The 515,158-nt window shown below is 42.2% G+C and overlaps 6 protein-coding genes and 2 pseudogenes across 21 annotated transcripts; 5 read left to right on the top strand and 3 right to left on the bottom strand.

Annotated features, from left to right (window-relative positions):
- Window positions 1–44,123: 44,123 nt before the first annotated feature.
- On the top strand, window positions 44,124–174,940 carry AGPAT3 (1-acylglycerol-3-phosphate O-acyltransferase 3). Of its 9 annotated transcripts, none has more exons than XM_061627525.1 (11): window positions 44,125–44,460; window positions 118,804–118,953; window positions 122,304–122,393; window positions 137,744–137,970; window positions 148,674–148,843; window positions 149,335–149,496; window positions 150,821–150,974; window positions 153,107–153,209; window positions 157,751–157,826; window positions 167,746–167,944; window positions 171,687–174,940. In XM_061627525.1, the coding sequence occupies exons 4-11, from the start codon at window positions 137,793–137,795 to the stop codon at window positions 171,773–171,775; spliced, it is 1,131 nt and encodes a 376-aa protein (XP_061483509.1). In that variant the 5' UTR covers window positions 44,125–44,460; window positions 118,804–118,953; window positions 122,304–122,393; window positions 137,744–137,792; the 3' UTR covers window positions 171,776–174,940. The 9 variants fall into 9 exon arrangements, with proteins under 9 accessions (XP_061483514.1, XP_061483509.1, XP_061483510.1 ...); XM_061627526.1 differs by having other exon boundaries at window positions 118,750–118,953; XM_061627524.1 differs by lacking the exons at window positions 118,804–118,953; window positions 122,304–122,393 and adding an exon at window positions 96,678–96,808.
- Window positions 166,198–166,316, top strand: LOC133386317 (5S ribosomal RNA; annotated as a pseudogene).
- Window positions 174,941–201,861: 26,921 nt separating the features above from the next.
- Window positions 201,862–284,930, top strand: TRAPPC10 (trafficking protein particle complex subunit 10). 3 transcript variants are annotated; one of them, XM_061627517.1, is made up of 23 exons: window positions 201,863–202,210; window positions 228,891–228,972; window positions 229,529–229,664; window positions 230,026–230,222; window positions 233,576–233,771; window positions 234,215–234,326; window positions 234,564–234,811; window positions 235,505–235,651; window positions 238,442–238,556; window positions 240,475–240,551; window positions 250,567–250,658; window positions 252,518–252,658; window positions 261,725–261,837; window positions 263,064–263,578; window positions 270,077–270,218; window positions 272,803–272,961; window positions 274,835–275,064; window positions 275,627–275,727; window positions 276,223–276,349; window positions 278,453–278,623; window positions 279,334–279,511; window positions 280,952–281,146; window positions 282,145–284,930. In XM_061627517.1, the coding sequence occupies exons 1-23, from the start codon at window positions 202,087–202,089 to the stop codon at window positions 282,381–282,383; spliced, it is 3,837 nt and encodes a 1,278-aa protein (XP_061483501.1). In that variant the 5' UTR covers window positions 201,863–202,086; the 3' UTR covers window positions 282,384–284,930. The 3 variants fall into 3 exon arrangements, with proteins under 3 accessions (XP_061483502.1, XP_061483505.1, XP_061483501.1); XM_061627518.1 differs by lacking the exon at window positions 272,803–272,961 and having other exon boundaries at window positions 201,862–202,210; XM_061627521.1 differs by lacking the exon at window positions 278,453–278,623 and having other exon boundaries at window positions 201,862–202,210.
- A 4,821-nt stretch (window positions 284,931–289,751) lies between these two features.
- On the top strand, window positions 289,752–315,434 carry PWP2 (PWP2 small subunit processome component). Its single transcript, XM_061627516.1, has 21 exons — window positions 289,752–289,997; window positions 291,147–291,259; window positions 291,718–291,812; window positions 292,104–292,203; window positions 295,104–295,247; window positions 296,163–296,298; window positions 297,183–297,409; window positions 299,385–299,528; window positions 300,077–300,147; window positions 302,476–302,612; window positions 303,149–303,297; window positions 303,687–303,834; window positions 304,406–304,556; window positions 305,242–305,422; window positions 308,676–308,823; window positions 309,178–309,286; window positions 310,167–310,232; window positions 310,641–310,859; window positions 311,199–311,349; window positions 312,044–312,118; window positions 313,595–315,434. The coding sequence occupies exons 1-21, from the start codon at window positions 289,980–289,982 to the stop codon at window positions 313,743–313,745; spliced, it is 2,733 nt and encodes a 910-aa protein (XP_061483500.1). The 5' UTR covers window positions 289,752–289,979; the 3' UTR covers window positions 313,746–315,434.
- Window positions 315,435–317,028: 1,594 nt separating this feature from the next.
- GATD3 (glutamine amidotransferase class 1 domain containing 3) lies at window positions 317,029–332,757 on the top strand. The gene is made up of 7 exons (XM_061627515.1): window positions 317,029–317,325; window positions 321,901–321,953; window positions 323,228–323,341; window positions 324,477–324,596; window positions 328,376–328,468; window positions 330,121–330,277; window positions 332,349–332,757. The coding sequence occupies exons 1-7, from the start codon at window positions 317,191–317,193 to the stop codon at window positions 332,475–332,477; spliced, it is 801 nt and encodes a 266-aa protein (XP_061483499.1). The 5' UTR covers window positions 317,029–317,190; the 3' UTR covers window positions 332,478–332,757.
- Window positions 332,758–343,732: 10,975 nt separating this feature from the next.
- ICOSLG (inducible T cell costimulator ligand) lies at window positions 343,733–373,801 on the bottom strand. Of its 6 annotated transcripts, XM_061627509.1 has the most exons (9): window positions 373,303–373,801; window positions 369,206–369,403; window positions 366,425–366,528; window positions 360,497–360,534; window positions 357,280–357,642; window positions 354,359–354,628; window positions 351,439–351,615; window positions 347,214–347,249; window positions 343,733–346,538 (listed from the first exon to the last, which is right to left on the bottom strand). In XM_061627509.1, the coding sequence occupies exons 3-9, from the start codon at window positions 366,475–366,477 to the stop codon at window positions 346,495–346,497; spliced, it is 981 nt and encodes a 326-aa protein (XP_061483493.1). In that variant the 5' UTR covers window positions 366,478–366,528; window positions 369,206–369,403; window positions 373,303–373,801; the 3' UTR covers window positions 343,733–346,494. The 6 variants fall into 6 exon arrangements, with proteins under 6 accessions (XP_061483493.1, XP_061483498.1, XP_061483495.1 ...); XM_061627514.1 differs by lacking the exon at window positions 366,425–366,528; XM_061627511.1 differs by lacking the exon at window positions 369,206–369,403.
- Window positions 373,802–380,797: 6,996 nt separating this feature from the next.
- On the bottom strand, window positions 380,798–430,544 carry DNMT3L (DNA methyltransferase 3 like). The gene is made up of 12 exons (XM_061629703.1): window positions 430,073–430,544; window positions 429,002–429,097; window positions 420,137–420,181; window positions 417,886–417,965; window positions 416,383–416,495; window positions 413,641–413,827; window positions 408,080–408,158; window positions 404,925–405,007; window positions 402,385–402,460; window positions 399,374–399,510; window positions 394,779–394,864; window positions 380,798–380,960 (listed from the first exon to the last, which is right to left on the bottom strand). The coding sequence occupies exons 1-12, from the start codon at window positions 430,542–430,544 to the stop codon at window positions 380,816–380,818; spliced, it is 1,599 nt and encodes a 532-aa protein (XP_061485687.1). The 3' UTR covers window positions 380,798–380,815.
- A 5,796-nt stretch (window positions 430,545–436,340) lies between these two features.
- On the bottom strand, window positions 436,341–436,458 carry LOC133386323 (5S ribosomal RNA; annotated as a pseudogene).
- Window positions 436,459–515,158: the final 78,700 nt, after the last annotated feature.

The following is a 515,158-nucleotide window of genomic DNA, read 5'->3' as shown; positions in this document are numbered from 1 at the left end:
GACATCCTGGTCTTTTGCATTCATTATATTGCAGGACCTGCAGGTGATGTTCTGTTTGATGTAATATGTCCTGCCTGTCCTAGTGCTTGTAAAAGTGGCTGTCTCCCTGAGGTACACACAGGTGATCAGTGTTTGGAGTGACAAGGATGAGACCCAGGATTAGCGGTAGGTGGCTTAAGCACAGCTCTCACTAACAGTCTGCTCAAATTAGGAGGCTGGCGAAATGCTACAACAGGAGGCCTGCTGATGGCTCTAGCAAGATGTTCAGAGTTTGCCAGCAATGGGTAGCTTTCCCTGATTGCTTGGTGATAGGAGATGCTGGATGGAAATTTATTTACTTAAATAGTTATAAACTACACCTTCATAAGAAATATAACAAGACATTGTACAACATAAAAACGGTACTACAATAACATCAGTAGAAACATCAGCATGTCAATAAACTGGCTGGTAAATAAAAATCAAATTCCAAAGGGCCTGTCTGAACAACTTTTGAAAGATGTCTAAAAGAAAGCAGGAATGACTGTTGGTCTTGTATTGGCATAGAGTTCCACAGGGCAGGACTTGCCACACTAAAGGCTTGGTCCCTGCTGAAGGCTGACAACCTCAGGGATGTACGGGACAACCGAAAGTGCCCCGTCAGAAGATCTCAGTGATCAAGGTGGAACATAAGGAATCAGGTGGTCATTAAAGTAGTTTGGGCCCAAGTTGTTAGGGCTCTGAATTGACACAAGAACCTGGACCAGTAGCAAATAGGCAACCAGTACAGTTCTCTCGCCAAAGTAGTAATATCTAGCCAGTAACCAGCATCCATGAGCAGTCTGGCTGCTGCTAGTTGCAGATACAAGAGCTATCCCATCAAGTGTGCTATAGTAATCAAATCTTGAAGTTACCAATGCATGGACCACTGTGGTCAGGCTATCCCAGTCCAGAAAAGGTTGCAGCTGGCATACCACCTGAACCTGGTAAAAGGTACTCCTAGCCAAGGTCACTTGGCCTCTAGTCACAAAGCTGGATAACTTGCATCTTTGCTAATATCACTGGGATGAGGCAATTTTGTTTCCCCCCAAACCTTTGAAAGGATGTCAACATAAGACAACTTAGGGCTAATTCACAAGATCAGTTCACATGATAGCGCTGCAATGATTCATCAGTCTTTACATCTCAGACCTCTTGCCGCTTAATTTATTTATTTATTTTTATTTTATTTATTAAATTTATATACCGCCCGACTAGCAATAGCTCTCTGGGCGGTGAACATAAAATAGCATAAAAATACAATGAATAACAAAATAATACTAAAATACAATCATCATGAAACCAGCATGGTTTTGCCAAATGCAGTATCTCTTTCACAGGGGGGATATTATGAGATCTGGTATGTTATGAATTATCTAAATTAAAAGTGGTGCTTAACATTTCCTAAACTAGCAAATAATAATAGCTAGCAAAAGTTACCCAGTATTGCTTGAGAATTCTAAGAAACAAAAAAAAAGTGCAATTTTTCAACCAGTGGTTAAAATCAGTGCAATTTTGAAATGTTCAGTCTGCCATCTTGATTCAAAATGGCATCCAATTGTATCCAACCATAGGCAAAAAAACTCCTTGATTTTAGGAATAATCATGCAAAATATGGTTATAAAGAGGTATCCAAATGCACACAGAACAGAACAAAGAGACTTAACAACTTTCCAAAATATATGGCAGATAATGATCACTAATGAAGTCTAACGGGCTTTGAGTAACAGTTTAGTGAAATATGGAAGTGGTCAAATCTTAATTATTTTATTTGTTGCAAGTTTTATTTTTTGCTAAGTATATTTATGCCACCAGAGGGCACTCTGCTGCTAGCATCGCCTATACAAAGCCTAGTGAAATTAATGAACATTTCCCATTCATTTCAATAGGTTTCCCATGGAGAAAGTCCTGTGGGCAGTGCCAAGAATATACTAATCATTTCATATAGCAATAAATGTTAAACAAACAAAAAAGCCAGGGTCTTTGTATATCTTTTGTGAAAGTCTTAACAATTTCTTATTATTAATATTTTCATTGTGCAAAATGAATTTCTGTTCCTCTCCAATAAAAGTTACTTCTTTTGCTAACCTTATGACCTGGTCTTCCTTTCTTAACTAATCTTCAAACTGTTAACCTCTTTGAGGCTTATCGAAATTAATGCTGAGGGAATATATTTTAACTTCACTTTAGTACATTAAGGTTCAGCATGGCTAAATAGATCTATGGGACATAACTACAAGAAAGAAAAGGAAGCATCAGCAGCAAGCACAGCTACATGGATGCTGGCCTTTGACACTTGAGAGAGAGCTTGTAGGACCTACTCTATTCTCATTGTTTTAACTGTTTTAATATGTATAGTCTGTATAAATAACAATGTAAATCCTCAAGCTGTCATGACATCATAGTGTGACTGGGGGGGCGGGGTGAGCTGACGAGCTATGTGGCGGCCTCAGCAGCTGCAAACTGAGCAAGAGGCCAGTGCAGCGGCTGCAGTCTAGGTGGTAGGTTAGTGGCGGTGGTGGTGGCAGCAGTAGCAGTATCTCCTCGGAGGCCAGGGGTGACGCCAAACAGCAGGTTTGGCAACCCGTAAGGAGGAAGGGGGAGCTTTGGCAACAGTAGACAGGGTTGGTGAGCAAAGCAAGCAGGAGCAGAGTCCCTAGTATGTTTGTTTATTTGTTTTATTTATTTATTATTTTATTTTATTTATATCCTGTCCTTCCTCCCAGCAATAGCACATGTTAATATTGTATGTTAATATTGTAACTCATCCTGGGACCTTGTAGTGAAGGGTGGGTAAGAACTTAATAATAGTGATAGTGATTTATAATAATAAATAATCAAAAAAATACTGGCTGAGGATGAAATGCAAATACATCAATACATGCACCAACAAGCACAAACCCCTGAGATGCTAAAATCACAAATATTGTCACTCATTTCTGTGCAAAACTCTACATGAAAGGGTCATCCTCAGACGATGATTGCCATGTATATATTCAGCTACAGCCATGCCTGAACAATAATTAAGCACAATATTCACGTCTCTCCATAAATTGAATTTGACACCTCTGCTGCAGGTGCGCCATGAGATTTCCAAAGCTAACATTGCAAAGGTAGAGAGTGGAGAGGTCATTCATATAGCAGTCTATTAGGATTTTAACACAGTACAATAAAAGAGATTGTTCCCGTTATGCTTGTTAATATACAGGTTCACGCTATGAAATTAATGAGCAGACACTTCGAAAATGGATATGGAGAAAACACTTTACACAGCTCAGGCAACCTGAGAATTAATTTGCTGAAAGAGCGTCTGAGTCAGAAGCTATGAATGGGTTTTTAAGTGGACTGGACAGTTACAAGATCAAAAAGGACAATCTTTGGTGATGTGGTCTACAAGAAGAGTAATCAAACTTCATTTACAGAAACAAACTGTTTACCACATCTTTGTACACAGATACAGTAATGGGGGGAAGGTAGAAAAGGAGAGCTTAGGGCTAGGACTGTAATTCACAGGTGCAGCACAGACAGAGGGTGGGCAATAGGGAAACAGTAGAAGATGGGAAAGCAAATCCCAAGCAGCCCCTGATCACGCACATACACATGATTCACATAATGACATTTCCTCCAAGTTCCTTACACCACTGCAAAGATTAATTATTTGTTTACAATATTTCTTAATCGCCCTTCATCAAAAAGATTCTGGGGTGATGTACAAAAAGTGTGAATAAAATTATCACAACGTGGAAATACAGTTTGAAACCAACAAATAAAGCATAGCAAAACAAGGTACAGCAAACTGAAAGCCCCTCAAAACTAAAACAGAATAAAACAATTCCAAAAATAAGGTCTACTATCTGAAATTCAGGACAGACAAAAGGAAGTACTTCTTTACTCAGCACATAGTTAAACTATGGAATTTGCTCCCACAAGACACAGTAATGGCCACCAGCTTGGATGGCTTTAAAAGAAGATTAGACAAATTCATGGAGGACAGGGCTATCAATGGCTACTAGCCATGATGACTGTGCTCTGCCACCCTAGTCAGAGGCAGCATGCTTTTGAAAACCAGTTGCCGGAAGCCTGAGGAGGGGAGAGTGTTCTTGCACTCAGGTCCTGCTTGCAGGCTTCCCCCAAGGACCTGATTGGCCACTGTGAGAACAGGATGCTGGACTAGATGGGCCACTGGCCTGATCCAACAGGCTCTTCTTATGTTCTTATGTACTTAAATGCTTGGTCAACCAGGAAGGCCTTCCCTAGGGATCCCGGAGCTGCAGTAACATAAATCTTGGTTTTCGTGGAAGAAGGCTTCTTTGCTCTAGGCTCCAGTAACAGAAAAAGCTGTAAAAGGATCCCACTGCTTATTAGAGCTAGAGGTGAGTTCATAGCCCAGTGTGTTTTGCATGCAGGAGGTCCCAGGTGCAGTCCCTGGCACCTGCAGTTCAAAAGGATCAGATAGCAGATGATGGGAAAGAGCTCTGTCTGAGAGCACGGCGAGCTGCTGCTGGTCCAAAAAGCCAATACTGGGCGAGATGGACAAATAGATTGACCTGCTTCAAGGAAGCTTCCACTGACGCACAAAGTTCTGTCACAAACCTAAGAAGAGCCCTGCTGGATTAAACCAAAGTCTCATCTAGTCCAGCATTCTGTTCTCACAGTGGCCAACCAGGTGCCTATGGGATGCCCACAAGCAGGACATGAGCACAACAGCCCTCTCCCCAGTTGACGACTGGTATTGATATTATGACTAGTAACTGCTGATAGGCGTAGAAGAATTTGTCTAATCTTCCGTGAATTTGTCTGATCCTCTTTTCAAGCCTTCCAAGTTGGTGGCCATCACTGCCTCTTGTGGGAGCAAATTCCATAGTTTAACTATGTGCTGTGTGAAGAAGTAATTCCTTTTGTCTGTCCTGAATTGTCCAACACTCTGCCTCATTGGATGACCTCAGGTTCAAAGTGTTATACCCCCAGGTTCTAGTATTTATTTTTTCCCTACTAATATATAAACATTCCTCCCTGATGGTAAGATGGGCAGCCAAGCTTTGATAACAATGCTCAACTGCCTGAGAACAGAATGAGTGAAACATACCAATCAGACCAGAGAAATGGAGTCAGATAAGTTGTGCTGAGCTCTCTTTTTGTGGTGGAAATGCTGTCTTACTATGAGAGTTTGTCGTTAGGCAAGAATGAACACAGAATGGGCCGTGCTTTTTTATAACCAGGCCAGGCAGGTTTATTGTCTCTGAGACAATGGGGAAATCTACCACAAAGAAATTAAATTCCTTTCAGTTTCAGGTGAGTTTAACCAAGTGATTGGGTTACTTCATCAAAGATAAGGGACATGACTGCATGGAGGTTTCAGAACAAAACACTTTGGTGGGGTTTTTTTGTCTTGTTTTTTTGAGAGGGGTGAATGGGTGCTCATTGCTACCTATGAACCTGTGTTACTGTGGAAGATGAGGTTACCTTTAAAAATGAGGTCATGAGGAACATGCTTTGTGGTAGTGAGAAGGTTGACATATTTATTATTACATGTATATCCCAAGGGAAAGTCCGGGGGAAAATGAATGGATGTTATGCCTCTAGACCTGTGCAATATCTAAGTCTCCCTGATAATAGCAGCTGTAGTAGCTGACTGACAGGAATTTATACAAAGAAGAGTACAAATGTCTGAGAGAAGCCTGCCACAGCAGAAAAGGTAGAAGACGAGACTGCACACTTTCCCTAGGCAGAGGAGCTTGTGATGCAGTGGTTGATAGTGCTATAGATTGGACAGTGGCACTGAGCCTCTGGTTTAGCCAAATAACTGGTGAGTTAGGAAAAGGAGAGCATAAATGTGTAGGAGGTAGCTTGGAAAGGAGGAGAGGTTGGTGCCTCATGGGGCTTCCTGAAGAGAAAAGCAGCAAGACTGACATCCTGTTCAAGACTTCATGAATTGCATCTATGTAGGGGCTGCAGAATAGCTCATGCCAGCCTCATCCTCTCTACCCAACTTTCCCATGTCGAGTAGGAAGGTCTGACTGGGGACTGTAAGCATGTTTGACTGAATGCTGTTACAGTCCTTCCTGTGATTTGGTTCCTTAATCAATATGGGAAGATTGGGGTGGAGGCAGCACATTTGGCTACATGGCTCCTCCATGGATGCAATTAACAAATGCCTGAATAAGGTGAGAGAGTACATCCTTTATGGGAATAATGCTTCTTTTTTGTGTTTCTTCAACACTTAGGCTTAGGTCAGGGGCCTGGAGATATGGCCATGAGCTTGCTGTTGGTGGCTGTATTTCTGAGTCTGGTAACTGCCTACCCCATCACAATCCCACTATGAATATACATGACTAGCAGTTTAGCAGTGTGTAACATCTGCACCAGCTATTCCTATTTGCCAAGGATAGTTTCTATGTTCTGACATAAATTACTGTCCTCATTTTTGCTTTCCAGGGGGCAACTTGTAAAAATGAGTGTGAATTGCTAGCATTGTTCTTCAGGGTTCAGCTCCCTCCTCAGGTTTTCGCAAAGGTTAATCTCTTGAGTGTGTGCTAGGTGGGCGGCTGCATGTTGGCTCTAGTGCAGGGTTGGCTAAACCTGCCAACCTCCAGATATTGCTGAACTACAACTGCCATCATCTCTAACTGTGGGCCATGCTGGCTGTGGTGGATGGGAGTTAGAGTCACAATATCTAGAAGACCACAGGTTCCCCATCCCTGAGAACATCAGAGCCTGCTAGAACAGACCATCTAGTTCAGCATCCTGTTCTCACAGTGGCCAACTTGCTTCAGTTGTCCATGCACTGGTAACCTCTAAACTGGACTACTGCAATGCACTCTACGTGGGGCTGCCTTTGAAGACGGTTCGGAAACTACAGCTTGTGCAAAATGCGGCGGCCAGGCTGTTAACAGGGACCAGGCGGTCTGAACATATAACACCGATTCTGGCCTGCTTGCACTGGCTGCTGATATGTTTCCGGGCCCGATTCAAGGTGCTGGATTTAACTTATAAAGCCTTACATGGCTTGGGACCACAATACCTGATGGAACGCCTCTCCTGATATGAACCTACCCGTACACTCCACTCAACATCAAAGGCCCTCCTCTGGGTGCCTACTCAGAGAGAAGCCCGGAGGGTGACAATGAGAAAGAGGGCCTTTTCAGTGGTGGCCCCCAAACTGTGGAATGCCCTTCCTGATGAGGTTCGCCTGGCGCCAACATTACTATCTTTTCGGCGTCAGGTAAAAACCTTCCTCTTCTCCCAGGCATTTTAAACATTTTAAACATGTTAAACATTTTAAACATTTAACATCTAAATTATTTAATATGTTGACATTTTAATTATCTTAACGTTTTAACATTCTTACTAATTTTACATCTTAACATCTTAATATTTTAGTATTGAGTTTTGCAGTTAGTTAACGGTACTACAATGGCTCCGCTCCTTTTTGGAGGGCAGACTACAAAGAGTTGTTCTTGAAAATTTCTCATCCAAGGTTTGGCCATTACGATACGGTGTCCCCCAAGGCTCCGTATTATCCCCAATGTTATTCAATATTTATATGGAGCCCCTAGGAAGGATTATCCGTGAATTCGGAATACACTACCATCAATACGCAAATGACACCCAACTCTACTACTCTTTCCCTCCAGATGCCGTAGAGGCGGTTCGTCCCTTAAACCAATGCCTGGTTGCCATACAAAACTGGACTAATAGGAATAAATTAAAACTTAATCCAGAAAAGACGGAGGTTCTGTTAATTGGACAAAAACCCTCTCATGAAATCAAAAACCTAGTTACCTTAGACGGGGTCTCACTCCCTTTGAAATCCCAAGTTTGGAGTTTGGTCATTATCTTAGATTCCGCTCTGACCCTTGAACCTCAAATTGCAACAGTATCCAGAAGTGCTTTCACTCAATTAAAACTAGTCCGTCAACTCCGTCCTTTTTTAGGAATGTCGGACTTGAAGCAAGTGACACAGGCTCTTGTGACCTCAAGACTGGACTATTGCAACTCTCTTTATATTGGACTATCTGCAAGATCACTTCGCCCGCTTAAGCTGATACAGAGAGCGACGGGCAAGAATGCTGACCACAGCAGGTCCACAAACACACACCACACCTTTTCTTTATCAACTTCATTGGCTTCCGATCTCATTCCGTCATCAGTTTAAAATTTTAGTATTAACTTTTAAAGCTCTAAATGGTTTAGCACCAATATATTTATCAAATCGCATTCTGGAATTTAAACCTCAGCGACCGACAAGAATACCCTTCGAACACTCTCTCATCATCCCATCCACCTTTATAATCCGCCGTGCCAATACTAGAAATAAAGCCTTCTCGACCATAGCGCCCATCCTATGGAATAATCTTCCACCAGAGATCCGACGTTCTTCTTCACTCAGGGACTTTCGCCGTCAGTTAAAAACTTTTTTGTTTCTTCTAGCTTTTAAACATTTAATAGTTAATTGATTTTTAATGATTTTATTGTACTCTTATTATTTTATATTAGATTGTATTGGACATTGTTTTTTGTTCGCCGCTCTGAATTCTATGAACTAGGGCGGGGTATAAATTATTAAAATAAATAAATAAATAAATTATGTGTTTAATTATGTTTATATGTTTTGTTTTAATTAATTCATTTTTAACTTGTGTTATATGTGGTTTTTTACTTGTATTTCAGATGTTTATTTGTTGTGAACTGCCCAGAGAGCTTTGGCTATGGGGCGGTATAGAAATTTAATTAATAAATAATAAATAAATAAACTGATGCCTGTGGAAGCCTGCAAGCAGGACCTGAGCACAACAGCACTCTCCCCTCCTATGGCTTCCAGCAACTAGTACTCAGAAGCATATGGCCTCCCACAGTGGAGGTAGAACATAGACATCATGGTTAGTTGCCATTCATAGCCTTATCCTCCATGTATTTGTTTACATGTTTCAACGCATATATAGAACCCAAACAAACAACCTTAATTTAAGGAAAGATCCCCTAATTAATTGAGCCTTTATGTTTGGGTGAATGAACATTTTCCTAGTCTGGTGAACAGATCTGGTCTTAGAAACAGACACTGGCTTACTACATTGTGTGAACCAGGCCACTGTGAAGGGCCAGTTGCTCTCTTTACTGCAGATGAGAACTTCCCTGGAGCATGCTTCCCCTGAATGGTGTATGCATTAAAGAAGCAAAACATATGCAGCTATATTAATCCAGGTGATTAATATACCTCCAGGTGTGTCATCACATGTGCATGGGAAAGTTTAAAAATATACATTTAAGCTTCTCTTGTGAACACAACCTACAACTGCTCCCAGATGAACACAGCGAATGAGCAGCTGTTCTAACCGGAACAATGTTTAACAAGGACAGAGATGATGATGCACTAATTGCTCTATTAGGGCCTATCAGCTGGAGACAGCAATGCAGACACTTACACAGGCAAACATGCAGATAGTTAATCATAAGATGAGCCTTCCTCCATTCATGCGTTCAGAACCTGAACCAAACAACTCTTTGTACAAACAGAAATGTCAGTTGGTTCTCATTTAGCCAGATAGCTTCATAGTACGTGCACTGCTGGAACAAGGCAGCGTTCTCAACTGTGTAAGCTGTAAGTGGGGTGGAGAACCTTTTTCAGGTTGAGGGCCTCATTCCATTCTAGGCAACTTTCTGGGGGGGCACATGCCAATGGGGGGACAGGGTCAGAAGCAAAATTGGTCAGAACAATGAATAAATTTTACCTTAGTATTATAGGGAAGTTTCGACACAAACTCACATGCCTTTCTCTGCCCTTCCATCCAGACAAGCAAGAGTCATCATCAGTGTTCAAGGCCACATTTCAGCCAGGCAAAAACACTCCAGGAGGGTGCAAAGCAAGGCTGCTAAGCAGTGGAGGCTGGTGGCTCTGGTGTCAGTGGGACAGTGAATCCAGGTTGCCGTCCAAACTTTCAAGGAGCTGTCCAAGGTGCTCAGCTAAACCCCAGAGTTGATTCACTGCCCTGCTGACATTGGCCACCAGCCTCCACTACTGACTAGAGGTGTGGCCAAGTGAGAGTCCAAAGGACCAGCAGAGAAATCTGGAGGGCTGTATTTGGACCCCGAGCTTGAGGTTCCCCACCCTGATGTATAACAATACCAAAGCTATCCAGATACTATGTTGAACAGTGGTGTTGCCAGGGGGTTGAAGGGGGGGCAATCATGCTCCCCCCCTGACAAGTACCCCCTCTCCCTTCCCACCACCCCCTTTGCTGGGCTCCTATTTTCTGTTATGATTTTTAAAATTTATTTGTTGGCTTATGTTGAACTGAAATATTTTAATGTTGCTATTACAGTCAACTGCATTTTCTAAAATTGGTTTTAGGCATTTACTTGTGAAGCTCCTTGAAGGGGCTTCTTGCTCTGAGATATGTATATATAAAATAACTGCATGCTATACTGGAAATTAAAATCAGACTGCAACCCCAAGCACACCTACTTCAGAGAAGGTATTTTGGGATGGGAGAATTAATGTGAAAAATTTCTCCTTCAGAAATCTAACATATGGAACAAAGCTTCCCCCTTGCCCTGCGGCCATAAAATATACATTGGTCCTTCTGTACTACTCTCCATCCTTTCTTCTGCTGTCAGTCTTACTGCTGATTCTGAAAACTAAATGGCGAAGAAAAAACAGACACTCTCTCTTGACTTTGCACTGATAGCTACAGCATTCAAAATCAGAATGCTTGTTGTCAATAATACAGCTGCTTCGTAAGAAATATTTTTGTACTTGTGTTCTGATATTCAGTTACGAAGTGCATGTTTCATGTCATGCACATAGTAATTACCTCTCCCCCTCACATCATATCCCATGAATGGCAGCAGAGGGCATGTGCTGCTCTTCCATGTAAGGATAACTATAGCTATACCTTAAAGGTAGGGGTAAGGAACTCTTTTCAGCACAAGGGCCACATTCATAAGAACACAAGAAGAGCCTGCTGGATCAGGCCAATGGTCCATCAAGTCCAGCATCCTGTTTTCACAGTGACCAACCAGTTGTCCATGGGAAACCTGCAAGCAGGACTTGAGCGCAAAGAGCACTCTAGCCTCCAGTGGTTTCCAGCAATTGGTATTTGGAAGCATGCTACCTCCGATTGTGGAGGCAGAGCATAGCCAACATGGCTTGTAGCCATTGATGAATTTGTCTAATCCTCTTTTAAAGCCATCCCAGTTGGTGGCCATCACTGCCTTTTGTGGGAGTGAGTTCCATAGTTTAACTATGCGCTGTGTGACGAAGTACTTTCTCTTTTCTGTCCTGAATCTTCCAACATTCAGCTTCACTGGATGTCCACGAATTCTAGTTTTATGAGAGAGGGAGAAAAGCTTTTCTCTATCCACTTTCTCCATGCCATGCATAATTTTATACACTTCTATCATGTCACCTCTTACTAGTCTTTTCCCTAAACTAAAAAGCCCCAAATCCTGCAACTTATCCTCATAGGAGAATCATTCCATCCCCTTGATAATTTTGGTTGCCCTTTTCTGAATCTTTCCAAGGTCTGCAATACCCTTTTTGAGGTGAGGCAACCAGAATTGTACACAGTGTTCCAAATGTGGCTGCACCTGAGAGGACACTGAGGGGTCAGAAGTTGTGGTGGAGGTGCTTCTCTGCTGGCAGAGAGGCCAGCAGGTCCACATTTGCATGTCCCCCCTGGTGTGGTGGCAGAAAGCTCTACCACCATAGCTGTCCCACCAGCACTCTTGGCCAGATAGGAAGGAGGGGAGGAAAAGTCACTTCCTCACCTCCTGCATGGAGCCAGGAGGCAACAGGAAGTAGTGGTAGCTCCGCCATTGCTTCTTCCCCCTCCTGCCATCATCTCCTCCATAGGACTGCTCTGCCTACACTTCTCTGATGGTACCATGTGATCTAGGGTTCTCCATACATATTATCCACATATAGCAGGAGACAGTGCATCCCCTCTCGCCTTGCATATAACCTGCAATTTGAACCAGGACCTAAATGCATAAGAAGTCCAAGTCTCTCCAAAGTCCTGCTTCTAACCTACATGCCTGGTCCTCAGCATAAAACAGAGCTTCATATCCTAAAGCCTGCTGAAGTCTCAGAAGTCGGTGCTAAGCAATATTTAATGAGGTCAAGGGTAGAGCTTCAAGGCCCTACATAGCTCTTTGCTCATTACCAGACTTAGCAGAACCAAAATAAATAATGCAGATATGAATCACCTGCATAATACATAGAATTCACAGCAGGTAATTTTTCTTGGCATAGAATTTGGGTTAGCTTGGTGCAGGATCTTTATTGACTGACTGATTGATTGCCAGGGTATACACAGCCCTTGCCCTAAGCTGTGGCGCTGCTTCTGCGACAGGTCTGTGACAGTGTGAGAATTACAGCCTGGGATCCTAAGACTGTGCTCTTTAAACTGCAAGTTCACAAGACAAGATAATATAATTCTTGCCTATTGTGCTCATGGCAAATGTCGGGGATTGAGCCTGGGATGTTCTGAATGCAAAGCAGATGCTCTCCCACTGAGCCACAGCCCTTTCCCTAAGAGCTGAGCCAGGACAACCATTTTGTAGGGCTGCCGAAGTTGCCACCAACAGCAAACTTTCAGATGTCATGTTCTTCCTTAGTCATAGGTTTTGAAAGAAAAAGTACAACAGTATTGGATGATGCAACTTGCTCAGGCTTGTTGGTTACCTGGATGGCGTTGGAAGCACTATATATCAAAGGAAGGAGGCAGTGATCTTGGGTGGGGGGGAAGCAAGCCTTTCTTTGTGAAGCTTGTCACTTAACAAGGCATACCCCATTGAGCTTTATTATTTATTGCAGTTTTTTCAGAGCTTTCTGTTGGGCAGTAAACTGCTAAGGAGCAGCAACTGTCATTCAACATGTTGAGATTATTTGTGGATTGGTAGTTTTATAATGAAAGAGAAGGAAGTACTCAAGTTTATCCTGGTAATAATTCAAGACATTGCTCAGTCATATAACTCAATACTCACACATATCAGTAAAGCAGGCAAAAATGCTGGCAGCTCTGTTGATCCTTTAATTAAAAGCCAAACAGTTATAGTAGCATAATACCTTACTATTCTTCCCCAGTCTGGACGTTGCACAAAAATAAGGCAGTGGGGAGAAGAGAAAAAAATGTTGATGCAGGGCATGATGTAATATAGATCAGCTTTCAAGATGGTGAACTAAGAAGGTCTTTGCAAACTAATTAGGTTAGCTTGTTGTGCCAAGTGCAAAAAGTCTCATTTTGCATCAAAGTACCTTGGGACAAAAAAGCAATGGTGACTCTCCCTCTGAAAAATACATAAACCAGCAGTGATTTGGATCTTACTGGACCATTCAATTCCCCTATAAGGAGAAAGCAGAAGTTTTAAAAAAGCAGGGTTGTCATTATAGTATTAAAGCTGGGTACTGATTTAAGACGATGCACCACATACAGAGTCAATAGAAATCAAATTAAGTACTATCAACTAGCAGATGGAGGGCATGCTGTTTTCTTCTCTCAACACCTGTGACCTTTTGTGCTTGGCACAAACTAAATTAATTAGGCTTCAAAGAGCTTCCTGAATCACCAACTTCAGACTGTCACAGATGGGTATCTACCATCAAGAGCAACCTTTTCTTTTCTCTCTAGTCTTATTTTGTTTTGTATCCAACCTGAGGAAGAATTCTGTGAAACTCAAACTCTGGCTTCCTTTTTTGTGACGTTCATTTGGTCCTAATTCATACAGCTGGTCCCATCAACTGGTCCCAGCCCAGAAGCAGCTCTCCAGGTAGGTTCTACACCTGTGGGACGTGACCCACAGGCTTGGATTGCACCTGTTTGCATCTCCTCCAGTTTTGAGGGTGAAGTGGAACCAAACACATCTCTTTAGATTTTGTATCTAATGCTTCATCTGTGCTCCACAATCATGAAGCTCATACTGCTAAGTGGTCCCCACATCATTAGCCTTGAGGAGGTTTGTATGGCAGAATATACTTTTAGTTCCTGGATGGTAATTTGCCTTTAAGGCTATTCGGAAGGACCATTCCTGTTCTGCACACAGCACATGTGGAATTCACTACCACAAGATGTACCAACTTGGACAACTTTAGGAGGGGAATCAGACAAATTTATGGAAGATAAACTTATTGATGGCTACCGGTAATGGTGGTTTTGTATTATTTCCACATAGTTTGTTGATTGGTGGATATTTGATGGTTTTGCAGTTTTAAATTGTTTTCATTGATTTGTTGTATTATTTGTATTGATTTGTTCCATTTGAAATTAAAACATATTAATTGGAAGTGCTGTATGTAAATTACAAGCAACTATTGGGCTCCTGGCTCAAGTTGTTCAAGGCATATGTTGCTTTTGTATTAATATGCTGTTCATTGCTTTTGGATCCAAAAGTGTTGTATAAATAAATCATAACATAACAATTTCAGAGGCTGGGAATGACATATGGGGAGAGGGCTGTTGTGCTCATGTCCTGCTTGTGGACATCCCACAGGTATCTGGTTGGCTACCATTGGGCAGCAGAATGCTGGATTAGATAGATCTTTGATCTGATCCAGCAGGGCTCTTCTTAAATTCTTGAGTGGTGACTATGATTTTATAGTGCAAAAAGCACAATCATATGCAAATGCTCCCCGGGCCTTTCCACACTTACCATTTATAGCATCATAGTTGCAGTTTCCTCTCCCCAGATGTTTTTTTAGCATGTTTATAGACAATGTCATCATTATTCAGATAATATTCCAGAATAAACCCAGAATAATCCAGAATAAAATGTTTTGAGAGATAAGAACACAAGAACATAAGAAAAGCCTGCTGGATCAGGCCAGTGGCCCATCTAGTCCAGCATCCTGTTCTCACAGTGGCCAACCAGGTGCCTGGGGGAAGCCCGCAAGCAGGACCCGAGTGCAAGAACACTCTCCCCTCCTGAGGCTTCCGGCAACTGGTTTTCAGAAGCATGCTGCCTCTGACTAGGGTGGCACAGCACAGCCATCACGGCTAGTAGCCATTGATAGCCCTGTCCTCCATGAATTTGTCTAATCTTCTTTTAAAGCCATCCAAGCTGGTGGCCATTACTGCATCTTGTGGGAGCAGATTCCATAGTTTAACTATGCGCTGAGTAAAGAAGTACTTCCTTTTGTCTGTCCTGAATCTTCCAACATTCAGCTTCTTTGAATGTCCACGAGTTCTAGTATTATGAGAGAGGGAGAAAAACTTTTCTCTATCCACTTTCTCAATGCCATGCATAATTTTATACACTTCTATCATGTCTCCTCTGACCCGCCTTTTCTGTAAACTAAAAAGCCCCAAATGCTGCAACCTTTCCTCGTAAGGGAGTTGCTCCATCCCCTTGATCATTCTGGTTGCCCTCTTCTGAATCTTTTCCAACTCTATAATATCCTTTTTGAGATGAGGCGACCAGAACTGTACACAGTATTCCAAATGCGGCCGCACCATAGATTTATACAACGGCATTATGATATCGGCTGTTTTATTTTCAATACCTTTCCTAATTATCGTTAGCATGGAATTTGCCTTTTTCACAGCTGCCGCACACTGAGTTGACATTTTCATCGTGCTGTCCACTACAACCCCGAGGTCTCTCTCGTGGTTGGTCACCGCCAGTTCAGACCCCATGAGCATATATGTGAAATTAAGATTTTTTGCTCCAATATGCTTAATTTTACACTTATTTATATTGAATTGCATTTGCCATTTTTCTGCCCATTCACTCAGTTTGGAGAGATCTTTTTGGAGCTCTTCGCAATCCTTCTTTGTTTTAACAACCCTGAACAATTTAGTGTCGTCAGCAAACTTGGCCACTTCACTGCTCACTCCTAATTCCAGGTCATTAATGAACAAGTTGAAAAGTACAGGTCCCAATACCGATCCTTGAGGGACTCCACTTTCTACAGCCCTCCATTGGGAGAACTGTCCGTTTATTCCTACTCTCTGCTTTCTGCTTCTTAACCAATTCCTTATCCACAAGAGGACCTCTCCTCTTATTCCATGACTGCTAAGCTTCCTCAGAAGTCTTTGGTGAGGTACCTTGTCAAACGCTTTTTGAAAGTCTAAGTACACTATGTCCACTGGATCACCTCTATCTATATGCTTGTTGACACTCAAAGAATTCTAATAGGTTACTGAGACAGGACTTTCCCTTGCAGAAGCCATGCTGGCTCTGCTTCAGCAAGGCTTGTTCTTCTATGTGCTTAGTTAATCTAGCTTTAATAATACTTTCTACCAGATGTTTTGTTTTTAACATGTTTTTAAAGATACTTTATTTTAATATATTTTAAAGTCTGTTTTTATGATATTTTAGAGTGTTTTTAGTGTTTTTGTTTGCTGTCCTGGGCTCCTATTGGAAGGAAGGGCAGGATATAAATAAAATAAATAAATAAATAAATACTGTATTTAAAAAACCTTTTCTTCTACCTCACACACACAAAGAGAACACGACTTTTATGAAAGGTCTGGAATCAATCCTCAATAGTTTCATTGCTGTGATGTGTACAAGCATTGACCCAGTTTCGGGGTGCAGGAGGTAGGGGTTGGTCGCTGTGGTTTTGGAGATGTCTGTTTCATGCCACTTCCCTTTGACCAGTGCCTGCTGTCACTTTGCGAACTCAGTTCAGAGGAGAGATATGGCAGCTAGTGAAGGGAGTTCAGGTGCAAACTGTAGTGGACATGGGGTTCCATAGTTCTTGCTCCTGCTTGGGAAAAAGTCTCAGAGCTGCACTTCCTTGCATTCCTCTTCTCTACACCACTAAGTATGTAAAAGTGTCACTCATGCTCTACTGGCATTTTGACAAATTTGTAGGGCAGTACAATATCTCAGAGAGGAGGTCAGGTCTCCTGCTCCCCTGGTGCATTCACTATAGCCATCCAATTTCCCTGCTTTTTAAAGTTTGATAGAAATATATGTTGGCTATAGGTATGTTCTTAAACCGCAAGGTTTTTTGCCTATTAGTGAATTTCTCTGCTTTTTAATCTGGGAGGTAAGAAATGGGATCCTGTGCAAGTTTACTGATAATGGATTGATAATTTGCATGCTTATCGAGTTTGGTGGGATTTAATCCCATGCAATCATGCTTAGTATAGATAAAACTGACCATGGGGAAGAAAGCCTGGAGTGGGCAGGGGAGGAAGAAGAAGGAAGAGGGGAGGAGAGGAGGAAGGGAGAGGAGAGGGGAAGGAGGAGAGAGGCAGGTCTGATCATTTGCATGCTTATTAAGTTCAGTGGGATTTACTCCCGTACCATCATGGCTAGGATAGGTAAAACTGACCATGGGGGGAGGAGGGGAGGGGAAAGTAGATGGAAGTAGAAAGGGGGGAAGGAGGGGATTGAAAGGGCAGGGGGAGGGGGAGGAAAGGGGCAAAAGGGAGGTGATGTGAGGGAGGGGGCAGGTTTGATCATTTGCATTCTTATTGAGTTCATTGGGATTTACTCCTGTGCAATCATGCTTAGGATAGATGAAACTGACCTGGGGGAGGAGCAGGGAGAGGAGGAGGAGGGCAGAAAGGGAAGGGAGGAAGTTGGAGGAGATTGGATGAGTGGGTATTTGGCAGAGGGGAAGCCCCTTTCCTTTCCAAAAGGAAAACATTGTGAACAGTACCATTATTTTTCAAGGTTGCCCCCACCTTTTTATTCTACAGCAGGCACATGTAGCCTTCCACTAAATTTAAACCAAAGCTGTCCCTGGCCACATCCACACCAGGCCTTTATTTCAGTTTAGACAGTCATGGCTTCTCCCAAAGAATCCTGGGAAGTGTACTTAGTGAAGGTTGCTGAGAGTTGCTAGGAGATACCATGTTCCACTCACAGAGCTTCAGTCAGAGCGGCTGACTGTTAAACCACTCTGGCCACTAGAGCTCTGTCAGGGGAATAGGAGTCTCCTCTCAGCACCCTTCACAAACTACACTTCCCAGAATTCTTTAGGGGAAGCCATGACTATCTAAAGGGAAATAAAGATCTGGTGTGGGTGCGGCCCCCTGATTAAGCAAGCCCAGCAGCTGGGAGTCTGGCTTTTAGTGCACTGACAGTTGGTTCTTACTGAGCATGCCCAACATCATTAAGTTCAATGTAAAATTTATTAAATTTATTAAAAATCAGCCGGGCATTTTTTTTAACTTTTAAACTGCGGAAGATGAAGGTCAGAGTTTGGGGCAAGGTCAGTAATAGGATTACAGGTACTCTGTAAACATGGTTGATCTTTAATTAATTTCAACAGATTATGCGAACTCTGATAGAAAAAATCCAAAAGGGTCTGGGTTTTTTCCTCTCTTTTTACACATTGAACTCTCAATTCTCTCTGACTGTTTTGTGTATCGCCATGAAAATTTAGAGGGTTGTTAAGCAAGAGTTTCTGAGTTCAGGACTATACGTTTTGTAAGGTTTTGTTCTGAAATGATCTTATGGGAGGCATCAAAATGGTATGGGGTATTTTCAATTTAAAGTTGCAGGATGCGAAAAATCTGTGCTGACTAGATTATACAGCCACTCTTGTGGCTGTATAATATATAGAGAGAGCTCCAGTGTGCTCAGACCTCTGGCCCTGGCCCCTGACATTTGCACATGTACATGTTAGACTATATGTATATAGACTCCTGATGTTCTGCCTAACACAGAGATGTTGGGGATGGGACCAGAGAGTGTCCTGTTCTAGTCCTACAGAGGAGACAATAGGGCAAGGTAGCAATGTAGCAAGGCAGGCCAGTTATTACAGCACCATGGAGAACTCCTATTGAGCTACTTGCTCTAAAAAAGGTTGGAACTGAACTGAGGCCTCTTGAGTCTCTGTCTCCAGTCCACCTCTCCTAGATTCCACCCCCTTTTGAAGAACTAGAGTTTTTAAAAGGGCAATCCTCTAGTCTGAAGATGGGCATTTCTGTGTTTCATGGCCTCCCACTTGGTACACTCCCTGTCCCATGGGACTGGTGAGGTACTATGGGAGGCACTCTGTTTCTCAGGGAAAGGTGTCTGTGAGGATCCTGTCTCTGGTTCTATGGGCCTTGATACTGTAGCATCTGGTTTAGTGGGTTCCTGCCTGCCAGCCTCACGTTCAATAGTTCTCTGATTATCAGCATCAAGCTCAGAGCCAGGAACCTGGACTGGCTTCTTAGCTGATAGCCCTGTGGCCTCTGATTTGGTGTTGCAGTCACTGCTGCACTCTGGAGTCAAGACAAAAATACATTGGGGAGGGACCAGTGGGTGCAGTTCTGCTCTGCCCTTGTGTATAATATACATGTGGAAGGCTAGCTTGTGAACAGTTCTATTCTGCATCACCAAAGTACAATTACTAAGTTTTGTTAGTAAAATAATTATAGCTGAACAATATGCTATAATTTTCTGGTTTTTGCTCTTGCCTCTCCCTGGATGTGCTTGTCACCTTCAGTATGGCTGTTTGCCTGGTTTTCGCTGACAAGGCTTTGTAGGCATCCTGTATGTGCTGTTAGAAGACAGCAAAATACCTCTCCCTCTTTCAGAATACAAGAACTTGGGATCATCAAATGATACTGATTGTCAGGGGATTCAGGACAGATAAAATGTTTTTTTTAAAAACATCGTATATAATGAATTTATGGGATTGCCATTAGATGTGGTAACCAGGGGTGTCCATGGTCTTGATGGGTCAGACTCCTTACTTTTTTGGGTCAGGTCCCAGCAGGGTCCCTATGTGTCCAGCATCCTATGAGCCAATCAGCATGAAAAGGGAATGTGTTGGCTACTGAGAAGAGTCTTCTAACATGCTTCCTTGTCCTTTCCTGCTTTATCTTAACCCAGCAGCAAACAAGCCCCCAGAGAAAGAGAGTGGGAGGGGATGCACCCAGCAGTTTTAACAAAGTTTGTGTTTTTCTGTGTTGCTGTAGGTAGGGCTTTCTGAGTCAGTTATGCAGGTCCCAATGAGTGTCAATTGCAATCAAGCCTTTATTAGTTCCTACTTTAAAAAGCCAAGACAAGTTGTGGAGAGGGAGAATTCTGTAATTGCAGAAGAAAAGACAGTGATGCATCCCATCTTCATCAACAAGCAGTTTGGGAGCTGCAGGAGATAAATGGGTAAACACTGAATTCAGTAATTCGCGCAATATCTCTGAGAGTGAGAAAGGACAGTCAAAGGGTGATAGAGAAGCAGAAAGTAGTATTCATGCATGGCCAGATTATTCTATAATTTTCAAAGGTTGTATAATCTTAGAAGGGGACGTGGCTGTGACTATCATGAAAGGACCCTGCACTTCTGAATTTACCACTACACTATTGGAGGTGATGACCACTAGATGGCTTCAAAAGGAATTGAGACAAACTCATGAAGGACTGTTGAGTCCTTATATCACAGCCAGATCACCGAGATCCTCTGGAGGAGTGCTGTTAGGTGTCCCTCATGTTGTAGAGTCCCAAATGGCTTCAAACAGAAGTTGGGTGTTTAGTGTTGCCAGTCCCATGCTGTGGATCACTCTTCCAGCAGAGATTCAGCAGGCACCCTAGCTTGTGACTTTCAGGAGTCTCTTGAAGACCTTTTTCTGCTGACAGGCTTATCCAGGTGTTTAAAATTTTCTTGAGAAGCTAGTCATTTTAATGATTGTTCTGTATTTTTTTTTTATGTTGCTGTACACCACCTGATATTTTGTGAGAGGGCAGTGTAGAAATACTTTTATAAATAAATAAAAAGAATAAAAGGCTATTAATGGCTACTCAAGATAGTGAGATAGAACCTACAGATGCAGAGATAGTATACCACTGAATACCAGTTAGTGGGGAACGGTGATGGGGAGAACTCTTGCCTGCTTGTGGGTTTCCAAGAGTCACCTGGTTGGCCACTCTGAGAAACAAGAGGGTGTTAATCAGGAGATCCAGCCACGGTTAGTGTATATCATGCTAAATCCTGGCTAATGCATTAACCTTCACTGGATCCAGTGGAACAGGGAGTAAAGCATAACCACTTACCAATGAAAAGCCATGAACTCAAACTTATAACTGAAAGAAATACACCAGTTTATTGATATACAAAGCTAAATGGTATTATAAGACTGAGAGAAAGTAAAACAAAGGTAATACTTAGAATTAAAGCAACATAAAGTAAAAGTATTTCCTGTAGATGGACCTTTGGTCTCATGTTCAGAATAGGCAATCTCTGCCAAAAGAACTGCTAATGGATCTCCTGGTACTGGAATAATGTTTCTATGGATTTTTGGAAGAAGATACAATAGTGTTATTCTTTCCTGTGAGTAAAATAGATCACCATGTGCAGACATATCAGTATATCCCTTGAACAATCCCTCATCCAGTATTCTTACTGTTTCTTTTTTTTATCTGTGAGATTGGATCATTATGGCACCTACTATAGCTGATGATATTATTAAGCTGTCAATAAGCTTCTGTAATCAGTTTCATTCAAGCTAACTAAAGACTCTTTCGTCAGCTAGTTTGAATATGATGCCTTAGTAGTTCTTAAGATTGAACTATGCTGTACTTTGCTCTCTAGTTAGGTTATGCCATGTATGCATATCAGTTTTATCTACATTCTGTACTTCACTAATTACTAGGTCCTAAAAAAATTGAATGTTGGGATTGTTAGTAAACAGATGAAATATGGACCTGGGCCTGAATAGCACAGATATGTCCTGGAGTGGTATACTTCTCTCCTTTAAAAAACATCAAATTTTCAGGATAGTTCAGAATAGATAATATCTGCCAAAAGTACTACGACACAGTAAAATTGCTACCAAGAAATACATAGGGGAAAAAAACTATAATGATGCCCATCAGGAAAGAGGACTCAGCATCACTTAAAAATAAGGATGTTACTTGGTGCTTTTACTCCCCAGGTTTAGGTGGGTGTGGTTTTTATGTGGGTAGTGATGTTCTTTCCTCTATGTGCACCTCTTCTCTTGTGGTTGTACCTCACCTGACCATATCTGAGACAATTTGTCTCAATCCACCATTATTGCCAGGCATGCTTTACTTTTCTGAAGAGCTCTGTGCTCAAGACCTCAAAACAGCGTCTTTCCCACGTTGCTTTTTTAAAAAATTGAAAGATATAATTGCTGATCTTCTGGAATTTCTTTATAACAAACCATCATAAAGAACATTCCTGACCTTTAATTTAAGGAGGTATCTGCCAGTTACATTCTAAATGTATTTTATGAAACACACAGGCCAAGTTTTTTTGTCTCTGTCTTCCTTGTCTCCCACTCTCAATTAATCTATTTCAGTGGCTTCACTGGGAAAGAGGTTCTCCCCCTCCTCACTCCTTATCCTTTGCAGCTGTGCACTTACCAACAGCCCTTTCTCGTCATCTTCCTCCCTGCAGCTATCACAATCTTCCATGCTCACCTGCCGTCTTTTGTCAAGCTGCATTGATCATGCGAGGGCATTACCCACACTGTCTTTACAGCATGCCACTCCCAGTCCCTCCAAGTTGTCATTTTGGACATGTGAAAAGTTAGAGGAAGTTTTACTTAGGTAGTTTGTTGGGATCAATGTGCTTTGCAACAAAGTACATTGGGAAAAGGGAGGATATGATTGGCCGTGGCTTTGAACTACTGGAGGTTTTGAAATACTGGAATTCTGGGGGAATTTTTTTTAAGTACATGGAGGTATATGAAACATCCATGCAGATGCTCAGCAAACACAGATAGTTATGTGGAAAGGACGAGGGGAACAGTGAGATTATGAACTCTTTACACTGTGGACACATTTTGTTATGATCTGTCCACTGGTGTGAATGGGAAATAGCACAATCAAACAAACATTGAAAAGGTTTATGATGGTGCACTGTAGACTGTCCAATGAAGTTCTGCAGCTGACAAACAATGGAAACACAACAGCTTTATGTGTAAGAAAACTGGTTAACTGGAAACTCCCTAAGACAGGCTGCTGTGACCCCTTTATTGTGTTTGTTTCTTAACTCTGATTTTGTTCTGGACTTGTGTATTAAGTCTAAATTAATATTTTTGTGATACTGAATTTATCCTGCTTTTATTTTGCTTTTTTCTTATTTGAATGCATTAATATGTTTTATTCAAAATAGTTTTTCCCCTGCCCCCTCCCCCCCAAAAAACAGTTTTAAATTTTGATGATTTGAAGTTTGCTGTGAGCAACTTAGGATACAGTGCAATGCAGGGGAAAGGGCATATAAATAAATAAAACTTAAACTTAATTTAAATGTTATTTCTTTTTCACTCTTGGTTTCTCATAGGAGTTCCTAGGTCAAAATAAGTAAACAAACAAATAAATCATGCCTTTAATAAAAGGGGGAGTTAAAGTGGACTTTTTACAAAGTACTGGAGGTGGGTGGGAAATGAGAGCAGCAATAAGAGCTAAGGAGATGGGATTCATAGACTTTTAGGGCTGGCACAGCTATCGGAGAAATGGGTAGCAGAGATTTGGAATCACATAGTGGTTCAGATCATGTGTATTGGTGTACAGGCATTAGGGATGGGCAAGAATGTTGATTCAGTTTGCATTTCAAGCAGAATTTGTCAAATCTGCACTTTTCAAAACCATATGAGATCTGAAACACAACCACCCTTTGAAATTTGCACTTATTCGAATTTTGTGATGCGGTTTGCCAACCAATGTTTACAAAAATGCATATATTAAGAGAAAATGTGCAGAAAAACAAATGTATGAGTGAAAATAACATGCAAAAATGCATTATACAAGAAATGGCTTGCAAAAATGTGTACACTAGTCAAAACTGCCTACAAAAATGTGTTAGGAGATTTTCATGAGAATTTTATTTAAAAAATATTCGCAAATTGCTGCAGAAGTGTGGAGAACTGAATTTAAGACTGGAAAAATTAGAAACTGAAGACCCAAAATGGACAGATCTTTCCACTCCTAACAGGTATGAGATTTGAGGAGCCTGATGGGGGCACACATTAGATTTACGAATAAAGGAATTCATGGCCTAAAATGGTCCAATCTGCTTAAGATGTCCCATGGGACATATGAAAAAAAAAAAAAGCTCAAGACACCTGAATAGAATGTTAGCTATGCCCCTGAAATAAATATTATTGGCATCCTTACCAAAGGGAGTTTTAAAGAATAGAAATTACTTGCGGTTTCACAGCACCTCTATCACACATCAGGAAGGAATAAGCTTTTGGTAGTTCTTATGTTTTTTAAGACAAATTTCTTCTCGCCCAACATAGCAATAGACATTATTGGAGTGTTCCACAATGTGATCCCTTGCTGGATCGTCACCTTGTGGTGGTGAGTGGGCTTGCGTGTTCCAATGAACCCTATGAGTGATGCCGTCAGGAATTATGTACTCCCAGCAGGGTCACCCATGGCGGTAAGGTCAAGGGAGAGGAACCAGACAAAGAACGATCCAAGAAAGTCCTCAACGGCAGAACAGGCGGAGGATAACAATGTGTATGTTACAACGGCTGTGAAGGCGGATGAAGGCTGCAGCAGATAAAGGACTTCCAATCGTCATGGTACCCATGCCATTTGATCAAAGCCTTTTTCTGTCAAGATTGTGTGTTGATCGTGGTGCACCGATCTCCCCACATAAAACAAATTCACGCACAAGCATCTTCCATAACAAAAGTCCCATGGCGATTGGCAAATGGCAACGGAGGCAGGACTGTGAAATCCAGAAGCTCCTAGTCATGGTCTGGTACATCGGCAGTGGATACAGATTCAGACGGATCCATTGTTAGAGACTGTATTTTGGAAGACAATCTTACTCGGTCACGAGTGATCGCCAAGAAGTTCCACAATGTGACATGGAAATTATTTTCCACTGAAAGGATGGAACATTGTAAATTAAGAATTACTTGCTGCTGTAAAAGTGGAATAAGCTAAAATCTGCACTTTCCCGCCTTAGGGATAAATGGCACACTTCATATTTGCAAGGAATTACATTTGATAAGGAAGCATGAAGGATCTGAAGAAGCAACTTTTGTTAAAAATGATTCCTGTATAACCAAATCCTATCCATTATTGTTGGCTACCAGACCTCAAAAGGCTTTCTTGCCTGAAGGAATGACAAACTGACAAGCCTTCAAGCTCTCTTGCTTCAGGATTGTTTCGTGAAGAAGGAAAAACAAAATATTACCTACTTTTTGTTTCCCCCCTCTAATGGCTGGCTCAGATCATAAACGTATTTCTGCTCTGGGAGTTGTGAGAAGTCAGCATGGGTTTTGTTTTAAAATTTGCTCAGTTTGCTTCTCAGTACGGATAGTAGATTAAAATTAGGAAAAACTTCTTGACAGTATGAGCTGTTCACAGGGCCAGCACTGGCATGTTCGGCGCCCCCCTGCAAATTATAAATTGGCACCCTTACCTTTTATATTTTTTTTTGTTCATTTTTCAATTCAAATGTTATAAAAAATGTAACAAGGCAAATAAGGACAAATAAGAAAATGATTATGGAGTAGGAAAATGTTTTGTGTGAATAGTAAAATAAATAAAGTAAAAAGAAAACAATCTTTTTGTATTGCCTTTATTTAACAAAAAGATACACAGCTCTTTGAATGCATGTGTGGGACGTGCAACAACAAGACGAGGAAAACGGTGGTGGTGAGTCCACTTCAGCAACAGGCGCCTCCCAGGCCAGACAGGGATGCCAGCTTGCTTACTTACTCTGGAGGAAGTCCCACTGAGTTCAATGGGCCTTATTCCAGAGTAAGTGTGGAGAGGATTGCATCCATTTGTGAGGATCCTTTGGGAGCAGAGCCCTTGAGGGAAGAACGATATGGAGTGCTCCAGAAGGATCTCCCACAGTCCCCTCTCTCTGACTGTGGGGGCTTGCCTGGGAAGGGGGCGCTGGGCATGCACCCTCCTCTTTGCATGAGGCCTCCGGGGGCCCTTCTGGCTTCAGTCCTGCTTTTGTTTCTCACCACGAAGGAAGCAAAAGTGGGCCAAGACTCCTGAAGCAGAAGTCACTGCAGGGTTGGTAGAGAGGTGGAGCAAGCCTTGGCTGGGCCTTGGCACCTGCTGGCCGGCCAGAGGGGGAGGGGAGTGCCCCGACGGCCTTTGAAGAGAGAAAGCCCCACGCTGAGCTAAACGTGACTTCCTTTGCAAAGCAAGTGCCAGAAACAGGCAGGGCGAGGGGCCTGGGGCAGCAAAGGCGGGGAAAGCTTGCATGAGGAGGAGCCCCCGATGGGCCCCCATGAAAGAGCTGCCTGCCTGCCTGCGCACAAAACCCATGGTTGTCTTGGCTTTGTCTTTCCTCCAGCAAACCTACAACTAACACCACAAAGACTGCCTCCTCCTTATGAAATCTCCCTGCTGCCCTCAGTCTCCGCCCAAGACAGTGCCTCCCTTGCGCTTGGCTAGCCCATCTCCCTCTCCTCAGGCCTGGGATGGGGAAGAGAGAACCAGCCAGCGCGTCCCCCCCCCTGCACCGCCTCTGAATCAGAGCAGCAGCTACTGCTTTAGCTCAGTGTTGCCAGATGTAGCGTAATTCCAATACTCATAGCAACTTTTGAGGGTCTGAGCGGCGTACTGGTGGCCAATTGAAAACTATGAAATTATAGCAGATTTTAGATATACATTTTATAGTAATTTATTATTACTTTTTCCGGGCGTTTCAATTTTTTCCCCTGGGCTTACGGGCACCTCCGGCGCCCCTCAAGTGTTGCGCCCTCCTGCTAGGGTTACATTGCTTAACGTATTACGCCGGCCCTGGCTGTTCAACAGTGGAACTAGGAAAGTGGTAGACTCTCCATTAGTGATGTTCAGGCACTGACCCACTGCTTTCTCTCAGACTCATAAAGTCCTGAAATATGACAAATGTTAACATTATGTTCAACACAAATTAATAGACCTTGGAATTTCCCTCTAGTCCCTCATTCCTCCTGGTGTTACTTGCTAGAAAGGCTGTTTTACACTGTTTTTTTAAAAAGGGAAATTCAATGTTTAAAACAGTATTTCTAGCTGCCATGGCAAACTGTGGCGGCTCAAGCACTCCTGTCCACCTCTCTCAAAAGGCCCTGCTTTGCAGCACCCCCCCATTCCTTTTTCAGAGTGAGGCAAACCAGGGAGGAGGTGGAGGGAGCAGTAGAGAAACTGCCAATGTCGCTCCTAATGCAGGAGCAAAGAAAAAATGTTTTTAAAAAGTTGAGTGCAAGGGGCAGGAGGAAGCCTAAGGCTGTATGTTTCCCACCTGTGGTTAGAGATATGAATACCCAGGGAAAAACTGGGGGGGGGGAGGTGGGGAACAGTCTTGTTCCATTCTTTCTGTGCGTTTTTTGAAAAAACGGGGAAATGGGGAAAAACCTGTTTACCCAAAAAAAGTTCCATTCCCCCCCCCAGGCCTTCATATCTGTACCTGTGGCATAGAGACTCTCCACAAAATGGCAACAACAAATGTTGTAACCAGCCTTATATGCTATACAGCTGCAATTTTCCAAAGCTAAAACTTCACAAGAATTGTAATAAAAAATACTTAAAATTGTGGTCACAATTTAATTCCCAGCTATGTATGTTTAAAGCCACAGATCTCAAATAGCTTAAGCATACCTGACTTTGCGTTTGGATTGAGGCTTAGGTCTAGACCTAAAACCATCAAAAAATGTCAGCTGTTTATCAGACAAATCAATAAAAGTACTCTGCCAAACTGTGTGCTGCAAAATTCAGATGGCCATAGCTCCATATCTGTCCCGATTTTTGACAAACTTTCAAAAATATTTATATTTACAAGAAAACATACCTGAGCATGTAGGATACAAAGGTTATGTTTGACCTCATCCTGTTTCGGAACTGTTTTGCATTCTTTCAGTATCTTTCATTACCTGATATAATCAGAATCATTAATAGCCCAAAGAAATTTGTTGCAGGGAAGATTACTGAAGGACATATTTCCTATGCTGAAAACACACATACTTGCTAATATTTACTGAGGATAATAGGTATATTTGTTTTATATAAAGTTTAAAATGTTTGGAAACATGAAGGAGAGCAAGCCAGGCTGCTTCATGAGGTCCAGAGGTAAGTAGTGCAATTTAAAGAAATATTCAGAATTTACATTTTGCTATAGACCAAGGTAACACTTTTATAAAGAGTTCATTTTTATTATCACACAACCAACCTTTCAACTCCACCAACACTTAATACTTTCAGAATTTTAAAATTCAGTGCACACTAATAAAGTAAGACTGCAATGCATATTTACTTTGAAGTAAGACCCATTAAATTCAAGATTGTGCTGCATTAAAGACAGTACTAGGCCAATCAAACAGTATGCTCTAACATTAGGCCCACATTTTGTCTGTCATTCTGCTAGCAACTGATACTGCACCTGTCCCTATTAAAAAAAGGTATAGTTGGAAGGTATGATCAAAGTAAGTTGTACAAGAAGCAGAGAGTAGGTGGAGAACAGGACTTGGGGGAGCAAGAGATCCCACAGATTCCTCATATACATGCGTATGGAAGGATTTCAAGGCACAGCACACTTCTTTGGGTTCTCTGAGCATTTCTTTAGCAAAATCAACACAAACTTAATTCTCTCCTAGAAATCAATGGAGCCTAATTTGCGATGGACATGACAAGGCAAAAGCACAGCATATAACAAACAGTTATAAAAGAAGAAAGAAAACAGTTCTGAAAAAGTGGGACCAAACTGACATTTACACAATACAAATTGCTAATGAGGTTGTGTTGATGGATTTTTTTTACTTGTTTGCTTGAGTAGTCCCCATTGAACAAAGTGAGATTTAATAGTTCTGAGTAAACATGCATAGGATTATGCCACAAGAAATACTGCATGCTTTGATTAATTCGTGTAGGTTTAATGGTTAAAAAAGAAAAACAAATTAAATCTTACATTTAAGATTAAATCAAGCAGACTTGAAAAATCCTTCATTAATTACTGCTGTAAAAAAAGTATCTACCCTGAATATGACAGACTGGGTGCTAAGGAAACTCAGGTATACTCCCAATTGCAATCTGGCTTTCAACTAATTAAGAAAAACACTCTTCTCTGAATCACACAAGGAGTCCTTAAAAATATTCATAATAGCTAACACTGCTTTGTACTAGCTTTCTATTTTTGATGACTAAAACAGAAGAAACATAATGGCATAGCAGGGATCTGCAAGACACAGTAGTGGGGGGAAAAGTCCCTCTCTGTCATCCACTGTAGCCTGGTTTGCACCTAATGCTAAGCCATGGTTTATTAACCAGCTTCCCAACACCTTAACCATGGTTTGTTTACTGCCAACATATGACAATATGAAGCCATGGTTTGTTGCTGGCTTACAAACCTTGATTTCTTTCAGCTATGGCTTGGCATTTCTTTATCATGTTGTTGCCACTCCACCCCAGATGCTAACCAAGCTACAAAGGAACAAGGCAAGAGCAGGTGGAAAACAAAACAAACTTTGGAGAAACAAACTGTGGTTTGTCTGATAATCTGTGCAACAACTCATGATGGTTATTTACCATAATTTGTTATTTACCATGGCTTAAATAAACCATCACTTAGTGTTATATGCAAACCAGGCCACTCTAATGTTTCACCTTGCATTCTTCCTAAGGGAAGGTCAGTGAGAAGGCTTCCTCCCTGTGGCCTTTGTCCTTCTTATCTCAACTGACTTCTACCACCAAACACACCCTTATATTTAATAACTCACCTGGTCACCATGAAAAAAGGAAATGGACTGCCTTCAAGTCAATCCTGATTTATGGCTACGGTATGAATAGGGTTTTCATGGTAAGCAGTATTCAGAGGGGGTTTACCATTGCCTCCCTCTGAAGCTAGCCCTCCTCATCTGGCTAGGGCCTGCTCAGCTTGCCACAGCTGCACAAGTCAGCCCCTTCCTTGTCCGCAACTGCCAGCTAGGGGGCAACTGGGCTCCTTGGGACTATGCAGTTTGCCCACGGCTGCACAGGTGGCAGGGCACATAACTGCACAGGTGACCTGCACAGGTGACTCACTGTGGGGGTGATCTTTAGCTGGCCCTTTACATCCAGGAGACACGAGCGGGGATTTGAACTCACAGACTCTGGACTCCCAGCCAGGCTCTCCTCCCCATTGTGCTATACCAGCTGTCACCACAGATCCCTGTAATTCCATGCAGGCAAGTGAGCAGCATGACGGAGGAAGCATGGATAACTTTTGAGCTTATTTACAAGGATAAAGTTGTACTGCAGTGGCTTGCCACAGGCAGAAAAGCAGAGAGACCATGGTCTGCATTTCAGTCAAAAGCAAACCCACACAAGCCCCTAATGATTACTTCAGAGGCAGGGATTGGCAGAACCTAGTCCCAGAAGTGGGGAGTATGTGCTTCCCAGAGTAAAGAATTTGGGGGAGGGTTTGGATTTTCACGATTGTTACTTTTTGGCAAGGCCAAGGTCTCTTTACCAGTGGTACAGATGCCTTGGTACTCAGCCTGAATCCAGAATTTCTGCCCTTAGGTGCCTACATAGAGACTCACAGAATTTGGAAATCAGATAGATACAATTAAGTGCTGAGACAAGTACTTCTGACAGATAGGAAAGGGCTGAAGCTCAGCAGAGCATCTGCTTTTCAGAAGCATGCTCAGAGAAACATGTTACAAAATTCTTCCAACCTACACAGGAAGTGGATTGGACTGTGAAAGACCAACCCAAATGGTGTTTGCATTTTTATAAATTTGTAGGGCAGTACAATATCTCAAAGAAGAGGGGGTTCTCCTGCTCCCCAGTGCATTCACTATAGCTGCCCAATTTCCCCGCTTTTTAAAGTTGGATAGAAATATCTGTTGGCTATAGGTACATTATTAAGCCGCAAGGGTTCTCTTTTGCCTATTAATGAATATCTCTGTTTTTTAATCTGGGAGGTATGAAATGGGATCCTGTGCAAGTTTGCTGAGAAAAGATTGATAATTTGCATGCTTATTGAGTTCAATAGGATTTACTCCCCTGCAATCATGCTTAGCATAGGTGAAACTGACCCAGGGACAGAGGGAGGGCTAGAGTGGGCAGGGGAGGAGGAAGAATGAAGAGGGGAGGGGAGGAAGAAGGGAGAGGAGAGGGGAAGGAGGGGAAAGGCAGGTCTGATCATTTGCATGCTTATTGAGTTCAATGGGATTTACTCCCATGCAATCATGCTTAGGATAGGTAAAACTGACCATGGTGGAGCAGGAGAAGGGGGAGGGCAGGGGGGAGGGCAGGAGGAAGGGCAGGGAGAGGGGAGGAGGGGGGATGGATTGGAAGGGAAGAAGGGGAAGGGGGTGGGAAAGGGTGAGAGGGGTGAAGGAAGGGGGAGGGAAGGGGCAAGAGTGAAGGAATAAGAGGGAGGAGGAGGGGAGGGCACATTTGATCATCTACATGCTTTTTGAGTTCAGTGGGATTTACTCCAGTATATTCATGCATAGGATAGGTGGACGGGCAGGGAGGGGGAGGAGGGGGAAGGGAAGAGGAGGGGTAGGGACATAGAAGGAGAGGAAAGGGAAGGGGAGGGGAGGGAAGGAAATTGGGTGGGTGGGCAGTAGGGTTGCCCGGTTCATGGCCTGAGACTGATCCTGTATAGGAGAAGAGAAAGTCAGCCAAGTGCAGGTGTTCTTGCAACTCTGTAATGGGAAAAACCACAAGGTGGGATTCTCCCTTCCAGCGGCGTCACTAGCGGGAGTGCGGACCTCCGGTGTGCGCACGCACATGCACGCACTCCAGGCTGGCGGTGGAAGGCCTGTCCCGGCTTCACTGCCAGCAAGCGGGAGCCTGCTTTCCATCTCGCCCGCCCGCCTCCGAGGAGGAGTTGGCTGGGCCGACCCGGAGCGCTTCTCGGCTCCTTTGCTGGTCAAAGGCTGACGCCCCTGCTCCCTTCCCCCTGCACAACTTTTACAGATACAGAAGACCTCTTGGAGGCCGGGCCTGGCAACAATTACAGTGTTGCAAGAACATCTGCACTTGGCTGACTTTCTCTTCTCCTAAAGATACAGGATCAGTCTCAGGCCAGGAACCTGGCAACACTAGTACACACACACACACACACACACACACACACACACACACTATATATATATATATATATATATATATATATATATATATATATATATACACACACAATGCAGTGGGGGTGTAACCTTTACACCCCCTTAACACCAATAGGAATGGCTTCCCCCCCCTTAAGACCAATAGGAATGGAACAGCTGCCCTGTCTAATGCTTTCATACCTTGCCAGGTCATTAGAATTCACTGCTTAAAAAAAAAAAAGATGTGCCAACAATCAAGTCTCCATCAAATTCCAAGCTGTATCACAGAAGGCTGCGTTTCACATGCTCAGATTCTACTCTTTTTAGAGAAGATGACTGATAATATTGAAATCTTGATTTCTATCTGTGTTATAGGTTGTAATTGTTGATACGGACAACTTTTAATGTATTTCTAAATTCTTAAAGCTTTTTAAAAATGTTTTTAAAGATATTTTGTTTTAATATGTTGCATTTTAACATATTTTGTCATCTGTTTTTATGATGTTTTAAAGTGTTTTTAGTGCTTTTATTTGCTGCCCTGGGCTCCTACTGGGAGAAAGGGCAGGATATAAATCAAATAAATAAAACTTCTCGGTCACAATATTGCTTTTAATTGATGCTTTCCTGCCTTTTTGTTTTATCCTGGATTTTTATGCAGCTGCATTGACTTGTTTTACATTTGTTTCTATGTTGTGTTTTTATATTGATTGTGTATTTTTATTGTTTTTATTATGTTTATAAGCTGCCATGAGCTGTTTTTAACAGTGGAAGGGCAGGATACAAATCCTGTTAATAAATAAATATTCCACAGTGTTGGAAACTAGACTGTAGGCCTTTAAGGCTGAAAATGTAAGGTTTTTTTAAAAAAAGATTCCTCACATCCTCCCCTAGTTTTTGGTGGTAATTACTAGGCACAAAAACAAAATAACTGGACAATGAAATCATTAATAGGCTTTATTTGCATAATTATCAATTAATTTGCATAATTATCAATTAATTTGCATAATATCCTGTCCGGATTTGCGGAACTGGAATATGACAACACTAGCCAAACTCTTTCTGCCCAGTTCTTCACTTATATAAAAAGGTGTATTTTTCTTTTTAAAGGGCGCTTCCAGATTACCTGTTAATTGAGCATTCATTCTGATTTGTTTGCAGGAAGGTTAGATGATGTTAGGAGCATAGGAAGCTGTCCTATACCGAATCAGACTCTTTGGTTCATCTAGCTCAGTATTATCTAAGCTGACTGGTAGTGGCTCTCCAGGGTCTTAGGCAGGACACAGAGCCGCCGCCAGAGGATGGCCAGGTTGGGCCCTGGCTGAGGGTCCCTGAAGGGTCTCTCCTTACAATTGGTAGGTAGCACTCTCTTCTGCGATCCATGACAGCGTCAGCTCCCGACCCTGCCGCAGATCGCAGAAAAGGAGGTCCCAGGCAGCCCACTACTACTGAGCAGGCCCGTGACACGTGCCTGCACTCCGCACCCACCTTTCCCTTAAATGCTGGCTGCGTTGTGGGCACATGCTTGCCATCAACCAAGATGGCAGCAGGGGCATCAGCCCCTTAAGGAAGCCTCGGTCGCCATCTTGGTTGATGGCAGGCATGCGCACACAGCACGGCCAGCATTCACTTCAAGGGAAAGATGGGTGGGGTATGTGGGCGGGTGCCGGGGCAGGTTGGTGCCCAAGGGACTCAACATGCCTGGTGCCAGCCCTGGCAGGACTCTTTCCTAGCCCTACCTGCAGATGCCGGGGACTGAACGTAGGACTTCTGCATGCAAGGCAAAAGGTCTACCACTGAGCTACAGCAATTCCTCAAAGCAAGTGTATCCCCCACTTTCCAATGCATTTTTCTGTCACTTTCCTTATCACAAAAAGTCCAGTCTTTTGGGGAAAGCAGGTTTATTGCACAAGAGCGCCAATTCAGCTCTAATTGTGCAACCTGAATGTGCCAGTATGTGATTGAATCCCACCCCAAAATAGCAACAGTCTGGAAGTGCCCAAAATGAACATAAAGTGGACTGCACAAAATCTGTTGACTTCACTGACAGCTGTTTATCTGACTTGCTTTCTTCTTACTGGTGCATGCCAAAGTCATGATGCTGTCTCTAACCTTTCCTCTAAATACCAGTATTTCCGTTGAGAGGCCACCTATTTTGCTAACATGGAATGACAGCTTACCATGCAAAGCTTTTGCCTTGCTTTAGGATTTTACAAGAAAGGGTTTAAAATTAAGCAATAACGCTGAATGAAAGAGAAACTGGTTTAGTTAAAAACATTTTGTCAGCCAATTTTGTCTATGTTATATGCCTTCAAGTCAATTATGACTTATGGCGACCCTATAAATCAGTGACCTATAAGAGCATCTGTTAAGAAACTACCTGTTCAGATCTTGTAAATTCAGGTCTCTATACAATGAGCTTTTGGTGAGTAGAGTATTTTATTAATTGTTAAATAAAGCTGAAAAAAGGAAATAAGGTCACAAGAGCTTCAGGACAAAACTTTGAATCTTATGAGCTGGTTTTGATGCAACAAATTCAGAAATCTTGCCCTTGGAAAATGGGAGCAAGTGACACTCGTGACACTGATACCCGCACTTCCTTGGTTCTGTTTATTCTGAGATTACCCATGCAGCTACCCTTCCCTTGTAAAAACACAAGAAGAGACCTGCAGGAGTAGCACAAAGGTCCATCCAGTTCACTATCCTGTTTGCAAAACTGTCCTGGCAGATGCTTCTAAGAGGCCTACTAGCAGAGCATAAAAGCAACAGTAATCTCATGCAGTTTTCAGAGGCATAGTGCATCTGAACGTGGAAGTTCCGTTTAACTATCACAGATAGTTAGTACCCATTGACAGACCTATCCTCCATGCTGAGGGGGTGGGGACAGTGATAGAGGGCAAAGCAGTGTGGGCCGCTTAGCCTACCTTGCACCCTCTAAGCTATGCTCAAGTGCAGTGGAGGCCAGCATGCCATGGCCAGTATTCAGCCCTTTGGTTGGCTGTTGCACATGGAATGGGGGAGAGTGGTATCTAGTCCTTTGTCTCAGGCAGGAAAGTGTCTTGAGCCCACCCTGACTCCATAAATTTGTCTCACCAGGCTGCATTAGCCAGAGTACCACATCTGCCTCATCTAGTTCTCAGTTACTGTTAGACAGGAAGCCCCTGAGCTCAAGGAGGGCATGTCAGAGCTCTTCATTGCTTCAGTGGCACCTGGATTATCAGCTCTCAAAATGGATCCAGAGCTCTTCTAATGTTTGAGGTGTCTTAATTATTCCTTATTATTATTTACTGCCTTTATATACTGCCCATTAATTCAGTCTTCTAGGTGGATTACAACATGATTAAAATACAGAATACAATCAACTTAAAAACAACAATATACCTAACTATAAGCAATACAAGTCATAACGTTAAACTGTCTAGAAGGCAGAATAAACAAAGCAGCATCAAAATCAATTTAATACCTATGTAAAAAGGGTAAAGAATGTTGGTGCAAAACAAGACAAATGTCTGTTGTAAATTAAAAAGCCTGGGAGAATTAAAAAGGTCTCTTTGCCCGGCATCTAAAAATCTATAATGTGAGTGGCAGGGCATTCCATAAATGGGTACTACCACTTGCCTCATTTCCCTAGATGGGAGAACCACTCAATACAGAGATCATCATCTGGCAAACAGCTTTTGTTCACCTTTTGGTGGATTAGAAATTCCAAATAATCTATCTCTATCCCTATCATTATCCTTATCCCTATCCCCACCTTTAGGAACCCACTGTCATCACAAGCTCACTAAATTTTTGGCTGGTACAAATGTCCATCTGGCTCTATGTGGCTGCTTTTTGCCATTTTTCACATTGGCTCCCTGGTCGTGGTAAATGGATTGTTGGACAGCAAATCTACATTACCACAGCAACCCTCCTCGACATGGGTAAGGTGCTGGCAGTGTGCAAAATTGGAGGAACACTGTGAGCAAAAGGTGCTTGTCTAGAACAGGTGACAGCTGAGCCCAATGAGATATGGATGGCTTTCTCCCTGTGAGAGCCCTTTATACCTCTTGGCTGCACCTTTGGGAGCGGGAGTAGGTTCTTTGCTGCCTCACTATTCTGCTCTTCTCTGCTGCTGCAATATCATCTGTTCATTATGCTGAATGAAGAGTAGACAGTTTGGTTTGCTCAGCAGGATTTTACAATAGGAAGTGGAACATTCTAATTCAGGCATAAACAGAGAGCAGGATGGGAGTGGGGGTTAGTTTTCCCCTAAATTTAGAATGTGTGCAGATCATACTGGTTAGCCAAGTCAGATGCCTCAATTACATTTTGTCAGAGATGAGCCAGGTGCTGATTTAAATGTAGAGCACTTAATTCATGTGAATTCTCTTTATGCTGGTGGAACAAAGTGTTAAACATCCTGTACTGAAACATTAAAGAATAATAGTATGAAAGAGAGTGAAAAATCAATATAAAAATGCTAAATGAAACAAATATTGCACTGCTACGCAAGAACACAGATAAAACATTTCCCCAGCTGGGGATGGATTCTCTTAGAAATACCGCTGTTGGTATTTATCAAATTAATTTTAATCTCATATACTTACTGCATTTTTTTTGGTCTGCAGAAGGCACTTCCTAGATTGTTACTGATCAGCAGTGCAAGAATGCCTTATAGCCCAATCCTATCAGAAGCTACATGAGCAAATATGTGGTTAGGGAGGGATGTACCAACTCAGGCAGCTCAGTGTCACAACTGGCAGAGAAATGTACAGCATATAAAGGAAAAATGTTTAAAAGCACAATCCTATACATCTCTACTCAGAGATAAGTCCCATTGAGTCCAATGAGACATAATCAGGTAAGTGGGTATAGGCTGGATTGCAGCCTAAATCTAATTTCTATAGCATTATTATTATATTAATACAATACTTCTTTCAAACTAGGTTGCTCAAAACTAAAAAAGATGGGAAAGAGGAATTGGCAAATACATATTTTTAAATAATATGTGACTTGGATGTAATCTGGTGTTTCCAACAGAAAGAATAAATTTCCTCAACAGTAGTAATTTTAAGAGCCTTGGGGTAAGACATCTCGGGAAGGCATGATTTATAAGTATCCAGCAAAGGTGCACAGAAGAGAAAATGATCCACGCTCTCCTGTTCATTGGGTGCTAGAATTTTAATAAGACACTCCCAGGGGACCCTTTTAGCACATCACTAGGCATTTGTGCAATGTGTTTCACACTGGAAATACTATCCTGGTTCTTCAGCGGTGAACAAAGAGATTCTGCTTTTGCTCATCTCGGTGACAGGAAATCTATCTGATTCTTCCCAGATGGAAGCCACATTTATACCACTTCCACCTGAATTGTCTTTAATATAATAGTTCCAGAGGAAGAGGAAGATGCAAACAAGACTTTATCTCTCCCTTTTTCTGGCCATCTGGTTGTGCTGCAGTATACATCTCTTAAGCATCCTAATAGCACCATTATAGCACGACACATAGCGACTGGCTGTAGTAACATATAGCGCAACAAACCATTAATCATTTACAATTTATTCACTTAGAAGGAAGAATGTAACTAATATGTCCCTAAATTATACTCACAGTGCCTTTTATCTAAGTTTTAATTTGGCAAGGCACAATTTAATGAAGATCCACTTCAAATGTTATGATTTTATTACAAATCTGTGTTGTGCAGGATTCTGCATGAACATTGCACATCCTTTTTTCTTTTAACCTTTGTGTACATTGACTGCAGGAAAAAAAAGGAGTGGAGAGCCAGAGGTAGCTAAGAGGTAGAGACAGAGTGGCCTCAGGTAAACCACTCTCATTAATCTAGTTCGGGGAGGGGGGAGAGAAAATAAAAAGGCTATGTTGTCATTCACAAGCCCTGCTCTGGCATTTCCCCTCATGTATTCCCCATCACGGGAGCGGGGGATGCTCTTGTTTGGGGCTGAATGTCTGCAGTAGGGAGGCTGCTGTACTCATGTCCTTCTCCAAGTCCAATTTAGAACCCAGATCATGCAGACCCCCTGCTGCAGAAGTTGAACTTCAGTGTGGTGTGGTGGAGTCTGTGGAGCCAATGAGTGCATTCTCACTCTCCCCATTCTTGCAAATTCACTCATGCTCTGAGCAGGAATTCAAAACTCGGTTTTCTACATTGACGCCCAAACATGAGCCACTGCACGACACTGGCTCTTTGTTACGCTCCATAAGTTAGAGGAAGCAGTTGTCCTGAGGTGGAAATACTGGAGGGGAAACAGATACAGTTTGTAGCATTTCTGCCTTATAAATCTGCATGGACTCAAAGTAAAACTGGTGGCTCTAACCTCTCTCCTGTTTGTCTGCTGCAGCCCCTGCCGAAGGTAGGAGTTGGTTTCAGGAGTTGGATCGGTGTGGAGCCTCAGGTCTTTATGCTCCCTTTGGTTTTCCCAACATTGTGTTGAATACTAATTCAAGATAATTTGGCTGCTGGTGAGAAAACTCACTTTAAACGTTAAGATTTTTGGCATTTATGTCAGGAATGCTGCAAGGTCCATATGAGAATGAGGCTGGGTTGTGTTTTGCTGGGTTAAGTAGAATTATCCCACCTCATAATATAAATATATTTTAAATATAAATCAATCAATACATATCAAAAAGATGGACTAATGAAATACAGTTTAAGAGCAGTGAAAATTTAGAAACATGCGCTGTTCAAGTTGTAAATGCAGGATTTCTCAAAAGAACATTCTATGCTCAGATTAAAATCATTGGAGATAAATTCCCAGGAAAATCCCAATATTATTTATGAGACTGTGGGATGTATTTACCACAATCAAGATGCTTTTTAAAGAAATGGTATTTAATTAAATATCCTGCCCTTCCTCCCAGTAGGAGCTCAGGGGGACAATACCATCAGATTTGTCACCAGGTAAACAGATAATGGGAAAAAGTTCCACAACTGAGGCTCCATTACCAAGCGGGCTCTATCACCGTGCAGGCACTCACCTTCCCTCAGAAGAATGTCAGTATGCAGCCTTACTCTGCTTTTAAGAACATAAGAAGAACCCTGCTGGATCAGGCCAGTGGCCCATCTAGTCCAGCAATCTGTTCTCACAGTGGTCAGCCAGATGCCCACCGGAAGCCCCAAAGCAGGACCTGAGAAGAAGAGCACACTCCCCTCCTGTGGTTTCCAGCAACTGGCATTCAGAATCATACTGCCAACGACTGTGCAGAGGGGAGGCAGAGTATAGTCATAATGACTAGTAGTCATTGATAGCCTTTCAGTCTGCCTGAAAAGCCATGATTGTCAAACTCCCAAGCTTGCGTTCTCTTTCACCAAAAATATTTTTTCCATTAAAATATTACCTTCTACGTATTTAGTTTTGTACTGCATTATAGCAGTGTAACATCACTGGGGTCTGTTGGAGAGCATTTACCTCTATCTAGGGATGAATGAATCTGTACGTTTCAGTTTCTCTAAATTTCTCATTTTTCCTATCTTAAATTCAGCTCTCCACATTTCTGCAGCAATGATTGTCATGAAAATTTCTTCGCATTTTACTGCAACTTTCTCCTAATATGCACATTTCTATATGCTAATGTAGACATTTTTACAAGCAATTTCCCCTAACATAATATATTTTCTATGTTACTTTCACTGTTGTATGCATTTTTATGCACACTTTCCCTTAATATTTGCATTTTTGTACACTTTGGTTGATGAACTGCATCACAAAATTAGGAGAAATGCAAATTTTGAAGAACAGAAGTGTTTCGGTTCACATATTGGTTTGAGAAGTGCAAACTAGCTAGTTTCTCCTTAAAATGCAAACAAAATCCGTTTCCTTTCCCATCCTTATCCTGTCTCCTCTTGGGTTATTTGGGACACTGGGTTAGATGGGTCTCTAGTTACTACGCCTTTACCACTGTGTAAAAATCCAGGCTAAGAAGACACTGAAAATCAGTTGCTACTGCCACCATCCTATGGAAGAGCAATCAGAAATGGGTGGAATGGGTGCTTTGGTTGAGATCTAACTGGGTTTACGAGTCAAAACCCTGCCACTTTCCAATTTCTAATCCCCCAAATCTCATCACAAATGGTTAACAACGTACCTGCTCTTAATAACTGGTCAAAATGACAAAGTTAGAATTACTCCCTTCCCACCCTGCCCCCTGATCAGAACATGCTAGTTTATTTAAGCAATAAGTTATATAATATACAAACAGTATAAAATTGCAGGCAAAGAAGTAAAATTCAAAATGTTATTCTAGCTAATATTTGCCTCTTATTGATATTATAGGCAGGCATTTATTGCTTAAGTGGTAGCAAAATAATCTCTAGGAAAACGCACTAGAATACATTAGAACAGAAATCCGCAGTCCTGTTGACTTCTTGCTATCTGGGGTTATCAGGAACAAAGTGAGGCACACTGCCTGACCCAACAGAAATGTAGGCAACTCACATGTAGTCAATACAGACACAGAATTATATATAACTCAGAAAACTTTAATCATTGCCTTCCTGTGGTGTCAGTTTTTAAGAAAACAGGCAGCAAAATGGAGTCACTGATCAGCAGAATGGCAAAACAGGGGCACCAATAATGGCTACACATGGCTCTAGGATGCAAAGAATATTAAGGGCAGATGAGAGAGAGAGACAGAGTGAGAGGCACACACACACACACAGAGTAAAGCGCAGTGTATTGGATAACCCCTTTGGAATCTGACTCGAAATCACTGATGTGTTTTTCTCTGTTACCTCTAATGTGGAACTTAACTCTAGAGCGGTACACAGATCAGACCACAGGTTACACAGGTCTCGGATTTCCTACAAGGCATTTCTAGGCATGGCTACACAAGACGTTCTTGCAACAATTTGACATGCCCTGAGACCCCTTAAGTAGTCTTCGGGTGGGCACATTACTTGCACAGGAACTGACTCCTGGACAAGGACTGGGCCTGCAAGAGGGCACTCCTGCAGGTGAGCTAGAGAGCAGGCTCAATCTGTTCATGCTGGGGCAAATGGCAGTGTATCCATGATGATGGGGGAGGAGACATCTTGGCCAGTTCTTCCCTAGGTTCCTCTACTGCTCACCTCTCCAACTCCTCCAACACAAGAGGCTGAGTCAGAAGGCATGGTGATGGAAAGTCATCTTCAGTTACAGTCTCTCACCTACCCTTGCCTGCGCCTCAGGGCTGGGGGCTGCTGCTGGACAGACTACTGGAGTCTTCTCCAGTTTCATCCCCCTCCCTGGGATCTCATTCCGCCTCCTTGTTCCTGGACTCACTCTGCCAGGAGTTCTCCATGGGGCTCATGACTCAGAGGGAATTGGCCAAATTTAGCTTTCTCCATTTTCATTCAGGAGTCTTAAACAGCACACATCCTTAAAATGAACTACCCCTTGTGCCTCCTCCAACTTGTACATGACACAATTGTTTGTCTATGTGACATACAATCCCAAGTAAGTTGACTAAATATCTGTTGGATTGTTTCAGAACTATGGACCTAAGTGGTTTGCAGACTGCCGTCCTTGTTTCATAATGGTCTTGCTGCTGGATGCTGCCTGGTTGGCTCTGACCTGTTGCGCTGTGTGTAATTTGTGTGCTTAATTTCATTTAAAGCAACACAACAGCAGCAGAGTAACAGCAGATGTTGAAATGCGAGTGTGCCAGCGTGTGCGTGCATTTGCCTAAGAAAGCAGGCTTTTACCCTGCATCAGCATCACTGAGACTTGAGAGTAAAATAAGAAAAGCTACTTTATTTATAGAAATACATAGTAGATAGAAAAGCAAACCTAGTTCTAACTAACTAACTAAGTTGGAGGCATAACGCCCAGGTGTAGGATGTCTCCTCTCTCCTGGACAGTTGGAGGACAAAGGAGTGGAAAGGGCGGAAGGAGGAGGGGCAGGTAAGCTTCCCTAAAGACGTCACAGTCTAGTGCCAGAAGGAAGTTAGTCAGAGCATCACAGGTAAGGGTAAACAAGCCTATCCATCTGGAGGACCCTAGCTCTATCTCCCTTCTGGAGCATAAACAAAAGAACAAAACAGGAGTTGCTCTTGCCACATTTCCAACATGACCCGTGGCACAGCCTTCTCAGTGTACATTTGTGGAATGCCCTCCCTGGTGAGGTGCATCTGCCTCCCTCATGATTAATTTTTAGGAGTAACTGTTCACTCAGGCATTTGGTGGCTGAAATACAGTAGGGCCCCACTTATATGGCGGGTTCCGTTCCGGACCCCCGCCATAAAGCGGAAAACACTGTAAAGCGGAACTCCATTGACTTGAATGGGCCGCGCTGCGTGAAAATGATGCGAAAAAGGCGCAAAACGTCGCAAGAGGGGGAAAAAATGTTTAAAATGGAAAATGAAAGCCACCGCATCAGCGGAACACCTTAAAGCGGGGCCCTACTGTACACCGTTACCGGCATCTTTGAAATGATTAGGTATGAGGGTATGTGATCATTTTTAAATGTTTTTCAATGTTCTTAATTGTTTTTACATTTTAAATATATATTTATTTTATTTGTAACTCAATTGTTTGACTGCTATGTTGTTTGCCACCTCCTTTGGGAGGAAGCCCAGATTATAATAATAATAATAATAATAATAATAATTCCAACCTGCTTATGAATAAAATTCACTAATAGGCAAAAAACCTTGTGGTTTAAGAATGTACCTATAACCCACAGATATTTCTATCAAACTTTAAAAAGCAGGGAAATTGGGCAGCTATAGTGAATATCTGCTTTTTAATCCGAGAGGTAAGAAATAGGATCCTGTGCAAGCTTGCCAAGAATGGATTGATCATTTGCATGCTTATTGAGTTCAGTGGGATTTACTTCCCTACAATCATGCTTACGATAGGTGAAACTGACATAAGAAGAGCCTGCTGGATCAGGCCAGTGGCCCATCTAGTCCAGCATCCTGTTCTCACAGTGGCCAACCAGGTGCCTGGGGGAAGCCCGCAAGCAGGACCCGAGTGCAAGAACACTCTCCCCTCCTGAGGCTTCCGGCAACTGGTTTTCAGAAGCATGCTGCCTCTGACTAGGGTGGCACAGCACAGCCATCATGGCTAGTAGCCATTGATAGCCCTGTCCTCCATGAATTTGTCTAATCTTCTTTTAAAGCCATCCAAGCTGGTGGCCGTTACTGCATCTTGTGGGAGCAAATTCCATAGTTTAACTATGCGCTGAGTAAAGAAGTACTTCCTTTTGTCTGTCCTGAATCTTCCAACATTCAGCTTCTTTGAATGTCCACGAGTTCTAGTATTATGAGAGAGGGAGAAGAACTTTTCTCTATCCACTTTCTCAATGCCATGCATAATTTTATACACTTCTATCATGTCTCCTCTGACCCGCCTTTTCTGTAAACTAAAAAGCCCCAAATGCTGCAACCTTTCCTCGTAAGGGAGTCGCTCCATCCCCTTGATCATTCTGGTTGCCCTCTTCTGAACCTTTTGGAGTCAGTACGCCAAACCTTTGACTCCGACTCCTCTATTTTTCTACTGTCCCACTCTGACTCCACCCAAAATTGCTTCCAACTCCACAGCCCTGGAAAGGACTGTAAATGTCTTTTTAAATTGGAAGCTTTCATAGGAGGATTTTTATTGCTGCCTGAATATGCGCTGATCTTGGCATCACAGCATTTGTCTTCATCTGGGTCCTGTGTCATGCACTGACACACAAAATGTTTTCCATCTTGAGTTATGGTGAAATGCTCAACTACAGCTGACTTCATGGGAAGCTTCTTTGACATTTTGAATTTATATTTTAAAAAAATTATCAATCAAAATTTATTTTTAAGCAGGAGTCAGTCGGTACATTTCTACCGACTCCAACTCCACCCCAAATTGCTTCCGACTCCACAGCCCTGGTCATCAGAAGAGTCCTCATTGGAGGAAGACCAGGAGACTCTAGTCTTGGACCCAGCCCTGGCCCAGGCTCCATCTGAGGGTGAGGAGCCAGGGTCCTATGATGAGGCCCAGAACGGGCTATGTGCACCCGGGGCAACTTTGGGTCTGACATTGAGGTTGAATGGCCCCTGAGCTCAAGGGGGACACATCACCTGAAACACCAGATGGAGACCTGGCCCATCCAGAGGAGTGATTAACTACAGGCCTGGACTCCTCAGGAGTAGAGGTCTCCTTGGCAGTAAAGGTCTGGCTGCAGGGGATTAATGAGAGTCAGCTGAGGTTTGGGGTGTGGTTCAGCAGCTCCAGCATAAAAACCCCAGTGCTGTGCTGGAAGAGCTGCTGGAACAATGTCTATATACCAGTTGTGTACCTGACCTGGTTGTGCATTGACTGTTGATGTCAGAACTGATGTCAGACTACTCTAGACTTGTCTGTTGCCTTGCCCCTGACTTTGTTGCTTATGAACTGCTTGGCTTCTGACCCTGGACTGCTCTGCCCTTGCTTTGTGCCTGATTCTTTTGTTGTGGGAAACTCTGGACTCTGACTTTGGGCTGATCCTGAATACTGTCCCTGTGCTGCCTTCACTTGGGTTTCTGCTAGAAGTTACTTGCCTCTTTCGGAGCCTGGTGAGAACAGGATACTTATCAGGAAAAAAAATGGTAAGGTGGTTTAAAGATGTATCAAAAACTTATAAATATGAAGACTGTATGGCTGTTTTCACATTGTTTTATTCTGATTTCTTACATTTTAATTTTTTAAAAATCTTTCACATGATGTAAAAGCTAGTTCTGGAGTTCTAGTGGAAATTTAGCATTCATTTATGTGGTAAATGATTCCAGAAATAATCTGTTTACAAGCTTGGGAACCCAGAAACTCATGGGAGTTTTGCACTCGCTAGAACTGCTCATTGTGACAGGTATCTTGGCATGCAAGGTATTCCCTGCCCTTCAGGTGCATGTCAATTTATTTTTTCCTAATGAAAACTGTACTGGCATTCTGGTGTAGGCAAGGGTAGCAGCTTCCCCTTCCTCCTTTTCCCACACACACCTGTGTCTAGACACAGCACAAAAATGTTTGATGCTAAAGGGAGAGGGGTTGCATGACGACAGGGTGAGAACTTAGACCTCACACAGTGGGAAACTACAGTGTATATGTGCATAACATGTGAGGGACAGAAACAAGACACTTCTTGTAGAGCAGCGTGGAACCCATTTGTGTGAAATACTGTATATTGGCTGAAAAAGCCACCATTCTGTAACACAACAGGTATTTTAGAAATTGGGATGGAAGTGTTACCATTTTAATCTGCAAAACTGTTGCAAAAAGCCCTATGTGTGAAAGCATTCTATGTAACTTTCCTAACCTGGAATGGAGTTATTAGTGAGACTAATCACATCTCAGAATGAAATGTTTGACAGCATTCCTTTGTTCAGTGCTGGGAATAATGTATATAAAATGAGGATATCTTTGTAAATAAGAAATAGAATGAAAGAACAACAATCCTTGGCATTGCTGTGCATTAATGTATATTTGAATGAGATTTTGATAGATTATGAGGGGAAATTAATCAAAATCATCAAATGTTTCCAAAGGGAGATTCTAACACACCCACAGATAAGGATTTCTCCATGAGAAATCGCCTGCATTTTGTGCTCATATATGTGAATGAATAGAAGTGGTGTGAGAAATGGTGCTGATCTTACGGCAGTAAGAGATAATTCTTTTTCTTGGCCAGACACATGAGAACAGAGCCATTATCTACTGGAATCCTAAATTAATTTTGATAGCTTCTCAAATGTGAAATGTACTTCTCTTACAACACATCTTCTCCTTAAGGACTGCAAATGCTGTTCTCTGTCTCTTTCTCTGTGTATAGGGGTTAAGTTTTGAATAAACATGCATAGGATGAAGGTGTGTGTCTGTCCAATGTGGCAATCTTACAGTTCACCTGACCTTTAAATAGTAACATCAGTCCTGCATGCTTTGTGACTGACCTTCAAAATGTCATTGAGTTACACCCAGGTTTAAAAAGCTCCTATTGAAATCAGTGGGATGTACATTGTCACGCCTAACTTGTCCTACTGATTTCAGCATCATTTCAACTTCAACTAAATTAAAAATGAATTGTCCTCTGGAGCAAATGACTGTGCTCAGTATAACCTAAGATATACTAAAGGCCCCTGCAGAGAACTGCCTTGTAAGATTGTACTGGTAGGGTGTCCCAGTCTCAAATGTAGTGGAACATGATGATTACTTTATTAAATTTATATCCCACCCAAAGAGAGCCCATAAATGATCAAAGTAACTCGTTGGATTAGCAGCCTGAGAAACAGCAGTATTTGTTGGGGTGTACAGCAACCACAAGATTTGCCTCATATTTGTATCTGTTGAATTTGGAAGCAACCCAGTTTGTTTGAGATCCGCTCTGTCATTGAATTTATTATCTGGTTGCTACTAAAGCTGAAGCCTTGTTTTGCCCCATTGCATTTAATGTGGACTCTAAAAATGGCTGTGACTTTCTTTCCTTCTCATATAAGTGGATGAAATTTGTAGGCAAAGGAGTCCCTGCAGAATAGATTAACCCTTCTGAGAGGATGGAATCTGCCAAATTTCACAAAGATAGATGCAGCAGTTCTCCTGCAAGGCCAGACATTACTATTTTTAAGTAGGACAATGGAAATCCATTTCCCAATTTGTTTGGGGTAATCAGTTTTAAAAATAGAGACATTGCCAAGTTTCAGATAAATAGGTCCAGGGGCTATCATGCTAGGTGAATTTACCTTTGTTATAAAAAACTGAAGGTCACATTTTTTTTCTCAACACCAGCCCCTTCCTGGAAGTGCCCTCTGTGAAGGCAAAAAGAGGTATGATTTTTAATTCTTGTAGATAAGCATGATATGATGAACTGATCTGGCATTTAAAAGCAGCTGCACCAAGTCAGAGGGCCCAGGAGCCAGGCCACCAGGTACCTGTACTGTAGGGTCAATAGAGGAGACAGTCTGTGTGTCTGGGGTAGTCATTTGCCATGTGATTAGCCTAATCCATGTGGCAGATACTTACAAAAGCCAGGATTGCCTTAGATCCTCACTGCACAGATATAGTTTTCCAGTGGCAAAATGAACACATGTAGGGGGAGAGAAGCTTTCAAACTGCATTCACTGAATGCTTGAGGGGGGAGAAAATGAGATTGCACCTGATGGTCCCATCCTATGTACAAGTCCAACAGTATAAATGGAGTCCTTTGCATGTACTACTTGTGTGATCAGGATCTCTGTTTGTGTATAGAGGCTATGTGCAGAGAGCTGTTTTGCACCTTTCACATCTTGAAGGCCCATTCTGAAGATTGTAACATTGGGTTCATCTGGTCATTTCCACAGAAGGCTATGTATATACCATTAATGTTTTCATTTATAATACTCATTGGTGTTTGCTTTATCTAGTGTTTCTATACAGTAACCTTATTTATTAAGCTGCACTTTCATAAAAGTCCATCAAGGTGGCTTACTACATACAAAAATATTATAAAATGAAAAACATCATTAAACGATAATAAAAACATCAACAAATACTGTGTTGGTTGAAAGAAAAAAAATCAAGTAAAAAGCCTCTCTGAAAAGTTTGGTATTTAAACTTTGGTATTTGTAGGGAGTTCCCCGGGGCAGCGCCTGCTACACTAAAGGCTTGGTCCCTGTTGGAGGCCAACCGAACCTCAAAGATGTGGGGAACCTATTCAGCGAATAAAAACACGTGCACCTGAACACACATAACCTCTCCACTATTAATCCACACCCTGGAAAAACGTAGGCTATAGACTGTGGAAGCATTCGTATGAGTGTACACGTGTGGGCACTGAACATGTGGAGGCTGAGGGCAGGACCCTGAACGGGATTACTCTAAAGTTGCGGATTATAATGCTGTTTTAGGAAGAACTGTTCTTGCTTCACCCTCAGGAGTAACCCTAATAAATGTCGTAGAAGGGTGGCTATTTCCCGCTGTTATCCGTGAGATCTGAAACTGCATTAAGGGATAATAACTACAAGTGGGGGGGGGGGCTGAGTGGGTTGTGGTATGGCAGTCTCTTGAAATAACCCACCACGTCCGAGGATGAAATCTTACATCCGTGACGTGCCTCTTCTCTTCCCCCTTCCCTCCCCAATATAAGCCTGAGAAGGCGCTGCTGGGGGTGGGGAGTGTCTGCTGCTGTCGCGAGCTGAACCTGCCTGCGAGCGTTGTTTCTCTTCCTCCGCCTCCTCTCACCTCAGTGAGAACTCAGGAGAGAACTGCAGAGGCCGCTGCGCGCCAGTTACCCGGTACTTCTGGACCCAAACCGGGATAGGCGTGTGCGACTCGCATGGATCTTGAAAGGAGGAGGGAAAAGCGACATCGGCCGGGAGGCATCCCTCCAGCGGAAGGATCGGCCTTGATCCAGCCCTGAATTTCCTTCCATTCGGACTGCAAATGTCAGAAGTCCGACTCTCTTGGCCAAGGGGACCCCACCGACACCGCTGCGAAGGCGTCCTCTACGGCGGTCTCCTCCTCCCCCCGCGGCCAACCCAGCTCTCCTGCCCCCGGTGGCCCGGGAGGAACTGAACTGTCGTTGCACAGGAAGTAGCGGTTGCTGGGAGCACACACACACACACACACACACTCGCAGACACAGAGGCAGCTGGGTCTGCAGCACTCCATGCAAGAGGCTCCCTGCACCGGAGTCAGGCGCCACTACAATAGGATTCCCCCTTGCCACCTTTGCGGAGCAGCAGTGCTAACCGCCGCCACCGCAGTAACAGGGGCGGCGGCCCCAGTTGCGGCAGCTGGTGCCGGGGAAAAGTGCTGCTGCTAGCTGTTGCTGCTGCTCCTCCTTGGGGAAAGGAGGTGGCCGTGGCTATTGGATCGGAGCTGTGGGACAGCCGCGGGGCAGGAAAAGAAGAGGCGGCGGCGACGGCTGTTGCTGCTACTGCTGCAGGTTTGTGATGTTGTGGCAGGAATCCGGTGATGCAGGCGGGGTCGGGCTACTGCCGGCAGATCGGGCTCCTTCTTTCTCCCGCACCAGTGAGAAATCCTTTCATTCTTTCTCTCGCCTGGCAAAGGGTTGGTCCAGGCTTGCCCCCTTTTGCAGGTGGCTTGTGCTGACCTCAGCCTCTTTCCCCGCCCCCTCCTCCAGGCTCTTTCCCCTTCTTTTTTCCTTCCCAACCCTTCCATGCAGCCCTCTCTTTGCTGCAGTCCTTCCTCTAGCCGCGTCTCCGCTCCCTCCCCTATGCAATCCTCTTTCCCAGGCTGCCAACTTCTTCATGCACCCCCTTTCCTTCTCTCCCTCTCTGTGTAGCCTTAATGGATTAGTCTAACACCCCCCCCATCACACTGCATTGTGCGAGCTGTTGTCTTTTCATCGGTGGATAATACGGATAGCGTCCCCTCCTCCCATAATTTCCCTAATTGCTTCCGAGCTCTGGTAGCGATGAAAGATTTTTATGTCTGTCCAATCTCTGTGGAGTGTGTGTGTATTTACTTTTTCACTGAGTTCCCTTTCTTATTTCGACACTCCAGGGTTTGCCCTGCACTGCTGAAGCAAAGCAGCTCTTGTCTCCTTGCACACACCCCTCGCCTATGGTCGTTCATCATGGACCTTCCTGCTTCCCCTAAAGATCGTGAAATCGTACATTTGCCTTCTGTTCTTGCACGTTGCCAGTTTGCACGGATATTTGTTTGGTGTTGCAAGACAAGGAAGAGCTTCCATACCATAGGGTGGGCTCCTTTTAGACCCTGCTTAACCCCTTACTTTTTGTTTAGCCTTTATAGTTGCGGCCTGGGGTGGTACTATATGAGTCGTAGGGGTGCTTAAGCAGTTTGGAATCAGTAGCAGAAACTGGAAAAGGTTATAGCCTTTCCACTTGGTTGTCTTAATGACATATGTGTGAGATATGCTTCCTGAGGGCCTATCCCAGTGATTTATCTCCCCTGGGAGAGCTCAGAGAATGGAAGGGTAAGATGTTTTTGCTGTGGGAGCTATGTATGTATTTTGTGCTTTTAAATGAATTAATTTTAAATGAATTGTAAGCACATAAGGGAGGGAATTGAGGTGTATGTACCTTGCCATTCAACTTTGAGTTAGGAGGAGTGCATTGTTCTCTATGATTAGATCAGATTTTTTTCAGTTTACATTTCACAAAAGTAGTTGCAAAGTGATTTACAGGGATAACATACAATATGACTCCATTAAATACTACTAGGTGTTCACCCACAAAAATCACCCAAAATAAAATAACTACTGCACCTGTATAAGGTTGAACACCAAGAAGAGATGAGCAAAAGTCAGGCTGTTAGTGCTGTCCAAATGCCTGGGAGAATAAAGCATATTTGCCTGGTGCCAGAAGGTTGACAAAGGGCATTCCACATCTGTGGGGGAGGGCACCAAAGAGAAGGCTATATGGCTTCACAAGTAAAATGTTATGGCTTACAAAGTGTGGTGTGAGTTTTCCATTGTATGTAGATCGGATAACTGATGTGTATAGCAGCAACTGTCCAGTCTGAGCCCATACGGATGATCAAACTAGCCTGGAATGAACTTGGTCATCTGAATCATTCTGGGACGTCATAAGGAGATTTGTTTTTTAACCAAACGTTGGTTGCAGTTGTATGGTATGATAGTAATCTGTAGCTATCTTCTGTGTATGTGCTGGGAACCTATGCTTAGCAAAAGCAATTCTCTCACCACCATAAACATGTCCTGGAGAAAATGGTTGATTCTGAAGCAGCTGTGAATGTAGTGCCCTCATGCTAGTTTAACTTGATAGGTAAGTGTACATACCTTAACTCTAAGGCCCATGGCTCTCTCCATTTGAATATGGCAGTGTATCCTACAGTATTTGCATATAGGACCAGGGATGGGGAATTGTGCCCCTCCAGATGTTACTAAACTACAATTCCAATCAGCCCTGACCATGAGATGTGCTGGCTGTGGCTGATGAGAGTTGGAGTCCAGCAACATATGAAGGGCTTATAAAGAGGCCATTGTTAATTGCACATGGCTGCTTACAGTGTACAGTGTTGTCCATTAGCAACATGATAATTCCTGGGGCTATTTCTTACATACTCTATACTGTGTGCCAGGTAAAATGTTTTTTTAACTAACATGTCCACTACAGGAGAAGTGCGCTGTGTTTGAAATTCCCATCCGCATCACTCACCTGTGCTATCATATGTGTCTTCCGCAGTAGTATGAAGTGGTACAATCATGCAGCAGGGAAGGGCTGTGAAATATCTGCCTTGCATGCAGAATGTCCCAGGTTCAATCCTCGGCATCTCCAGGTAGGGCTGGGAGAGACTCCTGCCTGGAAGCCTGGAGAGTTGCTGCCAGTCCATGTACACATTGCTGAGCTAGATGGACTAATAACCTGACTCTGTATAAGGCAGCTTCCTATGTCCCTCACCACCTCAGCTGCTGTTCTTAAGAACTAAGCAGTAGTGATTAGTCATGAGATTTCATTCTCTTTAGTCAAAGGTACCATTGTTTTGGACTACACCTCCCATTATCTCTGGCTATTAGCTGTGTTGGCTGGGGCTGATGGGAGTTATAGTTCACAATATTGGGATGGCATAACATTGTCTACCTTTCTTTTAGGTAGACTGCTATCACAAGAAAGATCCAAAAACTCAGTTTGATGTATTACTTATTTAATGAAGCTTTTTTAAAAAAATTGGTCCTGACACAAAAGGTGAGAAGTTAGAAAGCACAGTAGTTGCCTTCCTCCCTACCACCAGAGAAAATCTACATAGTTGCTGTATGCAAAATGGTGCAGTCTGTCCCTGCAAGGATATTGTTGCATGTGCTTTCCTTTGCACACTGTTTTTTTGGCATAGTCATCCTGAATATGGGTATTAATTTTGCCTGTTGAGCCTGCGTTAGGTCAAAAGAGCTTAAAATCAGGCTACTATTCTGATTTTTTAAAAAAGTTATTAGCTGGCTTTTGTCTAGACAGTTTTTATGACAAAATCATGTTTAAGCTAGAGTGGTACGCACAGGAGCGGAGGACAATGAAGTGAGTTGGAAGACTGCTTGAACGTAAGTCGAGAAAGATCCCAAGTGAATACAACTGAACACACGTATGTGCTCATTATCAAGCCTACTCTGTGGCAGTGACATCAGCAAAGAAGGGTTACTTCTCTGCCCCCAATCTGTCCTTCACTTGTTGCCCATGGAGCGTTATAGGGTGGTGTGTGGTCTTTTACATTCTGGCCCAAAGGAGGTGGCAGAGCTCTCGACAGCCTGCTGTGACTTACTTGCTAGATATTTTGAGGATAAAATTGCTTGTGTCCGTAGAGATGTAGACTCTACTGTTAGGGCAGACCAATCTCTTGGGGTATCCAGAGCTCAGTCTGCTCAGATGGCATGGGATGAATTTCAGTTGCTATGGCTCAAGGATGTGGACAAGGTGCTTAGACAAGAGTGGGTGACCATCTGTGTTCTTCATGCTAGCCCTTCCTGGTTAATATTGTTAGGTAGGGGACTGCTAATTGGGCCAAACATGTAATTAATGCCTTTTTAGGAGAGGGAGTTGTCCCAGGATGCTTAAGAGGTAGCAGTGAGGCCACTCCTAAGAAACCTTCCTTTGACCAAAAGATCTGAATTAATTATTGGCCAATTACAAATATTCCCTTCCTTGGCAAGATTCTTGAGCGGGTGGTCACTGACCAACTCTAAGTGGTTTTGAATGAGATGGATTTTCTACATCCATTTCAATTAGGGTTTTGGCCTAATTTTGCCACTGAGACTCCCTTGATCACCCTATAAGATGACTTGTGCCAGGAGAAAGACAGAGAGTGTCTGTCCTTGCTGATACTATTTCACATCTTGGTGACTTTTGATACCATCGACCATGGCATCCTGTTGGAGCAACTAGCCGAGTTGGAACTACTCTCTGAACGGCTGACTCCAGAAGGTGGTGCTTGGGGGTTGTAGCCCAGCCCTGGAGAGTCTCTGGTTCAATTGTCTTCAAACGTTTTAGACCCAAGACCCACTTTTAGCCCCAAAATGCCTTTGAGGACCTACATCTTTTTTCTCATGTATTTGTGTGCTGGTAGTACTGCTGTTGTGACCCACATTAGGTCAACCTGAGACTCAGTAGTGGATCCTGACCTTCCTGTTGAAGACCATGTGTTACTGCTGAGTGGAGTCATCTGGAATTTTGGAGTGCATTGCCATCAGTATTTCTCCTTTACAGCTCAAGCAGGAGCAACCGCGGGTGTGCTGAACCAGTGCCTAGCCTTGGTAATGGATTGGATGAGAGCCAATAAACTGAACCTTAATCCAGACAAGACTGAGACTCTGCTAGCAGGTGGTTTCCCTGACTGGATGAGTGGGATGCTTCCTGTTCTGGATGGGGTCACACTCCCCTGAATATAGCTTGGGGATACTCTTGGATCCAACATTGCAACTGGAAGTCCAGATGGTCTCCACGGGACATAGTGCATTCTACTAGCTTTGGCTGATATCAAGATTAGGTCGTAACTGGGTTAAGGATAGCTTTGGGGTCAATTGTCTATGCTCTGGTAACCTCTAGGCTGGATTACTGCAATATGTTGAACATGGGACTGCCTTTGAAGATGATTTGGAAACTTTAGTTAGTGTAGAATATGGTAGCTAGACTCTTAATGAAAACAGAAAGGCATAAACATATACTGATTCTGGCCTCACCACCTGCCAATTAATTTCTGGGCTCAATTCAAGTGCTGGGTTTGACCTTTAGAGTTCTATACGTCTCAGGACCCTGATACCTAAAGGGCCTCTTCTCAGAGGCTGCTGCTCAGACACTGTGATCGTCATTGTTTTTTGTGCCCCACCTCCAAAAGAAGTATAGAGGGTGATGACCAGAGAATGGGTCTTCTCTGTAATAGCCCCCCTGTCTCTAAAACTTTCTTCCCAGGGAGGCACAGCAGGCTCCAATTTTACTATCATTTTGATGTCAGGTGAAAATGTTTTTATTCTCCTGTGCATATGGGTGGCTTTAATGATGCTGTTGTTACAGTTATTTAATCTGAACTTTAACGTATTTTTTTACAATTGTAATTTCATTGGTATTATTTTAATAAGTGTTTTGTTGTATTATATATATTGTAAATAGCTTTGAGAAGTTTTTAGTGTAAAGCAATATACAAGTTCAATAAATATATCAAATCAATCAGTCATTTCCCCCCCTGCTTTTCACCCTATACAACAGCAACCTCCCCCAATTATAAATAAACAAACCAACAAATAAATAAATAAATAAATAAACCTGAAGGTCTTTGGATATTTTAAACTACAGCTCCCATCATCCCTGAGTACTGGCCATTTTGGCTAGGGCTGATGGGAGTTGTAGTCCAAAACATCTAGAGGGCACTAGGATGAGGAGGGCTCTGTACAGGTACACCTGCAATATGGTTAATGTCAGTTCTCTGTTGTCCATCAAAGTTTATATTCTGCCCTTCATCACAAGTAATCTCAGGGCAGGTTACAACAAGGTAAAATACAATAAAGCAATAAAATGCAGTCAAAATAACCATAAAGCAGCTCTTTGAAACTGTGCAGCTGCATACATGGATATGTAGAAAGACTGGAGGAAGAGGGAGAGGATGTTCCACAACCAACATATCATTATGGAGAAGACCTCTGGCAAGTTATAGATTCCCTAACCTTATTTAATGATGGTGTTCCCAGAAGGGCCTCCTTAGCCTATCTCAGAGGCTGGGAGGTACTCCTTCAGGTAAACAGGTCCTAAGATACCCAGGGCTTTATATGTCAGAACCAAAACCTTGACTCTTGCACAGTGTCATATGTGGTCTGGGACGATCTTTAGGGAGTTGCATGGTCCCCTGCAGCCCAGGCATTCAGTGTTGTGGGCCCAAGCCTGTGGAACTCTCTCCTGACTGAGATTAGAGAGACACCACAAAGACTTTCAGCAGGTGTTTTTAAGTGCTTGGTTTTATGATTACTTTTCATTGCTTTATTCTTTGTATTGTTTATTCTTATGTATGCTACTTAGTAATGCTAATGATTAACCTGTTTATAAATGCCATAAATAAATAAATAAATAAATAAAACTTTTGCAGCTCCATTTTGTAGCTGTTGCAATCTCCACGCAGTCCTCGAGGGTAGCCCTTTGCAGGGCAAATCGCAGTATTCCAAACAGGAGGTTACATACTAGTGCATGGATAGCTGTAGCCAGTCTGTTCCTGTCCAAAGTCATTCGTTAACTGGAAAGTTTTAAGCAGTTTCTTGAGATTGACTTTCTTGTGTATATCAGTATGTAATTCTGTGTTGCATTGTTGTATGATATGATGTCACTTATGTTGGAGCTCATTTTTCTCTCAATTGATGGCTCATATTAGTTGTTATCTGAATAATTGTTTCAATGGGTAGATGCCGCATATCTCGATGCTCACATAGAAAAGACTTTGGTCTAAGGATTGCTTTAGGTAGCTTCTATGGACTTTTGCAGTTTGATGGCTTAATTTTGTTACATTTTACATCTTGTTAATTTAATATGCTATTATAAAGCCATAACATAGAATTCTTGCACCTGCATTTTTGTTCTGGTTGTTCTAAATGAATAAAATAACCTTTCTTTTAGTTAAACAGTTCTTTCCCCTACCCCATGATCATCACCACAGTTTCTGGAAAAGACACTTCTCCTGAGAAGAATATGGAAGGGAGGCAAACATTATGGTTGGAAAGCCACACAAATTTAATATGAAAGGTTTCCACCCAACTTAGTTTTTCTTCTAGCAGAAGTTCCCCCACCCAAGCAGTCATGTGTTTCCATATAACCTTATTTGACTGTGTTTTAAAGGAAATGGTTAAATAGCAACAGCTCTCCAAGTTGATCCCTATTGAATGAAATCGCACTGACCTATTCTAGTTCATGACACTTTTAAGTCATCCCAGAGCATTACTGTTGTGTTGGTGTCCAGTGCTGATGGACATTGAAACTGCAGGCAGTTCAATGGGCCAGCAAGTTCAGGGACTCTTAATGTCCCACAAAACCCTGTTCATGAATCCATTCAACTTCTATTTTCTACCCCTATGTGACTGTATTTATTAATTATTATTTTCCTTTAGGAATTTATGACCAGCCCCTTCAGTGAAATTTCCAGCGTAGCTTACAAAACCTTTGTAAAAATCCTGAGAAAGAAGAGGCTGAAAAACACAAAGAAGAGTGAAAAACACTTCTTGGCCTGCAACTGTTCATGATCCTGAAATTGCTCTTTCTTGCAATTCCCCCCAAATTTATAGAAGAGAACTAGTGTAATGGGCAGAGTCTTGTGGAGACATTGTGGCCTTGCAGAGCTTTGGACCTTGCCTCCAGGGCATAATATTTAAACAACTGAACTTTTTAAACAGGCCTTTTAATATGAATTTTCTTGTCCAACCAATGTAGTACTTATGGATGCTTTTGTTGTTGCCTTTAACTATGTTTTTATTTTTAAAATTCTATTATGTTTTTGTATATAGTAATGCAGCCTTGCTATGCAGTACCTTTACGCAAAGTGCGGCTTATAAATATTTTAATAAATAAATAAAGCTTGTAATTACAGTAGGGCCCTGCTAATATGGTGGGTTAGGGACCAAGCCCCCGCTGTAAAGTGGAAATTGCCGTAAAGCGGAACCCATAGACTATAATGGGCTGCGTCGCGTGAAAATGTCGCAAAACGCCATAAAAGTGCAAAATCGGCTTTAAAATGGGGAATTTCCCCGAATTGAAAGCCGCCGCAAAACGGAACGCTGGTAAGCGGGGCCCTACTATAGTATAGGATGACACTGTTTTAATAGTTATCATTTAACTATATGATAACTCTTGAATAGCTACTGTACAGACTTGCCTCTGCTTTTGTGAACAGCTGATAGGTTTTTAATTTGTACCTACTACTGGGGCTTTCTTGAAAATACCTCTTTAGGTGGTATAATATTGTCTGGTCTTAGTTCAGAACTGGGTGTTATAGCTTGCCACGAATGGACCACATTCCAAAAACTTTGATATTGTAGATTTTGATATGCCGCATACATATGAAAATGTGTCTTTTTTATAGGACTGTTTATTGAGAGCCAGTGCAGTGTAGTGGTTAGTATTGGACTACAACCTAGGAGATCAGAGTTCAAATCCCCAACAGTCATGAATCTCACTGGGTGACCTTGAGCTAGTCACTGCCTCTTAGTTTCAGAGGAAGGCAATGGTAAACCACCTCTGAATACCGCTTACCATGAAAACCCTACTCATAGGGTTGTCATAAGTCGGGATCGACTTGAAGGCATTCCATTTCCATTTTCAATAGTTTATTATCATTATCATTAAAATTTATATCCTGCCTTTCCTCCTGAAAGGAGCCTGGGGCGGCAAACAGCTAGGAATAAAACATCTTAAAAACAATTCCAATACAGATGTAGACTGGGATAAAGATCTCTACTTAAAAGGCTTTTTGGAAATGGAAATTCATTAGTAGGTGCTGAAAAGACACCAAGCACACCATGCCAAAAAAACCATATGCTCATACTCTCTCCTCTGCTTCCCCACATTCTGTTTAGGTATTCCCTGCAAACCATAGTGAGCTCTTACATCCAAACTGGCAAACTATGATTTGCACTGGCTCTGCAAAAAAGAACTATAAATCAGAGCTTGATCCTGGTTTGCAAGGCAAGTGTTGGTTTGGATATAGGAGCAAACTATGGTTTGCAGAAAGTTAGTGAAGTGTGGCAGGGAGAAGAGGGAGAATGTAAGCCCAGATGTCATGAGCCCTGCAGATAGGGTCTGGACTTGGGTGACAGTGTTTGACAGACGCGTATACTGAAATATAGTATTTACCAATCACAAGAGTCAGTGGATAAAGCACAATAAATAACCATCAGACAAGAAAAAAGATTCAGTTATTGAACCATAAAGTGAAATATGACGGTAAAACTAGATCACAAGACACAATGATGCAGGCCATTACGTCAAACTCCATAATATTTATGTGATACCTGAGTGAGCCAATCCAAATTGCTCAACCAGTTTGACTACATGTTACTGCCAAGCAGCATCAAAGATCTTGTTGTATCAGCATATTTTTGAGTGGTACTTTTTCTCCCCCAAAATTGCCAAGTAGTTTTTTCATCTTCTCTTCTGCAATTGTTAAACTGATATTACAAAAGGAAAACCCTCCTGCTTTATTTATTTATTAAGAGCATTTATAACTTGTGCTTTATCTTGGTGGATCCCAGGGCAGGGTTCAAGATACAGATGCAATAAAATTATATAAAACAGCTATACATAATAAAAACCAGATTAACAGTAAGAGCAGCTAAAGTTACAAAGCAGTCTATCTGCCACAATTAAAAAACTGAAAATGTTAGCCTTAGACACTAACTAGGGCTATGAAAGACTGTGGGTTACATTCAGTTAAGTCCTACTCAGAGTAGACCTATTGAAATTAATCTGTTAGTTATGTCTATTAACTTCAGTGGGTCTACTCTGAGTAGGACTAGCGTTGAATACCACCCTGTGTTTTCTGGGGTGATGGTGGGGAGAGAAATGTTGCAGATTGTGTGGATGCTTAAAAATAATGTTAATAGAAGTTTGTTTTGGGTGTAGTCTAAAAAACTCTTTAGTCTTAACTTGAGATAATGGTATTGACTTGTGGTGTTGCCAGGGATACACTCCCCATGGGTATCTGGGGCCTGTGATGGTGTCATTCTTACTTCTAGTGTTTCACAGAGAAGGTCTGACCTGCTGTGTTCATTCCCATTGCATTGCTTACTTGTCTATACACTGAGAGTAATGATTGTAGAGTTTTTGTTGTTTGTTTACACTTCTTTCCAACAAATGTTGCAGTTATTCTCAAATGCAGAATACATTTGCCACTCCTTTAAGACATTTATAGCATTGGTCTGCAAGTAGTTTTTTTTGAGGGCCACTTTTGAGAAGGGGGAGGGAAGGGTGGGTGGCTAAAGCTCCCCAACCCTTATACCTCCAAAGTAGCCCCGTTATTTGGAGCAGCACAGCCTTCTTTCACCAGAGGCTGGTGCTGCTTGCGTGTATGAGAGCGAGCGAGCGAGAGCACATCACTCCCGTAAGGGGCTTAGTGTGGCCTAGGAGCGTCTGTTGGCTGATCTCCAATGTTTGACCATATGTTGACAGCGTACATTTCTAGCTCTTGCACTCTGCCCTTTGTCTACTCACTGAACCTGGAATTTGGTTTTAGTAGTCCCTTTTTGGGCTGTTTGGATAGAAGGAATGAGTAAGCGGTCCCCTGACAGGCATTTCTGGATAGCCTAGGAATTGCCTTCATGCAAAAACAATAGTGACTTATACTATTTATGTGTAAAATACAACTTTGTACTATAAGCACAGTGGAGCTTAAAATATTAGTAGTAGTATTAGTATTAGTATTAGTATTAGTAGTAGTAGTAGTAGTAGTTTATTTCTACCCCGCCTTTTGGCCAAAAGGCCCTAAAGGCGTCTTACAAAAAAACAACAACCACAAATATAAAAATACATCAATAAAAACAATACAATTTACAAAAAGCAGCAGTTACAACGTCCAATAAAATGCATTAACAAATCACAAATCTTGGCCTTCTAAAAAGGGCCCAGGAGAAAAGATGGGAGGCAAACGCCCATCTCTAAACCGGCAGAGACACACACAAAGCAAGAAAAGCCCCTCTAGAAGGAACAAAGAGAGGAAGCCGGCCCAGCAATGGCGGACGAGGGAAACAGCAGTGGAGTCAACACTGTCCTGGGAAACGTGTATCTCCGGCGAACCTGCCCAGTCTAGGCTCAAGGCACACTCTCCTCTGCACTCCTGGCACATCTGATAGGCAAAGAAGCGCAGGACAAAGGCTTGAGGAGGAGGCTGAAGATGGCCATGCTGGTGCTGAAGCAGGTGGTGTTGAGCAGCGAGGAAGGGCAACACAAGCTGTGGTGGTGAGGACGCGAGCGGCGATCTCCTAGCTCCCGTCGCCGAAGACATTGCCCAGGCTGGAGACGCCACAGTTTTCCTAGCAGGTGAGCATACTGAGGCTTGTTGCTGGCAGAGGGGAATGCCTTGGAAGGCAGCTGCATTTTGAATGATGAGGAACTCGAGCTCCATGCTGGCCGACTGGAGGAGCTGCTCCATGTTGGAACAAGTCGTGGCTGTTTGGTCCTCCCACGAACCAGCCTCCCCCACCAAAGGGCATCCATTGGAATTTTCATGCAAATTTCTCCTCGGGGGTGGGGAACAAGCTGCAGCTACAGTCTATGAAGAATGGCTTCTTACTGTTGCACCCCCCATCCCCTGGACATAAAGTCAAGTATCAAATTTTAGCCAGATTGACAGGGCTCATTGCTGTATTAGAAATCAAGGATAGCTTTTTGTTTTTGTTTCTACCCCCCCCTTTGATAAAAACTTGGAATTTTTTAGCACTTTCCAGCTGCAGCCATTGTTGCAAATTGAACAATGCTGCTTTGATATCAACACTATGGGACTATTACAAAAGCGAGTCGAGTGTGTGTTGTTTTCTAATATTGGCATGGCGGGCTTGCCAATAATTCGTGACTTGTTGTCTGAATTGTTTTAATGTAAAAAAGTTGATGTCATCTTTCTCTCTCCTGCCACTTTCCCCAATATTTAATGAACATTCATGAACAAACTTTGAAAGGAGGTTACTTATACTAAAAAAACAGGTAGCCCAGTTGAGGAATATTTAGCCTCCACTATCGACATCAGAATTTTTCTCTCTCTGTGTATAGCAGCTACATGCCCATGTTTCTGTCAGTGCTAGAAGTAAGACTGGGTGTTTGTTGCAGGACAGGCCGACCTGTTAGATGTCAGATGCCTTCGGGTATGTTGGAGGAGGTGTCCGCTCCCAGTGTTGAAGTAAGATTAACTGCCAATTTGTTTGCCTTCTGTACATGGAATGGAGGGAGGCGCTATCTTGTCCTTTGCCGCAGGCAGCGAAATCTCTTGAGCCAGTCCTATTGCTGGAGACAGCAGTTTATCTCTATGAGATGAAAACCAAATGTTTTTGTTTATTTGTTGTTATGTGCCTTCAAGTCGATTACGACTTATGGCAACCCTATGAATCAGTGACCTCCAAGAGCATCTGTCATGGACCACCCTGTTCAGATCTGTTTTTGTTTATAGAGAGAAAATATTCATAGTTGGGGAACTTAAGAAGATTGCAGAGTATATGTAACCAAGAGCATAAAAAGAGTATGCAAGATGCCCCATTGTGGGCACAGAGGATGATCCTCCTAATAATGATAACATATGGGATGTCATCTGGAGTCAGAGGCTAGATCTCAGTGCTTGTAATGATTTGTCTGCCTCTGCCTCCAGAATCCAGACTACAGTAACAACATAGTGGACAACTGGGACGTGCAGCTATTTCAGTCAATCAGCTATGTCTTCATCCACAATACTCCATTCCATTCCTTTCCCCCCAAGTCAACTACCATTCTGTGGTAACTGAACCCATTCAGCCCTCACTCGGCTTTTCTTTTTGGAGGGGGGGGTCTCCTTAGGAATTGTTTACTTTTGCAAAACTTTGGATTCTCCCAAGTCTGCTCCTTATATATTGTACCTTTTTTGCTACATAAGCAATGGCACTAACACCTGAACATTGAAATTAGAAGGCACTATTACCTACTGTGTCATGTTTATGATGCTTGATCTGAAAAAGCGATTTCCCCCCATGATCTCTTCTTTACACAGAAAAGCAACACAGTTGCTAATATATTTATATCCTGCTTTTCTTTTGGCATGGAACCCAAGGTATCATACATGTGATCCTCAGGCGGTCACCCATCCAGGTACTGACTAGACCCAGACTTGCTTAGCTTTCGCAAGGTGTAGTTTCCTGTGGCTTAAAATCATACCCTGGGACCTTTAACTTGGTGTGTTTGCTAGGAGGCCACTGATTCAATTTTAAGCAGTTATAAATATAGGTAGGATTAACATATTCGTATTCAGAGTTAATTTTCACCAGGAAATTAAAAAAAATAAATCTGATTTCTTAATTTTTTTAAAGAAAAATATGTGCCCTGCACCACAGTGATATAATAACTGGACAGATTTGCTAACATGTATCACAGTATGTGAGACTGTAGAAATTGTTTATTACTTAAATGGATTGGAAGTTAAATAATAATTTGAGTATAATTAGCCACTGAAACTTTTGCTATTCCTAGGGAGGTTAGATTGGCTCCCTCCCTGCTGTCCTTCAATCGGCAGTTGAAAGCTTTTCTATTCTGACAGGCTTTTGGAAACTGACTGCAAGGGTTATTAGAAGGTACTGTTTTACTGATGAGGACTGCATCAGCAGGCTTGTGAGGAACTCCAAGGTTTTATAGAAATACGAAAAAATCTTCAGGGAAAAGCAGCCACACCTACCCACCCTCCAAGAGACCTCAGAATGCTGGTTTATTAGTGCATGGGAGGGCAGAAAACCAGGGGGAGTGGAAGGAAATTTCCTGGAAAATGAAAAGGACTGGCTGCAACCCTAAATAACAGCACTCCATACTGCAACATTTTGCTGCAGGTCCCACTTGTAATATGTAGAATTGTATCTGTACTAATGAGAGCAGTTGCTTGTCTACATGCATTTTTTAATCTTGCAACTAGTTTAGGAATAACTTTTTTCCAGTGCTACAATTAGCTTTTATTCCTTGCCTTTATTTTTCCATTTCAGAACTTATGTTTGATATATGAGATGATTAGGACAGCAACATGATTTATATATAAATCTTTAAAATCATTTTCCTCTCTTCTCCAGATCCATAATTTAGTATCTGCCATTAAGTCAGCCAAAGTTCCTCTAACAGGCTCATCCAGTGGTCTTGCTATGACTACAGGCTGATATGCCAGTAGCGTGCTAACATAAAGTGGTCAATAAACCTATACTCCCCTAGCAGTAAAGTCAAAAGCCCCAAAATAGCTGTAGCTGTAGAAACAAGAGCGAACGATAACACTGGTAACACATAGTGTCCTTGGCAACTCTGCCGCCCTCACAATGGCAATAATGTGCACTGATGGCACCCCTACATCAGCCAGATGTGGAAGGCAGCAAACATCCCATGAGAAAAACAGGAATGTCACAGTGATGTTGTGGAACCTATCCCATACAAGTCCAACACCACACAATGTACAAGTGGGCTGCTAGAACAACCCACAGATTTCCTCTGGCAGAGCTGCCCATGAGCTAGCAGTCAGTCGGTCTCCTTTGTGCTTGGGAGAGGGATGAGGAGGCACATACCAAGGAACTAAGCACAAAACAGGAGCACCTGAGACAACATTGTGACCTGGCTGGTGGTAGTTCAGTAGGATAAAACAATGCAGTGGTAGATAGGGGCATCAAGTCCCAATATAAATGTGGTCTCCACAAGGGAAAATGCAGTATTTAGGTGTCTGCCAGCAGTGATAATCTTGGGTGGAAAAGGGAGAAGCAATCCATCTATTTATTTGTGGCTTTTTTGCACCACCCATCAACCAAGTCTTTGGGGTGGTTTACAAAACTTATAAATCAATACATTTTCTGAATGTGTAAATCAGGTGGTGCAGTTCTGAAAGAGCCTGTTTGCCATATATGTGTGGCAGAGCAGGCATGTCATTGCCTTACCCTTGTCTGTCCAGATCTAGCTAGGTATTTTTCTCCCTCAGTATGTTTTTTCCACTGTACTGGTGGCCAACATTTGGAGGCCTTTGTGATGGTAAAATGTGGACATACACTTGAAAATCAGAATCTGATTGCCGAGTAAAACAGTCCAGTGACAGGGTGTTAAATGGTTGGTGAGATCAAATATTAGGCTTGGTATCTAAACAGTCTGCTTCCACAAATTTATAAGATGAATAGTGAACAATCTTATGCCAAATTCACAGGCATATTTATGACAAGCTCTTTAAGAAAAAGTTGCTGTGAAAGAAATGGAAAGTCATTGACATTTTTGTGCCAAAAACACTGCAGGAAAGCTGGAATAACAGCTGATTCGCTGTTGCATTTGTATCCTTAAAGCTGAGTTTCACAGAACACAAAGTGGCTTTTCACATAAAAATGTAAACTTTATTTTTGAGATGTGATCTGAAAATAGCAATGCAAGGCATGCATATTAAGATACTTAAAAACTCGGAGGAATAGTCCTAATATAGTTTTGCATATTCCTTATTTATTTATGGGATTCCTCATTTATTTATGGAAGAATTGACTATCGGAGCAATCCAACTCAGGAAAAGCTGGCATAAGTGCTGCCGGCGCAAGAGAAGCCGGTGTAAAATTCTGCTATATCCAATTGCTGTTCAGGAGCTTCTGTGTTGGCTAAATGCTGGCTCAGCTGGGAGCTGCATGAGGAACAAGAAATAAAAGCCTGCTCTCCTAATACCTCTACCAAGGGAGTAAGCCCTCACCATTGACTTCTGTTATATTTACTTTTTTAGACCAACTTTTTTCTTGGTGTAACTTTTGCCTGAATTGGGACCTGCAGGAGCACTCCACACATGAGTTGGATGTGGCCGAAGTCCCCTCATCTCACACCCTCCCCTGACATGCCTCTTTTTGGGGACTTATGCCGGTTTACACAAGTCTTGGCTGAGTCCCAGCTGACCCAGACTGAAGGACTTATGCAGGCTGAACTGGGACTCAGCTGGCTCAGCTGGAGACCTGCTGCATCCAATTTCCTTTGGTCCGGCATAAACACAAGTTAGATTGCGCCCTAATAGTATTAAGTGTGACACATTTGCTGGGGATTAGTTACGTTATGAAATGTAAGTACATACCTATTAGTTGGTTTTTCAGTGTTCATAATTATGGCATTGCTACCTGTGTGGGGAAGGCAGACGCTTGAATCGTATGAAATCCTACAGCAGCCATGTTCACACATTATGCTAAAATATGGTTTAGTACTTTGTGCACAAGCACAAAGGTGCTGTTTTGTTCCTTGGGCTCCTGCACTCTCCTCTCTTCTTCCCTGTGTAGCTGAAGGAAGAATTCACTGGAGTTGTTCCATATATATGTACCAGACATGGTGGTCAAAAACACCATCAGTGTCTGGTCAGTTTGTAAACAAGCCATTCATACAAGGGCTTATGAAGCTGGCTTCTTTAACTCATTGTTCTTCAATCTTGGGCCCCCAGATATTGTTAGACCACAACTCTCATCATCCCCAGTGTGGTCAATGGTCAGGGAAGATGGGAGTTGTAGTCGATCAAATATCTGGGGAATCAGGGTTGAAGTCCACTGCTTTAACTGACCAGAGTTTGTTTTAAACCATGATCTCTGATTCATATGTTGTGTCAAACCAAGAATATTGGAAAGTGAAACTAAATCCTAGAAAAGTCCTTCTCCTGGCCACATGGGAAGAGGGGAGTGGGCAGTACATGATCCCAGTGTAGGAGAATTAAACCCCATTATTCATATCAGGCTAATGTCTGATAAGATTTGGTCAAGGGATTCTGGGTGAATGAATGGCTAAGTGTTTGCTTGCAAGAGAAAAGGCTGGATTTTTGCTATAGTGTGCGCGCATGCGTGCACGCACACACACACACACACACAGAGAGGGGGGGACCTGAGTAAAGGGGGATCACTTAGTTTTGAGATGGTTCATGTCTTGAACACTTTATGTAGACACAAGTACAGGGAAGTAGAATCACGCCTGAACATGAGTAAAAAAACCCACATGAGAGCAGGGGATTGGTGTCATAGGTGACACGTGTATTTGTGCTGAGCCAATAAGATAGCTAGATGTTTACTTCATTGGTGACGCTACAGTGCGTTTAGCGATGGCAATTGGAAAGGATATTTAAGTGCAGGGAAAATAATTGCACCTGCCCTTTGGAATCTGAGAGGTCTTATCTCCAGAGGTGTCAAATGTCTTTACATAGGATTCTGTCATTCGAAGACATAAGAACATAAGAACATAAGAAGAGCCTGCTGGATCAGGCCAGTGGCCCATCTAGTCCAGCATCCTGTTCTCACAGTGGCCAACCAGGTGCCTGGGGGAAGCCCGCAAACAGGACCCGAGTGCAAGAACACTCTCCCCTCCTGAGGCTTCCGGCAACTGGTTTTCAGAAGCATGCTGCCTCTGACTAGGGTGGCACAGCACAGCCATCACGGCTAGTAGCCATTGATAGCCCTGTCCTCCGTGAATTTGTCTAATCTTCTTTTAAAGCCGTCCAAGCTGGTGGCCATTACTGCATCTTGTGGGAGCAAATTCCATAGTTTAACTATGCGCTGAGTAAAGAAGTACTTCCTTTTGTCTGTCCTGAATCTTCCAACATTCAGCTTCTTTGAATGTCCACGAGTTCTAGTATTATGAGAGAGGGAGAAGAACTTTTCTCTATCCACTTTCTCAATGCCATGCATAATTTTATACACTTCTATCATGTCTCCTCTGACCCGCCTTTTCTGTAAACTAAAAAGCCCCAAATGCTGCAACCTTTCCTCGTAAGGGAGTCGCTCCATCCCCTTGATCATTCTGGTTGCCCTCTTCTGAACCTTTTCCAACTCTATCATATCCTTTTTGAGATGAGGCGACCAGAACTGTACACAGTATTCCAAATGCGGCCGCACCATAGATTTATACAACGGCATTATGATATCGGCTGTTTTATTTTCAATACCTTTCCTAATTATCGCTAGCATGGAATTTGCCTTTTTCACAGCTGCCGCACACCTGGTCGACATTTTCATCGTGCTGTCCACTACAACCCCGAGGTCTCTCTCCTGGTCGGTCACCGCCAGTTCAGACCCCATGAGCGTATATGTGAAATAAAGATTTTTTGCTCCAATATGCATAATTTTACACTTGTTTATATTGAATTGCATTTGCCATTTTTCTGCCCATTCACTCAGTTTGGAGAGGTCTTTTTGGAGCTCTTCGCAATCCCTTTTTGTTTTAACAACCCTGAACAAGTTAGTGTCATCAGCAAACTTGGCCACTTCACTGCTCACTCCTAATTCTAGGTCATTAATGAACAAGTTGAAAAGTACAGGTCCCAATACCGATCCTTGAGGGACTCCACTTTCTACAGCCCTCCATTGGGAGAACTGTCCGTTTATTCCTACTCTCTGCTTTCTGCTTCTTAACCAATTTCTTATCCACAAGAGGACCTCTCCTCTTATTCCATGACTGCTAAGCTTCCTCAGAAGTCTTTGGTGAGGTACCTTGTCAAACGCTTTTTGAAAGTCTAAGTACACTATGTCCACTGGATCACCTCTATCTATATGCTTGTTGACACTCTCAAAGAATTCTAATAGGTTACTGAGACAGGACTTTCCCTTGCAGAAGCCATGCTGGCTGTGCTTCAGCAAGGCTTGTTCTTCCATGTGCTTAGTTAATCTAGCTTTAATAATACTTTCTACCAGTTTTCCAGGGACAGAAGTTAAGCTAACTGGCCTGTAATTTCCGGGATCCCCTCTGGATCCCTTTTTGAAGATTGGCGTTACATTTGCCACTTTCCAGTCCTCAGGCACGGAGGAGGACCCAAGGGACAAGTTACATATTTTAGTTAGCAGATCAGCAATTTCACCTTTGAGTTCTTTGAGAACTCTCGGGTGGATGCCATCCGGGCCCGGTGATTTGTCAGTTTTTATATTGTCCATTAAGCTTAGAACTTCCTCTCTCGTTACCACTATTTGTCTCAGTTCCTCAGAATCCCTTCCTGCAAATGTTAGTTCAGGTTCAGGGATCTGCCCTATATCTTCCACTGTGAAGACAGATGCAAAGAATTCATTTAGCTTCTCTGCAATCTCCTTATCGTTCTTCAGTACACCTTTGACTCCCTTATCATCCAAGGGTCCAATTGTCTCCCTAGATGGTCTCCTGCTTTGAATGTATTTATAGAATTTTTTGTTGTTGGTTTTTATGTTCTTAGCAATGTGCTCCTCAAATTCTTTTTTAGCATCCCTTATTGTCTTCTTGCATTTCTTTTGCCAGAGTTTGTGTTCTTTTTTATTTTCTTCATTTGGACAAGACTTCCATTTTCTGAAGGAAGACTTTTTGCCTCTAAGAGCTTCCTTGACTTTGCTCGTTAACCATGCTGGCATCTTCTTGGCCCTGGCGGTACCTTTTCTGATCTGCGGTACGCACTCCAGTTGAGCTTCTAATATAGTGTTTTTAAACAACTTCCAAGCATTTTCGAGTGATGTGACCCTCTGGACTTTGTTTTTCAGCTTTCTTTTTACCAATCCCCTCATTTTTGTGAAGTTTCCTCTTTTGAAGTCAAATGTGACTGTGTTGGATTTTCTTGGCAATTGGCCATTTACATGTATGTTTAATTTAATAGCACTGTGGTCACTGCTCCCAATCTGTTCAACAACACTTACATCTTGCACCAGGTCCCGGTCCCCACTGAGGATTAAGTCCAGGGTTGCCGTCCCTCTGGTCGGTTCCATGACCAACTGGTCTAGGGAATAGTCATTTAGAATATCTAGAAACTTTGCTTCTTTGTCATGACTGGAACACATATGTGGCCAGTCTATGTCCGGGTAGTTGAAGTCACCCATTACTACCACATTTCCTAGTTTGGATGCTTCCTCAATTTCATATCTCATCTCAAGGTCTCCCTGAGCATTTTGATCAGGGGGACGATAGATCGTTCCCAGTATTAAGTCCCTCCTGGGGCATGGTATCACCACCCACAACGATTCTGTGGAGGAGTCTGCCTCTTTTGGGTTTTCGAGCTTGCTGGATTCAAGACCCTCTGGATTGTGTATGTATATTGATTTAGTGCTGTTACCTTTAAGTCTATTAATTCTGTATTAGGGACAATTCCTTTTATAATAAATTCTTTAATCTATTTCTGTTGTCCAGTGGTTCTGTTCAAATGGCTAGCACACCCTCACGAACCTAGACTGTGATAGCTGAAGGACTATCTGCAGACAAGATTTTAAATTGGAATCACACTTCTGAGAAATTAGACTAAAAATAATTCCTTCACCAAGGCTTTGCTTTGGCCTATTGCAGCTCATTCGCATAGAGCTAAACCATGGTTTAGTGTTACGTATTAATCAGGTCAGTGACACTATGTTTGAGGTAAAAGAGCATCTCTGCTTCAGCAGTGTATAAAATTAGATTCTGCAGAATATTCTAGGAAGAGGAATAAATGGGTTTAGCTTCTCAGCGTTTTCTGGCTGCTCTTTCTCTTGTTCTAGTTGTCCTTTGCAGAGGTGTTAGGGTTTCCCCCCTAGTTTAATTATAGAGAAAATAATTAACTTGAACATTAAGAGGAAGATTTGAGACTTGTGAAAAAACATTACAAGAAAACCTACTCTGTTCAGTTCAAAGTATATGCTAGCCTTGGTTGAGAGACCACAAACTTAGAAAACTCTGCAGTAGTTCTGTACCCTAGGATTTGCAGTATTTCATTTTACATGAAATTGAGTCTTCTGGAATATTTACACCCTCTAAAAACCGATTGCAAGTGAAGGACTTTGGTTTTTTCAGATGTTTAAAACAAGATGGAGTGGGAGGAGCAGATGATGTACAAATGGGTTTTGCAGGAGGAGGAGATGTGTGGGTTCAGCATTGGCAGTTCTAAATAAGTGAGGGAAGAGGAATCACAGCTTGTGTATACACACACTCTCTCTCCCTTGTCTGAAGCTAGTAGTGCCTTTATTGCCAATAAAACAGAAAAATTGTGGAATTCCAGGGAAATAAAACAATCACTCCAGAAAAACAATTTTTTTTTAGAAAACAAAGTTCTGATGTTACAAGAGAAGTACGCCTGTGGGGAGCTGTTACCTGTACGTATGACAAAAAGACTAGTTTCTTAATCTGCAGGGCAGCATAGTTGCTAAGAGAGTAGGCTGGTAAGTCAGTTCAGTTGTCACTTCAGCCTTAAACGTAAGGTGTCTCCCTCAGCTCTCTTTGCAATATGTGGATAATAACATTGGTCTGCTTTCACAGGGTTGGTGTAAGGATACCTATAATAATTTCTGAACTATTGTGAATTCATACCCTCCCCAGAGAGATTTGCCTGGTGCCCATTTTAATTATTTTTTGGCAACAGGCAAAGTCCCTTTTATTTTCACAGGCCTTTTAAATTCTGTGTTTTTACTCTCTGGTATTGTTGTTGTTGTTGTTACTGATTAAATTTATATTTTTATTAATTTTGTATTAAATTTATAGATTTATATCGCACCCTTCCAGTAGGTGGCAAACAAAACACTAAAAACACTCTAAAACATCATAAAAACAGACTTTAAAATGTATTAAAACAAAACATCTTTGTTAAAAAAAGCTTTAAAAACATCTTAAAAAAACAATTCCAACACAGATGCATACTGGGATAAGGCCTAAGGCTTGTTGAAAGAGGAAGGTCTTCAGTAGGCGCTGAAAAAATAACAGAGATGGTGCCTGCCTAATATTTAAGGGGAGGGAATTCCAAAGGGTAGGTGCCACCACACTAAAGATCCGCTTCCTATGTTGTGTGAAACGAACCTCATGGTAAGATATCTGCAGGAGGCCCTCACTGGGTATATAAGATGATCTTTCAGGTATCCTGGTGCCAAGCTGCATAGGACTTTGTACACCAAAGCTAGATCCTTGAAGTTAGCCCTGTAGCTAATGGGCAGCTGTGTTTTAAGGTGACTAATTTAACTCTGGAACTTATTGGGCCCTTTACTGCTGCTTGTAATTTTTTGACTTCTCTAAGAACATTGCTTTTTTTTTAATGCTGCTGTACATAATTTTATTTATGTGGATTTTGTGGCCTTTAAACTATTTTGAAATCATTTTTGAACATCACCCAGAGCAGCCTTCCCCTGTGTGTTATCCTCCAGATGTTGTTTGATTCCAGCTCCCATCAGCCACAGCCAGCATGGGATGATGGGAGTTGTAGTCCAATAACATTTGGAGGGCACCATGTTAAGGAAGGCTGACTTGGAGAATGAATGTTATTTGACAACTGATAAATAGAATGAATGAACAAACAAATTTATTTATTTATTTATTTTATGTATTTATTGTATTTGTATACCGCCCAATAGCTGAAGCTCTCTGGGCTGTTTACAGTAACTAAAAACTTTAAAAACAAATATACAAATTTAAAACACATCTTTTAAAAACTATTTAAAACAGAATTTAATTTTTTTAAAAACAATTTTTAAAAAGTTAATGATACTTGCAGTGTGATGTGCCTTACAGGCTTCAGGTGGGATCTGCTTTTCATTTTGCATCTGTGGCAGTTGCCTCTTTCCTTTTAAGGATGAAGCATTTCCTTGTAATGAGAGCTGTACCACCTTTTTAAAAAAAATAGAAAATGAGTTTCTGTGATAGTCAGTAGTTAAGGTTAAGGTTAACTAGAAACCTGTTGTTCCTGTTAGGTTAAATATGCACATATTTAATCTGTGTGCTGAGATGTGTCTTGATTTAGTGATAGATTATGTGAACCCTACAAGCTTTTTAGTAGAATATGCAAAGACAGTGAAGAAACTAAGAAGTAGTGGCTTTGTTTCATACATCTTACACCTTTGTACTGCAACACCTGCTGTAATTCAGTATCTTATTTCTATTGCATGGATCACAATACCTGCCTTCACCTGATCCCTGTGTAACTTGTGACAAGATAGAGTTTTCCATATCTTATTGTGTAGCTCAGCACAGCATGTTTTTAATCTCCAGAACTACATAGGAGAAGATGTGGCTTTAAATAATAGTAATAGTAATAGTAATAATATCCTGCCCTTCCTTCCAGTAGGAGCCCAGGGCAGCAGACTAAAACACTATAAACACTATAGAGCTTTGTAAAAACAGAAATTAAAATATATTAAAACAAAACATCCTTAAAAACGTATTAAAACAAAACATATTTTAAAACATCTTTTTAAAAAAAGCTTTTAAAACATCTTAAAAAGCAATTCCAACACAAGTGCACACTGGGAAAGGCCTCTACTTAAAGGGCTTGTTGAAAGAGGAAGGTCTTCAGTAGGTGCCGGAAAGATAACAGAGACGGCACCTGTCTAATATTTAAGGGGAGGAAATTCCAAAGGTAGGCGTCACTACACTAAAGGTCAGCTTCCATTGTTGTGCAGAATGGACCTCCTGATGAGATGATATCTGCAGGAGGCCCTCATTTGCAGAGCTTAGTGACTGACTGGGTATGACAGTTGCTCTGCCATTGACTTAATTTCAGTTAACATTTCATGGGTGATGAACATTCTTATTTCCATCACCCAGCTGTCTGCAAGTCATATTTTGTATTCTGTTTCCATGCCAAAAAATAAGCTCTTCATGTACAAATGGACAAGGGTTTGTATCCAACTAAGTCATACTCAGAGTAGATCCGTTGAAATCAGTGGACAAGTTAGTCAATTCAATTGATTTCAGTGGGTCTGCTTGGAGTATGACTTAGTTGGCTGCAACCCATTGTTTATATTGGGGTGGGGAATGTCAGTCCCAGGGTTCAAATGCAGCCTGCCAGGCCTTTCTGTCTGGCCCTCAGGACTCTCCGTAGACCACACTTCACCTCAGATGACACCTTTCACTGGCTCTGCTTCACACGCTACTCAAGTGCTTCTCCCTAGTTGGAATGTGGCTTTGAACACTGTGATGATGCTGTGTGAAGGATGGATGTGCGTGCGTGCTTGAGTGTAGAAACATACTTTGTGTGACTAGAATGTAGCCTACTGTAGAAAATTAAGAATTGCATCCATTGGCCTGCATGTTTTACTTATGGCTCTGCCCACCACTGGCATGTGGCTCTTGGAAGGTTTCCCACAAGGAAATGTAGCCCTTAGTCTGGAAAAGTTTCCCTACTTTTGATCTATATTGTGGTTCCCAAACGCTGGACCATGGACTACTGCGTCATTCAGGTGGTCCGTGACTTGTCCGCATTAAATATTTATACTTTTAAATGGTATTTTTATTCCCTCTTTTCTTTCTTCTATTGTGTTTTATTGTATTACCATTTGAATTCTATAGAATGCAAATAGTAAAACAATAAAATATAATATAGGAAAGAAAATAAGCAATAAAAAAACAAATAAAAATCATGCAGCATTGAGTACAGCACATTACAATGGCTACAACAGGCAGAAAACATTAAGTGGTCTACCAAGACCCTCAGCAGTTTTTGAGTGGCCTCTGGGGGAAAAAGGCTGGGAACCACTGGTCTATATTATAGGCTCTATAGAGATACTGGGCTGGAAGTAGATTAGAAAGCAAGAGGATTTGTCTTTTTGTGTGTGTAACCTGCAACTTTCTCATAATTGTTATTATTATTTAGATTTATTAGTCGCTTGATACCTGAAGGTCCCCGAACAACTTAAAAAATAAATGTACTGCCTTCAAGTCGATTCCAACTTATGGCGACCATGTGAATAGGGTTTTCATGAGGCTTGGAGGCAGTGACTGGCCCAAGGTCGCCCAGTGAGCTTCATGGCTGTGTGGGGATTCGAACCCTGATCTCCCAGGTCGTAGTCCAACACCTTAACCACTATACCACACTGGCTCTCATCCAAACAACTTGCGCAATGTTGAAACAAAAATAAACAAACACTATGATGTTTATAGTGCCGGGAGTTTCCTCCTGGGAGGAAGGGTGGGATATAAAAATAAATACGAAATAATAAAATAATAAAAAATAAAAAATAACAAAACAATAGCAATAGCACCCCCATGCAGCCACAGGAATGTTTGGCAGCACATTAAAACAAAACATTATTTCAGTCTATCAAATACCTGGGAGGAAAGGTACATCTTTACCTGGCTTCAAAAGGATGTTATGGAAGGTGCCAGGCGGACCTCACTGGGGAGCATATTCCACAAATGGGGAGTCACAACTGAAAAGGCCCTCTCCCTTGTCTTCGTCCTCCGAGTCTCCCTCAGAGGGGGGACCTGGAGAAGGACCCCAGAGAAAGATCTAATGGTCTGGGTAGGTTCATATCGGGAGAGGTGTTCCAGAAGATATTGGTGTTCTGAGCTGTAAAGAGCTTTATTGGTCAAAACCAGCACTTTGAATTGGCCTCAGAAGCGAATAGGCAGCCACTGCAATTGGAAGAAGATAGGTGTTACATGCTGTGTTTGCCTTGAACCTGTCAACAATCAGGCAGCTGCATTCTTTACTAATTGAAGCTTCTGAACCATTTTCAAAGGCAGCCCCATGTAAAGCACATTGCAACAATCAAACATTGAGGTTGCAGGATTACTGTAGTCAGGTTATCCCTGTCCAGATAGGGTCGTAGTTGGGCCACCAGCCCAAGCTGATGGAAGGCATTCTGTGCCACTGAGGCCATCTGTGCCTCAAGAGACAGCAGTGGATCCAGGAGAACCCCCAAACTATGAACCCGCTCCTTTAGAGGGAGTGTCAAAGGTCAAAGATAAACAAAAGAACATATTTCTTCAGACAATGAGTGGCTGTCAATGCTAATCCTTCTCAAAGTAGATCCATTGAAATCAATAGACATAACTAGCTTATGTTCATTAATTTTAGTGGGTCTACTCTGAGTAGAACTTAGTTGACTACAACCCAATGTATGAATAACTTCTGGAATTTATTACCAGAGAATGTGGTGATGGCTGTAGCTTAGGTGGCTTTTGAAAAAAGGATTAGACACATTCATGAACATAGGTCTCCTAGGATGCAGTCCTATGCATTCTTACCTGGGAGTGAACTGAACTAGTTTCCCACTGAACTTAGTAAGATTTATTCTGAATAGACACGTGTAGGATTGCACTGTTAATGGCTCTTACCTCTAATTTCTATATGGGAAACCAACTGTCTTTGTACATGATGCTCCCAAGGACCAGATGGATGGACATTGTCATCATGCTCTGCTTGTCAGCTTCAAGAGGATTTCAATGCTACAGCATAATTGCTGATATCGCATCCATTGGCCTGCGCTTCTCAAAGATCTGCACTGGCTGCCAAATTGTTCCCAGGCCAAATTCAATGTATTTTTCTAGTTGGTTAAAACTCAACAGCTTAGGACCATTTTGCTTGAAGAATCTCCTTACCCCTTACCCTATACATGCCCCCTCAACTGCTTTGATCTGCAGATCTGGCACTTTTACAAGAACTATATAATGTTCCTTCCACACTTGTGAGGAATTTTACCTTTTAGCTTAGCAACAGCTATGTTCCTAGAACACCCTGCCTATTAATGTCAGGCAGACTACTTTGATGTACTGTTTTCAATGCCTGCTAAAAACTTTTTTTTGTTTAGGCAACCCTACGCAGACATGTAACTTTATTATGTCTACTTGTTTATAAAATTTATAGTTTTATATTAGTCTGTTGATTTTATCAGTCTTTTCTTTTGAATATTTTTTGTAAACCACTTTTTAATTAAATGGTCTACACATTTTGTTAAATACAAAATTTTGTTTTTTACAAGTTACTCAGACTGAATCTATCCAAACTTTGACAAAAATTTGTCAACAAATATGGAAAACTAAACAATGGTCCACAGACTGGAAGCGTTCAATATATAACCCAATTCCAAAGAAAGGGGACCCCAGGGAATGCAGTAATTATCGAACTATTGCCTTATAATAAATAATAAAATTTTATTTATTAGTCGCCCATCTGTCCGAGTTAACGGACACTCCTTAATAGCCCATGCAAGTAAAGTAATGCTCAAGATTCTACAACAAAGGCTCTTTCTTACCATATATGGAGCGAGAAATGCCAGATGTCCAAGCTGGATTTAGAAAGGGAAGAGGCACCAGAAATCATATCGCAAACGTACATTGGATAATGGAACGGACCAAGGAATTTCAGAAGGAAATCACCCTGTGCTTTATAATTACAGCAAGCCTTTGACTGTGTAGATCATGAAAAACTATGGAATGCTTTAAAAGAAATGGGGGTGCCACAGCATCTGATTGTCCTGATGCGCAACCTATATTCTGGATAAGAGGCTACTGTAAGGACAGAATATGGAGAAACTGATTAGTTCCCAATTGGAAAGGATGTGAGACGGGTGTATTTTATCTCCCTATTTGTTTAATCTATATGCAGAACATAATCATACTGAAAGTGGGATTGGACCAAGAAGAAGGAGGTGTGAAAATTGGAGGGAGAAATATTGATAAGGTATGCAGACAATACCATACTGCTAGCAGAAACCAGTAATGATTTGAAATGAATGCTGATGAAAGTTAAAGAGGAAAACACAAAAGCAGGACTACAGCTAAATGTCAAGAAGACTCAAGTTATGACAACAGAAGATTTATGTAACTTTACAGTTGACAATGAGGACATTGAACTTGTCAGGGATTATCAATGCCTCGGCACAGTCATTTACCAAAATGGAGACAATAGTCAAGAAATCAGAAGACGGCTAGGACTGGGAAGGGCAGCTGTGAGAGAACTAGAAAAGGTCCTCAAATGCAAAGATGTATCACTGAACACTAAAGTCAGGATCATTCAGACCATGGTATTCCTGATCTCTATGTATGGATGTGAAAGCTGGACAGTGAAAAAGTGGATAAGAGAAAAATCAATTGATTTGAAATGTGGTGTTGGAGGAGAGCTTTGCAGATACTATGGAGCACGAAAAAGACAAATAATTGGGTGTCAGAACAAATTAAACCAGAACTATCATTAGAAGCTAAAATGATGAAACTGAGGTCATCATACTTTGAACACATAACAAGAAGACATGATTCACTAGAAATAATGCTGGGAAAAACAGAAGCAAGTAGAAAAAGAGGAAGGCCAAACAAGAGATGGATTGATTCCATAAAGGAAGCCGCAGTCCTGAACTTACAAGATCTGAATAGGGTGGTTTGTAACAGATGCTGTTGGGGGTCACTGATTCATATGGGTGCCATAAGTCGTAATCAACTTGAAGGCTTATAACAACAACAACATAACTGTGGGGATCCCAAACTTATATAAATGATTTTTTTCTGAAACAAACAATTGTGGTAACATTTGAAGGGCTCTCACTTGCTCAGAACCACACAGTGCATCCATGGAAGTGTTCTATATGATTGGCAATTCTGTCTTAAATTATACTTTTCTCCAGTTTTTGAGGAACAGATGTTAAGCCAACTGGCCTGTAATTTCGTAGATCCCCTCTGGACCTCCTTTTAAAAGCTGGTGTTACATTGGCCCTTTCCAGTTATAGGGAGAAGCTGCCCTGGAGGGTCCTCCAAGCCTCTGGAGCAGATTTTCAGAGGGCAGAAGAAAAGGGGGAAGAGGTGACAATCCAATCCCCTCCTTCCTCGGTGGGAGTGGCATGCAGTAGTGGTCAGTGGGACAGTACAGGTGGAGTGGCATTGCTCATCTGCCTTCCCAATGCCAGGTGTCACTGTTGGTTCTTGAGAGGGTGAGGTCAGCACAGTGAAGGTGCAGTGGCAGGAGTGTTGGATTGGCTCTGCTGCCAAACCCACATCATGCTGAGCTACCGGTGCCTTGCCCCTCTCAGGAACCAGCAGTGACATTCAGCATTCAGCAGGCAGGTCAGTAATGCGGTACCGACCTCTACTGGTAACACGTGAGTGGAATGCTGCTCAGGGGATGCTTCTGCCAGTAGGAGGAAATTCAGGATCCTAGTCACTGTGTATTTTAATAGGCTTATGTGTTTTAGTATTTGTGGGGTTTTATTGCTGTCTTTGTTCAGTGCTTTGGAACCACAGAGAAGAAAAGCTTAAAATAAACCAAGGGTCATTGAAGCTTGCTTCTGGTATTAACTTAAGGATGGATATTAACTACCATGGGTTCAGCCTAATGTATCTACTGCAAACGCAGATAAAGTCTTGGCATTTGAGACAAACCTGAAGGTAATAGGACAAAAATGAATCATGATCCATTGGTCTTCAATCTAACTTAAAAGTGTGCATACCTTCCTGGTGTTGATTCAATACAAGGAAAGGAAGCAAACCATCAGAGTGCCAGAAGACAAGCTATTCTACCTTCATTCGAATGGAAGTAATAACTGTAATGTTGAGTGACATAGCCTTGAATTACTGAATGAAGTACAAGTGCACTCTGCTTCTTTTTCCTGGTTTACTCCCTGGTGTTAGGCATGCCTAAATCCCATTGAAATAATTTGCACATGAATGCCTTATCCAGTAAGTTCCTTTTCCTTTCATGGGTTTTGACATGCCAGCCTGACTGGCCCAGCTTTTGAAAGTTGAGCATTTTGGAAAAAAAATGCTTTCTAAAATAAAATAAACATTAACCTGTATAGGCAATTTAATTCCATAGGAATATTTCTTGCTCATTGCTAATGTCTTGTGTTTTTCCTTTGTAATTATTGATCTTCAGAGGATTCTTGCCACATCTTTTATTTGTGTGAATATTTTTTTTTGTATTCTTGATGAAACAATTTCACATTTTTAGGCAATTGTTTTACAAGTCTGTTTTTAACTACTAATAGGGTTTGAGCTTGTTCTCTGTCTGCAGAAAGAGAACTGAAACATCATCTGAACCAATATCAGTGTGCAAAATCTCTCTTTGTAAGGATGGGCTGCTTCTAAGAGTGCCGCTTATTGTGAATATTGAACACAAACTTTGTTGTTACATGCCTTCAAGCTGATTACGACTTATGGCAACCCTATGAATCTTTTATTCCCAGGAGGTCTCCCATCCAAGTACTAACCGGGCCTGACCTTGCTTAGCTTCCGAGATCAGATGAGATCAGGCAGAACACAAACTTACCATTCCATTTTTGACATCTTGTAACCACTAACCCAATCTTTGATCAGGATGCAGGATTTGAGAAATAACCATGCATCGGATACAAACACATTCATGTTAATGTTAGTGACCTGATGGTCACTGGTGCCAAATATTAAAACCTCAAAAAGCCTTCTTCATGCTTTATCAACCTAAGAGGGAACATGGGTACAGTGGGGCCTGCAGGTTTAGCCCTGCCCCCAAAGTTGCCTGAATTCTCCAAGCCTCTCACATCATGAAAGTGGACTCTGGCAGCGGGGGAGCCCTTTGTATTAATGGAGGCTTCCCACACAATTGAGAACTCTGACTTACGATCAGTTGAGATTTGTATCTACAGTACTATACTTTTTCCAGTCATCTCCATTTCCAGTAAATCATACTCTGGCATGTCATACATACCTTGAGATAACTCTATGCTGACCTGTCTACTGGTAGACAAGTTATCACCCAGGCTGTGATAGCAGCAGAAGGGTTCTTCTCTACCACATGTTTAGGTCTACCATCCTGAAATGAAATGAAATGAAATTTTTTGTTACAGTCATTTGACCATTTCAGACAGACAAGATACAAAGACATATGTCAATAGAATAAAATGGGTACAAATAATTTCAATATTTAGTTTGACAATAAAATAGTTAATAGTTAATAAATATCTGGTTTGGAGCTAAAGCACTGAGTCCCATGCTGAACGAGGGTGTACAAGAGCTCCATGCTGAAGTACTGTAATTCATTTACAGTCTTATTATTGGCATTCTTGAAGTGTGATTCCATTCATGGTATGCATTGCCCCTCATGACATAGTTACAGTAGCTATAACAGTGTATCAATGTACAGCCTGCTAAATTGTGCTCACAGTAATGGAGATCAGACATTGCACAGGGTATACTGTTTCACAGGAGATTAATATGCAGCACCTGTAAAGTCTCTATGTGGAGAATAAGCTCATGACATTAAATGATCAATTACTTTTTGTCAGTAAATAATTATAAGAAGTGGTGCTTTGGTATAGTTTATTTACTGACTAAACAAAGGTCAATGAAATTTAGCAGTTCTTAAACTCGACTATAAATCTGCAAGCTCATCATGTTGTTCAGTTCAACGGAGGATTCAAGCAATTTGTTTGGCATTAACTACTTGAATTTCATTCTTTCTGCATAAAATACTTACAGACATGCCTTCATAGACATGCCCCTGGTAATGAATGTGTAGCTGTGCAGAGTGTTCTTGTACACTCAACTTCCTAGAGATGTTAAACACCATGTAATGAAAGATGATCTTAACATCTTTAAAGAATTAAGAGAAAATATTGATGAAGGAACCACAGGTCTCTTTTGCTATTGCATCTCTGTCGATTTTGGAAGTGAAAAGGGGCTATCCAAGTGACCTTTCCCTTTTAGTCTGACCCTTTTAGTCTGATCTTCTCATCAGACCTTCACAAGCTTCTTGTGGCTTCTTGTTTGAATAGGGAACTGGGTTGTTGACAACTCAGGGGATTGTGCCTGTAGTATCTGGCACCAGCATTATCAATTATTCAATCTAAATATGTGGATTCTAAGAAAGATGAAGTCCTGGTTAGTAAGCTGATGAGTTTGGCTCTATAGGATAACCTTTCACTGCTATTATTTATTTTATTTAAAAGCATTTCTAAACCACTTAATATTTAAAAATCTCTAGGCAGTATATAAAAATACAATGTAAAACAATAAAACAGTATAACAAAAACAGATAAAACATAAAACTAGTATTAAAATATATTAAAAACAGGAAATTCAGTAATAACAGGGTTTACTCTTACGGGTCAGGGAAAGCCTAGGCAAAAAGGTAAGAGGGAAGGGCATTCCAGAGTCCGGGGCAATGGCAAAAAACACCTGTTTTGGGGTCACCACCCTGTGATATTCTGTAGGGTGTGGTACCATGAATAAAATTTCCTCAAATGACTGAGTTATAAAATTACATAAGTGGAGTGGAAAACCCATGCAAAACATTTTTTACTACAAAAATACAATAATAAAATGTGTACAACTTGATATGCATTTAAAAATGAAATGAAATTGAAAGAAGAGATTTCTTCTACTTCTCTATTCATAAGACGTTTCCTTTTCCTACAATAATTTTTTGCCCAATCTGTGATCCTGTAACAGCAGATATCCCTGTTGAATTCACTGCAGATAGTCATTCATCAGCAAATATGTACTCTTCTCCTATATAGATGTGATGTAATATAGTACAATATAACCCATATTTTACTTCAGCTTCCTTACAATAGATATCTCATTTTAGCAAACAAGACATGTACTATGAAAGTCTTCACAAGGACTCTTTTTCATATGATTTTAAAGTCCTCTACTATTCAAAACAACTGTCTCCATCTCTTTACATTTCAATTTGATATTAGCCTTTGCTTATAATTAGGTATTTTATTCAGATATGAGACATAATTCTTTGTTTGCATATCTTGGAAAAGGTGACACATGGGAAGATCAAGCAGCTGTCAGTGGAGGCTGGCGGCTGTGATGCCAGTGGGGCAGTGAATGTGGTCCGGGTTTTAGTTCAAACTTTCAAAGAGTTGTTCAAGGTGCTATATGTTAGACAACTCCTTGAAGGTTCAGACTAAAACCTGGAGCAGATTCACTGTCCCACTGACATCAGAGCCACCAGCCTCCACTGGCAGTTGTTAAAAGGTAATGGTGAAGCCCGCCCCCAAAAAAGTTTCCCCTTGAAGAAATGTAAATAAATAAATTAATCTGATTAAGCACAAACGGTAATGGGAATGAAGAGGCTTGATAATGGAATACTCTGTTATTACTGTGGATGATTCTATATAATTGGTGGTACTGGGAACAATGTTGATGATATTGTCAGTTATGCCTTACACAAATAGTATTTTAGTTTTTAGATTAAAATTTATTTAAGTGCAATTTCAGTGTGTCTTTGAGGTTTTTGTAAGAGTAAAACTGTTTTGTAACCTCAGAGGTATGATTTTTTTCCCATGTGGGCTTTCCACTAATTAACACAGGAAAAACACAACCTCAAGAGGGCCTCAAGAGGACTTTAATGAAAATAAATATTGTGGTAAAAAACTGTTGATGCATCTTGATTTGTGGCCTGCATTAATTCACTCAGAATATCTTCTGTTTCCTGGTGCTGTACTTGCACTCACTAACTTGGAATAGAACACCCTCTCAACACCTAAACTTTTTCAGAGAGAATGCGAAATGTCCCTTTTGCTGTCCTGATTATGAAGCGATGGAAGCATGGTTAATGGTAAATAGGGTCACTTAAATTGTAACCCTAAACCCACTTATCTGGAACTAAGCCCCATTCAGTTCCGTGGGCCTTACTTATTAGTAATCATGTTTAGGACTGCACAGTTTAAAGACTATCATGGGTAATTTTACTTTTCTGAATTTGATACTGTGATGTCCCTCTGTGTGTGTGTGTGTGTGTGTGTGTGTGTGTGTATATATATATATATACTGTAAATATGGTAAGTGCAGGTTTATTAGAGCATATGTGGTAAGTAGATTGAGTGAGTGGGGGGAGTATATGGGTTGGAATGTTGATGAGTGTTGTATTATGATTGGCTGAGCGCTTGAGTGCCTGAAGGTATAAATGAGAGGATGACAGTGGAGAGGGAGTTCGGTTGGTTCTGAAGGTTGGAGGGTGGATTGGATTAGGCGGGTAGCGAGGCAGGTTATTGATGACTAAGAAACATAAAGGGTAACGCATCTTATGAAACCACATGCTTGTTGACTAAACCTTTAAGTAATCTTGTTATTCCCTGTGTATATAAATAAATATTTCTTGGTTTACCAAAACGCCTGATCCTTGGCTGGGTTTACACAGACCAGAAGGGTGGGCAGGGCATATACCAAGGTTGGGAAACAGTATCAATGGTGGCAGCGGTGAAGAGATAGTGTAACATCATCAGGTATCCAGAGCAACCCAGGGCTGTAATCTTTAGAGGCACAAAGATACAGGGGGGTTGAGGCCTGTAAGTGCACCCAGACACAACATAGCAATAAGCCAGGAGGAGACTAAGGCACAGTCTCAAGGCATTATTGTTTACAGGGAGTGTCTAGTGGTTCTGCCTAGCAGTGGGATCTTGTGAGATCTTTGCTAGAGCCGGTGAGAGAACTGTTTTGAGAGCAGGACCCTGAGGTGGGACCGTGACAAGGCGGTGACCACAGGCGGGATCCTAGCAGGAAGAGGCCTGACAGAGATACCTGTTTAAATAAGACACCAGTTTTAATAAATAACATAAAACCTCAGAAGGCATTATGTGACGTGAGGGCGGCAGCCTTTTAGTCTCCACCCTCTAGTTCCACTCTGGAGTATGTTAACACAAGAACATATGAGGAGCCCTGCTGGTTCAGGCCAAAGACTCATCTAGTCCAGCATTCTGTTCTCACAATGGCCATCCAGATGCCTGTGGGAAGCCTGCAAGGAGGACCTGTGCAATTGCACTCTCCCCTCCTGCAGTTTCCAGCAACTGGTATTCAGAAGCATACTAACAACATTGTAGGTAGAACATAGCCATTGTGGCTAGTAGGTGAGGTGACTGGAACAATACACACAGTATTCCAAGTGCAGTCACACTGTAGATTTGTATAACAGCATTATGATATTGACAGTTTAATTTTCAGTCCCTCTTCTAATGATTCCTAGCATTGAATTTGCCTTTTAGAATTTGTTGGGATCATCAAAGAACTTTCAGTACAGTTCAAAGAAGGTTCTGCTTAAAGAACCTTCAATACAGTTGGGTTATCAACAGTTCCTGCCCTGAATGATTGTGGAGACTGAAATGTTCTTGCTGCACATTGAGGTGGCTGTTTTGCTGATTACAGAGATGATACTGTAGGTAAATCTTAGCCAAAACTATCCTAGCTCTAGATATTATTACTTGTCTTGTGGCAAATTGTACCACCAACCAGAAAGACAGAAGGGGAAGGCTTTAAAAAAACACTTCACTCCCAGGTTGCTTGGCAAAGTCACCTTGAAGCACACAGACTTTTATTTCCTTTAAGCCAATTGTGTAGGCAAAATGTTACTATTGTTGGATAGCTCATCTGTGTTAATAATGGAGAGTTTTGACGGTTTTGAGTGGTCTTTGCACCATTTAAGTTACTCGCTTTTTCTTACAGTGAAGTTTGTTTTTAAAATTTCTGTTTTTTTAAAAAATATTTCATGTTGCAACAGTTGTGTTTGGAAGCTTGTTATACCAATCTGATCTGGCATGTAAATGTGTGTGATTAAGGTATGTAATGAAAAAGCTGTTCCTTTCAGCAAAGGATGGAACCACATGCAGGAGTTGGTGGTTTTTGTCCATAGAAAAGAATTGTTGAGTGGGAGGGAGTGCTTGAACCTTTCTCCCCCAAGTGACTCTCCATGCAAAGGCCATATATCATGTTCATTTTCAATTTTGTAGCCCTGCTAAGGTGGAAAACAGTTTAAAAATAGCCTGAAGAGGAAATGTGCAGGGAATTAATTACTCATTGTCTTTTAGAAATTACGTGAAGTATAATGTATGAGTAATTAAGAGTTTTTTCCCAGAAAAGCAAGTCATGTCAATTTCAGTCTATGTATTGCCTCTAAAACATACATAGTGTGTTTTGCAGTAAACCAATGCTTACTTCTACAGCCTTGTACAAGGCACTATGTAGAGTTCTTGAAGGAAGATTTGTCAATATGTAACTGGCAAAACTTTTCTATGTATCTTCCAGAAATCACAGTTTTTGGTAGTAGTGGTTTTAAGTTGATGGTTCTATTTCATGAAAATGATTTGGCAAAACATTTGAAGATCAGAAACATGAAGGTAAAATCAAAATAATTTTAAATTAGCTTGTCAGCCTCCCTGATTTGCAAGTAATTTGATGTTGAGAGAAGTTTTTGGGAATAATGCAAAAGATAAAAGCACTGGAGAACAAGGGCAGGTGGTGATAATCTGTAATCTGACATTTGCTATGTGAATTATTACTATTTATTAGATTTCTTACCAACCCTTCACTCTAAGGTTCTGTGGCGGGTTACAACAATTGAAAAACAATATTAATGAAAATGGCATGCAATTTATAGCACTGTGGTTCATATTTCTGATTGTAGCCTTTTGTGCTGAACAAAAGGCAACACCATCATTAAAGTACTGTGGTACAGAAGGGCATCATATTAAAAATATGGCAATGATTATACTTTGCTATTGCTGTTCCTGCTGAAGGCTTATCTGTGGAGACTAAAAAATCCAAGTGTTTCTGGTAGAAAATTAATTTGATCCCTATTCTTTGATTTTTTCCCCTTGACTTAGCCAAACCTAGTTATTCTAAGCCATTTCCCTAATTACTGTGTATAAAGGTGCACTATTCAGGAGAACTCAAAACGTCAGTGCTCAGTCTTGAGTATATGAATTAATCTTGCATTTCTGATCTCTGCTTTTAAAGACCCAGGACTATAACTGTAGAACAGCCCCCTGCCACAATAAATTTATAATGGCTTGAAATTGTTTACAACACTTACAGTAATCAAAAGGCTGCCTAAATGGAACTTGAATCTAAAATTGATTGCTTCTGTTTTTAGATTCACCAAAAAGAGGTCCAGAACAATGAGAGAAAAATTTGGATTTTTTTTCTTTCAGGTAACACCAAAGCTAATTCATAGATTTTCTTTATAACTGTAGAATTGTAATTCAGATGAAGGGTAATACATATTTAAACCTGAAACTTGTTTAACTTATTTATTTTTTAAAATTTGCTATGATATAGATAATGTACCATCATCTCTACACTATTAAAGACCCTGTCTCAATGAGCTCAGTGCGTCATGGGATACTGGTCCCTGCAAGAAAGGTGCAGGCTGCAGCTTTAAAAAAAAAGTTTTGAAGTTTTGGGAAAAGAGTTGCATAGCTATTTAAAAAAACCTTTTGTTATAAAATCCATACATCTTAAAAAGACTCCTAAAATTTAGGAAAATGATGTAAGGTGAGGGATGCACACTTGTTCCCTCCATAGACCTTGGCCTAGACGCAACAGTCGCGTGGGTTTACATCAGGGCTGTGGAGTCCGTATGCCAAACCTTCGACTCCGACTCCTCTATTTTTCTACTGTCCGACTCCGACTCCACCCAAAATTGCTTCCAACTCCACAGCCCTGGAAAGGGCTGTAAATGTCTTTTTAAATTGGAAGCTCTCATAGGAGGATTTTTATTGCTGCCTGAATATGCGCTGATCTTGGCATCACAGCATTTGTCTTCATCTGGGTCCTGTGTCATATACTGACACACAAAATGTTTTCCATCTTGAGTTATGGTGAAATGCTCAACTACAGCTGACTTCATGGGAAGCTTCTTTGACATTTTGAATTTATATTTTAAAAAAATTATCAATCAAAATTTATTTTGAACTCTGAGTCGGTACATTTCTACCGACTCCATCCAAAATTGCTTCCAACTCCGATTCCACAACTCCGACTCTGACTCCACAGCCGTGGTTTACATGCAGATAAACTCCATTAAGTTTTATATGACAGAATAAAATGTTATATGCCAGGGAAAACATAAGTGTTTGGCAGGTTCTTGAGAGCAAGTAACTGCTATACTTAGAGTTCTTAGTTAAATTGAGGATGTGCAAATTCAGACTATACTCACTTTGAAGGAAGCATGGGAGTTCTAAGCAGACTGAAGGAAATCTGAGCTGCCACTTGAGAGAGTGGTGAGTTGAGAAATCCTGGAAGCAGAACTGCAGGGGTTCAGCAGAGTCCAAAATGAAATTGAAAAGGGATTTCCCAGTTGTGCTGAAATAACACAGTTAATGAATACTGTCATGAACCTGTCCTAAACTGGACCTGGCTCGTCCCAGGACACAATCCCCACCCAGGGCAATTGATCCTGGCAAAGTACAAGCCAGTACTTTCCTTACCAGGGCTGAGTAAACCAACAACAACCCTGCAAGGTAGGCAGACTGTCACCACCCCTTAAACTGGTCAACCACTCTGAGACAAGGGGAAACCCAGAGCACCATAATTAAGTATGCCAAGGATTCCAAAAGACAAGAGCCAAAAGAAAACTCCTTGCCTTGGAGCCTTAGGCAAATAACCAAATACATGGTAGTCTGTGGTCAGTAGCCAAGGTACCAGATTCAGAACCAAACTCCTCTTGAAACGAACACACACTGGTAAATAGAAGTACCTGTATTAAATATAAGTGCACAATTAATAGCAGCAAGATAGTTCCTTAAAACCCACACCCAAAAGGAGCAAAGTACTATACAGAGAGTTTAATCACAAACAAAAATAACAAAACTACCTAACCTGTTCTATACTTAAAGAGGAGGTATTGGTTGTATAGTAGGGTTGCCAGGTTCAGGGCCTGAGACTGATCCTGTATCTTTAGGAGAAGAGAAAGTCAGCCAAGTGCAGGTGTTCTTGCAACACTGTAATGGGAAAAACCATCAGGTGGAATTCTCCCTTTCCCCTGCACAACTTTTAAAGATACAAGTTGTGCAGGGGGAAGGGAGAATTCCACCTGGTGGTTTTTCCCGTTACAGTGTTGCAAGAACACCTGCACTTGGCTGACTTTCTCTTCTCCTAAAGATACAGGATCAGTCTCAGGCCCTGAGCCTGGCAGCCCTATTATATAGCCCCACATCTCCTCAGAGATGCATAGTCTGGGTAGCAGATGGAGACCCACACAGGTAACCACCTATGGCGAGATGGAACCCAGGGAAACAAAGGCTACAGATTTCACTCCTATACTTACGGAAAAGTCCCTAGTAACAGTCCAGAACTAATTAGCCAATCAGGGGGCTTTCTCATGATGCAATGCTTCTTCAACTGTTTGCGCCTAATGGCCATGTACTCCCCAAACCTTCCCAGGCAGACTGAGTACCAGGCTCCTATCTGATAAGCAGGTGTTCTTGCTCAGGTCTTCTAATTAGCTTTAGCTGGGAAACAAAACTGCAAAATTATTGCTCTCACACAGAGGTCTCACTTTGGATGGATTGCCTTCAAGTCGATCCTGACTTATGGCAACCCTATGAATAGGGTTTTCATGGTAAGCAGTATTCAGGTGGTTTACCATTGTCTTCTTCTGAGGCTGAGAGGCAGTGACTGGCCCAAGGTCACCCAGTGAGCTTCATGGCTGTGTGGGGATTTGAACCCTGGTCTCCCAGGTTGTAGTCCAACACCTTAACCACTACACCACACTGGCTCTCAGCCTCACTTTAGACAAGATCAAATCCCACAATTCTTTACCAAGAGCCATTTTAAGTTCAGGCTTTCTAGACAAATACTACAACATAGTCAATGTATGCCTTTTATATCTTTAAAGGTAACCCTTCAAGTGTCCACCAATGCCACATTGGGGACCAGGTGCATACTATAGAGATCTGTTAATGCCACAGGTGGTTGAAATAAGATTATTAACAGAATTTATCTTTTTTTTGCTTAATATTTATTCAGACTTATTCATCCATAAATACAATCAGCTGAGATTCAGCAATGCAACATGGCTGTTACCTGTTTCTGAAAATTAATGAGTTGACTAAGCATGGGCATTGATGTAGCAAATGAATTTGTGTGGGGCAAGGGGTGCTCTTGCCTTTTAAAGAGATCAGCTAATGATGCACAATGCACTCTTTTTCTCACCTGGGAGTGAAACATTGACCAGTTAATTGCTGCTCAAGTATTTAACCCATTTTCAATAGTAAGATTTACTGTATCAATCTTGTTTTGAGGTCAAATAGGCCCAAAGATTATATTGGGGGATGGTATTAAATCTGACACCATTTGCAAGTAAAAAAAATTAAAAGAACTGAGAACTCACCTTTTTCAAGTAAAACAGTATTGTTGAAAAGAGGTAATTGGGGTCAATAACACTTCACAATGTATAGTACGTAACATATACAAGAACGACCCCACAGTTTTTAAACATGAAACATATTGTGCCTATAACATAAGAAAAACAGTGCATTAATCATGAATTGCAATATTAACAAATTTTGCAGTCCTTGCAACTACTTCCTCATAATCATCATCATTTTATTTGTAAGCTGCCTTTCCACAAAACATTGTGCTCAAAGTGGCTTACAACAAAGGGAATAGCAATTACAAAAACAACTTCATAGTAACAAAAATAATAAAACAGTAACATAACATCAAATATATCAAACATAAAAACATTTTCAATAATATAAATATAACATCTGTTAGCAGGTAACATTACACTTCCTGGCAATATAGCAGAAATAAAAAGGAATTGGACAGTTTCATCTTTGCTCCTAGAAACAGCGCACCCATGATGTTACTCGCAATTGCAGTCCTGCAGCAGCTTCTTTTATTTATTTATTTATTTATTTATTTCATTTTTAAACCGCCCATAGGGAATAGCTCTCTGGGCGGTGTACAAAAAGATTAAAATACAAAATATCATAATAAAATCAACCAAACATAATAAACACAAACAAGGAACAACAAAAATATAAAAGTTAAACACATTAAAATGCCTGGGAGCATAGCCAGGTCTTAACCTGGCGCCGAAAAGATAGAAGCGTAGGCGCCAGGCATATTTCTTCAGGGAGGCTATTCCACAATTCAGGGGCCACTACAGAAAAGGCCCTAGATCGAGTAACTGTCCTCCGGGCTTCCTGATGAGTTGGTACCTGGAGGAGGGCCTTAGTTGCTGAGCGACCGGGTAGGTTCATAGTGGGAGAGGCGTTCCACAAGATATTGCGGTCCCACGCCGTGTAAGGCTTTATAGGTCATAACCAGCACCTTGAATCTGGCTCGGAAACAGATAGGTAGCCAGTGCAAATGAGCCAGAACAGGTGTTATATGTGCTGACCGGCTGGTCCTCATCAGCAGTCTGGCTGCTGCATTTTGCACTAGCTGAAGTTTCCGAACTGTCTTCAAGGGCAGCCCTACGTAGAGCGCATTACAGTAATCCAGCCTAGAAGTTACCAGAGCATGAACAACTGAGGTGAGGTCATCCCTGTCGAGATAGGGGCGTAGCTGGGCTACCAACCGAAGATGGTAGAATGCATTCCTTGCCACCAAGGCCACTTGCGCCTCAAGAGACAGGGAAGGATCGAGAAGCACCCCCAGACTATGAACCTGTTCCTTCAAGGGGAGTGTAACCCCATCTAGAACAGGGTAAACATCCACCATCTGTACAGGGAAGGCACTCACCAACAGTGTCTCAGTCTTGTCTGGATTGAGTCTCAGTTTATTAGCTCTCATCCAGTCCATTATCGCGGTCAGGCAATGGTTCAGCACATCCACAGACTCACCTGTAGAAGATGAAAAGGAGAAATAGAGCTGCGTGTCATCAGCGTACTGGTGGCAACGCACTCCAAAACTCCTGATGACAGCACCCAGAGGCTGCATGTAGATGTTAAAAAGCATGGGGGACAAAACCGACCCCTGAGGGACTCCACAATGGAGAGTCCAAGGTGTCGAGCAATGTTCCCCAAGTACTACCTTCTGGCGACGATCCGCCAAGTAGGAGCGGAACCACTGCCAAGCAGTGCCTCCAACTCCCAACTCCGCGAGTCTCCCCAGAAGGATACCATGGTCGATGGTATCAAACGCCGCTGAGAGATCAAGGAGAATCAACAGAGTCCCACTCCCTCTGTCCCTCTCCCGACAAAGGTCATTGTACAGGGCGACCAAGGCTGTTTCAGTGCCAAAACCAGGCCTAAAACCGGATTGAAACAGATCCAGATAATCGGTCTCATCCAAGAGCTCCTGGAGCTGACCGGCAACCACCCGCTCCAGAACCTTGCCCCAAAAGGGGACATTCGCCACCGGTCTATAGTTGTTCAAGTTATCTGGGTCTAAGGAAGGTTTCTTTAAAAGAGGTCTTACTACTGCCTCCTTTAGGCTACTAGGGACTACTCCCTCACTCAAGGAGGCATTTATCACTTCCTTAGCCCAGCCGGTGGTACCAGTCCTACTAGCCTTCACTAGCCAAGATGGACAAGGATCTAGTGCAGACGTGGTCGCCCGCACCATTCCAAGCACCTTGTCCACTTCCTCAAGCTGCACCAACTGAAACTCATCCAATAATAAAGGACAAGACCGTGTTCTGGACACTTCAGTGGATTTGTCTGTCATAACATCAGAGTCTAGGTCCCTACGGATGCATGCGATTTTATTTTGGAAGTGCCCTGCAATGTTGTTACAGTGAGCTTCAGATGTTTCAATGGTATCTTGGGGACCTGAATGTAAAAGTCCTCTTACAACCCTAAAAAGCTGTGCTGGGCGGCAAAGAGATGTCCTAATAGAAGCAGCGAAGTAAGACTTCTTCGCCGCCCTTACCGCTTTTATGTACGACTTAGTGGAGGCACTTACCAAAGCATAATTGCATCCGTCTGGAGTTCGTCTCCATCTGCACTCCAGCCTCCTTCTCTCTTGCTTCATCGCTCTCAGCTCCGGGGTATACCACGGAGCTGTATGAGCTCTGCAATGAAGAGGGCGCGCGGGAGCGATCATGTCAATAGCCCGGGTCATCTCCGTATTCCACAGTTCGGCCAAGGCCTCGACAGGAGCGCCAGTACTATCAGCCGGAAAAACTCCCAGAGCCCTCTGAAAACCAATAGGATCCATGAGTCTCCGAGAGCGGACCAACTTAATAGGTCCTCCACCCTTGCAGAGGGAAAGAGTCGTCGTAAGCCTAAAACTCAACAGGCGATGATCTGTCCATGACAATGGGGTAGATGAAAAACACCCCACCTCCAGATCACCATCTCCATGACCAGTGGCGAAAATCAAATCAAGAGTGTGACCCGACACATGCGTTGGGCCAGTAACAAATTGAGACAGCCCCATGGTTGTCATGGAGGCCATGAAGTCCTGAGCTGCCCCAGATAAGATAGCCTCGGCATGAACATTGAAGTCCCCCAACATCACAAGTTTGGGGGACCTCAACAACACCTCCGAGACCATCTCTGTCAGCTCAGCTAGGGAAGCTGTTGGGCAGCAAGGTGGACGGTACACCAACAGGATTCCCAGTCTGTCTCCTTGGCCCAGCACAAGGTGGAGGCACTCTAGACTAGTCGCCGTCTGGACAGGATGCCTGGAGAGTGAGAAAGTACTCCTATAGACCACAGCGACCCTGCCTCCCCGGCCCTCAGATCTACCATAGTGCTGCACCGAATACCCAGGTGGGCAAAGCTGAGAGAGGGCAACTCCTCCCTGCTCACCCACCCAGGTCTCGGTTATACATGCCAGGTCAGCACCCTCATCCATAATTAAATCGTGGACAAGAGAAGTTTTATTATGTACCGACCTGGCATTCAAAAGCAGCACCTGGAGATCTAAGGGCAGGCTGATAGGACAACCAGCAGTTCTGTGGCCATGAGGAGAACCGGAACAAGGCACAGACACAACTTGTCTGGGGCGAGTTCCCCTTACCTGGCATGTTCTCCTCCTAACGCCATACCTCCCATTACCCGTCACTACGCTAATTGGGGCCCCCGAAAGCCCCCCCCGTTAAGTGCAAAGTATGCTCTCCCAGGCACATTTTTAAAAACACTTAAGCACAAACAATATATTCACACAACGGCAAATAAAAATACACATAAATACATACAAACACATCAACACAGTCTCATTCATACACGCAACAACAAAACGAACAAACAATTAAAAACACCCACACAACAGCAAAAAGCAGCCAATCTTCTCCGGTGCCTTCTCTCCACCACGGTCGTTTCCGAGCTGGCTCTCACAGCGCTCTCACCGCCACTCACTGCTGGCTCTCCAGAGCCTCTCGACCTAGACGCCGCCTCTCCGCGGTTCTCACGTTGCCCCCAAGCTGCTCCTTCTACTCCTTCTCGGCACCTCCTCACCACCGCCAAGCCAGATCTCCTTGGCGTCCTCCCACCACCACCAGGACTGTTGTCGGGGCTGTCTGTGGCGCTCTCACCGCCACTCACCGCCAGCGACCTGCCGTCCGACGCCCACAGCTCCGCTCTCATCCAGGCAGCAACGTCCCAAGATTGCCAGGACAACGCCGTCCCGGCAGCGGCCCACGCAGAGTCGCAGCTCCAAGCCAGAGAGCGCCGGCGGCCTGCACCAAACTGCACCGCTATCGGGGCTGGCTCCTACGGCGCTCTCACCGCCACCAGGACTGCTGTCGGGACTCTCTCCTGTGGCGCTCTCACCGCCACTCACCGCCCGCGACCCGCCATCCTGCCGTCCGACGCCCACAGCTCCGCTCTCATCCAGGTAGCAACGCCCCGCCAGCGTGATGTCATATGGACTTCAAGCAACATATTCCATTCCTGGTACCATGTGCTGTCTTGAAAATGAAGTTCCAGATTCAATGTAGTCGTTTAGTATATTTTCCATAGGAGGAATGCCATCATGCTGGATTATAGCTCGTCCTATCGTCCAAAGGCAAGAATGTTTCTGAAGTCAAGACTAGGGCGTCAGGCCCCTCCCACTCTCCAGTTCATTCTTGCCTTTCGTCCCTGCAAGATCTTTAGCTAGTGACTAGATAAGTTTTTTGTCTTTGTGTGATAGAGGGTGGAGTTTTGTGTACGTTGTTTCGTCTCGTTCCTTCCCTTTGTCTCATCCCTTACCACGGTTTGTGTGTTGTGTGTCAATTTCCTTGTCAATTTCTCGTTTTCCTGGGGGTGTGTTTTTTACTCCCAAACTACAGAGACCGCGGCTGCGGTCTCTTTCCTCAGCGGGGCCAGGAGCTGCGGCGGCAGCCTCCGCCCCCCTTTTTTTGTTCTACCGATCCTCCTTTTGTGCCCTGACGATTAGGAGCCTGCGGCTGCGGCTTCTTTCGTACTTTATTTTCTCCGGTCCTTTTTGCCATTTCCCCTTGTGCCTTGACGATCGGGAGCCTGCGGCTGCGGCTCCCTTCGTCGTTCATTTTTACGGGCGGCGCTTCATTCGCCCGTCAGGAGCCGATGTCTGCGGCTGTTTGCCTTCCCCTTTTTTAGCGACTTCTCTTGTTTGGGCTGCCTTGTCTCTCTCGATCGTCTGCGGCGCTTGGTTCCTCGCGGAGTCAGTCCCTTCAGCCTGCGGCTGCGGCTTGCCTGTTGGCTGATTCTCTTCGGCTTCGGGAAGTCCGCTAGCTGTCCTGCCTCCTTCATGAAGTCTTTTTCCAGGCTAATTTTTTCAGCCGCGATTACCTTCTTAGTCCATGGTGTAAGCCATGGCATGCCCTGTAAATTCTGAGGCTGCTGTTCTCAGTGTCCCAGGCAAGCTCACCATGTTTCTTGACTCAATCCAGAGTTTGATCAACTCTAGACTCAGTTCTGCTAGGAAAAGATGGCTACTCCAGTGTGAGTAGTTTTGCTTCTAAACAATGAAGGCGTTTCAACAGGCAGTGTCTATTCTATTTGACAACAACCAGCCCTGGCCACCATTTGATCATGCATTTTGAAAGTGAATGTGGGAAGAGGGATTGGTTGTTAAGCCACTTTGAGAAGTGTAGCTCTGTGGGGGGAATAGGGGTCTCCTAATGACTTTCAGCACTCTTAAACTACAGTTCCCAGGATTCTATGAGGGAAGCCATGACTGTTTAAAGTGTTATAATGCTGTTTTAAATATATAGTGCAGATGGGACCATAGCTGAGGAATGCCTGGGGCATGAAGTTGTAGAAGACCTGTGTGAAAGTTTTATGATTCATTAACCAACTGTCAGGGTTTGTTTTTGACCCCAATCATTGACCAATAATTGAACTGAAAGTGGGGGAGGGGACATGCTAATTATAAACAAAGTTAGCTGTTATGAAAATGTTACTAAATACTAACTTTTGGTGATCATTAATGTATTTTGATGATATTCAGTAAATTGAATACGAACTTTTAATTGCCTTTTATCTTGCAATGCAGGGATAATACAGACATTTTTAAATAAAATCCAATCAAATCACAATGCAGTCCCATGTGTGTCTATTCCAAACTAAGTCCCATTGAGTTCAGTGGGGCTTACTTCCACATAAGTGGGTAAAGGATTGCAGCCTAAACCAATGTGTGCATGACTACTAAAGAAAACAAAAAAAAAATCTGTTTTAAGATACAGATATGTTTATAGTAGGGCAGACTGTGTGAGCTCCTAAATGAGGTGAGGTAGGGGTGAGTGTGTATATGCAGGTATGCACACCCTGTTATTACTGGGGTAAGAAACAAAGAGCCCTTACTCCGGTCTTCTCTATAAAATGAATCCCTGATGCAATTAAAAAGAGAGAGGCTACTACTTATATATGGACATTTGGGGCTCATGGAATATCTGACAGTAATTTGACCATAGACAAATAATAAGACTAATCAAATAATAGATGATCAGTTGACCAGCATCCCAACTGTACCATTCTTTAACATAACAGAATTAGATCCTCCTTTGTTCTTTGCTTATGCTCCGGTTTATCCAACAAGCTCAAATAGGATTATGTTTAACCAATGTATAGTACTTAAAAATAATTCTTCATGTTTTTCTTTCCAAAGTCCCATTTTTTGTTTTTGCCAAGCCCTTTTGTTTTCTCTTATGCCCAAATAAAGTAGTAATAATGATTGTGTGTATATATAACATTTTTATCTTGAAAGAAATACAACTTTCAAATTTTCTTCTGCTCTATGTTGAAATAGAACTCACTTTTTAAAAAAGATTCTGGGGTATGCACTTACCTACCCTCTGTCATCCCTCCCTACTGTACAATGCATGATATTCTTGTGTGATGTAACATGGCAATTTGCTTTAAGGCGATTATTGGATTAGGGCAAAGACTCAGTTGGTTGACAGTGAGAGTAACATTTATTGCAAGGTATTTACTATTTTATTCACTGATACCAATGTTATGTTAATTCTTTGTGGTGTCAAAAATGGATGTTTTAACAAAGATGCTGGTATGACAATAGGAAAAGATGCTAGTCCTCTTGTTGCTGAAGAGGCAGCTTTTAGGAACAGCAGTGTTTTCTGATTTACCACAGTGTGCTTTTGTCATCATAATCCTTCCTTCTTGTCAAGACTGATTTGTTCTTCAAGCAAGGGACTGTCATCTTCTTGGTTTTCCTGTGGCCTTCCCCCCCTGTCACTACTTCTGTGGTAGAAACAAAAGTGAATTGGAAAGATGTTGGCAAACCAATCCGGACTATGTTTGTTAGCTGGAGTTTGTGCTACATTGATTGTGCTGGCTTTAGCTTATTACCTTTACTGGTAAGTAGCATCTTATGCAACAAGTTCTTGTGGGTCACTTTTCCTCTTTATAAGGTTGGGATCACATGTCTTTTTGAGAACTTGTATCGGATGCAGTAGCTTGTAACTTTAGATCAGTGCTGTCCTTATTCACAGTAGCACTCATTATTTGTGGAGCTCAGGTGTTTTGAGGAATCTTATGCGATGAAATGGGAAATGAAGGACGATAGGTACTAAAACATTGTAAAAGAAATCTTGCTTTCTAGTGTCTTGTTACTATTTGCAGATTCCATATCCACACTTGCCTTGAATCTCTTATATTTACGACTAGCTGTATATGTTACTAGCCGTGATGGCTGTGCTGTGCCACCCTAGTCAGAGGCAGCATGCTTCTGAAAACCAGTTGCCGGAAGCCTCAGGAGGGGAGAGTGTTCTTGCACTCGGGTCCTGCTTGCGGGCTTCCCCCAGGCACCTGGTTGGCCACTGTGAGAACAGGATGCTGGACTAGATGGGCCACTGGCCTGATCCAGCAGGCTCTTCTTATGTTCTTATGTGTAACTGTAATGCCAACCATAAAATGTTTTGTTGAGAAATGGGACTTTAGGTTGTTTTTGTCTTGTCTGTAGGGCTCATTCTGTTCCCCCCACCCCAAGGTTTGACATAATGGAAGAAGAATCTATTTCAGTGCACATTATGGGTGTAGAGAAACAGATACAGAGGCATTCCAGTGGGAATGGGAAAAACTTAGCTCTCTGGAAGCTTGTAGATGTAGAATTTCACCTAAATTTGTACCCTTAAACTTTGTATTCAGGGAATGTGGAAATGCAAACTATCATTTTTAATGACCTAGGCCAAAAGGTATGTTGAAAAATATTGAAAGTAGAAAATAGGGATATACTCATTTTCTTTTCTTTTTTATTTTTAAAGAAAAAACTGAAAGTGTTCAGGCTTATTTATAAGTGTAATTAAATCAAAGCAATTTTTGAGCTGTAGTTGAGACATTGGGTGATTAGTCATAATCGGAGTAAACCCATTGAAATCAATGGACTTAAGTCCATGAGGCGGAATCCAATGTTGTGCAAGTGAATTACCTCTCATTCAACTAGATTTTGCATTCCTCTCCACCCTGCAGCACCCCCTGTGCCCTCAAAATCTGCTCTGGAGGGTTCCCCAACATGTGGAAGGCATCTGGAAGGCTGCAGAGGGGACAAAAGGAAAGTGAAGTCCTATTGCGTGATTGGAAGCCTGTTCCGCTTGTGCATGGTCAGTGTTGAATACAACCCATTGATTTCCATGTGTCTGCTTGTGAGTATGACTTAGGTGGATATTACTTATTACATCCAGCATTATGCAACCTCAAAACATGGAGATAGGACTCTTCAATTAAGTTTGTCTTCCATAAGTACACTTTGATTTTCAGTGCTCGGTTTCAAGAGAAACACATGATGTTGTTACCAAGTTATTTACTTCACAACTGATCATCTAAAAGAGGAGTGGACAGTATGTTGTTAACAATCAAAACTGCTCTTTTTCTAGCCATCGAATTTGGTAGATCTTCAGTCCTTTACCCTGATAACCCAGTTTCTACAGGAACTCTTGAGAGCATTTGTTCCTTTTTAAACCTTGCTTGAGATTTTCTGCTCATGTAGGTCTTATCTCTTTTCATTCAGAATGAACTATTAAGATGAGATCAGAGATTGCTGACTACCAGCTTTGCATATTGGGAAATTAACCTAGTTTTGCTGTTATTCTACCAATGGTCTTTTAGGTTATAACACTTCACTATTACCATTTTGTGTATGCTTTTATTTCCTGTTTGCCTGCATGGAATACTTTGAGAAACCTTAAAGAGGAACACAGTTTAATTGGATTGAACTCTTATTCTGTGTGTTGCTTGCTGACCTATATGTACTCACAATGGGTTTTTTTAGTTATGTCATTTGAACACATTTATTGACTTCCATGTGTATCCATGCACTCACCTGCCATGCTTTTTCCCCTTTATCAAATTCTGCCTGACTCTCGTTTAAAAAAAATCCTATAGTTGCTTTTGCTTCAAATGGAAAAGCTTTTGTACTTCCAGAGAGAGTAATTGAGTTTATAACCTCTTGGCTTGTATATTCTTTGGGCCAAGGACTACAATTTGTGCACATTTTTACTGGACTCCCAGAAATGAGGGCTTGACTTGATTTGATCTCTGGGTGCTAGCAGCATGTGAATGCTCTTGAATAGGAGTGTAGGAGCAGGATCTTTTAAAGAACTTGTTAGTGCCAATGATAGCCTTCTGACCTGCCGCCTAACAGTTAAACCTTCATGGTTGCATTTACAGCTTGTTCCTTCCAAAGGGTTTGAGGTAGATAACAGCACTGAAGTCAGACTTTGATGAAACATGACATTATAATAGCAGAATGTGTGTGTGTGTGTGTGTGTGTGTGTGTGTGTGTTTGTGTTTGTGTTTGTCATCACTTTCCCATATCTGGGAGTGGGGTGAGCTTGGATCTGCCTGTGGAAACACAACAGATGGCTGTTATCTTAGCAAAGGCCCAGGAAATGGGAATTTTTATATCCTCTCAAGCAGCTGCTCCTCCTTCCTGGGCATCTGCTGGGGTCCCAAAGCACACCTAGTTTTTCAATGGGCCTCTTTTTCTTCCTGAATAGACTTCTTTTAATGAAGCCCTCCAGCTCCAGGCCAGCATTTTCTCCAACAGTTCTGTACTTCTTGCTGGGCTTGATGCTGCCACCTCTGCTTGTTAATAATAATAATAATAAATTTTATTTTTCAGCCGCCTATCTGTCCGGGTTAGGGACACTCTAGGCGACGAACAACAAGAATAAAAACAATACATATACATATCAACATAATCAATTTTAAGCTAAAAAACCATATGTTAATTCAGTTATAACATAAAATTAATCTGTCCCAATCTTGTAGGCCTGCCTGAACAGCCAGGTCTTCAAGGCTCGGCGATAGCTGGACAAGGAGGGAGCATGTTGTGAAGGGGGAGAGCCTGGGTTCAAGGTGGGGATTCAGTTGCAGTATATGGGTCACTAGAAGGGGCCAGGAAATGTGTCTTTGAGGCTGGGTAACACAGATAGCTCAATTGTGACAATGGGTTCTTCACAGCTCCTGAAGGTTTGTGCAGAGTCCCATTTTTCTTCCTCAGATGAGGTGGCTCCCCCTAGACCCATGATTGGGCTGAACTCTGAAAGGTTTGGATTCAAAGGACACAGTACTCTGTGCATACACTAGGGCTCCTCAGGTTCCCCATTCCTGCCATATATACCCTTTGGTCACATGAAAAACTACTTCTGAACATTTGGTGAGTCCCCAGAGTGGTATTTAATGTGGCACATTTGGAAGGGCAAACTGGAAATCCATTTTGTGTGTATGCAGAAGCACCTGGAGCATGCTCAAAAGTGTCTTTGGATCCCAGCCATACCATCTGAGCAATTTCACATGCTTGTTTATTTATTATTAAATTCATATCTTGCCCTTCCTCCCAAAGGGAGCCCAGGGTGGCAAACAGATTATAAAACACTAATAACATCTCAAAAACAAAACATCTTAAGCAATTCGAATACAATTCCAGAATGGGATAAGGTGTCTACTTAAAATACTTGTTGAAACCTTCAGTAGGCATTTCTGTTGTTGAAAGGACAACAAGATGGCACATGTTTAATATTTAAGGGAAGTGAATTCCAAAGAGGTGTCACAACACTAAAGGTCTACTTCCTTTGTTGTTTGAATGGAGTTCCTGTTAAGATAGTATCTGCAGAAGGCTTTCATCTGCGGAGTGCAGTGATCGACAGAATATATAAGAGATGAGAGTCTTGAGACAATCTTTCAGGTATTCTGGTCCCAAGCTGTATAGGACTTTATACACCAAAAACTTGGTGCGCCTTGAACTTAGACTGATAGTTAATTAGCAGCTAGTGCCACTCTTTCAACAGCAGGGTAACATATCCTTCCCCAGTGAGCAGTTGCGCCACCACATTTTGTATGAGCTGCTGCTTCCGGACCAGCCTCAAGGGCAGCCACATTTGTGCATTACAGTAATCTAGCCTGGAGGTTATCAGTGCATCAGTGACAGAGTAATGCCAGTGCATGGATGTCCAGAATAATGCTAGGAATATGTTAACTAATATAGCTGTTTTTGAAATGTTTGGAAGTACCAAATCATAAAGTGCTACTGAGCACATGGTTGCACTTTAAAAGAGTTTGAAAATGTAAAACACCACTACCATAGCAACTTCATTTTCACATTACAGGCGGGCCCCGCTTATACGGCAGGTTCCGTTCCGGACTGCCACCAAAAAGCGGAACCTGCCAAAAAGCGGAACCCATTGAAGATAATGGTGTGCGTCGCGTAAAAATGGCGCACGACGAGCAAAAAACGCTGTAAAAGCGGAACAAGTGCCTTAAAGCCGTGACTTTCCCTAATTGAAAGACGCCACATTAGCGGAACCCCGAAAGGCGAAGCGCCATAAAGCGGGGCCCGCCTGTACCAATTTACTGTTGGATGTGCAGCTAATATTGAATTCTGGCTTGAGAGTGTTTCTAAAGAGACCTGCCACACATACCCTTTTATAGAAAGCTTAATAATTCAGAATATTTCCCCAAACTGAAGCAGGTAGGTTTTTAATTAAATAAAGAGCTATTATTTTCTAGATAGTCCTGCAAAACCCAGGCAGTTGCCAGCCTTAATTAAGATTCTTAGGGTTTCTTCACATCACATCCTATCAGAACTACTTCACTATCACCTTTGAGTAGTTATAATCTGGGCAATTTCTTGTCTGTTTAACCTCTGAGATGGTGTACACACTTACCTGGAAGTAACCCCATTAAACACAATAATTCACTATCATCTTTGAATAATACTCTGGGCAATTTCTTGTCTGTTTAACCTCTCAGATGGTGTACACACTTATCTGGAAGTAACCCCATTAAACACAATAATTGCATTCATATGCCATGATAAATCATGGCTTATCATGCCAGAGAGAAGCCTAATCTTTACCCATCTCCTCTCTTCCTCTGGCATGGCTGCAAGAAGGAGATCAGAAGGTTTCACTTCCAATTTTCAGTTAACCACAAATTAAATATTACATTTGAATCCTAAACTGTGGTTAATCTTAACTATGGTTTCTTGAAATGAGCCTGCTTCATAAACCACGGTTTGTTGGGTTTGGCTGACATGGCAACCTACGGCTAATAAAAAATGGAAGCGGAAGAGGAGGGAACATGCAAGCATAGAGGGATCTAAGTTCATTCCCATCAAAATAAAACATGGTGACCAAATGCAGACACTTTGACTTACTTCTGAGCAGAGATGAATAGAATTATGCTGGAAAAGAATCAAACATCTGCCTTTCTCGGGTGAAACCTGACAAGATTTTTTGCACCTCAAACCATTCAAATATGACATTTACAACAGGTCTTAAGATCAGTGTCCATTAAAAGAAGTATTGTCTTGAGTAGCCATTTGTAGTTATGTGAGGCACAGATTTCTGTATCTCTTTACAGTCAGGACAGATGGAGATGATGAATAAATGAACAGCTTGCTCATTCAGTTGGAATACTGATAGCCCCAAATGCAGTTGTGGGTTACCACAGAAGACAGTGCAACATACTGCTGAGGATTGTTCTCTTAATAGATTTGCCAGGAGCTTGAACACTTTGAACTATGCAGATGATATTGTGGCTTGGCTTAAGTAGATTGATATATCGTGGTTTGGTCGATTAAGATAGCTGAGCTGAGAACCTAAGATTCTGGGCTGCAGCACGTCCTACTCTGTTATTGCTTTTCTAAACTTGTAGCTTATACTTTTGAACTGTTGTTGTATGTTTCCAGAATCTCCCTGGCATGACATTTTAAACATGGGCAGGAGTGGGCTAAACATATTTCCTATTGGCAAGCAGTGGCTGCTAATACCCATTGGGACTGGTGGGGCAGAAAGCTAAGAGAGCTAACTAATTCTACCTTTGTCCCCATTCCCCTGCTGAGTTTTACAAGGGCAGCACTGAGGTTGAGGAGAAGGAAACAGCCAGCCAGAGCCACCCTCTGGACTGGTTGTAAGTAAGAAAGCAGGCGGGCTTGGAGGAATCAAGACAGGTTGGTGTGGTAGGGCCCCATTTGCCCTAATGGACCAGCCTCTACTGCTGGCAAGGAACTCTGCATAGATGCCACTCTTTCATTCCTTAGAGCAGGAGTTTTCAAACTGTGGTCTGTGGACCATCTATTGCTTCTTTTGTTTCTAACAGGCAGGAAGATCATTAAGTGATCCGCCAAGACCTTCAGCAATTTTCAAGTGATCCATGGGGGGGGAGTTTGGGAACCACTTCCTTAGGGGCGCACAACATTTGGAAGTAAAACTGACCCAGGACTATGCATATCTTTCCTATTTAACTTGGGATGGCTTTTTAACCATTGAAACCTTCGCCTGTTGAAATCTCCTCCGCTACACAGCTATTAGGTGCAGGAGCCCTGTCCTCTTTTTCAGCTGGTTCCATTCTTCTGTGTTTCCGGCAGGAGGGTTTTGTGAGCATCACAGTTTCTGGTTTGCCTGAAGCAAAAAGAAAGTAAGATTTATTTATTTATTTGTGGGGGAAGAAAAGACGTAAATCCAGACATATAAGTAAATAGCATTCTTACTAGTGTTTCGTCCTAATTTGGATGTTAACAGTGTAATCTTATCCATGTTTATTTGGCAACGCATCCCACTGTATTTCACTGGTACTCGTTTCTTAATAACTTTAGGACTGCAGTTCTAAAACTGCAGGGCAGGGTGTAAAACATAAGTTACTGAAACCGCATAGTTTACCAAAAAAGATGCCTTAAAGAGCAAAATCCAGCTTCTGCCTCAGGTGGCAGAGATTTCTTTCCTAGTGAGAATTGTGCATCAGACACCTGAATCCGTGGCCATTCAGATGCTTCCTTGTAAGTGAGGGCAGGTTTCTGTTTTAGTGTGATGTCAGATCCCACATGGGGGGCAGAGCTGACAATAAGCAATGTTTGAAATTGACTTGTTAACAGTGCCTAGCAGAAACCAGTAATGATTTGAAACGAATGCTGATGAAAGTTAAAGAGGAAAGCACAAAAGCAGGACTAAAGCTGAATGTCAAGAAGACTAAAGTAATGACAACAGAAGATTAAAGTTACATAAATTAAAGTTACATAAAGTTGACAACAAAGACATTGGACTTGTCAAGACTTATCAATACCTTGACACAGTCATTAACCAAAATGGAGAGAATAGTCAAGAAATCAGAAGAAGGCTAGGACTGGGGAGGGCAGCTATGAGAGAACTAGAAAAGGCCCTCAGATGCAAAGATGTGTCACTGAACACTAAAGTCAGGATCATTCAGACCATGGTATTCCCGATCTCTATCTATGGATGTGGAAGCTGGACAGTGAAAAAAGCGGATAAGAGAAAAATCAACTCATTTGAAATGTGGTGTTGGAGGAGAGCTTTGTGCATACTATGGACTATGAAAGAGACAAATAATTGGGTGTTAGAACAAATTAAACCAGAACTATCATTAGACGCTAAAATGATAAAACTGAGGTTACCATTGGACACATAATGAAAAGACATTATTTGTTAGAAAAGACAATAATGCTTGGAAAAACAGAAGGGAGTAGAAAAAGAGGAAGGCCAAACAAGAGATGGATTGATTCCATAAAGGAAGCCACAGACCTGAACTTACAGGATCTGAACAGGTTGGTTCATGACAGATGCTATTGGAGGTTGCTGATTCATAGGGTCACCATAAGTCGTAATCAATTTGAAGGCACATAACAACAATAATGTTAGTTGCCAGGAATGCTTTGCCTTCTGGCCAGAATAGCCACAGCTTGATCAATGGGGTGTGTACAACTGATGGTATGCAAAGTTCAGAGCCAATTCTTGCTCATCTGCACTGGCTTCCTGTGCTAGTGATTTATCTTTAAAATTCTAAAAAGCGTAGGTGTCGGGTACCTTAGGGAATGGCTGCTTCCACATGTTCCTCCCCATCTTCTGAGATCTTCTGTGTACCTTCCTATTGTGAGCCTAGACTGAGGGGGGGAAATAAGTGTTTTTCCCCCACAGGGGCACCCACCCCTTCACAAACATGTAAAACAAACTACCTTAATGTCTAAACTTCTCCACCATTTGGTTCATTTCTACAGCTGTTCATATTTGCTGACTTGTTCATTTTGGGTTAGATGCCTTTAGCTGCCACTGAAATCAATGGGACCTGAGTTAAGTTATGACTAACTTTTCACATTTATTTTAGCGAGTGGGACCTAACTGCAAGTAACTTAGCCTAGATCCAATCCACTGTGTTCTGTCTCTGCTTTTCCTGTTTATTGTATTTTCTTTTCATACATTTTAATGTGAGTTGCTTTGAGTATAGATACTTTTATCCTCTGTAGAAAGGCAGTCAATAATCCAATTAATAATACCAGTCTTCAAGTTGTAATCTTTCTCCTTGATGAACATTTGGCAGTCAAGAAGAATGCTATTTATGTGTGAGCAGCTATTGTTTAATCAAGATGATTATAGTTTTGTACAATAATGGGCATTTTTCTAATAGTTACCACTTTTGGCAATATGTTTCAGTATAGCAATAGGAGGGAAATGGTTTTGTTTCTTGGAATATGAGACTCTGTAGGCAACTTCTTCAATATTGAATTTTTTTTTGTTACCTCAGAAGCTTTTTAGGCCTCATCCACACTGGAACACAAAACCGTGTTCAATAGATGCAGTCTGTATTTGTATTGGATTTCAGTTTAAATATTAGACAGGCACCATCTCTGTTATCTTTTTGGCGCCTATTGAAAACCTTCCTCTTTCAACAAGCCTTTTAAGTTGAGACCTTATCCCAGTCTGCGTCTGTGTTGAAATTGCTTTTTAATATGTTTTTAAACCTTTTTTCAAAACAATATGTTTTTAACCTTTTGGTTTTTTTAAAGATGTCTTGAAAGCTTTAAAAAAATTTTTTTAAAGATGTTTTGTTTTAATGTATTTTAAAGTCTGTTTTTATGACGTTTTAAAGTGTTTTAGTGCTTTTGTTTGCCACCCTGGGCTCCTGCTGAGAGGAAGGGCAGGATATAAATAAATAAATAATAAATAAATTTGCTTTAATATATGGAATTGTTTTAATTGTCTTTATTGATGTCTTTACTGTTAAATTGCTTCGAGGTATACTATTTGTAAATATAATGAAACAAACGATTGCTTCTGTTTGCCTTTTCCATTTCTCTCATACTTTATGAGAAGCACAACTCTTCTCTTATGTGGGACAGGATACGCCCCTTTCAGAATGCATGATATTAACTATGATGAACTATATGCTGTCTTCCATGTTATTTTCTGTTGTTGCTGGAAAGTGCAGGTGGGGAGGTTGCTGTTGCACTCAGGTTGTGCTTGAGGGCTTCCTGTAGGCATCTGGTTGGCCACTGTGAGAACAGGATGCTGAACTAGATGGGTTACTGGCTAGTCCAACAGGCTCTTCTTATGTTCTTCTTGCTGCTGTCTTCAAGGACACTCTCTCCCACAATGAAGTTTGGCTTATGCCTTTGTCTTTAGCCTTCCAGCCAAACACACACTGTTAGGTTGGTTCTCATTGTTTCAATTCAGTTCCATTTCAGCTAATCAGCTTATTGTTTCAGCCCTATGTATTTTGGTATATTGCCATTAATGTATGAAATAGAATTAAAAGGGGAAAGCAGTGTCTTACCTTAGAGCTTGCTGTATATGTACAACAGCAGGTGGGAATAAAATGTAGCATGGACTAAATTGCCTGCACACTAGTTTGAACAAAAAAAATGGAAATGGACTTCCTTCAAGTCGATCCTGACTTATGGCAACCCTATGAATAGGGTTTTCATGGTAAGCGGTATGCAGAGGTGGTTTACCATTGCCTTCCTCTGAGGCTGAGAGGCAGTGACTGGCCCAAGGTCACCCATTGAGCTTCATGGCTGCATGGGGATTCGAACCCTGGCCTCCCAGGTCGTAGTCCAACACTCTAACCACTACACAAGAAAAGTCAAATTAGGAAAGAAAAATTCACGCCATTTCTAAAATAGAGACAAAGGTCAAGCATGTTGTGAATGATTGTAACCCCCTTGAACAGGCAGTTTAAAAAAGAAAGGCAGAATATCAGTTTAAAGCATAAATAATATGAACAAATGAGAAACATATTGGTAGCAAAAAAAGGAAATTTGACAGCTGCATTTACATTTTTCTGAGCGGTTTCTTTTAAATTCTGAACTTTCTGGGTAAATCCATTTTGATGTTAGGAATCTCATGTATGTGTATAGCTGGGTTGCCATACTAATTTGTAAAGAAACATGGTAGGATACAGCAGAGTGTCTGTTTACACTGAAAGCACTGTTGTTGAATGTCTGCCTAATAAGATACCTGGGAAAGTAAACATATTTCCAGATTTAAAACAGATTGTAAAAATAAATTCTAAAAGTAATGGTGTAATTTAAAAGACAACTGTGTTGTACAGTTAGCTTTCCTAACTTTAAATTTCCCTGCAAAAGACTTTGAGCAACACAGAAAAAGATGTCCTTAATGGTCATGGATAAAAGCATGCTCCAAAGAAACACAGACTTATCAGTTGGTAATGTTTTTGATTGGCCAGTTTTGATTGGCTGGTTTTTTTGGTTGCCTAAAATAAAACAAAATAAAACATTAGGTTACAAGAAAATAAGTAAAGTTGGTCAGTACCTAAATAGGTTCTTCTGTGTAGATCTTCATCTTAAGGACCTATGTTAGTTAAGAGAACAAACTATAGTCATCATGAAGAGAATATGGTTGTAGGGTTTCTGTGCTTTTAATAGCAGTATGGCAGACAGAAATTCACCCCCCCCACATCACAGCATCTTTATTCTAGGAATCCTGTAAAATTTCTGCCTATTACATCAGGGCCAAAGGTGCAAGAGTCATTGGCCCTGCCAGAAACAAACCAGCAACTTTAGCTGTGGATGCCAGGAAAGGTTTTGACACATCTCAGACCAGCATACCCAAACACAGTGCCTTATACCGTTTTTTATGTTTCTTACAAACATTTCCCAACATAAAACCAATGTCACCTTACAATAATTGATTTTGAGTTTCAGTGTTTCAAAATCATACAGAACAAAATTACAATGTACCATTTGTAATTCAGTAATATGAGAGCATTGGTCAGGGGTCTGATTACTTTTGCAAGGCACTGTATGTGGTGCAGATCCATTGGGTAACAGATTTCTGTATAATATAAATATGCCCATGAGGTGGATGAGAATGGAGTTGTCAAGATCTAAGGGCTGCATATCAAGAACCCCTTGTGTATCTGGGGATTCCGTGTCTTTTCTGATAAAGCTTTCCTGCCTTCCTCTGTTTCTAAACCACACCACAATGTAATGAGTAGTTTCCAATTTGGTTAAGGAAAGAGGTTCAGTTTCTGAACTCCAGGCCTGCAGCTTTGATGGATCACACCCAGCTGATTTGAACCTTCAGGGAATTGGTTGCCTAAACCCCCTGAAACCAAGGGGAGTCAAAAAGAGATGGATGGCGGGATGTGAAGCTTCATATAATACTTTATTATTGATAAGTAGTTTCAATACTACTACTACTACTACTGCTACTACTACTACTAATAATAATAATAATAGAGCCAGTGTGGTGTAGTGGTTAAGGTGTTGGACTATGACCTGGGAGACCAGGGTTCGAATCCCCACACAGCCATGAATCTCCCTAGGTGACCCTGGGCCAGTCACTGCCTCTCAGCCTCAGAGGAAGGCAATGGTAAACCCCCTCTGAATACCGCTTACCATGAAAACCCTATTCTTAGGGTCACTATAAGTTGGAATCGACTTGAAGGCAGTACATTAACATTAGTTTCAAGGTAAAACAAATACTGTGTAGTACAAAGTCTAGCAAAACTAGGTTTGATTTCTGTTGTTTACCATTTCCTGTTGGTGGATCTAAAACATCTTTGTTTGAACAGCATATAATTCTTTGCAGATCAACACACACATACTGACCATAACTATTGGCGGCATCTGCATAGGTTCACATCCTTTTCATTTTCTAATAATGTTGTTCATCAGTGATTTCCTTGAGCCCATCTGCAGAAATATTTTTAAAGGCATGCCTTAAAGCAGCCTTGTTCAATCTAGTGCCCCTCCAAATGTTTTGGACTCCAGCTCTGTGCTGGCAAGTGCTGATCGGACTTGTAATCCAAAACATCTCGAGGGGGCACCATGTTGGGGATGATTGCCTTAAAAGAGTCTGGAAAATGTTTTGTGCTCAGCCAGGGGTGTGTTTTGGAATGTGCCTGTAAGAGCCTATTCCCTTTCTAAATGACTGTCATATGACATTTTAAAATTTCTGTGCAAGAAATTAGCAGGCAAGAAGAAATCCTGCAAATATTTAATCATGCATTAAGTTAAAACAGGTGCATGAGCCACCTTATCAGCAATGCTGCATAGCATAATAGAGAAGTAAACATGAAAATGGGGTGGGTTTGTTGTCTTTATTTAGATTGTTTGCTGTCTACTTTAAGTTGCAAAACTATCATACTAATCCATTACGTTTTTGAACTGAAAGATTCATCTTTAGGCTTACGTATGTGGCTGTTGCTATTCCCATGAAACTTTTTCTCCCTAGTATTACTGATTACTCACCTGCCTGTATAGCTTGTTAATTGTAGACTATAAACCTATGTTGATGATATGGGATTGGAGTTAGGCCCACCCATCTGGGCTATGTTTGTGCAGTTCATTTTTGTGCAAGGGCCTAGGGACATAAAACCTAACATGTTATGCACAGTCCTAGATTGTATATAGGCTGTGCGTATGAGGCACATTGGGATCTGTGATGTCTGCCCCTATATTTCAATGTGAAAATGGTTGGGGTCGGGCAAGGCAATGTGATCCAGATCTCCATCACATGTATTGTTTCACCAGCTGCACAGGGATCTTCTGTTCCAGATAATAATGACTGAAAGCTCCAAAAAGGATAGAACTAATCCTGCAATAATAAAACTTGCTAATGTTTTCTTTCCCTCCTCCTACTAGGTCACAGCATCAGCCTAACTTTACCACAGACCTATTTCTGGAATTGCCTCCTGAAATTGTACACGCTGTACGATTAGCATGTGCTCATTAGTAATTTCAGTGCAAAATAAATTGCATTTGTGACATCAATCAGCAAATGCATATTACAACACAATAGATAATTTGCATTAACAGTTTCTGTATCCTAGTTAAGGGTCTATGGTCTGTGGACCACCAGGGGTCCAGACCTTCATTCAGGTGGTCCGTGGCGTGTTATATAAAAATATAACTAAAATCATGCAGCATCTAGCACAGTGGATTACAATTGCTGCAAGAGGCAGGAAAATCCTTAAGTGGTCCACCAAGACTCTCAGCAATTTTCAAGCGGTCCATTTGGGGGAAAGTTTGGGAACCATTCTCCTAGATAGAATGTTTTGGAGAACATCTTTATTGAATTTTCTGATCTTATTTTGTGGGTTTATTATAATCTTTCAGAAGCCACATGCTGGCAGTGAGCAAAAGTTGAAACAAAAGTGTTCTGGATCAACTAATTAGAATGAAGACTGCCCTACTTCAGTTTTCATGATGGCTCAGATTAAAATTTCCAATCATATGCGGAACAATTTGGAAGTGAGTCCCACTAGGTTTGATGGGATAACTTTCAAAGTACAGAAGAATTTTTGTTTTAGTGCAACAAACCAATAGAGCTACTGATCTGGAAATGCTGCCTTTTCCAGTTTGTTCTGAAACGACATAGAAAGTGAGTGAAATGCTTTTAAAAGCCAGGGAAATTAAGGAAAAATGATGGGATGGAAGAATGGGACAGCTTCAGGAAGCATTGGGTGGGGAAGGAGACCACATAAAATGTAGGCTTTGGGTGTCAGATTGTCCACCTATGGTATGCAGGATAGCATAAAGTGTGGGAAGCAAGAAGTAACTAGAAATTTAAAGTTTGTAAATAACACTGAAATAGTTACCATGGGTCTTAGTTTCAGAATTGATGGGTTCGTTTGTAAGGAGACTTGGATTACTGAAGTAGTTCTTATTAATGAAGCCGGATGCAAGTTAATAGTATATTAGCTTATGTAAAAGTATGCACTTAGCTGAGTGTCAGTGCCATTTAATTCATTGGGGTGCTGTCAGATAATATACTAGAATTTTAGATTTGTTGCACTATATATATATGCTCTGGGGAATTATAAGCAAAACTGAGCTACTGAATAGACTTAGTTTGAAGCAAAATATGGCGATCCTGACACATCCGGGATGTCAAAGCATTCATATGGCTGTTGCCACATAAAAATAAAATAATTGTAGCTTCATTGTATATGTAATCACCTCAAAAATGGCTTGAATCCTGTTCCAGTTTGAACTCTTCATAAAAGTTATGTGGTTGTACCTGGGAAGAATTCCAACTATACGAAGGGAACAACTGTTTAAATAGAACACTTAATTTTCCACTTGTAGAATTGTCATTGTTTGGATTTGGACATCTATGTTTTTTGTTTGGTTTTTAGTAGATCCTTTATAGGTTGAACATTCTGTTAATTTGCAAGATCCTGAGTGAAATTTAATATTGGCTTCATTGTGTTGTGAAACTTACAATTTATGGAGCAGATCCATCTTTTATCACTAACTGATATCCCTGAATGAAACTCGTTATTACTTTTGTATTTATTTAAAAAATGCTTTATTAAAATTAACAGTAATTAACCCACTTTTGCCTCTTAATCTGGAACTACCTATGCCTTCTGTTTGTGCTGCACTTTCTTAGGGTGCCTTACCGCTCCCCATTGGAGGCCTGTGTTTTGCGTGAGAGAGTGAGTGGGGTGGGGGGGAGAAAGAGACCTGTGCAGCCAAGGCAAACATACTTTTCCTTTAAAAACTACATCTCACACTTTGCCCTCAGTTTATGTACTTTGAACCAATTCCCTTCCTATGCATTTGGAAGCAAGAATTTTGATAAGCAACCCCATCCTGTAAGAACAGAAATAGTGTCTTCTGAAATATTATTTCCTTTCCATTTGCTAAAGAATGTGCTTCTCTAGAACTTTGAAAGTTAATGATGGCAAGATAATTTCCCCATTAAAAATAAATTGTACTTGAAATAAGAGCACACCCTCCAGATGTACCAGTTTCCTTAAATAAATGAGTTGTTGGTGTATAGTATACACTGTATACCAAAGTTATGCCTAATAATAGAGCTAACTTATATTCATTTGGTTGGCACTGATAGTATCTACTGTATTTGGAGAATTAGCATGTGCTGTGAATTGTAATATTTTGAGAGTGTTTTTTTTTTAAAAAATGTATAAATGTATGCCACAAAATGTAAAAAATGTGTTTTTTTAGCTTGTAGTGAACAAGTATGCTTTGAAATAAAATATTTAGGCAAGGTATCAATGCTGTCCCATTAAATTAGCTCACTTTAAAAAAAATATTTTCAAATTATGTCCACCCACATGCCTTTGGGAAGCCCATAAGAGCACACCTTCAGCAGTTTCCAGTAGCTGGTATTCAAAAGCATACTGCCTCTGACTATAAAGGCAGAAAATAACCATCATGGCTAGTAGCCTTACACTCCATGAGTTTGTCTAATCCCCTTTTAAAGCCATACAAGTTGGTAGCCATCACTGCCTCTTGTAGGAGCATATTCCATAGTTTCTTTTGTGTGTCCTGAATCTTCCAACATTCAGCTTCATTGGATGTCCATTAGTTCTAGCATTATGAGAGAGGGGGAAAAACTTTTCTCAATCTACTTTCTCCATGCCATGCATAATTGTATACCATTCTATCATGTCACCTCTTGCCTTTTCTCTAAACTAAAAAGCCCCAAATGCTCCAACCTTGCCTTAAAGAAGAGTTGCTTCATCCACTTGATCATTTTGGGTGCCCTTTTCTGAACCTTTTCCAGCTCTACAATATCCTTTTTGAGGTGAGGTGACTAGAACTGAATACAGTATTCCAAATGTGGTGCATCATGGATTTGTAAAATGGCATTATGATATCAGCAGTTTTATTTTCAGTTCCTTTCCTAATCCCTAGCATGGAATTTGCCTTTTTCAAGCTGCTGCACTCTGGGTTGACATCTTCATTGAGCTACACACTATAACCCCAAGGTCTGGTTCCTGGTCAGCCAGTACAGACCACATCAGCATATATGTGAAATTAAGATTATTTACACTGACATGCGTCACTTTACATTTATTTACATTGTATTGTATTTGCTATTTTACTACACATTCACTCAGTTTGGAGAGGTTCTTCGAAATCCCTTTTTGTTTTAATGGCCCTGAGCAATTTAGTATCATCAGCAAACTTGGCCACCTTACTGCTCATCCTGAACTCTAGATCATTTATGAACAAGTTGAAGAGCACAGGTCCTAGTGCTGATCCTTGGTACTGGACATGAGGTATTGTCCTCCTGTCTTGCTTGTGGGTGCCCCAGAGGCTTCTAGTTGGCCACTGTGGGAAACAGGATGCTATCTAGATAGGTATTTGGTCTGGTCCAGCAGGGCTCTTTGCTGGTCTTGTGATATTTAGTATATTCGTGCCAGTTATATCATCCTCATATCTACTATGGCTCCTTAGAGACATGTTTCCCAAGTAAAGGCCTTCTGTCACACAGTAGCTTCTGGCAGCCTATAGCTCACCTGGGAGCCTATTAACTGGCAATGTAAGTATAGCCATGCCAACTCCTTTCTGTTTGCTGTTACCTGGATTCACATCTCTAACTATGCACTGATTCTGGTTGACTGTTCATTTGAATTTTCATACTGTGAGCATCCTCTGTGGCCTGTATGCAGAGCTTTTTCGGGGATGACTTGGCAATGACTGCAGTTCATAAGAACATAAGAAGAGCCTGCTGGATCAGGCCAGTGGCCCATCTAGTCCAGCATCCTGTTCTCACAGTGGCCAACCAGGTGCCTGGGGGAAGCCCGCAAGCAGGACCCGAGTGCAAGAACACTCTCCCCTCCTGAGGCTTCCGGCAACTGGTTTTCAGAAGCATGCTGCCTCTGACTAGGGTGGCACAGCACAGCCATCACAGCTAGTAGCCATTGATAGCCCTGTCCTCCATGAATTTGTCTAATCTTCTTTTAAAGCCGTCCAAGCTGGTGGCCATTACTGCATCTTGTGGGAGCAAATTCCATAGTTTAACTATGCGCTGAGTAAAGAAGTACTTCCTTTTGTCTGTCCTGAATCTTCCAACATTCAGCTTCTTTGAATGTCCACGAGTTCTAGTATTATGAGAGAGGGAGAAGAACTTTTCTCTATCCACTTTCTCAATGCCATGCATAATTTTATACACTTCTATCATGTCTCCTCTGACCCGCCTTTTCTGTAAACTAAAAAGCCCCAAATGCTGCAACCTTTCCTCGTAAGGGAGTCGCTCCATCCCCTTGATCATTCTGGTTGCCCTCTTCTGAACCTTTTCCAACTCTATCATATCCTTTTTGAGATGAGGCGACCAGAACTGTACACAGTATTCCAAATGCGGCCGCACCATAGATTTATACAACGGCATTATGATATCGGCTGTTTTATTTTCAATACCTTTCCTAATTATCGCTAGCATGGAATTTGCCTTTTTCACAGCTGCCGCACACTGGGTCGACATTTTCATCGTGCTGTCCACTACAACCCCGAGGTCTCTCTCCTGGTTGGTCACCGCCAGTTCAGACCCCATGAGCGTATATGTGAAATAAAGATTTTTTGCTCCAATATGCATAATTTTACACTTGTTTATATTGAATTGCATTTGCCATTATTCCGCCCATTCACTCAGTTTGGAGAGATCTTTTTGGAGCTCTTCACAATCCCTTTTTGTTTTAACAACCCTGAACAATTTAATGTTGTCAGCAAACTTGGCCACTTCACTGCTCACTCCTAATTCTAGGTCATTAATGAACAAGTTGAAAAGTACAGGTCCCAATACCGATCCTTGAGGGACTCCACTTTCTACAGCCCTCCATTGGGAGAACTGTCCATTTATTCCTACTCTCTGCTTTCTGCTTCTTAACCAATTCCTTATCCACAAGAGGACCTCTCCTCTTATTCCATGACTGCTAAGCTTCCTCAGAAGTCTTTGGTGAGGTACCTTGTCAAACGCTTTTTGAAAGTCTAAGTACACTATGTCCACTGTATCACCTCTATCTATATGCTTGTTGACACTCTCAAAGAATTCTAATAGGTTACTGAGACAGGACTTTCCCTTGCAGAAGCCATGCTGGCTCTGCTTCAGCAAGACTTGTTCTTCTATGTGCTTAGTTAATCTAGCTTTAATAATACTTTCTACCAGTTTTCCAGGGACAGAAGTTAAGCTAACTGGCCTGTAATTTCCGGGATCCCCTCTGGATCCCTTTTTGAATATTGGCGTTACATTTGCCACTTTCCAGTCCTCAGGCACGGAGGAGGACCCGAGGGACAAGTTACATATTTTAGTTAGCAGATCAGCAATTTCACATTTGAGTTCTTTGAGAACTTTTGGGTGGATGCCATCCGGGCCCGGTGATTTGTCAGTTTTTATATTGTCCATTAAGCCTAGAACTTCCTCTCTCGTTACCACTATTTGTCTCAGTTCCTCAGAATCCCTTCCTGCAAATGTTAGTTCAGGTTCAGGGATCTGCCCTATATCTTCCACTGTGAAGACAGATGCAAAGAATTTATTTAGCTTCTCTGCAATCTCCTTATCGTTCTTGAGTACACCTTTGACTCCCTTATCATCCAAGGGTCCAATCGCCTCCCTAGATGGTCTCCTGCTTTGAATGTATTTATAGAATTTTTTGTTGTTGGTTTTTATGTTCTTAGCAATGTGCTCCTCAAATTCTTTTTTAGCATCCCTTATTGTCTTCTTGCATTTCTTTTGCCAGAGTTTGTGTTCTTTTTTATTTTCTTCATTCGGACAAGACTTCCATTTTCTGAAGGAAGACTTTTTGCCTCTAAGAGCTTCCTTGACTTTGCTCGTTAACCATGCTGGCATCTTCTTGGCCCTGGCGGTACCTTTTCTGATCTGCGGTATGCACTCCAGTTGAGCTTCTAATACAGTGTTTTTAAACAACTTCCAAGCATTTTCGAGTGATGTGACCCTCTGGACTTTGTTTTTCAGCTTTCTTTTTACCAATCCCCTCATTTTTGTGAAGTTTCCTCTTTTGAAGTCAAATGTGACCGTGTTGGATTTTCTTGGCAATTGGCCATTTACATGTATGTTTAATTTAATAGCACTGTGGTCACTGCTCCCAATCGGTTCAACAACACTTACATCTCACACCAGGTCCCGGTCCCCACTGAGGATTAAGTCCAGGGTTGCCGTCCCTCTGGTCGGTTGCATGACCAACTGGTCTAGGGAATAGTCATTTAGAATATCTAGAAACTTTGCTTCTTTGTCATGACTGGAACACATATGCGGCCAGTCTATGTCCGGGTAGTTGAAGTCACCCATTACTACCACATTTCCTAGTTTGGATGCTTCCTCAATTTCATATCTCATCTCAAGGTCTCCCTGAGCATTTTGATCAGGGGGACAATAGATCGTTCCCAGTATTAAGTCCCTCCTGGGGCATGGTATCACCACCCACAACGATTCTGTGGAGGAGTCTGCCTCTTTTGGGGTTTTGAGCTTGGTGGATTCAATGCCTTCTTTCATGTATAGAGCAACTCCGCCACCAATACGTCCTTCCCTGTCCTTCCGATATAGTTTATATCCAGGGATAACCGTATCCCACTGGTTTTCTCCATTCCACCAGGTCTCCGTTATGCTCACTATATCAATGCTCTCCTCTAAGACCAAGCACTCCAGTTCTCCCATCTTGGTTCGGAGGCTCCTAGCATTAGCGTACAGGCACTTGTAAGCAGTGTCTCTCTTCAAGTGTCTTTGGCACTTGTGGTTAGGCCTGTGGTAATTTTGCTCTTCTGAATTTATATCCTGTGCCCCTGCTCTCACAATGCCTACTTCTAGGCCTACCCCTTTTAAAATTTCATCATTTCTTTGGTTTTTATCCCAGGGGGGAGGTTTATTCCGAACTTGGACTTGGCTACAGCCATCCTTTCAGGCCTTTGCTTTCCATCCCCTGTGTTAGATCTCTGGCAATAACTGCATGTTTGCCTGTGTCTGCATGTTTGCCTGTACCTGATTCACTGTTTTCATCTGTATTTGTGCACTGTAAACACTACTAGATCTGAACTGATAAAACTTTGTAATGTCTGATAAAAAGAAAGAAAAACTGAAACCAGAATAGGATGAGAATAGGAGATGAATGTCTGGTTTGCTGGATTCCCACTCAAAAAAGTTTTGAGTCAGGGAACTTTGTCCATATGAATTTCACACAGTTGCTCTATCTACGTTGCTTCTCATATTATCACTGTGGCCGTTATCAGTCAAATGTGCATCATAGATACTTCATATTATGTAAAGGATGGATCAGTCCCATGTCAGTTTTGCATGCTTTCAGTCTGTTCCGTTCTATTTCTACCTTAATTTGCTTTTTTTAAAAAGTGTTTATATATATCAATTCGTGCATTTTAAAAAGAATTCAATGAATTTAATACATTTTAGCACAATTCAGAGAATTGTAAAATCAGGGTAACTGATTTCCAATCTACACAGTAGTCCAGGAAGTGTGGATCAGGTCAGTTTTTATCAGATTTCACAGAAAAATACTTCCTTGTTTATCCCTAATTCAAATAAGCACTGAGGGGTGTACAAGATAACTAGTGTTGTTATGCCTGTAATGTGTCTCTGAAAGTTGCATATACGATGTGGGGGTAGGGATAGATAGGATTCATCCTTTTCTTATTAACTGCATGTGCCCCTTCCATTTCTGAAACATAAAGTTTTGATTATGGAGAGTCGACCTGTCTCCTGAATCTTTAAAGCAGCTTTTGGTCTTGAAGAAGAAATCAACTGCTAACATGTTTTTTTTTCTTGTGGTATCTGCATATTGAGGTGTAGTGTGTGCCTTTAAGAAATGTTGCTGCAAGTATACACTGACCATACTCTGACCTTCATCTTCTGCAGTTTAAAAGTTAAAAAAATAAAATTAACATTGAAGTCTATGATAAGTGCAGGCATGCTCAGTAAGAACCGTCAGTGTTCTAAAAGCCAGACTAACAGCTGTTTGGCTTGAATAATCATGGGGCCATACCCACGCCAGACATTTATTCTACTTTAAACAGTCATGGCATTCCTAAAGAATCCTGGGATGGGTAGTTTATGAAGGGTGCTGACAGTTGTTAGGAAATTCCCATTCCCCTGACAGAGCTCCAGTGGCCAGAGTGGTTTAACAGTCAGCTCCTCTTCCCAGAGAACTCTGGGGATTGTAGCTCTGTGAGGGGAATAGGGTGTCTCCTAGCAACTCTCAGCACCCTTCACAAATTACACTTCCCAGGATTCCTTGGGAGAAGCCATGACTGTTTGAAGTGGAATAAATGTCTGGTGTGGATGCGGCTTTGGTTGAAATTTGGATGGGAGACTACATGTGCCTGCTGTAGAATAAAAAGTTGGGGGAAACCCTGAAAAACAATGATACTGTTCAAAATGTTTTCCTTTTGGAAAGCAAAGGGGCTTTCCCTCTGCCTGGTGCCCACCCAACCAGCTTCCTCCCCTCCCCTCCCTCCCTTCCCCCCTCCCTTTTGCCCCTCCACCAGATTTGTTTCACCTATCCTTAGCATGATTGCACAGGAGTAAATCCCACTGAACTCAATAAGGATGCAAATGATCAAACCTGCTCTCCCTCCCTCCTCCCTCCTATCCCTCCCTTCCCCCTTCCTACCCCCTTCTCCCTTCCTACCCCCTTCTCCCTTCCTCCTCTCCTCCCCACTCCAGCCCTCCCTCCCTCCCTCCTATCCCTCCCTCCCTTCTCCCTCATGGTCAGTTTCACCTGTCCTAAGCATGAATGCACAGGAGTAAATCCTATTGAACTCAATAAGCATGCAAACTGTTCAAACCTGCTCTCCTCCCCCCTCCTCTCCTCTGTCCTGTCTCCTCCCCTGCCTCTCCCTTCCCTCTGCCCTCCCTCCTCCTTGTCTGTGATCACTTTCACCTATTCTAAACTACGCAGGAAGCAGATTGGATGGTGAAAGACCAACTCAAATTGTGTTTGAATTTTGACAAATTTGTAGGGCAGTGAAATACCTGAGAGAGGAGGTCAGGTCTCCTGCTCCCCTGGTGCATTCACTATAGCTGCCCAATTTCCCGGCTTTTTAAAGTTTGATAGGAATGTCTGTTGGCTATAGGTACCTTCTTAAACCACAAGGTTTTTTTTTCCCTATTAGTAAATAACTAATTATGCTAGGTTGTTGTTTCCTGCTCATAGAGCTGTCTATCTCACACAAATTAGGTGGCTAGTTCTCTCCAGTGTAACTTGTCCACTTGTGGGCAGCTGTATTTTCCTGCTACCCAGTTGCTGTCTGTTTATTGTTGCTGGGCTTTAAATAGCATATCCAAAGGGAGCAGGAGTATATGTTGAAAGGTGATAATTATAATACTAAGTGTTATGACTACTTGTTCATCACTGGGAGATAATTTCCTGTGAGTTGTAGAACACAGTGCAATCCTTTGTATGTTTACCATATTCCCTAGCAAGCATGTTTAGGATTACAGTCACAGATTGAAATTCTGTCTAAGATGGGGAAAGCAAAAGGATGCTTATGTTGAGTTATGAACTTTTATTCAGCTGAAGATCTTCAGCAGTTACGCCCCAACTGCTCCATACGATGGCAGACCGGTGTCTGGGCTTTGGGTTCTTCCAATAATCGTCCTGTCATGGGTGAAGGCAGTAAAAGGATTTCTCTGAACAACGACTCCTGGTCTGGGCTCTCCCAATAATCCTGCTAACCTGGGTGAAGACAGTGAAAGGATTCTCTTGAACAACGTGCCTTGGGATTCTGAGGAGGATCCACAGGAGATAGGCAATTGGTCACTGGTTCCAGATTTTCTGGACAGGGACTTAGTGGGCATGCAGGAAGAAAATATAAACTACACTCTACCCAGTATATTACAGACTCTCAGGAAAGACCCACAAAGGACCCAAGCGAGCTAAGTTGTGAACAGGAAGAGAATATATTCAAATATTTGAGAGACTAGTGTTTCCTTTCTGCTCAAACTAATCAAAACATTTTCAACAATTTTTATCTTCCATTAAACAAACAATTTCGGGTCTGAATCAATAGCTGCCCTGATAGAATTGAGAATAATAAGAGCGGCTCCACCCAATGCATTTTCAGATGACAACCCAGCTGATCTTCAAGCTTCTGATTCTGAGTTTAAGGGCACCAGAAGAACTTCTACTGCTTCCCTCCTTTGGAAAGGTCAACCTTCTTGGCATTTGGAAGAGATAACACTGGATTGGACTACAGATGCAGAGACTATAGCAGGTAATTCAGCTAGAGAAGATGTTCTTGGAAATATTACTGAGGACTGTAATTTAACTCTATTAAGCCCAGATCTAATTCTGGTGGATGAATGGTATGATGACCTCCAGGGAGAATCCAGCCAACAATCCACACCAGAACCAGCACTGTGTGAAAGAAACCTGCAGGGAGCTGAGATTAAGGAACAATATTCATGACAGCAAATATCTGGTCTTGGTTTGACTTCACAGGAGGACTTGTCTCCTAAGGTGGTGTGTAGTATAACCATTTTTAACTGGCCTCTTAGAAAGTCAGACAGTGCTTGGGTGTCCAACCTAGAGGTGTTGCAGGATGTACTGGATACTTCGGGCAATTATTGGGATTCTGCAATGCACATAAAATGCTTTTGCATATACCCCAAAAGATACAAGATGAAGAGAGGCAGAGTGAACTTGAGATTTACTAATAATGGATGAGCTCTTCATTTTTGGAATCTCCTACACAAATTTAAAGATAAATTTCATTCAGATGGGGCATATGTTCTAGCCATGATAACTTTAGACGTAAATTTAATATTAAGAATTCCCGTATTCAAAGTACATCAAGGTTATAGAACAATAAACCAGGATTTAAACATAGAGAGGAGTCTCCTGAAGTGCAGGAAATGTATAAAATAGATTATATAGGAAATCAAGTAAGAGTCTCTGGCAATGAGGAACAATTGCTTTCACAAATCCTCTTTCCAGGAACCTTAGATGTATCCTCGTCTAGAAAACTTATAAAATTGACTCTCTGTACTTGGACTATAAGAGATGGAGCAGGATCTTTTTTAAGGAAAAAGGGTAGTTTATCAGAATTAAGCCACCTAACTGAAATAAATGTAGAATGGGATGAGGTAGAAATACTGGGAATAGCCCCAGGAGAAGGGAACAAAGGTAGAGTAGATCTGGGATTTCACTCAGACAATTTGCATGCTTGAACTTGGCTTTATCCCAGCCAAGATGGTCCTCCAAAGGGAAGATCTCAACAGCATAGCTTATTCCATCCCATGGGAACCAAATTTACAGATTTTTTCCCCCCATTTATAACATCTCCTAATAATATTATATTGAAGCCCTCAGATTCCTGTTCCTAAACTTAACCCCCAGGCTATTCAACAAAGAGAATTAAGAAATAAGGGCTCTTACCATGGAAGCAAATCTTTAAGCACATAACTCTAAGTATCCAGCCAGGAAGATGGAACTTTGGTCAGGAAGGGCTGGAGCCTTATAGCTGCATGTTGAAAACACAAATACTTGGACCCAAGGTAATAAATCCACTCCCCTGGCAGCCTGTCCAGAGGACTGACTCCCAGTAGATAGAGATCAGCATGCATATACAAGATTTCTATCCTGGAATATCACCGGCTGAAGGAATAAATTGGTTGACAGAGTAGTTACACAATATCTTCAGACTTTTGTTGTAATCTGCTGGCAAGAGACTTGGCTACAGGAGGAAAATTCCTTAAGCATCCAAGGATTTAAGATTTGGGAACAACCAGCAAAGAAACTCTCTTTAACAGGCCGAGAGAGTGGAGGGTTATCTATTGCAATTTCAACCACTCTAGATTTAGAGGGGATTGAGGTCAAGGGGCAAGTTTCTAAATATTTTCAGGTTCTAGCGATACAAGGATATAATTCAGGGCATCTGATGTGTGTTAACATTTACATACCTCCCAGATTTACTAGCTCCCATGATCACATACGGACAATGCTGGAAGACCTGCTAGATAGACTCCTCACAGATTATATCCTAATTACAACCTATTAATCTGTGGAAATTTTAATGCTAGGATGGGTGCAGATTACTCCTCAGTAGAAAGAGCACTTGGTTTAGATTTAGGAATAGCAATAGATATACCTCGTCCTTCATGTGATAAGACTATTAATAGATATGGCCAAGCCCTCTTTGCAATAATTTTCAAACACCAATTTATCTGTCTAAACCAGACCTACCTAGATTGTTCAAATGGTTACTACACATATTTAACGGATAAGGGAGCTAGTGTAGTTGATTACGTTCTTGGATCTCCCTCACTGATCCCATTTGTTCAATCGATGGAAATTGAGGATCAATCCGAAAGGGATCACTTCCCTCTCAAACTAACCCTGGATCTGCAGGGGAAAAAGTCTCGTGTTTTAACACAACACCATATAGTTGGTAACCTACAGAGTGAGAAAGGATTAAATGGTCCCTCCAAATGGATAGAGGAAGGCAATGGTAAACCACCTCTGAATATCACTTACAGTGAAAGCTCTATTTGTAGGGTTGCCATAAGTCGGAATCGACTTGATGGCAGTCCATTTGCATTTTCCAAATGGATACTAATATTAGGGAAGTGTTACAAAGTGCTGAATTACAAGAACTCTTATCAGTCTGGTGTAGAAGGATCTCTGAATATTTGTGAAATATTCTGGGACATTATCACTGCACTTAGACCATACTTGACCATAACCTCCTCAGTTAAGTCTTCCCAGGCAGTATGATCTTTGTTTGACAGGGAATGCAAATCCAAGAAAAAGGAATTAAACAGATTTGCAAGGTTGGTAAAATGCTCTTGTTCAGATGAAGCTATCATACTTCTCCAAAAACACCAGAGTGATTATAAAACCTTGCTTAGGAGGAAAAAAAGAGTGTTTTATGAAAATAATTGGAAATCTTTAGGTCTTGCCCTTATTGAAGGGGATGAAACAAAGTTTTGGAGACTGATACAGGGAGACTCTTCTTATGGCATGTATAAAGATGTGTCTCAAATCACACCCGAAAAATGGTTTTCCCATTTTAGTGCCATCTTCGATAGCATTGGAAAACCACAGCCACCAGGGGCAAGCCCACCTCCCAACCTTCCTGATTGGCCCCCTGTCTCCCCTTTTGAAGTTATAGAATTAATTGCAGCCTTGTGACCAGGAAAAGCACCTGGGGAGGACATGATCCCCCCCCAGAGGTTTTTATTGTAGATCCCAACTGGTGAGCACCAATTTTAGCAAAATTGTTTACATATAATAACAATACTGGCAAACTTCCAGTCGGTTGGCAGACCAGCATTGTTGTGCCAATTTTTAAGAAAGGCAATCCTTTGGACCCTAATAACTATAGACCTACCAGTTTTTTAAATGTGGCATCCAAACTTTATGCAAGATATCTTTTGCTTAAACTTCAGAAATGAGATAATGACCACTCCTTTATTTTTGATGAGCAAGCAGTGTTCAGGAAGGGCAGGTGTATAATCGACCAGGCATATATATTCCATCATTTAATTAGAAAATATACCAACAGCCCAAACTAATTTATTTTTGCTGCTTTTATTGATTTCTCATCAACCTTTGATTTGATAGACAGGAAGTGATTATGGCAAAAACTGGCTGTGACTACCATCAACAAAGCTTTGGCTTATTCAGTTACTACAACAGGAGAACCTAATGCAGGTAAAAATTGGCCTCCCAAATCTCCATCAACCAAGGGGTGAAGCAAGGCTGTATTTTGCCCCCCTTTCTGTTCAACCTGTATATTAAGAATTTAATTCCTAGCATGGCCTCCCTGTCCTTCTTTCCTCCCTCAATTGATAATCGGAAAGTATCAATATTGCTTTATGCTGATGATTTGGTCTCGGTTTCCTTGAACAAAATAGGTCTCCAAAGAATGCTAGGTAAATTTGGTCAGCTTTGTAAAGAGGAACGCTTGAAGGTCAAATATTCCAAATCCAAAATTGTATTTTTTGGGGAAAGGTCTCTAGTGCATAAATGGTCTATTGATGGGCATAACATTGAACAATCATTTAAATATTTAGGACTGCATTTTAACAAGTATTTATCATGGAAGCACCACTTAGCTCCAGTTAAATTAGCGAGTTTTAGGTCTATTGGACAACTTAGGAAGTTTTTCTTTTCCAGGAGAGGTCAGTTGGTGAATCCTGCTCTGAAGATTTTTACAGTTAAAATTATTGCCCAAATCCTATATGGGGCTGAAATCTGGGGGGAACACCTCAAATCCATGTTGGAGGTTCTCCAAAATAAATTTATGAAACAGGTTTTGGGACTTCCCCCCAGAACACCATCAGCCCATCTGAGAGCTGAGCTAGGCCTTCCTTCGATTGTAGCCAGAATTGATCTATCTTTTTTAGATACTGGCACAGATTAAATGGGATGGAAGACCAATCTCTGACTATGCTTTGTTGGTTTGAGCAGCTGAAATTCAGGGGTTGGGCACAGCAGTGCCAGGCAAAGCTTGAAGAGTATAACCTTGCTATGGACAGGTTTTTATCCCTTAATTCATGTGCCCTTAAAAATTAGATCTTTGATCATGATGCAAATGAGGACAGAGCAGCAATCGTTGGTGCTCAATTTTCCATGTGGTTTCCTAAGTTTAAGTTAAATCATTTAAGGGCACACTATCTCAAGATCCTGATGAACTCTAATCTCCGCAAGGTTTTTATTGAACATAGGTTTCAGTTGATGCCCTCAGCTTATCTTGATGGGAGATATCATGGGATCCCAAATGAGGAGCGGAGATATGTGTATGGATGCAGCCAGATTGAGGACATCATACATTACTTGTTGGACCATCTGGACCATCCTTCTGAAAACTGGATGCCCTGATAAATTTGTGAATATTTTGCGACTCCTTCATGACAACATGACAGCAACAATTTTGGACAACAATGGCTTTCAGAGCGATCCATTCAGAGTCGGATCAGGCGTAAAACAGGGATGTGTCATTGCTCCGACCTTATTTGCTATCTTCATTGCTATGATTCTACACCTTATTGAGGGGAAACTTCCTACTGGTGTGGAAATCATATATTGAACAGATGAAAAGCTTTTTAATCTCAATAGGCTGAAAGCAAAAAGTAAGGTAATGTCAACCTCTGTCATAGAACTTCAATATGCCGATGATAATGTAGTCTCTGCACATTCAGAGAAAGATCTTTAAACTATCCTAAATGTCTTTGCAGAAGCATATGGAAAGCTTGGGCTGTCACTTAATATTAAAAAACCCAAAGTGCTTCATCAACAGGTGCGAACTAGTCCCTCTGTAGCACCATCAATCCAGCTTAACGGTGTGACGTTGGAGAACATTGATCACTTCCCCTATCTTGGCAGCCATCTCTCTGTAAAAGCTGACATTGATGTTGAAATTCTGAGCTCTCCTGAATGAAGCATAGAGTGTCTGAGGATCTGGATATCGCAGGAAGACCAAAATGCTGATTTACAAAGCCATTGTACTACCGACCTTACTGTATGCCTGTGAAACATGGACCATTTATAAACTCCACTCCCAACTTCTTGAAAGATTCCATCAACGCTGCCTCCGGAAAATTCTGCAAATTACTTGGAAAGACAGACGGACTGATGTTAGTGTTTTGGAAGAAGCAAAGACTACCAGTGTTGAAACAATGATCCTTCAACATCAACTTCGCTGGACCGGCCATGTTGTTAGAATGCTTAATCACCGTCTTCCAAAGCAGCTACTTTACTCCCAACTTAAGGGTGGAAAATGGAATATCGGTGGGTAGCAAAAGAGGTTTAAAGATGTTCTTAAAGTGAATCTAAAAAAATGTAACATGAGTATCGAGAACTGGGAAGTCTTGGCCCATGAATGTCCCAAATGGAGGTCGGCTATTATCAAAGGTGCTGTGGACTTTAAAGAAGCATGAATCCAGGGTGAACAGGACAAATGAGCTAAGCGGAAGGCATGTCAAACAAATCCTCATTGCAACCATCTTCCATCTGGAAACCTATGTCCTCACTGTGGGAGGCTGTGTGGATCCAGAATTGGCCTCCACAGTCACTTACGGACCCACTGTTAGAGACCTTATCTTGGAAGACAATCTTACTCAGCCACGAGTGATCGCCAATGAAAATGAATGACATTACTTGTTGTTCTGTCCACTTTTTAAGGACCCCAAAGGGAAGTTCCTGTCTCCCATTATGCAGCTATTTTGAGTTCAATCTCCACAGAATGTCGTACTTTCTTTATAAGAGGACAAAAATGTGTATATCACATATAAAGTGGCTCTGTTTCCTCCAACAGCGAAGAGGTTGCATTCTTGTTACTTGGAAAATTTAGAACTTTTAATATGATTGTTTTAACAGTAATAATGATGTTATTAAGTGGGATATTTAATGCTGATTTCCTGACCTGTTTTAAATCTTTTATTTTTTTTCTTTTAGTACTTTAAATGAGTTCAATAATATTGTAAAGGTCTGTGGCCAATGTACAATAAAATACTTAAAGCGAAAAAGACTTTTATTCAGATGGCAATGAAATATCTCAAAATGGGGACAAACTATAGCTTGAATCCTATACTTAAGGAAGTTCAGAAAAGAATGTGTCCCATCCCATTCCCTCCCCTCCCCTCTGCAGCTACCTATGCAGTCTCTGGTGTGTTTTGGGGGAGTCCTGAATAATATAGGATGGGATATTACGGGGTTACTGGGGTAGGTAGAAATCACCCCAAATTGGGCTTGGATCATATTATACATTAATTCAAGGAAGTTCAGTGTCCTCTTCTAGTCTCTGCTGTGCTGGAACCCAGGAGCAAGGCAACAAGGCAGGTCATGAGTTGCAGAACCACAGAGAGCACTGAGTGAGCAACTTTCTCAACAAAGGTTGAAAGCAAATTAAGCCTTTTGAAGCCTCTGCCCCCTTGTGGAGAATGTAGATACTTAAAGGGCCAACAGCCTGACCTGAAGAAGGCACTCCTATGTTCCAGGGCCTACCACCTGGTACGCTTCTTGTGCCACTGGAGCAGTGGGATTCTGTGGAAGGCATTTGGGTCCTCAGACTCAGGGGGACCTGTGGTTTTACAAGTCCTGGTGCTATGGACAGTTGCTTTGTCTGTCAGGCACAGGGGTATCCTAATCTCCAGCAGCAGGCTCAGAGCCCTAAACCAGGTGTGGCTCCTTAGCGGAGACTCTGCAGCTTCTTTACTCTGCCGTGATCGTTGATGGACTCTGGGGTCATGGCATCATGAGTGAAAGTTTCTTCTCCCTACCAGCACCTTCCACGTCTTTCAGAAGGGACCCCTGAATCCCCCAGAGACGCTGCAGGGGGTAGATGGGATGGAAGACTTAAGCTAACTTGCCTTAGGGCCCAAGCCATTGCCTTCCCTGCTTGAGAAGCATTGCGGTTGCCTCTTATTCATTCTCCCCACCTCTACCCCCATGGTCTGGCTCTGAAATGAATCAAAGACTGCACAACTTTTCTGTGGTGTGAAAAATCAAGGAGACACTTTCTTGTGATTGGAAGGGAGCGACTGGTGAGTCGGAGTTGGAATCACTTTGTCTTTTTCATAAAGAAACTCTTGTTTTGTCTTAGGAATGCTTAGCATATGAGCAAGACCATACCTCGGTGAGTGGTAGAGAATCTGCTTTGTATGCAGAAGGTCCCAGGTTCAATCCCCATCATCTCTAGGTAGGGCTGGGAGAGACTCTGGAGAGTTGCTGCTAGTCACTGCAGACAGTAGTGAGCTGGATGGACCACTGAGTCTGACTCAGTATAAGGCAGCTTCCTGTATCCCTCATGGCAGCAGGATCTTAAGCGACTGAAAAATATGTTTCAGAACCTGGCTTTTGGGGTATGCCTCTTCAAACTTTGGCTGACTCAGAACTGGAGAGAGCTCTGCCACTAATCATACTTAGATATTCTTTTTAAAAAATTGTACATTTATATCCTGCCTTTTTTTCATCAAGAAACCTAAGGCAGCATACACGCAGGGTTGATTTAAATCGCTTCTCTGAAGGATTCAATTGTAATGATTTAAATCACAGTTTATACCACTAGTGAGGAAGATTCTATTTAATCATTATTTTTTAGTAGAAGTACATTAATGCATATTCAGAGATGTAGGTTTCATTAGATAGAAGGTACATACTAAGTAATTCTGAATTGTTTTCAGACTAATTTTCATCAAAAATGGGATGATAATTTGGTCGTTTTAGTACTAAAGCAGAATGAACTTGTGAAGTCATTCAGGAAATGAACCAGCTCCAACTGTTCAGTTAAGATGTTCAGATTACTGGAGGAGAGCTAACGTCCCTGTCTTCAAAAAGGGTGAAAAGGAGGAACCAGGAAACTACAGACCAGTCAGCCTGTCATCAATCCCTGGGAAAATTCTGGAGCAGGTTATAAAGCAGTCAATCTGTAAGCACCTTGAAAACAATGCAGTGATTACTAGAAGCCAACATGGATTTATCAAGAACAAATCCTGCCAGACTAATCTTACCTTATTTTTTGATCGGGTAACCTCCCTGGTAGACTGTGGGAATGCTGTGGACATAATCTATCTCAGTTTTAGCAAAGCTTTGGACAGAGTGCTCCATGATACTCTGATTAGCAAGCTAGCTAAATGTGGGCTGGATAGAACAATTACCAGGTGAATCCACAGTTGGCTCCAGAATCATACTCAGAGTGCTTATCAATGGTTTTATCTCAAAGTGGGGGAGAGGTAATGAGCAGGGTACCGTAGGGCTTGATACTGGCCTAGTGCTCTTCAACATTTTTATTAATGACTTGGATGAGGAGGTACAGGGAATGCTTATTGTCATGGCCCCGTCAGAGGACTCCTCAGATGAGGACGACTCGGGAGTAACAGCAGCAGACCCAGGAGCAGCAGGAGACACGGAGGAGCCTCCTGAGAATCCAGCTCCTTCTGCCCCTCAGCTGCAGAGCACCCCAGGGACAGCAGAGGCCCTGCAGCCAGACACAGACAGTGAACAGGATACTCCCCCCTCACCTGCAGAACGTAGACAGCAGAAGGTCAGGCAGAAGAGAAGCAGGCCTGTCTCCTTAAGGCCCAAACGCTGAGGGCTCACACCTGCTGTCCATCCTGCTCTTTATAAGGCACACCTTGGCTGCAGCCTGTTGCTGACTGCAACGTCAGGCGTGGCTTTGTGTAGACCTAGTTTCCCTGCAGCATCTCTTTGACTGACCTCCTTGGCAATTGATCCCGGACCTCCACTGACCTCGCTTCTGGACTTCTGACTTGGCAAGTACGCTTCGGATAGGCCTGGCAGATTTACAACCCGACTGCTGGCTAAGGACTTTCCTTCCCTGCCAAAGACCCAGGAATTTCCAGCCCCCCCCTGACACTGCTGATGCAGTGTAGAGCTGACAGTTTGCAGTCAGCCCAAACAAAGCAGGCAACAAAGGAGTGGGGGAAGTGCTGACAATGGAGCAACTCCAGCAGGAAAACTTGCTCCTGCGCTCACAAGTAGACCAGCTGCTGTTGGCCGTCCAAGGCTTGCAAACCCAGCTAGCAGCAGCCCCACCCCCTCTCCCTACAGGGAGAGCCAAATGCCCTGTGACTCTCCCAGAGAAATTTACTGGGGCTTCCGACCAGCTCTCAGCCTTCTTGGCCCAGGCCCAGCTCTTCATGGAGTTACGCCCAGAGGCCTTCCCAGATGATAAGACCCGGGTGGGATTCTTGATTAACCTCTGCACCGGGGCGGCAGCTAGATGGGCCACGCTCCTGCTCCTCGAGCGGAGCCCCGTGCTCAACGACCTAGCTGCCTTCACCAGAGAACTGAAGGCTATGTTCGAGGACCCAGTCCAATCTGCCACAGCCAACCGCCGGATACGCAGGCTGCGGCAAGGCCGACGCCCCTTGGGGGAATATGTAACAGACTTTCATCTATTGCAACAAACCCTGGGCTGGAATGAAGCCGCTCTCATGAACCCGTTTCAGGAGGGGCTGTCGGATGAGCTCCTGGATGAGCTAGCTAGGGTGGAGCGCCCTGGAACCCTGCAAGCCCTCATACGCCTGTGTCTCCAGATTGACAGGAGGCTGGAAAGCAGGCGTGCTGCCAGCCGACCCCGGCCAGTCTACAGAGCATCAGCCCCAGTGGCTGGGCCCTTGGAGCCTGTTGGCAAGGACCCTATACCCCCGGCAGAACCGATGCAGCTGGGAGGGGCTTGGCCACGTCTCTCTGCGGCCAAAAAGCTGTGACGCCAGCAACAGGGCCTCTGCCTGTATTGCGGGACCCCGGGACATTTTGCAGCCCAGTGTTCCGCGAAACGACCCACAGCCCCTGCCTCAGGAAACGCCCATGCCCCGGCCTTCACAGGCCCCTGAGCCGGGGCACCCTCATGGTTCAAGGGGCCTGCCACCTCAGTTCCTCACCGCCCAAGCATCTGACCGTGTTGATCGCACGGACAGTCCCCAGAAGGGGGACCCTACAAGTACCCGCCATGTTGGATTCAGGATCCACCAGCAATTTTATGGACGTGTCCTTTGCCAAGCTCCACCGGGTTCCTAGTCAACCCATTCACCGCCCTCTCCTGGTGGAGACTATTGATGGCCGGCTTCTCGCCTCGGGCCCTGTAGTACAGGAGACAGTGCCGCTCGACATGGCCCTGGGGGAGCACAAGGAAAGTCTCCAGTTCTACCTGGCTGCTGCACCCCACTTCCCGGTCGTGCTGGGCCTGGCATGGCTCCAGCGGCATGACCCCATCATCCAGTGGTCCACGGGCCGACTGACCCTCGGATCCCCCTATTGCCAAGCCAACTGCTGGAGGCCGAAGGAGTGCATCCTGATCATCAAGGAGGCAAGCTCCGTGCCCGAGGCCTTACCGGAACAGTACCGGGAGTTCGCGGATGTGTTTGGGAAGCAAGAGGCAGACCAGTTGCCGCCCCATCGTCCTTACGACTGTCCCATTGACCTGGTCCCCGGAGCCAAGATTCCCGTGGGCCGGCTTTATTCCCTGTCAGAACCCGAACTGGCAGCCCTCAGAGAGTTCCTCGACAAGAACCTGCGCCGAGGGTTCATTCGCCCTTCCACGTCCCCTGCAGCCGCCCCTGTCCTCTTTGTCAAAAAGAAATGTGGGGAACTCCGGCTGTGCAATGACTACCGCGCCCTCAACCAGATTACAGTTCGGAATCGCTACCCTCTGCCCCTGATCCCAGAACTGTTAGAGCGGCTGCGGGGCGCTCGCATTTTCACCAAACTAGACCTGAGAGGGGCCTACAACCTGGTGCGTATGCGGGAGGGCGATGAGTGGAAGACGGCCTTCCGCACCCGTTATGGGCACTTTGAGTACACAGTAATGCCGTTTGGCTTGTGCAACGCCCCTGCCATCTTCCAGCACTTCATGAACGACATCTTCCGGGACCTCCTAGACCGCTTCCTGGTGATCTACTTGGATGACATCCTGATCTACTCGCGGAACCCCTCGGAACATAAGGAGCACGTTCGAGCGGTGCTGCAGCGCCTGCAGGAGCACCGCCTCTTCGCCAAGCTCGAAAAATGCGCCTTTGACCTCACGACCGTGGATTTCCTAGGCCATCGGATCTTGCCCTCGGGTATCCAGATGGACCTCGCCAAAATTGAGACCATCCTCCACTGGGCCGCTCCGCGAAGCCCCAAAGATGTGCAGCGCTTCTTGGGCTTCGCCAACTATTACCGCCGGTTCATCTCCCACTTCTCCGAACTCACCACGCCCATCTCAAACCTGCTTCAAGGCAAAGAGAAGTTTGTTTGGACGGAGGCCGCTCAACAGGCCTTCCGGCGCCTCCAACACGCCTTTACATCTGAACCCATCCTCCAGCAACCCGACCCTACCCGACCTTACATAGTGGAGGCCGATGCATCGGATAAGGCTGTGGCAGCGGTCCTACTTCAGCCGGTGGGGAGCAAGCAGTCCCTGCTCCCCTGTGCGTTTCACTCCCGGAAACTCAACGCTTCGGAACAGAACTACACCATTTGGGAGAAGGAGTTACTGACCATCAAAGTAGCCTTCGAGACCTGGCGTCATCTCCTGGAAGGGGCACGCCATGCGGTCCAGGTACGAACAGACCACCGAAACCTGGAGCACCTGCAAAGCGCCAGACGGCTGAACCAATGCCAGATCCGGTGGTCCCTGTTTTTCTCCCGGTTCCAGTTCACGGTCACCTACCTTCCTGGCCGCCGAAACACCCTAGCAGACGCGCTCCCTCGCAAGCCAGAATACCGAGCCGAGCAGGTTGATCGCCCCCTTCGCCCAATTCTTCGCCCAGAGAACTTCGCCGCTACCCACCAGCCGCAATCCCTCCTGGACCGGGTGCAGGAACAGCAGCAAAAGGACCCCTACGCCCTGGCCCAGCAGCGAGAGCTCCAGTCAGGGATGCCCGCCTGGGACAGCCCCTTTTCCTTGCAGCAGGGCCTCTTGTATCACCGGAACCGGTTGTACGTTCCCCCGGGAGCTCTGCGGGGAGAGGTGCTCCACCTTTGCCATGACAGCCAGCCGGCAGGGCATTTTGGAACGTATAAAACCCTCCACCTGGTCCTACGGAATTTCTGGTGGCCCCGGGTCCAAGCGGACGTCAAGGACTATGTAGCGGCCTGTGATACCTGCCAGCGAGCCAAGAGCCACCCCGGCAAGCCCCCGGGGCTCCTGCTCCCACTGCCTACCCCCCCCGGGCCCTGGCGCTCGGTCTCCCTGGATTTTATCACGGACTTACCGGCCTCCCGGGGAATGACCACCATCCTCGTAGTCGTAGACCTGCTCACCAAGATGGCCCATTTCCTCCCCTGTGCCGGCCTACCCTCTGCCCCAGAAACTGCGCAACTGTTCTTGACCCAGGTTTTCTGGTGCCATGGCCTCCCCGACCACCTGATCTCTGACCGAGGAGCCCAGTTCACCGCCCGGTTCTGGCAGGCCCTGTTTCGGGCCCTGCACGTCCAGATCCACTTGTCCTCCGCCCACCACCCTCAATCAGATGGACAAACAGAACGTACCAACGCCACCGTCGAACAATACCTGCGGTGTTACACCTGCTTCCAACAGGACAATTGGGTGGATCTGTTACCGCTGGCGGAGTTCCCGTATAATAACTCTGTGCATGCCTGCACGCGCCAGACCCCGTTCTTTGCCTCTTACGGCTACCACCCCCGATTCTTCCCCTCAGTGCGACCCCCGTCGCCGGTCCCCGCTGCGGATGTCATGCTGCAGGAGTTGCAAGCCCTGCAGGCAGTCCTGAAGGAGCAGCTGGAGCAGGCCAAGGACGCGTATAAGCGCTTTACTGATCGCCACCGCCAACCAGGCCCGCCGCTGAAGGTAGGGGACCGGGTATGGCTCTCAACCAAATTCCTGCGTTCGCAACGGCCGTCTCACAAGCTGGAGGCTCGGAACGTAGGTCCCTTCCGGATCACCCAGCAAATTAACCCGGTGGCGTTCCGGCTCCAACTCCCTGCCTCCTTCCGCATTCACCCTGTCTTCCATAGATCACTGCTCCCGCTCTCCCGCCTCACCCCTTGAGTAGTCAACCACGGCCCCCGCCGCCAATACAAGTCAACGGGGAAGAGGAATTCGAAGTGGCGCAGATCCTGGACTCCCGGAGGCATCGGGGCCGCCTCCAGTACCTCATAGACTGGCAGGGGTACGGCCCTGAGGAACGCTCATGGGAAGATGCGGCGCAGGTGCATGCCCCTCATCTGGTCCGGCGCTTCCACCAGCGCTACCCGGATAAGCCGGGCCCCGGCGGGAGGCGGAGGGTTGGTCGTGGGGCGGGGGATAGTGTCATGGCCCCGTCAGAGGACTCCTCAGATGAGGACGACTCGGGAGTAACAGCAGCAGACCCAGGAGCAGCAGGAGACACGGAGGAGCCTCCTGAGAATTCAGCTCCTTCTGCCCCTCAGCTGCAGAGCACTCCAGGGACAGCAGAGGCCCTGCAGCCAGACACAGACAGTGAACAGGATACTCCCCCCTCACCTGCAGAACGTAGACAGCAGAAGGTCAGGCAGAAGAGAGGCAGGCCTGTCTCCTTAAGGCCCAAACGCTGAGGGCTCACACCTGCTGTCCATCCTGCTCTTTATAAGGCACACCTTGGCTGCAGCCTGTTGCTGACTGCAACGTCAGGCGTGGCTTTGTGTAGACCTAGTTTTCCTGCAGCATCTCTTTGACTGACCTCCTTGGCAATTGATCCCGGACCTCCACTGACCTCGCTTCTGGACTTCTGACTCGGCAAGTACGCTTCGGATAGGCCTGGCAGATTTACAACCCGACTGCTGGCTAAGGACTTTCCTTCCTTGCCAAAGACCCAGGAATTTCCAGCCCCCCCCTGACACTGCTGATGCAGTGTAGAGCTGACACTTATTAAATTTGTAGGTGGTACAAAATTGGGAGGGATACCTAATACCCTGGTGGATAGAAATAAAATTCAAAGTAATCTTGATAGGCTGGAGCGTTAGACTGTAAACAACAGAATGAAATTTAGCAGGGTTAAGTTCAAAGTTCTGCACCTAGGAAAAAGAAACTAAGTGCAGTTATAAGATGGGGGATACTTGGCTCAGCAATACTAAATGTAAGAAGAATCTTGAGATTGTTGTTGATCATGAGCTGAATATGAGCCAACAGAGTGATGTGGCTGTAAAAAAGGCAAATGCTATTTTAAACTACATTAACAGAAGTACAGGCATACCCCGCTTAACGTCGCTTCACTTAACGTCACCTCGCTATAACATACATGCTCCATACGCCACCATACCCCACTTAACGTACGCGTGCTTTGCAATTACGGACACTTAATGGCATGGCGCCGCTGCCATCTAGTGGCGATTGCCGTGCAGTACATGCATAGATAATTGCTTCACTTTAAGTACATTTTCACTTTACATACACGCTCTGGTCCCATTGCATATGTTAAAGTGGGGTATGCCTGTATAGCTTCCAAACTGCATGAAGTATTAGTTTCCCTCTATTCCGCACTAGTTAGGCCTCATCTGAACGGGTTCAGAGGAGGGCAATGAGGATGATCGGGACTAGAAACAAAGCCTGTGAGGAGGGACTGAAAGAACTGGGCATGTTTAGCCTGGAGAAGAGAAGGCTAAGGGTAGATATGATAGCACTCTTCTAGTCCTTCAAAGGTTGTCACACATAGGAGGGCCAGGATCTCTTCCCAATCATCCCAAAATGCAGGACACGGAATAATGGGCCCAAATTTCAGAAAGCCAGATTTTGACTGAATATCAGGAAAAACGTCCTCTAATTGTTAGAGCAGTACAACAATGGAACCAATTTCCTGGGGAGGTGTTGGGCTTTCCAACACTGAAGGCATTCAAGAGGCAGCTGGACAGCTACGTGTCGGGTGTGCTTTACGTTAGATTCCTGCACTGAGCCGGTGATTAGACTCAATGGCCTTATAGACCCCTTCCAACTCTACCATTCTGTGATTCTACAATTCTAATAATGATATTTTTCTTATGATGTGCCAGAATCACCACCACCAAGCAGGCTTTTAAATTGTACTAATACTGTAAGATTTTTTTTATTCTTCTGGTTAGTTTTCTTCAACAAACAACAACATTAACAGAACATGCGCATGGATTTTTGGTTAACTATTCCAGTTTTTCGATAAATATGAAGTTACTTAAAAAATAAAATTTAGGCAATTTCAACCCAGTCAACATGAGAAACTTAAAATAGTGGGTGGTACAGTTAACTCAGTCTTTTTCTTCACTTTTTTCTTCCTTGTTCACTGCTTGGAAAAGAAATAAAAGTTTTCCTGCTTTTTCAGTTCCTAACTTATTTCTCAGTTTAGAATAAATTATTCCAGAGGGGGAAAAGATCTCTCTACACTTGCAGAAGAGGCTACTGCTGTTAAGAGCTGGATTACCACTTCATTTGTATCCTCCTTGTTCAGATCTGCTCCATCTCCCCAAATTCTCTATTCACTGACCTTCTCTATCTTTGCACTTAGAGATAGGCAAGGCTTTGAGAGAGCAAGAGAACGTGTCGCACAACCTGATCAGTCCTATTCTGCCAGTGATCTCCCATCTCCATAAGCTACTGTTAATATACTCAGAGAATATAATTAGAAGTTGTGTAATTAGTATTAATGATGATATCTTTGACCTAGGCTCTTTTTTACTGTTTTACAAAAATTTTGAAATCTGATTTAAATTTTTTAAAATCCTATTTAAATTTTAAATATCCTATTTAAATAAAATCTGATTTTTTTTTTAAATCATTGATTTTCATCAACCCTGCATATGCACGATTCCCAGGTGATTTCTCATCCAGGCATTGACCAAACCCAGACCTGCTTAGCTTCAGTGAGATGTATGTGCCTTTAGACTATATCCTTAGATAGCTGCCTAGTACACAAGGTGAGTAGTGGGTGGCCAAGCAGCTTAGGAGGACTCAAAGTTGAGAGAAAGCAGGGTGCCCCTGTGCTGTCTTCTGCTTTGATGTTGTGCCTGACCTGTAAAGGATGAGGATTAGTGTTGAAAGACCAAGACAAAACATTGGCACATGTGGCCTAAATTGTGAGTGACTTTGCAAGTCTGTATGACGTCTTACTGCCTGCATGGTGTGCAAGCATCTGTGCTGTACCATGTCAGGCTGTGGGTGCGGGATCACTTAATGCATGTTCTTCCATACCAAATAAAATAAAATAAATGCTGCACTTCAGTTTGATGTCAGGAAGAAGGGTTCTCACCTAGCCTTTTTCCTGCTGTATAATTTTTGTTCTGGTGCAAGCACTGTCCTCAATAGAGGTAAGACAAGGCAAGGGTGCCCTGGATAGCTCTGTGCAGGGCTCAGCTGAATACCTCATGAGACCAGAGCTCAGATATTGCTTCAGCACCAGTTCCTCTTCAGCTGAGACTCATAGAGGAGCTGCAGCTTTGTCTTGGCAGCTAGTTCTACCATTCCTAAGAGGTGTCTTTTCATTGAAATGACCCCAGCAGATTCTTCAGCAGGCATTTGCTGAAACAGAACAAGGGAGACTCTTTTGCAGAAGTGCTTCCAGTAGGTTAGGTGATTTTGGGGCTGGCCCTGACAGCGATTCCCCCCTCCCATTCTTAATTCTGGCTTCATCTGCTGAAGACGGGGAATCTGAACTCACGGTGACAACAGTTTTAATTGTAGGAATTTTTGTTTTGTTTTGAAGGACCATTCAGTCATGTGTGCCCTTACCTGCAACATGAAGTGGTGTGGCCCAGTCATAGGTTTGACACCTTTGTGAGAACTAGGCCCTTGGATGCTGGGACGCTATGCAGCCTGCTCTGATGCAGACTGAGTCTGCCACTGTAGGATAAGCCCCTGAGCTATCTAAAAATTATTTGTAAGAACTGTGTGTGTGTTGTTGTTTTTAATCCCTTTCTGTTTCCTTCCTAGAACCCCATATGCAAGCACATCTCCTTTTCTCCCCTAACACGCAGCTAAATTCCTTCCTGTCCCCTCACACACCATCGGTCATTTAATCTAGTTTTTTTCTTTCTCATCCATTTTCCATTGTCTCTGTGTCTGTGCTCAAAACAAGGCTTGCTGTTCCCTCTTTTTTTTTTTACGAGTTGGGGAAAGGGGTGCAGTGGCATATTTTTTACCTGTCCTGCTATGATACATACCTTCAGCTGGCCCTGTTGAACATATGCATCTCACCGAACTACTTTCAGGTCCAGCAATTGCAAAGTTACTTACGTGTGCTCCTTGCACCCCTTAGTGGCAGCTGCTTCTGAGCATGCGTAAAACAAATTTCAGTCGTCATCTCTGTCCACAGAGTAACAGGGAATCCAGGAAACATAGAATCTAGAAAACATTAAAAAGTACATAATAGATTTTCAAAAATGTAACGAAAGTACATATTGGCCACTTGTTTTACATCAGCCGCTCCATACCCCACCCCCATTTTTTAAAAAATGGATGGGAAATACATTGTAGTGGGCTGCGGCCAGGTGGTGGTGGTGGAGATGGAAACACTTTTCTGCCTTGTTCTTAGACTGTTCTAAGTAAACCCAACTTACCTGAAATTCAAATGCTGGCACTCACTACCCAAAGGATCTTGCATACTAAATTTCATTGTGATAGGACAAATTGTCTTCATTTTTGAAAGGAATTGCTTTTTTTTTTTTTACATTTTAAGCAGAATGCCTGTTGTTTAACAATAGAGCTGATCCTCCATCCATATAATATATGCAAACTTTGACAGGATTCAGCTTTTCACGAAGCAGAGAAATTTGGCTTACTTTAGTGTATAACGTTATCAGATTGCAGATATTGCTGAAATTAGTGAGACTCTGAGGCCCTTCTGCTGTTGAAAGGTATTTTACCTTGTTCAGCAACAATTTTGAGAAGAGGGGAGGGCCAAGGCATCAGATCTTGTCACCCAAGTGTCCTTGTTGCAAGTCCCATTTTTTCAGCTACTCTTTCTTTCACACCCATCTATTCTGTGGCTGGCAACTGTGGAGCCAGAATGCACCCTTGTGGGTATGCATTTGGCTTATGGTCTGCCAGTTGCATATATCCAGTTCCCTTAGCTATTTTTTCCCTTTTGTGTAGAGGGAGGTGACTTTTGCTTTTAGCGAACAGGAAAAGGCTCAGAGTCCCTCCTCCTGCTCCCCACTCCCCAGACCATTTGCCAGCCTTATGCATTCAGAACATGAGCAGGCTCTCTTACAATTTCAAAGAGGTTTTAAAATCAGTGTTTACTGTAAAAGCACGACAGTTGTGTTTCCCTGTTTATGATGGTGCAAAATCATTATGTAAATGGTGACTTCAGAAGCCAGGGCTTTTGGGAAATCAAACTGCGTAGGAACTGTAAGTACGCAAGAGTTGGATGGTTGTCATTAATAGTAAAAGCTCCTGTTACGATTTCTCTAAAATAGCCTGTGACATCGTGCTAACCAGCTCTTGACCCACAGCCAAGAGAGACCTGAATAGACTTGGCCTGGTGACGAAAATATCTTTTATGTTTCGCCAGCTGCTACTTGGAGTGGAGGAAATCAACATCTCCCCCACCCCTTCTAGATTAGGAATATTTGGTTTGCTAAATAATCTTTTCCTTTCCTTCTTTCTGTAGGACAGTAATTCTGAGTGAAGGACCTTGCAAGCGCTACTAAGTGGTTATCATGGGCTTAATTGCATTTCTGAAGACCCAGTTCATAGTTCACCTCCTGATTGGGTTTGTCTTCGTTGTGAGTGGGTTCATCATTAACTTCATCCAGTTATGCACACTAATCCTCTGGCCTATAAACAAGCAGTTTTATCGACGAGTGAACTGCCGCCTTTCATATTCATTGTGGAGCCGTGAGTATGCTATGATTTCTGTGCATTAAAACTAGGAGTGCAGTTTCTTTGGTCTGTAGGTTCTCAAACTGTGGGATATGCCTTCTTGGGGGCAGTGGAGACCAGGGGTGTAGTCGTCCAGGTTCTCAAATGTTCTTAGACCCCTTACTTTTTTAGGAGCAGGGTCTCAGCAGGGTCTGTATGTCTCCAGCGTCCTATAAGCCAATCAGCATGAAAGGGGAGAGAGCCACTGAGAAGAGTCTTCTAACATGCTTTCTTGTCCTTTCCTGCGGATTGGAGCCAATCAGAGTGAAAGGAGGTGAGTCAGCCACTGAGAAGACTCTTCTCAGTAGCTAACATGCTCCTCTTTCATGCTCATTGGTTTCTAGGTACATCTGTTGTGGTGGGAGAAGGCATTAATAAGGATCTCATTCTCAACCCAGCTGCAAAAAGAGGAAGGGGGGAGGGGTCGTGGCCATGACTATCATGAAAGGATCCTGTACTTCTGAATTTGCCACTTCACTACTGGTGGGGACTGACAGTCACATTGATGCATGCAGATGCTGAAATCCTGGGAATGATCTATAGTTGTCACTGCTGAAAGACAAGCAAGCTGTGGTTGGGAATTGTTCTCTCATGTGGGGACTTGCCCTTTTTCTGAGTCCTTGTATCTAAAGGCATGAACTGGGGTAAGAGTGAGGCAGAACTCTCTGAACAGGTTATTTGGGAAGCCATGGATGGAGGAAGAAGTCGCTCAGGTCCTGCTCTTGGGGCCCTTCCAGATGTCCTGCTTATGTACTTTCATGATTATTTGTGCTCATGATAATATTGGGGTGGTTATATTAAATCTTGCTTTCAATACTGTTTGCACCTGCAAAAGTTTTGGGATGGTCATCCTTCTTTATTTCCAATTGGTGCATGGCACGTAGCTTTTTCATACCACAGTTGTTCTATCTTGATTTGTGGTATTGTCCTCCTGCTTCTGCTGTTGCTGCTGTTATTATTTATTAAATTTCTATCCTGCCCTTCCTTCTAAAGGGAGCCCAGGGTGGCAAACAAGTGATAAAGTACTAAAAACATCTTAAAAACAAAGCATCTTCAAAACAGAACAACTTAAAAAATATTTTTAAGAAATCTTAAAAAAAACAGTTCCAATACAGATGCAGACTGAAATAAGGTTGGCAATAATAAACATTGGGGAAGCATCACAAAACTGCTAAGGAAGAGGAATAATGTGTGGATGGACCAGGATAAATACACCACTAATGCACTATTATTACATCATGTTGCATAATGCACCTGCAAAAAGCCACTAGTCTGGAGGGGTCCCAAGTCAGTGGCTGGAGCAGCTGTTCCAGCCCTGCTGCTGTCTTACCCCTCTTCCACCCCCACCCCTCTAGAGCAACCACTTGCCTACACAGCTAGGATGGGTTCTTCATCCTTCCATTCAGCGGTACTCCCAACTGATTCGGTATTGGTAATTCCTTCTGTGGCATTGCCTCTAGTCCAATGAAGCTTCACTGTCACATATATCCTATGTAGCCAGCGGAGGATAAGAGATCGAGCATCAGAAATATTATTTTACCTTGTTCCATTTCTCACTGCTGGCCTCCTATAATTTCCCAGCTTACAGATGTCCTATCCTTTTCTTCCATGTGTAGATTTGTATGTTTTCTCATGCTTTTCTAATGCCTGTTTTTGTTTGTTTGTTTGTTTCCCAGTCCTTTGGAGCGTCTTTTACTTTCAAATTTCTTCCACAAATGCCAATGTTTTCTTTCTCCCACCCACGCTGGCTACTCTAGTATTCACTCCAGCACTTCCGGACTTTGCTTGCACAACTTTGTAACTTGGGCAAGAGTTTTTATAAAAGTCTTATAGTCCCTTGCATTCTTTATTCAGAGAGCCTGAGATAATGAACACATTCCAGAGAGGTAGCCTTGTCAGTCTTTTAAAGCAAACACACACAAAGTAGTCTTGTGTCGTACATTAAAGATTAATTGGTTTTAAATCTCTTGAGGCTACAAGCCAGTACATGTCTACTCAGAAGTAAGCTCCATTGGGTTTAATGGGACTTACTCCCAACTAAGTGTGTATTGGATTGCAGCCTTAAGACTATCATAAGGAACAGTTCTTCCTCTGAAAAATTATTAAGGTGAAAAACAGACCCAGCAAATAATCCTGTTCAACTTGCCCCATAATAAACTTCTGCTAAAATGCTGTTTTATTATTATTATTTTTTTAAAAAGTGGTTATTCTATGAGCACGTTCATTACCAAGACCTCAGCCTGCCTCTCCTCAGTCCCTATCCTTGCTGCATCTCCCTGAGTGCAGGAAGGTTAACAGCCTAAGCATATCTTTTATATGGCATTTTTCAGCATTGTTGCCTAGAGGATCTTCTCTCCAGGGTCCTATTTTTTAAAAAGTAGAAGTGGCATTTCTGCCAAGTTGGCAGGAAAAGGCAAGAGAAGGGGGTGTATTATGTTTGTTTTCATGTTTGTGAAAGGGTACTGAGAAAGGAACATAAAATCATTTTAAGTATTAAGTGGCTTTCGGTTATATCCAAATTCTCTCACTCAAGGGGTTTTGCAAGAGGCATGATCTACTAATCCAGGGGTAGGCAACATGGTGGCCTCCAGATTTTGTTGGACCCAACTCCCATCAGTACCAGCCTGCCGGATCTAAAGTCAGGGATAATGGGAGTTGTAGTCCAACAACATCTGGAGGGCACTATGTTGGCTTCCCTTATAATAATGTTGTTAACAGTTCTCAAATTCATATCCTTTAGTTTGTTATTCTTATCCATGAAGTGTGAGTATTTCGCTTAATGGTCAGGTCTCTCTCCCCATATTTTTTTTTTTTTAAAAAAACCTGCTTCTTTTGCTTACACTGAGAGCGCCGGATATTCTTATGGCAAGAAGGATAGCTCTGCACAGATACAATTCTAGTTACAGCTCCTAGTCAGGTGGATTTTGTAGATTAACTTCAAGGAGCGGGGACAACGACATTGCAATTCAGGTTTTTGGGGTGGTCTCTTTAGTAAGACAGGGGGATATGTGTTGGGTGGGTGGGAATTTTGTTTGCAGTGCCCAAAGTTGTCAGTATGGACTTGTTTCGGAAGGGACAAGAGAGAGGGGTAATATCCTAGTGTATCAAGTCAACAGGTTCAGCCCATGGCATCTCTGGTTAAAAGATCTTGGGTACAAGAACTAGGTCTTGGGAGAGTTTTGAGTCCTGAGCTTGACTGACATTCTGATATTCTAACGCTGTAATGCAGCTGATTATACATCTCCCAAACACGATTAGACGACTGACCATGTGGAATATATAAAGGCTTTCCTATATACAAAGATTACTGCTCCATCTCTGGAAGGGAAAAAATGACAAGGTTTGAATTGGCTGTCTCTAAGCTGTAAAGCAAAGGCTCAATAGAAGATATATGGTATGTGTGTACCCTGTTAAAATCCAAGGCCTGCACCGGTTCTACCCCTGAGAGTAGGATGAGTGTGATGATTGGTGCTTTCTTATCATTCTTTCTCAGGCTCTTAATCACGAATAATTAACCTGTGATCCTCCAGATTTTGTTGAACTACAACTCCCATCATCCCTGGCCATGCTAGGACTGATGGGAGATGAAATTTAGCAACATCTGGACAACCACAGGTTCCGCATCCCTCCTTTAAATGCTAAGTCAGTGGACCTAAAGATGTTGTAACTCCTTTCTTCCTCAGTGGACCTAAAGATGTTGTAACTCCTTTCTTCCTCACCCCCTTCTCTTCTCAATCAAATAGGTCCTGCTTTGAATATTATTGTGGAAGTAAAGATGTGTTTGTAGCAAAAGATTGCCATTTGTTTCATGTATACCAACTGATATGCCAATGCATTTTGGTGATCAAATATTTTCTTTTAAGCAGGCAGTGTCTTAGAGCTAGTTCACATATCACTCCATATTACATGTCTCTTGAGGGCTCACAACTGAGCTTATGAACTACCAAGCATTGTATTTATTGTGATGTGAAAAGAGATGTCTTTGTTGATGGTGGACTGTCATAACCATTCCATACATGGTCCAGGTCCAAACCAACCCCTTTAGAATTTAGATCCCTCTTTTCTGATTGCTCTCCAACGATACCTTAATTTAATTTTTTTTTAAAGGAGCTCCAGATAAATGGCACAGTTTGTTTTTCACAATATTGTTATTAGATGAGGTAATTTTAGAATCGTAAACCTTTTCTTCACCATGGGATGCCAGCCATGTGGAAGTCATTCCCAGACTGACTCCCTTAGGAGATTTCAGCCTCTTGCTGAGCAGCTCTTAACTAAAATTATCAGTGCTGCAGATCTCTGAATAAGCTCATTTCTTCTTGTAGAGCAGCACGGATGTTTTGTCTGACTTCCTGCATCGAGAAAACACTTTGCTGCATATTTAATTCATGAGGAGAATCTATAGCCTAGCCATATTCATTCTAGCTACCTCCAGATTACTTGTGCTTTTTTTTCATAGCTCAGCATGCTCACTTTTTACTCTCATAGCAATAACTCCATCCAAATCTAAATGGATAGTTTACTATTGTGAGATTGCAGCCTAGCAAATTGTGGAGTTGGACCCTGTTACTCTTATGGTGTTTGGGTCTTTTTTGCTTAATCAACTTTAAAGAAATATGATGGCATTTTTCATCTGGTGTTAGGTGATATTGTCTGCTTTTCAAGTATTCAAACTCCCAACAGGTGCAAGGGATAAATTTTGTTGATGCCAGTCATATAAATCCATACACGTTTCAAGCAAATGGCTCTTTTGTTGCATTATTGTCATTTCTTAGGAAATATGCTTCAAAAGGAGCCACCTTAATAATATGCATCTAGTATTCGATGGCATCCTGCCTTTGAACATGGAGGTTCTGTTTAGCTATCATGGCCTTGAACAGACCTATCCATGATGAATTTGACTTCTTCTTCCTCTTCTTCAGGTTTTTTCAAAGTTAGCGGCTGTCATCACATCTTGTGGTAGGCAATTCCAGGTGTTGATTATTTATTATGCCAATTTCTACCACGTGTTTGTCACTTCTCTACCAACTCTCAAGTTGCTTATCAATTTTGTGCTTGTACTGTTCACTTTCACAGCTTTTGTTGTATCTTCAGTTTAGTCGTATCCTCTTTTTTCCTATAAAAAAATGAAATGCTTTAACATTTCCTTGTAAGTTCTTCAGTCCCCTTCAACCTTTTAGTTGCCCTGTTTGCATACCAAATAATAAAGTAGCCGGTGTCCTGTTGCTCTGTCTTTAAATTTGACAAACTCCCCACCTTACTTTTACCTACATCTTCTTTTCCTCTGATTTAAAGAAATCCTGGGAGTGATGCAGTCTGGGGCACAAAGCTGCTTTGCATTTCTGTGTACCACCCAACCCCAAACTCTTTACTGACCTGTTCAGAGTTAGTCTGGTGTCCAGACACACCATGAGGGTATCCTTTTAAAAAAATGTGCTGCCAGTTGGTGTTCAAGCAACAGCAAAAGGGAGAAGACGCTTGATGAGGGGTGGGCTAGAACTGATAACCTGACTCAGAAAGCCCAGCTTGAGGATTCAGGCAGAACTGATTTCTGCATCCTTACGCAGAACTTTGCGAAGGTGTTATTTGGTAGCTGTAAGACTATGTCAATCCAAACATTTTGGTGTGCCCATGAAATAGCACATACCAGCTGCTAATTAAAGCAAAGGAGTTGTAGCATTTCCAGGATTCCTTTTTAATTTTTTCTTTTTAAAAAAACTAACCCAACACCTGCAAAAGAGACTTTACACTGTACATCTCATCAGGAGATAAGACAAAGATGGTATTTTCAGCAAGCTGCTTTCTTGATGCCTGGGAGAGAGGAAGCAGCTGAATGATACAATCAATGGTTTTATTTTTTATTTTATTGCCTTTGTCATAATGTATTGATGGTTTCTTGGGTGATGATGTTTTTGATCCATTACACTGAGTAATGGTGAAAAGTGTTCTGAGTTATGATTGGTAAAGAAGAAGATGCTGAAGATGGTGTCTTAACACCACACACACACACACTACAACCCTCCCCTTTCATCTTGCTGTAGAGTCTTCGGTATTGCCTGTGATAGCATTGGCTACAATATCATTGGCTACAAGATCTAGTTCTGGATCACTCAAGGGTTTGTGCACCCTCAGTGAAATGTTTAACTCTTTTCCCTCTGAACAGCTGATCTGTTTCATCACCAATGCTGTTTGTAACTCTGCTTACTTTTAAAAATGTCTGTTATCCATCAGGGGTGGTTGTTGTTTTAGAAATAAACAAGTGTCAAGCCCCAGTGGGGTCAAGGAACTAATTCTGTGATGCTTTGGATTCTGGGTGTTGGGTTGTATCTGAAAAGAAATGGTGCTAAGTCAGGGTCCTGCCAGTGCAAAGATTACCGCTAGTGGAATGGGACTCCCCCCTCCCATAGCACACCCCCTAAATCTGTTCTAGAGGTTCCCCCAATCCTCCAGAGCAGATCTGGGGAGGGTGCAGAACACATGGAGAGAGAAAAGAGGGAGGGAAAGGCCTATTGCGCTAGCAGTAATCCTTGCCCTGACAGGATGAGCTAGTGGAATACTGCCCATTGTGTGGAAGAGTACAAAACCAAGTAAAAAGGCTGAGGAACATACCTAAGAACAGAGGAAGCTGTCTTATACCAAGTCAAGGTCAATATTGTCTACACTGCTGGCACCACTCTCCAGGGATCCAGACAGGAACCTTTTCCAGCTCCATCTGAAGACACCAAGGATTGAGCCTGGGACCTTCTGCATACAAAGTAGATGCTCTACTACTGAGCTGCAGCCCTTCCCTCATATCCATTATCCCAGCTACATTTCAACCTTTCTATATCCATGTTGCATGACTGGGTGATGTCACAGGAGGGTGCTGGCTACAGTCAAACATTTCTGCCTAGTAGCTATCCTGGGCCATATCCGACCTCTGATCTATTTTCCTCTTTTATTTTAAGTATATAGATTTAAAGTTTATTGGCAGGGAGCATCTACCATTTATCAATCAAACATAATAAATACCTGTGCAGTTTTTTTATTTATTTAGGCATTTCTATACCACCCTTCACCACAGCATGGTGTCAACATATTAAAACACATGAATACATATTTTAAAACAAATCAAAACATGTATACAAGATAAACACAACATAAAATAAAATAACAAAAAAGAAATAGAAGGTACAATAAGAAAACTAATCTCTTCACCTCCAAAAACCTGAAATTATCTAAGTCAAAAGATGAAAATTGAAAATAGCTCCAAGAAGCAATCATCTTTAACCTTTTTTTACTTAAGGCTGTGTCTTGTGGTTTTTGAAACCTCCATTGCTAAGAACTAAAACCTTGCCTGGGGTAAGAGGTAGGTCATTTAGGACTTGGTGACCAGATGATTAATGCAAAGCTAAAGCTGTTAAAATATAAAATTGTAAAAAAGAAGAAGTTGGGATTCTTAAGACTGAACCCATCAGCAGTGCATTTTAAGTTCTGCCTACCACTTACACTTACACACGTGTGTGTGTGCTCTCTCTTTTCTCTCTCCAGTTCCTGTGGAGCAAGTGTGGGGAATCTTTGACCCTCCAGATGTTGCTGAACTACAAGTCCCATCAGCCCTAGCAAGCATAGTTAATAGCCAGGGCTGATGGGAATTGTAGTTCAGCAACATCTGGAGGGCCAAAGGTTCCCCACACCCACTGTACAATATATTATTATAAAATATGCATTTCTGTGACTTTCCATTTCTTCTGCTTTTAACCCACACACTTAAGAATAAAAGGTAGCACTGGAAAAATACATCAGGGTCCACCATCACATTATTTATTTATTTATTTATTGCACAGGGCTTAAAAAATAAAAATGAAATCAACTTATTAGATGTCAATATTAGATCTTTAGGAGCCCAGAAAAAAATAGTATACTGGGATTTTCCCAACATTAGTGAAGCCATCAGGCTACAAACAATGTCTTTAGACATCATTCTCTGTTCTTTTTGCTCTCCTCTCAAGCTATTGGTGGGAACTGTCAGAAAGAATAGGGAAATGCTCTTGGAGTCTTACTGCCCTTTAGGCTGACCAACAGCATCCACAGGGTTCCCTCTTGATGAAAAGCAGACACACAGATAGTGACTGTGTTCGCACATAATGATAAACCTTGGTGAAATTGCTTCTCTCCTAGCACAAGTAGCAACAAACAACCACAACCCCTGACTTGCTGTTACTTATGGACATGGGGTGGTGGAATTTCTTCCCTCCAAACAAACTACAACCCTTAGTTTGGACATAACACGAAGCCATGCATTGTGGTTTGTGGCTCACACCGGGGAAGAGTGAAGCAGGAGTGATCTCTGTATTCCTGGCAGACCATTAACTATGGTTTACTGTAATGCGCAAACGCAGCCAGAGATTTCAAATGGCCTCAGTTATTCACACTCTAGTAACCTCTAGATTGGATTACTGTAATGCTCTCTACGTAGGGTTACCTTTGAAAACGATTCAGAAACTTCAGCTAGTGCAGAATGCTGCGGCCAGAGTTCTTACTGGGACGAAGAAATTCGACCATATAACACCTATTCTGGCCCAACTGCACTGGCTTCCAATATGTTTCCGGGCCAGATTCAAAGTGTTGGTTCTTACCTATAAAGCCCTTAACGGCACTAGACCGCAATATCTGATGGAACGCCTCTCTCGCTATGTACCTACCCGTTCACTCCGCTCGACTTCCAAGGCCCTTCTCCGGGTCCCAACTCATAGAGAGGCCCGGAGAACAGTAACTAGATCTAGGGCCTTTTCGGTGGCGGCCCCCGAATTATGGAATGCCCTCCCAGATGAGATACGCCTGGCGCCTTCTCTGTCATCTTTTCGGCGCCAGGTAAAAACCCACCTCTTCGCCCAGGCATTTTAAGCTTATTTTAATTTAATTTAATTTTAATTTTAATTTTATTTTATTTCTGTTTTAAATATGTTTATAATTGTATGGCGCAATACTCACCTGCTTGTATTTTAAATATTGTGATTTTATCTTGTTGTACACCGCCCTGGGAGCTGTTAGCTATAGGGCGGTTTAGAAATGCAACTAAATAATAATAAATAATATAGATGGCTCTTAGGGTGGCTTTATTCACTGGGCTATATTTGCAGGGAAAGAACACAGTTTATTGTTACCTGCCTCCAGTTGTATGAGGGACAATAATTTAAAATAAATTCAGGCAGTAACAGAAATGGATTGATGCGGTCAACATGCTTGTAAACCTGTGCAGCAAGAAATGTGGCCGCTTCTCTTTTTAAAACATCAGAGTTCTAAGCAATCTTCTTTTGTTAGTGACTCAGGTTTAAAGCAAATATCGCTTCAATAAACTCTCACCTGAATGGGGCCTCAGGTTGGTGCTGATGTAATGCTGCTGATTGCTTCATCATGATTAGGTAGGCAATGGGACTGGGAAGGGAGCACACAGTGGCCAAGTTCACACGTAACAGTAAGCCAAACCCTGTAAGCCAGCGCGTGGTTACACAAAGTAAAAATTGTGGCTGCTTTACTCCTCCCCCAATCCTGCTGGTGCCACACTATATTGAGCTAAGCCATGTCTTGCAGCAAACAGACCATGAACAGTAAGCCAAGAACAAACCATGGCTACAGGCATGGTTTGTTTAGATCAAGGCAATCCACAAGCCCTGGTTTGGATGCAGTGCTAAGCCAAACCATGGCTTAGCTCTGGGTAACAGAGCAGCAGCAGAACTGGGTGATGAGTGAAGTGGCCTTGATTTTTGCTCTGTATACCCACATGCTTACTTGGTCACATTAAAACATAGTTTGGTTTAGGGTTATATGCGAAGTAGGCCATTGAGAATGTATGTTCCCTCCCTTCTCTAATCTTTTCAGATTTTGGAAGTAGATTTCTGACCCTGGGTTAAGTGGGAACCCCGCTGACCTCTAGGTGCAGTTAATATTGCTGGATTAACTGCAATTAGGCCCAGCAGGGAAAATGTATATTGCAGAAGAGACAGAGGGTGGGAGCGGAGAAAAGAAATATACAGTTCTATCCACCACTCCCAAATGATTAACTACAGTAGGGCCCCGCTTATACGGCAGGTTGGGGACCAGGCCCCCACCGTAAAGAGGAACCCATAGACTATAATGGGGCCGTCGCATGAAAATGACGCGAAAATGTCACAAAATCGGCTTTAAAAGGGGGAATTTCCCGCCGCCGCATTAGCGGAACACCGGAATGCGAAGCGCTGGTAAGCGGGGCCCTACTGTATAGCTAAGTAGGTGGCACAGTTATTTTTCTGTCCTAGCAAAAATGATGGATATTGGATAAGACCTTAGTTGTATCATAAGAGCTTTTGAAACCATGTTACAGTTTATATTTGTTGGAATGGCTGTCTTGTTTGGCATTGAAAACGTTATTATAAACTTTGAACAATCTGATTTAGAAGTTCTCTGGCACCCATGAAGTTGCAATCTTTAAAAGTTAAACTGGGCCTTTTTAAGTATTGGGAAGAAAATTGTTGGCAGTAACAAACTGGGGCTTGCATCCAGCATATTGCTTGCTTCTATCCTATATAAAAAATATCATTGCACACTTGACAGCAACTGCAGCATAGCAGGTTAAAAAGGCCAAGATGGAAATAGGCTGCATGATATGGTGGTGTAAAATGTTAATGCCTGATCTATTTTGTTTGTTTCCTCCTGTGATCTAGAGTTAGTGATGCTACTGGAATGGTGGTCTGGTACAGAATGCACTTTATTCTCAGACCAGGCCACAGTTGATAAGTTTGGAAAAGAACATGTCGTCATCATCCTGAACCACAACTTTGAAATAGACTTTCTGTGTGGCTGGACCATGACAGAACGCTTTGGTGTGTTGGGGGTGAGTGCCTTGAACTTGTAGCCTTGCACAACTTTCAATTTGGGGGATAGGGTGGTTTTTTAAAACACAAAACTTGGAAAAGGGAAGTGGTTGGTGTGTGTATGTGTGTGGGTTAAAGTACTCACATTGGATAAATTTCCTTCCTGCTAAAAGCAAAAGTAGAACTTCTGAAATTCTAAATTTGTAAAATGTAGTGATCCAATGAGGTGTAGAGGCTAGAGTTTCAGACTCAGACTGGTGAGACAAAGGTTCACATCCCCTACTCACCTTGGGCCAATCCCCACCCCCACCTCAGCCTGTTGTGAAGAAAAATGGAGAATGAGAGAAAAATGTTGCCTTGAGGTCCTTGAAGGTGAGATAAAATGGAATGACTGTTCCAAGGGACAAAAAAAAGTGTTAGGTCACTTTAGAACAGTTTTGGAAATGGTACTATTTGCAAGTGATGCATTGCAGATAAACAAATGAAAACTGTTTTATGGTGTTTCTTTCAGAGTTCAAAAGTTCTTGCCAAGAAAGAACTGCTGTATGTGCCCCTAATTGGCTGGACATGGTACTTCCTGGAGATTGTTTTCTGCAAAAGGAAATGGGAAGAAGATAGAGACACAGTTGTTGAAGGGCTAAAACGATTGTCTGATTATCCAGAGTATATGTGGGTAAGTTCAGTTTTGCATAGCCCTTCCTCTGCATTTTGAAGAAGATGGTGAAAGGTGTAGTCTTCTTGTATGGTGTGTGTGTATTGTCATAATAAGTGTATATATGAATCCATATATAAATTCATGTCTAATTGTATATAGTCTTTGATGTCTTACCTTGGGTAAGGCAGTGAACACGCTAGTTGCCTACAGCAAAGCGTTTCCATTAGCCACACTTGGAGGTGGAATGGGTTGTTCTGCTGATCAGTTGTGAAATCTCTTCGAAGCAAATTTAAAAAAAAAAACACTGAAGCTGATTCCACTGGGTTTTACAGTAAAAAGGGGCAGGGTTTGACTTGCATCGTGTGCCTGTTTTCAGAAGCAAGAATTGGAGACGCACTGGAACCGGCACAGTAGTGTGTTTCTACCCTAAGTGTACAGTCACTATTGGTTTAAACCCTTTGTTTGTATGGCTTATTTCAGGAATTCCAATTTTCAGTTGCCAGACGTGTTTGCATGTATATTTTAGGATGAGCAGGGCTTTTCTGTGACAGTACTCACTGGTATGGTGTACTAGCACCTCTCTTTTTGCTGCCCGTGGCAGCCATTTTGTGCTGGCATCCACAGCACTTTTATCAAGATACGAGTACTGGCACCTCCAGCACTGAGTATGAGGGACAGTGGCAGCTGCCTGAAATGATCCAGGAAGAGGATCCATCAATGGCTACTAGCCACAGTGGCTATGTTCTACCTTCAGTGTTGGAAGCAGTGTGTCTCTGAGTAGCAGTTGCTGGCAGGGCTGTGGAGTCGGAAGCAATTTCGGGTGGAGTCGGTAGAAATGTACTGACTCGGACTTCAAAATAAAATTAATATTTTAATATTAATATTAATTTATTAATATTAATACATTAATATACATTTGCCATTTATGAAGGAGTTGGAGTCGGACAGTAGAAAAATAGAGGTAGAAAAATAGAGGAGTCGGAGTCGAAGGTTTGACATACTGACTCCACAGCCCTGGTTGCTGGGAATCGCAAGTAGGGAGAGTGCTCTTGCACTCAGGTCTTGCTTGTGGGTTTTCCATAGGCATCTGGTTGGCCACTGTGACAGTGAAATGCCAGACTAGATAGAACACTGGCCTGATCTACCAGGACTCTTCTTATGTCTCTGCCAGTCTCTGGTCCCTTGATACCTTGCAATTCTTCCTGTGATGCAGAATTTTCTGAATCCAGAAATCCTGGGCTACAGCGGACTGTTATCAGTCACATATATGCACTATGATTTCTTTATTTGAAAAGTAACACTTGGATGTGTGTATTCCACCCCCCGCCCTTCTTTTCCATAGTTTCTTTTGTACTGTGAAGGAACTCGTTTTACAGAGACCAAGCATCGTATCAGCATGGAGGTGGCAGAATCCAAGGGATTGCCTAAACTCAAATATCACCTGTTGCCCAGAACCAAAGGTTTCACTACTGCTGTCCAGTGTCTCAGGGGAACAGGTATCTTATTTCCTTGGCCTTGCTTGCAGTGTTAGTTAATTAATATGATTCTTGAGCACAGTCCTTGCTGTCAGTCACTAGATTTTGTTTTCTAATGGAAAATCTGTATTGATTTAGATGTTGACATTTTAAACTGCTGCCTTTTATTTCGTAAATAATCTTCATACGTTAATTAGTTCCCCTTTGAGTTCAGAGAAATTAATAATACTACTTAGCACTTCACATTTCTAAAGTGGTTTGCAAACATTGACTAATTAATGCTCCCAGCATGCATGTGAGGTGTAAGTTCGTGTTATGCCACACAGACAAGGCTGTTAAATAGGACAGATGGCTGGCTAAATACTATTGATGGGTTATAAGCTTTGCTATGTCTTTCCAGGAGCAGCATCAAAACTGTACTGTAGCTCTTTTGGGGGGGGATGGAGGTTAAGAAGGGCATAGAAAGTCACATTGTCCCCTTCTCTACTGATTGAAGAATTATTGCATTATTTTATACTGTTCCTCATCCATACTACATTCCCTTCCCAAAGGCTACCAAGATATTCTAAAAGTGTGCTGTTTTTAAAGTCTCCAGTGATAAGGATTCCAGAGCTTCCCTTTCCAAATTGAAATCATCCCCCACCCCACTGGACACAATCCAGAGAAATACAGATGTGATTTAAATCTTGAGGAAATCAAGGAATGTCAGGCTCCCACTTAAGTCCTTAAATACTATTGATATCAGGGGGACTTATGTACATGTACTTTCCTCTCGATTGTATTTAATCTATGAGAGCCATTGGAATCCAGGAAAGACAACAGAGTTGAATTTTGATGAAAAACTGTATATGATGCCCTTTCTGCTAGATGGGAAATATGTTAACACACCTTGCAGCATGCTTGTGAGAATCAGTATATTACTGCTAAATTTTTCTTTCTGTAAGTAAAGTAAATGCTCTTTGTCAATATCTATCTTCCTGTATACATAATTGTAGGATTCTTTCACACCTATGGGCCGCAGCATGGCTAAAATTCACACCAATTATAGTTTGACACTAAGACTGAGTTCAGATCAGTAACCAAGCTATGGCTTGGTGTTACATGAACGAGCCTCCGACTCATGAGCTTCCTCCCCTCCTTTTCCTCCTTTCATGCTCATGCAATCTGATTCACTCCAGGATTTCTGATTTTGCAGTAAACCATATTTTGCGGTTATCTTACAGCTAAACAGGATGACCTGTTCTTAGAGTAATCCATAGACCTGCTTCAGATGTAATGCTAAACCATACTTCACCATTACATGCATGAGCCTGTTCCCTATCCCATCTCCTCTTCAACGACAAGGAAGGGATCAGAAATACTCACTTTTGTTTTATACTAACTGCATTTTGCCATTTTATCTGAACTGCAACTGTGGTTAGTTTCACCATAGTTTTTTTTTTTTTAAAGCCAAGAACAGAAACCAGAGTTTGATCTTGGCTTGTTTGGACAAGCCATGGTGTAAGCTAATAGCAAGTTTGTGTTAGTTCAGATGAAACAAACTGTAGTTAGTTTAAACTAGAATGAGATGCTTCTGAACTTCTCTTCATGAGTGCACTGAAGGAGGAAAGAGGAAGGGGGTGTGCATGAGCTGGAGACTCATTCAGTAGCATTAAACCATGGTTTAATGTAGGGATGAGGGACCTGTCACCTTCCAGATGTTGACCAGTTCTCATCAGCCAGCATAGCCAATGGTCACAGATGATGGGGTTGACTTAACGTAATATCTGAATGTAGTCATTCCCTGACTACATATCACCATTGGAAATCATGGTCAAACAATGGTTTCCAGTCCTGGCTTATAGGCAGACTATGGTTTGCCATTATGTCCAAATCAGCCCTAATAGTAGTAAGAAGCTCATTAGCATCCCACTAACTATAATGAATGCAGCTGCTCCTGGTCCATTTACCTACTGTTGAAATTGCAGCACAGTTGTTTTGTGTTTACATTGTCTAGCCAGTGGAGCAGTCAGCTTGCAGAATGATGTGATTCCAGTCTTAGGAGCACACCTCATTTGGAACTATCTTTCTGTGCTTTATTATGATAATTAAATAAGCTGGATCCTAACAATCTGAAGACCAAAATAATGATGATGTCTTCTTGCTTGTTACAGTTTCAGCAGTGTATGATGTAACATTAAACTTCAGAGGAAACAAGAACCCATCCTTATTAGGAATCCTTTATGGGAAGAAATATGAAGCTGATATGTGTGTCAGGTGAGCAGGGCATGTATTTGAGAGCATGGTGTGTGTTTTAGAGTTGTCAGTGTTTAAATATGGTGTAAAACTGCTATCTTTACCTGTGTTCCTTCCCCCCATTGGTTTAGGATCCTTTACCTTTTCAGGCTTAGCATGGAAGAGCCTTCATTTTCAAAAATGAAGGCTAATGTGTGTATCTAACATTACCTTGAATCATTTAAAAGTAATATGTTGCTCTGGCTGCTGTTTCAGCTGGTTCCATATTTGGTTTGAAAGACCTACGTGATCATGGGGAAGTATATTATGTAAAGATCCATGGATTTGTACAGCCACCTTTTAAAGCGTGATAAATAACAAAGCATAGTCGTTAGTGTCGTTTAGATAGCTGAGGCCAGACTGGTTTGATGTCTTGGGATCCTGTTGCCTGAGCTTTCTGCTGTTCAGCAATATATATGGGTGACCCATCTTGTCAATGTTTATTTTGTTCTAATATTAAAAGAATTTCATGAATGCTTTCTGATTATCTTAAACTACATGATTTTCTTAAACATGTCCTCTCTTTACATAGGTCATGGTAATGAAGGCTTTGTCACCTTCTTTAGTGCCTCACAGATATACTTGTACTGATGTCTATGACTGGTTTTGTTTTATGGTCAATAGGAAAAGCAGAAGATCTAATTCAAGGATGTCAAAACATAAAGCCCAGGGAACCTTTGGGGGTCTTCAGGGTCCTCAGTGTGGCATGCAGCATTCCTTCCACACAAATTGCTGGACCATCTCCAGACCATGCCCTTGGTAGAGCTAGCAGGGAATGACCTGCCAGTGGCTGCTACTACTTGCTTTTCCCACCATTTCCTTTAAATAAGCAGCATGGGGAACCAAGAAGTGTAGAGAGCATTAGAGAGTGAAGTGCAGAGCATTGAGGTAGAACAGACTGGATTGCAGAACTTATTGTTTGCCCATATTTGCAGCCAAGGGCAAAAAGCATGGGTGGTGGCGATTGGTCAGTGGAGAAGGAGACTTGAATAACAAGGGTCTTTGGGCTGGCAGGAGGGAGGGGATTTTGGAGTCCAGGCAGTGGCATATAAGAAGAGAGTTTAGATGAGGTGGAGGGGTTGGCACTGCAGGCCAAGAGATTGGGGGCAGTGGTGATACTATTGAAGGGAATTAGGGAGGCAAAATGGGAAAGGGTAACATTTAGGATCGGATCAGGAGAGGTATTTTTAGAAATTAACTACAAGTTGTATTACAGTCCCCTACTCACCCAGCCCACCCCCGGAGCATTAATTGTGAATTTTGTTTTTTAAAGGGTGTGTCCTGAGCATCTGCTGTAGGGGAGTTTGGCCCTCCAAATCATTTTTTTAAATACCGCCAGTCTGTGCACTACATCCAAAAAATGTCTGTGTGGAGACCGTGAAATGTGCTGTATTTAATTTGATTTCATTTTCTTTTAGCAAACATTTTCTCCCTCACCTCCCGGGGTGTGTTCAGAAAGACTGTGTCTGCCATGCAACCCTGTGCTTTGTGGGAATTGCTCCGTGGTAGAGCACATGATTTGTATGCAAAAGGTCCCAAGGTCAATCCCCAGCATCCCCAGATAGGCCTTGGAAAGACTCCTGGCTGCTGCCAAGTCAGTGTAGACAACACACAGCTAGACAGAAAAATGGTCTGGTTCAGATAAGGCCTCTATATTCTCACTCAAGATAGTGAAGTAAAATGGTATCCTTTGTTATATACCCGTTAACAGGAGTAGCCAAGTTCTGAAGAGCTGCAATCTCTTCCGTTTGTTCTTATTCTTTCCCCAACAAAAGAGTCTATTGTAGTTATAATCTTTGAGTACATGGACATACAAGCTTTGATCACCACTGGTCTTTGCTTGGATAAAAGAAAGGGAACCATTCCACCCTTTTTTTATTTTTGCAATAATTCCCTCCACCTTCCTCTTTGTTGTACAAAAGAGAGGCTATCTTTTCACCTTTACCAAATAAGGGTTCTACTACATGATCTACATGTTCTGGCTGTGGACACCCCCTAGTGGAAGATTCATGGCAGGAATGCAACAATACAGGGATTTCAATGGTATTTCAACGGTACCAGAGGGTCACTATTGCTAGTTAATATAGCCAACGTGTTGCTCTCCAGATGGTATTGGACTACTGTACAACTCCCATAACCCCTGACCATTGGCCATCTTGACTGGGGCTGATGGGAACTGTAGTCCACCAGCATCTGGAGAGCAACACACTGGCTGTCCCTGGAATAGGGATTAATGTTGCCTAGCAAGGGGACCATTAAATAGTTTGGTCATATGAATATGTATTACAGATGTTATTTTAATATATTACCTGATCTTTAGCCTGAGGTCCCAGGGTGGGTTAAAACAGTTTAAAATATATCCCTTAAAACAATTTAAAACAACTTAAAGTCACAAACATCACAAAAATAGGGTAAATCCTAAAAATATACGCGCAAAATATGTTTGCACATATGTGGTACTTCTGTTGCCGTTGGGGTTCAGTGCAGATATTTTGCAAGAAACACTGAATGGTCATGTTCAGATTTGTATAACTTTTGGACAAGATTCTTTATAACTATGAATAGTGCAATTCTGTGCATGTTTACTTCGGAGTAGGTTCCACCTTGATCAAAGGGTAAATGTATATGGGACTGCAGCCTAAGTGAACTTTTGTAAGATTTATTTTGGACATCGAATCTTGCAGGGGCTCTTTAGGACATTTGACTGTGCAGCTAGCCTCATTTCACTCTGTGGACCCAATCTGCCAGGAACATTTCCAGTGCAAGACCCAGTGAAATTAATGGGAGTTAGTCATTTCAGTGGACACACAAAATTCTTTGTGCATTGTGCTTCAGTTCTCCTAGCAGTTCAGGCTTTTCATTGCAGAAGTTGGTTTACAGTGCTTTGCTGCGTTAAAAATGTAAATGTACTGCCTTGAAGTTGATTCCGACTTATGGTGACCCTATGAATAGGTTTTCATGAGGCTGAGAGGCAGTGACTGGCCTAAGGTCACCCAGTGAGCTTCATGGCTATGTGGGGATTCGAACCCTGGTCTCCCAGGTCATAGTCCAACACCTTAACCACTGCACCACACTGGCTGTCGTTGCTGCGTTAGACTGCTGAAGTTTCATTATGTCACGTGCCCTCCAGTTGTTTGGGACTAGAACCTCCATCACCCTGACCATTGGCCATGCTGACTGAAACTGATGGGAATGGTCCAAAACACCTGGAAAACACCAGATTAGGGGAGTCTGCATTATGTTATCATGGATTACACTTCCATGTTTTGATGGATGATTCCAGCAGAACAGAGGACAGAACAAGTGCATGTGTATGATGAAGTAGTAGTAGTAATAATACTACTTAACATTTGTGTTTTGCTTTCAAGTGTTCAAAGTGCTTGATGTGCACATTTAGTTGTAATACTTACCATAATCCTGTAAGACACTGGTGAGGCACCTCCAAGCCTCCGAGGTTGGTCTGCTGAGCCATTTTGAGTGAACATGCCCTCCTTCCCCACGCCTGATGCCATATGACATCAGATGTGAGGATGTTCAACCAGGAAAAGTTCAAAAATAATTGAAACCGAGGTGGCAAAGGGAGAATCAGGAGCATTCTTGGAGTTCCTTTGCAGTTGCAGCTTGAAATTCCAATCACTTGACATCATATGACATAATGTGATTGATATGTGGGTTGCCCCGGCCCCTGTCAAAATGGCCACAAAGGATTGGCCACTTCTGGGTCTGGTCATCAAGGCAGAAGTGGTTCTCCACCTTTACTGTGTTATTGTCCTTCATATTGCAGGTGGCCAGGGGTGGGGGTGGGACTGACCCTGAGAGACAGCCACCTAGTAAATTCATGGCAGAGGCAAGATTGAAATTGAGGGCTTTCCGGTTCACAGTTTTTTAGCCGCTGCCCTATACCTTTTGAAGTTTGAAATTGAATGATAGTAGAATGCATGGAAGATGGCAGAAGGGGTGTGCGTGAAATTGTTACCTAGTTGCCTGCAATTCAACCAGCATAGCTTCACTGCTAAATTCTAAAACAAGAAGTTATGTGGCAGAGTCAGCTTCTTTCCTAATCTTCAGGATGTCAGACTTGATGGCAATTACCCAGAGGTTTGGGGAAAGCATTTTGCAGATGCTCAAATACTTGTTTTATTATTATTTGCCATGCTCCAGGGCTGAGATGTGTCACTGAAAGTCAAATCTACTTTTAAGCACAGTTCAAACTGAGCAGTGATTGGAAATGCATTAGTAATTTAATGCTGCTTTTCAAAGATGTGCTGTATCTGTTACAACACAGGTGTTCATTCTTCCCACCTGCTTATAGGAATATATAGGTAGATGTTCTGGGGAAGAAAAGGGGGAAAGGATTTGACTGAATTCTGATATTTGCAGCCTCCCTGCTGATTATTTGCGTTAAGTGTTCAGGGTCCCAAAATTATGCTACTTCCAGCTACATCCCATATAGAAGCCATAATTGTGATTATTCTAATTCTTTATTAAAAGCTCTTTCTTGAACTTTTTTAAAAACAAACTAGGAGGTTTCCACTAGAAGATATCCCTTTGGATGAAAAGGAAGCAGCAAAGTGGCTTCATAAACTTTACCAGGAAAAGGTAAATACTTGCTTTGCCTTTAAGGTCCTATGGAATAATATGCTAATGGAATGAATTCTCAAGGGAGACAATATTGCTATTTTCCCCATAGTTCTTTTAAAAGTTAATCACAAATGTGTGTGTGAGAGAGAGGAGGGGCGGGGAGAAAACCAGACTGGGACCATTGTGCTGGGAGAAACCCTTTTCCACTCAGGAAGTAAACCTTTTCAACTAGAATGCCATCATACAATAACTGTATGTTTACGCCTCAGAGCCAATCAGATTTACTCCCCGTGGCTGTTAATAATTTTGTAATCATGAATCTCCCACATCACACCTAGCTTGGCCCTTATAGATCAACAAGTATGAAACAGTCTTCCTATGTGGGCCAGATTTTTTAATCAATGTTTTGTATTAGATTTGACTAAATATCCTGTAACAATCCATACAACATTATTTAGCATGGTATTGTTATTGATCAAACACATTTCTGCCCTCTGCATCCTTTGACCATCACTCAGCAGGATGAGCTTAGCAAGCTAACAGAGCAATCAATCCAAACTATAGGAAGACAATGTAATGTATGCCAGAGAGTGGATTATGCTGCTGTAATTTACCCCTATTCCTAACTCTGTTCAGAAGTGGCACTAATGCTGGCTCAGCTGGTCCGAGCCTGGCAGAGGCAAAACAAGTAGAGTTTGACTTACACCACCCTTTTTGCTAGTGTAATGTCTGCTGTGCTGCTAGGTCACATGACTGAGCTGTTTGGAACAGAGGGAAGTCTCCCCCGAAGCATACTCCCATGCCACTGCCACTCCCCTGGAATACTCCTTTTTCAGGATTTATCCCAGCCAGCTTCGGGATGGAGGACTTACGCCAGTGTATCTCCTGCTGAGCCAGGATGAGGGATTTGAGTTGGCACACCTCTGGCTGAGCCCAGCCTCAGTCTGAGATTTGCCTACTCCAAACTCCACTCCCTAAGTTCTGCTTGAGCAATAGGCAACCTGTGGTTCTCCAGTTGTTGTTGGACTATAACTCCCACTGTCCCCAAACATTAGCCATGCTAGCTGGGAGTTGGTGCTCAACAACATCTGGTGAGCCAGTTCCCCCATCCCTGTCCTAATTGTATGCATATATGTAAGAAACAGTGAGGGGAAAAAAGGAAAAGGAACTTCTCAAAACAAAACAGAGATATTCCATGTAAGAGAGAAGAGTGTTTCAGGAAAGAGGCCAACTTTATCTCAAGAAAATCTATCACAGCAGTCTCCAACCTTTTCAGACCAGGGACCTCAACATGAATTTGAGGACCATATTTCTTTACCATATATTTGTATGGTGATAGTGCTGCTATGCCACTTTGAATCTGGCTGTAAATCGGTAGTGGGTCCTGACCCACTATCTGAAGACCAGTAAATACCATAGTCAACCACAGATAGCTAGGGCTAGCATTTTTAGGTGTCACCAACTAATATTTTTGTGCCAGTGTGCCCACCACTACCTCCTATGGTGCCTGCAAAAGGCCTCAGCAAAACTCCCCTCAAAATCCACAATTGTTCTTCCTGCTCATTTCCTGCTTGCACTGGCTCAACCCCTCCTATATTTAACAAACACTCTTAAATATGCTGACATTTCTTTGGATGCCAGTATTAGACACCCACCATTCCTTCTATGTGTGAGTGAGTTTGGTGGTGCCTGATATAGGTGCCTTTTTCCCACTGATGGAGGGAAGCTGATGGGGGACATGCCACACCATTTTAGATGTAGCAGCCATTTTATGTTATACCACACTCCATAGTTGCCCTTTTATGACTGTGCTCCACTGTTGCGCCTTGGGCGCAAGAGGAGTTAGATCAGGGAGAGGAGTCAGATGAGGACGAGGTCCCTGGGGACGTTGAAGGAAGGGGGAGCACTGCCAGCCCATAGACTTCTTTGACCAGCCCTCCCATCGAGTCAGATTCCACTCCGCCTGCAAGCTCCTCACCTGAGCCATTGGGAAGCAACCTCTCGCACGCACCTCCCCCACCCCACAGGAATCCCCACCTGGCACTTCAAACACTTCCCCGCCAACCAGGTTCCCGCTCCTTGAAGCCGAGACGTCACCTAGTGAAGCCCCGCTGTCAGATAGGCTGTCGGAGGCTCGCCCCCTCTCACCCCACGTGAGATGGCACGAGAAGAGGGACTTTCAGAGGAGCTGGCATTTACAGGCGAAGACCTTCCCTATTTAAGCAGGTGCCCACCCAGATTCTAGTGATGAGTCATCTCTCCCCACACACTGTAGAGACTGTTTAGGTAGCTTAGCTAGGGAAAGTAGTGAGCCAGAGTAGACAGGTTTATAAAGTGCACTGCTTTGGATGTAACCATCACCCTAATAAAACGAGAACCAAGCCTTGCCTCTGTCACCTCCCTTCACCGATGCTCCCATGACTGACACCATGGAGGCTAGCTCCGCCGCCGAAGGAGGACTTAACCGTCAAAGCCTTGTACGCCGAAGTGCAGAATATCCAGGCAGTAACCCAGAATATCCAGCTCGAGAATCAAAACCTTCAAGCCTTGATTGCCCAAGGAGGTGCAGCACTGGCAGCCAAGCCACCCGTCAGAGTCAAGGCACCAGTGGGACTACCTCCTTGTGGCCAGAGTGACCAGTTCGCCACGTTCCTTGCCCAGTGTGAACTATACATACGCGTATGTCATACTGAGTTTCCAAATGACGATGTGAAGGTGGCATTTATCATCAGTCTCTTAGAAGAAGAAGCAGCCAAGTGGGCTACCCCATATCTGGTGAGAAACAATCCTGTCTTGGGCCTTTGTTGCAGCCATGACCAAGATGTTTCGTGACCCTCAGCGTAAAGAAACGGTCGCCCGCCAGCTAGGAGCCTTGAAACAAGGGAAGGGCTCCGTGGGGACCTATACTAACACGTTTCGTGTCTTAGCTCAGGAAGTGCAATACAATGACCTGGCTTTGATGTACTTCTACCAGAATGGGCTTAGCCCAGAGGTGCTGGACGAATTGGCGTGCACCTTCCCACCCAGCAGCCTGGCAGAGCTGATCCAGTTATGTCTGCAGATAGACTGTCAGATTGAAGGTCGCCACTTGGAACGCAGGGCAGAATTTCCACGTTCTCAGGCTCCCTCACCTCTGCCCTGCATCCGTTTCCTGCCTAGTGTGAGTTGGGGGTGACACCCATGCAAATTGGAGGGGCTAGACCACACCTGTCGGAGGAGGAGAAAGAGAAGCACAGGAGGGAGGGGTTATGTCTGTAATGTGAGAAAGGGGGGCACCTGGCCCAAGGATGCCCCTCCAAAGGAGAGAGAGCTCCAATGCAGGAAAACTTCAAATCACAGCTCTCGTAGAGGCCCAAGAGTTGGGAGCAAAGCAGACACCGTGGCCTCGCCAGCAACCCCTCCCATCACAGCCCACCCTTCACTTGCTGGTTCGGCTGACTCTTCCCTCGGGGCAAAGTCTCCAGGTCAGTGCCATGATTGACAGTGGGGCTTCATCAAGTTTTATGGACTGGAATTTCAATCAGGAGCATGGCATGCCCACCCAAATGCTCGAGCAGCCCTTGTCCATTGAGACTATTGATGGGCAGTCCCTAAAGTTACTGTTAAAGTTAACTGTTACTGTGACGGAGATGCTGGGAATGGAGATCCCGGGACATGTGGAGAGACTGTCATCCTACGTGGCTTCCCTGCTCCGCTTCCCAGTGGTGTTGGAAATGCCCTGGTTGGTTCAGCACAACTCCACAATTGTCTGGGATGAAGTGGTGATGGTGTTTACCTCAGGATATTGCCATCAGCACTGCCAACCGCAGAAGAAGCCTCCCCCCAACATCGTGGCAGGAGTTGCACTGCAGGAGGGAGTTGCCCTGCCGGCCAAGTATGAGGAGCATCAGGATGTGTTTGACAAAAAGAAAGCTGATCAATTGCCCCCCCCCATCAACTCTACGATTGCGCCATAAATCTGATGCCGGGGGCACATATCCCTGCAGGACGGATTTACTCCTTGTTGGAACTGGCGCTGGCGGCGCTGAGGGAATTCCTGGAAACTAACCTGAAGAGGGGCTTAATTCGACCCTCCCAGTCTCTGGCCAGGGCCCCTTTGCTGTTTATTAAGAAGAAGAACGGGGAGCTACACCCTTGTAATGACCACTGAGAATTGAACAAGATCACCATTCCCAATAGCTGCCTCCTGCCGCTCATCACGGAGATGGAGGAGCTACTGCTGTCAGCCAAGATTTATACCAAGCTGGATTTGAGGGGAGTTTACAATCTGGTATGAATCAAGGAGGGGGATGAGTGGAAGACAGCATTCAAGACATGGTATGGACAGTTTTAGTACTTGGTCATGCCATTCGGACCATCCAATAGGCCAGGGGTCTTCCAGAGCTTCATGAATGACATATTTAGGGATTATTTGGACCGGTTCATGATCGTGTATCTGGACAATATCCTAAACTATTCGGACTCCCCAGCTAAGCACGATGGACACGTGCGGGTGGTGCTACAGCATCTCAGGGAACATCGTCTCTATGCCAAACTGGAGAAGTATGGCTTTGACTTGACCATGATGGACTTTTTGGGGTATCGCATTTCTCCCACCAGGGTGGAGATGGACCCAGGCAAGGTCAACTGCATCCTCACATGGCAGCCTCCCAAAACAAAGAAGGATCTTCAGTGGTTCCTGGGATTCACCAACTACTACCATTGGTTCATTGCTAATTACTCTGACAAGACTGCGCCCCTCACGAACTGCCTAAAAGGCTCGGGTCCCTTTCACTGGACTGATGCTGCACAAGGAACCTTCAAAGAGCTGAAGGTTCGGTTCGCCTTGGAACCCATCCTGCAACACACGAACCCTGCACGCCCTTTTGTGGTGGAGACGGATGTGTCGGATGTGGCCATCGGTGCGGTGCTTTTACAACCAGCATAGGGTGTGTGTGTCTGAAACCATGTGCATACTTTTTGTGGAAGTTGACAAGTTCAGAGCAAAACTATACCATGTGGGGAAAAGAGTTGCTGGCCATTCAGGTTGCATTTGAAACTTGGCAACATCTTTTGGAAGGAGCACAGCATGAGATTGAGGTACACACCTATCATCAGAACCTGGAGAGCCTCCACATTGCACGTACACTGAATCAGAGACGGGAGCGCTGGGCTCAGTTCTTCGCTCGCTTCCACTTCAAAATCCATTACAAAATCCTCAGGTGCAGAATAAGCAGGCAGACGCTCTATCCTGCAAACCAGAATACCTGGAGAACCCGACTCCAAGACCACCACAACTGATTATACCCCTCGACAAGTTGGTGGCAGGGGTGTGCCAGGACGCCTGGGTAGAGGACCTGCGGTTGGCATAAGAACAAGATCTGTTTGTCAAGGAGAAGCGCTCAGAGCTAGAGGAGCAGCCTACTGGGAGTAGAGAGGGCTTCATGCTGAAGGCGGGTGCTGTATCATCATGATGCTATGTACGTGCCTCCTGGGGACATGAAAGCCAAGGTCCTGCACCAATGTCATGACTCCCCCACTGCTGGGCACTTGAGAGTCTTCAAAACCTTTCAATCCAACGCCAGAGAGTTTTGGTGGCCCCAGATGAAGCAGGTGGTGGAGCTCTACATCAAGTCCTGCCCCACCTGTGCCAGAGCCAAACCAGTCATGGGACGGCCGGCAGGACTCTTAGAGCCACTCCCTATCCCCCAGGGTCCTTGGCAGATGGTAACTATGGACTTCATCACTGACCTTCCCTCCTCACAGGGGAAGACAACAGTGTTGGTAGTGGTTGCTTTTACTAAAATGGCTCATTTCATTCTGTGCTCGGGACTCCCAAACGCACGAGACATGGCCCAATTGTATGTGCAGCATGTGTACTGGTTGCATGGCCTCCCAGACAGTTTAGTTTCGGACCAAAGCCCAAAATTTACGGCTCGGTTTTGGTGCTCCTTCTGGCGATGCCTGCAGAGCAAACTGAGACTGTCATCATCTCATCACCCACAGACAGATGGTCAGACCGAGAGAGTGAATGCCACGTTAGAGCAATATCTCTGCTGCTATGTCAACAACCAGCAAGACAACTGGGCATCCTTTTTGCTCTTAGCGGAGGTTGCATACTACAATGCAGTGCACGCTACCACACAACAGACTCTGTTCCTTGCCAACCTGAGATACCTCCCTCAAGCTTTGGCTGCCCCACACATCAACCCTGCCATTCTGGCAGCTGAGGAATTTGTGCAAGAGCTCCAAGCAACGCAGCAGCTGTTGAAGTAACAGTTAGAGGAGGGCAAAAGTGGACTATAAGAGAGCTACAGATCAACATTGACAGGAGGGGCCCATAATCCGTGTGGGAGACAGGGTGTGGCTGTCCACGCATTATCTGCATACATAGGCGCGCTGCCATAAACTGGAAAACTGAAAGGTGGGTCCGTTTAAAGTGGAGGCTCAGGTCAATCCAGTGGCTTTTTGTCTGAGGTTGCCTCGCTCCTTCAAGATACATCCAGTGTTTCATCGCTCCCTGCTTACTCTGGAACATCTTCCGGATCCCCACAGAATGCCAGAGGTGCCTCTGCCCCCTGTTATGGTGAATGGGCAAGAGGAATATGAAGTGGAGCAGATTTTGGACTCGCGGAAGCACCGAGGGTGGCTTCATTATTTGATCCACTGGAAAGGGTATGATCAGACGGAGCATTCGTGGTAATCAGCTGACAACATCCATGTGCTGGACTTGGTGAGGGATTTCCATGACCCTTACTTGGACAAGCCCAAGCCCAGGGGGTGGGGGGAGATGGTGCATGAAGGGGGGGATGATTGGGCCCTGGGCGCAAGGGGGGTTAGATCAGGGAGAGGAGTCAGATGAGGATGAGGTCCCTGGGGACGTTGAAGGAAGGGGGGCGCTGCCAGCCCACAGACTTCTTTGGCCAGCCCTCCCATCGAAGCAGATTCCGCTCCACCTGCGAGCTCCCTGCCGGAGCCATTGAAAAGCAACCCCTCACACGTGCCACCCCCACAGAAATCCCTGCCTGGCACTAAACGCTTCTCCACCAACCAGTTTCCCACTCCCTGAAGCCGAGCCGTCACCTAGCGAAGCGCCGCTGTCAGGCTTGCCCCCCCTCACCCCACGCAAGATGAGGGACTTTCAGGGGGTGGCACTTTGGAGGCGCCTGTGTTTACAGGTGAAGACCTTCCCTATTTAAGCAGGTGCCCACCCAGACTCTAGTGCTGAGTCCCCACACGCTGCAGAGACTGTTTAGGTAGCTTAGGTAGGGAAAGTAGTGAGCCAGAGTAGACAGGTTTATAAAGTGCACTGCTTTGGATGTAACCATCACCCTAATAAAATGAGAATTAAACCAAGCCTCGCCTCCGTCTTGTGTCTCGGGCTCTGGGCAGGACATCCACAGCACTTTCTGAGGATTCCATATGTGCTCACTAGAGATGGGGTTCACCGCACAGTTCTGATCCGCTTGCATTCTGATAGTCTGTTGTTTGATCCTGATCCGCCCTTTTTTTGTTCTTGCTTGCTCTTGCAGTTGCCGATGTGATATGCTGTGCGCATTTTTGGTTGATTCAATCCGCTGTATTTTTTTTTTGGTGGCCAAAATTTCATAGTTATCAATATAGATACTTACATAAATGATGACAGTATTTGATGTGGTTTTTTGGCGGCGGGAAAAACATTGGTAATTTTTAGGTTGCTTCCTTGAATCATCACAGTGTTCTTGTTTTTTTGGCGGTGGGAAAAACATTTCATAATTTTTAAGTTGCTTCCTTGAATCATCGTAGTGCTCCACATGGTTTTTTTGCTGCATTAACTTAATGTAAAATAGGAGGGGATGCAAAAGAATAAATTCTTGCCAATTTGCAGCCATGGCCGCAAAATCCGTGCCGATTACAGCCGCAGCCTGCAGCAAGAAATAGGTGCCAGTCTGAAAGGATGACGAACTATTGAATTCAGCTGGAATCTGGTGCCAGGTCTGATTTAGTGGATATACTCCCCCATCCCTAGGGCCCACTGATCCAAAAAGGATGTCAACCCCCAATTTACAGTTATGCATCCCATGCTCTGAGTCTGGAAGTCAGGGTTGAAAGTTCCAAGTGCTTTGGTGTTTGCCCACATTCCTATCCCAATATAAGGTGTGAAAAGGTGAATGCATATAATCTCTGTAGACCATGCTGATGTGATTCATTGCTTCCTCCAAGAATGGGCCCCAATCCTTTTTTCCCCGCATCATGTATGTTAGATTGACCTATGAGGTTCCACAGTAGCAGCGACAAAGGAAGTGGTTGTACTAGCACTAACTAAAAAGTCACGAATCTTGTTTGTCCTCAGTATGATACTTTTTTATATGAGAGAAAATATCAATTTGAGAGAAATATTGATAACATTTCTAATGCTAATAACATTTCCATCTATGGCCATAATGCCTTGAACATGCCCAATCTTGTCAGATCTCGGAAGCTAAGCAGGGTCAGGCCTGGTTAGTACTTGGCTGGGAGACCGTCTGGGAATGCCAGGTGCAGTAGGTTTAGAGGAAGGCAATGGTAAACCACCTCTGAATACCTCTTACCATGAAAGCCCTACAAATATATCCAAAAAAGATTCATAGAGTTGCCATAATTCGTAATCGATTTGAAGGCATTTAACAACAATAACATTTCCATAGGGCTGGATGGTCTCTTTTCCTCCATATTACACATCCATTCCTAAGGCAGATCCTTAAAATCTCATTGAAATAACAGGCTGATTTCTTCAGTATGTTTAGAACTTGTAAAAAACAATATTTGATGCCACTGCCACTGCCATCACACACAGAGATTAAAGAGTTTGAGGAGTCTGTTGAGATCTGATCTACAACCTATGGTTCACCACCACCGTACATTCATTCATATTTGCTCTTGTCAATGGAAATTGAAATAATAGGAGATTAATTATCATGGTGAGTTGTACATAGTGGTCAAATCAATGCAGGAAAATAAATGGCAGCTGCCTATAGACCTCATCTCATTTGATACAGCTCTTCTCAGGGGAATAATAAGGCTTAATCTGAAGATGGTTTTACATGGTAACAGCAACTTTCATGTGAAGGTTTGGTGCAAGATGGAAGCTGGAGGACAACTAAAAATGGGAGCGCTTGAGTGTGAGGTTCACTCAGGCTTATGTAATTCTAAACCCATGGTTTGTGTTACATCCTAATGTAGACTATGTTTTATCACCTAACTCTTTCTGCAACGGATGATGTAAATAGGGCCCTAAATGTTCTAGACTGTCTGAAAATATATTGGACAACAATTACTATATACTTCTGAGGACAAATTGTGTTTTGTTTAGGTAATAGCCATGATACTTGGTGGGATTAATAGTAGTTTCAGGTTAATAAGTTATGACTGGTTATGTGAATAAAGTAATATGTGAAATTGGCACATCTTTTAGCTTTCAGGGAAACACTCTATTTCCCCCCCTTACATATCCCACCTTTCTACCATTGTGGAACCCAAGGTGGTGTACATGTTTTTCCCAAGTGGTCTGCTATCTAGGCACTGACGAGACCCAGACCTGGTTAGCTTCAGCAAGGTGGCGGCCTTATGTGACCCTTGTCAGCTTCTTCTGTATTCTTACTCAGCTGGTGCACACATGGTATTTTAGTGCTTTCTCAGTGGTATTGAAAAATGGTACAAGATCAGTGATACAAGCAATGGTGTGTAGAAGAAGGCAGAGTGAATAGGGAAAGGACTAGGTTGGCAGGAGAGCAGCAAGCCCTAATTTATCTACAAGCTGTTTTTATTTTTTTTAATAATCATGACCAAACAGAAAATACAGATTCCTCCCCCAGCAGCAAGTAGTACTAGGTCACAGAAACCTGCCTCTATGACCATTTTAAAATCTACAGGCTTTGAATGATGTGAGTACACTTTCATGTGTTCCCAAATTAGGAAGATTTTTCTTTCTCTCTTCAAGGATGCTTTACAAGAGAAGTATAATCAAGAGGGTACATTTCCTGGGCAGCAATTCAAACCCCCGAGAAGGCCATGGACTCTCCTCAACTTTCTCTTCTGGGCCACCATTCTCCTGTCCCCTCTTTTCAAATTTGGTTTTGGAATTTTTGCAAGTGGATCTCCTCTTCTGATTCTTGCATTCCTGGGCTTTGTTGGAGCAGGTAAAAAACAATGAGCTAATATGTGTGCATCCATATCCTATGCTACAGCCAGACAGCACTGTTATTTACTTGGCTAATTGGCTTAGCTGTGGTGAGGTGGGGAAGCAAAATTGTGCTTGTTAAATGAGTTCTTCTTTGTCTGTTTATATTTCTGTACTGGAACACAGTGGTTATTAGATCTAATAATTAGCACTCTGACAAATGATTTCAGAATCTGCTGTATTATATATTTTGATGTTCTTTCCCAATCTTTCCAAGAGTTCAGGACAGGATGTGATGTGCACTTTATTTTTACAATAGCCCTATGAGACGTTTAGGCTGAACATTATCTTCCCTAAGGTTATCCATAAATGTATCCCCCAGACAAAACTAATACATTACTCCTGCATCACATAGACACTGTCGTATGTATTTACACTTAAAGTGTTGTGCTGCTGATCTTTTAGTCTACAATTCAACAAGGAGTTAAACATGCTTAAATTCAATGCAATCAATGAGTTAAATGCAGTTATTTCTGTGTGGGATTGTGGCCTTAATAAAATAAGTAAAAAATAAATGAACCATCTGTATCACTGATACTTTAGCCTTTTCTGTAACAACTTTAGGATAGTAATTCTGATACTATCCTGACCCCCCTCCCTTAATATTTTTAAATTCACTTTAGTACAATGTTAATCATGCTACAGCATCACACTATGTATAATCCTTCTGTAAAGGCTGAAGACCAGATGAAGTGGTTTGCCTGTTTTGACCCCTTTTGCCTCTGCACTCTGGCTAGTGGACATCCCTAAGATTGTGAGCAAGTACTTCAGTTTACCTCACTGGTACAAGTGCCCATTAGAGAAACAGGAAAGTAAAGGTGTGCTAAATAGAAGGCACAGGAGAAGGGTTGGATTTGGTTGGAGAAAGAAAAGGCAAGGCTTGATTTGTGCTAAAATATGGACCAGCACTGAATAACAAGTACTATACTTGTCACTGACTAGAATGACTCAGAATAGGCATATACCAAAGGCAGTCTTCCTTCAGAAAATGGAAGTCTTGTTCGAATGAAGAAAATAAAAAAGAACACAAACTCTGGCAAAAGAAATGCAAGAAGACAATAAGGGATGCTAAAAAAGAATTTGAGGAGCACATTGCTAAGAACATAAAAACCAACAACAAAAAATTCTATAAATACATTCAAAGCAGGAGACTATCTAGGGAGGCGATTGGACCCCTGGATGATAAGGGAGTCAAAGGTGTACTCAAGAACGATAAGGAGATTGCAGAGAAGCTAAATGAATTCTTTGCGTCTGTCTTCACAGTGGAAGATATAGGGCAGATCCCTGAACCTGAACTAACATTTGCAGGAAGGGATTCTGAGGAACTGAGACAAATAGTGGTAATGAGAGGAAGTTCTAGGCTTAATGGACAATATAAAAACTGACAAAACACCGGGCCCGGATGGCATCCACCCAAGAGTTCTCAAAGAACTCAAATGTGAAATTGCTGATCTGCTAACTAAAATATGTAACTTGTCCCTCGGGTCCTCCTCCGTTCCTGAGGACTGGAAAGTGGCAAATGTAACGCCAATATTCAAAAAGGGATCCAGGGGGGATCCCGGAAATTACAGGCCAGTTAGCTTAACTTCTGTCCCTGGAAAACTGGTAGAAAGTATTATTAAAGCTAGATGCACATAGAAGAACAAGTCTTGCTGAAGCAGAGCCAGCATGGCTTCTGCAAGGGAAAGTCCTGTCTCAGTAACCTATTAGAATTCTTTGAGAGTGTCAACAAGCATATAGATAGAGGTAATCCAGTGGACATAGTATACTTAGACTTTCAAAAAGCTTTTGACAAGGTACCTCACCAAAGACTTCTGAGGAAGCTTAGCAGTCATGGAATAAGAGGAGAGGTCCTCTTGTGGATAAGGAATTGGTTAAGAAGCAGAAAGCAGAGAGTAGGAATAAACGGACAGTTCTCCCAATGGAGGGCTGTAGAAAGTGGAGTCCCTCAAGGATCGGTATTGGGACCTGTACTTTTCAACTTGTTCATTAATGACCTAGAATTAGGAGTGAGCAGTGAAGTGGCCAAGTTTGCTGACAACATTAAATTGTTCAGGGTTGTTAAAACAAAAAGGGATTGTGAAGAGCTCCAAAAAGACCTCGCCAAACTGAGTGAATGGGCGGAATAATGGCAAATGCAATTCAATATAAAAAAGTGTAAAATTATGCATATTGGAGCAAAAAATCTTTATTTCACATATACGCTCATGGGGTCTGAACTGGCGGTGACCGACCAGGAGAGAGACCTTGGGGTTGTAGTGGACAGCACGATGAAAATGTCGACCCAGTGTGCGGCAGCTGTGAAAAAGGCAAATTCCATGCTAGCGATAATTAGGAAAGGTATTGAAAATAAAACAGCCGATATCATAATGCCGTTGTATAAATCTATGGTGCGGCCGCATTTGGAATACTGTGTACAGTTCTGGTCGCCTCATCTCAAAAAGGATATTATAGAGTTGGAAAAGGTTCAGAAGAGGGCAACCAGAATGATCAAGGGGATGGAGCGACTCCCTTACGAGGAAAGGTTGCAGCATTTGGGGCTTTTTAGTTTAGAGAAAAGGCGGGTCAGAGGAGACATGATAGAAGTGTATAAAATTATGCACGGCATTGAGAAAGTGGATAGAGAAAAGTTCTTCTCCCTCTCTCATAATACTAGAACTCGTGGACATTCAAAGAAGCTGAATGTTGGAAGATTCAGGACAGACAAAAGGAAGTACTTCTTTACTCAGCACATAGTTAAACTATGGAATTTGCTCCCACAAGATGCAGTAATGGCCACCAGCTTGGACGGCTTTAAAAGAAGATTAGACAAATTCATGGAGGACAGGGCTATCAGTGGCTACTAGCTGTGATGGCTGTGCTGTGCCACCCTAGTCAGAGGCAGCATGCTTCTGAAAACCAGTTGCCGGAAGCCTCAGGAGGGGAGAGTGTTCTTGCACTCGGGTCCTGCTTGCGGGCTTCCCCCAGGCACCTGGTTGGCCACTGTGAGAACAGGATGCTGGACTAGATGGGCCACTGGCCTGATCCAGCAGGCTCTTCTTATGTTCTTATGTTCAGTAGACAGTACTTTACTTATACCTGTTTGGCCTTTGACCTGAGTCCTCTTAAGATGCTTGATCTCTGCTTATGTGTGCATATGTACACAGAGAGAGAGAGTTGTGCATATTCCAGTTTTGTGCAGATGTAGAATTTTATTATGCAAAATTCAGTGTCCAAAAAGGCTCAGCTTTCATTCCAGTCCAGGCCTGAGCCTGTGGCCCTCCTGATGTTGTTAGGCTCCAGTTCCCATCAGCCCCAGCCAGCATGGCCAATGGCCAGGCTTGATGGAAATTGTAATCCAACAACTTTTGGTGAGCGCAGGTTCCCTATCCCTATTTTAGCCCCAAATGGCTGTGCAGAGAAGTTTAAAACTGGTGAAACCTCAGAAGTGGTTGTGGGCTTGTTCATGGTGATGATTTCTAGTAGCTGGGACTTCAGCATGCTGAATTGTTCCTTCTTCTGACTAATGGCTAGGAATTTATCATCTATCTGTTACAGAGTATACATTACCTACTCTGTGTGTGTACGTGTGTGTATTATATGCATGCACATGTTTATCGCTACTCTCACTACAGTGTACAATATAAAATTGGTCACTAATCAATAAATAGTGGAGTAACTTCTGGAATAATTTAGTAGTCTCTTTTCTTTCTGTTTTAAAGCTTCCTTTGGAGTTCGTAGACTGATCGGTGTAACAGAAATAGAAAAAGGCTCCAGCTATGGCATCCAAGAATTCAAGAAAAAGAAATAATTTTACAGACACAGTTCTGAACATATAACAAGACAATGGTATCAGATTAACTTCATTGAAGAAAAGATACTTAGTAAACTTACTTTTTTTTCTTATTAACTGATAACTAATAATACTTGAGCCAAGACTGAAGAAATTGGAAGATTCAAGAGAAAGAGGAAACAATTGACTACTTGCCTGCCTAAGGATTCCTGTATTCATAGTTCTGGAAGGAAAATCTGGGCTAACCATTTTTTTTGTTGCTTTGTTGTGGGTGGGAGGGGAAGCTGAAGGATGGAGCTACATGCATCTTCAGACAACTGGTTTGTCTTTCAAGAGTACAACACTTATAAGAGGAGCTACTGAATGTTTCTCCTTGCTAAAACTAATTTAATATTTTCTTATTCTTAGCATCTTTTTAAAAAACAAACAAGGCAGCATGCATTGCAGCAAAACACAATCTTCAGTTCATTTACAGCCATTCTTCAGGGAGGAAGCCATTTGGAAAAGCTACTTCATTCTTGCAGACATTTTATTTTTAGTTTCTTACTTATTAATTTATATAAGACAATGGCATTTTAGTGGCAGCAGTACCTTACTGATGAGCACATCCTTTCAACAAGACACTAGAATTAATGCAATTCCAGTTTTCCCTCCCCCCAGCCATCACCACACGCAAACACATTTCTTTCCTCCTATGCTGCCCCCATTAAAACTGGAATATGCTTAGCTTCGTTTCCTATATAGATCTGGACTTGCTATTTCTTTTGTTTTCTTTTTTAAAGACTATATGATGAACCTGACCGTTTGACCTGTGTGGCTATGGCTGCTCAATGACTTGGTCTTGGCTGTTTAAAACATCTGTTCTTAAATCTCCTGCATGGTTTGTTTTAAAAAATGGCATAAATCAGCACAGAAGCCTGGAAAAGATCTTGTATTAAAAAACTATTAAAAGTAGGAGAAATGCGAGGACTGTACTGTACCTCTGCAGCCGTAAGCACACTTCCTTTGAAGAAGTTCTACTGATTTCAGCTGAAAGTGTTTTCTAAGTAAATGTGGTCAGGGCTGGGAGGTCAGTTTGCCTCTGTTATCATAGGATATTACTAAGTAAACCAGCAATCATTGAAGCTTTTAAAAAAAGAGTCTTTAACATCTCAGCATCTGATGGTTCAGACTTTTCTGCTGCATATTAATAGCTACCAATATGGTGTCTACCATCTCTGGCTCCAAAAACACCAATGGGAACTACATATGAACAGTCTTAACCTGGTGGCTACCTTCAGTCACAATGCACAGTGGCTGCTTCCATGCAGAAAGCCTTTATTTGTTTGACATAGCCTTTTAAGCCAACCAGTTTTAGAGTGGCATGGTATTTCTAGACTTACTTTGTCTAATAGATGTTGTGGGTGAATGATGGGGCACAAAGAGGCTGCGTTCCTTCAGAAACTGTTTTGTGTATGGCAGTGGCATATATCTTCCAGTGTTGGGACCAAATTTTGCCGTAAGCTCCGCACTAAAAACAATCTGAATTAAACTCTATAAATGGAATTCAAAGCAGAATTAGACCCTACTACTCCTTATGATGAAATATTAACACACATTCTTATCTGAGAATTTGATTATTAATTTTAATGGATTATTAAATGGCTGGGTTTGTTCTCTTTCTCATAGCCAAGGGTAAGCATTTAATATTTTACTTTCAAAATGCAACTATTGACATTTTTTTATTCCCCACTTGCAAGAGTTCATTTTAAGAACATTTTGAATACCTTTGTTTGGAACTCTCCACTCTGAAGCTTGGAAAAAATCTTTGTGGAAATTGCTTATCTTTGCTTTCTCATGCATGTGACTGTTTGGGGATTTCTAAATGAAAGGTTTTTGAAGTTGTCTTGTGGGACCATGATCAAAATAAGTGATATACAAGCATATAGAGAATGGCATGCAGGAGAACAGTGCATGCAGCTAGAACTTTGCTTGTTGTTCTGCAGTACCAGTTCCAATTGCTGAAGAGATAAGTCATTTTACAAATGGAATGGTTGCTTGCTTCTTCAGCAGCAAAAGCTCTAACTGCATTTGTTCCTTTCCTGTATGTATATACCAGTACTGTTACGTCACAGCTCACAGAATCCATGCATTTTGCTACATCTCTCCTCTAGCATAACACTGCACTGTCAGTCCCGGAATCGGTTAGCTAGGCTTCCTACCCTGACTGTAAGGGCAGACAACTCTTATTAACTTCATTGGAAGTTGAACTTGTGCTTCTTGGGGAGAATCCAGCCATGACTGTATTTTTTACTCAGTAAATATATTCTGCTGTTTGTTTTTAAACTGTTAGACAACTAAACAGAGAACTTTTCCTCTGCTTTCTAGAGGACTGAAACAGGCAGGGTTGTTTTTAAAAAGTACTTGGTAAATAACTTCCTTGTTGCAAAGGGTTTTTTTTCCTCCTTTTAACAGATGCTGTATAATTGCTTTCTGAAGACGATGTTGAATATATTTTAATTGCACTTAATGACAAAAACAAAGTAGGAAGTCCTCTGGCTGTGTGTTACAAATAGATGTGAGCAAGAAGTTCTGTATTGGTAGACTCCAGAAATTTTAACAGAATTAAGGGGGGGAGGGGGAGGGTCATGCAGATAGAGGTTGCAAGGAAGATAAGAATGAGTATATATGTTTTCAAATAGGGGTTCAGTCTCTACCTAGTGCAGATAGCTCCTGCTAAAAGGTACCGGGAGTAGTACATGTACATTGTGGGGAGAAAAAGCAGATGTTTTTTCTTCTGTTTTGTTTTCATATCATGACATATCGATCATATTTTGTTTTTGAAGACATAGTAAAGAATATACATTAATTTGTTTGCAATTCTAGAAAGACATATCAGTTCTGAAAACTGAAGTGTACAACATTGCACAATATAGTACATGACAGCTCATCTTTTTGGCTTGAACTTTTGGTTTGCCTCTTCAAATAGTTTTTTTAATATATAAATATGCAGAGTATGTGTGAAAGAATATTTCTGGAAATAGCAGTAAGTGTGTCACATAAAGAATATCAAGTGGTTTGGATTGGAACAGTGAGCATAGATTTTATACCTTACACTATTTTCTTCTGGTTTAATAGAACATAGCTTGTATATTTCACTACCAAGCCCTTTGAGAGCAATAATAAACAAAATTATACCATGAACTTTCTTTTCTTTTTCTTTTGGTCTTCTTCAATTTTAGTCATTGTTAGAACGTGTCAGCCTTTTCCCCTTACCCCTTCCTTCCATTTTCAGCGCTCCAGTTGTGTCTTAATGTATTGGATTAAAATGTAACTTTTCAAATACATAGGCTGGAATCCAAAGACCTACTTTACATATATCCAGAAGCTTCAGCATGCCCTGTGGGACTTTTGTTGTTGTTACTTTTTCCCTTTCCACAGCAAAGACTGTGCCATATCCCAATTATTTAAAAAAAACAAAGTGAGTCTGCAGCACAGCATTGGGAAAGGGGCTTCCTGCTTACCAAGAAACACATTTAACCTCCATCTGCCCTGCCACCGGTGGCCGTACAAAACTAGCTATGCATTGCTTGGATTAATGGGCCTTACCTATAAGTTGCATTGGCTCCAGGCTAAGTTAGTTGAACTTGGTTCCCTTTGAAATCAATGGGACTTAAGTAATTATTAACTTGTCCCATTGATTTCAATGGGGATTAAGCTCAACTAACTTAGTCAGGATCGAGCCCATTATTTTTAACAGCATTTTCAATATATAAAGCGCCTTCAACCATTTTAGATGATTTCTCCTCAACCTAGCCACCACCACCACACTCCCAAAATTGGCAAGAACGATTAGTGGAAGCTTCTTGGATAGAGGTTAGTACTTGTTCAGGAGGTCCATTTATTTCCAGTACGTTAAGTGATGCGTAAATATTTTTTTTAATTGTTGCAAATATTTGTTTTAATTGTTGCTCCAAAAGAAAAACAATAGCGCAAAATGTGTAGGGCACATTAAATCACTTGCCAACTATTGTTTTCAGCTGCTTAACATTAACATTTGTTCCATTTTTATTAGAGTCAAATCATATGCTTAAAATCTGTGGATGCAGCCAGACAGAGTTTGTGGCAGGCCTGGATACAGGAGCAGGACTGCTTCCAGGCCTGGCTGTGACATTCAATCCAGCCTGCTTCCCTACCTGCTCCTCCTGTGCTGAGCTCCTGCTGGCTCCCCAGCTGATTGAGTTAGAGATAAAATCACCCCACCAAATGAGGGCGGTATATGTTCTGTACTGCAGTATGCTTTGAGAGCAGCAATAACACATGCATTGGATATGACCTGTGGCGTAGTCGCTAAATAGCACAGTGGTGGCCAAAAGCCTTGGTTCAGTCCATCAGTGTGAATACACTACCATATTGCCCATTAGTTGGCCTTTATTTGAATTGTCGCCTCTGCTTCCTTTCTTAATGCTGCTGCCTCTGTGATTTCTTCAACCATCTGCTTCCTGTTCTTTGCTCTTCTTCACTTGTGCTCTTTTTCTCTTGCATCAAGTTTTAAGGTTTTGCTTCTCACACTTAAAGCCTTTCCATACTCTTGCCCCAACTTCCCTTTGCTTCTCGTCATTCCTTTCCTCATTTATTGTCACCAGCCTTTGTAAACCTAGACTCACCTCCTTTTCATTTATTTTCATTCTTTCATTTTTATCACTGAAGGAGCTGGGGGCAATATATATTGTATATTCATGACAATGCTGTGATGTAGATTAGGCTGACAGCAACTGGTTGAAGGTCACCCAGTCAGCTTCATGGATGAGTGGGGACTGGTAGCCAGTTTCCTCCAGTCCAAGTCCACTACGCCACACTTGCTCCCTGTGCTGCTTTATACTGGCCGTGGCTTACTTCTTGAATTGGCTCCTGACAGACTTTCTGATCCTTTTAAGAAATTGCTAAAACCCAACTTGTTCTCCCAAGCTTTCCACGTCTCCCTTTTCCCATTCCCCTTTCCTTTTTGTCATTCAGTTTTAAAAATGTAATCTTGCAGGTAGGGCTGTATCTGGTAGCAAAGTCACAACTGTGACGTTGCTCCTTTCCCATTCTTTTATTGTCCCGGTATTTCTTTGAAGGTCCTAAGAGTAGACTGGCACATTTTAAACAAAGTATTAAATCAACTATCAAAATGATTAGTGCTGTACTTACTGTAAGTTTGAAACTACAGTCCTATACCCATTGACCTAGGAATAAGCCCCACTGAACTCAGTGGAACTTATTTCTGAGTAGGCATGGACAGGATGGCGCTGTAAGAAGACATGAAAGAATGAACCTAAGCGCTGGTATCCTGACAACCTCTTATATGGCACCATGTCCTGTTAGGTAGGCAAAGGGTGGTTCATGAGCTCAAGAAAGGAAAATGGTATTGGAAGACATGCCCCAAAGCAGCTTCTAGAGCAGGGATGGAGAACCCCTCATCAGCTTGGCCCTATGTGGTCACTGGTCAGAGGCAATGGGAGTTGTAGTCTAGCACCATCTGGAGGGCCACACCCCCTGCTATAGAGCCAATGTTAATTTGGCGCTGTAAACCAAATGTTTCACCTTTACCCCATTACACCCCATTTCACCCCGTTAAAAAGTTGAGTGTCCCATTATCCCAATAACCTTACAACAGGGGTCAGGCTAACTTCAGTTCTGAGTGATCTAAATGTTTACTAGGATTCCCATGACCCATAGATTATCTATTAAATTTGGGCATCCCATTATTTGAAGCAGCTGAGGCATAACTGTGATCCTGAGTGTATGCACTCTTGAGTGAGAATATAAGAAGTGCCTTGCTGGATTAAATCTAGTTTAACCTAGGTCATCATTCGTTTCAAGAACCTATGAGCAGGTATTAGTTAATGTGCATGATCTCAATATTTCTAGGACAAAGTGCTCTGGTTGCAGTGCTTGTTAACAAATTTTTTTCCACATAAAATTTTGAAGTCTAAGCCTTATGTTGGTATAAGATCTTTCGCATAATGTTTATTGTGCAATTTCCAGCAGATGCCAAAACTACATTATCTTTTTTTAAATTGTATTAGTCAAATGACAAACATGCTTTAAATTCAAAAGAATGTAATTTCAATAAACCACATTTGTTCAAGATCTGCAATTCTTACTGGAAGTACCTCATTATGAGAACAGAAATGCATAGCAGTTTCCCTCGCACACATTATTGTTTTATTGCATTCCCTGGATTGCTTTGTAATCCCACTCTTGTTCAGGAAGCCCTTAATAGTAACCAGGCAGCAAGCAGAAAAATATGCACCTCCTAATACTTTGCCACCCTGGGCTCTTACTGGGAAGAAGGGTGGGGTATAAATCTAATAAATAAATAATACTTCGCATGTAATCCTAGGCATGTCCACTCATATGTAAGACCCATTGAGTTCAGTGGGGCTTACTCCCAGGTAAGTGTGCATAGGATTGCAGCCTTAGAATATTCTTTGTAAGCCTTATGACAGCTCTGTAAGCTGGGAACAGTGTTACCATCATCCCCATATTGTACATTGGAACTGAAGCTGAAGCATGATGATGGGATGAAAGCCACCTAGTGCGTTCAGAGCAAAGGCCAAGGTTAGGATCAGGACATTTCTGTTTCACAGCTCAGACTACACCACTCTTATATGAGGATAAATGATAGGGATACATACAATGGGACTGATTAATGAGGCTAATTGGGGTGATTTTACCCTTCCCCAAGTTGAACAAGGTCAGCAAAGCGCCCTACATAGGTTCAGGGGCTCACAAAGCCTCGTGTTGCTCTGCTGCTCTGTTTTTCTGTATTTTGCTTTATTGTACACTATATCTGTATGTTTTTTCTATGTCTCTCTGTTTCTCTGCTCCATGTCCATGGGCTTTGCAAGGCTGTCTAAATACCTAGAAACACTGGGGAGCACTGGGCGTCTTTGTTGAAGCACAGCAAAAGAAGTTCAAAGCTTCATTGAACTTTTTCTTTAAAAAACTGTCCACTGCTATGCTTGGAAAAAAAATCATGTGCCATTCTTTAGCACTCTGCAGGCAGTATTAAGGACATCCTCACCCTGTAATGCCTATTGGAGGACATCCCCTCTCAACACAAGCTCCAGGAAAGCAAAACCAGCCAATGAGAAGCTGCTAATGTATGTTTTTTTTAAAAAAAAATGTACAAGAAACTACTTGTCTACCTCTTAATTATTCTAAGGTGAGAAAAAGCAAGAGAGGGTCCCCCTCTCCCCTTGAAAATATGAAACTAATATGGAAGTTGGCCTAATAAAGTTATTGCATTAATACGAACTATGGAGGAAAGTGAATCTCTTATTTCCCCCCAAATGGCCCCTAAACCCGCAATTTGGGAGGCTTAATCTAATCTGGATGGGCTCCTGTGCCAGCAAAGTTCATCATCCTCTGGCAATAGGAGGAAAAGTAACCACTGTTTTTGGATTTGATGAAAGAGTGAATGGGAAACACTCCGCTTCCTTTTATACAGGGCAGCTCAGAACCTGAATTACAGATCACAGCACAAAGAAGGGATCAGCAACAGATTATTGTTTTGATACAAGGTGATTCTTGGGAACTATGGATACCTCTAAGTAAATTTACATTAATCATGTAGTCTTTCTTTCTTGTTACATGCACTCATACTCACTTTCCTTTGCAATTATAAACTTCATTGGCTTCTCTCCACAAAGTCAGGTCTTCACATCTCTTAAAAAAAAGTCACTGCAAGTGCAGAAGAGTCCAACAGCAAATGTTACCAATCTTTATCATGTTTCACAATGGGCAAAATAAAGGCTTGTGCTTGGGCACAGGGAGGGGAGACATATCAATTTTCCCAAAAAGTGCCCCCCCTTTTAAAGTATTTTCAAACATTTATATCCTATCTTCTGTCAAGGAACCCAAAGTGGCATGGGTGTGATTCCTTGGCAATCTCCCATCCAGTCACTACCCAGGAGTGAGAACTGCTCGGTTTCAGCAGCTGCTGGCCTCATGGGCCTTCCCACCATATTCTGGAAGGTTAAAAATAAAATAAGGAGTGATACCAATCCACAATGCAATAGCAAAATTATGTAGCACAAGACCTCCATGTTAATTTAAGAAAAAGAAGAAAGTCTGATGTACATACTACAGTTACTGTATCTGAGATAATCCTGCACATTTTCTCTTGACAAAATAGCTTCTCTGAACTGGATTGTTAAAATGTAGACAGCATGAAGCAATAACTGGAATAAGGCATGAATGCTTTGCTTGGGCCACTGGAAACATAATGGCTAGATTTAAAAAAAAAAATCCTTATTCAACAATATTTATATACCACTTAATTGTAAAAAAAAGGCAAAATGGTTTACCCAAAATGAAACATTAAAATTATAAATAACAGTTAAAAACAGCTTGTGAATGTTTTAAAATACCTAATTGTTATTGATATGGTGTATTTCTGTGCTGCCTTTCCCCCCAAAAGGCCCCCAAGGAAGGTGGCTCACAAAGAACACACACACAAATAAAATGCAAATAAGAAAAGAACAACACATTTTACAAAAATTGAAGACAGCGAAACCTTAACATTTAAAATAACAACAGCAAAGACTAAAAGCCAAATCCATTCATCTTTCTGGTAAAGGGTAGTCCCTGGAAAGATGTCAGAAAGATCAGGGGTGAGGAGGCAAGGCAGGTGAGAAAAGCATGCCGCTGAATAGTCCCAGCACAGTCTCAGTCCTACAGCAGTACCTCTCAGTCACAGCTCCTCCTCCTAAGGGTCCAGGCAGAGAGGTGGGGCAGGTCAGGTGGAAACGCTTGCCCCCTGATGGGCCCAGCACAGTCTCACCCCGGCAGCCGTAACTCTCAGTTTGCAGCTCTTCCTTATAAGGGTCCAGGCAGAGATCAACAATAAACAAACCCCGGTTAAAACACATGTCACTTGTGCTCAGGCGTGATGGTTATTTGCTAGACATCCCTAAACACGTTTATCATTTTCCCTTGGTACATTACAGACATATGCACTAGAAAAAACCCAAAGGTTCAGGAGTGGAAGACGTCTTAAGCCATTAATCTTTCCTGTCCCTCCTTACCTTCCAAGTCTCATACAGAGGCACCTTACACAAATGGAGCAGGGTGCTGCCTCCACCCAGTTTGGGGTGATACTGTAGTCCCCCATGTCACAGCAGTACACACTGTATGGGGTGACAATTTTCATTCTCAAGAGAGACTTCAGGGGTGCAAGATGAGGAGAGGACAGGAATTATCCATTGTACAAGTGACCTTATACTTGCAGAACTTTGTATCTAAAGGATTATGTTTGGTTAGGATGTTTGGCTATCAATTGATAACATTTTTGTAGAAATAGAGGCGTTCTATTCCCCCCATCTACTGCCATGATTTAACCTTCAGAGACCACTGCATACCTACACCACTAGATGGCAATACTGGTCTATGTAACATCACCAACTAATTCACTACTAGTTGTTACTTTGGGAGTTCTAAGCAGATGTTGGTGAATGTCATAGATCAGCCTTTCCCAACTAGTAGACCACCAGATGTTGTTGGACCACAATTCCCATCTTTCCTGACCATTGGCAATGCTGGCTGAGGCTGATGGGAGTTGTGGTCCAACAGCATCTGGTGGCCCACTAGTTGGGAAAGGCTGTCACAGATGGTTTATGGAGGAAAACAGAATACCACTGGGACCCTCTTTACACATCTGTGTCATCCCCCCCACAATAATAGATATTTCTTTATAGCAATTTTTTTTGCCAAAATGTAAGATGTTTATTGTCGTTAAGTGTATAGCCCCCAAAATAGTGCACTCCATTTTGGGAAAACGTTGCTTTTTGGAGGTAATTTCTTAGAAATATTAATGTAATAAGACGTAATCCTATCCGGCCCATTCCTACTGTCTAGCCCTCTACTGTCCTTTCTTCAGGGACAGGGCTTTCTCTGACATGGCCCCCTCTCTAAAGAGGCTGTCCAACCAGACTATATTGCTCCTTAACTTTTGGTGCCTCGATTTTTTAAAAAATCTGTTCTTCAAGGCTTATAAAATATATTTGATATTTTCTTGTTCCTATCTAATTGTTTGCCATGTGTTTTAATTTAAATGCCAGGAATTGGAAGCCTGTGGCCCTCTGGATGATGTTCAGCTCCCATCAATCCCGGCCAGCATGGACCATGGCCTGGGTTTAGGGTAGCTGTAGACCAACAACATCTGGCCGGCCATAGGTTCCCCAACCTATGGATATGTTTAACAAAAATGTATTTTTGGATGAACTACTTATTTTATAAATTATAATCCTTAAATACACGTAGGGCACAATCCAATTTGTATTTGCGCTGGGCTGGGGCGAGTTGGATGTGGCTGAGCTGGTAGAGTACCGGCTCCACTGGGTTCTGCCAGCAGAATCCCCTCATTCCAGCTGAGCCGCAGCAGTGGCAGGCCCCTAACAACTCAGCTGGGGATCCGCCGGGGAAGCCCAGCCTGGAGGACAGAGAGCTGCAGAAGCCAGCGGAAGGCCTGAAAACTGGGCACTCCGAGAGCTTGGTGGAGGAGGAACTGAGGGTGGGGGACTTAACGTGACATCCTACTCGCATTCGGAGTGCTCCAGCAGGTCCCAATCCAGGTAATATTTCCGTTGACAAAAAGGTTGGCTTAGGAAAATAATTACAATGGTGCTCAATGGGGAGTGCTTACCAGTGGGGATATTTGTCAGAACCAGCATTTGCTTTTCCATTCATGTGTGCTGCTCCCAACTGAGCTGGTGTTTAGCCAGCCCGGTGTCTCCTGAACGGGGAGTGGATGCCACGGAACTTTCTGCCAGCATCTCCTCTGCTGGCCCCCCTGATTTTGATTTCTCTGCCCATGGGTTGTAGATACCATGGGAGAGGGGGAAGAGATCTAACCCTTGTTCAGAAGTTGTCTCTACAAGTACACTAAATAAGTGGAGGGGGGTGGAAGCCCTGCCTCTAAGGTTAATGCACCACACTGCCCCTGTCCCCAGACCTCTGCACATGAGCCAGAGTGTTACTTTGCACATTTGTTTAAATATTTATTTATTATTTGATTTACATCCTGCCCTTCCTCCCAGTAGGAGCCCAGGGCGGCAAACAAAAGCACTAAAAACACTTTAAAATGTCATAAAAACAAACATTAAAATATATTAAAACAAAACATCTTTTAAAACATTTTTTATAAAAAGCTTTAAAAGCATCTTTGTTTAAAAAAGGTTTTAAAATATATTTTAAAAAAAGGTTTAAAAAGAAATTAAAAAGCATTTCCAACACAGATGCAGACTGGGATAAGGTCTCAACTTAAAAGGCTTGTTGAAAAAGGAAGGTCTTCAGTAGGCGCTGAAAAGATAACAGAGATGGTGCCTGTCTAATATTTTAGGGGAGGGAATTCCACAGGGTAGGTGCCACCACACTAAAGGTCTGTTTCCTATGTTGTGTAGAACAGACCTCCTGATAAGATGATAGCCGCACGAGGTGCTCACCTGCAGAGAGATTGACTGGGTATATAAGGGATAAGACAGTCTTTCAGATATCCTGGTCCCAAGCAGTATAGGGCTTTGCACACCAAAACTAGAACCTTGAATTTAGCCCAATAGCTAATAGGTAGCCAGTGCAATTCTTTCAGCAGCGGGTTAACATGTTGGCGATACCCTGCCTCAGTGAGCAGTGTCACTGCCGCATTTTGCACTAGTCGCAGCTTCCGGACCAATCTCAAGGGCAGCCCCACATAGAGCGCATTACAGTAATCCAGACTGGAGGTTACCAGTGCATGGACAACAGTGGTCAGGCTATCCCAGTCCAGAAATAGCCACAGCTGTCTTACCAGCCGAAGCTGCTAAAAGGCACTCCTAGCCACAGAGGTCACCTGGGCCTCTAGCGACAAAGAGGGATCCAGGAACACCCCCAGACTATGGACCAGCTCTATCAGAGAGAGTACAACCCCATCCAAAGCAGGTAACTGACCAATTATCTGAACTTGGGAACTACCAACACACAGCATCTCCATCTTGCTAGGATTCAGACTCAGTTTATTGGCCCTCATCCAGCCCACCCCCGAGTCCAGGCAGTGGTCTAGGGTTTGCATGGCCTTTGCAGATTCAGATGTTACAGAGAAATAGAGCTGGATATCGTCAGCATACTGCTGACACTTTGCCCCAAATCTTCTGATGATCACTCCCAAGGGCTTCATATAGGTGTTAAACAGCATGGGGGACAAGATGGTACCCTGAGGCACCCCCTAGCACAACTGCCAGGGGGCCAAAAGACAATCACCAATGCTATTATCTGAAAACGACCTTGGAGATAGGATTGGAGCCACTGTAAAGCAGTGCCTCCAATACCCGTCTCACCAAATCAGCCCAGAAAGATACTATGGTCAATGGTATCAAAAGCCGCCGAGAGATCAAGTAAGAGTAACAGGGTTGCACTCCCTCTGTCATTCACCTGATAAAGGTCATCCATCAGGGCCACCAAGGCTGATTCAGTCCCATAACCAGGCCTGAACCCAGACTGGGATGGGTCAAGATAATTTGTTTCATCCAAGAATACTTGCAATTGCTGTGCCACAACCCTCTCAAACACCTTCCCTAAGAAGGGGATATTTGCCACCGGTTGGTAATTGTCACAAACCAATGAGTCCAGGGTGGGCTTTTTCAGGAGTGGTTGGATCACCACCTTTTTCAGGGTGGCTGGAACCACTCCCTGCCGCAATGATGCGTTGACCACACCCTGGATCCACTTGATCCATTTATAAGACTGCACTTCATAAAAATATAGCAAGGTGGCATACAACATACAAAAGTACAATAAGATCAATAAAAACACAATTAATACTGGTAGGGGAAAAATAATTTCATGCTTCAACAGCCTGTATGAATAATACCATTTTCAGGAGATGTCTAAAAAAAAATTTAATGCCCCAAAGTGGTACCTATGTGTGAAGCATTCTATGCAGCTGGAAACACTGATCATGCAGGGTTCCAAATCGCATCTACAGCTGTATGTGTGTAGGTGTCTCTTTCATATCTTCTGGCTACCACATGGAGGTCTGGGGAGAGGGCCAGTAGGGTGTGCCAACAGTGTGGGACAGTGAGCACAGACTCGTTCACCCCCTCCATGGATTTAGTGTATGCATGAAAGCTGCTTCTTCATCTTCGTCTTTGTCATCTTCTATTTACAAGATTTATTAACAGAATAAACATACTAATAATTGAAAATACAGTCAGTAAATAGAAGAAAGGGGAAATTATACAGATTTGTGTGCATTTTAAAGGAGAGAATTTTAAAAAATCACATGATTTTTTAATACATAAAGATATATTATTTCCCCTTTTCGTATTATTTTCTTACTATTTCCCTTTCCCTTTTATAATAATGTATATAAAGAATATGGATAAATATTATCCTGGATCTTGTTAGTCCAAAACACAATAAATAAAGACCGCCGTTCTACAAGTCTATTTACTTGTCCATTTTCCCCTCTTCTAAGGTATGTTAATTTTATCATTAATATTGTCTCCCAGACTTTATTAAACCAGTCCAAGATTAAAGGGGCTTCTTTCTTTTTTCATACCTTAGCGATTGTCAGTTTTGTTACTGTCAGCAGATTTACAATATTTTCTAAATTGAATTCTAGAACTATATCATCCAAAAAATTTAACAACAGTGCTTTAAAGTTATTTGGCAAAGAGTAACCAGTCATGTCTAGAATTATATTACACATATTAGTCCAATATACTTGTATAAAATAGATATAGATAATCTGCTCAATTGTTATCACATCTCCAACATTGTCTCTGCACTATAGGATATATTTTTGAGAGCCTGTATGGGGTCAAATACCATTGGTATTGGACTTTATAGAAATTTTCCTTTAAATTAGTTGATATTAATTGAAAAGGTATGTTTGACCAAATCCATGCCCATTCTGTCAGGTTTATTTCTTGTATAATATCTTTCTCCCATTTCATAAGTTTCATACTTATAGAATACTTTTTCTGATTAGATCTTTGTTTTCACCTGAGCTTAGCAAATTTTCAAACTCAGTTGTTTTCCTTAATGTCCTGTATTTCCTAAATAAACATATTAACACCTTGCTTACTTGAAAATATTGATATAAATGTGGTCTCTGACCCCTTATTAAATTGACAATTTCTGTATTTGGTTTAATTTGGTGCTCCAAGACAATGTATTTTATACAATATAAATTTGCTTGATACCACTTTTTAAAAATCTCCTAGCATTCCATTAACATAAGTTATAAATTTGTTATGCAATAATGATGTATGCTGTGATAATCCTGGAAATATTTTATCTTGAAATTTATACCAAACTGACAATCCAGGATAAACAGATGGAATATTCGTAATAATTTGAATCGAATTATTTCCTTTAAACCATAACATTGCCTTTGACAGGTTGAGTTAAAGTTAATACAATATTGTCTACATGGAGTAGTATTTTATTTTGCTCTAATCTATATTGTATTCCAAACATTTCAGGGTGTTCTCTAATTGCTAAGATAAATAAAGAGAAGGGATAATGGACATCCCTGTCTGGTGCCTCTAAAAAGAGAGGATTGTTCTGACAAACAACCGTTGACCAATGTCTGTATAGTAGGTTGTTGATATAATAAATGGATCCACATTTGAAATTGTAAACTGAAATTAAAACATTTAATCATTTTTGCTAGATAAGCCCATTCCACTCTGTCAAATGCCTTTTCTGCATCTATAGATAAAAAAAACACCTTTAGACAATGGAACGAATAGTGCATTTTTGAAGAATAATGAGTTGGTGAAATAGAAATTAAAGAATTTTTTTGTTCGCAATACTACACCTCTTATAACATTGCCCATAATTTGGGATACCAGTAAAACATTTATAAGGGGAATACTTATCAATCCAGTTTTGATTTATTGATCTCTAATTCAGTTTCTAATTTTCTATTTTTCGCTTCATTTCTCTCTATAAACTTCTAAATTCTTCTTGTGATCCTTCCATATTATCAGTTCTTTTAGTATTATTTACTATTCCATTCTCCAGTTCTGCCACCACTTTTTCAATATTATTTATTTTTTCCACAATCATTTTCAGTTTTCCCTGCGTACTTTATCCAAGTTGCCTATTAATTCCTGCATTTTATTTTCCTGATCAGCAACACACGCTTCAGTCTTTTTATCACTGTTCAATTGTCCTTGAGTTATTTTTTCCTGTACTGCTTTTATCTCTTTCAACAATGTTTGTTGTATTTTATCCCATGGATAAAATTTGTTCCTGAATAGGTCTTTACTGCTTTGAAAACTTGTTTTGAAAAAGATATGCTAATTACACATTGTGAAACTCACCACTCCTGATCCAGAGTAAACTGGTCACACAGTTATGTCATATAGAATTCAAAGTGAAAAAAAGTCCAGTGTTGGGAGTATGCACCAGGAAATGTATAGAAATGCTCTTGCTTTGCATTATGTGAGCCTGAAATAATGAAGTCAGGTCCAATGGCCACTATAGGAGTGTTTCTCAGAGGGAAGGAGCCAAATGGGAGTAGGTCTCTGTGAAGCTGATGGAGGGGGGCTCATTGATTCAATTCTTTCTTTGCTGCAAGAACCATTTGTATCCCTACCATTTTGGGATATGTTGTTACAACTGAAGAGCAGAATGCTGTTTACATTACCTCTGGTATCGATATCCAATCTTCCTTGGAATCCTGATGCACAAAGGTGATTATACAAAAACCCAACAGGATTGTAGTTCTTCTCAATATGTTAAGGCACCTGCATTTCAAATGACTGATGGCAGGAGTAAGATGGGGGGAGGTTGGTGCGATGCAAATGCTATACTTCAGTGGTAGAGCACATGCTTTACATGCAAAAGGTCCCAGGTTCAATCCTTGTTGTTTCCACATAGGACCTGAAAAAAATCCTATTTAAAACACTGGACAATCACTGCCAGACCTGGTTCACATATAATACTAAACCATGGTTAATGTTTACTACAGTTAATGTTAACCATAGTTAAACCTGAGGTGTATGGAAGACAATTCCTTAAACCTTGGTTTATTATGTCACAGAATAGTTACATGCAGCAGTGAGAACAGCCAAGCCTTGAGAGCGGTTTGACATTTTTGCTGCTCTTCATTCAAGGCTCTATAGCTTCTTGGGTAGTGACACCTCCTTTACCATTGCTAAGGAGGAAGTCCAAATTTGAACCTAATGCTAAGCTATGGTTCACATTAACTAAGGTTTATAAACCAACTACAAACCTTGGTTAACAAACAACCTTTAACCATAGTAGTTAAAACTAATGGGCTGGGTTCAGATGTAATGCTAATCCATGGTTTAAAAAGCTATAATAAACCATGGCTTCGCTTTTGGTGCGAATCAGGCCAGTGTGTATACAGTACTGAGCTAGACAGACCATTGGTCTGTCTTATTAAAAGGTAGCTTTGCATATCCCTATGTTACCTATGAAAACAATGCATCAGTTAATGCTATAATAATGATAGGTAGAAGAAAACTCTGGATGGTATTCAATGCCTACTCAGTAGTCCTACTCAGAGTGGGCCCATTTAAGTTAATAAACATGACTAAGTTCATTAATTTCCATGGGTCTACTCTGAGTAGGACTTAGGTGAATATGACCATCTTTAATTACGGAGACTTTCAGGGTGCTTATCAATTGCCATCTCATCCCCTATCTTCACTTCCAGTTGCTTTGTGGAAGCACTATGCTGCCACAGACTGGTTTGGGTCTCAGGGAAGCCTCCTACTATGGCAATAGAAACCTTTTACAATGTGGAAGCTGAAATGCTTAATAGAAGAGGCCACTGTTCACCTCAGAGGGTTTAAGACTACAAGGTTTGCATGTGTGGCTTTTTCTTCTTCTCGCAGACTACAAAGAGGTTGTAAACAGAAGATAGTTACAGCAGCCCAGCAATAAAATCTTGTGGGAGCAGCTAGAGTGTGCTTTTTTTTTTTAATTCAGCTTCAAAGAGATTTTGCAACTGATCGGCAGATCAACCTGTTCCCTCTCCAGGTGTAGCTATTGGAAACACTTTTATCTGGCAACTAGTGTGCTTACAGCCTTAGTCACGGCAGCCTCTTTAGATCATCATTCTGCTAAGGCAAAGTGAAAGGAATGAGAAATAAGCTCAGAATGACACCAGCCATTCTAAGCACTTAATGTGTTGTGCTTTTTAGCTATTTTCCACATCGAGTTCTTTTTCTCTTCCCCTTTTTCTCTGACAGCTGCAGCTACTTATTTTCCCATCTTTCTGAGGGTAGATTTTGTTTTTTATTAAAAAGATGGGATTGCATTTGTTTTGCGTAATGACTTTATACATAATTTATTATGAAGGCCTGGGTCATTCTCATCACAGATCAATGAACAGGCTCACACTAAAATGCTCTTTGGCAGCGTTTTAATATCTAAAAACACAGCAGACTCATTCCTTCCCATCAAGCCTTTCTCCTACTGTTTATCTCCTTTCTTCACAAGTTGACAGTATATGCTTACATAAATTACAAGTGGGATCTGCAACAAAATGTTACAGTCTGGAGTGCTCCTGTTCATGGTCGCAGATAGTCAGCCATGCCCCCCTCCATGACACTCCATTCTATTTTCTTTCTGACCCAATTTCCCTCACCCAAATAGTCACAATACCATGGATGCAAAGTAGTCCTTGTTGTTTTTGGTGTTCTTTTATGTTTTTCTCCCCCTAAAGATTTTGAAGATTTGTCTGCAAACTTTGGACCAAAGCCTGCTGATACCACCTCCTTGAGTGTAGATGGTTCTGTTTTGCCTACAAAAAGCACTGGCACTCACGCCTAAGTATCGGAAGTATTTATTTATTTTTTATTTATTTAATTACGCTTTTAAACCGCCCTATAGCAACGAGCTACATGGCTCTCCCCCTCCTTATATTATCTTCACAACCCTGTAAGGTAGGTTAGGCTGAGAGTTGGTGACTGACCCAAGGTCAGTCACGGAACTTCATGGCTGAGTGGGGATTTGAACCCTGGTCTACCATCTATTGGTCTGACTCTGTACCCACTATACCACACTGGATGTGTTCTGCAGTAGAAGGAACTGCTGACATGGTCGAATTAGGCTCTTTGTTAAGTTAATAGCCCTAGCCAAGTCTATTAACATCTCTTTGCATGACTAAAGTCTTGGCCAAGTATAGGTATGTTGCCACAGAAACTAGCATCTAGTGATCTTTCCAGAAGATAGGGGGAGGTCTTCCCCTCACTTGGCTGGAGGCAATGCCATCCTGAGTACAGGAGAACAGTAGGCCAGGGGCCAATCTTATGGTGAGCAAGAGCTTGGAGATAGAGAGATTTGATTTGCTCTCTGTGTTGAAACCAAAGTTATGGCTTCCCACCATTGCCACTGAAACTTAAGGGAGGAGAAAGATTTGTTGGAGTGTTAATGCTGTCAGCCCTTTTATCTTATGCTCAGCTTGTATATATGTGTAAATAAAACCATATACCACAAAGACACCACTGTCTCCAGTCGCCTTCATTCTAAGGAAACTAAACCCAGGGTATGTGTTGTAACCCCAGAAGTCTCTCACTGCTAGGAGACTAGGGTGCATGTAACTTTGGTGTGAGGTGTGGAATTGTATTTCCTGGAAGAGGAACTGTAAGCAAGATGTGCCTAAGTTAAAATGGAAGGAGAAACAACAGCACTTCTGAAGCAGATGAACTTGATGTTCCTGAAGCTTAAAAGCATTGAACAGAAGAGCCAGAAGTCTTGGAACTCTCCGCTCCCTTTCTTCTGGGTGGTTTTGAGTGCATTTAAATTGAGGAAGGTATCAAAGCAAAGCAGGCAATTTAGGAATTATAAAGTAATATAATATCAATTATAGGGGTTGCCAATCATTTTGGGGCAGTAGCACATTTAGATTTTTGAGAAAGTGCCATGGATGCCAATCACAAAATGGCTGCCATGAGGACCTGGCATATCATAACATGGCTGCTGTTGGGGCATGGCATAATGGCTTCAGTGTAGGAGAGGCTGGGCAAGCACAAACATGAAATGAGCAGGAAGAGCAAACAGTCTCTTGTGTATTGTGGATTTTTGAAAGAATATTCACAGAAACCTTTTGTGGATGCCATAGGAAATATTGGCAGGCACACTGGTATATAATATCATGTAATTAATATAATATAAAGCTAATTGCTATGCTGTGTGGTTTTGGATGGATTATTAGTTATAAACTGATCCTATCATCTTAAAAGCTGCTAAGCTACAAAGGCAATACACCTCAGTATCAGAATTAGGTACTTTCTCCTATATAGATCTAATAGCTTCCATGGGAATGGGAGTGGGGTGGGAAGAACATCTTTTCCCATGAAGACACCAGAAGAGGATTTTTTTTTAGTCAGCACACCATGTCACATACAAATTTAAAACTGTCCAATATGGCTGATGGAGTGCCACGGTGCAGTTAGCAAAAGCACGTTCATGAGCACGAAAATGTGTTTCAATGTTTGCTGTTTCAAGTCCCCACAGGAGCCACCTTCCCCTTCTCATTGGCACAGACAGTTGGGAAGGCTAGCATAGCAGCATATTTTAAAAAAAACACATGCAACACACATACAGACACACACACACACATAGCACAGGCTGCAAGTGGCCTGGAAAAGCCATAAGCAAGTCCCCTGACTTAGTACCAGGACATAGTGCACGGACCTCTGGTAAATCGTTCTGCTGCCCAACACAGTGGGCAAACACACCACCAGCCATTCCCTATCTGCTGTGCCATTGGTGACTGTGTCCAGGGAAGGGCAACTATGCTACCCTGTTCATGAGTCCCTCGCAGTGGCACCTGCCATTCTGCCCCTGAGGTCATGATTTGCAGCTGCCTCAGCTTCCAAAGGAAACCTGGCCCTGGCCCTACCTGGCCCAGAACCCCACCACTCCTGCTGGAGACAACCCCTCTGCCTTTGCCAGATGATTACTGAAGCGAAACACAGTGCCCCCCCCAACATAACCCAGGAGTCCAGCAGCAAGCAGAACACTGAATCAGAGGCTACAAAGCCACTGGCTGAAAAGCTGGGTCAGCTTCCTGGCTCTAAGCCTGATACTTGTGATCAGGGGCCTGCAGAATTTCCTGAAACAGGCAGGCAGGAGTCTGCTGAACCAGATCCCACAGAATCAGGGCTCATAGAATCAGAGCTGGGACCATCACAGATGCCCTCCCCGGGGCCTGAGGAACAGTTTTTCATTTAGTGGATAAAGAGCAGTTGTGGGTCAAGTGATTCGATACCAATATTGGTAAAAGGTTACTTTTTCCTGTGAAAAAAATTGTAAACCAATACACACAAGTGCTAGCATTGGAATTGTCTAAGAAAGTTCTGTCTGCCAGAGAAGGCAATCAGCACTTTCTAATGGGTTCATTTTTTTCAGAACCTTTTTGTTTTCTAACAATGCTGTTCACCATAATGGGAGGAAAGGCAGGATACAAAATTAATAAACAAACAAACAAACAAATAATTTGGCTTAGAAAATGAAAAAAGTCCAAGCTCCTTTTCTCCTGCCATTTTGGGCATTTCCATATTGTCACCACAGCTATGAAACTCTCTGCCCTGAGATATATGATCAGCCACCTCCTTGCTATCATTTAGGTGGGCTCTGAAAATGCTTTTATTCACAACTTATTTTAGTGAGGGTGTGTAAGAGGTAGAGACTTCTATATTTATTGAGATGTCCGACTGATGGAACTGGAATAGAAGAAGTGAAATGTTCCACAGCTGCTACCATTATTAGTATTGTTTGATATTTTGTATAAATGATATGTTGTAAACTGCTGTGGGAAATCAGTATATTTTGAATTGCAGGATATAGATCCATTAAATAAATAAATATTAGTATATCATATGGCCCTACTAACTATCAGTGAGATGACTGCTCAAAGAAGGGATAGCCCGTTTGGGGGCTTTCTGCTGGCTGCAGCCATAGTGGCACCTCCACCTACCTGCCCAATTGGCAGGTGGAAAGGGAGCTCTGCACTAATGGAGTGATGCTGGTGTCATTCCACAGGTGGCGGGGCTGGGTGAAGGAACATCTCTGCCCAGTTCTCCACCACCCAGACCAGTGCAAGGGGGCTTGGATTCTTCCGCCAGCTGCAAATTGTGACAAGATCAAAGTGGTCATATTAAGCAACACCCACAAGACTTATATGGACATTTATTTATTTATTTATTTATTTATTTATTTTATTTCATTTTTAAACCGCCCATAGCGAATAGCTCTCTGGGCGGTGTACAGAAGATTAAAAATACAGAAATACAAAATATCACAATAAATAAACTGAAACAAAGAGATTTAAAATTGTAACATGAAACACATTAAAATGCCTGGGAGCATAGCCAGGTCTTAACCTGGTGCCGAAAAGATAGAAGCGTCGGCGCCAGGCGTACTTCTTTGGGGAGGCTGTTCCACAATTCGGGGGCCACTGATACTGAACAGGTGACAATTTAAAAAATATTTTGGAGTCTTTATCTAACATGCACTCTTCACAGAAAGGTTATTTGAAATGCAGTCCTAAGCACATTTATTCAGAAGTATATCTTACTGATATGAAGACAACCAAGTAAGTGTGTACAGGATTGGGGCCCTTAGTATCCTCATTTGTTAATCTACATCCCTCCATTGGGAGAACTATCCATTTATTGCTACATTCTGCTTTCCGTTTCCTAGGAGCTCCTGATCCACAAGAGGACCTCCTCTCTTATTCCATGACTGGTAAACTTACTCAGTAGCCTTTGGTGAGGTACCTTGTTGAAATCTTTTTTAAAGTCCAAGTACACTGTTACTGGATACCTCTATCAATATACTTGTTGACACTATCAAACAACTCTAATAGGCTAGTGAGACAGGACTTATCCTTGCAGAAGCCATGCTGGTTCTGCTTCAGCAAGATATGCTCTTTTATATGCTTAGTTATTTTATCTTTAACAATACTTCTACCAGTTTTCCCAGGACAGACATTAAGCTAACTGACCTGTAATTTACAGGATTCCCCGGATTCCTTTTTGAAGATTAGTGTTACATCGGTCACTTTCCAGCACTCAGGTATGGAGGAGGATCTGAGGGACAAGTTAAATATTTTTGTTAGAAGATCAGCCATTTCTCATCTGAGTTAGAGAATTCTTGGGTGGATGCCATCCGGACCTGGCAATTTGTCAGTTTGTATTTTGTCAAATAAGCCTATAACATCATCTCTAGTCACCACTGTTTGCCTCAGTTCCTCAGACTCTCTTCCTGCAAATGTTAGGTCAGGTTCTGGGCTCTGCCCTGTATCCTCCAGTGTGAAGACAGATGCAAAAAATCCATTTAGCTTCTCTGCAATCTCCTTATCCTTATTTAGCACACCTTTGACTCCCTTGTCATCCAAGAGTCCAACTGCCTCCCTAGATGTTCTCCTGCTCTGAATATATTTAAATAATTTTGTTGTTGTTAGTTTTAATGTATTTAGCAATGTGCTCCTCAAATTCTTTTTTAGTATCCCTTATTGTCTTCTTGCATTTCTTTTTCCAGAGTTTGTGTTCCTTTTTATTCTCTTCATTCGGACAAATTTCATTTTTTGAAGAAAGCCTTCTGGCCTCAAATAGCTTCTTTGACTCTGCTCATTAACCACACTGGCATCCTCTTGGCCCTGGTGGTACCTTTCCTGATCTGCGGTACACACTCCAGTTGAGCTCTTAATATTATGTTTTTAAATAGCTCCCAAGCATTTTTGGAGTGATTTGACCCTCTTGGCTTGGCTTTTCAACTTTCTTTTTACCAATCCCCTCATTTTGGGGAAGTTTCCTCTTTTGAAGTCAAAAGTGACTGTGTTGGATTTTCTTGGTAATTGGCCATTTACATGTATGTTTAGTTCAATAGCAATATGGTCACTGCTCCCAATCAGTTCAACAATGCTTACATCTCGCTCCAGGTCCTGAGTGCCACTTAAAGTTAAGTCCAGGGTTGCTTCCCCTTTGGTCGGTGCCATGACCAGCTGTTCTAGGGCAGTCATTTAAGGTATCTAGACATTTTACCTTTTTGTCATAATTGGAACACAAATGTAGCTAGTCTGTGACAGGATGATTGAAATCACTCACTACTACAACATTTCCCCATGTGGATACTTCCTTGATTTCATTTTTCATCTCAAGATTTCCCTGAGCATTTTGATCAGGGGGATGATAGAATGTCCCCAGCACTAAATTATTCTTGGGGCCCAGTACCACCACCCACAATGATTCTGTGAAGGAGTCTGCCTTTTGGGGGGGTTTCTAGCTTGCTGGATTCAATGCCCTCTTTCACATATAGAGCAACACAACCTCCAATATATCCTTCCTGTCTTTCCAACACAGCTGATATCCAGGGACAAACTGGCTTTCTCAATTCCACTGGTTTTCTCCATTCCCACTGGTTTTCTCTATTCCACCAGGTTTCAATTATGCTTACTATATATATGCTATCTTCTAAGACCTAGCATTCCAGTTCTCCCATCTTGACGTTAGAGTATAAACACTTACATACATATAGACAAATATTGCATTGCTTTGTGCCAAAACGCTACTTATACTGTTGAAGTCATAAGCCTGACACCAGGTTGCCTAAACAGCCACAGGTTCTTAAATGGGGTAATAAATGAAAAACGTATTTTGTATATTATGCTTTTCCTTTGACATTCTCAGCATTTTTGGACATGATTATATAGAAGAGACTAATTAAGTCTTTGGGAAGGACTTGCAGCATCAAAATGATTTCTGTTTTTCATGTGGTATTGTTGCCTTATAGTTAGGTAAGAAGGCAATATTTTCTGTCCTGTCCTGTGTTCATCACACACAGTGCTGTTTCTGCTCTGCTGCAGTTCATCTACCTACAATCTTCGTCTTGATGTCTGATGAGGCAAAATTACGTAACTTTTGTAATTAAACTATGTAAACCCCATTCACGTCAGTGTAAAGGAAATGCAATGCAAATAGGGAAATAAGATAATTCATTATGTATCTTTTGCTGAATGAAAGTAACAACAGCAAATACCGAGTGTATTCACTAAATTGATTTGTGCTCCAGACACGGGACAAATAAGCCAGCAGCAGCAATTTCTGCTTCCATTTCTGTTTTTGTCAGAATTCTTGGACATCCCTATTTATAGCTGACCATGCCCAACAACAATATTCACAAGCTATTACTTCCCTCCTTTGAGGGAGGCTTTCATAAATCTATTTTCCCAGACGGTACAAGCTGTTTTTCTCACTCTGCGCTCCTCTGAGCATCATTTGTGTATATGTGTGGGGAAGATGATATTGTACATTATTTATTAAATTACTCATTATATAATGGCCCAAGATAAGTTTTGTTAGAGTCCTTAATGAATTCTCAGACTTTGTTAAGATTTGCTACTTGTTATTAGATCAAAACAAATATATTACCCAGAGAACATTTTCATTTGCTGTTGTAGTTTGTAAACTTTGTTATGAATTGGTACATTCATTTACTTCTTAGACAGATGACAATTTGCTATGCTTTAGTCTTGCTGCTGGTGGATATATTTTGCTCTATCATTATTTTCAAATAATTATGTGTCTTCTATTTGAATTCAATCTTTGCATTCTGGAATGCTGTGTTTTATAATTTTTATCCTATAGTCAATAAATTTTAACAAGTTATATCTATTGATCTATATACAGTATTTTCTAGGATACTAAGAGTGATGTATAACAGCTATTCCCAACCTTGTACAGGACTCCCTTTATCAGCTCAAAAAATTTCGTTACCCTTCGCCCCCCGCTGATTGTAATTTTAGCCTCTGTTAAGTGAAAAAATGGTGCATGGCAAAATCACATCTCCAATTGTCCCTTTCCATAAACAGCTCCCTGCAAACAGGGAGGTGTTGCTTTCTTTTCTTAATGCAATGGTTCATCAAATTGGTATCCCCTCCCCCACACATACAATCTGAAGATATACCGTCCTGTCTCCCAACACCAGTGGGTTACAGTGTTGGACTAAGATCCAGGTTCAAATCCCCACCCAGCCATGAAGCCCACTGGGTGACCTTGAGCCAGATACAGTCTGTCAGCCTGACCTATCTCACAGGGTTGGTGTAAGGATAAAATGGAAAGGGGGGTGCACCATCTTGAGTAACTTGGAGGAAAGGTGGGATATAAATGCAATAACAAATAAATAAATAAATTTCAGCTGCAGTATGTGGACTCCAGCTTCAACCAACCTGCTGAACTTTTAAAATAAATAAATAAATAAATAAAGAAGCAGCAATGTGGTAGTGGTGGGGATGCTAAAGAATTAAGACAAAAGGGTGGATAGATTGAGTAGGGGTGTTAGTGCTTTTAGACCGTGGGGTGACCATCAGAACTGATGACTTGGTTAGTGTGCACTCGGGGAATAAGAGTGGAGCAGAAGACAGGTCAGCACACGCAAACACACACACACACACACACCTGCCCCTCCTGCAAGCATTTGCAGCTGTGCATGTATTTGAGCGTATGGGAGGAGGGAAGCCCTCAACAGCTGCAGCGTCTTGGAGAAAAAAATTGGAGGGGTGGATTGCAGGTGGAAGAAAGGGGGGATGCTGACACACACACACTTAGCCTCAGAGATGAGGGCCAGCAAGCCCTGAGCTTCCTCACTGCTCCTTGGCTCTGTCTGGGCCGAAGGCGAGATCTGGGTGGCCTTGCAAATAATTTTTAAAAGGAAATGGCAGTGAATCAGGAACCAAGAAAGTCAGGCAGGCTGGCTGCCGGGAAGGAAGGGGGAAAGCAGCTTTTCCTTGCCGCCTTGCTTCTTTTTGCTTTACGAAAAGCCCTCTCCTCTCCTTCTGAGTAAGGGCGTCGTCAGCAGTGACAGTGTGAGGAGACAGGAGTTGGCGATGGCAAACCCTTCTTCTTCCTGGTAGCTCCACCCTCAGCCTCCTTTGGCATCTGCCATGTGTTTTATAGGCAGATGCCTGCCCTCGGTGCGCCTGAAAGAAGCTCTGGTGCTTCAGCAAAAATCCTCCCCTCTCATTTGGAGCAAGGGGGAGGTGTCATCTGCAGTGGCAGTGGGGAGCAGACAGCATTCAGGAAGTGAAGAGACTTTTTTAAAAATAATAATAATAAACAATTCATTTCTTTACTGTTCGCAGCACCCTCTTGATTACTTCACAGCCCCCCTGAGGGTCACGGCCCCAAGATTGGGAACCACTGATGTATGATATAAGCAAACTGATATTAATATACACAAAGCAATAAAAAGTACATAGTGAGCCATTTATATAGCACAATCAATGTAACATATTCACTAACAGGCAAAAAACCTTGCCGTTTAAGAACGTACCTATAGCCAACAGATATTTCTATCAAACTTTAAAAGCAGGGAAATTGGGCAGCTATCATGAATGCACCAGGGGAGCAGGAGACCTGACCTCCTCTCTGAGATATTGTACTGCTCTACAAATTTGCAAAAATAAAACACAGTTTGGGTTGGTCTTTCACAGTCCAATCCACTTCCTGTGTAGCTTGGAAGAATTTAGTAACATGTGCCTCTGAGCATATGGTGAGTGGTGGCAACACCTGCAATTAGCCAAAATAACAGAAACAAGACATGTGCTATGCTGATCTTGTTTTAACAGGGAGGAATTAGTGAATTTCTTTGCTTTTTAATCTGGGAGGTAAGAAATGGGATCCTGTGCAAGTTTGCTGAGAATGGATTGATCATTTGCATGCTTATTGTGTTCAGTGGGATTTACTTGCCGACAATCATGCTTAGGACAGGTGAAACTGGCCACAGGGGATGGGGAGGGGGGAAGGAGATGGGAACAAGCAGGAGTGAGAGGGAAGGATGAGGGTAGGCTTGATCAGTTGCATGCTTATTGAGTTCAGGGGGATTTACTCCCATGCAATCATGCTTAGGATAGGTAAAACTGAACATGTGGGGGAGGGGGAAAGTGGGCAGGGAAGGAGGTAGAGGGGTGGGGAGGAAGAAAGAAGGAGAGAAGAGGGGAAGAAGGGGAAAGGCATGTCTGATCATTTCCATGCTTATTGAGTTCAATGGGATTTACTCCCATGTAGTCATGCTTAAGATATGTAAAACTGACCATGGGGAAGGAGATGTGGTAGGGAAGAGGGGAGAGGAGGAGGGGGAAGGAGGGATTGGAAGGGGATGGGGAGGGGCAAAGGAAGGGGGAGGAAAGGGGCAAGAGGAAGGGGATAGGAGGGAGGAGGAGGGGAGGGCAGGATCATCTGCATGCTTTTTGAGTTCAATGGGATTTAGTACTGTGCAGTCATGCTAGGATAGGTGAAACTGACCTGGCAGAGAGGCAGGGAGGGGAGGAGGAGGGCAGGAAGGGGAGGAAGGAAGGGGAGGAGGGGAGATTGGATGGGTGGGCACTGGGCAAAGGGAAGCCCCTTTCCTTTCCAAAAGGAAAACATTGTGAACAGTATCATTCTTTTTTAGGGTTTTCCCCACATTTTTATTCTACAGAAGGCACATGTAGTCTCCCATCCAAATTTAAACCAAAGCTGTCACTGGTCACATCCACACCAGACCTGTATTCCACTTTAGACAGTCATGGGTTCCCGCAAAGAATCCTGAGAAACGTAGTTAGTGAGTGGTGCTGAGAGTTGCTAGGAGACGCCCTGTTCCCCTCACAGAACTTCAATCAGAGTGGCTGACTGTTAAACCACTCTGGCCACGGAAGCTCTGTCAGGAGAATAGGAGTCTCTTCTCAGCACCCTTCACAAACTACACTTCCCAGGATTCTTTGGGGGAAGCCATGTCTATTTAAAGTGAGATAAAGGTCTGGTGTGGGTGTAGCCCCCTGATTAGCCAAGCCAAGCAGCTGTGAGTCTGAACGCTCACAGTTGGTTCTTACTGAGCATGCCCTGGTTTACAACTGACTACAATGCTAAATTTGTTAGATTGATTAAAAATCAGTTAGGCATTTTTTAAACATTTAAACTGCAGAAGATGAAGGTCAGAGTATGAGGCAAGGTCAGAAATAAGATTACAGGTATTCTGTGAACATAGGTGATTTTTAATTTCAACAAATTATGAGAACTTTGACAGAAAAAAAGTCCAAAAGGGGTCTGTTTTCTCTCTCTTTTCAGATTTTGAACTCTCGATTCTCTTGGACTGCTTTGTGTATCGCCATGAAAATTTAGAGGGTGGTTAAGCAAGCGTTTGGATGGGGTCATACTCCCTCTGAAAGAGCAGGTCCATAGTCTAGGGGTACTCCTGAATCCATCTTTGTCACTAGAAGCCCAGGTGACCTCAGTGGCTAAGGGCGCCTTTTACCAACTTGGGCTGATAAGACAGCTGCAACCGTTTCTGGACTGGGATAGCCTGACCACTGTTGTCCATGAACTGGTAACCTCCAGGCTGGATTACTGTAATGTGCTCTATGTGGGGCCAGGGCCGGATTATCCATTAGGCTTAGTAGGCTGAAGCCTAGGGGCCCAGAGCTCTTGGGGAGCCTGTGGGGCACTGGCCTGAGGGCCCCTGGAGCTACAGGGGGCCCTCCACTCTCCTTCTGCAATCCGCAGAAGCATCTGTGGACCACCATCCCCCCGCTATCCCCACGCTTCACCTACCTTTCCATTGTTTTTTGCGGCGTGCGCAGGTTTGCCATAAATCAAGATGGCGGCCGAGGTTTCCTTAAGGGGCTAAAGCCTCTGCCGCCATCTTAGCTGATGGCAGAAATGTGTGCTACATGTGCGCATTGCTGCCATCAACAAAGATGGTGGCAGAGGCTTCAGCTCCTTAGGGAAACCTTGGCCGCCATCTTGATTTATGGCAAACCTGCGCACGCCACAAAAAACAACAGAAAGGTAGGTGAAGCATGGGGATAGGGCCCCCCAAACACCAATCAGCCTAGGGGCCCTCCTCAGCTTAATCCAGCCCTGTGTGGGGCTGTCCTTGAGGTTGGTCTGGAAGCTGCAGCTGGTGCAAAATGTGGTGGCACAACTGCTCACTGGGGCAGGGTATCACCAACATGTCACACACACACACACACACACACACACCCCACTGAAAGAATTGCACTGGCTGCCCATTAGCTACTGGCTAAGTTCAAGGTTCTGATTTTGGTGTGCTAAGCCCTATACAGCTTGGGACTAGAATACCTGAAAGATCGTTTTACCCCTTATATACCCAGTCGATTGCTACACTCTGCAGGTGAGGGCCCCCTGCAGCAGCTATCATCTTATTAGGAGGTCCGTTCTGCACAACATAGGAAGTTGAACTTTAGTGTAGTGGCACCTACTCTTTGGAATTCCCTCCCCTTAAGTATTAGACAGGTATCATCTGTGTTATCTTTTCGGCACCTACTGAACACCTCCCTCTTTCAACAAGACTTTTAAGTAGAGACTTTATCCCAGTCTGCGTCTGTGTTGGAATTGCTTTTCAAGATGTTTTTAAAGCTTTTTTTAAAAAAATGTTTTTAAGATGTTTTGTTTTAATATATTTTAAGAATATTTTGTTGTAATATATTTTAAAGTCTGTTTTTATGATGTTTTAGTGTTTTTAGTGCTTTCATTTGCAGCCCTGGGCTCCTACTGGGAGGAAGGGTGGGATATAAATCTAATAAATAAAATAATAAATTAAGGTATTAGTTAAACAACAGAGATGTGCAAAATTACAACAAATCCAAGAATTATGTATATGTACCTAAGTTTATTTTGTGTAATATTAAATCATGAGTTAAATCTAATTAAATGATCAAGGCTGTGAATCGATAATTTATTTTTGTTGTTTATTATTGTTGTTGTGCCTGATGTTCACATTTGCTAAGGTCAGCTCTCCTCAATATCATTTCCTGGGGAAACCCTGGCAAGAACTACTGTAGAAAATAATATGAAAAACAAAAATTGTGAAGCGCTAGCCCTGGTCACTCTTCTGTCTTGAGAGGGAGGAAATATGTGCGCGCGCTTCAGTCACCAACACCCCCTTTCCTCTGCAGAGACAGGCCTGCACAGGTACGCGTACCGGACTCATACTTAATACACTTCCTTCAACGCTCTGTACTCCCCTTTAAATACTTTTTTATTTATTTATCGGAGGCCCTCCCCTTTAACGTCTGCTTCTTCCTTTACCGGAAGCGGTAATGCTGGTCCAGTAATACAGGAAGCGGATGAGCCTGGGACTTTCTTCCATCTGTGGGGGTAGCACGCGAGGTGGCCAATTGGGGGTTTGGGAGGGGGGAGGGAAATAGGAAGACTTACCCATTTTGAGACGGAAAAGGCGGCGGCGAGAGAGCGAAGGAGAAACGTGCGGCGGTGGCCGAATCCATGGCGCGGAGCGGATGCGGGACCAGAGAGAGCCGGGGCTGAGTGCCCTTCCCGCCCATGGAACCCGCGGCGGTAACAGCAGCACCAGCAGCAGCCAGTGAAGGGGTGTTGGGAGAGGACGAGGAGGAGGTGGAGACGCCGCCGGTCATCTACACCATGGAGAACAAGCCCATCGTTACCTGTGAGTGACCTGAGAGTGAAGGAGGAGGAGCGGGATGGGCGGGCAGGGAGGTCTACGGTGGACGTGTTCCCTCTCGTTCCCCAGCCCCCGTGACACTGGAGAGAAGCTGGAGTTGTCGGTGACACGGAGCAGGAAAGGAGGGACAGAGTGGGAGGAGTTGCTGTGTCCGGTGGTCCCTGGGTGGGTCTCGCCGTGTCACCGCCAGGCTTGGCGGTAGGCGTTTTGCGAGGTTATTCGCCAAATAACTGAAGTACTCGGGTTCCAGCGGAGCTCTTGGCGCCCGAGGCTGTTTATGCCCCAGACGCGCAGGGTTAGCCTTGGGCGAGTTACTTCTCCTAATTCTCTTTCTGGAAGACCAACTCAAAACACCAGGAAGGGAATTCATGAGGCATACCTTCTCTTTCTCCAATTTGGTCTTGGATGTGTGACGATTACACTTGTGTTTGGAAGACCCACTTAAAACACCAGTAGCTCTTGCCAGAGGAAGCTCTTCTATGAGGGGGAAATATCCAGGATATATTCTTTCTCTCGGCTCTCCCACACGCACACCCGTCCCCCTGGACTGGATGTGTGGTGATGGTACATGTGTCTGTTGCCATGTCTGCAAAGAGTTAAGAGGATGTGTAGTTAATTATTATATATATTTTATGCTTCCTTCACACCATATGCTGAATTTTTCTTAGTTCCGTTCTCCAAAAAGTAAGAAGAAAAAGGAATTGAGAGGAAGGTAACTTTCCCAAGGCCAAGCTGTTATGTCTGTGGTGCAGCTGGGTTTTGAACATCATGGACAAGTTTAAATTTTTTGCTTGTCTCAGTGCATCTCATTTGTGTAGTATGGAGAGCTCCGAGCTACAGAAATTGTATATATAGCTTTCTACCTACTAGCCATCATAATTGTTCCTGCTGTTGTAAAGAATTAGTTGGGGCCCTTGAAATGCCTGAAGCTGTCTAATACACTGGGTTGCTCTGAGGCATAGTTAAAAAAAAGAAAAGGAAATATTACGAACATAGAAAAGAGTGAAAAGTAATTTTCCTCTATCTCCTTCCACCTCGATACTTTAAAAAGTTAAATTGTTGTAAGGAGATGTTACTGGGTTTGAGGCTTTGGGGACTCACTGTGCAGCATTTGGGCAAATCATAGTTCTTCAGCCTCCGTTTTCCATTTGTAAAATAAAGATAAGAGCATTCCTCCTCACATGGTGTGTTTGGGGATTTATGCAATAAAGACGTATATTGTTCCAAAGCCACTCTGCATGTGTAAAATAAGAATAGTAGAGATAATGTGCACTCGTTTATTGGAAGGGGTACAGATTTATTTCAGTATAGGTCAGTAAGTGGCAGACTTTATGGCAGATGTGTTTTATGTTTCTGTAGTACAATGATGTTTCTTTAACCTTGATGCTTTGTAATACTAAAAATCATAGTGGTTTTTAATGTGCTATTCCATGTGATTGGATAATTAACATTGTCACAGTGGTTCCAAAAATGAGTTGTTGAACTAATTCTCTAATCCAGAATCTAACCATATTGTTCCTAAAAAGTAGCTTAAAGGTGATTTAGTTCTACTGAAGTTGACATGCATACCTAAATTGCTTCTGCTAATAATCATAATAAAGTTATGAAACATTCTAGGATGTTTAAAAAACTTAATGCATATTATTTTAGCAATCTGTATAACAGCCCTAAAAGGTAAGCAAGAATGTGTTTATACTCGCATATTGAAGATGGTGTGTTTATATATGCATATGCTTAATGCTAACAAGGAAGTGTATGGCTAAGACATATGAACTTAGGTATCTCACTGCTCACTATACAGTAGGGCCCCGCTTCCGGCGTTTTGCTAATGCGGCAGCTTTCATTCCCCGTTTTAAAGCCGATTTTGCGCTTTTGCGGCATTTTCGCGCGATGCGCCTGTGACGTCCTTCCCCAGCACCACCTGTGAAGCTCTCCCTTGGGGCTACCAGCAGACAGGAACGTCAGGTTTATTCTTACCCTTTACAGCTCTAGCACAGATCTCACTAGATCCCACTGCTAGGCAGCACCACCAGTCACTTTCTGTAACCCAAACTCCCAGAGACTTTGCCTAAGTCTCTCTATAGCTTGTTACTTTGTGACTGTGTGCCTATGCTGTTCCCAACCCCCTTGTATCTTTATATTTAAAGCATACAACTCTGGGTTGCTCTGGATACTTGACTTGTTACAATCTCTCCCTTTACTGCTGCCACCATTAGATACAGTTTCTGTTCAGCCTTGGTAATTACCTTGCCCTCCCTTCTAGTCTGTATATTCCCCCAGCCAAGGATCAGGCCTTTGGTAAACCAAATAAGTATTTATTTAATATTAGAAATAACAAGATTACTGAAGGAATGTTTCACAAGCGTATGGTTTCATCTATATTCTGTTAGGTACTTGACTTCTTACTAATTGCCTCAGAACTCCGACTCGCTCTCAACACCACCACCTCCAAACCTCCAACCTCTCTCTCAACCTCTCAAAGACACCACCTCAACCACAACCTCCACCCCTCAATTCACTACCTCCTAAACACCACCTCCAGATTCAACTGTCATTCTTCCATTTATACTCCCAGCCATTCAAACGCTCAGCCAATCATCCAACATTCTACTGCTCATGTACTCCCCCCTCCTCTTTCACTCTACTTACCATATATCTTCTATTTAAACAGCACTTACCATATTTACAATATAAGCAGGAACATCACAGCGCCCCATTATACTCAATGGAGTTCTGCTTTACAGCGATTTCCGCTTTACGGCAGGCGTCCGGAACGGAACCTGCCGTATAAGTGGGACCCGCCTGTACCAGCTCTCAGATCATTTTTAAGTTTACATGGATTGTGGATTGAACTGTAAATAGTAACTGCTTATGACATCATGCAAACAGTGGTGTCTGGGTATTTACAAAAGGCTCAGTATCTGTTTCTGTCAGAGACCAGCTAACATACATTTCCTTGTATTACAGACCACCTTTTAATAACTTTAGATTCTTGCACTTTAAAAAAGGCTTATTCTTTCACATTTCTGGTGTCTTCTAATGAAATTCATGAAATTAATCATTTGAGGCTACATACAGTCTTATATACACTTATGTAGGCGTTACCTCCATTGAACTTACTGGAACTTACTTCTGAGTAAACATGCATAGGATTGCACTGTAAATCAGGCTTCATGCTTTCTGTGAAGTGGGTGTAAACCACTTTGTTGTTGGTTTTATAAATGTTTTTCATAAGACTGATGTATTTTGAGGTTTTAATTGATAATTACTCAGAAGTAAGCCCCATTGAGTTTAACAGGGCCTACTTCCAATTAAGTGTGCAGAAGATTGTGCTGCAAAAAATATTTTACGTATGTGTACAGGAACACAGCTTCAGAACTTAGATAACTCCCTGGACCGGAAGAGTAAGTAATTCTCAAACCTTACCATGTTTTAATTCTTGGCACCAGAGTTTGTGATTCATATGTAAATAGTTGGCCCTCCTCTAAGATGCAAACCTTAACGTGGTGAGGGGGTTGAAGAAGCTGAGAGCAATGCCTTCAGGAGTCTAGACCAAGAGGTTAGACTCCTAGCAGGGTCACTCAAGGCGGAATGGTCAAAGCTGAGACACCAGACTGAGATGCATCCAAACTCATCCCAGTCCAGGGGGACGGGGGTGGGGTGGGAGAGCAGAGAGAAAGAATATCTCCTGGATATTTCCCCCTCACAGAAGAGCTTCCTACTGGTGTTTTAAGTGGGTCTTCCAAACACACATGTAATCGTCACACATCCAAGACCATAGAGCATCTAGGACAGCACATTACAATGTGCTGGTATGGCAGAAAATATCATTTAGTGGTCCACCAGCAATTTTCAAGTGATCAGTGGGGAAAAGGTTTGGGAACTACTGATCTAAAGTACTTCCTTTGTATAAGTGTCCTCTCACCACAGTTTCCATTACAAAGTTCCTCTTAGACTCTTGTATGCTCACAATTCTGAAATCTATAGATATAGCACATGCCACACATCTTACAGTTCCCACAGTGGTTTAACAATAAGTTCTCCCCAGGGAATTCTGGGAATTGTAGCTCTGTGAGGGCAATAGGAGGTCTACTAACAACTCTCAGTACCTTCAACAAACTACAGTTGCCAGGATTCTTTGGGGAAGCCATGACTGTTTAAAGTGGTGTGATACTGCTTTAAATGTATAGAGTACTGAGAGGCCTACCCATTGAAATTAATTAATGCAAGTTGTTATGTGCCTTCAAGTCAATTACGACTTATGGCGACTCTATGTATCTGCGACCTCCAATAGCTTATTGACTTATAAGTTCAGGTCTGTGGCTTCCTTTATGGAATCAATCCATCTTTTGTTTGGTCTTCTTCTTTTTCTACTCCCTTCTGTTTTCCAGCATTATTGTCTTTTCTAGTGAAATGTGTTCTCATGATGTGTCCAAAGTATAATAACCTCAGTTTTCATCATTTTAGTTTCTAGTGATAATTCTGGTTTCATTTGTTCTAACACTCAATTATTTGTCTTTTTCACAGTCCAAGGTATGCACAAAGCTCTCCTCCACCACCACATTTCAAATGAGTTGATTTTTCTCTTATCTGCTTTTTTCACTGTCCAGCTTTCACATCCATACATAGAGATCAGGAATACCATGGTCTGAATGATCCTGACTTTAGTATTCAGTGATACATCTTTGCATTTGAGGGCCTCTTCTAGTTCTCTCATAGCTGCCCTCCCCAGTCCTAGCCACCTTCTAATTTCTTGACTGTTGTCTCCAGTTTGGTTAATGACTTTGCCAAGGTATTGATAAACCTTGACACGTTCAATGTCCTCATTGTCAACGTTAAAGTTACATAAATCTTTTGTTGTCATTACTTTAGTCTTCTTGACGTTCAGCTGTAGTCCTGCTTTTGTGCTTTCCTCGTTAACTTGCAACAGCATTCTTTTCAAATCATGACAGGTTTCTGCTAATAGTATGGTATCGTCTGCATAAATTATTGATTTTTCTCACTCCAGTTTTCACACGTCCATCTTGGTCCGGTCCCGCTTTCCACATGATATGTTCTGCATATAGATTAAACAAATAGGGTGAAAAAATACACCCCTGTCTCACCCCCTTTCCGATGGGTAACCAATCGGTTTCTCCATATTCTGGCCTTACAGTAACCTCTTGTCCAGGTTATAGGTTGCGTATCAGGACAATGAGATGCTGTGGCACCCCCATTTCTTTTAAAGTATTCCTTAGTTTTTCATGATCTATACAATCAAAGGCTTTGCTGTAATGTAAAGTTAGTAATTATTAACTTTAGTGGGTCTGTTCTGAGTAGTACTAGCATTGAATACCACCCATAGTACAAATGGGGCCTTAAATACTCCTGGTGCTGTGCCACAATTAGCTATTTGGTTGCTCAGTATTCTATACTCCAATGTGGTGGGGAGGAAGGGAAGAGCTAGCATTCTGGGACTCTCCATTAACTCCAAGGATAGTTGTTATTTATGACACCAGTTTTGTAGATCTAACTTTGCTGGAGGAGGAGGCCGGCCCAGGCACTGAGATTCAGGGTAAATTGGCCATTACTCTGATCCTCCCCCATTATGTCCTCATCTTCACCTGTTATACTATGACAAAACATCTATGCTGACAACACTAGTGTAATATATCAGTATAACATCACAGCTTTGCTATAGTGGTGTAACATGGAGTAATGTCAGGATAAGAGATTTCATAATAATCTTATCCTCATGTAGCCAACATAACTCAAGAATTGGGTTGCACTATTAATCTGATGAGAATATTTAAACTATTTGGTCTGTGAAGCTTCCCACTATAAGTAATTTGCTGGACATACATGTTTGAAGAGCTAGGGTGTGATATTTTTTCTTATGACTTAGGGTTTCAATATATATAACTGAACTAAATTTGTTTTAATACCATGCCCATGTGTACTGTTTCATAGTCTGAAAAGTTCTAAAATTGATACAGCAGTACAAATAATAATTTAGAAGCATTTACTATGTTTACTTTTAAACTTCTAGTTTGATTGTCTGTCTGGAGTTAATGTTTTTCTGCATGCTGAACTCTAAATAAGTTTGAAACAATATGACATTACAGTGAATTCTGAGAGTTAACAGTTTTGTGACTCTGAACTGGAAATACAAAGTGTGTACAGAGACAAATTCCAGAAGAGTAACTATGTTAATTTTGCAATGAAAGAGAAAAAAAAATTGGAGGCTCTTGGTGAGCTTTCATAGTCGAGAGTCAGTGGCCTCATTGCATGTAAGGCAAAGCCACCTATGCTAAAATATACATCAGTATTGTTCGTATTTCTGTATATGTTGTGATGATCAGTGGTTTTCAGCAAATAATTTGACTGACTGACTCCAGTCAAAGTTAGGCAAATTAGCTTCTGCCTGAGCAAGTGGCATGCTAGTGTATGTAGCCCACCTCACTTTGCTCCTCCCTTAGTCAAGCAAGGAAACAAACCATGAAGTGGTCAGCTTAATGTTATGTCCAAACCAGCACTTGTGGTTTGTTTCAGAGTTGGGTAGCCAAGAACAAACCTTGGCTTCAGATCATGGTCTCTTTGCAGAGAAAGAAACCACAAGTGCTGGTTTAGACATAACATTAAGTCAAACTGGAGAAAAAACAAGTTAGAAAATGAAATAAAACTAAATAGGAATACAAGGAATGATCACAGCGTGCAATCAAATATAATCTACATTTACAATAGTATCAAAGCATGAACCATCTACTTCTATAATACCAAATGAGAAGCAGCTGAATTTTCTAGTAAGGACATGCATAATACTTCAGCTCTGCAAGTACTTTAAACTATTTCCCCTTCAGCTTTCTTTCTTTCTAAATTATAATGAGCCCAAAGTTAAAGCATGTTTAGGGATACTAACAAACCTTTCCATTTATTTTAATGTTTTGTTTGCATTCATTCTCTTACATTTGGCATTTATAAGCAGGAATAGATCATTGCTGACAGGTGCTAAGGTGAACAGCTCCTGTGTTAAGTGCCATGATAATTGTCCCAGAGGCCACATCCACGCCAGATATTTATTCTGCTTTAAACAGTCATGTCTTCCCCCAAAGAATCCTGTGAACGGTCCTGGTTGTTGTTGGGAGACTCCTATTCCCTTGACAGAGCTCCAGTGGCCAGAGTGGTTTAACAGTCAGCTCTCTTCCCAGAGAATTCTCCCGCAGATTGGAGCCATGTGAGGGTAATAACAGTCTCTTCCTAGCACCCTTCACAAACGACACTTCCCAGGATTCTTTGGGAGAAGCCATGACTGTTTAATGTGGAATAAACATCATGTGTGGATGTGGCCTTATATTACTCCAGTATAACTCTGGAATGTGAATGGTTGTCTGCTATTGGTAGGTATCAACTATGTTAAGAACCTCTTTGGAAGTAAATACAGACCTCTTATGCCAAGGCCTTCAAGGAAGAATCATTATTTTCTAGGGTTGTTTGGGTAATTTGAAGGTACAGAGTGTTCAGTCAACTCCACAAGTAGGCTACTGATGTAGTATATTTTCCCTGGGTACCAGCCTAGTCTCCCCCCCCCCCGTTTTTTGGCTCAGGCTTGTAGACGTATGGGCTGTAAGCCATTCAATTATGTGTATTAATCTTTTCTGAAGGCCTGGGGCAAATATGGTATCGTAGTGTATTGTGTTCCTTGGAAACTCCTATTCTCTGAAGTTTGGAAAGTGGTGGCCAGACAGAAAGCTTTCTTGGGGAATTGTGGAATGCCCTTGTCAAGAGTTCTTCTCTGGCACCAGGATCCTCCCCCTTCCCAGGCCTATGAGTATGTTGCAATAGTTGGTTTTAATTAATGTATTTATTGATTCTGCTGATTGGAATTTGGTCTGCTGTGTTCTGCAGGTTTTAATATATAGTTTTATTGCATTTTATGACATTAGTGTGTGAAATACATCTGTATAGGGTTTTTCTTAGTGAGAAAATTGGTAATGGCAGACAAGCTTTCCTGAAAGACAGCTTCACCTCATCACATCCATTTTTCCTCTGAAATGTGCCAGATAGCTTATAGAATTCTCTGCAATGTCTACAACAGCATTTTTCTACTTCTGGGTCCCTAGATGTTGTTGGACTGCACCTCCCATCATCCCTGAGCATTGGCAAAACTGGCTGGGGGTTATGGGGGTTGTAGTCCAACATCATCTTGGGATCCAAGGCTGAACAACTCTGGTGTAGAAGTTCTGTGGCACGCTAGGTAGCATGGAAAATGTTACCTGAATGAATAATGCTTGAAAACCACTGGGCTAGACAGCGGTTTTTGTGCTGTACTCTAGCTGGTATTTGCAGGAATTATTTATCTCTTACATAAAGCACCTAAGATCTCCTAAGTGCTGTACAGAGATGAAAGAAGAATATAGTCCCAGCTTGCAGACTCACAGTGTAATTACACAATAGAAATGGAAAAAGAATGGGGAGGGAAAAAATAAGCAAGCTAAGTCTGATACTAATTCCTGAAGTAGAGCGAGGAGGTGAAAGTTTAGCTCAGTAAGGGTTTTGCTCCATATTACATTTCTTAAATTATGTTCAAGGATATCTGCCATTCATTACATAGATGCACCATGGTGTCCAGAAAGTTAATTTATTGTATGAGCTCAGGTTAGCATTGAAGGTAAAGTAGAAAGAAATGAGGCCCTGTTGAAATTCTAGACAAGGGGTTATATGATAGGAATGAGATCATGAACACTTCAGTTAAACATTAGTCTGTATCAGAACTGGATGAACTGCTGTTGAAACTTAAGATGTGGCAGCTTTAAAACAAATAAAATGAAACTTACAGGCAAAAGAAGAGCACATTACTGTCCCTAGTGGTTTGTTATGTGCCTTCAAGTTGATCACGACTTATGACGACCCTATGAATCAGTGACCTCTAATAGCATCTGTCATGAACCACCCTGTTTAGATGTAAGTTCAGGTCTGTGGCTTCCTTTATGGAATCAATCCATCTCTTGTTTGGCCTTCCTCTTTTTCTACTCCCTTCTGTTTTTCCAAGCATTATTGTCTTATCTAATGAATCATGTCTTCTCATGATGTGTCCAAAGTATGATAACTTCTGTTTCATCATTTTAGCTTCTAATGATAGTTCTGGTTTCTAATATTCAATTATTTGTCATTGTCGCAGTCCATGGTATGCGCAAAGCTCTCCTCCACCACCACATTTCAAATGAGTTGATTTTTCTATTATCCGCCTTTTTCACTGTCCAACTTTCACATCCATAGATAGAGATCGGAAATACCATGATCTGAATGATCCTGACTTTAGTGTTCAATGATACATCTTTGCATTTGAGGACCTTTTCTAGTTCTCTCATAGCTGCCCTCCCCAGTCCTAGCCTTCTGATTTCTTGACTATTGTCTCCATTTTGGTTAATGACTGTGCCAAGGTATTGATAATCTTCATTGTCAACTTTAAAGTTACATAAATCTTCTGTTATTACTTTAGTCTTTTTGACGTTCAGCTGTAGTCCTGCTTTTGCACTTTCCTCTTTAACTTTCATCAGCATTCATTTCAAATCATTACTGGTTTCCGCTAGTAGTATGGTATCGTCTGCATATCTTAAATTATTGATATTTCTCCCTCCAATTTTCACACCTCCTGCATCTTCGTCCAATCCCGCTTTCCATATATGTTCTGCGTATAGATTAAACAAGTAGGGTGATAAAATACACCCCTGTCTCACCCCCTTTCCGATTGGGAATCAATCAGTTTTTCCATATTCTGTCCTTACAGTACCTCTTGTCCAGGTTATAGGTTGTGCATAAGGACAATCAGATGCTGTGGCACCCCCATTTTTTTTAAAGCATTCCATAGTTTTTCATGATCTACACAGTCAAAGGCTTTCCTGTAATCTATAAAGCACAAGTTGATTTCCTTCTGAAATTCCTTGGTCCGTTCCATTATCCAGTGTATGTTTGCGATATGATCTCTGGTGCCTCTTCCCTTTCTGAACCCAGCTTGGACATCTGGCATTTCTCACTCCATATATGGTAAGAGCCTTTGTTGTAGAATCTTGAGCATTACTTTAGTTGCATGGGATATTAAGGGAATAGTTCGATAATTATTTCATTCCCTGGGATCTCCTTTCTCTGGAATTGAGATGTATATGGAATGCTTCCAGCCTGTAGGATGTTGTTTAGTTTTCCATATTTCTTGACCAATTTTTGTCAAAGTTTGGACATATTCAGTCTCAGTAGCTTGTAGCAACTCTATTGGTATGCCATCTGTTCCTGGTGATTTGTTTCTTCCAAGTATTTGAAGAGCACCTGTCACCTCACATTCTAAAGTTTCTGGTTCTTCATCATATGGTTCCTCCGTGAATGAATCTGTCATTCTTGCATCTCCTTTATATAGTTCTTCAGTGTATTACTTCCATTTTCCTTTTATTTCAGTAATCGTGTTCCCTTGTTGATTATTCAACATCCCTACCCTTAGTTTAAATTTCCCTTTAATTTCTCAAATAGTTTGGAATAGGGCTCTTGTTCTACCCTTTTTGTTCAGGTATCAAGTGACTAATAATTAAATTAATAATAATGATGTCAACAGCAATAATAATGGATCTCCTTAGTGGTAGGTAGGTCCATTATTGTTTTGTTGTTATTGTTATCATTAATTAAATTATTAGTCGCTTGATACCCAAAGGTCTCCAAGTGACTTACACAGTGTTCAAACAAAAGAAAAGACTGTAAAACATAACAATATACAACAACAAAACAATAGCAATACCACCCCCACACAGCCACAGGAAGGGTTGGCAGCATATTAAAAAGAAAACATTCATCTCAATCTATCAAATGCCTGGGAGAAAAGGTATGTCTTTACCTGGCACTGAAAATATGTCAATGACAGTTCTAGGTGGACCTCACTGGGGAGCATATTCCACAGATGGGGTGTCACAACGGAAAAGGCCTTCTCCCTTGCCATCTGCCTCTGAGCTTCCCTGAAAGGCGGGACCTGGAGAAGGGCCTCAGAGGAAGATCTGAGGATCTGGGTAGGTTTATATTGGGAGAGGTGTTGCAGAATATATTGGTGTTCTGAGCTGTAAAGAGGTCAATAGATCTCTTTAAATAGGTAAAGTAAGTAGGTCAAAACCAGCACTTTGAATTGGCCTCAGAAGCGAATAGGCAGCCAATGCAATTGGAACAGGATAGGTGTTATATGCTCTGTTCACCTTGAACCTGCCCAACAATTGGGTAGCTGCATTCTGCACTAACTGAAGCTTCTGAACTGTTTTCAGAGGCAGCCCCACGTAAAGCACATTGCAATCATTAATAATCAATAATGTGAATGGACTATTATTCCATGGATAACACTATAGTAGCACTTTTTGAGTACAAGTTCAGAATAAATATTTCAAGTTCCTAGATGCTACCAACAAATTGTAGGAGCCCAGCATTTTTTAATAGCTTCTCTGAATTCTTTAATTTGGTGTGGAGTATAATGTTTTCTCTATGTGAGTGCTTCTAGAATTTTGACTCCTGAATGTGAGTATCTCCTGGAATATCCATGTGACCTTTCAGTTCCCTGTGTTTCCCCATTCCAAAAGCTCTCCAATGGAAGAAAATCTTGGAGTCTACTCTTAATGTACTGTTCAAAAGTGTAAAAACAAGATGTTCAACTTGTTGTGCAAGCTAGCAAAGGCAGAGGTTTGTGCTTGTGCTAGTGAGCCTGTTTGAATAGCATTTGCTGGAAAATTATAGACACAAAAACATTGATTTCTGATTACATAAACTCATACTTAGAGTGGATTTTTTTTAGCACCTCAGTATATTGATTCTGTTACAGCTATTCTGTATATGCTAGACTTTCTTTATTAACCTTGTTCTGTTTTATGAGGAAATGTGTGTCAGGTTTATTTTCTGTGTGTTAACAGGTTTACTTTTTTAAATGCATTTTTCTTAATTCATAATTTTTTTTTGTATTGCAACCTTCCTCCAGATAGGAGCACAGAATAGTTAACAACGTAAAAGTTTACAGGCATACCCCGCTTTAACGTACGCAATGGGATCGGAGCGTAAATGTAAAGTGAAAATGTACTTAAAGTGAAGCAATTATCTATGCATGTACTGCACGGCAATCGCCACTAGATGGCAGCGGCGCCATGCCATTAAGCGTCCGTAATTGCAAAGCACACGTACGTTAAGTGGGGTATGGTGGCGTATGGAGCATGTACGGTATAGCGAGGTGATGTTAAGTGAAGCAACGTTAAGCGGGGTATGCCTATATAGCAATACACTAAATACAAAATTAAAATGATAGAGAAGTAAAATCACTTACAAACTATGTTTAGCAGCAATAATTAACAATTTCACCTACTCCCAGAGATGGGTCTGGCATCTCACAGAATCATCTGCAGATCTGAACAAGAAACCAATAATTCTATACGTTTTCTCTGGAATGAAACAGTTAAATGTTAATGGTAGTAGGATCCATCTACTCTGTTGTTCAAACCCTTAGGCTTGGCATGACATGACAACTATCTGTAGAAACTAACTGTCAGTACATAGTATTGCTTGGTTCATGCCAGCTTTCACAGTGGGAAGAAACAATGAAACTGGTTTGCCAATTTAATGTGAAATTATGTAGAGCAAGAAAATCTGAAAATGGAGGAGAGATTTTGAGTGTTGGAACTAGTTGAAAGACTGAAAAAAGTTTACTGGTTGGCAGAAGCAGTTTTTTGGAGGGTTTAGGGTGTGGCTGTTCTGAGGCAAGTATTTCATGCTGTTTTTTTGCTCCTCCACCCTTGTTATACCTGCTTCATAGTGCACTTGTACATAAATAGAATTGTAGAAAGGTAAGTTTCCAGTACTAATCTAAAAGAAACAGAAGCTTCTTTGGTACATTGTTTGCTTGGAGGAGAATGAAACTGTATGCTTAGTTCATTGGGGGTTTTATAAGATGAATGATTGGCCTCATACCTATATTGTGAACTGGTATCTCACAGGTATCTCTAGCTTCTCCTAGAGCAGTGGTTCCCAAACTTTCCTCAGATAGACCATTTGAAAATTGCTGAGAGTCCTGGCAGACCATTTAATTATTTTTCTGCCCGTTGGACAAATTGTAATTCCATAGAATTCAAATTGTAATACAATAAAACACAATATAAGAAATTAAAGAAATTAAATCAACATGAATATTCAATGCGATGGATGTACCATTTCCCATCTTCAACCACAGATCTGCAGACATATCGCAGACCACCCGAGTGAAGCTCGCAAACCACTGGGGGTCCATGGACAACAGTTTGGGAATCCCTATCCTAGAGTGTTCCAGCTTCTTAAACTGAGAATTTTGGTTCCCAGCCTTCACTACAGCAATGGAGTAAAGCTGACAGTAGATGGATTCACTTCATATTTAAAGATAGATCAAGCCACAGTGCAATTAGAGCATAATCATAATCAGAAGCAGGTTTCTGGTTAAAAATCTCCCCAGCTACAAACGCACAAGAGTACTCGGGTGGGGGGGGGGAAATCTAGCACCAGTATTGTGTAGGTATGCTGCTTCTTCATCACAAATGTGCCACATATTATAAGATCAGTTAGCTCTGGAAGTACCAGCTATAATAAGCAGAGGGAAGTAGAAGAGGGAGGGAGAGTGGCTACCAGGCACACTCTGTGGTGGTCCACTTTCCCACATGCCCCTGCTAACAGAAGAGACTACTGGTTGTCTATTTATTTTACACTGTTAATATGTCTTGTTTCAAAAGCTGGTTTTAGGGAAGTGTAAGTGGGGCAAGAATGATCACATGAGCACTCTATGGAGGATTTTCACCACTGTCTCCAGCAGTTCTCCACAGGGCTGCAGAGTCGGAGTCGTGGAGTCGGAGTCGGAAGCAATTTTGGGTGGAGTTGGAGTCGGTACAAATGTCCTGACTCAGACTTCAAAATAAAATTAATATTTTAATATTAATATTAATTTATTAATATTAATACATTAATATACATTTGCCATTTATGAAGGAGTCGGGAGTTGGACAGTAGAAAAATAGAGGAGTCGGAGTCAAAGGTTTGACGTACCGACCCCAGAGCTCTGGTTCTCCAGCTGTCCTAGAAACAGAGTAGACATTTCTCTTATCACTCCTATTGACTTGTGTACTCTGCAAACCTATATTTCAGCGGTTAAACTGTTCATTCAGATATGGGATAACAAATGGTTGTTAAGTTCCAATACCAAAGGAGTTTAGTCCAGGAACCATAGACATACACTTGAAATGGAAACCACCTCTGTTAACTGAAATTCCATTTTGAAAATTTCACATTGCACATATAAAGTGCCAGTAGAGAATACACAAGAATACGGGGGGATAAGAAGGGTCTATGAAGGAATGTTTCTTCCATTTGTGCTGTATTTTTGAAAACTGTTCACAAAAGGTGAAATACCAAGTTCTTGTAAACTTATACCAAGCTGTGAAATTCTTCTGGGGAAACTATAAAAATATACTTAAGATGTAGCTATAGCCTGTCACCAATAATGCTAATTCATAGCTAAAAGCAGCATAACATGGCTATTTCCTGGAATGTAATATATAATTAGTGCTTTGATAGTTCTTTCATTTTGAGTGTGATTTGGTTCCTTTTCTGTTCTCATGTTGACTATTTTATGTATCACCTTTTTATTATTCTAAGTGGTATGTATGTATTTTGCTTATAGCATTGCATCTTTGGTTTCACTAACTGATTAGTTTTACAAATGTTCACTGATTATGTCACTGTATGTCTTTGTAATGCAGGTGTGGGAAACCTCGCCCTCCAGATGTTGCTGAGCTACAAGTCCCATCATCCCTGGCCATTGGAGGGCCAGAGGTTCCCCATACCAGTAATGCTTTGAAACAGAGGGGAGATGCCTAAAAGTAACGTTAAATCTTTTATAAACATCTGGCCAATTCCATCTCGGATATTTGGCTCAGACAATACTATTTTATGTATTTATTCATTCATGGATCACATCTCTGCCAAAGAGCATCTAAGGAGATGTACACCCCTGAAACATCATACAATCACTTTTTTAAAATGTAATTTTATCAGTGAAAATGCCAACAGCATAAATGTACCATAAAAATAGTACAAGAGACCTAATGCTAAACAGCAGACTATAAATTTTCTTCATATAGCTTTAAGACAAGATAGCAACCCAGTTTAAATAAAAGCAGTTGTCAAATCAGTAATATAATACAAAAAGCAGCAGAATAAAATAAACATGAGTAGAACCTAATGCAAAAATAATATACTTTTAAAATATCAGTATAGAGTAGGGGTGAGGAACCTCCAGGCCAATCATAGCTCCCTAAGGGGGGCAATTTGGCCTTTTAAGGCATTTGCCCCAAACCATGCCGACCCCCCAGCATCGTTAGTAATGCCAGCTTTTGGGCAGGAGGAAAGGGTTTAATCTTGCCTTGGCTGAGCAGAGATTAGAGTCCTATCTGGATATGCTAGAGAGTTCCCTACATGGAGTTCTCTCACGCTTCCAAGCTCAGTACGAAGCAGGATTGTGCCCCTCTGTATCAGCTGATGCCAAGGGAAAGTGATCCTGCTTGGTCTGGGTGTGGCAGAGAGTTCCCTATAAGAAGCGCTCTCACACATCCAAACTCAGTGCTAAGCAGTGTCCCCCCCCGCATCAGCTGATGCGAAGAGAGCATTCCAAGCAAGTGCTGTTTGAAGCAGTCTCCCTCCTTTAAAGATTGCTGAGACTGCTTCAAATAGTGCTGCAAAACAAGCCCCTATTTCTTCATCGCTGTGTGACAGAGCCGGAGCCGCCCCTAGGCACTGGGAAGTGGGGCAATTGCCCCGGGCCCCGCGGTTTGGGGGCCCCCCACGCTTGGCGATCTGCTCACCACCCAGCTCCTCCCTCCCTGCCTGCTCGCCTTTGCCATGCCAGGCAGGGCACAGAGCTCGCTCGCTCTTTCCGCCCAGGACGGGCTTGCCTGCCATGCCGCCGCCACTGCTGCTCCTGCTGCGGTCAGCAAGCGGTAGCCGCCCCGGGGACAGCGAGCTGGGCCGGCAGTTCCGGGACTGGTGCCTGCGCACCTACGGCGACTAGGCCAAGATCAAGACGGTGACCCGGAGCAAATGTGGGGGGCCCCCAACTATGCTTTTGCCCCAGGGCCCGCACATGCTATGGGAGGGCCTGGACAGAGCAATTCCTGCCAGAGCTGATGTCTGGAAGCAGGCACCAAAGGTACAGACATGGAAAAGAGTGGTATCTTGATATTTAATTTTCTTAGGAAGTGATGCAAAGCACAGCAAGGTGGGCCAAAAAGACTGGAGGCAATTTGACATCTTTGTTCCTGTCCACACTGGAAGTTCTCAGCCATCTATCATATATGTAATAAGAATCTTTCATTTTATATAATGTGTAACTGTTGTAAAACACTTTGAAAGGCAGAAGCAAAAAAATATTAAGCACATTGATACAGTTTTCACTGTTTGGATATATTTCCATGTTCAAATATTTCATATTCACCCCTCAAGTGACAGGAAAGGCATGCATATTGGGGCTTCTCAGTCAGCAGGAGAGTGGAGCATATAGGAAAGCGTTAATTTCTTCTGGAGACATAATCAACAATTTTTTGGGGGGGGGAATTAGTGGCCAGCCAGAGGTAACCTGGGACCTGATCTTAACTAACAGGAACTAATTGGTCACGGGAATTAAAGCGGTCGGTACCTTGGGGGAAAGTGACCACGTAATGCTGGAATTCGTGATTCTGGGGAAAGCCAAAGAACAATATAGTCAGATATGGACCTTGGATTTCAGGAAAGCTGATTTTAGCAAGCTCAGGGAAATGATGGGTAGGATCCCGTGGCTAGATAGACTAAAGAAAAAAGGAGCCCAAGAAGCATGGGAGTTCATGAAGAACGTATTACAAAAAGTGCAATCGCAAACAATTCCAAAGAGGAAGAAAAACGGAAGACATCGGAAAAAGCCAATGTGGCTACACGGAAGACTGGTGGAGGAGGTAAAAATAAAAAAGAGCATGTATAAAGAATGGAAGGAAGGATGCATCACCAAGGAAGAGTACCGATGAGCGGCTCGGGCTTACAGGAATAGCGTAAAGAAAGCTAAAACCCAGAATGAGCTGAGGCTGGCGAGGGAAGCGAGGAACAACAAAAAGGGGTTTTTCAGATATGTTCGAAGCAAAAGACCAAGGAAACGGTGGGACTGCTGCTCAATGAGGATGGCAAAATGTTGACAGATAACAAGGAAAAGGCAGAACTGCTCAATGCCTATTTTGCCTCTGTTTTCTCCCAAAAAGGGAACACTGTGCAACCTTGCATTGGTAGCAATCTCAGTAAGGGGTCGGGATTGCAGTTCAAGATTGATAAGGAGATAGTCAGGAAATACCTAGTTAACCTAAATGAGTTCAAAACTCCAGGGCCTGATGAACTGCATCCCCGAGTATTGAAGGAACTTGCTGATGTACTCTCGGAACCTCTTGCCATCATCTTTGAGAAATCCTGGAGAACGGGAGAGGTGCCGGAGGATTGGAGACGGGCAAACGTCGTCCCGCTCTTTAAAAAGGGTAAAAAAGAAGATCCGGGGAATTACAGGCCGGTCAGTCTGACTTCAATACCGGGAAATATATTAGAACAGATAATAAAAGAGTCCATTGGCAACTATCTAGATGACAATGCTGTGATTAGTAGGAGCCAGCATGGGTTTGTCAAGAAAAAGTCCTGTCAAACTAATCTCATCTCTTTTTTTGATCGGGTCACTAGCTTAGTAGATGGTGGAAATGCTGTAGATGTCATCTATCTAGATTTCAGCAAAGTGTTTGACAAAGTCCCCCACGACTTTTTGATTAGCAAACTGGTCAGATGCGGACTACATGGAAATACTGTCAGGTGGATTCATAACTGGTTGGAAAACCGTACTCAAAGAGTGGTCGTCGGTGGCTCTGCTTTGGACTGGAAGGAGGTTTCGAGTGGAGTGCCACAGGGTTCTGTCCTGGGGCCGATACTCTTCAACATTTTTATCAATGACTTAGATGATGGGATGGAGGGAAGCCTTATGAAGTTTGCAGATGATATGAAACTGGGAGGGATAGCTAACACAATGGAAGACAGGAATAAAATCCAAAGGGACCTGGATAGACTAGAAAATTGGGCTGAAATTAATAAAATGAAATTCAATAAAGACAAATGCAGGATTCTGCATTTAGGCCACAAAAACAAAATGCATGGGTACGGGATGAGAAATACCCGGCTTAGCAGTAGTGCGTGTGAGAAGGACCTTGGAATTGTAGTGGATCGCAAGTTGAACATGACCCAGCAGTGTGATGCTGCAGCAAAAAAGGCAAACACGGTTTTGGGCTCCATAAACAGAGCTATAGTTTCCAGGTCGAGGGAAGTAATAGTCCCACTATATTCTGCATTAGTCAGGCCTCATCTGGAATACTGCGTTCAGTTCTGGGCACCTCATTTTAAGAAAGATATAGACAAGTTGGAGCGGGTTCAGAAGAGGGCGACGAGGATGATAGCCAGTATGGAGAACAAGTCTTACGAGGAAAGGTTGAAGAAACTTGGCATGTTCAGTCTGGTGAAGAGAAGGCTGAGGGGTGACATGATTGCACTCTTTAAGTACCTGAAGGGCTGTCACATAGAGGAGGGTACAGATTTGTTCTCTGCTGCCCCAGAGGGTAGGACTAGGTCTGATGGTTTTAAGTTGCAGGAGCGTAAATTCAGATTGGACATTAGAAGGAACTTCTTGACAGTAAGGGCATTTCGGCAGTGGAACCGACTGCCTAGGGAGGTGGTGGGATCCCCTTCACTGGATGTCTTCAAGCAGAGGCTGGACAGCTATCTGCGGGAGATGCTTTAGCTGTGGATTTCCTGCTGTGAGCAGGGGGTTGGACTCGATGGCCTACAAGGCCCCTTCCAACTCTATGATTCTGTGTAACCTTCCTTCAACTTCCAGTTTTTGACTCTGCCAACTCCTAACTCCTGTATGTCCAGATGGAGTACAGGTGGAAAGAACTTTTCCCCCTTGTTAAGAGTTTTTTTCTTTTTGAGTAGAATCCTTCTTTGTCTCCTTCATGCAGGGGTGCAATGTTTCGCAATCCACATCAGCAGGTAGGTCAGGAAATGCATCATTAGGGCCTACTGGGGCTAGACCTCCTGCCCTGGACATCACTGCCCAGTCAGTTGGGGGAGCAGCAGCCACAGCAGCACTCCACAAGTGTCCACAAGTGTCCTCCTAGAGCATCCTTTCCCAACTAGTGGGCCACCAGATGTTGTTGGACCACAACTCTCATCAGCCTCAGCCAGCATTGCCAATGGTTAGGAAAGATGGGAATTGTGGTCCAACAACATCCGGTGGCCCACTAGTTGGGAAACACTGTCCTAGAGGAAATCTGCAGGGCAGCGACCTGGGCTCACTTTTCCATATTCACCAAACACTGCAAGGTGGACGAGTATATCTCAGCCGAAGCAGCTTTTGCCAGGTAAGTGCTACAGAGGGTGATGGCCTAGGCTTTCCTCCTACCTGAGGTCATTATTTTGGTACATCCCTTAACCTATATGCTCCATGCTCCCGCTGACCGAGAACAGAAAGTTGGCTGCCGGGCTGTGGAGTCAGTACGCCAAACCTTCGACTCCGACTCCTCTATTTTTCTACTGTCCGACTCCGACTCCTTCATAAATGGCAAATGTATATTAACTAGTAATAACCAATTTACTGTAGTAAAATGGTAGCACAAGGCATTTCATTACCACCACGTGAATCATCAGGCTAGATTGATAGAACATAAAATATATTTATTTGATTAAAATTTCTGAACAAGAAAACCTTCTTAAATTCCTATGAAAGTTTTTATTTTGAAGCTGGAGTCGGTACATTTCTACTGACTCCGACTCCACCCAGAATTGCTTCCGACTCCACAGCCCTGGTTGGCCGTACCATGAAATGTTCTTCTGGTCAGAGAGTGGAGCATACAGCAGCACCCCTCAGTCGAACTTGGCATGGGGGTGGGTGGGAGGTTTCTTGTGCAAGGCTCTCCTGGCATTAGGCATTTGCATGGTAACCCAGTTTTCTGATGCCAAAGAGCAAGGATGGGGAACCTCAGGCCAGGGAGCTGAACACAATCCTGCAGGCCTCTCTTTCTGGCTCTTGACACACTCCTCCTCTCCAGGTCACACTCTGCACTAGGCCTGTATTGCAACCGCTTGAGTGTTTTTGACTGATTAGAATGTGTTCTTGAATTCTGCTAATGCTTCTTGCTTGCTTGAAGAATAGAGAGGGATGTGTGAGTGTGTAAACATAAGCCTACTATATAAAAGTAAACTTTTAACATTCATTGCTGTGCTCACTTTTTGCTTCTGGCCCTGCCCACCACTGACATGTGGCCCGCAGAAGGGAATGTCCTTGGGCTGAAAAACCCTGCCCTTGAGAGGGATCTAATTTAGCATGTTTACTTGTAATTAGTAAAAAAAAAAAGCTAAATAATATGGAAAAATGAAGCACTTAAAAATGTTCTGCCCCGCATCACTGATAGTGATAAACCAGACACCTCTCAGGAGCCTTCAGGTAGAGCTTGACCTTAACAGCTTTCTCCTACTGTTGCACCTCAGCAACTGTTGTTCAATGGTATACTGCCTCTGAATCCAGAAGTTCCATTTAACCATCATGGCTAATAGCTAATAATAGATCTATCTTACATGAATTTATTTAGTCTTTTAATCTGTCTTTCTCACATTACAACAAATTATTTTCCCATTACTGATATTATTATATCCATGGGTACACCAGTATAGCTGCACTATTGCCTCCCTTTGTTATAAGCCCCATGGAACAAGGATTTGCTGTCCACTCTTTTAAAGTGCCATGTACATGGATAATGCTACATACACATAATTTTATTAATTGATAAATATACATATGCATGCATATGTTACAAATTGCTGATATTACACACCCTGGTCTTTGCCATTTTAAGTCTTAAAAGCCCATTCACTTGCTCATTTTTTCCCTCTCTCCAGCTCACTTCTCTTCATCTAACTTTTTGCTTACAAAAGGAATACTTGAGTTTGGGAAAAGTGTCAAGAATAGTATCAAATAGTCATTTCCCATTAGAGAAGTAATATAGGTAGTAATGTAAACAGCACTTTATAGAAAATAGCCTGACTGGTATCTAGATGTAATCTCCTTTGGCAAAATCCCTATCTGGATATGTATCCTACTGCAGCGATGAAGTTGGATTGACTTCTGTTGATGTGCTACATTCCATCTTAATATATACTGAGTATAAAGCTTGAAACACAAATATTTTCCCACTTTTTTAAAAAAAGCCAATTGGATCTTGCCTATGTGAATATTTTTGCTGTTCTGAATGTTAGTAGGAATTTGTATGAGATGGGTTTTGGTTTTGTTTTTTTAAAAAAAGTGGTTGAACAAGTGTCTGAATTAGCTCTAATAATTTATGACACTTTTTGGATAAGCTTACTATAGCCATTATTTCTTCTTGGGTGGTGTTATTTACATGGTGGCACTGGTGAGTACAGGGCAGCCATGTGGGCCAGGTATTTTCGTGAGTGTTGCTGTTACTAAACTTTCTGAATATTATAATGATTTTTCTCTCTACTGCTCTCTACTCCTCTTCTCCCTCTTGACACCTTCCATTGAGCTACAGGCTCGTGGTAAGGATTAAATATGCTGATCCTTTAGTGCTGATGAAGAGATAAGAACTCTCTGATAGTAGCCTAAGCCTTAAGAATGACAGACAAAAACAAAGGGTCACAGCAATTCCCCCCCCCTCAGACGTCTCAAAGTTGCCACTCTGGCTGACTCTCTCTTGCTTGCGCTCTCAGTAATTAACTCATTCTCTCCTTTTTAAAAAATCATTTAAAAAATATTACCACAGGGATTCTGCCAAAGTTTTGCTTAAAGTGAAGGATTCTGCCATTGCAAAAAGTTTGAGAACCACTGTCTTTGGCTGACCACTCAACTACATGTACTACAGTGATAGGTTACATACTAGCGCCTTTTAGCTTCATAACAAAAGGATATCTCGGGGACTACTTGATCTTTTATATCCTTGTTCAATCATTGAGGTCTTTGGGGGAGCCACTGTTAGTAGTCCCCCTTGGCTTGGATGAATGGCTTGTACCCACCAGGAACTGTGCATTTAGTATTGTGGGCCTAATTTTATTGAGCTCCCAGTAAAAGAGAGATTCCTTCCCTGTTGAACCTCTGGCTCCTATTGAAGACTTTTTTTACTGTAGCAAGCATTCTGATTTCACAAATTTAACTCATTTTTATTTTTATTTGAGTTTCTTGTACAGCACTTCAGAGGCAACAAATCAAGTGTTATATATAATGTTCAAATAAATAAAAATGGGACTGGTTTGATTACATAAGACCTTAAGCTTTACTTAGTGACTTCCAGACCCAATTCAGGAGGACTCATTCAAAACCATGCAGCAGTTTATTACTTGTGCAGAAGTCTGCCATGCATATGACAGATGTGTTTAATGGCTTGATACTTTCTTTTAAACAAGACAGTTGTAAGGACTCCCACAGAAATTGTTAGAATATAATTTTAAAATCTTCAGTGTACAGTTTCATCTATTATCTACAAATCACTGGCAAGAATAGAAGTGCAAATGTGATAATATGTTCAGAATAGCTTTGGAACTTCAGGTTCACTTCCTTCAAAGTCCAAAATGGAAATTGTACATAATGTGAAAATTTGAGATGGTGTCTTATTACATGATGATATCGGAATTATTTTAAATGAAAAGATAAAAGGAGACCACTGCAGAACTTTACTGCAGTGGTAGATACGTTGTCAAAGTGTCAATGTTTATCTTCTGTATTTGTCATGGGACTTTTAGTAGAAAATGTAGGAGTAGTTGTTGAACATGCAGTATGATGTTTCCTGATCTTGCTTAAGCTTTTAAATATAATCATGGTGCCCTTTACTACCACATTGGAATTTAGCATAAATTTGTTTCTACAATATGTTTCCTTAAGGCAGGTAGTTGTAGTGTCCCAGTCCCTGGCACTTTCTTGGCCTCTGCTGCCTTAGTTATGGCTAATATATTGCAGATAGAATAAATTATGCAGGTTATTCTGTATGCACAATTTTAGATGTTTGTTTCACGCAGGAGATACTTTGCAAACCCAGATGTAGATGATATTGCTGCAGTTTTTCTCTGAAAACTGCCTGCTTTTCCTGCTTTGTTGCAGCCTTGCTTAAAACATCCTGCTGATCACTCAGACATCTATTTGTGGACAATCCAGTATGAGAGGAAGATCATAACTTTTTGCTAATCTTTACATAGTATTAATGAGACTCTGTGCTCAATGGCTCTGTGCTCTGTGGTCTGCCAGGCTTGCAAATAACTTTGAAATCCTATTTGCTCTTTCATTTATCTGCAATCATCCTGTGCTTTCCTCCATGTTTACTACTTCCCTTTCCTACCTGTGAAAGGCTATGGAGCACTACTGCAACTGTTTTGCTGACTTTGTTATTGTTAACTATTTATAGGCACATTTATAACAGAATACTTAGAGTAGTTTACTTTGGGGAATTAAACAGATTAAAATTTAATAAGAATAAAGAAAACAATAAAATAATGGTGCAGCACAAAAACCCAAGTAGCGGAGAGTAAATGAATAAAAGTGAAAATAGATTTAAAAGTCCTGGTGCAGTAGCAGAACCACCCCAGCATTCTTGATTGTTTCCAGCAGGACAGTGAGTCCTAGGGCTTTTATAAGTCAGAGGGATCACCAAGGCAGAATATTCTGGCAGAACATGAATATTTTTTTGACATAGAATCTGAAATACACAGATTAGGAGAACAGCTAACACGTTGGCAAAGGCTGCGGTAAGCTGAATCTTGCTGCTCTTGATAGATTATTTTACGTGAAGAAATAGTGAGATGATTATTGCACATGCCTTTTATTTTCAGTGTACCTATAGTCTGATGGAAAATGAGTTTAGATGATGTGGAATGAGAAACAATTTTCCTATTCAGTATGTTTCCTTTGAATCAAAGTTACTAAAGCTATTACAGTTTTAAGTACTCTGAAAACTTACTTGGAAGGAAAATCTGAAAAATCACAAAGCTGGTCATTTTCTACCATTACTTTGGCCAAGTCTTTTTAATAATAAAACATTAATATTGTGCCATTAGAGCTCAAACCCATAATAATTTTCTCCTGTGCTAAAACCTAATGTGTTCTAAAATGACAGGCATGGTAGGATTGAGAAAATATTTAGTGCAGCCAATTAAGTGTTAGTTATCAAATGATAATTCTAACATTTCATCTGTGTACTAATACTGAGTATTCCCATGCTTGGGCTTGTGTAGACAAAACCACACCATCAACATGCAGGAGAGAATTACAGACAGACTTGAAATAATTCAGAGATACACACATGTACAAAAATTCTGCAGGGAAAAAAACCATCAGGGGTTAGAGAGCCTCCAAATAGCTCCATAGTAACTCAGTTATATGATGGGGGCCCCTGACAACCTGGTGGGAGAGGGAGATAAAATGGAATGGCTGGGACAGGTGAACAAAGACATTAGATGATAGATATAGATAACTTACTAGGAAGAACACTTGTCTGAGTCAGCAAGTGACCTCTCCTCACCTTGAGAAGGTATTTTTAAATGCCCCTGGGGATGGAAGTCAGAGCTGTTAGTGGAGAAAGTTTAATGGAGCTGGGATTGGACACAAGTGAGCTTCCCCCCCTCCAAAAAAAGGGAGAGGGAGAACAGAAAGACTTTAGAACAGTGAGCACAGAATGTAGACTTGACTGTTGGTGGGGAATGGGAACTTTGAGGAATGAGGGAATGGAGTTGAGTGACTAGAACCCTTCACGTTGCAACACTTGGATGCAGGGTGTTGTTGTGTGGTCCTGTGTTCTTGCACTAATAGGGCTATACTTGTGTAGAGATGTAAAATTTCCTGAAGTTTTGAAGCCATGGAAAAAAACTGTTCTTTTTCCTTTTTTCCAGAAAAAAATGAAATTTTCAGAAAAATTGAAAAAATTGCAATATTAGCACTTTTAACAGAATGAAAGTCACTTTGTTACTTCAGGAACATGAAATGTAATTATGTACAAGTTGGTTTGGCATAAAATTATCACATTTGGTATATTAAAAGTACATTTTATTCAAACAATTACAAATTGAATTTATTTTTTAAAATTTCTATTTTTTTTTGTAACAGATGGATCTACAAGATCCTGAACTGTAAGGAACACCTGCACTGTAAGGAATCTCTTTTGTTTTGCCAGTTTATGAGGAGCAGGCAAAAAACAATTTAAAAAAACAACAGAAGAAACCATCAACATTAATAACAAAGAAAATTATGTCTCCGCTAGTCCTCCATAGAGTCAAGCAGACGTAAAGCATCCATTACCATAAAAAGAACTCAGAAAACGGGGGGGGAGACAAGATTCAATGAAACAATTTATTCATCATGCTAAAACAAAATATTCCATAATCCTTTTTTTCAAATTTTTCAAAAAGAACCCCAAAAATGGCTTCGGAAAAAAACAGATTTTTTTCCTGAAATTTTCCAGTTTTTTTCCGGGCCTTCACATCTCTATGCTTGTGACAGCTTATCTCTCCCTGCTTTAGCAATACTCCTTCTCATTGGTTGCATGATAGGCATCCATCACTGTCTGTGCATAAGCTGGAGCAAAGGCAAGAATGGATCCCACCAGCTGATGCTCCAACAAAGACATATCAGCTCAAGAAAGAGCTTATGAAGGAAATTTGCAGTAGCTGCCACACTGTCTTTATACTATGTGCTGATCATTTGAGAGAAAGGCACTGTATGGATTTATGCAAAATAGCTGACATATACCCTAAGTTTGCGAAAATTACCCCTTCAACAATAAGAAAGAATCATAGAATAGCAGAGTTGGAAGGGGTCTATAAGGCCATCAAGTCCAAGCCCCGCTCAATGCAGAAATCCAACTTAAAGCATACCTGACAGGTGGCTGTTCAGCTGCCTCTTGAATGCCTCCCGTATTGGAGAGCCCGCCATTTCCTTAGGTAATTGGTTCCATTGTCATACTTCTCTAACAGTAAGGAAGTTTTTCTTACTGTTCAGTTGAAATCTGGTTTCCTGTAACTTGAGCCCATTATTCTGTGTCCTGCACTCTGGAATGATTGAGAAGAGATCCTGGGCCTCCTCTGTTTGACAACCTTTCAAGTACTTGAAGAGTACTTGAAGAGTTTCACTTTTTATCTGTAATTAATGGTTGGGAGTTTGGTCTAAGGTCAGGAGATGGCAGTTCTGGATGAGAGATACTCCATGAAAACATGCTTCTGGTATACTGAATATCCTTAGCAACAACACCTATCTTGTTTAGCACGCACTCTATGTGGTAACTCAGTTGTGATGGCAGTTGAGCTAAGGAGCATTAGGAGGTAGTATTAGTCTTGTGCATTTGATTGCTCCTTGTGATTAAGTGAGGAAGAATGAAAGCATACTGGTGAGGAGGTTTCCTGCCATGTCTTTTACTTATTTATATAATGTGTTTATATTGTCTTTATATACGTGACCAAAACAGCACTTGTCAATGGTTATGACGGATCATCAAAAATGTTCCTTAATTGGAACTTAAGGTTTTTTAATGCTTCTGACAAGAATATTTTTAAAAATTTTGTGCCTCAGGTGCTGGTGATCAGAATCTCTTCAGTTCTCTGTATCCCACACTTTCTCAGCAACTCCCAAGAGAGCCCATGGAATGGAGAAGGTAGTATTGCTTTTCTTTATCAGGTTCATCAAGTGAGGAATCAGCATAATGATGTACTCGAGCAAACTCTTTAAAAGAGTTGACATGAGTTTAGAAGCTAAGCATGAATAGACATTGCAAGTTTTCAGAGCTATGAAGTAGCACAAAGTGAATTGTTGCTCTTACTCCTTTGTTTTGTCTTGTTGCACTTAAAATGGATATGTAGAACTGAAGTAAATTCTGGCTAAAAGTCTTTGGAAGTTGCAAGCATAACGTCTTAAGAATAGATTGTGTGTTAAAACAATAGAAGAATGTAAATAGAAATCACTAGAAGTGAGACATTCACATATTCTGACTGTGGAATATCTTCCATTAAACATTACTGCCAATTTAGATATATTTTTTATAAGAGAAAACAAGTTTATATAAATTATATAAATGCATTGTGTTACTACATTTAGATTTCTGAACTGAGTATTCCTGTCATCTTACCTTTATCAATATATTTCTCCTACATGCCTTCTATTTCTTTAGTTTTGCTATAACAATTAATTTTGGTGTTCTAAATACTATTCAGGTCTTACGGACGTGCTCCTAAGATGATTCATCTGGAATCTAATTTTGTACAATTTAAAGAAGAGCTACTACCTAAAGAAGGGAACAAAGCTCTTCTGACATTTCCCTTTCTCCACATATACTGGACAGAATGCTGTGTAAGTAATGATGTGTGTTTTAAAACATTAATCAACAGATCATTTTCAGTTAGCTTTGCCTTCTGTCATACTCACATTGTGGAGGAAGACATTAAAGCCAGGGACAAGGGAATCTTCGTGACAACAAAAATTATGTCTCATCTAGTTAGCAAAAGAAGCATTACAAGTGCATGTGGAATAGGCTGCTAAAAGTAAATTGCTGACAAATCTTTTAAACAAGATCTGTAGTGAAAATAATTAGTTTCTTCACTAACTCAATTTAATCGTTTCAAAACTATTTTTTTGCTCCTTGTGTTATAGGAAAGCATTTAATGCTTGTTTTAGAAAAGCTGATCTTGTGTTTCATCTTTTGTATCCTTAGGACACAGAAGTATACAAAGCTACAGTAAAAGATGACCTCACCAAGTGGCAGAATGTTCTGAAAGTTCACAGCTCTATGGATTGGTTAATTGTAGTGGTAGAGTGTGATGCCAAGAAAAAAAACAAAACTAATATCCTTCCCCGAACATCTATAGTAGATAAAATAAGAAATGACTTCTGTAACAAACAGAGTGACAGGTAAGTTATTCCAGTACTGCGAAATGTAATTGATTGTACTTGTTGCCGGACAAACCATTGTTGTCTTCAAAAGCATAGTGACTTTTGATGGTCCTGGTGGTCTTTCATTTGAGAAAAGGGTGGGGAATCTGAGACCCTCCAGATGTTGCTGGACTGTAACTCCCATCATCCCTGACCATTGGGTGTGCTATCTGTGGTTGGTGAGAGTTGGAATCTCCAACATATCTAAGATATTAGGTATGTGAGGTTGACCCTTGTTACCTCAAAAAGTAATGAGGAAGAGAAGCTTCTGATTTTGATCTATTGCTACCATTAGATAAGTTATGGGATTGGTTCTGACATTGTTTGGTCATGTTTTTGAAGTTACGGAAATTGTTCCTCTGTCTATGCACACAGGAGCAATTAGTTCAGAGATTTAGCTTTCTAAAATTATAAGAGTTGTTGAATAATGTTAAATGCTTTAAGTAGCTGTGGAGATGGCATTGCCATGTGGTTCCATCTTTTGTCTGAATGCATTGTTCACTTTCCCTCCTCTTTTGGAAGCTGGTACGCTTCTGGATGGGGATATATGTGGAGGAAGATGAAATATGATGGACTTACACTGCTGTTCTCCATGTCCAAAGCTTCTCTAAGTACTTAAAATTCAAGATTCTGACATTTTTATAAATACCTTGTAAAACCATAGTCTAACTGGGGAAGATGTAAACACTGGATTTTAGATTAACCATTTTGGATTAGTGTGCTTCTATCCTTGTGAGAATTAATCTGCCTGTCTTGCTGCTACATTGATAACATCTGAATCTTGAAGATGCCTCCACTAGAATGCAATCTTCTGATTGACAAGATGATTGTGTCTAATGACGGTTAGAGAGAAATAGATGGGAGAGAGAAGACTATTAGAAGATCTTCTTAAATATTTGATGAACGTTCTTAACCATTTGAAGGCAAACGAATATTGTTATGGCTGTAATTGGATAGCGTGCTTCAAGAGCTTAAGGGGATGTGTCTTCATTCTGTGTAAGGAATGAATGACAAAGCAGTCCTCTGAAGTTAACAGCTTGGATCTTAACATTTTTATGTATTTAAACTTCCAGCTGTTATTACATGCTGTATGTTGCCAGCATCATAGAGGTCTAGTGCTTGTCAGCATGTTACAGGTTTGTTGACAAAGATAATTTACGAGGTCCTAGATAACTGTGGTATTTGCAACTGTCAAACATGATTTAAATTGTCTATGTGGTAACTCTTCGGAAGAGTTTGTTATTTCTCTGAGTCTCTTCTAAATAATATCTAGTATTTATCAACAGAGCATTGCTTCCTAGTGAGTTATGAGAGGCAAAATTATACCTTGTTTTCAGCCCACTATTCTGAAGAACAGCAGACTGCAAGCCAACTGATAGAACTTTAATCGGGAATGAGGAACCTGTGGCCCTTCAGATAGTCTCGGACTCCAACTCTCATTAGCTCCAGCCAGCATGGCCAATAGTCAAGGATGATGGGAATTGTAGCCCAACAATGTTGGGAGGGCCACAGATTCCCCATCCTTGTTTTAAAATTCATGTTTGCTTCTTTTAAGAATGATTTTAATGCATGTGAAATAGTCTTTGAATTAGTACTTTTTTTGTAGCTGTTGAAACAGAAATTTCAATGCTGTAAATTTCTGTGCTGTAAAGCTGTTGTGTGAATGTAAATACAGAGGCTTCTTAAAAAACTGGACATACCATTTTAGTTGAAAGGACTCCATATTGGATGGTATGCAGTGCTGTGCTTTTGCATGGATGCCTAAACTAAGGAGTTCCCTACCCTACTGCAGTCTCTGTGCCCCTTGAAAGCCTCTCCTGGAAGGACATCTGGGATTTGGGGCAAGAGGAAGTGGGGAATCGGTGAACATAGGGTGGGAGGCAATTTACTTTCACATTTATTTATGTAAATGTACACCTGTCGTATCTTTAAAACTCAGAGCAAGTACCAGTTGGATAAAACATACATTTAACTTGTGAAAATAGCAAGTGTTATTTCCAGATAAATCATCTAGTTTCTTAGGTTGTCAGTCATTGGTTACAAAAACGAAGCCCATGCTTAGAAATCATTCATTGGTAAGAAACCACAATTTTTTGTACTGCATGAGTGTTGCAAAAAAAAAAAAAGCTAGTAAAGCATAATATTTCAGAACTTTTGAAACAAAAATAGTCTGTTGGCTTTCTTCCAGTTTGACCACTCTCACAAAGTTTTCCAAATGAAAATAAGCATTCTTGTTCAGTCAGCAACAGAGCAAATAGCAAAGTTTTAACTCCTCCTCTAGGAGAAGACTGGGCCAGCAAGGGAAGTCCCATCCAGAGGGCTTTGCTTTTTAGGGGGAAGCCAAGGTCTTTGTCTCTCCTGAGCTGTGGTTTGGGATCATAGCCAGCTTTTGTTGCTGGCAGCAGCATTTATTTTTGCACTAACATCCTTATGCAAACCAAAGAGAGATTGTTAATATTAATATTACCAGCGCTTTGCTTCTGCTTAACTAAGGCCAGGCTTCAGAGGTTTCATGATTTTCTCAGTCCTCCCTTTCCCCTCACACTCTTGCAGTCAGGAAGGAAAGAATGATGCACCAAAGCAGCTCATACCCACACTGTTCATTGCTAAAGTTGCCTCCTTAGGAACTCATTTTGGATATCCCTTAGCTGCCTGCTCGCTTATTGGCTTAATGGAAAGTTGGATAACATTATTCATTTATTTAACAGAATTTATATACCACTTGATTGTAAAAAACCTCTTAAGTGGTTTTCAAAAAATGCTCCATACTCTAAAATAAACAGGATGATGGTCCTGCCTACCTTGCTAGTATTTCAGGATGTGTTGGGAAGGAGGGTGGGTCATGTTTACATGCCTCCCCTCCATATATTAGTTAGGGATATCTAAGGAATCCCTTTTGACCCATCCCCTTCTGAGTGTGTTTTTATTTTCTTTTTGGGGTTGTTAACCTAACAGCACCCCATTGTAAGTAATCTTTTGTATTAGGTTTTTGCCTATAAAAACCTATAGTGCTGAAGCCATGTCTTGAAATTGGGAGCTTCTCCCCTTCGAATGGGATGCCAAGTTTATTGGCCCCTGCCTTTTCACTTAGAAGGAACATACTTTCAGTTTTGTACATATGTATTGTTTTATTGAATTTCTTAGGTATTTTGCATTTTATTTTAGATCATTTTGGGAGTCCTCAGGCTGTGTAGTGGTATATAAATATAACTAACTAGCTAAACCCTTTGCCTGCTCTACTGTTTGTAGAAAAGAAGGGAACCTCCTAGTGAGTCCAATCTCCCTTTTGATTTGTCCATTCTCAACTAAAATATTCATTCATCTCTTTACAGATGTGTAGTGCTGTCTGACCCTTTGAAAGACTCTTCCCGCTCTCAGGAGTCCTGGAATGCCTTCTTGACAAAACTCAGGACACTTCTTCTCATGTCTTTTACCAAAAACCTAGGCAAATTTGAGGATGACATGAGAACTTTGAGGGAGAAGAGGACAGAGCCAGGATGGAGTTTTTGTGAATATTTTATGGTCCAGGTATAGTAAAGCAGAGTGTGGAAAAATAAAACCTTTAAAAACTTATATTAAAAGTTAATTTGCTGTGCTACTTGCATTAAACAGTATTTCTGTATTAAAATGTCAGTTTTTTTCTTAAAACTGTGTGGAGCTAAAATAATGAGAAAAGGCTTTTGTTTCAGTGCTTAATTTGCTCACATGAGTCAACTGAGTTGTCTTGCACACAGTTGATAGGAAAGGGAGCTAAAGATGCAAACAAATGCCCATATTGTCCCACTAGAATTGTTTTCAAAAGTGAAGACTTTTCTGAAAAATTAGTCCTTGATTTCCTAAGAATAGTTTGCATTTATTTTGGGGGAAAGACCAAGTACACCTGTTATTGATACAATTTTGCTTAATATCCTTGCACCATAAATCTGACTGCATAAATGTTAACATACTTTTCTTTCTCTGTATATTAAAAGGAAGAATTGGCCTTTGTCTTTGAAATGCTGCAGCAATTTGAGGATGCCCTTGTGCAGTATGATGAGCTGGATGCCCTGTTCTCCCAGTATGTTGTCAACTTTGGTGCTGGTGGTAAGTAATTAAATCAGAAAGTGTAACTGAGCATCTCCTTGAGCAAATTCAATTACTTTTGTTTCACAAAATTCAATTATAGTAATCCAACGGCTAGAAGCAATCCACTTGATTGTATAATTGCCCCTTAATAAAAGATGAATCCAGTAGAAAGTTTTAACATATATGTATGTACTTCAAGTTATGTTCTTTTAATGTGCCAGATGTAGTTACTTTTAACTGTGTTTGTTTACATAGATGGGGCAAATTGGCTGACTTTTTTCTGTCAGCCAGTGCGAAGCTGGAATGGGCTGGTTCTTCGTAAACCAATAGACATGGAGAAAAGAGAACTTATTCAGAATCAGGAAGCCACTCTGTTAGACCTACGCAGTTACCTCTTTTCTCGCCAATGCACATTGCTCATTTTTCTCCAGAGGCCGTGGGAGGTATCTCAGCGAGCACTAGAACTTCTCCACAACTGTGTGCAAGAGCTAAAGCTCCTTGAAGTAAGTCTGTGTAGTTTAATCAAACAAGTGGTTAATGCTTAAGCTTCCTTCCTAGCTGTTTATTTTGCTCTGGATTATAGAGGTGACCTAAAATGGGATGGGCAAAATATAGATTGGGATCTACTGGTAGATATCTGGGTGATTTGCAGTAGATCAGCACAGTTTCTGCCATTTATGTAACAATAGATACAACAAAAAGGTATTTAAAAATTTAGAAGTTAAGCTGCTGAGATGAAAATAGCTGGTGAGGGTGGGAACCAAGAGTGGATTTTTGTGTGATGTGACTATGAACTTAGTTCTGGTATTAAAACAAATTCCTGACCTAGATTGAGCATGTGCTCATAATTCTTTGTTTCCTCCTGACTCTACATTGCACCTGCCTGTTTTGGTGGATCTTAGGTTTCTAGTAAGGAAAAAAAAAGTAGATGTTGGAAACCTGAAGTCTTCCCACCCCTGAGCTTAAAGGGTTTCTTAAGGTAGCTATCACTTCAGCATTCTTAGGAAAGTGATTGGCTAGTTGTGTGGAAATTTGAGGTGTCTGGCAGGAGATGATAATCGTCCTCAAGAACTACCTTTGTGTTGCATGCAAACCTTAAAAGCTGTTAGTACTAATTGAGACATTTTTTGGCCCAATTATGTTTTGTTAGAATCAATGTCAAGTCTGAACAGTGTCTTTGATGTTTTGATCTTAAGGTCTCTGTTCCACCTGGTGCTTTGGACTGTTGGGTCTTCTTGAGCTGCTTGGAGGTTTTGCAGAGAATAGAAGGTTGCTGTGATTGGTCTCAGATTGATGCCAATGTTTCCCACACAGTTGGCTTATGGAGTTATTCCACTGAAAAGGTAAGAAAAGAGGATAATGCATGTTATCAAACTGTCAGTGGAAAAAGTCCCATAGTTCTTTGTTACAATCAATGCAACTTTCATTTGATTAGGAGATAGTCAATATGATACAGAAATTTGGCATCTAAAGGAGCAGGCAAACTTTTGCAAGGGCAATGCACTCAATTTTCTTCTAAAACAAACACGTTGTACATCTGTCTAGCTGGCAACCTGTTTTCTCCACAAAGACCCTGGCATGTGCACATAAATACCCTATGCAGTCATTCATGGGGACATTTGGTGAGGAGATTAGCATGTGCTCACTCAGCATGACACTACTTCCCACATCATGCACAGGGCAATTGCATGTTCATAGAGGTGTACGTGTGTACAGGCCAGTATGTGTAGGATCTGTCTATACACTCTGATCCTTTGGTGTATAGATTATGCATTTGGATCCTACATGTGTTGAATGCCATGTAGGTATAACCCTGTGAAAACATGATGATGGCAAGTGGGAAGGCAAGTACAATCCCATTCCATTGCCACATACAGCCTCAAACATCACTGAAAAAAGGAAGCTCCTTAGGCATCCAAGTGAAGCATGTGCCTTTTGATACCCAAGCAGTGCAGTCTCTTCACTGTGGGGGAAGGACCATAGTTCAGTGGTAGGGCAAAGACTTCATAATGCATAAGGCTTCTTAATTCCATGTTGATGTGTTCAGTCAGAAGGATCTCTGTTAATGGACACACACTTTAAGAAAGAGCTCTCATATAACTCAGGCTTGCTCTATGGTCATAGAGGTGCACCTTCTGACCTAAGAGAGTGACTCTTCAGTCAATCTGGTTGTAATGTTGCAATTTAGAACTGCATGGTGTAGTCCATTTTAATTGGTTTCCTTGATATAATTGTTATGCTTGACTGCTTGGGGGCAGGAAAAAGATACTTGACATGTATGCAGTATTCTCCTCTTAGTCTAAAGTGAGTCTATTAATTCATGTTAAACAACAATTTGTTTGATTTTGTTCCTTCATATTTCAAAGCTCCCCAACATGTCTGTCTGCTCAGTTGTTGTCTTCACTTAGGTCTGCGTTGTTGGAGCTGACTGTACTATGCAAACGTTAACTACTAGCACTGCACCTTTTACTTTGAGGTCCCCAACTCTCCAAAGACCCTAGTGTGGTCTTGTACCAAACGTATAAGAAATGTTACCCATATGTGGTGCATGTGTGAACATTGGCTATAGGTGTTTGCACTATGCCACAGGCATGGAATAAAACTGCTGGGAACAGTTCTAATAAATGTTCCCCTGTGGGAAGGTGTTACAATGAAGGCCCATTTTGAAACTCTCCAAACAGCATAATACTAGTTGAATCATAATTTGTTCAGTGTTGTCTTCCAAGGAGCACTATAATGTGTTTGTGTGTTTCCTGTATCTTGTTAGTTACCCATATTTTGACAGTTTGTGTTATAAAACTTGGACTTAGGAACATAGGAAACTGCGTTATGCAGAGTCAGACCATTGGTCCATCTAGCTCAGTACTGTCTACAATGCCTGGCAGTGGCTCTGTATGGTTTCAGACAGGGGTTTCTCCCAGCCCTCCCTGTAGGTGCTAAGGATTAAACCTAGGACCTTCTGCATCCAAAGCAGATGCGTTACTATTGAGCTGTGACCCTTTACCAAGAGGTGCAGGAAGAAAGATAGTAGGAAATGGCCAACATCTCAGCAATACGGCTCCTATATTTTTCATATATGAGGAAAAGTTTTGCAGGTGAAAGTTATCAAAACCCTATAGCATCATGACATGGCAAAGCTGTACCTGCCAAAATTCCCTCTTCTGAACAACTGTTAAAGGTACAAAAGCCCTACTATCAAGATCTTGGCTATGCGTCTTGTAAACTATATAGAGTTGGATTTGGGCAATTTTAAGATGAAGTTTTCATCCATAAATTGAATATTTGACTTAAATCACCTCAGTTTTAATTAAATAGGTTTTTCACCTATTTCCCTGTGTTGAAATATTTCATTGAATCTTAGTTTAAGAGGACCAAGATAAGTTAATGAACAGCTCTTTTTTACTATGTACCTCTTGAATGACAGGGGATTAATATTTCCATCATACTATGCTTGTGAACTACAGTAGGGCCCCACTCATACAGCAGGTTATGTTGCGGACTCCAGCTGTAAAGCGAAATCCATTGAATAGAATGGCGCGATGCCCAAAAACCGCCGTAAAAGCAGAACAAGCGCCGTATGAGTGGGGCTTTAGTCTAATTGCGTCTAATTGAGACCGCTGTATTAGCAAAGCGCTGTAAAGCGGGGCCCTACTGTACTGTGAAGCATCTGATTAGTTACTGTTTGCAGACAGAAGGCAGAGCTCTATAGGACACAGCCTGACTTTTTTGTTGCACATGTCCTGTAAGATATTTGGTGTATAGGAGTGGGGGTGTACACATATGATTTTAACATTAATTTCAAATAGTCTTGACAGGTTTAAGACAGTTTTAAGTTCTACTCTTGTGTTGCTTACATTTATTCTTTGGAAAGAGAGGTCCTTTTTCAAAGTGCAAAGCCTGTGGTTCCTATTTTTGGTTGGTAAATTTTAGCCAATTGGCTGAATTAATCTGTTGTAACAAAGTCTTGTGGTACCCTTTAAACTTTTTACGCTCTAGTGAGACATTATGCTTGTCAAAATAAATTTGTAAGATGTTGCAAGACTCTCTGTGTTACTTGGAGTTAAAATTGTAGCCACTGGTTTTTGTATTTCTCTTGTCGTGAAATACAATGTCAGAACTTTATTTTTCTGCAGTTGAAGTCCCTAGGTTACCTATGTGGACTTGTGTCAGAAAAGGGGCCCAATTCAGAAGATCTTAATAGAACAGTTGATCTTCTAGCAGGACTTGGAGCGGAACGTCCTGAAACAGGTATTTACAAAAAATGTTTTATAAAACTCTGTGAAGTTGCTGCTTTTTCAGGTAAAACTAACGTTGAAAGAGAACTTCCGGCCTATCATGCTTCTGATAAACAATTCTTGTTAGCTTCAGTATTTGTCAAAGATAATCCATATTCAGAGACAATTTGCTGCTGAAATGTTTGTACTGGAAAGGGATTGATACTGCCATTTTCTCCATAAGGCATATAGCTGGGCCATTTCTCAACACAGCAGACATTCTTGTATGTTATACTTCAGTGATGTGAGTGGGAGTGGGGGGAAGTGTGCAATTCTAAAGTCAAATGATGCCGGGAATTTCTGTTGTACTCTTCTTCTACTGTTTCTCAGTATGTATTTGATGTACTAATATATCCGTTTGGATGTTTGTATATAGCTGCTTTTTGTTTTTAAATGGCACTTTAATTCTGGCTAGGCAATGAAAACTTTGAAGATCAATATTTCCTTTGGAAAATAAAGAAGAGTAGAATTGTGTTCCTGATAAAATAAGTAATGCTTGCAACTACATTTTTTTACTGACAGAACTTTGATAAATCAGCTAGATGTACTGAATTAAGAAACAATCGACACCTGAATTTGAGTTTGAATCATATAGAAATTTCCCAGTATCTTCAGGAAAGAAGAAATAGCATTGAAATGTGTTCTGGAGTTGTGCTATGGAAGCTTTGGCTAAAATTAGGCCCTACTTCTAGGCAAGGTTGTTGGAGAAAAGGAGATGAATCGAAATAAAAGGGAAATAGAACAGTTTTGAAATTGGGGATAGGATAAGAGAAATGAGACAAAATAGTAAGTGGGGACAAAAGGAGAATAAATGGGAGAAGAGAAGTTTGGGTCTAAGAAGAATGTGTAACAGAACCAAAAAAGAGAAAGGGGAGATAGAGGGAGCTGGAGAAACAGAAGAACAGTAAAAAGGGAAAGTGTATGGGAAGAACTACTTAAGAGTTCAGGGAAGTGTTTACCCTTGTCCTGGGATTTTGCAGAAGGTGTAAACAGTGCCTCACAGTTACTGTCTTCTGCAAAGGCCCAATAGGAAGGGAGAAAAGCCACCCCTCTTTCTTACCCCACTCTCTGTGGAGGAAAGGAGATGTCCATGAACTAGACTTGTGTTGTAAGTGCAGGCATGTTCATCAGAGGAGGGAATTAATGGAAATCTGAAAATGACTGTGTTGACACTTACATTAACAAGAAAAGCTCCAAATTCTTGTTTTCATTATCTGAAATGAAGACCAAGACAAGGGTTCACATGCATTGCTTAGCCAATCTACTCTGATCTGAGAACATACATGTTTGCTCATTTGCACTAAGCCACAGTTTTATGCCATTGTGTAATGGCATAAATAAAAGAAGAGGATAGGAATTGAGACAGATGGAATCCTTTGAACAGGAGCTTACATGGAAGGTGTAGAAATTTGCTTCCTGTCCTTTTCAGCAACCCAGACTCCAGGCCCAATTTTTAAGGTGTTAATGTCTGTGGTGTAGTGGTTAAGGTGCTGGACTACGACCTGGGAGACCAGGGTTCAATTCCCCGCACAGCCATGAAGCTCACTGGGTGACCTTGGGCCAGTCACTGCCTCTCAGCCTCAGAGGAAGGCAATGGTAAACCCCCTCTGAATACTGCTTACCATGAAAACCCTATTCATAGGGTTGCCATAAGTCGGAATCGACTTGCAGTACATGGCTCCTGGAGTTTTGGTATGTAATGCATATTAAACTTCCACTGCATCAGATCACATCTTTAGATTTGAAGAAAAAACCCAAACCCTTGTAATACTAATCTCATTTTTCTTTCAAATCTAGTGCAGAAAACCTAGTGCCGTATATGTGATTCTATATAAACTTTTGTGCCTTTTTAAAAGTAGAAATCTTATGTCTGTCCTATTTTATTTTTTAAGCTAATACAGCACAATCTCCTTATAAGAAACTCAAAGAGGCCTTATCATCTGTAGAAGCTTTTGAAAAGCACTACTTGGTAAGTATGTCATATATATTCTACATGCAGAATATGGATAAGAGATCAAAATACTGTTGCGTGTATAATAGAATATATTTGGTATATTCAGATAATTTTTAAATTTGTTTTATAACCTTTATTTTTATATTTGATAAATACATAGATAGCATGGTCATAAACATATCACAATAATACCAAATTAATTTTAATAATTTTATATTCTTCAGATAAATGTCAATATTTGTAGTAGAATATTATTCCTAGGTATATATTGTGAGCTAGTTTGAGAAATAGTATATAATCATAATCAGGTTGGAAAGGACCTTGGAAGTCTAGTTCAACCCCCTCCTCAATACAGAACTTGCAATGCACGCTGCAGTTATAGTATGCATGTGACGTATGTGATTCCATCCAGCCACTGTAAAATGAGATGTTAGTGTAAAAATTAAACTTTCTGTTTCAATCATTATAAACCAAAACATCAAATCAACAAATAACTACATGATAACAGTTGTTTTAATTTTTTTAAATTTGGAATGATTAGAAACCAAGAATTGTATTCAGAGCTACATGAGAGGAGTTTGCTCACACAACAGGACTTCTCCCTTCATCTCCTTTCCACATCTGTCCCCAAAATCTGCCATAGAGGGTCTCCCAACTCTCTGGAGTAGATTTTGAGGATGGGGGAGCTGCAGCAAAGAAGAGGGGGAAATTCCATTGTGCAAGTAAAGCTTGTTGCATTACCAGAACAGCAGCATGAGATACAATTCCAATAATTAGAGCAAAAATCTCATATACGAACTTAATCAGTTCCAAACATAAAATTGTATATCAAAGTATATGAGTGGTTTAATTGTGAATGGAAAGGAGGAAATGGATATAAGTGTTGGGTTTAAATTGACCACAATTTTTAGTAAAGAGCGAAGTGTGTTTAAAGATAGTCTTAATAAACTCAGTCCAGTGATGGAGGAGATCCTTAACACCTGAAATTTCCTATTCCCTGAAGGTTCCTGGAGGCCAGTCTTTGGCCTTGGGTCAGCAGGCAAGGTCCACTTCCGATGACTTCACCCTGGGGGAGGGGGCATCCCACTCTCCCCAGACCGGCCCTACCTGCTGCAGCGTTCGGTTGGGTCCTGCTGAGCTCCATAAGAGCTCAGCAGTTTCCATCTTAAAACTTCACCCTTTTATATTTTTCTTTCTTTCTTTTTCTTTCTTCTTTCTTTCTTTCTTTCTTTCTTTCTTTCTTTCTTTCTTTCTTTCTTTCTTTCTTTCTTTCTTTCTTTCTTTCTTTCTTTCTTTCTTTCTTTCTTTCTTTCTTTCTTTCTTCTGCTGTCCCTTCCCCCCTCGCCAGCCGTCCTTAGCTTAGCGTGGGGGCAGGGATTCACGTCGGTGCAAAGAGGGAGCCTTTTTGCAGCAGGACATGTCTCTCCCTTGCAGAGGCGTGATCACTACCCGGACAAGCGGGTGCTGCTGCTGCTGCACCAACAAGACTTCTCTCCCTACCGTGTGCTGAACGGAGAAGCTCGATTTCTCAGCTGCATAAGGAAGAGCAGCTTTATCAGCCCCCCCAACCCTCACCATAGGATTGGGTGGGGTCGCAACGCACAGAGGTACCATGGAGGAGGCAGATCTAGGCTGCCTCTCAGAGGAGCCTGAGGCCTCCAGCCACAGCCTTGAGGGGTGTGGCCAGGTTTTAGCGCCAAACATGTGCAACCAGCAAATGGAGGGGGTGAGTGCTGAGTTTTTGCCTTTCCCAGGGGAACAGGAGTTCCCTAAATACCTGCATTGGGTAAAGGGCATAGTGGCCAAGGAAGTACAGGGAATAGGTTCCTTACGGCCCAATGAAAAGAAAAAGAGGAAGCCTTCCTAGAAGAGGGCTCAGGCAAAGAGGCGGCGAGCAAGGTCCCCTTCTCCAGTTTCCTCCTCCTCTTCCTCCCACCATTCCCCTCCCTCATCTTCCCAGTCATCCCCAGAGCCGAAGAAGAGCCATGGCAAGGGCCACAAATGCTCTTCTAAGTCTAAACACAAAACCAAGGGGAAAAGGGTTAGGAAAAGGAGACATAGTAAGGCAATGGTGACTGCTTTGGGGGCTACTTTCAGATTCAGAGGGGCAGTATTCTTCGGAGGACAGGGACGAGGGGGAGCTTTCAGAAGAAGAGCTGGAAGCCCTGCCTTCCAAGGGCAGGCTTTTCCAGGCCGAATTTTTTCCACCCTTAGTAGCTAAGGCTAGGCGGATCCTGGAACTCCCTGAAGAAAATGAGAAGAACCTGGAAACGTCAACACCCTCTACTTCAAAAGGTTCCAGATCTGCTTTTCTGGAGGGTTGATCACGAATGGCCAGCCTTCCCTTTCCAGATTCCTTTCATGTTTTGTGGAAGCAGGAATGGGCAAATCCCACAAAACATAAACCGACACACAGGGTTGTCGACAAGCACTACTCCTTCCCAATCAAAGTGATGGAACAGTTGAGAACTCCAGCTGTGGATCCACCCGTGGCTGCCTTATCTTCATCATTGGTAATCCCGTCGGAGGGAGAAGGGGGCCCCAGAGACTTTTGTGGCAAGCGTGTGGAAGTGGCATTGGAAATGGACTTTGAAGCAGAGGCAGCTGCATTCCGGGCTTCTGCAGCTACAGCGGTGATGGCAAGAGCTTGCATGCTCTGGGCAGAGGAACTCGCATCCAGAGACGATGTTCCCAAAGACATTAAAAGACATTAAGGATGGGCTGAAGAAAATCTCTATAGCATCAGCCTTTCAAGCAGATGCTTCCAGGGATGCCCTGCAGTTCAATGCTAGAGCAATGGCAGCCAGCACAGTAGCACGTTGCAACATCTGGCTGCAAAGCTGGGAGGTGGATCCGGGCTCCCAGAGTCGTTGGCAAATTACCCCTTTAGTGGGTCCAGGTTATTTGGGGACCCTCTGGATAAGGTGCTGGTGGAAACAAGAGACAAACAGAAAGCCCTCCTGAATGCCAAGGACAACTGCAAGTACAGGCAGTGTGGGCAGAAACAACAACAGACAGATGGGTTCTCAAAACTGCTTCTTACAGTTACTCCTTGGAGTTCTTCAAACAACCAAGGGAGAGATTCATAGCCACACCAGGGTCCAGGAATCCACACAAACATCAAAACTTTACAGCGGCCATCAGTCACCTATTGGCGATACAAGCAATAGAACCTGTCCTGAGACAGGAACAGGGGAAGAGGGTGTATTCCATTTTTTTCCTAGTTTTGAAAAAAAATGGGAGTACCAGAGCGATACTTGATCTCAAGTGGCTCAACAAGAAGGTGGCCTACAAATGCTTCTGGATGGAAACGCTGAAGTCCATCTCGGAGGCCATCACTCAGAAAGACTGGATGGCGTCCATAGACCTGTCAGAGGTCTATCTTAATATCCCCATCCACAGGGAGCACAGAAGATTCCTGCGCTTCTGCAACGGTCAGAGCCATTCCCAGTACAGGGCACTTCCCTTTGGGCTCACCGCCTCCCCTAGGGTTTTCACAAAGGTCCTGGTGGCTCTGGTGGCGCATCTGAGAACTCTGGGGGTGAGGGTGCGCTCTTATCTAGACAACCTACCGGTCAGGGCACCCTCAAGAGTTCAGTGCCAGAAGGATGTGGAAACCACTTTGGTGTGCCTTCAGAGGCATGGGTTTGTGGTAAACTTGGACAAGAGCATGTTGGTACCATCACAGGTGATTTTGCGTCTGGGGGTGGTGATAGCCTCAAGGAACTTCCGGATCCGGCTCAACGAAGAGGGGGTCTCCAAGATTCAGACTGTAACACAGAAGGTGGTCGCATCGGAAGACTTGATGACCTTTGCCAAGCTACAAGGCGTACTAGTATCCTGTCAGGAGTTAGTAAGCTGGTCCCAGTTCCACTCCCGCCTGTTACTCCAAGGGTTAATTCCATTTCAACTCCAGATCTCCCAGTCAAAACACATGTTGATATCAGTTTTCACCAACCCTACGCCACTAATTGAGGTGGTGGCTGGACTCCCACAGACTGACACGGGGTGAGTCTACACTCCTCAGTTCTCAAAGTGGTGACGACATGCCAGCATGTTGGGCTGGGGAGCACACTTGGAGACACATGTGGCTCAAGGTACGTGGTCGACTAGCAAAACCAAATGAAGCATCAACTGGCTAGAGCTTTGGGCAGTGAGGCTAGCTTTGCTGACTTTTGCTCCTCACATCTGGGGCTGCCATGTTCTTGTTCAGACTGACAACATTTCTTCGACGGCATATCTCAATCATCAGGGAGGGACCAGGTCCAGGACCCTGATGGAAGAGGCACAGCACATCTTTAACTGGGCAGAGCTACACCTGCTGTCCCTCCAGGTGGAACACGTGGTGGGACTTCAGAATGTGAAAGCGGACTGGCTCAGTCAGACCACAATCTCCAGCTTGGAGTGGCAGTTGCATCCGGAGGTTTTCACCAGATGACCGAGCGTTTTGGTTGCCCGATCATCGACCTCTTTAATGCCCAGGTAGTCCGGTTCTTCTCTTGGTATCAGACCCAAGGGACACAGGGAGTGGATGCCTTAGTGGTGGATTGGCCAGAGGGCCTACTGTATGCCTTTCCCCCCTTCAATCTCTTACTACAAACTATCAGGAGAATCAGAATGCTGAGAGCAGAGGTGATTCTGATAGCACCCTTTTGGCCAAGAAGGCCATGGTTCCTGGAAATAATGCACCTGGCCTCAAGGAGACCATGGACGCTGCCTCACAGGGAGGACCTGTTGAGGCAGGGCCCGGTGGTTCATCCCAGGCCAGAACTCCTTTGACTGACAGCATGCTGGCGGTTGAGCGGCTCTGGTTGGAGGAGCTGGGTTTTTCAGAGGCTGTGTTGGATACTTTCTAGCCTCCAGAAAGGCTTCAACTAACCGGGCATTCTGTTCTACATGGCGGGCCTTCCTTATCTGGTGTCAGGCGAGGGGGAGGAACCCGTCTTCCTGGAACGTTGCAGATTTCCTGGGGTTTCTGAAGTTAGGTTTGGATAAGGGTCTTAGTACCAACACAATTAAATGACAGGCAGTAGCCATTAGCAGTATTTTAGGATGCAGGGGAGATTTTTCAGTTTCTTCACATCCACTCTTTAAACGGTTTATTGAGGGGTGGGGCTGAGGAATCCCCCAGTGGTCCATCGTTTCCCCTCATGGAACCTCAACTGGGTCCTTACAGCTCTCATGGGTCCTCCTTTTGAACCACTAGCCACGTGCAGTTTAAAGTTACTAACCTTGAAGATGGTGTTCCTGGTGGCAATTACCTCTGCTCGGTGGGTGTCAGAGCTCGGGGCTCTCTCTTCTGATGCTCAGTTGTGTATCTTTCACATGGATAGGGTGGTCTTGAGGACAGACCCCTCCTTCATTCCTAAAATCAACTCACTCTTTCACAGGGCTCAGGAGGTGCCATCATTTTGCCCAAATCCTTCTTCCCCTAAGGAGAAGGCATGGCACACTCTGGACATGCATAGGGCTCTGTGTTTCTACCTGGACAGGACGTCAGGGTTTAGAAAATTGGAAGCACTGTTTGTATCTTTTGGAGGGACCTCCCAAGGAGGTAAGGCTTCTCCCTTCTCAATTTCCTGTTGGCTTAAGGAGGTGATAGTTCAAGCCTACCAGTTTTTGGGAAAATCTCCCCCGTGGGGGTTAACAGCACATTCTTTGAGGGGGGCTTTCACATTAGCAGCGTACAAGGGTAGCTTTCCCATACTAGACATTTGTAGGGCAGCAACATGGGCTTCTGTTCACACCTTCGCTAAACACTATAAAGTCGATTTGTGCGCCTCTGTCAATGCAGCCTTCGGGCGGAGAGTCTTGCAGAGGGTGGTTAAGGTGTGACCTGCATTACCGGAATCCCACCCTGTTTAAGGGCTCTGGTATTTCCCAAGGCCAATGACTGGCCTCCAGGAACCTCTGGGGAAAAACAGAAATTCTTACCGTGAATTTCTATTCCCAGGGGTTCCTGGAGGACACTCCCCGCCGCTTCATTCCGGGGTTTTTGGTCTATGCAGGTCGGGGAGTTAGTGGCTTCTGCCAGCGCCCTACATGTGGGGTGGTAGTTGGGGCCACAATTCCTGGCAATTTCTACTCCTCTCTTCAGTTTCTGTTCAAGTCAGGAAACATCGGATGGACTCCAACACTCAAGTCAGGTGATCTGGGGGGGGCAAAGGGGTGATCTTGCTTGTCCAGCCAGTCTGGAGAGAGCGGGATGGCCCCTCCCCCAGGGTGAAGTCATCAGAAGTGGACCCTGCCTGCTGACCCAGAGGCAGGCGCCATTCCCAAGGCCAATGACTGTCCTCCAGGAACCCCCGGGAATAGAAATTCATGGTAAGAATTTCCGTTTTTCTCCTGGAGGCTGGCATAGCTGTCCAGCTGGGTAGCCTCCAGGGATCAGCTTAGAGCTGAGCTGCCAGTGCTGATGACAAGCTGCCATCACCTGGTCAGCAACACCATCCCTCAGGCTTACACCTGGATGAGCCATGAAGCCAGCACCTCTTCTGCAACCCAACTTGCTGACAGCTCAGAGTGCTGTTTTAGGTCCCATAACTGCTTTTCAATTGTTGTTTACCCTCCAGTTTAGATCCCAGGCTCTTTCATCACCTGTAAAGTTTGACAAAATAGGGGCAAAGTTAAACACCAATCAGTGTATTCCTCCCTAGTGTGAGGCCCTGGGAAGGCAAAACACAACAACACACTACCCCAAACTAAACAGAGATAAAAAAATTCCTTCCTGTCTCCACCTGATAATTTATTTATTTATTTATTTTTTAAAACTTATATACCGCCCGACTAGCAATAGCTCTCTGGGCGGTGAACATAAATACAATAAAATACAATAGAATACAAAAACATCACAATCTAAAATCAAATTTCATAATCTAAAAAACTGGATAAGCTAAAATCAAATTACAAACATTACAATCATTAACAAAGAATTAAAATGCCTCGGAGAAGAGAAAGGTTTTAACTTGGTGCCGAAAGGATGATAGTGTCGGCGCCAAGCGCACCTCCTCGGGGAGACTATTCCATAGTTCGGGGGCCACTACTGAGAAGGCCCTTGATCTTGTCACCGCCCTCCGGGCCTCCCTATGGGTCGGAACCTGGAGGAGGGCCTTCGTAGCAGACCGTAGTGTACGAGTCGGTTCATAACGATCCCAGACAGACCGTGAAACACAAAACTTAAAAGGAGAGTGGATGGGTGTGACACACGGTTTAAAGTCATGACCCAGCTCTGTTGAACCAAAAGGGAGAGTCTTGTTTAAATACTATCTGTCCATCCTCTCAGCCCAAATAAACCAATTGCCATCCTTCACAACAGCTAAAGTGTAAAGCCATTGGCTCTCTTCACTCCTTCCAGCCTTGCAAAACCCCACCTGACAGAGAAGGGCCCTCAAGGTTGCTTTACACAAAATACTATTTGGGGGGTGGGGGATACTACTAGAACAAAAGAAGGAAAGATCATTCTTTTTACAGTGAATTGGCTAAAATTTTGAGATGGATACAAAATGCTATTAAGCCCGCATGTTTTCCCACTAAAATGGGTAATGTAGGCTTAAAAATGGAAATGGCCAAAGGCTTTATAATTTGGAAAACATGGGGGTTTTAGATATATAGATTTTATACATCAAAGTAATATGCTTGATGAATACTCAAAAATCAAAAAGGATCTAAATTATGCACATCCTCCATGGTTTCAGGACTTTCAGTTAAGATTCTTGATCAACAAATATCTGAAAGGTGACAATATCTTAAGAGATTTTGAAAAACTAATTACAAAGAACCAAGATAATTTATCATTAAAACTATACAATTTGCTTTTACAATATGACATGGATCCAGAACAAGTAAAAGATTTTATTATTAAATAGGCAAAGGACATAGGGGAAAATATGCTGACGGATATGGAAAAAACTATGGAAAAAAACTGATTCTCTTTATAAGATAATGGCTAGATTCTATGTAATCCCTGTGATGATAAATAGAATGAATAACAATTATTCCAGTAAATGCTGGAAATGCTTTTTTTAAGTGGAGATTATCACCTCATGTCAACTTGCAAAAAAAATGGAGAAAAATTGTTTAATGTAAGTAGCTGGTTATGAAATTGCAGTCGATCAAGTGTTTTCCTTATTGAAACACGTAGAAGGCCTAATGAGGCAGGAACACATGGAATTAATCTCTCATGTGATAGCAGCAGCAGTGTAATTATAGGCAAAGAAATGATAGTTACAAATCATGCCAACTATACAAGAATGGTTGGAGAAAAGTATGGGAATTTGCTGTAACTGGTGAATGGACACATTACTTAAGAACCAAAGAAGAATGTCAACAACAGGATAACATTGTGACTTCTTTTATTGAGTATTTAGATGGAATATTTTGCTTCCTTATCTAAATGGTGGCTTTTCAATGTTTTGAAATACAAAGGCACATCTGTAGAAGTGCGTAAAAAACATAATGGTTACTGGTGTCAAGAATGTTAGCTATTGTTGATTTGATGTTTGACACCACTGAAGCAGACAGTAGGATGTTCTGTGTGTGTTTTTCCTTTACTTTCTGATGTGATAGCTGTTTTTCTTTGTAATGGTCTAATAAGAACAATAAAAAACAGCAAGGAAAGCAATTACACTATCCCTGACAGATTACTGTCAAGCCTCTGCTTGAATACCTCCAGTGGAGGAGACCTGGTTAGGAAGCTTCTCCTAATGTTTCACTAAAATTTGCTTCCCTGCAATTTCCATTGAAATTCTAGGTTCTAGTCCTAAATGTTTGCTCCATCTTCTGCGTGACCGATCTTCAGATATTTGAAGATTGCTGTCATGTCTCCCATTAACCATGTTTTCCAGGCTAAACATACCCAGCTCTTTCAACCATTCCTCGCTTAACAGCTTTCTAGACCAAGAGCTGGATCATTCTTATACTGAGTATGAATGATCCACCTCTTGATCTAGAAAGACCATAATATACAGAATATAAGAAGTTTGGTTTTGAAGTTTATTTTATGTAGCATTTTACTGAGTAATGTAAGCCAAAAAGACAAGTTTTTGCCCCAAGGAGTTTACAGTCTAAATGTCCTTAGTTCCACTTCAAAAGGAGAGAAGAGTAACAAGGAACTGAAAAGGAAAGAATGTTGGAGCACAGGTGGGCAGCTCCTGACTCTGCCTGAAACTTCCCTGTTCATTCCATCAGAATTCCTTCCTGTTCATTTCCTCCTTTATTTTTCATGGCTTTTTAACAATCCCTCCCCCAAGGGGAGGTTTTACTTTAGATAAACACCTCCTTCAATTTATTTTTTTACTTTTTCCTGATTGTATAGCTTGGGGTTGAGAAGTCTGTCCGTCGCCCAAGCTGTTGGAGAAGAAAGTGATTGGCTTCTGCCTTATAACTGAATGCTTGTACCATACTAAAGGCAGAGAAGGAATTACTTTAACTGGCTTTCCATGACAATAGCTGTATTGGTATATCTGTATACCTATTTGAGAGTAGCACCACCAAATTTAGTAGGCTTTCTTCTGAGTGAATCTGCATAGGATTAGGAATTGTCATCTGATTTAATCATGGAGAAAATTGAAGCAGGTCAATATTTATTCTGGATTAGTTAATCCAGAACACTTTTATGTCTGGCTTTGTCTGGCTGTGGCTAATGCTGGGATCCGACCCCCAACAGATTACTCCCAAAAGAATGTGGCCCTTGACAGAAAGGCTGCTTGCCCATGTTGGAGGCTTCACTAACTTTGCCCAGTATTTCTTGCCCTGCATATTTCTATCATGAGTGACTAAAAATAAGCCAAACTCTAAATGGCATAGTGTTGATCTTGTATGTGTAATTAACTTTGTAAGACATTTGCCAGATTTGTTCTAAACTTCCTATAGGTAACTGACAACTTCCAACAGTGCAACCCCCCCCCCCAAAAAAAAAAACATTGTGCTCAATCCATAGGACATAAGCTTCTGAATATATGAAGGTTAAGCAAAGATCTGCTGTAAGATGGCTTCTCCTAAAGGCTTTTTTCTTCTCTCTTCTCTTACATAGGATCTTTCCCATGCCACTATTGAAATGTACAAAAACATTGGAAGAACTCGCTCAGCAAAGCTTGTTGGAAAGGATCTGGCAGAATTTTATATGTAAATATTTTTTTAGAATTGTTGCATTTTAAAGAACAACCTGTATCAGGAGAGGGACAGGGGGAGTGCATCCCTGTTGATTCTCCTTGATTTCATTGACCATGATACCCTGCTTGATCATCTCTGTGGGTTGCAGTTGAGAGGCATGTAGTTACAGTAATTCCATTCCTACCTACAGGGCTGTTTCCAGAAAATAACATTGGGGGACTCTTGCTGATGCCATGACATGTATGTTCTGGGGTCCTGAAGGATTCCATTATGTCCTCATGCTGTTCAACATGTATATGAAGCTGCTGGATGAGTTCATCAGGGAATTGGGAGCAAGGAGTCAATAGTATGCTGTTGACAAATCCAGGTGTACTACTCTTTGTTGGAGTCAGGTGAGGCCAGCAGATACTGGCCTGGTGTCTGGAGGCTGTAATGGGCTGAATTAGTATCAGTATGGTAAGACCAAATCCTGACAAGACGAAAGCCTGTAGATAGGCAGTTCTTTAGTCTGGGAGTTGGATAGGTTGTCTTCTCTGGATACGGTTGCACTCCCTTTGAAGAAGGAGGTACATATTTGGTGGTACTCCTTCATCCAGCACTGTCACTGGAAGCAACAGTGGCTTCAGTGTCTTGGAGCTACGGCTGGAAAAGATAACCTGGCACAGTGACTCATGTTCTGGCAACCTTCTGTCTAGATTACTGTAACACACTTTACGTGGGGCTGCCCTAAAAAATGACCCAGAAACTGAATGTGCGGAGTATGGCTGCCAGAGTATTGACTGGGGCAGCCATGGGGAATCACATTAAAGATGATACTCAGAGACTTTAATTAATTAATTAATTAATTTGTATGCTGCCCCATAGCTGAAGCTCTCTGGGCGGTTTACAACAATTAAAAACAAATATACAAATTTAAAAACACATTTTTAAAAAAAACTATTTAAAAACATTTTATTGGCTGTGTATATATTTCCAGGCTGAATTTAAGGTACTGGTGTTACCCTTTGAAGCCCTAATTGTCTCAGCATCCAGTTATCTGAAGGAATGTGTCTCCTGTTATCAGCTTGCTCAAGTTCTTAGATCTGGAGTGGAAGCCCTTCTTGTGGTCCCACCATTAGGGGAGATACATCATGAGGTGATATGCGATAAGGTCTCCTCTGTGGTGGTGCTCAGATAGTGGAATGCCCTCTCCTTTGAAGAGCAGTTGGCACCAACATTGTTGGCATTTTGGTGCCAACTAAAAGCCTGCTTGCCTGAGCCTTTCAGGGATTTTAGTTTTGCTCTCTGGGGTTTGATTTTATGGACTTTCATCGGTTTCTTTTGTTGACTGATTTTAGTGGAGATATAACCCACTCTCAGGTCTTTGGATGAAGAGTGAGCTAAAAATATATTAATAAAATAATAAATAATTTCTAAGTGTGTTAAGAGGCACATTCGGCATATGCTCTGCAAAATAATTAGAAACAAGAAAATTATTAATAGGTTAACCAGCTAGCTTCTCCATGTTAGAGCACCAAAGATTCTCACTGAAAATTGTTTTAGCTCTCCTAAATAATTAAGTCCCTAAGAACCATTCCCTTTTGTGTGTATGCATCTGAAGGGATATGGAATCTAAGACTAGGAAGAGGAAAGTGTTCTGTAGTTTATGGAAGGTGCACATACAGGTTAGTATTATCAAGTACTTGTGACCTGAATTCAGGATATTCTAACAATCTGCCACATACAGAATAATGTAAAAAATATGGATTGGGTCACTAGTTACCTACTCTATGGTTCATATTTACAAGAGAAGCACAGTGTGGAAAAAACGTTTCCATTAAAAAAAAATTGTGAACTTTTTTTCTCTCCCTCTCTGTTACTCTCTTCCCAAGGAAGAAGAAGAGTCCTCAAAAGGCTGAAGTTTATCTTCAAGGAGCATTAAAAACCTACCTTGCAGAAGGATGGGCATTGCTTATTACACATACACGGAAGCAGCTAGCAGAATGTCAGAAACACCTCGGACAAGTGGAAAAGTATCCTTCAGAAGAAGGGGAACATCTCAGATTGGTGGCTATATATGTTTTGGCCTATCTGACTAGGGGAGGGTGGGTAGCAGAATCTAAAATAACTTATAGTGTAGCAGACTGCACAGTACTATCCTCCAAGGATTGCGTACAGTTGTCAAAAAGCATGAAAACGCTATTCAAAGTCAAGCTTACAATTTTTGTCAAAAGTTAGCAGTTAGAACCACTAGACTTTGCACATAACCACCATAGAGGTCATGGTAGCTATTTGGAAATGTTAGCTGAAAAGAAGATGGGAATGATGACTATAGAGTGATATCCAACTAATTCATACTTAGAGCAGACCTGTTGAAAACAATGGACTTACGTTTACTCTATGAGCAAGAGGGAGCCCCTGCGGACAAAGCATCTCAGCCCTGATGATGTGTTAAGGGAGCAAGCAAGTTTGGCCTCAGGGTGAGGAAATAATGGCATTATACTGCTTTCTTTGTCTCCCACTCTGCTTTTTTTGACAGATCCCAAACTCCCAAGTTAAAGAAATTAAATAAATAACAATAATAGGTATGCAGGTAGAAAGACAGTAGGGCTGTGAGGGCTACCCAGTTTATTGTACAGAATGTCACATGTACAACCATCTGCCCTCTGGTCAGAAGTTGTGGGTATGTGCTTGGTGCAATGAGTTCCAGGCCTTCAGGAAATAAATTGATTCCCTTGAGTTCAAAATGTCCGACCTGAAGAAATGAAGAGAATCAGAGAGGTTGGTGGATGAGGCCTTTGTGGGTGTTACAGTGGCGTTCCCAGAATGACTGCTCCTCTGCTGTCACAGGAGAAGGAGGCCGTTTCTCTTCCTCAGAGTGAAATGATCTCTTAGAAGGTACCCATTCCTTGGGGAACAAACAGATATTTCCTCAGAACATATATTCCCTCACACCAAGGATACCCATCTGGAAAGCAGGGAGATTTTAATAGTGGGCAATTTAATAATTAGTGACATCTATGTTGGGTTTGTGATGGCTGTGTAGACTGCATGGTGACTTGTCTGTCTGATACAAAGGTTGCTGAGGACATGCATAATCTGGCTAGCTTTGTAGATGGTATTGGGGAGGAATCAGTGGTCATGGTGTATGTTGGCAATAATGATATGGAGAATAGTAGTCTTGCAGCCCTGGTTGCAAAATCTAGGTTGGAGGTTGAAAGCTGAAAGCCAGAACCTTTAAAGTAGTTTTCTCTGAAATGCTACCTTTTCCACACACAGGGCCAACTAGCCAGACAGAGTTGAGGAGTGAATTCCTCAATGGTGTCAGGAGGAAGGGTTTGGCTTTGTAAGATATTGGAGAAAGTTTGGGGACACGCTGGGACTGTATAAAAGGAATGGACTCCACTTGAACCAGAATGGAACCAGACTGCTGGTGCTTAAAATAAAAAATGTGGAAGAGCAGCTTTTAAATTAATCACTAGGGCATGAGTTGAGGAGCATCTTGTTAGAGAGAAATCTTTTAAGAGTTGAGAGTGAAAATGTTTGTCCAAATGGGGATGGCATAGAACTAGGCAATGAAAGTGCAGGGAAACGTGACAGCAATTCAAAAAGGTCAGAGTGCTGTACCAGAGAATACATGAGCCAGAGACATTGGAGAGAGACACCATCATAGTTTGTAGCCTAATGCTAGAAGCCTTTGAGCCAAGATGGGTAAGCAGGAGTGCTTGGTTTTAAACAGGGTGGATTGATTTAAATCAAGTTTGTCACTTAATTCTTACATATTTCTTAAACAATGGTGCAAAACTGATTACTAAGACATGTTAATTTACAGCTCAGTATAGCATTTTACAAGGAGGGTACACTTTGTGTAATTGTTCAGATAATTTGATATTTATTAATTTAGAAAATAGTACATGATACTGCCTGTGTCAGGCTGCAGATGCTTGTTTTTTGATAAAACAAATATAGAATGCAGTTCCCTTGGGAAGCTGAGTTACGCTGGAGTAAAACAGGGAATAGACTTATGGCATCGCCATTATGATCTTCCATGATATTCCAAAATAAGGGGCATATTATGTAATGTAAAATAAGAAAATGACACCATGGCAGCTTTTCACTGTATCTTTCTGTACCATAAACATGGGTTATAGATTCTAAACCTAGTTAACTGATTAAACAAGACATAAGAAGCTATACTTTTTTTTCTATTAACATCCAACATAAGTTTGTCAAGTAACACTAATACTAAAAGGCATACTCTTGATGAACAATGCATTCCCATAATGCATTACAAAGTAAATTATTCAATTTACTAACCAGTTGATCCACATTGTTCTTCAGACATATCTAAATCATTTTCTCCCAATAAGCAGGTTTCATTATGTTTCATCATTTTTCCAACTATTCCCTGCATCTCCTCCTTTGCACTGTTTACAGTTTGCACATTTCCTTTTTTTGCTCAGGGAAGGAATTTCTTCAAGATATTCTCAGATAGGGTCTCTCTTATGCCTAGAAGCCATAACAGTTCTTTTACGGCAGAAGTGGCGGGGATATAGGAACTGGAAGCTGTGTGTGTACTATAATGTCTTCCCTTTTTTCTTTCCAGTCCTCTCTGCTCTTCCTTTCTACTCTGCCTCCAGCTGTCCTTTTCTATATTGTCTCTGTCCTAATTTCTTTGCCTTCTGTGGCCCAACTGCACCATCACATAAGCTCAGAACAATAGTCTCATTCCCATCCAGGCTGTGTCTTTGCATGTGTAACTTTTGTCAGAGAAACAGAAACTGAAAGTCCAGAACTTCCATGAAGTGAAAGTTTGTAATTAGGCTAGGCAAAGCCATTCCCATGAGATGAAGAACTAAAATAATGCTCATGTTTGATTGGTAGGTAACTCAATGTGCATGAATGTGATGGAACCATTAATTCATTTTAATAAGACTGTAAGTGTAGTTTTAGCATGTTTGTAACAATATGGAATTGAATGAGAGAAATTTACTATTTTATTAATAAATAAAAAATCTGATTTAAATATTAAAAAACCCTTTTTAAAAACATCACTGATGTTTATCCACCCTGATTTTAAAGGAGAGCACATATGGTGGGCATAGTGGAAACCTGGTGGAATGGCGATAACCATGTCCCAAAGGTTATATCTGGATACAAACTTTATAGGAAGAATAGGTAAAGGTGTACTCGGAGCAATGGAGGAGAATAAAAAGACAATAAGGGATGCAAGAAAAGAATTTGAGGAGCATAGTGCTAAGTTGTTATTTTTATAATGTTTTTAATGATTTTAACGTGTTTGCCACCCTGGGTGCCTTTCAGAGGAAGGGGAATATATAAATTGAATTAATATTAAATATAAACATTAAAACCAGTAATATAATATATTTTAAATACATGAGAGGCAGGAAACCAGCTAGGGAGGTGGCTGGACCTTTTGATGACAAGGGAATCAGAGGAAAAGCTGAATGAATGTGTTGCTTCTGTCTTCAGTACAGAAGATACAGTAATACCTTGCATTAACGTACTCAATGGGACCAGAATGAGTACGTAAACCGAAAATGTCCTTAAAGTGAAGCACTACCTTTTAAAACTTTTTTTTACCTCTTCTTCATGCGGAGCCTCAAAGCCCCCCGCTAAAGCCTGCACTGCTGCGCCTCCCAGCTGATCGCGATCGCGTCTCCCAGCTGATTTGCAGTGGCGCGATCGCGTCTATTTCCACCCCCCCGCGCTAAAGCCTCTGCTGCTGCGCTGCATTTCTGGAGAAATACAGGCATATGGAGCATGTAGTTATAGCGAGGCGACGTTAAGTGGGGTATGCCTGTATAGGGCAGATCCATGTGCCTAAGTTAACTACCTCAGGGAGGGAGTTTGAGGAACGAGGGTGACTTGTCTCTAAGATTGGCTTGTGTACTTGGTGAATGGAAGCGACCAATGACACCAGTTTTTAAAGCGGGATCCGGTGGGGGGGGGTCTGGGAAATTAAAGGTCAAGTAGCTTAACATCTGTTCTGGAAAAATTGGTAGAAAGCATTATGAAAAATAAAATTGACAAGCATAGAAAATAAGTCTATTTTGCAAAGATAAGTCCAGTCTGTCTAGCTTTTTAGAGTTCTCTGAAAGTGTCAGTAAGTATACAGACAAGGAAGATCAGTAGGCATTGGTTAGGGCCTATCAAAAGCTTTTTTGAAAGTCTTAAGTATACAAAGACTCCTGAGTAACCTTTGCATTCATGAATTAAGTAGACATGTCCTCTTACGGATAAGTAACTAAAAAAACAGGTAGTATAGAATAGGAATCAGTGGACAGTTCTCACAATAGAATGGATTTCGGTGAGTAGGGAGGTAAGTCAAGTTTGCTGATGACAAAAAGGTATTGTGAGAAATTCCAAAAGGATCTCTCTAAACTGGATGTTGGGCAGTAAAATAGCAAATACGATTCAATGTATGAAAGTACAAGTGATGCATATTAGGGCAAAAATTCCTGTCACATATATGCTAATAGTATCTGAATTGGCAGTGACTGACCAGGGAAGAGAACTTGTGGTCATTGTTAATAGCTTGATGAAAATGTTGACTTGGTGTCTACCATTTATGAAAAAGACAAATTTCATGGTAGGAATCATTAGGAAAGGGACTGAAAATAAAACTGCCAATATTATAATGCCATTATACAAATCTATGATGTGATCGCACTTGGAATACTGTGTACAGTTTTGGTTGCTTCACCTAAAAAAAGAATATTGTGGATCTGGATAAGATTTGGGAAAGGACAACCAAAATGATAAGGGGATGGAGCAACTCCCCTATGAAAAGGCTGGCTTTTCAGTACTCTCACAATTTGGGAAATACTTGTGAGCCTCCCAGTTTTATGTAAATTCAAGTTAGCATAAGGAATATAATATCAACATAATTACTACTAGTACTATTAAATAACAATTACTAAACAGGTTTATTTTTAAATGTAGAATCGGGTGCTATAATAATAATAAATAATTTAATTTGTGGGTCGCCTATCTGGCCAATGGCCACTCTAGGCGATGTACAATTTAACAACAATACATTACATCATAATAAAATACATCATAAAATACAATATAACAATAAAACAATAAAACAGTTCCAGTACAGAGTAGTAGGCTATTCGTTGTAAAAATTTAACCCTCCCCGTAAGTCCCAAAGGCCTGTCTGAAGAGCCAGGTCTTCAAAGCTTGGCGGAATACATTCAGGGAAGGGGCATGTCGAAGGTCATACGGGAGGGAGTTCCAGAGAGTGGGGGCCGCCACTGAAAATGCCCTCTCTCTTGTCCCCGCCAACCTAGCTGTTTTAGTTGCCGGGATTGAGAGAAGGTCCTGTGTGGCTGATCTTGTTGGGCGGCATGGTTGGTGGCGCTGGAGGCGCTCCATCAGATAAACTGGGCCGAGACCGTATAGGGATTTAAAGGTTAATACCAGCACCTTGAATTGGGCCCGGAAAATAACTGGAAGCCAGTGTAGGTCGAACAACACTGGGGTGATGTGTTCCCGGCAGCGACAGTTTGTAAGCAGTCGAGCCGCAGCATTCTGTATAAGTTGTAATTTCCGGACCGTTTTCAAGGGTAACCCCACGTAGAGCGCATTACAGTAATCCAGCCGAGAGGTGACCAGGGCATGTACCACCAGTGGGAGCTGATGAGCAGGAAGGTAGGGCTGCAGTCTACGAATGAGGTGCAATTGATACCAAGCTGCCCGGCTCACTGCCGAAATCTGAGCCTCCATGGACAGCTTGGAATCAAGAACAACCCCAGGGCTGCGGACCTGGTCCTTCAGGGGCAATTTCACCCCATCGAACACCAGGTCAACATCTCCCAACCTTCCCTTGTCTCCCACGAGTAGCACCTCAGTCTTATCAGGATTCAACTTCAGCCTGTTCCTTCCCATCCATCCACTCACGGATTCCAGGCACTTGGACATGGTCTCCACAGCAGACTCTGGTGAAGATTTAAACGAGAGATAGAGCTGAGTGTCATCCGCATATTGGTGACACTCCAGCCCAAATCTCCTGATGATTGTCCCCAGCGGCTTCATATAGATATTAAATAGCATGGGAGAGAGGATAGAGCCCTGTGGCACACCACAATTGAGAGGCCAAGGGTCTGAAACCTCCTCCCCCAATGCTAACTGTTGATGCCTGTCGGAAAGAAAGGAATGGAACCACCGTAGTACAGTGCCTCCTATTCCCGATTCCTCCAGACGATGTAAAAGGATACTGTGGTCGACAGTATCAAAAGCCGCTGAGAGATCGAGGAGGACAAGAAAGGTGAATTCTCCCCTATCTAATGCCCTCCTCATATCATCAACCAGAGCGACCAATGCTGTTTCAGTTCCATGTCCAGTCCTGAAACCCAATTGGTATGGATCCAAATAATCCGTTTCATCCAAGTGTGTCGACAACTGATTAGCCACCACTCGCTCAATGATCTTGCCCAGGAATGGTAGATTTGAAATTGGGCGAAAGTTATTCAAAACTTGGGGATCCAAGGAGGACTTCTTTAAGATGGGCTTTACAATTGCCTCCTTGAGTGCTAATGGCATTACACCCTCCTCCAAGGATGCATTGACCACCGCCTTAATCCCCTTGCCCAATTTCTCTTTGCAGCTCACAAGGAGCCACGATGGGCAAGGATCAGTTAGACAGGTGGTAGGCTTCACAGTCGAGAGCACCTTGTCCACATCCTCAGAAGGAAGAGGTCGAAACCGATCCCATTTGACCGGATTGCAACTGGCCAACTCTGTTTCATTTACTGTGTCCACGGCGTACGGAATTGAGCTCCGTAAATGTTCGATTTTGTCGGCAAAGTGCTTTGCTAATTTGTCACAGGAGGCCTTAGACTGTTCCAAGGGTTCCTGAGCAACTGGACCGACCAGGCTTCAGACCACTTGGAACAACCTCCTGGGACAGCACTCTGCGGACGCAATAGAGGCAGCGAAGAACCTCTTCTTTTCTGCCTTTATTGCCACTTGGTAGGCAGTTACTGCTGCTCTAACCTGTGTCCGGACATCTTCAGAACGGGATTTCCGCCACCGGCGTTCTAGTCGTCTCACCTCCTGTCTCAGATTTTGCAACCGTGGAGTATACCAAGGTGCTAACTGAGTTCTGTTCAGGGGGAGAGGACGTTTCGGCGCCACGCGGTCCAGAGCCCTGGTGATCCCCTCATTCCACTCCATCACCAGGGTATCGACCGTGCGGCCTTCAGCAGGTCCCAATTCCCCAAGCGCAGTCAGGAATCCTTCTGGATCCATTAGGCGTCTGGGGCGGACCATTCTAATAGGTCCTTTTCCCCTACGGAGGGTGTGTGGTATCGAGAAGTCTATATTTACCAGATAGTGGTCTGACCATGACACAGGGGTGGAAGAAGCCACCCCCAACTTCAGAACACTTCCCTCCCCTCCCAGGACAAATATAAGGTCGAGAGCATGACCGGCTACATGGGTGGGCCCAATATTACTAAGGTGCAGTTCCCAGGAAGCCATGGTTTCCAGGAAATCCCGAGGGGCTCCTACGAGAGTGGCCTCAGCATGTACATTGAAGTCCCCGAGAATTAACAGCTCTGGGGACAACGCACGTACAGCCGAGACCATTTCTAGCACCTCGGCCAGGGATTCTGCTGTGCAGCGGGGTGGGTGGTACACAAGCAGGATCCCCAAACTGCCCTTCGGGCCCAACCTCCAGTACATGCAGTCAACAAACTTAGTCCTATGAAGAGGAGGTCTGGTAAAAACTAGAGACTCCTGATAGATGACTGCCACACCCCCTCCCCGCCTTCCCACCCTCGGTTGTTGTGCATAACGGAAACCCGGCGGACACATGGCCTCAAGAATGGGAGCTGAGGCCTCATCCAGCCAGGTCTCCGTAATACATGCCAGGTCTGCTTGCCCATCCAAGATTATATCATGGATATGCGATGTTTTTTGTACTACAGACCTGGCATTACACAACAACAATCGAAGTTTGGTAGGAATCCTGTATCCCCCAGTTGTCGTCTGGTACTGAACAGACCCGGAACATGGGATGGGTATTACACATCTATCCCGTGTTCCCCTCATCTGGCATGGTCTGCCAACAGTACCATTCCAGCGTCTGCCGCCCACTCTTTCTATAGTTTGGCCCCTCACCCTCCCTGTCACATCCCCCCCTGACTTGCACATGCCCCTGTCCCTGTTCGCCAATCAGACAGGCCACCCACCCTAAAACAATAATGAGCCGGAGACCCGCCTCTAACACTCTGATACTGCTAAATTAAATTAAAATTAAAATTAAAAATCATTACAATTCCCCCACAACCACACATCCATACATCCCCACAGTCAAAATCAGCCCAAAATCAACACAAGTAGTCCTAGTCTTGGCAGTGGTGGCAATAATAAAGATGACAATCTTCCTTCGGTTGCTGGGCCGCACCCAGAGCCTGGCTGCCCTCCGCGGCGCTCCCACCGCCGCCGGGCCGATGTCCTCCATGGCTCTTCTACGCTGCCACCCCGACCGTTCTCCTGGCGCCTCACACCGAGTCCAGGGCCCGGCTGTTTTCTGCGGCGCTCTCACCACCGCCAGGCCGTTACTCGCTACAGCCCTCCACACCACAGGCAGGGGGAGCAGGCTAGGCGCTCTCCCACCACCACCTGGCTGATGTTCTGGCCGTCCGTCACACTGCTCCCTCACTGCCACCAAAACCAGACCCTAAGGTAGGGGGGATGGCCATAAAGGGTGGTGGGCTTCTCAGCTCAACACTACCCCCCTCTTATAGTCCCAAAAGGTGTTAAAGGGGGATAAACTTGATGTTAAAAAAGCGGCTTACAGAGCTCTGAGTAGAAGGCAAATAGAGTGTTGTAGTTCTCTCTCCCCTCCCAACTGTTCTTAACGCCGATCTGTAGGCTAGAGGCTGCTGCTGGGTGTGAGAGGCAACCAAACGCTGCTAGGATTATCAGGTAGTGAAATTATTTCATAGATATTTCATTTTTAAAAACTTTTAAGGTAAATAGAATACTTTGTTTTTGCATTAAGGTGGTGCATTGTGTATATGTATATATACTCCTTTGTCCATAATTTCTTAACTTTATGTCAGCTATCTTCAAACAAGCAGTCTTTTAGCTGCTGATAATAACTTAACAGAAGAAGAACGCAATCACTATTGCCAAGAAATATTAAATTTTGCCAAACAACCCTCAGAAGGTGAAGGTAAGGCTTTTGAGAGAGTTTAGTTGTAAAACATTCACTAGACTATTTTCTTTCAAAAGAAGCTAGGCCGGGGTAGGGAACATTGGGCCTGGGGATCAGGTGCAGCCCTCCAAGCCCCTCTGTCTGGCCTTCAGGACTCCCCCCCAGGCCACACCTCTCACTGACCCTGCTTTGCACCCTTGTTGCATTTTTCTACTCTGACAATGCCTCTCAGTTTGTCTCAAAGGAGGATAGAGTGTGGTGTGTGATGTGTAAAACTAGCAACTGTACAAAAGTAAAAATTACATTAATTGCCACCCTGGGCTCCTACTGGGAGGAAGGGCAGGATGTAAACCAAATAAATAAATAAATGCTCTGCGCACTTTAGCCTCTGGCCCTGCCTACTGCTGGCAAGTGTGTGAGAAATGCCTGTTCAAAACTCAGAAGCTGGGGGTTATTGAATAAGTTGTTTGGAGATGGGGCTTTAGTGCCCTTGCAGTTCTTTGTCCTAATCATGAAGAGAGACAATCAGAATAAATTATGCAAAATATACAAACAACAGATTAAGTTACACAGAATACAAGAAATTGTGCAAATGTGCTTAGGTTGCAGAATTTGGCTTTTTTTTTTTTGCAAAGTTAACCCACCTTTGGGCTGTAACCAACATTAGTGATATTCAGAGTAGTCCCATTGCACTTAGGTCTATTAATTTCAATGGGATACAGTACATTATATATTACAGCTGGGATTCAGCGAGTATTTTGGTGAGGCCAAAGACTTGTGTTAGATTGCAAGATGCCATAAATGCTTTCTGCTCTGAGTCTGAGGACAGAGTGTGCTATTAATCTTTGTTCTTAGAGTTCTACTGAGATTGACAAGCTAAACGATTGTTTCCTCTTATAGTTTATTTATTTTATTTTATTTATTTATTTATTATACTTTTATATCACCCCATAGCCGAAGCTAACTAAAAACAAATTCAATTTAAAATACATCTTTTAAACAATTTAAAACACAATTAAAAAATTTAGAACAATATAAAACACATGCTAAAATGCCTGGGAGAAGAGGAAAGTCTTGACCTGGCGCCAAAAAGATAACAGTGTTGGCGCCAGGCGCACCTCGTCAAGAAGATCATTCCATAATTTCCATAGTTGTTAGTTATTGCTTGAATGGGAACATTGTTTTTATTACACTTATATGGTCAATAGAGTTTAATATAAATCCTATTTTATGTTTGTTTCTAGGTCAGAAAGTTATACTGTCTATGCATTCCTTTGCCCAGCTGAAGAATCTACATTTTGACCCTCCTAATGCTGTGGTTCATGTGGGTGGAACCCTGTCTATTGAACTGACGTTGGCAAATCAGATGCCCACCCCAGTGAAAGTGGATCAGGTTGCTATTAATGTCCATTTCAGCATTGAAAAAAATAGCTACCGGAAGACAGCTGAGTGGCTTACAAAACACAAGACTTCCAATGGTATTATCAGCTTTCCGAATGAGGTTGTAGGTCTCTCTCTATCAAGAAGTAGCTTGCCGATGTTGGAGTTGTATGAGATGTATGAAAGGAGTCCCTCGGATAATTCCTTGAACACAACAGGCATCATCTGCAAAAATGTGCACATGCTGTTGCGAAGGCAGGAGAGCAGCTCTTCTTTGGAAATTCCCATGGGGCTAACTCTGGAGGATGGTGCCCATGTTTTAAAATGTAGCAACTTAATACTGGAACCAGGGGTCAATAAAATAACTTTCAGAACCCAGGTATGTTTTTATGGAAGGCAAGCTGTAATGCAGTATTGGTCCCTTACCTGAAATTTGCATCTCAGCTGCTTCCTCCTTCAGCCCTTCTTGTGCCTGGCCTTGACCTATTTAGAAGAAAGGCTTCTAGCCAGGATGTCTGTCTAGTTTTTTTTCCTGGCTGGTTCTGTGACACTTATCTGTAGGAATCTAGGATTACTGTTAGCAAAATATTTTAACACGTTATTTTCAGTTCTTGTTGCTCCTCTAAAGTTTAAAACCTTAAAACTAATTTGCTGGAGTTAATCCATTTCTCTCCCAACTACTGTGATTCATTGTTAAACAACCTACAGAAAGGTAAGTTTTTATGGTTTTAGTGAAACTTGCTCAGAAGTAATTGTAAGATGTTTAAGGTGGTGAACTTTTTACAGGGCATTATTCTACAGAATAATATCTAGAACAGGGATTGCCAACTTTTATACACACACACACACACTTTAAATGGCAGGCACTTCCTTTACCCGTGGAGGGACTTTTCTGGATGTGTATGGGGGTGTTCAAGTATGTTTGTGTGATTGAGAGATGCACTTGAGCAAAGAGAGATGAAGAAGGGTGTCTGTGAGAGAGAGAGAGGTGAGGAGGGAGAGTTATGTATGTGTATGGACTGTAATAGAGGGAGATATGTATGTGGTATATATGGGGGGAGTGTGTGTTGTGGTTAGAGAGAGAGAGAGAGATGAGTGTGCGTGTGCATGCTGTGTGCAAGAGTGAGTGTGGTATGGCTACCTTGTATGTTTTTCTTGATACTGCGGAATGCTCCATTAACAGACAGCAACAGATTGTGTGTGTGTGTGTGTGCACATGGGAAATCAGTATTGTGTGATCTCCACAATCGGTAACAATAGGCCATGGCTGACTTCCCACGGCAAGCATGAGGTTGTTTGCGGGGTGGGGAGCAGCAGTGACTATACTCTCTAATTTTGTGTTACTCCATGCCAGCCATTTTGTGACTGGTGCCCACAAGCTTTCTCAACATTCAAAATGTCCCTTCTGAATCCCAAAAGGTTGATGACCCCTGATATGGAAACATTAAAAGGTCTTCATTTTAATATATTGAGGCTTTCGGGGTAGCAGCATGGATTTTGGGAAAAATATTTTTTATGATTTTTGTGCTTATAGCTCCTAATATTCACCACTCATTTGCGCTTACTTCTGATACTGACTCTTCTCTAACATAGGATTAATACTTCAAAAATTAACTATGATATACATTTAAAGGCAGACATGATGTAGCCATAGGGCTATTTTAGACATCGGTCACAGCACTAAACTATGTATGGTGAGGAGCAGGCCTCAGTGTCAATACTTTGAGCATGTTCAGCACCACACAGCTATGTTTACGTATGATCTGGATGCTTGTGCATTAAAATGAGTGCACAGTTCGCTTGATATTTGAGGTTCTTCTAACCCCTAAAGAGGCAGAAGCATATTTGGGCAAATCATACATACAGTGCCTTGCCAAAGTAGTCAGACCCCTGACCAATGCTCTCATATTACTGAATTACAAATGAAACATTGTAATTTCATTCTGATATTTTATTTTGGACACTGAAACTCAAAATCAGTTATTGTAAGGTGACATTCGTTTTATGTTGGGAAATGTATGTAAGAACTATGAAAAACTGAAACATGTTGCTTGCATAAGTATTCAACCCACACACATTAATATTTGGTAGAACCACTTTTCGCTGCAATAAAAGCTTTAAGTCTTTTGGGGTAGGTATGTACCAGCTTTGCACACAGTGTCGGAGGGATTTTGGCCCATTCCTCTTGGCAGATTCGCTATAGGTCATTCAGGTTGGTTGGATGTCACTTGTGGACCGCAATTTTCAAAGAGCCCACAGATTCTCAGTGGGATTGAGATCAGGACTTTGACTGGGCCACTGTAGGACATTCACCTTTTTGTTCTTGAGCCACTCCAACATTACTTTGGCCTTGTGCCTTGGGATCATTGTCCTGCTGAAAAGTGAATTTTCTCCCAAGCGGCAGTTTTTTTAGTGGACTGAAGCAGGTTCTTTTGCAGTATTTCCGTGTATTTTGCTCCATACATTCTTCCTTCAATTTTAACAAGATGCCCAGTCCCTGCTGATGAGAAGCATCCCCACAGCATGATGCTGCCACCACCATATTTCACTGTAGGAATGGTGTGTCTTGAGGCATGGGCAGTGTTAGGTTTGTGCCAGGGCTGTGGAGTCAGAGTCGTAAGCAATTTTGGGTGGAGTCGGAGTCAGTAGAAATGTACCGACTCCGGCTTCAAAATAAATTTTGATTGACAATTTTTTTAAAATATAAATTCACAACTTCAAAGAAGCTTCTCATGAAGTCAGCTGTATTTGAGCATTTCACCATAACTCAAGATGGAAAACATTTTGTGTGTCAGTGCATGACACAGGACCCAGATGAAGACAAATGCTGTGATGCCAAGATCAGCGCATATTCAGGCAGCAATAAAAATGCTCCTATGCGAGCTTCCAATTTAAAAAGACATTTATAGCGCTTTGCAGGGCTGTGGAGTTGGAGTCGGAAGCAATTTTGGATAGAGTCGGAGTCGGACAGTAGAAAAATGGAGTCAGAGTTGAAGGTTTGGCGTACCCACTCCACAGCCCTGCTTTGTGCCACACATAGCACTTTGAATTTTGCCCAAAAAGCTCTAGCTTGGTCTCACCTGACCACAAAACCTTTTCCTACATTGCAGCTGGGGCACTCTCATGCTTTCTGGCAAACTCCAGATGTGCTTTCAGATGGTACTTTTTGAGTCGCGGCTTCTTTCTTGCCACCTTCCTACACAGGCCAGTGTTATGCACTGATATGGTTGACTGGTGCACCATTATGCCACTTCCAGACGCTGAACTCTGTAGCTCCTTCAAAGTGATTGTTGGCCTCTCTCTGGCTTTTCTCACAAGTCTCCTTGTTCAAGCACTGAGTTTTGAGGGACGGCCTTTTCTTGGCGGTGCCTGGGTGGTGTGATGCAGGTTCCACTTCCTGATTATTGATCCAGCTGTGCTTACTGGGATATCCAAACCCTTGAATATTACTTTGTACCCTTTTCCTAATCTATGCATTTATATTGCATTATCTCTCACTTCTGTAGAATGCTCTTTGGTCTTCATTTTCCTTCAGCTCCACAGCCTGACCAATGATTCTTCAACAGTGGGGTTTTTATCCTGACAATGTGACAGCAACTTAATGGTGGAGGCTAGCAGTAAGGTAATTGTGTCCTCAATAGGGCAGTTTCTTTCATCTGTGTAAAGTGGGAGCTTCCATAGCACAGGGGTTGAATACTTATGCAAGCAACATGCTTCAGTTCTTTATGTTTCTTACAAGCATTTCCAACATAAAACCAATGCCGCCTTATAATAATTGATTTTGAGTTTCAGTGTTTCAAAATAAAATATCATACAGAACGAAATTACAATGTACCATTTGTAATTCAGTAATATGAGAGCATTGGTCAAGGGTGTGACTACTTGTGCAAGTCATTGTACATTTATTGTTTGCGCCTGCTCATATGTGACAGCATTTGTTTCATGGCAGGTGAAATGCTCTGGGAGCCTGAACCCATTCCCCACTAAATGTAGTAGTTTAGTTCTAGAATGAATGTTTGGACTAGCCCTTAGGAAAGGGGTGTGTGTGTGTGTGTGTGTGTGTGTGTGTATACACACACACACACACACACACACTGTATATTGCTGTTTCTCTAATTAAATATGACTCTTCTTCATGTGACACTTCTCATGATATTGTTCAACAATTTCAATCCTATCTTAAGCTGAGATATGGACAAGTCTTTTCTTTGTACATGCAGCCCCTTTGCTCTTCCTTTTTTTGACAAGCAGCAATCAGTCCAAGAAATCTTGAACCATCATGTCACATTTTGTGTAATTGAGGAAACAGTTGCTACCAGCTTTAAGACAAGCTAGAATATTAAACCATAGTTTCCCACTTCTGACAAAACAGGAAACTATCGATAATTATAGGCATCTTGGTTTGATTGTGGCTTCTGTAATGAGAAGACCAAAGGGGCTGCATGCATGGGGAAAAGGCTAATGCAAGTTTGGCTTCAATAAGCTTAAGATACAATCATGCAAACTAGACCAGTGGGTTTGAAAAAACATTTAAGATAGTAGTAACACTTTTGCAGCATTTATACTACTTATACCAATTTGAAATCCTTGTAGTAGTGAACGCTTCAAGAAATAAATTGTGCTCTGTGTGTGTGTGTTTGTATGCCCAGTAAAAATGTGTATAGTATGGCTTGAGAATTAGACAGCAGCCTGGTGACATCCCTCAAAATAAGAATTGCCTATATGTGAAAACCTAGCATATCAGTGCCCCGTTCAAGTGTTCTAAGTACCACAATGTCTTGAATTTCATATGTACACGAATTTTGAGGAAGGAGAGGTAGATTGCTCACTTTTTGTCAGTTGTCACTTGCTATAAATTAGCTGATTTGTCTAAAATGGGCCAGGCAATGTATGAAGGGCTGGCCCTGGGATAAATAGCTCCTTGGGCGAGGAGTGCCTTTGGTGCCTCCCTCCCCATGGTCAGTTTTGCAGGTCCACCCAGAGGATTTATGGGGCCTGGTGCAAGCATGATGTTGGGGGCTCTGCTGCTGCCCCCTACAAGGACCCATACATGTGTGTACAAAGCTAGGGGCCACATGCAAGAATTATTGAATGCCCAGGCTACATGTGAGAATTCTTGCCGGCAGCTCCTCCTTGCCCTGGGATCAAGCAGAATGATAGATGTGCTTCATTTTTTTCCTACATAGGGATAAGGGAATAGGGATTGGGTTTTGCTGCTTCTGAGTACCTCCTCCAAATTCCAACCCCATTCTGGCAGAGCTTCTTTCTGCTTCCTGTGCTCAGTCTCGTAGGTCTTCGGGTTGTGGCCTGCTGTTCCCTTTACCTGTTACTCCACCCAGGAAGGATTCCTTCTTTAAGGCCTGGCCTTGCACCACTCCTACGCCTTTCCCTGTGGTAACTGCCTATCCATCAAGAATAACATTGCTCAAAACTGACTAATTTGAAACACTTAAAAATTATTATTCTTTAACTATCGTGAGATCATATAACCTTATTTTAAAAGATTTATAACTCTTAAAAGTGCAGTTAGCTTAAAAAAAACCCAGCGCCTGAGGGCAATGGTCATGATTCATTAGAAACCTGTCTTGTCCAAGCATTGTTATGCACAGAGTGCAGGTCTTTTATCTTCCCTTCTTATGTTTCAGAACTTCTGTGCAAGATTGACTGACTATATTGTATTTGTTGTCTGAGGCCAGTGGTAGCAAGCTGAAATTTTGCCAAAGGACAAAATATATAGCTTTTGCCAGTAGTAGTTAAAGTGGTACACCATTCAGTAATTTTAGTAGTGGTATCATTCAATTACATGTTAGCTACCTCCTGGCCGCAGATAGGAATTGCAAATAAATGAGTTCTGCATTAATATATTACCACAAAGTTCATGAAAATGATTTAAGTGGTAGTTTCACTGACTGCTCTACACCAGCCATAAATACAGATATTGGCTGATGTTCTGAAAATACCACAAACAATAATCTCTTAACAGCATAGCTGAGAACAATTGTTGCTTAGGAGTTTTATCACCTGTTTGGGGAAAATATATACGGATTTGTGCCACAAAACAGACTGCATGCCAGCGTACTTAAATAAACTGCACTTCACTATTTTTGAAGTAAATCAACCTTTTCAAATTTGTATAAATGGTTTTATTGGGTACCAGTAGTAGAAAAATAAAATTAAATAACCTTGAAGTTACATGGTTTCTTTCTGTTGTACATACCCCACAATGATTTGGAGCTGATTCTAAGGATGTGCGTTTATAATGCAGGAGTTGTGTGCGTGGTGCTCTCAACTATATGTAGAAAAAAAAGACATCTTAATAATGGAACATGTGAAGCCATTCTGACACTTGCTATTCTGTACACAAAGTCTGGGCATACCAATAGCCACATGGACATGATATACAACTTATTTTGCATAATTATATGCTGTTTATATTAACTTATTCATTATTATTCAATATTTTAGATGCCTTCTACTAAAAATAAACTCAAGTTGACTTATAGTATAAAATAAACGTTTATAAAAAAATACAAGAATTTAAAACAAAGATAATAGCAACCAGTGAAATAATCAATACAATTTGAAAAGCAAAACACATGTAAACAAGAAAATCTGTGTATCATAACCAGCGCAAAGGAAACCAATTCAAATGCCCACCAGAAAATAATAATGAAATGCCCTGCAGAAGAGGAAAGTCTTTGTCTTAGTGCCTAAAAGCTGTTTAATGCCAGCTTTTTCTGTATACAGATGTTTGTTATTATTAATAATAAATCACTATGTCTCAAGGCAATTTACAGAAATGCCAAATGTTCTGTCAAACGGCCTTTTGGTAAAAACCCTAAAAGTCCTCAAATATTTTTTTTTAAATTTCTCACAGGGCAAAGATCCGGGAACATACACGCTCAGGCAGTTATGCATTTCAGTGGGCAAAATGCAGTTTGCTCTTCCTCATATTTACCCAATTGTGCAGTATGATGTGTACTGTCAGGAGCCACAGCTAAAAGTGGAACCATGTACTGGTAGGTAAATTTGTTTGAAGTTGTACATGTTAATTTCTCTTGCTATATTGTCTCTACTGCCCAGTTTGAAATATGTTATGTAATTTGTGAACTAATTTGGAAGGCTAAATTCTGCATAACTAGCTTGCAACAAGAGCCACTTAATATAAATGCTTAACATTTTGAAATACACTAATTTCAGTGAAATATATTTTGTGTACTTCCTTGATAGTTTTATTGAAGGGCAGTCTATAAATCTTTTAAAATAAAAGTTTGTCAGCTAGCTGCTGTTGTAAATGATATGCTCATTACCTTGAAGAACAGTTACTTATGTCATGAGTAATTAGATGTCCAGGGCCTGGGTGCTTTGGAGACAAACTGTTATGTATATTTAACTTGGTGAGGGTAATTGACTTTGCTGCTAGAACTACAGTTCTTCTCTGATAGTTTTCAACAATATCATAGAATCATAGAATAGTAGAGTTGGAAGGGGCCTACAAGGCCATCGAGTCCGACCCCCTGCTAAATGCAGGAATCCAAATCAAAGCATTCCCAACAGATGGCTGTCCAGCTGCCTCTTGAATGCCTCCAGTGTCGGAGAGCCCACTACCTCTCTAAGTAATTGGTTCCATTGTTGTATGGCTCTGACAGTTAGGAAGTTTTTCCCGATGTCCAGTCGAAATCTGGCTTCCTGCAACTTGAGCCCATTATTCCATGTCCTGCACTCTGGGATGATTGAGATCCCGGCCCTCCTGTGAGTGACAACCTTTCCTGTACTTGAAGAGTGCTATCATATCTCCCCTCAGTCTTCTCTTCTCCAGGCTAAACATGCCCAGTTCTTTCAGTCTCTCTTCATAGGGCTTTGTTTCCAGTCTCCTGATCATCTTTGTTGCCCTCCTCTGAACCCTTTCTAGTTTGTCTGCATCCTTCTTGAAGTGGGGAGACCAGAACCGGACACAGTATTCAAGATGAGGCCTAACCAGTGCTGAATAGAGAGGAACTAGTACTTCATGCGATTTGGAAACTATACTTCTGTTAATGCAGCCTAATATAGCATTTGCCTTTTTTGCAGTCACATCACACTGTTGACTCATATTCAGCTTGTGATCAATGACAATTCCAAGATCCTTCTCACATGTCGTACTGCTGAGCCAAGTATCCCCCATCTTATAACTGTGCATTTGGTTTCTTTTTCCTAAGTGTAGAACTTTGCATTTATCCCTGTTGAATTTCATTCTGTTGTTTCCAGCCCAATGTTGCAATATCTGAACACATCCTAGGATGTGAAAAGTTGTGGAATGTATGCCTTGCTTCTTATTCCTCAGTTTTTGGGAAGCGGTTTGAGCTATCTCTAATGCACAAAACTACTCAGCTTCTCATTTACGTAAAAGAGCTCAATGAGGGAAGATCTTGAAATGTGGCTTTCCTAGTGAAGCTGTCATGAGGCTGGGTGGGGTGGGAGTTTACTGCACAACTGAATCCATTGAATTTGAAAATCTTTATAATTTCAAAACAATTGGAGGATTCCTGCTGACCTCATATTTGGGAGCAACTTTACCCATTTTGCGCCTCCCCCCCCCCGAGCCAAGCACATAGATATGTGGATGAGTCCACAGAATCTATGAACCGATATGCACATGGGTACAGTAATCTTTTCCCATGCTTTATCACTGGTAGCCTTCAGTACATGCGGGCAGCTATCTATTTCCCCTGCAGAATTCCCCAGGAAGGGACTAAATGTTATGGTGTACAGTTGCTTCCTGTAACCTTTTTCAAAGACTTTTTTTTTTTTTTTACTGTGTGGACATAGTGGAGTTAGTACCTGCTGTAAACAGCTGTAAAATATTTTAAAAGAAAGAAGACAGCCAGCAGATCACGTCTTAAGTATATTGTTTTAGTAGAACTCTGCAGATTTTTTTTGGATTTTTAAAAATCCACACATAAACAAGACAGCACGAACCTGTTACTGTGCATATGAGAAGTTGACATGAGATGGAAATAGGCTAATTTGTCCATCCTTGCAAATAAATTGACTGGCATGAGCATAGGTCAGAAAAAGATTGTGAGTTATTCACACACACAAAAAGCAATGGTAATCAATTATCAACTCATTGGCCATGTTTGGAAGGTCAAATCTTGGCTTAATAGGCTAAAATATGTGCGAGTTTCATATGTCCACATGCAACACCTTTGCTCCCACTTTGCTCCTTCCTTCAAGTGAACAAACAGGAAGCTGCAGCTAATCAAGCTTCCCATTATGTCTCTCTGAACCAGAAATGATTGCTAATGGATTCCAAACAAGTCAAGATCTGGAAGCCAACTTTAAACTATTGCTTCATATTCTGACTTGTTGGGCAGCTATTAACCACAGTTTCTCAAATGAGATGTAATGCAGCCATGGCCAGCTGTGGTTTCCTAGCATGTTTCCCTCCTTGCACAAATGGAGAAGCAAATTAAGAGCAAAGGGGTTGTGTGCAGGTGCACACAGCTTGTTCATATCCTGGCTTATTAAACCAAGGTTTAATCATCCCAACATAGCCATTGTACCTGTCTGGGACAACAGAATTAATTGTTTCTCTTCACCACCACTTCATTTTTTTTCCAGACAGTCTTTTGGCTGGAATCCCTCAGAAGGTAAAATTTACAGTGACTACTGGCCATTATACTATAAAGAATGGAGATGCACTACAGCTTAGTAATGCTGATGCCATGCCAATCTTGTACCATCCGGAGAGTAAAGCTATGGTTTACTCAAACACGAAGGGTATGTAGTTTTATATTGCCCTAATTTTAGTTTTTTGAGGAAATACCAAATTAAATCGCTGCAGCTGCGTTATAAAAATGCCAGACAAGCAAAGTGGCAATTGTACATGTAAGAACATAGCCCCCTATTTTATAGTTGCTTCTTAAATCTACTTTACTATAATATGCTTAAGCTTTTGATGACCACAGCCTCAAGAATTACTGCAATGCGCTCTGTGGGGCTGTTCTTGGGCCTGGTCTGGAAGTGCCAGCTGGTGCAGAATGCGGTGGCTAGCCTGCTGATGAGGGCAGACAGCATGTGACACCCCTGCTGAAACATCTGCACTGGCCGTCCATATGCTTCTGGGCCAAGTTCAAGTTTCTTGTGTTGATATATAAAGCCCTAAAACAACTTGGGCAGGATGCCTTAAGGACCACCTGAGCCCTTATACCCCAGCCCGATTACTGAGATCATCCAGAGGAACTCTTAGTTGTTCCCTGTGTTACAGAGGCCTGACTGGCCTCAACTAGAAGTCAGGCATTTAGTGTTGCCAGTCCCATTCTGTGGAACACTCTTCCAACAGAGATTTGGCAGACATCCTCGCTTTTGACTTTCAGGTATCTGTTGAAGACTTTTTTGTGCCAACAGGACTATGTAGATGTTTTTTTTAAAATTGAGTAGCCAGTCATTTTAATGATTGTTTTGTATTGTTTAAAATGTTTTAATGTTGCTGTATGCTGCCTTGATGTTTTGCGAGAGGACGGTATTTAAGTACTTTAAAAAATAAATAATATAAATAAGAAAGCTGATACAATGTAGTATGTAGAATTTTTTTAGTTCTCAGAGTTTCTTCCTTGCATACAGTTTGAAAACAGGAAAATTTCCCATGGAAGCAGTCTTTAGCCTTAGCAATTCCAAGCAGAATTGTTATCTCAAGAAATTCATTTTCTCTATCTCAGCACTCTCCAAAATTAGAATTTTTCTTCACATCCATGATTTAGAAGAATGCATCAGTTATTCTAAGCACTTCATTAGCAGGTCTCTGATGTAAAATCCCAGAGTATGGCTTACACATCACAGTATAAGAAAGGAAATTTGGTGTGATAGATTCTAATAGGTAACCTCCTTCAAGTACTCTGGGTTGTATCCAACTCTCCACAAGTGGAATTCTACTAGCACAACAGGACTTCCCCTTTCTCTCCTCTCCCATCCCAATCTGCTCTGGAAGGTCCCTCAACTCTCTGGAGCAGATTTTGAGGGTGCACAGGGCACTATAAGAGGAGGAGAGGAAGGGGGACTTGCGTTGCACGAGCAGAACCGCAGCACTGGATGCAAACTTATATTTTTCCAAGTGACATTTTTGTCATAACGGGCCTTATGTCAAACCTTCCTAAATTGCTTTTTAAATTCAAGGAGGTTTATTACTTTAGCACAGAGCAGATGTTCCTGAGCTGCTAATGGAAAACCACTAAATAAACGTATGTGTGCTGTGCACCTGAGTCTCAAAATTACACCTCAAGTATTGGATTGGTTTACATAATGATGCTGGCCAAAAATTGCATTTATGCTTACCTCAAAGAAATGTCATTATCTGACTATGTCAAAAACACCTACAAAAATGTCTTTAGTGGACTAATTCAAATGCCAGACCAAGCCATGGTTTGTGTTAACAATAGTTTAGAGTTCATACCAGGCATAAGGTAAACCTTGGCTTGTGTAGTTTCCCTCTTCTCTACCTGTCCTGAGAGTCCCCAAATGCTATCTTACAGTAAACTTCAGGGTGCTTTGTTGGTTCAGATGCAATGCCACGTTTTCTCCTGGAGAAATACCATCTGTTTGAGTGAAGTGAAGATTGTTAATGATAGAAGTTAATTTATATTTCATGCTATTGTAGAAAAGGCATCGGAGGCATCACTAACAATTCAGTCATCTGAGAAAATCACCAGCATCAGCTTGCCAATGGTTCCTGCTTATCACGTGATTGCCTTTGAGCTTGAAGTTTTGTATTTACCGTCAACTCCAATATGTCCAATGGAAAATGAGAACCTAGTTAGTAAACAGCTTCAGAGAAAAAGAAAAGAAAAGGAGACATCTTACAGTTGCATGGCTACAATTGACCAAAAAGTGAGCAAACATGAATAAGAAAGTTTTAGCCATAGAATATTAAAATGGTTAATTAAAATGTGCTGTCAGTAATATTTAATAATCCTCTTGAAAATAGTGGCTTCCTTTGTGAGATGCTATATTTTGTGTTTCATGTTGCAGCTTTTGTTTATATTAACATTTCAATGATTTTACTACACAGCCTTACTACACAGAGTGCTAATGTTAAAGTACAGTATTTCTGTAATATTCTCAGTAATGCACCAATTTTAACGGCTGCTTTTTGTTCTTGAAGTACACAAACATAATCTCCTGAAGAAGAGTCTTCAAATTATTTGCAAGCTCCGTAATTTCATTCCTGTTCCAACTACCTTGCTATAAAGCAATTTTCATCTGCCAGGTGTATAGTAACTGTAGAGTGGCAAGGAAAAAATCTGTATCAAAAAGGCTCTGATTTTGTTTAGCTATGTTCTCTTCCCCCTCCCACCAAGATACACTTAGGAAATATTACAGCTATTTGAAATTACAAAAAATAAATGTTTAATAAATAACTTGGATAATATTTTTATTCTGTTTCCTGCAGGTAACCATTGATTGTCCATGGTCAATTTACTCTACCATTATTGCACTTACATTCAGTATACCTTTTATGGCCAAACATTCCTTACTATCAGCTGGCAAAAGGTAACATACTCAAACTTTCTTTCTTATTTCATCACAAATACATGTTTTATCACAGTTATAGTTTAACACAATATGAATGGGTAAGGAGTTTTGAACATCTTTTTACTCAGACCTGGCTTATGTTCCCCCATTCTTTTGTGCTTGAGGCTTCAATCCCAGATGTGCTTACCTGGAAATAAGCCCCATTGAATTCAGTTGAACTTAAGTGTAGAATTGCAGTGATATAGTGGGGTATTTTTTTTCTTTCACCCTTTCAAATAGGAGAGTAACCTAAAATCTAGACTAGATAATTTATACTTGGAATATAATGGTGTGCTTAATTTAAATGTAAATTTAGCATGATTAAACAGTGCTATGAATACTGTACTTTGAGAGTTCTCATTTTCTATCTTGTTTAAGCCCTTCTAGCTGTAAAAAAATATATAGGCAAAATAAAATACATATCAAAATAGCTCTTTGCAAGATTAACATTTGCGTTTTCCTTTTTATTTTTAGGAAGTATATACAGGTTTGCATGCAGAACATGTCAGAAATCTCTTTTCAGTTATCTGACAGTAGTCTCATAAGTTCTGGGATTGGCACAGATTTAAGTCTTGAATGTCTAAACTCCAAGGCTGAACAGGTAAACTTTCTCACATCTATTATTTCCAATAAGCATGTTAAATAAGTAGCATGAACTGCAACTTAACACTACTCATTGGCTGTGTGGACAAAAAATTAACAACATGGAAAACGATAGTTTAAGAACAAAGAAGGGACCATTTGAGAGAAACGGGTGACTGTTCTTCATTTTTATTTACTATATTTATATATCACATTTCTGCAAGTGCATTTACAGTCTAAATAATGCCTTACAATCTAAATGACATCATACAAAATAAAGAGAATAATAGATAAATTCCAAGTCCTGCACAATAAATAGTGGAATAGCAATTGCAGGAGACAGTTTTAGGAGGGAGAAAACCATTTGGCAGTTGGTCCTGTCATGCCCTCAGCCACCCTGCAGGTGCCAGGTGCATTTCCAGGACCCAATTCCCCACCCTGGGTAATTGATCCTGACCAACCAATCCCCCTTGCCAAGGCTGTGCAAACCAACACCAACCCTGCAAGGTAGGAGATAGGCTGCCACCACCCCTTAAGCTGAACAACAACTCTGAGTTAGGGGAAACCCAGAGCCCAGAAGTAGTTCTATTAGGGATTTCCAAAGACAAGAGCCAGACAGGCACTTCTTGTCCTGAAGCCCCAGGCAAACCCAAAACACTGTAGTCTGTGGTCAGTGGCCAAGAAACCAAATTCAGAGCCAAGCTTGCCCTCCTGCAATGAACACACATGGGTAAATAAGTAGCTTTATAGAATAAAATATAAGTGCACAATTAAATAGCAGCAAAACAGTCCTTAAAACATATAAGAGACTTCAGACACAACCAAAATAACAAATCTAACTATCCTATTCTACTTTGAAGAGGTAGTTGTTTGTAAATCTAACCTCTCCCCAGAGAGGCATAAGTTGGGTAGTGAAGGCAGTGGAACCCCACTCAGGTAACCACCCGTCTAGATGGAACCCACGGGAACAAAGGCTATAGGTTTCACCCCCTATACTTAAGGAAAAATCCCCAGCAACAGTGCATAGTATTTTAGCCAATCAGGGGGCTTTCTAATGAGGTAATGCTTCCCAAAGCTTCTTCAGTTTTCGCACCTAATGGGCCCCCTCCTTCCCCCAATCTCAACTGTTCTCAGGCCTGCTTGTCCTTGAGTACCAGGCTGTCATCAGATAGCAGAGATAAACAGGTGCTGCTTCTCAAGCCTCTTAATTAGCGGCAGCTGAGAAACGAAACTTAAAAGTTTTCCTCTCAGAGTCCCATCTCTTCCCAAGATGAAATCCCCACATTTCCCTGCATCAGAGCCATGTTACAGTAACCATTCTGAACCATGCTACAATTTCATGACAAGTCCCAGCCAAACTGATGGAGGGAGCCTCACTGGCTGCGTTCTCGCATCATAAACCATGGCTTTACAGTTCACAACCAAAATTATGCCTGCTTTGCTTCTTCCTGCTTGCTCTGGGAGAAGACAAATCACAATTTGCAGCTTAGCATTACGTCAGAAGCGGGGATCATGGTTTATTGGGAGTGAAGCAAACTACAATTCCTGGTTCAGATGTCATGCTAAGCCAAGACTCCTGGTTTGTTTTCTCCCAAGTGCGAGCCAGGGGGAGTGAAGTGGGCACAACTTTACTTGTGCACAGCTGGCCATCATTTATGGCTTCCTGTGATGTGCAAACACAGCCACTGTCTCCCACTCTGATGCAGCCAAGTGAAAATACTTATTTTTCAGGCAAGTGTTAAGAGTTATAAACTTGTTTTGTTTTAAATAAAACCAATGGGAGGGATCGAGGGTTCTGAATAAACTACTAGATGTGATTATATTTTCATGCTTCATGTTAGAAGCCATCATTGTACAGACTGTGGAGATGATAAAGTGGACATATTCAGCCTTGAGGTAGGGGTTGCTGCATGCAGTTCAAGTGAAGAATATGCTGTCCACCCCCATACTACAGAGCCTGAATTTTAACAAAACGTAAAAAATAATCAAAACTGGAATAGCTGAGAGCAAAAATATTGCAACATAATTTGTAAAAACGTATTATTCATCCTTTGCTAGTTAGCACTAGGGTGACTAATGACAAATTCTTAACCATGGTATTGATTTAAAAACTCTCTTTCAGCATATCCACACTAAGCAAGCAGTATTTTTTGTATGGGAACTAAAGTGGACAAAAGAGCTTCCCTCATTTTTGCAATGCCAGTTTTCAGTGAACTTTTGTTCAGCACCCTCTGAAGAGCACTCACTTTCTCTGAAGCCGTACACTTATGAATTTCAGTTGGAAAACTTTTTTGTAAGTTTCTCCTACCTTGATGTAGAATAACTAGATTAGATAGGTTGAAGATTCTCCAGAGTGGAAACAGGCAGACTCAAGAAATGCACATTAAAAGATGGGGGGGGGATATTAAATCTATTTATTTAACAATATTTATATACTTCTTGCCATTAACAAGCAATCTCATTGTGGATTACGTTGGGGGAAAGTAAAATAAATTCAATATTGTAATACTGGAATATTAGAAGGGTTGGTTTATGCTTGGCAGTAGCCACACTTGAGACTACTTGAAGGTCACTGCTTGGCAAGTGACTGTTACTGCAGTATCTGGAGGGGCTTATCCCCCAATTTTCACAATTGTGTGGCATTCCTGTGCCATTGCAGGACTTTCTCGTTGTGGTTAATGGTATCATAGAGATTCTTACGTGATAGCAGGGACCTGTGTGGTAAGCCATTCTAGATGTTACAATCTCAGTCTGGAGCAGCTGCCAGGTTATTTCAGGAAAGTCATCATATGATGAATGTAATGTGTTCTACTAGTTCAGCATCAGGAGTATTTTTTTACAATATGGATTTGAATTTCAGGATTTCTTCCTAGATTTTGTGGCTTGATCCAATTTTTATGGAGAAGTAGGGGGTAGATAGATTTTCTTTCCTAATCAGTTTAATTGTGAAAAAGCTTAGCCTTCTGTATGTAATGACTATGAATATCATTGTGCTCCTGCCAGACATTATATAATGTGAAAGCTGAGATTTCCCCCCCATTGGGGGCAGAATATTGTAAAACAGGCTCGTTGTGCTCACTGGAAGTGTCGATAACCCGCCTTTCAGACCTCCTGGATGTGGACAAAGATGAAGCATTAACAGAATTGGAAGGTTACTGTACAACAAAGCTAATGTACGAAGGTAGGCATACTCAGACTGCATGATGTCGCTTACTTGCTTGGGTTCCCAGAAGTGTTTGGAGGACTGTAGCTCTAATTTCCTTAAAGAATTGATGTTTTCCCCCAATATCTTGAATAACTATATTCACTTCAATAGCTTAACAGTCAGCAATTGGGGTGCTGGTTTATAACAGATGCTATTGGAGGTCACTGATTCATGGGATCGCAATAAGTCGTAATCGACTTAAAGGCATGTAACAACAAAAGCTTAAGTCCACAATTGGGGTGCTGATAAATCTTTCCTGTGGATATCAGCCTTGGTGTACTTCCAAGCATTGTGACCAAACAGTTAAGTGCAATGCTTGTCCAAAGTCTTTTTAGCTATTTGCTCCCATCTTCACTTCCCAAAACTAGTCTCTTCCCCACTTTGACCCTTGCTCTTTTCTCACTTCACTAATATTTCTTTTAAGTCAGATACCTTTCACTTAAAACACAAGAGTGAGTTATGGAAGTCATGTTCAACTTGCGATCCACTACAATTCCAAGGTCCTTCTCATACCCGGCTTAGCAGTAGTGCGTGTGAGAAGGACCTTGGAATTGTAGTGGATCGCAAGTTGAACATGACCCAGCAGTGTGATGCTGCGGCAAAAAAGGCAGATGCGGTTTTGGGATGAATAAACAGAGCTATAGTTTCCAGGTTGAGGGAAGTAATAGTCCCACTATATTCTGCATTAGTCAGGCCTCATCTGGAATACTGCATTCAGTTCTGGGTGCCTCATTTTAAGAAAGATATAGACAAGTTAGAGCGGGTTCAGAAGAGGGCGACAAGAATGATAGCCGGTATGGAGAACAAGTCTTATGAGGAAAGGTTGAAGGAACTTGGCATGTTCAGTCTGGTGAAGAGAAGGCTGAGGGGCGACATGATTACACTCTTTAAGTACCTGAAGGGCTGTCACATAGAGGAGGGTACAGATTTGTTCTCTGCTGCCCCAGAGGGCAGGACTAGGTCTAATGGTTTTAAGTTGCAGGAGCGTAGATTCAGATTGGACATTAGAAGGAACTTCTTGACAGTAAGGGCAGTTTGGCAATGGAACCGACTGCCTAGGGAGGTGGTGGGATCCCCTTCGCTGGATGTCTTCAAGCAGAGGCTGGACAGCTATCTGCGGGAGATGGTCTAGCTGTGGATTTCCTGCTCTGAGCAGGGGGTTGGACTCGATGGCCTACAAGGCCCCTTCCAACTCTATGATTCTATGAAGAAGTGTGGTACTGTCAAATCTTCAAAGGACCATTTTGTTTGTATGACATCGCCCACTGTCTCATGAAGCTTTAAATGAACTTCCCGCCCCCGTGCATTTTATGTATGGCCTTCATAGCTGTGGCTTGTATGGTAGTGCAAATGAGTACATGAAAAATGGGTCTCAGTAACAGCTTGCTTTTATTAATGTTTTCTCTTTTGTTTCAGTTGTAGACAACAGTAGTAACTGGGCAGTCTGTGGGAAGAGCTCAGGGGTAATATCTATGCCAATAGCAGTTCAAGCAACCCACAAAGTCCACCTGGAAGTAATGCCGCTCTTTGCTGGATACCTCCCTTTTCCTGATGTTAGACTATTTAAATACCTCCCTCATCACTCTGCTCACTCAATGCAGCTCGATGCCGGTAAGAAAGTATTAATTTAAAGGGTTTTAAATTAGGTTGGGAAACTTTAAATTAGGGTTGGGAAACGTCCAACCTAAAACAATAGAATCTTACTTCTATGTACAATTCCACTTCAGGTTATTGCTTTTTAGTTAGTTCTTGTAATGACCAGTTGGAATGGAAACATTTGGAGTCACACATTGCTGGTTTTTCAGCAGAGATGATCAATGGAGAGACCCTGCAATTCCATCCCCCACTTGCTCTCTCCCCCATAGCCTGGTGAAATGGCTGCTGATAGATGACAGTCAAGAAAGGAGTTGTAATAGCTGGTCTTTCAGCAGAACTAATACAAAAGTCCTGCATTCCCATCTCTCCTATTGTTTGATGGCATGGCATAATGTACATTATGTGCAATCATTGCCTTGGAATGCTTTCAGTGCTGTTATGGTTGGAACTGGCAAATATTTGAACTATGATTTAACAGTTTCTTGGTCTTGTGGGAGTTCCAGTAAGTGCATAGAAATCTTATGTACTAGGGCTTCCCTATTCACTGCAATACTTTATTTACTGCATTTATATTACTGCCTTTCTGCCAAGGCACTCAGCAAAACACTAATAAAACAAAAATAAGACACAAGAAGCATGACAGTGAAACAGCAGAATTGTCTTTGGTCTTTCCAGGAGCTGACGGAACGAGCTCCCTGGCCTGCCCTTCTCTTCTGCCTCTCCTTCCAGGTACCCAAGTCTTTAGCTGGTAGGGAGAAAAGGAACTGCTCCAGTGGAGCACTCCCAGGCCATTGGTAGTTTTCTTCAGGAGCTGATGCCATAAACTACCCAGCTTAGAATTCTCTCCAGTCTTGTAGTAGTAGTAGTAGTAGTAGTAGTAGTAGTAGTAGTATCCCGCCCTTCCTTCCAGTAAAAGCCCACTTTTAAACTGTTTGTGTAAATAAATGATGCAGTGAGGACTGATTCTTTCTAGTTGGCACTGAGTAAACTTTTTCATTTTTGTTGTTAAACAGATAGCTGGATTGAAAACGATAACCTTTCTGTGGATAAGAATATGGATGATCAAGCTGACAGCAGCAGCATAAAGAGCAGAGGCAGCATACATTCGGCAGCCAGCACAGAACACAAAGGTTTGCCGATGCCCCGGCTGCAATCGTTTTCATCTGGGCAGGTCTTCAACTCCAGTTCTGGCATGCAAATCCTTGTCATTCCCAGTAAAGATGATCATATTCTGGAGGTCAATGTCACATGACAGCTCTCTGCTATCATGTGTATAGATAGCACATGCGACTTGAAACTGAATGCACTTTAAGGGATCATAACCTGATTGTTCTTCATCTGAAACATTCTAATGATGATGAGGCCTATGGCAACTCAACTCTTCCTGGCCCTAGAAGCATCAGACAATTGTATCAATTTAAATGTACAGTGATGCTTGTATCAGCTGGTTTATATTGCTACTTTAGGGTGTTTATGTAACATGAATTTTTGTTTTTTTTCACTCTCTCATCCTGCTGGTGAAACAAAGGATGCTTACTACAGTTTGCTCTTTATTTTGGGCAGCTTCCAGTACTGCTGTTTTTTGGAAGTAATTAGATTTCTGTTCAAATATTTCAGGTTGACATACAATAAGCCTTGCAGTGTGGCTGTTAATGACCGAAGTGTGTGCCCTTTCTAGTCACACAACTGTTTGGTTTCCTGGACCAGGGTGACTATCCAAATTTCTGTATAATAGTAATCTTAATCCTACAGCTATCTACAAGATTTTAAATGTGTATATATATTTTTGAAGACTTAACTTCTTCTGTGCCTTGGGATACATATGAAACTTATTAGCCCCCTCACACCCTTTAATTGATATTGTATAGAGAGCCATTCCTTAAGCTTGCTGAGGAAACACATTCACACACCACATGCATGCACCATGACGCAAGTAATGAAGTGGCACATAAGTGGTTAAGTTGGAAGTAAAGCTTCACTGATCAAAGTTTCCCCACAAAACTGATATTTAAATTATTAGAAGTTGTTATATTGAGTCTGACTATATAACTTTTATTCAATATTTCACTTGATATTTTTAAAACCAAAGTTTGTTTGTTTCTCCTGTCCCAACTACTGTTAACTTATTGACTACAGAGCCATATATATATCTGCACCTTATTCTAGAGTAATCTGAGAACAAGCAAATAAAGGCAAGGATTTCTTGACTGCTTTTCCAGTCTGGTTATGAGGAAATTTAAGGTCCTATAATTGAACCTCTTCTGGTCCAGCAAACTGCAGTTACACCATACCAACTGATTATCTTTCAGTTGTAAATTTATTGTACAAATGATTATTTTAAAAAGTCTAAACTAAACTAATTAATGTAATGTCTGTGTATAATTTGCTCCAAAAACCAAGGACAAAATAAATGTGTTTTTATTGGTGTGAAAGTGAAAGCGAACGCTTGTAAATAAGTCTTGTGTGTAGAACTTTTTCCAGCTCTCAAACTATGTATTTTTGTACATACACATTTCTCTAAAATTCACTGCTATAATCCTAGCCGCAGTTCACTCCTGTTATTGGCTTACAGTTATTTTCTTCTTGCGAGATATGCCGCCTTTTGAACAGCCTCTCTCATATGAACAAGTTTTGCAGGAACACTGAAGACTTTTGGTTGTTTCCATAGTTTTTTAATATCTTTAATACAGGAGGCAGTAGGAAACCAAAATCCAAGTCTGACAAGCGTGGTATGTGTGTTCCAACATTGTGTATCTCTCTTAATTCTTGATTTACTTTTCTCATGTCTTAAGAACAATTGAATTTTTACTTCTAGAGGGAGCAAAGCAAGCCCTAAATTTCCCATAAAGTTGTCAGTACTTGATTTTGAAAGTTAAAATAAGTTCAGTTCTTGGATCAGAAATATACGTTTGCATTTGGGTACTCCTTTTTTGAAGTTACCATTGGAGGTTGTCAGGCTGTCTCTGTGTTTAGAAAAAATATACAACAAACCATATTTTTTAAAATTTTCCTGCCTGTACCTTGTTCTTTCAATTATAAGAATTAAGGAGACTACACAATATTTGTATGTACACACTTCAATTTTCCATTTAAATGATAAAATTTATTCAGACTTGGTATGGCCTTTTTACATCAAATACTTGTGAACAACAGTTTGAATGTAAAAGTACATTTTGAACATGGTGAACAGCTTGATATCTTGCTTTTGGATTTTTTTCACAAGAAATGGTTTTATTAGCAGTTAATGTTGATGTGTTTTCCCTGGTTTGGTTGTAGACCACTGCAATATTTTCACGTGTATGTTGAAATGACGAACTTCACTAAAATGCAACAGAACCATAATCTAATCACTACTTCAGGAGATGTGTGTGTATTGTATGGAAAAGGGATTTGTTTCTGGGTTACAATGTAAATAATCAGAATTTGCAATATGTGTATCTGAAAAATTAAGAATTATACTATTTATAAATATCTGTCAAGCCTGTAAATACTATCAAATGGGTTAAAGGAGTATAATTTTTGTGAATTTCACAGATTTATTTGTGACTGGAAAAATTAACTCCTCCTATGAAAATTAAAGTTCAACAGTGACATTTCCTATCTGCTGTTCTGTAAGATTCTCTTACACTCCACAGAGGATTAAACATAGAAATGCAAATTGTAGGGAAAAGATATCTAGAAACACAATTACCTACTTTTATTTCTGGTTTTAATGGTGCCATGAAACTTAGGGAATAAACTGTAACACACTGGAAAACAAACCATTGGAAAAAGTGAATAAAAATCTTAAATTTTAAACAAAAGTTGCTTACAATTTTGACATTCAACCCTGCCGCATATGTTCCTTGGTTTGAAGTTTCTGAGCATTAAGAGGCTCTAACACTATAAGCTGGGCTGATGGCCTGTTATTTTCAGGCAGCTTTTCTATTAGTAGCATTTGCTGGCCCTAGGTTAGTTGCTTCTGCAGGACCATGTTGAATTGCAAGAGTTACCAAGCTGCCTTAAGATAATTAAACTGTGGTGCACGAGGCTTAATACTTGAAACTACTTACCAGGAAGCACTATTCTCTCATGAAGTTTCTTGGTATCTTTTGGGTATCATATGTCTATATAAGTGTTAGAGCTTTGGCATGCAAACATTAAAATAGTCCCTGGTTTTAAGGAGTCACTGCAGATGAAACTTTGGACCAATTTATTATGGCAGCTGCTTCAAATTGTTAACTCTTGATTTATGATGATCCTTTTTTGTGAAGTGGGTGATGAACCAAACCATCCATACATCATGTATCAAAAAGCCATTCAAAAGAGTGCTTTTTGGAGGGAGCCACTTGCTTAAATGCCTACTTATTGAAGGTCGGTAGATGGAAATGGTTTCTCTGGAGCTCTGCTTGAGAGACAGATGCTTTCAACTTCAAGGTCTGGGAATACTTTTCCAGCAGCAGTACTCACTGTTAATGGTTACTGTTGGAAAAGGTGCTGTAGAGTAGGATATGCAATGAGGGAAGCAAGAGCTCAGTGTCTGGTTGTGAGGGTTTCTAAGAGTAGATGTGGGGAACTTTTGCCCTCCAGATGTTTGTTTTACTTATTCAGCAAAAATTATATATCGCTTGATTGTTAAAAAAAAAAATCCTAAGAGGGTTACAGGAAACATTAAAATTCTCAATAAAAACAGTTAAAAACAAGTAATTAAAAACATTTAAAAATGTTTACAATAGTAAACAAAAAAGATACAGCCTTCCCCAACCTTTGGGTCCCCAGATGTTGCCTGACTACAGTTCCCACAATTCCTGACCATTGGCCATGCTGGCTGGGGCTGATGAGACTTGTGGTCCAACAACATCTGGAGACTCAAAGTTTGGGAATGGCTGGATTAAAACACATCAACGTATCTAGGTCTGGATAGGCTTGCCTAAACAGAAAAGTTATAAATAGGTGCAGAAAGAAATACAATAGGCAGGAAGTTCCAAAGTGTAGATGCTGCCATACTAAAAAACATTCTTACACATGTGGAATGACCATTATGTGGCACCTGTAACAGTACATGCTGATTGAAGCGGTTGAGTGGGCACATAATGGGAAATGTTGCTCAACAACTACAACTTCAATCAGCCCCAGGAAGTATGACCAATGGCTAAAGATAATGGGAGCTGTAGTTCAACAACATCTGGAGGTCCAAAAGTTCTCCATCCCTGCTCTATACACAGCAGGCAGATACTGTAGCAGGATTACACAGGTAGGAGGAACCTTTGTCAAGCCCTGGAGTACCCATTGCACAATGGTTGTGGTTCTGGCTCATTGTTAAAAAATAAATACCATCCACTGTACTCAGAAGTGCTCTTTTTCTAATGTGTAGCACACCATCCATCTTGTCTGGTAAGAAAATATGTCCCAGCACTCAAACTACAGTATTTTGCCATTGAGCTCTTTTCTGAGTTGTACAGTAGCAATTATTCCATGGTTGCAGATATCACAAGAGTGTGAAAAATGGCTATTCTGAGGCAATTTCCTTAATATATGCTATATTGTGTTCTGCCCTTTTAATTTTGAGATGATGACTAACATCAGTGTGATAATCTTGGTGTCATGAGATGCTGTTCTGTTGAATATCCTTTGATGTGAACATTGTGATGAGTATGCCTTGACTATTAATGGGCTGTTACACAGCCACAAGCCCACTATGATTAGCTGTTCCTGTAATGACACAATTTGGGTTCTCATGCAGTTGGTATCTTTTAAAAAAAATATTTCCATGGTAATCTGTACATAAGATGACTGCTGCTCATTAAGAAAATGGAGCCTTAAACATAACTTGGAAATTTTTACATAGATTTACATACATCTTGGCATGTTTGGTCAGCAACTAATTAATTCACTTTAAAGACATGATTTTTTTCAGTTTTACATTTTAACTTTCTGGATAAAATTAGTTGTACAATATTATACTACAGTAATTGTTTCATAAATTAAAGTGACAATATCAAAATTGTTTTCTAGTTCAGATTGGCTTACTGAAAAAGAAGACTGCAGGAGGAATCTAGCCCTTGTTTTTTAAAATATTTATATTTTTCAAAATAAACACAAGAAGAAAACAAACAAGCATGAAACAGACAATTCACAAAAAGTTTCATAAGTGAAATAAGATGCTAAGTAAAATACAGAGCAGAATAACAAAAGAAGGCCTGAAAGTGTGTGAGCACAGTTTTAAACAAACCAGAGACCCTTTGGGTAATAGGAGTCAGCATATAGAAAGATGGCCAGACCAAAAAGGCAGCTGGAGATCCAGAAGTTGTCTTGTACAGCTGGGCTGGATGACAAGTTTTCCCCCCAAACAAAGGCCATCCGGTGACCACAAAGTTGTCAATTTTATCATCCCTCTACTAAATCTGCTTCACTTAATTTATTTTTTGCAAGGCAAGAGTCCATATCTTACCCTTCTACTCTTCCAGACTGAAGGAGATATAATTCCAATGATGTGCTATCTCCATTTTAGCAGTCACCAAAAGAAAAATCATGATGTTTCTATAAGATAGTTGTCTTAAACTATCAGAAAAGATGGAGACTAGGGCTAGCTTAGAATCCAGAGGTGGAAAGCACAGCATCAGCGGGCGTAACCATCACGTGGATGAAGGTACCTGTTTCATGACACCCTCTCCAGCATGCAGCTGAATAATTGGCAATCATCCTACCTAATTTCACCAGGGTGAAGTGCCACTGCAATATTTATTAAATCAGAGGCTCCTTAATTCTAGGTGATACAGACTGAATTGGAGGCTTTTTTATTATTAGTTTATTTATACCCTGCCTTTTGGCCAAAGGCCCTCAAGACGGCTTACAAAATGCACAAATATAAAATACAATATAAAAATGCATCAATAAAACTGTTGTCACAAAGATACCCAAGGGGATTCTTCTATAACATTACCCATATCTCCTTCAGACCTAACACAGAGCCCTTTGTAAACATTGGAATTTGTGAACTAAATTCTACTTGTTCCCTCTGGCTGATGCCATCCCTTTAACAGTACTTGATCCAGGACTGAGATTCTGCCCTCCTCTCAAGCAAACCAGGAACGTTGTCTATCTTGAATACAGCTCATCATTACGACACTTGTCACAGGACCAACTTGGAATTAATTTTGTTTACCCTCCATGCTTTAAAAGTGCTAAAACAGTGTATACACAACCCAGTTTTTAAGGGGGAGGATGGAACTAGGCGGTGGTGTCTATGCCGCATTATGGTGCACTGCAACACTCAGGGCTGTGGAGTCAGTCGGGAGCAATTTTCGGTGGAGTCGGTAGAAATGTACCGACTCCGATTCTGACTCTTTCATAAATGGCAAATGTATATTAACTAGTAATAACAAATTTACTGTAGTAAAATAGTAGCACAAGGCACTCATCACCACATGAATCCAGAGCTTGGAAAAGTTACTTTTTAAAACTACAACTCCCATCAGCCCCAGGGATTGGGCTCGTGGGAGTTGTAGTTCAAAAAAGTAACTTTTCCAAGCTCTGGATTCACGTGGTGATGAGTGCCTTGTGCTACTATTTTACTACAGTAAATTTGTTATGAGAGCCAGTGTGGTGCAGTGGTTAAGGTGTTGGACTACAACCTGGGAGACCAGGGTTCGAATCCCCACACAGCAATGAAGCTCACTGGGTGACCTTGGGCCAGTCACTGCCTCTCAGCCTCAGGGTGGCAATGGTAAACCCCCTCTGAATACTGCTTACCATGAAAACCCTATTCATAGGGTCGCCATAAGTCGGGATCGACTTGAAGGCAGTCCATACATACTAAATTTGTTATTACTAGTTAATATACATTTGCCATTTATGAAGGAGTCGGAGTCGGGCTGTAGAAAAATAGAGGAGTCGGAGTCGAAGGTCTGGCGTACCGACTCCACAGCCCTGGCGACACTATCCGCTCGGGGATTGCCCTATTAGACAGAGCGAGGTAGCTGATTTGGGGTATCATGAAAGGGCAGCAAATTGCTGGTTTTTAAATAATATTTTTACTGACGGAAGCGAGGTTCTTTTATGGTTTTGGGGGAGGATGGCGCACTATATCAGAGAGCAGCTCTGTGTACGTGTGTGCGCGTATCTCAGCAAGTTTGACGGGGCTTCGGGAGTAGTGCAGGTAGCAAATTTTAGACACTGGATTTAGTGGTTTGTCCTCTCTTTGGACGACGATATTTCAGTTGTGAAGCACACTATTAACATCCCCCACACATCTCAAGTCCGTGTTTTATCACTGCTTTTACATTTCTGATATGTTCGAATAAAAACAAAAGTGTGCCAGTCCTGATTTAAAAGCAAACAAACCCTGAGTATGTGCAGTTTTACATTTTAAATTCACTTAAAGCATAGCACCATCATGACTACAGCAATAAAATGCGGTTTGCTTTTGTTGCCCTGCTAAAAACATTATTTGGGAATAAGCACCACTGTTGCAGGTAAAGGATAATATGTCATTAAAGTACAAAAAATAAAACAAGCAGTAGCAATCTCAACCAGGCATGCTCTCAGGAAAGTGTGCACAAGACAGCAGTGGTTAAGTACTGCAAGTAACCATTCTTACCGACCCAGCTGCTCCCTTCCTACCGGAATTACACGGGGATTTTGTTGGGGGCGGGGAGGAATGTTACTAGGAACGCGAAATGCCAGCGCCGCGTAGCTTCTCCCCCCGCCCCTCCCAGGGCGCAGCAACTGAGAGATGAGGTATGCGTTTCTTTGGTAATTTTCTTGACCCGGAAGAAAAACGGTGAGAGACTTCCGTCCGACTTGTGCACGCTGTCCATGTGTGAGCTGCTTGAGTTGTGGAGCCGGTGCTAGGGCACCTCAGGCGGCGATGAAGTTCGCTTACAAGGTGAGCCGAAGGTAGCGGGTGGCTTCGCTCACTTGCTGGGCCCCGGGGGATTTGGGGTTTAGGCAGCTCTTGGTCTTACAAGAGGGCACTTCGCTGGCTGGCTGGCTGCCTTTTTTCAGGCCCTAGCCTCTGGCAATCGCTTGACTCTGGTCATTTCCCTTCCTATTGCTCCTTTTAATTGTTACCTTGTAAAATTGCTCAAGTAGTATGTCTGGCCTTGCAAATAAAACATGGTGTGAGCCCCTCAACACGGGCTTAACTTTTTTGGAGACCAGCGACTCTTCTACTGTTCACCTCTAATGCTGTCTTTTTGCATTTGCTCTTAATTTGAAAAATGTACACAAAGTTTGCTATCTTATGATGGGTTCGGTATGTGTCATGTAACTAGCTGGTACTTGCATGTCACAGATCCTTCAAACAGAGCATTAATGTTGACTTCCAAATGTATCATCTCTTCTATCCCCTCTCCACCCATTCCTTTTTCCTTGCCGAACCCCCGCTACTCTTGGGCGGAAGTATTTGTGTGTGAGAGAGAGCCTACATCTTCACATTTCTGTCGTTATTTCTAAAATCAGTTGAGAGCATCCACTTAAATTTGCCATTCATGTGGCAAGTTTGGATCAAAGTGACAGTCAGAAAGGTGTTCGTTCCTGCCCTTTGGCTTTGGCTTTCTCCCAGATTTTCCAATGTCTGAGCTTGGGCATCTTCCAGAAGTGGTGTAAACTTAATTCAGGACGAATTATAGATGTTAGAGGTATGGAAATATGAGGCTAGTTAAGGCTAATAGGGTTTATTACATGTGCTTTTATACTCCCTGGGTTTTGGAGAATGAGTTGGCTACACATCCAATGCATTCTTATTTCATCCCATCCACTATGATGGGGTAGCCAACGTGGTGCCCTCCAGATGTTGATGGACTACAGCTCTTAGATCTTTGGCCATGTTGACTAGGATTGATGGGAGTTATAGTCCAACAACATCGGAGGGCACCACATTGGATATCTCTGTGCTATATCCTCCACGTTTATGCTCACACCATTTTGTTCTCTTTAAAACTGAGTGGTTATTATAGCTTTTTTGTGCACCTCAGTTTTCTGGTCAGTCAGCATTAACTCCATTTCACTTATCTCTCTGTCTCTCTCTCCCCAGTTCTCCAACTTGCTGGGCACAGTCTACAGACATGGAAACCTAAATTTCATGCCAGATGGGAACTCTCTGATTAGTCCTGTGGGAAATAGAATTACTGTTTTTGACTTGAAAAAGTATGCATTTTCTTTCATTGACATTATAGCTCAGTCTTCTCAAATATTAAATGATCATTAGAAGTGGTTGATGGTTCTCTTCCCCACCCCATAGATAGCATATGAAGCAGACCCTTAAAAGGGCTTCTTGGGTCTCTTTCTGGAACCCTTCTGTTGATCTGCTATAGTGAAAGAAATATGCTGTGTCATCCTCAGAGTTATAAAATGAGCCAGTGACTACCATAATGGATTAGTGCTAGGAAAGATGTTGCTTCTGTTCTCCGCTCCCCCTCCTACATATTGCATGACATATGGGAAATCTGGCCTGTGAAATGTGATACTATGTGCAGAAATATGTTTCAGTGTGCAGATTATCTTTCGTGGATTAAGCAGAGGTGGATTGGACAGATTACCACTTTGCAGACTACTGTTTTGTCACTTTTTAAATGTTTTATTGATTCTTTCACCCTATCTCCCAGTAACAAGTCTGAAACATTACCATTGGCAACGCAGTACAATGTCACATGTGTGGGACTCTCTCCAGATGGAAATCTTGGTATACTAGTTGATGAAGGTAATTGTTTTTTAAAATGTTGAAAAAGAATTCAATATCAATACCAATATGTCTTAACAGAAATCTTACGCTACAATTAGCTGCAAATATTCTTTTAAGAATAACTGACCATTTAATCAGTTTTGTAGATGTGCTCTGTTTTACAATCAAGGTAAAAATCATTGATTGCTTGTAGTATAATCCTTGGATAAAATTATTTTTTTAAGTTTTCTTTAGAAATGGGACTTTGAACTTAGGCTAAATATAGATGCTGCTGTTTTGCATTATTTCAGTCTTTTTTTTTTCCAATAGAGGGAGCTGCCTTACTTGTCAGCTTGATCAGTAAATCTGTGATCCATCGGTTCCATTTTCAGAAACCTGTGCACAGTGTCTGCTTTTCCCCAAATGGAAAGTAAGAGGAACTTCTTGTTTTTGTGTTTAGTAGCAGTTATTCTTGAATTACTATTATTTGGTTTATCATGAGAGGGAAGTAAGATTTTTAAATAATAATAATAATAATAATAGGCCCAGCAGGAAGGATGGCATATTTTATTGGATCATCTTCATGTAGTCAAAATCAATGCATTTATAAAAGTATGTGATGGCAAAATTATTACAAATAACTATCACTGTAAATATAGACTTTCACATCCACTAACAGCATCTCAGTCTTGTCTGGATTGAGCCTCAGTTTATTAGCCCTCATCCAGTCCATTGTCGCAGCCAGGCATCGGTTCAGCACATTGACAGCCTCACCTGAAGAAGATGAAAAGGAGAAATAGAGCTGCGTGTCATCAGCATACTGATGGCAATGCACTCCAAAGCTCCAGATGACTGCACCCAACGGTTTCATGTAGATGTTGAACAGCATGGGGGACAGAACTGACCCCTGCGGAACCCCATACTGGAGAGTCCAGGGTGCCGAGTAATGTTCCCCAAGCACCACCTTCTGGTGGCGACCTGCCAAGTAGGAGTGGAACCACCGCAATGCAGTACCTCCCATTCCCAACTCAGCTAGTCTTCTGAGAAGGATACCATGGTCGATGGTATCGAAAGCCGCTGAGAGATCAAGGAGAATCAACAGAGTCACACTCCCCCTGTCTCTCTCCCGACAAAGGTCATCATACAGGGCGACCAAGGCTGTTTCTGTGCCAAAACCAGGCCTGCAACCCAACTGAAATGGATACAGATAATCGGTCTCATCCAAGAGTGTCTGGAGCTGGCCTGCAACCACTCGTTCAAGGACCTTGCCCAGGAATGGAACATTTGCTACCGGCCTATAGTTATTAAGATTTTCTGGGTCCAGGGAGGGCCTCTTCAGGAGTGGTCTCACTACTGCCTCTTTCAGGAAGCCAGGGACCACCCCCTCTCGCAGAGCGGCATTAATCACTTCCCTGGCCCAGCCGGCTGTTCCATCCCTGCTAGCTTTTATTAGCCAAGAAGGGCAAGGATCCAGCACAGAAGTGGTTGTATGAACCTGTCCAAGCACCTTGTCAACGTCCTCAAGCTGCACCAGCTGAAACTCATCCAAGAAGTCGGGACAAGGCTGTGCTCTGGATACCTCGCTTGATTCACCTGCTAAAACACTGGAGTCTAAGTCCTGGTGGATGCTAAAGATTCTATCCTGGAAGTGCCTAGCAAATTCATTACAGCTGGCCTCAGATGGTTCTACCATGTCCCTGGGGCCAGAGTGTAATAGCCCCCGGACAATTCTGAAGGGCTCCGCTGGGCAGCAGATTGAGGATTTGATAGTGGCAGCAAAATATTGTTTTTTTGCTGCCCTCACTGCCCCTAAATACAGCTTACCATAGGCACTTACCAGTGTATAATTACATCCACCAGGAGTTCGCCTCCATCTGCACTCAAGCTGTCTCCTATATTGTTTCATTGCTCTCAGCTCTGGGGTATACCATGGAGCCGTATGAGCTCTACACAGGAGAGGGTGCTCAGGAGCAATCATGTCAACTGCCCGGGTCATTTCTGTATTCCACAGTTCAACCAGGGTTTCGACAGGAGCGCCAGCCCTATCAGCCGGAAAACTCCCCAGAGCCCTTTGGAAACCATCTGGATCCATTAGTGTCTGGGGGTGGACCAACTTAATAGGTTCCCCACCCTTGCAGAGGGGGAAAGCCGCTGTAAGTCTAAACTTCAGCAAGCAGTGATCTGTCCATGACAGAGGGACTGATGTAAGGCCCCCCACATTCAGATCACCAACTCCATGTCCAGATGCAAAAACCAAATCTAGAGTATGCCCTGCTAGATGTGTTGGGCCAATGGCATATTGGGACAGTCCCATGGTTGTCATGGATATCATGAAATCCTGAGCCGCCCTGGATAAGGTGGCCTCAGCATGGATGTTGACATCTCCCAGAACCAACAGTCTGGGGGATCTCAACAGTACACCCGAGACCACCTCCATCAGCTCAGCTAGGGAGTCTGTTGGGCAGCGGGGTGGGTGGTACACCAACAGAATCCCCAGTCTGTCCCGCTGACCCAACATAAGGTGCAAACACTCCAGACCAGTAGTCACATGGACAGGGTGCTTGCAGAGGGAGATGGAGCGCCTATAGACCACAGCAACCCCCCCTCCCTGACCCTCAGGTCTACCCTGATGCTGGACCAGGTACCCTGGTGGACATAGCTGGGAGAGACTGACTCCCCCCTGCTCACCCACCCAGGTCTCGGTTATACATGCCAGATCGGCTGCCTCATCCACAATTAAATCGTGAACGAGGGAGATCTTATTATGCACCAATCTGGCATTTAGCAGCAGCATCCGGAGGCCTGAGAGCTGGCTGATAGGGCAACCAACAAACCTGCGGGTGTGGGGAGGACCGGAACAAGGCACAGCCATTAACTGCCTGGGCCACGTTCCCCTTACCTGGCAGGTCCTCCTCACAACGCCATATCTCCCTCTACCCGTCACTACACTAATTGGGGCCCCCTCAAATCTCCCCACTTGGCTCTGAGTCCTCTCTCCCAAGCACATAACTGAAGACCCAGAAGAAGAAAAACGGAAAAAAAGGCAGACAAAGCAGGAGCCACCCAGCCAGCCGGCTTATGTATCCCCTCCAGAGAAGGGACAGGTGGCAAAAAAATGCATTTATGGAAGTATGTGATGGCAAAATTATTACAAATAACTATCACTGTAAATATAGACTTTCACATGAGTGTCTTGGAAGCCTACACAGTTTTACTTAATTATCTGAATACCTGCTTGGTCTAACATTACTTGTCTTCGTCTCGTTGATCTTTATTTCACTGCGGAAGAACTATGTACGTTAAGTTTATTCTTCATTTTGTGTGAAACAGGAAGTTTGTGGTCACAAAGGACAAGGTTGCTCTGATGTATCATGCTCCAGGGAAAAAGCGAGAATTTAATGCTTTTGTCCTTGACACAACATATTATGGTGCATATGATGAAACAACATGCATTGATTGGACCGATGATTCCAAGTAAGTTTTAGCATACACAGTTTCTCTGAATCCAGTTTATGATTTGTAATACAGTCATGTCCATCTTTATATCATTATTGTATGCCCAGTTGCTGTTGACCCATGACAGGGCCTCCTTGGTGGTGGTTCCCCATTTGTAGGATGCTCTCCCTGGTGAGGTGCGCCTGTCTCCCTCATTACTGTGTTTCAGTAGAAATCTTCAAAAATTCATGTTTACTGAAGCATTTGATAGCCGCGATTTACTGGCCATGATCACCATCAGATTAATTACTGTGAGGGTATATGATTGTGTTTTAATTTTTTTAGAAGTTTTAAATGTTTTTAAACATTTTAGATGGATTTAAATTGTTTTTAAATGTTTTAAATACGTTTTTATTTTATTTTAAATTGTACTGTTTTAACTTGCTGTTTGCCACCATGGGGAGGAAGGGTGGAATACAAAATTTAATAATAATAGCAAATCATTACCATTTTAAAAAGGGATGTTGCAGTATGTTTAAAATGAATCCTTATTAAGTTTTGTTATCCTTCAAATTAATATAATGTATTTCTCTGAATCACTGTCTATAAAAGCTTATTCCATCAGTGTCAAATTACAGTAAGTATCCACTATTCCAATTTCAGTTACCTCTGTTTCATATATCCAGAGATGTCCAGAAGATTTACACTTTGGCTGGCAGCAATGAGGCATTGACTGAATACATATCCCAATTTAAACTGGAGAAAGTATCCATTAGAATGGTGGGCGTTGGGAACTATGGTTTGGAATGCCGTGGTTCAGTTCCAATGGCAGAAGTGAATATTTGGGTCCAAATTTGTCTGTCTGTTCCTCATTATCTTTTCCAAGTCCTTCAGCTGCTTTAGCCACTATTTTGTAGTCTTTGAGATGCTTTAACCACAATTCTCTTATTCTAGATGCTTTGCAGTGGGCAGCAAGGATATGTCTACATGGGTCTTTGGAGCACAGCGATGGGCCAATCTGATTTATTATGCGCTGGGAGGTCATAAGGATGCAATTGTTGCCTGTTTTTTTGAAGGAAACAGTCTGGATGTATGTACCTCATTTATTTTTTCACATTAGTTTTTATAGTTCAAATACTTTGGTTTTGGATAACTGTATGGATCAATGGTTGTGCGTGGTCTACTTTCTTCAAGGTGGGTACATACTGTGAGCTGCTTTTGAAAATTGTTTATGAGGGATGGAGTGGCAGTTCTTTAAAATATGTTTTGAGTGCCCCAAACAGTTGTCCTGAGTGCCAAGAAGCAAACCAGCAAACAGCACACCAGATATACAGTATTATGTTCTTATAATTGCTAAGTCCACCTAATGAAGGGACCTATTATGGATTTTGGACATTGGCAGACAATGAATGGGAAAGCTAAGTTGCACACAAAGTATACAATACACATAAAATAACAATAAATAGGATGCTAACAGATATTCTGTTGGTTGAAAAACTCAATTTATTAAATGTCTCACATTCAAATTTATCAAGAGTTGTTTTCCCCAAAATAAGTACAAATTGAAATGCAGTGTATTTATAATTAGGTACATAGGAAGCTGCCTTATACTTAGTCAAACTATTAGTCCATCTAGTTCAATATTGCCTATTCTAACTGGCAGTGGCTCTCTAAGGTTTCAGGCAGAAGCCTTTCCCAACCTGACCTGGAGACATCAGAGATTGAGCCTGATTGAGATTGAGCCTGCACACAAGACAGATGCTTTTCCACTGAACTATAGTCATTTTTTTTCTTGTAGGTCAAATAGATTTTAAGATTCTGTTTTACAGTTTCATTAGATAGCTTTTTATCCATAGAGAATTACAGTCTTGTGCTACGTATTGAGTGGAGTGACTTAAGATGCTGTTTCGCTCATCTGTTTAAGGGTTGCTTCAATTGTGCAATGATGGTAATCATTATGTTTTGGTATTCCAGCTGTACACTGTAAGCAGAGATGGGGCTTTGTGTGTCTGGCAGTGTGATACAGAGCTAGTTGGTTTGAAACTTAGACCACCAAAAGAACAGATTGAAGATGTCGCAAAATTGGCAGAAGACCTAGATGAAGAGTTGACAGAAGCACAGAAGGGCAAAGAGGTCCATGGGAAAGCCAGTAAAAATAAAAAAGAGATTGGAAAGAAAGTAAAATACTCATGTACTGCCAAGTAAGTGATCTTCCAGACAGAGACAGGCAGGCATAGGAGGAATTTGTTACAGTAAGCACCTTTGGCTTGCACTCAAGGCCAGTGCACATGTCTGTCCAGTTATTGGTGATTGAAAACAAAACAATTTTATTAGACCAGGCTCTCCACATGTCATTGAAGTACAACTCCCATTATCTCTGCTCACTGGCCATGCTTGCTGGGGTGATGGGAGTTGCAGTTTGCATCTGTAGAGCCAAAGATACCCAACTCATGCAGTCAGCTATCTCATTGGCCTGCTATGAATGGATTACAGGCATAACAAGTTACTGGGATTAGCTCATTCTGACCTTCTGAAGTGAAAATCTGATCTAGTAGATTCTACATTGATTTTAAATCTTTACCAGTCCAGGATCTTCTTTCTGTTAAGAAAGTTGCCTTGATTTCACCTGAATTTTTGTGTGAGCTAAAAGTAGGGAGGGGGTAGGACTGCATAAGCAAGGCTTGCTTCCAACCTCCCGACACACACTTCAAACCTTCCTGTGCTGAGAGGGAAGCTGTGAAAGAAGATCTCCAAGCATGTTCAACTAAATGCATTTAGAATCCTCCCTATGATGGGACACTGTGCCTTACCAAGGTTCCAGATTATGAGGAACAGGCTTAGAATACCCCTATACCCTTTCCCTTTTAATGCAGGAGGATCTGAAATAGATCAGGGAGGTGGGGCTTGTGTGTATGTCTTTGTTCTGTCTCCTCTTAAAGCCCACATACATTCATCCCCAAATGCCTGAAAAGAGCTATGCTAAAAAGTATTGTATTAAAAGAACCCTGGTGTTACTATGCTTGTGACGAGATCACCACTCTTCATGGCACTTTATGGCATTTAAAGTGCAGCATGTATCCGGTTGTCATTTTTAGGAGGCATGTATGGTGGGCTGCAGTCCTTCTGGGGTAACCAAGATACTTTAGTGCATTAGAATGTGTACTGAAATTTATTTATTTATGATTTGATTTATATCCCGCCCTTCCTCCAAGTAGGAGCCCAGGGTGGCATTATACAGCTGAGCTCTGGCAAGTCATTAATGACTTCATTATACAGCTGAGCTCTGGCAAGTCTCAGGCACACCTAGGTTCCAACAGGCCTGCAGGTTGTGAAACGATTGCCAGCACTACTTACTGCTCTTCAGTAAGCCATTGTAATGGCTCCTGAACCCAAGGATGCATGCCCTGGTCTTGCAGTTGCTGGCTGCAAGCTGCTGCAGTCTCTCCCAACAGTCGTAGCAACACTGGAGGCTGCCTTGTTGCCTGTATCTGAATTCCAGGTATGAATGGGTTTTGCTATGACTGAACTAGAATGTATGTTATAAAAACACAAGAGGATTATGGATCTCAATCTAAACAAATGAGCTCCTATCCCTATTGCTTATAAATACACATGATGGCATGGTTCTTTGTTACGCCGCAGGTACCTGTGCAGCTAATAGTTTAATAAAAATAACAGAGATGTGTAAAGTAAGTAAGACAAGTAAAACAAGAGGGAAAAAAATCTGTGGTAGTAAGTATGTAGCCCAATTTCCTGTATTTAGTTGTGGAGATTGCAAGGCATTCATTGTGAATGTGTCCAATTATTTTTTGAGCATAGTAAGAGTTTTATTCCTGCTGCTGTACTAGAGAGACAACTGAAAGGTCTAACATTTAAACTCTCTCTTCTGCTTTCTTTTAACCAGAATTCAAGATTATGGTAATATTTAATTTTGTAACTATTATCTTTTGGGAGCTGTCACCCAGATAAATACTCATCTGGCTTTTATATAGCATCTTTTGGGGCATCACTTAGATTTTTAATTTGTGTTATTCCCTTTCTGTACCTTATTTTTTACTTCACCAGGTCCAGCATGCCATTGTACTTCCCTGCTGTTTGTCAGACTTTTCTTTATTATGAAGTTAACTGAGTGAAAAATGTGTCTTGTCTTACATTTTCTCATAAACTTTTTCTCAGATACTTTTTCAACAAAGAAGGAGATTTTAACACCCTGACAGCTGCAGCGTACCACAAGAAAATCCACCTGTTAGTCACTGGTTTTGCTTCTGGAATATTTCACCTCCATGAGCTTCCAGAGTTCAATCTCATCCATTCTTTAAGGTAATCCAGGATATTTCTTATTGAAAAGAAATGTAGTTGCAGAGAAAGCAGCAATCATATTTTTAAAAGCAATTAGAGCTTTATTGAGTACCTTGTACTGAATTACTGCAGTTTTTCTTATGAGCAGAAATTTCATTTTTAAAAAAGAGACCTGAAAATGATAGGTGATATCACAGGTAGTTCCATTGTGTTTGAAAGTAAACTGCCCATTAGTATAGATGAGTAATTCTATTGGGATCAACTGAAATGTATTCTAAAATTAAAGCAGTACCATTTGGACTTTTTGAACTAACTATGTGAAGATTTTACATTTTGCTTTATTTATTGCACTGGAGTAGACTCGAGGGGTCCACTTTGCAAAGTTTTAGCTGATGTGACTTCACACTAAGTGGTACTGTTATTAGTGTTCTTCCTATATTTACATTATCTTATGTCTTAATAATGCATTATTTTATGTGTCTCTGAAATTTTAGCATAAGAACCCAAATGTTTAGCTTTGCTTTTAGGTCCTCCCCTCAACATTAAGCAATGTCTTTCTTTTTACTTAGCATTTCAGACCAGAGAATTGCCTCTATTTCTGTCAACAGCACTGGTGACTGGATTGCCTTTGGATGTGCAGGTGTGTAACCATAAGGCACACAATTGAGTGAGGGCCTGTTTATGCAGTCAACTTTGCTGGGAGAACCCTTTGACTCACTTCAATTAAAGAAATTTCTTTACACGTGAACCAGAGACTATTTTAGAGTTATCAAACCCTGGCAAAATGGGGCAGGGGGTATCCATTTATTTATCAATCTGAGTTAAGAAATCACGTAAGCAATAGCAGGGCTGTTTCCTGTAAAATGAAAAGAAGGAAGAACTTCATGGTTCTCGAAAAGAAGCACACACTAAACTGTGAATGAATTAACAAAAGGACCCTTCAGACATCTTTAGCAGTGCAGGAGCTGCCGCCACACAATCTCTCCCTCCCCCTCCTGCTCCCTCTCCCTGCTACAGTAGCATTGGAAGATCTGGTCCATGTGAAAGGAAGTCAAGCTGTGGCTCCTGCCCAGGCTAGTGATCAATGCTCACTCCCAGTGCTCACTCACAATTGTACAATGAGTTCCTCTAATGTGACTAGAAGGGTGCAGTAGGAACACATGCTGCAGTGGCTCCCATGGACTAAAGGACATCAGAAAGGGTCCACAGTGAATAGAAGTGTCTGGCTGTGTGCACAGGGTCGTTGTTTACGATAACCTCCAAGTAAGGGTGGGTGTGGGGAGGTTAGCTTTCCCAATCTGAAAGGCTATGGATGAGTAGCAGAACATAAAACAGATCATAGTTAAATTTTGCAACCCATACATTAAATGCTCTTTTGCTCATAGGCACAAACGTAAATAACTGTGCTTCCAAAAGATAATTTGGCTGTGGTGAGTTGCCAGGGGAAGACAGTTGTCCCACATGGCTGTCCTGTATGTGTAGTGTCTAATTTGGTGGTACAGGTATTTTTAAGAGGCTTTGCTGAGTTTAGAGATCATAACAAACTTTAAGGAGTGAGTTCGATCTCATTGTGTAAACAGGAACTACAGTTGTCGTTTAGCAGATTACAGCATGTCTCCCTGTACTTGGTTTTAACATTTGTAAACACCACTTGAAAAACTTGGCATGTCAGTATGTGAACATTTCAAATTTATTAATTGACTCTTACTGCAATCATGTATGTTAGGGGAACAATTTTCTAAGACAAATTTCCTACTCCTAAGGGACTTAATTTATTTTCTTTAAAAGTATTTCTAAACTGCTTAAAATGCTTTAAATCTTTGTTTTTAAAATGTTTGGTATTGTACAGGATAGGCATCACCAACCTGGTGCCCTTTGGAGAGATGTTTTAGACTACAATTCACATCAGCCCTAGCCAGCCTGTGCTGGCAGGAGTTGGTAGTTCAAAACATCTGGAAAGCATCCGGTTGGTGAAGGCTGGCACAGGAGATATTTTCAGTGCGACTCCATTGTGAATGCATTTTAGTTCACATGCATTCTCAGCTACTTTCCCATTTAGTTGTAAATTTTATGTATGAATTATGGTTTGTGTTGAGCATAGCAATAGAGGCTGTGTGTTTTCTTAATACATAGCTCCCATGCCAGCTGAACCTTCCGTTCTCTAAAAGCATATGTGTGCTTTCTCTAGAGAATATTTCAGATCCCATGGTAAGATCTATGGTCTCGGTCTCTCTCTAATATATATATATATCGTATAATGAGACAGCTAATTGTCTGCTTCTGCTGAAAAAAGATAGATTGTATGTCAGTGTTGAAATATAATTAATTTGTTTTTTTTTAAAGGGAAAAAAATCAGTTTGGCCCTATGAACAAAGAACAACAATGTAATTGTGTACATTCAGTTCTTAACCTTTCCTTTCTGCATACCACCTCAACCTTTCTGTAGATCCCTCTCAATTTCTGTGTTTATTAGCTTGCAGCACATCTGTCTTCAAAGTACAACTGTGTTATTAGTTGATTACATGCAAAGGCTACAGTCTTCAAAAGGGTGACATTGTCATTGCAATTTGTGTGTGTTGCATTTTTACTTCGTGCATCGTGTCCTTGTAAATATGAGCAAGCACAAACGAGTGTAAAAACAACCCACCCACCCCAGTGAGAATACTACAATGCCCCCATTTATCTACTACAATAGTGTTGTTCTTTACTGGTGAAGGTCTTACACTCAACTCCCCTCAGTATTTCTGCACTTATTAATTGCAGTCACCTGACCTAACTGGAAATTCTCTTGTCAATTCTGAAATAGTCAGTAGTTTTGTGTGTGTTAGTACACACACTGTATTCTATGTATTGGTGTGAATGCTGATTTTTTATAAAAGGTGGAGAATATTGCAGGAAAATGTATAGATTTAATTATTGGATTTGCATCTGAACTACATTTCAGTCATCCTTTTCATTGTGTTGACAGGCCTGGGACAGCTGCTGGTATGGGAATGGCAAAGCGAGTCCTATGTACTAAAACAGCAAGGTCATTTCAACAGTATGGTTTCTCTTGCATATTCTCCAGATGGGCAGTACTTAGTCACTGGTGGAGATGATGGAAAAGTAAGTCTGCCACTGTGAATGAAAGCTGGGTTTGTAGCTCTCTACAGTCCACTATTTCTGAATACATACTGTAAAGATGCTAAGAAAGGAACTGTCAAAAATTTTCCTCTCAATTCCAGCAGACTTCTTAGGAACTAGAAAGTTTAATTTCTTGGATGTATGCTTTTACTCCTGTTTGCTATGGGTGATACTTTAAAAAAAACATATTTGTTTGTTTGGAACAATAGCAAAATTGTGTAACATGGACATCTACCACATTCTAGGTTGGCTGTATGGACTCAAATATTTAGCCAGATTGTGTCCTCAGTGAGATTTCTAACTGAGGTAAAAAATAAGATGTTCATACCCTTGAGCTTCTAGAGGTATGATTCTGAATTCTTTGCTCAAACATGACCCCATTGACTTCCCTGGGAGTTTAACCCTGCTAAGGGTGGTGTGCTGGAATGTGCTTTGAATAGGCTGAATATAAATACAGTGTCAGTCCTAGAAAAGATATATACCTGTTCATTAAATGACATTTCCTGTTTCATTTGCAGGTGAAGGTGTGGAACACCAGCAGTGGTTTCTGCTTTGTTACCTTTACAGAACATACTAGCAGTATATCTGCTGTAACATTTACCACCTCAGGCTATGTAATTTTGACTGCTTCCCTGGATGGAACAGTGCGAGCTTTTGATCTGCACAGGTAAATTGTTCTTTTACCTCCTACTAAAAGAACTGTTTTTTCCTCCCTGATCTTTGTTTTAACTTGCAGCAGAAATAGAGAATTTAGAGTAAATATTCTTAATTAAGATCTGGGGTGTTGTTAGCTTAGATGTGGTACACTCCTTCTATGCAATTGTACCACTGAAGAGGTCATGTGAGCATTTTATAATTTGAAACTAGCCCATATCAAACCATGCCTTGTATCAGAAACAACATCTTGAAGAAAAGGCTAGGTTTTTGGTGTATAAATATAATGAAAAAACTAATCAATTATGAAATTCTTTCACTGTTTGCAACATCATTAGAATTGTTTACCTGGAACAGTACAGAAGATTGGTCTTAAATAATATTTTTGTATGTTTTAAACAGATACCGCAATTTTCGCACCTTCACTTCCCCGCGACCAACACAATTCTCTTGCTTAGCTGTAGACTCCAGTGGCGAGATTGTTTCAGCTGGTTCTCAGGACTCTTTTGAAGTATTTGTATGGTCTGTGCAGAGTGGACGACTCTTAGATGTAAGGCACTTTCTTTGTGGTAGTCTCAACCCATTTTGAAACTGTTTTTATTGAGGCCAGCTTTATCCTAGAGGAGAGACCATGCACTTGCAGGATTTTAAAACAATCATTGAACTCATGTGAGTTTTGAAACTGTTTATTTATGAAAGGGATTAAAATATTTAAAAATTACCTTACTACTTAATGTGCAATCTGCTCTGCTCTTGTCGGTTTCAGTCCACTTTTGATTATTTACTATAAGGCTGTATCCAGGCCTGTTACCTTTCTGTGTGTACTGCTGTGCTGCATCTGGCAATAATGGCTGTTGCCAAATAGTAATGTACAGTGCCTCAAGTTTTCATAGTGTGACAGTACTGAAGTCCTAGTGCTTGATCTTGGAATTCGTTAGCATAGCAGCTTGTGGTCTTGAACTAAGCATGCAGTAAATGGATCCGGCCATGGACTTTGCCAGTTTGAAATGTGGCCCAAACGTCATATACCATAATAATTTAAAATGTTGGAATTGCTGCCCAGTAATGTAGAACTGACATGAATAAAATATGTGGCAATCAAATTAGCTTTTCCTCATTAGGTCTTAGCTGGCCATGAAGGCCCCATCAGTAGCCTGTGTTTTAATCCAATGAAGTGTATCCTAGCAAGTGCCTCTTGGGATAAGACTGTCAGATTGTGGGATATGCTGGATAGCTGGAGGACCAAGGAAACCCTGGCACTAAACTCAGTTGGTAAGTTCCTTAGAAATTTCTTGAGTAAGTTCAGGCAGCTTTATTGTTCATGTGATGCTTGCATTAATTCTGCAAATGAGATAACCTGGCTGGTTAAAGCTTCAGTTATTTCCAGGTGCTGGGAAAAAAGCTTGCATGAGGCAACTTTTGCCTCATGAATTAAATGTAATTGGCCAGAGAGCAAATCACACTGAAAATGTTTGTATTTGTTTGGGTGCTTATTTGAAACATTTCTATCCCACCTTTCTTTGTTGCCAGTCCCAGGGCAGGTTGCAAAATGTACAGAGTACCATAAAATACAGTAAATAATGAGCAGGTTAAAACCAAGCAAAAAACAAGCAATATAAAATGCATATTAAAATCAGTAAATGATGTCAGAGAGAGTCCATTGCACAAACATGTTTTAAGCTAACACTGCAAAGAGGGTAGGTGCAGTAGATGTCAGCCATACCAGAAATGAGGAAATTCCAGTTTTAAACTGTTGTTTTTCAGCACATTATGTAAATATGAAAGTGTTGTGGGTCTCTGCCTATGGAAATGTTGTTGAAAGTACATGTTGATGATTTGTGGAAATTCCTTGAGTCTTGCGGGGTTTTCGAATTGAGGGCAACGTGGCCAAAATGCACATACAGGAACATTTCTTAAACAAGGTGTGACTTTGACTTTCTTCCCTTACTTTTTTCAGTGCATTCTGTTGCTTTTCGTCCAGATGGCAATGAACTTGCAATTGCTTGCCTGGATGGACAGATCACTTTCTGGGATCATGAAAATGCTGTGCAGACTGGATCAATTGTGGGGCGACATGACCTTCAGATGGGGAGAAAAGAACTGGACAAAATAACAGCCAAACAAGCTGCTAAGGGGAAGTATGTAGAATATTTGATCATAGATTTGGAAGGGATCTCCGGTGGGTTCCCAAACTGTGGACCATCAGTGAGCCGCAAGCTTCATTCAGGTGCTCCGCAACACATCTGTATTAAATATTTATACTGATTTTAATTGTATTTTTATTGTTTCTTTTATTTCTTGTATTGTATTACAATTTGAATTCTATGCAATGTGAATTGTAATACAATAAAATACACTATAACCAATACAAATACAATTGAACATTATGCAGCATCTAGCACAGCACATTACAATTGCTACAACAGGCAAAAAATCATTAGGTGGTCCCCAAGACCACCAATCATTTTCTCAAGTGCTCTGTGGGAACAAAAGTTTGGGAACCACTGATCTAGTCCATTTGTGATTTTTTTTTATGAAGGACTAGCTCTATTCCTTTGAATTAGGGATACGTAATATAGTTGTTGGAACCTACCACCTATCTGGTAAGGTTTATTAGATTTGTTTTTAATATACGACTGGGAAGCTTGTGCATTGAATGCTACCTTTGAAAACTCTTTTGTGTCTCCCATTGGCTTGCTGGAGTCTGAAAACTGTGGCCTTTTCTTCTTGTAAATTAAATGTGTCTCCTGGCTGTAGATAAGAGTATGTGATAGTATCAATATCTGGTTTTGATGCCTTATTAAGATGCATACACCTGCCTTAATGCTTTTATCCTACGAGTTATTTACATTTATATGCTACTTTCCATATAAATATGCTCAAAGTGGCTCATAGCAGATCAACAGAAATGCAAATCACTACATCAGTAACAATTAAATACTAAATCATTTCAAAACAGAGTAATCCAGCAAACTACTTTTTGATTGCATGAACATAATAACATTTAAAGTCATTGTAAAACAATCAATTAAAACATATCAACTAATGACAAATATAATAAACATTCAAATACAAAATTAGAAGAAAATAGTGTCACTCCAGGTCTCTGTTACAACCTCTGCTCGTTAATGTCATTGTTGCTGTTGCTGCCAGGAAAGGGTTTGATAGTTGCCCCTCCTTTTATCCCTGACCCAAACACCAGCCAGAGCCTTCCCAAGGAAATGCCCAGAGCTGTTACTGGTCTGGAAATCAAGGGTGAGTATTGTCTTTCACTTGCACTCTTGAGCAGCCAGAAAATTTCCCACTACACTTCCTGTAAAGTGCTAGGCCTCAGCAGGGCGCAAACATGTTCTTGGGAGGGGGGTAATACAAGACAACAGTCTATCACCCCAGCTCAGATGTTACAGCCTCTCCTGTTACTGTCAGTGTTGATGCTGATGCCAGTTGTTTCAATTTGTAGTCAAAGTCTTAGGCTTTACATAGCTGCGTGCAGGCTAATCTTAAAGATCATTTAGCACCACTTTTATCATATTAACAATCAAAGGCAGTAAGAGAATGGCAGGCAAATGTTTCAAAAGTCTATATGGTTTTGCTGGATTTCTTATCCAGTTAATTTTCACAAAGAAAGAATTTTAAATGGCAAGGAACATATCTATTGATAGAAGTATTTTCTCCTCTTTGGTTTTCCATGAATAATAGAGATAGAAACAGCTCTATTAAGGTTAATAAACCCAGTGGTATGAATGCATACTGTCACAATATTGTTTATTTTATCCTGTCCTTTTTCTGTTGTGTGTTGTATATTTTTGGCTCATGATAAATGTTTTATATGGCTATGGTTGGTGGTGTTAGGTGAGAGGGTAAAGAAATGAGGACACCATATCTTAGTTCAACAGGCAACTCTCTTTGATTTGACATAAGCAGAGTGTCTCCCTTGCTGGAATGGACTAACTTTAATAAATTAAAGCTGAAATTTTCAGGATTCTCCCTGTGCAAGTGAGCTATGCTCTAGTCACCCACTTCTGACATTGTACAGCAAATCATAGTGCCCCCACCCCCGGCTAATGATCACTCCCTCTGATAGCGAACTCAAGCTTGCAGTTGAAGACACTGTTGTTGTTGTTATGTGCCTTCAAGTCGATTTTGACTTATGGCAACCCATCAATCAGCGACCTCCAATAGCATCTGTTATAAACCACCCTGTTCAGATCTTGTAAGTTCAGGTCTGTGGCTTCCTTTATGGAATCAATCCATCTCTTGTTTGGCCTTCCTCTTTTTCTACTTCCTGCTGTTTCTCCCAGCATTATTGTCTTTTCTAGTGAATCATGTCTTCTTCTTATGATGTGTCCAAAGTATGATAACCTCAGTTTCATTATTTTAGTTTCTAGTGATAGTTCTGGTTTAATTTGTTCTAACACCCAATTATTTGTCTTTTTCACGGTCCATGGTATGCACAAAGCTCTCCCCCAACACCACATTTCAAATGAGTTGATTTTTCTCTTATCCGTTTTTTTCACTGTCCAACTTTCACATCCATACATAGAGATCGGGAATACCATGATCTGAATGATCCTGACTTTAGTGTTCAGTGAGACATCTTTGCATTTGAGGACCTTTTCTAGCTCTCTCACAGCTGCCCTCCCCAGTCCTAGCCTTCTTCTAATTTCTTGACTATTGTCTCCATTTTGGTTAATGACTGTGCCAAGGTATTGATAATCCTTGACAAGTTCAATGTCCTCATTGTCAACTGTAAAGTTGACACTAGATGTAGAGGTGTAGATGTACTGCCCTCAAGTTGATTCTGACTTATGGCGACCCTATGAATAGGGTTTTCATGAGGCCGAGAGGCAGTGACTGGCCTAAGGTCACCCAGTGAGCTTCATGGCTATGTGGGGATTCGAACCCTGGTCTCCCAGGTCGTAGTCCGACACCTTAACCACTACACCACACTGTCTCTCAAGTTGACACTAAGAGCCACGAAATGGTGTCAGTTGGAAAAGAAAAATGAAAAGCTGGGTGCAAGGGGAGGAATAGAATGGACAAGGAGAGCATGGTTGGCCAGCTGGCACCCCAAACAGGAGCACTTGTATTCGGAGGTGAGAATGCATTGCAATATTTCAGGCCCCACTTGTCCCACCTACTGTTGCTCACATGACAAGAAAGCTAAAGCAGGAGGTAATAAAAGAGTATAGAAGAGACTTAATGCAAGGTGAAGAATTTACTGTGGTGTGGTTCCCTTTAAGGTTGGAGGCAGGTTCTCAAACAAATGTTTTTATATGGTCACAGATTTGATCGTTTTAACTACTCTGGAGAGAGGTTTAAGCCCTATGAGATTTAAACCCTGAAATATTGATGAAATTGCTCACTTGCATGCTTTTGTTTTTTTTCCAGATCTTTTACTACTTTGTGTTACTCAGCTGATGGGCAGTGTATTCTGGCAGGGGGACAGTCAAAGTATGTTTGCATTTATCATGTCAAGGAACAGATTCTCATTAAGAAATTTGAAATATCTTGCAATCTTTCCTTAGATGCAATGGAGGTTAGTGTCTTTTGGTATATGTTTGGGTATGTTTCTGCTCCTGCATCCCTATGGCAGTTAATTCAGACTTGGACCAAGTGATGCAAATCTGTCTGTGACTTGGTTATGTCTGCTCTGAAGCATGTTGTTAAGGGACTCCTATCTATTTCTGGTCTGAATTAATGTTGTCTTCGTAGTGCTTCACATGTATCTAGGAAACAGGCACATCTTGAATTAGGAGGGAGAGAAGTTAGGTAACTGCTGTAGCCCATTAAATATTCTGAAACAAAATAGACATTCCAAACAGTTGACCTGAATTTGTACATATTCTGTCTGAGGGAGATGAGCTTTGTATTGTTTGTTTTTGTTTTACAGGAGTACTTGGATCGGAGAAAAATGACTGAATTCGGCAGCATGGCGTTAATAGATGAAGGAACAGGGGATGATGATAATGTTGCCGTCCCACTTCCAGGAGTTAAAAGAGGTTTTTCTTAAAAATATATTTTTCACAGTGCTCAGCTAGTCAGCCAGGTCACTTGTGCTGGCTACTCTGTGAGCTAGAATGCTTCCTTGTTCTGTCAGGGAGGGATGGAAAAGGTGAGAACATGTAAAGCAAGTCTTTTGCTCATGTTTTCTCGCTTTTACATACTAAAGTGGTGATCAAGTTGGCGGGGAGTCCAACCAATAGCATTATGTCTTCATTTGACATCTGCTGAACAGTGAAAGCCATTGTCTGCAAATACTAGGGCCAGATTATGGGCACTTGAAAGTTCAGATTTCAAAATGTTGAGGTAGCCACAGCAGTCAGCAACATCAGCCCTAGCCAGCGCTGCTGCCTGAAGGATAGGGTGATTCCTCTACTATTATTGTAACCATCTGTATTTTTTAGACAGGGTGGTGATAAGTGAAGGCAATGGGTTGTATCCAGTGCTACAAGAGCAGAGTTCCACTCCTGCAACGGAACTTCCATTTCCTCTCCTCTCCAAATGTGCCAACAAAATCTTCTCCTTAAGGCCTTCCAACCTTCTGGAGCTGATTTTGCGGATACAGGGCTAGAGGGGACAGGAGAGGAAGTTCTGTTGCATGCACAGAAATGGGTTGTGCAACTAGAGCTGTGGCACTGGATACATCCAAAAATGCTGTTTTAACATTTTACCTTGCCAAACACTTTTTAACCTTTTCTAGAAATGATTGGATTTTTTAAAATAGTTGGAATACTAGCAAATGCTAGTACAGCCCATTTGTACTCACCTACTCTCTTTGTCATGTTCATTGTGGAATTAACTTGCAGTGTCATTGTTGGTACATACAAAATTAATATTTAATGCAGGACGTTATTGAATTTGCATTTTGCTTTATTTCAGGTGACATGAGTTCTCGGTACTTTAAACCAGAGATAAGAGTGACCTGCCTCCACTTCTCTCCTACTGGTGAGTGCTGTTAGAACGGATCTGGCAACTTTGCGGTGGTATTTTTAGGACCAGATTGTGGTGATTTAAATGGAATAAAATGGCTATCTTACTTAACACCTAGAACAATATAACTAAAATAATAATTACTAGGTATTTGTCACATTGGCACTTTCATTCAACTAGTCGAATTACTACTACTACTACTACTACTACTACTACTACTACAACTACACTTGTATAATTATCTGTCCATTGTGGCAAATTACATGCTTTAAAACAGCCAATACGGTTTAAGAATAAAGTTACTTGTATGCAGAGACTTATTCTTTCAAGATCATGTATGTGAAAGCTGTCTTTGACATAATCTTCAAATATACCTTCCTCCAGACATACACAATTGTAACTAATATAAACAATATTTTGTAGGACGAAGCTGGGCAGCAACAACCACAGAAGGCCTTCTTATCTACTGTTTGGACTCTAGTCTGGTTTTTGATCCATATGATCTAGAAATTGACATCACCCCTAGCAATATTCGTAAAGTACTATTTCAGAAGGAATACACCAAGGCTATTGTCATGTCTTTTCGACTTAATGAGAAGAAACTGATTCAAGAGGTCTTGGAAACTGTGCCATACAATGAAAGTAAGCAGGACTGCTGTTGCCAGACTAATGTGATGGTTGCAGATGTCCAAATTTCCTGGAATTCTAAGCTATCAGCAATATTTTGTTTGCATCTATATTGGGAAGAAGGGAAAGTATAAAGTCTCAAATGATCTTGAGCGTTTCACATGAGTGGAAGATGGCAATTAGTGACCATCACAGGAACGGAAGGGGGCCACAATGAGAAAATTTAACTTCATGTGATATAAATATAAATTATATATAGCTTAATGATGAGTCATGTATAGTTTAGATAGACTATTTTGTAGACCACATTTTTGTGAATGTGATTTCAACTAACTTATTTTTTTTTAAATGCAGTTGATGTAATCTGCTCATTGCTCCCAGAAGTATACATAGAAAAGATGCTAGAATTTTTAGCCTCTTTGTTTGAGACTTCTTGTCATTTGGAATTCTATCTCATCTGGACTCAGAGGTTGCTCATGCTACATGGTTGCAAGTTAAAAACAAGGTTAGTGAGCTTGGGGTTCGAAGTGGAGGGAGAGAGAATAAGATATGGTAGTATACCGCCCCTCATCTAAATTTGGAATGAAGTCCTATCAGAACTGGTTTGGTTCAGATCTGCTTAGCTTTGGAAATGGAAATGTATTATATTAATAATTCGTACATAACAATGTATATTTTTAGGACCACCCTATTTTTGTGGTTGTAAGTTATTTTAAATTGTTTTTAAGGATGTATTTAAACTGTTGCAACATGGCATGAGACTTTGGGGTAAAGGGTAGTGGTGGTGGTGGTGATGATGATGATAATATTGATTAAATTTGTATCCCTACCTTCTTCCCAAAGGAGCCCATTCTTTAGACTACGAATTTGAATTAGGAAGTGTTTGTTTATACCAATTTCATCTATGAGGTGATTGGGCTGTAAACGAGAACAGAACGAAGGTTACATTCCTAATTGCCAGGTAGCTGCCACTTCTGAGAGAACATTAAATTGCAGCAAGATATTGTGTGTATGTTTCGCTCTCGCTCTCATACAGTTTACCACTTCTGCAGGTAGTTGTTGCAAATCACAGTCCACAGCTGTCTCAATTCTTTGACACTTTGAAGTGCTAAATCTAAAAATTAGCAATTTAGTATTTTTTTATTTTTAGAATGTACAGAGTGCTTTATACAAACTGAGACCTTTTTTTGTTTTTGCAGGTCAGAGAAACTGCTGCCTACCATTCAGTTCCTTCAGAAGAGCATTCAGCGTCACTTTGAAGATGTTTCCAAACTGTATGTATTTCATTCAGTTGTATTCTATTTCGAACTATTTCCTCCCCAGGAGAAAGGGATTATTCTGACTGGAATATTGAGCAATGCTGCTGCATTTCTTAATGGAAAATTTCTTTTCCTTCCTTCCACCGAGTGTTCCCCATTCCAGTGGAGATTTTAACCTGGGACTTTATAGTTTTGTGTGATTTTGTTCCGGCAGATGCCTTGCCCACCCACTCACTCACCTCTCCCTTTTGTCTTAAGGACCCCTCAACTCTCCAGGACCAAGTTCCCTTGGGAGGGAGGAGGTAGTTGGGGATTGCATACTAGTGGTGAGTGGGGCCAATCCTGCACTTCACCCCAGAACCCATACAGACATTCCCCATTAATACATAATCATACGCACATTACACACTAGACTCATAAATTACACATCCTTATTATTATTATTATTGTTATTTCTACCCCGCCTTTTAGGCAAAAGGCCCTCAAGGCGGCTTACAAAAAACACAAATATAAAATACATCAATAAAAAACAATACAGTTTACAATAAGCAACACATAAATAAATGTGGGTGAGAAGAAGGATGGGCACAAGAGTAGTCCAAAGGAATGGATCTTGAGGGGAAAGACCTGGAGAAGAGATCCTTTCTCCATAGCGACTGAGATGATGGGTTAGCGACGCCATGCTACTCAGAGTGGATTTTAGTCCAGCCACCACCGACAGCCCCAACCCAGATCATCAAATGGCACCAGTCTCTTCGCTCTGGGCTCGCTCCTTGGTGGCTGCTGCGGCAGCTGCTGCGGCTTCCCCTCTGGCTCCTTAATACACAAACAATCCCCATTCTTTAACACGCACCCCCATTGCTAATCTGCTCCCATTAGCTCAAGGGGAAGGTTTTCTTTCCCATTGTGACATGCTGGGTAGGAAGGTTTAACCCTACCCTTTCAGTGGGTCACAATAGGAATTAAAACTGGCCCTTTGTCACAGGTCAGTACCAATCAGCAGAGGAGCATGGAGTAGGTACAGCTGGGGTGGGGAAGGGACATGGCTTGGGGAGCATGCCTAAGGTACATCAGGAGGCCTGGGGGCCAGAGGTTTCCCATGCTTAGTCTTAGGAAGTATCCATACATGTGATAATCAGTGTTAGGTCTTATGAGATTAGAAAATACAGAAACATATCTCATTTTGTTGTTTCAACATCTTGCAGAAGTGGATAGTAAGAAAGGAAGCATGAGACAGTGCATCAAATTAAGGAGTTACATATAGAAAGATAGACTTTCAATATGATACAAATAGACTTTTATATTGCCTCAAGCACAATATTTTTAATTGGAAGCAAATTCTCAGGTCTGCTTTGAGTGTTAAGGGTTGAGTAGTCCAAGTAGTATGTTACCTCGTATTACTGGCTGCATTGTTATAGACATAGGAAAGCTCTTACATGTACTGCTTTGAATCCACTCTAAAAATCTTTCCATTGGTCTTTGTTTCTACAGTTGTGACTGGAATTGTTATAATATGAAATACATTCTGGCCATTTCACAACAACGGGGAATTAAACGTGCTGCAGAAGCATCTGAAAACAATGAAGATTTGGAAAACTCCACTAATGACTCTGTCATGGAAGAATCAGCTATGCTTCTATGAAAAACGTTTATTTTATTAGCTTTTGAGAATACTTTTTCATTCAGAAATAATGTTAACAGTGGTTTACATTACATTTCCTGAGAACTGAACAGCTCTCATAGTGGCTTATTTTGTACAGGTGATCTGAATGATGCAGCAACACAATTGGGAGTAAGCAGGCAATCCCTTTTTGTTCAAATTATGATCTTTGTCCTCTTTTTCTAAATTAAAGTAACTTCTTAACGTTGTTAAATTTCAAAGAAGACAATACTGTCAAACAATTTAGATTCCAAAGCGTGAGTGGGTCAGGATCTATCTGCCACCAGCTGGCTTCTATTCCTGCAAAAAGATTTTTAAGTTTCCTCCTTGCAGTAGTAGCCCCTTCAAAGTTGGGAGGATCCTTCAGAATAGCACCCTGCAAGATACATGGGATGCCATTGGAAGGAAATATAGCCCCCCCTGGGATGCATGGAATCAACTTATTACTACTCATATTGGATTGGTAGGGGGTGGATCCCAGCCACGGCTTTTTCCTTGGTTTTAGACTATACATGGAAAAGTACAGCAGTCCGATTGCAAATTGCCCAAATGACCCTTGGTATGATCGCATTGATATAAAATTAAACTATTAGTCATTTATAGGGAAAGATAAATAGTAGGAGCAATGGGATCAACTGAATGAGTATCTAGGTAAATATATCTTACAAATGAAGCAAGGGCTCATATGTGTTCATAATCACTATGGTTGATATCTTATTCCAAATATTCAAAACCCATAAGTATGCACAAATATCAACATGAAAATTTTGTAAAGCATGTTCATAGCTTCACAGATTCTCTGGAGTGCATTATGGCATGTAATCACCTTTGACAAGTACTACAAAGATTCTCCTGACTCCAGTGTGTAATAGTGTGGTCTTACTGCATTAAATCAACAAATGTGCAGCTGTTATTGTGCTAATATTGTAGCCTAAATGGGAATCATGAAAGTGATTCCATCTCTCATTAACAGTAGCAATATTTTAGTACCACAGGAGGAAGAGAAGTTATTTCCAAATGGCATGTTGGGATTACTAGTTGGTTGCCAAGATTTCACACAGTGTGTTAACTTGGTGTAGTGTGATGGGGCATTTGTTTTTATAGATTTCTCTGACATTCTTCACTTACACTTCCATGGGTGGCTTGCAGTGCAGAAAGAAAAAACAATAATGATCACACCAAACAGCTGATCAAAATAGCAGCATTAAAAATTAATGCATGTTAAACCTTTAGTAGGTGTTAAGCCATGGGCAGGTTGATGTGAGCAGAGTTGTTCCTTTAGCAACTTGGCTCTTAATCACATATAGCACATTAAATATAGGCACCAGCGTTTTGAATTGTGCTTTGAAACTGGTGAATTGGATGAGCACTGAAGCATCTGAATCACTTGAAAGTGATTGTATAAATTATTCCACCATGGCATGCCTATATCATGCCTATGAGTTTGGCTGTAGTATGATGGAGTAACTGGGACAACTGTGTGGGGTACAGATTCAATGCTTGGTAGTCCACATCACATGCTTGAAAAGGATCTTACGAATTAGACTTCAATTGAATGGAAGAGCAAAGGAGTTTTTGAGTTTTGAGCCTGCTGTACCGAAATGAGACTCTTGGCCCTCAAGACATTGTTGGAATGCATTTTTCAGAAAATAAATTACAACTTGATACTGACCTTTTTCTTCATTTGGTCTTTCCCTATCCCCATTCCTTCTCTCCCTCAACTTCTGTTGCTGTTTAATGGTGAATCAAGGCCAGGATAAGGTCCTATTATGCCACCTGACAATCTCATGTAACACAACTCATTCACAACCTAAAGCTTAGTATCTTTAACAAACTACCAAATAATCTCTAGTACTAAACCCCAGAGACTTTTGTCTTGAAGGACCAAACCCACATTCATGTTTCTAATCCCCCAAACACTAAGCTTTCGGAGCTCCCTCAACTTAAGGAGACAATTTGGTTTAAATTGGGGGGGGGGTTCATTGGTTTACTACTGTTATACAATAGTTTTGTTAAACTCAAAGCAAATACTCCTCTGCAAACAATGTATTAGGGGAAAGCAGCAGACAAGCATGTCTGATAAGGATAGGTAGCAGCAGTAATTTAGCAAAGCTTCTTTGGTCATGTAAACCAGTTTGTAATCAATTTACATTTTTCATAAGCCTTAAGGATTAAGTATCACAGCTGGTATAGAGAGCCTGGCAGGAAGGCCAGAGTCTGAGTTCAAATCCCTGCTTGTGTCTCCTGGGTGTCAAGGGCCAGCTAAAGATCACCCCCACAGTGAGTGGCTCAGGGGTTACATGCCCTGCCACCTGTGCAGCCGTGGGCAAGCTGCATAGTCCCAAGGAGCCCAGTTGCCCCCCAGCTGACAGTTGCAGACAAGAAAAGGGCTGGCTTGTGCAGCTTTGACAAGCTGAGCAGGCCCTAGCCAGCTGGGGAGGGCTAGCCGCAGAGGGAGGCAATGGTAAACCCCCCTCTGAATACCGCTTACCATGCAAACCCTATTCATAGGGTAGCCATAAGTCAGGATCGACTTGAAAGCAGTCCATTTCCATTTTTCAAGGATTAAATTCCTAATTCTCATTTGTTTGGGGAATAGAATAGATGCTACTGTGCAAATGTTCAGTTCTATTATGATGAGATACAGGTTAGAAAGAATAAATGAAAAATCAAGTGTTGTCATTTCTTTAGCTACTTAAGTATCAGTGCAAAATCTGCAATCATTTCTCTGTAAACCATGAACACTTGCATAATTTTCACTACTGTGATCATCTCTAATATCTCTAATATCACCTTAAGGTAGTGCTGCTAACAGCTTTGCAAATTGAGTCAGATCCTTAACAAATGTCGTAGATAATTTATATTTAAGGACGGGGATGCATTTTTTTAAGTCATACCTTTCCCACCCCCTTTTAATCAAGTTTGCATGGAGACAGGAGGCATGGGCTGCACACTTTACCTGGCACAAGCCTCCTGGCGACCACGTTGAGACGCGTAGGGCTGGGTTGCATGATCTGAAGGGGAGGGGAGCGAAACTTGTATTAGGGCTAAGAAATGACCGAATGTTTGTCTCGAAGAAAGGGGAGGATCGCGCTTGGAGCGGATAATAAAGCAGCAGCGCCACTACGTCCTGTGGAACCCTGCAGTCCCGAACTACCTAAAACAGTGCTATACTTAGAAGTGAGCGAGGCCTTAGGAATGAACTTGGGGCGAGCTCAGCCTCTCAACGTTATAAGCGTGACTGGATGGAGAGAGGCCTCCCGCCTCTGGGTGGAGCTTCTGTGCGCCTTCTTGAACCCGCCCATAGAAAGGCGCCTCAAGCGTGTTTACGCCGCTGCAGCTCGCTAAGCGCTTAGCGTCGTTGAGGCTTTCTCTGCACTCCCTTCAGTGGCTACTTCCTTTCAAGGCCCGGCAAGCTGGTGTAGTGATGTTGGCCACTAGGCTAACAAGCTGCAGGCTACCCTTCTCGTTGTTGTCGTTCCGGGTGCTGAGGGGAATCCCGGCAGGCCACGCTGGGTTTCATTGCTCGGCGCAGCGCCTCCACGGGGCCAAAGTCGCTGTGGTGAGTCCAACTGCCAGCCAGGCGCATGCCCACGCTAGCACCGCCGCTGCCGGGCGTCCCAAAGGCTGGTGAGGCGCGAGGGAATGACTTACTCTTTCTCCCTTGTGTCCCAAAACGCCGGGCTTTCTGCTGCGCACACGCGCGTATACAGAGCTCCATTGAAAACATGCCACCTTGTTCCCCCACCCCCGACGGTACTTCTGTGCCTTTCACAGCTGTGGAAGGCATAGCTTCCCACACCCCCTCACACAGATGCAGCCATGTGCAAAGTGTTGCATTTCCTGCTTTGCTGCTATTTTGACATTGCCCCAAACAGTTCGTTTAGTTTTCTTTCACTTCTTCTTGTTTGTAGTTGGCAGGTACGCCCAAGGAGTTTATCCTTAGTTCTGATAGAGTTCTTTATCCTGCTCAGATGCCTAGTTGTGGAATTATTACAGCTCAGACACAAGTTTAACTGGTACAGTGGAGTTTACTCAGAAGCAAGTTTAGCTGGGTTCAGTGGAGTTTACTCTCTTGTAAGCATGTTAAGGATTGCAGCCTTTGTGGTAATCCAGATTTGTTTCTTTGTAGTTAAATTTAAGAGCCAGCTTTTCCATCACATGTTCCACTTAAAGCAGCTCATGCGAAAATACATAATCATATACAATCTCATGAAAATCCATTTACTAGAGCCACAAGAAAAAGGAAAGGGGAGGAACAGTTAAGTCTTGTGCTATGGTTTCAAGTATTGACACACATGAAAGTGAGGTGTGGGGAAAGGAAATCTTAATAAATTTTGTAATGTTTCCTGGGAGTTTACAGGGTCTATAGAAATAAAGTCTTATGTTTATGTGATACCTTCAGGGTTAACACTTCATCCTTAAGAGCTGATGGTACAAGACTCTGTTTTTTGCTGATAGCGGACTAACAGAGCCATCAGTCTGGAAATAATCTACAGTGTATGCCTGCTGAACTATCTTAAATTCTTTACATGATTGTTAGGGTACCTTCCTTGTCAGGGTATTTACAGTGGGATCCTATACATGTCTTCTCAGGAGTAAGTTCCATTGTTCCCACGTAAGTGGGTATAGAATTGCAGGCTGTCTTGTCAGTGTGAAAGTCTTGATGCTTATTGCTTCAGGCAAGGCATATTTTAAGAGCTTGGACAAAGCACAATGTACTGTCAGTTGCAGTTCATACTATGCAAAACAATTATTCATAATTATAGTTCATAGATATAACCCTTAGGGACCGTCTGAGCCTTTATGCTCCACTTCCATCACTGAGATCCTCTGATGGGCCTGCACCTGAGTGTCCTCTCCCAACTGGCAGAGCTCAGAAAGTATGAGCTCAGAGCTCTTGGTATACCCTGGAGCTAAGAGCAATAAAGTGTGAAGGGAGATGGCTTGAGTGCAGGTGGAGAAAAACTCCTAACGAATGTAAGCGAACACTGGTACATGCTCATATTTGAGCCTACTCAGTGGCAGTGAAGCTGGCAGAGAAAATTTACTTCTCTGCCTCCATTGCATCCTCAGCTTGCCATACAGCTGAGCTGTTTAGAGTGGTTAAGGGCTTACTACATACTGGCCATGAGGAGGTGATAGAGCCATCTAAAGCCTGCTGTGATTTGTTTGCTAAGAATTTTGTGGATAAAATCCCTTCCATCTGCTGGAATTTGGTCTCCGCAGTTGATGCTGATGATCTGGGTTAGGTGTCAGAAACACCTTCTTGTCCAGTGTCCAATGTTGGATGAGTTTCAGTTGTTGCTGTTTGAGAACGAGGACAAGATACTTGGGTGGGTCCATGCAGCCACTTGTATCTTGGACCCTTGCCCTTCATGGCTGGTGAAATCTGCCAGGGAGGGGACAGCTGGGTGGACCAGGGAGATAATTAATGCTTCCAAGAAGGAGTGGTCACAGGCTGCCTGAAGGAGACAGTAGTAAGACTACTCCTGAAAAAGCCTTTCCTGGACCTGTAAGATCCTAATAAGTTAGACCAGTAGCAAATGTGTCCTTTCTGGGCAAGGTTATTGAGAGGGTGGTTGCCAACCAGATCCAGGTACTCTTGGAGGAGACAGATTTTCTAGATGCGTTTCAATTTGGATTCAGGCCTGGTTTTGGTGTGGAAACTGCCTTGGTCACCCTGTACGATAACATGTGTTGGAAGAGAGATGGGGAGTGAGACTCTGTTGATCCTCCTTGATCTTTCAGTGGCTTTTGATACCATCAACCATGATATGCTTCTGGGGCAACTGTCCAAGTTGGTATTGGGGACACTGCATTGTGATGGTTCTGTCCTTACTTGAATGGCCAGCTCCAGAAGGTGGTTCTTACGGAGCATTGCTCAGCTCTGTGGGTTCTCCAGTATGGGGTTCTGCGGGGATCAGTTCTGTCTCCCATATTGTTTAACATCTACATGAAACTACTGAATGGGGTCATATGGAATTTTGGAGAGTGTTGTCATCAGTATGCAGATGACATACAGCTCTGTTTCTTCTCATCTTCTGCAGGTGAGGCAATGCATGTGCTGAATCAGTGCTTAGTTAAGATAATGGACTGGATGAGGGCTTAATGCCGACAAGACTGAGATGCCATTGGTGGATGGTTCATCTGACTGGCTGAGTGGTGTGCAGCCTGCTGTAGATGGGGCCACACTCCCTCTGAAGGAGCGGGTTCATAGATTGGGGGCTCTCCAGGATCCACTGCTGTCACTTGAGGCACAGGTGGCTTCAGTGGCACAGAGTGCCTTCCATCAGTTTAGGCTGGTGGCCCAACTGCGAGCGTATCTGGACAGGGATAGCCTGGCTACAGTAATCTAAGCTCTGATAACCTCAAGGATGGATTATTGCAATGGGCTTTACGTAGGGCTACCTTTGAAAATGTCTCAGAAGCTTCAATTAGTGCAGAATGAAGCTGCCTGATTGTTGACAGCTGCAAGGTGACCAGAGCGTATAACACCTATCTAGTTCCAATTGCACTGGTTGCCTGTATGCTTCTGAGCCAAATTCAAAGTTCTGGTTTTGACCTATAAAGCTCTACAGCGCAGGACCTCAGTATCTTTTGGAACACCTCTCTCGATATGAACCTACCCGGATCCTTAGATCTTCCTCTGAGGCCCTTTTCCAGGCCCTCCCTCTGAGTGAGGCTCGAAGGGTGGTGACAAGAGAGAGCTTTTTCAGTTGTGGCTCCCCATCTGTGGAATATGCTCCCCCAGTGAGGTCCGCCTGGCACCTTGTCATCTTTTCAGAGCCAGGTAAAGATGTACCTTTTCTCCCAGACATTTAATAGATTGAGATGAGGTTTTGTTTTAATGTGCTGCCAAGCCTTCCTGTGGCTGCGTGGGGATCCTTTTGTTTCGTTATTGTTTATTGTTATGGTTTATAGTGTGCTTTATTTGTTTTTGTTTTTAACATTGCATACATCAGTTGGGGACCATTTGGATGTCAAGCGACTAGTAGTAATAATAAAAATAAAAATAATGGGGCACTTTTGGTGGTCCCCAAGCCTCTGAGGTTCGATTGGTCTTTACTAGGGACCAAACCTTTAGTATGCCAGGCTCTACCCTGTGGAACTTCCTACCAGTTGAGGTTCAGCAGGAAACATTCCAGACTTCTTTTAGACAACTTCTGAAAACTGTATTGTTTAGACAGGACGTCACAAAATACCAACCACTGTTTACTGATGTTTTATTGATGTTTTTAATTATAGATACTTTTACTTATTTTATAATATTTGTATGTTGTACACTGCCTTGATATGTTTTATGAAAGTGTGGTTTATAAATATTTCAGTAAGTAGATATTGATTGGTGATGTGTTATTACAGCTAGTGATGAGTGGTCATGATGGCAATGCAATGTAGTTTGAGTTGCCGTTTGAGGTTTGGCCTGGTGAGGATTAATGGAACCATTAGGACTGCAGTAGATCATCTTGATTGACCTGGCTGAGTGGCCAGACCCTGCTTTTGATAATGTCTCATGAATTGGCTTTTCTGAAAGGAGAGAGCCATTTGGAAATAGTTTCTTCCCTCCCTGTGGGAGGTAATGTCATCAAGGTGACATCTGTGTGTATAAGAGAGAATGATAGACTAGCTTTTATGTTGTGAGAGACCCTTTAGAAATCTGATGGGCATCAATGTCTGTTGGAGTGAACGCTGTGGACCACTGTCTTATGCTCAGCCTGTATATGTATATATATATGTAAATAAAATATATCACAAAAACACTCTTAAGTTTCCATTAACCTCATTAAAAGGAAACCAACCTTGGAATGTGTGTGGGAACCCCAGAAATCTCTTACAACTGATTTGCCAGAAATCTGTCAATACTTAGAGATTAGGATGTATGTAACAGTGTGCTGACTAGGAAGCAAGTCCCACTGAAGTCAGTAGAACTTACTCTCTGGTAAGTACTTTTAAGATGGAAGCCTTACTAGAGATGTGAAGGCCTGTGCTAATTGTGTTAACTTTGTAAATACCAGTTTTGCTCATAAGGCTGGCTGCTGTTTTTATATCTCCAGATTTATTTGTTCCCCCATATATGTGAACTGCGAAAAGAAATGTGATGTGTTAATCACTAAACTGACTTTTTTTTTTGCAGGTCTTATCTGGATGTGGTGTTTATGATGGTACTGAAATCCACGAAGCCTCAGCGTAAGCATCTTTGTATAATCATTGGGCCCCAAAATGATTGTCAGTTGAACTGCTTGATAAACAGTCTAAGTACCCAGGCAACATTTCATTGTTAGGTAATTTCTCCTTGAATATTTTGGAGAGTCATTCTCTACACTAATAGCTTCTATCAACTGGATCCACAGTTGGCTACAGAATCATACTCAAAGAGTGCTTGTCAATGGTTCCTTCTCAAACTGGGGAGTGGTAATGAGCAGGGTACCACAGGGCTCGGTCCTGGACTCAGTGGTCTTCAACATTTTTATTAATGACTTGGATGACGAGGTGCAGGGAATGCTTATCAGATTTGCAGATGATACAAATTTGGAAGGGATAGCTAATATCCTGGAGGACATAAACAAAATTCAAAGTGATCTTGATAGGCTGGAGCATTGGGCTAAAAACAACAGAATGAAATTTAACAGGGATAAGTGCAAAGTTTAACACCAAGGAAAAAGAAACCAACTGCACAGTTATAAGATGGGTGATACTTGGCTCAGCAATACTGCATGTGATAAGGGTCATGGAATTGTTGTTGATCACAAGCTGAACATGAACCACCAGTACGATGTGGCTGCAAAAAAGGCAAATGCTATTTTGGGCTGCATTAACAGAAGTATAGTTTCCAAATCGCGTGAAGTATTAGTCCTGTTTTATTCAACACTAGTTAGGCCTCACCATCAGAATTGTGTCCAGTTTTAGACACCACACTTTAAGAAGGATGCAGACAAACTGGAACAGGTTCAGAGGAGGGCAACAAGGATGATCAGGAAACTGGAAATAAAGCCCTTTGAGAAGAGACGGAAAAAACTGGGCATGTTTAGCCTTGAGAAGAGAAGACTGAGGGGAGATATGATAGCACGCTTCAAAGGTTGAAAGGTTGTCACACACAGAAGGGCTGGGATCTTTTCTAGATCCTCCCAGAGTACAGGACATTGGATAATGGGCTCAAGTTACAGGAAGCCAGACTTTGGCTGAACATTCTAACTTCCTAACTGTTACTGTGATATGACAATGGAACCAATTACCTAGGGAGGTGGTGAGCTCTCCAGTGCTGGAGGCATTCAAGAGGCAGCTGGACAGCCATCTGTCAGGAATGCTTTAATTTGGATTCCTGCATTAAGCAGGCTGGACTCAATGGCCTTATAGGCCCTTTCCAACTCTACTATTCTTTGATTCTGTGATTTAGTTATAAGGTAAAATTCACTTGAATGTGCTGCTTATTTTGCTCCTATATCTTTCAATGTATTTTGTAGGATATTGGTCCATTTGAGCCGTGGAGGAGCCAGTGTTCACATGTATGCCCCAGATATTTCTCAGATGCACGTTATTGACCATAGCAAAGGACAGCCAGTTGAGGGGGAATTAAGGTAAGAACTAATTTTAAGTAATGACAACGGAAGATGTAAGTAACTTTAAGGTTGACAATGAGGACATTGAACTTGTCAAGGATTATCAATACCTTGGTACAGTCATTAACCAAAATGGAGACAATAGTCAAGAAATCAGACGAAGGCTAGGACTGGGGAGGGCAGCTGTGAGAGAACTAGAAAAGGTCCTCAAATGCAAAGATGTCTCACTGAACACTAAAGTCAGGATCATTCAGATCATGGTATTCCCGATCTCTATGTATGGATGTGGAAGTTAGACAGTGAAAAAAGTGGATAAGAGAAAAATCAATTCATTTGAAATGTGGTGTTGGAGAAGAGCTTTGTGCATACCATGGACCGTGAAAAAGACAAATAATTGGGTGTTAGAACAAATTAAACCAGAACTATCATTAGAAGCTAAAATGATGAAACTGAGGTTATCATACTTTGGACACATCATGAGAAGACACGATTCAGTAGAAAAGACAATAATGCTGGGAAAAACAGAAGGGAGTAGAAAAAGAGGAAGGCCAAACAAGAGATGGATTGATTCCGTAAAGGAAGCCACAGACCTGAACTTACAAGATCTGAACAGGGTGTTTCACAACAGATGCTATTGGAGGTTGCTGATTCATAGGGTCGCCATGTCGTAGTCGACTTGAAGGCACATAACAACAACAAAGATGAGAGTACCTTTTTGTATGGCATATATCTATAGACTTCCAGTAGATACTCTTTGGGAAGCTGGTAGCACTTGCTATCTAATTTGGTCTGTTCTAAACCTCAGTTTTCCAGATTGTGTCTCTCCCATCCAGAGTTATACGCAAATAATGTTCCTTATTCTGATCATAGTTCTGATTGTTTTGGATATTGCCCCCAAGCCATTTGAATATGACTATACTCTGTTAAATATGTTACAAATAAATTCAGTAATTTTAAATTATCAATCTGAGACTTTTAAATATGTTGATTCTTCTTAATGCTTCCTCATCTAGCTCTGTGCTCAAAGTCAGTGTACTTTTCATTACTTGCAGAAATTTTCTGTGCCATTCTTCTCTGAGTTCTTTTAAAAGGAGTGCTCCATATGTGTACGTGCACTTAGCCTTTGCTCTTCACTATACTTTTTTTCCTTAAGAAATGTCTTAGCAGAATCTGCAAGGATTGCTCGTGGTAAGATTGTAGACTTGGCTCAACTTACTGCAAATGATCATGATGCTGTGATATTTCCTGGAGGGTTTGGAGCTGCCAAAAATTTGTGAGTATACTTCATTACTATTATTTTGTTATTCAGAGTCCTTTAAGAGACATCACGGGAAAGTTATTGTTCAGTAAGAAACACTGTTTTTAAGCTCTGTTCGTATAGCCTTCATGATAAATACATAAAGGATCAATATAAATACAATGCCTTGCAAAGGTAATCAGACACCTGACCAATGCGCTCATATTACTGAATTACAAATGAAACATTGTAATTTCGTTTTGTATGAGAATTTATTTTGAAACAGTGAAACTCAAAATCAATTATTGTAAGGTGACACTGGTTTTATGTTGGGAAATGTTTGTAAGAAACATAAAAAGCTGAAACATGTTGCTTGCATAAGTATTCAAACCCCCCCCTTAATATTTGGTAGAACCACTTTTCGCTGCAATAATAGCTTTAAGTCTTTTGGGGTAGGTATGTACCAGCTTTGCACATAGTGTCGGAGGGATTTTGGCCCATTCCTCTTGGCAGATTCGCTATAGGTCATTCAGGTTGGTTGGATGTCACTTGTGGACCACAATTTTCAAAGAGATTGAGATCAGGACTTTCACTGGGCCACTATAGGACATTCACCTTTTTGTTATTGAGCCACTTCAAAGTTGCTTTGTCTTGTGCTTCGGATCATTGTCCTGCTGAAAAGTGAATTTCCTCCCAAGCTTCAGTTTTTGAGTGGACTGAAGCAGGTTCTCTTGCAGTATTTCCCTGTAGTTTGCTCTATCCATTCTTCCTTCAATTTTAACGAGATGCCCAGTCCCTGCTGATGAGAAGCATCCCCACAGCATGATGGTGCCACCACCATCATTAACTAGGGATGGTGTGTCTTGAGGCTTGGGCAGTGTTAGGTTTGCACCACACTTAACATGTTGAGTTTTGGCCAAAAAGCTCTATCTTGGTCTCATCTGACCACAAAACGTTTTCCCACATTGCAGCTGGGACACTCTCATGCTTTCTGGCAAACTTCAGACGTGCTTTCAGATGGCACTTTTTGAGTCACGGCTTCTTTCTTGCCACCCTCCCATACAGGCCAGTGTTATGCAGAGCTCTTGGTATGGTTGACTGGTGCACCACTACTCCACTCCCAGCCACTGACCTCTGTAGCTCCTTCAAAGTGATTGTTGGCCTCTCTCTGGCTTCTCTCACAAGTCTCCTTTGTTTGAGTGCTGAGTTTTGAGGGACGGCCTTTTCTTGGCGGTGCCTGGGTGGTGTGATGCAGGTTCCACTTCCTGATTATTGATCCAACTGTGCTCACTGGGATATCCAAACACCTGGATAATAGTTTGAACCCTTTTCTTAATCTATGCATTTGTATTGCATTACCTCTCGCTTCTGTAGAATGCTCTTTGGTCTTCATTTTCCTTCAGATCCGCAGCCTGACCAATGATCCTTCAACAGTGGGGTTTTTATCGTGACAATGTGACAGCAACTTTAATGGTTCACAGGTGGAGGCCAATAGTAAGGTAATTGTGTCCTCGATAGGGCAGTTTCTTTCATCTGTGTAAAGTGGGAGCTTCTACTGCACAGGGACTGAATACTTATGCAATCAACATGTTTCAGCTTTTTATGTTTCTTACAAACATTTCCCAACATAAAACCAATTTCACCTTACAGTAATTGATTTTGAGTTTCAGTGTTTCAAAATAAATTATCACACAGAATGAAATTACAGTGTATCATTTGTAATTCAGTAATATGAGAGCATTGGTCAGGGGTCTCATTATTTTTTCAAGGCACTGTATATAAAGGATAAATATTTTCGTTGCGATTTGTTGAGGCCTGATAAAAATGCACACGCCATTTTTTTCTAGCCAAATCAGATGTTAGTCTAATGGTGAAAAATAGAATTAAAAGTTGTCTTTTTTTAAATGCCATAATTTTTATCCCACATTGTATGGAAAACTGTACACTAAAACTGTTTTTATAATATTTTAATGTCTCATCATTTTATCTTTGTGAGCCACTCAGATAATTGAGTTAGTGTGTGGCCAATATGCATACAGTAACTATTAATAATGTTCCTCTGAGGATGTATTCTAGGAATGCTAGAAAAAAAGACCTTTAAGTTGCAATATCAAAGCTAGTCATTTATGCATAAAGATCACTGAAATAAATAGGATTGCATGTGGGATTGCAGCTGTAGGGGGGTTTTTTTGCAGACAACCTTCAGCATCATGAAAAATAGTCTGGCTGTTAACTTATTTGTATGTCTGTTCTCTATTAGGGAAGTCAAAACATTTTGAAGAGGTATTTGAAGGTTGATTCTGTAGAGCATTTGTAAAACAGGAAAGTGAACAAGGATGTTTGCTGTTGTCTGAGAGGAGAATGTATTCCAACTGGCTTGGTGGGATTGGTGCTAGAATGGTTCTTATGTATTACAGAAAGAGTTCTAATGCCGTGTGTGTATTGCCTTGTGAATCAATTGTAGTGCTTCAGTGTACTTCACAACTGTTTACTATTTAAGTAAACAATTTGTTTTCCTTCACTGAATGTGTTGCTCATCCTTATCCACTGAGATTTTAAACTAGTCGCTAGATTCTATGCATAGCATTTGTGGAAAATGCTTGTAAACAATTTAAATCTTAAGGAGAGTTTCTTTTCCTGACTGCTTTATCCAGCTATCATCTGCTAGAGAAGTTGGGCAGCACAAAATCTGAGAACCAGTTTACAAATTGCGCTGTCTGGTGGGACATTATTTACAGCCATAGAAATAAGTCTGTGCTTGCTTATAAAATTGCCCAGTCAGCTTTGTGAGTCACTGCATGTGAACAGATCAGCATGACAGGTGATTTAAGCAACCTCCATGTAATAGGGTGGCTAACCTTTGGCTCTCCAGATGTTGCTGGACTACAATTCCCATCATCTCAATTTACTCTGCTGGCTGAGGCTGATGGGAACTATAGTCCAACAACATCTAGAGGGCCACAGCTTAGCTGCCCCGGTGTACACCAACCCTAAACAGGATCTGGGGATACAAAAGATGGAGCTTGTATTTAGTGTTGTCTAGGTGGGAGTAGCCATAGTCACTGCCTCTTTTATCAGTACTCAAGCACAGGGGAGCCTTGGCTGCTATGTGCTTTTATAAATAAATAAATCATGCCTTCCAGCCCTAGTTTCTTTGTAGGTGGCGTCGAAGGAAAGACTACAGGCATACCCTGCTTTAATGTTCGCAGTGGGACCGGAGAGTATACTTAAAGCGAAAATAAACGTTAAGTGAAGCAATTGTCTTTCTTCACTTGTAGTGCACACAATCACCACTAGATGGCAGCGGTGTCATGCCAATAAAGTATACGCAATAGCGAAGTGGGCGAACGTTAAGCGGGGTATGGGGACGAATGGAGCATGTACGTTATAGCGAGGCAACGTTAAGCGGGGTATGCCTGTATAAGAAACTGCCCTATAGAGAAGTAGACCATTGGTCCATTTAGCTCAGTATTGTCCACACTGACTGGTAGATGTTCTCCAGAGTTTCAGACTGGGGACATTCTCAGCCGTACCTGGAGATGCCAGGGATTCAACCTGGTGCCTTCTGCATACAAAGAAGATTTTCTATCACTGCACTAGGGCAGATGTTGCTATTCCTGTCATTTTTGTCCAAGTTGGGAAAAAATGGCATTGAAAGGAGGGGAGTTTTCTTTCTCTGAGTAATTTTCTCTGTTAAAGTATTTGCAATTCCCAGAGACGGGGAAGGGGGTTTATTTATTTTAAGCATGGTAAGAAAGCTGGTGTACCTCTGAGAATATAGAATTAAAATTTATGGGTGTCTCTTCTTGTGGTAGATCTAGCTTTGCTGTGGATGGGAAAGACTGTAAAGTGAATGGAGAAGTTGAACGTGTGCTAAAGGATTTCCACAAAGCAGGGAAACCCATTGGGTATGTAAGTTATAAGGAGGGTGTATTTTTAAAAGCCTTCTGGGAGATAAATGAAGTCTGCAAATTCATATTACAGACCTGCTTCAGCCAAGGATTTAGCTTATACTAAACTAAGTCACCAGCCACAGATGTTTTTGTTGACAGCCTGGGACTGCAAACAGGGTTGTGGAGCATGAGCAGACCACAGGAAATGATGACTGGGCTGCTTTTGGCTTGATGTATCGCAGGTTGGCCCTGTTCAGTTGATTAACCATGAGAATAACCCTGCTGGCTCAGGCCATCCGCTCCACTATCCTGTTTCCCACAGTGGGCAACCAGATGTCTTTGGAAAGGCAACAAGCAGGTCATGGTTCAAAATATTTGCTAGCTTCTGGACTTATACAGCACCCCAGTCCTTTCCAGTCTGGTGTGAATTTTCACTGTCCCTTTCTTATTCTCTCCTCTTTCCTTCAGGCATTGTATCACATTATTGCTTAAGGTCCCTATTCTCACCTCACTGTCTACTTGTTTCCTTCTTCTGCCTCCAGGCCTTGTTCATACTCTCCTTCAAAGATTACACCTTCCCTGTCACTTCTGCTTCTGTTCTCCCTTCCTGAAAACAGCACACGGCTTTGCCATAAGTCCCCATATGAGCTTTCCCTGCAGTCACATTTAATCTTCCATCTCCCTTATAGGACATGAACAGCCAGCAGGGTATTTCTAACAATTTCCACCAAAAAGCCACACTAGACATTACATGGCAGGTGCAAGTTAATGGTCTTCTAGTTTTTCTTTATTTCACTTTCCTTTTCTTAATGAAAAACAGCTCTGGTCAGCTGCCATCAGGAACTGAAGAACATCATGGAGTAAAGCCGCTTAAGACTTTCTCCTCTGGTTTCCCCCCTGTTTTTCCCTACCCTCCCTCAGCTAAATAAGGGGCAATTTTGAGAAGTGAAAGGATTCAGCAACTCCTTCCCCACACTGTTTCTCCTCTTCAAAAGTCTGTTTTTCATTTTTTAAAAACTGGGCGACTGCTACATGCATCAGCTATGTATAATCTAGTTTGTTCCTTAAAATGTTTGTGAATATTTTTACATTATTGACAGTCACCCTACTGGCTGACTGGTTACAGCTCACAAGCAACTATTTTATAGTTTGCTAGAAGGTTTAATTTTTTAAATTATTACAATTGTATGCTTCGTGTCCTCCAATGAGCTCAAGACAGCAAACATGGTTTGCACATGCACACCACTTTTATCCTTACAATAACCCTGGGAGATAGGTTAGGCTGAGAGATAGTGACTTACCTGCCCAAGATCATCCACTGAGGTTCATGGCCGAGTGGAGATTTGAACCTGGGTCTGCCCAGTCCTAGTACAGCACCCTAAATTCTACACTACCTTATTGCATATAATACCTGCATCTTTTAGAAGTCTGAAGATATATTGAGGATGTTGTTAAGATAATTTTCCATTCTTCCCTTCCCTTCCTGGTTCTGTCGGACAGAAATTGCTGCTGCTATTTTATCATTCATAAGGATTTTACTGATTTTAGTACTTTTATGTTTTAATGTGTGCTAAAGTTTTATTAGAGAAAAAAAGATATAGATATGCAAAGACAATAAGTCCTCATGAAGGAGCCTCAGTGAATATTATCTGCCTGCTTTCTTTTAGTCTGTGCTGTATTTCACCAATCTTGGCTGCAAAGGTTCTTCCTGGTATTGAAGTCACTATGGGACATGAAGAGGAGCAAGGTGGTAAGTGGCCTTATGCTGGAACTGCCGGGGCCATTAAAGCACTGGGAGGAAAACACCATGTTAGAGAAGTAACAATATCCTTTTTTGGCTGGATTAAGACTAAACTGAAGAGCGACTTCCCCTCTTCCCATCCTTGCTACTCCCATCCAACACATGTCTGGAAGCAAGTTCCATTGAAATCAACAACAGGATTTACATCTACTGAAGTGTAGATGAGTTTAGGAGGTTAGTGTATTTAGACATCACAGCTGTAGATTTTTATACAGAATTGAAGAGCTTTCAGGAAAGCATTCTGCAGTGCATGTGGATTAGCTGATAAATTCTCTGAAAAGCTTTATTGGCTTTCCAAAACCAGGATAATTGGTTGTTACACCACACTCTTAACCATGTTTACTCAGAAGTAAGTCCTGTTGATTTCAGTGATGCTTATTTCCAGATAAGTAAGGTTAAAATTTCAATCTTAGTAGTGTTGTGTTCGCTTTAGAAGTATGGTAACATTTGCTTTAGGAAAATAATAACATTTTTATCAAAATAGTAACACTGTGGCAAGATAATATAGTAAAAAGACTGTTTTAAATGTGTATACCAGGGATGAGGAATCTGTGACCTTCCAGATATTCCTGGGCTACAACTCCCATCATCCCTGACCATTGGCCATGCTGGCTGGGGCTGGTTGGAGTCCAACAACATCTAGAGGTCCACAGGTTGCCCACCACAAATGTACACTACTCTAGAAAGGACTTTTTTATATTCTGCAGCCACAATATTAGCCTTTTGTGAAAATGTTTTTAGTTTCTTGAAGCAAATTTAGAGGGCCAGGAAAAGTTTTTAGCGATGTAACTGGTCTCATTCAGACATAATGCTAAACTGTAACTTAGTGTTAAGTGAGTGAGTCTCAGCTCACACACCCTTCTCTCTCCTCTAGCATAGCAGCATAGAGGAGATTGGAAACTTTCTTTTCTGTTTTAAATTAATTTAAAAAGTTTAGCCTTATGTCCAGACCCTAAACTGTGGTTAATCATGTCTCTTGTCGGGCATTACTTACGTGACTAGGACAGTGGTTTTGTGTGTTTAGCCCTGCCCCAAAGTACTGTGGTTCCTTCTGCTGTGTTGGCACGTAACTCCTGAAGTGAGGAGCCTTTATGTGATTTAGATCTCCATATGATTTAAAACCCTGATTACGTAGGTTTCTAAATAGCTCTATGCTATCCATGCATGGGGCAGTTCCTCACTTTGAATATTATCACCCAATGCGATGAGGGCAGGAGGTGCCATGTGACTTTTGGAGCAGTGCTAAATGCACAGCTCCGCTACCCCTTTCACCATAATTGCCCCTTTCACACAAGTAATGCCTGAAGAGGGCTCCTAATGATGGTTTATTGAAACAAGTCACCTTCATGAACCATGTTTTGAAGTTGGTTTGTTTAAGTAACCACAGTTAAGTCTAACTATATTTGGGCATAATTTGGTTAGCTAAAAACGGAAGTTTCTGATCCCCCCCTTATGACTATATCATGAGGCTCATCCACGCTTGTTCATGTAACGTCCAAACAAAGCCATAGTTTTGTATCCTAAAATCTTAATGGAAACGATGAATTCTGCAACTAATATGACAGCTAATATTTTCTCCCCTGCTGTCCCTGTTTCTGTTCTGAAGTTCATCTTAAGGTTATCCAGTGAATTCTAATAGGAAAATGCCAAGTCACATGTCAGATGGTTTGTATAGGCTTCCATAAATAAATAAATAAATTTGAATTTCATCTATGATAAATGCAATGTTATTTTTCACTTACCACATTTTGCATGGCTGGATCTTCTTTTCAATATATGAAGAACAAAACAAGTAACTGCACAAAGGTGATGTGGAAATGCTACTTGGTGGTTAAATTCCCTGTAGAAATTATATTAGCTCAGCGTTAGAGGTTTCCAAATTGTATAGGAATCCATCTTTGGTTTGTGGGATTACTGCCAGATTATTAAGTGGGTCAGAGTGACACTAAAGATGGTTGTGAAATGTGTTCTTGGTTTCTTGATAGACATCTAATGTTTAGGAACAACTGTCTGTCATTGCATAGGAATACATAAAGGTTTCTGGGGCAGAAAGGTGTAATCCTGTTTGCTGTGTTTTCCTTAACTATCTTCTACGAAGCTCATGTGGACACAAACCACAAGGTGGTAACTACCCCAGCCTTTATGTGTGAAACAGAATTGCATCACATCTTCGATGGTATTGGGGCTATGGTGAAAAATGTGTTGAAGCTGACAGGCAAATGAAGTGGATGTCCTTAATACCAGTAAAAACAGCTTTTGGGAAACACAGTCCTTGCAACACTAACATAGCATAAGCTTTGCTTCTGATTGCATTGGAATGACTTGTTAATTTCCAGGAACTGCTTAGGCCTGTTGAATCATGATCCTCTACATATTTCAATAACAGTCTTGTAATCTTCATATAGCACATTTGACAAGTTATTTATTCTGGAGATGTTTGCTATTCAACAAATCTGAATTAATAATTGTGCAATAAAAATGATAACATGATAACCTCTACAAATTTTCCTGATCACTTATGCCTTTACAGAGACTCTTCTAAAGCTGAGAGGGTTATGTGGTCCCAATTACTGAGAAAATCATAATAGCAATCGATGATGTCCAGTGTTAGTCATACTCTGAGCAGACACATTGATTTCAGTAGGGCTATCTTGAGTATGACTTAGTTGGATATCACCCAGTGTACACAGATTAGTGACCTGTACATCTTGGAACTTTATAGTTGGATTGCCGTCAGGGTATAGGCTGCAATTAATGAATATGGGGATTCAGAACTCTTGCTAAATATGTGGGCAGATACTACAACATTTCTGAGGCTATCTCTGGTGTAAATAATTAGAAAAACAAGTGCAGGATCTGAACATGGTGAGTGAGGACTACCTAGTTGCTTTTATATGACACAAAACAGTTACAAAATTGCTTGATTAGAACTACATCATCTGAACCCACACAAGAATAAAACAATGAATTCCTGATCAGGTCATGTGTGTTTAATTTATCTTGTACAATCACTTAGAAATAGTAAGCTACCTTTTTAATCAATTTTTTGACAATTCTGATTGTATAAAATATCTTTGCAAATAAACTCAGTCCTCTTAAAGTATCTACCTGAACGTTGTTAAGCGCACATAATCAAAGGTTTTGACTTACTAGGGCAATTGTAGGAGAAAACTACTAAACAGACAATACAATAAGTTATGTGAAATAAAATAAATGAGGCTAGGAAATAAATGGCCTAATCTTTTTTAAATGTATCAATCTTTGGTCTATTTTGTCAATCCCAGCTGGTCTTTAACCACTTTATTTATTTAGACTATTTCTATACCTCTTAATATATAAAAAGATCTCTAAGCGGAGTACAGAAAAGTAAAACTACAAGAAGTATTATAAAAATGCACAATAAAACCATAATATATACATAATACAAATTATTAATAAATAAATACCAACACAAATTCCTTCACACTTCCCCATTCAACATCTCTTAACCTCCTGGCTCCCACACAGGACTCTACCTTGGCTCTCACTCAGGGCCCAAACACACAAAAATCTCCCTATAGTCTCACGAGAAAGTGGGTTCCTATGGGATCCCAAAGATAGTGTTTAGGACCCACATTCTATAAGCCTTGGAACCATCTTGAATGCTGGATCTTTCCTGCCGCACATGAATTTGCTGAGTTCTTTGCTGAACACTCAGAACCAGAGCCTGGGGTTGTTGCAGCCAACCAGGGCCTATGTTCTTCCTCTTCATCAGCGAGTTGGCCTGCTCCATTGATATCCTGTTGGCCAGTAACTTGCACTCAGACTGGAATGTGGAAGAAAGAAACACAAAGCAGTGACCTTCGTGGGCAGCCTTGCTTCCAATCACTCACTGCTTGCCCTACAAAATCCCCTTTCCCCAATAATCCTCTCAGCCACAGTGGTGCTAGTATTGCACTTTAGCTGTAAACCAAAGCACATTTAACATACAATTTCCAGCATCCTTAAACTACAGTTCCCAGGGGTCTTTGGGGGAAAAATGTGCTTTACATATATGTTGTGGATATGACCTTAAAAGTCATATGTAGAAGGAAGAATTATAGCTTAGTAATAGAACATATTTTAATGCATCAGTCCCTGCCTCTCCACATAAAAGATCAGGTAGCAGGTGACCACAGAGCAGTAGTTCCCCAACTTTTTTTCCCCATGGACCACCTGAAAATTGCTGAAGATCTTAGCAGAGCACTTCGTGATTTTTGTCTGCCTGTTGTAGCAATTGTAATACACTAGCTAGATGCTGTATTTTTAATGGTACTTTTATTGCTTCTTATTTCTTATTTTTATTGAATTCCATAGAATTCAAATTGTAATACAACAATACAATCTAAGAAATAAAAGATGCAATTAAAAGTCAATATGAACATTTAATGAGATGAAATGCCATGGACCTCCTGAATGCAGCTCGCAGACCAGTGTTGGTCCAGGAACCACAGTTTGGGAACCTCTGTAATAGAGGCCTAGATGAACAAAGAGCTTCCTACATTCTACAAATCTCAGAACATGAATGCAGTCATCTCTGGTTACATATGATTCTCACTTATGCTGAGGGACTTACACAGAATTTAAAAACCATATCCCATTAGGAGCAGTTTCCCATTTCTCCTTAACCCGACAATGTATCTGTTGAGAAATCAGAGACAGATTGTTTAGACACGGTCTTCACACTCAGTGCAATGGAGCACAATTGGTTGTGTGGCAAGTGCTCTGCAATTATTAAAGTACCTCTTCCCTTGGATGTGGAAGGTGCCTGAGAGACTCTGAAAGGTAAAGCTGTGTATCATGCTGTGGTTAAACCCATCAAGAGCTGAACTGTCCACAATAGAATGTACTCAGAACCCCCTTGCAATCATCACTGTCCCAAACTCAAAATGACTTCAGCTACTAAGTCAAAAGCAATGTTAATGTTTCATTACTCAGAAATTACATTACTCTGCCCTATTGGGATACACTGCACTACCTAGTAGTCTGGCTCTCTGAACATGACTTTGAAGTCTTGACAACTTGGCACAACAGGTAAGTACTAAAATGTATCTAATGCCATGTGTCAAGTAAGTAGCTTGAGTCACAGAAATTCGGGGAGGGGGGAGGCCTAACCCAGAGACCTTCTCTTACTACAATTCCATTTCCATAATTGCTGATAGGGCATAGCGCAAGCCACATGACAATACTGCAGTCTAACATTGTAGATTAGAATTAGCAAAAAGCTAAAAATATACAGCTTCTTAGCTAATCTGGAGAGTTTTATGTTACAACAGGAGTGACTGTGACCTTCCAGATGTTGAACTACCAGCTCCATCATCTTTGACCATAGGCCATGCTGGCAGGGCTGTGGAGTCAGAGTCGGGAGCAATTTTGGGTGGAGTTGGAGTCGGTAGAAATGTTCCAACTCCAACTCTTTCATAAATGGCAAATGTATATTAACTAGTAATAACAAATTTACTGTAGTAAAATGGTAGCACAAGGCATTTCATCACCACCATGTGAATCCAGGGATTGGGCTTGTGGGAGTTGTAGTTCAAAAAAGTAACTTTTCCAAGCTCTGGATTCAAGTGGTGGTGTTGAAATGCCTTGTGCTACCATTTTACTACAGTAAATTTGTTATTACTAGTTAATATACATTTGCCATTTATGAAGGAGTCAGAGTCGGACAGTAGAAAAATAGAGGAGTTGGAGTCGAAGGTCTGGCGTACCGACTCCACAGCCCTGCTGACTGGGGCTGATGGGATTTGAACTCTGAAGGACAATTGGTTCCCCACCCCTGCATTACATTGTACTGTGCACGATTGTTTTGAAATAAACCCCACTATGACTATGCTCAATCAATGATGCTTACTCAGATCAAGCGTGCATAGGATTGTAGATATAAACACTTGCATATATCTTCCTTTTAACAACTAAAATCATGCAGCGTCAATCCTGGAGAAAACTGCAAGGGGAAGTTTATGTAGTGGCAAATTGTGCTTATATTAAAAGATTTCTTACCAGCTGTTTTGTTCAGCACCAGTGGAAAAGGTGCAGAGCTCAGACAGAGAAAGGCCTCTAGAACCTGAACGTCTTTCAATAATACTACATACTTGACTGTTGATAGGTTAAAAGGTGTACCAATTATAATGTGTCCAAAAAGGGTGACAGATTATGAGGAGCCTGGAGACAAAGTCAAATGAGTAAAGGCTTAAGGCTTTGGGTTTGTTTTAGCTTGGAGAAGAGACAACCAAGAGATGATATGGGAGCCATCTTCCAAAGTTTGAAGGGTTGTGACATAAATGTTGGAGCAGATTTGTTTTCTGTTGCTCAGAAGGACCTGAAGCACTGCGTTTGAATTATAACAAAGATGACACTAATTTTTAAGAACTTTGTGAAAGTGCAAGCTGTTTGACAGAAGAGCAGACAGTGATGCCTGTTTTAAAGTAGAGGCTGAATGGCCACCTATCAGGGATGCTGCTGCAGCAGCAATTTCCTGCATGGGCAGGAGATGTGTCTGGGTGACCTTTGAAATAATCCAGTTCTGTGAAATAAGGCACACCTCTCCTGTGTGAAAACAAGAACACATTAAATTCAGACTGTATCTTCCTTGACATAATTCACATATACACCATTCACACACTGAGCATTACCTTTAGTATGGCTTATCCAAAATACCTGTATCTTAAAATGCATCAGATACAGTTGCTGTGGTGTTATAAATAACCTCTAATATCTGGGAAAATGTGAAAGAAAAGTTATCCTTGCAGGGAATAACTAGTTAACTTAATACTTATGGTGCTTTAAAATGTCTAAATAGTGAAAATGCTTCTAGTACTCTAAACTATGCTAGGATATTTTCTGGTGCACAATCAGTGCTCCCAGAGCTGCAAGTGGTATCTTCAGATTATTTGTGTTAAATTTATGTGTTAATAATAGGTTACTCCTGGAATCTCATGACAAAAATTATAAACTGATTTTTGGCCTTTGGGGCATACGATGGTTCTCTTTACAGAGCCAAATCAAATTCTGTTTCCTTGGTGTGGTTTATGTGAGCAAGAGTAAAATCAGTTCCTCTTCCCCCCCCCCACAACCTCCAATTCCCTTTTCTTCCCCCTGAGAGTTTCTCATGATTACAAAATTCCCTTATGCATAGGCACCAAACCTGTCTCAAACGAAACTGCAGCTTTCTTTAAAAGAACAGGAAATAATTATGTCCTATTAATAACATCAACATTTTAAAAGATTTTATAGCAAATTAGTCTGTAGCAGAAAATACAGAACATGATTTACTTTTTAAATATTTGAACAGTTTGTGTATATGTGAGTAGTTTACAAATGAGTTACAAATGTCTTTTTAATCCCTCCATTACTCTTTCATGTTTCACCAGTTTTCTTGGAGAAAGATTGCTAAAAAACAGGTCTTTCAAAGTGTTGAAGCTCAAAGTGGAGGGAAAAACAAGCTACCGATGGCATAGACCAGGGGTCTGCAGATCCTTATCTCCCTCATTTCCCGTAGGCAAAGTTCGATGGGTGGGCAAGGCTGTTGTTAGCAGATCAAAGGGGTTTCCATGGCACTGTTTATTTATTAGATTTATATCCTGCCCTTCCTCCCAGTAGGAGTCCAGGATGGCAAACAAAAGCCCTAAAAATACTCTGAAACATCGTAAGAACAGACTTGACAAATATATTACAACAAAACATCCTTAAAACATGTTAAAACAAAAAGTTTTTTTTAAAAAAAGCTTTAAAAACATCTTTAAAAACAATTCCAACACAGACACAGTGTCGGATAAGGTCTCTATTTAAAAGGCTTGTTGAAAGAGGAAGGTCTTCACTAGGCACCAAAAAGATAACAGAGATAGTGCCTGTCTAATATTTAAGGGGAGAGAATTCCAAAGGGTAAGTGCCACTACACTAAAGGTCCACTGCCTATGTTGTGTGGAATGGACCTCCTGATAAGATGGTATCTGCAGGAGGCCGTCTCCTGCAGAGTGCAGTAATTGACTGGGTATATAAGGGGTAAGATGGTCTTTCAGATATCCTGGTGCCAAGCTATATAGGGCTCTGTACACCAGAAACAGCACAGTTAACATCCTGGCAGCTAATAGTTAGCCAGTGCAATTTTTTCAGCAGCAGGATGACATTGTGGTACCCTTTCCCAGTGAGCAGTCATGTCACCCCATTTTGCACCAGCTGCACCTTCCAGACCATCCTCAAGGGCAGCCCCACAGCGAGCGCATTACAGTAATCCAACTTGGAGGTTACCAGTGCATGGACAACAGTGGTCAGGCTATCCCAGTCCAGAAACGTCTGCAGCTGTCTTACCAGCCAAAGCTGGTAAAAGGCATTCCTAGCCACTGAGGTCACCTGGGCCTCTAGCAACAAAGATGGATCCAGGAGCACCCGCAGGCTACGGACCTGCTCTTTCAGAGGGAGTACGACCCCGTCCAAAGCAGGCAACTGACCAATTATCTGAACTGGGAAACCAACAACCCACAGTGCCCCATCTTGCTAGGATTGAGACTCAGAAGCCCCGATGAACAGCTGATTGTCAGTGCTTGCTATCCTCCATTCGGCCAGCTGCATACCTGTCCCACCACTGACATTTTGTACGACTAGGTGTAGGATAGGAGGGCATTGTTGGCTGAAACTGCCTTATGGGCTAAATGGGGAGATTTGGCAGGCCTAATTAGGTCCATGGGTTGGAACTCCCCCACCACTGGTGTGGACAGTGTTGTGATTCATGGCCAGCTCTACTCACCTGCTTGGTAATACATTGAGCTAAGATGAAATAATTGAGAATAGCTCATGATGAGCTATTCATTAGCCAGCCATTCAGTAGTCACTCAATCAGTAACCAATAATTTTAATTATTATTCTGAACTGCTCTTAATTAAAAAAGTGTTATATTTATTTTTTATTTATTTATTCTATTTCTATGCCGCCTTTTGGCTAAAGGCCATCAAGACAGCTCACAAAAAAATAAAATAAACACAAATACAAAATACACATCAGACTACAGTGCAAAAATATTCAAATTAACAAAATATAGACATTGTTTAAAAAAAAATTGCTGTACAACACCCTGATATATTATGAGAGGGCAGTATATAAATATTTTTATAAATAAGTAGATCAATGAGAAGATTGTATGAGAATGCAGCTGTGAAATATCCAGGAACTGGTGCAGTTGAGCCAAGAAGCTTCTCGCATTCAAGCCCAGGTTTGGGATGAGAATGTTAATATGGAAGCACCAGAACAGGTTAACCTTTTGGCATTTCATTTTCCTCTGATTTCACTGCTCTAAACCCATCTGTAGTGTACATACCCACCAACTTACATTAACAGCTCATGCACCTGAAGAAAAGCACTCTAGTTCATTAAAGTTTATTCCACATTTGTCAGCCCTGAAGGTGCAACAAGACTCTCTGTTGCTTTCACTAACCTGCTGGAAATTAAAGCTGCTGTACTTCCACTTTTTTTTTAAAAAAAGGCTAAAACATAGCTACTGGTAGCACAATTTTGTTTCATATCTTCTTAGGCCAGGGTCAAAGGAGTAGGAGTAGGGGAACAGGGTGGGCCTTTCCCAGGACAGGAAAGGGAAATTTTTGTTGATCAGCTCTCAGACTTTCAGAATTGCACTCAAATGCGATGTGGGTGCAGCTCTTGTGATGATGCTTGTTCTTTGTTCCACAATTTCTAGAATGATGCAAATCATATCCTCTTGCTGAGAAAGCTCTCTTATAGCACAAGGAAAGATAAAGCTGACAACCTAAACACATTCTAAGACTGCTGATATTCACTAGGCTGGTTTCCCTTTTAAGGGGAATTGTGTGAAATGCTGTATTTTCTGGAACTAAGCAAGAAACTGCCCCAGACCCACCCCACAATCCTAATGGCTGTTCTTCAAATATCCAGACATCCTTCCCCTGCTCAGCAGAACTGTAAGAAGGTAATTGCACTACTTTGTCATGGGAAAAATGCAATAGTTCTGCTCCTGCACCCATTCAGATGGTCCACCTGCCAAGACTTATGGTCTAGAGGATTTTCTGGTAGATAGAGCTGGTGATGTTGTTGAGGTCCTTATCTAGCTAATGAATGGTATAGCATGAAGGGCCATAAAAACAATTGCTCCCAAGTGTCTCTGGCACTGTGGAGGTCCTTGGCAGTCTGGGGACTTGTGGGCAATGCAACAGGCTGGACAATGACTAGAGAGCAGATGGGTGAACTCTCATTCTGTGGCCAACCAAACACTGGTTAGAACACATGCTTACCATGTGGTAGTGAGGGCAGCAAAAAGACATTATTTGCCAAATCCATTGTATCCTCAAGTAGCTGTTCAGTGGAAAGCTTCAGGGTGGTCCTCAGGGTGTCCCTGAAAAGATCTGGACCCTTTGAAGGCCCACTGCAACATGTCTGCCCAGCACTTTGAGGATAGCCACTCACCTTTGGAACAATCTTGAGGCCATAGTTATGAAGTCTCTTCATAAGTGATCCAGTATTACATCTTGCCCTATTCTGTCGGATCAAATTCAGTTGATATAGCCCAATGACATGAACAAGTTGCTTGCAGTAATGCATGTGATAATGTACCCTCATGATCCTGTTCCTTGTGGCTAACAGTAAGGTATGCCCAGTTTTGTCCATCATTTCACACTTGTTTGCATTGAATTGTATTTGCCATTTTACTGTCCATTCACTCAGTTTGAAGAGATCCTCTTGGAGCTATTCACAATCCCATTTTATTTTTACCACCTTGAACAATTTGGTATAATCAGCAAACCTTGCTACCTCACTGTTCACTCCTAACTCTAAATCATTTATGAACAAGTTAAAAAGCACAGGTGCCTATAGCAATCCTTGGGGGACTCCACTTCTACATCCTTCCTTTGGGAGAACTGTTCATTTATTCTTATTATTTGCTTCCTGTTTCTTAACCAATTACTGATCAGCAAAAGGACCTCTTCTTTTATACTATAGCTGCTACACTTACAAGAGTTTTGGGTGAGGTACTTTATCATAAACTTTTTGAAAGCCTAAGTACACAATGTCAACTGGAATACTTTCATCTATATGCTTGTTTATACTCTCAAAACAACCCTAAGAAGTTAGTGAAGCGGGAGCTATCCTTGCTGGTTTGCTTCAGCAAAATATTCTAGATGCCCAATATTAACTATTTTTCCTGGAACAGACATAAAGCTAATCAGCCTACAATTTCTTGGAATCTCCTCTGACAACTGGGTGTTAACTGGCCACTTTTCATGTCTCAGTTACAGACACTGATCTTAGGGACAAGTTACATTTTTGTTATGAGCGGCAATTTCACATTTGAATTTTATTAAAATGGATGTCATCCAGAACTCTGTGATCTGTCAGTTTTTGATTTCGCCTGAACTTTGTTCATGTTTGATAACACAGAAGATAAAATGGGAAAGATTATACTTTCTATAGGACTGATACAGCTTCTTGTCTAAAATCCATTTGTTTCAAGCCTGAATTAGATTCCATATTAGACAATCCTAATGAAGAATAAAAGGAGCAAGATGCACCCAGAAAAAAAGGCTTTCAAGAAACTGGCAACTTATTGAACACATATAAAATGTCACATTCCTGTGGTGTAGACTGATTTGTACTCAAGTATATATATATAAACAAACACAGCGGCCCAAAGTAATTCTCCATTGAAAATAATTGCAAAATATTGGCCAAAAAAAGCAATACTGGAGAAGAGAACATCTTTTGAGATTGACCCCAAACATGAACTGTTCATTCTAATTTAATTAGGAAGTAATCTGAGCAAGTCACTATAAATTCTTCTCCATTTGAATTCCAGTGAATCTCTGAATGTTAAGGGTGGAACACGAACAGTCCAGAAGTGGTTGACTGAATCAGAACACAAAATCGGCAAATACAGATTATAACTGGCCAAACTGTAACTTTCCAATGGTGAGCACCTAACCCAGGGGTGGAGAAGTTACTGGTACATGAACTCTCCGGTTCTAAGCAATTCTTGGGGCTCTCCCCAGGCTACCCTCCTCTTTGGCCTGTTCCTCTCACATGATTTTACTTAGCTGGAATGTCTTTGAACTGTGATAATGTCTCTTCATTTACTGAATGGAGAGATACATGCAGGATGTGTATGTAGAAGCCTCTGGCTAGAATATAGCAGTCACATCCCCGGCTCCATCCACTTTGGCCTCTAACACTGGCCAACAAAAGGCATACAGTCCTTAGAAGGTTGCCCATGAGGGAATGGGACCCTTGGGCTGAACACAATTCTCCACTTTGTAAGTCTGGGGCAGAAGTGGACTTTTAGTTTGACATTTTGGCTATGTTTGCATATAGGGGTATAGTATGCTTGGTCTGGTTTGGTTGGAGGCAGTAGCAGCCTGTGTAGTGGGATGGAGCCATCCATGTCCCCCAATACCCAATACTGCAGCTTACCTGGATGGGAATGGGCTGGGCAGCAGTGCAGTCGTGACTATGCAGGTATATCAGTGGGAGTGGTGATTGGTTTTGCCCCACAACACAGCCTGCTACTGGTTAGAGGTGGTTGCTCAGGGTAGTTCAATGTCTGGTACTTTTATCTGTTCCTCTCTTGTTGCTAGTTGGATCAGGGCTAGGTACCTTATTGTGAACTGCTGAATGGACTGTACAATATTGATGTTACTGATACTGGATATGGTTAACTGGCTTCTTGGTATTTTTAATGCTCAGTCAAACTTTTGTTTTTAAATAAACTGGGGCAGAACAATCCACAGGGGTTTGGGGAAAGAGAATCAATGGCAGAAGAACTGCCAAATCCAAAACAGATGAGGCTTCATTTTGCAGTCCCTCCATCTTCTTTGGCTTAAAAATATGTATCTACATATATCTACAGTATTAACGAAAGTACAAACAAGAATCACTCAACACCAGACACGCACAGTACATCACCACTATACAAGTAGAGAGTTCAAAATGTTTTTTCCATGTCATTGTTCCCAATGGAAATGAAAATCAGTCCTTCAGCTCCAACCCTCCAGGGGTATGTTGGGTGAACAGAAGTTGGAAGAGGGGTATGGAGGAAGAGATACATAGATAGAATAACTCCTTCCTACTGTCGCCCAGTGCTTCACTTGCTCTGAGCAACCTCCTGCCTGAGAAGGAAGAACTTTGAAGGTTCTCCCCACCCCCACCCTGGATGGACACACACACACACACACACATTGTTGAGGGGCCCCACTTGTTTTCTTTCCTTAATCTTTTGACTTTGGATGTACTCAGTGAAAATGTTACCATTTTAAAAAGAAAAACACACAAATTCTATGGCTCTTGGCTTCCACAACTTGCTAGCTACACCATTAAAAGGAGTAAGGAGGTCAGGAAAGGAAAACCCTTCTTTGTTGTGATTGTTTTCAGTCCAGCAGGACATCTGTGAGCCAGAACTTCGCTCATAGTAAAATTGTGGAAGAAATATCCAGGGGCACTAAAAATTCCAGCATCTCCTAAGGAGAAGCTTAGATTTATTTAAAAGTACTTCTAAAGTGCTGGATATTTTTTAAAATTTCCAAGTAGTGTACAAATGTACAAAGTATACATACACTGAAACCATGTCATAAAAACCAGAGATAAAACATGCCATGCAGAAATACTGTGATGCAGGGTCCCATCTTATGGATCAGGGAAAGCCTGCACAAAAAGGTAAGACTTTACAAGACATCTGAAGCAAATGAATGGCAAGGGTGTTTATAACTAGAAGATTCTTGTTTTTCTTCTGCTGGTGGCAGCAGAAGTATCATTTCAACTTGTTTGAAATTTCTGGACAGGTTGAACTGCGTGTGTAAAACTCATTTCATCAAAGTTACATTATTAGAACTGTGTACACGTGTAGTGTCCATCACTGCTGTTTCTGCAAAGCCTGTACCCGACAAACAATCCTATCAAATCCACGTCTGCTATTCTGACACAAGGATATGTCATTTCAGGGGACATATCACATTAAACAAGACAAAAAACAGGACACGGTGCTTGGAAAGGAAGTGACCAAAATATCCATCACATTCATATTGCAGAATTATTCACATCAAACATATTGCAGAATTATTCACATCTTACAGATTTGGGAAGAAACAAAAAAATAAGATTGGGAGTCACTTCCTATAAAGAAAACCTTTAAAAACAAAGAAAAATCTCCATTTTTGTAAGGCAAGTAGTCTCTCCACAGGTATATAAAGTAAAATAAAGTATTTTCATAAGAATTTTCAACTAATCTGCTGTACAATATGTACATATGTACAACAACTGCAGAATATAAAGGAATGGTCCTTTTAAGGTAGTTTTTTAAGCAAGTTTACTTAGAAATAATTGAAATACTTTTCCAAATTTTTAAGATTGAGTTATAAGATGCAACATCAGTGAAGTTCTGCTAGATCTCTAAAAAATGAATGCAAGTCTTCTGGATTGATCAAGGCCAAAATTTAAAGTATATTCTCAAGAGTATACCTAATTTATCAATTCAATAACCACAGAAGTCAGGAACATACAGCTAAATAAATTTTGGTTTATCATGCCAAAAAGTCAGCTGTGTTGATTAATACAAAGGCATCCTGACTTTTATGGAGATTTTACTTGAAAAGCACAAATGAGATCCAGAAAATCCCAGCATTTACCTTCCAAGAGTGAAGCTACAGTCAACACAGTTGGCTAAAATTGCCCCTTTCTAATGCCAGGTTGTCTAAGCATGGCATAAAATGTTCAGAAAAATAATCCAATTTGACTTAAAAAAACCAGATTAAAGCATGTATCACAATTTTCTGTGCTCTCATCTCATCTTCCTTGCCATCAAATCTCCCAGATTCAGAGTTAGCATGATGGCAACATAAAATCATCAACAGTTTATGTGTACCCTGCCCACATGGAAGCATGCACAGAGTAGACCCCTGCCCTTAAGTTGGTTGTACACCTCTCATGTGTTCAAGACCTGAAAATACACATCACATTCATATACAATTTTGGATAAAATCCTAAATCTAGGACTTACAAGTACCTATCTTTGTAATCTTGCATGTCTCACAACCAATCTTCTTCTTTAGAATTTGCAACTGTACTGAAGCAAGATGTAGGCCCACTAAGACTGCTCTTGAGAAGCCTCTGGAAATGCAATGCATTCACTTTTGAAGCATTACATTTGTTATTGTTGCAATGACAAAATTTGGCTGACCACCCTACTTTTGAGTGAAATATATAATAGGAAGAACCAGCAACAATTTATTTGCGACCTTTTATTTTCTGACAGGGCTTCTTTGCCTTTAATAGTTGCATTACTCGCAGTGAAAATTATTCCCACATAGTTAAACTGCACATGTTAAGTTTCAGATTGGAATGAAGCTATTTAATTGACAGAGGAAACGTGGCCTAACTTGGCCCACAAAGTGATAAATGCTGGTAATGGCTGGTGCAGAGTATCATATTCCCAACTGATGAGCAGGCCTGGCTACCTACCTAACGATGGTATCAGAAGACCATATCTTCCATCTTTTTAAGTGGGCAGCTGCCTGGTGTTTGTTTGTCCTACATGACTAGACTTCTGGACCTAACATTTGGGGACTGCTTCCCTATGTGTTTCTCCCATTCTATGCCACTGGAAGATTCAGCTCAGGAGTGGTCTGCCCCTCTACCTCCATCAAGCTTTAGAACAAAACTACTCTTCTGGATCAGACCAAAAGGTTCGCCCATCTCATCCAGCACCCTACTTCCCATAGAGATAAGTCACATGCCTTCAGGAAGGCCACAAGAAGGGCAAGTCAGCAATAGGCCTCCTACATCACTGCTGCCCAGCAATTGGCATTCAGTTGCATATACTGTCTCAGAACCAGAAACTCCTTATAACCATCATGGCTTTGACAAATCAATCCTCCATAAATTTTTCATTACCAAAAACCTTGTTAACAAGTGAAGCAGTCCTCAGAAAACTTGAATGTACGTATTGGCTTCCCCATAGAATGTGTCCTGTCCTGCATCCAAGGAAGTGTGACCTTCTGGGTTTCACTCAGTGGACTGATTTTATAGCACGGTCTTGTTCCTTCAGTCATACGTCAGGTAGAATTCTGCCTTTCACCAGCAGAATGGGAAATCTAGTGTGGTGCTGGCAGTGCATAAGACCAGGTATAAGTGTTTTGCTCCAGTCCATGCTCGACTACTGCAGATACAAAAGACACACAACCACCAGTCTTCAAGAGAATGTCTTGCAGTAGCACTACTCCAGCAGTCTGAGTTCATTGTTTTCTATTTCAACAGGAGCTTTAAAAAAACAGAATTTAAGAATGTTACATAAGGGCAAAAGGAGGACTTCTTAATACTTTCATTTCATTTATTTATTATTACGGTCAAAGACCAGCACTATAAAATATTAAAATGATAAAACATATCAATATTATACACAGAATACCAATACCAATAATTCATTCAGTGGGGCAGGATCAAAACATCAACCCTGGTGTTGCCAGAGTGTTTCCATGTTTTTCTCAAGGACTCCATCTTGCCCATCTATAGCTGTCACACTGGCAAAGGCTAACAGATCTAGGCAATAGTATCTCTGGTTGGGACCCACCCTAAAGATCCCTCCACTGGAACAGACATGACAGTGTCCCTAGCACTCCATATACTCAGAGCAATGGAACTCCCATATGTGCTAAGCCAGCACCCTTACATAGGAAACATCAGCTATAGATAGCCCAGTTGAGACAATGACCAATATGTCTTCTGCAAGAGAAAGAAATTAATGAGCAAGCCAAGAAAGGTATGTAATTTCTTAAATTGTTAATCTTGTAAAGGCAGTCACAACATGCTCAGAACTCTGGAACAAGCAGAGATGTATGTTTTTATTGGTACAAAGTTTTTAAAAAAATTCATTTTGGGGTTCTGAGTAAATATTTCTCAGAAAAATGTTACTATTTTGTACTACAAATCACTTACCACTGTGATTTGCTGCTGCTTCATTTTTACAGATACCTGTTAAAAGAAAAAAGTATTGTAGAACTTTTGGAAAAAGATGATTACACCATGATGTGTATTATAAAGGAAGGAGGATGCTTTTAACTGCTTTCAAGATGGCACATAAGGACTCAGAGCCCACTTGATTATATACCCACCCATAAGCTGGATAGGAAAAAGTCATGAAGGGAGAATAAGCTCAATGACATATTTAAATGAGTTACAAAGAGATAACTCTAAGGAGGCATTTGATTTATTATGCTAAGCAAAAATCTAAATGGGGTGCTATGTCATCATAAACCAGAGATAAGGAATCTGGGCTGCCTTCCTCTATACCACGGGCCATCGATTCAGTGCTATGGGTGCCTATGTGGCCGCTAGTACCTCCTATGGTGCCCACAAAAGAAAGTATCAACTCAAAAATCCACACAGTACATTCCTACAATGAACACAGGCCCTTAAACCTGACCCATTTCAATGGATGCCAGGATGTGACACCCACTCTCACTTCTGTTCTGAACAGAGGAGAGGTGAAAAGTGTTTCTCTTTGTGAGTGAAAGAGGCAGTGGCTGATGTAGGTGGCTTTTTCCCATTGATCGGGAAAGAGAAGCTGATGGGGGGGGAGACACGCTTGCATCATTCCGTGGTCCTGTCTCTTTTTTCTGCTCTTTTAGGTGTAGTAGCCATTTTGTGTTGTGTAACATCACCATGGTGGCCATTTTGTGACTGGCACCCACAACACTCTCTCGAAATCTCAAATGTGCCCAGGGCCCCCAAAACGTTGGTGACTCCCACTCTACACAGCAGTAGGCTACTTAAATCTCACTGGTTTCAATAGAATTCATTTATTAGGGTCATGTGTCCAGAATTGCACCCCAGGGCTGGCCTTCAAAAACTTCTGTGGTAGCTTGTACACATGTACCAGGACTTTTGGCACCCCTTCCTTATAACAGACCTCCACATCCCCAGAAAGTCACTAATGAGAGCCAGGGGCCTCATCCAACACAACACAAGGGGCTGTAACTAGAACAAAAATCCTTTAAGTGTGCTTACTGGTGTGTTTTTTCCATTCCCGACTAAGAATCTGGGATTCAGAAGTGTGCATAATACAGAACAACAGCATGTTAAAATATTATTGATGAAAACACAACATTGCAATCTCTTCTGCAGAATGTATGGATCAGACCTGGTTGGAAAACCTTTTCATTATTATGCAATAATAAAGGGAGAGAGGGTGTGTATGAATGAACAAATACTGGATGAATGAAAGGGAGAGAAAATGAGTGTCCCTACCCACTTTTGGCTTTGACCCTGGCTTGCTGCCACTACTATGTAGTCCTCAGCTCCTTACCCATGAAGGAATGCATCCCATAATCCCAAAAAGTTGATCCATCCTATTCCATGCATTATAGTAAGTTCTAATTTATTCAGACACCAAGAGAAGCAACTGTCTCTTGATTCAGGATTGCATGAAAGTGCACAAGGTAAACAACCCAAACTACACTGATGGGAGATTTACTATCTACAAAAACTGGGGGTCTTTATCTCCCTTGCCAGAACAGCGAACAAGTATAAGAGTTTACGGACTGACATGTCCTGGAAGGCATCTTTGATTAAGCAGATGCTCTGCAGATGTGGGACTGATTCTGTGCTCTCTTAGCTGTTTATTTTGTGGTTTTTGTGTTTGAAGATGCCTTGTTGTAATGGCCAATGTTGTTTTGATTGTTGTCGATATGCCAAATAACATTTATTTTTAAAAAATAACTATTAGCATACGTTAAGGCACAGATGATGTTTTGGAGATAGCAGCTGTTCTTCCTTTGCAAATAAATTCAGCTGAATTGTAAACAACATCAATCTGGATGCAAGAATGTAGAAAATGATCCAAGATCACTTTGCCAAGGTGACATTACTGGTCAAGAAAATCTTCCCTTTTAGACACTGGAATGTCCATGCTAAGGCCAAAGTAGAAGTGTGGATGGAAAAACAAATATTTTGCTTTCAGTCTTAGAATCTAAAAAGCAATTAATACATTTCCCAAAACAACTGTGCTCTTGGATTATCCCAGCATCATGTTCACATGTAGGCATTTGCCTCGCTTTTGTTAAAAGTCTGGCTAGTGTTCTAATGAGTCTTCATTGAAAAACAAAAGACATGTCTAAGACCCAATGGACATTCTTCATCATATGTTACTAAATCCCTGTGTTAGGAGCAGAGCAATGGTACCACCAGGGATAGGGAACCTGTGCTCCTCCTGATGGTGTTGGACTACAATTCCCATCATTGGCTATGCTGGCTTGAGCTGATGAGAGAATATGGAGGTTCTACACTGTCAACGAAGTCTACAGAAGGAGGCCTAAATATTTCTAGCTGGTAGCACTTCTTATGATACAGATGCTAAATAAATTCATATTAAACTCCCAACTGAAGACCTGCCAGCTTCTTGGAGGGTGTATGTTGACTCCAGTTTAGCTATAGTACTTTGCTTTTTAGCTCCCATTATAACAAGTATTATTTTTAAAAAAGGGTATCTGTATGTTGCAGCCTCCAGAGCATGTCAAGATGAAAGGAGAAAGGGATTAAGATGTGGCAGACTTCTGTGTAGAAGCCTGACTCTGAAATATCCCCATGTTTTGAGAATGAAAGCTGCAATAGGTGCTGCATGCTTCTTTCCATCTCTCTAGCTTAGTCTTCCATGTGGTTGTTTTCCTGAGCTTGTGATTGTAGAATATGTGTAACTGTATAGGCTACTACAGCATCCCTTCAGTTTCAAAAACATGCATGCAAAAGAAGAGTAGGTGGGGAAACAAATGAAAGCTGTCTGACCCTAGGGTGCATGCGAATAGACCTTAAAATAGGTCTCACTTCAGGCTTTCTCCCATAGTGTGAGCTCATCTTCCTGCCACCTTCTCAATGTATTTGACAGAAGTACTTATCACAATTCAATGTAGATTCAATTGTCCGTCTTGCACCTCTCTTCATGTTTCAGATGTAAATGTACTGCCTTCAAGTCGATTCCGACTTATGCCGACCCTATAAATAGGGTTTTCATGAGGCTGAGAGGCAGTGATTGGCCCAAGGTCACCCAGTGAGCTTCATGGCTATGTGGGGATTCGAACCCTGGTCTCCCAGGTCATAGTCCAATGCCTTAACCACTATACCACACTGGCTCTCACGTTTTTTACAAGCATAATAATAATGAGGAGGGGGGGGTTACTCTGTTTTTACTAGTCCATCTGTCCCTACAGACTCTCAAAACGATGAAAGTCCTGAGCAGTCTGCCTCTGACCAACAGAAGAAATCCAGGGGTTGAGGGGAGAGTCTCCTGCTCTTCCAGAAACAAAATTTAGAGGCTAGAGACTGCCTTATGGCCCCAGAGCAATATCTAATCCCAGCACTAGTGTCTTCCTCTTATTGAGGACAGAATGCTACAAACTCTCCCAGTGACATGTTTTAACAGTAGGGTTACTTCAGCCCTGCTGATCCTGGTATATACATGAAATGGCAAATCTTATTGGCTTGCAATCATTGGAAAAGGCTGAAGTGTAAGCAGCCAAAGAGATTACCCAGGCAGCACCCTAGGGTGGACACATATATTGCACCTAAGGCAAGCTATTTGGGTTGTCTGCATGAAATATGAATGAATGAATGAATGAATCTTTATTTTTACCCCGCCCTTTCCCCAAAACTGGAACTCAGGGCGGCTTACAAATAAAAACTACACATAGGTAAAAAAAACATACAAAAATATACAATTAAAATAGAATTAAACTATTCGTGACATTAAAACCATGAAACATACACTTAAGATACTAAGACAATTTAAAACATTAAGAATAGGACCATAGAACAATACAACAGACCTTATGAGGCCCTATCTTAAACATCTTCTAGTCCAAAAGCCTGTTGGAATAAAAAAGTCTTTGCCTGCCGAAGGAAGGATAGCAAGGAAGGGGCCATTCGTGCTTCCCTAGGAAGAGAGTTCCAGAACCTGGGGGCAGCCACCGAGAAGGCCCTATCTTGCGACCCCACCAATCGCGCTTGCGAAGGTGTTGGGACTGAGAGAAGGGCCTCTCCTGAGGATATATATCAGCTATATCACTGTCTCAGAAACACCAGGCTAACAATTCTGGCAGCTTTGGGATGGATGGATCATTGCTCTCTATTCCTGTTTAGGCTTATTAAATTGGGTATACTGTTAACTTACCAGAATATGTATTTTGAAGAGAAGGCTTCTTTCTCCTCCACCACGTGTAGAGGATGATAAGAAGAATTACAAGAATTACTATGATGACAGCTGTAACAGAACCCAGAAGTGTAGCTTTTCCATTTTGTTGGTTGAAATCCATTTGAGGGCTGTCTGTAGTACGGCTGCTTATGTCAACTAAATAGGAACAATGTCGGAGGGGGAGGGGGGAGAGTAAAAAAAACCCTGTTAAAAACAAGGCTTAGACAGAATTGGTCTGCAGACAACACAAATTGCACCACTTAGGATTTTTATGCTTACAAATGCTTGATAATTCAATTTTACTTTGAAACTTTGGTCATAATTCAGAGGTTTTCCTTAAGCATTTGTAAGTCAAGAAGTTACACACACACCCAGCAAAGTTGTGGCCTTCCCTCCAACCCCATTTTCCTCAAGGACAGCCAGACAGCAGACTTCAAAACATCCGTGTTTTAAAACTGACTCTCCAGGCAGCAGAGTTTAAAGGAAGGTACTACTGTTTTAGGAAAGGCAATAACTGTAATGCGCTCTATGTGGGGCTACCCTTGAGGTTGGTTCAGAAGCTGCAGCTGGTGCAAAAGGCAGCTGTGGGACTGCTCACTGGGGAAGGGTATCGCCAACATGTCACCCAGCTGCTGAGAGAATTGCACTGGCTACCTATTAGCTGCTCAGCTAAGTTCAAAGTGCTGGTTTTGGTGTACAAAGCCCTATACAGCTTGGGACCAGGATACCTGAAAGACCATCTTACCCCTTATAAACCCAGTCGAACACTGTGCTCTGTAGGTGAGGGCCTCCTGTGGATACCATCTTATCAGGAGGTGCGTTCTGCACAACATAAGAAACGGACCTTTAGTGTAGTGACACCTACCCTGTGGAATTCCTTCCCCTTAAATATTAGACAGGCGCCATCTCTTATTTTTTCAGTGCCTACTGAAGACTTTCCTCTTTAAGTCGAGACTTATTCCAGTCTGCATCTGTGTTGGAATTGCTTTTTAATATGTTTTTAAACCTTTTTTTAAAAAAGATGTTTTTAAAGCTTTTAAAAAATGTTTTTAAATATGTTTTATTTAATGTATTTTAAACTCTGTTTTTATGATGTTTTAAAGTGTTTTTAGTGCTTTTGTTTGCTGCCCTGGGCTCCTATTGGGAGGAGGGTGGGCTATAAATAAAATAAATAGATAAAATGTGAACTCTTTGTAGGCCTACGGAGTTAGGCCATAAACAACATTTTCCAGTGTGTACTTTCTACTGCTGCTTTTCTGATGATTTTCTGCACTCTGCTGGCCAACTCTCATCCCCCAAATCTTGCACAGCGCTCCCTTCCCTTTAAGGCCCATACAAGGCCTGAATCATAGGGAGCAGATAATGAATCTTTCAACAGGCTTGGAGAGTGGGAGTAAAGATTCAGTGACGTTTCCCACTATTGGCTTATTCTTTGTTCTAGCCACTGAATGAAGGAGACGTCTACAAGCAGACTGTCCCACTCCCAGTACACTCTGGTCTTCTCTTTCCCACACTAAAGCTTCCAGTTTAAACAACTATTAGTGCAATAGGAATTATGATGATTTGTTTGTATATCCTACCCTTCCTCCTGTAGGAGCCCAGAGTGGCCAACAACAAATATAAAAAAGCAGTCAGCATAAAGCAATAATTAAAAATGACAATAAAACACAATGCAGCAGATAGTCATACTCGGACTATTAAAGTCGACTCCAGCCCCACACCAGAGGCCAGAACAATAGAACAAAAGGCTCACGTTGAACACATTGCAATAGTCCAACTGGGTGCTTATTAACTGGTGAACCAGCCATAGCTGGGCAGAGGCACTCCTTGCCACTGAGGCCACCTAGGCCTCAAGTGGCAGCTTGGGATAAAGAAGCACCTCCAGTCTACACACCTGTTCCCTCAGGGGGAGCACTATGCCATCCAGAGCAGGCTGTCCCAATTCTCAAACACAAAAACCACCTACCCACAGCATCTCCATCTTAGCCTCAGTTTATTTGTCCCACATCCAGTCCATCATTGCCTCCAGACATTGGTCTGACATTGATTCAGATGCAATGACATATTGTCAACTGAGCTCCAAAACCCTGGATGACTTCTCCCAGCCATTTCATACAGATATTAAACAACATGGGAGATGAGGTAGAACCTTGTGGCACCCCACCACACAGCTACCATGGGACCAACAGAAGTCCCGCAATGCTACTCTATGTAGCGCCCCTGCAGGTAGAAGTGGAACCAATACAGCGCTTCCCACTCTTATCCCATAGAATCTCTTGCAGAGGATATACTGATCACCAGGAAAAGGTCAAGGGGAATCACTCCCAACTGATACCAAGACTGTTTCAGTACTGTACTCAGGAATAAAGCCAGACTGAAATGAATTTAGACAATCTGTTTCATTCAGGAATGTCTCTAGATAGCCAGCCACCATCCTCTTGCCCAACAAAGTAATATCTGCCACTGGGCGATCTTGTCACAAACAAGGACAGTCAAGGATAAATACGTACAGCACAGCAGCACTGTGACATGGCATTTGGGGCAGGCTGCAAAAGCCAAAAGGCAGCAGGGGATAGGTGGGCTGAATGTCACATTCTGATTTCAAGTAACTTGGCTTCAGGATTCAAGTAGCATGTTATGTGACCCATATGATTCCTTACTGAAACCAGATTTATATTTGAAACTTTTCTATGTGTTATCTAACAGTCCAAGACGCTCATTCTAGCTAACACATTTTCAGAAAGCCAAGATTTTAGGGTTTTAGCATTTCTGGACATGAATTACATTGTATGTTTTTTTTTAAAATAAAAAACATATTTAACACATTTGTCCTTCATTATTAATCATACTGCACATGGTTAATAGCTGATAACAGGTAAAATAGAAACCATCAACTTACTGGTGGTAGTTAGATTTTGGTGCAGCCGCTCATTTTCAATTATGCATCCTAACTTTATATCAGAAGCTGTTTTAACTGTTAACGTACTGAAAACGCTGTACATCCCATCAGTCTCTCTAGTGAACTGTTCCGTTGCATTCAAGAGGCTACTGTCAGTTTGATTTATCCAGTAAACCTTTTGTTGTGGGTATCCGTGGCTAGAATTGCAAGTAAATGTCATTTCTTCTCCAGAATGCACAGGACCTGTTAGCACTGGTTTGCTGTAATTTGCTGGAAACAAAGTAAGAGCGATATATTTTTTACAACGTTTTTACAGTCTGATCTGTCACTTTTGGTGGTGTTGTCAGTATAAAAAACTGAGAGAAGCAATTTCAGTTCCTTGCCCTGGTGTCAGATTATGCCAAGACACACACTGGGTCCTGTTTGTGCAGAAGTAACTCGTACTACCTATTTGGTGTCTTACTGATGAACCAGAAATGCAGTAAGCAGCACCCTCCAAAAAATGGACTCTTGGAGTAAATGAACACAGTAAGCTGCCTTAGACTGAGTCAGGCTCTAAGTCCATCTTTTATTTATTTGTACTTATAGCTCACCCTTCACCAAATGGTCCCAGGGTGGGTTACAAAAATATCAGTTAAAACAGGTACAATTTACATTAAAATAATAAAATGAAGCCACAAAATGAGCAAATTAGAAGTTATTGAAACAGCAACACAGAACATTGCAGGAATTACATTCAACTGCGTAAAAAGGTGTGTCTTGACCAATTGTTGAAAAATGTAGATTGTGCAAGGTGACCTCAGAGGGGAGGTCATTCCACAATCTGGGGTCCTCCACAGGCAAGACCCTCATGTGTCACTGCCCCTTGAACCACAGAGGGTAATGGCATGGCAACAGGGCCTGCCTCTGATCTTGATTGGAGAGGAGGCACTACTTCAGATATTTGGGGGCTCAAGTCATTTAGGACTTTATACAGTATTAATATCTTAAATTGGGCTCAATAGCAAATAGACAATCAGTACAGATCTTTCAGACTGGCATACTGTGCATCTGGCCAGAAACAGTAACCAGCAGCCTAGCTACTGCATTTTGTACTAGTTGCAGCTTCCAAACTGTCTTCAGCCCCACACAAAGTACATGGCAATAGTCCAATCTGAAAGTTACCAGTGTATGGTGCACTGTAACCAAGCTATCAGCATCCTGGATGGGCCATAGCTGGCGAATCAACTGTATTTGAAACAGACACTAAAAGCCACCAAGGCCTCAAACAACATATGTGGATCAAGCCCCCACACCCTCTGGCAAGCTATGCACCTGTTTCTTCAAGGGCAGTGCAGTCCTGTCCAGAACTGGCCATCTCCCTACTTCCCAGACTTGAAACTGGCAGCACAACAGTACCTCCTCTCTTGGCTGGATTTAGTTTCCATTTGTTGGTACATCCAGCCCATTACCACCACCGTGCAAAGTTCAAGCACCACTACCTATGCTGATTCAGATGTAATGGACAGAGCTGGCTGTTATCAGCATACTAATGACCCTCACGTAGAGTGCCCAATCGCCCCTGATAGAGGCAGTACTTATGCTGTCTCTCCCAGAATCTGTTCCACTGATGGGATAAGACTCTACTCCACATCTAGCCACTCCCATCTCCCCAATTGCAAACAGTCAAAATGGCAAACTAGCTAGTACACTACAACAAATGGAGTGTGCGGGGAAAGATGTTTTCCTCCCTGCACCTGCGTCTAGCTCAATATGGTTAACTATGACTAGCAGTAGTTCTGCAAGGGCTCAGGAACAGATCTTCATCATCACCAGATACCTGTTCCTTTTAGTTAAAGTTATCAGGGCTTTGGAATTTCTGTATGCGAGGCACGTACTCTACCACTAAGCTAAGCCCCTTTCCCATCTGAGTTCACCACTCATGCTAGCCCAAGCCCCATTATTTCCAAGGTCTGCCAGAAAAAGGTCAGCTCATAATCAGCACAGCATTAGCCTAAGTCCTGTGTGGCTTGCAGGGATGTACTCATTTCCACTGCAGTTCCATAGTCCTACATTGCAAATCCAGCAAGATGGAAAGGTTCAGATTATATAGCATTAAAGACTGCATTCTCCCATACCCAGCTTCCAACATAGTCCTCATTTCTTCCAGTGCTCCAAAACTCAGGAGTGAAATTTAGTGAAAGACAACGTGCACAACACATCAAGTCTCTAAAATGCATACTTGAGGTTGTCTGTGTGAATTCAGTTTCTTATTGTTGTGGTTCATTTGAAGGCCAACTTTCACAAAACCAAAGCAGGTTTAAAACATGTCAGTTCAGTATGAAGCAAATATGAAACTCACTGCCAAAAAAAGTATGTGGAAATAATTTCTATTGGTCTAATTCAGTCCATGCACTGACCAGAAGGTCTGCTCTCCTGTGAGAGTAGCTCTCCATGAAAAGGAGGGCTACTGACAGAATGGACAGGTTGGTGGTAGGGGAAGGGCCGTAGCTCAGTGGTACAACATCTGCTTTGCATGCAGAAGGACCCAGGTTCAATCTTTTGCATTTCAAGGGCAGGGCTGGGACAGAATCTAGAGAGCCACTGCCAATCAGTGAAGACAGTACTAAGCTAGATGGACCAATGGTCTGACTCAGTATAAGGCAACTGCCTATGTTCTTATGACTCTTGCTTAGGAAGTGACATGCAGGCGGAGGAAGGGAAGGACGTGGCAAGGGATTGGATTGTTCCTTACTGCTTAAGTACAATTTTGTCATTTAGACCATCACTGCTCACCTAAAGAGTCCTGTGTAACTCAAACATGCACACTTTTCAGCATGTATTTTTTCTGTGCCGTTCTCTGGCATCAACAAAGTTTGGCAAAATAACAGACAAGAGACCATCCACCCACATCACTGATAGTTTATAAACATTTGCTTTACCTGCCACTTTGAGGGTTTTGCTTTCTTTATAATACACTTCAAATGCTCCATGTTTGTTCTTCTTCTGTACCATACAGTCATATGTGAACTCATCTTTGGGACTGATCTGTAACAGCTGCAGAGTAAAGTCGCCCTGCTCCAATTGCTCATTAAACTTAGTCCTCTCTTTGTAGTCTTCGCACTGGTTTTTTGCACGATAAACAGTCATATTTTGATCAGGACGATAGGCATCTATGAAGCAGGCTTTTCCTTGTTCTTGCCATATTACTCGGAAATCATCTGAGATGAATTCTTCTTTGCCAGGATAACGGCATCTCAGTTCAACAGCATTTCCTATTAAGCCAATGACTTCTGTTTCAATAGCTATAAAGACAAAATGGTGAACTTAAAAAATACACACATTGTAACATGCACTTTTCAAGAATGCCTCCATATAATCCAGTTTTACAGTAGCTATATCTCTTCTCATTCCCACTGAAAAAAACTGTTACATGTTAATGTTTCCAACTTTTTAATTACAATGGGGAAACTGGACCAAATGTAATGATAAATCCCTACCCCTGAGGAGAGAGCAGAAATATAGATTTATAACCAATCTTATCCAGAGGTTCAGAGAGAGTAAACAACTTTATAAAATAAAATAGCATAAAGTATTTACAAAATACTGAATTTAAATTATAAAAATGACACTTTCACTTATCTCCAGCCACCAAACGAACGTTTTAGTACAGCTTCTCCCTCTCTGAGCACAGCTAGGTATGTACACAAGATGGTGCGTGCATTGCTCAAAATAGTCTTAAGACCATAGCAAAGATCCTACTGGGTCAGATCAAAGTGCTTTGCTGGTTCAGGCTGAAGTACATCATCCAAATTCCATTTTCAACAGCAGTCAGCCAAATGCCTCTGGAATAAGGTAACTAACAAGGTGTCCTTCAGATGTTGCTTGACTACAGCTCCCATTATCCCTGACCATTGGCAATGCTGACTGGGCTTGATGAGAGCTGGAATTCAACAACATCTGGAAGGCTTCACATTGGCTCTGTGTTAGGCTCAAAGCAGATTAATTAATTTATGAACAGTATTTCATGAAACATCTCAATAAAAGCATATAAATACAATCTCTGATCAATACAGATAAAGACCGGGATAAAAGTCTTCAATTAAAAGGCTTGTTGAAAGAGGAAAGTCTTCAGCGGGCACCAAAAATATAATAGAGATGGCACCTGTCTGATATTTATGTAAAGGGAGGGAGTTCCAAAAGGATAGGTGCCACCACACTATAAGTCTCATTCCTACTTTGTACAGAATGAACGTCCTGATGAGATAGTATCTGTAGGAGGCCCTCTCCTGCTGAGTGCAACGATCAATTAGGGGTATAATGGGTGAGATGATCTCTAGGGTATTGTGATCCTGAGCTGTACAATGGTTTTGTACACCAGTACACCTTGAACTGAGCCCAGTAGCTAATTGGCAAGCAGTGCAATTCATTCAGCAGTGAGGGCTATGCTGGATAGGGGAAGGTAAAGGGATAGTCTCAGCATTTCATACACGCTTAAAAGATAAAAGGATGGGTCAGCTGGAATATGGTACAGATAGAAATGTCTAATATAATTAAAGAAAAATTGACCAGACTTCACAACAGTTTTTATTATCTTTATTTATGGGTGGAAATGTGTTATGAGCTGGTTAAAGACACTCCTAGCCACTATGGTCATCTGGGCCTCTAGTGACAAAAATGGTGTTGGAATATGTGGTTCAACTAGAACTCATGGAATGAGGCTGCATGGGGTTAAAAAGGGTAGCTAGAGAGGATACCTCCTGATTGCTAGGCTAATACCTATCCTTTGATCTCCTGCTGACCCTCCCTTCCTGCTAGACTGATATGCTTAGGATGTGGATCACATCTTCTGGTCTCCTTCCTTCTTCTTCTTTCTCCTGAGAGAGAGAGCAGACATCTTTTGTCTCTCCCTCTCCTCCAAGCATGAGGACAAACACTAGGCTTAGTGTTTGCATCTCCAACTTAGCTAGATAGAACTCTAGATGTAGAACTGTTTCCTATCAACTATGTACTTCCAGAATAAAGTAGTTATTTCTTATTTTAAAGCTTAAAGTCTCTGTCTGACTAAATCCAGGGAAGGTGTAATCTTTAGCAAAGATCCAAATACACAAAGCTCACTCAGACGCTCAAATATCTAATTTTGCTACTCTGCAACAAATGGATCCAGGAGCATCAGTAATCCACAAACCTTCTCCTTTACAGGGAATATGACCCAATTTAAATCAGGCAATTAACCAATTATCCCTACTTGGGAACTGGACTACAAAGGCAAAAGCCACTTATCTCATCCACAGTTACTTGAGGTACACTGCCTCTAAATGCAGAGGTTCCACTGCATTAGCATGGTCAATATCCATTTACAGACATCCTCCATTGATTTATAGACATCCTTTTTTGAAAGCAGGGATGAGAAAACTGTGGCCCTCCAGATGTTGTTGCACTACAATCCCCATAATCCCGGAACACTGATGATGTTGGCTGATTGGACTTGGAGTCCAACAATACAACTGGGCTGAAAACAACAGAATGAAATTGAACAGGGATATATGCAAAGTTCTACACTTAGGAAAAGAAACCAGATGCACAGTTATAAAATGGGGGATACTTGGCTCAGCAATACGATATCCGAGAAGGATCTTGGAATTGTCGTTGATCACAAGCTGAATATGAGCCAACAGTGTGATGTGGCTGCAAAAAGGGCAAATGCTATATTAGGCTACATTAACAGAACTATAGTTTCCAAATCGCATGAAGTATTAGTTCCCCTCAATTCAGCACTGGTTAGGCCTCATCTTGAATACTGCGTCCAGTTCTGGTCACCGCACTTCAAGAAGGATGCAGACAAACTGGAACAGGTTCAGAGGAGGGCAACAAGGAAGATCAGGGGACTGGAAATAAAGCCCTATCAGGAGAGACTGAAAGAACTGGGCATGTTTAGCCTGGAGAAGAGAAGACTGAGAGGAGATATGATAGCACCCTTCAAGTACATGAAAGGTTGTCACATAGAGGAGGGCCGGGATCTCTTCTCGGTCATCCCAGATTGCAGGACACGGAATAATGGGCTCAAGTTTCAGGAAGCCAGATTGGTCATCCTCATTATCACCACATTAAAAGGTTTATTTATGTTTGAGTATAACTAACAATGTAGTCGAAACTTACCAGCTGTCAGAACCCAAAGAAACACCATGAGTCCAAGGCTGAAACAAAATAAAAACAGATTGAGGCAATAACTTCACAAATAAATACACAATACATATTATCCCTCCCCTTAAATATTAGACAGGTGCCATCTGTGTTATTGTTTTGGCGTCAACTGAAGATCTTCCTCTTTCAACAAGCTTTTTAAGCAAAGACCTTATCCCAGTCTGTGTCTGGGTTGGACTCACTTTTTAAGAAGTTCTTAAAGCTTTTTTTTTAAAGATGTTTTGTTTTAATATGTTTTAAAGTCTTTTGTTTTTAAGATGTTTTGAAGTCTGTTTTTAAGATGTTTTAGAGTGTTTTTAGTGGTTGTCGCCCTGGGTTTCTACTGGAAGGAAGGGTGGGATATACATCAATCAATCAATCAATTAATTAAATTTGTATGGCATAACTGAACACCAGATGTTGATAGAAAAAATGTGTAAGAGTGAATTTAGCATTTTCCTCTACAGTCCTCACTGGCACTCACACATTATTTCAATAATTTATTTGTACACAACACAATGGCACCTGTCTGATAAGGGGGAAAAGTGTTTTCTGTTGCTCCAGAAAACAGGACGAACCTTGGAGTTGAAGTGATAAGGGGATTTCAACAAAACATCAAGAAGGATTTCCTCTTGGCACAAACTGTTCAACATGGAATAGGCTGCCTGAGAGTGTATTGGCCTCTCCTTTGTTACAGGTTTTTAAGCAGCATATTTCCTGCAGGGGTTGAACTAGGTGGTGGTTGAGTCCCCTTCCAACTCTATAATTCTAAGTAAGCAGGTCAATATTTTTATCTCTGTTTATTTATGGGAAGACAGCTGGTGGTTAAGGTGTTGGACTACAACCTGGGAGACCAGGGTTCGAATCCCCACACAGCCATGAAGCTCACTGGGTGACCTTGGGCCAGTCACTGCCTCTCAGCCTCAGAGGAAGGCAATGGTAAACCCCCTCTGAATTCCGCTTACCATGAAAACCCTATGTATAGGGTCGCCATAAGTCGGGATCAACTTGAAGGCAGTCCATTTCCATTTTTATTTATGGGAGAGGTTTGAGGGGAAAAGATTGTGGCTTTCCTAAGGCTACCTACTGAATTCATAACCAAGCTTTAGTTTCAAATCCCTTTATTTGAGCTCACAGTTCACACTCTTAGTCATTTTGTTACACTAGCTAACTTGTATCCTTGTGCTTTTATGACTGCATTTAGATTTATTATCTTGCTGTTTTGCAGGCTTGTGGGAAGAAATAAAGTAATTTAAAAACTATACAGTTAAGAGCATGTTAAAAGATAATGTGAATTTTAAACTTCATTCAACAAAGGGGGGCCTTTTGGTAGTTCCACCACCCTCTGAAGTTTGAGAGGGGGGGCAGGAGAGGTCATTCTGTGGCAGCCCCTAAGCTGTGGAACTCCCTCCCCACCGAGGTGCATGTGACAACTTCATTGTACAACTTCCAGCAAATGCTGAGGACGCAACTCTTTACTCTGGCCTTTGACACCTGAGATGTGTACTTTTAGGACCCTTTCTATTTTCTGTGTTGCTGTTTAGGTTGTTTTTAACTGTTTTAAATTATGTGTTTTAAATGGTTCTAACCTGCCCTGGGATCTTTGGATGAAGGGCGGGTAATCAATTCTAACAACAACAATTCAAACTTGGCCTACTGCCACAGTACTTCCATCGTTTTCATTCTAAATAAGTGAATAGCCCTTGCCTCATTTCTGGCAGATTCTCAGACTCGCTTCATATATTATTGAGAAAGTGTGGTAGCTTCTGAATGGTCTGGTTTTATGGTGCACAGTCTTATCATGTTTTGTTGGATGAGTTTCAGTTGCTTCAGTTCGAGGACGTGGACAAGGTGCTTGGACAGGTACGTGCAACCACTTCGGTACTAGATCCTTGCCCCTCTTGGCTAATAAAAACTGGCAAGGAGGGAACAGTTGGCTGGGCCAGGGAAGTGATAAATGCCTCCTTGCGAGAGGGAGTGGTCCCTGGCTGTCTGAAGGAGGCAGCAGTGAGACCTCTCCTGAAAAAGCCTTCCCTGGACCCAGAGGATTTCAGCAGCTACAGACCAGTGGCAAATGTTCCATATCTCGGCAAGATCTTGGAACGAGTGGTTGCTGACCAGCTCCAGGCGCTATTGGATGAAACCGATTATCTAGATCCATTTCAATCGGGTTTCAGGCCTGGTTTCGGCACTGAGACAGCCTTGGTCGCCCTGTTTGATGATCTATGTCGGGAGAGAGACAGAGGGAGTGTAACTCTGTTGATTCTCCTTGATCTCTCAGCGGCTTTTGATACCATCGACCATGGTATCCTTCTGGAGAGGCTTGCGGAGTTGGGAGTTGGAGGCACTGCGTGGCAGTGGTTCCGCTCCTACTTGGCAGGCCGTCTCCAGAAGATAGTGCTTGGGGAACATTGCTCGACACCGTGGGTACTCCAATGTGGGGTCCCGCAGGGTTCGGTTTTGTCTCCCATGCTTTTTAACATCTATATGAAGCCATTGGGTGCGGTCATCAGGAGTTTTGGAGTGCGTTGTCACCAGTACGCTGATGACACGCAGCTCTACTTCTCCTTTTCATCTTCCTCAGGTGAGGCGGTCAATGTGCTGAACCGTTGCCTGGACGCGACAATGGACTGGATGAGAACTAACAAACTGAGACTCAATCCTGATAAGACTGAGATGCTGTTGGTGGATGGTTTTTCCAATCAGATGGTGGATACATATCCTGTCCTGGATGGGGTTACACTCCCCCTAAAGGAACAGGTTCGTAGTCTGGGAGTCGTTCTAGACTCTTCCCTGTCACTTGAGGCTCATGTAGCCTCGGTGGCACGGAATGCGTTCTACCAACTTCGATTGGTAGCCCAGCTACGTCCCTGAGTAAGGAGGATCTTACATCAGTAGTACATGCTCTGGTAACCTCACGTTTGGATTACTGTAATGCGCTCTACGTAGGGCTACCTCTGAAGACGGTTCGGAAGCTACAGCTGGTGCAAAATGCGGCGGCCAGACTGCTAACAAGAACGAAGCGGTCTGACCATATAACACCTGTTTTGGCCCGCTTGCACTGGCTTCCAATACGCTTCCGGGCCAAATTCAAAGTGTTGGTATTAACCTATAAAGCCTTATACGGCGCGGGACCTCAATATCTGTCGGAACGCCTCTCCCGCTATGAACCGGCTCGTACACTACGGTCTGCTACGAAGGCCCTCCTCCGGGTCCCGACTCATAGGGAGGCCCGGAGGGCAGTGACAAGATCAAGGGCCTTCTCAGTGGTGGCCCCCGAACTATGGAATAGTCTCCCCAAGGAGGTTCGTCTGGCGCCGACACTATCATCCTTTCGGCGCCAGGTTAAAACCTTTCTCTACTCCGAGACATTTTAATTTTTTGTTAATGATTGTAATGTTTGTAATTTGATTTTAGCCTTTGCTGTTTTTAGATTGTGAAATTTGATTTTAGACTGATGTTTTTGTATTATATTGTATTTTACTGTATCTATGTTCACCGCCCAGAGAGCTATTGCTAGTCGGGCGTTATATAAGTTTTAAAAATAAATAAATAAATAAAATATGTTGCCATAGTAGCAGTTTTACATTCAAGGGGAGAGGTCATGGACAAACATGGAGACCCACATGAGCGGTGTTTGCACACACTACCAGTAGGGCATGGGTCCTGACCATACAGGAGAGGCATTTTGGCAGCACCTTTAGCTACTTAACAGGCATTAGATGGATGGAGACAACTTTTATTTATGACCTTTGCATTCTGTCCGATTGCGTAATATTTGCTGAGCCCCTTACAATAAATATAAACAATTGAAATGCAAATTAAAATATAAAATATTTAAAAGAGGGGTAGGAACTACACAAATACAACAAAACAGAACTTGCTGTGCTCCAAATATTAAAAACAGATTTTAAAAATGGAAGCGTAGACTGCCTAAATTATTTCAAAGGCCTGAGTGAACCAAAATTTATTCACTTGGCACCAAAAAGACCACAAAGGTGGCACCAGCAAGCCTCCCTGGGAAGGCTATTCCATATCCAGGGTGCCACTATTGAAAAAGCCCTCTCCCTGATGGTGACCTGCATCATTCCCATTATTTCTGACCCACTGGCCATGCTAACTGGGGCTGATGGAAGTTGCGGTCCATAGGTTAGCCACCCCAATCCTAAACCATCATACCAACTCAGACAATCAACCTCCGAGGCTTCACTGCCATAACCACAATGCAATATTGATTGTTGTTAGAACCTTACTGTGTGATCCTAAGTATTTGTTCCAGCATCACTTCCTGTGATGCTGGAGCAAAATCAGTATGGCTGGAATCATATTTTGTGATGTTAAGTTGATTGAGCCCAGAAAGCTCCATCCTAAAAATTTATTTTGCCAAGATAGTCAAATAATTATTAAATTGTTTTCACATCAAATCTCATTAGTGCATTAGGCTGCAATCCAATAAATGACTACTCAGAAGTAAGCTCCACTGGGTTCAATGGGGCTTACTCCCAGGTAAGTGTGTACTGGATTGCAGCCTTGGTCAGCAAAGGCTGATCTAGAAATAAACAACCAGCACCACCACTTACTTCCTAATCTGGTTAGAAAATAACCAAAGAAACAAATGACAAATGCCTAAGTTTGAGTTTGTATCCTTAACACCAAATTGCAAACGCTGTATGCTTATATAGCAGACAGGTCAAACAAGGAGCCTTGTAAGTCCATTTCTCCAGCTGTATAAAACCAACATGCTTGTTTGGACTTTTGTGACAGTCCAGAAATGATTTCTAGATTTCCTAAGTATTTTATTTTTTAAATGTTCTCAAACAGTTAATGCTCCATTTTTTACTTCACTACCCTATTTGTTCATATCGCAAACATACGTAGGATAATGGAACGGACCAAGGAATTTCAGAAGAAAATCACCCTGTGCTTTATAAATTACAGCAAGCCTTTGACTGTGCAGATCATGAAAAACTATGGAATCCTTTAAAAGAAATGGGGGTGCCACAGTATCTGACTGTCCTTATGCGCAGCCTGTACTCTGCACAAGAGGCTACTGTAAGGCCAGAATATGGAGAAACTGATTGGTTCCCCATCGGAAAGGGTGTCAGTGTATTTTATCACCCTATTTATTTAATCTATATGCAGAACATACCATACGGAAAGCAGGATTGGACCAAGGTGAAGGAGATGTGAAAATTGGAGGGAGAAATATCAATAATTTAAGATATACAGACGATACCATACTAATAGCAGAAACTAGTAATGATTTGAAACGAATGCTGATGAAAGTTCAAGAGGAAAGCACAAAAGCAGGACTACAGCTGAACGTCGAAAAGACTAAAGTAATGACAACAGAAGATTTATGTAACTTTACAGTTGACAATGAGGACATTGAACTTGTCAAGGATTATCAATACCTTGGCACAGTCATTACCCAAAATGGAGACAATAGTCAAGAAATCAGAAGAAGGCTAGGAGTGGGGAGGGCCACTATGAGAGAACTAGAAAAGATCCTCAAATGCAAACATGTATCACTGAACACTAAAGTCAGGATCATTCAGAACATGGTATTTCCGATCTCTATGTATGGATGTGAAAGTTGGACAGTGAAAAAAGCGGATAAGAGAAAAATCAACTCATTTGAAATGTGGTGATGGAGAAGAGCTTTGCAGATACTATGGACAGTGAAAAAGACAAATAATTGGGTGTTAGAACAAATTAAACCAGAACTATCACTAGAAACTAAAATGATGAAACTGAGGTTATCATACTTTGGACACATCATGAGAAGACACGATTCAGTAGAAAAGACAATAATGCTGAGAAAAACAGCAGGGAGTAGAAAAAGAGGAAGGCCAAACAAGAGATGGATTGATTCCATAAAGGAAGCCACAGACCTGAACTTACAATATCTGAACAGGTTGGTTCATGACAGATGCTATTGGAGGTCGCTGATTCATAGGGTCACCATAAGTCGTAGTCGACGTGGAGGCACATAACAACAACAAACCCTATTTGTAATTACAAAAGAAAATAATAAGAAAATGAAAGCATATAGTATATATGCTTATAATTAAAAATGTTATTAATGATCATCTATCAGTCTCTTTTAGTCTGTAGTCCTAGAACACTTAACTAGGAGGAACTTCCACTCCACCTTCCCTGCTGTTTTAATCTCTGGTCACATCCACACCATACAGTTAAGGCAGTCTTATATCACTTTTAGAATCATGGCTTCTCCCAAAAAATCTTGGGAACTGTAGTTTGTTAAGGGTGCTAGGAATTGTTAGGAGGCCCTTAAACTATAGCTCTCAGGATTCTTTGGGGAAAGCCATGACTCTTAAAGTGATTTAAGAGTGCTTTAACTGAATGGTGTGGATGTGACCTTTAATGTTTAATTTATGTTTTTAATTTAATATATTGTATGTTTTTATTTGTAAGCCACTTTGAGATCCAGATGGGGTGAAAAGTGGAGTATACAAATAAGTAAACAAATAAACTTGATGGGACTTACTTCTGAATATAGAACTGCACAGTTGGATGCAATTCACCATGCCTTTTTTTTTTAAAAAAAGTCAATGAGGGGTAAATACTATACCAAAATGCTTCCATTCTTGTCTTTCTAGAAACAAATATTGAAGTTTGAATTTTAGAAGTCTTCAAACTTGCTTCATAGTGTTTGCTAACTCAATTCATGCCCTGTTTATTCCTGTCGCATTCTTGTTTAGTATTCAGTTTTGATGTGATTAGTTTCACTAACCACTTCCACAACACCATGAATGTACTGGCAGGGTTTTTCTGAGTCAGAGATTCAATTGTGCTGAACTTTTTTTTTTGCCAAATTGTGTCTCTTCCAAAACTTGGTTTTATTTGTTAAGATATTCATTACACAGCCTTTACACATTAATGTTTCTTGAATACAGAAAGCCTTAGTGAGTTGTTATTAGTGAGTTGTGCTGCCCTGGGCTCCTGCTGGGTGGAAGGGCGAGATATCAATCAAATAATAAATAAAATAAATAAAGTTCAAAGGGCAGTCATTCCCTATGGAGTGGGACATACATCTCCCTGCAAAATATAGAATATGCACAAGTCCCTGCTTTGGACATTAGTTATTCATCCTAATTTAGAAAGCACAAGTCATTGGGGGTTCCAGTATTCACAGGCATTGTTTATATGAAATGTCACGCCAGATTTTCAACATGCTCGTTGTATCATACGCTCTGAAAGATCCCTTTTGGCCAGTAGAAACTCTAAGGGTGGACATGAATTGATTCCAGACAAATGGAGAAAGCGGAATGATACTAAAGACCCTTCAAGATTGTCCCTCTCACGTTCCAGCTGAGGCTAAGGCCCAATCAAGCACTTACCTGACACAAATGTGAAAGTTGCTTCCCATGATCTCTTTCCACATTGCTCCAAGACTTTCTGGATATAGGAATCATACAACTTCCCTCCTCTTCCATGATAATCCTGCATCCAAAGGGCCCCAGAGTGTGGTAACAGGTTTCAGGAAGCAGCTCCCACATCACTGGCCTGTACATGTGCACTGGGCTTTAGGGCAACTCCAGAAAGCTACAGCACACAACCAGAAGTATCCTAGAAGAGGCAGATTCTACCAGAATGCTTACCATACAAAGTCAGCTGGGCAGCTCACACTGGTCCTGCTGCTGTACCCAATAATTGTCTAGGCTGGTGGAGACTAGTGGATCTAAAACAACCCCTCCTGGTGGTTCCTGCATTAAATGAGGTGCATAACATGGGGGCTATGGAGGAACATTTTTGGTGGTGGCTCTGCATCTCAGAATAACACCCCCCATACACAGATGTGTTTTGCCCTGACTGTATTATTTCAGATGGCATTTTGGTGACTGATGGGTTAAGTCATTTTATGGTGTTTTTAATTATGCTAATTGGTGTAATTTATAAGAAATGTTTTATTTATTTTTTATTTTATTTATTTAATTTAATTTATATACCGCCCTAAGCCCGGAGGCTCTCTGGGCGGTGTACAAAAAGATAAAAACCAGCACAATATATAAATACAATAAATCAAGAAACAAAACAAACAAACAACAAAAGAACCAAACAACGTCCAAAATACAGAAATGCTGTTAAAATACACTTTAATATGCCTGGGAGTATCAAAAGGTTTTCACCTGGCACCGAAAAGATAGTAGCGTCGGCGCCAGGCGCACCTCATCGGGGAGACTGTTCCACAGTTTGGGGGCCAAAGAATGTTTTTGTTTATTATGTTTTTAAACTATCTTTCTTTTGTCAACTACCCTGTGACCATCTTTGGGATAAGGGTGGTATCAAAATCTCTTAAGAAATAAAACCCAGTCATCTACACTGCATGGATCAGATATGCAGAAACAGCACATCTGATCCCCTCTCCCATTTCAGATCTGGGCAGGTTCCTATGTTGCAAGAGCATCAGGACCACGAAGGAGACAAGTGCAACAACCTGAGTAGGTGGGTAGTTAAAAGAAGTTCAACAAAGCAGGCAGTGTTTTGAAGCTAGAGAAGCCATGTTGACAACAGCTTGGTCCTCACCAGGAGACAAACTGTGTAGATTACAGTGCAGGAGCAAACTCTGGGGATTTATAGTGAAAGGTGAGGTGTTTCCTGTTAGCTGGGACACCGGACAGACCACAGAGTGAGCAAGTGAAGATGGCACTCTATGCTTACAGTTCCTTCTGGCCAGGTGTTTTGGTGGCAGATAAATATAATGGTCTGATGTATCAAAGGCTAGCTTTATATCTGGTGACGCCTTGGGCAAGGAACATCTTTGGTATTCTCCATCTGTTCCAACTTTTCAACTCCTTGTATTTTACTGCATTCTTGTTTCACGATTTTGATGCAAAAATCTGCTTGCGTGATTGAGTCCTATCATATAAGATGATAAATATGCATGAATTGATTTGATAACAATCATACAATAAATAGTTTCCAGAGGGAAAGTCATGTTAGTCATGTAGCAGCAAAGACAAGAAAGGGTCTTGTGACACCTTAAAGGCTAACGAATTTATTATGGCATAAGCTTCCACGGACTACAAGTCCACTCCATCAGAAGCATGAAATGTTCAAAAGACACTGTAACATGAAACTGAATTACAATTCATCAAGAGGTTAAACTGCAGATTGAACTAAGACAAAGAATTTTTATTACTATGTGTATTAATTGGCTAAACATTGTTATGTTATCAACGGTTTTGGGAATGACACAGTTAATTATGTAATTATCACTACTGTATCTGTAATTTTCTACAGTTCATTTCCCTCTGACTTCATAGAATAGTAGAGTTGGAAAGTGCCTATAAGGCCATCTAGTCCAGCCCCCTACTCAATGCAGGAATTCAACTTAAAGCATATCTGACAGGTGGCTGTCCAGCTGCCTCTTGAAAGCCTCCAGTGTTGGAGAGCCCAACACCTCCCTAAGTAATTAGTTTCTTTGTCATACCATTCTAACAGTTAGGAAGTTTCCCCTGATGTTCAGTAGAAATCTGGTTTCCTGTAACTTTAGCCCATTATTCTGTGTCCTACACTCTGGGAAGGCCGAGAAAAGATCCTGGATCTCCTTTGGGTGACAAAGAAAAGTGCTAGTGTATCTCCCCTCACGTTTCTCTTTTCAAGGCTAAACATGCCCAATTGTTTCAGTCACTCCTCATAGGGCTTTGTTTCCAGTCCCCTGATCATTCTTGGTGCCCTCCTCTGGACCTGTTCTAGTTTGTCTGTATCTTTCTTAAAGTGCAGTGTCCAGAACTGGATCCAGTACTCAGGATGAGGCCTAAACAGTGCCGAATAGAGGGGAAGTAGTACTTCACACAATTTGGAAACTATACTTCTGTTAATGCAGCCTAAAATAGCATTTGCATGTTTTTCAGCCACATCACACGGTTGGTTCATATTCAGCCTGTGATCAACAACAGTTCCATGATACTTCTTGCATGTCGTATTGCTGAGCCAAGTATTCCCCATCTTATAACTATGCAGTTGGTGTCTTTTTCTTAGGTGTTGAACTTTGCACTTACCCCTGTTAAATTTCATTCTGTTGTTTTCAGTCCAGTGCTGCAGCCTATCAAGATCCCTTTGAATTTTGTTTCTGTCCTCCAGGGTATTAGCTATCCCTCCCAATTTTGTATCATCTGCAAATCTGATAAACATTCCTTGCACTTCCTCATCCAAGTCATTAACAAAAATGTTGAACAGCACTGGTCCCAAGACTGAGCCCTGCAGTACCCTGCTCATTACCTCCCCTCCCTTTCAGAAGGAACCATTGATAAGCACCCTTTGAGTATGATTCTGCCTCACTGTCTAGAATTCCTGCCCCCTCCCCCCCAATGCCACGTATAATGCCTGTAACTCACTTTTGACTTTCAGGCATGTCTTGGGAAGACTTTTTTATGCAGACAGGCCTATGCAGTTGGGTAAAAAAAATTGAGTAACCAGTCATTTTAATTATCTGCATTGGTTTTAACGGCTTTTTAAAATTCTGTACACTGCCCTCATATTTTATGAAAGAGCAGGATGCAAACACTTTTATAAACAAATAAAATACTTCATCAGATGTGCGAAGTGTTAGAATGCAATCAACAAATGGTATGCCTGTGAACAGGTAAATTTCTCCAAAAATAATATATATATATATATACACATATATACACATATATATACATATATATACATATATATACATACATATATATACATACATATATATACATATATATACATACATATATATATATATATATATATATATACACACACACACACACACTTCTACTTTGTCTTTCAAACTTACAAAGAAGAGCTCCAAGATAATGGTAACAATACTACAAAAATACCATAGTATCAATGAAGATAATCAGTTTGCATTATTTGTTGCAGTTGTTGAGCAGTTGAGTAGATAACCCATGACAGGCACCACCTGAGACCAGTGCCCCCCCCCCCCCCCCGCAAAAGTCTGGCATGCCAAGTAGTCAATCAGAGAAATGTTGCTACGAACTTGGGGGATTCATTTCACTGTCCTAGCTAGTAACCATTCATAAATCTATGTACCATGAATGTGATTTTGTCAAATGCAGGCTGGCACATTGCACAATTTTTCAACTCATTGGGTCAAATACAGTCAACTGAAGATAAGCCACAAAAAGGGGAATGTTCTGATCAGCCCTGGTCACCTGAGGGTACTTTATATTTACCACAGGCAACCTTTACAACATAAATTAAAATAATCACAGATTGTTCTAACACTCCCAGGACAGCAAACTTTGTTTTGAAACATGTTCTTCAAATACTATGTATTTTGACTTGCCAGAAGCTTCACAAAGCTCCTGACTATGCAGTACACAGGCAGTAAAAATGCAGAATTCTCATTAAACATCTTGCATGTTTGATAAGACAAGGTGGGTTAAAATCATAATAAAATCATAATAGGAAGATTCAAATTGTTCAGTGGAATTGTCTGCATTGTAGTTTCTGTCTGGAAAATACTTAGGTATTTTCACTATTTCAGGTTGTCAGTATCCTACGTGGAACCTTTCACACATTAAACAATTCTGTACCATATATTGCTACTGTCCAGGGGCAATTGTTTCAATAGCCTAAAAGAGCCCCTCACCAGAGGGAGCAGAGCAATTCTTTGATAAGTCACACTAGGATCTGGCCCAAAAGTTTGCCTTCTGCTGCCAAGGTGCTGTTAGCATTTTGCCACTGGGTTCTGCTTTCCCTCTGGTGAATTAAAACATCCTAAGTAACCACAACTCCAGCCACACACACCCTGCAACAGTACGCAAGAGGAAAATCGTTCAAGGTGTTTCATGTTAAGTGGAAAAAACAATTCCTTATGGTGGAGAAAAAACAAAATGCATGAACAAACCACTTCCATGTGTTCTTTGGGCTGCTATCTTAGGAACATAAGAAGAGCTTGCTGGATCAGGCCAATGGCCCATCTAGCATAGCATCCTTTTCTCACAGTAGTCAACCAGATGCCCGTGCAAAGCCCACAAGCCAGACCTGAGTGCAGCAGCAATCTCTCCTCCTACATTTCCCAGCAAAAGGTATTCAGAGGCATACTGCCAACAACGATAGAAGTAGTACACAGCCATCAGCAGTCATCCTTTATTGAATACTAGACACCTGGTTTTCAAAACACACACTGCTGTAATACTTCTAAAACAGATGTTGACAGCCCAGTTCCATACATGTTACTGGGCTCCTGCTGGGAGGAAGGGGGGGATACAAATTAAACAAACAAACGTGCCTCACTGTCAATGCAGTTCACTCCTCCTAAGTAATTTAGCATGTTCTAATTTTATTTTTAGTTGTATTGTTTTATTACTGATGGGTTTGCCATTCTGGGCTCTTTTGAGAGAAAGGTTGGGATATAGGCTGAATAAATAAAGTGTGGATAATCCCCCCTTTCTAGGGTTTGATTCCAGTCAACTGAATGAACATGCCTGTGACTGTTATTAAAAGCATATAAATGCCAGCATGATTAAGAAAAACCCCAACAACAACTGCGTACAGGATAGTGTAACGTCCAAGCGCATACAATCGCTTCTTTTATACATGGAAGCCAAGTTCTAGATCTTGTATGTAAGGAAAGCAGCTGGGATTCTACCAGCCTGGGGAATCTTCCACAGCATTTGCAGTGTGTGACCCAGCCACATATTTATAGCGAGAGGCCGAAAGCAGAGGAGGCGGCCGCCCGCAAGTTGGAAGTGAGACAAACAGGCAGCTTTCCCTACACACCCCACCACAGCTCCGAGAGCTCCACTCACCTTCTGGGCGCCATCCTGGCCGCCGCCGCATCTAAGGCAAGGAGCGGGCGAGAAGGACGCAGCTGGAGAGGCCACCACCACCACCAGCAGCAGCAGGAAGCCTCCCGCGCGGGTATTCCCGAGCCCGGAGGGCTCTCGTTGGACCGCCTTACACCCGGGACGACCGGTCAATACAGTGGTACGGGACGGACGGACGGTCCCCGAGCCTAGCTAGGACCGCAACAGAGTTGGTCCCGTGAGGCAGCTGGCGCGGTCTCGAGCGACGCTTCATTTCGAAAGCTCCCCCAAAGAACACACCAGAAACCGCCGAGGTTTCTAATTCACGCCCGAAGGCTGGAGCGGAGAAAAAAAATGGGCATCGAAGGTTACATTTCGGCGCAGGAGTCTTTTGCCCTTCCCCTCAGGCGACTGAGGAAGCGCGCACAAGACTAACGCCTACTCTCGCTTGCCTTGCCGCCTACTACAAACACGCTAGTAGGTGTGCCGCGTGACGTCTCCCGCAGAGCTTGGAAAAGTTACTTTTTTGAACTACAACTCCCATCAGCCCAATCTAGTGGCCATGCTGGCTGGGGCTGATGGGAGTTGTAGTTCAAAAAAGAAACTTTTCCAAGCTCTGGTCCCGACACGTCGTTCCCCCCCTCTTGATTGTGCAACCTGGCTGACCCAGCGCGTGTTAACAACCCTCCTGACCTTGGCGTGTATTTGGACCCCAATGAGATTTCCAATGGAAGGATGGAGGCCCCGCCTTTTTTTGGTCACCACAGGTGTGTTTGACATTATTGAAGCACCTTGAGTCAAAAAACACTTATTCGGAGGAGGTAGGATTTTTCTGAGCAGTATAGGATGGCTCCTTCTGCACGCATATTGAGTATTGTTTCCAGAGGGAAAATGGTACTTGGTAACTGGCGGGAATTGGGTGTGTTGTACGGATGAAGTTTTGCCAATGTCCTAGAAGGACAACCCTGTAGATCTGTTGTTGTATGTGCCTTCGAGTTGATTACAACTTATGGCTACCCTATGAATCAGTGACCTCCAAGAGCATCTGTCATGAGCCACCCTGTTCAGATCTTGTATGTTCAGGTCTAGTGGCTTTCTTTATGGAATCAATCCATCTCTTGTTTGGCCTTCCTCTTTTTCTACTCCCTGCTGTTTCTCCCAGCATTATTGTCTTTTCAAGTGAATCCTGTCTTCTCATGATGTGTCCAAAGTATAATAACCTCAGTTTCATCATTTTAGTTTCTAGTGATAATTCTGGTTTAATTTGTTCTAACACCCAATTATTTGTCTTTTTTGCAGTCCATGGTATGCACAAAGCTCTCCTCCAACACCACATTTCAAATGAGTTGATTTTTCTCTTATCCGCTTTTTTCACTGTCCAACTTTCACATCCATACATAGAGATTGGAAATACCATGGTCTGAATGATCCTGACTTTAGTGTTTAGTGATACATCTTTGCATTTGATAAATCCACATAGCAGCAGGCAAAGCTAATATATGAATCTTTTGTTTCATGATTGATATGTATGTTAATAGAAAAACAATTATGGAATTCACTTGATTTGACATGAGTTTGTTTAGTTTTGGTTCATGCATGTATGCTCACCACTTGATGGCTGCATGCATGAATTAGTGTTCAGTGATACATCTTTGCATTTGAGGACCTTTTCTAGTTCTTTCACAGCTGCCCTCCCCACTCCTAGGCTTCTTCTAATTTCTTGACTGTTGTCTCCATTTTGGTTAATGACTGTGCCAAGGTATTGATAATGCTTGACAAGTTCAATGTCCTCATTGTCAACTTTAAAGTTACATAAATCTTCTGTTGTCATTACTTGAGTCTTTTTGATGTTCAGCTGTAGTCCTGCTTTTGTGCTTTCCTCTTTAATTTTCATCAGCATTCGTTTCAAATCATTACTGGTTTCTGCTAGTGGTACGGTATCATCTGCATATCTTAAATTATTGATATTTCTCCCTCACATCTCCTTCAGCTTGGTGCAATCCTGCTTTCTGTATGATATGTAGATCTACTCATATTTAAATTATACAGTAAATGGCAGAAATCTGCCCCCAGGGCTTTTAGCTGGGGTATTTTTGGACCCCAGTAGTTTTTTGTTTTCAGAAAGAAATGTTAAGTGGAAATTTGGGATGTTGCGGAGATTAAAATTTGTGACAATTTCCTAAAAGGCCATCCCTGTAGGTCTATTCATGTGTAGATTACACAATGAAACGTCCATCTGGGGTCCAAAAGTACCGTATAAATCTGCATGAATGGTCTACTTTCTATGTTCAGGGCATACTTACCTGGGAGTAAGTTCCAATGAATTCAATGTGACTTAAATTTTTAGTAGGTCCCATTGAATTTCACCGTAAGGGATCTTTATCCAGCCTTTCACTATTCATATTTGGGAGAAAATCTATGAGCCTTGTTATTCTTGGGCCAAATACAGATAACAACAAAATACAATCAGTAAAATGAGATCACCAATACATTCTTGTCTTATTTATCATCATCATCACTGTTTATTTGTATGCCGCCTTTCCATAACAATTTATGCACAAGGCGGCTCACATGAACAGAAAAAAAGTTACACAACTCACTGTAAGAAATAAATTCAAATGGTCACTAAGTTAACAAGTTATGTCTTTTATCAGTGAACTTTATGGCCAAGTGAACCCTGCTCTTTCAAGTTCTACTGGTCCAATGCCCTGACCACTATTTATTTTATTTATTTATTAAATTTATTAGTTGCCCATCTAGCTGGCAATCCAGCCACTCTGGGCGACGTACAAAATTAAAACATATAGTTACATTAAAATTTTTAAAATCTCAACCAATAATAATAAAACCTAACCCACCCCAAAAGCCTGTTTGAAGAGCCAGGTCTTCAAGGCCCGGCGAAAGCTCACCATAGAGGGGGCATGACGGAAGTCATTTGGGAGGGAATTCCACAGAGTGGGGGCCACAATTGAAAAAACCCTCTCCCTAGTCCTCACCAGTCTAGCTGTTTTAACTGGTGGGCTGGAAAGAAGGTCTTTCGAGGCTGATCTAGTTGAGCGGCATCACTGATGATGCTGGAGGCGCTCCTTCAGATAGACTGGGCCGAAACTGTGCAAGGTTTTAAAGGTCAAAACCAACACCTTGAATTGGGCTTGGAAAACAACTGGTAACCAGTGTAACTCCTTCAGCACTGGAGTGATGTGAACTTGCTGGCAGCTGCCTTTAATCAGGCGAGCCGCCGCATTCTGTACCAGTTGCATTTTCTGGACCGTTTTCAAGGGTAACCCCACGTAGAGCGCATTACAGCAGTCTAGGCGAGAGGAGACCAGGGCATGTGCCACTGATGGGAGCAGAGGGTTGGGAAGGTAGGGGCGCAGCCTCTGAATCAGATGGAGTGGATACAGCGCTGCCCTGCTCACAGCCGAAACCTGAGCCTCCATGGACAGCTGGGAGTCAAGAATGACCCCCAGGCTGCGGACCTGGTCTTTCAGGGGCAATTGTACCCCACTGAGTACCAGGTCAACATCCCCCAGCCTTCTCTTGTCTCCCACAAACAGTACCTCAGTTTTGTCAGGGTTCAGCTTCAGCTTATTCCTTCCCATCCAGCCACTCATCGACTCCAGGCACTTGGATAGGGTTTCTACAGCCAACCTCGGTGAAGATTTAAATGAGAGATAGAGCTGCGTGTCATCTGCATACTGGTGACATTGCAGCCCAAATCTCCTAATGATAGCCCCCAGTGGCTTTAGATAGATGTTAAACAGCATCAGGGAGAGGATGGAACCCTGTGGCACCGCACAAGCGAGAGGCCAAGGATCCAAAACCTCATCCCCCAGTGCCACTCTGTGGTATCTCCCAGAGAGGAAGGAGCGGAACCACTGTAATACAGTTCTCCCTGTGCCTAACCACTCCAGGCAGTCCAGAAGGATACCATGGTCAACGGTATCAAAAGCCATTGAGAGATCCAGGAGGACAAGGAAGGTGCATTCGCCCCTATCCAATGCCCTCCTCATATCATCCACCAAGGCCGTTTCAGTTCCATGTCCTGGCCTGAAGCCTGATTGAAATGGATCCAGATAATCCGCTTCCTCCAAATGTGCAAATGCTATACTGTATTTGGTACTTGTTATATGTACTTTGAAAAACTAACAAAAATCTCTAGGATAGAGAAAATGGTGGTTGCCGAGATACCGCTTTTATTAAACAGCATCAGTCCCAATGGAGCTAGAATTGTGAGAGGAGAGAGCCGAGCTGAATGTAATTTTGTTGAATGAATTTATTTGAAAGCAGCCCCATGTGAAAATAATGCCCCAGAAGAAGCTCTCAACCAAGCAGCTTTTCCTCCAAGAAATTGAAATGGTGCAGTCATGAGAGGACTTCAGCACATTAGAGAACTAATAAAGGTGATGATTAGGTGTCTGTTATGTTAACAGACATACCCCCCCCATATCTTCACTCCTCCGAGGGGCCAATTCAGCTAGTCATACTGAATGTTTCTTACCTACCCCCCAAAAGCCTGTAGTTTGAACTGTTTCAGATAATATGCCCTTAAAATAAAGGCCATCAGAAAATTCTAATTCTAGAAAATATGATCATTATACATGTAAATTTTTACTATATGTGTTTTTATTAACACATATCTATAATGGCATTATTGCAAAGCAGGGTACTTCCCCATAGCTGTTTCTTCAGACATCTCATAGCATGAACACAGGAAGCTGGAAAGGAAGTATCTCGCAAATGAGTGTGTATTTGGCACCATCGAGGACATAGATGTGTTGTTTGCTAAATCTCAAAAACCTCCATTTAAATTTCCATTAGAAAGGCAAATGATTAAACAGCACATGCATGTTTTGAATAAATAAATTCAGAAACATCTTGAGCACAATGCATGGAGTACACATAAGTGAGTCCTTCAATCTTGTTTCACTGTTAACTTTCTTTAGAATTCGTTAATAATTTGACACAGGAGGTTAATCAGTCATCTCTGTTAATAGGGACTTTTTCTTGCTTTCCTCCTGTATGCTGGAGAGACATCTGATGCAGTCTCTGTCTGTCCTCGCCAACCCCGCAACCCTCCTACCCAGCACTGGGATGGGGAACAAAAACACTTTCAATACCATGCCCCCTACCCCCGCTGAGTGAATGAGTCAGTGTCTGTCATGTGTTTATGTCTGATGATTGTGTGCTGTGTGTATATATGTGCTCTCTATGCTGTGGGTGGGTGGGTGTTGACCACTCCCAATGCTGGCATGTAGCACTTGGAGCTTTGACCTACCCTCAGTGCAGTCCCTGAGCCAAAAAAAAGTTTAGCCACACCTGCTGTAGCTAGTCTGTAGGCTCATAGATTTTCTCCCAAAGCAGAACTAAGCACAGGTAATGTGCACACAGAAAGCATTTATGAGCTTCTGGGCATGTGATTGAGTGAATAATTTTGTTTCAAGTTTTTGACTTAATACTATTTTTATGGGATTGTGCTAATCACATAGCTCTTCCTTTAATGATAGCAATATTTCTGATAGCAATATTTTCTAATTTGTTTAAGAGAACTAGGTATGGAAAAATGCACCTTTCCATTAGAGCTAGACAGAGACTGTTATTATCTTGGCCAAACTTGATGATACATTAGCTCTGTATGTGTACCCTTAAGTACAAGGTTGGTTTTTTAAAACAAAAGTTGCCAGTATGGGGGGACCCAGTATGGTTCAGGATCTTGGTGTGGGAGTTAACCTTTTGCCCCCCATGTGGTCCCAATTCAGGCTGAGCCCCTTATGCCTGCAATTTGCTAAAATCCCTGCCATTTGCTTTAACGGGAGCTTTGCCCCTCATGAAATTTGTGTTTAATAGCCCACCACATGTGTGCACATACACACACATTTTGGGTACAAATACAGAGTGAACATAACACCTAACTCTTGAAAGTTGTTCCCACATTGGCAGTAGTAGAGATGTGCAGCAGACTGCTCATGTCCATGTTTATTTTTTCCAAACATGAATGTGTGTGTGTTGATTTAGTTTTTAGTCATTTTCTCATAATGCAAAGGCAAAAAAGGCTTTAATTTTGAACTCTTTACAGATATTTTTGCCAGATGCAAGGGTCTGTTTGTTTCTGCTGAATCCTTCCCCAAAAGGGAAGTCTATGAAATAGTTTGGATCTAATGGGATTGTGCAAGGCTGCAAAATATGGCCATTTAATAGTGAATCAAGCCTGTTCTAATGTTCCATAGAAGGTGCACAGATGGTTATTACTGTGAAGCAATGAGACTTCCCTCTTACTGCTACCATAGTTTTATTCCTGTTCCTGAATTCTAGTTCAGTTTCATTCCATAAGGGAAATTTCACACTTAAAACAAAAAGCGCAAGTGTATCCATTCTTTTACATATTAAAGAACTTAAAAAAAAAAAAGCTTTGGAACTGCTCCAGACATAGACAGACAGCGCTAGTCATATTTCTGAGTTGTCCCTCCCACCAAGAAAGTGCTACAAAAATCTGTGAAATGTCTTGATAAGAGACTATGGTGGGACTAGTGGCACACACAAAGAATGAGCACATTCTTTCAGTAGCAGAATAACTGTTGATCAGGTTGGCCTCTGAGAAAACTGAAATTCTGGTGAACAGAAACCCTTCTGGAAGCATAAACTACCCTTTGAATTGCCTCTCTTTTTTGACAAACACTTTTCAATACAGGCCTTGGAATATATGCTTTAGAATATAATTCAGTAAGTCAACATTGACACTAAATCATTGGAGTTGGGCCATAAAAATGGTCAAGATTGTTATTTGATGAGAATTTGGGGTAAAGAACTTTATAGATGGTTTACTTCCATGGGGTTAAACAAATAAAATCAAACCATTGCATTTATTTCATGACAAAAGAACCTTTATTTATTTTTAGAAGTACCGTTTGGAAAGCATATGTAAGTACAATATGTTCAAAAGCAAACATTTTAATTTTTTTAACACTACAAAGTTTCTTTTTTCATTCTCTTAATCATTAAGACTGAATGTAGCCATGAATTGTTATAATTCCTCACATTCATGAGGGTGTTCACAAATTACTGGAATTCAAAGATTTAAAAATATATACAACAAAGATGTGCACAATATAGATCTGTATATATTATTCCATTCCAATTGGTTTTAATTATATTATACCATGTTTTGATGTTGTATACTGCCATGGGGCCCTTGTTATGAATAAATAACAAAACAGAACAATGTGGCTTGTGTATGTGCATGATGCAAAACCAGTTAAAATAAAATAAAAAATACTTAAGAATGGAATAGGAATTATATCAATAGTCCAATAATTGTTTTTTTTTTTAGGACTGATGGCCATAGGATGACAAGAAGAACATCTTGGCCGGCTCCTATGCATCTAAAGCAGCTTGGTACAAATAAATCAGTAGAAGAACTTTCTCAGGCATGGCGATAATATTCTATCTTACTAATATCAAAACTGTATCAAAGACACAGCTGAATGGCAACTTTGCATATAGGTTAGCTTGCAGTGGCTTATGGAAAAGTCCTAAAATATTCTTTCAAGGGAACAAAAAATTCCTTAATTAGAGTGGCTGGACGCTGAGAAAAAATTCTGGTTTTAAGGATGTTCTTTGCCAACAGAGACAAATCCACATACAAGGATGAAGCTGAATATTTACTGGAAAAGAAAAAAGACCACAATATTCATGTTAAAAAATCCAAAGAAATGACTTCACTCCTTCCCTGAATATGCATTAATAAACCCTTCAGTTACATTTCATTTACATTTACTTTTCAGTCTGTTCAGGAAATTATGCTGTTTCCCACCCAGGACTCTTGCCCTTTGCCACACACACAAAAACTCACCCTTACAATGTCTCATTGTACCATAACTACCTCTGGAATGGTTTGGGTTGCCACCTTGTTTCCTGACAACACTCCATCTGATTTAAGGTGATTCTCCATTCCACTAGAGCCCCAGCTATGCTGTTCAGGAGAGGCTTGGGGGTGGGGTGGAAAGGGACAGGAAAGTTCAGTTGCATGCACAACTTTTCACTTGCAGAACTTTGGTTTCAAAGTCATGGTAAAAGTTTTTATGAATTAAACTCTGACTCATGAGATATGGATTCTAGTCCAGTAGTTTCCATTCCCCGCCCCCAACAGACCACTTGAAAATTGCTGAGGATCTTGGTGGGTCACTTAATTCTTTTTCTGCCTATTATAGCAATCATAATGTGCTGTGCTAGATGGTGTATGACTTTTAATTGAATTCAATAGAATTCTAATTGTAATACAATAAAATACAATATAAGAAAGAAAATAAGCTTTAAAAATTCAATTAAAATTCAATATGAATATTTAAGGTGGACATGCCACAGACCACCTGAATGAAGCTCGTGGACCACTGGTGGTCCATGAACCACAGTTTGGGAACTTCTGCTCTAGTCTATGAAAGTGTATGTTTTTGTTTGGAGACGGCTGTGGGCTCAGAGAGAAGTATTACTGGTTGGGAGGCAGATACCAACTTTTGCTTCTCCAGCCCTTTTTTTTCCTTTTATGCACATGGAGAAGAACAGTCTGCTGAGAAGCCAGAAGGTTTGGCTAGCTAGCCTTGCCCAGAAGAGTAAGAACCTTGCCACAGCTGTTGCTGTTTCCACAGGAAAGCTTTATTTATTTTGAGGCTGCTGTGGAAAGCAAGTCACCACCGGGAGGCCAGCCCCAGGGGGATGGACCTGAAGGAGACAACAACGGTTTTTCTTTGGGTTCTCCTTCAGAGTGTGATGAGGAAGATGTCACTCCCACTGGGTAATTGTTTGTGTATTAGCTTGCTTCTAGGTGAGAGATTGGAGTAGCTGGGGCGAGTGGGGTATATGTGAAGTTAACCAGGTGTGAGAGGTGGAATGCTGGGGAGCTCCATCTGTGGTGAGAGCATGAATGCAGCTCATAAACCTGTATTCAGTATGATTGCTGGGCATTTGGGATTTTGCTATTTTATACTGTTTTATTTATTTATTTATTGTACTTAGCTAAGTATTACTCTTGGTAGACACACTGAAATTAATGAACCTAAGTTAGTCATGTCCATTAACCTCAATGGGTTTACTCTGAGTAGGACTACCATTAAACACCACCCATTGCATTTCTCTTTTTTAATGATATCCATCATTTTGGGCCCATACGTGGCCTATAAATGAACCATAACATAATACATTTGTTGGCTTCAAGGTGTCACAAGACTCTTTATTGTTTTTGCTGCAAGACTAGGGATCACACTTGTGGGATTAAATCAGAAAAAACCATCCCCATACCTTCCCTTCAGCTTCTTCAGAAATGTTCAGAGATCTCGCTGAAGTTAATCTACAATATTGTGTGAATTCTTCTCTCGTATATAACAGTGTTAATGTGAACAGAACACTTGTATGAGTTGTTAATTAAATCCACATTGTTGTTGTTGTTATGTGCCTCCAAGTCGACTGTGACTTATGGCGACCCTATGAATCAGTGACCTCCAAGAGCATCTGTCATGAACCATCCTGTTCAGATCTTGTAAGTTCAGGTCTGTGGCTTACTTTATGGAATCAATCCATCTCTTGTTTGGCCTTCCTCTTTTTCTACTCCCTTCTGTTTTTCCCAGCATTATTGTCCTTTCTAGTGAATCCTGTCTTCTCATGATGTGTCCAAAGTATAATAACCTCAGTTTCATCATTTTAGTTTCTAGTGATAATTCTGGTTTAATTTGTTCTAACACCCAATTATTTGTCTTTTTTGCAGTCCATGGTATCTGCAAAGCTCTCCTCCAACACCACATTTCAAATGAGTTGATTTTTCTCTTATCCGCTTTTTTCACTGTCCAACTTTCACATCCATACATAGAGATTGGAAATACCATGGTCTGAATGATCCTGACTTTAGTGTTTAGTGATACATCTTTGCATTTGATAAATCCACATAGCAGCAGGCAAAGCTAATATATGAATCTTTTGTTTCATGATTGATATGTATGTTAATAGAAAAACAATTATGGAATTCACTTGATTTGACATGAGTTTGTTTAGTTTTGGTTCGTGCATGTATGCTCACCACTTGATGGCTGCATGCATGAATGGGTCGGCAGTGAACCAGCATATTACCTCACACAACTATTAAATGAAGTGAATTCCCACATTCGGTCATCAAGTGTACAGAAATCAAATTATGTACATGCATGTGTGAACCAACCCTTACGTCTCTAACCAAGCACCTCACAACATATATCTTCCACAAACTAAGATTAGTTTTCTCATTTGATAAGCTGAATGAAGGGATGCTACCTGTCAGTCTGTGCATTCATTTTCAAAATGTAGCCCTAGATATTTTATATTGCCTTAATTCATAAATCATGCATTAAAACAGAAAATATATTCTTAGCCTTACTTTTGAAAGGACATTACATTTTCTCACACTATCACAGAGGAGTTGAAGGATATTGTGAAGCAAGAGTTAACACCAATGCAGCATCTTAATGCAAGCCATTGTGGCAGTATCCTGACAAAGATACAATTTTTAGAATTCAGGTACCAGATATTCATATGATTCAGAAATCATAGAATGGTATTCAATGCTAGTCCTACTCAGAGTAAACCCATTGAAGATAAATTATATGACTAACTTATGTGCATTAATTTCAGTGGGTCTGAGCAAGACTTAGTTGCATACAGTACAACCCTGATCCTTTAAACATCAGACAAAAATGTGCAAGCCTGAAAAATTTGGTGGTGCAGATGCAAGCAACTATTCACATGCATGGAACAGATGCTGTTCGCCAGAGTATACTCATCATAGAAAAAGTTCTGTTCTAGGCAGACAATATTGCAGAAACAGAGAGCATGTGAAATCAGGAACTATGACAGAATTTCTGAACCGATTCTTTCAGAAATGTCTATTTTTTGCTGCAAGCATTGACCACAGTCTGAAAATTGCTTAATAATTTATTTATTTATTTATTTAAAGTTTTTATATCCCGCCCTAGTTCCGAATTTCGGAATTCAGAGCGGCGTACAATAAACATAATCTTAAATTGCTAACAACATAAAACAAAAACCAATACATATAATAGTATTATCCCTAAAAACAATTGTATCAGCACCAATTAAGTATTAAAAGCTTGCTGAAATAAAAATGTTTTGGTCTGGCGTCGAAAGTCAATAAGAGAAGAAGAGGACCGTATCTCAGGTGGTAAATTATTCCATAAAGTAGGGGCTACAATTGAAAAAGCTTTCTTTCTGGTAGCCATTTGACGAACAGAGAAGGTTGATGGAACAATGAGAGTATGGTCATTTATAGATCGTACAGGCCGATAAGGTTTATATTCCGTAATGCGATCTGACAAGTATGACGGCACTAAACCATGTAAGGTTTTAAAGGTTAAAACCAGGATTTTAAACTGATGTCGAAGACCGATGGGAAGCCAGTGTAGTTGAAAAAGAAGAGGTGTAGTGCGAGCCCGCAGGCCGGTTCGCGTGATCATTCGGGCTGCTGCTCTTTGTACCAACCTTAGCGGCCGTAACGAACTGACAGGAAGACCGACATATAAAGAGTTGCAATAGTCCAGCCGCGAAGTTACTAAGGCCTGGGTCACTTTTTTAAGATTAGATATATCTAGGAAGGGTCGAAGTTGGCGAACAAGTCTTAGTTTGGCAAAAGCTGCTTTGGAGACAGCCACAATCTGAGGTTTTAAAGTCAGGGTTGAGTCCAGGATTATACCTAAACTACGGACTTGGGTCTTAAGTGGAAGAAGAACTCCATCTAATAAAGGTAAATTTCCAGCATCTTGAGTAGGATCTTTTCCGATTAGAATAACTTCTGTCTTTTCTGGGTTGAGCTTCAGTTTGTTTCTGTTCATCCAGTTCTGCACTGCAGCAAGACATTGATTAAGAGGGTGGATAGCCTCTTTAATGTTCGGTGGAAAGGAACATTAAAGCTGGGTGTCGTCCGCGTATTGGTGATAATGAATACCGAATTCTCTAATGATCTTACCTAAAGGTCTTACATAGATATTAAACAACATCGGGGATAAAACCGAGCCCTGCGGAACGCCATATCGTAGTGGCCAGGGCTCTGAATAATACTCCCCGAGGGCAACCTTCTGGGACCTGCCTTCTAAAAAGGAGCGAAGCCACTGTAAAGCCGAGTCTCTCAGTCCTATTTCAACGAGACGGTCCAAAAGAATGGTATGGTCGATCGTATCAAAAGCAGCCAATAGATCTAATAGGATTAGTAAAGACAAATTGCCCTTATCTAATTCCAGCCGAAGGTCGTCAATTAATGCAACTAAGGCTGTTTCTGTCCCGTGATTTGGCCTGAAGCCTGATTGGAAGGAGTCGTAGTAATCGGAGGTGTCAATAAACGTTTGTAGCTGCTTAGCTACGACTCTTTCGATGACTTTGCTCAGGAAAGGCAAATTAGACACTAGACGAAAGTTGTTTAGCAAAGAGGAGTCCAGAGAGGGTTTTTTTAATAATGGAGTGACTATCGCTTCTTTCAGGCATTCGGGAAAGCAGCTTTGTTGGAGAGAAGAGTTAATAATTACGCAAAGCCAACTGGCTAGTTCAACTCTTGATGATTTTATAAGCCATGATGGACACGGGTCAAGTGAGCAGGTTGTAGGCTTCATTACATTTAATAACTGAGGAATGTCGGCTAGTTGAACAGGGCAAAAGGTGGAATATACTGTCGGACAAACTGCTTCAGATATACTAACAGTAGAATGTGCCGGATCACCTGTATCTAAGGTAGAACGAATCTGGGCAACCTTAGCCTCGAAGAATGTAGCAAATTCTTGGCTGCGAGCTTGGGAATGGGCTATATTAGACTCAGGTTGTGGTATATGCAAAAGGCCATTCACTACCCGGTAAAGTTCTTTAGATTGATTTCCTGCTGAGGCAATTGCAGTCGAGTAAAAAGATTTTTGAGCTGCCAGTCTAGCTGAAGCGTATATTTTAGCCGATTTCTTAGCAAGAGCTTGGTCGAATGAGCTCTTTGTCTTTTGCCAACGCCGTTCAAGACACCGATAAGAACGCTTCATCTTTAATAGTTCTTTTGAAAACCAGGGAGCTGATTTAGATCTAGTCCCTTTCAGTGGGCGGAGGGGGGCCATTGCATCCACTGTATTTGTCATCATATTGTTCCACATATTAATCAGAATATGAATTGGCTCTCCCATGTGAGGAACTGGGTAGTCATAAAGTCTGGATACAAACGTATCTGGATCTAATAGTTGTCTAGGACGGAACAATTTAGTAGTGGACGAGTTCTCAGAAACAGAGAGCATTGTTAAGAACATAAGAACATAAGAAGAGCCTGCTGGATCAGGCCAGTGGCCCATCTAGTCCAGCATCCTGTTCTCACAGTGGCCAACCAGGTGCCTGGGGGAAGCTCGCAAGCAGGACCCGAGTGCAAGAACACTCTCTCCTCCTGAGGCTTCCGGCAACTGGTTTTCAGAAGCATGCTGCCTCTGACTAGGGTGGCAGAGCACAGCCATCATGGCTAGTAGCCATTGATAGCCCTGTCCTCCATGAATTTGTCTAATCTTCTTTTAAAGCCATCCAAGCTGGTGGCCATTACTGCATCTTGTGGGAGCAAATTCCATAGTTTAACTATGCGCTGAGTAAAGAAGTACTTCCTTTTGTCTGTCCTGAATCTTCCAACATTCAGCTTCTTTGAATGTCCACGAGTTCTAGTATTATGAGAGAGGAGAAGAACTTTTCTCTATCCACTTTCTCAATGCCATGCATAATTTTATACACTTCTATCATGTCTCCTCTGACCCGCCTTTTCTCTAAACTAAAAAGCCCCAAATGCTGCAACCTTTCCTCGTAAGGGAGTCGCTCCATCCCCTTGATCATTCTGGTTGCCCTCTTCTGAACCTTTTCCAACTCTAGAATATCCTTTTTGAGATGAGGCGACCAGAACTGTACACAGTATTCCAAATGCGGCCGCACCATAGATTTATACAACGGCATTATGATATCGGCTGTTTTATTTTCAATACCTTTCCTAATTATCGCTAGCATGGAATTTGCCTTTTTCACAGCTGCCGCACACTGGGTCGACATTTTCATCGTGCTGTCCACTACAACCCCGAGGTCTCTCTCCTGGTCGGTTGATAGCCTAAATTGTATTAAATGATGATCAGACCATAGTAATGGAGAAATGACAATATTGTCTATTTGGAGGTTATTGTTATCTGAGTCTGGCTGGAAAATGAGGTCTAAAGTATGGCCTGCAATATGGGTAGGGGCCCTTATTAATTGTTGAAATCCCAGAGTGGACATCATGATCAGAAAATCCTGTGCTGTTCGTAAAGATGGAGATTCTGCATGAATGTTAAAGTCTCCCAACACTAAAAGCCTGGGGGACTTCAATAACTGTTCTGTAATTAAGTCAGATAACTCAGACAAAGATTCCATTTGAGAATGAGGAGGCCTATAAATCAATAAAATAGCAATGGGATCCCGGTGACCGAACTTTAAACAAAGAGCTTCAAAACCGGGATGATGCTGACAGGGTAGTCTGGATAAAGGAATAGATTCACGATCAACAAAAGCTATCCCTCCTCCACGGTTGCCAAGTCTGGGTTGATGAACAGCAGAGTATCCTGGCGGACAAAGGCTCGTGAGATTGACTCCCCCTGAGTCTTCTAACCAAGTTTCAGTTATACATATAAAATCAGCATGTTTCTCATTGATAAGATCGGAGATGATTACAGTCTTATCATTAACTGATCCTGCATTAAAGAATAGGACTGAATAATCGAAATATGTTGATTTTTTCAGAATGAGTTGTTCCATTCCTTGAAAGATTCGAATGGGAGTTATTTTATAGTAGGAAGGGTGGGGGCTCTTGAGGTATTGAAAGGGGGTTTGCCGATCATATCTCCCTTTTCCTAATGTTGTTGTTATAGGTCTAACTGTTCTTTGATTTAGCCAATCCTGTTGTTCAGTAATTCAACCTCGGGAAGGTTCTTGGAGTTGAGTAGACCTCATTTCCCGATCTTGATCTTTTGGCAATGCTGGTACTTCATACTTGTTGGAGAAAAGAGCCACTAGTTTTTTCATGGGGGTTAGATCTTCAAAGACCCTTACAATATGTATGTCTTGTGCTAATAGCAGGGCTTTCTTGGCATAGAAGAAACTTGTTTTTTCTTTCGACAGAAATGATACTATAGCTCTCGCTTTAGAATAATTATAAAAAAGATATTCAATTTTTTATATATCTTTCGCTTGAATAGTCCTGGAGATGATTCATTTATAACTTTTATTAGATGCTTCTTTCTTTCTGTCTGGGATAAATGACCTTTTGGTTTTGGGAAATTTATAAATGCCAGCTTTCTGTGGCATAGCATTAAATTCCATCGATTAAGGTTTGATGTTCTATTTGAAGCTTTAGAGTTAATCATATCATAATAATAATTGTTAATGTTTAGTTAGCATTTTTATGTGGCAAATGTTCTAAGAGCACCACAGACATAGATCTTTAAAATAGGCCTGAAATGTACGTCAGTACATAATTCCTTGGAAAGACAGCTGTCCAGTTAAACTCAGTGAGACATCTCTGTCCTGAGAAAATGCTGCTGCTAATATTAGCAAAACTGGCCATGCTTTGCGGCCTTTAAAAGCAACCCAACCCAAGAGAAATTTAGCAGCAGAACATTTCCCTGGCATAAAAGGTGGGAAAAGGTTCAATGTGTACATTTCTCTGTTTCAGGCTGTTGATCAGGGCACAGTAAGTAAAAGGGGGAAATGGTAGGAACAAGTGTTTTCAGAGTCATGACTTGTGTTGCAAGCTTATGTCGTAAGCTCTGCACGAGTCTGACTTTCAGTGTATAATAGTGCCATAGTGCAATTTTAACACTGTAGAGTTGCCATTAGTCAATCTGGAGACTGCATTTGTCCCTTTACAACAGGGATAGCCAACCTGTGGCCCTCCAGATATTGCTAGCCTCACCATTGGCCAAGCTGGGAATTGGGATCCATCAATATCTGAAGGGTCACAAGTGAGCCACCCCTCCCTTAAATAGCTCTGAAGCATCAAGTGAGAAAACATCCCTGATAGCATTCCATTGGTCCCTTTATTGGTCCATTGGTACCTCCCTACCAGCTTCCTGTGGGGCAAAATTAGAACCTGCTTCCTACAGGAAGAGGATGGGTGAAGGAATCAGTGGAGGAATGGCTAGTGCAGTGGTGGAATTCCAAGCGCAAACAATATAGAGCTTTTTGGCCAAAACTCAAAGTGCTATGTGCAGCTCAAACCTAACACTGCCCATGCCTCAAGACACACCATCCCTACAGTGAAATATGGTGGTGGCAGCATCATGCTGTGGGGATGCTTCTCACTAGTGGAGGCTGGACATCTTGTTAAAATTGAAGGAAGAATGGATGGAGCAAAACACATGGAAATACTGCAACAGAACCTGCTTCAGTTCACTAAAAAACTGAAGCTTGGGAGGAAATTCACTTTTTAGCAGGACAATGATTCCAAGCACAAGGCCAAAGCAACATTGGAGTGGCTCAAGAACAAAAAGGTGAATGTCCTACAGTGGCCCAGTCAAAGTCCTGATCTCAGTCCCACTGAGAATCTGTGGCTCTCTTTGAAAATTGCAGTCCACAAGCGAAGTTCAAACAATCTGAACAACCTGGAGCAAATCTGACAAGAAGAATGGGCCAAAAACCCTCCGACGCTGTGTGCAAAGCTGGTATATACCTACTCCAAAAGACTTAAAGCTGTTATTGCAGCGAAATGTGGCTCTACCAAATATTAAAATGCGGAGGATGAATACTTATGCAAGAAATATGTTTCAGTTTTTTATGTTTCTTACAAACATTTCCCAACTTAAAACCAATGTTACCTTACAATAATTGATTTGGAGTTTCAATGTTTCAAAATAAAATATACAGAACAAAATTACGATGTACCATTTGTAATTCAGTAATATGAGCGTGTTGGTCACGGGTCTAATTACTTTTGCAAGGCACTGTATTTATATATACACACACATACATACCTATATACACAAATATATACATATACCCACACATATTCAGTGCAGTCCCCCCTTAAGACCAAGGGCTTATCTACACAGTGGTTTACTATGTGTTTGCTACTACTCACATCTCTTAATTGGCATTGTTCACATGACGTTACTGGCAAACAGAAAGCTATCACGCAGTTCCCCCCATAAATATGTACTAACCCAATCCACTGAAAATACAAAAAGTGGAGAAAAATATGTCTCCACTCTGCTCCACTAGTGGTTGCAGATGCTTTGCTTGTATGTTTTTAGGTGGGTGTGTCAATTGTTACTTTTTCATACACCCCTTTCCACGCCCACCATATCTTCCCTTCCAGAGCTTGGAAGATTACTTTTTTAAAGTAATAAATTACAGTTACAATTACATGGCCCCCAATATTAGTAATTACTGTTACGATTGCCATTGCTCTGAAAGTAACTGATTACTTTACTTTTCTCAAAAGTAATCACTACAATTACGTTTCAGTTACTTTTTAAAAGGAACGCCTACAAGATGCTGGCCTTGGCTGTTGCACATCTAAGTAGCCTAAACCAACATTAAAAATACACACATGCAGAGGTAGTAGAATAATTCTTTTTATCCATAAGATAGCAATGGTGGTCTCTCCGCTAGTAAGGGAGGTGGGAAGGGAGGCAGAGGCCACTACTCAGATCTTTGCATGTCAAACCAAGTGCAACCCCCCGCCCATTCAGCCAGCAAGCATAATCTCTCTCACTTAACCACCTCCCAGACCCTGCCCTGCCACCAATTAAGGGACACTCACCCAAACAAACATTTTCCCCAGAGATGCAAAAAAGTTAAAATACTGCAAATGCAGCACGCACGCACACACACACACACACACACACACACGAGTCATCTTTAACCTCCACAGTTCTTTATCTCCATTCTGCTGCCACCTCCTTCTCCTTTATCCATGTTCTTGCCCTCCAGCTCCTTTTTCCCTCCACTCCATTCTTCACCACCACCATCCATTCTTTTAAAACAATTGTTTTCTCTACTCCACCCCATCGCACTCTCCACCTCCTCCCTTGTCGTCTTCTACCCACCCACAGAGCATGAGGAAAGAGCAATGCTGCACAGAAGCCCAGTTTGAGGCGCATGATTTTCATCCACAAATCAGAGAAGCAGAATGTTTACCCTGCTTCCCCCCCCAACTAATGCTCAAAAGTAATGCTGGAAACATTATAATTACTGCACAAAAGTAATAAAATTACTCCTAGTTCTATTACAATCAAAATGTAAAGGAATTACCCACTCATTCCTCAAAAAAGTAATGAATTACAAGTAATTCGTTACTTGTAACAAATTACTTCCAAGCTCTGCTCCCTTCTTTCATTTTGTTTCCTGTGGGTTGATAAGCAACTTCCGGCTGTTCTCCTCCATACTCCAGGCCTTTATTATGTTGCTGCAAACAACCACAGGGAGCAGACTACTGGCAGTGTTCTACAGTTATTTACTGCAACAAGCAGCCCCACTTCTTGGCAGATGAATGGTTCCTTATTTTTTTTTCTTTCCCCCCTAATTTGTGCACAAAGATGTAATACTGCTCAAACAAAGGTTTGTACTTTCAGCTGTATCAAACTAAAATAAACCTGTCCAGATAGTTTCTTTGTAATTGCTATGCTAGGTACCCAATTTCACATATCTAAAGGCAAATGATTATCTGGTGATACATTAAGGGACTAGCCCTTCAACCTCAGCTTGCTGGGGCACTTAAGTAGCTTTTGTGCAGATGAAGGTAGAAAAAGTATTCATATAGGAGAACTCAAAGCAGAAATAATAGCAGCAATACAAATAAATTTAAAAGTCATAGATCATCTAGCACAGCATGTTACATTTGCTGAAACAGGAATAAAATCAATTCATTTGCCCACAAAGACCATTGGCAATTCAGACGAGGTACAGTAGGGGACAAATTTCAGAACTCCTGATCTACAGTGTTTACACTAATTTTGGCTCCTCTGCCCATGAAGTGTAAGGTGTGCTTTTTCTCTCCCCCCTTTTGCCCACCATTTCTGTTTTTCCCCCCAGTTTTTTTTAAGGACTCTACTGTGGCTGGTAAAATAAACTGAGCATACTTGGTTCCCTAGCAACCAGAGGGAGTGGAAATGTTAAATCAGAGGGCGTGGTCATTAGGAAACTGTGTGGTTTATCCTTCATAGAGGAAGGACTGCTGGTATGAACTGAAAAGACCATATTTGCAGCTAGCATTGAGATAGTACTAATAGATAACAAAGGTAAAAACAATGTCTTTAGTACAAAGTAATGCTCCTGTGTGGATAAGCCCCAATAGGAATGGAATAATCCATCCCACACTTACCACTGCAGGAAAAGTTATTTGCTTACTATGTGGCATTTTTTCCTCTTAGCGCTACATGTCTGCCTACTGGCAGTGGCTGAGATCTTTGGCATTCCCATTGCCATGCTAGGTTCTTAGGGGGAAATGCAGGCTGGATCTTTAGCTCTTTCAGAGGACACCAGCAGCAGCATTACTCATGGAAGGCAGAAAATGGGTGGGTGGGTAAGGTACATCCCGCTTTCTCATTATAAGCTGCCCTGTCTAATGCAAGCACAGCTTGCCAGGTCTCTAGAATTCAGTGCATTAAAAAAGAAGAGGAGCCAGCACTCAAGTTCCAGCCTTTATCCCAGAAGGCTGCATTGCCTCTTTCCCCGATTTGGTATGTGAAAATCAGTGTACTAAAGACAGTTCTCACGTGCTTAGATACTACTTTCTATAGATAATTGACTGAATTTGGTTATTGACTGAAGTGATAATATTGAAATCTTGATTTCTAGCTGTTAATAGGTTGTAGTGATGTATCCATTTCACATTTCCTTTTTTAAAATTACCTTTTTTAGAACAGGTATATTATACAATCAGAAAAAAAACAAAGAGATATGGAATAGGAGATATTACCACAAAAGAAAAATATATGTTCCACAACTGGATCAAGAGTCCCAGATTTCCCTAGAGGCAGATGGAAGTTGTTGTAAATGATGTTCTGAAGTGTACATAATAAAGTTCCACCAGACCATATAAAATGTGTCAGGTTTGGCACGTCCTTGCAGCGAATGCAGGGAGTTTGTGACTTTTTCCAGTATAGCAACGTTCCACGTATTCTTATCACAGGGATTTTCCAGCTGTATCCATGTGTGAACGATAGAAAGTCGTGCCACAGTCAAGAAGTATATAACTAAGTTATAACCCTAGTGGCAGGGAAGGGAGCAATTGTCAGCCCAAGGGCCATATTCGTACCTGGCCAATTTTCCAAGGACCATATAGGTGGGGCCAGAGGCAAAGGGGGAGGGGCCAAGAGGGAAGGCAAAAACAATTTTTTAAATTAATCTCAACCTCTTTTTCCCATTGCGCCTTATTCAATCCATTCCATTATTACTTCCCATCATTTCCCCATATCAGTATTCATTTCCACCCCATTGCCCTTCATTAATTCATTTTGCCTTGCAATCTGGATCCCTGTTTCTCTCTGGCCCAAGCTATACATTCTGACAAAATTGTTTTTTAAGAAGCTTACTTAAACTAGCCTCTCTTGCTTGTGAAGAACAGGAAGTATGGGGCCTTGATCTGGAACAGATTGGGGTTCCACACCAGTCTCTGCCAAATAAAAATAAAAATAAAAAAGCCCCACCTGCTCTTTCCCTCTCAAGTATCTTTGGGAGCAGCTAGGAGAGGCATTTCTGGCAGGAAACCAGCATGAGGACCTAAACTGGTTTGGGAGCACATTCACAATCTGATATGGGGTATCAGATTGGCTACCTTGTAGGAGTGCATGTTTGCCCCCATTTGTGCTCCGTTTGCATATCTGTTTGTTAAGTCTGCAGAGGAAACAAAACCCTGTAGTTCTACCCCTGGAACTCCTCTTCACTTGGAAACATGGAGAGTGTGTAACTATATATTGCTCTGTAACAGGGACATAAGTATGTTTGACTACTTAATATTTAAATGTTTAACTACTTATGTTGCCACCCTGGGTTCCTACTGGGAGAAAGGGCAGGATATAAATCTAATAATAAATAAGTAAATAAATAAATTACTGAGTCAAATGGAGCCTAGCAGAGGGACACCTCTGCCTCATCCTAACTCATCCCACCAGCGGTGGTGTAGTGGCAAATTCAGAAGTGCAGGGTCCCTTCGTGACAGTCATGCCATGCCCCCTTACAGCTACACCCCCTTTTCCACTTCCCTCATTTATCTTGTTCTTCCTGTTGTCTCAAGAGTCCACTCTCCACTACAAGAGACTTTCCTAGGAGCCAATCAGCATGAAAGGGGAGACTGTGTGTTAGCTACTGAGAAGAACCTTCTCAGTGGCTGTCTCACCTCCGTTTACTCTGATTGGCTCCAATCAGCACAAAAGGACAAGGACAAGAGAGAGAGAGAACTCTATGACATCTGAGAAAGAAGTTACCTGTTAACAGATGGGATGTTGCTCCATACATGTACTGCATTCTGGATGAGATCATCATGTTGCTTATATCTGAGCACAGCTTCCATCTTTTAAAGGACCAAAACCATACACATGTCTCAATAGTTAGGACTAAATCTCTCGTTCGATGCCAATACCATATAATACAGAATGCAAACACTGGGAGCCAATACAAATCAAACAATATTGAAGTAAGATGCTCCAAGAGTCAAGGGGTGAAAACCTATCAGCACCATGGTCACAGCATTTGCACCAGCTGCAGTTTCCAAACATTCTTGAAAGGCAGCTCAATGTAGAGCATATTCATTCTGCACAATATAGGAAATGGACCTTTAGTGTGGCAGCACCTACCCTGTGGAATTCCCTCCCTTTGGATATTAGGCAGGCACCATCTCTGCTATCTTTTCGGCGCCTTTTGAAGACTTTCCTCTTTCAACAAGTCTTTTATGTTGAGACCTATCCCAGTCTGCATCTGTGTCAGAATTGTTTAATATGTTTTTTTAATAATGTTTTTAACCCTTTTTTAAAGTTGTTTTTTAAAATGTTTTTAATGCTGTTTTGTTTTAATGTATTTTAAGATCTGTTTTTATGATGTTTTAAAGTTTTTTGGTGCTTTGTTTGCCACCCTGGGCTCCTGCTGGGAGGAAGGGCGGGATACAAATTAATTAAATAAATAAACAGTCTAAGCCAGAGGTTGCTAATGTGATGACCATGGGCGCCAGTGTGCCTGCCAGCATCTTCTGTGGTGCCAGTGAAAGGCATTAGTAAATATCCCCTCAACAATCTACAATGCACGAGAGACTGTTTATACTTTCTACTCAGTTCCTGTTTGCACTGGCTCAGCCTCTCCTCCATGAAACACACCCCTTAAGCATACCCATATTTCCTTGGATGCCAAGGCTGTATACCCACTAGGGTTGCCAGGTTCATGGCCTGAGACTGATCCTGTATCTTTAGAAGAAGAGAAAGTCAGCCAAGTGCAGGTGTTCTTGCAACACTGTAATGAGAAAAAGCACAAGGTGGAATTCTCCCTTCCCCCTGCACAACTTTTAAAGATACAGAAGACCTCTTGGAGGCCAGGCCTGGCAACCAAGAGGTCTAAGTTGTGTAGGGGGGAGGGAGAATTCCACCTGGTGGTTTTTCCCATTACAGTGTTGCAAGAACACTTGCACTTGGCTGACTTTCTCTTCTCCTAAAGATACAGGATCAGTCTCAGGCCATGAACCTGGCAACCCTAATACCCACCCACTTTTCCAGTCTGAACAGAGGAGAGGTGTAAAGAGCCTCTGTCTGTGAATTAGCCCAGTAGTGGCTGATGTACATGCTTTCCTCTCCACTGATAGGGTGGTGATGACTGATATGTCATAACCCTAGGGCAGCCATTTTGTGTCTAGTGCTCATAGGGCTTTGTCAAAATTCCAAATGTGCCCACTGGCCCAAAAAAGTTGGCAACTCCTGGTCTAAGCGGGATGTGTCCATGGCATGTATGACAGTGAATAGAACTGCCTTCCACAGGATAGGCCACTGCCAGCGCACTGGCTTAAGACCAGTGTGCCCTGAGGGAACAGAGGAAGTATAGGCCAGGGAGCTAGTGCCATTAGCTTTTGAAGTCGGCCAGAGAACACTTTGTTCCATTTCTCTCTGTTAATATTTTGAATTGCAAACTGTCTTGGGTGCCTTGGCAGAAAGATGGAATATAAATGCAATAAATAAACAAATGTGGAAAACTGCAAATTGAGCCATGAAAATCTATATTAAATTAATATATATATATATATATATTAAATATAATAAATTAACGCTGCTCAACAAATTCCCTAACTGAACTGACAGAAGTAGTCTCGGAGGTATTGTTGCAGTCCCCTAGACTATTGGTACTGGGGGACTTCAACATCCATGCCGAGACTGCTTTATCTGGGGCAGCTCAGGACTTCATGGCCTCCATGACAACCATGGGGCTGTCTCAATTTGTTACTGGCCCGACGCATGTGTCGGGACATACCCTTGATTTGATCTTCGCCACTGGACATGGGGATGGTGATCTGGAGGTTGGCGGTTTTTCATCTATTCCGTTGTCATGGACAGATCATCGCCTGCTGAAGTTTAAGCTCACAGCATCCCTTTCCCTCTGCAAGGGTGGGGGACCTATTAAAATGGTCCGCCCCCGGAGACTAATGGATCCGGAAGGTTTCCAAAGGGCTCTGGGGGATTTTCCGACTGAGAAGACTGGTGCTTCTGTCAAGGCCCTGGTCGAACTATGGAATACAGAGATGACCCGGGCGGTTGACACGATCGCTCCCATGCGCCCCCTCCTATGTAGAGCTCATACAGCTCCATGGTATACCTTGGAGCTGAGAGCGATGAAGCAAGAGAGAAGGAGGCTTGAGTGCAGATGGAGGCGAACTCCTGACGAATGCAATTATGCCTTGGTAAGTGCCTGTTCTAAGCGATACATAGTAGCGGTGAGGGCAGCAAAAAAGAGCTATTTTGCTGCCACCATTAAGTCATCACTTTCCCGCCCAACGGAGCTCTTTAAAATTGTATGAGGGCTTTTACGCTCTGGCCCTCGGGACATTATAGATTCCTCTGTAGCCCGCTGTGACGAGTTCGCTGGACACTTCCAAGATAAGATTGCATGCATTCGCCAGGACTTAGACTCCACTATTATAGCAGTTGGACCTAATGAAGCGTCCAGAGCACGGTCTTGTCCTTATTTCTTGGATGAATTTCAGTCTGTGCAGCTTGAGGATGTTGACAAGATCCTTGGAATGGTGCGGGCGACCACGTCTGTGCTGGACCCTTGCCCCTCTTGGCTGGTGAAAGCTGCCAGGACCGGAACCGCCGTCTGGGCCAAGGAGGTGATAAATGCCTCTTTGAGAGAGGGAGTGGTCCCTAACTGCCTAAAAGAGGCAGTAGTGAGACCACTCCTGAAGAAAGCCTCCTTGGACCCAGATAATTTGAACAACTATAGACCTGTGGCGAATGTTCCGTTCCTGGGCAAGGTGCTGGAGCGGGTGGTTGCCGGCCAGCTCCAGGGGCTCTTGGATGACACTGATTATCTTGATCCATTTCAATCCGGTTTTAGGCCCGGTTTTGGTACCGAAACAGCCTTGGTCGCCCTGTATGATGACCTTTGTCGGGAGAGGGACAGGGGGAGTGTGACCCTGTTGATTCTCCTTGATCTCTCAGCTGCTTTTGATACCATCGACCATGGTATCCTTCTGGGAAGACTCATGGAGTTGGGAGTTGGGGGTACTGCCTGGCAGTGGCTCCGCTCCTACTTGGTGGGTCGTCACCAGAGGGTAGTGCTTGGGGAACATTACTCGACACCCTGGACTCTCCATTGTGGAGTCCCACAGGGATCGGTACTGTCCCCCATGCTCTTTAACATCTACATGAAGCCGCTGGGTGTGGTCATCAGGAGTTTTGGGGTGCGTTGTCATCAGTATGCTGATGACACGCAACTGTATTTCTCCTTTTCATCCTCCTCAGGTGAGGCTGTTAACATACCAAACCGTTGCCTGACCGCGATAATGGACTGGATGAGAGCGAACAAACTGAAGCTCAATCCAGACAAGACTGAGACAATGTTGGTGAATGCTTCCCCTGCCCAGATGGTGGATGTTCATCCTGTTCTCGATGGGGTTACACTCCCCTTGAAGGAACAGGTTCGTAGCTTGGGAGTTCTTTTCGATCCTTCCTTGTCACTGGAGGCCCAGGTGGCCTCGGTGGCACGGAATGCTTTCTACCATCTTCGTTTGGTAGCCCAGCTACGTCCTTATCTGGACGGTGATGACCTCACCTCTGTTGTTCATGCTCTGGTAACTTCTAGATTGGACTACTGCAATGCGCTCTATGTTGGGCTGCCCTTGAAGATAATTCGGAAACTACAGCTAGTCCAGAATGCAGCGGCCAGACTGTTGACGCGGACCAGAAGGTCCGCTCATATAACACCTGTTCTGGCTCGTCTGCACTGGCTCCCTATTTGTTTCCGGGCTAGATTCAAAGTGCTGGTTTTGACCTATAAAGCCTTACACGGCATGGGACCGCAATACCTGGTGGAACGCCTCTCCCAATATGAACCTACCCGTACACTGCGCTCAACATCTAAGGCCCTCCTCCAAGTGCCATCTCATCGAGAAGCTCGGAGGGTGGTGACTAGATCTAGGGCCTTTTCGGTGGTGGCCCCCGAATTGTGGAACAGTCTCCTCGATGAGGTGCGCCTGGCGCCGACACTGCTATCCTTTCGGCGTCAGGTGAAACCCTTTTTATTCTCCCAGGCATTTTAAAGTGTATTTTAATTTGTTTTTAAAGTGTATTTTAACTGTACTTTTTAGTGTTGTATTATGATCCTGTTTGCTTTTTGTTGTTATTTGTTTGTTTTTGGTTTTTGACTTTATTATATTTATTGTAGTTATATATTGTGCTGTTTTTATCCCTTATGTACACCGCCCGGAGAGCCGTCAGGCTTAGGGCGGTATATAAATGAAATTAAATAAATAAAATAAAAATAAACATGTGTAAGTGAGGGTAAAACAAACAATCACTTTTTGAAGGCATCTTCTTTTGCCACTCACCTGAAAGAACCGAGAAGCTGTATCTCGGTCTTCTTCCTCCAGCACCAGGTTATCGACAAACATCCAGAAAAACATCTTTTTACTTTCTGGGGGTGTCGCATACTGAAGAATACGAAAATATTGGTAAAAATACCAGGCTTTAAAGGGAAAGAAAACAGGCTATAAGAAGGTGGTCTCTGAAAATGCTTTTTTAAAGGAGGTTACAGTCTCTCCCCCACTTTTTTTTAAAAAAGATGATAAACACTAAAAGTATTTTCTCAAGTTGCCTAAGAGAATGAGAGGTTTGAAGTGAAATTGAACTTCTGAACACTTAAAATGCAGTTTAATATGATGCATTGTCATTTCATCTCATTCACAATCTGACAATTCACATGTAAGAATACTAAATATTATCGACTGGGGAACTCAAGTAATGCACAAATGCAGAGTTAGACCATCTCAAGGTCCTGCTCTGAAGGTCTATTCAGTCACGTAGAGGCATCCAGAGATCCAGGCAATCAGTTCGTCAGCCACCACAAGTAGCAATAATTAAAACTGTTATTGCAGAAACAGCAAAGGAGTTGGACATGGGAAGATCTTCCTGCTCAAGCAGCAGCTCACTGAGCTGTTGTTGTGAGGATGAACTGTAGAGTACTAAGGCTATAGCCCAAAGCAAATATAAAATGGATGTAAATTTCCCTTAAATCAATGGAACTTGCTTAAATGTATTTATGAGCAGGATATAAAAATGCTTATTAATATTCACCAGTTTTTCACTGGGGTAGTTCTTTGGTAAGCACATTTGGTGGAAGTAGAATAAATGTGTAAGAACATAACAACTGCCTTGCTTGATCCACATGTAGTCCAGCACCTTGAGAGACTCACAAACAGAACTTGCATAGCTGGGACGAGACATAATTGGTGCCTAAGGCAAAGGAAAAGACAGCACCCTACCTCCCATTCCATGTACAAAAGCCAACTGGCTTGGCAGCTGAATCTTACTTCAGCTCTGGAACTGAGGCATTATCCTTCAGGCACCTGAGGGCAGCATGCCTAGGGGGCACAGGACACATTATACAGTATACACAGCTCTGTCCTCATAGACCTTGCCCCTGTTCCCTGTGCGCGCCCCCCAATCTGTTGCCTGAGGTGATTGCCTCTCTCTGCCTAATGGTAGGGCTGACCCTGAGGGCATGATGAAGAGACCACTTGGTGTTTTTGGCTCTAGCATCTGGTAATCAGAGTTGTATTGACTCTTAAATATATAGAACACTACAGCGGAGGTTGCAAAGTGGAGAAATGGTCCTGGACTCCACACACATATTGTAACCAAGCACACACCACATCTGTTTTAGTGGCTACAATATAATGCTTCTTTCAAGCCTAATTTTGTGGGGAGGGACCCCACGGGTGTCCAGAAAGGCAAGAAATCCCTGCACAGATTCGATTTTAAAAAGACATCAAAATATAACAGCAAGAGTAACATCCCACATTTAAAGATGGATTCCAAGCTGGGTAGACAGCAAGACATAAAAGCCTGATGACTGTTCTTTGCTTTCTCTTATGCAGCCATGTTCTGAGGACCACTGATAGAAATGGGACACTTTAATTATACTCTTTTGGTGTGTAGAAGCATTCCATCCCAGCCTTTCTAATTTTTAGCATTGGCCCAAGGGCTGTCAGAATGTGTTACAGGAATAGCCAAGGTGGTGCCCTCCAGAAGTTGTAATAAATTCCCATCAGCCCTGGCCAGCATGGCCAAAGGTCAGGGATGTTAGAGTTGCAGTTCAAGACCATCTGGAGGGCACCACCTTGGCTGCCCCTGGTATATGGTGTTGGCAGTGATTATTAGATGGTCTAAAAGGTTTGTAGGGTGTTGTATGTATGTATGTGTGAGCACAATGTTTAGTGCCACTCAATTGGAGCCAAAGTGAACATCTCTTATGACCATCCTGGTTTGTGTTATTACACCTTGGCAATTCCCCCCCTCCCCATCTTACAGTGTGATCATATCCTCAAATTATGCCCACTGGGCAGAGTATAAGACAGGATTGCTACTAAATCCCTTAAACCAGTGGGGGAAAATGATATCAGCATAGTTTATTTATGCCAGTATAGCATTACCATCAAGGCAGAGGTTGGTGAGAATCTTATGCTCACTTACAGGTCAGTACAGACTTCATTCCAACCAATGGATTGAGGAACTGGCTGGCTGTTGTGAAGGGACTAGTACTGTTTCCTCCTCTCTGAGACCCTGGCATCTTCCCTGGCAAAAGGGTTTTGTTGTATAAGCTGTTGGTGTCTGTATTTGGTCTGCTAGGGGATTTGAATATCTGTTTGTAGGAAATCCTATAGTCTGTGGCTATATACCCTTCCTTCCCCCATGTACCATGGAAGACTGTAATAGGGAAGGCATTATCAGCTTTTCATTTTCGTGGTGTGTGTGTGTGTGTGAATGCGTGAGTGAGTGAGAGAGGTAGTGGCAGATAGGGGTAGGTCACACAAACCAAATGATTGGTGCTTTGGAGTGTAATCAGTGAGCATGATTGTAATTAATGTGTGGTGCAGCAATGCCACAGATGCCATAGGTATGACTGTCAGTGTCTCTACATCATCTCTAGTATCATTCTGCTTTTTGATTTTCTGGGAAGACATAGGATTGAGATGATGTTACGCTGGCATAGCAGAATGATAAGTTCAGGCTGCCCAACTGCAATCCTGTGCACTATTATCAGGGAGTAATTCCCATTAAATTCAGTGGACCTACTTCTGAGAAAAAATGCTTAGGAGGATTGGGCAGGATGGCTATAATAGTAAGTTTAACTGAAATTAATAAACCTTATTCCAAAGTAAATATCTTGTGTGTGTGTGTGTGTGTGTGTGTGTGTGTGTGTGTGTGTGTGTGTGTGTGTGTGTGTGTGTGTGTTAACCTGCTTTGGAGAAGAGAAATCCAATAAAAGTGGTAAATCTCTTTGGACTGACCAACGTCACAGAAAAATAGCTACAGTTTCATATATGTTTGCTTTTCTTACCAGAGGGCTGTTGATAAGAGTTTGCAATGGGTGGTGTGGAACCAAATAAAAAATCATATGGGCCCCATTCTTCTATCTAATAAATGAAACAAAAAACCTTCAGAATTTTGGATGGAGGATAACATCTTACATATTTTAATTTCACACAGGTTTCTTTTAATACAGAAAGCTTTTTCAGAAATGCACCAGTTTGCTTTATTGACATTCAGATAAGCGTGGTTAGGAAGTGAACTGCTATCACTTCCGGTCCACAGAATTAACCTGACCTTGCCAAACAGGCTACCTTTAACCATATTGTGACTAACTTTTCTAGTTAGTTCAAGCTACCAAACTACTGTTCAATTGCTATAATCATTATAAATCTTGACTATGGAGTGCCCATATTAAGCACTAGAAACACTGACCATCATTGTGTATGGAATTTCTGATCCTATCATGTATGTGCACAGAAAGTTAAACAGAGAACCCCTCCCCGAATGCAAAAATAATTAGCCTGTATTGCTCCGCTTACAGCAGGGTTTGAGAATCTATGGCTCTTCCTCCAGATGTTAGATTCCAACTCTTATCAGCCCCACCCAATGGTCAGGGATGATGGCAGTTGTAGTTCAACACCATCTTCAGGGCCACAGGTTAATCACCTGGCCTCTGATGTAATCAAAGCCCATGTCTGCTTCTTCCTTCCCCAGTGGATCTGGTAAGCCATTGTTTATCAACTTCTTTCTCAAATCTTTTTAATGATTTGAAAATTATGCACATATAGTGAAACACAAGAGTGCACTTCTCTCTGTGTCAGCAGGAGAATGTGCTGAAGTCTGGTTTATCAACAAGGGTGATTATTTTTCTTAAGAAGCACCCACCCACACCCACACACAGAGAGTACTTCTCTCAGTCTTAGGCTGTAATTGTATGCACACTTAACCTGGGAGTAAGCACCATTGAACAGAGCAGGACTTACTTCCAAACAAAGAGGCATAGGATTGTACTGTTAAATATCCTAGAGTCTAGACATATAAACAGTTGTTATTCAGTCTGTGGTCACTGGATCCAGTTTATGAGCTACTACAGAAAGGTTTTAAAACAGACAAAAGAACCGTAAATCTTACCATATTACATCAATTACCAGATATATACCAAACACAAATGCACCATTCAATAAAGTCATGTCTATTGAAATTCCTATTGAAATCAATGAGAGTACAGTCATCCTAATAATACAATTCTATGCATGTTTAATCAGAAGTAAGTCTCACTGGGTTCATTCAGACTTACTCCCTAGTAAAGGTGTTTAGGATTGCAGCCAAACTTCCCTTCCATTGGCTTTAATGGGATTTAGATTGCAAATCCTAACGCTACTTACGTGGGGAAAAGTTCCATGAAATTCACTGGGACTTACCTCCAAGTAGATATGGTTAGGATTACAGCCTTAGCTGTAGTCCCACTTTTCTTTTCCGAAGAAAAGAATATGCACAAATACAATCAATATAGCAATACGAACATTTGCTGGGTTGTGCCATATGAAGATGAAGAACCACTCAGAATGGAGAGTTCCTCAGATGTCCAAAATATACAATGTCCAAAAATACACAAATGTCCAAAAATATACAATGAGAAAAAGAGAGAGAAAGAATACGTTCAAGAATGATGGTGTCTCCCAGGAGATAAATATTTATCAGACTACTCTAGAGACCTGTTAAAAACAGCCATTTGCCATAATCCAGAGCACAGTTATTCACACTTACATCCCATTGAAGTGAATGGGACTTGTACATACAACTCTGCAATAGGTTGTGGCCCCTGATTTCAGTGGTCATTTCAAATCCATTCAAGTCTGTTGCTCATCACATTAATTAAATAGTTACTGTTTTTACACAATGGACCCACTCCGGCACCGAATTAGGTGTGCTTAAGCCCACTGAAAGACCCTCCGTGGCGCAGAGTGGTAAGCGGCGGTAATGCAGCCAACGCTCTGCTCACGGCAGGAGTTCGATTCCAACGGAAGGAGGAAGTTGAATCTCCGGTAAAAGGGGTTGAGGTCCACTCAGCCTTCCATCCATCCGTGGTCAGTAAAATGAGTACTCGGCATACTCTGGGGGGTAAAGAAAGGCCGCGGAAGGAACTGGCAATCCCACCCCATATATATGGTCTGCCTAGTAAACGTCGCAAGACGTCACCCTAAGAGTGGGAAATGACTCGTACTATAAGTGCAGGGACACCTTTACCTTTAAGCCCACTGAATTAAATTGACTTCAGTACCTCTTATTCTCTCTTTGATTATGGCCAACATCTAATTTCCAGATTTGCCAAGGTTAAGGGGCAAGGCTGTCCTTTCCCTGACTTGAATATAATAAACAAATAAACAATCTGTAACATCTTTACTGTCTTTCATATATTTTCAAAAGCCATTCTTTGACTGATAGCAAATACAATTTTCTCCTAGTAAAATGTAATTAATAGGAGCAGAAAGATTATTCTAACATAATTAAACATCTAACATAATTAAAAAGGTGATTTGTACCGTCAACTCAATGGCATCTACTCACGTGTGTTCGTTTCACGTTAGTGACATCATCCAAATACTTCAGTCTACCATTGCCTTGCCCCAAAAATCCAAAGCTTTTCAGCTCTGGAGAACAAAAATGAAGAACTGGATTAAATACTGTACTCAGCAATATTTAATGTGATGTATGCATGTCTTTATTGATGAGTTGTTGGTTGCATACATGCACCAAAGGACAAAAGACAGGTCTGAAAACAATGCTCCATGGGCTCTTTTCTGTGCACTGGCTGGAAGTTATTCAAAATGGCAGTAGCTTTTCCACAGGGCTTCACATCATGTCTGACCTGAGCTGAAATAGCCACTCTATCTATCTATCTATCTATCTATCTATCTATCTATCTATCTATCTATCTATCTATCTATCTATCTATCTATCTATCTATCTATCTATCTATCTATCTATCTATCTATCTATCTATCTATCTATCTATCTATCTATCTATCTATCTATCTATCTATCTGTCTATCTATCTATCTATCAACCTACCCACCCACCCACCCACCCACCCTGCCCTTTCTCTCAGAAGGAATCCAGGGTGGCAAACAGAACACTAACAACACTCTAAAACAGACTTTAAAATATATTAAAACAAAACATATTAAAATAAAACATTTTTTTAAAAAAGCTTTGAAAACATCTTAAAAAGCAATTCCAACACAGAAGCAGACTGGGATAAGGTCTCTATTTAAAAGATGAGATGAAGTGCAGACTTCTTGCACCTATATGTAGAACCTTGGCATGCCCTTGTACAGGGGTGAGGAACCTGTGACCACCAGATGTTGCTAGACTACAGTTCCTATCATCCCTTACTATTGGGCATTCTGTCTGGGGTTGATGGGAGTTGGAGTCCAATAACATCCAGTGGGCCATAGACTCCCCACTTTGCTCCCTTCTTCCTGGGTGCTGGTGGCTCAAGCTCCCTCCTCACCTCTCCTCTTCTTCACCTTTTCTGCTGTGGCTGCCTTCTCCTCTCTCCACACTCTTCTCTTTCCAGTCTCTCATTGACTGAACTCTGCAGAGATCACCTCTGACCTTTTCCTAGAACTAGAGACTAGTGGGGGACTTTGTCAGTCAGAGAATTTGTCCAGTATTTTTAGGAGCCAGGAGAAGATCACCTGCAAGCTTGTTCTGGGAAGGGGTAATATTATTGCAGTTCTGGTACCCTTTTGAAATGTGCATGCTACTTCAGTATCACAACATTCCTAGGAATGGGGTGATTACTTGCAAATATGCTCTAGCAATCTCACCCCTTCCTTCTTCAGTGCTTACATTTTTTTATTTCAGCACAACTACAATAACAAGCACACTAACAGTGCAATTCTATATGCATCTATTCAGAAGAAACCCTCACTCAGTTTAATTGAACTTACTGCCAGATGTGTGTATAGGATTGCAGATAATAATAATAATAATAAATTTTATTTCTAGGCCGCCTATCTGGCCGCACAAGCGGCCACTCTACATAAGCCGGCTGGCTGAGGTGGCCTGGGGTTTTGTCTTTTGTTTTGTTTTTGTTTTGCTGCTTTTTTGGGGGGGGGTGCCATTGGTTTTAGCTATGGGTGGGTTCGGTTTCATTTTATATTGTAGTTCTTGGGTTTTTATGTAGTTTGTATGTTGTATTTTACTTTATCTTGTACGCCGCCTAGAGTGGCCGCTTGTGAGGGAGCTGCCTTATACCAAGTCCATTGATCCATTGAGACCAGTACTGTCAATGCTGATTGGCAGCTGCTCTCCAGGGTTTCCAGCAGGAGCTTTTTCCAACCCTGTCTGGAAACACCAAGAATTGAACCTGGGATCTTCTGCATGGAAAGCATATCCTCTACCACTGAGCTACACCCCTTCCTCATTTTATCCCTTTGCTAGAACAAGCCTGCAGGGGACTCAATCCTGGCTCCACAAAAGAACAGTGGAGGAATTTCCCTGACTTCATTTTCCATCAGAAAGTCCTCTGAGCTGACAAATCATCACTGAACAGTAACAGGAGAAGGCATGTTGCATGGTGTGTGATGGCTTTGCAGCCAGGTGGAGCAGCAACACCAACAACGTCATCTACTTCTCCCATTAGGTTTCTCAGTAGTGCTTTGCCAGTCATACAGGAAAGCCTGTGATGCAATTGCCTTTTAAGTGGAAAAGGAATGGCCACAAATTGGGTCTCAAAAAGAATGGGGATGGGGGACGACAGAAAATACTGGGATGCAATGATTTGGCAAGTGAGTGAATGAAGGGTAGCAAGTCTTGACTAATTAGCTAGTGTGGAGGTCACCCAAATTCTTGAAAGTGTTGTGGAGTTTGTAGGGGAGGATTAAGTGAAACATTGCCCAGATCAGACAATTTCCCTTCTGTTGGGTAAGGCCCCCCCATTTTTCTCCAATTTCTAAACAGTGCTTTAATTTCAGGGTTTGTTTTTTAAATCCTATGTAAAAGTGAAGATTGGTAAATATATTATACACTTTTGATAGTCTCCTATAATAAATGGCACTTATTTCAATGGAAGAGCTAAAGCACATGCTTAAATATCTCCCACTGAAACCAAAGGGGCTTAAAGCTATCTAACTGCCATGCAATATTTTTGCCATGCAATATTTTTAAAATAAGCAAAGACAACTGTAAAAAGCAACATTCTGAAGTCAGAAAGATTTTTTAAAATAGCTTCAACCATCTGTAGCTAAGGTATTTGCAAAGTAAATAGTTCCTAACGATCTTTGCAACAATACCAAGCCACAGATGCCTTCAAAAGCACCTTTCAAAACAATGTCTTGCTCTGTGCTTTGAAAGAGGCTTCTGAAGATCTGACAATCACCTGATTGTTGGATCGGCAGAAGCCTCGTTCAAAGTGCTGGGTGATAGTGGGGCTTCTGAAGGTCATCTACCCCTGTCAAAGCTCTGTCTTGCCTTGTACTTTGAAAGAAGATTCTGAAGCTCTGACAATCAGCTGAATGGTGCTTCTGAAGACACCTCCATGGGCAAAAAAGGTCACCTGGAATCATCATGATGTCAACTGTCTCAGCCCACCTATCAAACTTGGCCTGTGAGAGGTGGGGGGGATAACAATCTGGTTCATCAAGCTAGAAAGGTTTCTCATTCCTGCTATTGGGGAAGAGTAAACATGTTGTAAGCCTAATTTCCCAATTACTTACCTTCCGTAATATTGTCAAATATAGACAGCACATGGATTGTTTTCTTCTCCCATTTTTTAAGGGGGTGATATATCTGGGTCTGACAAAATTGATAAAAAATATGTTTCTACAAGGTGATTTTTTTGGTAAAAATGAACACAATAATAATTACAAACTACATGGATTTTGTTTTAGTAGTATGTGATTTTAGTTGTTACATATATTAACACAAGGACATTTTATTAAACAACTGATACAAACAAGCTTTTGTAAACCACTCCATTTATTTATTTTATTTTTACTTTATCCCACCTTCCTGGGAAATAAATGCTACCTGTACTATATCAGATCCTTTCCATAATTGAATGGTGTGCTGCTGTTAGCACCCTCTCCAGTCCAAGGGCTTCAGTACATCTAAATGAAGTTTTGACAGGAATCCCAGTGCCATTTAAGTCACAACTAACTTAGCTGCATCAGGGCTAAAGATATGGAATACCGCAGGAAAGATACAATGGGAACCCAACGATTACAAGATTTCCACCGCTGAGAAAATGTTAAGCACTCAGTTATTGCACTTGGGGCCAGTAGCAGTTTGTGCACTTCAAAATAACAAGCCATTGAGGTTCTTCTGTCACATAAGATCTTGGGGTCCATGTAACTATCATCACTTCAGATGTCTACAGTGCCTTCATTTGTGGTACATAGGAACACAAAAAGAACCCTGCTGGATCAGGCCAATGGCCCATGTAGTCTAGCATCCTGTTCTCACACTAGTCAGCCAGATGCCTCTGAGAAATCTGTAAGCAGGACCTGAGAACAACAGCGCTCTCCCGACTTGTGATTCCCAGCAACTACTGTTCAGAGGCGTACTGCATCCAACAGTGGCAGCAGATAGCCATTGATAGCCTTATCCTCCTTGAATGAACCAGAATGGAACCAGACTGCTGGCACTTAAAATTAAAAAGGTAGCAGAGCAGCTTTTAAACTGACTGAGGGGGGAAACCCGACAGGAGCTGAGAAACGTCCGGTTCGGAATAAACCTCCCCCCTGGGATAAAAACCAAAGAAATGATGAAATTTTAAAAGGGGTAGGCCTAGAAGTAGGCATTGTGAGAGCAGGGGCACAGGATAAAAATTCAGAAGAGCAAAATTACCACAGGCCAAACCACAAGTGCCAAAGACACTTGAAGAGAGACACTGCTTACAAGTGCCTGTACGCTAATGCTAGGAGCCTGCGAACCAAGATGGGAGAACTGGAGTGCTTGGTCTTAGAGGAGAGCATTGATATAGTGAGCATAACGGAGACCTGGTGGAATGGAGAAAACCAGTGGGATACAGTTATCCCTGGATATAAACTATATCGGAAGGACAGGGAAGGACGTATTGGTGGCGGAGTCGCTCTATACGTGAAAGAAAGCATTGAATCCAGCAAGCTTGAAACCCCAAAAGAGGCAGACTCCTCCACAGAATCGTTGTGGGTGGTGATACCATGCCCCAGGAGGGACTTAATACTGGGAACGATCTATCGTCCCCCTGATCAAAATGCTCAGGGAGACCTTGAGATGAGATATGAAATTGAGGAAGCATCCAAACTAGGAAATGTGGTAGTAATGGGTGACTTCAACTACCCGGACATAGACTGGCCGCATATGTGTTCCAGTCATGACAAAGAAGCAAAGTTTCTAGATATTCTAAATGACTATTCCCTAGACCAGTTGGTCATGCAACCGACCAGAGGGATGGCAACCCTGGACTTAATCCTCAGGACCGGGACCTGGTGCGAGATGTAAGTGTTGTTGAACTGATTGGGAGCAGTGACCACAGTGCTATTAAATTAAACATACATGTAACTGGCCAATTGCCAAGAAAATCCAACACGGTCACATTTGACTTCGAAAGAGGGAACTTCACAAAAATGAGGGGATTGGTAAAAAGAAAGCTGAAAAACAAAGTCCAGAGGGTCACGTCACTCGAAAATGCTTGGAAGTTGTTTAAAAACACTATATTAGAAGCTCAACTGGAGTGCATACCGCAGATCAGAAAAGGTACCGCCAGGGCCAAGAAGATGCCAGCATGGTTAACGAGCAAAGTCATGGAAGCTCTTAGAGGCAAAAAGTCTTCCTTCAGAAAATGGAAGTCTTATCCGAATGAAGAAAATAAAAAAGAACACAAACTCTGGCAAAAGAAATGCAAGAAGACAATAAGGGATGCTAAAAAAGAATTTGAGGAGCACATTGCTAAGAACATAAAAACCAACAACAAAAAATTCTATAAATACATTCAAAGCAGGAGACCATCTAGGGAGGCGATTGGACCCTTGGATGATAAGGGAGTCAAAGGTGTACTAAAGAATAAGGAGATTGCAGAGAAGCTAAATGAATTCTTTGCATCTGTCTTCACAGTGGAAGATATAGGGCAGATCCCTGAACCTGAACTAACATTTGCAGGAAGGGATTCTGAGGAACTGAGACAAATAGTGGTAACGAGAGAGGAAGTTCTAGGCTTAATGGACAATATAAAAACTGACAAATCACCGGGCCCGGATGGCATCCACCCGAGAGTTCTCAAAGAACTCAAATGTGAAATTGCTGATCTGCTAACTAAAATATGTAACTTGTCCCTCGGGTCCTCCTCCGTGCCCGAGGACTGGAAAGTGGCAAATGTAACACCAATCTTCAAAAAGGGATCCAGAGGGGATCCCGGAAATTATAGGCCAGTTAGCTTAACTTCTGTCCCTGGAAAACTGGTAGAAAGTATTATTAAAGCTAGATTAACTAAGCACATAGAAGAACAAGCCTTGCTGAAGAAGAGCCAGCATGGCTTCTGCAAGGGAAAGTCCTGTCTCAGTAACCTATTAGAATTCTTTGAGAGTGTCAACAAGCATATAGATAGAGGTGATCCAGTGGACATAGTGTACTTAGACTTTCAAAAAGCGTTTGACAAGGTACCTCACCAAAGACTTCTGAGGAAGCTTAGCAATCATGGAATAAGAGGAGAGGTCCTCTTGTGGATAAGGAATTGGTTAAGAAGCAGAAAGCAGAGAGTAGGAATAAACGGACAGTTCTCCCAATGGAGGGCTGTAGAAAGTGGAGTCCCTCAAGGATCGGTATTGGGACCTGTACTTTTCAACTTGTTCATTAATGACCTAGAATTAGGAGTGAGCAGTGAAGTGGCCAAGTTTGCTGACGACACTAAATTGTTCAGGGTTGTTAAAACAAAAAGGGATTGTGAAGAGCTCCAAAAAGATCTCTCCAAACTGAGTGAATGGGCGGAAAAATGGCAAATGCAATTCAATATAAACAAGTGTAAAATTATGCATATTGGAGCAAAAAATCTTAATTTCACATATACGCTCATGGGGTCTGAACTGGCGGTGACCGACCAGGAGAGAGACCTCGGGGTTGTAGTGGACAGCACGATGAAAATGTTGACCCAGTGTGCGGCAGCTGTGAAAAAGGCAAATTCCATGCTAGCGATAATTAGGAAGGGTATTGCAAATAAAACAGCCAATATCATAATGCTGTTGTATAAATCTATGGTGCGGCCGCATTTGGAATACTGTGTACAGTTCTGGTCGCCTCATCTCAAAAAGGATATTATAGAGTTGGAAAAGGTTCAGAAGAGGGCAACCAGAATGATCAAGGGGATGGAGTGACTCCCTTACGAGGAAAGGTTGCAGCATTTGGGGCTTTTTAGTTTAGAGAAAAGGCGGGTCAGAGGAGACATGATAGAAGTGTATAAAATTATGCATGGCATTGAGAAAGTGGATAGAGAAAAGTTCTTCTCCCTCTCTCATAATACTAGAACTCGTGGACATTCAAAGAAGCTGAATGTTGGAAGATTCAGGACAGACAAAAGGAAGTACTTCTTTACTCAGCGCATAGTTAAACTATGGAATTTGCTCCCACAAGATGCAGTAATGGCCACCAGCTTGGATGGCTTTAAAAGAAGATTAGACAAATTCATGGAGGACAGGGCTATCAATGGCTACTAGCCATGATGGCTGTGCTCTGCCACCCTAGTCAGAGGCAGCATGCTTCTGAAAACCAGTTGCCGGAAGCCTCAGGAGGCGAGAGTGTTCTTGCACTCGGGTCCTGCTTGCGGGCTTCCCCCAGGCACCTGGTTGGCCACTGTGAGAACAGGATGCTGGACTAGATGGGCCACTGGCCTGATCCAGCAGGCTCTTCTTATGTTCTTATGTGTCTAACTAAAAGCAAGCATGGCATCATTATCTGTTAGATCCCTTGGGAGAAGCTATGGTGTGTCCCCTCTGTATTGCTTGCAATCTCCAGCTTCCATACTTTAGCTGCCAGCTCTCTCTCTCTAGCGCCCAGGTCTCTGTCAGTCCACCTTTCCATCCTAAAATAGGAGAGCGGTCATCATGGAATTAATATCACTAATGTACAGCTTGTTAAACCACAAGTTAAATGAAGCAGATTATTATATACATGACATATAGCTCTACTTCATGCTTGTTACTGCATAAGAAAACATATAGTCAAATCTGAGATTCAACATGACTTCTTAGAACTACTTGGGGGATAATAGAAATGAGGAATTTTATCTGTCGGGAGTTATTGAATTGCTGGGTCATGGCATGTATCTATTGCTTTGCCCTTCAAGACAAAGTCTTTCTCCCCTCTTCCCTAGGAAGCTTAGCTGCCTTATAGCAAGTCAATCTAGCTCCGTATTGTTTACTCTGACTGGTAGAGGCTTTCCAAATTCGTTTTTTCCCTTCCATCATTCTTTTCTCTAACAGCTTCATGGGAAGGGCCATAGCTCAGTGGCAGAGCATATGCATTGTATGCAAAATGTTCCAGGTTCAGTCCTTGAAAACTCCAGATAGGGCTGGGGTTCTTTCCTGCCTGAAATACTGCAGAGTTGCTGCCAGTCAGTGTTGATGATACTGAGCTAAATGGACCAATGATCTAACCAGTAACAGTGTGTGTAGTGTAGTGTAGTGTGGAGCCATGGAACCTCCCTCTGGACACTGGTGTTGCTGCTTCTTACTTGGCTGGACTGGGGCATCAAATTCGGGGTTCTGTGGTTGCACTAGCAGGAACATCACAGATCACAGGCTTACAACAACCATACATATATACAATAAAAACCATGTAAACATTTTAAACCAGAGGTTAACAGGGTTTTTTTTTCCATTTTAAAATGTCATTTAAGCACTGGTACCAGATCAGCTGAAATAATTTTGCTGCCACCTGCTGGAAACAGAGCACATTGTTTAAGTTAGTTCTTTTCAATTGTTTTTGTTTTTTTTGTAGCTGTTCCATCCCTTGCTAGTCCCGGAGGTGAGTGAAAGTATCTGTGCCCTTCTAGCTGGATTTCACCTGTCAGAAAACAATATGGTCAGGGATCTAGAATCTATACAGCACATCCTATAGAACCTGTAGCCCTCCAGATGTTGCGAGACCCCAACTCCTAACAGCCCCAGCCAGCATGGCCAATGATGGAATTTGTACTCCAACAGCATCTGGAGGGCTGCAGGCTCCTCATCTCTGCTACAGAAAATTAATCCAATTAATGCAAGGATAAGAAACTCTGACTTTCTGGACATCTGAAAAAGACAACTGAGCTTTTCCTTACAGATCCTTGATCATAGAAGCGCTTCAGTTCTGCATGCCATTTCGTCTTCCTCTTTAGTAATCCATGTACTTCATGTGGCGCACACATGAAGCAGATCCAACTCTGTCTTTCTTTGATTCCCTCTGAAAGTCCAGGACGAACAAGCGTATCCACACATTGTTCGCAAAAACATCTACATTGTTAAAAAAATGAGCTCCTTTGAAGACATGAAAGACTATTTTAAAAAATTCACAATACATGCAAATCATCTCCCTGCCGTTTCACAAGGGATCCTGTTCTTCCTGTAGTTTGGGACATTCTGCAAAGGGGAGGGGCATCTAAATAGAAGTGATGCACCTGTTCCTGATGTGGGAAGAGACCATGCATTTCACTACAAGGAAAAAGGTGTGAGTTTCTACATTGGCTTTATACCAGAAGTGCAAAAGAAGAAGCATGAGTGATTTGCACTTCCTTTCTTCCTACTTTTCCATATGCCCTTGGTAAGGAACCAATTCACACAAAACTGAGTTAGATTAAAAGGACGTGGAAGTTTGTATCCATAGCTAGGAGGTGCCCAAATAAAAGGGGCAACAGGACAGTGATTGGAGTTGCTGTATGATCCTGCTAGCTCCAGTCTGCACCCCTGCACCACAGTGATTTCTATCCCAGAATAGGGTAGCTGAGCTCCACAGCACACTTCATTCCTTTGCAGCACCACTAGGCTAATCCAAGCTGCAGCAGCAGCAGCAATTGACACTGCTGTGCTCCTCATACTGGCTCAGTTCCCATGAGGAGGGTGAGCATAAAAGGGCTGGTCTAGAATTGATACTTGCACAAGGAATTCATGGGCTATCATAGCAAGCTTGGATCTCATAAAAACATAAGTAGAGCCCTGCTGGATCTGCCCAAAGGCCCATCTAGTCCATCTCTCTGTTTTCACAGTGGCCAAGCAGAAGCTCATGGGTAGCCTGCAAGCAGGACTTGAGTATGACAGCTCTCTCCCCACCTGTAGTTCTCGTATTAAGACAACTCGTATTAAGAGGCATACTGCCTCCAACAGTGAAGGTATTTATTCATTTATTACATTTATACCCTCTTTTCATGATAGAAACCCAAGGCGGCTTACATATGGTTCCCAGGTGGTCTCCCATCCAGGCACTGACCAGACCTGACCCTGCTTAGCTTCAGCAAGGAGCTGGCCTTATGTGCCTTCAGACCATAGCCTGGGTAGAACATAGCCATCATGGCTGGTAGCCACTGACAGCCTTATCCTCCATGAATTTATCTAATCCTCTTTTCAAGCCATCTCTTGTGCTGGTACAAGCCTATGCCTGGACATATGGGGATCAGGAACTTTTAAACAGCAAGTGGGCAAAGCTCCATGGCTCACCCTGCCAAAGGTGCTGCTGTAGTGTTTGTGTCACTACAGCTAAAGCACACCGTTTCGGATTGGGCTTGCCTGATGAAGGGCTCAGCATTTTGTCGAAACGTATCTGGCTTGTTGAACAGGTGAGTTGCTTCTGAGACTGGCAGTGAAAACAACCTTGAGAATTTTAGGATTTTGGCTGTTTGAGCCCATGTGCAAGCACACTGCTAGCCTGCAGACCTATGGTTACTAAAGGACCAGAAAACTGGCTTGGTCTGTTTATGTGCCTGAACAGCAGCTTGATCAGCAGAGATGAAGAGGTGACTGACATTGTTCATGGAAATCACCTTGTAATTAATGTTGGTCGAGCTGCTATTAAAGGCACAAAGCTGGAAGAGTTTGCCCTGCCATAATTGTCACCAAGGTGGTTGGAGATTGCTGCAGGAGGGATTGTAGCAATTCACTTCTGGGTTCCTAAGTGGCAATTCCACTAGTCCCTAGTTTGTGACTATAAACAAAGTCACTAACTGGATGGCTGCAATCACAAATGCAAACTACAGACTTTGGCTTCTAAGAGAGCAATCCAACTCAGGGGAAGCCAGCGTAAGTTGTGCTGCAGCAAGAGAAGCCGAAGTAAAGTTCCACCGAATCCGGTTGCCATTCAGGAACCTCTGGGTTGGCTAAATGCTGGCTCAGCTGGTAGCTGCACGCAGGGACCAGAAATTAAAAGCCTGCTCTCCCAAATACCCCTACTGGGGAGTAAGCCCATTGACTTCTATTGCAACTATTTTCTCAGACTGACCTTTTCCCCGGTGTAACTTTGGGCTGGATTGGGACTTGCAAAAGTGCTCCGAACATGAGCTGGATGTGGCCTACATCCCCTCACCTTGGCCCTTCCCCTGACATATCCCCAACATGCCCCTTTCCTGGGCCTTATGCTGGCTCCATTTGTGCTGGTAGTGCCTGAGTCAGCTGGGTTCCAGCTGCACCCTGGCTGAGCCGGGCTGAAGGACTTATGCCAGCATAGCCCAGCTGAGCTAGGACCCAGCCGGCTCAACTGGAGATCCTCCACATCCAACTTCCCTCAGCCTGGCATGAATGTGAGCTGGATTGCGCCCTAGGACTGTAATTCTAATCCCTCTTAAGTGGGAGTAAGCCCCATAGGACTTACTTCTGAGTAGACATGGGTAGGATTACACCGTGAAGCAGAAGATATTGCTTATATGATCCACCAAGTTTAGTGGAGTGGTCTGTTAGTAAAGTGAACAAGCACATTTTATCTGAATTTTAAAGCCAGATTCTCATTGCAACTCCATTTGAATCAGGGACCCATTAGCAAAAGTGCTACCACAAATCTGGTTGTGATTCTGAGTATCAGTTACCTGTGGCATTGTGTATCATCACACATTATGAGAGATTTACCCCAACAGCAGACTGTACAATCTGCTGCATAGCCATCATCATCACACAGGAAGAATCTCTCCAAAAAACGTTCCTTTAGAAAGCAACAGACATTAGTTAGTTATTAATAATATTTAACATTTCAGATGTTCTAAGCCCATTACATATAGTAGCTCAGTACTTCTTTAAAAAAATCTTTGTTTTAGAAGGCTAGTATTATTATTCCAATATTACAGATGGGGGGTCTGAAGCAGAGAATCATCTTACTTGAGGCTACTATGTCAGTTCATGGCTAAAGTGAGAGCTGAACCAGAAACTTTCAGCGTTTTTTAGACAAATGCACTTTTGATTTAGTAAACAGGGTTGTCTGACAATATAGAACTGGCTTTTTCAGCCATTCCTTAATATGTTTCTTATTAATTTCTTTTCTTTTTTTAAGATTAGGTTTAAGATATTTGTGGCTTGAAATAGGTTTTTAATTTGTGTACATTTGCATTTAGATTAACGCTTTGTAATGCTGGAAAAATCTTAAAATAAATACGGTAGTTTACATTTTTAAAAGTGCTGCTGATAATGACACTTTGCTCTTAATAGATCTAATATCTGACATCTGGTTTCTCAAAGTAGGAAACTGACAGCTGATTCAACCTGGAGCAAAGAGGGAATGAATGGGGAAAGACAGGAATGCCACCAATATAAAATATTGTCATTATTGGTGTCCTCACCTTGCAAGGTTTAATATCCTTGACTTGAGAACTTTTAATATGAGTCAGGTCTTTGGACCATGTGTAGTACAATGAAGCAGAGAGTGCTTTTGGGTGCCTTTGACCATTAAGGAACAACACATCTCAGATTAAGGGTGTGAAACCTAATGCTTTATAGCATGCATAGGGAAGTATTTAATTTGAGGCCACTGTGGAAGTACATTTGTGACATTTTGTTCAATGTATTTTCATTGCTATTGGACGTGCACGAAGCATGGAAACGAAGCAGTATATCTGCTCCCAAACCTTTGCAGGCACAAACATTATTGAAAGTGGTATCACATATATCTGCCTCGATACCATCATAAACACAAATCATAATGAATGCAAAATAAAACAGATATCTGGAGCAGCCTAAAATCAGTGGGGTTTACTCCAAGCTGAAGATGGTAATGGCATTCTCACAACTAGAACGGCAGAAGAACCCAGCGTTAGTCCTGAACTGAAGCTAATGCTCACTGGTGTTGGTTCTGGAAGAACCTTGATTTCATGAGGTGCGGCTATATTTTCCTGCAAGTGGAATTAGTTATAGAAAAGAGTGTCTCTGAAATGTATCTGAAAAACCGTTATGCCCCTCCAGAAAGAGCAGACTACTGAGGCCTCTCTTTTTAAAAAATATAGATTAAGGACAGAGATGGTGCTCAAAAGCATGGATAAAGGAATAGGGAGATTGACATAGAAGATTTGAGGAAGATATGAAAATCCCAATCAACTACTTACGGTGCATGGAGCACACATTCCTCCTTGAAACAAAGGGTGCTGAGTATGAATCTCAAGGCTTCCACAGCATATGCAGATTTCTACAAAACACAAAAGATACTAATCTTACACTATGTTTAGCGTTTAGCATCCATTTCCAGAGATCCTGTGATTTTTTAAAAAAAGTTTTGTTTTCTGAAATCAACAATTAAATTACGTTTCTTTCACATTCTGCAATCTGAGATAGGCATGAACTGTGAACCAGACAGAAAAGAGACACAGATCCTATCCCTTTAAGTGTGGATTCAGACCATCCATCCATACTGCATTTTTATAGTGCAAGGTTCCTGCCATATACTGGCATAACTGATTCAACCCTGCAGTGCATTGTGATATGGTTATCCCAGTCTAGCGATTTGTGTGCACAGCAGTGGACTGTGTGCATGGATCTATGCCCTTCCCTACCAAAAAGCTTTGATGCCAGCTCTGTGTGGGTGTGGGTGGGAACTAGGCAGGCCTAAACTGAGTCTTCTGTACTATTCCCAAATAGGCAATTGGTGCTGTGTCTATAAGCATTGACTGTTTATTTGGTGCTTTGCAAGTGGTTCAAATCCAGCACTATGAAATTTGATCATAGGGTTGTATTAAATGAAGTCCTACTCAGAAGTCTATTCTAAGCAGGGCTAGTATTGATATGAGTGGAGAGCCAATCAAGGGATCTTTTATTCACATGCTCTGATGTAGCTTGTTTCTATATATGAGCTGTCATTGCTGTTTTGGGAGAATGTAAGCATCATCTTAGAAGAGGCAATCCCTCTTGAGAGGTCAGGATTTTTTCCCCTAAAATGGCACACATTCCTTATTTTATTTATTTATTTATTTATTTATTTATTTATTAAATTTATTAGTCGCCCATCTGGCTGGTTGTCCAGCCACTCTGGGCGACGTACAAGATAAAAAACAATACATTAAAACGTTAAAATTTAAAACCATAACAGTAAAAACCTAAGCCACCCCAAAAACCTGCCTGAAGAGCCAGGTCTTCAAGGCCCGGCGGAAGCTCATCATAGAAGGGGCATGGCAGAGATCATTTGGGAGAGAGTTCCACAGGGTGGGGGCCACTATTGAAAAAGCCCTCTCTCTAGTCCTCACCAGTCTAGCTATTTTAACCGGTGGGATCGAGAGAAGGTCTTCTGAGGCTGATCTTGTTGAGCAGCATCCCTGATGATGCTGAAGGCGCTCCTTCAGATAGACTGGGCTAAAACCGTATAGGGTTTTAAAGGTCAAAACCAACACCTTGAATTGGGCCCGGTAAACAACCGGTAGCCAGTGCAACTCCTTCAGCACTGGAGCGATGTGATCTTGCCGGCGGCTGCCTTTAATCAGACGAGCCGCCGCATTCTGTACCAGTTGCAGCTTCCGGACCATTTTCAAGGGTAACCCCACTTAGAGCGCATTACAGTAGTCTAGGCAAGAGGTGACCAGGGCATGTACCACCGGTGGGAGCAGATGGTTGGGAAGGTAGGGGCGCAGCCTCCGTATCAGATGGAGTTGATACAGCGCCGCCCGGCTCACAGCCGAGACTTGAGCCTCCATGGACAGCTGGGAGTCAAGAATGACCCCCAGGCTGCGGACCTGGTCTTTCAGGGGCAATCGTACCCCATTGAGCATCCGCATACTGATGACATTGCAGCCCAAATCTCCTGATGATTGCCCCCAGCGGCTTTATATAGATGTTGAACAGCATCAGGGAGAGGATGGAACCCTGTGGCACCCAAGTGAGAGGCCAAGGATCCAAGACCTCATCCTCCAATGCCACTCTTTGGTACCTACCAGAGAGGAAGGAATGGAACCACTGCAATACAGTGCCCCCCATGCCTAACCTCTTCAGGCAGTCCAGGAGGATAACGTGGTCAACGGTATCGAAAGCCACTGAGAGATCAAGGAGGACAAGGAAGGTGCATTCGCCCCTATCCCACGCCCTCCTCATATCATCTACCAAGGCGACCAAGGCTGTTTCAGTCCCATGTCCAGGCCTGAAGACCGATTGAAATGGATCCAGATTATCCGCTTCCTTGCAATTTTGTAAGCATTTTTAATGTAAAAAATAGAATTGTTTTAAAAAATCTGCTGCCTGATTAATTGGGGAGCAGCTTTTCAATCAAAGGGGTTTAAACTGATTAATCTAACTAGTTGACCAAGCCCTATTAATAGATATTTATAGTAGTAACAGTCATAGCAGTAACAATAGCAACAAATACTCATGCCTCACCTTCAATATTTCTCTTTTTGAAGTTTACTTCATATGCAATGTTTTCTAGGGAAAAAAATCAGGGTACTTTTTACATGTGTGGCTTACATTGGCAAATGTAAAATCTAAGTTGACTAGAATGTGCATTTGATTTCTCTTTCATATTATACAACAACAGAAAGTGGCTAGCATGTAAAACCGGGGAAATAGGAGGAAGGAAAACCAAAATGCTAGAAAAATAAGTATTTATTTGTAATCCAAGCCCGATGCATTTCAGCCTTTGTATATTTAGGCCTTCAGCAGGGGAATAAAGGCTGGCAAGAAGTATCTTCAAACAACTGCTATTTGAAGATACTTCTTGCCAGCCTTTATTCCCCTGATGAAGGCCTAAATATACAAAGGCTGAAACACGTTGGGCTTGGATTACAAATAACTATTTATTTTTCTAGCATTTTGGTTTTTCTTCCTCCTATTCCCCCTCTTTCATATTATAGCCCACCTTGGTAACATTCATCACATGTAGCGCTAATGGCACCAGAAAAATCCAAAGGGTCTGTGTAGTTTTATGTATGAAAACAGCTTCTAAGATTCCAGTAAAAATAGGCTAAATTGCCAGGACATCAGCACCAGGGTGGGATAAGAATTATACTTGCCTTGAAATAGCACAATCCTATACAGTTTCCCCAGAAGTAAGTCTCCTTAAGTTCAATCGGGATTACTCTCATGGGTATAAGCTTACAGGCTCATAGAGCAATTCTATCTCATTTACATGACAGTGGAGGTTAAGAGAAGATCTTTCAGAGCAACCATGACATACATTGACCTGCCATTTCTCTGGGGGCAGGATGGGAAGTATGGAGGGGCAGTTTTGTCTTCTTCCCTCCCATTGACTACAGTGGCATTCCATGGGGACATCTGGTGATGTGAGCACCGGTCAGCTGGCATACCTGCCTCTGCTGATGGATCAGCACTTATTCTGCTTTCTAGTCCCTCAGCCAGCTTTATGGTAGTGGGACCATCTTTATGGTGCTTCCTTCTGGGTATTGTTAAAATATAGCCACTGTGCCCTAGAATCAGACTATTCATATGAAGCAGGGGTGGCTAACCTGTGGTCCTCCAGATGTTATTGGACTCCACCTCACATCAGCCATGGGCAGCATGGTCAAGGATTATGCGAGTTGTAGACCCACATCATCTCAAGGGCTACTGGTTGGCATGCATGTCACAATTCCATATAATAAGTAAGATGTCTTCTTTTTCTACATATTTTTTATGTACCTTGCCTCTTGCTATTTATTATCCTGTGGTATTTTGAACCTTCCTCTTCCAACAAGCCTTTTCAGTAGATACCTTTATCCTAGTTTGCATCTGTATTGGAATTGTTTTTAAGATTTTTTTTAAAAAAATATGTATTTGAAGAGGTTTTGTTTTTAAGATGCTTTTAGTGTTTCAAAATTTGTTGTCTGCCACCCTGGGCTCCTTTTGGGAAGAAGGGCAAGTAATAGCAACAACAACAACAACAAACCTCATTTTAAAGATAGCTTTAGTTACTAAAAATGCAGTTTTGTTTTGAGCAGGAATATGGATAAATGAGATACTCCTTTCTTCCTAAATATTAGACAGTTTCATTGATTTTTTAAAGTGCAAAATTGTAATGAACAACTGTGTACAAAGTGTGTGGGTGCAAAGGTAAAAGGTTCATTCCTGTAGCAGATGCAGTCTACATTGAGGCAGAACAAAACTTCACATAACATTGTGTTTAACCCTTCTTGAAGACAAGATTACCTTTCCTTGGTTTGGGAGTGTTGAATTCTTCCACAGGACTTATAGAAATCATATCAGAATTATAGTTCCTTGGTGATACAGCTGAATTTGTCATGAGAGAGAGAGGGAGAGAATATCAGATAGTTAGTTTTTTTTCTGGGGCAAAACAGCAATAATATGCCTCAGCAATGGCCTGTATATCATGCTATGTGAAAAGTGTTGCTTTAGTGTGAAACAGCAAAAACCTAAGTAAGGCTGTAAACACACTAGTCACCTACAGAAAAGCATTTCTATTAGCCACACCTGGAGGGGGAATGGATTGATCTGCCAATCAGTTGTGAAATCTCTTCGAAGATGATTTTTTAAAAAAATTGCACTCAAGCTGCTCCCACCAGGTTTTGCAGTAAAAAGGGGTGGAGCTTGACTAGTGTGTGCTCCCGTTTTCAGAAGAGAGAGGTGTAGAGCCCTGGAACTGGCAGAACAGTGAGTGTGTTTCTACCCTAAATCTTAAGACCTGATCCTGCCTTAAGATCCTGTCTATAAGTCTTAAGCACATGTTATTCAGAAGTAAGTCTTGTTTCTGTAGGGCTTTCCTCACAGGTAGGTGTATGTAGATTGCAATCTAATATATTTAAACAAAATGTATTTCATTCTTTACATAATTTTAATAAAATCAAGAATAAGTTTCAAGCTCTTAGCAAAAATTCCGGTGTTTTGCCTTTGTTAGCCAGAAGACTTCCCCCTTTAGGATGCACACCTTAACATGGTGAGGGTTGAGAGTGTTGAAGAAGCTGAGAGCAATGCCGTCAGGAGTCTAGACCAAGAGGCTAGACTCCTAGCAGGGGCACCCAAGGCGGAATGGTCAAAGCTGAGACACCAGACTAAGATGCATCCAAACTCAGAGGAAGGCAATGGTAAACCACCTCTGAATATCTCTTACCACGAAAAACCTACGAACAGAGTATCCAAAATGCAAGACGAGATAGTGCTGGAAGATGAGACCCCCACATCAGAAGGCACTCACCGAGCTACTGGGGAAGAACAATGGACAAGTACGAGTAGCATTGCGACTAATGATGCAGCTGGGTCAAAGCCGAAAGGAAGCCAGAGGTTGATGCACACAGATGCGAAAGGAGAATCTGGAGTTGTATGATACACACAATAGGAACATGGAATGTGAGAAGCATGAACCAGGGAAAGTTAGAAATTGTCAAGCAGGAAATGGAACGCATCAACATTACAATACTTGGTGTGAGTGAATTAAAATGGACAGGAATGGGACATTTTGAATCAGGCAACTACAAAATATTTTATGCAGGAAATGAGAAATTAAGAAGAAATGGGGTTGCTTTAATAGTGAGAAGTGATGTAGCAAAAGCAATTAGGAGTTACAATGCAAGGTTTGAGCGAGTGATATCAATGAGCTTAAACGGGAAACCTATTAACATAACCATCATCCAAGTCTATGCTCCAATGGCAAATGCAGAAGAAGAGGAATTGGAGAGATTTTATGCAGAAGTACAGGAGGAAATTGATCACACACCAAAACAAGATGTGCCGATAATCAGGGGGGACTGGAATGCAAAAGTAGGGAACAAAGAAGAACTAGGAATTGTGGGGAAATGGGGCTTAGGAGACAGAAATGAAGCAGGAGAAAGACTTATTGAATTCTGTGAAGCCAATGATTTGTTGCTTGCAAACACATTTTTGGAGCAACCGAAAAGACGACTGTACAAGTGGACATCACCAGATGGTCAATATAGGAATCAAATTGATTGTATAATTGGTAGCAAAAGATGGAGAAGTTCCAAACTTTCTGCGAAAACAAGACCAGGAGCAGACTGTGGTACAGATCATGAACTGGTAATATTGAAAATCAGAGTTAAGCTAAAGAACAACAACAAAGCAATCATAATGCCGAAATACGATTTAAGTAACATCCCAGAAGAATATAAAGATCAAATAAGGGAAGGTGATTGAGAGAGTTGTGGCGCAGCAACTGCAAGTACTCTTGGATGAAACAGATTATCTTGACCCATCCCAGTCTGGGTTCAGGCCTGGTTATGGGACTGAATCGGCCTTGGTCGCCCTGATGGATGACCTTTATTGGGAGAAAGACAGGGGGAGTGCGACCCTGTTATTCTTACTTGATCTCTCAGCGGCTTTTGATACCATTGACCATGGTATCCTTCTGGGCCGGCTTGGTGAGATGGGTATTGGAGGCACTGTTTTACAATAGTTCCGATCCTATCTCCAGGGTAGTTCTCAGAGAATAGCATTGGGTGACTATCTTTCAACCCCCTGGCAGCTGTGCTGTGGGTTACCGCAGGGTATCATCTTGTCCCCCATGCTGTTTAACATCTATATGAAGCCCTTGGGAGCAATCTTCAAGAGCTTTGGGGTGTCAGCAGTATGCTGATGATACCCAGCTCTATTTGTCCATAACATCTGTATCGGGAGAGGCCGTGCAAGCCCTGGACTGCTGCCTGGACTCGGTGGTAGGCTGGATGAGGGCCAATAAACTGAGTCTGAATCCTAGCAAGACAGAGGTGCTGTGGGTTGGTGGTTCCTGAGTTCAGATAATGGGTCAGTTGCCTGCTTTGGATGGGGTCATACTCCCCCTGAAAGAGCAGGTCCATAGCCTGGGGGTGCTCCTGGATCCATCTTTGTTGCTCGAGGCCCAGGTGACCTCAGTGCCTTTTACTAGCTTTGGCTGATGAGACAGCTGCGGCCGTTTCTGGACCGGGATAGCTTGACCACTGTTGTCCATGCACTGGTAACCTCCCGTCTGGATTACTGTAATGCACTCTATGTGGGGCTGCCCTTGAGGTTGGTCCGGAAGCTGCAGCTGGTGCAAAATGCTGCAGCAAGACTGCTCACTGGGGCAGGGTATCGCCAACATGTTACCCCGCTGCTGAAAGAATTGCACTGGCTGCCCATTTGCTACCGGGCCAAGTTCAAGGTTCTAGTTTCGGTGTACAAAGCCCTATACAGCTCGGGACCAGGCTACCTGAAAGACCGTCTTACTCCTTATATACCCAGTCGATCACTATGCTCTGCAGGTGAGGGCCTCCTGCAGATACCATCTTATCAGGAGGTTCGTTCTGCACAATATAGGAAATGGGCCTTTAGTGTGGCAGCACCTACCCTGTGGAATTCCCTCCCTTTGAATATTAGGCAGGCACCATCTCTGCTATCTTTTTGGTACCTTTTGAAGACTTTCCTCTTTCAGCAAGCCTTTTAAGTTGAGAACTATCCTAGTCTTCGTCTGTGTTACAATTGCTTAATATGTTTTTTAATAATGTTTTTAACCCTTTTTAGAACTGTTTTTTAATGTTTTTAACTCTGTTTTGTTTTAATGTATTTTAAGATCTGTTTTTATGATGTTTTAAAGTGTTTTTAGCACTTTGTTTGCCGCCCTGGGCTCCTGCTGGGAGGAAGGGCGGGATACAAATTAAATAATAATAAATAACTAACTAAATAAATAAAGAACAGATTTTAGGGTTTAAACTAAGTTGTCAGAGAACCAGAAGAACTATGGAGTGAAGTCAGAGACATTATCAGGGAAGAATGCAAAAAGACAATACCTAGTTAAAAAGAGAGAAAGAGCTCGATGGATGACTGAAGAAACTCTTAAAATGGTTAAAGAGAGAAGGAAAACAAAAGCAAGAGGAGATAGAAATACGGTCAGAACCCTAAATGCAACAATACAGCGACTCCTGCTCCTGCTGGGAGGAAGGGCAGGATATAAATCAAATAATAAATAAATAAATAAAAATAGTATGTACGGATAAAGAGAACTATTTGTCAGGGGAACACACTGACTGACAGAGATGAAATAAAAGGAAGATGGAAGCAATACACTGAAGAACTCTAAAAAAGATGCCAGGATGACAGATTCATTCATGGAGGAACCGTATGATGAAGAACCAGAAATTTTAGAATGTGAGGTAAAAGTTGCTCTTCAAATACTTGGAAGAAACAAATCACCAGGAACAGGTGGCATACCAATAGAGTTGCTACAAGTTACTGAGACTGAATCTGTCCAAATGTTGACAAGAATTTGTCAAGAAATATGGAAAACTAAACAATGACCCACAGACTGGAAGCGTTCAATATATATCCCAATTCCTATGAAAGGGGATCCCAGGGAATGCAGTAATTATCAAACTATTGCCTTAATATCCCATGCAAGTAAAGTAATGCTCAAGATTCTACAACAAAGGCTCTTACCATATATGAAGTGAGAAATGCCAACGTCCAAGCTGGATTCAGAAACAGAAGAGGGACCAGAGATCATATTGCAAACATACATTGGATCATGAAATGGACCAAGGAACTTCAGAAGAAAATCACCCTGTGCTTTATAGATTACAGCAAAGCCTTTCACTTTGTAGATCATGAAAAACTATGGAATGCTTTAAAAGAAATGGGGGTGCCACAGAATCTGATTGTCCTGATGCTCAACCTATACTCTGAACAAGAGGTTACTGTAAGGACAGAATATGGAGAAACCAATTGGTTCCCAATCAGAAAGGGTGTGAGACAGGGGTGCATTTTATCATCCTATTTGTTTAATCTATACGCAGAACATATCATACGGAAAGCGGGATTGGACCAAGATGAAGGAGGAAAAGATGAAGGAGGAAAATTGGAGGGAGAAATATCAATAATTTAAGATATGCAGACGATACCATACTACTAGCAGAAACTAGTAATGATTTGAAACGAACGCTGATGAAAGTTAAAGAGGAAAGCACAAAAGCAGGACTACAGCTGAATGTCAAAAAGACTCAAGTAATGCCAACAGATTTATGTAACTTTAAAGTTGACAGGGAGGACTTTGAACTTGTCAAGGATTATCAATACCTTGGGCCAGTCATTGACCAAAATGGAGACAATAGTCAAGAAATCAGAAGAAGGCTAGGACTGGGGAGGGCAGCTACGAGAGAACTAGAAGAGGTCCTCAAATGCACAGATGTATTACTGTACACTAAAGTCAGGATCATTCAGACCATGGCATTCCCGATCTCTATGTATGGATGTGAAAGTCGGACAGGTGAAAAAAGCGGATAAGAGAAAAATCAACTCATTTGAAATGTAGTGTTGGAGGACAGCTTTGCGCATACCATGGACTGAAAAAATGACAAATAATTGGGTGTTAGAACAAATTAAACCAGAACTGTCACTAGAAGCTAAAATGATGAAACTGAGTTTATCATACTGTTATGAGCATGGGGGTTGGAATGGATGATCCCTGTGGATCCCCTTTCCCACCTCTGATTTGGAATAAATACATAATTTATTTGTGTTGTGGTCATTTGACCACTTTCAGAATGCCAACGTGTATTTAATTCCTCTTGAAAATGCAATCACCTCTGCTTGACACGGAAATGCTTGTGGGAATAATTTCTTCCACAGAACTCAGATAAAGCACAGCAGAACTATTCCAGAATGATATCCCTGGAGAGAAAGAAGGGGAAAGAGAGAGATTACCAGGGCTTAGCCACACCGCCGCCATTTTCCTTTGTGTGAACCTCTCTCTCTCAGCACTGTATAAATCAGTATACATAGCAGTGCATCCAGCATATATGTGTAGATAGAGAATATTTTGTTGCACAACTTTGTCTCTTGAACTTGCAGTCAAAAGCAGGGAAATGAAAATTGGCAAGACCTTTTTGTGTGAGAAGTAGCGGCAGCAGGGGGAGTACACAAAAATACTGTGAGGTCTATGAAATGCTGGAGGCATAGCTGTAAGGGGAAGAGGCAGCTTTGCTAGAGAACTTCTTTCCTTGTTGAAAGAAGCTAGTCAAATGCTTCTTTGCTTGAGGGCTACAGTGACACATGGTTCTACCTTTTCAAAATAGCTATCTACAAATGAGATAAAAGAATCCCATTTTTAAAAAGTTTGTAGAATGGCACAGGAAAAGGAGCGCTGACATTAGTAATGGGGCCACTAGATGTTCACTTATATAACCACAGCCCAAAGAGCACTTGCATTTGCATTAGAAGATGAAGGAAACATCGCATTTCCTTAGCTGCAAATACTGTGGTTCATTCCTGGGAAACTGCATTTCTCTGCCAACATCTGACTATGGGTGCTTTGGAATGACCTGTTTTGTGGATGATCAGCATCCTGAATCAGCACAAAATCTTCCAGAATCCATCTGGCTCTGGGGGTTGTGTGTAGACCCCCTCCACGCTTATAGTAAAGATGGAGCTAGCAAGTTCAAAATGGGTGATGCAACAGTTGTGCCTCTAAACACCCACAGCAGCTCCAAGTGCTCACATTAGTGCAGGGATAGCCATCATGGTGCCCTCCAGATGTCTTGAACTACAACTCCCATCATTTCTGACCATTGACTATCCTGGCAGAGGCTGATGGGAATTGTAGGCTAAGACAGCTGGCTTCCCCCCAGTTGTGTAGTGGCAAATTCAGACATGCAGGGTCCCTTCATGATAGTTACACCACATCCCCTTACAGCCACCCTCCCAGGATTTACTATCTCTTCTGAAATTATAGAATTATATAACCAGTATAAAACTACAGTGTGCATAGGCTGCTCCCCACTTAATCTCTCTCTCTGGGGGCTAAATGTTGCCAGAAATGTTTTGATTTTAAGAATTCTGAAATGAAGTTCAAGTGTAGAACTAGGATTTGGGAGACAAAGGTACTTTGCCATGAAGCTCACTTCTCACTTACCCTAAGAGCCATGAAAGGGGAGGTGTGTGTTGGCTGTTGAGAAGAGTCTTCTCAGTGACTGACTCACTTCCTTTCACTCTGATTGGCTCCAATCAGCATGAAAGACAAGGAAGCATGTTGTTAGCCAAGTCAGAAGACTCTTCTCAGTGGCTTACATGCTCCCCTTTCATGCCGAATGGCTCATATATAGGGACCCTCCTGGGACCCTGCTCCCAAAAAAGTAAGGGGTCTATGATGCCCCCCCACAACCCCAAAAGACTACACCCCTGCCCTGCACTAGTGGTTTGGTGCAACCATCTCTGCTGGGTGTAGACTCTGAGAGTGCTGCACCAAAGCTCCCACATCAGCCCTCATTTTACCACAGATCAAACCCATTTCTATGGCCATAACTTTTCAATTCTTCTTGAAAACACCATTACTTGCGTTCGGTCCTGGAGGACTTGCTGGTGGCATTTCTTCCACGGAACTGACAGAAATGATGTCAGCATGACCGCCCTGGGATGACAGAACTGAAACTGAAAGGGAAAGAGAGAGAGAGGGGGGGGGAGAGGCCGGTCAGAGTACTGTGGGAAGTCAGTGACCCCTGTGGCCTCCCCTGACTAAGCTGCTCGTAGTGGCACAGCCGAATGGTCTGGGGAACAGCGCAGGTTGACACCTCTCAGCCACAGGTACAGCAAGGATTCCAGTGGGAACTAAGAGCAACTTTGGGAGTCTGGATCTAACCCAGGCATGGTTTGTCTCATTTCCTTACGGTGACCAGGCTGGAGTTGGGTGGCACCATCTTCCTTGCTGTTCTGTCATCAGCTTTAGGGATGCCTGCGAGGGAGGGCAGGTGGCAGCTATGCCCCAAGGCCTTTTTATGGAATTGTTACTGGGTGTCCCTTTTTTTTTAATTATTCAGATGGCTTGCAAGTGGAAGCCTCTCTACCATGCACATGCCCTGGCATTCGGACTGAGGCGAAAGTGGTTCAAACAAACACAAAAAACAAAGACAAACAAAAAAGGAAGTGAGTACAGCCTTGCAAATGCATTTACACAAATTACTAGCCTAGGAAAAATTCTTCCTAGCCTGCCCGCTCATCAGGAAATGCATGACAAAACAACTGAAAATTAAAAACTGCTGCTGATGACCCATGCCCTGCTGTGACAGAATTCGCGGGGGGGGGGGAGAGAAAGAAGATAGGTTGAACCAGACGGCACAGCGGACGGAGAGATTTCCTTAAGAAGTTTTTCAGATAGCCTGGTCGCTTGCAACAAATAGCCCTCAGAATTATCGTGTAATGTGCAGCTACTTTCTACTGTTTCTATTCACTTCCATTCTAGTCAGTGTTCCAGTGGCTTCCGATCTGAGTTTGTGTCCTCGGTTCATTGATTACATTTTAGGTGTCCGTTTGTGTCCAAAAGCTAGGACTGGGTCTCCATTTGGACACAAAAGATTCCTTAAAAAAATGCCTTGCTCTGTGCCCTGGGGGACTCTTTCACTCACTTGCCCCCGAGTGGCTGTCCTTTTCGCTGTCCAGCACGACGACGGAAGAGACGCTTTGCTCGCTCGCTTCGCTTTCCCCGCGTGGCGCGCTCATCTCTTGCTGCCTGGAGCCGGGACCGAGGAGGCGAAGAAGAGCGTTTGGGGTGTGTCCTGGCGGGCTGGAACGGAAGAGCGAGGTCAGGTCTGCGAGGGCGAAGGAAGGCGAGGGGAAAGTGACCCTCCTGGAGCAGATCCATCAATTCACGGCTGCAAAGGCCATTCTCACAGAAAAGACCCGCCGCTTTGCTTAGAGGAGCAATAACACGGATCGTTGTTACGTGTACACGAGAAATCGCGGGTGTCTGATCAGCTGGCATCCGGAGTAGTTCGGGATCGCCAAAGGGGTTTGCTAGAAGGAAAGGCAAACTCTGGGACCCCCTCGAGAAGGAGTTGGTCCAGTGGGTCAAGAGTATTTGCTTGCCAGACTCAACTCCCATCTATACTCCGGATTAAGGTCCAAAGCGTACATGCTAGTCGTTCCCTCGGAACTCCGCGGGGCTTGCATGCGATGAGAAGACCCTGAAGATCGGACTGCCGGTTGGCCTCAAAAAGGAACTGAGGATCGCAACCATTTAAAGCAGGGATGGGCAACCTGATGCCCTGGAGATGTTGTTAGGCTCAGCCCCAGCCAGCCGGGCCAACGGTCAGGATGACGGGAACGGCAGCCCACCAACGTCTGAGGGCTCAGGTTGAAAGGTTCCCATGTAGAATGTGGGCAACATTGAACCAAGAAGTAAATCCTGTGACCCGCCCCCCCCCCGCCAACCCTGTTACTAATTTCTCATGCTTATAATAGACACAAAGTTGAATGAGGGAAGTTTTAAAAGATTTTCTAAAAACAACCCTGTATTTCATAGCACATGCTTATAGAGACACTCTAAACCTCTTTTCTGTACTGGGCGAGGCTCTACTTCAAGGGCGGGAAGGGAGCCTGTGGCCCTGCAGAGATTGCCGGCCCACAACTCCCACCCTCCTTGACCATTGCCCATGTAGACTGGGACTGAAGAGAGCTGGTGCCCAGTCCAACAGCATCTGGACGGCCACGGCCATGATTTGATGCCCTCAGTTCTGAGCACTTGCCTTTCAGGTGGGTGAAAGAAAATCTTCTCTCGCACCTCACCCTGGTAGCTCTGTCATTTTCCACGAAAGGAAAGACGCAGCTGATTGACACCGAAGCGGCCCGGTAACCTCCCGTCAGGCCCCCTTGGATGCCTTTGGCACCCCCTGGAGTCGATGGCAAATCTCCCGTTCGTTCAAAAATACGCAGATTGCAGCTTTCCCCGCCGGCAGACACTTCATCTGCTTCTGATATTATCAGCTTGTTCCTATTGGCGTTCCCTTGCCTTGCCTCAGACCTTGAATCCTGGTCAAATTAATATCACATCCATCTCCATCTCCCCAGAATCTAGAGGAATCTCCAGTAAGGCAGGTTATGTTGTATTTAGCAACCTTCTCGGTATTGAAATCCACGATTTCAAGATAGAAGAGGACGCTCGCATGCCCCCTAGTGTCACAGTGTGGCAGTACATGCTAAAAAGCGCTTGTGGAGAATTACAAATCGGAGGAATCTGCAGTCATGCGTCTCTTCAGTCCTGTGCGCACGCAGTGGTGCCCGCAGGGCAGGACTTTGGGACAGAAGTCCAGGGCCCCATTCGGCGGAATGAGCAGGAGGGCTCCCAAAGGTGGATCACCACATTTCGAATTAAGCAAAGTAAACGGCACATAAGGTGTCCCGTGTATGTGTCCAACGTCCTGAGTCTCAAATTACCTACCTGAACGAGTGCCACTTTCTACTTTTTTTTAACAGGAAGAAGAAACTGGCTAACAATATTAACCTGCCATTTGAAGGAAAATAAGCTTTAATTCCTCATCTTGCCGAATGTGATCAACTCCTTGCCCTATCAATAGTATGATCCTGCTGGTGAAAACAGTTAAAAAACACACAACTCTTTGTAAAATGACTGTGGGTGTTGGGCTTTAGTATTAGAAAACTGGGACTTACAAGTGAATATTCACAGGATTGCACCTTAAAGGCAAAATTGTTCTTGGAAGCTGTGGGCCCACTTGCTATGTATCAGAGCATCGTTGTGACCATGGCTCTGAATGTATCATGTAACTGGCATGCAGCATTAATATTCAACATTTTTCTTTGTTCTCTTCTAGCCATGAAATACAGGATGTATAGGACACTTTCCTTGATTTGATAGGATTCTCTGCTTTCCAGCCCCATATGGGACTAAATGAAGCTGAAATGTGTAATAATAAATAATAATAATAAATTTAATTTATGTGTCGCCTATCTGGCCAGTGGCCACTCTAGGCGACGTACATACAATAAATATAGCAAAATACAATACAAAAATACAGTGTAATAGTATAAATTATAAAACAAACAATACATAATAGGAGGCATGTAAACAAAAAATATTAAGCCTCCCCAGAAATCCCAAAAGCCTGTTGAAAGAGCCAGGTCTTTAAGGCCTTGCGGAACATATTCAGGGAAGAGATGTGCCGAAGATCTTGTGGGAGGGAGTTCCAGAGGGTGGGGGCCACCACTGAAAAGGCCCTCTCTCTAGTACCCGCCAATCTAGCTGCTTTGGTTGGCGGGACTGAGAGAAGGCCTTGTGTGGCCGATCTTGTTAGGCGGCATGATTGGTGGCGTTGTAGGCGCTCCTTTAGATAAACTGGGCCGAGACCGTATAGGGATTTAAAGGTTAATACCAACACCTTGAAAGACAGTTTTCTTTTAAAGTACATTTGGCATTTAACATTTTTTCATTGTAGCATTCTTCTGACACAGGCAAAGTATACTCAGGAGGACCCTGTAAAATGGTTCTTTCTAGGATTGATTATCAAATTTTTGCTTGCTTCAGTTGCATTTACTTAATTACACATTTGTAGCATTTATAGGCTGCCCAATTTACCATATCCTGTGGACAGTTTATGTTGGTTTATAGATTTTAAAACTAATAAAATACAAAAACAGTCAACTAAAAATGATCAATGCAAAAGGTGTGCCAGCACAAAAATTAGCCTAAAACTAATATTGAACCATATGAAGCAGCATACAGTCAAAACATAACGAAAATACAAAACGAAAATAAAACCAAGAAACTCAGGCCAACGTCACCCAATGAGCTTTGTCTCTAAGAGGAGGCTTGAATCCAAATCTGTTTAGTCCAATATTCTTGTCAGTATACCATAGAGACACTTTTAAGCTGTCTATATATTCATCCAGTGATTTCAGCCAGCTGGGAGGTGAAGAAAGGGTTACAAACCTTTTTGTGTAATGAGATTTGCATCCAGAATCAGTCCTTCATGTGTCACAGTGTTCACATATAAATGATCTGGAATAGGGGTAGGCGGAAGGGAGGTCAGGATCTACTTGTAAATCTCTGGTGTGATCTGCAGTAGATCAACAACGGGTTCTGACTCTGAATTGTTTAACAACAGCAGCACATTAACTTTTCTGGCCTATATTAAGCGACTGGAATGAAGAATGCTAACCAGGAGTGGACTTGCATGTTAAAGGACTGAGAGCTCAGTTCAGTTTTGATACTGAAAAGAGATTCCAACAATCAGTATGTGTTCAGAGGCACATTGCTCATTAACAGAACAATCCAACTCAGGGGAAGCTGGGGAGAGCCGGTGCAAGAGGAGCCACAGAAAGGTCCGTGGCATCCAACTGCCGTTCGGGAGCCTCTGGGCTGACTGAACACTGACTCAGCTGGGAGCTGTGCTAAAAGCTGGCACTCCCAAATACCCCTACTGAGGAGTAAGCGCTCTCTGTTGGCTTCCATTGCAATTATTTTCTTAGACTGACCTTTTCCCCGGCATAATTTTGCCTGGATCAGGACCTGCAGGAGTGCTCCGAACACGAGTTGGATGTGGCCTAAGTCCCCTCTTAGCCCCTCCTCCAACATGCCTCCGGAGTGCCCCTTTGTCAGGGCTTCTGCTGGCTTCTGCTGGCCCCTCTTCTCCCGGGCTGGGCTTCCCCAGCAGACCCCCAGCTGAGCTGGCTGGGTCCCACCTGTGCTGCAGCTGAGCCCGGATGAGGGGCTTCTGCTGGCATAGCTCGGCTCAGCTGGGATCCAGCTGGCTCAGTTGGGGGTCCGCCATATTAACCTCCCTTCAGCTCAGTGTAAATAGTGGTTGGATCATGCCCTAATTCTAACTATAAGTCTTTTGTACCAGCTCTGGTTGGTAGATCTTTTCTCTGTTGTCTTTTCAGCACTTATCGAATATCTTCCTCTTTCAACAAGCCTTTTAAATAGACAGCTTATCCCAGTCTGCATCTGTGTTGGAATTGTTTTTAGGTGTTTTTGAAAGATGTTTTAAAAATTTATTTTAAAGATGTTCTGTTTTTAAGATGTTTTAAACATATTTTTAGTGTTTTTGTTTGCTACCCTGGGAGGAAGGGTAGGATATAAATTTAATAAATCATCATCTTGGGATTCTAGTAAAAACAACATAGCTCTGACAAGCCTGAAGTCTGCCCACCTGTGGCTTAGAAGACCTAAACAAGACAATTAATAATGTATTGTATGAATAATTTGTCTCACATTACTTGATGACCTGCCATCCCCTGAAGCAGTTTGGCATTGACAGTCCAAACAGGAGATTTTAGCTCTGACTAGACTGGACTGATTGATCGTAAAGAGGCCCTGCTTTAAGTTTCATTTTTTTTCTAGTGATGCAAGATTGGCATCACTTGGAGCAGGGCCTTCTCAGTCATGGCTCCAGCAATGTGGAATGCCCTCCCCTGGGGGGGTGTGCTTGGCCTCTTCATTGGCTGCTTTTCAAACATAAAGAAAATGTATCTTGTTCCTTTAGACTTTGAGGCTGCTGACTGATTTGTAGTTTAGAAATTTATTTTGTGTTGTTTTATTGAAACGGTTGTCCTGTTATGCTTTTATATTGTAAAGTGCTTTGTAATATTAATTTTGGTAAGTGATATATCAGTTCTGCAAAATATTAAAAAATGTAAGTATGCTGTTTAATATATGTCAACATGAACGTAATTAGATTTTGAAATTTGTTATAAAATATCTTTCACCGGTGGTATAAAGCCTCTCTTGCTGCTAACATTAGCCAAACTCTACAAACCTCTCCTAAACGTACAACTCTACCAACCTCTCCTAAAATGTACAGACTATACATGATGGGCATGTTCAGTTCCTCCCACTAACCCCAGTTGTGTTGGGGCTGTGTGCTGAAATCTGAAACTGCTTACCAACCTTTCATAGCAAAAGCAGCTTCCTAACTCCCTAATGAGTCTGTCAATAATCTTGTCTACTCTACTTCTGCCTTCTTTGCTAAGCAAACCTCTTCCTGCTGGAGAGCTGAGGGACGGGGAGCACAACCAATCAGCCCAAACCAAGAAGTGCAAAGTTGTATCAAGTAATTGCAACCTGGACTGCTGCTCAACTGCACCAATGAGATGTTAAGTATTGCAGGACCTGCAGGTGATGTTCTGTTTGATGTAGTATGTTCTGCACATCCTAGTACTTTTGAAAGTAGTTGTCTCCATGAGGTACACGCAGGTGATACAGCTTTTGGAGTGACAAGGATGAGATCCAGGATTGGCTTAAGCACAGCTCTCACTAATAGTTTGTGGAAATTAGGGGGCTGGTGAACTGCTATAGTTAAACACCAACACTGCCTGTTGGGTATTAGTAAAGTGCAAGACAAATTGTCCCCATGCACCTTTTGGCAACAGTGTACAACTGAGCAAGGTCAAACAATCTCTTCTTCCCTTCTTCTGCCATAGACACTAAAGAAATGTGATGTGCGAGGTAAAGGCTGGGCACTCTTGGAGTATGCATAAATGCCTGCCTTGTATTCCAAGAGGTTTCAAGCTTCTGGAATAACAACGGTCATATCAAGGCTGTTCTGCTGGTTAGCAACATGTTCTATGGCGAGAACATATATCTGAACATCTTGCTCTATCCTCACTTGTTACTTGGAAACCACATTCTCTGTATTTGTTTCTGGCTTTTTTTTAACACAAGGGAGAGGGGAAGGTTGTTTTTAGCAGACCCTTTACTTTAGTATTCCCCCAAATGCCCTTTTTTTATTTAATTGGATGTTGATTCAAAGTATCTGTGATTCTTCTCGTTGTTGTTTTATGCCTTCGATTATGACTTATGGCGACCCTATGAATCTTTTGGATATATTCGTAGGGTTTTCATGGTAAGAGGTATTCAGAGGTGGTTTACCATTGCCTTCCTCTAAGCCTATGGCACCCGGTATTTCCAGGCGGTCTCCCATCCAAGTACTAACCAGGCCTGACTCTGCTCAGCTTCCGAGATCTGACGAGATCGGGTGTGTTCAGGGTAGTATGGCATCTGTGATTCTTAGCAGGGTTTATTTCCAGCTCACCTGGACATTTTGCCCCGCCTCCCTGAACCTATTTTCAGCGACAGGACTGGAAAAGCTAATGTACCAAGAATGACATAATTTTCTTAAGAGCATATATGTACATTCTGGAGGAAACACAGTTAGGTTCCATAGCTGCAGCCCTAAGAGTAGAAAGGAAGACTTTCAAATGTGGCAAATTTGGCCACTGTGGGAAATCTGGAAGTGGAAAGCAGGAGCTTAAACCCACTCATCTATGAGTCTCGTCTCATAATGGCCCTGAATGTTAGTCTCTATCTCAGTTTTACCTACCTTGTAGGGTTGTTGTGAGACCTAGCTCTAGGTGCTTGGATAATGACCCAGTCAGAGGGTGTGGGGGCTGGAAGTCATGGACAGGCTTAAATGCCAGCATTTTTCTTTCTAGATATTAAGTTGTGATCTTCAGTACATTTACTAGGAAGCATTTTTTAAAGGTTATCACATTTGTATTCTGCTCTTCCCTCAAGGAGGTCAAGAAATCCTTCTTGGGTGTCCTCCAACTTATCCACCCAACAGCCCTACAAGGTAGGCATGCTGAGTAATGTCAACTCAAACTTCAACAATGTATGTGGTACACCACACTAGCTCTCCCATATCAACAGGCGAACAGCTGCAGCACTGGGAGACTGGAGAAGACCTGCCCTGGGAGTCAGTACCTGAGCAGCTGGGTGCTTGTGTGCTTGCTCCTCTGGGTTGCTGTCTCTTGAGACAGCTGAAGTCCCTGGTAAGTGCTGCAAGGACTGGGACCCCCTGCCTGACCCTGACTCCAGATAAAGGCTGCAGTCAATCTGGCAGCCTCTTGCATCAGCTCCTGGCTGGGTCAGGGGGCATAAAAGCCCGGCTGCCCCCTTGCTGAGCCCCTTAGGGAGTCTCAAGGGCGAGGGCACTACCCCCTTCAATTTTTTTTATAACTAATCTAGAGAAGATTGGTAGTGGGGAGGGCATAAGGTGATTGTGTAGTTCCTGTACAGGGTGAGAGCCTGTGCAGTGAACTGAATGATAGGAGAAAGTCACCAGATGCCTTCAGAGTGAGAGTCTGTAACTGGCAGAAGGTTGGCTCTCCCTGGGTCTGAGACGGGCAGGGGTGTTGGGGAAAATTTAAATATACAAACAATAAGCAAAATATATTCTTTTATAAAGCTATAAAGGTTTATAACATTTTAATAGTTTAGTTTAACATTTAATAAGTTTAGTAGCCTGCCAGAACCCTTTTTCTTCTTGAACTGTCTTCCCTGACTGTGCTGGTTTGTTTGGAACAGCTTGTACTCTAAACAAGATAACACTGAATAGAAACTGAACTCTCTAAAACATAGGAAAAATTGCAGTAGCTAAAACGCTTATCTAAATTGCTTAGCTCATTAGATGGAGTACTCAGCTCATGGCGAAAATGTACTTTTATGTGAAGTACTGAACATTGCAAAATTCATTGTACTGTAGTGCCTATGTCATACTGATGTGTAACCTCCTGATTGGTAGATGCTAAAGTCTTTGTCCTGAAATGTATAAAAACCCCAGGCAACCAGTACCATGTGGCAGTTCTCCACTCACTAAGAGGGAGACTGACCAACTGTATGCTTGTCATCCAATAAAGGCCTAGTTTTTTTGCTGCAAGCCTGTGTCTTTAATTCCCTCCCCAGTCCAATGAACTACAAAATTCCCCATCAGAAAGGAGTAGATGTGCCCTGTGTGAGAGATATTGAATGGGTTTGACTGTTCCCAATTCTCTCAGAGGCCTACTAGGACAATTGGTTCAGGTAAGTTTTGTTGGTGGGCTCTTGTTGGGTCCATATCAGGTGTTTAGGAAGAGTCTTAGTAAGGATGAACATGGGTGATGCCACCCCAATTTAATTGATTCTGGGTAGAGGGAGGTATGGCCCTGGGGAGGTGGTGAACTACCATAGAAGACGAGGGCAAGGCTTTCTGCGACTTGTTCCTCGCTCCCACTCCTCTCATGGTCAGGTTTCTCATTGCTCATCTGCTGTGCCCACTGGCCTGTGTGTGCTGTTGTTTAACGCCAGATCAGTACACAATAAGACCACTCTCATCCATGATTTGATCATGGATGAAGGTGCTGATTTGGTGTGCATTACCGAGCCCTGGGTGGGTGAGCTGGGAGGAGTTGATCTGACCCAGCTTTGTCCACTTGGATACACCAGCACAGGCTGTAGGGAAACAGAACTTCCATCTCTGTCACCAGGAAACCACTCTGTCTTGGAGCTGGCTATGAGAGCCTGCACCAGGTATCAGAACAAGGAGACAATAAACTAGGGTTGCTGCTGGTGTACTGTCCACCCTACTGCCTGGCAGCTTCTCTGACCGAGCTGGCGGAGGCTGTCTCAGCTGTGGTGCTAGAGGAGCCCAGAATGATAGTCCTGGGAGATTTCAATGCCCATGCTGAGGCTTCCTCTAGTGTTCCTGCTCAGGACTTCATGGCCTCCAAGACGACCATGGGGCTGTCTCAAGTTGTCACCAGCCCGACACATAGGGCAGGGCACACACTTTTCTTGGTTTTTGCTCCAGATGGAGGAAGAGGTGGTCTGGAGATAGGGGGGTGGATGTGACCCCATTGTCATGATCAGACCACTTCCTGGTGAAGTTTAGACTTATGACTCTGATCCTCCCCTGCAGGAGTGATGGACAGATTAAGATGGTACGTCCCTGGAGACTAATGGTATCTACAGGATTCTTAGATGCCCTGGGGATTTCCCAGTAGAAGGAGCAGATGACCCTGTTGAAGCTCTTGTCACACTGTGGAACAGGGAGGAGCGTTGGGCTCTTGACACGGTTGCTCCCGAGCTCCCTCTCTGGCATTGTGGAGCCCAGTTTGCACCTTGGTACACCAGGGAGCTAAGAACAATGAAACAGGCTGGATGACAGCTAAAGCACAAGTGGCAAAATATGTGCTGTGAGGCTGATTGGGCATGAGGAAAACATCATAACCATGCCTACTGTGTGGCAGTGAGGGCAGCATAGAAGGCCCACTTCTCTGCTACCATCACATCCTGAAGTAGCCATCCAGTGGAGCTTTTCCATATTGTCGGGGTTTGAGACCCTTTGGAGGCTACCTGTGAACTACTTGCAAGGCACTTTGAGGGTAAAGTTGCTCACCTTCATAGCAATCTTGATGCCTCATTCACATCTACTGTAGTCCCCAGTGAGGTGTCCAGTGCAACGTCTGCTGCAACGTCTTGGGAATGGTTTCAGTTGATGCAGCCTGATGATGTGGACAAGGTGCTTGCAGTGATGTGGCCATCAGCGTGTCCTCTCGACCCTTGCCCTTCTCGCATTATTAAAGCTTGCTGAGGGGGTCTAACTGAGTGGATCCAGGGTGTGGTCAATGCTTCGTTGTGGGAGGGAGTGGTTCCAGCCTCCTTGAAAGAGGCGGTGATCCAATCACTCCTGAAAAAGCCCACCCTGGATCCACTGGTTTGCGACAACTACCGCCTGGTCGCAAATACCCCCTTCTTAGGGAAGGTGATTGGGAGGGTTGTGGTGCAGCAATCGCAAATACTCTTGGATGAAACAAATTATTTTGACTCATTCGAGTCTGGGTTCAGGCCTGGTTATGGGATTGAATCGGTCTTGGTTGCCCTGATGGATGACCTTTATTGGGAGAAGGACAGGGGGAGTGTGACCCTGTTATTCTTACTTGATCTCTCAGTGGCTTTTGATACCATTGACCATGGTATCCTTCTGAGCTGACTTGGTGAGATGGGTATTGAAGGCACTGTTTTACAGTGGTTCCGATATTGGGTGATTGTCTTTCGGCTCCCTGGCAGTTGTGCTGTGGGATGCCGCAAGGTATCATATTGTCCCCCATGCTGTTTAACATCTATATGAAACCCTTGGGAGCAGTCATCAGGAGATTTGGGGCAAGGTGTCAGCAGTACACTGACAATACCCAGCTCTATTTCTCTGTAACATCTGAATCGGGAGAGGCAGTGCAAGCCCTGGACTGCTGCCTGGACTCAGTGGTGGGCCAATAAACTGAGTCTGAATCCTAGCAACATGGAGATGCTGTGGGTTGGTAGTTCCTGAGTTTGGATAATTTTCGCGTCATTTTCACGCGACACGGCCCATTGAAGGTTCCGCTTTATGGCATTTTCCGCTTTACGGCGGGGGTCCAGAACGGAACCTGCCGTATAAGCGGGGCCCTACTGTACTCCCTCTGAGAGAGCTGGTCCATAGTCTGGGGGTGCTCCTGGATCCATCTTTGTCATTAGAGGCCCAAGTGACTTCAGTGGCTAGGAGTGCCTTTTACCAGCTTCAGCTGGTAAGACAACTGAGGCTGTTTCTGGACTGGGATAGCCTGACCACTGTTGTCCATGCACTGGTGACCTCCAGGCTGGATTACTAATGCACTCTGTGGGGCTGCCCTTGAGCTTGTTCTGGAAGCTGCGGCTGGTGCAAAATGCAGTGGTGCAACTGCTCACTGGGACACGGTATCACTAACATGTCAACCCACTGCTGAAAGAATTGCACTGGTTACCTATTAGCTACTGGGCTGAGTTTAAGGTTCTAGTTTTGGTGTACAAAGCCCTATACAGCTTGAGACCAGGATATCTGAAAGACCATCTGACCCCTTATATACCCAGTCGATCACTTTCTTATCAGGAAGTATGTTCTGCACAACATAGGAAATGGACCTTTTGTGTAGTGGCATCAACCTTTTGGAATTCCCTCCCCTTAAATATTAAACAGGCACCATGTCTGTTATTTTTTTGGCGGCTACTGAACACCTTCCTCTTTCAACAAGCTTTTGAAGGAGAGACCTTATCCCAGTCTGCGTCTGTGTTGGAATTGCTTTTTAATATTTTTAAAGCTTTTAAAAATGTTTTAAATATGTTTGGTGTTAATGTTTTTAATGGTTGTTTTGTTTTAATATATTTTAACGTTTGTTCTTATGATGTGTTAAAGTGTTTTTAGTGGTTTTATTTGCTGCCCTGGGCTCCTACTGGGAGAAAGGGTGGGATATAAATCTAATGAACAACAATAACAACACACTAGCTGTGTTTAGGAACAGGATGTGGTGATGATGGTGATTATGATAGCTGCCGCCGCCACCAACACCAGAAACCTGTATATGGGATACCCAGTTTACAACGAAGAGTAGTGGAACTGAGTTGTTTAGGCCGATCTGGGTGTTACTTGTCATCAGTTATAGTACATGGGAAACTGCTCATGCCTTTGCACATGCTAATTATAAAGGCTGGGTCAGAAAAAGCAACTGTATTGTAGGCATTCCAAGGGCTTTTCCTTTAAATGGTGGATCTTGCCAGAGCCTGGAAGTAATTAGTTACAAAAAATAAATTACTTGTAATTCACTCCTTTTTTGAGGAAAGCGTGGGTTATTCCTTTACATTTTGATTGTAATAGAACGAGGAGTGATTTTATTACTTTTGAGAAATAATTGCGATGTTTCCAGCATTACTTTGGGCCATTACTTGGATGGGGAGCAGGGGAAGTCTTCAGCTCCTGTGATCTATGGATGAAAATCATGTGCCTCAAACTGGGCTTCTGTGCAGTGTTGCTCTTCCCTCGTGCTCTGTGGATGGGTAGGAGGCAACGAGGGAGGAGGTGAAGAGTGAGACAGGGGTGGAGTGGAGAAAACAATTGTTTAAAAAAATGGACGGTGGTGGAGAAGAATGGAGTGGAAGAAGGAGCCGGAGGGCAAGAACATAGGAGAAGGAGGCAGCAGCAGAATAAAGAACTGTGGAGGTGAATGATGACGTGTGTGTGTGTGTGTATTTGAATACTGGGTTTGTACTTGGCACACAAAGTGGACTCCTCCACCATCCCTGGCTACTTTGCGGCATTTGCAGTGATTTAACTTTTTTGCATCTCAGGGAAAAATGTTTGCATGGGTGGGTGTCCCTTAGTTGGTGGCAGAGCAGGGTCTGGGAGGTGGTTAAGTGAGAGAGATTATGCTTCTTGGCTGAGTGGGGGAGGGGGTTGCACTTGGTTTGATGTGCAAAGATCTGAGTAGTGGCCTCTGCCTCCCTCCCCACCTCCCTTATCAGCAGAGAGACCACCACTGCCATCTTATGGATAAGAATTATTATACTACCCTCTGTGTGTGTGTGTTTATTTATAATATAATTTAGGCAATTTAGGTGTGCAGCAGCCAAGGCCAGCACCTTGTAGGTCTTCTAGGTTTTTTTAAAAGTAACTTAAGTGTAATTGTAGAGATTACTTTTCAGTAACTGTAAAGTTATCAATTCAATTCTAATTGTAATGGTAATTTATTCCATTTTGGGGCCATGTGACAGTAATGGTAATTTATTCCTTCTTAAAAGTAATCTTCCAAGCCCTGGATCCTGCACTATAAAAGGATCGATTTCAAAAGCAGTCTGCTATGGGACTGTATGAGAAATACAAATCCAAAGCCCTCCCAAAGCCAAGACACTTGCACTGTTCGTTGATTCCCAGCCATAATAATGACACATTCATCTAAACCAGGGGCTGCTCCAGGAGAGATGGAAAGATCTGTCAGTCTTGGTTCTCTCTGTTTTGCATTTTTCCAATCTAAAATTCAGTTCTCTGCATTTCTGCAGCAATTTGCTTTAAAAAAACCTTCATGAAAAGTCTTCAGCCTTTTAGTGTGAATTTTGATTCTATAGCATTCTGTTTTTTGTTTCTAATGTATTATATTTGTGTTTCTGAAATTATTTAACTTTAAAAAAAAAACGTTTAGTGTGAATTTCTCCTACTAAACACGTGTTTTGTATGCAGCTTTGACTAACCTACACATTTTTGCAACCAATTTTTCCTAATATAATGCATTTTGTATGCAATTGCACTTATATTCTTTTTTATGTGCACTTTCCCTAGATGTATATATCTGCATTTTTGTAAATACTGGTTGGTTGGCAGGCGAACTGCATTGCAAAATTTGGATAAGTTCAAATCTTGAAAGATGGCTGTGTTTTGGTTCTCATATTGTTTTGTATTTGATAGATTCGCCTTTAAATGTGAGGTGAATGGAATTCCTCCCCCATCCCTACCATTCAGGGTTTGTGTCAGGCTTGATTTTTGCTGCTCCAGAGGACACTAGAACCAATGGGTGGATATTGCAAGGAAGCAAATTTTGCTTAAACATTATATGAAACTTCCTACCAAAAGAGCTGTTGAACAATGGAACAATTTCCGTGGGAGGTGTCAGGCTCTCCGTCCCTGGAGGTATTTAAGCAGAGGGATGCTACAGTTGCAACCTGCATGGCAGATCCTCCATGGAGCAGCTGGCTAGACTAGATGACCTCCAAGGTACTTTCTAACTGCAGGATTCTATGATCCAGGGTGCATCGTCCACAGTAAAATCCCGGGTCTATGTCAGGGATGGGGAACCTCCAACCTGCAGCCCAGATTAGGCTTGGCACTGGTCCCAGTTTGGTTAGTGAGGCTGTTTTCCTCAAACCATGCCTGCCTCCCCCACACTTGATAACATACATGATGTCAAATGTGGGGTAAGTGGACATCAATAGTGGATGGTGTGGTGGATGCGCTGCTCACCTGACCTCGCTCCAGCTGCTGCATACTGGGATGGAGAGGGAGAGATGGTGGCAAGATTGGTGCACTGCCAACATGCTGGCAGGGACACTGGCTTGCTTCCCCCTCGCTGATCCAGGAGGGGCTCAGCTGGAGGAAGGCCTAGCCAGACAGCATGGTGGAGATATATGATGCCAGGTGTGGGACACAGTGACATCAAGTAATATGCAGGTAGGAGGTTCCACCCATATGACAAAAGGCCTGTGGGGGGAGGGAGGTCACCATTCAGCACTCTGGCCAGATCCAATCCCCCCCCATCTGTGCTTTCAGAAGACATTCTTGTGGAGACGATGCAAATTATGTTAGCCATGTGCAGATCCAACAGTGACACAAGCTCCCTAAGATACATTTCCGGCCTGCTTTTCAGTCATTGCCAACCTGGCCTGGAGTATCTCATCCATCTGGTGGAATGCTGTATGACTATGCGGCATTTTATCTGGTGGGGGACTGAGGGCTCTGACGCAATTGTGTTCAGTGGTGTGTTTGTTGCAAAGCTGTTTCCTAGCCAACATGGAAGAGCACCGTAGAAATGGATGAAACAGGGTGGCAGTCCTATTTGAAGACTGCAGGGCTTGAAGCACTTTGGCATTTGGAGGGAGCAGGAACATTTCTCCTAGGACAAGCTGTTTATTCAATTGCTAAGTGACAGAAAGGCACATTCTCCACCAAGGGGCTGGGGGCGGGAAACCTTGAAACACACAGGGCAGTGTGGCTGCTTATTAAAAATGGCTGCTGCGCTGTACACAGTAAGCTCTTCAGTAAATTATATGTTATTTGGAAAGTAGAAAGACTGAACTCAGTTGATCTAGTCTAAACCTTGAATTAGGCATCTTCTTCTGCAAATCTCCTGCTCTAGGGGCAGAATGGGGTAAAAAGCAACCTGGTATTAAATGAATAACTCCATACCTTCCCCTATACTAGTTTCTGTGAAGTAACCAGGGTTCTCTTTTGGGAACATATTTTAGCCCCCTGCCCCCCCTCATTCTTTTGTTGTGCCTTTTTTTGAAAGAAAATTATGACTGAGTCCCAGCTTAATATAATGCCTTTGGCTTTAATATTTATTAACTGGTTTCAAATTTCTCCAGGTAAGAGATGAATCTTAGTAGTAGTAGCAGTCATCTGTCTGGATTATTTCTTCCAAATGCTGAACTCAGCTGGTGAGTGCCACCAGACCTGTAGTCAAAATGGGAACACTGGAAAAAAAGAAGATTGAGGCCACATTCACACCATACGTTTATCCTACTTTTATTCCATTTTAAACAGTCATGACTTCCCCAGAAAGAATCTTGGGAAGTATAGTTTGCGAAGGGTGCTGAGAGTTGTTAGAAGACCCCTATTCTCCTGACAGAGCTACAGTTCCCAGTCTGGTTTAACATTCAGTCCCTCTTCCCAGGGAACTCTGGGAATTGCCCCTCTGTGAGAGGGTCTCCTAACAATTCTCAGCGCCCATAACAAGCTGCATTTTCTAGGATTCTTTGCAGGAAGCCATGCCGGTTTAAAATGGAATCAATGTATGGTGCAAATGTAGCCTGGCATGGCCAGCAATCACAGAATGTATTGTGACAGCTGGAAAAGAAAAACAGAGCTGGGGAGGGAAGCAGGATGTCCTTGAGATGGCTGGTTGGACCCCTAAACAGTTGCATGCCTGTCAGGAGGGATGAAATTTTTTGCAGGGCTCGCGGGTTCTTAGTGGAATAACATTTTAAACTCCAAATGAATGTATCTACCTGAGGAGAGAAACCTCTGGAGCAATCTTTGGAAGAATTCGGCAGACTTATCTGTAAAGAGTTGGCTTGGGAAGCTTTGGGATCATTTAAATAAGTTGGGATTGACTTGAAGGCAGTCCATTTCCATTTTTCATGAATGGAGAAGCTCACATACACCATGAAGGTTGCAAGAGGTCGTGCGAAACCTGAAACATTCTATGCTATATGATACCCATTTCTAAGGCATGTCAGTCCCACCTACATCCTAGCCTCAGACATGCTCAGCAATGCTTTAAAAATAAAAACAGCAGCTAGTGCTGTTAGAGGGAATAATCTAATCAGAGGACTGTAGTGGCAGTATCACAGGCAATGGCCTTTAAAAGCCTACAGCAGGAAAGCGGATCCTATCACCCTTCAGATGTTACTGGATTCCAAACTCCCATGAGCCCCCACCAGCATGCCCGATAGTCAGGGATGATGGGAAGTTATAGTCCAAGAACATGTGGAGGACCACAGGTTCCTCATCCCTGGCTTTTAGTTTATGGCAGGTGTGCGTGGGGATCTCAGCGTGAGATCTGCAGTCCCTTCTGGGCAACCTTCCATGGACCACATGCCCGTGGTGGGTGGAACCAGAGGCACAAGTGGTCAGAGCAATAAATAGACATTTTATTTTTGTACAAGAGGGTAGTGAGAGGATCCTGGTGGGCAGGAAAGAGAAGGAAGCTGACAGCCAGGGCCACCTCCTGGTTTTAGTAAGAAGGCTGGCAGATGGGGGCTGGCTAAGGTAGACTTAGGTTAGTCAGGGACAATGGCCCATTTGCCCTAATGGGCAAGCCCCCATTGTGTAGCTGCAGATTAATTGTGTCTGGTAACTACAAAAGCTCACAGGTTCCATAGCGTCCTGTCCTGATGCCTGCTCTGAGTCATCAGGCTAGTCTGATGCCTGCTGTGATTCATCAGGATCCAGGTCAGTCAAGCTGGTGGAAGCTGGCTTGATTATTGACAGGAGAGGGAGCTCAGGACAGCCTTAACTGAGTACCTGGGCCAAGCTCCAATTGCCAGACCATGTCCTGCCAGGATCTCTAAATGAAAGAGAACGTTTCATCATATATGCTCCTAGCCAGGCAGTCACTAAATACACAGTAAAAGTGATTCATCAGCCATTAAAAAAAAGTTGTGAATGAATCACAGGATTTTATTTTTGTCATTTCTAGAAATACACTAATCCATACTTCCTGGTGAGTCTTTGATGCAACCACAAGATTTAAATGGACTGCTATTTCACTGTTGTTTCTTTTTTCCACATGTATGTCCAGTTTTCATGTTTCATATCTCAGGAGAAATATTATAGTTGTTCTGCTGCAGCAGATGAATGTTTTCTGGATCTGGCATGCAGAACCACACTGCCAAGATGTGATTTTGCCTCTTGATTATCTGGTCTAACCCTCAGCTCTGTAGGCTGCAATTCTATCCACGCTTACCTGTGATAGTCCCATTGAACTCAGTGGGGCTTACTTCTGAGCTGACATGAATTGGAACATAAGAAGGTGCCTTATACTGAGTCCATCTAGCTCAGTATTGTCTACACTGACTGGCAGCAGCTGTCCACAGTTTTGGACCAGGAGTCTCTCCCAGCCCTACCTGGAGATGCTTGGGATTGAACTCAGGACCTTCTGCATGCAAGACAGATGCTCTACCACTGAACTACGGCCCTTCCCAATAGACTTGTGTTGCAAAATGGTTGGGGGTAGCAGAAAATTCTCCTTGATCTGGGAGAATTGTTTTCAGTCATGTTTTCTTGGATGAACCTTTCATTTTTCCCTCTCTGATTCAATTTGGTTTTCAGGAATATCTCTCAGAATGAAAACAGTATTAAATATGAAGATTTTTCTCTGGGTACAAGTGGATCACCTGGTGTTCCTTATCAATGGATGCATTTCTTGTGAGTCTCTCTCCAGCCACTAGCAATCCCAAGCCTTCATCATTATTTCTTCATTTTGGCACAAAGCCCCACCACCTATCCCTTGATAGCCTCTCAGTTTCTTCTTAAAACAGGAGGATTGAACAGTCATGATCATGGCTTATTAGTGAGAAATAAGAAGAGTCATTCAGAAGGTCTTACGTGCCCTTTAAAAATATTTTTTGTTAGACAGAGGTTTACCTACTTTGAGACTTTTGCTACCTCCTGTTACTAGTGTTTGTGGTGCAGTTGATGGATAGTTCCTTCCAAGGAAAGCTCTTTAAAAGGCTTTGAAGTGAGCTTTCTGCTCACCCCTAATATTAGCAGCATTGCAAGGAAGACCAATGTTTTTTAACATGCACAGTAAAGGAGTCACTAGATGGCACTCAAGCACAAGTGATCTATAGTTTTGCCAGCATTTTCAGGACAGTATAAGATGGTCTTGTTTACCAGGCTGAAGAACAGTTTTGCTTAAGCTGCTCCTACGGATGTCTTCTCTTGTATCCTGTCAAATTCCAACAGTATGACCAGACGTCTCGAGACATTTAACAGCTCTACTCTTGAGTGTTTTAACAACAGCCACAAAAGAATCATATGCTTGCACAAATTACTACATCTCTATAGCCAAAACATTATCTCATGCAGATCCAGACATGACAATACTTAATGTTAAACCCTGTTACGGACTTCATTAAGTACTCCCTTTGGATGCTGGGCAGAGCTGCTCATTCTTCCTGATTGTAGTTCGGAAAGGGCAAACCAGGCTTATTCATAGAAGTGGGTCAGTCTAGACAGTCAATGTTTTCTTAACCCATAAAACTGTAAAGTAGAAAAGAAACCACACAAAGAAAGCTGAGTGTATTGTAGACTTGTTATTCCCACAACACAAGCTCTGGCCAAACTAAGCTTGATATCAATGAACAGATGAATGAATGAGCGTACACTGATCACTCTTGTCTAAGGAGTACAAAATTTATATTGATTGATGAATAACTTTTTTGGGGGGACACACAAAGATATTATACCAGTTTTATAAAAGTGATTGGGGATTATTAGTAAGCTCCTTGTTATATATATCAGAGTTGAGGAACCTGTGACCCTAGATGTTGGATTCCAACTCCCATCAGTCAACTCCACATGGCCAGTGTTCAGGGATAATGGGAGGTGCAGCCCAATACCATCTAGAGAGCAGCAGGCTCCCTATCCTTGTACAAATCCTCAGTCTCTCTCTTGCATGTGCACACACACACACTCACATATATGTATGTCTGCAGGGCACTTGCAGGTTCTTAAAATAAACGGAACATTGATCTGTTGATATCCCCTTCTTTTTTCATGCAGTCAAGTATCATCAAAATCTTGAATGGTGCATATGTTATGTGAAGATGAATGACATTTTCCCAGACCATACCGACCACACTTTTTTTTGTTTCATTGGGTAACCTTAGTTAATTAATTATTGGAGCATGAATATCCTGCTCTTCTAGTATAAATATACTACTCGCATTGGCTCACAACATATACAATACAATTTCATATCTGTCTTGCAAGTGGCTATTTTCATGAATAGTCTAGGCAGTTGTGCATCAGCCCAGCCTCAAGGATCTTCCAGATGATCTGTTTATTGATCATTCTGATTTGCTCGCACAAAGCTTACACAGAGGTTAAACTATTATGTTAAAGGTTATTTATTGAACATTGGTTCTGATTTGTTTATGCAGTAGTGATACGATGAGGAATATTCACCCCGATTTGTTGGTGGAATGTCCATATGTCTTCCTGTTAATCATTCATTCAACCCAAACTTTACAGTGAATTTCCCTATCACTTTCCTAACTGCAAAAGTAAGTTTTTAAAAGTGGGTTTGTTTTGCTTGAGTGACAGAGTGCTTTAATTCACTTTAACTGTACAAAACTAAATTTCCTGGTAGCGTTTGACTCCCACCTGCAAAATAGCAACAATCTGGAGGCATCCTTTCTATAGCATTGTTAATATTCTCCACTGTCCTTGCAGCTGTGACACAGGAGTCAAGGACCCTCTGCTGATTGACTCTTGCTTTATGAACTGCCTTTCCTTCACTCTCTCAACTGGAGCACCTTGAAGAAGAGGATATGATCAGGCTCAGCCCACTTCTGCTGCCTGCACTTTGCCTGACTGTAAAAAAGTAGATGTTTCCAGATAGGGATTCTCTCTGTGTAAGCCAGTACATGTGGTCAAAGCAGGTGCTTTTATGAGTTCCATGGTCACAAAGCAATACTAATCACATATTGCTTCAAGATCACAGGAGAGAATCAACCTTCAAGCAATGCTTCAAAGGCTACATGCAGCTTCTTACAATGCGACCTGCACTATTTGGAAGACTCGACCACATGATCAGTTATTTTACTGGAAATTCTGGAAATGCCACATGAATATAGGTAAAATATTGCCATCTGCTTTATCAAGAACATGATAGCCTTTTTGGAGATAGTTTTAAGCCTTCAGCATACACAAGGCCAGTAAGTGGGAAATTTCAGCTTGTCTGAATAATATATTCTGTCATAGCTGACAAAACAGGATAATTCAGTTAATTCCAGGAGAATTCAGATGTAATGTGAAACCATAGTTTCGTGTTACAAACAAGAGCCTTGGGTTTGTCCACTTCAAACCCTGATTTATGATTATCATAACTTGTTCAGAAAAACCATAGTTAAAACTAACTGCAGTTCCCAGTATGGGTAAAACATGTGTTAAGTTTAAAATGGGAGTGGATGCCTCCAATCTCCTAACGGCACCAGAGAAGGGGAGGGGGAACTGCACAAACTCAAAATTCTTGCATGTAATATTAAACTATGATTTAGTCCACTGCTCTGTGCCTCCCTGACCCCTTGTTAGGATTGCTCCACTATAAAATGCATATAATAACAAATTCATTTAAAATGGTGTAAAAAATGGAATACATTTTGACCTGTTGGGACTTTCCCAGTGGTACAGCAAACAAGTACATCAACTACATATCCACAGCCGCTCCTGCTAACATGCTTGAGAAACAATACCGAAGAAAATTATAGTGAAATATATCTTCAATTTCAGCAGTTGCAGGTTCTGAAAAAATATGCTTTTTTATTACTCACACAACATAAATCAACACAAACAGCAAACTTAGCAGAATAGAATAGGAACAATACCTAAATCTGGTTTTAAAAATCCATTAAAAGAAAGCCAAATTCCTGTAGACTGTGACTCATTTCATTTTGTCGCAGTTGCTTCATGTTGTATTAAGTATCCCCCCCACCTCTGTGGTGGGAAGTTCCAGAGTTTGGTTTCCTAGATGAGAAAGAACCATGGAGATTTATGTCTTTATAATATTTATTTTATTATCTTTTTCAAGGATCTACCTATGCAGATGTTGAGTATTGGTCCTGAACAGCTGTGCTGGTGCTGTAAAATGAACCTAAAGGGACCATTCTGCCCATGGGTCACCTCTATGGTGACTTTCCGTGCTGGACTGTTTATATCAGTGGTCTTAAACTGGTCCAGATCCAAGACCCACCTCTGACTCCTAATCTCCAGCATGGGATCTACTTTCACATTTTCATTTTTTAATAGTACTAATAATGCATATTATTTATCCTAAAATGGCAATTCACAAAGCAATATACATTGGGTTGTATTCAGCTAAGTCCTACTCAGAGTAGACTCCTTGAAATTAATAAACCTAAGTTGGTCATGTTTATTAACTTCCATGGATTTTACTCTGAGCAGGACTAGCATTGAATGCCACCCATAATGTTACCTTAGCACTACTATTAAATGAAAACCAGATATTTTTACACTTAATCTTAGCCAGAAGGCTCAGAAATTATTGAAAACCAGAGAAGGCTCACTCACAATTTCAGTGGAACAGCTGGGCATGTTTGTTCTTTCAGATTTCATTCCAGTGAAGGGTGATATACAGCTCAATTCCTATAGCTAAACTGGTTTACTTTTGTTTTGAGGGTCACTGTTGTTGAAAAGCCTTCCTCACAAAGATAGGTGCTACCAAACGGTAGCAGATGGATTATAGCTTCACTTCCCAATTCTGGGGATTCTTTACTAACCAAAATCCAAATCTTTGGTAATCTTAGTCACTTTGTGAACAAATTGAACCAGCCCATTCTTCCTTTGTGTCATAGATAAAGCAAAGTTTTCTTGCTCTTCACAAACTGGTTCTCCATTCTTTGGGGGCAAGGGGAATCAAGTGGCTCTGTTTTTAAAATGGTCATGCTTTGTTTCTAAATGCCTCAACAGCTCTGATGGTTTCAAACTGTCATTTGCCAGTGTCTTGCCACATTTCACACACTGAGGTATTGGTATTCTTCCCCCCCCCCAATACAAGTGAACCCATGTTTCAAGTGTTGTTGTTCAGACCCTTTTCGTAGTTGTGTTGTCTTGCTTTCTGGGCTTTTCTCTGCAGTGAAGCCTGTCTTTGATACTGAGCAAGAGGACAGTCATCATCATCATTGTGTTTGTGTTTTCTTACCAAAAAAGCATACATGGTATCCAAAGGGATTCAATCCTCACTTGTCTTCTGTATCTCCTCTTGCTTTCTATTACTTCCGCCACCTCCCTTCTTTCTGTCACCTGCTGGTGCCTTTCTCTCTCTCTACTTTCTTGTACTTTTTGTCCTCTGTCACTTTCCCCTTTGTTTTTCTGTCTTCTCACTTTCTGCCTTATCTTTGCCTCCTTCTTGCACTTTCTGAGGCCTTTCTCTGTTGCCACACTGTGCCTTGTCTTGCCTTCTTTCATAATCCTCCATCATCACCTGTCTGCTTTTTGCCTTTTCTTCTCTGCTGACATCTTCTTCCACCTTCACTTCAATCCTTTCTTTCTCTCACCTTCCTCTACTTTCTTTCACCTGCTGTTGTTGCCTTTCCTATAGGCATTCAGAGCCATGCTATCACACTTCCATGTTCAGAACAGAAACAGTGACAGTTCCCTTTCCACTTTCCTCCATGCATTAAAATCTACCCTGCCGTTCCCCTTCCCAGCTCAACACAGCTCTCTTCCCGTGTAGCTCACCAGAACAAGACCAGAAAAGCAACGTTCTGTTTTGTGGCTGGCTGAAGTGGGCACATGGCTCAATAGATATGCTGGAATGGGAGGAGGCTATATGTGAAGCAGGGAGGAGGGAAATGGGAATAGGGCCACTTCAGGCATTAGGAACATGACAACTTTACAGTGAGACCCATAAATGGATCCCACTCTTTGCCCAGCAAGGGACTTTTTCCCTGACCCAGCCCTATTTCAGGTTGCACGGAGTGGGGTGAGGATGATGTGGCATCCCTGCTCCCTCCATCTCTTACTTCCTGCAGCCCCCAGACTCCGGCTGTCACTGCCTGGGCCCCCAGCTGCTGCTATGGGGGCAACCAAGTTATCCCTCCACAGCTGACACTTTAGTGGTCTAGTCCCCAGCATATTTCTATTCTGAGAGATGTCTCGAAAGCTATAGAGATAGACTAGAAAATGAATAGAGTGCCCTTGCTCCATATTGAACTCCCTCACTAGAGGCATAGCTGCAGGAAGGAGGGGCATACGGTTGGCCAGAAATATGTATCTTACTGAAAAAGCCTGGTGTCTTTCTCCCGCTACATTATAGCCCTCATGGAAATTGATAAAATTCATCAGAATAATGTAGTGCTCACCTGTAGTGCTCCTTTGGCCTGATCAGCCTGAGCTGGAGTCCCAACATAGAGGCAGCAATTGCTGCAACCCACCTGGACTGGCCTCATGACCCATCTGTGGTTCCCGACCCCTGGTTGAAGATCGATGGTTTATATGGAACCTTAAGAACCCCAGACATCCCACCAGATTCTTCCCACATCCAGGTAACTCTATCAATTATCTTATGTGGGCATATGTATGTGGGTTCTTGTAGTTATCTGGTTTCTTAAAAGACTAGACATCATCATCACCATCATGTACCACTTAGCCAGAACTTCTAAGCAGTTTACAAAGTATAAACATAAGAACTTAAGAAGAGCCTGGTGGCTCAGGCCAATGGCCTATCTTAGTCCAGCATCCTGTTCTCACAGTGGCCAACCAGATGCCCATGGGAAGCCTACAAGCCGGATCTGAGTGCAAACACTCTCCAACATCCATTACACAGACACTAAAATATAAACACTCATAATTAAAAGGCACAAGAGAACAGACCCATTAAAACAGGAGAGATCAAGGCAATGCCTGTGCATTTTCAAAAGCCAGTAGAATGCCAATTTAGATGGGGCCTCTTGTATTTCAGTGGAAGAAACTGCACTGTATAACACTGCATGCACACACACACACACACACACACACACACACACACACACACACACACACACACACACACACACACACACACACACACACACACACACACATAAATCAGGAGTAACCAATTTATAAATGAATGAGATCTGGTCAATTTAAATCTTGTTCCAACCCTGTCCCATGTCTTTCCCATGCCTTTTGCAGCCCATACGGGATTTAAGTAAATTAAATGTCTTATCTAGATTTTAAACCTGTTATACGCTCAGGCTCAGGATGGATAACAACATTCAGAATGATGCTATCTAAAACCAATATTAAACCAATATTTAATATATGTAAAATGTATTTAGAATTCATTAAAAAACTAATAGAAGTTAGTGCCAGAAATAGTCCCTGGTCAGACATGATTACCGAATACATGTTCTGATAAAATAGCTTGGCATCATTTCTCAAAGATGTTTGGCATATCACCAAGATGTGGCATACAGTGGATGGCAGACATGTGATCTGCTTTCCCCATTCTTGGATAACATGCTACAGGGGAATTGGTGCATCTTCCCCTTGGTGTGATGTGCAGATTTCAAATGGGCCATGAGAGATGTGCTCAAGTTTCTCTTTTGGATATTACACTGGAGGTGGAGAAAGTGGGTATGCAACTCAGTTATGCACACCCTCTCTCACTTTTGCCAAGAAATCTGAGGCTGCCCTCCACTTAGCATGTCTTTGGGCCACCAGGGCACCATCACTGACAGCATCTTCTTACCTGGCTTTGCTCCTCTCAGTGGCACCCTCAAGAGGCTGTAGCTGTAGCTTTCTTTTCCTTATCAGTTTCGATTAGGGAATAGTAAAATCAAATGATGCTTACCAGTTGTTAGAATTTTATAACTTAGAGAATATGAGCTGGAAGCTAATAAAATCTCAGTTGCTTCTCCAGGGCTGTTACTGAGCACGCAACAAATTCTGAATAATGTAATTCTTCAGCACTAACACTCCTTGGGTACATGGCCCCCAAGTTGTACATATGCTGTTAACTGGCATAAATATTAGATGGCAATGCTGCTGGAGACATTGTTCTTTTAAAGCAATCTGTATCCTTTGTAATGTTGATTGTACCCATAATGGCTTTCTAGTGTACCTAGCTTCCGTAGAAAATCAGAGAATTGGGTGTTCTGGATGTAATTTTGAGAAGTACAACATTAAAACTTTAACTGACACAACAATTTACTATGCATTGCGTGTTTGAAGCATTTCACTTGTCACAGATTCTTCCTTGGGTGAATTTTTCCCAGCAAAACTAATGCCAATGTCTTGGTGCTTGGATCCTCTGCCATCATTCATACTGATAAAATCAATTTGGAAAGCCCAGAAGAGCTGTAGCAAAAGGAGTGTATATCAAACCAAGCATGAGAAAGGAAATTTAAAAGTGGTGCTGGACCAGACTATTAAATCCATAAAGATTTCTTGCATCATCGTTATTGGCTTTTTGAGATTAAACTGGAGTCGCTCTTGGAACACAGTGGATGTTGCACCATGGCAGTTTGAAAGACCAGCCTAGGTTATGCATACTCCCTTTTCTTGCTTGTTTCTAATGACAGGCCCCCAATTTCTGAAAGACCGCCTCCTTCTCTAATGATCCTCTCAGGTGTTAAGATCAAACAGAAGGGGGCCTCTTGGTAGTTCTGCCACCCTTAGAAGCTTGGGTGGTGGTGGCCTGGGAGAGGGCATTCTCTGTGGCAGCCCTTGTTGTGGAACCCCCTCTCTACAGACTGGTGCATGTGGCACCTTTGCTTTATAGGTTTTGTTGTATGCTGAAGATGCACATCTTGATATTTTTTAGGAATCACCCTATGCTTGTAATTGTAATTTATTTTTTATTGTTTTTTAATGTTGTATTTTAAATTGTATATATGCATATTTAGAAATAATTATTATAATTTAATTAGAAATTGATAGAAACATAGGCAGTCAGACCATGGGCCCTTCTAGTTCAGAATTGAGAACAGCAGCTCTCTTGGGTTTCAGATGGAGGTATCTCCCAGCCTTCCCTGGAAATGCCCAGGATTGAACCTGGGACCTTTTGAATGCAAATCTCAGTCTCTACCACTGACCTATGGTCCTTGATTTGAAGGGCTATCGGGCCTACCTTGCAGGGATAATAGGCCAGACTGGTTGCAGTCTTCTTCATTGTGGTGAGATGTATTTCTGTTTAAATTATACTCTGTAAGGTGACCATGCTGTCCATGGCACTGGACTGATTGCTAGTTGTTCCTTCAGTTGCAAAGGAAAGATGGAAATGCAAAGGTTAAAAAGGTGAGGAACTTCTGGACAGGAACGGATTTGTATTGCTTCTCCTTCCCAGGGCCGGTCCAAGGCCTTTTGCTGCCTGAGATGAAGGACAAGGTTCCAACTGGTCTGAGTTGAATCTTATTTCAATAACATCAAGGGCAAGCAGGCTGTTATTGGGAGCCAGGACAGTCCACATAGCACACACAACTGTCTCCTCCAGCACAAGCGGGGGCTCAGGAGGTAAAGCCTGAGAGGTGATGCCACTGTACCCAGCATCTGCCACTTAAGTCAGTCACTTTACTCTGCCTGGTGGTAGGGCCAGAGCTGATCCCTCCCATGTCCTTATAGGGTTTTGCAAAGTTTGCCCTCACTGGAAAGTCCATTAGTCAGATGGAAAGCATTACTGTTTGTAATATATACTATGCAATGTGTTGCAGTAGAGAAAGAGCCTGTTTGATGGTGGATCCATATCTGCCTTCCCAAAGGATATAGGTTTGGTGTTGTAAGTGGGGCAAGAGCAACTACTGTTTTGTTCTTTTGTTTGCACTCCAGAAGGAAGATAGAGCTAGGGTCCTCCAGAAGATGGATAGGCTTGTTTACCTTTACCTATGATGCTCTGACTGACTTCCTTCTGTTGCTAGACTGTTATGTCTTTAGAAAAGCTTACCTGCCCCTCCTCCTTCCGCCCTTTCCATTCCTTTGTCCTCTGACTGTCCGGGAGAGAGGAGACATCCCTTTGTCTCTGCTCTCTCCAAGCCATGAGGCTAACCCCTGCACCTGGGCGTTACGCCTCCAACTTAGCTAGTTAGTTAGAACTAGGTTTACTTTTCTATCTACTATGTATTTCTATAAATAAAGTAGCTTTTCTTATTTTACTAAGTCTCAAGTCTCAGTGATGCTGATGCAGGGTAAAAGCCTGCTTTCTTAGGCAAACGCACGCACACGCTGGCACACTCGCATTTCAACATCTGCTGTTACTCTGTTGCTGTGGTGTTACTTTAAACGAAATTAAGCACACACAAATACACACAGCGTAACATTTGGTTCCATCAGTTCTTATTTTTAAATAGGTCTCGAAAACCCATTTATTTGGAGGTGGTTTTAGAAGAGATGTTGAACTGAGTTTTGATGGTTAATTTATATTGCTGCAGTTTTAAAAATAGGTTTTTCTCAAATTGTTTGTGTGTGCATGTTGCTGGATCATAAAATGTGTTAAAAGTGCTGTTTTAAATGACTGCATTATTGGAATGGAATACTGTAGTTTTATTTCGGGTGGGGGAATTGTATATAAGCCACCTTGGTAGGATTTTTACCTGAAATTACACTATAGAAATATTTAAAAGTACATAATTTTAGTGTGTCCTCTAGTGCACTGCTTGTGAGTGTGACTTTCTGCCTCTGAGATAATAATTATTTCAGGCTTAGCATTGCACACAGTGGGCATAATCCAGGCTAGAACTGCAGCAAGAGGCAAAAGGTTAAAGCCCTTTAGCCACCCTCCTCCAGTTCCAGATCTGATGGGGGCCCTGTGGTGGTAATTTGTGGGGGGAAAGCCTGTACAGAAGAACAAACGATATGATAAACACCATGTGTAGTTTGGTCCTTAGTGGAAGGGGTCAAGAGCAGAATCCCATGCCTGGGATAAACACACGAAGCTTCATTTTGGATGTTACAAAGAAGTGCAAACACAGAAATTGGAAGTTACTCATCCTTCCTTCTGCCTCTGTTAGTTTGGATGTCACTATTCTACAACATTGTCACACAATGCTATTCTGTGGGTGAAAACAGCCTAAATTTTCAAAAGCAGGAGCAGTACTGATATTTTACTGATTCACAAAAGGAGTTGGGATTTTCTCTTACAATGTACACAGAGAAGGAAGGAATGTTGAACAATTTGTCTTTTCATCTTTAATTCCATCTCTCTGTTTTTCTTGCTGCAGTGGAAAACAGAACAGAGTATAATGGGGAGAAAACAGTTCTTTTGGTAACAGATAATTGCTACATGCTCAGAAACAGAATAGCACATTTCAGTGGGTGTTTTTATAAGATAAAACACTCAATTTTGTCAGCAGCGTGAAGAATAATCACTGGTATACATGGTTTTAAAATGTTTGGTTTTCCCCTCTTGGTAAGAAAAACCTTTCTTATTGCGTAGAATTCAACACATATTATGCAGTTACCACTGAAAGCAACTTCAGGGCAAAGGGAAGAGACCGTAGCTCAATGGTGGAGCATATTCTTGGCAATCAGAAAGTCCCAGGTTCAATCTCCGGCATCTCTAAGTAGGGCTGGAAATGTCCCCTGCCTGGAAACCGTTGCAAGCCATTGCCATACTGATCTAGATGGCTCAATGGCCTGCCTATGGAATAAGGCAGCTTTCCATATTCCTAACTGAAGACTTCTAGCCATTTAAACTGGTGTGTCTGGACTTAGGTGAATTCCAGATGGAAAGGATGGTAGATTTTAATGTGTGTTTGTCTGTCTTGCTAAAAATTCTATCCCACGTTTTTATAACCAGTGCATTCAAAGCTGTTCACAGACAAAGACAATGCAAAATGGTGACAAAATAAACAGACAACAAAACAATAAATAACCGTAGGTTAAAACATTCATGAGGGCAGTTAGTTTAATACATGCTGCTGGAATAAAACCTGCCAAAAGGCAGGCAGTGAGGGGCCAGGCGAAGTCTCTAGACAAACTGTTACGCAATCTGTGGAATAATTCTGATCACAATTTCATAAGGACATCAGAAGAGCTCTGCTGGATCAGGCCAGTGGCCCATCTAGTCCAGCATCCTGTTCTCACCGTGGCCAGCCAGATGTCCATGGGAACCCACCAGCAGGACCTATTCTTCAGCACATGGAAGAATAGGAAAAACCTCATCCTTACCAACATCCAGCCAGCTTTTGCCTCTGCCTAGTTGCAAGCACGTACTGTCTCCTGAGTTTGACGTGCTGCTGTTCCTTGATTTGTGTTATCAGCCAACAGCAGAATCCTACCTATAGAGGACAAAACACATCAGCTCAGCATGGGCTGACGCTGTTTTCCGCAAGGGCTAGGATTGTCTTGTGACTGCCGTATAGTGAAATGGAATGCAGCTCTGTCAGAAAACAGTCAAGGAGACTGACTCTCAGAACACAGCAGAAAGTACTTTTTTAGAAAGCTCTTCTAAAAAATAAAATTATTTAGTATGTGAAAGCAGTTGTTGGCTACAGTGTATACTAGCCTTTGTGTGTGTACATGCAGTTTTATGTAAACTACTTAGAGGTTTTTATGATTAAGCAGTGTACAAATTCCATTAAATAAATAAAATAGCACACAAGCAGTAAACAGCAAGCAAACCACAGTTAAGCCTCTCTTTACAATAAACTGGGTATTGGCAGTCCAGCACTTGGGAGAAAAGGAAAACAGAAACTCAGTGTGCATATGGATCAAAGGACCACAGTGAATTAATTTTTTTCCATGCAGAAGCCCTACAATTCAGTGTTGAGTTTTCCTGTGGATTTTGCATTTGATGCTTTTAAAAAAGAAGGAAGTAACAACTCACTCCATGTGTGTCTATGGCACCAGATGCATTTGGAGCCACATGAGGGCAGCAAATACTTATCTTGAGTTCAAAGAGGAAATGAGGATGGTTTAAGATGGTGTACTTCCACAACAGCCTTCTTTCTTGCTCAGAATTTCTTTTTGACACAACAATGGTCAGGATAACTGAAGTTATTTGTGGGTTTCATATGAAACAAATCCCTTATTGTCCTTGCGTTTTGAGTGCTTTCACCAAAGTTGTCAAGATGTGTGCATGCGCATGTGTTTGTGGTTAAGTTTTATTTATTTATTTATTCACTTGTCTTATCACCACTTCCTCAACACAAAGGTTCCCAGGGCAGACACACCATTGTATTAAAATACTACACAATCAAACATACCAATTCATTAAAAATGATATGTACACACATTCAGTCGTGCATGGAAGAAAGACGGAAAGGGATCCCACTATATCTGCAGAATGTTATACCGTCTTGATTAGGGTGCAAATATTCCTTCCTTTCAAGTATCTGAAGGTCTCTATATCCATCTTATGTGTCTAGGATGGCCACTTATGAATCGCCAAAGAAAAGGACAAAGGAGAACATGGATCTGCATAACATTTGCATATGCTAATTTATATGTATAGATAGTGGAGAAGACTGTGGCTGGATGACCAGTGTGCTTACTTAGTCTCCTGTCTAGGTGCTAGCTGTCAAAGCTCCTGATCTCCTTTCTCCTTCTTAACTTTTAAAACCAGACTTGGATGGGATAGTCCTTCAAATAGAGGGCTGCTTTCTCACAGCCCTTCAAACAGAGGACTGCATCTGTAAAGGAGGACACATGGCCACCCAAGGGTTTTTTTAAAAAGTTGTTATACGCTTTAGATGGTCTTGCTCAGAAAAGTAGCTTAAAAATACCATAGAATAAAATAAGTAACACATCTGCTGATTTATACTTATGCATTTAGATGGAAAAATGAGGATGGGGGATTGGAAAGTTGAAAGTCCTGCAGCGTTTGCCAATCTGGTGCCATCAGGCAAAGACCTTTCTGCATGATACATGTGAAAAACAGCCCTGAGAACCAACCTATATGTATTTTTAGCATGCAGAGACCACCTGAAATAGCTAACACCACCCTAAATAGGCAATACACAGGAGTAGGAGGCAGGGGGCCGCACTTGCTACCCTCAACATGCTCATGTGTGTCAGTCTTACCATCTTGCTCCCCAGCCTTCCCATGTTGAGTGGAGGAGGTCTCAGGAATGCTTTTACCCATGTTTGCTTGAACACGGGCTAGAGGCCTCCAAGCAATCAGGGACCCTCCTTTATCAGGGTCCCCGACTGCACCCGATTGCAAATGCAGGTAAAAACCTTCAGACCTTCCCCACTCAGCGTAGGAAGGCTGGAGATTCAGCAGGCAGGTGTGAAGTAGGCAGCATGAATGGCCCTTGTGCCTCCTATACTTGTGGATATTTCCTGTTCAGACATCATATCTGACCTGGGCCATTTATACACATGATCCTTCCTTACACCTGGTATGGAGAGCTTCTATATCAGTTTCCAGCTGCTACCAAGCATGGGCTCTTCTGGCATAGAAACTTTCTCCTTGGTGGAAGAATCATGTGGCGTTTGGCTGTAAGTAGTGACAGGGTTAGGGCATGGTGCAGAGGCTGCTCCAAATGCCTCCACATGATAAAAATGTATAGACTGGGTCTTCAAATTGAATAGCTGTAACAGGAATGGCTAACCTTTGACCCTCCAGATGTTGTTGGACTGTACTCCCTTCATCCCTGGCCCAGCTGTTCAGTTTAGGCTGCCCTGAGCTCCCTATCCTGGCAGTAATCAAGCCAGCTTCTTCCAGCCTGACCTGGATCCTTGCTGAATCACAGCAGGCATCACACTAACCTGATGAATCACAGCAGGATGGTATGCTATGGAAGCTCTGAGTTTTTGTAGTTAACTACCCATTAATTGGATCTGTTATTCATGGAGAACCAGAGTAGCAGAAGGTTATGTGGCCACTGTTGCATTCATGAGTGACCATGGTACAAGATTGTGGTACATAATCAACACTCAGTAGTCAAAGTAAACAAGCGCGTTCAAGAACAGAGTGCTGGCATAAGCTGAGGGTCATGGCTGAGGAAGCGGCAGCCTTTCAGATGTTGTTGGACTACATGAGTAGGGCTGATGGGAGTTAGAGTGCAACCATTTCTGGAGGGCCACAGGTTCCCCATCCCTGTATGGAAATATTTTCTTCGATATTATGACAGAAAAGCTCTTTTCCTTTATATAGAATTTCAAAGCTGTCTCACCCTCGCTCTCTGCAAATGCTCACAAATGAAGCCAGGAAGCACCCCTGAGATGTGGGTAAGTGCTAATGTTTCTCAGATGGAAGAAGAGCCACAGAGGTACTGCAAAGTCAATTTTTTTAAAGTGGAGGTAGACTGGATGGCTCAGTGATAATTGTCTAAGATGAGGTGGTTGGCGGTGACCTTCTTTTCTGCTGAGCTCTGGTCGAGCTGAAAGGGTCCACAGACAGCAATTCTGCAAACTCAATCACAGGATTTGGCTAGCTGTTAGGGCAGCTTCCCATGTATACTCATAGTGTGGCTGCCGTTGTTTCCACTCCATGTAGAGAGGGTGCATACCTCCATGGTTTCTGCATTCATCGTGGTTTTTTAATAAGAGCATGACAGGCTCTTATTTTGCTGGCACTCTTACCAACATTCTCTGTTACGGTGGTGTGGAAGTGGCTGCTACATCATGTACTTATGTGCAAAGCTATCCAAACAAGCAAGTCCATAACCTGCTTAAACTATTGTGCATGTATTTAGCTGAGTGTAGTCCCTTTGCTGACTTCAAACTGGATTTTCTACAGTCTTCTCAGCAAACTTCATGCAATGGGCTTATATTCAGAAATGCCTGCTTTGCTGATTCACGAAGATTCCTTCCAAGGCAAAATATGACTTTGGCCTGAATTGCTGCCCTGTGTTTCAAATACAAATTCCACTATCATTTCTACTGGGGGGAAACACCCTAGTAGGGATGGGTGAATCCGTTGATTCCCATTTCTCTCCCTTTCTAATTGTTCCAGTCTTAAGTTCAGTTTTGCACATTTTCATATCAATTTGTGGGTGTTTCCCTCCCCATGTCCTCATGAAGATTCATCAGCATTTTAGTGTAAAATTCTCCTAATGTGCACATTTTTATATGCAATTTTGCCTAATACACACAGTTTTTACACATGGTTTCCCGACATAATGCATAATGCATATTTTCACCAATATATGCATTTTTATGCATACTTTGCCTAGTATGTGCATTCTTCTACACATTACTTGGCTGGAGAGCTGCACTGCAAAATTTGGAGAAGTGTACATTTCAAAGGATGGCTGTGTTTTTGTTTGCATATTGTTTTGGGAAGTGTGAATTAAGTCAGTTCACCTTTAAAAGTAAAGAGAACTGAATTCCATCCCTATTCCCTAGTGTCTATTACACAGTTTTACAGTCACAGAATCTCTTCTGTACCACTCCATTTACAAAAGTACCAATCAAAATTCGCAAGGCTTCGGAACAAATGTTACAATAAGACATCAGACTTCTATTACTAACATAGTTTAAAGGAACACCCCTCCACTTGGATTATTCCCCAAACCTCACTACTCCTTGTGAGGTATAGGTTGTAAAAAACTCAACATGCAGTTTAGTCTGGATCCTTGGACTGCAAATCCATGGGAAGTGGCAAACCATCCAAATTTTGCGGTCTGCATTCCTTTATGAAACTGTTTCAGTTTCAGATTTGTGGTGAATCTTGGAAACAGGTATATTTCCTGTGGTTTCTGGTTTAGTAGTCAAGCCTTGGTGCTGATCTTCCTGGCTCACTATGTAAATAAACTTACGGTGTGAGTGTTTTTTAAATGAACTGGGAGAGCTCAACTCCCAATGGTCTAGAAGCACCTGTACATGCATGACTCCTACTCTGGTAGAAAGCATTACAATTGGGAAATGTCTCTAATTACTTAGGATGCTTGCCCTTACAAAGTTGCTTTCAAAGCAGTTCGCATCCACCTTCCCAAAATAGCTTTGTCTTTCCTGATGAAAGCAGGTTTCATAGCAGGGCCAAAAGGATGCTGAAAACCAGGAATTCCCCAACTTTGTTCTGGTGAGCTAAAGAAAGAATTGCTCAAAACATGGGTGAGGGTTTGCTTCCAATATCAGAGCTCCATTAGGTGGGGGGCATTTGGGCAATGGACTGCAGAGAAGTAAGTCGGGAGGGGGGAGGTTTTAGTATATCTCACCCATGTGTTTTCTTCATTCTTAAAATATGGTCCCATGCCCCTAGTTCATATGTGAATGGGGCAGACCTGAGTTTAAACAAAAGGCATGCTGTCATCACATGTAGTTTGAATCTCTAGACTGTGGGAACAGCAGTTAGCACATCTGCTGCAGTCCTTATTGGATACATATACTTTTTCTCTTACATTCCGAAAAGCAGCTTAGGTGTCTGATTTTAAGCAGAAAAATGGCCAGAGGGGAAGGATTAAGTAGCCCTTTCCCCTTTGACAACCCCTTTTCTTAGCTGCCTGAGGCTACTTATGGCTATAGAAAACAAAACAATCAGGGGAACATTGTGTGAGACTGCATCAAATGTCTACTTTGACCTGTGCACTTCCCAAAACAAAACCAATACAGTAAGGAGAGCATTATCATAGACACCATCCCACATGTGAACTGCACTTGCTTTTTCCCTGGACAAATCCCTGAAAACAGCTGGTGCAAACTTGCCTCTAAAAACGTGATTGTTTGCTCTGCTACCTGCAAATATATCTAGGTCTGAGGGTAGAGACACACTTACTGTTGTGTCAGTTCCTGCGCGTCTCCACTTTTATTTTCTGAAAATGGGGCACATGACACTAGTCAAGCCCCCACCCCTTTTTACTGTAAAACCTGGTGGGATCAGGTGGAGTGCACATTTTAGAAGTTCACTTCAAAGAGATTTTGCAGCTGATCAGCAGATCAACCTGTTCCCCCTGATTGTCCAAATACAGTGGCTGCGTTTGAATGTCATGGTAAATCATAGTTAATGGTTTACTGTGAACACAGAGATTGCTCTTGCTTTGCTCCTCCCCTAGCAGAAGCAAACCCCCACAATCCTTGGTTTAGGTTACATTAAACTGGGGATCATGGTGTACTTCATTCCAGAACACAATTGGGAAGACAAGAACAAACCTGGGCTTCACATCCTGGTTTGTGTGGATGTAATGCTAAGCCAGAGATCAGGGTTTGCTACTTTTACTTGCGCTAGGGGAAGAGAAAAGTAGGAGCGAACTCTGTGCTCATGATAAAACATTAATGATGGTTTGCTATGACTTACAAACACCAGCCAATATTGTAATGCTTTAGTCATGATTGGTCCATAACGACCAGCTGGGTGAGAGATGTTTTTGCTTTTTCATCTGAAGTTATACCAGAATTGGTTGTTCTAGTTCAGCCTTCTCCAGCCTGGTGCCCTCCAGCTGGCCTGATGGGAGTTGTAGTCCAAACATCTGGAGGGTGTAAGGTTAGGGAAGGCTGGTCTAGTTCCCCTTGAGTAATTAATGTGTGAAAAGCACTCTTGGATTTTAAAAAATGGTTTCTAGGATACAGTGAATGTTGTTTAACTCAGTTCATTTACATAATCTAAACTGCCTTATTTTCTCTATTTAAAAATTTGCATTCTGGTGAAATGAATGCTTGGTTCCAATGGCAGAAAAACAACTACTAATGTACAAACAGACAAAGCAAACACAAATAGCAATACTCTTTCTCTATGACTATCTGTATGAAGAGAAGACAGAGAGGGAGACCTGATAGTGCTCTTCAAATACCTGAAGGGCTGTCATATACAAGAGTGCCAAGGCTTGTTCTCTGCTACTGTTGGAAGCAGGGCTGGATGTAATGGACTTAAGGTACAGGAGGGTAGATATCAGTTAAAGAGGAAGCTTTTTTTCAATGGTCAGAGCAGTCCAATAATGGAACAAATTACCTAGAGGGGCGGGGCGCTCTCCCTTGCAAGTGCTCTTCAAGTGGAAGCAGGCTGGACCTCCACCTGTTGGCGATCCTCTAGCTCTGGATTTCCTGCATTGAGGAAAGGGATGGATTAGATGGCCACCAAGACACCTTCCAATTCTTTGGCCCCATTTGCACTATACATTTAAAGCAGTATCATGCCACTCCTGGGAAGTATAGCTTGTTAAGGGTGCTGAGAGTTGTTAGGCAGAGGAGAGTGGCCTGAGAGCTCAGGAGAAGTGGCTGGGGTGCTGCCGTCCCCCAGCATCAGAGGTGTTTGCCTCTGTCTGCCTAATGGTAGGGCCAGCCCTGTGCTTTGCACGCAAAAGAAATTCCTAGGGTCAATCCCTGGCATCCCCAGGTAGGGCTGGGAAAGAGTCCTTGAAACCTGAAGAGCTGCTGTCATTCTCTGTTGTAGGCAGGAGGGCTCTAGACAGGCCAACGGTCTGACACAGTAAAAGTCTGCTTGCTATGTGTGGTTGATCTACAGAAGAACCTGTGCCCAGAGGATTTGTTTGGGTGTGTTCATTCCTAATTTTAACAGGAGCCTTATATATAAATCAGAAAGTCCACACAATCTTGCTTCTAATTTGGATTTATACTGGATCTTCTTTCCAGACATTCATACCCTAATCTTCTCTTACTTTTCAATTCATAGCAAATATAAGGATAGTCTTGTTGAAATTTAAGGGCATAGCAGTAGAAAAAAGTGCAAGTTTCATTAAACCACACAACAACAACTCTAAGTATATTCAATGTAAAGATAGTATGTTCTTCATTTTTTTAAAGAAAAGGGAAAGAAGGGATTAGAAATTATTGCTAGAATATCACCAGTCTAAATTTCTTTCAGAAGACAGGAGGTTTTTTTTAAGGCTTACACATTTTCTCTTCAGTTTCACTTGCCCTTTGTGTTGCCTCTAAACCTTTCAATCACAAGCCTCAGTGCTTAGGCAAGTGATGGGTGTCCAGCATTAGTCATGCTTCCCGCACACTTGCCAACATTTTGGAACGTCTCTATTTGTGGAAGAAGTAGGGGAGGCTTTCTCAGCTCATTCAGGTAGACTCACTCCATATGGCCCCATGTTTGGGGACAGTGAAATATAATCGTTCTCATCATTATCCCTAGAAGTTAATTAGCTGTGACAGTGGGAAAGGGACAACCTTATGAGCCTTAGATATTTATAAACAGAGCTGTCACTTGCAAGGTTAGCTGGGTCACCCACAGGAGGCAAGGGAATGGGATTGGGTTTCTAGCAGCTCATGATGGGGGCAAAGGGTGACTTTTCTCCCCATCTTCTTAAATGGTGGTGTAAATGATTATGGTTGCAATATGCCAATACTCAGTTTAGACAGTAGCAGTAGTAGGGCCCCAAGCTTAAGATGATTTTTTAATTATTACATTTATCTCCCAGCTTACCTCCAAGGAGCTCAGGGTGGCATACATACTTCTCTTCCTCCCCATTTTATCCTCACAAAAACCCTGTGAGGTACGGTTGGCCCCTTCGCTTTTGGCATTCCGCCGCCAGGTTAAGACACTCCTTTTCCAGACGGCGTTTAAACTAAATGCAGAATAGGAATTTTAACAAATTACGATAGTAGCATAAATTTTTTGTATGTTTTTTAACTTGTTGATTGTATGTATTGGGTGTATTGTATAGTTTTTATTCTACTGCTTCTGTCTGCCGCTCTGAGTTTCTGGTTAAAATAGAGCGGGCTAGAAATATTTTAAAATAAACAAATAAATAAAATAGCTTAGGTGGAAAGACTATGCCTGGCCCAAGGTCACCCAGTGAGCTTTATGGTTGAGTGGGAGTTTGAACCCAGGTCTCGCAGGTTGTAGTCTAGCACTGTGTCTACTACTACTCTTCGCTGCCTCTCATTGCAGCCTGGATTAATTTGGCTTGGATTTTGTTGTTAATGTCCAAATCATAGGAGACAATTCAGTGTATGTAATGCATATATAGCCCTATTCACACAGTTGGGATATGTGGATACTGAACACATGTGGGGGCTGATGGGATCTGGATTGCTAGCCACACCCCTAGTACTTTGTTGAGCCATGCCATCTACACCACCTGATGTTGGCCATGTGGTCAGAATCATTTTAAAGGAGGCCTATGCACATATGGATATTTGTACTCAGGGCCCTCTCCACATGGATAAGAATCCATGGTGAGGGCTCCTATGCATGTGGAGGAAGCCTGAAGTGAGCATGCCTGTACCAGATATGTGAATATGGCTTATGATAGGGGAAGGGACATAGCTTAGTGACAGCGCATCTGATTTCCATGCAGAAGATCCCAGGTTTAATCCTCAGTATTTGCTAGCAGGGCTGGGAGACAAGCCTGTTTGAAATCCTGGAGAGCCGCTGCCAGTTAGTGTAGGCAGTACTGAGCGCAAAGGACCAATGGTCTGACTCCGTATGCAGTAGGGCCCCACTTTTCGGTCTTCTGCTAATACGGCGGCTAAAATTAGAGTAAGGCCCCACTCATACGGTGCTTGTTCCACTTTTACGGTGTTTTTTGGGCATCAGGCGCCATTTTATTGAAGGAGTTCCACTTTTCGGCGGGTTTCGCTTTTAGGCAGGGGTCTGGAATGTAACCTGCCATATGAGTGGGGCCCTACTGTAAGGCAGTTTCCTATGTACCTATGATTTGGATAAAATTATTATTGTATATTATATTTGTTTATCTATCAATCAATCGATAGATCGATTCTCAAAGGAACTTAACAAGATAAAATGCAAATAGATAAAATCAATTAAAAGCTAAACATTTGAAAAACAATGGGCAACACAAAATTCCCAAGATGCTTATCGAACAACAATAAGAAAGACAAGTCCTACCCCCTACTACAAAAGATGAGAATTACATCTATCAAAGGCCTAGGTAAATAAAAAAGTAATAACTGACAATGACAATGATGGCACCAGGCATATTTCCCTGGGGAGAGTAATCCCCAAAAGGAGAGGGACACCACTGAAAAGACCTGTTTTTATGTGGCCACCCTCTGTACTAGAGTTGCCAGGTCAGAAGCATCCCAAACTCTGAGATTTCAGAAGCAGGCCCTAGTGATGTCATGGGGCATGCCCTAGTGATGCCATAGGGGGTGGACCCCAGTGATGCCATAGGGTCGGGCCCTAGTGATGTAATTAAGCCTGATACATTAAGCATCAACCACAGTTGCTTGGAGCATACCACTCAATCAAACAAAAAATCTCTGATTAGAAATTAAGATAGAAATCTTAGCTAAATGAGGGTGTTCCCAGGTCCAACTGAAGTGATGGGATCATTCCTTCTCACCTGCTTATATAGCCTGGGTAGGGAACATTTAATCTAGCCTACTTGCTTCTGACAAGAAGGGTTTAAGTGCCCTCAGGCCAGACCAGCCACCAGAAGGCCATTGTAGGAAGAAAGCCTAGTGGTGCGGAGATATTAGATGGGAGCACTCAGAAGTAAAGAGAGATGCTCCTGAAGGCTGCAATTCTCAACACACTTCCTAAGGGATTAAGCCCCATAGAACTCGACAGGATTTACTTCTGAGTAGATATTGTTAGGATTGTGCTGTTGGTAAGGCTAGGCTAGGGATCTTCTGCAACACTATCCATATTCAAGCAGGGTTGGCAACCCTCTGCCTGGAATGCCCTGCCTGCCTTTTAATGTGGCTAATCAAAACGTCTTTACAGACTTGACCATTCACTGCAGAGAAAGGTTCTAGAAATGAGTAAGAATAAGAAGATTCTCTACTCTTTCCTGCCTACTCTGTGGGCTGCTATAAACTCACTTTGACAGCCAACCCAATTCCAGTGAGAAATAATTGACAGAGAAAACACACACGGTTTGGTCTACCTTCACAGGCAGTAGATTAGGAACAACAGAAATTGAAGCTACACTTCCCAGTATGTGAATTCTCTTTTACCACTGTTGGGCAAGAAACAAACCATCATGCAAATAACAAGGTGCATCATCAATGGGTTTAAGGAAGTTGAGCTGACCACTGTTGTTGCTTCTATGGATGAAAGGGAGTAAGCTCAGAGGTAAATGAAATACAAAAAAAAAAGGAAAAAAAAGACAGTGATGATTTCCTAAATGATGATTTTCCTAAATTTCCTAATACCATACCAACACAAGATTCCTATCAGTAAGACAGAACACTCAGCATCCCACAACCAGTCACAGTTCCTTCCTAAAACTAAAAAAATACTGGCAGACAGTTAGCCAAGGTCACAGAAATCCCCATGCAGCACAGCCTCACCTGAGGGCTGCAGTTAGTGCAGAATGCTGCTGCACAATTGCTGACGTGAGTGAGATCCTCTCAGCACATAACACCTCTACTCTGAAATCTGCACTGGTTGGCGATTTGCTATTAGGCAAAGTTCAAGGTGTGGTTTCCATGTTATGGGTGCCACATAGTACTTCTTCTGCTCTTGTAAGAAATCAATCCTTTTGTGCGGCAGTACCTATGCATTGGAACTCCCTGACTATTGACATTAGGCAGGCGCTTCATTGTACTATTTTGGCATCTACTAAAAACATTTTTGTTTAGGCAAGCCTACCCAGGCATGTAGAAGCTATTATGCTTTTAATCTGTTTTTCATAGTTGGTTTTATTATTTTGAATGTTTTTAAATACCTGTCTTTAACTGTTTTTGCCAATAATTTTAATGTTTTAATTCCTTCTATAAACCTGTTTGAGGTTTTTTACAATAATGTGGTATATAAATATTATAAATAAAATACATAAATAAATTTCTGAGTCACTGTGGTCCTTGGGTTTCTTTGGTCTTTTAGGCACAAAGGAATCTGCCTTATACCAAGTCAAGCCATTTGGTACCATCTAGCTCAGTCGTCATGACATGGACTAGCATTGGCTCTCCAGGATTCCAGGCAATAGTCTCTTCCAGAGATTGAATTTTGGACCTTTGCATGCAAAGCATGTGCCCTACCACTGTGCTACAGCCCTGTTTGTTTGTTTATTTGATTTATATCCCGCCCATCCTCCCAGTAGGAGCCCAGGATGGCAAACAAAAACATTAAAAACACTTTAATACATCACAAAAACAGACTTTAAAATATATTAAAACAAAAACATTTTTAAAAGCTTTAAAAACATCTTTAAAAAAGCTTTAAAAACATATTAAAAAGCAATTCCAACACAGAGGCAGACTGGGATAAGGTCTCTGCTTAAAAGGCTCATTGAAAGGGGAAGGTCAGTAGGCGCTGAAAGGATAACAGAGATGGTGCCTGTCTGATATTTAAAGGGAGAGAATTCCACAGGGTAGGTGCCACTACACTAAAGGTCTGTTTCCTATGTTGTGCAGAACATACTTCCTGATAAGTTGGTATCTGCAGGAGGCCCTCACCTGCAGAGTTCAGTGATCGACTGGGTATATAATGGGTAAGATGGTCTTTCAGGTGTCCTGGTCCCAAGCTGAATAGGGCTTTGTAAACAAAAACTAGAGCCTTGAATGTAGCCCGGTAGCTAGCCAGTGCAATTATTTCAGCAGCAGGGTGACACATTGGTGATACCCTGCCCCAGTAAGCAGTGTCACCGCCGCATTTTGCACCAGCTGTAGCTTCCAGACCAACCACAAGGGCAGCCCCACATAGAGTGCATTACAGTAATGCAGCCTGGAGCAGAGCTTGGAAGATTACTTTTAAAAAGTAATAAATTACAGTTACAGTTACATGCCCCCCAAAAGTAGTAATTACCGTTACAACTACAGGTGCTCTGAAAGTAACTGATTACTTTGCTTTTACTCAAAAGTAATTGCTACAATTACATTTTAGTTACTTTTTTAAAAAAAATGTCTACAAGGTGCTGGCCTTGGCTGCTGCACATCTAAGTAGCCTAAAACAACATTAACAATAAGCACACACAGAGAGAGGGTAGTAGAATTTGTTTTTATCCATAAAATTAACAGAATGGCATAACAGAATCTCATATCCCCTCACCCCACCCCACCCCCAGCAATGATGATACCCCAACACACATATTTTTTGTATATATGCATTGCTTCCAGCTCTTTTCTCCTTCCACTCCTGTCAATTTTTAAACAATTGTTTCCTCCACCCCGGCTCGCTCTCCACCTCCTCCCTTGTCGCCTCCTAAGCACCCATAGAGCATGAAGGAAGAGCAATGCTGCACAGAAGCCCAATTTGAAGCACATGATTTTTATTCACAAATCAGAGGAGCAGAAGACTTTCCCTGCTCCCCCCCCCGTAATGTGCAAAAGTAATGCTGGAAAAATTACAATTACTCATCAAAAGTAATGAAGTTACTACTCATTCTATTACCAGCAAAATGTAATGAAGTTACCCACTCGTTACTCAAAAAAGTAATAAATTACAAGTAATTCATTACTTGTAACTAGTTACTTCCAAGCTCTGGCCTGGAGGTTACCAGTGCATGGACATCAGTAGTCAGGCTATTCCGGTCCAGAAATGGGTGCAGTTGTCTTACCAGCCGAAGCCGGTAAAAGGCACTCCTAGCCACTGAGGTCACCTGGGCCTCTCGTGACAAAGATGAATCCAGGAGCACCCCCAGACTACGGACCTGCTCTTTCAAAGGGAGTACGACCCCATCCAAAGCAGGCAACTGACCAATTATCTCAACTCTGGAACCACCAACCCACAGCACCTCTGTCTTGCTAGGATTCAGACTTAGTTTATTGGCCCTCATCCAGCCCACTACCGAGTCCAGGCAGCAGTCCAGGACTTGCACAGCCTTTCCCGATTCAGATGTACCCAGAGAAATAGAGATGGATATTGTCAGCGTACTGTTGACACCTTGCACCAAATCTCCCGATGACTGCTCCCAAGGGCTTCATATAGATGTTAAGCAGCATGGGGGACAAGGTGGTAGCCTGCGGCACCCCACAGCACAACTGCCAGGGGGCTGAAAGACAATCACCTGATCCTATTCTCTGAGAGTGACCCTGGAGATAGGATCAGAACCACTGTAAAGCAGTGCCTCCAATACCCATCTCACCAGTTGGCCCAGAAGGATACCATGATCAAAAGCCACCAAGAGATCAAGTAAGAATAACAGGGTTGCACTCCCCCTGTCCTTCTCCCAATAAAGGTCATCCATCAGGGTGACCAAGGCCGATTCAGTCCCATAACCATGCCTGAACCCATACTGGAATGGGTCAAGATAATCTGTTTCATCCAAGAGTACTCGCAATTGCTGCCCCACAATGCTCTCAATCGTCTTCCGTAAAAATGGGGTATTTGCAACCCAGTGGTAGTTGTCACAAACCAGTGGGTCCAGGGTGGGCTTCTTCAGGAGCGGTCAGATCATCGCCTCTTTCAGGGAGGCTGGAACCACTCCCTCCCACAACGACGCATTGACTACACCCTGGATCCATTCAGTCAAACCCCCTCAGCAAGCTTGAATAAGCCAAGAAGGGTAAGGGTCAAGAAGACACGTTGCTGACCGCATTGTTGCAAGCACCATGTCCATGTCATCATGCTGCATCAACTGAAACTGATCCCAAGAGGTTGCAGCAGATGTTGTACTGGACACCTCACTGGGGACTACAGTAGATGTGGATGGGGCATCAAGGTTGCTACGGAGGAGAGCAACTTTACCCTCAAACAATTCACAGTGGGCCTCTGAAGGGTCTAAAGCTCCATTTTCTGGAGTTGATGTCCAGAAACACCTGACAATACAGAAAAGCTCCACTATTATTTATTACTATTTATTATTTAATTTATATCCCACCCTTCCTCCCAGCAGGAGCCGAGGGCAGCTACTTGAGGATGTGATGGTGGCAGAAAAGTGGGCTTTCTTCACTGCCACTGTACAGTAGGCACGGTTTTGATGTTTTGCTCGTGCCTGATCAGCCTCACAGCACGTCTTTTGCCACTTGTGCTCTAGCTGTCATCCATCCTGTTTCATTGCCCTTAGCTCACTGGTGCAAACCGGGCTCCACAATGCCAGAGAGGGTGCTCAGGGGCAATTGTGTCAAGAGCCCGATGCCCCTCGCTGTTCCACAGCATGACAAGGACTTCAACAGGGTTGAGCAGGTGATCTACTGGGAACTTCGCAGGGCATTCAGGGATCCTGTGGATTCCATTAGTCTCCAGGGGTGGACCATCTTAATCTGTCCACCATTCCTGCAGGTGAGGATTGGAGCCATAGGTCTAAACTTCACCAGGGAATGGTCTGACCATGACAATGGGGTGACATCCACCCCCCTATCTCCAGACCATTCCTTCCTCCATCTGGAGCAAAAACCAAATCAAGGGTGTGCTCTGCCCTATGAGATGGGCTGGTGACAACTTGAGACAGCCCCATGGTCGTCTTGGAGGCCATGAAGTCCCAAGCCGGAACACTAGAGGCAGCCTCAGCATGGACATTGAAATCATCCAGGACTATGGTTCTGGGCTCCTCCAACACCACAGCCGAGACAGCCTCCACCAGCTCGGTCAGAGAAGCTGCCGGGCAGTTGGGTGCTGGAATGTATGAGATAAAACTCCAACTTGGTGGGTTGCGGCTGCATGGGGTTAATAAGGGTAGCTAGACAGCTAGACCTCTTGCTGGTTGAGGCTATACCTATCCCTTTGATCCTGCCATCTCTTCCCTTCCTGATAGACTGATAAGCAACAGGATGTTTGATCCCAGTTCATTCCCGCCTATCTCAGTGTTCTTTTTCTCTCAAGAGGGGAGCAGACATCTTCTCTTTGTCTCTCCTCTCAACCAGGATGAGGGCGAGTACTGGGACCAGTGCTCGTTGCTCCAGCATAGCCAGTTAGCTAGATATAGAACTCTTTCCTTTCAAGCATGTACTTCCAGAATAAAGTAGTTGTTTCTTATTTTAAAGCTTAAAGTCTCTGTCTGACTAATTTGCAGGGAAGGTAGAATCTTAGCAAAGATTCAAACACACATATACTAAGCTCGCTCAATACTCTCCGTTCCGCAGCGCTACACAACTTTGCTACTCATTTCAATAGAGAAATTCCGACATAGGGTGAATGGTACACCAGCAGCAACCCTAGATTACTGTCTCCTTAGGCCGACACCAGGTGCAGGCCCTCACAGCCAGCTCCAAGACAGAGTGGTTTCTGGGGAAGGAAATGGAAGTTCTGTAGACCACAGCAACTCCTCTCCTCCATCCCTGCAGCCTCTGCTGGTGTTGCACCAAGTATCCAGGTGGGCAAAGCTGGGTCAGATCAACTCATCCCAGCTCACCCACCCAGGCCTCAGTAATGCACACCAAATTGGCACCTTCATCCATGATCAAATCATGGATGAGTGTGGTCTTATTATGTACCAATCTGGTGTTAAACAACAACACACACAGGCCAGTGGGCATAGCAGATGAGCAATGAGGAACCCATCTATGAGAGGAGTGGGAGCGAGGAACAACAAGTATATTTTAAAATTGTTCTTTCAATTCACTAATGAATGCATAGCATCCTAGGGCAGATTCACACCATGCATTTAAAGCACATTCAACATATATTTGAAGCACATGAACCCCACTACAGAATCCTGGGAACTGTAGCTTGTTAAGGGTGGTGGGAACTATAACTGTGAGGGGGAAACAACACTTCCCAGGATTCTTTGGGGGATGTCATGTGCTTTAGATGCGAGTTGGATGTGCTTTAAATGTATTATGATCTGCATTACTTCATAAACTTTGCTTGCATATAAATAATTTTAATTAAATTTTAAAATGGAAATAAGCTACAAAGTTTACTGGGTGACCATGGGCTACTCACCATGTCTTAGCCTAATCTGCCCACAGGGTGAAAACAACAGAGGGGGACCATGACCACCCCAAGGAAGAAGGGCACACTTAAAATGTAGAGAAAATAATCATTGTAAATAATAATTTACAACAATAGTATGAAAACAGATACATATCAAGACATAGTATAAAGAAACATTTATACAGGCATGAACGTTAAAGATGTTTACTATTTACATAACCTGTAAAGATATTTATAGTGCAATCCTATGCATGCTTAACCAAAACAAGTCCCAGTGTATTCAATGGGGCTTACTCAGACAGGAAAGCATTCAGAATTCAGAATGATGCCACTTTAAGCTGTTTTGCAACCGTTTTATACTTGTTTAATGGTTACTGGATTTTAAATGACTTTATTTCTTTTTGTGAGCTGCCTTGATTCAAACCCTACCTCATAGGGTTGTTGGAAATATTCCATATACATACACACTGGAGATGCAAAAATACATACACCCCATATAATAGTTTATTGTCAAAACCAGTTGGCCATTGAAGAACATTTTTTTAAAAAAGTATTAATTTCCTGCCACATAAAAGCTGTGACACCTAAGTAAACCCTGCCTAACTGTTTTTTAAAAAAAGGATTGGAGGGGGAGAGAAAGATTTATGACACAATCTTTTTCTATGTTCACTCAAAAGTCCCACTTTTTCAGCAGAATCCTAATCATGTCTATTCAAAAGAAAGTCCTACTGAATTCAATAGGGTTAACTCCCAGGTATGTGGAATTAACATTGCAGCTTTACTCCCAGAAAAGCTTCATACTGGGAAGGTTTTCAAACAGGTTATGAATAAGACAAATAAACTACCCTGTTCAACAGTCCAGTAAAATTTAGACTTGTTTGACTTCTTAATTAGAAAGGTATAACACTACAGCATGTACACTTTTTAAAACTTGTTCAAAAATTATTTGAAAGATAAAATGTATAATATGCAATTTTTGCAAGTAATTAAAAACATGCACATACACTTTTATTATAACTATAACTAAAATTGTTTACTGTGCATGCCCACCAAGGTCCTACTGTGATCTTCTGTTGTAGTGCAATCCTATGCACGTTTACTCAGAAGCAAGTCCCAATCCTGTATGGAGAAAGTACTCTTTATGCTGCTGAAAGCTACTGTATATATTTACTGAATTCCTGATGTGAGACAAGCAGGAAAAAGAAACTGTTCTCAGAACTTGAAATGGGGTTTAGGTATTACCTGGGGTGTGTGTCAATAAATCCTGTCAGTTACAAACCTGACTTCACTTATTGGCTAAAAACCTGAAAGGGCAGGGATTAGAGCAGCCGGTACTAACAGAAGTTGTGGGGGTGGGGGTGGTTGGCTGACGTTTTGGTTTATATCTTTTGAACCAGACCACCTCGAAACTTAATTTTGTTTTAAATGAAAGCTAAGAGTCCAGAGATTAAGGTGACTCACCCAGACACCTAGAGAGGCCTCAAGAAATCTGGAGTCTCTGGGTGAAAACCTGAGACCTGGCAACCCTACTCTGTGCAACCCTACCCTTGGATGAGGGTAACCCTAGCAATCCTACCCTTGGATGAGGCACATGGAGAAGGGCCTCTGATGAAGACCACAGGGCCCAGGATATGACAATGAAAACTAGAAAACACAAAGAAGGATATAGCATATATTCTACAGATGCTTTGATGGTGCTTGTGACTTAAATCCTCTAAAGAACTTTGAGTGATTTAGAGTAAGCAATGCACATTGGAAGCTGGAGCAGGCAGTCCTTGAGTTCTCATTGTTTTCATGAGGTTCCTTCCTTCCTATTTTAGATTTAATGGCTTGTGGATCTTGTACTGTTTTCAGTTCAGTTGTACTGTTTCCTAGTCTGTAGAGCAAACAATAGTTCTCAGACAAATATTACCAGCTCAACTGAAGTTTCTATTGGCATATATCACTTCCTTAGTCCAAGCTGGATTGGTACGGTAGCAATTTGTCCCAGTCAACAGTACAACAAGCCAAGGTAGGAATGCAACATTCAATACACTGCTGGAAGTGGACATTTCTCAGACAATTCTATTATATATGAAGGATTGGTCCATTAACAGAATCAACCTAGTAGTTGGTCACTAAGCCCAGTGGGGGCTTACTTCCAAGTACACATGTATAGGATTGCACTGTAAATATATATATAGAATTGCACACTTGAACTTGAACTGAGTAGATATACTTTAAGGTTGCTTCAAATGACCTGTTTATTGAGCATTCGTCTTGATTTCTATGCACAAAGTTTGCAAAGAGTTTAGATGACATTGGTTATTGAATATTCATTCAATTTGTTTTCAGGGAGTTTAGGCAACATTGTGTCAAGCAATTGTTATCCCACACTTGCTAATGCATTACTGTCACTTGCCTTAATGCAAAAAAGTCCAGGGTTTTTTTTGGGGGGGGATGGGTTTGTTGTATAAGATCCCCAAATCAACTTTAATAGTAAACCTGAATTTGCTGGCAGGCTCAGTGGGGTGGCAGTGCTTATCTGACCTCCCAACAGCTGCTTTCACAGAAGGAGAGGAGTGAGGCAGTAGGGATGTCAGTGTGGTGTAAAGGCACCTGCAGAGCCAATCCCATCTCAAAATAGTAACACTCTGGAAGTGCCCTAAATGATTAATCTAGTTTTGGATTCAGTTTGTAACTTCTCATCTTTACAGATAAAACAGAACTATTTACAAATACTAGGGAAAGAGATATGCTATATGTGCTATCCCTATTTAGAGGTACTCCAAGAACTGGCCCTTATTTTTTTTCCTGACATTATACCCTTACAAATATGTATATTATAACAAATTAAAAATACTGACAATAAAACAAAGAGCAATAAAAGTCAGCATTGTAAAGACCATATCAGCAACCAGCTAAAACATATGATCATAGGTTAAAAATGGGGGGGGGATTCAATTGAGTTCACATTTAAAGGCAAACTTATTGAATTTGCACTTTTCAAAAAAATACATCAACTGAAACATAGCCATCCTTCAAAATTTGCACTTCTCCAATTTTGCAAAGCAGTTCTCCAGTCAAGTGTCCAAAAATGCATATTGTAGGGTAAATGCATAGTGTTGTGCACCTCCCCAGTCTCTGAGCGGTGAGATCTCAGGGGTCCCTGCGCTCCTCCTTGTTTCCTTTAGGAAGAAGGTCAGTGGAGACTGCGGTGTCTTTATGAAATATGGTTTATTTATTTACACACATTCCAACCTGAGCTTAAGATGGAGGGGGTTCAAGGCATCAGCAGTCCAATATCCAGCTTTTCCATCTGTATTACAGGAGGCACCCCAAATGCCATGGTGCAGAGAGCCAGTCTCTCTGCCTGCCTCCAGTCACCAGCCTTTCTCTAGACACAAATAAATAAATAAATAAACACTCAAAGCACAAACCTCTGCTAGCCGCCAGGAGGGGGGAGGAAGGCTCTCCTGAAGAGTTTCAATGACAAAAGGATCTTCCTGGCCCATTCACCAGGTGCTGGGAAACTGATAGACCCATTATCCTACCTGGCCACTCTATTTGTTTAATAAAAGAAATTCATCTGGCCAGCAGAGCCAGCCCCAAGGCACAGGATTCCAAATCAGAGGCTGGAAAGGGGACCCACAGGAATCATCCATCCCAACCCCCATGCTCATAACAATATATTAGTGAAAATAACGTATGAAGATGAAAATTGCTTTGCAAAAATGTGTATAAGGCAAAATTGCATAAAAATGTGTATATTAGGCAAAATTGCATTAAAATGTGTATATTACAAGAAATTTGCAGTAAAATGCTGATGAATTTTCATGAAGACTTTTTAAAAAAGCAACCTGATGTGGAAATCTGGAGAACCAAATGAGAAACAGAGAGAAACCAAAATGGACAGATTCGCCCATCCTTCTCTCAAACTCTGACTAAGAATTATCTATAATAAAATGGTGTTAGGAGCCTGTTTTAAAAATGGGCAAAGATGGGCCATACAAATTTTTCTTAAGAGGCTATTCTACGCTGTAGGTGCCACAGCTGAAGAAGCCCTCTCTCCTGGCACCATAGAGCCACATTTCTGTTTTGGTGAAGGGACAGCAAGGAGAGCCTCCAAAATGGAACACAGATCTCAAACAAAAGAAGGCCATTCCATTAAGGGTTTTCATCAGGGCTGGGGGAACCTTTTTTCTGTCAAGAGCCACATTCTTGGCAGTGGATGAGGGCTGAAGCCAGTGGTGGGCAACATTGAAGCCCAAAGTGGAGAAGAGACCCCTTTCATCTTTCTCTTTCTGCTACCTCCTTTCTCTGGTCCTGACACCCCTTTTCTCTCTCCCTCCCCTTCCATTTTTCCTTCTTTGCCTAGTCATAATGAAATGAAGCCTGGAGCTGCAAATTGCCTATAATCATACCTGTGTGTGTTATTATACAGCCACGAGAGTGGCTGTATACTATAGCCAGCATGGATTTTTCACATTCCGCAATGTTAAATTGAAAATACCCCCATGGCATTCTGATGCTTCCCATAAGCTCATTTCAAAACAAAACCTTACAAAATTTATAGTCCTGAACTCAGAAATGCTTGCTTAACAATCCTCCAAATTTTCATGGCAATACACAAAACAGTCAGAGAGAATCAAGAGTTCAAAGTGTAAAAACAGAGAAAAAAAACCTCAGAGCCCTTTTGGACTTTTTTCTCTGAGAGTTCTCATAATTTGTTGAAATTCATTAAAAATCACCCATGTTCACAGAGTACCTGTAATCCTGATACTGACCTTGCCCCATACTCTGACATTCATCTTCTGCAGTTTAAAAGTTAAAAAAATGCCTGGCTGATTTTTAATTAATTTAAGAAATTTTGGCTGGAAGACAATGATAAGGGTGGGCATGCTCAGTAAGAACCAACTCTCAGTGTTCTAAAAGCCTCACAGCTGCTGGGCTTGGCTAATCAGGGAGCCACACCCACACCAGACTTTGATTTCACTTGAGCCAGTCATGGCTTCCCTCAGAGAATCCTGGGAAGTGTAGCTTGTGAAGGGTGCTGAGAGGAGACTGCTATTCCACTGACAGAGCTTCAGTGGCCAGACTGGTTTAACAGTCAGCCACTCTGATTGAAGGTCTGTGAGGGGAACAAGGTGTCTCCTAGCAACTCTCAGCACCCTTCACTAACTACACTTCCCAGGATTCTTTGAAAGAAGCCATGACTGTCCAAAGTGAAATAAAGGCCTGGTGTGGATGTGGCCAGGGAAAGCTTTGGTTTAAATTTGGGTGGGAGGCTACATGTGCCTGCTGTAGAATAAAAAGGTGGGGGAAACACTGAAAAGCAATGATAGTGTTCACAATTTCCTTTTGCTCTCTGCTATCTTTTTGGCACCTTTTGAAGACTTTTCCTCTTTTAACAAACCTTTTAAGTTGAGACCTATCCCAGTCTGCGTCTGTGTTATAATTGCTTTTAATATGTTTTCTTTAATAATGTTTTTAACCCTTTTTTTAAAAAAAGATTTTTTTAAAGCTTTAAAAAAATGTTTTTAATGTTCTTTTGTTTTAATGTATTTTAAGGTCTTTTTATGATGTTTTAAAGTGCTTTTATTGTTTCTGTTTGCCGCCCTGGGCTACTGCTGGGAGGAAGGGCAGGATAAAAATCAAATAATAAATAAATAAATAAATAAATAAAGGAAAGTGGCTTCCCTTCTGCCCAGTACCCACCCACCCAATCTCCTCTCCCTCCCCTCCCTGCTCCCAGTGTTGGACTAGGACCTGGGAGACCAGGGTTCGAATCCCCACACAGCCATGAAGCTCACTGGGCGACTTTGGGCCAGTCACTGCCTCTCAGCCTCAGAGGAAGGCAATGGTAAAACCACCTTTGAATACCGTTTACCATGAAAACCCTATTCATAGGGTCTACATAAGTCAGGATTGACTTGAAGGAAGTCCATTTCCATTTTCAAACATGATTGCACAGAAATAAATCCCATTGAACTCAAAAAGTATGCAAACAATCAAACCCACCCTCCCTTCTCCTCCCTCCTATTCCCTCCCTCTTGCCTCTTCCCTCCCCCTTCCTTTGCCCCTCCCTCCCCACCCCCAACCCCTACCCCTTCCAATTCCCCCCTACACAATTAACCAATCACTCTTTCCCCATGTTGTTATTTAAGTATTTACTAGCAATTTAAAGAATAGTTGGGGAGAAGTGCATCCATTTGAGATTTTAATTGACATTTATTTAGTAAGGAAAATGTTTGCTAACAGTTTTGTAAACCATCAGAGAAATAATTATGTTCAAATTCATAGGCTACTACCCCCCGTATTCCTCCTAAATATGGCAGAATCACAGCTGTCTATTGGTTTTCAGGTTAATTAACACAATCTGAAGCTGTTAAAAGTAGTGGTAGGCAAGGCAGTAAGCCTTTTGGGGGTACTGGTTACAGTGTTGGGCCAGGACTGGGGAGATTTTGACTCAGCCATGAAGCTCATGGGGTAACTTCAAGATAGTCACCATCTCTCAGTCTAATCTACCTTATAGGGAAGAAAATGGGGGTGGGAGAAACTCTGAGCTCCTTGAAGGAAGGGCAGTATAAACATTAAATAAATAAAATGAAAAAAGTATTTTAAAGTGTCTGCTAGGTAACCTTCCAATGCTACTTCCTGCCCTGCCCTTCCATAACACATAAAACAACTTTAACTTGTTAGTTAGCCAATTAATGGGATCATGAGCACAAGTACAATATGTGATGACTTGTTACATTGTGCCTAAATGTTCGTCTGCTACTCCTTCAGTCCCATGGACATCCTGGTTCAGTAAACCATACTTACAAGCTCTCCTTCTCAATGAAATAAAGTTCACAAACAAGATAGCTGTATTTGAGGGCCTGGGCATATATGGTAGACACAGGCTTCCACATCAGCATCTCAGGCTCTGGTGGGGTAGACAGTCACACAGAAAATGTTACCATGAATAACATCAGGATGTCTACAAGTACGCTTTCCATGCTGGGAAGAAACAACCGAAAGCCTGATGGTCAGAAGCATGGTCTCCCAGCAAATTATAGGGCGATCTTTGCTATATACACAAGCCAGAGACTGAATAGTTTTGTTCAGAGGGCTAAAAGAGGTACCGAAGAACCATTGCCGGGTGTGGCATTTGCTTTGCATCCATCTCACTGTTGGCTCTGATTATAGAGTGTTGGGGGTTTTATAGAACTTAAAAAAGGTGCAGAGTCAGAGTTTGGCCAGAGATGCTAGTGGAATGAAAGAAAGGGCCGTAGCTCAGTGGTGGAGCTTCTGCTTTGTGTGCAGAAAGTCCTAGATTCAATTCTTGGCATCTCCAGGTAAGCCTGGGAGAAACTCTGGAGAGCTGCTGCCAGGCAGTCAGGGTAGACAATACTGAGTCAGATGGACCAATGATCTGGCTCTATAAAAGGCTGCTTCCCAGGTTCCTAAATTATTTCTACATCATGACAAATGTTGGTCCTCTTGAGGTTTGCTTCCAGGAATCCCCTCTGATTTTTGGCAGCCTCTGAGTTATTGTGAGGGAATGTGACTGTTTTTAAACTGGTTTTTAGATGTTCTTAATGTATTTAGATGTTTTCGATATGTGTATTTTATTTTAAGTGCATTAAAATTACAGCTTGATGGTTTGCTGCCCTGGGTGGGCTCCTTTGGGAGGAAAGGGACAGAAATGTAAGAAATAATAACTTCTTTCTTTATTTATTTCAGCCACTTATTTGGGAGATTATTTCAAAGTGAGGCTTTCCTAGATATCTTGCCATCAGAGAGAGAGGGCATCTGGAATCCTTAACTGACAGGACCTGTTGCCTTCTTTCACGGCCCCTTACAGATGACCCAATGTTTGAAGACCTGTGATTTAGACTGAACACAGTAAACAACCCTGTTCTTAAAATAGTGTGTTTTATCTTTATCTTGCAATTATCACCATGATTTTCTTTTCCATCACCTTCTAGGTCAGCCTTAAGCAGCTGCAGCTTCTGGTCCAGCAAGGCTCTGATATCCAGATATGACGACTCCAGACTCTGCTTCAACTTTTTTTCAAAGTGGCCTTGAGGTCCCTGTTAAGCTGCTGGCTCTGTTGCTGGAACATCAGCTTCATTTGTTCCAAGAGTGTTGCTCACCCGCCCCCAGTTTTGGCTCAGTCACCACCATCAGCTCACAGTTCTCAAGGAAACGCGATCCCATTGCTAACATCAGTGTTATGTGCACCAGTCCCATTTTGACCACCAGAAGTGAGGGCTGGGCCCTTAGGGCAAATGGGGCACTTGCAACCCAATCTCAGAGTGGTATACCATTGCAGAGGTTGCAGTGTGTACCCTGGATTTGTTTCCTTTAAATGAAGTAAATGTAAGTAGAAAGAGGCAGGTGCATAACGGTAAGTGTGATCAGGACCAATCACACAGAGGAGTGCAATGCCAGGTAAGAGGGTATTGGCAGTATTTAGGTCTGGAAGGTGACTTGGGAAGGTGGTTGGTAAGAGCTGAGGGTTCTGCCCAATTGCAATATAGACCCGGATTGAAGGCATTCTCCTGGCAGCCTTTTAGAAACTAGCCCAAACCTAGGAAACGTGTTCCTAAAGGCTCCACATTTGATTGTTGTTGTTGTTACCTAGATGGGTATCACTTTAGTATAGGAAAGAGTGAGTTTAGCATCAGATGTACTATTATGGTGATGCAGACTTCATGGGTATATTGATGCAGCCACTGCACATATCTGAGGGCCCTGATCATGCAATCCTGCCCCAACTACACTAGTAAAAACAATTTTAAAAGAGACAAAGTGTTAGCATACTAGTGTCAGATGCCACAGGGCTGGGAGTGGGTGCTCTGTGGATCCAACATTGGCCCTCTGCTCATGCAAAAGCTTTAGTAGAGCTCCTTGGTTCTTCCTCTGCACTGTCAGGTTAACGGCATTCACCCTGCTTGACTTCTGCCTTTTGTCTGCCTGCCTGGCTACCCAGGTGTTTTTTTTTTTTTTAATGGCTATGGCAGTCTTCATCCCTAGCATATCTATCATGGCCACCCTGACAGTAGCCCACAGGTGCTAAGCCAAAAAGGTAGACAATTCCATTAGGTCACAGTACCATAGCATTGTATGGGAAATGCCTTCATGTCAGTTAGGGGCCCTTTAGCCAAGCTGTTTATTGAGCATTCATCCTAATCTGTCCGCATGAAGTTTGTGGGGAGGTTAGACAACATTGGCTATTTATGGAGCATTCATTTTTATTTGTTTGCAAGGAGGTTCTATGATGTTGTACTAAGCAAGTGTTGTCCCATACTTGCCATTTCCCCATGACTTTTCCTTATCACAAACTCCAATTTTGGGGAGAAATAGGTTTGCTGTGTAAGAGCTCCAAATCAGCTTTAATTGTGCAACCTGAATTGGCCAGTATGTGATTTAATCCCACCTGAAAAGAGTGACAGACTGTGAGTGTCCTTGATGTCTTGGATGTATTGAATGAAGCAGGGTTAATGTAAGTGTTCTGCTTTAGCAGGGACCTCTCATCTATTGTCTCTAAAAGGCTGTTGGTCATCAGTATGTGTTGATGACTATGCCTATTACTACCACTACCTTTTTTTCCCTAGCAAAGATGGTTATAGAGGGTTTCCGTGGGGGGCTGTCAAATATCTAACTAGTCATCACAGGCAAAAAAATATGAATGCTTACTAATGGATAATCAGCCCTGTTTTCAGTTCAAAACTAACAGAGCTGTGGTTACTGATGTGAAAGAGGTTACTAGTTCATTGGTTGCTTGTTCTGAGGACCGTGGGAAAAGAGAATGATGCTGTTTAGCTTAAAGGATGCAGTCATGCACAACCCTTGGCATGCTGGCTGTGGAAGCTGAAGTGTTTGAAGGAATAAGAAGGTGTGAATCATCACTATTTCTCAAAGATAAAGGCTTTCAATCTCTCAGGGATATGTGGGGCATGAGTGTTAACAGTTTGAAATCCACACACAGGATTCTAGATACTCTAGGTAATTAGAAAGCATTGCTTCTGCTAAGGTAATTTATTTCCTGTTATGTCATGATTTTTGCTTATTTATTTCATGTTGGTTTTCTTCCAGCCTTTTCCCAACCCTGGCAACCTTTTGAGAATGCTGAGACTTGTATACTCTTATCAGACTCCATTCATACAACTGCAGGTGCCAAATGCCTCGCTTGCAATGTTTCTAGAATACTGAGACTAGAGACTGCCAATAATTTTGATAGTAGCTTGACACAGGCTTTGCTTCCTCTTTTTTTGTGTGCACGGGGATGGAGAACTTGTGGGCATCCAGATGTTGTTGGATTCCAGCTCCCATAATCCCTTACCAATGGCCATCTGGCTGGGGCTGATGGGAGGTGTATGTGTGTGGTGTTATTGCACAAGTGCACCAAATCAACTTTAATGGACCAACCTGAATCTGCCATTATATGATTGAATTCTACCTGAAAGTATTCTAGAAGCACCCTTAGAGTGAATACAGAGAAAGTGCTCTTAAGCCAATCAGACCACTTTAAGCTGTTACATCTGTCTTCATCTGGTGATCTTTGACATGAAATGGGAGTGTAATTTGACTGCATATTTAACTGTGTGATAATCTGACTAGTGCAAGACAAACGTGCTGAGAATCTTCCTTAGTGAAATAAAATATTAGCGCCTATTGACAACAGAGTCAACATTAATTAATACAGCTCCATATTCCCCCCAATGTCTTCATGCAGCAGTTCCTCTTTCACTATATTTCATCCAAGCTACATGCTTATACAAATTGACAATTTCTTGGATGAAGAAAGAATGCGTGTAGGAGGTTTTGCTAGTTTAATTTCTAGGACTTCAAATGTCTTTCGGCAAAGTTGCAATTTTTCTTTGTATTAAACTCACAAAAACACTGATAAATGTCAAAAGGTTGGATCATTAATGGAGATAGAGGCTTGTAGATTTCTTTTATGAAAAACATGAAGAATAAAATATGATCAACGAAGGGAATAAAAATACACCAGCAGTTCAGACCAGAATCTTAAGAACCTAATCCTGATAGACTAACAGTGCAATGCTCTAACCTGTGTAATGAAAAGTAAGTCCTCTTGAGATTTGCAATGTGAGCAAAGTGATATGGCACAGGGAATAAAAATACTGTATAGCAACAGTTTGTCCTTTATTGGGTGCAGGTGCAGCCTCTGCAGCAGCATAGTTTGAGAGTCTGCTTATTTGGTGGGGCTTACTCTCAAGATTAAGGTATAACTGACTCCCAGATAAGTAAGTTCAGTGGGGCTTACTCTCAGATGAATGGGCCAAAGTATGCAATCCTATACCCACCTATCTGGAAGTAAGCTCCATTGAACTCTAGAGAACTTACTTCTCAGTAGAACTTCCTTCCCGATGGACCACTTGCAAACTGCTGAGGGTCTTGGTGGACCACTTAATGATTTTTCTGCCTGCTGTAGCAATTGTAATGTGCTGTGCTAGGTGCTGTATGACTTCTTATTCTATTTTTATTGTTTCTTTTATTTCTTATATATTGTGCTTTATTGAATTACAATTTGCATTCCATAGAATTCAAATTGTAATACAATAAAATACAATATAAGAAAAGAAGCAAGAAAAATACAATGAAAAAATCCACACAAATGTCTAATGTGTACATGCCACGGACCACCTGAATGAAGCTCATGAACCACAGTTTGGGAACCTCTGAGGTAGAGCATTGCACGTTGACACTCTTAACTATAGACAGTTCTGCCATTACTTAGCGCTTAGATTTCCTATGTCAGAATAAAAAGAAACAAGCTGTTGTGTTGTCTGCAGTATAAACTGAACATTCATCCTTCCAAGGTTGTAATTATAGATGAAGAAATCAGTTTGATAACTCCACGTAGGGGAGTTCAAGATATCACAGAGTCCGGCATTCTCCCATCTCTACATTGACAGAATTTGACAAAGGCCATGATGTGAATACTGCTGTGATGGCTACTTGTATTTCTTCAAAGGGTATGTGGTCCTCAGTCCTCTAATATGTACAACATGTGGCTGCATTTCAAAAAGCCCTAGGGGAAAATGCAAGCTCTAGACTTTTAGTTTGTTTCTCAAAACCGCTGTTATAAGCAATTTAGTTACACTTAAATGACTGGAGTGCAAATTAGCTTGTCAGCACTTGATCCAAAAAGGGCTCCTGTCTCTTTAATAATAGTTGCACGGCAGAAAGGCTTGCCAGATGCTGCTTTTCCTGTCCTTTCAGCATTCAGAGAAGTTTCACCTGCCAAGTATTTCTATGCTACATGCTTAATAAAAGCACATTACTCTTTTTAGGGTAATGGGTTGGCAATACCAGAGCAGCCATTTCATTAGTTTGCTGCAAGTAGAATGGAAAAGGCAGAGAGACTGCCGCTGATGTCTTTATGGTAAAAAATAATATTAATTTTCCTAATGAGCTACCATGGATGATGTATACTTAGGACTCAGAGCCTTCTTATGTGGGGGTGCAATATGAGCCAGTAGCACAATTGTTGGGCAGTGCAAATCCTCTGAATTGCCAGACCTAATGTAAATACTAGGATTCTGGACTTTTGTCTTTGCCTGATCAGCTAAGCAATATTTCCTGCTTGCTGCACACCACCAGTTCAAGGCACAGAGCTCAAGGATTCTTACTGTGACATTATCTAGGTCTGGATTTAGATACTTCTACCATAACCCTAGACTGACCCTGACACATGCCTGCCTGACTCTTGACCACGTTTACTGAAGTTAATGTATTTCTAAAGGAGCTCTAAATTTACTCCTCACATTTATACTCTCTCTTTCTTTCAATGAGCTCAGTGCATGTAGTAAGATGCACTGAAGATGATGACACATATTGCAAATTAACGGAATGAGGTTCCATTGTTTTTAATCACTAGTATAACGGACTATATAGCAATGTGGAGCCAATATAGTTGGACTTAAGCTGGTTGAATTGGGATGTTGATTGAGTTGTGATATAGAGATGTGCAGTGCAAGCAAAGTGATATAGCAGAGGGAGACCATCTAGGGAGGCGATTGGACCCTTGGATGATAACGGAGTCAAAGGTGTACTAAAGAACGATAAGGAGCTTGCAGAGAAGCTAAATGAATTCTTTGCATCTGTCTTCACAGTGGAAGATATAGGGCAGATCCCTGAACCTGAACTAACATTTGCAGGAAGGCATTCTGAGGAACTGAGACAAATAGTGGTAACGAGAGAGGAAGTTCTAGGCTTAATGGACAATATAAAAACTGACAAATCACCGGGCCCGGATGGCATCCACCCGAGAGTTCTCAAAGAACTCAAATGTGAAATTGCTGATCTGCTAACTAAAATATGTAACTTGTCCCTCGGGTCCTCCTCCGTGCCCGAGGACTGGAAAGTGGCAAATGTAACACCAATCTTCAAAAAGGGATCCAGAGGGGATCTCGGAAATTACAAGCCAGTTAGCTTAACATCTGTCCCTGGAAAACTGGTAGAAAGTATTATTAAAGCTAGATTAACTAAGCACATAGAAGAACAAGCCTTGCTGAAGCAGAGCCAGCATGGCTTCTGCAAGGGAAAGTCCTGTCTCAGTAACCTATTAGAATTCTTTGAGAGTGTCAACAAGCATATAGATAGAGGTGATCCAGTAGACATAGTGTACTTAGACTTTCAAAAAGCGTTTGACAAGGTACCTCACCAAAGACTTCTGAGGAAGCTTAGCAGTCATGGAATAAGAGGAGAGGTCCTCTTGTGGATAAGGAATTGGTTAAGAAGCAGAAAGCAGAGAGTAGGAATAAACGGACAGTTCTCCCAATGGAGGGCTGTAGAAAGTGGAGTCCCTCAAGGATCGGTATTGGGACCTGTACTTTTCAACTTGTTCATTAATGACCTAGAATTAGGAGTGAGCAGTGAAGTGGCCAAGTTTGCTGACGACACTAAATTGTTCAGGGTTGTTAAAACAAAAAGGGATTGCGAAGAGCTCCAAAAAGACCTCTCCAAACTGAGTGAATGGGCGGAAAAATGGCAAATGCAATTCAATATAAACAAGTGTAAAATTATGCATATTGGAGCAAAAAATCTTTATTTCACATATACGCTCATGGGGTCTGAACTGGCGGTGACCGACCAGGAGAGAGACCTCGGGGTTGTAGTGGACAGCACGATGAAAATGTCGACCCAGTGTGCGGCAGCTGTGAAAAAGGCAAATTCCATGCTAGCGATAATTAGGAAAGGTATTGCAAATAAAACAGCCGATATCATAATGCTGTTGTATAAATCTATGGTGCGGCCGCATTTGGAATACTGTGTACAGTTCTGGTCGCCTCATCTCAAAAAGGATATGATAGAGTTGGAAAAGGTTCAGAAGAGGGCAACCAGAATGATCAAGGGGATGGAGCGACTCCCTTACGAGGAAAGGTTGCAGCATTTGGGGCTTTTTAGTTTAGAGAAAAGGCGGGTCAGAGGAGACATGATAGAAGTGTATAAAATTATGCATGGCATTGAGAAAGTGGATAGAGAAAAGTTCTTCTCCCTCTCTCATAATACTAGAACTCGTGGACATTCAAAGAAGCTGAATGTTGGAAGATTCAGGACAGACAAAAGGAAGTACTTCTTTACTCAGCGCATAGTTAAACTATGGAATTTGCTCCCACAAGATGCAGTAATGGCCACCAGCTTGGACGGCTTTAAAAGAAGATTAGACAAATTCATGGAGGACAGGGCTATCAATGGCTACTAGCCGTGATGGCTGTGCTGTGCCACCCTAGTCAGAGGCAGCATGCTTCTGAAAACCAGTTGCCAGAAGCCTCAGGAGGCGAGAGTGTTCTTGCACTCGGGTCCTGCTTGCGAGCTTCCCCCAGGCACCTGGTTGGCCACTGTGAGAACAGGATGCTGGACTAGATGGGCCACTGGCCTGATCCAGCAGGCTCTTCTTATGTTCTTAAATATAGCAACAGTTCCTGCTACATTGGGTACATGTGCAGCCTCTGCTACAACATATTTTGAGGATCTGCTTATTTGGTGTCCTTGTCTTTCTTAAGCTTTACTGTCCCTGGATAGACAGGATGTTTGATTATCCTAGATGCCTTTGCTCCTTTGTAATTTCAATGATTTCTTGCATATACAGAAAAAACCAATAAAAATACTTGTTAAAAAAAAGCAGGAGAGTGAAAACATACACAACTGAACAGCTGTATACTAATCAGAAGTAACTAGGGAAGCTACGTGGTGATGTCATAATCCTGCCAGGCAATAGGAGGCTGTTTTCAGTTTCTTTCACTGCCTGGCAAACTTTACACTTTAAAAAAAAACTGTAATAGCTACAGTAACCGTTCTTTTCCCCCTGCCTGTTAGGCTTGCCACCAAATGTAAGGTTTCCAAGTGACTTACAACACATTAAAAATCTAAAAATACATACATAATACCATAAAAACAGACAAACATTCCCCATAAAATCCATAGGAAGCTTGGCAGCACACTAATAACAAACGACATCATCTCAGTCTGTCAGATGCTCGGGAAAAAAGATAAGTCTGTACCTGGCGCTCAAAAGTTGGCAACAAAGGTGCCAGATGGACCTTGCTGGGGAGAGCATTCCATAGCCACAACTGAAAAGGCCCTTTCCCTCATCATCGCCCTCTGAGATTTCCATGAAGAAAGACCTCAGGAAAAGATCTAAAGGTCCAGGAAGGTTCATATCAGGAGAGGCACTCCAGAAAATATTGGGGTCTTGAGCCATAAAGCTTTATTGGGTCAAAAACAGCACTTTGAAATGTAGAGGCAGTCAGTGTAGTTGTAAAAGAATTGGTGTTATATGATTTGTTTGCCTCGAGCCTGTCAACAGTCAGGCAGTTGCATTCTGCACTAATTGACGCTTCTGAACTGTTTTCAAAGGCAGCCCCTCTGGTAACCTCAAGACTGGATTATTGCAATGTGAATCCATCCTTGAGGTTACCAGAGGATAGATTGCTGTAGCCAAGTTATCCCTGTCCAGATAGAGTTGCATTTGAGAGTATTCTTGGATCATGCTGGGAATCTCAGGAGGGGATATCCCTATTGTGCTAAGGCTCTCCTTGTAGGCATCTCATGGGCATGTGGTTGACCACTGTGAGAACAGGATGCTGTACTGGATGGGCCCTTGGCCTGATCCAACAGGGCTCTTATGTTCTTACCTCTCTTTCCAGAATACAGATGGGCCGCTTGCAATCAAGGTTGCTGAGGGCTTTTATTGATGGAGCGAAAGCAAAACATACATTTGCAAATGTAAAAAGTACATTTCTGTGATATATATTTCATAGTGCTACCATTTCATAGTGCTACCATAGTCAGTAAATCCTGTAAAATTCCAGCTTTTAGTGTTCAAAATCATTTGAAGCATCAAGTCATTTAAGCTCACTTATGTAATTCAAAATTCCTATAGCACTCTATTATTTTTTTCAGACTTAGTTCACTTAGGATATGAGTCAGTGAGTTCTGCTGAAGCAAGGCAAGGTAGAGTGAATGTGTTTATCCAGAAAAGAACAAAAACCGGAGAAACACTGACTTTTTTTAAAAAAAAAGAAATGTTCAACAGGGAAGGAAGAAAAAACCTAGGTGATTTTTACAGCTTAAGCAAATATTTACAGCTTAAACAAATATACTTTCAATCTTGCTAAGCGCATTAAAGGGGAAGGAGGAAAAGATGAAATGAAAATTTACTGTTTTTAAAAGTATGTTGGGATTTATTTGGTCATCAGAAAAATGTTTCATCTTGGTTTAGAGACCTATTCAAAACTTTATAGTGGGTGTAGTGGGTAGTGGGTGATTTGATCATTAGGAACATAGACAGTGGGGTGTGTGATGGGCGTGCAGACTGCAAGGTGTTTTGCCTGCCTGGTGCGAAGGTTGCGGATATCGCCTGTCGTTTAGATAGTTTGGTAGACAGTGCTGGGGAGGAGTCAGTGGTCGTGGTGCACGTTGGCACCAACGACATGGGGAAATGCAGCCGTGAGGTCCTGGAAGCAAAATTTAGGTTGCTAGGTAGGATGCTGAAAGCCAGAACCTCCAAGGTGGTTTTCTCTGAAATGCTACCGGTTCCACGCACAGGACCAGCCAGACAGGAACAGCTTTGCAGTCTCAATGCGTGGATGAGACGATGGTGTCGGGTGGAAGGGTGTGGATTTGTTAGGCACTGGGGAACATTTTGGGACAAGCAGGGCCTGTACAAAAGGGACGGGCTCCACTTGAACCAGAATGGAACCAGACTGCTGGCACTTAAAATTAAAAAGGTGGCAGAGCAGCTTTTAAACTGACTGAGGGGGGAAACCCGACAGGAGCTGAGGAAGGTCCGGTTCGGAATAAACCTCCCCCCTGGGATAAAGACCAAAAAAATGATGAAATTTTAAAAGGGGTAGGCCTAGAAGTAGGCATTGTGAGAGCAGGAGCACAGGATATAAATTCAGAAGGGCAAAATTACCACAGGGCTAACCACAAGTGCCAAAGACACTTGAAGAGAGACACTGCTTACAAGTGCCTGTATGCTAATGCTAGGAGCCTCCGAACCAAGATGGGAGAACTGGAGTGCTTGGTCTTAGAGAAGAGCATTGATATAGTGAGTATAACGGAGACCTGGTGGAATGGAGAAAACCAGTGGGATACGGTTATCCCTGGATATAAACTATATCGGAAGGACAGGGAAGGACGTACTGGTGGCGGAGTCGCTCTATACATGAAAGAAGGCATTGAATCTGTCGGAAGGCAGAGCTGGGGTCCCAATCCCGGGGAGCTGGATCCTGGAGAGTTGGGAGAAGAGTATTCGGATGGATGGCAGAGGGAAGGGGGAGGAACTTCCCCCCTTTGGAGCGAAGACGAAACAGAGGAACTGCCAGTGATAAGGTCGCTTAGCAACGGGGAGCCTGAGCCCTCCCTGGACATTCTCACGCCTCCCCCTCTTTCAGGCTCAGAGCAAGAGGGGAAAGAGGGAGGGCTGCTCACAGCCGAAAAGCAGGGAGGCAGTTTACCATCAGCCCCTCCCCTATCCCCCATCCTGGAATCGGAAACTTCAGAAGAGGAGGGGGTGATGCTTCCCCCCTCACTGCGCACACGCAGACAGCTGAAAAGACAGGAGAGAAGGGGGGGAAGGCGGGCAGTACCTGAGGGGCAGTTAAGGAGGAGCGAAAGATTGCGCGCCCGTTTGGCCCCTTCTTAAAGAACAGGCGGGAAGAAGTCCCTTGCTCTGTCAACTTTCTCCCAATGCCGCAGGACCTGTATCCCTGTATTGCTTCATGAGAAAACGCAGTCTTTGTTTGGACATTACCCTAATAAAACACGAATTAACTACAGCCGTTGGTCTGGTTCCTGAGTCACATCCTGGGCCTGACAGCTTGACAGAGCCACCTAAATCACCCTCAACGCTCTCTTCACTTGACTGGGACAAGATGTCAAAGGGAGCAGCGGGGGGGACGAACCCCACTTCTGAGACGGAAGAAGTGGAACTCTTGAGGACTAAGGTAGCTGATTTGCAGACGGATGTTCAAGCCCTGCTAGCAGCAGTCAAGGCACTGAAGACGGATAATCAAACCTTGAAGGCCACGATAGACCAGATGCGAACAGCCCCTCCAGCTGCTGTAGTAAAGGTTCCCATTGGATTGCCCCCAAAATACGCGGGACAAAGTGATCAGTTGGCAACCTTCGTGGCTCAATGTGAGTTATATCTGGATGTCAGGCACACGGAATTTCCAGACGATGGGGCTAAAGTAGCTTTCGTGATTAGCCTCCTGGAGGGCGAAGCTGCAAAATGGGTGACTCCGTATCTTGTGAGAAAGGATACTGTCTTAGGAAGGTACAGAGGATTTATACAGGAGATGACCGAGATGTTTCAAGACCCGCAAAGGGCTGAAACAGTAGCGCGGCAACTAGGCGCTCTGAAGCAAGCTAAAGGGACTGTTTCCGAGTGCACTAACGCTTTTAAAATTCTGTCCCAGGAAACTGGTTACAATGACGCCGCCCTGATGTTTATGTACCGGAGTGGATTAAATGCTGAAATCCTGGATGAGTTGGCCAGGACCTCCCCCCCCCCCCGCTGACCTACCAGGGCTCATCCGGCTATGCCTACAGATAGATCACCGGATGGAAGGAAGGCGCCTGGAAAGGAAGCAGGAGGTCCCGAGATACTCAGCCTCGGCATCCCGCAACAAGACCCTTCCCACTGCAGGGATGGCAGGTAATGCAACTGAGGGACAGGGAGGGGCTAGGCCAAGACTGTCGGAAGAAGAAAAGGAAAGACGACGCCGGGAACGTTTATGCTTTTATTGTTCAAAGCCGGGCCATGTGGCCAGAGACTGCGGATTGAAAGGGGGGAAAGCCGAGCCGTCGGGAAACTAGAACACCCAGTCCACGTGCAGGCCGGTGGACTGGGGGCAGCATTGTATAAAGGCCCCCCAACAATCCAACCTCCCTCAAAGGGGGTGTTGGTCTTGCCTATTTGGATTACAACTTCCAGAGGAGTGGTGTTTAATTCCACTGCCTTAATTGACAGTGGAGCCTCCACAAATTTTATTGATGCAAAGTTAGTCAAGCGTCATGGAATTTCCCGGTGGAAACTGGACGCTCCCCTAGCTGTGGAGACTATCGATGGGAGACCCCTGAAGTCAGGAGGGGTGACACAAGCCACGGAGGAAGTGAAACTTCAAATCCCTGGGCACGAAGAGTTCATTAGTGCCAGGAGCCAGCATCCCATCAGGGAGAATCTACTCTCTCACAGAGAATGAGAGGGAGGCCCTGAAGGAATTCCTGGATAAAAACCTGAGGTGAGGATTCATACGCCCCTCACAATCCCCTGCTGGAGCGCCACTATTGTTTGTGAAAAAGAAGGGGGGGGACTCAGACCCTGTAACGACTATCGCGCATTGAACCAGATCACCATCCCCAACAGCTACCCGCTGCCCCTGATCTCAGAGTTGCTGGACCGACTGCGCTCTGCAAAAATCTTCACAAAGTTGGATTTGAGAGGAGCATACAATCTGATCAGAATGAAGGAGGGAGATTAATGGAAAACAGGATTCTTGACCGCTTACGGACAGTATGAATACCTGGTCATGCCGTTCGGGCTTTGTGGAAGTCCAGGAATTTTTCAAAAATTCATGAACGACGTGTTTAGAGACTTGTTGGACACGTATGTAATCTGTTACTTAGATGATATCCTGGTGTTCTCAAAGAACCAGGAAGACCACGACCAGCATGTGAAGACGGTGTTGAAGAGACTGAGAGAAAATCACCTGTATGCTAAATTAGAGAAATGTGGATTTGACCTCAAGTCTCTAGACTTCCTTGGATATCGAATCTCAGCGGAAGGCGTGGAGATGGACCCAGGGAAAGTAAGCTGCATATTGGACTGGGGCCAACCTGTCACCAAAAAGGATGTACAACGGTTTTTGGGGTTTGCCAATTATTACAGAAAGTTCATTCCAGGGTTTTCCAAATTAACAGCTCCTCTGACTGACTGTTTAAGGGGGAAGAAGAAGTTTCAATGGACAGAGAACGCCACCGAGGCCTTTGAGGAGCTGAAGAGAAGGTTTGCTACTGAGCCCATTCTGCGCTTTGCTGATCCGAACTGCCCTTTCGTAGTGGAAGCAGATGCTTCAGATTTTGCCATCGGGGGGGTCCTGCTACAATTAGACCAAGAAGGGAAGGAGCTGCACCCCTGTGCGTACTTCTCTCGCAAGTTAAAGCCTGCAGAGAAGAACTACACAGTTTGGGAGAAGGAGCTGCTGGCCATCAAGGACTCTTTTGAAAACTGGAGACAATACCTAGAGGGGACCTCTCATCGAATTGAAGTGCGCTCCGACCACAAGAATCTTGAAAGCCTCCAAACAGCCAGAAAGCTGAACCAGAGACAGATAAGATGGTCCCAGTTCTTCACTAGGTTTAACTTCCAGATTACTTACCATGCCCAAGCCAAAAACCAGAGAGCGGATGCCTTATCCAGACAGCCACAATACAAAGAAAGTGAATCCGAGGACCAGCCTCAGTACGTAATCCCGCCAGAGAAATTAACGTTGGGAGTATGCCAGCCTTCATGGGAAGAGGAACTCAAAAAGGCACAACAAGAAGATGCAGACATGCTAAAACATCAGCAGGAGACGGGACAAGGTCAAGACTCAGAAGTAACCTTTCACTGGAGAAATGGACTGTTATGGTTCAAAACCGCCAGATATGTGCCAGAAGGGGAATTAAGGCTCAGAATCCTATGCCAGTGTCATGATTCCATCACAGCGGGACACTTTGGGATTTACAAGACCATTCAGAACGTGGCCAAGGACTTCTGGTGGCCTAAAATGCGTCGGGATATTGAGAGTTATGTAAAGTCCTGCTCTGTCTGTCTGCGGACAAAAACACAAACAGGGACACCAGCAGGACTGTTACAACCGTTGCCTGTCCCACATGAACCCTGGAAGGACCTCTCCATGGATTTTATAACTGATCTACCCAAGTCCCAAGGAATGACAGCCATCTTAGTAGTGGTGGATCTACTTACCAAAATGGCACACTTTCTTCCTTGTGCAGGGGCCTTAGAGGCTAAAGAAATGGCCAAGTTATTCATAAAAGAAGTCTACCGGCTGCATGGATTGCCAAACAGCGTAGTCTCAGACCGAGGAACTCAGTTCACAGCCAAATTTTGGAGAGCAATGTGGAAACAGTTGCAGACGGAATTAAAACTCTCCTCCGCCCATCACCCCCAGACAGATGGGCAGACGGAACGCTTGAATGCCGTTTTGGAAAGATATTTACGAAGTTATGTGTCCTATCAACAGACTGACTGGGTATCATATTTGCATTTTGCAGAGTTCGCCTACAACAATTCCCTGCACTCCAGCACTCAACAAACCCCGTTCTTCGCTAATTATGGATTCCATCCTAAAGTCTTTCCAAGCAGCTCAGAAGGAATGCTGGTACCGGCAGCTGAGAACTTCCTTAAGGAATTGCAAGCGGCGCAACAGACACTGAAACAGCAGTTAAACGAAGCCAAAACGGAGTACAAGCGAGTTGCTGACCTGCACAGGAAGGAGGGCCCCCCCCTTCAACCGGGAGACCAGGTATGGCTGTCCACCCGCTTCCTCCAGATGCCGGGCAAATGTAGAAAATTACAAGACAAGAGGGTGGGTCCTTTCGAAATAGAAACTCAAATCAATCCCGTGGCGTACCGACTGAAGCTGCCTGACACGTTTAAAATACATCCTGTGTTCCATCGATCCCTCTTACCGAAAGCCGCCCCTCCCAGTGAGTTACAGCCGGAGGAACCTCCCGGAGCTCCACTCCTGGTAAATGAGCAGCTTGAGTTTGAAGTTGAGGAGAACTTAGATTCCAGGATCAGACGCCACAAGCTGCAGTACTTGATTCACTGGAAAGGCTATGGGGTGGCTGACAGATCATGGGAAGATGCAGCTGATGTGCATGCTCCAGAATTGGTAAAACTTTTCCATCAACGTTTTCCCCACCGTCCCAAGCCAGACAAGGGGAGGGGGGCACAGCCTGGGAGGGGGGATGGTGTCGGAAGGCAGAGCTGGGGTCCCAATCCCGGGGAGCTGGATCCCGGAGAGTTGGGAGAAGAGTATTCGGATGGATGGCAGAGGGAAGGGGGAGGAACTTCCCCCCTTTGGAGCGAAGATGAAACAGAGGAACTGCCAGTGATAAGGTCGCTTAGCAACGGGGAGCCTGAGCCCTCCCTGGACATTCTCACACCTCCCCCTCTTTCAGGCTCAGAGCAAGAGGGGAAAGAGGGAGGGCTGCTCACAGCCGAAAAGCGGGGAGGCAGTTTACCATTAGCCCCTCCCCTATCCCCCATCCTGGAATCGGAAACTTCAGAAGAGGAGGGGGTGATGCTTCCCCCCTCACCGCGCACACGCAGACAGCTGAAAAGACAGGAGAGAAGGGGGGAAGGCGGGCAGTACCTGAGGGGCAGTTAAGGAGGAGCGAAAGATTGCGCGCCTGTTTGGCCCCTTCTTAAAGAACAGGCGGGAAGAAGTCCCTTGCTCTGTCAACGTTCTCCCAATGCCGCAGGACCTGTATCCCTGTATTGCTTCATGAGAAAACGCAGTCTTTGTTTGGACATTACCCTAATAAAACACGAATTAACTACAACCGTTGGTCTGGTTCCTGAGTCACATCCTGGGCCTGACAGCTTGACAGAGCCACCTAAATCACCCTCAACGCTCTCTTCACTTGACTGGGACAAGATGTCAAAGGGAGCAGCGGGGGGGACGAACCCCACTTCTGAGACGGAAGAAGTGGAACTCTTGAGGACTAAGGTAGCTGATTTGCAGACGGATGTTCAAGCCCTGCTAGCAGCAGTCAAGGCACTGAAGACGGATAATCAAACCTTGAAGGCCACGATAGACCAGATGCGAACAGCCCCTCCAGCTGCTGTAGTAAAGGTTCCCATTGGATTGCCCCCAAAATACGTGGGACAAAGTGATCAGTTGGCAACCTTCGTGGCTCAATGTGAGTTATATCTGGATGTCAGGCACACGGAATTTCCAGACGATGGGGCTAAAGTAGCTTTCGTGATTAGCCTCCTGGAGGGCGAAGCTGCAAAATGGGTGACTCCGTATCTTGTGAGAAAGGATACTGTCTTAGGAAGGTACAGAGGATTTATACAGGAGATGACCGAGATGTTTCAAGACCCGCAAAGGGCTGAAACAGTAGCGCGGCAACTAGGCGCTCTGAAGCAAGCTAAAGGGACTGTTTCCGTGTACACTAACGCTTTTAAAATTCTGTCCCAGGAAACTGGTTACAATGACGCCGCCCTGATGTTTATGTACCGGAGTGGATTAAATGCTGAAATCCTGGATGAGTTGGCCAGGACCTCCCCCCCCCGCTGACCTACCAGGGCTCATCTGGCTATGCCTACAGATAGATCACCGGATGGAAGGAAGGCGCCTGGAAAGGAAGCAGGAGGTCCCGAGATACTCAGCCTCGGCATCCCGCAACAAGACCCTTCCCACTGCAGGGATGGCAGGTAATGCAACTGAGGGACAGGGAGGGGCTAGGCCAAGACTGTCGGAAGAAGAAAAGGAAAGACGACGCCGGGAACGTTTATGCTTTTATTGTTCAAAGCCGGGCCATGTGGCCAGAGACTGTGGATTGAAAGGGGGGAAAGCCGAGCCGTCGGGAAACTAGAACACCCAGTCCATGTGCAGGCTGGTGGACTGGGGGCAGCGTTGTATAAAGGCCCCCCAACGATCCAACCTCCCTCAAAGGGGGTGTTGGTCTTGCCTATTCGGATTACAACTTCCAGAGGAGTGGTGTTTAATTCCACTGCCTTAATTGACAGTGGAGCCTCCACAAATTTTATTGATGCAAAGTTAGTCAAGCGTCATGGAATTTCCCGGTGGAAACTGGACGCTCCCCTAGCTGTGGAGACTATCGATGGGAGACCCCTGAAGTCAGGAGGGGTGACACAAGCCACGGAGGAAGTGAAACTTCAAATCCCTGGGCACGAAGAGTTCATTTCGCTATACGTGTCAGATCTCTCGAACTTTGAGGTGATTCTGGGAATGCCTTGGCTAGCAAAGCATGAACCCAAAATAAGTTGGAAGGAGGCGGTGGTGTGGTTCACCTCACAGTATTGCCAGGAGAACTGTCAACCTGAAGGAATCAAGAACACCTTAGCGGGGGCAGTGCAAGAGATCGAGCAAGTGACCCTGCCGCCAAAGTATGAAGAATTCAAAGATGTGTTTGATGAAAAAGAGGCAGAGACTTTACCCCCCCACCGCCCTTACGACTGTGCGATTGACCTAGTGCCAGGAGCCAGCATCCCATCAGGGAGAATCTACTCTCTCACAGAGAATGAGAGGGAGGCCCTGAAGGAATTCCTGGATAAAAACCTGAGGTGAGGATTCATACGCCCCTCACAATCCCCTGCTGGAGCGCCACTATTGTTTGTGAAAAAGAAGGGGGGGGACTCAGACCCTGTAACGACTATCGCGCATTGAACCAGATCACCATCCCCAACAGCTACCCGCTGCCCCTGATCTCAGAGTTGCTGGACCGACTGCGCTCTGCAAAAATCTTCACAAAGTTGGATTTGAGAGGAGCGTACAATCTGATCAGAATGAAGGAGGGAGATGAATGGAAAACAGGATTCTTGACTGCTTACGGACAGTATGAATACCTGGTCATGCCGTTCGGGCTTTGTGGAAGTCCAGGAATTTTTCAAAAATTCATGAACGACGTGTTTAGAGACTTGTTGGACACGTATGTAATCTGTTACTTAGATGATATCCTGGTGTTCTCAAAGAACCAGGAAGACCACGACCAGCATGTGAAGACGGTGTTGAAGAGACTGAGAGAAAATCACCTGTATGCTAAATTAGAGAAATGTGGATTTGACCTCAAGTCTCTAGACTTCCTTGGATATCGAATCTCAGCGGAAGGCGTGGAGATGGACCCAGGGAAAGTAAGCTGCATATTGGACTGGGGCCAACCTGTCACCAAAAAGGATGTACAACGGTTTTTGGGGTTTGCCAATTATTACAGAAAGTTCATTCCAGGGTTTTCCAAATTAACAGCTCCTCTGACTGACTGTTTAAGGGGGAAGAAGAAGTTTCAATGGACAGAGAACGCCACCGAGGCCTTTGAGGAGCTGAAGAGAAGGTTTGCTACTGAGCCCATTCTGCGCTTTGCTGATCCGAACTGCCCTTTCGTAGTGGAAGCAGATGCTTCAGATTTTGCCATCGGGGGGGTCCTGCTACAATTAGACCAAGAAGGGAAGGAGCTGCACCCCTGTGCGTACTTCTCTCGCAAGTTAAAGCCTGCAGAGAAGAACTACACAGTTTGGGAGAAGGAGCTGCTGGCCATCAAGGACTCTTTTGAAAACTGGAGACAATACCTAGAGGGGACCTCTCATCGAATTGAAGTGCGCTCCGACCACAAGAATCTTGAAAGCCTCCAAACAGCCAGAAAGCTGAACCAGAGACAGATAAGATGGTCCCAGTTCTTCACTAGGTTTAACTTCCAGATTACTTACCATGCCCAAGCCAAAAACCAGAGAGCGTATGCCTTATCCAGACAGCCACAATACAAAGAAAGTGAATCCGAGGACCAGCCTCAGTATGTAATCCCACCAGAGAAATTAACGTTGGGAGTATGCCAGCCTTCATGGGAAGAGGAACTCAAAAAGGCACAACAAGAAGATGCAGACATGCTAAAATATCAGCAGGAGACGGGACAAGGTCAAGACTCAGAAGTAACCTTTCACTGGAGAAATGGACTGTTATGGTTCAAAACCGCCAGATATGTGCCAGAAGGGGAATTAAGGCTCAGAATCCTATGCCAGTGTCATGATTCCATCACAGCGGGACACTTTGGGATTTACAAGACCATTCAGAATGTGGCCAAGGACTTCTGGTGGCCTAAAATGCATCGGGATATTGAGAGTTATGTAAAGTCCTGCTCTGTCTGTTTGCGGACAAAAACACAAACAGGGACACCAGCAGGACTGTTACAACCGTTGCCTGTCCCACATGAACCCTGGAAGGACCTCTCCATGGATTTTATAACTGATCTACCCAAGTCCCAAGGAATGACAGCCATCTTAGTAGTGGTGGATCTACTTACCAAAATGGCACACTTTCTTCCTTGTGCAGGGGCCTTAGAGGCTAAAGAAACGGCCAAGTTATTCATAAAAGAAGTCTACCGGCTGCATGGATTGCCAAACAGCGTAGTCTCAGACCGAGGAACTCAGTTCACAGCCAAATTTTGGAGAGCAATGTGGAAACAGTTGCAGACGGAATTAAAACTCTCCTCCGCCCATCACCCCCAGACAGATGGGCAGACGGAACGCTTGAATGCCGTTTTGGAAAGATATTTACGAAGTTATGTGTCCTATCAACAGACTGACTGGGTATCGTATTTGCATTTTGCAGAGTTCGCCTACAACAATTCTCTGCACTCCAGCACTCAACAAACCCCGTTCTTCGCTAATTATGGATTCCATCCTAAAGTCTTTCCAAGCAGCTCAGAAGGAATGCTGGTACCGGCAGCTGAGAACTTCCTTAAGGAATTGCAAGCGGCGCAACAGACACTGAAACAGCAGTTAAACGAAGCCAAAACAGAGTACAAGCGAGTTGCTGACCTGCACAGGAAGGAGGGCCCCCCCTTCAACCGGGAGACCAGGTATGGCTGTCCACCCGCTTCCTCCAGATGCCGGGCAAATGTAGAAAATTACAAGACAAGAGGGTGGGTCCTTTCGAAATAGAAACTCAAATCAATCCCGTGGCGTACCGACTGAAGCTGCCTGACACGTTTAAAATACATCCTGTGTTCCATCGATCCCTCTTACCGAAAGCCGCCCCTCCCAGTGAGTTACAGCCGGAGGAACCTCCCGGAGCTCCACTCCTGGTAAATGAGCAGCTTGAGTTTGAAGTTGAGGAGATCTTAGATTCCAGGATCAGACGCCACAAGCTGCAGTACTTGATTCACTGGAAAGGCTATGGGGTGGCTGACAGATTATGGGAAGATGCAGCTGATGTGCATGCTCCAGAATTGGTAAAACTTTTCCATCAACGTTTTCCCCACCGTCCCAAGCCAGACAAGGGGAGGGGGGCACAGCCTGGGAGGGGGGATGGTGTCGGAAGGCAGAGCTGGGGTCCCAATCCCGGGGAGCTGGATCCCGGAGAGTTGGGAGAAGAGTATTCGGATGGATGGCAGAGGGAAGGGGGAGGAACTTCCCCCCTTTGGAGCGAAGACGAAACAGAGGAACTGCCAGTTATAAGGTCGCTTAGCAACGGGGAGCCTGAGCCCTCCCTGGACATTCTCACACCTCCCCCTCTTTCAGGCTCAGAGCAAGAGGGGAAAGAGGGAGGGCTGCTCACAGCCGAAAAGCGGGGAGGCAGTTTACCATCAGCCCCTCCCCTATCCCCCATCCTGGAATTGGAAACTTCAGAAGAGGAGGGGGTGATGCTTCCCCCCTCACCGCGCACACGCAGACAGCTGAAAAGACAGGAGAGAAGGGGGGAAGGCGGGCAGTACCTGAGGGGCAGTTAAGGAGGAGCGAAAGATTGCATGCCTGTTTGGCCCCTTCTTAAAGAACAGGCGGGAAGAAGTCGCTTGCTCTGTCAACTTTCTCCCAATGCCGCAAGACCTGTATCCCGTATTGCTTCATGAGAAAACGCAGTCTTTGTTTGGACATTACCCTAATAAAACACGAATTAACTACAGCCGTTGGTCTGGTTCCTGAGTCACATCCTGGGCCTGACAGAATCCAGCAAGCTTGTAACCCCAAAAGAGGCGGACTCCTCCACAGAATTGTTGTGGGTGGTGATACCATGCCCCAGGAGGGATTTAATACTGGGAACGATCTATCGTCCCCCTGATCAAAATGCTCAGGGAGACCTTGAGATGAGATATGAAATTGAGGAAGCATCCAAACTAGGAAATGTGGTTGTAATGGGTGACTTCAACTACCCAGACATAGACTGGCCACATATGTGTTCCAGTCATGACAAAGAAGCAAAATTTCTACATATTCTAAATGACTATTCCCTAGACCAGTTGGTCATGGAACCCACCAGAGGGACGGCAACCCTGGACTTAGTCCTCAGTGGGGACCGGGACCTGGTGCGAGATGTAAGTGTTGTTGAACCGATTGGGAGCAGTGACCATAGTGCTATTAAATTAAACATACATGTAAATGGCCAATTGCCAAGAAAATCCAACACGGTCACATTTGACTTCAAAAGAGGAAACTTCACAAACATGAGGGGATTGGTAAAAAGAAAGCTGAAAAACAAAGTCCAGAGGGTCACATCACTTGAAAATGCTTGGAAGTTGTTTAAAAACACTATATTAGAAGCTCAACCGGAGTGCATACCGTAGATCAGAAAAGGTACTGCCAGGGTCAAGAAGATGCCAGCATGGTTAACGAGCAAAGTCATGGAAGCTCTTAGAGGCAAAAAGTCTTCCTTCAGAAAATTGAAGTCTTGTCCGAATGAAGAAAATAAAAAAGAACACAAACTCTGGCAAAAGAAATGCAAGAAGACAATAAGGGATGCTAAAAAAGAATTTGAGGAGCACATTGCTAAGAACATAAAAACCAACAACAAAAAATTCTATAAATACATTCAAAGCAGGAGACCATCTAGGGAGGCGATTGGACCCTTGGATGATAACGGAGTCAAAGGTGTACTAAAGAACGATAAGGAGATTGCAGAGAAGCTAAATGAATTCTTTGCATCTGTCTTCACAGTGGAAGATATAGGGCAGATCCCTGAACCTGAACTAACATTTGCAGGAAGGGATTCTGAGGAACTGAGACAAATAGTGGTAACGAGAGAGGAAGTTCTAAGCTTAATGGACAATATAAAAACTGACAAATCACCGGGCCCGGATGGCATTCTCAAAGAACTCAAATGTGAAATTGCTGATCTGCTAACTAAAATATGAACTTGTCCCTCAGGTCCTCCTCCGTGCCTGAGGACTGGAAAGTGGCAAATGTAACGCCAATCTTCAAAAAGGGATCCAGAGGGGATCCCGGAAATTACAAGCCAGTTAGCTTAACTTCTGTCCCTGGAAAACTGGTAGAAAGTATTATTAAAGCTAGATTAACTAAGCACATAGAAGAACAAGCTTTACTGAAGCAGAGCCAGCTTGGCTTCTGCAAGGGAAAGTCCTATCTCAGTAACCTATTAGAATTCTTTGAGAGTGTTGTGACGCCCTTCCCTGTCTCTCCCTGTCAGGTTCCTACCTGCTCGTGGCTACTGCCTTTCACTAGGCACCACCAGGGACTCCACCAGTCCGGACTGTCCTTTTTTATGGTTTCTCTCTCCGCTCTAGCACAGATCTATTGATCCCCCTGCTAGGCAGCACCACCAGTCATGTTCTACAACCAATGTTCGCAGAGACCTTGCCTGAGTCTCTCTATCCGGTTACATTCGTGACTGTGTGCCTATGCTGTTCCCAACCCCCTTGTATCAATGCAGATAACTCATAACTTGGGGTTGCTCTGGATACTTATCTTCTCCTCTTCACCGCTGCCACCATTTGTTACCGTTTCCCTTCAGCCTTGGTTATTACCTTACCCTCCCTTCTGGTCTCTGAAACCCCAGCCAAGGATCAGGCCTTCGGTAAACCAAAATAGTATTTATTACATAACATTAATAACAAGATAACTTTGATAATGATCTACAAGCTTATGGTTTCATCTGTTACTGTGATATTTGACTTATTACTAATCCGAACTCCACCTCCCTCTTTCTCCACACTCTCCTGACATACACCAACTCACACCCACCTCCCAACTCCACCAAAACAACCCACTCACGTTCACCAAACACCTCTCAAACAACCCACTAACGTCCACCCAGATTCAACTGTCATCCTTCTATTTATACTCTCAGCCATACACTCAGCCAATCATCCAGCATTCTACTGCTCATTTACTCCCCCCTCCTCTTTCATTCCACTTACCATGTATCTTCTATACAAACAGCACTTACCATATATACATTAATACAGGAACATCACAAGTGTCAACAAGCATATAGATAGAGGTGATCCAGTGGACATAGTGTACTTAGACTTTCAAAAAGCGTTTGACAAGGTACCTCACCAAAGACTTCTGAGGAAGCTTAGCAGTCATGGAATAAGAGGAGAGGTCCTCTTGTGGATAAGGAATTGGTTAAGAAGCAGAAAGCAGAGAGTAGGAATAAACGGACAGTTCTCCCAATGGAGGGCTATAGAAAGTGGAGTCCCTCAAGGATCAGTATTGGGACCTGTACTTCTCAACTTGTTCATTAATGACCTAGAATTAGGAGTGAGCAGTGAAGTGGCCAAGTTTGCTGATGACACCAAATTGTTCAGGGTTGTTAAAACAAAAAGGGATTGCGAAGAGCTCCAAAAAGACCTCTCCAAACTGAGTGAATGGGCGGAAAAATGGCAAATGCAATTCAATATAAACAAGTGTAAAATTATGCATATTGGAGCAAAAAAACTTAATTTCACATATACGCTCATGGGGTCTGAACTGGCGGTGACCGACCAGGAGAGAGACTTCGGGGTTGTAGTGGACAGCACGATGAAAATGTCGACCCAGTGTGCGGCAGCTGTGAAAAAGGCAAATTCCATGCTAGGAATAATTAGGAAAGGTATTGCAAATAAAACAGCTGATATCATAATGCTGTTGTATAAATCTATGGTGTGGCCGCATTTGGAATACTGTGTACAGTTCTGGTCGCCTCATCTCAAAAAGGATATGATAGAGTTGGAAAAGGTTCAGAAGAGGGCAACCAGAATGATCAAGGGGATGGAGCGACTCCCTTACGAGGAAAGGTTGCAGCATTTGGGGCTTTGTAGTTTAGAGAAAAGGTGGGTCAGAGGAGACATGATAGAAGTGTATAAAATTATGCATGGCATTGAGAAAGTGGATAGAGAAAAGTTCTTCTCCCTCTCTTATAATACTAGAACTCATGGACATTCAAAGAAGCTGAATGTTGGAAGATTCAGGACAGACAAAAGGAAGTACTTCTTTACTCAGCGCATAGTCAAACTATGGAATTTGCTCCCACAAGATGCAGTAATGGCCACCAGCTTGGATGGCTTTAAAAGAAGACAAATTTATGGAGGACAGGGCTATCAATGGCTACTAGCCATGATGGCTGTGCTCTGCCACCCTAGTCAGAGGCAGCATGCTTCTGAAAACCAGTTGCCGGAAGCCTCAGGAGGGGAGAGTGTTCTTGCACTCGGGTCCTGCTTGCGGGCTTCCCCCAGGCACCTGGTTGGCCACTGTGAGAACAGGATGCTGGACTAGATGTGCCACTGGCCTGATCCAGCAGGCTCTTCTTATGTTCTTATGTTCTTATTTGGTGATACTTTTGGCTAAAAATGTCTCTAATCCACAGTTGCTCAATCTAACATCCTTTACTATGGGGTACTGGAAATACAGTTTTACTAATTGTACCTTTCCATGAACACACCTGATGACTCCATGCAATGTTTTCTGCTGACACAGCAGTTCCTTACTGAACCTGGTGACATCACTGGTGAGGACAAACAAGGAACAGAAGACCACAATGTCCAGATAACCTTCTTGGGAGAGGCAGAGATTCCGGTATTCTTTATTATTCTTTACTACTTGAATTTATATCCCACTTTTCCATATAAAAATGCCCAAAGTGGCTTACAATAGCATGAAAATGCTATTGTAACATTGTAACAATAACAATCATTTCGAAAACATAACAATGGTTTCAACAGAATCCGTATCCAGAATCTGTGTCGAGAATCTGTTCCGAGCAGGGCCAGCTCCAGGTTTCTGGGGGCCCATGGGCCAAGGCTCTCAGAGGGCCCCTTGCCCTTTTGCTTTCCTCCTCAAACCACCTCCTCCCTCTTGGCCTCACCATTTTAAAGTAAAACAAAACCTGAACAGAAAGACTGGGGTGACAGAGGAATCAGACAGGAGAGAGAGAGAAGGAATGCCAAACCTCTGTCTGTAAGTTCATTGGGGGCATTCCTGTCATGGCTCCGGAGTACCTGCTGCTTGCCCTGCAGCAGAACACGCCATACAAGGCAGCCTCCTCTTCCTCCTTTGCTCCTTTGTGATCCAGCCTGGCTTGGAACTGCTGCCACTGCTATTTCCTTCTGCCCTTCTCCTGGAGGGCATTTAAGGAGTTAATACCACAGAAATTAGGAGGCAACTAGCCTACACAATCTCAACATATTGCTGCCCTGGGCTCCTGCTGGGAGGAAGGGCAGGATATAAATAAACAAACATCAGCGCTGAATGAGACAGTTACCAAGTTGAGGCCTTCTGGGCTCAGCTATTCAACTTCATGGTGTTAACCCCTCAATTTCCCCTCCACTCTCGTGCAGAGAAAAAGAGAAGCTAGCAGGGAGAAAACACTTCCTGTCCATTGGAATAGGATAGGATTGGCAATGAGAAGCAGATCCCATTCTGCTGGGGCCAGTGAGGGGCCCCTCTGCATTCCTGGGCCCTCGGCCAGTGCCCCATCTGGGCCACTGCTGGAGCCAGGCCTGGTTCCAAATATGAGCAAAGTTGAGATGTTACAGTTGCACATGGATTAGAAATGAAGAGACTAGGCACAAAGTGCTGGGAGTTTGATGGGCTGCAACTCATAGATCTGCAGCAAAAGCATTTGTTGCCCAACCTCCCCCCAAATGTGGGCATTTAAACTTTATGGGCTGTGAGGTGGTGAGGAAGACATCACCCTACAAGAATCCAAAGAGGGTGACTTCCTTCTGGCTTGGAAGCCCTGGAGCAGCTGTCTGTTCCACTCCTGGTTCATCATGGCCCACACATCCAAGATGTGCTGAGCATGCCCCCAAGTGGAAAAGGAAGACTTCAAGTGGGTTCCCATCATTAAGCTGAAGAGCTGCAAGGACCAATCTGGAGTAAAAAACATCTTCCAAGTGAAGCCTCAACATACTTGACAGTTTCCTTAGTTCAATCTACTTGCTAATATACACTTACCTTACCAAGGCAGTTATGTGTAATTTGCTTAATATAAATTAGCACCAAGTGGATGTGGTGTAGAGTAGGTGAACCTCCCAAATTCACAGTCAATTTGGATTACAGTGTGACAAAATTTCTGTTCAGCCCTAATAGGTGATCTGTTAGTACTGTACACTGCTATGCAAGGGAGGGTGCTGCACCAGCCAGAGAAGAGGGCACAATGGATGAGCTACCTTACTTTAATAGCCCTCCTGTAGCCCCTCTCTGTGAACATAAATAGAGCCCTGCAGGATTGGACCAAAGGCCCATCTAGTTCAACATCCTGCTCTCACCATTGCCAGCTGAATGCCTATGGGAAACCTGGAAGTAGGACATGAGCACAACATTCTCCTACTCAGGTTTCCCAGCAACTCGCATTTAGAGGCATACTAATTCTGATACTGGAGGTAATATGTAGCCATCATGATAGCCTTATCCTACATCTTTTGGAAGGAAGGCAGGATATAAACAGGCCTGGCACCAGTGGGTGGCCAGGTCGGGCACTGGCCAAGGGCCCTGCCACTCGCCAAGGGCCCTTGTGGCTGGGTCGGAGTGCCTGCAGCTGGGGCTGGGAGGGTTGAACTTCTGTTCCGTGATCCTCACCAGCATCAGGTCACAGCCGTGACCAGACAGAGAAGCAGATTGCAGAGCAAGAGCTCCACTCTCTCTGGTGACATCACCTCTGCATACGTGCACAGCGAGTGCACACTTAAATATGCCTGGTTGTGCCACCTTGCGCATCAGCATGCCTGCCTGCCATCACCAAAGATGGCAGCAGAGGCTTCTGTTGTCTATGCTCTGGTAACCTCTAAATTAGATTACTGCAATGTGTAAGTGGGGCTGACTTAGAAGACAGTTTGGAAACTGCAGCTTGTGCAGAATTCACCAGCCAGACTGCTCACCAGGACAAGGTGGTGTGAGCACGTAACACTAAGTCTGGAGCAACAGCACTGGCCACCAATTAGTTTCTGGGCTCAATTCAAAGTTGTGGGTTTGATCTATAAAGCTTTATATGGATCAGGACCCCAGTACGTCAAGGATTGCCTCTTCCCATATGTACCTATTTAAAATGAGGGTCCACAGCCAACTGTTGCTAGCTCTGGATGACGATAATGATACATTTTTGCTTGTAAGCAGCTATTGAAAACTTATCTTTTAATACAGCTTTCCTAGAAGGGTCATTTTATATTTTATACTATAGGGAATTTGTGTATTATGATGCATTTAAGGGGTTTTTTTTGCTTATGTATATATTTATCTTTACTATATATGTTTTGCAAAATATATTTTTGTTGTGTACTGCTTCAGATATATTTGTTGGAAAGTAGTTTATAAATCCTTAAACAAACTACAATAATCACATTTGAGAAGAAAGGTTAACTGAAAAAGAATAAAAATGAGTTTGGGACACTACGTGAGCCACACTTTAATGGCCATTTATGGAGTATTAGGTAAACATATTAGCTAAATTTCTGGGAATTTAATCTGAACCTGCAGTTTCAATCATAACATGATGGTTGTAGTATTAACAACCACTTCTTGCTTCAGTTAATGTGACTGGGCAGGCCACATGTGGTATGTTGCCTAGCAAGTTAATTGGAATTCCTGTAGCTGGAGATGTCTGACAGGAATCTTGGCATGTTCACCTTGAAAAATCCTACATTAGTCTCTCATAATGGCTTTCAAATAGCTGGTTTTATGTGTTTTTATATCACAAAAGTCAATTACCAGAATAATCAAGAAAATCAAACAAAAGCTTCATGAACAAACCTCTGAGGTGAATTATTTATATGGATAATTTGTTCAAATATTTCCTTCCCACATCAAGTATGCTCAGGGTCGACCAACTGTTGGACTCAACTTGTTGAATTGCAGGGCACTTCAGTTTTAGGAAGCTTGATTTGGCTTTAGAGATCGGGGAGAAATTCAATTCAGTTCAAATTTAAAACAAAATTTTCTAATTTTTACTTTGTGAAACAATATGAGAACCAAAACATAGCCATCCTTTGAAATTCACAATTATCCAAATTTTGTGATGCAGTTCTCCAGTCAAGCAATGTACACAACAATGCATATATTGTGCAATTTTTGTAAACATCGCTTGGCTGAAAAACTGCAATACAAAAATATGGATAAGTGCAAATTTCAAAGGATGGCTGTGTTTCAGTTCTCATATTGTTTTGGAAAGGGCACATTTGATAGATTTAGCTTCAAATGCTTTATTATTATTATTATTATTAACTGACCATCACAGGCAGGCCCCAGGGTGGGTTACAACAATTTGAAATTTAGTATTTAAAACAGTTAATACAAATTACAGTCCTGTAAACACAAATCTCAGGTGTCAAAGGTCAGGGGTGTGTCTTCAGCATTCACCAAAAAACTGTAGAGTGAAGGTGTTAGACATACCTCTGTGGAAAGGGAACTTTCACAAATGAGAACTGAATCAAATTTCTACCTAGTCCCGAACTGTACCTCTTTTTCCATAGATGTGGCCTAGCTGGCTTTAAGTCTTAGGTCATAATTAGTGATGGAAAGCTGACAATTTCAGTTCTCTCCATTTCTAATTTTTCCAATTTTAAATTCAGTTCTCCACATTTCTGCAGCAATTTGGTTTTTTAAAAAAATCCTCATGAACATTCTCCAGCATTTTAGTGTGAATTTCTCCTAAAAAAACAACACATTTTTGTAGGCAGTTTTGAGTAATGTACAAATTTTGCAAGCCATTTCTTGTCAGATAAGGCATTTTTGCATGTCATTTTCACTAATACACACACAAACATATATTAATGCACATTTCCCCCTAATATATGCATTTTTGTAAACATTGATTGCAAAGTTTGAAGGATAGCTATGTTTCAGTTCTCATATTGTTTTGGAAAGTGCAAATTTAATAGATTCTGCTTGAAATGTGAGCTGAATTGAAATTTTCATCCATCACTAATCACAAATACACTTACTAGGGTATAAGCCTCATACAACACAGAGGGATTTATTTCTGAATAAACATGTTTAGGGTGGTGTTTTGGTAAGCCTTTATAAAGATAAAGGAGACTCCAATCTCTATCATAGGGATGAGGAACCTCAGGGTTGAGGTGGTGGCCCTCCAAGCCCTTCTGTCTGGCCCTTGGGACTCTTCCCAGACTACACCCCTACTCCTCAGGCTACACCCATTAGAGGCTCTGCTTTACAGCCTCTGTGAGTGTTTTTCACTGGCTGGCATGAGTCCTTGAACTCTGAGCATGGTTCTGCTTGGATGGAGGGAGAAGAGAGCTAGTCTACTGTACAAAGGTAAAATTTATATCCATTCTTCTATGCCCTTTTGTTGCTGGACCTGCCCACCAGTGGCATGGTGCCCTGGAAAGTTGCCCAGAATGGAATGCGGCCCTTGGACTGAAAAAGTTCTCCACCTGCACTCTAGAAGGTGTATGGCACACCATTTAGTAGGTTGGCCTACAACCACATAAGCTCAGCACATTTGGTTCTAAGGCTGCAATCCCATATCCATTTACTGTACCTGTTGAACTCAGTAGGACTTACTTCTGGGTAGACATGTATAGGAGTGAACAGTAAGCAACTGAAGCTGTGTTCTTTGGGAAGATGGCAAAGCCCTTTAGAGTAAATATGAAAGGATGCATATACTTTGTTTCAATTTCTGTTGGTGCCTTTACTGGGATATCAAATAAGAAGAGGAAAATGAGGCGAAGTGCCAGGGAGAAAACTGGGTAATTCTTTTCTTGCAAAAAAAAAAAAAATCACTTCAGAGCTGGACTGAATATAAGAAACATTTTGGGACAATTACATCAGACTGTGAAGCTGTGATACATATATTGGTGGGGTTTCTTATGCTTTTATATCTGCAAATTATATCAAAGCACAGGAATACACTTGCATTAACAGGTGTTAAGTGCATATTGCAGCACAAAAAATAATTCAACCTGGTCTCCACCCATTTCTAATTGTGTGCTGCCACCTACTGGTGGCTTTCATTGCCTTTGGCATTAATCACATCTCTGCATCTTCACATATCGACATTAAAGTAAACCCAAACAAACCTTAAGCCCATACCTGGGTATGCCTGGAATTTTGTGCTCTAATTCAAGCTGAAATGAGATTGAAATGAAATAGCTGTTAAATCTGTAAAGAGTTCAATAATTTTAACTTTTTAAAGCTGCAACCTGAGAGAAAAAACCAATGTGGCTAGGTGTTTCATTTATTGGAGCTGATCAGCATGTGACTGAGAATGAGGTGATTAAGGTGGTAGAATTCTGGACTGTACCAATTCAGATGGGGGGGTTGGGAGGCTAAACCATATTTTAAAAATGTTCTTCTTGCCATGTTATTTTTCTCCACTGTCTGCAACTTTTTCTTGTGGATCTGCAGTTATATATATTAATAAAGTTGACTGTTCAGGAGCACAGTGACAAAACAGGGGAAGAGGGAGGAACCCTCTCTCTGTGTGGACTCTCTCCCCTTGGTATGCAGGGAAATCTTGCTTTTTTGGAAAAAAGAACTCCACCTCCCCCAGCCCTGATGAATACTGTGCATGCATCCTGCCTTTAGGTTGCCAGCCAATCAATGTTCAGTGGAAAATGGCACTGCAGCTAGGGTTGACAGTCTGAAAGGAAACTAGTGGTTTGCTGTTTCCTTCCCTTCAAGCTGCGTGTTTATGGGCAAGAGAAAGGAACTTGATTCAGGGGCAGTGTGTGTCTTCCCCAGGCACATCTCCCGTGTCCACTTCATCTCTCAGAGTCTTCTAAACTTTGAGCAAAGGGTGGGGGAAGGAGCTGTCCACAGAGAATACAGACCCTCAGGTGTATGTCCCCAATTCCATTGCACAGGGCACTTCCTCCAGCTAGAGTAGATGGGTTGCTGTGGCTGTCCTCAGGAACTAGGTAACATTATTGCCCTGAAAAGAGCTGCTTGTGGGAGCAGACTTCCAGGTGTGCTGCTCGATGATGAACCAGGGTTCAATGAGATCCAAATCTGCTTCCAAGTCTCGATGCTCACCATCATCTTGCAGTTCTTTCAATGGAATGTGAATGTTGAAGTGCATGCAAGGGTGCAAATGCAAGCATATAGAGAGTATAAGACCTCAGATGTCCATATGATTCTGGCCTATGGGTCTTTATCCAGTAAGTGAAGCAGCCTTCCATGTGCACAGAGATGGATTGGGACAAGGAAGCATGGGCAGGAGCGTGTAAAAGGAGACAACAAATCCTTTTGACCCAGCCTCTCTTCACCTGCCTCCATAATTTTTTTTTTTAAAAAAGGTTTTATAAAACTATATAAATAACTTCTGGCTCTGAAAATCTAAACTGCTTCAGAAAGCCACTGTAGAGATGTAGTTTTGGTGGGTTATTTTTTTAATTGCCCAGCAAATGCCAACAGGGGGAGTTTCAGATCCATAATAGATTGATAATCACCCAAAGCCCCTATTTTTAGTCAAAATTGTCATAAAACATAAATAACACTCTGAATTATTAACAACCTTTTTCTTGTTAACACCTCTAAAAACATTTCTGTATACCATCTTCTGTATCAAGGTACAATTGACATAGTTTATTCATTCCTGCAGGATTTATATAAGCATAACAATAACGAAGAACATTTCTGTACACAAGCATGTTCATACCAAGCCATTCCATTAAAATGCACAAGACGGTTTGCAACAAATGCTGAAACAATAAAATGATAAAAGTAACATTAAAATTCATTATCCCAAGAAATCATTAAAACAACATTCAGCTTATTTATTTATTATTTATTATTTGATTTATATCCCATCCTTCCTCCCAGCAGGAGCCCACATAACTGCCAGAAAAGAAAGAGTCAAGAACCCCAGCCTGGAGGCCTTGCAGCATATAACAGAAAGCAGAAGACTCTTCTGACGATGGCACTCAGGCTAGTTCTGCAGGGGGTACCATAGCTGGGCCTTCCAGCCAGAAGGCACAGCCCTACCACCATCCCTGGACTCACAAGATGTAGCTCCTGCAGTAGCTCTGTCTTCCCAGCCACACAGAAGTCAGACACTGCAAAAGCAGGCAAGGGCCCTTTAACAGTCCAGTCAGCTCCTCTAGGGAGGTGGAGTCAACCACATTACAGGTCAACCTATTTAAGGCTTCAGTTGGTTTCAGCACTCT

The sequence above is a fragment of the Rhineura floridana genome, chromosome 5, assembly GCF_030035675.1.
Source record: "Rhineura floridana isolate rRhiFlo1 chromosome 5, rRhiFlo1.hap2, whole genome shotgun sequence".
Taxonomy (NCBI): domain Eukaryota; kingdom Metazoa; phylum Chordata; class Lepidosauria; order Squamata; family Rhineuridae; genus Rhineura; species Rhineura floridana.
Note: the sequence above shows the minus strand (reverse complement) of the source record. Positions and strands in the feature narration are given on the sequence as shown.

Bases quoted from the DNA above. Each gene is read 5' to 3' on its own strand.
- AGPAT3 (XM_061627522.1), top strand. From the start codon at position 137,793: ATGGGCTTAATTGCATTTCTGAAGACCCAGTTCATAGTTCACCTCCTG. The intron at 148,844-149,334 runs GTGAGTGCCTTG...TGTTTCTTTCAG, and splicing joins AACGCTTTGGTGTGTTGGGG to AGTTCAAAAGTTCTTGCCAA. The intron at 153,210-157,750 runs GTGAGCAGGGCA...AAAACAAACTAG, and splicing joins GAAGCTGATATGTGTGTCAG to GAGGTTTCCACTAGAAGATA.
- TRAPPC10 (XM_061627517.1), top strand. From the start codon at position 202,087: ATGGAACCCGCGGCGGTAACAGCAGCACCAGCAGCAGCCAGTGAAGGG. The intron at 230,223-233,575 runs GTAAGTTATTCC...ATCTCTTTACAG, and splicing joins TGTAACAAACAGAGTGACAG to ATGTGTAGTGCTGTCTGACC. The intron at 235,652-238,441 runs GTAAGAAAAGAG...ATTTTTCTGCAG, and splicing joins GGAGTTATTCCACTGAAAAG to TTGAAGTCCCTAGGTTACCT.
- PWP2 (XM_061627516.1), top strand. The intron at 300,148-302,475 runs GTGTGTAACCAT...TTGTGTTGACAG, and splicing joins GATTGCCTTTGGATGTGCAG to GCCTGGGACAGCTGCTGGTA. The intron at 304,557-305,241 runs GTAAGTTCCTTA...TACTTTTTTCAG, and splicing joins CCTGGCACTAAACTCAGTTG to TGCATTCTGTTGCTTTTCGT.
- GATD3 (XM_061627515.1), top strand. From the start codon at position 317,191: ATGTTGGCCACTAGGCTAACAAGCTGCAGGCTACCCTTCTCGTTGTTG. The intron at 323,342-324,476 runs GTAAGAACTAAT...TTTTTCCTTAAG, and splicing joins CCAGTTGAGGGGGAATTAAG to AAATGTCTTAGCAGAATCTG. The intron at 324,597-328,375 runs GTGAGTATACTT...TTCTTGTGGTAG, and splicing joins TTTGGAGCTGCCAAAAATTT to ATCTAGCTTTGCTGTGGATG.
- ICOSLG (XM_061627508.1), bottom strand. From the start codon at position 368,058: ATGTACAGGCCAGTGATGTGGGAGCTGCTTCCTGAAACCTGTTACCAC. The intron at 366,529-367,884 runs GTAAGTGCTTGA...AATTACAAATAG, and splicing joins AACTTTCACATTTGTGTCAG to GGTTTGTTGTTGTTATGTGC. The intron at 357,643-360,496 runs GTAAGTTTCGAC...TTGTCTTTATAG, and splicing joins TCTTTGGGTTCTGACAGCTG to CTATTGAAACAGAAGTCATT.
- DNMT3L (XM_061629703.1), bottom strand. From the start codon at position 430,544: ATGGGAGTTGAGTCTGGCAAGCAAATACTCTTGACCCACTGGACCAAC. The intron at 420,182-429,001 runs GTAATGGTGTTT...TTTTTTCCCTAG, and splicing joins TCCTCCAGGACCGAACGCAA to AAAACATTGCATATGAAGTA. The intron at 408,159-413,640 runs GTTGTCTTTTTC...CAATTTTGTCAG, and splicing joins GATCTGTAAGGAAAAGCTCA to ACCCAGATATATCACCCCCT.